Source organism: Falco punctatus (genome assembly GCF_963210335.1).
Source record: "Falco punctatus genome assembly, chromosome: 5".
Lineage (NCBI taxonomy): Eukaryota > Metazoa > Chordata > Aves > Falconiformes > Falconidae > Falco > Falco punctatus.
In genome coordinates, this window is record NC_137584.1 from 84,323,364 (window position 1) to 84,789,900 (window position 466,537).

Genomic DNA, 466,537 nt, shown 5'->3' on the forward strand with positions numbered 1-466,537 from the left:
GTTGGAATTTCTGATTCAGTCATTAGGCTGGGAGCTGCGTGAATTATTATAGCTGGAACAAACCTCTCTAGGCTGCACCAGAAAAATAACATTTAGAGGAGCAAATGAGGGAGGAGGTTGCAGCTCCCTGGAATTCTCCTTGCACGGTTGCATGATGCTTAGAACAAAAGCAACGTCTGCATGAATGTGCAGGTAGCATGAAAAAGAAAAGGTTGTGAGTCTACCACTCACTAGGTACACAGCTTTGCTCCAAGCAGAAAACAGAAATTAGATTTCAGTACAAGTTAAAATTTGATAGAGAATAATAGCTCAGATGTAGGAGAGATTCAAAATACAATTTGAAACTATAAAACTTGTCTAGTTCTGCATATGAACGTGATATATCGCATGTGCTGCTTTCAGATTTGTTAGATATTACAAAACTAGTGAGCATAAGAAGGACTAATGTTGAGTTGTTAACAAACAGAAATTGGAAATTAGAATATAAATGAGTGCTGCTTTTTTAAAAAGAAAAAAACACCACTTTTTTTTTACTATTTTGTTATTGTAATTGATGGAAAAATTTGGTTCTCTAAACATCAGCCTCTGGAATAATATTCCTGTGTACCTACATGATTTCATAGCTTTCTTCCTCCCTACTTTTTATATGCAGGTGAAAGCACAGGTGGTCATTAGAAATAGAATGCCTGCATCAGCTGAACCAGAGCTTCAAGGCTGGGCTTCAGCTCAGGAAAGAAAATGAGGAGGTGCCACTTGCAGGGTATTGATAATGGAAGAGCCGAATATTGAAATATTCTCTACCATAACTGGATGGTAACCACATTGTGGGCCTCACCGGAATACAGAAATGAACCCAGCTAATGGGGAATAGTAAAACATAAAAGCTTTAATGCTGGGAATAATGTACAGTATAAGCCAATTTATGTTGCCAAAGGCCATATGACTTCCCCAGGGTGTGTACCTGAGGAACTGCAGTAGCTCCAGTGTTTCTGTATGCTCTTCCTCTGCCTGAATAATTCCAGTCCATTCCGTATGCTTTCTTTAAAGGTGGCTATTTTTGCTCTACATCCACTGTTGTTCATCATAGGTAGATTTTGTTCCCTGACTTGGGTTCCAGATGATGTTGATGGATGCCTTATGATTTCACTGGACATACGCATGCATGCATTTATGTATTTACCAAACTTCAACATAAATAACCCCTCAAAATCAAGGCCATTTTATGTATCCAAAACTCCAGACCAGAGGCTTTAATTAGACCCTTTGGGTGTGAATTTTTCAGCCTGCTCTAGTGTTAATCGGTGAGTACAGTGACAGAAAAAAAAAGACTGCAGTGCTGTGCAGGGAGTGAAAACTCAGACTTGGGACTTGCACTGAAGGATGTCCACACATGTGATCCCCACACCAGCGGGTGCTCAACTTTTCACTCTGCGGACTCAGGGCAACCGGATGAAATCTTAGCCATATCACTCCTTTGTTACTTTAACAAAATAAAGCAGTGTGCAGGCTTCAGAACTCCTTTTGAACCCTCTATATCTGTTCTGAGGTTATTTTTACTGTAAAATACCTGTTCACATTCCTGAGAAGGATTAGTCAAAGCCTTTTAGTCAGCAGCAGAACAATTCATCTCTGTACAACCCCCTACCCGCCACCCCATAACTTAATACCCACCCCATAACCTGATACCTGTTCACACTCCTACGTGCATGCACTTGCTCTCCCCAAGGAATTTGTATAATAGTGTTATTTTGGGCCAGATTTCACTTCACAAGCTTCACATTTCCAGGTTCAATCACTGCATGGTTTCCCCCGTTTCCCCCATAGCTGTAGGCAGCTATCCATTAAACAACCCTCTTTGAGGGACATTTACTCCAAACAGTGATAACTGCAGGTCTGCGGCAATGCGTTTTCTGTCTGGGAGGGGTGCAAAGATCCATTCCCTCTTCCCAGGACAATTCATGTATTTCACATTAAAAAGCATAAGAAGCCTCGAAGGGAATCTCTCGTCTAGCAAGCAGCGTACACTCATTTCAGACGGCGTGCAATGCCAGACAAGCGTGGCATTCAGCTTGTTAATTAGGCTGTTCGTTTTGTCCCCTCGCCTTGCTTCTGGCCCTTTGGAGAAGTTTTTAAGAACAGACTGGTAAGAACTAAATTACTGTTTGGAAAACTTTCCCTAAAAATATTCTTTGCTCCTTTCTGCTCGGAGAGACTTGGTTAAAGACAAGCTATATGCTAAGCAATGATTCAAAAGCTAATGATATGTGAACTTGACTCTGGGGCAGACAGGGTATTTGGATTAGAATTGCTGTTAACCTCCAGCAAATCTCTACAGAAGCTCTGCTGTAGTCACTTGCCTCCCCCTTTTTCTTTTTTAGAATGTGCTTTCTTCAGTCACTCTCTCCTGAAATAATATTTTTCTGAAGGTATGCTACAGAAGTAATGTGTTGAGCGAAGAAGTATGGAAAAGTGTTGAAAGGTGGGGGGGGAAATGCAAGAAACCTGTCTGGTTTACCTCACCCAATTAAGAGCCTGATAGACCACCTGCATACACTGCCTGTGGCGTTTCCCAATCCTTTCTTAAAGATTTTGAAGGAAATGATTTTTAGAAGAGGCTGAGAGAGGATGGCTTGGTAAATGTGGAAAAGGAATGGGAGAGGTGAGGGTCTTTTTGCTTTCTTCTACTACATAATAAGTAGTTGTAGATAAAGCGGGAAAAGACATTTATTGAAGGTGCCCCCTGAAAGTCGGGGAAGCAGCAGGCACATATTTCAGCAAAGAACATTTCAATTAGATTTAAGAACAGAAATTTCTCAGTGCTGGTGAAAGCATTTGCCCAGAGATTTTTCCAGAATATCCCATTTTGGACAGATTATAAATTCAACTGGAAAGGGACATAACTAACCCTGACAAACTTTAACTTTAGTCATGCTTTGGGTAGGAGGTTGGACCAGATGACCTCCATAGGTCCCTTCCAAATTCAGTTACTCTTTTTTTCCCCTGATTTAGCAGTAGAACCTGTGTTGGGGATATGATTATAAACAAGGAATATATTTATCATCTTCATGTTCCCGTTTCATATGTTCTATCTGTTTTTTTAGCTTTCTTTTTATTGTCCGTCTCTGCCCTTTGTGGTACAGGACTGTTGGAAAGGACACCCTTCTTGACCTATCAAAATCATTTGCATGATTCCTTAAAACTCTTCCTTTACCTCTGTAAGAATCATGGAAGTTTTTTAAAGATTTGGAGTTCCCTATGAAAATATGTGTTATAAAGTAAAATAAAAATATTTCCAAGAACTAGGAGAAGTAATTAGAAAAAAACCCTGGCCAAAACTCCAAAAGTTTTGAAAGCTCACCTCATCTGAATGCTTGGCCTCAATATAATTTTTTTATTTTTTTTATCATTCTCAGATCAACCTGATGTGCTCTCCATGCTGTTAAGAAAGTTTCTTACCTTACTGCAACACTCCAGTGGTATGAAGATCAAAGAGCTAATGCGCATTATGAGAGCCAGACGTGGTTACAGTACTTCCAGAGACAGATCAGGTAGGGCAGGTGGCATTCGTTGTGGTTCTCAGGTATGTCCCACTATGACACTCAGTGCTCAAATGCATCTGAATTTTACCATGAAGTTAGGTATTTTGTTAATTTTTCCATATTGTAGCACTATCTCAAGTATAACTTATTTGGAGAGATTCAGATAAAATTCTTTGTCTTTTTTCCAGAATGAAAATAGGCCAAAAATTGTTGTTCTTTGTCCTGACATGAAAAATTCTGGTTAACTTTTTCCTGTGCAAAAGACTGTACGAACACTGAACACTGGAAAAGAGATTTGCATCTTGTGCCATGATCCGCATAGATCTGTATGAACTTCCCAACTTAAAAACTAAGCTTTGTTTTCACAGTCTTAAAAAAGTAAAATTCTCCAAAGCTGCCATCAGCTTGGGCCAGGTCAGATCGTTATCTGCCATGAGACCTTTGTGCAGCATCTTGGAGTGGGGGTCCGGCTGGGTGTGCAGGGTCCCTGCCAGCCGCAGGGCTCTTTGCCCAGTCCAGGCAGCACAGAGGGAATCCCGCATCTGACTGTGGGGGGGAAGATGTAAATGTGTCTTCTCAGAGAAAAGGCAGATGTTAGAAGCATAACTTCTGCATTTAAAAATAACACGAGAAACAAATGCCTATGAATAAAAGGCCCTCAGTGACCACCAAGGTGGCCTCCCTTAACAGTCCTCATCAATTTTCCCTTGACATAAAGTCTAAATTTTATGAACCGAGATGAACTGCCTCTATACCCCATCTGTGCGACATAGAACATTTTCATCATCAAAGTAATTGGGCCTCCTAAAAGCTATTTTGAGGTACAAAGATTACTGAATTTATTTTTTAATTGGAACCATGCAGCGTTATGTGAGCTAACTGCCACAGCTTTGACACCCTAACTTTCACTTGGTCCTTACTTAGATATATTTTAGCATCTTATAAGTATTTACTTAACCTAAAATATACCTATATCTGTGATATCTAATATAAAAATGAATATCAGTGTCTCGTGTTTTCGTTTTTACTGCAAGAACGTTTTTGTAACAATTATGTTTTTGCCAGTTCACAAAAAATTTGTTGTATACATTCTGGTCCATGTTTCTTTGCTACAAATGAGTTTTCTAACCTGATGAACCACAGTACCTCATCTGCAAGTGTTTTTCAACTCACAGGGCTACAGTGATGTGTTTTAAGCAGTGTATTGGAGGAGTATAAGAATATGAACGTTTGCTAACTTTTTTCCAGTCTCAAAGCTCTCTATAAGCAGTTGCAGGTGAAAGTAAGAATAGCTCTGAAAGTATTAAACCAAAAAATGAGCTGCAGGAAAAGGTCAAGATTTGTTGCTGAAGTACAAGCGCTTCTTTCTAGAAAACAAGCCAGTTCTGTTCTTGTTAGCAAGGTCACACAGCCAATTCATTTCATCTAACTTTAGCAAACCATTTTTAATGCACTCAATTTATTAAATTTAGGGCTTTGAGCTGATAGAGACTGTTGTGGCACCAGCAAACCTCTGGAGTTACACTGGCTTGGGATCTGGTGCTTACATTTTTATTTATTTTATTTATTTATTTTTCCTGTGTCTTGCCACATAAATAAAAGTAGTTATAAAATGATTTCTCCTGAAAGGATTTTAAAGGTCATGGATGTGGTCACCATCAACAGGAACACACTGGAAACAGTTTGCAGGTTCTTGTGTAACAGGATATGTTCTGTTCCCCTAAAAAAGGCAGCAATACAGTCCCAAAGACCACAGGAGATGTGCCATGTGTGGTTCTTGAAGGGATCCTGCCTGAAGGAAAGATCCAGTATGGACTCGTAAGACATATACATATCTCGCTGACCAACTGTGCCTCCATCCGGCGGTGCCTCCTCCCTCCAGGAGGTGCAAACCCAATCTGAATGTCCTGGAGAAAAGGATCAATCTTAAAACTTAATTTGGCTTCCAAATTTTTGGGAGGAGATCATGTAACAACGTACGAAGGCGGCTGAGCCATGGTGTGTGTGCTGGCCCCCCCGGGGTGCAGCAGTTCTGGCTGGAAGGCCGATGCTGGTGCAGACCCGTGGGACACAGGCTCAGCTTGCCTGGGGGAGCAGGGACAGTGTGAGAAGGTGCTGGGGCTCCAGCCACCAGCCCGTGAGGAAGGATCCCACGGCTGCAGCTGCCAGGGCTACAACAGCGAGCAGCTCAAGGATTCAAGACCCCTGATGTGAAGAAGTTAAAAAATCAAACCCAAAGGGAAATAGGGGTTAAAGGGAACCTGTAGAGGGTAATCTGGGCTGCAGTGAAGGCTCGTCGGTCTGTCCCTGACCGAGAGGTACCTGCAGAAGTGTCTCTTCTGGCCTGAGGAATGTTGTAGTGCTTGGCCCTGCGCTGTGTTGGTCCTGGCCAGCTGTTGCACGCCTTACCCGATAAATAACGGCGGCGCTCTGTGCTGTGCAGTCTGCTTGCAAAGCCTCCTCGCATGTGGTAAAGGTGCCTGAACCAAGGTGACTCATGAGGGTGAGTAACATGCACTGTTGGCATAAAGATTCTTGTTGACTTAGCTTCAGTGTTTGCACTTCACTATAAATATTTTAATTATTGATAAAAGCATGCTAAGGAGGGAGTAGAAAGGGGCAGTGAATAGGAAGGGACAGAGGAACGGGGAGAAAGTGAGAAAAGCAAAGCAGAAATATTTTCTCCAAACTTTGCTTGAAGCAGAGGTCACTGATACGATACTGTATGCGAGCTGAGCATGTGTCCATGCATGAACAGAGATCTCCATCATGAGCAGGAGGAGGTTGCTGAGGCCTCCTTGGTGCTCCACAGACTGCCCTGCACCCCTACCGATGCAGGGTGGCCATGTGTCCCCAAGGGCGTGGAGGGCACACTGACCCCTTCAAACTCATCTCCCCTGAGATTCACGCCAGGGCTGAGAATGGAGGAGGGAAATCAGGAGAAGATCAGGGCCTGTGGCACAGAAGGAGAAGGGCAGAGGAAAGCAAAACAACCCACCTGAAAAAGTGAAATCGTTGTCCCACAGTTGAATGAAGGAGGATATTTTTAATTTTGTCACATTTTTCTTCGTCTAAGTGTAGCTAGCCACAGATAGATATAGCAGATGAGCTGAATACTAGGTAAAGCATTAACCTTTAGTATTCTCTACTCTTAGATGTTAAAATTGGCTTCAAGCATAAAGTTCATTTTTTTCTAACACTGTGTCATAGATAAAACATTTAATTATAGATACACTGACCAAAACAAATCCCCCATGTGATGGACTTGAGTGTATTCTCTTCTACTGGTGAGGGAAATTCTGTGTGAAACATGGCACAAAACAGATTGTTCAGTTTCTTCTACTACAAGCCTCCAAGGGGCATGGAAAATCAGCTACATCTCATAAGCTTTTCTGCATGTGTGTCTCTAACTATGAAGTGCTATAATTGATCATTTTCCTTTTAAAATTAATTTATAACATATGAAGATTTGATTGAGGAGATGTACAAAAGAAATACTTTGGTTTGACCTTACAGCTTGTTCCAACTCTTTGGCTGGTGTCCATCAGGATCATTAAAATCAATTAAAGAGTTAAGTACGGGACATCTATTGTTCAGCCACAGAATCAATAGACCCTTTCAAATCTCCTGTAATTTTAGGGATCACAGCAGACAGTTTAAATAATTACTCTTTTGTAGAATCATAGGTTCTAATCCTGCAGACATTGACTTTATTAGGTTTATCGGCCTCTTTAGAGGCAAACATACACTTTTGGGGATTGGAAATACGGCATGATCTATACGAGAGGAGTTCGATCCACATTCCGTCTCTGATAGCACAGACACACTGCATGAAAACTGAAGTGTAGCTGATTTCTTTGCTCCAATCAGTTTCATTAAAATTGCTAAATATTCATTCCACTAATGGCTGGTCATTTGTAGTTACAGCTATATTTAGAAAAAATAATTTTAAAAAAAGATATATTTGTATCCAAGTAACAAAGATGTGGCCCACGTCATAGCTACGTGGCTGAATCAGCTAGTGGCAGTCGTTGCAGCAATTGAAATAAGAAATGTGGGGAAGCACAAACTAACACAGTTGCTAAGGCCCAGAAGCTACACTATTGCAAGAATAACTTGGAGCCAGAAATAAATTTGACTTGTTTGGTATAATAGGGTTGTTGCATGTGAAGCAGGCTCCATTCGGAAACTGCAAACTCGGAGCTGGGGCAGCGTTCGCTCATATTTATGTAGCACCTCACAAATGGGACTGATAGCGCACAGGGGTGTCAGTGCTAATGCTGGGTAAATGTTAAATGATTCTTAGACTTTTTATTATTTAGTGGCTATTGCTAGGCTGTGGAGGAGCCGGTGCTAAATATAATCATTTTCAATCACAGTGAAATATTACAGACCAGATAGTTATGCGGGAAACTAAGGATGAATGGAGAGTAACACCACACACCTTATTTATGACCAAGTTTAATACATAGGAAAGAGAAATAAACGAGGAGAGGAAATTCCCTAAAGTCGACGGCTACAGCTACACTCAGATCTTATTTATGGGCACAGAGGAACCACACCTTACATAAATAAAGCCGAGAGTGTATTGCTCATATGAACAAAATTGAAAAAGTCTAATCATTTTTAGTCCACATCTAATTGTTATGGAGAAAGAAAGAATAATAGAATTAGCAATGGCATATGCACACATTTTAGTCTCTGTCCCTTTTCCTGGGTTACGCTCTCCCTTTCCCTGCTCTGTCAGTGGGGGGTGTCATGGTGAGCTCCCAGCATCTGGAGTCCTTCGCCAGGAGGAATACCATGTTTGTGTTGATGGTTTCACCTCACTTGATGGCCTTCTTATATGCTTGCTAATATGCTTTCATACTTTGCTCTTTCTTCCTTGGTCTGCAGCAGCTTCATCTTACCTCCAAACTTTTTACATATGGGGTCTTTTGTCTATGCTGGATACTATTTCTTCGTTCTCTTTTCCACTCCCAGCTCTGCATTTCCGTGACTGACCATGGCTAAGCAGTTTATAGCCCTGGGGCCACCAGCACCAGCCTCTGCCTCACCTCATCACTCCGCTGCCTTTGCTGCCTCCACTACTCAAGGCTGCCAACTCATCAACCTGTGTTTTTGTGTGCAGCATCCTTACGGTGGAGTCATCAAATCATGGTGGTACCATGGGAAGACAGAATAAAGGAAAACAAATTAGCTGTAGACGCCTGGCAATTAGGGGAAAAGTTGTAACAGCTAAAGCACGTTAAAGCTGCTGGCAAGTCCATAGAAGTTCAGATAGAGAAGGAATGACAGTCCTCAGACCTGAGGCCTTGCAAGCTCACTTATGGCCTCTTGCTAGCAACGGCAACATCATATTGTAGAGCTATGGAGTAACAAACGCTATTAGCCACGTGTAAGTGCAGCAGTAAATCCTATAAAATTAATATTTTCTTCATCTGACAAGATGCTTAGTTCAACATTATTATGTTGTCTGCCTGCAGTGAAGAATAATCACTCATTTCTTTCTACTGAGAAGCTGAACTAAGCGTGTTTCCATAGGCAGTGGGAGGACTCCTAAGCACTGATTACTACATAATCTGTAATAAACTGTCATAGAAGGTGGCTACATTAAAAAAAAAAAAAATGAGCAAAATATCAGTGATGTGGCTTCCATCTTACATAAGATTAAAACTAAACATAAGTGTAATACACAATATAACCCATAATACCATATATATGTGTTATCAACCAAAATATACGGGTAATTCGAAAGCACTATATGTGTAATTCAGAGGCACTATATTGGTAATTTAAAAGCACTTTCTTTCTTAATTTGAGAAGTAGTGTTCAATTTCTATACTGACAATGTGAAGACCTTAAAAATTATGTTGATTTTTCTTAAATTAGCAGGCTATCCCTGCTCAAGGTCTCAAGCGAATACCCCACCAGGCTACAGTTAGCTCTGCTGCCACCCGGGCAGTGGTGGAGGCAAGTGTCCCTTCCACCTGGGGACACCTGGCCGAGCAGGGGCAGGAGGGACACGCAGAAAGGGGCAGCGGGATGGGAAGATGGCAGGGCAACCCACTGCACAGCCACCAGTCTCAGGGTAATGGGCAGAGCTCCCCTCTCCTTGGCCGCAGGTGAAGGTGCAACCGCTGCCTGTATGACAGGCTCAGGGGGGGATGGCAGGGGACCTCAGAGCTTCCCTACTGTGGCCCCTGTGAAGAAGTGGGGCCAGAGACTCCGTGTCCCCTTTGAGGGCTTCTCCACCCTTTTCTGACAAGCAGCTTTATTCGCCTCTCTCGCCCAGGTGGGTACTAGGTCCGTTTCTCTGAATGATGTGTGACTGTCAAAGCGAGAGGCAGGAGTTCAGCTCCCTGTCCTCCTCAGCGTGCCCTAGCAGTTAGCTGGGAAGCTGCAAAATGCTGACAGCTGGAAATTCACCATTAAAACATTCTTCAGCGTCAGTCTTTCGTTCCCCTATCACCAGCAAGCCCCCAACATTGAGACAAACAGGGTGACCCTGACAAAGAGCTGACTGTTGGCTTGTGTGTGCCAGCTCTCAGGTTTTACTACCGCTGTTTTCTGTCTTAGCAGAACTATTCCTGATTGTGTGTCCAGCACCTTTCCTACCTCAGAAAGCAATAATCTGTATCAGTAAAGAAATAAACTACCTAAGGCATGTCCATGAGCTGAACCGTCTTTCTTCCCTAGCAGTACCTTGAAGGCTCATCACCCTGCTTTGGGGGTTGTTGGGCAAGCCCCTAATTCCCAAATAACAGGGGATCAAAAAAGGGGAAAACAGCATTTGCTTAAATGCTTCAGAGTCAGCAGAAACCGCAGCGTTCCCCTTGTAGCCTTTGCTTGAAAAACTTGACACTACAAGGGGCAGGAATCAAGCAAACATACCCATGGAACCCAGAGGGGCTTTGGCAAGAAAATGCTCTGTTAATACGCATTAATTCAGATCATTTAGGAGGGGTGTGCGAAGTGGCACTATGGACAACTAAAATGCTGCATACGTTCCTTCTTTTCTATGGAGCAGGTATTATACAGTTTGGTCTGCAATTTATAATAAACTGCCTTGACTTTCTTCAACTGTATCATTTTGACGTTCCAGATTGTGCTGTATTTCCTTCACAGAACCCATGGGAAGAACATTTGCAACTCAGAATCCATTTTGAGAGAAGCACCTGCATATCTGTTATATTAATGCATTCCTAACAGAAGCAAAAGAATGTTTCTGAATGCCATCAGAGTTTATACACATTTTTTTAAGCAGCTTGTAATGCACTAGCAAAGCCTGAGATCCCGGTTTTCTATAGTACACTTGCACACCTGAACTGTTTACTCTGAATTTTTTCTTTGGCAACTTCTATAGATCTAAGAAAGTGGCCACTATGTTCTTCAGTATTACAGACTGGTTTTTTCTGCCTCTTCATTACATTTTTAAGCTTAAATTCCTTTCACCCTTTTTATTTTTCTTGAGCAGTTAGGCATATCATATGTTAATACTATAGATCATAAATTTTGTCCTTACAATGTTATCTTCCATGCAGTTTGCACTACATTATTCTATGCAAACCATTGAGTACTGCAGTTTTTACATGTATCTTACCTCGCAGAAATACATATCAACATACTTTATTGTCAATATTTGTTACCTTTGGGGGGAAAAAAAAAAAAAAAGCTGCTTATTCTTTTAATTAACCATCAGCTGGCACAATAATTTTCACATTTCTTCTTTTGTATAACACAGATTGCAAGTCCTGGGGAAAAAAAATCTATTAGGTAGGTAATAAAATGTCTTTTAAAGAACTGAACCATAGAAATTTAATATATTATATATACATTTCTGAGTGGCATGTGTTGCAGATAAAACAGTTGATATATAACTCCCTTATTTTTCAATAACCATTGTTAGATTTGGGAAAACAATCATTAAACTTGCCGGAGTTAAAGCAGAATTAAAATTTTCCCATTTAACTACAGTTACTCAGCTGATAATTTTTTTCTGAAAAAAAAACCAACTTCAACAAAGGCTCACGAGAATATGTTAAATCAAAAATTCTGTACCTGGAAGATAATGGTATATGATAGCAAACTTAGACATTGGGTTTGACCAATGTGCAATAAAAAGGGAAAAAAGTTATATAACCCCAGTGGAGAACATCTCTCTTACATGAGATATCTATTTGCTGTATTAAAAAAATTATGTTGCAGCTACATAGAAAGAATAGTTCAAATTTCCTCCTTTTCTCTTGCACATGTAACTGCCTGCTAAATGAAATCTGGTCATCTGCTTATTACAAGCTCTCAACTTGTTCAGTAAGAAAATGTACATTGTATATTTAATTCTGTATAGGAGGGAAACCTGCCTCTCAAATGATCTTGAACTGCAACTTTGAATTCAAATTGCCTTCCCACACAAACTACAAAGAAGAAAAAAAGAAACAAATATAAGGGCTTGTTTAGATCAAAGTCAAAAGCAGTATGTAATTTTTCAGAATTTTTACTCAAATCTGTTATCAACAAGTGTTTTGTTTACAGAAATTTCTATAATTTTCTATAACATAAATTTCTATAATTTGCAAATTTCTATAATTTAAATCTGGGCCTCCCCCCTCACCCTTCTTTCATACTAAAGTTCAGCCAACACCGTAAGCTGCTGCTAAATGGAGCAAAGCCAAAATGTAACAGGCTTTATCAGTGGAAGCAACTCTCTTGCACTTTGCCAGTGTGCTAGTAGTTGCATTTTCCTACTGCAGCTCCTTGTCCGTGGGAACAGTTAGTTTATGTCTCAGCCCTATCCTCTTTTCTTATTCTGCTCTTCCGTTAGTACAGGATCTGAGTGCAGACAAGCCTTTTATATAGCCCAGACAGTGCAAACAGATGGTTTGTTTGCATTGTGCTGTCATCACTCTGATTTATCACAACCACTCCCAGAGTAAGACATTACATTTACCTTATTGTCCCTCAAGGAGCAAGTTTTAGAGCTTATAGTGGAGAGCAGAGTAGAGCAGATGAAGGCTGCAAAGCTTCCCACAGTCACCAAATTGATTTTTTATGTCCCTGTGGTGCTGAACCACAGATTCCTGAAGTTACGTTGAAAGCAAGGTTTTAGTGAGAATGTTTCAAAAACACCGGTACACAGTGATATGTCCTCCTTTGTAAAACATGAGAAGGCTAAATGCTGAGTATTTGCTACCCCAAGACTCTGGCACCCTGCTGATACCGTAATGCAGGAGCTCTGTTAACTATTATTTTCCTTGCCATATCAACCACAACAGTGAATCAATCTAGAGTTAGAATATTAGAACAGTGGTCATGTTGCCAAGATCAGCTGCAGGTCTTCCTTCACCTGCACAAAGAAAACAGCTAGAGGAAATGCTTATTGAAAATATTTCTGAGTTACCTTTACTTTCTTTCAAGAAATGACTTACAAAAAAGGGTTCTGTTTATCCTGCTATGTAACCAGCTGCCTGTCATCTGCTTCAGGGAAGCGCAGACTGCTGAGATATTCCTGCCTGAAGGTGGGAGAAGAAGAGACTGAGTCAGAAAGAAGCAGCCACCCACATCTGCAACTAAGATATAGGATTATTCTTATCTTAAGAAAACAACGCAATATGATCCAAACAAACTGATTGTTCACCAACTTTACTAGAGGAGAACTGACAGTCCACCGTTTCACTTGTACTCACTTGTAATGTTTTGTGTTGTGTGTCCATTTCATCAGAGCTTTTTTTCACATGGAGGCGTGCAATAAAGCTGCGAACTAGCAGAGGTTGTTAGGCACACCACACAAAACCTCTGAAAAAGCCAGTGGATGAAAACCGAATCCCCTCAGAACAATGTAAAGCTCTGTGCTTTTCCTTTTCTTTTGCATCACCATGCCCTTAGCTGAACGTCTCTCTTCCACCAGAGAAGCCAAACTTAATTTTCCATGCTGTGCTTACCTTTTTTATGATACTTCCCATCTTCCTGCACACCCGGGCTACTGGACCCCATCAGGTTAAATATGTTTTGGAGTTAGATACACCTAACCCGATAAACCTGCAAACAAAGCTAAACTTGAGCAAGTAATGCACGTTAAAGGAATCAAAACCTGCACTTTTTACTGTGGCTGGCTTCTTCTGACACAATTGGGTTGCTGTGAGCAATGATAGCACTTCATGAATTTAAGAAACAGTAAATTAAAATTTGTTGCCATCTCCATTTTTAAACAATTTTTTAAAAAATACCAGTAAAATTACAATGTAACCAAGTAACATAGAAGAATATTCATGCTTTAGAGTGTTACACTTCGGTTTTCGTTGGCTTATCATATAAAGGTACTTCATATCAAGAGTGGGAAATATAGGAAGTTGTAGAAAAGCAAATGAGAAAGATGTGCCTGAGGTTTTGGCAAAGGCAACAGACTGTAGGAGCAGGTGACTAAGACTTGTATTTGTGGCCACAAAAGGCTGTGAACATGAACTAAGATCAAAAAAAGAAGGTAAAGATAAGCAAGAGAAAGCCATCGACCGTGGAGCACAATGGTACAAGGTAATGCAGAGCAGCAGCTACTCCCATGCCAAGATGTCAGGAAATCTCTAGCCTGTGAAAGTTTACAAAGGCAGCCACACAATGTCAGCCCATCCCTGCACTCTCCTGTCTGGCACACGTAGGAACAAACTTCCTGCAGCACCTTGTGCAAGAGCTCTTAGCTTGCCAAGTCTGCCAGCAACCTATTAGGTGTTAGCACTGCCTGGAAACACAGTCAATACCTTTCACTGTTATTAAATTTCAACCGAAATGACCTTGACATCTGAGGTGAGGTGTATGTCCCCAGTCAGCCCCAAGGGTGAATCTTTGTTACCCCCACTCTCTGTGTTAGGCAGGACCTTTACTTGCTGGTAGGTTCCAACAGGAGGGCGTCCGGAGCTGGCAGAGGATGTTCTGGAGAAAAATTCCCGTGGAGCAAGCTTCTGCCGTGCTGCTAAGGAACCTAGGAGGGTAGAAAGCTGGGGACATGGATAATTCAGAGGTCATCAAGAGCAAATCAAAAAAGTGATATTATGGCCTGCCCTGGTTCTGGTGAGTTTGAAGGGGAGATCCAGCCCCTAGGAAACCTGCTCTGGAGAAATATTTAAATAACAGAGAAACACCAAACCAGTAACTGAAAGGAACAGAGAAGGGAAATGTATTCAGTACTGACAATGTCAAGGTTCCATCCTGATATGCAGGATGGACATGCTCTCTGTGATGGTGGGCAACCACTGCAAAGAGGAAAGCTGATTATGAAGGCGGTAGCCCAGAGGATATATCATTGCCAGCAACAAAGACATGCAAACATGATTTAACATTACAACTAGAGACACATACAGGTGGATTCAAGGTAGCTTCTACTTATTTCAGAGCTGCTCTGTATTCTTCATCACACAAGTAGCAGGATAACTTCCAAAAACTTGTTCAGGGTTCTGGAAAACAGGCATTTCAAAAGGAATAAAGTCCTTCTTAAGCATTAACAGCCATATAAACTTGGCTACATGTCCATGGCAATGAGAATATGACAATGTTATCTGCCTTACGAACTCCTGATTTCCTCCAGTAGGTATCTGGATAGCGTGTACTAATCTCAACATTTTTACTACCCAGAAGACTTCTGCTTAAAAAAAGAAATGAGAATGCATACTACTGAAAGCTTGTGTACTTTATAATAGGAAATCCTTTCTGAGCCACAAACTGAATAAGGGAAAACTTATTCCTTCTCCATAGGAGCCTGTTTATTAAATCTTAAGTGTTACAACATCTACATTGAAAATAGTAAGTCAGTCAAAATAGACAATTATCACCTTTTGCCATTTTTCTTACATTTTTCAATTGTTTTTGTACTTCTGCTTTCTTCCATACCTGCATCACATATGAAAATAACTTAATATTCTCAAGCTTATTCTGCAGTTTCTTATTTACTTATTTACATCAAGATAAGGAATATTTTTAAAAGTTTTATCTTTAATTTTTTTTTAGAACATCATATTTCCTTTAACAATTATGATCATTAAATTCATATCTAATACTAATGTGGAAAAACAATTTAGAAAATCAAATAAAATGACAGAATGGGTTCTCTAAGAATTGTAGCTTAATTAATCCATAATATTTGAGTTTAAAAGTACACATCATGATTAAAAAAAAACCAAACCAAACCAAACAAGCTAAATTCTCTATGTGCATTCATAACTGCACTGACAGTCTTTGAAAAACAGGCATGGAAAGACACAATATTAAAAGAAAAACAAACAAACAAAAAACCAAACCAAAACAAACACCAAAAAAAAACCAAACAAACACACACACACACACACAAAAAAAAAACACAAAAAAACCCCCACAAACATCAGAAGCCTGTAAACATCCAAATCTGTGCTGCTAAATGTAAAGGAAAATATTTAGACTTCAAATGTAGCATAAGCAAATTAGTCTCAAAAAATAATGTTCAAACCCCCCTCAACACCTGGAACCTAAATTTTTGAGATGCTGTACCTTTATAGTGCAACTCTATAACTGTTAAGATTTCTGCTAGTAGAAAGCTGACTGGTGTTACTCTGAACTAAATTTCCCCAACCAAGTGAGAGGATGTAAAACCTCATTTTGAAATATTTTCATATCTAAATATTGAGATAATACCCATTTCTCATGGGGTTGGGCTGTTCCCCATTCAAAACCACTTCTAAAAAAGGTTAATAAATTCAGTAAATGTCATAAATGCCTTGTTGATGCTCTTTGTTTTCATATCTCAAAAGCTTGCGGCATCCAGTCAGGAAATATAAACAGTACCATGTGCCAGTGGATGCGTTCATACCCTGCACCTCACAAATTCTGAATTCTCCACTTCACCAGTGAGTTTGGACTGCCCATAAACTGTGAAAGTGGTTTGCATACATGTCTCGAGCCTTGAAACCTATAGGTTTTCTTCCTACTCATCATAACATTTAAACTGAGCCTGGTATCACGTGTGCGCCTCTGTCATTTGCTTACCTGGACTGAGGCAAACACCTACATGCTTTGCCAAACTTGGGTCTTTGCTGGGATTAGTGGATTCATGCATATGCTAGCTCAGATGAAGGCCACATAACTCCACAAGTAGATGGTTGCATGAACACAAGAATGATTAAAATCCTGGATAAAGCTTACAGAGCGCTGCCAAAGAAAAGTCTTTGGGAAGAATGAAATAATTAATCAAGACTGTGCTAGTAACAACCCACATACATTCCACTTTCAGCACTCAGATATTCCTCTGCAGGACTTTCTGTCCCCAAGCTCATCATGCAGCACTCATGAAGAACAAGGAAAAAAAAAAACACTTGCTTCTAGATTTAGCAATTTGTGACTTACATAAAGGCACGTTGATAGATAGATGTCTGGCCTCATTAAATGAACTGGCCACTGTTTTATAGGAAGTGGCAGCTGGTCTTAAAGAACAGCTTTGGAAAAGGTCTCTGTGCTGCCTTTGCTAGCAAGCAGCTAATACGTAGGCAGGAACCATGCTTACATTAACATATTAGGCAAGATACAGCCCTACCAGTGGTTGCCATATTTCTGTTTGCTTATGTTATAATAAATTACTATTTAGTTCAGGATAAAACTGAACACCAAACACCCTTTATGAGTCTATCTATTTGACATTGGCAGGCAACCCTCAAGTAGCTGCACAGTATCTCCACGGAAGGGGACTAGTGACCTGGAAACTCCTAGCAAAGAACCTCACGCCAGTGTTTTCACAGTGATACTAACTAAGGCAAAACAAAAGGCAGCTGATTCTTTAAAAACCAAATACAGGGTTCATGGAGAGACAAGAGTATTCAGGGAAATACTTCTTTCATCAGCCTTTGCAAGTCAGAACTGGTAACCAACTTGAATTTACTTGTCACTGTTCCATTTAACCCTTGTGCCCTGGCATAAATGAAACAAAAAGTATCTGCTGTGGCACAAAGCCTCACTTTGCAGGTGAAATTGTGAAGAGGCCACTCCACCCAGAATAAATTTACAGACCTCAAAGCAGGGACAGAGGTAAAATTTTATTTCAATGTATAAACTGTCAGCCAATGATCATCTTCCTAAATGAATATTAACTTTTAAACAGGCAGAAAAAATAATCTTAAGGAAATGTTCCTTGAGTAAAAAGAAGTAATAGTCCTTTCCTCTTAAATGCTGTGTGCCGAATGGTATAGAAGCATTTAGTGTTGTGCCATCAAAGGCATTTAGAGCATCAGCTCCCTCTGTGATTTTAAATTTGAGTCAAATTTCCTGAGAATCATCAGCAAATGTTCATTTTTAAATGTGAACCTTTGTTGCATGGTTTTATAATGAATTCTGTGGAACGTATATACAGATGACAAGTAACAACTGTTCTAAAAGTATTCCCCAATTTTCTCCCTGTCCAAAGAATAATTGTATACTATCTTCAAATATTTAAAATTATTGCTGCTTTCCAATGGGGAAAAAAAATAAAAAAAAAAAAAAAAAAAAGGGGGGGGAGAAGATGAAGCCTGTCACAACACATTAGGAATGTCATGTCATTTGGTCTGCATGTTTCTGGTGTGCTATATATGCCCTACACACCAGTACTGGTTGTGCAAAATAAAAAGCCTCACATTTCAGGATAATCTTTTATTTTAAAGTTTCTCAATTTATACAATCAGACTGCAAGTCCTGTTCCTCATTCGTGACACTCCAACACTTAGGAGAATCCCAATTTAATGCTTGTTATGTATTTCTAAAGGCTTCTGTGCAGAAGAAATATGGAGAGAGGCTTAGGAATTTGAGCCAATTTTAACTCAAACCTAGAAACCCAAGGGAAAGAATATAAAATATTGTATCCATGTGCTTGTTTTGTTTTGTGGGTTTTTTTAAGTCAAAACTCATCACTATGCCACTTTAGATAAAATCAGAAAAGTTGGTGCCGGTTTCTTAAGCAAGGTTTTAGTTTTACATGCATCTATCTGCCTAATAAAGACAATTTGTCATCTCACAACTACATCATATACATTCAAGCCCTTTCTCAGACATGGCCTTAATAACACCCTCAAATAATTAAGAAATGGTGCTCTACCCTGTGTGCTTCTCAGCACAGATTTCGGTGAATCTGTCTTTCCCACCAAGCTCTAAACATCCTAAGTTCACATATCTGCAGGGCTTTCTTGGAAGAAAAAGTTGTGGTTTGCCACCAGAGGAGATAAGACCAAGCTCAGGCTTCCTGTGAAATAGTAAGGGCAAGGTCAGCATAGCTACACAGAGCTAGGTCGAGGAGCGTTCGGGGGCTGGTGGCTCTGGTCTGGGGACAAGAGGAGAAGAGCAGCATAATGGCTAAGATCTAAATTGTCACTGACTTCTGTTCCAGCAGTGAATCACAGTTAACTGAAGAAGACCATCAGAACCATACAAACTGTAGTTTAGGGATATGCTGGGCCAGAAGTAGATCTCTGTGTTTAACAACCTTAGCTTGTTTCTTTTCCTTTGATTTTATTTTTATAATCTACTTATGCAATTACTTTTGAAACTATGCAGACACTTGACATCCTCGATATTCTGTGACATGGTTGAGTTTATCCCCGTGAAAGAAACACCCCCATTTGTTTATGTAGGATCAGGTTATGCCAGTGCCCTGGTGACAGGGGCTGAGCAGACGTTGCCTGTCACCCCTGCCCCCGGCACCACGCACTGCAGAAATCCCTACCACTTGTCTTTCCACTTGGAAAAACAGCCACCTTTTCCATACTTCCCGGTGTGAAAACTATTGTATAACTTTATTCACCTTTGTCATTCTTCTTTTACACTTTTGTCACTCTATTATATTCCTTTTGGGATGGGAATCAGGATTCCCAGCAATGCCTGAAACAGAAGGATGTGCCACAGGTTAGTGCAGCCACAATGTGATGTTTTTCTTGAATTTTCCTAACAATCTTTTTTTGCTTTTCAGATTGTTGCTTTTCCTTCAACTATCACGAGTATTGATGATGGCTCTCAAAATGTCTGTTAAAAATAAGCAAAAATGTCGTGATAATTTCTGTAATTACTAGGCTTGACAGTGTTATGAAACCACCTTGAGTTCATGAAAATTACAACTATTACAGCCTGCTAACTCTACACTGTAGGTGGGTTTCAGCATTTATATGTACTCCCAAATGATCTCTGGCAGATTGTCATCACTTCCTGAAGTGTCTGTTAGCATTATGGTAAATTACACATTATAATTATAGTTTGCTTCTGCCTGCTGCCAAATTGGTTGTTAGTGTTTCAGGTATGAATGTTACCTTGTTTTTGAAAAGGTAAAAAGATTTGTGGTGGCTGAATATTCTCTGTAGATGATTTTAAAGGTGTTTTTACCTTCATATCCAAATGGCACATCCACTGATGAGCTCTATGGATGACATAGAATGGCTTGCCTTAAATAAGATCCATATTTTCATCATCAGTGAATGAGCAGAAACGTTTCTTGCAAGATTCATTTTCAGAAAACCAGAAACTGGCAGCATAAAAAAAGGCAAAAAGGCTTCCTTATCAAGCTGAAACAGGTATTCTCTGATTATGGTTCCCAAGTTTGATTGCCAACCTAGTCTAGAGATTTCCTACAGCAGTGGAAAACACACTCTGTGCATAGGGTCTAACACAGCTTCCCTGAGGACAAAATAATAGCCACTCACTGAAGATCGGTTACATTGCTAACGCATACCAAAAGCTGACCTGGATTACCTGCCTCTCTATGTGTCTTGTACTCATAACTCTTCCTGTATTTCTCATCAGTAATTGCAGTGCATGCAAAGGATGCCTTGCTGTGGGCACAGCACTGCAAGCATAACTGCAGACAGATATGAGGCTGGCATGTGGAGGAACAGCTGGCACATGAGGTGGCATTGTGGATGGCACTGCAAACACAGCGTCCATCTGGGAGCAGGACTAGATGAATGTACCATAATGGGATTTCTGAATATCTTTGTGAAACCTGCTGAGTTTCATGCGAGTCTCATTGACTATACTCAATTGTTCACTGAACAGCAAAACTGGAAGGTTTTCTGGTTATTCATGTGAAATACCTACTCAGTTGCAATAGTTCAGGGATGATCCAAAGGAAATAATGGGGCCTTCCTCTATGAACACATATAGAGTGATACGAAGATCACATAATATGGTATGAATATACAATACTCCTTGCAATCAGGCACAGTAAATTTACCTGTTTAAACTGATGGTGCTACCGGTTCCCCACATACTTATGAACAGTATAAGTACAATAATATTTGTTGTTTGAGAGGAGATTATTCATACACCAATATAGCAACTATATCTGGTGACTGGGACAGAGTCCAAACCCAGTTCATGCTCTGATTGATTAACCCTGGCTTTGGAGCCTATGGACTAGGAGGCCACAACTCCTACATAGACCTCCCAGCCACAACTTTTCAAACAACTGTAAAAGCCTAGAGTGGACAAATCTTAAAAAAATCAAATTCTCCTTGTTCGATGGGTACTCTGTGTCAGTGGGCCAACTCACCTGTGAGAACTCTGCAAGGACATATTACATATCTTCATTAATACCCGACGTGTTCTCCCATGACAATCTCCAAGGCAAGGTATTAACTTATGGTGGGACAAGAACAACGGCAGGTGGAAAACAGTGTTAAAGGAGTAGTTACCACTGGGTCATTGTCAAAGTAGAAGCCTGTGCTCAAGGGTGCAGTTACAGTCAAGACTTTCTTTCATTGTGTTGGCAGTGCAATAATCAAATTCTTTTTCATTGTTAGATGAAACTGAGGAGGAATGTGGAGGACATGACCAACATATGTCTCAACTTTGTTAATTATTGCTTAGCAGCACCTTCCTGAAAAGGATTTCAATTCAAAGCGTATTCAGATTACTGTGAAATAGATTTTTTTCAATAGAGATGAATACGGTTTAGGGAACTGACCAAATGACTGCAAGTTCTGCAGGAGACTGTGTAGTCAATTGTGATTCATAAGTTAAACCTGTATCAACAGTGATGCCTGTTCTGGAAAAAAAAATGAAGAGGGAAAAAAAAAAAAAAAAAAAAAAAAAAGCAAAGTATCTCCTCACAGGATGTGTAAGCAAGACATATATGAGATGTCTTTTGCTACTTTATATATATATTTTATATATATATATATACACTATATATACTATATATACTTTAGCTTTATGCAACTGTACTTCAAGGGCCAACTCTAACACCTGCTTTTAAAAAAGGTGCTGAACAGCTAAAACAACATCCAAACATCAAAAGTTGCTGGAAGTTTAGAAAAAATAACCTTCAAAAGGGAAATGTTGGTTTGTTTTTTTTTTTTAACATACCAAAGATAAAAACAAAGAGAGCAACATGGTAAGTATTTTAACATGTAAAAAGCAGCTACAAAGAGGAAGGAAATTAACAGTCCTGCCATAGGCAAAGAACTTATAGGGTTGAATTACAGCAAATGCAGCTGAAGTTTGGCTGGGAAAGACTTCTGATAGTAAAAATAATGAAGCCAAATTATGCCGAGGGAATGTAGCAGAATCTCCTGCTGAGAGGTTTCTAATACCAAATAGATTAAACAAGAACATCATATAAATGGTTTGGGTACCGTCTGGACAGGTTCTTACTCAAACCTGCTTTCTATGATCTTACACTCCTTTTGCAGAAGCAAATCTACCTATTCATCTTTATATGTAAAATATTTCTTTTTTAAAAAAACAACAACCTGCTGTTGTTTCCCAAAACACATGGAAACATGTATATTGATGCTAATGGAGTGACATGACGTCAGCGATGTTCTTCAACTCTTTTTCTAGGTATATTGACTTTTAGACAGATCCTGCTTTGGTTCATCCTGATGATCAGTGGAGTGGAGCAAATTGAAACCTGATAGCAGTTTACTTTCTTGACGTCAATGAATCCAGATTCATGTACATTGGATCTAAAATTGGCACTGAGAGCATGAGTGCTTTTGCTTTCCTAATTTGAAAAAATCATTGCTAGTTCCACGGAGACAAGCCCACCCATTCATTGTTCTTAGCATTAACCCACCCATCCATTCTCCTTTCTGATCCCATTTGTTCTATTTTAACTTCCTTATCATCTGTATTTCCTTCTTGAATTCTAATATTTATTTTAAACTATAAAAGCTAGTAAGATCTGCCAGAAACATAAAATTCAAAACTAGAGATTATAGGTGATTATAATGTTATCTGAATTGTTATCTAGCTGTTGGCAGGTACTCCACAGTTACTACCAAAAACTTCAGTAACTGAATTTATTAAGCCTATAATAAACAAAATCAGTAAGTCTAAAATGAAAACATTAAAAATCTTCACACTGAGGGATGAATTACTACTGATATTTTAATAAGATGTAAAATAAGGGTGAACCTTTTCGTTATTACATAGAAATAATTGGTTATGCATGTGCTCAGGTTTTTCTAAATGCAGAAACCCCAAAATGAATGTAACAAAATGTCAGATTAAATGCCATTATTGGTAACTGGATCATTAAATATGACACATTTAGTTTCATGAACATAGTCCATCTCCTGTGGCTTGAAGCCTAACACTTCCAACTGAGCCACCCTCACTGAATCAGCTGTGTTGTGTTCCTGCACTTAGAGTGCACCATGCCTTTGGTGAGTGAACTCTGTTTCTGATACAAGCAAACACATTTTATTCAGCACTTGTAATGCATTAAGATCATGCACATGGCCAGCTTTGATAACTTTTATCTAGAAAGCAATAGTTTGATTGCTTACAATCGTTCTTTTTATTCTAAGTCCTAGGTATATTGGCTTTCGCATCTCAGGTTGGAGCTATAGACAATGTTATATTTATGACTAACAAAATTTGATACATGCTCACTGAACTGAAAAAAAGGATTTTACTGGTGTAGGACATCAGCCAATATACACTGAGATGCAAGTGATGTGAAACCTCTTGCAGTGATGGTTCTAAAGCTCCCTGGGACATTGTCATTACAGTGATCGTCACCATAAGAGGCTGACCAAAATGCCGTGGACCCCAACAGATAACTGTTTTTTATTCCTTGATCGAAGACCACTCGTTCCTTTGGTGACGACACATTGCTATTCTGGATGATAATAAACAATGCCAGCATCTTTTAAAGGAAGTATCAGCATCACATGAAAAAAGCCATCTGGCTGTGATTTAATAACATTTTTTTAGAAGAACCGCCATATGTAGCAGTGGAAGGCATTGAGTTTAAACTAACGAATCTACCAGAGGCGTTCCGACCTTTGAATCAGCATAGATACGTAGTAGCATTCCTTAAGGTTTTCTGTATCACTCATGGTATCTGAGGATCTATTTACTCTAAATATAGGAAAACGCCATCAACAACATCCTTTAATAATGATTAGGAAATAGTTGAATTTCCTAATGCCAACAACTATCTTTTTTGTTACTGACAATTACAGTGTCTTAATATGGTCACAGGTTGTTATAAAGGGTGATGCTATAGTTCTTTACACGAATATAACAGGTACACAACATAATGTTAAAGTAATGCCCCAAGAATCCCTCCACACAGCACCGATTGGTCTTGGTTGCTGTTGTGCTCCAGGGCTACACTGCCACCTCGCACACAGGTTAATGTTTTAGTTATGGTCCTTCTCAGAGATTATTTCACAGAAGACTCATACTGCTACTGTGGACCAACTACATATGTTTTTCTGAATCATCAAATTAGTGTAGGAGATGAAGTCCTAGTTTGAAAAGGGACTCGTGAATTTGGGGCTCAGATTACACCAACATGATCTTGGAAAGGGTGGGATTTGGAGAAAAAGGAGAGAAATGAGATAAGGAGAAGAAGTAGGAGTCAGAAGATTGCAAGTCATGATAGAGGAACTGCTGGAATTTAACCTACTAAGATGGAAAAAGAATCACTTGAAATACTGTGTAAATATAAGTAGATAATACTTTAATGACCTACAGATACCTACCAAGACCCACGGTAATGCAGTAACGGGCAACGGATAGAAACTTTTTTATTTCTCTGTACACCTTTATCCAAAACATCACTGTGCATAATGCAAACTTAATTCCTAATATTTTTTTGTTAAATTTTACATGTGTATGCTGTGCTATTAAAAACAAAAGCAGATTGATACCATGCAATTTCAGAACTTTTCTTGGAGAAAGCACCCACCTGAAGTGTGTGTGACAAATTACGGACTTTCCACCATATACTCGCATTTCTGCCTCTTACTTAGGCCACTGGAACTTGTCCCAGATGGACTCATGTACTTCACTTGTGAGAGAGAAGCAATCATATACTTTATTGATATAACAAAGGTCAATGGTAAATGAGAAAGTGGTTGAACACGATTCGATGGCAAGGTATGCTTATTTACTGCATAGAGGACAGGGTCAGACAAAACCATCAGGAAGGCCTTCCTGTTGGGTCATGAGGTTCAGAAAAGACCCCCTTGCTTTCTAAACTCCTTCTCAGAGAGTAATTAGGTACAATTGGATCCACTTTAGTCCCAGACTTTGTCAACAGTTTAAAGGATTATATAAGCATAATCAATCCTTAATATCACTTAGCCAAGGTTTCCAAGTTTGGAATCATAGAATCATAGAATGGTTTGGGTTGGACGGGACCTTAAAGACCATCTAGTTTCAACCCCCCTGCCATGGGCAGGGACACCTTCCACTAGACCAGGTTGCTCAAAGCTCCGTTCAGCCTGACCTTGAACACTTCCAGGGATGGGGCATCCACAGCTTCTCTGGGCAGCCTGTGCCAGTGTCTCACCACCCTCACAGTAAAGAATTTCTTCTGAAAATCTAATCTAAATCTACTCTCTTTCAGTTTAAAGCCCTTTGTCTTATCACTACATGCCCTTGTAAAAAGTTCCTCTCCAGCTTTCTTGTAGGCCCCTGTAGGTACTGGGAGGCTGCTATAAGGTCTCCCTGGAGCCTTCTCTTCTCCAGGCTGAACAACCCCAACTCTCTCAGCCTGTCTTCAGAGGAGAGGTGCTTCATCCCTCTGATCATTTTTGTAACCCTCTTCTGGACCCATTCTAACAAGTCCATGTCTTTCCTGTGCTGGGGGCTGCCAGGGGCTGCCAGGGCTCCCCCACAACTTCTCTGGGCAACCTGTTCCAGTGTCTCAGATCCTTCACAGTAAGGAATTTCTTCCTTCTTCTTTAGCATGCTATTAATCACTTACCGAGAACCTGTTGCAGCGAGGAATCTCTCAACCAAAAGCAGTAACCTTGAGAAGCATCCCTACTCAGGGGAGATCCTGGCGTGCATCCCACTGCTGTGCAGGAGAGCTCAACAGGCCCTGGGTTGTCAGCTGTAAGATGATTGACTTTAAGTCATATTTGCTTACCAGCAAGATGTCTGGGTCACGGCTCCAGACAGCCCTTGGCTGCCATGTTGCTACCCATCCCTCAAAGGCCAGAGCGCACTAGATGCCACCATCACAACCCCCACTGGTGGTTATGGCTTAGGTGGGGAGGGGGCACACTGCCACCGAACTCTGGTTTGGCATATATGCTCCGATCAGCATCTAGTTACCCATATGAAAACAATTAGACAAAGAGTCAGAAAGTAACCCAACTACTTCCAACAGCAAATACTGAGAAACTCACGGTGGATCAGACAACAGCTTTCTAACTATGCAAGTCACTGGGATGTGAAAGAATTAAATTAAAGTCCCTGGTCTGAATTATTAAGTTAGATTTTCCTTATTTAACTATTTTAAATTACTCAAGAGCCTCCTGTTCTCACAGGAGCAGAGCTTTTGTCAAAATGAATACAGATCCAATGGAATATTGTTTTATCTGAGCAGCCATAGAAGTATAAAAGTTAAATCTTATCTTTGCTTCTGCTCAAAACTTGTAAATCCTTTAAGACCAGAACACACAAGTGTCCTTATCCTTGACTGGCTTGATTGGGTACAGAAGATACTGAGTAGCTTTTATTTTAATGAATGTTATTCCCCTGCTTCTTTCAAAATTTCTGCTCATATCTCAGACTCCACCTCTTGAAAAAGTGTTTTCTAATCAGTGCCAACCTGGCCCACTTTACTAAAGCTGGTGATTTTCTTGATTTTCTTATATCAACTCCTAGGAGTTTGAAAAAGTTTAACTTCTTCCATTTTCCATTTCATTCCACTGTAGCGGAATAAATTTACTGCTTTGCTATACTGAAATTTTCTTTGCTTTTCCATCATCTTTGTGCAAAGTGAGACTCTAAATGATTAGTTTTACTGTATGACAACAAGTCTTTCAATTATAACAGTGGTATTACTTGTGGGGCAAGCAATATTATCATCTTATAAAATTGCTAAATTATTTTTATCTGTTATAAGAACATGCATTCTTAGGCAAACAATAGTATAGAATAACTAATTTTAATATAACTTTGATTTGTAAGATTTTCACCAGTACATAAACATAATTCAGTTGGTAAACTCTTATTAAACAGTCATAACAGACCTGAAATGCACATAGAGCACAAGTGTTGATCCATTTTTTAGTTACTGTCCATTTTTCAGTTATGCTGTATTTTGTTCACAAAAACGCCCCCAATTCATGAGCAAAGCAACAAGTGAAGGAGATTGCCTATTAAATTACAGGCTAATTCTCACCGTTTATAGAAAAGAAATGTCTTTACATTCCTGCCATAAACCTCTAGCCAAAGGTTTTACTGTCGCATGGGAATTCCTTGTTTGTGGCGTGCTCTGCACAGCTGTCCCTCAAAGCCATCAGAAGAGGCTTCTAAGAGGGAAAAAGCGTAACAAAGAAGACATGTGCTTGCTCTCCATTGATGTGGAATCCACAAAGACCCTGGAAAAGTTTCTGGACAGCTTCACTGCATGTCAAGCCAGGTTCTGGCCCTATGTATAAAGCAATCCTAGCAGGCCTCCTGAGATGCTTGTATTTACTACACATTGCCCTAGCTGGGAAAAGATTACAAACAGTCTGTTCTGAAATCTTTTCAAGCTGATCTTGATTACTGTGTTACATAGAAGTGGGAAGACATCTGGGACATTCATAAAGAATTTTCTTTCCATAGAGTCTTCTTTTGGAATTGAAAAAAAGAAGAAGAAAAAAAAAAAGGTGGTGATGGTATGTACAACTTCCTATTTATCTCATGGGAGCACTGTTAGCAACATCCCGTAACACAAGAGAATCTGACTGGCAATAAAAATATAAAAATATGAGTTGAGCAAATGATTGACTTTTCAGTCAAACTGACTCACAAAGGAATTATTTCTCAGAAATGCCCATATCCCATTTCAAAAATAATTGAGGTTCTTGGGAGCCAGTATCTTGCTGCACATTAAAACTAACTCTCTTTACACCTTGTGAAAATGTTATTCTGCATGTTCGTTACATATTGCTTCCCCTTTCCACCAGACTAGTTTGTCAAAATTAATTCCTTTGTGTTCTTTTTGTACAGGAGAATTTGATAGTGGGGCCAGGTATTTCTTTGCACACATTCTTTGTAAATAAAAAAGATTACGTCAAAGTCTGATTCCTCTGAATACAGCAGGAATCAAACAAGAAGGAAAATTATTTACTCCTTATTCCAATATTTTATAATCCATATTTTTCAAAGACTATGTCTGAGATTCATTTCAGGTCATTTTTGCTGCTTTTTTTACTGTCTCTGCTGCTTTTCTCAGACACAAACACACTGCTGAAACCCAACTGATATCTCATCACACCTCTGTCAGCAGAACTTCAGGATCTCCTTATGGCCCATGGCTGAAGTCCTGCTACATACTATCATACACAACCTGTCTTGGCAATCCAAACATATTGTTTTGGATTAGTATTGCATGGAAAACACAATTTTCTAATTTCTCTGAATAAAAGGCTGCCAAACTCAGTTATCATTAAGTTTTCTCATACCTTGACCATGTTTATGTAGTAATTAATTAACCTTCTCACCTAAACAATTCTAAGGAATGTATCTGTCTTTAACCTTTACTTACTGTGGTCAGAAGGAGAGGACTGATTGATTACAAATACCCTGTGTACTGCTGTTTTCAGGAGGTCCTCATTAACACACAGGGATGGCTCTACCCGCTGGTTGACCAAAATAATCTACTTTATCTTCTTGAAAGGTTGTCAGTCAGTGCGCAGTGGAAGGCGGTGAGGAGGATCCCAACCATACTAGAAGTCTGTAAAGTTCCTCTCAAGCAAATGAAGAAGTCTGAGTGTCTGAAAAGGCAGAACAGGGCTGAGGATTTGGTGTTTTCCCTGGTGGGGTAAGTGATCTTTACCCCCAGAAGTGCAGGGCATATTAGGGGGTTCCCTATTCATAGCGGTGGTGGTAGAAAGCCTGATCCAATTGCCTCTTCCTGAGCCATCTCAGGAGTTTCAAACTCAAAAATGACCAAGTTAGGTAAAAGTGTATGTTCACTAGAATGATACAAAAAAAAAAAAAAAAAAAAAAAAAGGAAAAGAAAACCACACCAAAAAATAACAACAAAAAATCCTTTTACAGCCAACATCAGCAAAACTTAACTAACATGGAAATAAATTGACCTTGAAAGAACTTTTTGGATGACACACTGAGAAAAGATCAGATAAATATGTGGTGAACGTTATACTGACATTTAAGCTTAAACTCCATTTAAGCAATTACTTCAGAAGCGCTGTTTCTAAATGGATAATTTATATGTGTCAAATGTATCTGCCTGTCTCTGGCGTAGTATAATCAAAAATATGTTTTTCAAGTCAGAGGAGAAGTAACTACAAAACACACATGGTAAGGGAATACAAGGAAGAGTGGAATTGCCAAATGTAGATTTTATACCTGTTCCTTCTTCCTTTGACTTGGGGTTAGGAAAAGCTAATGTTTATGTTCAGATTATTCCCTAGGGAGAATTGAGTAAATATGAAGCCACATTCTTTTCCTGGTGCAACTGCTCAAATTCACATCAAAATTAACAGATTCTGTTTGCAGCAGCAGATAGTTTTACCCCAAATGTTTGCTCAAAATCAGTGTGCCCTGAATGGTTTATAACATTTTTTATCCTACTGCAGCATATCTTCTGTATGTCAGTAAGTGATATCCTGCAAATGACTGCCACAAAAGTAATTCTCTCTTTTTAAAAAGATGACTTTTCCCACACTGTTCCTCACCTTGCTGGCAAGAAATGTACACATTCCAGCTCACTACATCTTTCATTGTCCACATGGATCACCCTGGAATGGATTCATTCGTTCTGTCAAGGGTACACATCAGAAGGATAACTTCCCCTGTGCAGGGCATCCACTAAACCACAAAACTAGGGCTTTACTCCAATTCTGTCAGAATCCTCCCTCTCCTTCTCTGATAGCACCTTTTTTAAACCCTAGTGCTTATGGAAGCATTATGTGACAATAGAGTTTCCAAGACATGTATGTGGTGGTATTGATAAACGAGGGTCCGAGTTTGTATCATGCTTTTCTCATTCCCAGTTATGAAACCTCTCCGATGCTTTTGATTTACATTTGAATCTTGCAAGAACTTGTTTAAAAAAAAGATGTGAGGCAATTCATGTTTTAATTTGCTGTGAACTAATTGCCTTAAAAAGTCGCGACGAGAATCGATTCTTAAGGTACATATGCTATGTTAAGCATTAAGTGCGTGTTGCTAGCTCAGTGCTAGTCTGGTCTGGAAGACTGCCAGTGAAGCTGAAACTAGCATTTTGACACATTCAAAATCACAGGAAACCTCTTAATGACTAATTATTTCTACAGAATTGTTTACACTCAGAAGTTTTAACTACATCTAACTCTTACTTTGTGTACAGCCCCGTTTGTCTTCGTGTGCTGTTAAAGTGCATATAAATCATAATTTACCTTTGCTGTGTAACCTAATACAATCTATTAAGGAAATAGTTCTTTTAATAACAAGACTTCAGGAAACAGAGAGCTCAATCACACATAAAGAGACAATAAGATTACTGTTAATACACTTTTAACCTTTTAATAATTCATTCTTTTGAGCACACAGAGCTGAAAGGGTCAGTGGTTGTTTTCCTACTACCCCCCTTTATGGACGGGGAATTTTGTCACCCCCGAAAACAAAGTGACCTGCCATCCCACGTCCATCCCTTGTCCTCCTGGGAGCAGGGCTGTGCCCTAAGCAGGTCACTCCGGGCAGCTGCCCATGGGGTGAGGTGGGAGGCACCTAGCACCACCCATTCCAGCAGAGGGGTTCTGCTTTGTAACTGGGGCAGCTGTAGACAGCTCGCATGGTGGAGTCACCTGGGGGTAACTCAGTAGGCTCTTATAATTCCACACCTCAGTCTGAAATACCACTTTTTAAGACCCCTTCTTCTGCCTTTTTCCACACAGCTCATCCCAGTGGAAAATGTATGTGCTTCCTCCATGCTCACCCCCACATCATTCTTTATCAAATGTCGCAGCTTTGCTGAGAACTTTAATGTTCACTGCCAATATTTTTCCAATTAACAGAAATATTTTTTAAAAGCAAATAAGGATGCCATTACAATATTTATCTTTCATATATTATATATATATATATAATTCAAAACATTCAAGAATCTAGCATACAAACTTCAGAAAATAAATGAACACTTTTATGGCTTCCAAAAATTACAGAATTTTAATAATTGGAAACACTTAATAAAACTTTTTTTAAAATTTATTTATTTTGGAAGCAACTTCCAATAAAACATCTGTTAGTACAATCAGTGAGGCACTAAGCCAACAGAGTTATATACTGTGATAAGACTATTCTTATTTGGTCTTAAAGTTGAAGAAACACATCGTACCTGACAATGAAAAGAATTCTAACCTTCACACTGAGCTCAAATTGTTTACCCCTGAAAGTTTACAGCCAAGGTATTGATTTCTTTTACCAGAACGGGTTTATAAGATGCTGCTGGAAGCCCAAGACTGTTTAAAGTTTAAATGATGGATCAATGTGGAAAAATGTTGACACTCTGAAGTGATCAGACCTCTGGCATCTGTAGATCTCTGGAATGAACTTTGTCTTAGGACTGACAGCACCTTTCACTTCTGGTCTCTGGCGAGCACCAAACTGGTCCTAGCGCCAAACAAGTGATGTCTCCAAGGATTCCTTCACAAAGCCATAGCCACAGTTGTAAATGCAAAGCTGTATGCATTTATTTCCAACTTTCAGAAGGTTTGGTCTGATCTTTGATGTCAGCAATGTCCATGGCTGGAAGGAAGCTGATGTTGGTTTTTGCAAGAGTTTGTTGGCTGGAGGAGTACGAGCCAGTTCTGACTGTATTTTAGTCTTCCACGTTCTTTTCTTTCTCATTGCAAGCAACTTGGTTAAAACATCAATAGCTCACGGGAAATCTTGAAGCTCATTTCAGAAAAGCAAATGATTTCGTAATCTCCCTCTGATTTATTATCTGGCTGGTTGCTGGCTGCTGAATTGCCAGTAAGCACACAGATTAGTATCTCACTAAAAAAAATTAAAAAAAAAACAAAACCCAGAAGACACTTTTGACATCTGAGGGATGTATATGCAGATTTCTATTTTTTTTTTTTTTTTTTATACTTGCAGAATTCAGGACTTTGAACTTACTTCCAGGAAAATGATGAATTCATTAAATGTACCCAGGGAGTACCTAGACCACAATGAATCAGATCACACTTTGCTCTGGCTTACGGCGTGTTCCTCCCATATTTTGCTGAAGGGTTTTGTTTAGTCAGCTTTGGCTCTATAAGCCACGTTTGGCTGGTGGCATTCTCGCTATGTCTTTCTGTCTTTTAAGCAATAAAGCTTCAAAAGCATTAAAGATCACTGTTAAGTTGGAAAAGAGGACTTAACAGAGGCAATTTCCAGTTCTCTGTTATTATAATGACTATCCTTGAGCTGTAGGTTTTGAATTTGCTTGTTCAAAATACACCTGGGTTTGCAGGTAGGCATCCTGGCCGGCTCTGCAGGATGCTGAGAGCATTTAAGAGGATTTCACAGGACTGTCCATGAGCAACCTGCTTCTACTCATTGTGGTGCCTACTTTGGGCTTTCATGGCCTCCACTACTTGTGTGGGGCCCCAGCACAACCCCAGGTACTCAGCCCTCATGCTGCTGAAGGGACAACCCACACACCCTGTGGTGTTGCCACATGAAGCACTCTGAAATATGTCACAAAAACAAGGGACAAGGCTGTGGCTGTTGGGTGTAGGCACCAGTTAGTACTGGGGACCATCCAGGAAAACTAAATCCTAGTGAAGCCTGTGATTAGCTGAAATAATACAATGTTTTCCATGGAAGTTTGGAGGAGAGTAACTGCTTCTTCAGCTGATGGACCTCAGTCGTTAGTGTTCAGCTCTGTAACATCAAGAAGCAGCACCAGCAAACTCTTACACCTGATCATTTCAAGGTGTCGTATGGTCCTCAAGAGCATGACAAGTGCTGACTACCTCCGTATCCATGACAAACAACAAAAGCTGATCATGTGCTGTTTGTGCAATCAAAAGGATAGATAAGACCCAAAGCACATAGAAAAACAACAAAGGAAAATTAAGCTTTGGTTAAAAATTAAATAGCTGTACATACACCTGGTAAAAAACATGCAAGCAAACATATATATTCTATGATAAAACCTCTAGGTAAGAAAGAGTATAGAGTTTTAAAAGTAACCAAGAGCACATTCAGACACTTTTAGGTGTAGAACTTGCTTCTGTATGCTCTTGCTCCCAGCTTTAACTTCTTCATGGCTGAGCCCTTCATCTTGAGGAGAACATCTTTGCCTTGGTTTTATCTGAATGAATATTCACATAAGCTGCTCTTTAGAATCTTCTCATACAGGTATTTGGAAAAAAAAAAAAAAGATAGTATATTTAAAACAAATTAGGTAGAAGGATTCTTGTTGTGGCACTCTCATACTCTTCCTGCAAAGAGAACCAGGTGAATATCATTGCTATTATCTAACACCATTTAAATAGCAAAAAGCTACAAAAAATGTTTGCAGTGAATGTTTGCACATTTTCATAAATTTATTTTCTGAAGACCAGAAGTAGTATTCTCCTCAGGGATATTACACAAGCTGCAGGAATATCTAAGTGAACCAAAAATACTAGTTAATTTATTACCTGTTCAGCTTTTCTCCTCAAATACTGGTAAGCAGAGCTCTGAACTTCTGATTTCAGCTTCCTTTCCTCTTCAGTGGACTACATAAAAAAATCCCAGGGTTAAGTGGCAGACTGGAATTCTTGTGGTCCTCCCACATTTTCATCCAACATCAGGCTTGAAAATGTATCACAGTAAGAAAAAACTGCTACTACTGCAGCAGGGTGAGAGTTTTTTTTCCCTTTTTACAAAGTTGTTTGGAAATGCCAGATTCTCAAATCTAAAACTTTTGTGCAGGAACATATAAGCTGAACTTTACCTGAGTCTTCCATGAGGTTGCTGACCAACATGGAAGCAGCAGATGCCAGAACAACAGGTAAGCGGGTGGCTGTGTTGCAGGCTCGGGAGGTGATTATCTGAATTTTGAACCTTTTTGGAAGTTGAAAATAAGAACCGGCTGTTGCTCTTCTCCTGTGCAAAGAGCAAAGATCTTTTTCTTCCAAAGCTGGCAATCTCTCTTCACTATCTTTGGAGGTACTACCTAAATTCTAAAAGTAGTTGCCATTTCCTGACTATTCAAATGGAAAAATTAGCTGGTCCTTTACTCTTTTTTTACATGCTTGGATGAGAACTTGTACTCACCTGTTTACCATCTGCAGCTTTTCAGGAAACCTTTATTCATTTTTAGATACTCTTGTTTTGTAGAATGTCCTTTTTATATTTCCTTTCTTATGTATTGACTGCACAATAAACTTTTGCCATTCAGAAAGGGTATTTTCCTTAACAGAGAATACAATCTCTATATAAACACTGAATAATAAAGATCATTAAATGTAAACTTTAGTGATTATGAAATGGTTGTTAAACCACCATAAAATTCACTTTTCTGTTGACTGAAGGGTTCTTTAGAACAGATTTGTTCACTTGTTCTCTCAGTGAAGCTGGGGTCACTTAAGAGAGGAAAATAATTCCTGTTATCTCCACTTTCAGCTTGCCTTCTCTGATTTCAGTAAATGTGCTTAGGTTAATGAGAAAAGGTGACGACTGTTCTTGGAGGGCTTTTCCGATTTGTTAAGGTGATGTACTGAACAGTAGTGTTATCTCCATTCTCAGTCTATAGACCAGATGTAGCAAACAGGAATATGCAATTTTTCTGCACTGTTGTTTCTAGCTCAGCTAAACTTCACATGGTCGTGATGGTCGAGTTTGCTATACAACCAAGGCATCACCATGCAAAATAGAACAAAGAGTGATTAAGACATAGATAATGTAGATAATATATGATATAGCACAAAAGGACAGAAAGAATACCTCTAGGTGGCATAACATGATGACTTTTCCTGGCATGTAAGGCCAGTTGATAGGAACCAGAAGCCATTATCTTGCCAAGAAGCATTTAGAAATCATGTGAAACACTGAACTACTGCGATACAATTGATAAGATTTTCCACAGTTAAGAAAATATTGACCAAGTTGCTTGACATAAAATAGTTCTTTAGTTTATGAATGTTTCTGTAACTGAAATTCCAAAATTCTCAAAAGGTGCAATAGTCAAAAGCAAGGGAATTCACAGGATAAAATACTTTTTTAATAAATGTAATACAAGGACCGCAGCACATTATGTTAATTCCATATCACTTAAAATATTAGCTAGTTGAGAAATTATGTACAGATTCCTGCACGGCTTTTTGCTGAGGCTGGTGTATGGGTGACAGCAGTTGGGAATGGCTGCTATGGTTTGTGTCACTTAGAAAGCTGCCTGTACAAATGGTGTGTCTTCTCCTGTCCCAGCCCTTGGTCCTGACACACTGGCAAAATTTGCAACTTCTTCCAGAGAAACCAGCCAAGGATCAGATAGACTTCTGTATCCGTAGTGTACCATCCACGCATAGAGCACAGTATCCATGTGCCCACCTATGAGATTGCTCACTGTGTGGTTACTTTTCTAGGCTTCTTTTATGGTGTTCCACAGCTTTCCCATGGTCCATGTTGGCCACAAGCCATGTGTTTTTATTAATATGGTGCTAAGCCAATGCTAATATTATTTCCCTCTCCAACAGGATTTATTAGACTGGGCTAACCTTCTTTACACACCTTCCAATTCAAATCTGGGTCACATTTAGGTGCTTTAAAAAGAGGATAAAGTTCTTACATAGCTATCTGCAAAATTCCATTTAACTGTAAAGCACAAGGTAAGACTATTTTACTGTCTCTAGTGTTGAGTTTTTTTAACTAAAATCAGGTCCTTCCAAATTAAAAGCAGGGAATTTTTGCAGTTTACCATTTTGAGTTCTAAACTCTATTTTGAGAGTTTTGAGGCAGAGCTGACTGACTGTTCACAAAAGACTGTGAATGCCATAAAACATGAGATCCCACTCAGAATAGAATTAAAGACCCATGTACCCATATCCCTTTTCCCTACACCAATATCTGTCCTCTCCTGAGCTACTGTATATCTGACACTTTTCACCTACTTTATACTGCAGCTACTTACTGGCTGTTTCTATTGTTTCTGCTTTCCCTGCATATGCTCTGTCAGAAACCTCTATAGGAAATGCTCTTGAATTCAAAGTCAAAATAATTTATCTAAGAGCAGTTGAATATGTATACAGAAGTTCACGATACTGCACTTGGATCACAATCTTGAAAGTGTCATTGACTGAAGGAAGAGCTTTGGCAGTTCTTTGAAAGCCCATCTCCTAGGGATTTCATCGTGAAATCTGATCACCTTGAAGGTTCCCCTAGTGACTGCAGTAAATATCTATCTACAGGCAGTGGTTTAAATATGATTTCAGTTCATTAAGTGTTTGTATTGGGAAGAAAAAAAAAGGCCTTCCATTTGTCATCCAATTTTTTTCTCACATTTTTACTTCTAATTTTCTAGACTTTACTTATCATCAGTTTAGTGAACATGCTAAAATCTACCATTTTTTTGCCCACAATTACTAGAAACCATATTTCCTAAAGATGTATTTGCCTTCCTTCAAGTCATTTATTTTAGTGTACAGGTACTTAAATTGGCTTGAATTGGTTTATTAATTCCCCAATATATCACAGTTATTAAATTGTTCTTTCCAAATGTACCCAAATCTATAATTATTTTCGACACATGTCCACTCAACAAATATCTCAGTGTAGCCATCAGATTTTTTAGTCTATAATTTCCATAGCACTTGTGGGGGTTTTATCCTTTTTAATAATGGAATTTTATTTGTGTTTTCTCCAGATAACTGAAACTTCTGCTACATTAAAAGATTTTTTAAATTACTGACAGCAGGATGCTTTCTTCTCTAATCCTGTTAAGGTTAAATTCTCTCACATGCGGAGTCTCTGGGTCACTCAGAATGAATTTTGAAGATTTAAATGCCGAATAGCCTTGGCCAAGAAACCCCTCAGAATATAGAGCATCAGAAAAAATAGCCAAGTTTTGGTCACTTTGGTTTAATTTAGTGCCTCCTAAAGTAATGAAAAATTCCTGTTGACATCGAAAGGTCAAGTTCTTTTTGCATGCAAACTCATTGAAATTAATTTAGAGCAGGAGACCAAGGCAAAATCTGACACCGAGTCTCTTAAATTTGATACAAATTGAATTAATCTAGTTCTCAAAGACCTGCTTACATGCTTACTAACACATAAATAAGGGAAAAGCTGGGCACAGCGGCAACATTTTGTGTAGGAGCAGTCTGTTGTCATGTGCAAACTTCAACACCCATCACAGCAGGTGAGGGACATCAGGCTGACTTCATTGTGCTTTTTATACCGCGGTGAGGTGATTCGCAGGACGGTATGTAAATAACAGAATGCTGTGTGGGTCTGAGTTTATAGAAGGTTGACTATTTCATAGAGTTTAATATAATGATACATACTCGTGGATATTCACTAAAGCAACACGGCATATTTGTCTTCAAAGTGTTTATTTCGTACTCAGCAAAAGATAGCAGAGCTGTCCTTTGTTAGCAAAGAAATCACATGTGTATGTGCATATATATGCACACAAAGTAAATCCAACAGAAAGGAAAGTTAAATGTCCAAATTTCACTTCCAAAGGATAAAGTCATTCATCCATGGGGGAACGGCAGTTACGTGCACAGGCAAAGAAGCTCCTGTTGACTAAGTCCTTGGATGAACCATTTCATTTTTAAATTAGTAAAAAATCCATCCCCAATCTTGAAAACCTTTAGAGTCTGAATATTGCCTACAGTATACAAGGTGTAATTGAAACTCCGTTTGTCTGAGATCAAACCCGAGGGAAATTGCCTGAAGTTGAGTGTACTAGTCAGTTCAATTTAAAACAGCCTTATGAAGACAGCATGGGCTTTGTTTGTTTGCTTGTTTGTTTTTTAATCTGGCATCTTCCTACCCATTGTTGGGTGAAAGTCTTTAATTAAAGGGTGGGTGTTATTGTGAGCAGCCAGATTGGTTTTATGAAGCAGCAAAGTTTCTAGGAAAGCTCTATTACCATCAGCGTAGAAGGAAGTGGCACATTTGTCTTGTTTTGTGTCAGCCTTATTTTTTCCTTATCAGTAAAGAAGTAGAGTTTCAAAGCCAGACACTGCAGCTTGGGGAGAGAAATGTCAGACATATTTTGTATCACAAATGCAAGGCGAGTAATTGCAACTGCCTTTAGAAAAATCCTAACAGGACATCTGCCTGCCTGTGAAGCGTAGGCGAGTATCTAACAGCACACAGTCATACTGTTTGCAACTTTGCAGGGCACTTTATGTAACTTTCATATGTTGCAGAAAGTTAAGAAAAGCATTAAATGACAGTGGGAATAATTCTCTAACATTTTCACTCCCCTGCACAGGACAAAGGACTCCACAAGCTGGAAACCAGCTGATCCAACGCCTGCTTATCCAATAGCAGGAACAACAATGCCCAGAAAATTATCTTAATGGCTTTTTTTCCTTGTGTTTGGGTAGCTACAATTCTATCCTAGCTACACTTACTGGCAAAGTTACTAAATAAACAAGGCTGTCCAAACTCTCCATCTTGTACGCTGGCTGAAAGTGGAAATTTGATTATACACGCCCTTGTTATGGCCTGATCATTATCTCTTTGTATATGATTTGTGGGGTGCTATTTTTTTTGAGACAAACAGGGCCAACAGACCCGCACAGAGGTACAGCTCGTAGGTTTTCTATCTTCTGCCAACTAATTGTTAGCAATATATCTAGTGAAGAATCTAAGCAATATATCTAGTGAAGAATCTATTGCTTTACTTAATTGTTGGGAAAACAACGTTTACACGGTGCACACCTTCCAGTGGAGAGAAAGAAGCAAAAGGAGCCAGGAGCAGGCAAAGAAATAGCTCTTCCTCTTCTAGCCATTCACATCCATGTGAAACCATATATAATACCTCACTGGAGTCAAAATCTCCGAGCTGAGATGCAGCAGTACCGATTAGCATGACCGGTAATACGTGTATGCTTTAGATACTTCCCAGTTCAGTCACTTACTTCACATTAATGCTAGTACTTGAGCAGAACTCCAGCTTGGAGCAGAAGAGTGAAAAGGCAGGATCATGGGGAGCATCCCTCTTGCTCTACAGTGCATCTCCTAAGAGTGAATTCTTTCACATTCTTTGCCATAAAGCATAGTTCCAAACTAGGATATTCATTTAGATTGTTTGTTCTCACTCTGTGCAAACTTGCTGTCATGAAACTGCAGATAAGATTGCAGGATGAAAGGAATGCAAAAGGAGACTCACTGACCGTGATTGAAGGGTCTGATGCAGAACCATGAAAAACAGCCACAGCTACCACAGAGGTCAAAGGCTTCTCAGAAATTTTTTTAAACACTTATAAAAATTTACTGATGCCTTAGGCCAGATCTTAAAATGATACCATGTATTAATCTCCATACCTCCAATTTTAGATGAGATTTGTCATGCTCATTATAAGTGCAGCATTGCTTTTATTTTTTTCTTACTACAACACTGTCTTATTCTGATCTTTGTAGTTGCCCAGAAAAGCGTTCCTGGGAGACTAGACCCAGGGAAAGCTGTAATAGAGCTCTGCATGATTCTTCATACACATAGCTGCGTCTTAAAGAGCAAATAATCAGAGGGATAATCTGTGGATGGGATTCAAAACCACTCTAATACCAGCTGCAACAGTTCTGCCAAAGCAACTACACTGTGCCCATTTTTAGGCAGAAAAGTAAATAGGGCCAAGAGCTTTTCTCCTGTGTTTTGCATCTGACAGCGCTGTTTCATGTCAACGTGGCCAAAATGACCATGGTTTTGGGAAAAACTCCTTGCTGAGCTCAGTCCAGAAAAACAACGTGAGCACCATTTCCCTGAGAATGGCCCAGGGGCAATTTCAAATGGGGACACAAATTCTGGCTGGACTGGGCGTTCAGCTGAGCGTTGTATTTGTGTGCCCCAGGGACAAAAAGAGATGATTAAAAAGCCAGAGCTGCATCCTTGTAAGCCCTGCTGTGACCTGGACGGGGAGGGGGGAGGCTGAGCTCCCTCCTGCTTCTGGACTTCGCCTGTGCTGGGCAACACTTGTTCTGGGGTCCCCAGCCAACAACCTGGCTTGCTCTGGGAACCTTTTGCATGACTGCAAGACTGTCACCCCCGGGGCTTGCTCCTCCGTCTTACAGTCTGTTCCACTCAGTTTTCTATATAGTCAGGTCCTCTTCTAGCCTGTTTACCAGTGGAAATAATTTTAACCCCAGTACCATCTTCTTAGCAATTTTAGTCTATTTATTACAGGAAGATAACAATGCAGTTGATAAGTTGCAATTAGCGTCTGTCCTGAAAAAAAGTATGATATATGTTTGATCATAAAGTTTTTAATGTTAAAATGACAAGTTTTACATTTCATCAAGCAAAACCCCAAATGAAAACATTAAAAAACCCCCAAGGTTTATGACATCAAGCACTATGAAAATGAGGTACAAATGCTACAATTTATTATTCAACAACTAGCAATTAGCAAAATATTAAAAGACAGTGCAGGCACAAAACACAACTGTAGAAAAATAAACTATGAAAAAGTCATGAAAAAGCAGCAGTGGCTGATCCATGTAAAGAGATAACGTCAGGTTTGTGCAATGAATTGGTAGAAAACAGAGAGAGGAAAAGACTAAACTTCACACTGAACTATATCGCTCAACTATTAACCTGAGCTGTCATTCAGGTTTTACACATTTTCAGAAAATGATTAACTTACTACCATTGCAGATGACTAGTTTGGAAGGGAGAATGCTGTGGGTAGACAATTTTCTGTAGAATAACTGTACTTCAAGACTTTGCAATGGAAGTTCCCTATGCATTTATAAACTACCAGCAGAGCAAAATTATGTATACTTTCCACTTTATCAGAAAAACAAAAATTTACACATGCAATCTATTTCAGAATCCTTCTTACAGGCTGAAATGGTACTTCAAGGGTATATTTTAGAAGGTAGATCGATGGCCCTCCTGGGAAAGAGAGTAACACTAAAATTCAAAAATTTTTGTGTAAGAATAACAAAAATCTTCCTGTCTATAATGTACAGTTCACACGAGTGTTGTTGATTGAACCTCGAACTCCGAGTTGCCACAGACGAGCTACACAGTCTCTGTCTGAAGTCTGATGAGGGGAGAAGTTGGTTGCAATAGTTACAACAAAATTACTGGAAATATTACTGTTAATTATAGCAAGATAATAGTGATCCCAGGATTAATATGACTGTGTTTTTGCAACAATAAGCAGGCACAAAAGAAAAATGCTCAAGGGTTGGTGTATAACAATATTTTGTATAGTAGTTGTAACCTTCTAGCCCTTCCAGTTGTAACCCTCTAGCACTTCCTAAACCTGCCCGATGTCCAGATAATTTGCCGAGCTGCCAACATGGTTTGTGGTGGCAGGGTGTCCCTGCTCAGGGGACGGGAGGTGCAAAGGCACTCGGGACTCGTGGAGGATACACAGGAGGCACTGTCCATGGAGGAGGGAGTGCAGGGCTCGGGGATCCTCCTGACCAAAAGGGCTCCAAGGTCTTCCCAGCACTGTGGGTGGGAGGCTGCCAGCTGTGGGAATATGCACCCAAACAGCTGGTGGATCCTGTAGCATGGCTGCTTGGAAGAAAACTTTGTGTTGTGTCAGAAAGATTTGGTCCTGTTTTTCCAAAGAAATTATTTTAATACATTCCCTTTCTATGGAAAATGTAAATATTGTTAGGCCTCATTCCCACTGAAAACAAAATCTTCAAAATATTGGAATTTCAGCCAGAATGAAAAGTCCAAGCTTTAGTAAGTAGGTCCCTTTGTTTGTCTTTCCTTCTGTTTAATCTCTTCTTTGTTTTGGATTTCTTTTTCAAACTTTCTTATAACATCATGAGCTGGACAGTTGTTTCTTAAGCAGATTGGCAGAGAGGTTCTGCAGAGCAATTTTTTTCATTTATCAGTTGAATTTTCAAAATATTGTATGTTATTGGATTGATCGAGAATGATCTATTAAATATATTCTAAAATACTAGCTAGGGGGAAAAAAAATGCTTAAAGTTTATTCTCATTTTAACAGTATCTTGTCCCAGATTTACATTTTCTTATTTCTCATGTTTGGTTACACATGAACATGAGGCTCTTCAGATATTAAGATCAATCCAGGTGATGGGAGACAAGCATGTTCCTTTCCCAAAATGGGCAGCTGTCACCTTAGCATCAGTTAGACCTATTTCTGACACCCAAAGATGTTGGGAAACTATGTATATACACACACACACATACATTTTAAGCTCTTACACTTCCTCATGCTGCAGTCAGTGTAAACATCCATGATGACAGCGTGGTCAAACAGGCTAATGAACCCGCCTTGGGATTTAACCCACAGTATTAGCCACGGTCTCTTTCTCATACACAAATACTTCCATTCCTACTGCAAAACAACAGCGCCAAACAACAACAACAAAAAAAAAAAAAGTAAAAGCTGGGTTAGCAGCAAGCACAGGCTCTGGTACTGTGACATTTAAATCTTCATTAAAGCCACCATAGACGAAGGTGACCTTTTGTTAACAAGAGCTAGCCCTTCATGTTGTTCAAATAAAAGTTTGCTTTAACAATTTGCTCTTCAAAAGTGTAAAACACTTCATGTATGCTTCTTAAAAATTACTTTCTTATTACATTTCAAAGTTACTACTGATAACAAAACCTACAAACCTCAAAGTAAGCAAAAGGCAAAGAGAAAGAAAACAGAGCATTTCTGAAAAGGTTATACAAATAACTGTAAGAATTGTTAAAGTCTTTCTTTTTTTTGTTTGTTTGTTTTGGATTGGTTTTTTTTTTTTACTTTTGGATAGAAAGTATTAAGTTTGCTTTGCATTCTGAGGCCCATAAAGCACAACGCATCGAATGACTTTAAAGCAAGTTTTAAAGTAGCTAATTGCAACAGCCTGCATAAAAGGCATATACCCTGTTGGATCTCCCCCAGCCCACACCGCTCAGCTAGTGCAGGCAAGAAGGCTTTGAACCTCAGCACTGTGGCTTTGGAGAACAAGGAATACCCAGCTGTTTGTCTCTTGAATACCCACACAGGTCTGTGTGGCCCCAAGGCTTCCTTGACTGTGGTGTCTCATTCCAGAAGTTTGTGGGGCTTCTCCACCTCCCCTTCTGCATTGTGCCCTTGCCTGTCCCTGCCCTGAGCTGTGCAGGGGCCAGGGGAGGCACACATCCCCAGGGGTCGCTGAAACAGCATGAGCAAGCAGGGGACCCCCAGCCTCCTCTGCATCCACCCATGTAGAGCTGTGCCCCCCCACCTGCTTCTCTCCCCTCCCTTTTGCTTTGCTCAGGTTAAGGGTGGAAGTCCCACCCCGAGATGGTGTATGTCTTAAGCAGACAAGGAAGCAGCTAAGCCTGACGTGAAACAATATGTTGATAAGTAGTTAAACCACAGCTCTGTGCTTTTTAAATTCTCTCTTCTCTTTAAACTTTTAATTTTGCCTCCAAAGGCCCCCTGAGCACCCTGAGTTTCATACTGGATCCTTTCAAGCTGATTAGATTTTCCTCTTCTCTTTTCATTCTTGCAGTTTCACCCATCTTTCTCTGCTAACAAAATCACTCTGCCAACATCACCTGGTACTCTCATTTCAGTGGTGACAATCCCAGCTGTCGTTTGTTTGTTTATTCTGAAGGCCATTGTCAGGTTTAAAGAATGCCTTTCCACCTTTTGAGTCCACCTTTTTGCTTCAAATGTCCTTTACCGCGGACTGCCCATGACCTTGGGTTACATTTTGACACTCTCGTTCCCTCTTTTCCAAGTTCAAAGGCTAAATTCTCTTTCTCATTCTCTTTTTTTTGACACAGTCATCTAAGGACCCAGGTTAATACACTCTGAATTTCTTTTGGCCGATCCCTCCTGTGCCTCTTTCAAAATTTCCTTCATAAAAGCCAACTCCTTATCCCTTGCTCATAATCTCCTTCCTAGTTCTCCCTGTAATGTTGCTACACTTCCCTTGGCCTTAGAGTTTACTCCAACACACGGCCCAGCTGCTGAAACAATACCCTGTGACCGGCTGTTGTGCTTTAAACCAATAAAGCAGGTATGAGTTGCCAGCACTGATTAAACAGCACACTGAGGTTTCTGTTTTGCACTGCCTGGATTTTTTTAATTATTTTTTTTATTTTTTTAATTCCCACACTTCTTTACAGTTGAATCACTAATTTCTAACTTTTTCTTATTGCAGTTAAGTCCTCCAAAGGGCATGCTCTCCTGCCGTGTGCCTGCACACACAGTGCAGTGCAGGGGGAAGATGCAAGGAAGGAAGGATTCTGCCTAAAAAATTAGGCTCTGTTTAGGCTGCCTTTAATACTCCTGGAGTAGGACCATGGGTTATTGCAGGGTCGGTCCAGAGGCAGCCAGGGCAGGGGGAACAGGACCAGGAGCCGTCCCACCCTGGAAGCTGTGCTGAGCACAAGCCAGGAGGTAAAGCTTCAGCCCTTCTCTTTGGGAGGCTTATTCTCCGCCAAAGAAAGTAGTGAAGGAGGCACGTTAGAGCCTTTCTTTCAGATACCTGGCTGTGCACACTCACCTTGAGCCAGGATCAAGCAGTGGGGGTGCCTGGGGTGCTCAGCATCACCCCAGCAGTGCCAGCAGCACACCGGAGCCCCCAGGGTGGCTTCCTGGGGTGGGTGTTTCAGCTGTGAAGGTCCTGGCTTCCCCACAACCTCCTGAAGCTCTTCAATACTTCTATACAGCTAGCTCAGAGAACCCCAGTCCTTAAGTCTCTGTCACTTACAAGGAGAGAGTCATAGCAGAGTAAAATCCTCTGAAACATGGCAGGCGTGTGGTCCATCACTGGGTTGAAGCCCTAGAGTTCATTACCCTGGAGAGCTGAAAAGTCACGGCTGAGGGGAGTGGGCTGTGCATTTTCTTTCCCTTTTTTTTTTTTTTTTTTCTCCTTTGCAATTTTGGCATTTTCTGGCTATTTTTTGCCTCTCTGGAAAATATTTTGACTCAAAATAGTACAGCCTCTACCACCACCAGCAATCCAAACACAGGAAAAGAAAAATGACCAAAGTAAAAAGAAAAAAAGCCTGCAGCAACAAATATTAAAAAGAACCATAAGTAGCAAATAAAATGAATAGTTGCAAGAAGATAAGAGAAGTATGAGCACCTATGTCATCAACACAGCAGTACTACAAATCAGAGATGTCTGAAAGATGGTCAGAATAAATCCTTATGGTATTGCAGCACTAAGCAAGTTACTTCTATAAATCAAATTATTTGTTAACAAAGCCTTGGGTTTTTTTCCAAACCAAGTTTGAAAAGAAATACTCATTTTCAAAAGTACAAGATATCTGGGACTTGTGTTAACCCCAGGGCTCCTGGCTGGTATATCAAATTTTGCTGTGTTCATTTTAATGTAGTAAAAGGCACAGAGGTGTTTAAAGATTGATAATCGCGTCACTGCACATCGTTCAGTGAGTTCTTGGAGGTGTGAGTGTGCATAACCCCACCCTCTGCCTATGGCTGGGATAGCTGTTAATCACCTTGTTCCTTTATTTATACATACAGAGAAATAAAGGGGAAAACAAGTGTAAGTAGCTGTTATTGGTGCAATCCACCTTGTTTTTAAGTTCTGAAAATTGGGGAAAAATTGGTGGGCTGCCTTGAAATGTGGGTGAGGCTGCCCTGGGCACTGCAGCATCCCAACCCCTCCCTGAGGGCACCTGCTAGGTGCTTGCTGTCACCCTGCCTATGTGACTGTGTCCCTCCCCCTCATCCCTTGGACCAGCCCCCCAGAGATATGGTACCCTCTGTCAGATGCATGCCCAAACTGCTGTGGATTCTCCTTGTAATGATCTCAATACCCTTCAGCCTGAACAATGCGCTCACCACAGTTCTTAAAGGTTGTCTCAGAAACCCCAAGGAACAAATTACTCATGGCACATAAACTCCAAAGCTGTAAATTTCTGGAAACAACATGATTCCATGAGGTTAGCTCTTAGGGTAATAATGAATACTGTGAAGTTTTATGGCAACTGTGCTAAATTTGTTAGTACTGCATGATAGAGGAAGTGGTTAGGTAGTTGTCCAAAGATTTTTACATGCTCGTAATAGAGCTTGTTCTCAGCTACCATCCAGTAGAGTCACCAGCACTGGTGGCAGATAGAGGGGGTGGCGGACAGGGGGAAGTTTCTGCAGTTGTGACAGGATTTGCTCTCACTGAAAATCACAGCTGCTGTGGGGATACAGCCCACAAGACATCTTGCTGCGTGGGATTGCTTTCAGTGGGTGATAAACTCTGTCCATCTTCACCATATTGGAAGGCTCTTTATGGAATTGCCTCATAAACTCTGATTCAGCTGCAGCATAAGGTCCTCACGTGATGCTTTCCCTACACAGATCCACAAGCACTTAACAGGGTTGGCTCTACAGGTCTTAGGAATCAGCTGAAAACTTTTTCCTTTGGTCCAAGAGGGTCAAAAAGAAAATAAGCCATGCTGGAATATTAGGCTGGTCTAAGCATTTAATTAAAATGCAAGTCTGCACCAAAATCCCTCCTCTCCTTCACTCTGCCCAGGCATTTGCACTGGGCTGCTGGCTGTGCTGTGTATGGATCTCTGTGTGCTTCTTCATAAAAAATTAAAAGTAATAATAAAAAAATAATAATGCTGATTTAGCCTCTGAGGCTAAATTTTGCAAAACAGCCTGAGCCTGTTGTTGGTGATGCCCTTGGTGCGGCACAGGCGGGGGGCAGCCCCCTTGTTTGGGGAAGCGGTTCGCCCAGCCAGCCAAGGGCAGACCTTGAACCCGAGTCCCGCCGGCCGTGCCGGCTGCCTGGGCACGGTGCCTGCCACCATCCTGCTCTGTTTGCCTTTCACAGGGTGAGAGCTCAGCCCTTTGCGCCCCTGGGGATGGCTTGGCTTTGCCTTGGGCAGGGCTGCGCGGTCCTGCCTGCCTGCGCTCCTCGGGCCGGGGGGAACAGGGTGGCACACTGGGGAAGGTCAAGCTCATCAAATGTGAGACTTCAAAGGGAAGTTTCTGCTCACAAAGCCGGATCTCTGCTGGCAGTAGTGTCTCAGAAGTGGTGAGAAATTCCATTTTCTTGCTCTGTTTCTACCTCCGTGGTCAGAGTCCAGCAAAGAGGTAGAAAAGTCATAAGGTAGTGTTATTTTCTTCTGATGAGTATAAATGACAGTGGAAGAGGAGTAGCAAGGATCCCTGTGTGCTAATATTCATATTAATGAACAAGAAAGGGCTCCTAGAGAAAAATTAAATTAACTGTGTTTGTAGTAGGCAAAGATAATTTCATTGTATTTTCTTTTTTTGCCCAAGAAATAATCTTCTGAAAATTTAAAGTGGTGATATTTTGCACATATTGACTACCAGCATATTACCGTTACCACCTTTAAGAAATAAACAAAGCACCTGCACATTTCAGAGACAAAACTCTGACAATATTGGACGCAATTTTAAGAGCAATAGGCCTTTCACATAGGTAACAAGAGGAACCAACAGGTCATGACCATCCTGATACCCTTGCTTGAAAAGGCATTGGGGTGAGGGAACCTCAATGCCCCGTTAGCATTCCCGTGGCATGTTGACAGTCCCTGTTGCGCTAACCTTTGGGACCACACACCATGCTTCAAAATTAGGGGCTTTCTCTGCCCACCTGCCTTCTCTTCTCCCTGCACATTCCTGCACCAAGTCAGCCCTTTTCCACCCCAGACGGCCTTGCCTATGGGTGTGTGGGGCACGCTCATAGCTTTTTCACCTTCTGGCAAGTTATTGCTTTCTTAGTTTTATACTATTTGATGACAACTCTAAGTGCAAAAGTATACCTTGCCACCTGAGCAGGCTTCTGTGGATCTCAAATGCATTTTTCTTTCTGCTGAAAAGAGATTTTATTTGTCTCAAGAAGAGTTTTGTGAGGGCGTTCCTGTGCTATTTGCAATGTACAGCTCAGCCAGGCAGGAATGACAGGGGGTTTTACTCTTCTTTTAGCCCAAGCACACGCCTTCTCAGCCTGGAATTCTATAGATTTCCTACCACTATCTATATGTAGATTTTTATTTTTTTAATAAATGAATTTATGTTACCAAGAGGTGACACTTTTTCAAAGCACTCAGTTTGGAAACACCTCTGCTTGATCACGGCTGTATAAGTGAATCCTCAGATGATTTGGGTATAGAAAAGCAGGAAAATAGCTTTTTGGAGTCAATAACATGAAGTTGGTTCAGTTAAAAAAAGCCACCTTAAGCAGAACATTTCAGATTTATTTAAAAGACTACCAAGAAAATAACTCAATTTCTAGACAGAATATGCTGCTAATTGTTTTAACATGAAAAAAAAAAAAGCAGGGTATTTTGACAAAATAAATCTAAGTATTTTATTTTTATTAGTTAATTTTATGGTGAAAAATTATATCTAACAAATTCACTCACTTTAATTCATGGATTTATCTCTTGGATTATGAGTTTTTTAAAAATATAACCTCTTTGAAATAAATATCGCAATTTTCATTTCAAGACAATGCTAAAAATGGCATCAAGGATCTTTATAAAGGTGGTATAAAAAATTACAATAAGCTACTGTAATGTGAAGTACAAAGAGATGTAAAATTAAAAGGAGGACGCTTCACTGCAGAACTAACAAGCATTCTGTTTAACCTAACACATCTTCTCTGTGCAGCCCGTGAGCTGAAAACTTGGTGACTACAAAGTGTAAGACCAGCAATGGCTACATCTTGCAAGGCATTTCTCAGCCGTTGACATAAAACACTTTACAAAGACCATAAGCACTGGTTTCGGGCAGGAATAACAGTAGGAGCTCCATGTTCCTGGCTGCAGGGACTGTTTGCAGGGCATTGGATGTGATGTGATGGCAGGGCAAGGCAAGGCAGGGGACATGGGGTGCCTGCGGGGACCTGTGCTGCCGAAAGGGCAGCGCATGGAGAGAGCGAGATCCATCTTTGCCTTTCTGTCTTTTTATCCTTCTCCATCTCCATTGACTAAAATCCCTACAAAAAATCTGATGTGTATTTGTCATTTGGGCCATTTCTGAGAAAAGCAGAATATTTCTAGGCATTACGTAAGTGACTAGATTTGAAAGAAGTTATCTCCTTGGAGAGACCTTAAATAAATATTAGTTTATTTTTCAACATATACACTGGCTTGGCGTACAGGCACCAGAACAAAAGCTTTGTATTTTTATTTGCTTATTGTGTAATAAAATGTGTCTTTGATATCATTCTTCTGTGTCTCAAAACTAGAGAAAAGATGAGACAAATACCTCCTTCCATCAAAATATCTAGAAGAACAATAATAACATTGGGCTCTCCTGCATGAAAAAAACAAATCTACTAATGGCCAAATCTAACAGCAGCCTACTATTTCAGAGAGGCCTGGGAGGGAATCTGTAGCATAACTGTTGGGGCTGATGGCTATTGTCCCTCTCCTGAGCTTTAGCTAGAACTGGAAAAGAAATGTCATTGTTTTACTGGATCTCTTTTGTGCTATACACACGTGCACACACATGCAGCACAGTAAGGGATGCCAGTACTACATGTAACCATGCACACAGACACACACACGCACACACGTTGCGTGTACTCAACTACTTTCCATTCCTTTGCTATGGAGTGTAACAGCGAATGTTCAAGATGATGGTTTTAAACTATTCAAAGAGACAAAGTTCCTGGATCAGCGGTATTAGCCAGTCAAACATTTCCATACTAACAGAAAACATGTTTTTCAGCACCCATGGTAACAGGATTAATAGCATTTGAAATACTACCCAAACCCATACTTTTTTACCACTGGAAAGGAAGCTGACTTGAATGAATAAACATAAAATAATTGTACAAGTAGTCTTTTAAAAATCAAGTAATATATATTGTTAGCATTCCAAGCCAAAATGTTTTACATATTGCATTCCAATGGTCATATCATTCTAAGACACAAGATTAAGATTTATTAACCCACACTTGCATTAGTATGCATACTGCACATTGTTTTTACACTGGTTTTGCATGAAGTATTTAAGAACTGTGCAGTGTAATTCCTAGCAGGTTGTTATCTGAGACAACCAAAACCAAGGAGATAATATGTATATAAAAGGTCCTTTTAGAAAAAAGCTGCCTTTATTTTCATCTGTCATTGAGTGGAATGAACAGGGTATGCTACTCCAATATGATGACATGGTGAATATTCTTTTTTTCTGAATTTTTAAAATCAATTTTATTCTACGCTGTGTCTGAATCATGCTATGCATTTGCATGATTGGTATTCTAGAGGATTTAATGATATTGCAGGAAGTGTTATTAACTCGAAGTCCAGGTGTGTTTCTTTTTCAGAGGGACTTAGGCACTGAATACTCTCATGTCTGACATGTATGTGCTGGATTCCATTATGCACCCAGAGTCCTTGGAGCAGGAGCCCCAGAAGTCAGCTTGCTTAACAGGATGCTGTGCTTGAAACAGAGTTGCACTGTCAGTTTTCTAAATTTAGACTCAGGTGGCTCAATGCTCAAAGCTTCAAAGCCCCAGAAGCCGGTTCCATGAACCATCTTCGCAGCTTGACTTTTGCTAACTAGGTAGCAAAAAGGTTAGTGCAGCTGAAGGAGCCCTGGACTTCAGCCGGGTGAGCAAAGTGTCCATGGAGAGCTCAGCGCAGTCCCTGTGGCTGGAACGATGGCTGGATGCCTCAGCCTTCGCTCGTCAGCTAGAGAAAGGCGATAGGTGTTTCGGTCTTTCATTTTAAAACCCCTAGGTAGGAGAGACATTGATTTGAGCCAGAAGAGGAAAACAGGGAATCCTAAAGATACTTACAGACTTTTATTTAAAAAAAATTACATCTTCTTCATGTTCCTGAAATAAATATTAAGGAAAAAAAAAATATCTTTCCTAAAACCAAAGTTTTCTTCTGCAGACAGCAATTGATACCATCTATAACCTAATACTTTCAGTAACCATCTTCCAGGAATACTTTCACAGATGGAGGTATTTGCTCTCCTATTCTACTAAATAACAGAAACAGGGGCTAATGACTGTCGGTCAAGACACACACTAAGACTAGCTCTGTCCAGAATGGACTGCTCCTTCCACTTCCTCCTAGGTTTCTTCTGGTGCTCTGTGGCCCTAAACCAGAACCGTTACTTTTGTTTGTTGGTGAGGAATGAAGCTGGGTTAATTAACAGCCAGCTGTGGGCTGGCTTCAGGGGCGGTGGGTTGGCTGATGTGGATAAGGTGCAGCTGTGCCTGGTTCCTGCAGAGTAGTTAAATAGCCCTAAGGGGTAAGGGAGAGGAGTGGCCAATGAAGTGAGATGTGGGAGAAGCAGAGGGAGGAGAGTGAGTGCCCTGGAGGTAGGAGAGACAAGGAGGAGGATGCAGCAGAGGGACTGCTCTGAAGAGTATGAGGAAACAGCACGGACAGTAGATGAACCTTAGAAACCTTGTGGGGGATTGGTGGCTGTGCTAGGGCAAGGCATGGGAACTACTTATTGAAGTTAACCTAGTATGGGTAGGTAAAAGCCTTGTTGCCACCTACTAGTTTTGATAGTGCTGCAACAGTTTGTAAGATGTCTGAGGTGACACTGAAGCCCACCTGGGGTCTGGTGTGAAGGTACGGCAGGCTCCAAAGCTTCCTGGAGAAGTGCTGTAGGAGTCTAGGGAACCAAACCAAGCTCAGTCCTAGGAACACTTGGAATCCATCCTTGGAGCTACTACCTTCAGTTTCTCCTGGGAGAGAGAAAGTTAATGTGAACCTGCAGGAGAAGAGGAGAATAAGCTTATACTGAGGTCAGGCAAGCAGGGGCCCAGTACAAAAGCTCTCTCCAGCCTTTTTTTTTTTATTTTGCAGTACAAAACTACTCTGGAGTCATTTAAAAGCATAACTTCATCACAATTACCCATGAAGTGTGCAGCCACAGCTGTGCTCAGGAGTCACAGTTGCACTGGGATGGGATACATGCGGTAAAAAATTCCCCTGCCTTGCAAAAAGCAAGCATGACACCTACAAACGGTTTATACCCCAGTCGCTCTTACTCTGACCTGAATGCAAGTGAGATTATAGACCTTGAGTTGCTAGGGCAAGGTTTTTGGTTCAACAGTGAAACTAAATTCAAGGAGGAGAAAAGCTGTATCATATGGCTGAGAAATTCCGAGGCTTCCGGTAAGTATCTATCCAAAACCGGGTAGGTGTAGCACGAGCTCTTAATCTGACCCTCTCCTCTCTTCACCAGCGGCACTAAATGCTGATCTGGAAGTGATGGCTCTCATGCTTCTTGCTGCTGAAGGCAGTTACAGCCACTCACCAGTAGTACAGCTCCTAAGAGTTAACTGTGGTGGCTCAGGGAGTACCTCTGCTGCAGTGTTGCATGTCACGGCTTTGACAGTGGCTAATGGTTTTGCTATTACTTATTTTATTTTGGGATGACAATGACAGATCTTTGTTTTAAATATAGATGTACTCATTCCAGTTAGCTGAAATGTAATGTCTAAACTACTTGGAAGTATCTCTTAAAACACATATGTAAGGGCAAAAGGCTTCTGCATTGTAAAGGAGCAAATTCTGGTACGTGAAGAGAAACACAGGGCAAAGAAAATATATTTAATTGGTTCTAGTAATGGATTCTGACACCACACAAGATGAATATATTTTCACTCCTCTATAAAATCCAGATAATTATCTCTTAAAACAGAAATGTGATTCTGGATTTCGGACAACAGCACATTCAGTCTTGGTCCTGGTTTGACCACTCTGCCAAAGCCCACGCCCGTGTTGCCATCCTCATGTGCCTTTCCAGCCACCATCCCCTCCCCGAGGCTCGAGGTGACAGTTAGTGGAAATGGGTTTGGGAGGAGTCTGGTGCTACAGAGACCTTACCCTCACCGTGCCCCCTGCCCACCTTCCTGTCTTACCGATGTCACCCCACGCGTGGCTCTGTGCGGTTTCTAAGCTTCTTCCATGGAGAGCTCTACGTGCCACCCTTCTGCCTTGAGGGCCACGGTGGTGGCTGGGTGCAGCGCAGATATGCTCAGCAGTACGTGTAAGGCCAAAGGCTCCTTTCTGCCATTGTGCGGTTAATTTATAAAGGACGTGGAGAAAGAGATTGCTTTACAAAACACATTTTTACTAAAATCCCTGGGATGAGGAATTGCCATCAGTATGAACAGACACAGAATAATTGGGTACTAAATGTACAGCATAATTGACTTCCTCTAAAAATGGGGCTTTGAAGGATAATTGCTGATATCTTTTTCTTATATAAAAAATGGTTTGGAGATAATGAATAAATAAAATGGAGGGAATTGAACCTTTTTAAAAATAAAAAGTTCACTAGCACAAAATGTCTTTGAGAACCATAAGTAACTACATGAATAAAGACCATTATTTAACAAGATAATTTATTGTAAGGATATGTTAAATTAGACGTTAAATGACGTGTTACTATACCTAATACTTAAAGTTAGAGCCATGGTATTCTAGATGCTGCCACAAGCCTCAGGAAATGAAGCCGAAACTATTGCTGAGATGGTGAAAACCTCCGTGGGTCTCTCTTTGAGCATGCCGCTCTCAATCACCCTGCTGATAGCAAGGAGACTTGTGGGGAGACTCCAACCCATCTACCTGCTCCCCACTCTGGCCAGGCACAGGTCAGCTCTGGTTCCAGAGCTACAGACCTGAGGCAGGGTGGTGCTGAGCATGGGCTTTGCTCACCCAGGCAGCTGGATCGGGTTGAAGCAATTTAAAATGCAGAAGCGAAGTAAGTCCATGTCCACCTTCTGACACGTGTGCAGGGATGCCCACGGAGTCTCAGCATTTCCCTTCTCTGACTGGAGAATAAAATCCTTTGGAGGTCTGTTTTTCCACGGTAGGGTGTGGTGTAAATCAGCTCCTGTTTCTTTGTATTCAGGAGCTGCTGAAAGAAAAACACGTGACAGGTCCCTTAGATCGTATTTTCCTGCATGTCACAATCACCCGCATTGTTTTGGGGTCTTTGGACTCTGAAAGGAGCACCTAAATATAACTCAAGTCTCCACCACGTAAGCAGCAAACAGATCACTTAAGGGACCAGAACAACACATATTCTTTAGTTGATCCTACAAGTAGCTGTAAATTTGATTCCAATAAGACCCCCAAAATGGCAATAGGTATTAGTGCAAACCCAACACAGACCTTAAATATTTTTTAAAATTTATTTGGTTTGTATTCTACTAAATTTCTTACTTCCCAAAGTGAAGAAATCTATCTAACATCATTTAAACTGGAATAATACTGGTAAAGTTTTCAGTGCACATAACAGTGAGATTTTGTGGTTTACAATTAATTTGACATTAAAAACTGTATTGAATGTCAAATCCAAATGACCTGTGTTATATTGCCAAGCCTGTCCAGTAAAGCTTGTTAGGAATTTTTCAATTAAACATTTTTTTAATACAAAGCCTTTCCTGGAAAAGGTTCAGTCTGGAATTCCAATCAAATGAAAAAGAAAAACAGCGAAAAAGATGTATGGAAAATAGCCAAGGAGTAAGCAGTCATGGCACTTTTCAGGACAAGGGACACTGGTTCATGTTCCTCCTGTATTCCTGAGCTCATTTCTCAGCAATGCTGCTGTAAGAATTAAAAAAAAAAAAAAAAAAAAAAATATTTTAAACATCATCATTATTTATGACAGGGAAATTATTACCTACTCTTCAGCCTCAGTAGCCACGACCACCTGCAACACTGATAGTGTAGTCACAGCGCACATGTGGTACTGCAAATTTCTTTTTATGGAATAAGACTAAACATCAGGCTTGCAGAACAAATCTGGGTCAATTAGGTCTGTGCCCATCATCATTTCATTCCTTTCAAGCACTGCTTTTATGCAGCAGCAAAACAATTCTGCTGTAGTTTCATACTGGTAGCTAATACTCATTTGAATTGTACAACTTCAGATAGAAATCATAGCAGCAGCAAAGCAAATTATGGTAGCAAAGCAGTGGCAAAGTGGTTAATCTTTGCTTATCCACTGTGTCCTTAGAAGATTATATGTGGAGAAGATGAATTTTTTTATTGGTGGTTCCCAAAAGAACCACAGGATAAATACTCGGCTATCTCCAAAGTCTTGCATATTTAATTTAGGGTCAAATCCTTCCACAGCAAGCAGGAACTTAGTATTTGCCTAAATGGAATAACAGATATGAAACAAAAATTATGTTTGATGATTAGATGTAATGATTATCAGCGTGACCAGAACTTGTATGGTTATGTGACTTCAAGAAATAAACATCCAACAGAAATATTTATTTTCAGTCTTCAGTGGCGTGAAAAATATCACCCTTACCTGGGAGAAGCAGGCTTCGCCATAGCAACTCACACTTTTTTCCCCAGCTCAGATCATTCCTCAGGATAAACTTGAGCTGTCTGCAAATGCCACCAAGAATGACCTGAGAGTGTCTCTGGCCACTTTCTCCAACGCAGCATCAAAGGGCAAGAGCAAACCGTGCCTGTGAGTCAGGGAGCGCTGCTCGGAGGAGTTGCTTAAGACGTAAATAATTTGGGCGAGAGACATTCCAGACACCTCACCCTCTCCTGCTACTGCTGCCAAGAGGCCACGTTCTTAAAAATTCAAAGCCACTATTCATATGTTTTGGCTCAATCGTATCAGAGGACAAGGTAGAAAACACAATACATTTCCGAAGCTTAGCAGGAGAAATGTTAAAAGCCTGAGATGCTTTCAGTGGCACGATGTGGTACAGAGCGCCTCAGCACCTGCTGCTGTTGACAAAAGAAATGAAGAAACTCTCTGTATTCTCCAAGTGGGATCATAGCCTGGATGTTTCCCAGAAAGAAAAATCACAGAAAATACAGGGGTAGGGGTAGCCTGTTACGCCCCCGTCCCTGCTGCAGGGAAGGATAAACTATACCTAAACCATTCTTAGTAGAGAAATATCTATTAAATCAAAGCCAGATGCGTTCCCTCTTCGATGTCTATCCCACAGGCTTCCCAGTCGGGGTGGGATGCTGTTGGATATCTCTGCGCCTGACGACAGGGAGAGGGAAGGGGCTGATCTGGCAAGGCTTTTCTTCTCGGCACTGAAGGGAAAGCCTGGGTAGGGGGGCAGAAACAGCTCCTGCCATGCAGGCAGCCTCCCCGGCAGCAACAGCGCAATCCCTTTGCAGCCCCCTCCTGTTTCCTTCATCCCAGCTTTTTCTTTTCCCATTGTAGGAGGATGAGACACTGACACTGGTTTTGGCATTGTGGCACCTGTAAACACTGCCAGAAGCCAGGAAAATCTGGGCATGGCGGGGGTGGGGGCTTTTGGAAGGGCAACTCCAGCTCTCCAACACCTCTTCCAGCACCTCAAAACACCCCTGAGCTCCTCCACCCCCAGGAGCCCACCACAAATTGCCCTTCTTTGTCCCTTGCAGCCCTCCAGTGACATCCTTCCTCACTGCAGGCTCCTGCGTGTGAGCTCCAGCCTGGCATCCTTGTCCATCCGGGAATGCCCGGTGCATCCCGCAGCACCCCTTCCTCCCCCCGCAGCCCAGCTCACCGCCTTCCAAACGCTGCGATGCCCAGTCCTCACCCGGCAAGGTCTTTAGTCTGACCATGTCTCGTACGAGTACCCAGGGCTGTGCTCTGAGCATGGTACATTTATTTCCCTATCAGACTTGTACAAAAAGCCCATTAACAGAGACATATGTCTGCACTTCCATAACACCTTATCTAACAGAGACAATCTTTTCTCTTAATAAAGTGTGCATGGCACAGCCATTAATAGTGAAGGCTCTGCAGCACCACTATTTGTTTTCAGAATGCGTTAACACTTACTTCTACATTTCCAGTGTTTGCTCCTCTATCCACTCTACCTTGTGTTTGAGCTTTGGCTGAGCACAGGAAACGGTTCAAACGATTATTCATCTATTTGGACAATCATGGGGAGCCTCTCCATAGCTACAACTGAAACCAGTCTGTCTTATTTTTCACTTCTATAATTTCGATCCCACACAATGAGTTCAACGTGGAGTTTTAATCCAATATTACCTCCAGATTCAGAGAGAGAAATAATTCAGCTGTCTTTAAGCTATGTTTAAATAGCACAAAGGAAAAGGCAGCAAAAACTGGTTTAAGGTTTGCATTTCCAAGTAACATTCCTTTATCTACCTCAAGCTTCTTAAAAATTCATGCTCAAGGTATACTTGGCAGTGGTTTTATAATTACAAAGCTATTAAGTTTTTGTAGGAAAAAAAGTGAAACTTTTTTTCCTAATTAGCTAATCATAAATTTTTCAGGAAAATAGTCTTCTGCTAGAAAATGATGGTCTGAAGAGGTGAAGTCTTCAGCAGGAGTATGTTGATTATATTATATTTTCTTACAAAAATCACTATATCTCCCCAGTTAATTAAGTCTGTCCTTTCGTAGCAAATCCACTTCTGTGTGTGGGTAACTCACATCCTTCCGCCTACCACCACCTTTGTAGATGCCGCACACTGGGTGCCAGGAAATCAAGAAGTTAAAAATACTCATGGCCCCATCAATCCCATTCTGAAAAGTTGAGAAAAACTTCTGTATCATTATTTCTCAATGAAATATCTGAATTCAGTGGAAAATGTTTCTTTATAAGGGAATCTTTATCAGCTTGGAGAAATTCTTATGAAACAGATTCCTGACCTCTCCAGCTAATGCGATATAACCGTAGTTTAGACTTGTGATGCATTTTCCCAAAAACTAACTAGAACCTGTCAATATTAGCCACCTATTGCAGACATGAGAAGGCCAAACTGAGGATACATTTATAATAATGACAGCTCTTCACTGCAAAGGAGGTACTCATATTTGGACCCACGATTATACTGTTGTGTTACAAAAAAACCCCAGAGTCACAAGCAAACTGGTGAAGTAATTTACTGCTTAACAGCAAAGTCATCATTGGGTATGTTTTCCTCAGTGCACACAAGCCATGCCTTCTGCTTGCAAAACCCATCGTAAAGATACAAAATTATTTTTCTCAAGCTGTTTTATAATTCCACATGAGATGCATATGTTCCAGGTGGGTTTTAGACATTAAAGGGAAATAAAAGGCTTAGCAAAAAGAACAAAGCGGCTGTATTCAATGTACAGAACAAACAAAAGCCTTTCCACACCCATTCAGTCACACAGCCCCATACACACATGCATCGACAGCAACTAAATTTCCTGTCACAAGGTGTTTCTACCTGCTTTTGCAAGCTGTTATGAGGACTCTTACTTAAAATTGATATTTGATATCTGATATCAAGCTGGCAAAAGGCTCCTCCAGCTTTTAGATTCAAAGAAAAATCCTTTATGCAGCCATCAAGGGTGAGAGCAGAGTCTACAGGTCTGCGTTATCTAAGTTGACTTAGTGAGCTTATTAGCAAGAACCTGAATGATTCTTGAATACCTGAAGCACAGCAATAGCTGTCTTCCTCCCTGACCTCTACAACCACAGTGTGACAGGCAGGGAGGGAAAAGGGAGTAAGACAAGAAATTGGTGAATCTCCAGTGGGAAAGGTTTTCATTGCTAAATAAGAGTGAGAAACTGGAAACTTGGAAGTAAAGACAGGAGACCTTACAAGATAAGATGATCTTCTACCTTCCCAATGAGCAGAGAGCTTTGTCTACCATTCCCTATACCCATAACAGATGCCTTAGCGCACTTCTTAAGGGGATTTGCTCCCAATTTGCTCTCTATCCTTTCACATGTTCCTGAAATAAAACTTTAAAACAGACACCCCATGTCCTTTGCTTAGCAGTACTCATAAAGGAGTCGTTTCCAAGGAAGTTTCAACAGAGACCCATTGCTCCTCCATTCTAATGCTGTATTATCCATTGCGTCTCAGTCACTGTTTCTGGAAAGTGTGAACATAACCTTGGTAGTGTAAAATTAAAAAATAAAAAAATTTGCATATCTATATTTAAAAACACTATTAATTTTGTGTTAGATTCTGAAGATGTTCTTGGGCACCTTTTGTGTGCGCCAAGGCTGCACCTTTACTATATACTGTTATTCCCACACTTCCCTCTGGACTCTGAAGCTCAGAGATGGACAGGAGTTGCAGTCTTGAATTTTTATATCAAGGGACTACAGGGGGAAGCACATGTGAATAACGACACAAAACAGGAATGCAAGGAGAAAGGAGTCTGCAGCACATTCCCATTTTTCTGTCTGCCTTTGAGGCATCTGTTGTTTTAAGAGCACAGTTGCCTCGAGCTCCCAGTGGAGTCAAGAGAGAGTGAGGGGCACTCCTGAGCAGGGACACCCCATATCTGAGCTGCCCCGTCTCCCTTCTCCAACAATGCACTCCGTGCCTACAATGTCATTTGGTTCAGTGCAGTGTACAGCTGTAAAGCAAACCCTCAGGGTTTGTTTATGCTGTGTGGTTTGATTCTCAGAGCAGTTTTGGTGTATGCGAGTTGGGTTCATTTGGGAACTGGACCCAACAGCACTCCCCAAAGCTTTTTACTGGAGCACTGCTCCAGCTCCCACTTTCTCCGCCTTTGGTCCTGCTCCCCAGCACCTGCCATCTCTCCTTGCAAAGACCACAGGGGCATCTCTGGTTGCTGAGGTCCTTCATGGTGTGGGAAGGACACTTTTGGTGGGAATGGTGATCTTTGAAGGGGACGCAGCCCTCTGCCTGCTGTCCTGTGTGGGGCAGTGGAAGCCATTTCTGCAGCTCTCCTGGAGACACTGCAGGCTGCAGTGTGCTGGTGTCCCATCGTGAAGCTCGAGGAGTGCAGAATTTTAATAGTGTTTTAGGATAGACGGGTGATTTCTTCCAAAGGGTGAAAAGAGGAGTGAGGCAGATGGGACTTGCAAGAGGGCACAAAGCAAGCCCGTTGCTTGTGAGACTCATTCCCTGCTCCCAGAGCCTGAACAGCTTTACAACACCCTCTGTCTTTCTGTTCCTGGCCAGGTTTCCCATCACCAGCCCTTTCTCCTGCCACCTCCATGCAGCCCAGCAGGCAAGTGCCCTTCTGTGTCCCACACACGTGGGATCACCCAAGCAGCCCCTGCTAATTGCATTCCCCTAAACAATCCATTTCACCGAGGCCCAGGAAGGGCATCACAGGACTGAGCATAAAGATGTGGGCTTGCAAAAGGGTGGAGTAGGTAATGTGGGCTTACTGAGGTGGCTTCTCTAAAATGAGTGAGAAATACTTGGGGATGTAATTCAGTCCTCTCACATCTTTATGTGAAAAAGCCTGGGGATGAGCATTCAAAAGCTGCAAAGAGATGCCCTCAGGTTCAAGGGAAAATACGAGGCGTGAAGATAGGTAGAGAAATTCTGCAACTCTGATGAGGGAAAAGCCGTCGCCTAAGGAGTAATAGCCACAGGATGATAAGATTATGTTGGGTTCTGTCATTTTCCTTAGGAAGAATCTTACTCTGTGAAGGATGGTAAGTTCAAAGTTGTGAAAAAATGTCTTCTTCAATGAAGCATCAAAATACGAGTTTCCTTAGTTATAGGAGATTAAAATCAAGAGGACCCAAAAGATTCCTTTCCTTGGAGAATAATAAAAAAAGAAAAACAGTTCTGCAGGAAAATATTTGGCACTCCTACGACTGTACTGTTAATATTACAGATTATATAAATAATTTATTATGTAAATAGCTATTTAAACTAAATAAAAAATCATTGTAATTTATTATGAACACTGTATGTGTAACCATAGATATGCTGCCAGTTTCACTCTGTTTGAATAACCAAGGCCTGAATTAATAAACGATCGTAAGCGATATTGTTGACTGATGCGCCTTCCATTTTGGAGGCTGGCATTAGCCAATTTGGCCTTAAATGAAAGAGAAATAATTTTCAATCTACATATCCGTTCTGTTTTGTTAGCAGATTGTCTACTTGTGTTTGCAGATCAGCACGAGTTCCCGATGACAGCTGACTCACACATACTGTAAACCAAGAAATATCAAGTAAAATGGTGTTTGGCAGCAAAGTAACTAAAACATATAACCATTTAAATATTGACACTTGACTTTTGTCATATGAGCAGCCACATATTTTTTTATGGGTCTTTTTCTTTTAATGATAAATCTAGATTGCTGAAGGTCTTATCAGTGAGCAGTACTTTGTCTACCATGGAGATGCCTTCAACGCTCTAGATGTCAAAAGTGTCGTGGAAATGATACAGATATTTTTTGCTGAAGTTGTTAAAACTGAAGTAGAAGCAAGGCGTCCTCACTGCATGCACCGCAGTGATACTGTTTGGCTTCTGCAGGCTCTGTTAGAGGCTACAAGCTCCTGCTGTGGGCAAAAGCAGGGGCACAAAGTGGGGCACTGCGGGCACTTGCTGAAGGCTGAAGACAGCAGGAGGTGCCCCTGCAGCATGGCATCCCAACAGCGGCAAAGGAGACGCTGGCTCGTCATGTAGAGGGGTGAGCTCTCCAGTTCCTACCAGGTGCTGTACCAGCTTACCAGAGCTGCCCAGCATCACAAAGCCGCTCAGGCTTTGCTGGCCCTTCCCTTGTGCTGAGCACCCATGGTGTGCTTTCCAGAAGTACAGCACCAGTGCTCTCAGTCCAGGTTTTTCAAAGCTTGATGGTGCAACCAGAACAGCAGCATCCACGTTAGGGGGAACTGAGGGGAGCCTGCAGCTGCTCGGACTGGCCACCAGACCAGTGGGGTTCTCTAACAAATGATCTGCTTTTACTTCAGAGGTGGAAAACATAAGCAGAAAGAATAAAGTATTACATAGGGCCTCCGAGTTCAATAGGACCTGTTATTCAGATACAGCTAATGTATGTAAGGTCATGCTTCCAAAGCAGGGGTAATTAAATACCCGTTATGAGCATTATGCTTTTACAGATTGCATTTATTCTTATATCTTGTTAATTTATTAACATTTTTGCAAAGAAGTTATTCAAGATAGTTTTATGCATAAAGAAAAGTTTCATACTCCATTAAACAAAAAGATTTTCTGAACTCTATTTTTGGTTCAAAAGCAGGGAAAGTGGATACACAAATTTGAACTGAGTTGTCAAGCCTCTTAAGATGCCTAAGAAAATATTTCTGACTTGAATGTGTTATAGGAAAATGATTTTAACTAAACTGTTTTCTGATGGGAGTTAGATTCCGTGACATGGAAAATTAGTTAATTTATTTTAGTTTTTCTGGATTATTCATTGTGGTATTCTAATGTTTTCTCCTGACATTTCAAAGAAATTGACATTTCTTTCAATTTAATGTAAAAACTTTTAATAAAGCTAATGCCCAAATCCAAAATAATATTTGTGATTTGTCAAAAAGTTTCTTCCTTGGTTTTGAGTCGGTGAGAGCTGAAATTTTGCCAGCCAAGCAACCAATCAACCAACTAAAGAAAGCAATTATTTTCACATCCTTAACTTGGAAGAGTAACAGGAAAACCATTAGCTATGTAGCTCAGTGGTAAAGAATAAATGCTAATCAATCTGGTGAAGTTTATCACTTCTCACATGCTTCACATATGTTTGTTGACATTTTTCTGTTACACCAATGACATTTCTTGCCATTCCAGAAATTAGAAGGTATCATACTCCATTAAAACTGTACATCAGTTAGGCATCCCAGGCATCCTCTTCTGAATTTACCTTTTCTTTTCCTGTAAAATATCACTCTGTGGCTGTAACAGTGTAACCACAACCACCAAAACAATGTCACATTAAGTCAACCTTGAGTCTAAATCATTCAGTACTGTATTAAGATAATTGTCTCAAAAGATGGAGGCTTTGAAGAGCTACTAATAAAAATGAAAGACCTGTTGCTGTTCTGAGCCAGAACTACTGTTGTTTCATTTCCTAATAGGGCTTAGTAGTAGCTCTTCTGATTAAATGGATCTTAATAATTAGAACTTTATTGATGATAGCTCAAAAGGCTTCACTGAGAGGTGGAGATCAACCAGTGAAAACAACTTGCAGAAAAAAACCTGTATTCAACTATTTTCCTAACTGCTGCAGATTCTAGGCTACTGTATGTTTAAGTTTAAAAATTATTTTCAAGTACAATATTGACTTCCAAAACACTAAAAAAAGTGCACTTTCTATACTCTTCGCATTTTTGTTTTTCTCAGTCTGTGTAAAAGGTTTATACAGAAGGATTTTGTTTAAGTTTTACAGTCTCAGGCAATTCTAAAATACCTGGTGGGCATATCATGCTTTTCTGGTTGTCATTACTGCTGACCCACACAGGCTTTTATCACATTTCAGAGCTATGCTTTGGGCTGTCCTGTGCTTCTGGCCTCCTACAAGAAGCAGAGTAGACATAAACGTCCTTGAGGAAGAACACTGGCATGTCTCAAATAGGTGCTATTTTTCTTCTTATTTTTTGTTTATGCTTGGAGATAGAAAATAGCAGCGTCCCTTTGCAAGGCAGCACTGTTTTGCTCGGACTGAGCGAGCAGGCTACCAGTTGCTCTGTGGTGCAAAGCTGCCACGACCTCACAGGCTCTTCAGTCTCTGTCATCCTCAGGTATCACATAGCCTGAGCACACCAGGAACAGAAACAGGAGCAAGAGTAGATCAGAAATCATGTTTGTCAGAGTTAGGCTCATCTGTAAATGCTACTTTTTCTGAGAATGTATCTACAGTGTGTACAACATGTAGTTAAATGAAAGACAAGGGTTTAGTCATTGCTTCTAATAGGATTATTTTTTTTGCCCAGCTGCCAAGGAAACTGAACTTTGCTGCAACTGCTTTTTGTTTCCATGAAAACTATAGCACGGTCATCTTCACATGGTTTAGGAAGATATGATAAGGGATGTATATGAAAACACTGTTTTCTTTTTCTCATGCCTCTAATGTCAATATGCTGTGTGAGGGAGGAAGTTGAGAGGAAATTGAAGTTTTCCTCTGAAAGATCATAAATCTAGATCTGTTACTTATTAATGAACTCCATATAGCTCTAAATTGCTACTAGATTTTCTGCGTAGAAAAGAGCATGGTAGGGAGTCAGGAAAGCATGCGGGCAGCAGGCGATCACAGACGTGACCAGTGCACTCTCTCCTTTGGCTTGCTAAGGTGCCTGGTAGACCTATTGAAAGAGCAGAAAATTTTGGTGGACCCAAAACTACTTGGTCTACATTCATTACCACATTGGTAGCAAAACCAGAAATGTTTTCCACTTAGGGCATTTCCTCAGAGGAAAAAATATTCTCTGCCTGCAACAGGCTGCCCAGAGCAGCTGTGGATGCCCCATCCCTGGCAGTGTCCAAGGCCAGGCTGGATGGGGCTTTGAGCACCCTGGTCTAGTGGAAGGTGTCCCTTGGGATGGGGTTTGGAACTAGATGACTGTTAAGGTCACTTTCAAGCACACCCATTCTATGATTCTATGAAGATCGGTTTGCTGTATCAGCTGCTGGATTTCTGAGTGCTGGCACTTAGCCCATGGTCCTCTTTGTGGAAGCTGTTGAAAGAAATCGTTGTAAAGACAAAGCAATTTTGTACAGATTCGCACATCCTAGCCAAAAAAACCCAGAGTTTCAGGCCATAAGTAGCTATTTAAATAAGCTGTATAATATCCACAATTGTATAACCCCAGTATGTCCTATTACTGGGAATTACAGCCTTGGTGCCTGTGAGAAATTTGTCTGGAATGGCTGAAATGCAATAGGATGATCTTACCTGGGATGTAGATGGAGAAACTGCATTTTTGTGTTTTGGTAAGAGGTACTGAAATCAGAGGCTTAATGCTGGGTCATACAATGACTATTTGAGTGCCTAAAGCATAGATTTGGTTGATGAAGAGAGCCACACAGAAAAGATGAAACAGTCAAATACTGTGAAGCATCTTGCAACCTGGACCGTGGGAGGTTCCCAGCTCTCTCCTGCTGGCCAGGGATGGCCTTAGTTGTTCTGGAGTTACTAAATGAGTAAGCTGCCTTGAAGTGTCAACATTTTGTTATTTTCTTTTCTTTTGTCCATACTTAAAACACACTATATTCACCCACCTGACCAATTTGGTTAAGAAGCTGGAGCTGGTATGACCACCCCTTCAGGACAAAGAACCGTGTCTGGTTTATCTGAATGGTATTGATTTAATTGCTTAGTAGCAGGACAGGATGTCCAGGTGTTACTAAGGAAATTAACATCTTGAATGTATGGTGTGCCTCCTTCTTGCTTTTGCAGTGCAGATGTAGCCTTTGATTTTTGCTTCTAGCTCAGCTGTGATCATCTTGGTTTCATCCTCTTCTTCCCACTCACCATCCTGCTATCCCTTTCTTCCACCATCAGTCTCGGACAGAAAGCTGAGCTGAAGTATTGTTTTAGTCTTGGTTTACAGTTTTAGTCTTTGATTCTGCTTCTTATTTCCTTGACTTCCAGAATTTTATACTCTCTTTTGTAATTTCTAATTCATCTAGATTTTTCTTTTTCTCAGTTGACCCTAATACATCTTGACATCTAAGTCCCAACCATTTGCCAACAATCCTTTTTCTGCTCCTTAGGCTCTCTTCTTAGATCTCACATCTGTTTTAGGGGAGAAGAGAATGAAGGGAACAGGAATGAAGGTAGAGGAGAGGAAGATCTCAGGCTTTACCAAAATGTTTCTTCCTTTTGCTTCACATGCAGGTTAATTCTGTACTGATCAATGTAGGTAGTTGACTAAAATGGATTAAAACAGAAAGCAACCAAGAGGCACCAAACAAACAAAACAAAAAAACCTATGAGAATAGCAAACTGTGTGATTACTGGTTGCTCAGTTCTGCTTTATACCTGGTTACAATAGTGAATTTACATTTAAAGTGGCATTACATGTTGTCAGTCACATTTTTTAGACTGTACATCTTGCATTTAGTGATTTTACATAGATTCTTTATCAGAATTGTTTCTTAAATATATCTCTCTTCCTTTGGATGGTTTTTACTATTTTTCCAGATCTGCCCTCATTTTAAAGAAAATTAAAAGTGAAGGAAAAAAATAAAATAAAATCTGAACTTTCGTTGTTAGATAGTCAAGCTATCTGGAAACAAACTTCTTTGCAAGGATTGCTTTCAGACAGTTGAATACTGCTGTCTTTTGGAATTATCCATTAAAACTTAATTACTCCAACTGACCTTATATCTCAAAGATGGTTAACGCTTTTGTATTTAAACAGTTTATTGCAAAATAAGATGGTATAATCCACGATGTGTGAAAAGCAACCTTGCCACTTGTATCGAAATACTCAAAAATACTAGCTGAATAAAATCAGACATCTGTATTAATTCGTGTAGCTTTTGTACATGGACTGGTCTTTCATGCAAACTACTGTTCTGAATCCCAGTCAGCAAAGCAACAGATTTATTTTTCCATAGGTGAAAGCTAGGTGATATCTGATGAAATGCATAATTAGCCTGGCAGTATCTCATCCATGCTGAATAATCAAAGGCATAGTATCTTAAGCCATGCATGTGTGTGAAAAATATTTTATTGCTCAGCCCCCTTAGTACCTCCTAAGGTGATAAAATCAATTTTGCTCTGCTGTGGTTGAGATGTACACAGGTTTCTAAACGATTTCATTTTCTAGGACTCTACAGCACTCATTCTCTTTTCGTTGCATAGAATTCATTCTAGTAAATTTGATCAGCAGGCTTCATCCTACCTCTTCACTCAAGAGCTTTTGCTGTGTCATCCAAATATCGTAAGATGAATAGTCATCGTTTGCTCCAGTAGTAGGGAATTTGCTGGAGAGTTTTCAAACAGCTCAGAAAAAATACCTCTGACTTCACTCACTTTTAGGAGGAGAAAACCACAGCAGGAACCCTAGCAAAGATCACTGTAGAAAGTATGTAAGTTTTTCAGCTGGGGAAACTGTAACACAAAAAAGCTTAAGTGACTGCACAGCAAAGGGGGAGATAAATATAGAAGAAAAAGGAAATTCTACTATTGATAATCTAAGTCCAGTGTTTTAGTGATTCCACTTCTCTCTTAAAACTGAAAAAACTGGGGTTAAAAATTAACTGTCCACTAAGATGAATAAGAGAGGATCATGTACTATGTCACACTTTTTTTTTTGTTCTCCTTAAAGATTTAATAAGACATCATGAGAAAATTCATTTTCTCCTGCTGTAAAATTATATAGCACTTGATACAGTTAACTATAGAGCAACATCACAACTAGGCCAGTACACAAATGTTAAAAATATGTATTTGTTTACAGGTTCTTAACACCATTTCCTAATTCACTGGCCTTGTTTTCTTAAACCATTTCAGCCTCAGCTCCTCCTCTTGCCAACATTGCTGATAAACTCGGAGACTCGGGGGTTTTTACAGGTCTTTATTGAGTTATGTAGAAGAATTGAAAAACTGGGATAGAATTCTCAGCCTTCTTACCATTTTAGCTTGTTGAGGACTAAGATTTATATTCAGATTGATTTTCAGTTATAACAGATCTACAAGTCAATAATGAGGCTGATAAAGTACGGTTTCAGACCAGTAGGATACAAAGAAGCCTGTGTTAGTGAGCAATTTGGATCCAAGTGTCAGGCTGTGCTTTTGAAAAGAGAAGAGAGAATCACTGCAATCAAGTGAACGAAGCTTTTACAGTTACTCTCTTAATTACCACAGAATTAATTAGCAATGACTACCTGGTTTATTAGTTTGTTTTTCTCATTTGGAAACAAACACATGCGTTTGGTTGCGGGTTGTGAAATTTTATTTGTGCTGGTACATGAAAGAAATTTTAAACTTCGGCTTTGTAAAGTGTATGATCCTTTGGAAAAATTCTTCTAAGCTTTGTAAGCAAAACTCCTGAAAAACTAAGCTCTAGCAAAATACAACATGTGATAAATGTTTGAGTGACACGTGATTAAATTAGCAAATTGGTACTGGGTTCTGAAGATGCTTCTGGACCAGGCAGAAATGAGTGTGGCCACACACTTACATGTTTCAGATCCATCGGGCAGCAGTGAAGCACCTGATGTCAGGCTGTTGTGCGCAGTATAGGCTCCTGTCTGTCTATACGTATATCGGGCAAGCGGGCCCTCCCATCCCCCCGCCATTTCTCGGTCTGATGCCAGTGATCCTCATGGACAACCATCACAATATCTGAAATGAGAGAAAGGTCTTTCCTGTTTGATTTGCAAAAAGTACATCTTAGTAGTTTATCTCCTATGTGCCACTTAAATGCAGAAAGAAGTGGACTAAGAGAAGCCTGTAGAAGACCATAGAATCCAGCCCTCTTTTTTTTGGATATAGGATCAAATACCCACATACTGCCTTGGTCAGAAGCATGTCTAACTTCAGTGTAGTAGGAAAGGTGAAGGGAAAATGGGCAGTACGCAGTACCCTAATAACTGATTTCAGCATTTCACATTTTATGCATTTTTGAACACACATTTTAAAAATACTAGTAAAAGTGCTACCCTTTTTTTTTTTTTTTAATAATGGTATGCAAGTAAATACACTTCAAAATATATGAGTTAATTTTCTTTCACTGCACCTTAAAGTATATACGTGTGTATATATATATATATATATGTGTATACCATTTACTTAGGTTACACAACTTTGACTAGGTTTTCTTACTCCTGTAGAAACTCAGCCTCGTTCCATCTTTGTCAGTGTATAAACAGATCCTACATTCACCAGCCAACTAGGCAATCTTCAGAATAAAACTCATAAACTGACTGCGATGGCATAGACCTCTCATATACTGAAGCAAAAAAGCAATCACATCTGTCTGGGTAAGTCAAGCAAATGAAGACCTGAAAACCATTGAAAAATAGTCACTTGTTAGTCTCCTTGCGAGTCATCCCATCTCATTTACTTATTTTCTTTTCCTTCTATAGCTCAGTTTTTCTAGGCCCTTTCAGCAAGGGCTGACATATTTCCTCATTCTAAAGCTTCCTTTTAGAGTATCATGTAATTCTGTGGTTACAAAACCCCCACAGGTATACCTGCTTGGTTTTTTAAGATTTATCTTTAATTGTCAAAAATGTAAATTAATTTTCAAGGGTCACGATGCTACTGAATCGAATTCCACTTTCGTTAATTTTTGAATGTACACTGTACTATGTACACTGGTGGGGATTAAGTCCGTTTTTGTTTGTTTCTAAAAACTTAAACTTTCTGGCTGCTCTGAATATATAAATAGCAAAAGAAAAAGAAGGGGGTGAAATTAAAAAAAAAAATACTGTCAGAGGATGGAATTAATGCCTTTTACAGGGTCACCCAACAGTTACAGGCTCAGCAGAGGACACAGGTCCTTCATCAGGTGTGTGCCTAAACATCTCGCTAACTGTTCAAGTGCACAGGCCTGTCTATATGTTCCAGTTCCCTATTGGGAAGTGCTCCTAGTGCACTTCCTGCAGAATTACACAGATGCCACAATGGAAATGTACAAAGACACGTTATGAGGTTAATTGGCCACAGGCATTATGTAGGGTTTTCTAGGGAAAATAATTCTTGAGATATTGAATAGTGAAGAAAGTGATTAATTCCTAGAGGATATCCCTATTTTCCATGTAAAATTTCCTGTGGGAAGACTGTTTCACATACATTTTTGTCTTTGAAATAAAAATCAATTTGATAAATGTTATCTTTCCTTTTCCTGTATTTTTTTAATATTCCCTTTCTCCCCTTCCAATGTTTCATACTGTGTACTATGGTACTGTAAGGGTACTCTTTACTTCCTTTTAAATTTTCCTACTTTCAACTAATTCTTCATCTATAGAAAAGTTGCAGAATGCTACAGAGAATGAAAGGGTGGAAGGGAAAAGCATTTTTTTCATCATTTTTTTTATATTTAGCCCATGTTGATGCACAACCCACTTTGTACAGTTGTTACTTCCTCCCCTGCCATACACTAATACATGCACAAAATGCTTTAAAAGGCATTTCAAACAGTGCTTATAGGGAACTGGTATTTAATATCTAAGCTGTGATTTTTAAAACTAGAATTTTTTCATTCAGTCCTGGCATCTGATTTACAGACATTTGTACTATACAGGTCTTGCATTAATTGCAACCACTCACAAATACAAGAAAACATGAACTTTCTAGATTGTGATTAAATTCAAGTTTAGAGCAGAAAAAAAGGTGATGTGATAGCTCTCTTTACTGTGTGATAACAGCACAGACAGTTTTCCCTTTTGTACCTAGTGGTAACTTAATTTCACGGTCTACTGTGTAACTACACTGTACAGACTACTAGAAAGCAAGTGAAAGATTAAATTATCGATGTCAGCATGTTCCTCATACAGATATTTAGAGAGAAAGAATTACTTGAGAAAACAATTATTCCCTACTAATATCATGAAGGCAAATTTATTCTCTAAGGCATAACTTTGGAAGCACAATAATTCTGAAGTTACATGAGAAGCATGCACCCTAATTTTTTCACTTGCTTGAAGGAAAGTATGTCTCTCACTTGCCTTACTCAGGGAACCTCTAGGCTACAAATGGGATCCCAAAATCACAGAAAGGGTGAGGCTGGAAGGGATCTTTGGAGGTCATCTGGTCCATCTCCACTACTCAAGCAAGACCACCTAGAGCAGGCTGCCCAGGACCATGTCCAGATGGTTTTTTAATATCTCCAAGGATGGAGACTCCACAACCTCTCTGGGCAACCTGTGCCAGTGCTCAGTCACCCTCACATTAATAAAGCGTTTCCTGATGTTCAAACAGAACCTCCTGTGTTTCAGTTTGTGCCCATTGCTTCTCAGCCTGTCACTGGGCACCACTGGGAAGAGCCTGGCTCTGTCCTTTTTGTGCCCTCCCAGCAGGTATTTAATTGCATTGATGAGATCTCTTCTGAGCTTTCTCTTCTCCAAGCTAAAGAGTGCCAGCTCAGCTTTTCTTCATAGCAGAGATGCTCTAGTCCCTTCATCAACTTGATGGCCCTTCATTGGACTCTGTCTAGTACATCCACGTTTCTCTTGTACTGGGGAGTCCAGGACTGGACACAGTCCTCCAGATATGGCTTCACCAGTGCTGAGCAGCAGGGAAGGATCACCTCCCTTATCCTGGTGGCAATACTCTTCCTAACACATCCCAGGATACCATTAGCCTTTCCTTGGTGCTAGGGCATGTTGCTGAGGCAAAGGCGGCATTCGGTACTTCTGCCTTTTCCATGTTCTGTGTACCCAGGTCCCACATCTTGTAGAGCAATGAGTCCACATTGTCCCTCATTTACCTTTTGTCACCTATGTACTAGTAGAAGTCCTGTGTGGGATGTGAGCTAAACCAGACTAAATTCCTTCTGCAGTATTTTGGGCTTTATTGCAAAACACTGCTTCCAAAATTCCATCCCCCCCCCAAATGATTTACCATATTTGAAAAACAAATCTAAGTTCTACTGCCTTTTTGTTGCATGCTTCCAACAGGGGATGTAATAAATACCAGAGCAAAATTCATCCTCTTCTGTACCTCTTATTGTGTAAACACAGAGATTGGGAAAATCTCACCACTAGCTATGTAAAAATGCCTTTACAACTTTCATTATGGTTTATACAGAGGTGCCCTAGCTCAGAAGGCCACTAAAAAAATAAACGGATCTTGGTAGAAAAAATTCATTCAGCTGAAACCTGGTGTGTTTTTAATTCAGCTCTGCCTAGGACTGTTTATTTGCCAGGTCATGATCAAGTTCGTCAAGGAAGTCCTAGCTGAATGGAGGCGAGCAGGTTGCTGTTAGCTACCATTTAGCAGGATGGCTCCAGCTGAAGCATGTCCTTGGCTTCCTCCTTCCAAATCCAGGTGAACAGTTTCAATTATCCATGTTGCAAGTTTTTAGCAATGTTTGCTATACAAGGGAATGTGTGTAAAATGAGATGCATCCTAGTTAGCTAAGAAATTGATTTCAGTAATGGAATATATGTTTGTTTAAAAAATTGAATAAATATTTGTTTGCTGGCAGGTATTTCTGTTGTTTGCTAAGAAGGTAGGGAACTTTCTGTCTCATTAACTTTGTGCGTAAGAAGATCATGAACACAATTGCATAACCTTGGAGTTTCTAACTGAAACGTGAGTTTTCAGTGGTGTAGATCTCTATCTGAAGTATGAGCCAAAAAATAAACTTCAGCTTTATCTACTAGAACTCCCCCAGTTTCAGTCTTACTGGGGAAGATGAGACATTGGTGGCCTGTTTGTTTTTCATGGCAAGGTTTCTGAAATCTGGGGTCCGTAGGTCTTTATTCCTAGGTAGGACTAAGCTACATCTGGAGTTGTATTTGGTAGAGTAAGAGTCTGAATATGCAGCAGCCTTAGGGATCCACCTCCCTTGATCATGGAAATTAAAACATAAATTACCTAGCAATGGACCATGACAGAAAATCTGGACCAGCAGCAGATGACCTGGACCCCACCCACTGCTTTTTCTCATCATGACAACTGCCACTGTCAGAGGAACAGAGAGACCATTATAAAAAAAAAAATGCATTTGGGTGTAAAAGAGAATGTTTATTGCCCTTAACAAGAAGCAAAGAATAAAATGACCCATTTAGTCATAAGCACAAAGAATGCTGGACTTCAAGGTGTGAACAATCCTGCACAGTTTTATAATGTTTAATATCTGATGAACTGAGAGCCAAAACCAGCTGGATGGTTGTAGAGAGACTTTATAGACATTGACTCTCATAATACCATGGTATTAGTTGATGGTAACAGTGACAGTGCATTCTAAGATTAAAGTACAGGACAATGTAAATGTAATGTCCCATAAAGTCATTATGGAAATACTGTATTGCATAGACAATGAACTCAACATAATCACATCTGGGTGCTGCTTAATTACACCACAACAACTTTAAACATCTAAGTGCTATATGGTGACTTTTCCTTTCATGATTTCTTTTGTCTTTTCTAATTTCTGTTTTCTTTTTTTTCCCCTTAAGTGTCTGTTGAATTCTGAATGAAGGTTAAGGAAACTCCAGCACCTATGGGCTACCTTTGGCATCAGTTCCCTCACTCTGACATGGCTTTTGCAAAGCCTAAATTGGATGAAACAAACACCAGAGAAGACACCTGTCACAGGTAAGCCAGTTTTACCTTTTTTCGCTGTTATAATTTCATTTAAAAAAGGCAAAACCTGTTCTTTTTCCTTTTCTCTCTTATTCTAAGTAATGGTTCAAATGCCAACTAAAAGCACTTAGCTAACCGTAGCCTAAACAACAGGTATGATTTTGTTTTTCTTTTTAAGTCCCTGAATGCATAGTGAGTTTATTCCTACCCTATGGAATAACTGAGCAGCATGCAGTCTGTTGTTTTGTGGATTTTCATATGCCAGCCTGAAAAATGACATCCCTTGCAATTACTGCGTGAAGATACTGTGGTATTTGCTGTAAGTAAAGGATTTGTTCCCGTGCCTTTGTGGAAAGTTTCTTTATTCCTTTGAGGAGTTCTAAGCTGGCAGGTTTTCCAAAACTGACTGCCTCACAGCTGCGTTATAAATGTTTCCCTACACCCAAGGAACCAAACCACCACTGTGCAGTCTAGATACTCTAATGATAATACTTGCTATAAGAGCATGTTTTAGTTATCACAACATTTACCGCATTTCTAACAATATTAATGATTTAAAATCTTGACATGTTCTGAACATATATTACAACATATTACAAAACTACTAACTGGAAAACATAAAGACCTGTTTTGTGACATGGTAGATCTAATACCATACTGTTCTGCAGCCAAATCTCACTTCTTTATCAAGAAAACTTAAGCAAAGTGATGTCAAACATTATCAAATATGAGCTCTGGTAAAATGCAGGTGGCAGAATCGTCTTGCTGTTTTGCTGTCTTGCTGTCTTGCTATTTCAGCTGGTCAGAAATGTCCTGGCAGAAAGCTTTTAATTTAAAAATGTGGTCAACAAATACAACACTTTCTGCAACCATACATGCACTTTATGTATGGATGTGCCTACACATGCATGCAAAACTGTCCAGAGCCGGGCAGGGGGCTGGGGCACCAGCCTTGTGAGGGGCGGCTGAGGGACCTGGGGGGGTTGGCCTGGAGAGGAGGGGGCTCAGGGGGGACCTGATCGGTCTCCGCAGCCACCGGACAGGGGCCGTAGGCGGGGGGGGTCGGTCTCTTCTCCCGGATAACGAGCGACAGGACAAGAGGAAACGGCCTCACGTTGCGCCAGGGGAGGTTTACATTGGGTATCAGGAGAGATTTCTTCACAGGAAGGGTGGTGAAGCGTTGGAACAGGCTGCTCATGGAAGTGATTGAGTCACCATCCCTGGAGGTATTTATAAGACCTGTGACGTGGCACTTGAGGAGATGGATTAGTGATGGGTTTGGCCATGCTGCCTTAATGGTTGGACTTGATGATCTCAAAGTTCTTTTCCAACCCAAACAATTCTGTGATGCTATATATTTCAACTTCAATATAACTACTTCTTGGTAAGTTTTCTGGCCTTCAGAATACAGTCTGTGAGGATAATATCCTGTCTTTCACAGCAGATAACCACTCTGGCAGTCAGAGCATCCATCCGTGATATAAGAGAGCTGGATTTCTTCTTGAGCACATACTAGACACCTTAGGTCATCAATAATGGAGTTGTTAATCCCATTAATTAGTCACCCTAAGAGTTATTTTGGTAGAAGCTTCATATCTCTCAGTTTCTTTTATTAAAGCTGATTTACTTTATATCAATAAACTAAATATTCATCTGTCTAAATGGAGAAAGCATGATTTGCTCTGTTATCTGGCAGTTATATCACTCACCAGGAACACAGGCAAGCAAAGTTCAATTCCTTGCTCTGGTTAACACACATGTGTTAAACTGCTTTTGGACCAAAAGTGGAACCTGTAATCCTTAAAAGACATAGTAAATCTTCATGCAGACAGTCAAGTCCATTGCTGGTTTGATACCGTATTGCTCTCTACAGCCTCAGCACAAGCCCTTGGACAAAGGACAAAGGGCACACTATAAATGTCGCCACGCTGACACTGCTGTGTGCTGCAGTAATCCACCCTCCACTTACTGAATGCTGCCTTTCCCCCTGAAAGTTAAACTGTTGACTTATTACCCACCTCCAGCCCCTTCTGCAATGAAACAGTTGGTTTTTTTCCCAGTGTGAAATATGAATAATTAGACCAGTGCAGTGCTCATAGCAGCAAATTAACAAAAAATTTTATGTTGAATTTAATAAGTCTTCCAACCATCACTCTCTCCTTTCCTTGAACATAAGCAAACCAAAAAAAGGAGGCATTTCAATATGTTCATATCACCTATTTTCAAATATTCACATTTGCATTCAAATCATGATACCAACTTTAGAACCACGTACTTAATATTTTGTTTTGATTTTGACGCTCTAGATTTCAGATTGGAAGTCTTGCCTTTGAAAATATGGACTTAGAAAAGAAAACGAAGGATGTAGGAAGGGTAAGATTTACAGACAGGCAATTGAGACTTCCTGAAAAATCACTGATGCTGTCAGGTTTGTGCTAAAGTTATCAGACTTCATCAGTTTCATGGATTCTAAGCAACAGAATTCTGAGGTCAAAAAAATAAAAATCTTACAGATTTATCACAAATGTAACTTAAGAATTCATCTGAGGATTTTTTAAACGTTTGCTTACTGGAATTGAATGAGGCTCAAAATAAAGGTGTTGGGAGGGGGAAAAACACAAACATGCTGAAGCAACACGGAGATTAAACATTATTCACAGCTTTCACAAATCAAGCAGTGAAGTTTTACCTAGGTCATACTTCTAAGATTAAGCACAGTAAAACTTTATTGGGTTGCAGAACTCGGATAGGTGTATCATTGCAGGTGTATCAGTGTGTTACCGTACCTTTCCGAACTGCCCCATCTAATCTTCCCTTTTTCTAATACTGAGCTGGAGCCTAGGTCTGACGGGCTCTCCCTCCTGGCATAGTGGGATGGTATAAAAATGCCAAGTAAAAGATAAGCAAAAGATTGCTTGTATGTAAGTGAAACCTTACACAATACCTTCCAAAGAAAACAAGGTAACAAAGGTTGGAATGCAAAATTATAGGTGGGAGCTCAGATGTGCTGCAGAAAATTTCTCCTATAGGTACAGCTCTAGCATGTTACAGATCCAGAAAGGTCTAAAATCAAGAAATTGTAGCACACTCTTGTAAAACACTCCTTAGCTCATGTCTGCTGCAAACTATTTGTTTCAGGCCTTTCAGAAACTGTATATCCCTTGCTGGTCTAGTGCCTATAAGGAGGTGGCAGCTCCCAAAATTGTGAATTCAAAAGCCCTTTTACACCTGGAAACTCTGGAAATAAAGGTGAGGCAAACCAGCTTAGAGAAACCACCAGTATCCCAGGGAACACAGAGAGCATAAACCAACAGTAGCTTTCCCAAATAATTATCGGTGTTATTCTTTTACTACATGTTTAGGTGAAATTACGAGCAGGTCAAAACCTAAACTGTTCAAGAACATTTCCCTAGGAGAGGATAATACCTCTCTGCTATAAATGAAAAAAAATCACTTTTGCTTTTTCCTGAGGAAATTGCAATTTCTGAAAATCAGGGTTTGCTCAAACATGCAAAACAAGAAAATAGCCTTTGCAAGCCCCTTTGCTCTCTCTGAAACGGAATTCAAAGCACTGAAATAATGACATGCTAAGCAATAGGAGAGGCATTTTTCTCCACCACTACACCTTGCAGGCTATAATTTTCAGTCTGCTCAGGGACTCTTGATCATGCAAACCAAATTGAACAATTGTATGAACGATTTAGAAGGTATGGATGCTTTTATCCAGGACTGAGTACTCTAGCTGAAACACCCCAAAATTAGATCATGTTGCTGTTGCCATCCTGTCTACTTGTAAAACTACATGGGTATTTGCATTCCCAAGTAAAACAGGGATTATACTGGAAAAGTCTGGGGTAAAAGATGGAAATAAAACAGACTCCGCACTACTCTATAATTTGCCAAAAAGTGTATCTAAGGGGAGATCTCCCTGGCTGAAAGTGTGGAACACACCAAGAGCTACCAGAGGACATCTGAAGGCACAGTGGCTCACTCACTGAACCAAGAGCCTTCTCTTACACCCCGACTGGCTGACAAAATCCAGCAAGATAATATCACTGACAATCATCTTCCTTTATTCCTGTTCCCATTCACCACATACAATACAGCTAGGAAAAGCAACCAAAACCAAAGCCAAACATGAAAACCAAACCACAACCCACATTTGTCAGTCACCTGTATTTGGACACAAAGGAAGTAAAGCAAGGGTTGGATGTTTGCCACCTGGTACCCATTTACCTTTGCTGCCTTTGTTTCTGTCCTGGTTTCATGAGTGCTACTGTACTTATAATTTGGGAAAGCTTCTATGTGTTTGTGTCCATGGACTATCAACACCATGCCCCAGCCTGGGAGGATGCTTTCTTGATGTTTGAGCAAAATGACCATAACTGAGTGTTGGAAAGTATGAAGTGGACTCCCTATGTAACTGATCTTAAACAACCACCTAATGGACAAACCCTTTCATTTAGTAGGAGAGTCATCTCTATTGTAGGTCAGAAAAAAACGTCAGAAACGATGGGAGTACTTCAAAGACCCTGAGCAACACAGTCTTCTAAGATTAAACTCTTCGTCTTCTTGCCATATTTTTTGATGCAAATAAACAATATCTGGTACTATTTCAGAAAGTACAGGATTTCATTGCCCATGAATATTTTAGTTATGCAAGAATGAGAACTGAACTAAAGGTACGTAATTTATGTCTGTAAAAGAGAAGGAGGAAATGCAGCCACCTGAGTACGTACTGCACTGACTCATGGAAATGGAGAATGGTGTATGTTCCATCAGCATGTAGAACAGAAGAATGATTCTCTGTCTGGTACAATTTTTTATTTTCCCTCAATTCCACTGCTGAACTGACCCTTAATTCCACTGCTGAAACAAAAAAACTGCAGAATTCTGGCCAGGAATACTATATTAAACTAGCAAAAGCTTTTCTTACTACGAAGTTAGCCTCAGTCCTATAACACAGCCTGATGATATGTGATCTGCCTTGAACATCTTTCTAAGTCTGTCTGTCGCTCAGTTAAAGGCAATGGCATACTAAATCCAGAGCCCACAAAATCTGTCCACCACCCTGCCTATATGCATTTATAAATTGTTGGAGAGAGTGACATGAATGTCATATAGGCAGAATGACATATTTTGTATTTCAGAATCAAAGCCTAAATTAAGTCTCAGGAGGTGAAAGACTCATACATTTAATCTACCACATACTCTGGCACTGGATTTACCTTTTCAGCCCCTCATGCCTTCCCAGAAGATGTGATTTAGTCAAAAAAAGTACCAAGCTCAAGGCAGAGCCAGCATGGGGAGATTCTGTGGTCTGTGGTAGGCAATCAGGAGAGGCCAGCTCATGGCTCCTGCCATTAGTGAATCTGTATTTCTAAAAAATATATTATAATTTGACTACACCTGTTGATATGAGGGAGAATCCAGAGATAAAAACAAAACTATGCGAAATAAACCACCTTTAATAAGTTCATTAAAACATCTTTAGCTCATACACCAATGCATTCTTGACTCCTAAATAAAAGTCCTAAGCAGACCTTTGGGCTGGCAAATAGCCCCAGTTTGTAAGGAATCTGGTTGATACAGTTGTGGAAATTAAACATGCTTCAAAGTAACGCATAGAGGAGCACGTCGTGGCTTGGAGCAAAAAGTAAACACAGTAATGTTTACATGGCCAGAGCACCGATATATGGCTAAATTCAGCAGAGTATTCCATGCAAAACTAAAACTTTGGATGTTGCTAAACATCCCCTGCTGCTTTTCAGAGAGTAGTTTAACTCAACACATTTGCATTCTGCTTGGATCTCCCAAGTCAGCCCGAGGGCAGCCCAAGGATCGTGCCCTCAGGGATTCGGGGCACAGGGAGGAGTGGGCTCCTCTTCTACTTTGTTGCCATGACACCCAGAAAATAATTGGCTCAGCACCACGAACGGTGGTTTTCAGCAGCTGTGGTGTGTGAGGATTATAGCCTTGGCAGAAATATCAGTTCCCCAACTGACATTTTCCAGAGGGCTTCACGGTGGATGAGCAATATTGAAATGTGGGCTGAGGGATGAGAGAGAAGCTTCGTGTTTTCGTCTGGAGTGACAAAACTAATTCTGACATGTAAGGGAGCAGCGAGTGGGCTTTCAGATCGCTTCTTTTTCCTGAAGTAAGATACCCAGTGGTCACCACTGACATCTTCGATGAGTTCAGCTGTTCAAGTGAATACAAAATCTATTAGTGGACCTGCTTTGTAAAAGAATATTTTGCTGCCTTTTCCACAGTTGTTCTCGAGAAACTGTTTTGTGTGAACTCATGCTGCTTCAGCTTGACTGTCTGTGTAAAAACTCTACCAAAACCATCTCTACCAGAGCCGGAGAATCCTGAAACAGTTACTACTCTGATCCAATTTGGGTAATTATCCAAAACTCAGCTATCAACCTAAAATAAACAGGGGCTTCTTGGCTTCTTGGAACTGATACATTTCATTTTAACAGATTTTTCACTGTGAAAAGTATAAGCTCCCTAGATAAAGCCTGGATAAGAACTTAATGCAAATAATCATTCAACTCATATGTCCATTTTATTCTCCGGTCTTTTAGTTTAGGTTTTGAGGTGGTTTTTTTTTTTAATTGTAAATTCTTTGGAACTGGGATCACGTTATGTGTGTACATATTCTGACGCTATTTTCATAGTAATGAAACCTGAATTTTAGCCTCAGCTATTCAGGAAAACCTATCAGCCCCAATTTCTCTGTTACAGAGTTCTGCCTCCCCATTAGAAAAGCAATCAAGACTGTAATAAGCATGTAGTCTGAAGCACATTAGTGATCACACTTCAAAATGTAATTTCATATCTTCCCACCTCTCTGTCCTACTTCTCAGGCTCAGAGCAGAGCGATTGCAGAAGAATGGCAGGGAGGTAGGAGGGAATTAATCAACTCTTGTCTGCCTCTATTGTGCCATTTTAATGACAGGTTCACCTTCCGTGTTCCTCTGGGAAACAGAGCAAGATGCCAGAGGATCAAGTGAAATAAACTGGTAGTGGAATGTAAAATAAGTTAGAATAAGGTAATGTATGGACAAGGACAACAGCTAGAATAGACGAAATGAGTGAGGAATGGGAAGGTGGAATTGGAGGGAAAATAGAAAAGTGGACCAGATAAAAGTTAGTGCAACATGAGAAAGTGAACAGCAGATTTAAAGGGGCAGCAATTGGGATGGAAAAAAGTCATTAAAAAGGAGAAAAAGAAGCAGAAAATGAAATTGTGTCTAAGACAATGTAAGAGAAAGATTCAGCAAACAAGAGAGGGGGGAGCACAGGAGTAAGAAAAATAACAAAAATATAGGGAATTAAGAAAATCATTCAAGAAATGGAAAGCAAAATAAAAGATGCCAGAGAACTGGAGACAAGAAACAAGATAGAATCAAGAAGCAAATGAGAGTACAGGCAATGAAGAAGATGGCATTTCATAAACAGAAAACCCACATATGGAATAAATAAAAGATATAAGCACACACATAAAGAATGACCATAAAAGATGACCTTGTGCCATGTGAGTTAAGTTTGCCCTAAGAATAGCTAGTAGTTTTCCCACTGCTGGTTTTGCCTTTGTTGGATAAAAATATTTATATATTATACCAGAGAAAACATATTTCACAGTGAAAAGCTATCTATTCATATTCGAAATGGCCTTGATGTCAAAATAGTCTGAGGAGAGAGGTTCAGACAGTTTGTTTTCTGTGCTTCCTTGTACTCCTTTATGTAAAAAAGGGCACCTACATTTTCATTCTAGCATTCTGGTATGTGCCAAGTGGTACCATGCCCTGCAAGTGACTGCAGTAAAATCAATAGGACTGCTTGCTGGGCAAGGACTTGACTGCTGCTTTGCCTAGGGTCAACAGCAGAATTCCCATTGCTTCCAGTGCAAAAAGATCAGGCAGTAAGGTAATACTGGTGAGGAAGAACGACAGAATCGCATACTATACATATGTACATGCACTGGGATGGGTGCATGGCAAGATACTGTGTTATATATGAAGGCAAAATATGAACCGCTTTTAGGAATGTTTCCTATTTCCACCACAAAGTGCAGATGAAAACCATCACAAAACAAACTGGTATCAAATGAATGCTTTTGCTTTTAAAAATATTTGCATTGATAAACACCAGCTAGACACTGTGTCCAAAAGGCATAATACGGTCTTTTGCACGTCATATTTATAATCCAATGTTAGATAAATTAAATTCACTTTGAAAGTTATGATGAATTTTTATGAGAAACATGTATTACATAGTCAGTAGATTTTGGATGGATAGCAAACACATGCTCTTTGTTTTAATACAGCATAAAAAGGATTGGTACTGAGGGTCAAGGATCAGCAGCCATAATGTGTTTAATTACATTCTCTTCTATATGTAGCTAATAGGCTCCCATCACCTTGAAATTCTTAGATGACCCAACATCCATACAATAATGTATGGACCTTTTTTCACTAAATCAGCAAAACTTTTAAGTAGGTAAGTAATGTAAGCAATAGCCCATTGCCAAACCTTTTACAGTTTTGACCCTTCTGGACTTTGGATATCTTCTGGTTTACATAGGTAAAAAGGAAATAGGCTCTCTACTAATGCCCTTAAAAAAAATAATATAAAACTCTCAGAACTGGTTTCACTGCCTTGGACTGCATGAGGATATTCATTTGATTAATCTGTAACTTCCTCTCCACTTGATTCAATAAGTTGAATACAAAGAGAGGAAAGGGAATTTTTCTTTTTTACCTGAAGCTCTCTTTTTATCATACTTTGCCCTCAGTGTCTTAATATTTCAGAGGTTCATTTCTGAGTACAGAAACTCACTAATGGCTTGAACTTTTGATAGGGAATTACCAAATTAAATTTGTACCCAAAAGATACATTTGTTAAACCTAACTTTCAGACTACACCTCTAGAGGAAAAAAAATCCCTGGAGGTTACTCAAGAAACAAAGCAAATAGATACACACTGGTGGAACCAAACGGTTCAAATTGCACAATTAAACAACCAAAGGAGACTGGGAAGAGTAGCTAAAGATATGAGTAGGCTTACAACAGCTGGTAGCTTTCTGATTCTATTCAAATGAATTGTCTTTTAGTATCCACAGTATTAAATACTGAAGCTTATGGGGTTTGGTAGTGTGACTAGAAAATCACACAAAAGGAAACATTTGGAACAATGAAGCAAGGGGAAGATAATGAGAACCAGTAGCAAGAAGATACATTCTATTATGATTCTACCTGTTCCTTTCACAAAACGTCTCCTACTGAACTCCATGCTACTGGAAATCCATCCAAGCTCATGTTGGCTAACTGACAAAAAATATCACACAAGGATCCTCTTTCCAGACAGATCTTTGCTAAATGGGTCTCCTAGGTCTATGAATAATTTTATGTTACAGTTGTTTTGCTTGCAATGAGCCAACACACTATGGAGATATATCCATAAGTGAAAATAAGTTCATATATCTTCATATATGACTACAGTCATGCAGAAAATAGCAATCAGTCACAATAAATCTAATAAAATAAATAATGTTAGAAATGAATGTAGTGTTATGAATTTTGTCACACTGTCTGGGTTTGTGATTCAGTAGGATTTCACAAATTAAACAAACTGGGGCCTTGTATAATAAAGTTGTGTGCTTACATACAGATTCATTTACCAGATCCATCCTACAGGCATCTCATGAGCCAGGTCTGGCCCCTAGCCCTGCCATCCAAAAGCCACCAGCCTCTCAAGCATACAGGGATCTAGTTAGCTGCATACAGCTGGTGATACACTCTTGTCTTCTCTGTAATCCAGCTACTGTCAGAAAAGATGAAGCAAAAGGTTCAACCAAGTCTTCACTGCCCAGAGAGGCTGTGGAATCTCCTTCTCTGGAGACATTCAAAACCAGCCTGGACATGATCCTCTGCAACCTGCTCTAGGCGAACCTGCTTTAGCAGGGGACTGGTACTAGGACCTCCAGAGATGCCTTCCAGCCCCAACCATTCTGTGATTCTGATTCTGTGATTCATTAAATTCTGATTTTTTTTTTATTTTTTTTTTTAAGAAGGGGTATAAGTGGAGGTAAAGCTGTTTTCTGTTTATCAAAAAAGCGCTGCTGTCACACTGGCTGCAAGAGAGGGCGGTTACAGTGATGTCCTGGCTACTCAGGTCACCAGATCCCTGGAGCACTCCCACCACAATCACTGGCATTTAACACAAACCCTCACTTCAGTGTCCACCTGGGAAACAACATTGGGTGTCCCTAAACTTTGCAGCAGGAATTAGGTAATTCTTGCTTCAGGCCAACTACTAGATGTGATATCCCAATGCAGAATAGTTGCATGGACTCAGTCAACCTTATTCTGTATGAAACCAAAACAGATAGCCTTTCAGTGGTTCAGACTGTCCTTCCATCTATCCACCGCCAGCTTTCACGTGTATCTTGAAATTGTTCCAGCGCCATCAACTGAGAAAGCCTGTAGCTCTCATCTTCTGCCTCTTCCCAACAAGGACACACTTTTGTCTCTCTAAGAGAAATCGGAACAAGCATCTTAAGTACTGTTAGTCTTCTCAATTTTTAGATCCCTAACGATATATTTTTTACAAGAGTAGCTCATTTTTTGTAGCCTTGCAGTATCTCACACACTGTACTGAAGCTGCGTAAGTCCTGCAGACTGTTTCTGTGTTATAAATAAAATATTCATGGTAGGATTATAGAAGAAAAGAAAACCCAGTATTTATTAACACCTCTTCCACAAGGTCCTCAAAGATACTTAAGTATGCAAGTCCTGTTATAAACACACTACATTTAATACAAAGAATAGAAAAGCTACAGGGAAAATACGAAGGTCAAAAAATCAGAGTACATTTAAAACAAACGGTCATTTAGGTTGATGCATTTGCACTGTGTTGGCTTACAGCCCACAGTGGGATGCTACAAAGGACAGAGCATGCTGAGGGGAGTTTTAATAATTTCCAAATGTGTCTTCAGCTCTTCTCGGCTCACTCCAAAACTCAGACATACAAGGCTGTTACTAGCAGACCTGGTGCCCTTTGTGACTGGGGCTATTCCTAATGCTCCGTATAGCTATCAAAATATTTGCTTTAGATGTGCTTTACCTAAAGAGAAGAATCATTTTAGAGAGAAAAAAACCCCAAACAAACCACAAACCCAACTTTAGGAACCAGCTTTATAAATCAAACCCAACCCCAAAACTTCATAGGGTATTTTATAAATCACATGACAATGTTCAAATCATAGTGTCTATTTTTGGAAATTAAAAACAATTGTGTGGCAAAAGTTAATTATCTTTTGCAGTAACACCAGCTGACCTCAGTTAAAACAATGATGTCTAATAGTTACCATTCATTGTGCAGGGATGAAATTCAATATATAGTGAGATACCATGATGATGTACTTGAACCATTGGAGGCTATTAGTTGTATCTTTGTCTCCAAAGCCCGATACCTCTGTAAATACACATCTCTGCACTTTGTCATGCATGTTGGGTCAACATGGAGATGGGCTGCTTCTAAAAAAGTAGTCCATTTGCTTCTGGAAGAGATTCAGAAATCATCATTAGTCCACTCTGCACTACAATCACATGGTGCTCCAATATGCACTGAAGCTACTATACCTCAAAGAGACAGAAGAAATTAAGGTTGCTCTCCCTTGGGAGCATTACAGGTCACAGAGTGGAAGTTCTTTTTAGCATGCTGTGCTATCCACAGATTCTCCCAGTTTTCATTTACTATACTGTCTGTTATTTCTCCATGATATGATATTATCCAACATCCTAGATCTTTGTTTGAGATGCTCTAGAACAAACCATAACAGTAGGAGACGTCCCATTGAATTCAGTGGAAATATTTACATTATTTGAAGACTGCCTGGGTTTGTTGCTGCAGTTTTAGTATCACTGAAGCATTTTTTCTGCCAAAGAACAGACACATTTCACTTCTAAATGTCTACCTTTTAGGACCAAGGTGTTTCCAATACTGATATAAATTTATGATTAACTCATACATATGTTGCAGATATTCTTATTTAGATACTGTAATATGACAAACTTCATTTCTACCCTTGTGTGATGCCTTTAATCACTCTGTTACATCATTTCACATTGTAAAGGCATTAAAACAAACAAACAACAAACCAACCACAAACAACCCTGAAGAACTTGTCTTCAAATGTTTCAAGATTCAGTAAATCACAGCAATCCAATCAGGGATATTAGCCAACTGCCAGATCAGTAGCCCTCATTGTTTTTAATGACAACCTTGCAGCAACTTGACTATCATATCATTAAAAAAATCTCCCTGCCCTCTTGAAACAATTTCATGTGCCTTTAACAGGAGGTCTGGATCTACCTGTGGCTTTTCTAACCAAGGCTGACCTTTGCTATTCCATTCCCCTGAAAAATGGAAATGCATCCCTCTCTCCTCTGTATCCCTACAATTTACTGTGCTCACCAATTAGAAACCTCTGAATGAAATCGTGAAAATGGAGACAGGCTACGTGTATATGGAAAAACTAATAATGCAAACTTGAGTGTATTCCAGAAACAGAACAAGAAAATTAAAAACTCACTGTCCAAGAAAAGAGTTCCATTTTTTATAGTTTTGGTGTGCTGTCCTCACATCAGCATGGATGCACGGATTTTGCATATGACTCTTCCAGAAGACAGCGCCACCAGGGGTTACTCCACACCTATGTTGGGGGAAAACAGTTGACTGAAAGATGAGAGAGATTGCCTTCACGTGGCTTGGGGGGTTATTTTGCTAATATTAAAAGGCAGCTAAAAGAGGAGGTTCATCCAGCAGCTGAGCTGTCATTCAGACAGTGGACACCCCTCCCCAGCCCAAGGTGAGTCCCCTTTGGGGTTGGGCACCCCGTCCTTCCAGAGGCTCCAGAACTAGCCACCTCCTTCAAAAGCGGCACCGGCTTCCTCACTCCTGCTAGTGCCCTTGGTAACCAAAGGGGCTTTCACATTTAAGAACAGAGTGTCCCATTGATTAGGGTTATCACATGAAGCCCCTAATGAATGAAAGTAATAGCAGTCATGCAGGCTGCTGTGCGAGCTCAGACACAGGTTGTCTCTTAGAGCTCTCTGCCCATCTCATGTCCTCAGTGTCACTGTTACTGCTCTTGGGGTGCAAGGTGGAGGCTAACTCCTGTTTTCACAAGAAAAGCGTTAGAGCTACGTTTTGGTTAGGTATTTTCTTTTTTCTTTTCTTTATCTTTGGAGAAACAAAGACACTTGAATTGGTCATACACCAACTTTATTTTGCTTTGCATTCTGTGCCATGGTCTTCCGTAAAGTCACTCCTGAACAGGACTTTGTAAGTGAAGAGAAAATTGGGGCAACTGGCTTTAGGGAACAGGAAACTGAAACTCTAATAGACCATAAGCAGGGATTTATCAGAGCATCTTATGACGCAGACAACCGGTATGTATATACTGGTTTTCACTGGGATAGAGTTAATTTTCCTCACGGTAGCTCGCATGGTGCTGTTCTGGATTTGTGACCAAACCAGTGCTGATAACACACTGATGTTTCAGTTATTACTGAGAAGCATTTGCATAGTGTCAAGGCCTTTTATAACTGTTTCTCACACTGCCCCGCCAGCAAGTAGGCTGGGGGTGCACGAGACCTTGGGAGCGAGACCTTGGGAGGGGACATATCCAGGAGAGCTGACCCCAACTGACCCCAGAGATATCCCGTACCACATGACATGCTGCCTAGCAGTAAAACTGGAGAGGGAAGGAAGGAGGCTGGCCGTGGCTGCCACTGATGGGGGACTGGTGGGCATCAGCTGCTTGGTGGTGAGTAACTGGGGGATTTTTGCATCACCTGGTTTTCTCATTTTCTTTTTTCCTTTTATTTGTTTTTGTTTGGTTGGCTGTTTGGGGGGGTGGGGGGGTGTTGTTTTTAATCTATCTATTAAACTGTGTTTATCTCAACCCATGAGTTTTCTCACTTTCACTCTTCCCATTCTCTCTTCTGATCCCCTGGGGGGGGTGGGAAGTGAGCAAGCAGCTGTGTGGGGCTGAGCTGCTTACTGGGCTTAAAACCTCATACCTATATATTAGCCAGGTACACAGACTCAAGGGTTTTTCTCCAAAGTATTTTTAGGACAGGGGCTTGAAAATAGAGATGATAATTCTGCAAAACTGAGTTTTCACCAGCTTCTGTACCTAAAAGTGGCAGAACTGTGCTAATTACGCTAAACTTTAAAGGGTTGTCTTGCAGTCATTTTGTGTGCTAACAGCAGCTGTTTATCACTGTTGAACAATTTTGTTACCTGACTTGTCACACTAGAAAAAACAACATAACTGATCATGTTGGACTTTTCACTGTACATTTTTCCCCTTTTCATATGCACCTAAATTGCTGTATCATAGATTAATTAAGAGAATTTTTTTTCCTGGATACATTATTGATGAGAAATTCAGCAGTTACTGCCTGCTAAAGGTCATGGTAGCATGGTGGATTTTTTCATTCTTGATCCACTCTTTAAGTCAACACGGCAGAAACAAATTTTATAAGACCATTAGCAAGTTGAGAAACACAGCAATATCTGCACTTCCATTTAATTGGCATTTGGTTCTTTCTAGATTAAAAAGTATGCCTTGGAGCCCAAATGTATTACTTACACATATTTCATGATTTTTATACTAGTGTTTCTAAGAACAAAATAACAATTGCTGTCACTTCCCACAGCATGTGTGTATGCACTCTGCATCATCCATGTGTCCCAGGTGGAAGACAAAATACTAAGGAAAATAAATGTGTTTAAAACCTAAGCTTTTCTCTTCTTTTAGCCTTCAGTTCAGTGTAAGGTTGCAGATAATGCCTGACAGACTCCTCCTTTGTGATCCATTTGAAAACACACTTTTTTTTTTTTTCTTTTAAGTTGCAGTTAAATATTACAGATTTTCAAAACTGAGTATCATTTGAAGGAAAGACCCTGCATTTTCTAACTGAAAGTCAAAGAGACCGATGGAACAGGACAGAAGGAAAGGATGCAGAGTGGGAAGAAAGTGACTTTTTCAATAAAGAACTGTTCTTGTCTGAAATTTTTCTGTGACTCATTTGTTTGGAGACACAATAAAGTAGGACAGTGGGATGCTGAGATGCTGTTCGGGAATAGAGACTGTTCTTCCCCGCACACTGCAGTGTCACTGCAGTTCTCCTCTCATCTCTGAAATTCAGTCCTCAAGACATACATTCATTTGAGTGATATAAAAATAAGTCTTAAATTATAGCTTTTACCATGGCAATTGTCCTTTTTTTTTTTTTTTTTTCTTCTTAAGTTTTACACTTTGGTGCTCTTCTTCCTTCTCTATGCATATCTAGCACTGTCTGTTCTCACTGTGACATGGGGGGCAGAATTATCCCCAGATAAAGGAGCAGTTAAATGGTCCCAGTTGTTTTAGTATTCCCCACTCACCATCAATTGTTTTATTCTCAGGCCTAATAACGTCTCTTCAACCACTGCTGTGCTATGATGGGATGTGACCCAGGATCAATCTTTTATCTGCCGTCTAGGAACCGACAAAGTGTTACAGTGGTACCTGGTATCACACAGGCTTTATAATTCCCAAATATATCCAGCTTTCCCTATCCTACTTACAGTGATTTTGGTACCAAGTGTCTCTTCTATTATCTCTTTATTCATTAGTTTTTAATTTAAACGTTTTTCTCCAAGAGCAGTACTGAGTGTTGTTCATTTTGCCTTCCATCTCATTATTTTATGTCACAGGTCACGTTTTCATTATGTCCTTTTGCTTACACAGATGATGGGGAACTTCAATAATAAATACCAGGTACTCCTTCAACAGTTGTAACCAGCGCGGCTTGAGTGGTGACTGACTCTAAAATACTATACAGTAAAGATCAAAGGACAATCAGCATGCAGAACAAATTGAGCAGAATTTGTTTGTATTTCCACACAAGTAATTCCTTACACCAGCTGCCTGTCTGGCAAACTTATGTGCTGTATATGGCAAAATCAAACTGAGTAGGTGTCAGAAATCACACAGTAGAAAAAGCTGTTCTGACTTTAAAGTTGATCTCCGCAAAATCTGGCATGTGCACTACTTAAATATAAAACAAATGATTGTCATATCTAGCAAAGAAAAGGTTGATGGATAAGTGAAAGGTCCAAACTGTCCTGGACATTGAAGTTCACATCTGTCATTCACTGATCTTCCATTCTGGCTGCTCCTTGAATACTGGACCATTTCCTTTTTGCCCAAACCCCAAAGCCTGGTGGAGGTGGGCTCGGAAGGGCAATAACTGCATGAGAAGGTGGTGCTGGGCACTTCTCCCGGAGCGTGGGTACCTGACCTGATGCTCAGTACGAAAAGAGCCTGGGAGAAGGCTGGGAAGATGCCGAGTTCTGAGCTCCCAAGTATTTTGCTAAATAGCATGGCTTTGTTCTAGAAAAGGGAACTATGAATTTGAGGGAAAACTAGAAACTAGCCATGGTGCTCTGATCATAACTCTTTAGTGCCGGTCCTGTGAAATTTTCCCGGATGAAGTTTATGGTTTGGGACTAGTCTAAGGGTTTATCTGGACATTTACAGTATCTCAGATGGCGGGTTTCTCCACGAGATCCATATTTCTGACTGCTTCCCACACTCTGGGGCAGCAGCTGCGCCATGCTGCCATAGTCCCCTCACAAGACCATCAGTAAGAATGAGACCTCTCAGTCAAAGTCAGCTTTGAAGCTATGAAGCAGGAGAAATGACTTTTCCTCTGAAACCTGTACGATTTTTGTGGCTTGACTTGTAACAGCCCACAGTTGCCACTTGAAGGAGTGGATGAACAGTGGGGTGGGACGGATGGTGCTGTGAAGGACACCAGAGCTATTCTGTATGCAAGAAATGTCACTGTTGTATCCTTATCAATTATTTAAGTAGGGACAGTGAGTCAGTTAGTGATGTCCTAAAAACTTCCTTCATCGCTTCACCTTTAGTTACTACCGTGACCAAATGTGTGCTATAGGATTCTGCAGCTGAAACTTGTACCACCAGCCACATGGTGCATTGCACTGGCAACCACGGGAGCAGATCCTCGTGGCGTTGATGGAGATAATGTCTTTCATTCATAATACAACGGTTTTGGCAGACCAAACAGTGTGAATTATGGAGTCCTCTCAGACCATAAACCACAATTAAAATTTGTGAATGCAAGATTATCTATACTATCATCCCTAGGATATTTTGGGGGAGCTCTTTTCAGAAATGTGTTTCCCAAGTGGGAAAAGATGCTTCCTGAAGGTGCCGAAAGAGATTGGAAAGCACTGATTTTCCAACTGCTGATGCAAAGCTTCTTCGTTGCTCATATTACTACCCCACAGTTAACCCAGCAACTGTATAGCAGGAAGGAGGCTGGAGGCAATCAATTAACGTTGATTCTTATGCAGCATAAGCCTAGCAAATAGTACATGTTGGATTTGCTATTGTATTTGTATTTGTCTATTGCAGAGGAAACACTTAATCAAGGCTGTAAATAATATTATTTTTCAATTATTTCTTTTATCTAGGAAAAAAATCTCATTGAAAAAATGTTAACAAATTCTCAAAGAGTTCTAGGTATCTGTCACTTCACCTATCAGTCAGTTGAGAGGAAGTGCTTATATGAAATTCAGTTAAAACAGCTACAAGTCTGACATTGCTGTTATAAATCATGCAGTAAATAATGCTACTACATTGTCACGTTTCCTGTCAAAATTTCCTATCAATCAACCCTTTTCTTTTTAAAAGAAATTTTTGACATAGTGAACCATTTTATGGAATACTTCATAGAAAAATATGGACGTGTCATTAGGAGACTGAACCACTCCAAATAAAAACTTCCTGGATCAAAAAAATAAATTCTCCCAGCTTTTGTTTTGTGACAAATAAACAGCAGGGAAAAGAATAAACCTTTCTTTCTAGACTAGCCAAATTAGACTTTTATTATGTCGCTTTCATTTGGGCAGGCAATCTGTCTAACTGTGCTCTGGAAATCCTATTTGCAAATGTGTCATCAAAATATATCTGATTTTCAAAGCTGCAGATATCTATCATTAATTATTTGAAGTTCGTAATCAGTAGATTCCATACAACATCTTTTTTCCACATTTCTTCCAACAGAATAGTGAATTTATCTAGAAAACCCAACTCCTTTCTCAGGAAATGTCCAAATATTTTCCATTTTAAAATATTCTTTATATTTCTAGCAAGAAAAAATTTCCTTTTGTTTTGCTGTCTTCAGTAGGAAAGCAGTAGTTGTAAGTCTGAAGAAAATTCACTGTTAAACAGGCTATCATAGACTAGCTGAAATATAAAGAGCAAGAGCTTTGGTGCTTCTAATAAAACCATCATCTAACAAATAACTACATATGCTCCCCATAACAACATAATTACTTCTACTTTCAGAAGTAAAAATGTATCCATGCAATAAATGACTGTGCAGATGCACCCTTGGGTGTGAAATTTTAGAACCTGTTTACTTCCTTCAACCTGCAATCATGATTTTTAGTTTTATTTTTTTAAAATTTCTGTGCATTTAAATGTACTTTAGTGTATAAGTGCATGCATAATGATGCGGAGATGAAATTATTCTTTCTTTATTTTTTAACTGCTGCAAGTTATCTTGAAGAGAATAACTATAATATAATTCAGCCCAAATGGTGTTTTATTTTTCAAAAGTTGCTGAATTTCCCAAATAAGATCTAGAATAAAACACATTTATTTTCTCTCTTCTGCAAGACCAGCATTGCACTAGCATTGCTGCTATACTGACAGGGTCACTATCTGACAGGGTCGTTTATCTTTCCTTGCCAAAATTTGCAGGTTTGATGTTTCTTCTATGCAACTACAACCGAGCTTTCCCATCTGTCCTGCAAAGCAAAAGCTTGGAAGTTGACTCTTAACTTTTCTGAGCTCTCTGCAGTTACCGAGGAACGGTTCCACTGGAATCCCTATGTTATCCGTGAAAAACCTGCATGGAAGGTACTTCACTGGTTTTCCTTCTTTTTTCCTCACGGGGCTCAGAGTTTTGCCAAGGCATTGAGTCAGGGCTGCCCCCTGGGCTTGCCTCTTCGGGCCAGCCCCACAGGGCGGGTGGTAGCCCAGCCTTCCCCTCAACGCACGGGGACGGCAGCTTTGCCGATCTTGTTTTCTCGCTGTACCTCTGCAGCTGCATCCAGCTTCTTGACCTTCACTTGATTTTCAGCAAAAATTCCAACATGAAATGGTGCAAAGCTAAGACAAGTAGGTAGCGTTCATGCTGGCCTGTGCTAAACCTGAAAATTACAAAGTTTGCAAGGCAAATTAACCTGAATGCCATAAAGTACATTGGGCTTTTGCAGGTTGGTACCTGTCAAATTGTAAAGACAAAATTGATATTGACCTGATTGTGAAGGGGATTGAATATTGACAAGATTCCCTGTGGAGTCAGTGGGATTTCAGCAGTGTTGAAGATGAAAACATGATGTGGTGATCTGATCAAGACAATGTCTGACCAGAACAATTCCTAAGACTAAACATTTTCATGACAAGAAGACAAAGAAATCACTGTTCTGACCAAATTAATTATGTCAAAGCTGTGAGCATAGTCAACCTATTCCTACACATTTTTCCCACACATGATATTTATTATTGATTCCTAATTAAAGTGGAATTAATGTAAAACTTGGCTCAGAGAGCCCACGGAAGGCTTGTAACAGCAGTGCCTAGTAGTAGGCTTTCCTTGTTTTTCCTAGCTTTGAAAGTCAACTTTCAGTTGCTTTAAACATTTCACAAGGAACAGTTTATTGGACAGATGGAAGCATCAAATAGGCAATTTTTGCACTTTGAGAGCTAAAAAAAAATCTTAGTTAAAAATGAATGAAGCTGTTCTGGGAAGTGTGTTTTCATTGTCCATCCTGAGTACTTCAAAATGGCCATAAATTCTTCTAAAAAATATTGGGTTTCTATTCTCTGAAAACCCTTAAGCCCTTCCTTGGAGTGTGATCCTATGTCATGATTCCTGGCGTCTAGGGTTTACTTTCTGTTTGTTTTTTTTTTTTTTTAAGGTCTGCTTGACAAACATAAGACTAGTACGCCATGACAGAGAAAAAATAGATGTCAAAGTTTGATCCATAGGCTGAAGAGCTCTTGGAAATGTATACAACAGTAAGAGTGGTTTAATAATATCAGAGTCATATGTTTGTTTAAAGAGTTTTAGGTGTTTGGTTTTTGTTTTTTTTTTGTTTTTTTTTTTTTTAACTTAGATTGGTCTAAGGTTTAGGAATTTTTAAAAAATGTTCAGATACAACACTGATAAAAATCTGTTCTAGCACTTAACTCCAGCCAGTAGAAGCTGGGTCTGTATCTCTTCGGCATGGCTTTAGCTTACCTGACATAGTGGAGGAGCTGAATCATAGCATCATACTTTGAGATACGTCTAAGTAAGGACATCTGTCCAGCAAATTCAAAATATTGTAAGTCAAGAGGTGTAAGACTAGAGATTTATTTGTTCAGGGCAGCCCCACTGAAGGAGGAACTGAAATATCACTGGGCACAGCTCAGCCATAGAGATGTTGGAAAAGGACTGGAGTTTACATTTTATGTAGAGTGTAAGTTTCAGTAGTTGGGTAACAGTGGACCCATAGGGGTGATAAGATGGATTCACTTTGTTACGTTGTTTTGAAAACAAAACAATACTGAAAAATTGTTCAGTAAAGAGGGCATTCATATTTTAAATAGGCTAATAGTAGCAGAATAATAGGAGACAAAGTGGAAAATTAAATACTAAGGGGGTTTTGCTTGGTTGGTGGGGTTTTTTGTTTTTGATTGTGGTGGTTGTTTTTTTTTTAAAGTGAAACATGACGCTGCTTGTATGTGTATGTGCTCAAACAGCTGTACAAAGAACAAATCCGGTGAGGGTATGCCCTCTCTTTACTGCTTTCTATGTGATTACAAGTTATTTTTTTTTATTTTTCAAGTATCTACCACTGGTCGATTGTGGACCTTGACCACAAACACTTTAAAAGTTTATGAATCATGCATTTAAATTAACCGCAAATGGATTTTGTGCTGAAAACTCTTTTCATTCATCACAGATTACCAATGCAAATTTTGTACTTTCCATTGATTATCTGCTGCTTTGGTGACTAAGTGGCTGTAGTTCATATCTTGCAATAAACATTTATTGTTTCCTACATCCATTTGACTTTTGCTCTGTTTCTCTGATTAAAAAAGTTAATGGATATCAAATGAAAATGCAGCTAATGAAATAAGGCAAACAATACATGCATCAATACATTGGCATTGTGCATTTCCAAACCAAGGAAAGGTCTCAATGTTGTTCAAACTGTTATATGACAGATTTTCTGGAATTTGGTACTGTGATGCACACACCTGAACATGCTGCATGTGCTGCGCAGGGCACTGTGGGGCTGTCCCCAGCCACCTCGGAGGGGGACTGCTGCTGCGTAGCATACCTGTTGATGGAAAATCTTGCTCCGCTCTTCCTTCACGGCAGAAAACACAACTTGAGTGCTATGTGATTTCACCGTTATGTCCCACCTGGCAATAATCTGGTGCTCTTATTGTGTTGTTTATGAAGGATGACATGCCCTTTGACCAAGAAATGGAGGTAGCAGAAGTATCCCACAGACTTTTTTCATCTCACAGCCCTACAGGGACTCTTAGGGATTCACTGTGGCTAGTTGGGCTCATACGGTTTAGTGCCATCTCTAACTAAATTTAAACAAGTTAAATCAGAGCCTTTCATGTACCCTCAAGTGCATCTATTTAATTTTGTTCTGGGCTTTTCTAACAGTTTTTGAATCAAATTGATTTTTACTTTTAATCTTCATCTGCGTAGTTACATGAATAAGTTAAAAGTGAGGTAGTGCTGTGAGCTGGTTTAGAAATGTATTTTATACGGTTTCTGGAACTAGACTGAAAAATGCTCATCACCTCCAGGGAAAGGTTTTCAAAACTAAAAGGAAGCAAAAGAGCTTGCTTTATTGTTGTGTCCAATCTCTCTGCTCTTACAGGCAGCCGTAGTATGTGTGGCCTCTTTTCCTATTTAACCAAAACAACTGGCCAGATTTTCAGACCAAACTACTGTATTGGGAGCCATTCAGCACAGGTTTGCCTCTGGAAGCAGAGGGATCAGTGACTCAGTTAACTCAATGAGATGTGGCCTGTGACAGAAAATTATAACTGATATTTAGAGAACTTAGAATTAGAACCAGGTCTTTCAGGCAAACACAGAGATCAAAAATGTTATGAAAAAGAATCAGGACAGTGGCGGAAGAGACATGGATGTACTCAGGGGAGGAAAGGACAAAGGATTTATTTTTTTTTTTTTTTACAAAGAATCATTGAAAAGAGGTTTAGTGTACTTCTTCTTTTGTGTGGCTTAAATTTCCTGCAAACTTAAAGCAGCATCATGCACTTCTTAGTAGTCAGTGCATTCATTAAAGACCAATTGTCAAGTAAAACTGTAGCAGCTCTGGGCATGTAATTGAGTTGGGCTCCAGGCAGCTGTTGTGGAAGTTTTGATGAAAAGCCCTTACCAAGACTGAAATGAGGGTGTTGTTTTCATTATGCATGTCAAAATGTCCCTGCACGAAATACTTGTAGTGAATGTTATAATCCCTTAGTTCAACCCCAAGTTTAAGTCAAGATACATAAATCAATGAAGGACTACTTTTTGGTTGTTTTGGAATCTAAATTCCCTCCTAGCTTACTTAACTGTTTGGTAGAAAAATATCTCTTATTAATGTTTTCTGCATTTGATGTAGAGAAGTAAGGTGTGTGAAAATGGCTTGTCTTCAAGTCCTGATAGTTTGGGGGAGTGTCAAACATTATGCTTCCCTTGCTTCAGCCTCTCTACCACTCTTGGTGAAAGCAGTAGAAAATTTGACTTTAATAGGAAAGAAAGAGAGATCAATATTTCAAATTATTTACTTATATAATTTACTGTCTTGAAATAAATCAAGCTGTAGTTCCAAAAAGCTTCATATTTCTTTCTGACAGCTGATCAGATACTTGCAGTGAAAGCCATTAGCAAATCCCACATGCAGTATTCACCATTTGTGTGTTGTATTTACAGTTCTTTGCAAAGCAAGTGGTGGAAGGGTAAATAATTTGCCTTATGGAGCGATCTGAGAGACTGTTTTTCATTAAATGTGGAATTACATGATCTACTTACAGAAGGAAGACAAGCTGGAAATGGAGTTCAGTCTCCAGGGAGAAAGTCACAGCTCCAGCAGGAGTGACATTTTGAAAAGTTTTCTAAAACACGAACATGAAAACCTCGACGCCCCAGATGCATCTACTGTCAGTTGCCACACGGGTTGCTTATTGAGTTCACCACAACCTGGATTTTAGAGAGGTGTGAACAAGTGTGGCCAATGGTTGGACAATAAAATGCTGCTAAAGGCTCCACTAGCACCGATCCAAACTCCCGAGCTGAGCTACAGCTAAAAAGTCCCCCGTGCCAGGGTAAGGGCCGCATGCAGCAAGTGGGAAACGTCTTCTGTCCAAGTTAAATGCACCTCCTCGACCAGGTGAACCCCACACATCCCCCATCAGCACAAGATCAAGAGTGCAGTGTTATCTGAGTGGGGAAGTGTCCTTCTAGACTCTTTTCTTCCTTTTACAGTGACCCTCTGCCTGGCATCTGGTAGATATTCGGTGACAGCTTTCATCTACGAGCAGCACTGCAAAAACCTAAGGTGTGGGTGAGGCATCCAAGGTCACCAGTGTGAAATAATGTGAAAAAAGGCTGTGTCTAAATCCTCTTGAGGAGAGATTTAAAGGACAGAGACCCATGTGGACCAGTGAGAGAGGAGAGTGTTCAATATGTGGGAAACATCCTGGAAGAAAGCAGAAAGAGGTTTACAAAGGAGAGGGGAAGGCACTGAAGGGCAGTGCCACCGGCATGGCAGCGTCGACTTTCTGACTCAGTATAGAAGTGCAGTTTGCTTCCTATGTGGAGCAATCCATGAAACAGTAGCGAAGAAAGCCTCACTGCTACCACCCAGGTCATAGGCTTTGGGCTTGCACATATAAGAAAAAAACCCAAAATGGGGTATATTTGCAGTTCTGTATACCTGCTGGCTTTAGGGCACAGAAGCAGCACATAGCCTGTGTGCTCTGTTACCCTCCCTTACACAGTCCCGCACAGCTCCAGCTGGGACATGGGCTCTCTGCGCTGGGAAGGGACATCAGCACAGATGGCACTGAACCATCACCTCTCCAAGTATTGCCTGTCGCACAGGACAAAGCAGAACTAGCCGCACGCAAAATATTGCCAGAGGAAGGAATCTGCCAAATTATTAGGTGCACAAAACCTAATTAGGTGCAGTATCTTTGAGCATTTCCATCCAAGCATCCAACCCTAGATACAAATTACCAGGTTCTCCCTGGATAAACTAATGGTGACATCTACCTAATTGCTAAGTGCTTGGTCAAGTCAGATTTAAAATTACACTGAGTTCTGAAGACAATTCAGTTCATATGATCAAGCAAATGATGGCATAGCGTTTTTTAAAGTATTATTTGGGGGGGGGGGGGGGGGGGGGAGCGTTACAGTTTATAAACAGTATTGTGGCAAATAAACCAAGAGCCAGAATGAATTCTGGTAATGCTGGAAAACATGTGTGTGTGTGTGTATATCTATATATCTATATATCTATATATCTATATATCTATATATGTGGAATTTGTTCATTTACATGAGAGAAAAATTGCTGCAAAAAATATTACCAATGATCTCTGTGTACAGACTGAAGTTTCAATAAGAAGAATCTTGATCACTTGTGACACTTCAATACATCTACTATTCATGTTTTCAGACTTGTGTCTGCAACTCAAATGGTGAGGCAAAGTTGAGAATGTGATAAGACCAGAAGGCAAAGTGCCTCATAACTCATCCACAGGAATGCCTCCTCTGACACTGAAATCCCTGGAGGGAAAACAGGAGAAAAAGAGGGTAAGCAACAATTGTTATCAATTCAAAATAAATAGTGGCTTTTATGCAGCATATAATTAGTAATATTTTAACATTTATGATGACAAAGGATGAAGTATTTTTACTGTGATTATGAGCTTTTAATGACTCTTATTCTTTAACTGGATGAACAGTCTGATTTCCCAACAAAGGCAGCTGGAAGAATGGGAACAAGAAAGTGTGAGCTTTTTCACATCAGAGTCTAGGAGTCTTTAAAAGAAGGAAACAGCAAATTATTACAACACACAGGATGATGTAACTAGAAGCCTGCAGATGATTTTAAGGGGAAAAAACCCACAACACACCAAACGCTAAAGCATGAAAAGAACCTAGTCATGTAAATCCTTCTGAACTGCTGATACTGAGGTTCTTTATATTTGTTAGCAGAGTTTGTTTTGTAGCTTAACTAGATTTAGTTGCTTAGTTGCTTTCCTGCTCAGGGTGAGAGCAATATAACATTTGCCCCCTTTATATTACTTGCCCCCGTCTATATTTTCTTATGGCATACCTTTATGGGATATCTCCTCTTACTCATTTTCTCTCTAAATGAAACAATATTTCAATTTCCTTCCATAAAGTACCCTTTCTATAATTCTAATAACACCGCTTGTCTGTTTGTGGACCTCTTTTATTGCTGTCATATCCTTTTATGAGATAGAATGATAAGAAGCGAGCCAAATATTCCAAAGAAGAGCCTATAATTGATCCTTATAATGATGGTATAATATTTTTTGTGCTGCTTTCTAGCTCATTTTTCACATCTCATTCTTTCCAGTAATGTTTTGGTCTTGAACAATTATTAAAACAGAAGACATGAGCAGCTCAGATTTCGCTTCCATTGTACAATAGCCTAATATTTTCCATAATTCAATTAACTGACAGCTGTATTCCTTTCCTCCAAGCCTTCTGACCTCTCTGAAGGTGCTCAGAGCTTTCTCTAGTTATTTACAGCTCAAATGTTTGTTCCTCAACTAGCCATGCTAGTCCATGCTAGTGTCCATGCTGCATCACAAGATGCAGGTAAATCTCTTTCCCAGCAGCTCTCATGCAGACAGTTGTTTCTCATAACTTCCCAGGAAGAATTAAGAACAAAACCAAAAGCTGAGAACAAAACCAAGATCTTGTGAGATCTCAGGTTGACTTTCCATTACAGTTCTCTGAGGGGCTGCAAACACATCTCAGATTAACTTTTCACTAACTTCTTTCACCAGCTGTGAGACAAAAGTTCCCATCAAATATTTTCAAAGACATGAAATATTATTTATACATAATAACAGAAGACAGTTTTTGAAAGCAATGGTCCCAACTATAAGAGACTGGAAGCCAGGACCCAGAGACTGACAGCATCTACACCAAGGGACAGCCCATGTGCCTGACTCGTGCCATGCCTTCCCACCTCCCAGCCTCTGACAGTTTTCCCTGGCACCTAACCAAGTCCTCTCCTGAGGTGTCAGTGCTTTATATTGTGACGCTGCTCCTCTCCTTTCCTCTCTTCCCTTCTCACTCCTGCATTCTCTTTCCCCTTCAGTAGCCCTCAGCATCTCGTTCCCACCTCTCTGCTCCCACTGCAGGTCCTCCGCCCCCTCCTGCAGCAAGTGCGCTGCCTCCTGTCCCCTTGGTCCCTGGGGATGGGAGGAGAATGGCTGGGGAAGGGGAGCATGCCTACACCCCATCCCCTCCATCACTCCTACTGACCAGGTTCAGGCTGGCTTGCTCTTAGCCTAAGCCTACCTGCTGATGTCCCCCCCACCCCCAAAGAATGTAGCCTTTTCATTTGTGCAAACTCTTGAGCCTTTTGTTCTGCCAATAATTTCTTATGCAGAGAGTGCACCCGGTTAACACACTTAGCAATGCTTTGCTGTAGCCTTTTGCAATTCATTGCATACACAGACTTTTCAAAAGTCTTGTGGTATAATAATTTCTTTCTTCAGGCAGGACTTTTACAATTCTCTTAAAAGCAATAAGGACAAATTTATGCTGCTTATTGCTTATGCCTTTATCATTCTCTGTATATATTGAAGGGCTTTTCTCTTGCCATTTTCCTTATAGACTGGAATTTTATAGATGCATAAATACATGAAATATGTTTGTTGTAAAATGTTGCTTACATTCCCTCACATGCTGGTGCACCTCTTGATTAAATGACTCATACAGATCAATGACTCAAAGGCACTTTATATGCAGATATATTCTATGTTTATCCTGCAGACCACCCACTGCCAGCAAATACAATTATAATTTTATAATTGGAGGAGAGCTGGAGGGATACAGGAGTGTGCGTGCGCATGTGCATGCATGCGTGTGTGTTGCTTGCTATGTGTGTGTGTGCATATATGTGCATATGCACATATAAAATGCATATGTGGATGCTCACTAAGGGTGGAAAAAGAAAGGAAATCAAGTGAATTAAAATGTCCTGGGTAATATGATTGCAGCACACTCGAAATGTAGCATACTGGCACCAAGTACGCTGCAAATGAGTGTGAAGGTCTGCATTAAGTGCAAGACTAATGGTACTCCAAACCTCCTGCCCAGCCTGGCTTTGGTAGGGTGTTTAAAACGCAGCAGTCAAGGAATGGGATGGGGGAAGGGTATTGCAATGGCTCTTCCTTGCCCACAACCACACTTCATATCTTTTATGCAATTAGGATTAATTAAGGAAATAATTGCAGGAGATTAAATAATCAAATTATATTCTGTGGGAATGTCTTTTATCGAGGCTTTAAAGAGAAAGGAAATACAAGAGCAGCAAAACCTGGAAATAGCAGTTTTGAAAGAAGGCACCTTGCTGTGATGTGATTTGTAGCAACAGCTATGATACAGTCACAATGACTAAGTGTTTGCAGTGCTAATAGGTGTTTACTCCCATACAGAGATGGCTGGGAATTTTTCATCAAAACAGGTTTTGAACTATCATGCTGGCTTTCTCTGAATTCTCAAATTTAATTCTCTTGAAAAAAATTAAATATGGCATAATATTTCTGCCCTTTGTGAAAGGTCATAATAACTTACTAGTCAAAGTACTTTTCTTTGTATTTGGGGATCTTATTTTTTTAAATCAGAAGTAGTTCTTGTTTGCATTTCAATTAAAACCAAACAGTGGATTATCTGAGAGAACAAAAAGGAAGGGTTTGGTCTGAAAAATAAGATAAAACGTTTCAGTGAGGTAGCAGCTCTCTTTAACCATGTTAAGAATAAAATCAAAGTAGGACATCTCAACAGTGTTAACACACACTAGTGTTATGCTATTGACTTCCATTTCTGACAGTGAAAAACAAAAAATGAAATAAGAGATGTAACTTTGAAGCATGGAAACAATTTTGAATTTTTCCAAGCAACTCAAAATCTAAACAATCCAAAATCCAGTCTCTTTATAAAAGAATGCTTTTGTAGTGTCAGAAGCAGAAAGATATTTGACAAGAGTGGTAATGAAAACTAAAAGAATTAATTTCACAATTTATTTTACATATATATTTTTAGACAGGCATTGCACAATGGAGACCGACGTATTGCATAAAGCAGGCAACTACAGCTCCCACATGAGCAGAAGAGACTGCAACGTTTTTCCAGGCTTCACCGCAAAGCTATCATAGGGAAGAGGAATGGATTGCATGGAGCTGAGAAGCAGAGAACAGTTTTGACAACCAAGACCTTGAGTGCCTGGGGAGACCAGAGGGGCAGCCCTATGGTTCTTTCCTTCCATGGGGATAGCACAGGTGTAGGTGCAAAATCCCAGCCAGCCGGTGTAGCACCGTGGGGCTGAGGGCAGTAATGCAGTGAGATGTGACAACTCTGAAAACTTAAAACACCGGGGGTACGTAAGTGTCTGTGTATATCTCTGCCCTTCTCTTTTATAGAAGGATTTTTCCGTGACCTTTCAAAAACTGTTAGTAAAGCCAAAGGAAGTTCAGTCAACTGCTTGGTACTCATAACATATAACTCCGCTGTGTAGCTGCTTGTATGTGTACTTCAGGCCATATATTAAGGGTGGGGTTTTTAATATTTTTTAATACAAAATTTCTTTAATGCACCTATCATTTAGCCATCTCACCAGTTTATTCCAGTGGCAGCAGCCATTCCCCCCATCCCATGTGGGACTAGAGGCAGTCATTTAGCAAGGAAACGCTGTTTGAATTTTTTCTCCTAATGAGCTTTAGGCAGTGAGTTGTTTGAGTTTTCAGTTCATATGATTTGGATAATCATTTTCCCTTTTTTCCTAACTAATCACTTTTTAAGTGATTAGTCTGCTTTTAAGTGATTTAAGGTCTGCTCTGGATTTATGTGGTCTGTGCCCAGGAGGGGACACTGTGATGTGTACATGCCACACCAGTGCAGAGCCTCACTTGGTGTCTTAGGTCTGGAGGTTTTGTTTCTTTCTCATTGGCCTTTCCATTTTCATCCAGTTGCCTACTTAAATTGGGTGCTGATGCTACAAAACAACCCCAAGCACTTCTTTTCTTACCAAAAGTTCCCCTAATAAAGAACAGCTAATGCAGTACATGCGATGGATTTTACATGATGGGATTTTTGTGGTCACTTCTCATTCATTCTCAGCTACTTGAAAATGCAATGCAGAGATGATGACTGTGGTTTTAGAACAACCAAACTGATTTTTATAAGAGGATGAAAAAGTGAGTGAATGTGCTTTCATATTCATGAAGACTGCTGTCTTAATTTTATGAATGCCAGAATAACTATCCAAGATTAAGATTTCGGACAAATGAGGTTAAAAGAAACTTTCTAAAGTACTTAAGATAATTTAAATTTAAATACTCTGTGAAAAAAAAGCAGTTTCTGCAAACAGCCTGTTAACATGGGAGTTCTAGTGCCTGCCAAACTCCAGCAGCTTCTTTTTTTTCCTTATTTAAGTAAAGATAGAACACCACTTGCTCATTTGAGTCATTTATGTCAGTGCCTGGAGAAGGTGAAACACAACGATTCCAGTGCAATCCTGTGCACTGTGTCAAATCTACAGCCTAATGCTGCTCATCATCCACAGCACACATTTCACATCTTATGCATTGTGTGATCAGAAAAGGAAAATATTTTCTCTTCTGTTCCCCCAGCTTATAGTGCCAGTGCATTACTGTATCACTCAGAGTATGACACAGACTCCTCTCCAGCAAAGGTAATGAAGTGAGATCACCCACATCATAGTTTTCATGAGTTGAAATCCATACGCCTTAGTAATAAGTCAAGCCTGCCAGCAATTTGCCAGCAACATTATTTAAACGCCATTTAACACCTTACAAGGGTCCTGCCAACAGGGCAGTCAAAATATAAATGAGCATCTTGAACTGAGAGAATTCCTGGGGATGGGCAATTAAAACCTGCAGTCCTGGTAAAAGGAACAGCATAGGTGGTGGTGGCAGAGCATCCTCTCCGCTACGTTGAACTGGTGTGTTTCAGCCTTGGACTGCATGGATCACCCACAGGGGTGCAAGAAGTCATTTTTCATGCTTATCTGGCAAGTCCTGACTGTGATCATGGGTCCCAATTAATGTAGGGCACTGGAAATAGTTTATTTACACAGGTGTCCCTTCTGATAAGCTATCTCCATCTTTTTCATCTATTTGTTGCACCATGTTGAGGCAAAACATTGAAAAGTCTAAAGAGAATTAGTTGCTGCAGAAAGAGCTCTTGACAATGACCTGTGTGGGGAAATGCACTTATGTTGAAATTCCCAAGGAAAGGACTAATTTGTCCCATTAATACTAATTATTTGTTCATTTTCTCTTACTTTTGTGTCTTTAAACCTTGCCGAAGCATAGCAAAACCCCAACTGGTCAATTATGGTCATGCATGATGCCTTTCAAATAACTTTCTTGCACCCCTGACTAGCTTCATTTAGATATAAATAGGATGCTGCAAGCAAGAAATTACAGACTATATTTAGTCAGGCTCCTGAAACATCTAGTCCTGTTCAAGAACTTCCTTCACATGCAGTTATTAGAACATGGTGGGGAGTAAAAATCTACCCTTCCTACGTGACAGCCCACACCATGAGGCTACCAAGGAATTTTCCGAATGTCTTCCCTCCACACAGAGCCACTTTTCACTTTGGCAAGAGCTGCTGAGCACTTCACCCAGAACAATCTGTGGCCCAAAAAGGCTGACGGCTGCTGCTTGCTTTGGTGAAAGAAAAGATCATAATTTTCCAGATTAAGAGTAAACTAGAAAGTTCATAGGGAAGGTGAACCAAGCAGCTCCTTCCCCATTTTAACTTATTTTTACTGTCTTTGTTGAGTTTAGCTGTGCTGCAGCCCCACAGCCAGGTTCTTCACTCCCATCAGCTTCAGTTTAGTTTTTTTCTCTTTTGTTCCTCTGATGTCCAAATCAATTGCAATGAAGAAAACAGATAAATTAGTTTAACTAGACATGTTTTGTGTCCACCTCTATTCCGTTTCATGCTTTTTGACTCGTTCACTAGGTACAGGCATCCTTGGCCTGGAAAAACAAATCAAACCAAAATTTTTCCCTGATAAACCTGTTGTTTGTTTGTTTGTTTGTTTTTTACAATGAAGTAGAGGGGGGAAAGAAGCTTGCAATTACATTGATCTCTCTTGACCTTCTGTGCAATTTATTTGCACATTCTTGACTTCCAGCGTTCCTACATCTGCAAAAGCTTCCTCCAGCACATTCCTGCATTGTACTGACTGGCTCCCCAGCCAGGCTCATTTGTTACACAGTGCTGTGCTTGACTGTACTTGCCCTCAAATTTCAATTTGCAACCTTCAGTTAAGTTTTAGATACACTGAAGGGTTAGAAAAACTCTCTTTAATTAAACTTTTCTTCTGCCTTCTTTGTAGGTAAGCAGTGATGACAATGATTCAGGAACATTACTAGAAATCATATAATGATGGTTATGATGATTTTAACTGCTTGTGCTGGTTTTAGCTGGGGTAGAGATAATTTCCTTCATAGCAGCTAGGATGGGGCTGTGTTTTGGGTTTGTGCTGGAAACAGTGTTGATAATGCAGGGATGCTTTGGTTGCTGCTTAGCAGGGCTGACACAGCTGCTCCTCACCCCACCCCACCAGCGAGTGGGCTGGGGGGCACAGGGAGCTGGGAGGGGACACAGCTGGGACAGCTGACCACAGCTGACCCCAGGGGTATCCCCTACCAAATGATGTCACGCTCAGCATATAAAGCTGGGGGCAGAAGAAGAAAGGGGGACACACACACACACATTCAGAGTGATGGCGTTTGTCTTCCCAAGCCATCATTAGGCGTGACGGAGCCCTGCTGTCCTGGGGATGGCTGAATACCTGCCTGCCGATGGGGAGGGGTGAATGAATTCCTTATTTTCTTTTGCTTGTGTGCATGGCTTTTGCTTTCCCAACTAAATTGTCTTCATCTGAACCCATGAGTTTTCTTACTTTTCCAATTCTCTCTCCCATCCCACCAGGGCGGAGTGAGCGAGCAGCTGCATGGCACTCAGCTGCCGGCTGGAATAAACCACGACAGTGCTTCTTAAGATAGCTACATTTTAAAGTAGAAACACAAAATGAATCTTTATTTATGGCATTAAGCAGTCTTGAACTGTCCCCAAGATGAAATGCACTTTTCATTTTGGATGTATAGTTTCCTCCAAAGCATTAGTGCTTTTGGCTAGCTAACCACTACATCCCTTCTACCAAATTATTAATTATACCATCTATCAAAGCAAGTAGTCAGAAAAATGGTTTGTCCTGCCTTCTTTGCCTTTTTGCTGTCTCAAATCATCTTCCCACTTATGTGGAATAATGAACACAGGAACAGATCCTCCTTCATCCTTAACCTGAAAGAATTTGGGGTTTGGTGTTTGTGACTGAAGGGTGGGAGGAAAGAGGGAGCTCTGGGGGCAGGCAAGGGGAGAACTGCTCTCCCCTGTGGACCCGGGCTGACTCTGCAACCTTTACATGGAAAGATAATTCAGGCTAAAGTGCAGTTACCTATCCTAAACCTAAATTTTCTGATAGGAGGAAAGCCTGTAGGGAGCCTGGGAGGGAGCCATACTTGATCATAATTGTTTCTGTACTTTCGTGATACCTTTTTCTCTTTGACTCCCAACTCATTTGACTCCACTGAACTGGTGGAATAAGTTTTGTAGTAATTAGCATATTAACAAATTTTAAATAAAAATTTAAATTTCTGTTCTAGTTCAGCAGTCAGAAAACCATCCTTCTAAAATGAAGTGACCTAGTACCTGGCAATTCGTATTTCATAGTTCTTGCTTGAATAGTACACCCTTGTCCTCTACAACTCTGCAGAACTCTTTTGAGTCTCCATTATTAATTACACTCTTCCAGACTTAATTTTGTCTTAAATTCTTTTGTTATTTGTTCAAAATCATGCAAACCATACACAACTCAAAGGTAAGTTTAAATCTTTGCTGGCCTCCTTGTATATGGCCACCAGCTACTGAATTTGATCAACTTGCATAGAGGAAATAAAGAATTATTCATCTTATTTGCTATTCTTATTTTCAGTATTCTCCTTAGAAAATTATGATTTCCCTGTGGCCTCCAAAAAAATCTGAATTTAATTCCATGATTTCTGCAGAAATTCAACTCTTAATAGTTCCTTCTGAGCCAAGGAATAAGTAATGAGTTTACTTCTGCTACACCTCTCCCTTATTAAGAGTGTGTTTTGGAAAATGAAAAATACAGCCTGTCTTGCTTGAAATACTCTGATCCCACACCAGCTCAGGGTTTTAATTTGATTTTCTGAGTACTGTAAAAAATGCATCCCAGTAAGTGAGGAATTTTCCAAGTGCTTTCTCTTCTTACACTGGGAGAAGCCCAAAGTAACTTTTCCAGCCCTGTGTCCTGCTGTGCCTGAAGCTCAGCCCTGAAGAGGTGACCACCTCCAGCTACCCAACACGTAGGCTTCACCTAATGAATCTGGCTCCTCAGTCCTGACAATAAAGCTGATATAACTGTGTGCCTCATCACTCCTTAACTCTTCTCCATCAAAATGATTTGGTCTAGAAGAGACCTACTGGTGGAAATGTCTAGGATAGCCATGTCTCCTTGGAAGGCACCTGGCTGTTAACTTTTGCCATTGAGCAGTAGAGCCCCAAATTTTGATGTTTCTTTAGCTTTAATTCCCTTCTGGCACATGAGCTGTATCAATCTAGCATCATCACCTCAAATTTCTGAAGTGAGAAAATGAAGCGCTTGCTGTGTCTCCAAAAGCTGCGATGAGATGTGATAATGGTGTTTCTACAGAACAGCTGATGACTTTCCCCTGCCACAGTAAAAGTTGTGACAATGTATGAAATCATCTCTGTAGCTGTCAGTTCAAAACATATCCAAAAATGCTAGCGGAACATAGATAGGTGTTCCTTGTGATCAAACTTTCTAGATGGGAGTTTTCAATGTAATTTTTCAGGGAAACAATAAAACCAAATTAAGGGTCAGGAAGAACCTGGAGTGTGTTAGAATAAATCATACAGGATTTTGATATTATGCAACACTTCTTGATGACCCAAATTTTACAAAAAGAATTTTTTTTAAAATAATATGTTCATATTGATTGCAATGAGATGATGCAGGCAGCTTATATTTTACTTACATACTTTTGTTATCAGTTAGCCCTGCATTAGGGCACCATTTTTGTGTACTGATGACATTGAAGCTTCTAAGAGGTGTGAATTTAGGTTTCAAAGCCTTGAAAAGCTCTGTAAAGCTGTCTCTACACTAAAACAAAGTAATATCTCAGCCACTGCACTATCAGTGTTTTCTAGTGGCTAATGGAAGCTGTTCAACATGCAAACTGATGTGAGTCTTTCTTCTGTGTGGAAGATCACTATGTATTTTTCTAGAGAAGCAGTAGGTCTAACCTAGGACAGTGGGTTCCAGTTCTAGCTGCAGACACATAGATGTAGGAGTGATGACTTTTGCTATACATCTCCAGATAAACAGTAGTCAAGGCTGTATAGCCTTTGCTGAGCTATTTTAAGAGGGAAGTGTTGGCTTTCAAGTGGAGTTACAGTCCGCATGACATCTGCTTTCTGTCTTCAGAGAGAGCGTGTTTGTGAAGACTTATAAAAAAAAGTATACTCACATAATGATTTTGTCAGGTTAATTTGATCCATCCCGACGTGAGATTTCTAATTTCAGTTTAGATTCTATTATTTTGACAAAGATGCTGCATATGTAGGGCAAAAATAATAACTACATTATACTACTACCTACCAGGGTGAAACGATGGAAGTGATGGATTCTGAGTTTGAAGCCACTATAACTTTAATTAAAATTAGGAAGTCTGATGCTCTGTCTGGCCACATGACCAAATTCAATGTCTTATTGTTAAAAATGATTTTTGCTATTAAAAGATAAGGAGTTTGCCATATGCATTTGTTGCATTTTGGTATGCTTTCAAATCTGTTGGTAGCATTCAAGTGTTGTCCTTAAATATGTAAGTTGTTTCAAAGTTAGGGTAATTTAAATTTTAAAAGTCTATACTCGTTATTACTCATTTTATTATTTTCTTGCTGCTGCTGGAAGAACTGATTGCTTTCTTCAGTCAAATATTGACCAGAAGAGCATCTGCAATTATAATCACCCAATATCCTTTCTCCAGAATTAATATTTATAAGTTTAAATAAAATAATGCTATTCCTGTTGCACAGTTGGTCTAACTTCATGGACTCATCTACAGCCCTTTTCATTCCTTTACTGTCACAGCGGAAGCCTAATAGCCTGTGCCTAGTAATAGCGGTTTACATTGTTCCTGCACTGTGTCTTTTGGTTCAAGCAGATGAGTAAAGTCCTACTGCCACTGAGAGGTACTGCCTAAAAAGAGTGCTGGAGCAGTGCAGAGAGACTTGGTTTCTTCCAGTACAAGGCCTTTAGAAGTATTTTTATGTAGTGCCCTTTGGAAATGGAATCGTGGCAGCTTTTGGTTGATTCAGAGGGATCAGAACAGGACCAGAAGCAGCTCAAGATTGTAATTCCTTTTGTTCATTTCTAATCTTTACCTTCACATGGTGCTCACTGGTGAGCCTGGGTTCAGGTCTTCCTTGCTGAGCCAGTGTTTGTAAGGATGAGGAGCTGAAGCAAGCAAGGGACCCCCAGGTGGGGATGCGCAACTGTCAGGGGCTTTTCAGAGCTCAAGGGAAAGGTGCGACTTCATATGTACCTGTGGTGCCACAGATTCCTGCTGACTTATGTCAACTCGCAGGTCACATTTAGGTATTACAATTGTCCCAGTTCTCCACAATATACCACAGCTCCTGGAATAGGCCATAGCCATTAAGTCATAAAGCAAAAGTGGTCAGAAACCAACCCACCAGCTCTTTTTTCCATCCTGACCTCTCTGGTTCAGTTTAAATACTTCACAGAGTTCAATTTTGATGAATATTAGAAAGAAAACAAGCAGGTCTCTGACGTAGCAGGCAGATAAAGATTTGAGAAGGATGGACCTACTCACCAAATGCCTGTTCCACCCTACCCTGAGCTGCCAGGGTCTGGCATTCTGGGATGAGGATCTAACACCTCAGGGTTTAACAGCAGATCCTGAAGCATGGGGCACAGAAGGGACCTCTCCAAAAACACCCATGCAACAACATTTGAATTTCAATGGATTTATTCTCTGTGGAAGCAGAACTACATTGCTTTACCATGAAGTGGATTTAATTCGTTTCTTTTCTGAGTTTTTCACACCTGCTTTTGTTGTGCTTCTGTGTGCTTGCTTGCTTACTTGCTAAAGATATTGGCCAGTTGGGGAAAAAGAAAGGATGGAATGAAACAAAAGTCCTAAAGTATACGCCTTGATTAACAGATGGCTGAGAAGAGTGGGATGGCAAAAGCATGTTGGTCTATAAATAGCTGAAGGATGGAGTGAAAAGATAGTGTTGGACTAACAGGAGACATCTTTTATGAAATATCAAGATTTTATCATAAAAATATCAAGATATGTTACGTAAATATTTTAAAAGAATGGTTTATTGGGTGACTTTCTGGCTCACCTTATCTTCCATATTTCCAAAATGCCAAAAAGAAATAAGCCATCCTTTTCTGCGGATGATGTAATGACATGCTAACACATTATTTGAAAATATTACAGTTAATACCCAAAGAAACTGCTCTTAGATGAAAAATGTGTCCAGATAAGGAAGGTGATCATGTTCAGAACTATGGTGGCAAAGTCATGATCAGTCATCCCACCATTGTTGATATCAAGACATCTCAAAAAAAAAAAAAAACCCACCCAAAAAATAAACAAAAAAGTAAAACAAAAGAAGTGCATTTAAAGGTTAAATTCCTTATTTTTATTCATTGTGTTTGGTTTTGGTTGGGGTGTGTCTGATTAAATTTCGAGGCAGATGAGAAAAAATTCCTTTTTCACAATAAATGTTAAAAAAGGTTTTGATTTACCTGTTTTAGGGGGAAATGCCCAAAACAACACCACGGATTTCCCAAGGACTATGCAGACCAAACTCTTCAAATGTTAAATCCCATGTGGGATGCTAACCCTAAAAGAATCAGCAATAGCCTTTTTTTCAACGGAAGATAATAAAATACGCTGCAGATTTGTTACATGCCCCTTTCCTTCCCCCACCCCCCCTCCTTTCTTTCCTGTTTTGTGTCTTAAATCCTTCTGATTCCATTTGTTGTAACCCAATGTCTCCTCAAAATTTGTCTGAAAGGTCACTGTGGCCAGCTCTATGGATTTAAACACCACTAAAGCTGTTGCCTGTATAAAGTTGAAGGCAAGACCTAAAAAAGGACATATTTTGCACAAATTTTAGTAAAATTCAGATGCATAAATTCAGAATTGCAGTCTGAATTAATTTGCTATTAATTTTTAAAACATCCGTATTTTATTTATGCATCCCGCATTGAGAAATTAGCCAAACATCTAAACTTTTGCTCCTCTAAACACCTGCTGCAATTTGAACATCTCTGTGTCTAGCTTCTAGGTAATACCTGGACCAATTTAGAAGCAAGTATGTCCATACTCAAGGTGTATTGACACTCACATATTAGTTCAGATCAAGAAAAGTGAATTTCCTGATTTTCTCCATCTACCAAGGTTTGGCCTGCCATCATAAAGTAGTCTTACAGCATGTGAACTGGGGGATGAAACTAAGTTCGAAGATGTTCCCACTAATGGGCTTTCAGCTCAGACTCTCATAAAATATAGACACAGTTTCTGCTAGCGGTTAGAAAATTTATACAGACCTGCATATGGAATGCCCTTCTCAGGGAGCGGTTGGACATGACCACTACCCCTCCTAGAAGGGATGGTTCAAGAGGGAACATGGATCCATGAATTCACATCTAAGGTGTGCTCCTTGGAAGAAGTTCACAGAAGTTAGGTGTGAGTTTTTAAGTAATTTCTAGAGAAAAAACAGTTTCAGTATTTGTTCCCAGAACTACTTCTGATCTGCAACCAATGCAGCCAAGCCTATCGGCTGGGCTTGCACAGCCATATTCCCTCTCATACTTTCAGGTTTTAGTGCTGCAAATCTTTCCTTGCTCTCTGAATCTTTCCTTGCTCTCTGAATCTTTCATTGCTTTCTACACTGTGTCACGGTTCCAGCAGGAGGGACTGATAAGACACGCTACAAAGCCTGTGACTTGGACTGAGAGCCTGGCAGTCCTTACAGCACAGTCAATAAGCTCCTTGAAGATGGTCTTTGTCTTAGTTTTGCCCAGGACACCAGTCTGTGTGCTTCCAAGCTGTTCCACACTGGAATCCAAAGCATAACAAAGGGTGATGAGGACATTTGCTTTGAAGGTGCACTCTTGGCCCAAATGAAGCCATTAACACAGGTGTACCCTGTCAAAATCCTCTTAAAAATAGGATACATTGGCTGGGCACCCTGAGGGTGAAAACAGTACCAAACTTCAATCCCTAGCATTCTGCAAAAATGTTTTGGCATTGTGCTCTGGCACAAAAAAGGATAAATAATCACTTTTCCTGCAACAACTCTCTTCTAGGTCTCTGCAAGTTTGGGGTTGCTGCTCTGTCTATTGAGATAGCAGCTCTCAGGGCAGGAGTCACCGCTGATGTTCCTGTTGACAGCAGTACCTCCATGAATCCCTGAGTCAGGGGGCTTTAATGTCCTTTCTGGATAGCTCTTGATGTTGCCTTACTTAACTGAAGAAAGTTTTTTAGATCAGAGTTTAGCATTCCCCCTGGAGACCAATGACCTGCTTTGGGGATTGGGTATCTGGAAGGTGGGTACTACAGCATCCAACGAATAGTAAAATAAAAATAATAATAAAAAAAAAAAACACAGAAGAAACAACCAACCTAAAAACATTAGGGCTGTCTTCTAGAAAACAGAATTTCATAGAAGCTAACAGCCTCAGGATCAGAATATACAGATTTCATATTTCAGGTTTAGGAATAAACAGGCAGTATTTTCATTTTCATGACATTTTTTGCTGACTTACTGGGCATCACTGACTCCTGTCTGCTGGTGGCAGTGCTTAATTGGCTACTTCTGACTCTTGTGCCTGCTTTCCTTCTCTCACACAAACACAGCAAATCCCTAGCAGTAGCCTTTTACAGATAATTTCAAATGTTTATTCTTTTGGCCAAGAGCAGGTGAAACTCGTGCATTCACTTCTCCACAGTTTATCAAGCTGTCATATTAAAAAATACTTTAAAAAAATAACCCACAGAAATTTAAGCACCAAAATTACATTCCTGAAATAAATAAGTACAATGCACCCAACTCTGCAAATATAAATAAAATGAAAACAGCATACCATATGGGACTCTGTCAAGCTCTATGCCTGTGGGTGTAGCCTAACCATCACAAAACACCTCTTTGCATCTGAATGTTTTTATATTTAAAAGTTATAAAGGCAAAACTACAACAACAATAATAATAACAAAAGGAATACCTCAGTATTTTTCACATTTAGTGCTTCCTATGCAGCAGGTACATACAGAACCCCAGAGCGATACAGACAAGAGTGCATACCCCCTCCTTCTGTCCACCCACATATACAAGGGCAATTATAGCCCAAATGACAAGATCAGTTTAAAAGATTTTTCTCCCAGCTTTCGTGATTTTTATTACAGAACTTCACCTAGTCTGACTAATAAGGACCGGAGAAGATCCTTGATAATTTACATATACAGACCATAACTTCTGTTTAAGCTGTGGCATGTCTTGTGGACAGGACTACCTTTTGGACAGAAGGCTTTAAAGGATGGAGAATCCTGTATTTTTCTAGGTAAATTGGTACAGTGTTTTTTACTCTTACTACTAAATTGCATATAATTTCTACTCTGAATTTGTCTAAATTCAATTTCCAGGCATTGGATTTCATTATCCTTATTTTACCAAATTAAAGAAGTCAATATAGGAAGTCTTCTCTCCACAGAGGTACTTCTGAAGGCCATGATCACATCACGTGTTAGACTAATTAACTGCCCTGAGTCTCTTAATTCTCTCTAGACCTCAAATCAATTTTGTAGTTCTTTCCTGAACTTTTCTAATCTTTCAGCATTCTTTTCCGAGGCGTGGGTAAAATCAAACATAACTAAAATCCCACCCTGTAGGAGCCTCACCATGATGACACAGGATTGTCATGTCCTAACCCTTCCTGGCAATTCTCAGCTCAAACATCCAAGGACTGTGTTCACCTTTGTGGCTTCAACACTGCAATAGGAATTTGTATGCAAATTATTTGGCTCCTAGATGTCTGACTTTTTACTTATATATGCCAAAAGGCATTTCTCTCTGATAAACCTGTTTGGTGTTTGGCTTTTGGGGTTTTGTTTTGTTTTGTTTTGTTGGTTGGTTATTGTTTTGTTGCTTTGTCCTTAGGAACATATAGCATTTTACCAGTTTTTGTAATCTACTATTTTTTCTGATAAGGACATCTTATATTTTCTCCAGGTCATGCTTAGGGTTACCGAAAAACACTAATATAATGAGCCCAATAAATACATATGCATAAAAGGATTATACTATTTGAACATGTTGTGGTTTACCCCAGCTGGCAACTTGGGATGGCAGGGAGAATCAGAAGAGTAAAAGTAAGAAAACTTGTGGATTGAGATAAAGGCAGTTTAATAGGTAAATCAAAAGCCACGCACACAAGCAAAAGAAAATAAGGAATTCATTCACCCCTCCCCATCGGCAGGCAGGTATTCAGCCATCCCCAGGACAGCAGGGCTCCGTCACGCCTAATGATGGCTTGGGAAGACAAACGCCATCACTCTGAATGTGTGTGTGTGTGTCCCCCTTTCTTCTTCTGCCCCCAGCTTTATATGCTGAGCGTGACATCATTTGGTAGGGGATACCCCTGGGGTCAGCTGTGGTCAGCTGTCCCAGCTGTGTCCCCTCCCAGCTCCCTGTGCCCCCCAGCCCACTCACTGGTGGGGTGGGGTGAGGAGCAGCTGTGTCAGCCCTGCTCAGCAGCAACCAAAGCATCCCTGCATTATCAACACTGTTTCCAGCACAAACCCAAAACACAGCCCCATCCTAGCTGCTATGAAGAAAATTAACTCTATCCCAGCTAAAACCAGCACAGAACATAATGAAGCAATTTTTATATTGTGCAATGAAGACTGTCAGCTCTTTTGCTTTGTGAAATAAAATAACATAGAAGACCAAACTATTTGAAGATGTTTAAAGTCAATATGATACACTGTTATTAAACAAACTTCTAATTTCCATTGATAACAGAACCTATTTTGTTTGGCAACAGTACGTTCCCTCAACACTCATACCCATGTGAACGTGCATGAGCTGTACTTTCACCTTTTGGGTTACCTCAAGGAACACTCCTACAAAGCACATACACAGCTCGGCTTGCACATCATGCCACATAGTCAAGGTTGAGTCTTGACTAGTCTTTGTTCCCAAATTTCTACCATTTTCCTGCAAATCCTTCTTTACCAGTGAGCCTGAAATGTTCAGATACTTTCATTCCCCTGCCTGTGTCTGGATTTTACTCGTGTTGTTTATTTCACTGCTATATTTTAACTTCCTGTACCTGTAAAACAAGTTGTCCTGCAAACTTTATCAAGAAACCTAACTCCCACACAAACAGCAAATGCAAAGCTTACAATGGACCCCACTTTGCACTGGTTTTGACTCACATGTCCAGTTTTAAATATGTTCAATGTTCACTCAAAACAATGACTTAAGTGGATGAAAAGCCATTATTTCAAAATTCATTTTGTCTGAAAGTATCCCTGTAGATTTGTATGGTTTCTGCTCTGAAGACCTAGTGCCTAAAAGCAGTCAATTAAATATCAGAAACCCAATAGGAATGGGGTTTGGTTCTCCTTTGGGAAGGGCAGTGTACTGAAAGTGCCAGCAAACATATCTGGGGCTGAGCTGTATCCCAGTCTTTCCTCCGTATCAGTCCTTCCTCCGGGCTCTCATTGCAGAAGTTGAGGCTGGAGACCAGGGAGTCAGAAAGAGCCCAGTCTGATTTCAGTATTCATTTGGGGGTTGTTGAACAGGACATTGAGAAAGAAGGTTACTCTCTCCTTGTAAATGGAAACTAAATTTTATCTGCAAATCTCAGAGAGAAAATGATAGTGGAATCTGCAATTCCACTTCCACAGTCATTTCTTGGAATACAGTTGGCTTTAAGAGCATTTAAGAGGGTACTTTGACTGCTAATTTGAGGATTCAACATAGTTACTTTGACTATAAAAACAATGCATTTGAAAAATATGTGTGACAGATTTTCTGTAGATTAATGAATATAATCATGAAGAACAAATCAAATGAAGAAGACTTCCAGAGAGAGTAAATTCACTTAAAAATCTGTAGAAAGGGTAATTTATATCTAAATAAAGCTCTGCTAAGGATGAGCATCCATGAACCCACAGCTTTTTTCATGTTCTGGGAGAGAGTTTCCTCCCATTCAGATTTCTTTGAGGTTTTGTTTTTCCTTCACAGAACAGAAAACAGATGAAAAATGTTACAAAAGGAGTTTTTAAGACTGTCAAGATGACAGGTTTCCTCCTTCAGTCTACTGACCTAATTCCTGGCTAAGAAATAAGCACTCTCAATCACACTTAAAAGGGTTCCATCAGAAGGAAGGTACAATACCTTTATCTGATACAATAGAAGTTAAATTGGGTCCTGGTCTCAGCTAATGGAGGTTGTATACACTGAGGAAGCAGCTGAATGCTTGGTCAGGGCAAATAGATTATTTTCTTACATTCACAGTGCATAACTGGAGAGACAACCTGCTCAGACGTTACTCTGCACACACATGTAGTCCAAATTTCAGGAGCGTTCTTTCTAACAGGGAAATGCTATAGCTTCCTGATTCCTGACAAATCAAAGGGCAGGCTGAAATATCCTTCCTGAAAAATCTTTTTTGTGGTGAGCTTTGCTGGTTTGGGTTTTTTTGTTGTTGGGGTTTTTTTGTTGTTTTTTTTAAACAATTAAACATTTCTGCTCAGGTAGACTAGAAAGAGTCTTGAGATTATTGGAGAATTTCCCAGGCTAGGGACACAGTCTCCTATCCTAAGCCTTATTAGAAACATAAGTCATCATTTCCTTTGACCTTAATGAAAGCAGCATAGTTAAAGCCAGACTAATAATTTTATGAGACAGAACTACATCTCTCCAGAATACTTGCATAATAATCAAGTGAAGCAGATTTTCAGTAACATCAGGGCAGCAGAAACAGAGCTGCAGAACATACCAAAGCCACAGCAGATAGGCTGGTATGCTTATTTGTCACGTTTATCTAACTAACTAGCTCAATTGCTTCAACTGAAGATGTCTGAAACAGGAAAATCACTTGATTTTTAGAAAAAAGTTATTCTTACAGCTTTTCTTACTCTGAAGCACTGTTTGACTAATATTATATCGATATAATGGTAAATATGAACTTAGTCCTGCAACAGTTACCAGGAAAGCGCTCCTTATTTACTCAGCTGTGAAAATAAATTCAGATATTCTCTTGATAATTATTACAAATATACACTTACGTTAATGACTTCTATTGAAGATGAGCTACAAAACTGAAGTTTACTTGGGAATATTTCTAGCCACATACATAATTGCAGATTTCAGAAAATATCTTCTTTCAACAGCGCACACTACTTCTATGATGCTATCATCAGTCTTGTGTGTAATTTGCTTTTTAATAGTTTCTTTAGAAAGCTGATAGGTCTAATCAAAGCTTGCATAATTTCTGTTTATCATTTAGGGAAGTTAGCAAGTCATCAGCAAAGGAAAACATCTCTGGCAAATAGTACACCTCATCTCATTACTGAAGGATGTGGGCTGGTTCTGTGATGCAATTGCAAACAGTATTAGCCACAACTAGAAAGTTATTTGCACCCATAAACAAATATTAAAGGTTTATAAAAATTTCATCTGATTTTATAACTATAGTAACAGTACTATTACTAAAGTAATTGATATAGAATTAGTAATTATTGTTCCTAATAACACTGCAGCCAGTAACTACTGAAGCATTTTTGTACTTTGGTGAGAAGAAGTAACCAAAAAATATGAATGTATCACTGAAAGTTTTCTTTTTTAGGTAAAATTCAAGTTGTGTTTAATCAAACTAAATTTGACTATGGGAAGTTTGGAGATTTGCAAAATTCTGAAAGAAATATAAGTATTCCTAAATATGAAATATGCAGGAACTGGTGTTCTTGCCAGCAGACAGACGTAATCATCTGTCTAATCAGCAAGAACATTCATTAGAAATAAACAGTCTTTGCTTAATGGCTCCATCCCTTTGCTCTTCAGCTGGTGCAGGTCCAGAGGCAGTCCTGCACAGGGACAGCCGCGGACCCGTGCTCTCCTACCAAAATGTAGCTGGGCACTCAAGCTGCTGTAGCAACAGCCGTCTAGTTTTGTCATTGTTTGTGAGTTTTATGGAATAGCAGACTTCCTATTTTGCTTACTGTTACAACGATTACTCCTTAGAAATGCTTTTGTTATACTCAGCTGACTTTAGCTTTATGAAGGCAAAAGTGCCCTTTTCTATTAAATGCAAAGCCTGCACCTCTCTTGTTCCACCTGCATTGCTCTTACTATCACAACTCCTGATAATACACAGTATTCACAGTCGATGGTTTGACTAATTCCTTTCCTGAATCTTATCTTACACAAGGAGATAACCTAGCTCACCACTATATGTGAATACAGATTATTTTGTGATTTCTGCCCTCATTAACTGTACCAAAATGCTCTTAAGATGAATATGCAGATGGATATTTATTGAATGTAGTTTCAGCACGATAAACAAACACAGGTTTTCAAAGCATTTTGGTGAGCAAAGGAGTATAACCAAACAAATGTTATGTGTTCAGTAATGGGCAAGAGACTGTTTCACGTCCACTCACTCTTTTAAAAGAAAAAACACCAAATTTAATTTTAAATGCTATCTGCATCTGACATTTTATTGCAGACTAGATTGTTGAGACACTGTGGAAAACAAGACTGAAAAGAGTTAAGAAGCAAGGCACAGCACTATCCAGCTTCTTGTGGTGTGTGTGTGGGGCTTTAGAACATTTTCTTGATCTTTAAACTACAGCAGAACTTTACAGGTCTCCAACTTATGGCTAGAAACACTTCTTCTAAATGGTAATGCCTGACTTTAGTAAGAACTAGAACGCAGAAGACATTTTTTTCTTGTTAACACAGAAAAAAAAAGATGGCTTTCTAGTTAGGATGGAGTGGTGAAATTCACCGACCCCAGGACACATCCTCCTTGGTATTGTATTCTGGTGCGTCGCTTATGCTGACATAAAGGCTGCCATCAAAACCATCCCATCTGAAAGTTAGTGTTTTCAGGGAGAAAAGAACTGTGTGATAAACTAAAACGTATCCCTGCAATCATGCCTATTTCGAATTCTGGAGAGATGACAGGAAATCATGCAATATCTCTGTCTGTTCCTATAAGTGTAATATTTCACAGAACTCTGTAAGGCTGCAACTTTCCCTATACACTCTATTAAGTGCAGTGTTGGTAAAATACAATTGCAGCACCGATATACTATAACTTCATATATGGTCTGCACAAAATGTATATAATATTCATGTATACATGTGTGCTTGTGAGCATGTGTGTCTGTGTGCGCACCCATGAAGAGAAAAGCTGTATATAACTGTGCTGTGCTCCCCAGAACAATTTGTGCAACAAACGTTGTCTGTTCGGCTGTGTCTGCCTGTAGAACAGACGCTCTGTCTGAGCAAAGACACTCTCTGAGCATGAATTAAGTTACCCTCAGTATGAAAAGCAATTTATTGGTCCAGTCCCTGATAGATTTCCTTTTCACTCAATTTTTACCTACTGTTAGCAAACCATAGAGCTTTAAAGGGAAAATTCAATAACTGCTTTTCTTATTGGGTACTGTGTACGTGGAAGACCTAGAGCTTTAAAAGCATCTGAACTTGTAAGAGGACTCCTATTCTGAACCAGAAAAAAAAGAGGGGAAAAAAACTATCAAAACCCCCCCAACATTCCAAAGCAAAAAAAGAAACAGAGAGAAAGCCATAGCTTGCTTCTTTGGGGAGATCAGGAGAGCTAGACTTAAATCCTTACTTTTTCTGAGCCAAATCAAAGAGACAAATTCAAGTATCATCCCAATTCTTCACTATCAGGCTGTAAGCCAATTATTTCTCACACTTCATAAAAAAAGGACCTGCTTTAGTCTCTGGACAAAACACAATAAAAGCTGAAATCTCAGACATATTTCCATCTGTAGTTCTTTGAGATGTATAACTACTATTGGCATTTTTCTTTGGAAGTATTCTTCAAAAGAACATATTCTTCAAATGAACAATGCCCTGATTTATTACAACAACTTGTTTATGAAGTTTTTATTACACCAGGAAGATTTCTGCTTTTCTGTTTGCTTTTAAAATGAAGCTAATGCACTTTTGAAAGCTTTTGTTTCATCCTAGTGAGGCGGATTAGCCGGGGTTTGGGAGAAGAGTCTCACTTCTCCTTTATACAACTTCCTTTTCCTCCTTCTCCCCTATGTCCAGGTGTAATTTTTTTCAGCACTCTAGGTTTTTTCCTGTTGATTCTTGATTTTTATTCTAACATGGGCAAGTTAGATGAGTGGTTCAAACTCCTAATCTTTGCCTAATATGTGTGACAGGTTAGACTCAGGCCTTGGTTTTGCAGTTGGCTCGGACAACATGCATGCCCCTCTGCGAGGACTTGCTTTGGTGCTCCCAGCGTCAGCCGTACACGCTGCCTCCTGTATTACTCGTAAGTAACCATTTGGCCTCCCTCCATGTAGCTTGCTTTGTTTTCATGCCGGTAAAGCAAATAGCAATTTTCTTCCTTTATTTATTTTCTTTTTATTTATTTATTTTCTTTTCTAATTTTTCTTTATTTCTTCCTTATTGCTTTATTGTTATATTGCTGCCTTAGTAATACCAGGTAAGTGATATTGGCAGCCGTCTTCCCACAAATGTTAAAATACTAATTGCTTGCTGCCACAGGACAGTTCAGCATTCAAATTCCCAGGACTCATCACTTTCATTCCAAAGGTGAGGACCTCTATTAAGACCAACACAGCTTATTATTAAAAAAGACCAGCCATTAATGATAAATGGCTCCAAGTGTACATTAGGCATTGTATAACTTATACAGAGAGATATGCAGGGTTTTGTGACCTCAAATACTCAGATGCACTCCATATTTACAATGACTTAAATTCTTCCACAATAGCAGTAATACAAGGAAGTTTATTTTGTCATGCTCAGATTTCATAAAATAACATCTTCAAGTATAACTTCCCTATTCTCAGTGAAACAAGCAAGCTTTTGTGTGTTCCAGTACTAACACAGAATGCAGATCCTGAAGAGCATCTTAAATATATTCACGGGAATAAATGATTGTATGATTTTAATATGATTTGGTACAGGATACAGCAAAAGATATCAAGCAGCATTTCCCAGAATTTCTTCAGTGAGGTCAGAGTGACCAGAGGAGACACTATGAAAATTGTACTATAGCCTACAGCGAATGGCAAATTGTGAAGATAAATTATGTGAGTTCACAAAAAACTGGGAACAGAGTATGTGTGTTGGATTCCAAACAGGACTTGAAGTTATAAAATGACACATAGGTGGAAGGAAAGATTTCAGAGTACCTGGAAATGAAAAGCTCATATTTAGAGGAATAGATTGATAGGTAGGAATTTTATTCCCAGTTCTGCCCTTGACCTACAACATGACCTTCAGTTAGTGTCTTGACTTCTCTGTTGGGTTTGGCATAATAATGTACTGTTTTTTTTGTGGAAAATGCCTATAAAAAAGATTCCTTCCATTGAATTGTTTTGGAAACAAACACCAAACCACAAAACATTTTAAGTAAAAAAAAATGCTGAAAACTTATAAAAAAAAAAAAAAAAGTTAAACATTCCAAATGAAGTTATTAATTTGCATTTCCTGTCAAGGATTTTCAAGAAATATTTTCAAGGAAGACAAGCACTTTCCACAGCAACCTTTGTCAAGATACACATCTTCCCATCAAAATTAAGTTTCAGTAGAAAAGCACAGAGCAAATTTGGCCAACAACATCATTATGTTGGCTACTCATATGACTACTCATCTATATATAATGAAACAAGAGTATCAGTGCCCAGAAGGATGTGGCTTTCAGCTGCCCAGGTGGGCTGAATGAGACAGACCCAGCAATTTTGGAGTACGTGACATGCTCCTGCTGAAAGTTCCTTCTGTTTCTCTGCAGTCTCTCCTCCATAGCATGGCAATACACTCAGATGCATCCTTAACATACCTTCTAAGAATATACAGTGCTAAAATAGTTTCCTCTTAGCAGCAAGTCAATCCATGATTCCTTCAATAACATTAATTTATCTTAATCCCTTTCCTTTTAATTATTCCAAATAATTGTTCATTGCTTTCTCACACAGCTCCTACTATCTCATTTATAAACTGACAAGGTAGTGATGGAGTATGTCTGCTCAGCTGACAACAAGATGGAATTATTCCTGGATTTGTTCAGGCTGTAGCACATATAATGACATGCATCTGATAAGGACCTGTTGAATACTCCACAGTATCCATAGGGTTAACTGGCACAGCTTGGAACAAAATGCATACAAGGCATAGACAGAGACCTCCGGAGCCTGAGATGGAATCCTTTACCATAAAGAACATAAAACTGGCTAAGATGTCTAAGATGTCACAGTCATAGGATAAGTACAGAGTAAACACTAAAGGTCTGTGAACAGGATTAGTTTTGTCCAACACATAATTCACAGCATTTCCAGAGTTTCTCTGAAATACCTTTCTTACTCCATGATTTCCTGATGAAGGCAATAAGATGTTACCGATTTCTCAGTTTCAACACACATTTATTTCCCCTCCAAAGCTAAGTCCTTGGTTCTTTCACTTTCCAGTTTCCTGGATGTTCACATGGCAATGAATTGGTTTCATTTTATTAATATAAGATGAGATGGTTTTTGGTGCTAGCTGTTCACGCATCCCTCCTGAGGGCACATGTCATTTTCAAGCAGCTGATTTGGCTTTGACAGAGCTACATTGCAGTTGCCTTAATATTTTCCCAGTTTCACTAAGATGGAGCTTAGATCTTGAGAAAGAGAAGGTTCCCAGCTTTCACTCTGCTTTTACACCCTTGACACATAAAAACCCCACAGACAGTAATTTATAACACCTCTAAAGTAATTCTGCTTGTTGTCTCACTGTGCTCGTCATCACTTCTACTGGATTCAGCCTAGGTCAGCTGTAATTTCATGGCCACATCTACACCTTTCTCATGTAGAGAAAATCCTAGATGACTGAGCTTGATGCCTGCCTGTCTTGTGTAGTCATGTACAGGTAAGTGGATATGATTTGTTGCTTTTCTAATTTAATATTTTACACTTACTTTGGGAAGATATAAACAGAAGAAAGGACAAAGCAGTGAAGAAAGATTAAGTTATTGGAGAAGAGGATAAATCTTCAATAGTTCTATATAAACTATGTAAATTAACTTATCTAGAGCAATTACATTCATTAGAAATAACACAGGTCTGTGCTGTTGGTTTCTTAAATGTCTTCTCTTTATTTGTCATTAAATGTTACCTTTGATTATTGAATAATAAACTTTTGAAATTGAAAGGACACAAGCCCAATCAGGCATCTGTGACCCCACCAATTATCTCTGCTATTTGAAATAGTATGTCTCTTCCCCAAGCTGCTACTTTTAAAACCCTGCATGACAAATAGGTCAAGAGTTCCATATTCTGTGATGTACAAAAATAATGAATCATGTGTTCATTAAAAAAATTGTTTATTATAAAAATTATTAACCTTTCAGTTGAGCTTTTTCTGAACAGTCTTGACGTTGAGAATATTACTTGGCCATTTCTATGCACAATAGATTAAGGCTTGGCATAGTTTAGATGAAACTTCATATTATTATTGTTATTACTGCAGTTATAATGATGTAAATGAGTAATTATTTAGATAATAAAACCAATAGACTTTTTAGGAGAAGGCATTATTTAAAAGAGTAAAGAAAAACTTTTACATACTTGCAATTGGATACTCAAGTTATTTGAACACACTTTTTCGGCATGAGGATTCTAGCCTTGAAATGGATGTTGCTGAGTTTTCAAAAGTAGCCCTTCACAATGTTTGTTAACAAAAATGAACACCTTGTTTCAACACTGGATGTTTTCCTTATGAATTGCAAACTGATGTCCATAGGAGAGTTGTTGGGAGGCTTTTTTAGTATCTATTTACAGGTGGTCACTTAATGGCTGTCCAAGAATCTTAAATGCTGTGATGACATCTCTGAACTTGCTTGTCTGCTTGCTAGCCAACAAATGTGCTCCAACATTACCTGCCTGGCCCATGCCCAGCACAGACAGCACTGAATGACAACATACGAATTCCTGGCCACACAAGCTTTTGTGCTTTTTTCACAATTCCTTGGTATATAAAGATATGAAAAATTATGGTATTTTTTCAAGACCAGACTCAAGGGGGTTTTGGGGTTATTTGGTTGGTTTGGGATATTTTTTTTTCTAAATCTGTCTGTCTGTCTATCCATCCATCCATTTTGGTATAGTATAAAGTTAAGAAATTGAAGGAAAGCACTCGTGATAACATTTCTGAGCTTTGATTTCTGTTCTGAGTGCCAAGCTTAATCCTAAGATTCAGCCTATCACTACTGATACTTCTCTTTAATTTCAGTAAGAGACTGTAAAGTAACATTTCAGAAAAAAAAAAAAAAAGTAAATAACTGCTTTATGATACACTCTGTCCTGTATTAGACATTCTTTAACCCATTTAAAGATGGTTAACTCACGTAATATGGCTTCTATTGGGTCCTGGGATACAAGTCAGGAGGAAAATCCAAGAATAGTTTCCCAATAAAGTCAGATAAATCTCTGCATTTATAATGTGATGGGTAGTGCTGAGCATCAGCTGGATGCATGACATAAAATTACTATATGACTTAAAAACGTAATGTAGCAAATAAAGAACAGCATAACAAGCAAAGATATAATAAAGGTGACTTACAAAATTTACGAGTATGTAAATTATAAATAAGAAGGAAACATGTAAAAAGTTTTACATTTAAAATTAGATATTTTTTCCAAAGAATGTAAAAAATATTACTATCCCATGAAAGAAAGAAAACTTTATCTATGTTCAGAGGTTAGACTACAAAGGTTTGGGGGTATGTACAGATGGAAAAATCTCAGAAAAATCTTAGTTTGAACATAGCTTCAAGGCCAGAGAGACACCATACTACAATAAGAATTTCATAGCTACTAAAATAAAATTAATCTTTTTAGAGTAAATAAATCCCTATCTTTAATATAAAAAGATAACCGTATGTATATAAAGATAAGATCCTTAAACTACCTTTGTGGTTTCTATCCTCGCTCATTTCTTACATCTGAAACATGTCATGTTTGATGTTTCCCTATCATGTAATTTCCTATAATGGTAACTAAAATGAAGTGTATGCTGCCTGTAATTGTTTCTCACATTTGCTAAGCTTTTAATTATTGATATTCTCACTGAAGGATATTTTATACTATATTTATATAATCTTATACTGTTTACCTATAGGCTGACTAAATGAATGAACATTAAATAATATGGTAGCAGTAGAAGTACAGCTGGGACAAATGCCACGAGTGCAGCCTGCTCTGAACATCTGCTCATGAAACTCTGTATTAAGGCCGTTGATATAAAAATGCTGCCCTTCATAGGCTCATCCTTTTGTAGTTGCTTCCTTTATGTTTTCTGTGGGATCTGCACCTTGATCTTTAGCAGGCTTACAGGTTTTCAGAAGTACTTTCATAGACCTATGGAACTACACAGTGCACAACGTACAGCACTAATACATTGCTCTTAAATCGGATTGATTTGGGTGTGTTTGTGGGGTATAACTTGTACTGACAGAAGCTCTTTGGATGTGCTACAAAGTCAGAGGTTGTCCAGTCTTTTTTCACTTAAGTGAATACACAATATTCTTGCTGTGCCAAAAGATAAGAGGCTATATTACACTAAATCCTAATGTTTCCATTTACAGTTAAGGCCATAATATTGCAGTGGCAGAACTACAGGCTAAAAGGTACAGAGTCCTTGAAAATAATTTTTCTACAAACAGTAAAATTTCATTATTCCTGCTACTACCTCAGGATCCAGGATTTGCTTTCCTGAGGGCCTTCTCAAATGTTTCTGAAAGGGTCTGTGTTTCCTTTTTTATAAAAATTCTGAACACAAAAGAGAAGGAAGTTAATCAAAGCAGTTAATCCAATAACTTCATGTTTTGACTTTTTCTATTAGCTTTCCATATCTAGCAATCACAGTCTACTAATATGTAAATCTGTAGTTTGTTCCTTGCTCTTTAACTGATCATGATCTCTATGAACATATGCATGCTTATCAGTATAAATATGTACATTTTAGGCCTTGGCTTCACACAATGATGAAACCCAATATTTACAAAATATATATAATAGAATCCTCCATGTTAGTATGATTCATGTATAACACTAGCATGGAATAAATCCATTTCAGTGTTGGCATAATCATTTGCTTGCAATTTTAAAATGCTCAGGAGTTAAAAAAAAAAAAGAGGAAATAAACTCTTCTCTTGTACCTACCTGTATTACCTTGCCATAAATAATTTCCAGAAAAAGTTGCACATCCAACTTTGAGAAGATGTCACCATGAGGAAAAGTGTGGGAAGATGGAAGTTAGGTTCAGTCATAATCATAACGTGCAGAGTGAGCTAAAAAAAAAAAAAAAAAAAAAAAAAAAGAAAGAGAGAGAGAAAATTCCAGCTTAATTTGTTTTTTTATTATACAATGTGCTGCACCCTCTACCTGAATCTTATTCTGCATTAGTGCAAAGTGCTTTTTAAATTTCTGAGTTGCTTGATCAATTATCCTAACTGACTAAAATATCTTCTGGAATACCCCAGAAGAATATATTTTTTTTATGGGCATGACTTTTGCATATGGATATGAATATGAACATAGCAAAAATATGGAAAATCTACTACTGACTCTGAAGCAGATAATTAGCCTCATGTTGAAAGCTGTTTTAAAAAAACCCAACAACTTGATTTGTGAACCTTTTGACTGCATAATTCCCATAAAATTAATTATACCTCAAATTCAGAAGAGTGGAACATGGGCACTTGCAGGTTGTTAATGTTGCCTTTTTTATTCAGAGCCCTCAAAATAGATCACAAATAGTAATACATTACAATCCAGGGTATCACGGGAAAAAAATGGCCTCCCCTGTCCCTGCATCTTTCCATCTTACCTTTCAAGAGACTGGTGTTTCTCCTGACAGCCCAAACCCAGGAGCAAGCATTTTGCAGAGGCCCTTGGAAACAATTTCAGCTGTACAGATCAACCTTTCCCTATGGATAATTTCCACTTGAATGTAAGGATTTTGGGGAAGCTGCCAAATGCTTTTCCTACACTGCTGAACTGCAGGGATTTTGCTGCAGAGATGGCACCTAACTACACTTCAGGGGACTTCTGTGAGAATTTGTTAGACCTCTGATGATGAAGGTTAACCATTATTGTCTTCATTTGTTTCTGATCTCAGCAGGACTGTACTTATTGCTCTCTAGTCTGCAGCATGACATGCTCTATTGAAGTGATATGGCACAGAAATACACATTTTCCTGTATTGAGTGAATTGGAAAATCATGTGTTTTTAATTAGCTGTAAAAGGACACTACAGCAGCTGGTACTACAAAGCATATGAAAAGATTTGCCTTGCTTTGGCTTTGCACTTGGAGAATCAAACAGTTAAGTGCCTGCTTTTCTACAGTGAGTGATGAATGTGAATTATGTGGATTGGAGAAGGCTTGGGGTTTTAAACAGGCTCTTCCCACTTCACTTTGGTGCTGCCGGGTGGCTGCTAATTTACTCCTGCTCTATTGCCTGTTTCTGGATCGTTACTGAAACTGTGTTAGTCATAGACTCCCTGAGATGTTTTACAACATTTCTTGAATAACAGACAGCTGGTGTACAGTGAAAGCACACCATACAGGCTCCAGTCCTCCTTATACGCTCACTTGTATGCTCCTGGGCAGGGGAGGGCAAAACACAGGAGCCTGCAGAAAGCCTCTGGGGGAAAGAAAGAGGCATCCCCAGATTGGGATTTCTGCCTCCCAGTTTGTTTTGCAAACTGCTCTGCTCTGAAAGAAAGAGAACAGGAATTGCAGGTGGCCAGGTGGTACATTTCTCTTCCTTGAATCTCTGCTTTGGCTTCTGTGATGGAGAAGCTAAGATGCAGTGCCAGATGTACTCCGTTAATATTTCTTGAAACTATGAATTTGTCTCACGCATTCCACGGTACTCATTTTAGAAGGGCACAAACTTCCACTCAGGCCTCAGCTTCCCAGCAATCAGCAATATACTCACTGATTTGAAAGGGATACTGCACAAGAGCATTGAATATTGGGAAGGGCAAGCAATGAACATTAACAGCCAATTAATATTTCCTGTGTTTTGCCACAGCTTGGCCTCAGGCTTTGGAAATATATACAAGCAACTTTCCCATCACTCTCTACTTAATTCATGGATACATGGATTAAACCAGGTTTGCACTTTTCTACATTCTTTTCCCTTCCTCACTATCACTCTCAGATTCTCATCTACTCATAACTGGTAGTATTTACCAAAGCTTACTTACTAAAGTCAGACTTGAGTCCCCTTCAGAGTCCAGCATCACCACTCACAGCACTACCATGCTATTATGATACCACGGAAATATATATGAGTGCTAAATAGCCGGTATTATTTATTGTTATCAAAATTATATACCCTTCAAGATCTGTGCATATCAACCTTAAGGCTTTGGAAATGAGTCACTTTTTAAAAATCATATTTATATACTTTCATGTACCATGTTCTGGGTACTTATGTGAAGAGTTTCCATATTTTGATAACTAATCTGATGTTATTACAGAACACTTTGCCAAAGTGTTGAAATACTGGCTAACACTGCAGCCACATAACCACAGACTTGCTATGCTTACACTTACTTTGCTACACCTTCCAAACTGATTTCTCTAAAGTCTTTTCTCCTCCTCCCAATTTCTGTTCAAGTCACTACACTTTCAAAACACTTCTATAGGTTTTTTCATTGTTTCTAACAAAAATAATGGAAAGTCAGTTATTTCTTATAAGGAGTAGCAAACACATACTCTCTGAAAAATTTCCAGGTCAATGATCAAAAAACATTACCTGCAGCCTAAAGGTGGAGTTGCATGAATTGGCACAGTGCTGATCTGTCTCTGTAGCAATGTGAAGAAGTATCTTTTCCAGCTCATTTGATACTCCATTGAAGAATTTCCTCAGTGTTCTCTATATGAGAACTGGACTCAATCAATTTCCATTAGTGAGAAAGCTATCTCTGGGAAAAAAACAAAACAAAACCAAAAAACCAACCAAACACAAAACCCTTTTAACTCACCATAGCAGAAACACCATTTCATGTTTTTAAAACCTGTCAAAAATTAAATTCATGTTGGCTTAAACAGAAGAAGTAACTTGGGTGTGGAGATACTAAGGATAGGTGAACGGGTCTCTACTCATGATCAGACAACTTCTGGTCTCCCCCAAACTAATGAACTTCATTCTGTCAAGGTGTTTTCCAAAACAGCATCAAACAAGCCAGTAGATGTGCTGGCTTTTCCCCATATAGTACGTACACAATATCACAGGTGGCTGTCCACATAGATCCCCAGCAGCATGTGTAAGTTCACCTATAGAGACATGATGGGTTAGCCTTGGTCAGCTGCCAGACACCCACCCAGCTGCTCTCAGTCCCACTCCTCAAGGAGGAGTAAATAAAACAAAAAGCTTGCAGGTCAGGACAGAGATCACTCACCAATCACCCTCACAGGCAAAACAGACTTGACTTGGTGAAAATGAATTTTATTTAACATTAGGGACAGAGTTGGATGGTGAGAAAAAAAGCCCCAAACTAAAACACCTTCCCCCCACCCCTAATCCCTTTTTCATGGGCCCAGCTTCACTCCCATTCCAGCTCCTCTGCCTTCTCCGCAACCCCGGGCAGTGCAGGGGGATGGGGATGGGGAGTTCAGCCCATGGCAGCTCCCCTGTGCCGCCCCGTCCCCCTGGCGCTGCTGCCTGCCCTGCTGTGGGGCCTCCATGGGCGGCCGCCCTGCCCTGCCCCGTGACCCTGCTCCAGCCTGGGCCCTGCGCGGGCCGCAGCTCCTGCAGGGCACGTCCTGTGGCTGTGACCCCCCCGGGGCTGCGGGGTGACCCTGCTCACCCTGGGCTGTTCACGCTGTTGCGTCTCACAATTTTTTAAAAGTTATAAAGCGTGTTGCCCGTCCTGAGCTGCCCTTCCCGTGAGGCAGGCGGGCGCGGCTGCGGGCCCCGCCATGCCCTGCGGTGGCACCTCAGAGCCGCTGGAGCGGGGGCAGCCCCCGCCGCTCCTCACAGAGCCCCCGCTGGCACCTGGGCACGCACACCTGACACAACAGGTAAACAGAGTCCTAAATGTACAAGTCTGACACATTTTACAAGCGTGTACCTGAAGTACATTAAACAGATTTTAGGGAGATGTGGCTATCTAGGTACTCTGAGGTAACGGAACTTGGCCTACACATTTCCGATGCGCTTTGGATGTTCTGCTGGAACAATACTTACCTAATGTCTGTTCTTACAACTTAGAAGCAATTAAAATATGTCCTTCAAGACTTGAACCTTACCAACCTGAATAATGGGAAAGATTTTTATCAGTTTAAAATATTTGGTCATAAATGCTTAGAAAATGACGCCAAGCAACATGATCTGCCTCTGATTTTGGCCCAGCCAACCCTGTCCCGATTTCTCCGTTGTTGTGTCACCATCCACGTCTGATTGATGGTGCCTCAGCACTTCAAAGTCTGAGATTAATGAGCAAGTGCCCATGTTTTGGTCACCTGATTCTGAAAGAAGGAGTGGGATTTGAATTGTAGAGGTTAAAAAAAGAAAATATTTTTCTTGTCTTGTGATGGCTGAAAGGTCATTCTTGAACACAAGCAGTTTAAATAATTTATCGTGAACTACTGAGTCATAACAGAGTTACTGATCTGTCTTTTACTACGGTGACATTCTATTTTTTCAACTCTGTATTTTTTTATTCTGCAGCAGGATTAAATTGCTCTCAATCTGCAGTAACCAGAAATGTTTAAGCACGCTCCAACTGATAATGATGCATCAGATCTGTACCTTTTATAGTCTGACTAACAGAGAAGTGCCTTGATGAGACTACATGCTAAAAAGAAGTGTTTTGCTTGGGAACAGCAAGCCTTTGTCAGCTTTGAGCGCATAATTTATTTTGTAAGTAGCCTGTGTATACTCACTTTGCAACAGGAGATGATTTGGGACTCTAGCGCTGATCTGCTTTTTGCATTTCTACATTGGCGCTGAGAGTCTTCCTACCTTGTTAAACCTGTCATCTTTATTTTGTGTGCTTCATTGTTCTGTGCAGTCTAGGAGGTTTGATATATCCCTTATTATCTCTTTAGCAACTCTGAAAAGTTTCCTAGAAGTTAAAATAATTACAGCTGCTAGCATTTCAGAAATTTCATTTTGTCTCCAAGGCAAATATCAAATATCAAACCATTTTTGTTTTCCCCTCCTAACTTCAAATATTTATATGTACTGAAGATGTTCCGAATCATATTCCCTGAGAGAATATGAAGTTTGGCCCCTTGAAAAGTGTATCTATCAAAATGTCTTTCCGGTTGCTGATTGCTACTTTGATTGCAAAACTTTCCTTCACCGTACCTGCAAATGCTTCTAGTTGCTGTGTAAAACAATCACAACACCTTTCCTCAAGAAAGTCTTCACAATCCTCTTCACTATGCTTCTTTTTCCTTGTCTTTTCTTTTGACCCCGAACAATAATTACAGACAGGAGCTAAGGCCTCTGCAGGGATATGGGTGTCATTATGAGAAAAAGGTCCACTTAGCAGAATTTCTGTAATTCAAGAAATGAGCAGCAGTGTAAAACCGTCATGGAAAATTAAAAGTAGAGGAGAAAAAACCCCAAACACACACACATAAAAAAAGAAAAGGAAACACTGGATCCTGTTGTAAAGCTGTTGGGCTCCATGCAGAGCTAGCCTCTGTGTTGGTTTGTGTTTTGGTGACATAGCCTGCCTGAGAACAGCAGCTCTTGCGGGTCCCTCTGCTTGGGCAAGGAGCCCACTGGCTGCCACAGATTTCCCCACTTCCAGCTCTACAGCCCAACCACCCCTTTGAGCCCACTGGAGTCTCTTGTCATGCGGTTCCCCTCAGCTGTCCTGCACAGTGTCCTGCCCAGGCTGAGCCAGGGCACCCTTAGGAGGCTGTTCCCTCAGCACAGAAAGAGGTGGAAGCTAAAAACAAGCAAGGTAAAAGCATATGGGAAATCATAACACAGAAAATGACCTATAGAAAAAATCTGGCTTTAAAAGAGACAAGCTGCTGTTACAGGGAGCGTACACTCAATCTATACTTATGCTGGGCACTAGCAGGCACTGGAGGATGAAGGTGGTGTATATATGTTGCTGTTGTATTACATTAAGAAAGACAACTTCATTTCTATATACCTCATTGTTAGATCTGCTATTGCTATTGCATCCGTTTCAAAATTTGAGAAGAATGATATTAAGTTTACAAAGGTCTTGAAAGGATTGATTGTTTCAGAAGAGTTCCCCATTATGTGAAATCAAAATGTTACAAAAATCAAATTGTTATGTTAAGAAATAATAGGCCTAGAACTTGAATTTCAGTCTTGACTAGGCCAGTTTCATGTAGAAAAGGCTCCATGTGAACACACTTTTCTGCTTGTATATGCTTTCTCACAAACAGACATTACATCAAATGCTGTTTGAAATAATCTATCACTTTGGAAAATTGTGAACCACTGTCATCCTTGTTGGACATTCTCTGAAACCATTATGAAACTTGGATGAAATCATACTCTTTTAGAAATATTCAACAGTAGAAAACGCCACAAATTGTGTCTTGTTTTTTCAAATGTGCTTAGTGGTTGGCTGTAGTGCAAGCATGACCATCAGCCATTAACAGGATTTTGATTTTGCTTGCACTACAAGGATCATCTGACTTGATGGAGTGGTGTGTGGTTTGCATGGATTTACATGATAGGAAATCAGATAAAATGCAGTGTGAGTAGATTGTGCCAGACCAACTTGATCCCTTTTTTTAGACAAGATAAATGATTTTCTTGACAAGGGTAATTCTGCAGATTTGATCTATTTGGAGCTCAGTAAAGCTTTTGGCACAGTGACACATGGGGAATTGTTAGTTAAGCTGAAGAGGATGAGGATTAGTACAAGAATGTCAATACAGTAAGGCACGGGCCAAAAGGGAGACAATGAGATGTGTTGTGCTGACAAACCATTGGGCCAGATGCATGCTGCTGGTGAAATTCCTCAGGGAGCAGCAGTTGCTCAGCCTTGGCCAAAGGGAGGGGGATCTGCCAGCTGAGGCTATTGGTGAGACGATCTTCAGAGGTGCTGCCCATACTGACTGACAAGTATCTGGTATCAGAAGAAAAAAAATGGAGTAACCGTAAGGTCACAATAAGGCATAAAGTGAGAAATACAGTGAGGCAAAATAGGATAATACACGTAGGAGCTAAATACAGGAATTTCTGCCATGAGCTGGGAGTTATCACCTGGAAACAAAAGCAGCAAAAGAAATACTTGTCTATACTGTTTGGCCAGAGGGTAACTACTAGCCAGCAATGTGATGAGGTGGTGAAACAGCTTACAGTCCAGAGCACTCACCACTTCTGAGCTCTTTCTAACTGGTCGTATTCAGCACATTGTGTAAAATATAGATTTCACCCATATTAAAAGAAACAACTCAAAAATAAAGATGATGCACAAATGCAGCTTGGATAAGCAGAAGAGAAGAGATGAGGACCCATGTTAAAAAACAGGAGTAGAAAGGCACAGGTTTAGCCTAGCAAAACTTGGGGGGGGGAGACACATCATAAAGATCTTAAAACAGGAGAACGGTGAGCTAGCTCACGACGAGGTCACACAAGACAAATGGGTATAAAGCATTCAGAAAAAAAAAATGGCTTAAAAATAGAAGTTCCTAACTATTACAGACATGTTCTGCTGTTCCAGAGGAGCAAAAATGGAAAGAGCAAAATATAAAAAATTATCTTAATCATCTGAACTTCTGAATGAAACTATGTGATTCCTGATTCCATGTGATAAATGACGCCAAGGCTGAGGAAGTGGTGTTGCCCAAGAAGGTCCTGCAAGGATAACTTCAAGGAGTGCTCAACATAGATAACTGAGTTGATTTCTTAATGAGCTTGTTTGGATCTTACCTGCAAATACACAACCACAGAGCATCCAGAGGATGACTGCACAGATTCTGGGAATAGCAGTGGCATTCACACAGGTATGAAAATCACAGGAGGCAAGGGATGCAGTCTCAGCATCAACAAGGACGAGGTTGCAGGCTCAGTGGTCCTCAACAAAAAGTGTGTGTTGTGCATCAGTTTGTCCAGTCTTCCAACTGCATGTTGCTCAATTCAATGTCCCCACCTTTCTCACAGTGCTGTCCTCTGTGAGGGCTGGCATGTTCCTGGTGACTTGGTCGTGATCCTCCATGGCATCCTACTCAGCAGTTAAGTTTTATGCCATTCATTGAGAGAAGAAACAAATCAAGACAACGAGAGATGTGCAACTTCTGATGCCAGATTTGCTTCCTATTCCCTTAGATACCTCATGAGAGATAATCAAGTAATTTTCCTACTTAAAAAATCAAATAAAACAAGTCTTCTTATTAATCTTCACGTCTGTCCCTTCTTCAGAATATATTGGTAAAGACCCTAGAGGCTTATACATAGGAGCTGTACTATGCAGGTTTGAACCTCTGGTCTCTGCTCAGCTATCTTGTTAAATTCAATGCATATTTTACATAAAGGGTATTATTTAGCAGTGTCACTGCAAAATTTATTCTCCTACATCGGGCTTCCCTAAACAGTTCCTTGGCTGCCCTGAAACTTAACTTCTTTATATAAGGCATTATCCAATATGTGTTTTCTAGGATCAATGATTTTAATGTGTATACACTTGCGTTAAAGGCTCATTTTGCATGACTCAAGGTTAAATGTATTTATGGTACACAATTGTACTAGACAACTGGCCCCTGATTTATAAAGTATTGATACATGTCTTAAATTAAGGGAAATTCAAAGCCAAGCAGATCTTAAGCTTGCTTTGGATCTTTAAAAAAAAAAAAAAAAAAAAAAAAAAAAGTTTTCTGAAATACATTCTGCATAAATGCAGTTACGGTAGATACAAAGCTATACATTTTGATCCTGGTCTAATCATGCTGTGATTTACCATTTGGGAATTCCTCCACCCCCCCACCCCCCGATACGAATGGTCTGTGGGTTAGTATATTATCCACCTCAGCCAGAGATCATCATGGCCGTATTTTGTGTGCTCGCAACTGGGAAGCCCTTAAGAACTGTAACAGCTAATACGAGAGACAAAGGGGAAAATTCAGTCAAAGTAGCTAGGATTTTTTTTTTTTCATATTTTTTTAGTTACAGCTTCAATGGCATAAAAAGAAATGCACTACTACTACTACTACTACTAGTATAATCTTAAAACCCAAGCGTGCGTCCTGTGACCTCATCCCTGACACGCAGGGGTGCTGAGCCGCTGAGCCTGTGGCAGCTGGGGTGCAGGAACTCCAAGGACAACCGCACCCTGAAGGGTCACCGGAGACAGCTCAGTCACGGGGGCTCTCAGCTGCTCTGAAACCCCAGCCTAGTGTTAACAGGGAGCAGCTCTTTCTGACGCTATTTTTAGATGCAAGGTAAAAGGAAGAGCATAGATGGGCAGTAAAGCAAACATATGCAGAGCTCCAGAACAGAGGAATCTTTGCACACCAAAAACTCTTGATCTTTTCACATATGTTTTTTTTCTTTTTCATCCCACAGGTATTTTTAGTGTTATGAATTACTTATTAGATTAATTGAAACCCTGTAGATTTGTAATTTTTCTTGTTTAAGCACTGAAAATATAGTACTCCAAATTTTATGTATTCTTTCACAGGCTCTGCTCATGACTACTTGTCACTAAAGAACCTGAGGGATCTTCTGTGAAAATCCTGGCATCAGAGTGTAGGACGCAGCACCCTGTGTGAGTGACTGTGGTACCTGGCTGGCACCAGTGGTGCGGAGCGTGAAGAACTGCCACCCAGGGCTGGCCGTGTTTCGGTAGCAGGACCTCCAACAAGCAGGTAATCCTTCTTTACTGAATGTATAAGGTGCGAGACGGACCCCAAGTTTTTACAATTTCTTTCTGAAGGCAGTAGGTAATTGAAATAATATTACTTTATGAAATTAATAGAGAATCAGAGCCTTCCAAAGTGTAGACTGTTGTTTTGTTCATATTTTCCGGAGCACCAGCCTGTGAACTTTTCTCTTACATGTAACCAAGAAATACACTCACAGGCAAACAGAACACACCCTGCTCCCTCACACCACAGCAACTTTACAGCAAGCAACACGGACTGCAAAAGCAAGTGCTAAAATTGAACTTTCTCTGTGTTGAATGACTTCAACTTAAATTTATTTGTCTTTTATAACTGAAAAAACATGGAAGTAAGAAACATGGAAGTGTGAGGCACCTCGGTTTACTGGAATAATTTATCTCATACATTTATAGGTTCTTTTAAAAGGCAAAACTTTTCCTACATTCTTCTGGTTCAACCTGTTTTAATTGTGCATAAGCATGCATTAATACATTACTTGGCTTTCTGTCAGTTCATAGCATAGCCTGATGAGCTGATAGGGGAGAATATCTTAAGCAGGTCTTTTGAAAGATTGCTAGTAATGAATCAATACCAAATTAACATATATTACGGAGCTATATGATGATATGTGACTTGGTTGATGCTATATGCCCCATGAAGAGGCACATTCAATATACAACGGAAAATTATTTACTTTCCACAAACAGGACCGCAATCTGCAAGCAATAGCTGCTCATACGTCTCAATTAAGAGCAATACAAATAAACACACACACACACCCCAAACCAAAAAAAAAAAAAAAAGAAAAAAGAAAAGAGAGAAAGAAGCAGCCGTGGCAGGCTAATGGAAGCCTTCCCCGCGTAACCTCGTTTTCCGTGAGTCCTTCCTACTCGGCGGGCAGTTTGCGAGGGCAGGGGGTGTTTACTGCAAACCGCTGCTGCGACCCCGCTGCCCCACCGAGGCCAGGGCCGCCGCCCGCCCGCGCCCCGCCGCCCCCCGCAGCAGGCCCCCGGGGCAGGGGCGCGCCGGGCCGCCCGGCATCGCGCCTCCGAGGTGCCGCTGCCGCCCGCTGCCGCCCGCTGCCGCCACGCTCCCCGCGGGGCCGCCCCGGGGCACCCGCTCGGGCCGGGGGCGGAGGGGGCGGGGGGGGGGAGGGGCGGGGCCGGGCCCCGTGAGGTCAGCGGCCGGCGGGCCAATGAGCGGCGCGGCGCGGCGGGCGGCGGAGGCCGGGTGCCCCTCGTGCGGCGGCTGCATGGGGAGGGCGGCGGCGGGCGCGGGGCGAGGGGTGCGGGTGCGCCCCCGCCCGCCCAGGGGGCGAGACTGAAGGAGGCGGCGCCGCTGCCCGGGCACAGGTGTGGCGGCGGCGGTGCGGGCGGGTGCGGAGCGCCCTCCTCCCGGCGGCGCCCGGCGGGTGATGTGCCGGCCGCCGGGGGCGCGCCGCCCGTGGGAAGCGCGCTCCTAACGCCACCTGGGCGCCGCGGGGAGCGCTCGGCGCGGAGCGGAGCGGGCGGTGCGTGGTCGCCGGGCAGCGGGCAGGTAGGAAGGGGAAGCGCCGGGTCCTTGGGGCTTTTGTTTGGCTTTGCTCGCTTGTGCGTGGGGTGCCGGCGGCGGGGAGCGACGTGCGGGACCGCCCGGTCCGGCAGCGCAGCGGGGATCCCCGCGGGGAAAGTTGCGGGGACGGTCTCTGTGGTGGGGCGGCTTGAGGAGCCGCGGGGCCCCCCGCCTGCCGCTCCCCGTCCGCCCGGGGCGGGGGGCTGCGCTTGGGGCGGCGGCCGCCGGGGGGCTCCGCGGACCGCGGCGGGGCCGTCCCTCTCTCCGCGGGACTCGGAGGAGCGGCCGCTGCCGGCGGCTGCTGCGCCCCTGGAGCGGCGAGGGACCGGCCGCCCCGCCGTGCGCGCCCGGGGGCTCGCCCCTCTGTGGGGCCGGTGGGAGCGGGCACCGCGCAGCACGGCGCGCCCCGGGAGACCCGGAGCGCGGCTCGACGTGCCGCCGGCTGCCGGGCTTGTCCTGCCGGGCGGTGCGGGAGGGCACAGCAGTGCGCGGTGCTCCCCGGCCGGCCGCTGCCCCCGGATCGTCCCCGGGCACCGGCGCGGTGTCTCCTCCGTTCGGGATCAAGCGAGGTTCCTCGGGGCGGTGTGCCGGGGTGCGGACTGTCGTGCAGCTGGAGTTTGGGAAGGAGTCCGCGGGCTGGCGCACCCACCGGGCTGTCTGAAGCAGCAGAGCCCAAGAATTTACTTAAAACCAGAGCGAGCTGTGTGCCCTTCGCTGTGTTGGAAAGTCTCGGGGCAGCGAGACTTAGATGGGCTCAGGCGTGCAGGGCGATGGATCAGCTGCTGTGGGTTTTCTTACTGATTAACAGGCTTCTGATTGTCTGGGATTACTTTATGGAAAAATGCAAAACCCAGCAAATATCTGCGCTGACCATATATAGAAGCAGCCACAGACAGAAGAACTGTAACATTGCTGACACACGTCGAGAAACTTCAAAAAAAAAAAAGGCAAACAAAAGCTGGGATATGTCCTGAGGATGTTTTTGCCCAAGCGATATATTTTTCCTGTGCTTATACCCTACATTGACTGAAATGTTTATACTTTTTTTTTTATTTGCATACCTATACACCTCAAAGTTGGTGAATGACGTATTGATTTTATTTCATCTGCTTCTGTATATTTAATCTGTCAGTGTTTTTTGCTTGCTTGTGTTGGACCAGGACTGTAGTAGGTTAACAGTGCGTTTTCCAGAATGGAAGCCTGGTTTGGTGGCTTTCAGAAATGTGTGTCAGCATGGAAGCAAGCCGGTCACTCTTACAGCAGCAGTTCTTCATGGCATGGAAGAAGCATTGCAGGGTTTTCTGATGTTTTGTGGCCTAAAAAGTTTTCATGTTTTATGTGCTTTTTAAAATTTTAATTTCCCTTTATTTTTTAATAGATCTGTTTTTTACCGGGAGCTTTTACATTTATCTTACTGCCCCGTAGAGCAATATGACGATTAGATTTGCCAGTGCTGAATCTCATTCAAAGTACCATGTTTTTACTTTGGTGCCATGTGCGTGTTAACAGGGTAACTTCAGCTTTAGGGAACAAGACTTGAACTGAAACACTGAAAACCATTCTCTTGGACTCTTTTGGATGTAGCAGTTTTGCTAGATTTTAATAGCAAGCAGTGAAATCCTCCAGGGATAATCTAGTATGAAATTCACCTGACTTGCTGCCAGCTATATCAAAACAGGTTGCAAGTTTTCCTCTTTCGTTCTATGAGCTGCGCTTTGCCGCCAAATCCAGAAATTGAGTTTGGTATCTTTTTGAATGAAATGTGAAAGGAAATAGAACCTCATTTATTACAGAAACTGTTGTGAGGTGCAGATTCAAGTCCTTTTGAAGAAGATGAATAGTAACTTTCTGGAGGGAGCCGAATGCATACTTTATATTGTACATCTGTGTATCGTCAAGTACAATCCATTTTTATTTCTATTACTGAAAGAAATTTAAATTTAATCTTGTAGTAATATAGTCTACATCAAACATCTTACCAGTATCTTTCAGAGCAGCAGTCTCAGAAGTAGGTTTTCATGGTGAAAGCCAACTGTGACCTTATGAAACTTCACAAGCATAGTGCTCAATGGTCTCTTAACTGACAGTTCTGAGTGTTACTGTTAGGGATTACAATGTCTTGGTTAATTTGTAAGCTGGTCTAAAGAATTGTCACACTTACGGCACTCTTCATTCTAAAGCTAAAGTTGCTGCTTTCAAACTATTCAACCTTCCTTTCTTGCATTAGTATTTGGATTTTAGTCTTAGTGCTATGAATGTTTTCAGGGTCCTCAAATGTTAAAGAAAAATCTTGTGATGACTAAGGTGGAAATCTTTCCTACATAAATACTACAACGTTATAGTTCTTGTTTTCATACCTTCCCTCCTCCCTCAGTCTTGATTTTAGCACACAGAAAGCCTAAATGCGTACTTTGTCCTGGCAGTTACTGTGCTTATGCAGTGTTATGTGACTCGAAAAGGAAGGGGAAGGAGTGCAAAAGGTGCTTGACACTAGAAGAAAGTTTGAAGTGATCTGGATGACCTTAATTAATTTTCCCCACTATCATATTATGGCTGGTTTGCCATTAAGGAGAAGTATACTCTGAGGATGAGATAAAGCGTCTACAAGATATTTGAAGGCAGTGAAAGCTCTGCTCAGTGTGTGTAAATGCATGGTTGTTGAGTTTAGTACGTAAGATGATAGAACAGTTTACTAATATTATTAGTGTCCCTTACTGTAGTGGCAACTTTTCATTTAGTGAAGACGTATAATTAGGCTTTAAAATAAGGAGCAATATGGACAAGAATATGTGGGAGAGGATATGCAATACCATTTCTATCATATTTAAGTACCTTAGTTTGTGAATATGTAACAGATGTTTAAATGGATCTGTAAGCTTGGAATGAAAATGGAAAAGTCTGTGTAACACTAAAAGCAGTCTGTTTTGCAAATTCATTCAACAGTGTTGCTGCATCCCCCGTGACTTCATTCTGTGTCTTTCTTCAATAGAAAAACATCAGTTTTGCTAGACTGCACGGCTGCTGCAATGTGTGAAACTGTCGCTTAGAGATGCTGGGAGTGTGTGTATGAACTACACCTCTAAACCCATGAACTATGCCTTTCAGTCTGTCTGACAAAGCGTTCTAGAATATACATAGGGGTATGTTTCTGATGGTGTTGGGGTGCAGAACAGAAGAAATGAATCTAGTGTAAGCCTGACATGCTATATTTAGTTTGGGACTTCATGCTCAGGAGTTCTTTGTCTTGTTTTTGTTTTAAGAGAGGACAAGAGCGTGCTGCGACACTTTCTACTCCTTGTACCTTGGTTGTGTGCCATCGGAACACAGTCTTCTGTGTGCAAGCCTGGCTAAGAGATTCAGTGAGGGCAAGGAAAAGCCATTATCCTGAATGTAAATTATTGAAATTACTGCGTGTAAAATAGAAGAGCATGGAAGATTAACCCTTTTGCCTATTCAGAGTATGTGGCTTCATGGTGGAGGCATCAATTAGTTTAAAGGAAGGTAGGCTTAAGTGAATTTTCTCATGAAAAGTTTGCAAACTGAAGGCAAGGTCTTTTCTATGGTTGGGAAAGTTTTGGAAAAACAAACCTGAAAGATTTAATTTGTATTATGAATGATAAATACTCAGTTGCTCAAATAAGAGCTAGAGGCAGTTTGATACTTCTGTAAATTAATCTTGATTAAGATCGTTACAGAGAAATATTTAATAATACAGCTAGAGTATGGATTGTGGGAAAATGTTTTCCTGGCTATGATTCGAAAATGCAGTCAATGCTATTACTCCAGCTTTAGAATGAAAGCAGAGAAACAGAGGAGGAAAGGTAAACAAAACCCTCACTGTTTAATTTAGAAAACTTCCCTGCAAGCAAATTCAGGTTTTTGTTCATTTAGCTGGATGTAATACAGCAGTGTAGTCACAGTATCACAGAGCTCTCTGCAGACCAACCATCTGATAATTTGCCCCCTCTCTGTTCTGAGTGTTAGGTCTGGTATTGATCTCCAGGAGTTTGGGGCTGCTCTGCAAGTTTGTATCGAGCTCTTGTCAGGGTAGTGAAAGTGATTGGGGGGGGGGGGGGGGGGGGGCACAGGGATTCAGGATTATTACATTCAACAGTTGATGGCGTTGTGCTCTATAATGAGTATTTCTGATTGATTTTTTTTTTCTTTCTCCCTCTGAATGAGATGGCAGTGTGATGACGTGTAAGGATAATCTCTCAGTGTGTGTAGATGATAATCTGTCCTTCTGCATTCTCAGTATATCCCCATGGAACAAGGTTAACCATGACATGCAAAAGCTTATAATACAGAAAGTCAGACATTTCCCTCTTACATATAAGTTCATAGAGGACTGAGAGCTTTAGGGGGGATGGGATTAACATAGAAATGCTTGGAGTTTTTAGGGCAAGCCTCTGATGTGCCTCACTTATGTTAAAGAAAATGATGTAATCTCAGTGCCTGTGGTTGGCTGGGGTGTCTTGTGTGACGTTGCTTGCCTGCTTAGCTCTGTGTTCATGTGTACTGTTAACAGTTCTGTCCATTACTACCTTATCTGAACAACATTACGTGTACTGGAGCCCAAGGGCTTTTCATGGGCCTTAGAGCTTCATGTGAGATGTAAAGGGACCACTTTCCAGGTCAAGTCTATAGTGTAGTGACAACATGCATTGTCCTGCAGCCACATCATTCCTGCCTCTCCTTCTCTTAAGCAGGAAAAAGCCCCTCCAGCATCTAGGATTCATGTGTTTTGATAAATCTTCCCAATGTTCCTGCACGAGGGTCTGACGTATTATCTGTAGCATCTAACGGAAATAACCCTGACAGTTTTGAAGGGGAAAAAATGCTATGTATCATCCACAAGGTTTTATAAAATAGCTCTGAGGGGCAATCTGCCACTAGCCTACAACTCCATCACTTCATTATGAAATAAGTAAATTTATTGCCTTCAGTAATTGCTCAGGTTTCTAATAGCAGAAAATACGTCATTAAGGCTGTCAAAGCATACTTTTAAAAAATCTTACTAAGTACCTAGTGAAGAAGGAAAGCATTTCCGTTTCTTCCGCCTTGCGTTATAAAGTTATGTGCAGCAATGCTATTCTTCATAGGATTGAAATAGAATGGTCTTGACTTACTTTCTAAAACCTTAAATGTTTTGTAGAAGGTACTGGGCTGCAACAAACCCAAATAATTTGGTGAGATAATAGCAGTCCTAGTGGTAGAATATTAATTACTACTTTGGGTTTCATATGACCTGGAAAACACTTACTGGCTTCATGGCTGTTACTCAGGAATGAGAGCAAGCAGGTCATTATCTTGAAGCGACATACGTGCATTCACTAAAAATGCAAAAGAAAGGTCTGCAAAACCCTGAAATAAGTGTCAAGTCTATAGGGAAAAATTAAATTCCCTTTCCTTAGACTAACGTAGGGGAGCTTGTCCCACAGGGTGCTGTTATGTATGAAAGGAGACACAGCCCTGTGCTCGCGTAGGACTTCCTGAAACACAACAGAGGCTGGGTCTGTCTCGGGATATTAAGGCAGCAACATTCATGCTGCACATACTGAAGCATGAAATATCCATTATGATTGGTTTTTATAGCTGCAAACTCTGTATTGGTCACCTATGCAAAATCTTACTGCTTTCTTTGGCCAGCAGCCTTTTAGCACTCTCCCATGTTTCTCTAGTAAAAATTAATAGTACTAATTGTCACTTCTTTTATCATTAATTTCTGAATCAACATGAGGTATTGCTATAGCAACAAATCCTTTTGAACTTCACTGCAGACAATTAGTAGGAGAATTCAATCTCGATGTGTAATAAGCACAATAGTAAGAACTATTCAAAGGATTAAGGAACTTTCTTTTAAAAAGAAGGGGAGTAATGCACACACTCAAAACTGTCATGGAAGAACAGAAGTTTAACATTTTCAGAATTATCTCTTTATTAATCCTCTCCAGTTGCTGAACAAAGGTGCATACTTGCTTCTAACAAAATAATTGCAGTACACTGTCTCCTCAGAGATAAAATACATCACCCTGTGGAACACTGCAGATTTTTATCTCTGATAATGATATTTCAATATAAACTGCTACATCTTCTCTCATAGTATGTCTGTTCTTCGGCACTGACAGTGGATGTGCAGGAAAAACCCAAATAGGCTTTGGGATTAGCTGGACAACAAACAGTCCAAATTAATGAAGTCAGAATTAGGTAGTGCTTTATCTCTACTTTTTTTTCAGCTTAAGCATCCTTCTCTCTTTCATCAAAATGGATTGCTGTTTGCATTTTACCTTGCCATCTTTCTTGATAACAGGGAGACAAGGAAAGTTATCCGTATATACGCACACAAATCAGGACATGTAACAGATGTGCATATGCCAAATATCTGAGGAACAGTGCAATGAAATGCAGCTGCCTTGGACTATGAGTCCATGATTGGCATTCTTGTCTGTGGTAGAATTTGAGGTAGTGAAAACATATGTTTTTAGGGGGAGCTAAGTTTCTGAGGTTGTTGATTGCAGTGGAGGAAGGCTGTGTGAGAAGGGAGCATAAGGACAGGTGAAGGGTAAGAACAAGATAACTGTAAATTAAGGAAACTAAGAGGATAGTCAAAGGCATAGTGCTTCACTGGGTGTCAAGACTGGCTCTTTTGGGTGTTATTAATGTATGTTTCTGTATACATAGTGCCCCCACCATCCAACACACTGTTAACTTTGCAAATAATAATTGGTAGAAGGCAAATATTGAAAATGCAATTGCATGCAAGGCCACAGCTCTGCAGCTTTCTCTTGTCACAACACCTCTTTTTGGAGAGCCCTCTGGAGCCCTTTGTATAATGTCAAGGTTATAATTTTCAAGCAATCAAAGCTAGAAATCTCTCTTAAAGTTGTAGCTCTTGGTTGTTCCTTTTATTGGCATAGTGATTTGGCTTTGTTAACTGGGAAATCTTAAAGAAAATTTTGTAATAAAACCTAAAAGAGCATTACAAAAGCCTCTAGTGAAGAAATGCTGAGTGTGTTTTACTTTCAGGATTCTTGGAAGAGAAATGATCCCTGGAATATTTATGAAGTAAATATCTTTCTAAAATACCTATTGCAGAAAGCATCTCCCAATAAATAGAGAACAAGCAAAGTAAAGTCACTTTAACAAAGTGCCTCTTAAAGAGGACTGGAAAAAAAGAATTGGAGTCCCATCTTGGATCTAGAGCTGCCGAGGTAAATCCAGGGGGGGTTAAATTTAGTAAGGAGGCTTGGTGGAGGATAGTGTTGCTTACTTCAGATGTCTTTGTGTTCTTTTTCTGGGTACTTTTTTGTATAAAATTATTTTGGATTTCCTGTGGAACGAGACGGAAAAGTTCACTTTAAGAGAAAGGACACAGATTTTCTCTGGAAGACAGAAAAAAAAATGATCTCTAGTGTCTGGATGCAGTGTAAAAAAGCTAACAAATAATGACTTTAGAACAAATCTAAAGAAATTGAACAAATTGAAAGAAAGGAGGTCTACATTGAAGCAGACAGTTGAATGGGCTAACCTTTGTGTGTGTGGAAGAGAAACTTGTAGGACTACAGCTGTAGGGGTAAAGGGTTGTGCAGTAGCAAATAGTTTTTAAAAATGCTGTACAATGCAAAGAGAACTAATACAAATAGAAAAGCAATGAGAATTGTAGCTCCGTTTCTGGAAACTGCAGGTCAGTAGCTACTGGCTAGTGATGATGTGGTGGGCAAATGTATTAGTTCTTTTCCTTTATCTTAAACTGCAGTGTGATAAGGGAATATATCAACAAAACTTAAGATGGTGGTTGACTTTGTTATTGATAGACAGGCATATGTGTGTCAGATTGGCAGGTTTTCCCTTTTCAGTAATACATTCATCTTTCACTTAAATAGCATAGTGCCTACCAGGACTCTTAAATAAAAATATGAGTGACTATTAGTTTTCCTCCCATTCCATATCGCCACTTAAAAAAAAACCAAGCCAGTAGTTTTGTGAAAGCAATTACATGGAAGGCGAAGATGAACTGTACTTCTCAGAAGCAGCAGACGGTGTTTATACTGTTCACTACTGAGTCAGTAATTTTCATTCTCACTCAACTCAATGAAAGCTGTGTTTGTTTGCCAAAGGGAATGCTTAAGAGGCACAAATGTGCAAGCAAGATTAAAAAAGGTGTATTGGGTTTATGTGGCAAGGTTTTGGTAGTGGCGGGGTTACAGGGGTGGCATCTGTGAGAAGCTGCTAGAAGCTTCCCCTTTGGCTGATAGAGACAGTGCCAGCTGGCTCCAAGTCAGACCCACCGCTGGCCGAGGACAAGCCAACCAGCAGCCATGGCAGAACCTCTGGAACAGCATATTGAAGAAGGGGAAGCAGTTACTGTGCCATACAGCAATAGCAGCTGAAGAGTGGCATGAGAATATGTGAGAGCAACAACTCTGCAGATGCCAAGGGCAGTGCAGAAGGAGGGCAGGAGGTGCTTGAGGGGCCAGAGCAGATATTCCCATGAAGACTATGGTGAGACAGGCTGTGCCACTGCAGCCCATGGAGGTTAATGATGGAGCAGATAGCACCTGCAGCCTGTGGAGGACCAGAGCAGGTGGATGTGCCCAAAGGAGGCTGTGTCCCCATGGGAAGCCTGTGCTGGAACTGGCTCCTGGCAGGAGCAATCCATGGGGAGAGGGGTCCAGGCTGGAGCAGGTTTGCTGGCAGAGGTTGTGACCCTGTTGGGACGCACACTGGAGCAGTCTGTTCCTGAAGGACTGCACGCCATGGAAAGGACCCACGCTGGAGCAGTTAGTGAAGCACTGCAGCCTGTGACAGGGACCTCAGGGAGTAGGGGAAGAGTGTGAGGCGTCCTCCCACTGCAGAGGAAGTAGTGGCGGAGACAATGTGTGATAAACTGACTGCAAACCCCGTTCCTCATCCCTCTGTGTTACTGTGGTGGAGGAGGCAGAGAAAATCAGGACGAAAGTTTAGCCTAGGAAGAAGGGAAGGGTAGGGGGAAGGTGTTTTTAAAATTCGGTTGGTGGTTTGTGTGTGTGTGTTTGTTTGTTTTTTGCATTATCCTACTCTGATTTGATTGGGAATAAATTAAATGAATTCTTCCCCAACTTGAGTCTGTTTTGTCTGTGATGGTAATTGGCATGTGATCTCCCCCTGTCCTTATGTCCATTCATGAGCCCTTCCTTACATTTTTTTACTTCCCTGTCCAGTTGAGGAGGAGTAGGAGTAATAGAGTGGCTTTGGTGAACACCTGGCATCCAGCCAGGGGCAACCCATCACAGAAGGTTTATAAAAAGAACAATATATTTGCTCATCCTTGAAAAATGGTAGGGCATCAAATCCACTTTTGGTGTTTTTTTCTTTAATGCATAGAAACCTTTCAGTTGGTCTTTAAAGACTGCCCAAGACATGATCGCTTTCTGCTGCAGTCTGTCCAGAAATTTCTGATTTTCTTTTGCAATTATGTTAGTTTGAATGCTTCCAGCTTGAGCTAGATCTCATGGATAGAACTTTAAGCTACAAATTTGTATGAATTCAGACACAAAACTGCTGTGATTCTTTCTTTAATGTCCAAACTCTTTGGGAACTGATAAGTTTTTTTTTTGGTGCTGCTATCAAAGTTTTAGTTTCATACCCAGTGCTGAAAGATTTTTTGATGTTTATTTTACTGCTAAAAAGTTAATGAAAGTGTTCATTCAAATCTGATTTTCATTACTATGATTCTGAAGATCATATTTTATATAAGCTATGTTTCTCATAAGCACAACCCAAGTGATCCATCATTAAAAGCACATTTTTACAAGCAGCAAGGAGAGTTTTAAAGCTATTTACATTTCCACCCAGTTTAGGGAAGAAAAATGTCATTTGTCATATCAACTTCTGCATTCAGCATAATGTATTGCCATCTGTGAATAAAATATTGAAGCTGAATGGATAGTGTGATTCTTACTACTGTATGTTGTTGTTTGGGGAGGAGACAGGGAAGCAGACAATGTTAAGTTCTAAAATGAAAATCGTAATTCTGGAAAGACTTTCTCTTCAGGAATGCTAAGTGAGCATGGATTTAGTTTTGTAGATTTGTACTAAACACTTTCTTGAATCAGGTTGGAAAAAAAAGAATGTAGGACTTTCAGCTGCTCATTTAAGTAAGTGTATGTTGAGTCCGTCATCTGTAAATGTGGTTCAGTGAATAGCTACTTGGAGTCCAGGACCTTTGTGAAACATTACGTGCTGAAGCTTTTCAGGGAACTTGTGATCAAATCTGTTGCTGATGTGAGCTTCCAGGAGCAGCTCCTGAATTATGAGTTTGGTAAAATCAAACTTTTAAATGCCTGAAACAGGAGACTGAAGGTTATGTGACTCTTGTAGGCTGACAGCAATGATCAGGGGATCCATTAAGATCCAGGATACAGCTGAAGATGTTCAGGCCTAAAAAATTTCAGTGTAATTTATTTACCACAACATTATCACACATACACAATTCTAACTCGCTGTTATATTTGCAAGTTAAGAAAATGGAGGTTCAAAAATAAATGTGATCAGATATTTTTGTTTCCAAGAAGAAAGTATTGAAATCAAAAAAAATTATAACATACAGATTACTTTTTAATGTAGCTAAAAAACCTAGCAATCTGCCAATATTAGCATGCAGAGATCTTATCCTTGTTATAGCAGTTTGAAACTTTCCATGGTACAATGAGTCATGTGGGTGACCATTATCTTTCTCTGTGTCAGATCTCATCAACTTATTTCACTTGATATGTTGGTTTGCTTCTAGGAATAAGGCACTCATTTTCCATCAGCTGTACAGTTTTGCTTCTGTTTCTCTTAACATTTCATTGTCATAACTATTCTTATAGCTATTATGGAGAGCAAAAGTTCCTTTAAAAAACCAAAAAAACAAACAACAAAACCCACAAAACCTCATCCTTTTGGGTTTTTTTAAAGGTGGGAATATTTCCTTGATATGGCTCATGTAATGGGATGGGTGGGAATTTATTTGCATTATGTATTGATTTATATGACAGGTACAGTTGAATACTGAGAACGCTTGTGTTGTAGCCTTTTGTGGTTGTGTGACTTGTATGACTTTGATCCTGCTTTCTGTATTGGAGTTGGAATTGGGCATTGCAATGTCATAAGAAGAGTGTTTCTGAATCTTAATGTTAATAATACCAAAAAAACCTCCATTTCAAGATTGTTCCTTTCAATTATTGAGATTTTTTTTTTTAATTGACTGTGTGTTTGAAACTGTGGTGGTGTTAGCTTTTGGTTTAGCCCCTATTTTCCTTCATTATGCGTTTATTTTTTTACTATATAAAAAAAATAACTTTTGGTGCCCTTTTGCTGGGTTTTTCCAATGATAATGCTGCTGCTCCTGACCTCACTGAGAACAAGTGCAAGGCTTTGTGGTTTCATTGGCAACTGGATTGAATTTACATATTAAATTGTTAATTTAATTTCTGTATGGATTATAGAAAGTCATGCACCAAACTCATGGCTAGTTCCAGGTTAGTATTGACAGTTTAGGGAATGGAATTTAGTTACTGTACTGTTTTCAAAAATAGTCCTATAAAAAGAAGCATTTCTGTGAGAAATTTGAGAATTCTAGTGGTTCAGCTGGTAAGTTATGCTAGAGCCTGACCGTATGTACTAGAAAACTTTAGTGCCAACACTTCCTCACTCCCTCGAACTCTGATGCCAACTGTCTTGGATTATTAATGATTAAGAGTAATGAATAGGTGCAGGAAACATTCACTCATCATGCCTGGTTAGCTCATGCAGAAAGTTAAACCTGAAAAGGTAAAACATTAAGAGGAGGCAATATAGAAGAAGTGTTCATAAATTTGATGACTGCATGTATACATCATCTGGCTGTGTTTCTGTCTTCCTTAATGGTGTGGTGTGACACCTAGCACTATTAAGCTAAAGGCTGGTTGGTTTTTTTGGTTTGTTTTGGATTTGGGCAAATTTTCAGTTTGGTCTGTATTTCACTTTCCTTCCCTGCCCCCCCCCCCCGCTTTTTTTTTTTTTAAGTTTGGACAAGGAAAAGTATAGAGTTTTTTCTGCACAGTTTTACCCATGGATTTTATTTATAAAATTTTTCTGTAGTTTTCCGGTAGCAGTGGTTCAAAAATCCTCCCATTTTCTTCTACCAAAGGTATTGCCCTCCCCTAGTTAAAATGAAACAGAAATACAAAGTCTGGAAATTCTTGGCCAGTTGCTCTTGTTTGGGTAGCGGTGTGGAGTGTACGTGTACAAGACATACTTCAAGGACTGTCCTAATCAACTTAAGCAAAATAAATTGAAATAAATATCCCTAAACTATTTGCAGCAGTTAAATAACATTAATTTAAATGAGATTAAAGATATAATATGCATAGTTATTTTCACATGACGATATGCTTAATACTCTTCCTCTTATCCTAGTTCAGAGTAACAGACAGCCTAGAACCCATTATTTGAGGATTATTATTTCCCTTCTGAATTTCTATTCTCCTTTTTTCCCCTCTGCTGGCTAGCTATATAATTATTCCAAATATTCTTGTTTGCATGTTATTTACAAGTTTGGTTCTATTGCAGTGGTATGTGTGTGTATATATATCTATATGTGTTAAAAAAGACTTTCAGTTTTGAGCTGGAAGTAGTTCCATGGAACTGAAACAAATATTCTAAATAGCTAATTAAGGTCAAAATCATAAGAATAGAGGTTGTTATCCACAGCTTCAGGTAGGAATTTTTGGTTTTGATTGTGCATGTTAATAGATCTCAGGTGTGCAAAACACATGACTCCTTGAGGAAACTTGAGTGAAACAGCATGTGGAACAGAGTTGAAGTTTTACATATTAAACCCCAATTGTATTGTGTGTGTGAAGGCAAGAAAGTTCCATTCTGAGTCTGAAGAGTGAAAAGTCCTTGATCCAGTATTGCTGTAATAGGAATGTGATTGATTATAGATTTGTGATGTTTTGCCATTTTGTCTTTTCAGCAAAATGTAGACAGAAAGAATGCTGACTGAGAGCTGAATGTCTATATTGGAGCAAAAAGATGAGCATCTAGTGATTTTTATCAGTCAAACAGTTTTCAATGGCTTTAACTTGGTGTTTCAATGGTATTAATAGATTGCTAGACTGCACTATTTATTAGCAAGTCTTTACCTTGCTTGCTAAATCTTCATTGTCTGGATGTAGTGAAATGTTACATGCACTTGAGCTGTTATCATGGATGTCACTGGGATATCACGTAAATATGTGAAAATGGCATCAGCAGTAATGTAGTGCAGAATGCTTTAAACTGGATAAATGATTGTATGTTAAAGCTTTGCACGGTCAGCTATGTTTGCAAAATAGTTACTGAGTATTTCTTAATCTTCTGAACTTTATCTAAAGTGATGGTCTTATAAATTTAACTAAAATGTCTAATTTGGGCAAAGAAAAGGTCATTAAAATGTGGAAATTATTCATGAGTCTGCTGGAGGATATAAGGTTGAATGTGCATTGTACGTTTGACTGAAAGGCTAGTTTTACTTTTGTAATTTCAAATATGGTGTGCAAACAGCTGTAGAAATGATGTATTGCAACGTTTTATCCTGAAGAACATAGTAAAGAAACATGGGCTAACATCTGGGTGGGTATGAATTAGCAACGTTCCATTAGCTCCGATTTACTTATGCCAGTTCGTAGCTCCTCTAAAGTCATCTCCAGCTTTGCACGGAACACCTACTATGTGCACTCTATGTTCTGCAAGCCCTGAGGATTTAAAATACCTGTAGCTGAAGCTTTTTTAGGCCTCTTGGTGGGGGGGTGGGGGGAGGAATAATATAAAAATGCACTATGTAGACAGACTGTGTACCATCTGCTTTGTTTTCCTTTTGCACACCTTTGGTGTCTTAAAAGTTTGTGTTGCTTCTGTATTGTTTGTTGATCTTTCTGAGATGAAAGTTACAGAAAATGTCAGCTGGGTGTTGCAGTTTCCATACTGGGGGTGGGGTGGGGGTGAGGGTGGAAAGTGTAAGTAGTGATTTGTGAATTCCCATGGTGATATGTAAAAGCTTTTAGTGCCAATCTTATATTTCAGGAGTTCCTTGAAATTGTAATGAGAGTTGAGCTTAAATGCACAAAAGTTTATATGCTACAAAGCAACTTTACTGCATAATAACTTCAGTACAAAAACTTGAGAGAAATAACTCTGGACTGAGGAATAAGTTTTCTGACAAAGCCTGTAAAAATTAGTCAGCTAGCTACAGTCAAGGTAACTTGACTTTTTTTCAGGCATGACCAATGGGTCTCTGCAGTTCCAAAACAGCTATATTACCGTCTCAGAAAACTTTTAAACCCTTCAGCTTAGACAGCAGATGGACACAATACTGTCTAATTTTCACTGAGTTAGTGCTATGGGAGTTCCCTTTTGCTGTTCGTGTTATTTCTGTTTAGTCAAAATTCAGAGAAGGGTGATGGGGACAGTTACCTGATTGCAGAAACAGGCTGGCCACCCAGAAGGGTTTAAAGCTTAATAATAACTCTAGTTAATGGGGAGGAGTTGGGAAAGGTTGTTTCTGTCATTCATGGATTTGAAGCAGCCAATGCTTTAAAACTTCAGCATTACTATTACAGCTTGAAAGTCTAGGTAGATACTTCTTGTTTCCAGGAGAATGTAGAAGTTGCCTCGAAGTGAGGGACTGGGAGCCTGGAGGCTATGGCAGGCATGAGATAATGGAAGTGGTGGTGAAATAGTTTATTACAATGTATTCCTTCTTGAACATACATAAGCATTCACACAGACACCTCGCCATGAGGGAGAAATGTCAAGGTTTGGCTTTTGGAAGTCTTTGTATATAATTTTAACGTGACTCCATCATGGTAGGATGCACTTGAATCTTGATATGCTTGTGAGTTTGTAAACTGCTGTTTGCTAATGACTCATTTATGCAAAGGGTTTTATTTTTTGCCCTCTGAAAAATGGAGCTGCTAATCTGCTTTAATAAAAAGCTTCTCTGTCCCACCCCCCCAGAAATTGCTTTATTCAGTGTTGGTTAATTCCATGGGATATTTGCCACAGGATGGGACAAATTATGATGTTTTTTCCAGGTGTTCAGCTAGAGGAAGTAGTTTGGAAGTGGGTTTCCAGTTTCCCAGCCATCTGTTAAAGCTTTTGTGCTTGATGCTCTTTTTTTTTTTTTATTTCTAAGGCTGCAGTATATTTCTCACTAAACTATAAGGCTGTGGTAGGCAACAGTTTCCCTGAAGTGGGTTGCTGAAAAATTCTTCAATGACAAATGTAAGCCAGTACTGTTATGTGTCAGTGTTAGCAGGTGCTTCACCATTAATGTGAACTGCAATCAGAACCATCAGTATGTCACAGGAGAGAAGCAACTAATGTATGTTGGAGGAAAAAAAAAAAAAAGTGAGCATGCGTGATTGTGGATTAAGGCATTTGGGAGCTCTTGTACAGGGGAAGAAAGGCAGAATTAGGGTCAATACTGGAAGACTGTAGGCTTTCTTTATACAAAGACATGGTGTTTTAAATCAAATAGATCAGAAGTGAAATGTTTTCTCCCTTACTCAAGGATAATGTATCAGCAGACAATTTTCTAGCTCATTTTGATCATAGAGACAATAGGGCAGTTTTGAATTAGGTAGATTAGTCAGTGGTCTTCTGCCAAACAGTTTATGCTGTAAGCAGTGTGGAAAGAATTCCTGTGTATGCTCAAACAAGTTGAGTCCGTTTTTTTTTTTTTTTGTCTGTTTATGAGTCTGCCTGTGCAAAAGGGATTCCTGTGCTCGGCCTCAGTTGCAGAAGAGTTCATCACCAGAAGTGCGGTAGTCTGGCAAGCCAACAGAAAAGGTGAGAACATGGACATCAGTTGCCAGACCATCACAGGCCATTAATTTTACCTTAATTACGCTTTGGCCCATGATTAATATAGGTCATTGCTGCATGGTCACATTGTAGATCATGCTGAATATTGTACAATGACAAGTACAACTCCTCTGAGTCATTTTGACTCTGGCTTAAACAGTCATTGTTTAAACAGGGTAAGGAAACTGTTTATTTTAAAAATATTTCCAAGAAGTCCTAATCCCCTTTTGGGGCAAATGGAAGAGTTTCTGCTATGAGATTACTTTAAATTGTAGAAAGCAGTCAGGTTGAATACTGAAAAGGAAACAGAACAGATACTTTAAGAGCTGTTATGCTTTCTCCGCAAGTGAAGTGACAGATTTTCTTTGGGTTGTGTAGATTTGCTCTTTAGCCCAAGGGCAGTGTGGAACATCTTTGCAGGTCAAGAGATGAGCTGATCAGGCAAAAAAAGCGTTCTCAAGAGAAGACTTTGGACCAAAAGTGCTTAAAGCAGCCTAGCTCAATGCCTGTACATCCACAGAACTCATTACTGTAGTAGGAGCATCATTGGGTAAGAAGGGGGAGTTCATTATCTTAGCATAGGTCATTCATTCACCATACAAGATAGCATTATGTCGTTTGTTCTAAGGAGTTTTGAACATCTAGTTCTTCTGGTTTTCATTGCTTGCAGGTCATGGTTACATCTTGTGTAGCCCAGGTAGCATCCACTTGAGCAAGAACTGCAGCCTTGCTGTCACATTCCTCTTCCTTAGCACACACCACTCTTTCTGTCCTAATTCCAAGTCAGATGTTTTCTTTCTCCATATGTTTCATATCACATGCTATAGCTTCAGTGGGAGGGGCCAGTGCCTGTGTCTCACAAAGGGAAGAGTTGCATCTGAGTGGCTTGTGAGATGGCTGTCCTGTAGCCCTGCTGTCACCATGCAGGCCATTGAGCAGCCCTCCAAGCGTCATGCTTTGTCCTGGTGTTTTCAGGGGATCTGAAGTTACCATCACTTTGCCTGAAAGCATTTAACTATCAAATGCAGAAATCCTGGAGCTACCTCAGGAGTAGCTGGGTGGTCTGTGCAGCAAGGGCAGGAGCACAGCTGGGACTGACGGTCTCTGTGTACCATGTTCCTGTTAATCATTCAAAGCCTTTGGAAGAAGCCCTGCCAAGGACAATAGTATAGTCTCAAACTTAAATGTGTTCTTGAGAAGTCAGAAGTGTGTGTTTGAACCCACAAGTTTGATTCTTTGCTGCCCCTGAGAATCCTGTTTGGCCTGAGTGACAATTGTAAATCCTGCGCATGGGCTCTTATTTCAAACCTAAGCCTGTATTTACATGCCTTTTCTGAGCTGGTTGGGTGTAACGTATTTGTTTGACAGAATATGATTCAATTTGGTCTCTGTTTTGCCAGAAAAAAATTTTGAATAGTAGTAATTCAGGTTTAATCCCCCCAAATTAATTAAATCTGTTGGCTTCACAGTTTTATTTAAAGGCAAAAGATTTATAATTCTGAGTTTCTTGTGTGTTTATATAAGAAACAATGTGAGAGGATTAAAAGTTGAGTCACTTCAAGGCGTAAACTAAATTATTTGCTGACAAACTCACATAAAAAAATAATAAAAAAACCCACCACAAACAACCCCAACCCCAAACCCTTCACGTGTTATCTTAGTAGAGGTTATATTCTTGGAAGTTGTTTGTTTACTGGTACCTTCTTTCAGGAGTAATGGCTAAATACATAAACATACATGTATGTAAGTTCAGTCCTGCAATGCATGCTTCTTGTTCCAGGATTGCAGGAGTCTGACAGGAGCTTCCATAAATGACGACTGCTCTTTTCTGCAGTTTTAATTACATGTGCATAGATGTAGTATGTCTTCAGAAGCTTGAGATTCCCTTCTTGTTGTCACAGACAGTTATGTGAGAGGTTTTTTGCTCATAGGACCAGATGATAGCTTTCTTGCAGTGACGAGCACATGGGAGTAGGAAGAAGAGAGCTCTTTTCACCGAGTCCTACATAATTACGTTTAAAATGATGGAATGAGTCAAGACTAAGTAGTCTGGGCATGCATGCGTACTTACAGGTTAATTTAAGTACAGTTCTTACATTTCTTAGATAATTTCCTTATTTTTTTATATGTTTGCAAGAATATGAAATTTGCATTCATTAAGGCGAAAATGTAACAGAAAACTTTCCCTGCTATACCTTATTCCATATACAAAGTACTTGAATAATTTGATCGCAGTAGTTGTTCAGCACTCTCATGTACATATATTCTTCATTGCCTTGATATCTTACGGAATTTGTTCTTGTGTGGAAGTAAACAAAAATGTTCCGTCTTTGCTATTTTAAGCAACAAGTGGAAACTTTCGTGGGTGAAACAGTTTAAATGTAAACTGAAACAGCTTTCAAGTTGAAGTTCAATTTTGGGGTTACAAACTGCTTTTGTAAGACTTCATTGCTTCTTTCAGATATGAGTATGACTGCAAGACACCGTTAGGATTTCCTTGAGGTAGCAGGAGGGGGTAAATGTCTGAGAAGACTGAGGAGCTGGAAACCTTTACTCTTTCATTCAAAGTCTCTGTGGGCTTCTGTGGTAGGAACCCAATAATGAGAAAAGCATTTGACTAAAAAATGGTAACTGCCTACGGTGTTTTGCCTCATCTTTCCTTCACCTGCCTTTTGGTCTCCTCTAGATACTTCGTACATCTAGGGTGTAGAAAAACTGTAGTCTCACCCAAAGCTCTCTTTAGGTGCTATTATGTTATAAACATATCCTTTTGTTTATATTTTCAAATTTGTGTAGTATGTTGCTTTTGTACTCACTGTCAAAATATCAATTGTAACTACTGGTATGCCTCTTCTCAACTCCTATTTTTGATTTGCATTTAACTGAAGATAAGGTACCTGCAATTGCATGTCAAGTTTGGTATGCTGCTCAGCTACAGAGATAACAGCCAACTAGAGATACTAATCAATGGTAAGAGAGTTGTAAAAACAATCATATGGAGCTCATAACGATCCCAATTTGTTCACTTCGGATACTGGATAACCTTTTCTGGGGTCCCAGTGTAGATCTGTGAGAAGTAAGTTGAACATGGTTTTGACCATCAGGTGCTTAACCAAAATGAATTAAGCTGGAATAGATTCAAATATTGTGCCCAGTCCTTTCCCAGCAGCATGCTAAAGGAAAATATGCTGAATTCTTCCTCTGTAAGAACCAATAGGAATTAATGAGTTCACCTCTATAGAAACAGTTAAATTTATGATGTCGGACTGAATCTTCCTGATACTTGTATAAAAAACACCGTGAGAGGTAAAGCTAGTGGTTCTTACTATCCAGGTGTATGAGCATTGTTAGTGCAGCTCCAACTGCTTAAATCTTTCAGTTTTGCACATCTGCACAAGAACTGAGAGGAATGGTGTGGTGTTTGGTTTTGGTTTTGGGTTTTTTTTGGTGGGTTTTTTAGTTCTGTCTTAACATCATGCTAAATTAGCCTCAGAGAAGTGTTTATCTTTTCAAAAGTCACCTTTTTACTTTGCTGTGTTGATCTCTGAAGCCATAATGGACTACAAGGCAAGAATACCTGGATTAAAGTTTAGTATGTTTTGAGCCTAGGGCTGTACTATCAGTACTAGAACAGCCTGAATCAAAATACTCCATTTTTGGAAGGTACTCCCACCTTAACATGGTTTGAATTTTCTGTAGCATGGAGCTTTTCTCCTTCATTCTCTTGTTTCTTCCAAGTTCTAATTTAATTACCATTTAGAAAAGTGAAAAGTAGCACCAGGTGAGCTAAAGATTTATTGGCTTAAATTATTTTTGTGAACAGTAGAATGATTCTTTTGTTTTGCATAGCTGGTTTAAACAATGTTTATTTTCATCCTTAACAGAAACCAATTTGAGTTGGAGCAAAAATGAAGCACCATGTAATCTGAGCAATATACTTACTGTGCAGAACATGTCTCAACAAATACTGTCAAATATTGACAAATATTGTGTACTGATACATACTTGAGAAATTATTGATAGTATTGTCATTGCAATAAGGTTTGTCTATGAAACAAATGGCATGGGTAATCCTGTGTTTCTGTACCTCGTTGTATTTCCCAAACTGGGCTAAATTATAGTATAAGCGTATTTATGCTAGTTTAGTAATAAGTTGAGATGAAATGGTAGCAGGTAGGAGGAATGCTGTTGCTGTGAGCAGACTGGCTATGGTTGAAGCATAAAGCTTTCTGCTAGAGCTGAACCTTTAAAGACTACAAGGATCACCTCACTTGCTCCTGAGGCACAGCATTCTCTGAGGCAATACATAGGACATGTAAAAATCTACACATATGGTATATGACAGTTTAGGATAGGTGGCAATGCATTTAAACTGCAGGCATGGTACAGTTGTCTAAAATGAAGTTTTGCTGCTAGTCCAGGGTTAAGGCTGGTCTCTGCAAATGACATCAGATATCTGGTTACAAATAACTCAAAGTTTCCACCTGTGTGATGGTTCTTACTAACAGGCTCATGGGGTTTTGGTGTGGTACTGACATCGACGAGTGCCGATTTCCATAAAGATACCATTACGTGTACACTGCTTGCTTCCACTCAAATATCTACCTAGTGCAACCTGTATTTTCTTGTTGCCCTACCAAAGCTTATGTCTATGACATCTGAGAACTTGTTGCATCTTTTTGCATGGTGTGAAGTACCTAGCTTATTTTTACTGTACAACTTCTTGCATATCTATATGAATTTATTAAACACTCTGGAATGCTATAAAAGCATTAAAGTTTTCATATATCTTAAAAAAAAATATGCTGGTTTAAAAAAATAATTCACAGGTGAGGTAAAGTCCGTGAGATATTTCTGTCCAATTTATATATGCTATTATCTTTCTTCTTAAGACTAGATGAAACTGGCTTTGGATAGGTGGTATCATTTCTTAATGCACACTAGAAAAGACCTTGAGGTTTTTGCTCAACATTCCCTCACCTGTACCCATCTCCCTTGTTTTGTTACTTTATATTGATAGTTGTTTTGCTAGAAGATGTTTTTAATTGATGAGTGCCATTGTTTTTCCTCCTTGGCTATGGTAGGCTATTTTTGTTTGTTCTATTGAAAGCATAAACAAAGGTTACATCGCCATATGGTAATCTGCTCATATGTACACACATCTAAAATAAATTGTTAGTGTACTTTGTTCTTAATTTTCAATGTTTTTTCTTGAAAAGGTGGTTAGTTTCAAACCGAATATTTAATTTAAAATATATATTCCCATTACTAGAAAAGCTGAATGTAATTTTTGACAAATAGAATACAATAAGTTTAAAAGACATATTTTTCTCTATATTTGAAAAATAAGAACAAAAATATTTTAGAAAGTTATGCTTTTAGCTTATTGGCTTAATTAACTTTGAAATATTAAATCATTATGCCAGTTTCAGATATTCATTGGAAAACTTGAAAATACTGATTAGAAGCGAAGCCTTCACTAATACTATAGCCAACATCTAGAACTACCTCTGAAGGTGCTTGTATCAAAAGATAGCAAGTTTGCTTGAAAATATGTTGAAATTCAGTGCTTCTAGAAGTAATTTTTGAAGCGATATTTTCAATTTGTGGGTGATCTTTTAAAGATACATTTAGAAGAGGTTTCATTTATTGGGTAGAAGGGAAAGGAGTTACTTTTAATTTTTACTTGTTTCTTTAGTGTCTCCAGTTGTGTTCATTGTGTAATAGAAATCTAGTCAGCTTTCTTGGTCTGAAATACTTCTTGGAATAAACTAAATTTGTAACTTATTCTGAAATTTTGTAGAGGAAGAAATAAGCATGTTTGGTCAGGAAAAACTGAAATGAATGAGGTCGGTTTAGTTGAGATTAACATTTTAATCGCTGTCCGAATAATTGTGGTACATTGTAAGAGCTGCTGCGTTTTTTCATACTGGCTTTTATCTGTATAATGCGTGGCCACTGTTAGCATGTGTTGACTCCTGCCTTGTTCAGATATTAAAGCTGACCCAAAGTCAAACATCTCTGCCATCTTCTATAAAACTGCTTATTTTGCAGAAGCTAGTTCTTCTTTTTTTTTGGTTTTTAAATTCATACTGGAATTAATTCAACTGTAACTAGTTAAATTAGTCCACTCTGCCTTTGTAGAGTACTTAAGGCACGCTAATAGAAAGTCTGCAAGATATGGGGCTTAGCTTTCAGCTTGGAGGGGGTGGGGTGGGTGTGCAGACCCTCACACACCCAGATGTATTTTAATGTTACTGCTCATTTGAATAATTCTGCTTTATGTCAACATTTTCAGTCTTCAGTGAGAAACTGTATGTGTCAGAAGAAATGAGCACCTAAAGTGCAGCTCGGACAGAATTCAGGATCTCTGTCTAAACAAATTTATACCTTGCTTGTTAAGTGGCAGACGCTTAAAATATCTTGATAATCTAATTTTTTTTTCACCATGATACAGGGGAAAGTGAAACATGTGGAAGGCTGTGTACTTGCTTAGTACTAAGTGGTTTAGCAAGGGAGGAATAAAAACAAAAAAATGTCTGCAGTGAATGAGTATGAACTGGAGGGAAAACAAAAGCACTAGGAAGGTTTCTGATTGTTGGCCTTTCAAGTAGAGCATTTCTTCCTTTCGCTCCTTTAGACTCATGAAAGCTTTACATGGCCCTGGTCACCCCTGAGATTTCTGACTGCCCTGATAAGGGCTCAGAAAGAGCTGGCTGAGGCTGGCGCTGGGAAGTCAGCCCAGAAAGGAAGGAAGGTCACACAAAGGGAAACCATGTGAGGAGCCTGAGGATCACATCACCTGCTTGAGGAAGACAGATGTAAGATCAGTCCCCTGTAACAGCCTGAAACGTTGAAAGCTGTTCCTTTGCTGGGAGGTACCTTACCTGTACCGACTGGAAGGCAGCAGAAGCAGCACAGCTTTTGCAGTCCCTTGGCCCTTGTTGAGAAGGGAGAGAACGGTTTCTGTTCCTTGCTTCCAGGACAGGTTATGCATTATTTCTAGTGAGTCCTAATATAAAATACTTAAGCAGTCCCGGAATGGAAGAATGGAAGTTGGGAATGTGCTCATCACTTTATTGCACTAACTTGCGTTATCAGCAAAGCATATACTAAATTTATTAAGAATAGGCTGCCATCTCAAAAGTGGCTCTTCAAAAAGAAGCCTGTCCATCTTTTCAGAGCTTAAAATAATTTTTGTTAATGATCTAAAAACAAAGGTGAAATCATTGGCAATTGTGCTGTATACATGCTTTATCAAAACAGTGAACAACTATGACTGAAATCAAAGGAGTTAGATGAAGCAACCACTTCCTAAAATCGAGCAAGTCAGACCCCGGTCATAGGGCTGGGAATCACAGGCTGAAACAGTTGGACTTCAAAAAGGCCAATACCTGAGATCATGTCCCCTAGGTGGTGCTGTAGAAGAAAATGCTTGTGATATGCTTATTTTCATTATATATATGTGAGAGTATGCAAATATATATATATATATAGGAATATATACACAGCAGTGTGTGTATATATTTATATATGAAAACTGGTGCAAATTGTTGAGGCTGACCCTAGGCAGCATAGCCTTTTGGTATTTGCATTGAAAAGAAGTGTTAGGGAAAGAGGAAGAAAAAGGATTGAAAAGAACATGTGAACAAGGAGTTAGGAGAAATGCCTCTGAAAAAAAAAAAAAAATTCAGAGCTCAGTTTGCTAACCAAATCAAAGATTGGAAGTTAACACCATAATAGCACAAAGGAATTTTGAGGATAGAAAGCCAAGGACTAAAGCATTCTCTGCTCAAATGCTACAGACAGATGCAGGATGACTGAGATCAAGGTCCTGATTTTAGCATGAGCAGGGACAAGTTACCAGAATCTGTGAATGTTCTCCAACCCCCAGCACTCCTTCATCACGCCTCCGTGCTGTGCTGGCAACTGTGCTCTGGCAAGTTAGCACTGGCAGAGTTAAATACAGCAGATTAAATTATTAAAATGAGATTTACAAGCTACAGGTCAGAAAAAAAATATTTCTGTGAAGATACAGTATCTTCTGACCTTAAGTTTGATTAAGTGCTCTTATACCTCAAAGGGACATTCTTGATGTTTTACAGTTAAATTGACTATTCTTGTGGTAGGACAAGGGGTAATGGTTTTAAATTAAAAGAGGGTATATTCAATCTAGATTTAAAGAATATATTTTTTACGATGAGGGTGGTGAAACATTGGAACAAGTTGGCCAGAGAGGTGGTAGATGCCCCATCCCTTGAAAAGTTCAAGGTCAGATTGGATGGGGCTCTGAGCAACTTGATCTAGTTGACGATCTCCCTGCTCATTGCAGGGGGGAGTGAACAGATGACCTTTAAAGGTCCTTTCCAACCCAAACCATTCTTCGATTGATTTGTCTACAGAGAGGTTGTATGATGGCCTTACAAGGTAGTTGGGGTTAAAATGTAGTCTAGTTGCAGTGCATTGGTTAGCATCAGTATTGGACACACTAAAAGATAGTGCCTCCAGTATCTGTCTGGTCACAGACCACTTACATTCTGATTATGTCCTCATGACACATGGTTGAATTCTATAGAACAATTGCTACTGTTGTCACAAAATAGAAAAAATAATACACCCTCATCTGGAAAACTTTGATTCAGTTTAAGTCTGTATTTCTTTTTTGCCTTGGCTTTATACCTTGAAAATGATACTAAAAATCCTCCTATTGGAGCATTTTTAAAAAGCGTTTTTCAGAGACGGTAAAAATGTGCATTTTTGTCTGCACAATATGCATTGAGATGTTTCTAAAAAGTGACATTCACTATTGTTTAATAAGCCTTTTGAGTACTTCTCATTAAAGGGAATTACTCAGAGTATTTCTTATAAAGTAATATCTCCTGGAAATTATGCTCTCAGAATTTACTTTGTAGTGCATTTTGGTTTTGTGCTAACTTCAACTGTTAGAACAGAAACCTGAAAAGTGCCATTTAATGTGAGGAAATATTTTTCAGATGACATTTCAAACCAATAAAATGCATCTTCCGAAATTCGTGTGCCCTTTTTTCTCCTATTTTAACAAATTGTGTTGCAGAAATACCTCTCTATAGTGTTTGATTTTTTTTTTTTTATTGAATGGTAATACAAAGGAAGACTTAATGAAGACACTAGTCTAAATGCCTGTTGCTGCTGTTCAGAAGAGTTGAAGGTAATGGCACATTAACCTTGGTATGCTAGTTGTTTGGGAGAGCTCTGGGGGAATCACTCTTTCAGCTTACACTAAATTAAACATCTTCTGGTTATTAAAGTTTCATTCCAAGAAACTATGATTGATTTGTATAGTAATGCTTAAGTAAGGATTTAAGTTGGTAAGGCTTAAATTTCTGTTCACTTAAAGATGATTCAGTAAAGAACCCTTGTGCTTTAAGACCACAAAAAAAATATATATGTATAAAAACAACAAACAACTAATGAGTTTTAATTAAAAATGCTGATGTTTCAGTTGCTTCTGGTATTACCCTAGCAGTAAACTACATGCCTAAAGATTCTTTCAATAATGTTGGTTATTAGTGGTAGTTGTGTGGGGTTTTGCGTTGGTTTTCATAGTTAAACTTTCCAAACCACTGCTGGTCCTTCTCCTCATCACAACAACCTTAAATGGGAGCCGCAGAGTAGAGGGAGATCTGTCTTCATCTGTATCCCCAAGTGATACCTTTATTTTCCCCACTGCATGTGCACAAATGCTGCCAGGGACTCTTCATTCAACCCTGAACAGGTGGGAAGGGCCACCTCCTTACAATTTCTCTGAGAGAGATTGAGCTCTTCAAGAGGAAAACCTCTCTTTACCTGCATCAGTGTCCCATTCAGCAGAATAGATCGGTGGCCTCTGGACAACTGAAAACACCAAAATGCAGCTGTCAGTTTTGTCTCCGTTAAATCATTCAAGTTATTTTCTAAAACTAAGGAATCAAAAATTAATTCAGGTAACATTAATTCAGTAGCTGTTTTGAATGTCTTAGTACAATAGAAATCCTGTTACGTTAAAAGACAGACGATTGAGGCTGTTAACATTTAGCACTGATCACACAGCAGTATTATTAGTACTCTTCTTTTTTATACCCTTCCACCCTGTGGAAGGGAGGGTTTGTGTGCCAGTGTGCACATCATGGTTTGTTCTACCACTGTCCTGTTAATCTCTGTGAGCTGTTTGTTTGGCTGGCTTTAGTCCAGGAAAATCTTTATTTATTGAAAGTAGTCTTCCACTGGATTTTGAAATTTAGAATATTTTTTTTCTCTTCTACCTCACATACAGTGCATTTCCTGAGGTCAGTACATGTGTGTGGACAAAGAACTTATTTTTGTATTATCTTCTGTTAAATCTTTTCCTGCTAACCATTGTCTTGGGTCTTTTATGTGCTTTTTTTTGTTGCTTGCTTTTTTTTTTTTTTCTTTTTCTTCTGGCTGACTGACTGTTTGACTGTACCATGAATTTCTTAAAGTTCTTGCATGGTGAGATGTTGAACAAAATTTTGTGTCATGGATTTGGATGGTAGTAAGGCAGAATATCAAAAGTCTCAGAACTTTCTGAAGTACTCTGCATTCCTCCTAAGTAAAACAGCTTTGAAACTAAAGTTTCTACTTGAGTTCTGTGAAGGTGCTTTGAACTGCAGGATGCTCCCACCTCCCAAACATTTGCTACTCCCATGAACTTCTTAGAACCCAGTTGATCTGTACTTGACTGTCTCTGCAAATCTTCTATTTGTGACTTCAAAATCTTGAGGTCTGTGGTGCTGCTGCAGCTGCTATCAACTCTTTATTTTCCCGTATTTGTTGCATACCTGCAGGTGGCATCTCTGCTGTTGCTTTCTCACTTATTCTGTCCTTGGTTCCAAACCAAAAAGTAACAAAATATTGTTGGCCTGGTTGTTATGCTAAGTGTCACTTATCTATGGTGATATACTGTCATTTAAAAAAATGGGGGGAGGTAATTCATTCCCTCCTTAGCATAAAAGCTTTTAGTAAATAGAAGGTGGGATGGGCTGGGAGCCAGGAGACTGGGTGCTCTTGTCTCTCTTCTGAAAACTGTGGTTGCTTGGTCTAGGCAGTTCACAATCCCTGTTGATCCAAGCCTCTGGTGTCGTTTTTAATGTGGACATAACTAGCATTTTGTATATATTTAATGCTATACTCAGTCGTTTTAGCGAGTGTTTGAAATGGTTCAGATCTCAGCTGTTTATCACACTTTGATCTCATAATACTTCGGGCATGAATGTGCAAAATATGTATTCAGCAGAATCTGTTTACATCTGACATCCTTAGTAGGGCACACTTTTGCTTCAGAGGCAAGCAAGTAACTTGGGAAGTACGATATTGAGGCTGCCATTGTCCTGGGGTAATACAAACAATGTTACAAATATTTTCTGTGGCACAGCAAAGTGTGGGCAGAAAGGTTGTCTTAAGGGGAAGAAAAAAAAAAATCCTATGCTAGCTGCTAACTATGAGCATCTTCAGGAGTCCATGGTACAGCCAGCCGCACTGTCTATTCCTCTTGCAGCTTCTCCATTACCATGGAGGCAGAGAGAGATGTAAAAGATTGTGTGTTCATGTCCTACTGATCCACCATATGAAACGAACAGTGTGGGATGAGCATTTATTATGAATATGCATGAATATGAATATGAATAGCATATGCAGTAGTCCTGCCCCTGTGCACTAAGCATTTTCTTATTAGAACTTTGTGGGCATGTCTCCCCTCTCCTCCTCATCCTGCTTGCTATATTAAAGAATTCTTAGTAATAGAAGTGCTGAAAAAAACCAGGCGGCTCTATCTATAAACAGAATAGTAATGGATTTCAGTAAAAAAATAATAACTTTTTTGAAACTTTAGCCCTACTCTTTCATCACATAGTGCTTTCAGCCATATGCTGCTTCATAAAGACAAGTAGAATTACTGAAAGGGAACATCTTCAGGAAGGTGGTATCTATTTGTGTTTTGTAAGCCAATAGCTGTTTGCTTGTGTGCAATTAAGGAGAGAACAACAAATAATATGTCAGTTTATTACAGAAATAAGAGTAAAATAGCAGTCAAAATATTTGTGCTATTAGCTTCACGTAAGCCTTGGAGATCTGCTTGACTTTGTGTATTTGAAACTGATGAAAAATGGGATAGCAAAGCATCAGAGTACAACCTTTGTGGTGATGCCTGAATGTGGTGATGTCCGAGAACCAGTCTGAAAAAAGGAAATCCCAGTCTCCATTTAGGGGGAGAGTACAGTAAGAATATTCTAGATTTCTGACAACAACGATAGATTTCTGACATAATGGCATTATCTGACTTCAAATCCAAAACATATATAGCATCTAACTCAAAGAAACAAATGGAAGCAAGGCAAGGGAAAAAGTCTTCAGAGGAATCTCCACGATGCAAACAGTTTGCTTGTAAGGAGCAGTGCAAAGCATGGAGCAGAGAGGCACGCCTACTGGCATAAGCAGTATTTTTCTCTTTTGACAGAGAGACTGAATTTGTAGGATGGTTATGCTTCTCACAAAACTGAACAGGAAAGAACATAATGTACCAGGGGAGGAAAAAAAAAAAGAAACAGAAGTATATATATCCTGCAAAACTATTTGTTTAATAAACTACTACATCCCCTAGCTGGACTAATTTCCTTGAGCATGATGGAACATGGATGTTGCTTGTATATTTGACACTGAAATTGTTAGATAGCCAAAATTGTAACAATTGAAGGTAAAACCTACTCATATGTGAGCATAAGTAAAAGCTAGGTGGTGTAGTAGCTAAATCACATTTGTAGTTGACAGAGAAAGCAGTATACTTGGTAGCTGAAAGCAGGTGGAGGCAACAATAGTGTGAATATATACAGCAGTTTAATGCTGAAGAAAACATCAGAAGCCTACCTAGTCCCTTCTCTATTTTCATAAATCATAGACCAGTCTGGGTTGCAAAGGACCTTTAAAGACCATCTAGTTCCAACCCCGCTGCCATGGGCAGGGACACCTGCCACTAGACCAGGTTGCTCCAAGCCCCATCCAGCCTGGCCTTGGACACTGCCAGGGATGGGGCTGCCAGAACTTCTCTGGGCAGCCTGTTAATAGGGTCTCGCCACCCTCACAGTAAAGAACTTCTTCCTAATGTCTACTCTAAATCTACCTTCTTTCAGTTTAAAGGCATTACCCCTTGTCCTATCATTACATGCCCTTGTAAAAAGTCCCTCTCCAGCATTCTTGTAGGGCCCCCTTTAAGTATCGGAAGACTACTATCTGGTGACATCTGATTCTGAAAGGAAGAATGTTTCATATAAAAGTAAATTTTAAAACAAAGAAACAAAAAAAACCCAACCCAATTGAATGAATTCAGTGCCATTGCACCACAGAGAAAAAGTAAAATAATAAATGTACCGTGACCAAAGATCCATTCGGTTAAACGTTCATAGCTACAAACGATATGCATGTAATGGTGAAAGGACTATTTCAAAATCCAGCAGTCCTAGACCATAGGAAGGGGTGGGGGGATAACAGGGCAGCCAAGCAGAAAAAGTATTAAATCTCTTCAGCTTCACTGTAGACACTGTAGAGGGAAATCTGGATGCATTAGGATAGTGCTCTGATCAGGAAAAGTTGTGTATAAGGTCACGTGTGTTTTTTTGGTGTGGTTTGTTTGTTTGTTTGTTTGTTTGTTTGTTTGTTTTTGTGTGTGTGACCAGAGGTTTTCCAGAGTCAGTCCCTGCTGTGCTGCTGCTGTGAGGCTGTCTGCAGGCTGAGTTCTCAGCAGTGCACACAGGACCCGTTCCCTCCTTCATGAGGTCCACCTTCCTGTGCCTGTGGTTTGACAGCGGCATTGCAGTTTCATCCCAGGGTGTCTATCTCTGCATTACTCTGTCACCACTTACTAAAAGTGCTGTCTGAGGCATGCAAATATAAGACACAAAGCTATGAATACAGTTGCAGCACCAGAAACAATGTGTATCTAAATTGTTTGGTAAAAGATGATGTATACCTCCATTGGTATGAATCACAGAAGCACCAATAATTTTCCAGCTCTCCAGTAGGAGAAAAAGTATTGGAACTTTGCCACACCATCCAACTTTCACAAGTTCACATTTGTGTTATCTGGGAAAAGGGCAAGAGGCAAACTGGAAGTTCCTTCTGCTCTCCTGAAGTAGCAGGGAAGATGTTGGCTACATTGGCTGTGTTCCAAAAATCACCAGCAGAAGTCAACAGAAAAATAAGGTATTGATGAATTTCATTACTACTTATATCATTACCACTGAAATTTCACCCTAGGTATGAGGAAAGGAGGTTGCATTTACTATTTCATTTTTAGAAAAGGCCAAACCAAAGCAATAGTAAGAATGTCTTGTAATGACTGCAGCAGGCAAACAGGGTAGGAGTTGGTGGTGCTGTGTGCCCAGAAGTGCTTATTGCAAGGTAACTCTGCAGCTGATCTGTGCCTCTTGACAATAAAATTAATAATTCCATGTAGATTTCTCCTGGCTTCTTACTGAGTTTTGTGAAGAAGGCTTCTGACCTACATTTGCTTTAAATAATAGCTGTTGTTTCAAAATTATCTCCCAATTGTAGAAACTGAAATTTATTACAAAATCGTGATGTTTTATAGCTTAATAATGTCTTATTAATAAAAAAAATTGGAATTCTTAATATGGATCTTATTTTAGCCTTGTTAAAGGAAAGGGAAATAAAATGTTTTGACCTCAGTTTGTGCATGCTGGCTATTGGGGCTTCTGGGTAGGTTCTAAGTTTTTGGACATGTGTGCATGTCCTGCTTTCCAGAGGATCACAAAACCAAACAGTTGCTTAACAGACTCTTGAGCCTGCATTTCTGAATGTCTGATAAGAGAAGCCTGATCATCTGTTGGGGCTGGGTAGAAGGATACAGACTTAATCTCCAGGAATAGCAAGGTCTGTCTGTGTTGGAGAGGGTAAGCAGAACCAAACAAAAAGCAAACTCTGGATTGTTGTGTTAAAAACATGACTAGTGCTTAATATTGATTTTTAAAAATAGCCTGAAGGGTATTCATTAATTCATTAGTGTTGGCGATTACATCTCCCTAAACCTTTCCATCCAGTCATGCTTCCTGGCAAGAGTGAGGAACTTTTATTTTCTTGTTGGTCTTCTGATCTAATTGAGCAGGTGGCAAAATAACAATGTTTATTAAACAAAAAAATAAATTAGATTTTACTGCTTTGTAGGACCCAAATATTTGGCCCAAGTACTGTGTCTTAGTGAGTTACTATAGTTCAGCTGAGCTTTTTTTTTTTTTTTTTTTTCCCTTGAGTATGGAAGGAGCGGAAAACATGCACTTGGTTGGTGACTGTGTGTTACCAGACATGCAGCATCTGAGTAAGCTATGAGAAGGCAAATTTATGTCAAACGTCTTTTGGAATTGCTTTTGGACTTCAAATAACTTTTTTGTTGTGTGGGGTTTTTTTTTTTTGTTTGTTTGTTTTAAACTCTGTCATGCAGAGTGTTTCTACCTTGGAGAACATGTTGATCTCCTGAGTCACTGATCTTGGATGATTAGAAAATAAAGCTTTGTGTACTTGATTTAAATAGTTGGAGTGGCCTGTGTCGGTAAGGAAACTTTGTTTAAGATTAAATTTTTAAATCTTTACTTTTGCATGGCTTAAAGTGCATCTTGTTAGACTAAATACAGTCCTAAACTGTAGGTAGATGTGTGTGTGCAGGTGATGCCAAAAATTTAATTCAAACCAGTTTTAATTCATATTTTCACTAAAAGGATTTGACGGTCTTTTATTGATGAGTCTCATGTGTTTATGACATGGAAGCAGCTGTTGGCTTGTTTGGAAATAGGTGGGTACTTCTGTTGTGGTACAAGTAATGATTGGAGGTTTTTGCATTCTTCAAACTTTGTAGCTGAAATTAAATTTTAAAGACCCTCAAACCTTTCCATCCTACACTGGAATGGAAGTAGCAGCTGTTGAGATCTTGAGAGTAAGACTTCTGTAATTAGGAGCAGGCAAGCATTTGATTGAGCCCCTCAGTGTGCTTACATATAGGAGAAAGGGGAAAGCTTGGTACCCATCCCTGCCTGAGGGACCCTCATGTAGTGTCAGGCAATTCCTTTAGTTGGGATGGGGTATCACTCTATCACCTCTCTTCTCTGTCTCCATCCAACCTGCGCTTTCTTTTTTCTTCACCAACCCTCAACCCCCACCCCAATTAAAAGAAGCATGTAGGTGCTTGTAAAGTATTGGGAGAACTCAGTCTGGTGGACAGTTTGAAGATCTGTGAGGAGTTAAGACAGGAGACTCTCTTGACGTTAAAGGACAAATAAGTCATGTAGGGAATCACAGGTCTGGCATTTAAGGACACTTGTGAAAATCTAAACCCCATTGGGACTCAGGGACGAGGCAGGATATTTGAAGGCTGCTGCTCTCAGCCTGTGTAACTGAATTTCTTCTAGCCCATTTGTTGATCTGGGCCTAACTGCCACAACGGACCGAGCATACAAATCTTTGCTAAATGATAGGAAAAAACAGATTGGTTAAGCATCTTGCTTAAAATAGGTGTCCCCTGTGGAGGAACTCTATTGCAAACCCATATATCATTATATTTTTAAGTGTGCTTCAGGGTGCAATAATCATGCATATTTCAGTAAAAACAAAAATATGATGGGTTGCAGAAGTCTGATATAACTGTATAATTTGTGAAGGACTTCATAAGGCTTCACTGTCTGTCTTCCTTACAGCCAGTTCAGTTTGTATCTATAGAAAAAAATAACTAGGGGGGGTGGAGGGGGCCCCCCCGGGGATTAGTAAAACTTACTATAGTAGTTAGATTTCCAAAGGCTGTTTTTCAGAAAAATTAATGATCTACAGAGGCAGAAAAAAAAAATTACAATATTTAGTGTGAATTCAGGTTACATAGTATTTTTAGAAAGAATGTAAAATAAAAAGCCACTAACTCTAACCTGGGGAATAGGGCTTAATTCAACATCAAGTTCTTTGGATTCATCAGTGTGTTAAATTTAATGAACAATTTCCTAATATATAGTGAAAATATTTTAAAGCTTATTAAGAATAGTTTTAATTAAATATAAAGATACACACTGACTTTAGAGGAGTCATATCAAGTTAAAATCATAGAATCACTTAGGTTGGAAAAGACCTTTAAGATCACTGAATTAAACTGTTAACCCACTTGTTATCTAGGAGAAGAGACTGCCCCCCCCTGCCTACGGCCCCTGTCAGGTGGCTGCGGAGAGCGATCAGGTCCCCCCTGAGCCCCCTCCTCTCCAGGCCAACCCCCCCAGGTCCCTCAGCCGCCCCTCACAAGGCTGGTGCCCCAGCCCCTGCCCCAGCCCCCTGCCCGGCTCTGGACACGCTCCAGCCCCTCCACGTCCCCCTGCAGTGAGGGGCCCAAAGCTGAACACAGGGGTCCAGGGGCGGCCTCACCGGTGCCCAGCGCAGGGGGACGGGCACTGCCCTGGTCCTGCTGGCCACGCTGTGTCTGCTACAAGCCAGGATGCTGTTGGCCGCCTTGGCCACCTGGGCACGCTGCTGGCTCCTGTTCAGATGTCCATCAACCAGCACCCCCAGGCCCTTTCCCACCAGGCAGCTTCCCAGCCCCCTGCCCCAGCCTGTAGCGCTGTGTGGGGTTGCTGTGACCCACGTGCAGGACCCGGCACTGAGCCTGGTTGACCCTCATACAACTGGCCTTGTCCCATCAGTCCAGCCTGCCCAGCTCCCCCTGCAGAGCCTCCTGCCCTCAGGCAGATCAACATTCCTGCCAGCTTGGCATCATCTGAAAACTTCTGAGGGTGCACTTGATTTCCTCTTCCAGATTGTTGATAAAGAGATTAAACAGGTCTGGCCCCAGCACTGAGCCCTGGGGAAGACCACTTGTGAGTGGCCACCAGCGGGATGTAACTCCATTCACCACCACTCTTCAGACTTGGCCATCCAGCCAGGTTTTTGCCCAGCATAGATAACACCCATCCGAGCCATGAGCAGCCATTTTCTACCAGGAGAATGCTGTGGGTAACAGTGTCTAAGGTCCAACAGACAACATCCACAGCCTTTCCCTCATCCACTAAGTGGGTCATCTTGTCATAGAAGGGGATCAGGCTTTTCAAGCAGGACCTGCCTTTCATAGCCCCATGCTGGCTGGGCCTGATCTCCCGGTTGTCCTGCACATGCCACGTGATGGCTCAGGCTGATCTGCTCCTGGCACCGAGGTCAGGCTGACAGGCCTACAGTTCCCCAGCTCCTCCTTCCTGCCCTTCCTGTAGATGGGCATCACGTTGGCTAACATCCATTCTTCTGGGACCTCTCCAGTTTGCCAGGCCTGCTGATAAACAAGGGAGTGGTTTGTCCAGCTCCCTCAGTACCCTCAGTGGATCCCATCCAGTCCCACAGACTTCTGCATGTTTAAGTGGAGCAGCAGGTCACTAACTGTTTCCTCCTGGACTGTGGGGACTCCATTCTGCTCCTCCTCGTCCCTGGCTTCCAGCTGAGGGAGCTGAGTGCCCTGAGAGTAACGGCTCTTGCTATTAAAGACTGAGGCAAAGAAAGCGTTAAAGTACCTCAGCCTTTTCCTCATCCTTTGTGGCAAGGTTCCCCACCACATCCAATAAAGGATGGAGGTTATTCTTGGGCATCCGTTTGTTTCTAATATATTTGTAAAAACATTTGTTGTTATCTTTTATGGTAGTGGTCAAAAGCCCAGCTAGAACTCAGGCTGGCTTTCTAATCTTCGCCCTGCATAACCTTATGACATCCTTGTAGTCCTCCAGAGTTGCCTGCCCCTTCTTCCAAAGCTGGTAAACTCTCCTTTTTCCCCTGAGTTCCAGCCAAAGCTCTCTGTTCAGCCAGGCCGGTCTTCTTGCCCACCAGCTCGTCTTTCAGCACATGGGGACAGCCTGCTCCTGCACCCTTTTAAGACTACCTTCTTGAAGAATGTCCAGCCTTCCTGGACCCCTTGGCCCTTCAGGGCTATCTCCCAAGGGACTCTGTCAACCAGGCTCTTAAACAGGCCAAAGTCAGTTCTTTGGAAGTCCAAGGTAGCAGTTCTGGTGACCCCTCTCCTTACCTCTCCAAAACCAGAAAACTCGTTATCATCTCATGATTGCTATGCCCAAGACATCCTCTGACCACCACATCACCCACCAGTCCTTTGCTGTTTGAAAACAGCAGGTCCAGCAGGACATCTCCCCTGGCTGGCTCACCGACCAGCTGTGCCAGGGAATTATCTTCCACGCAGTCTAGGAACCTCCCAGACTGTTTCCTCTCTGCTGTGTTGTGTTTCCAGCGGACATCTGGTAGATTGAAGTCCCCCAGGAGGACAAAGGCTAGCAATCTTGAGACTTCTCCCAGCTGCTTGTAGAATGTTTCATCTGTCTCTTCATCCAGGTTGGATGAACGGACTCCCACCAGGATATCTGCCTTGTTGGCCCTCCCCTTGATTCCTACTCAAAGTTGTGGCAGCATGTAATTGAAAATTTTGTTGTTAACGCTTAAAGTTTAAGTATTTTATGTGTTCAGATTGTAAAGAACTTTATTCAAAAGTTACTTTGGAAGAAAAAAGGTTTTAAAGGAAAGTTAAAAGTTTTTGAGTAAAAATTTCCCAAGTATATAATGCATATCAGTATTTAAAAAATAAATATTAGAAATAAAAGCCATTTTATGGAGTACTTTGAAATATTGGGTGGGGTTTTTTTTCTTTTTTTTTTTTAATTCAGATTACAAATGAACCCACACACACACTTAAAAAACTGTCAAAAAAGAAATCTTTTGAAATCAAATGCCAGCACGGTGAATGTGATTTTTGCAAAGCATTTTGATTTCAATAAAACAGCATTCTCTGGTGCATAATTGCTTGATTGTAGTTTTTTTCCAACTAGCTCTAGTATAAAGTGGCTTATTTATGCACTTTTTATTTGTGCATGTTTTATTTTGTATGGCACACTTCCATTTCATCTTAGGAGCTTTATAAAGATTAACCTTTATAGAGCCCTTTTCTGCAGATATTATCCCCATTACACAGGAAGGTAAGCAAATACAGAGGAAGGTTAATTGAATTGCCCTGCTGCAGAATGTGAGTATTGGAGCTGGAACCACAATTTGGGAATGATTGTTCCCAAGTCAGTACTTTAATATAGCACAGGAGTCTTTCCTCTGGTATTGTAACCATAGAAAAAAGAAGGGCAGGAAGCACAAAGTTAGCAAGATCTTAAAATTAAGCTCTAAGTCATTGCTTTTCATCTTGTTAAGACTCTGTTTTCTTCCGCATATGTTATTTCCAGTAACAGCCACCTTCCCTTCATGCCATAGCAGGTAAGATAAATGGGACTGACTGTGGCCAATAGGAGCCCTGCTGTTCATTTTAGGGACCATAGTTTTAGTTGATTGTACATTTTGGTTACGTTCTTCTACGTATTTGAGTAAGTGGTAAGGCACAGATTTTTAAGGGCCTTTAGAAACTGAACAATGAAGACTGGTTTAAAATTGTTTGTGTGACTAACAAAGGAGATTGCCTTGTAGTCATAGCAACAACTTCGTGGTGTTGACTGTTTAAACAAAATAGGTACAGTCACTATCCTGATAAAAGTAAATCCTTGAACCTGAAAAGCTGTATAAGTGATCTGTGACCTGTATGGTTGGCTGACTTTTTCCAAACTAGTGTGTGTGTTTGGTGTTCTTGTTTCACTTAAATCAGGATTGAAAGTCGAAAACTGATCACAAAGTATATTGTATGGTTTTCTGATTTTGGGAGAATTGTTTAGTTAAAACCTTTACTTTCTTACTTTAACTTGAGTTTCTGTGAATAGCTTAGTTTGGCGATCCTGTTGGGCATGTAGTGGAAATTGAGGTAAGCAAGGCTGGCATGGGGCTTGTTTTAGGCCAAACTCCTTGCATGACCTTGTATTTGAGGAGAACGGGGCAGCACAACAGGGAAGGGGGGCTTTGATCCTTCCCTGGAAAGGAACCTCATGAACGCGCTGTAGAAGCACCAGCCACAGATACAGTGCGTCTTTCACAGAGCCTCTTTAAGGGCAGCCTTTGGGTTTCAGCGAGGCACGGAAAAGCTTGTTAGTGGTTGCAAAAAGGATTTGCTTGTTTTGCTTTCTCCCTGTACTCTTGGAGCTGCACAGCACCCTCCCTGAGAAACAAGGCTATGGATGCATTGCACCCTTTGCAGGACTAATTCTGTTGTAATTATGTTTCAGCTGCTCATTGTCCCAAGCATTTAGCACAAATGTGTTTATGGAAAATATAAGACTTTTATGTGATAGTGGAAGGGCAACAATCAGTCTTCCTTTAGGAGGGTGTTTTAAGAAGCAGCATTTTTTTTTTGTCAAAGCAAATGTCTAACTCCTTTATTACTTTTCTGGGGCTGTTGTTAGGTTAGCATAGCTTCATTTTTAAACTGCATGTCAAAAAATGATTTACCACATCATCTGTAAAATGTTCTGGGGACCTTTGCAAATACCTGATAGTTGAGGTCCATGTCCAGATACTGGGTCCTATCCCAAAAATAGTTTTGTTATAAATGGATGAAAAGTGCTGGCAGGTGAGCATGCAAAGAAAAAAGGAATTAAAGATTAATTGGTTTTGTTATTTTGGGGAAGTGTCTTTTCAGTAGATTTTTTTTTTTTTTATGAAAGATGTTGTCAGAGCTCCTGTTGCAGATAAACTTCATTACTTGGGACTGCAGTTCTAATGCAAGAGCAAAATTTAAGTGCTTCCTTTTTCATGCTGAAACTTACAGAGATATAACAAACTTGTAATATTTTGCCCTTTCTCTAAAAAGCTGGAGACAACAGCGTCCAAATGCGTTTGATTACCTGAATTATGATAAAGGAGGCTAACTTCTCTCCACAAGAGCAAGTTATCTAGGGCTCCTTGCCTTGCCTCCTAGGAAAAAATAAGGAAAGCATCTTTCTATACAAACATGGTGACTGTATGTACTAGACAATAAGGGAGTATACTTTTCTGTTGACAGGCTGCAAGTTCAGGATCTTATTTGCCCAGTGGTATGGTGTTTGTATCTGTAATTACCCACTAGTCCCAGTGTCTCTTGAAAGTTTGACTTTTTTTTTGCACAAAGTTTTGCAATATCTGCAACCAAGAGCAGTTCTGTTATTCCCTGGCAACGGGGATACTGGAACTCTATGATACTTTTTTTTTCTAGTTTTGCATGCCTCTATGGCAACAATGTACAATACTGGTTGAATGTTCACTGTTAAGGATATAGAAAAACAAAAGTGTATTGAGACAGTATGAAACACTCTAGGAAGTACTGACTTAAAATCAGTTTATCGAAACTCCACAGGTTATTCTCAACAAGCGCTGTTAACTGTTTTTGAGGTCTGTGGTACAGCTGGGCCACTATGTGAGACCATAGCTATTAGGCTGTTTTGCTACTTTGTAATACTGCTAACTTTTTCCCCTCTTTAAAAACCACCTGTGTAGCCATACTCTGTTTTTTGAGAAGCTTCAAGTAAAGGATTGCTGTGACAATTCCCTGCTCTCCTGCAACATGAGTTTTATTGACATACACTGACAGAGGCGGGGTAAGCAACCTGCTTGGTGCTTATCAACCGTTTCTGGAGTAAAAGCAAGCACTAGTGTTGGTTGTCCTGGGCACTGCAAGCTGAAGCTGTACCACTGCACCTGCTGTATGTTGATCTCTCTGTAGCAGCTGGTGAACTTTTCTGGTTCAGAGAAAGTTGGTTGCAGAGAAGAGTGATAAAAAGATAATTATTTTTATCATTAAGCTTAATAAGACATAGCCAGTTTTCTGAAAGTCCAAGGTGGCATTCATTATATTGTCCATGTTATATAATTAACATGATTAATTTAAAGTTTTCCCTTGCTTCTGCTTTTTCCACACAGTGACTCCAGTGACACGTGTAAACTGCTTCAAAGAGAGGGAGAGAGCTGCCCTGAGAGATATAGGGACCGTTTGTGTCCTGGGCTGTTTCCCCAAGAAAAAACATATCTGTCCTGTACATACTGTACAATACATAGAAACAGGATTTGTGTTACAACCATCTTTGATTTGCTGGTCAGCACTTCCTGTAAATACTTCACAGAAAATTAGGAGAGGTATACGTTCCCTCTTGATGAGAAAGCGATCACTAACAACTTTTATTTTTGTCTGATTACGGACTAAAATTTTGCAGTTCCCTCTGAAGAAATATATTATTTGGAAAAAAATATCAATTGAAAACTCCAAAACAAGCCTGTCTGACTTTAAAGAATGAGGCTTTCTTCTGCACCAGGCTATGTGCAATAACCAGGTGTGCATGAACCATACATTCTCTCTACTAAAAAGGTGTTATCTGCTGTCAAGAAAGCCATCATATTTTGAGAATGAAACCGTGAAATAGTTGAAAAACACAAGACAAATATAAACAAGATAATTGGCTCTGTTTTGCTATTTGTGAGATAATACTTGAGAGGTATGCGGCTGTGCAGTTAAAACTGTGTCTTCATAGATGGTGTTGGAGAAGGGACGCTTTAATTTCCTTCTGCCAGCCCCAGGCGAGGGCTGAGCCGCTGATCTCTACCTGGTGCTCTGGCTCAGCCCTGGCTGCAAACTGCTGCAGGGTGCCTGGGCAGGGGGGAGGTGGCTGGGGTATGGGGAAACCCATCAGGTGGCTGGTCCTCTCCTCCATCTGTCCACCTCTGCTGCAGCCGCGATCTTTACTCATTCACATGGTTTTGGTTAGTTGGCTGTCTCTCCTGTAACCCAGAGGGCTGGAGTTACTCTTCACTTTTGGGGCAGCTTGCTTTCTGCACCACCCCCCACCAAGGTGTTATCAGTGGTGCCCTGATCTGCTGCAATCACCTTCAGGCATATCCAGAGTATGGTGAGAGCAGCCAGGGGAGAGGGGGAAGGGCCTGGGAAAAGCTCTGTTGAGCCCTATGGGAAGGGTGGGAGGGAGGGACATGCCAGCACATGAGCCCCTGCCTGGTGCAGTGTTGCTCATTTGTGGTCTCCAGGGCTGGTAATTTGTAAGTAATACCTACAGTTGAAGGGTTTGGACGTTTTCATTCAAGCCAGGGTCTGTTAGGCTGTAGTGGTCACTCTGGTTCCCTGGTGAAAACTCCCTTTTGGCTGCACCTGTGTGTAAATGCTGACCCACCACCTGTGTTGGGGTGGCTGGGGGGGGTGCCTGCAGGAGCAGAGCTGTGCTGATCGGTGATCGCACCTGAGATGTGTTTACTAAGCAGGCTGGGCATGGCAGGTGGTTAGTGGTTCCTCCTGGTGATGACACCTGGCAGCAGATGGCAGGGCAGCCACTTGACACCTTGGGGTGCCCAGCTCTGGCGCCTCCCCATCTGCTCAGCCTTCCCCTGCCCAGGCAGCCTGTAGGTCCCTGCCCGCAGCCGCTGCCTTTCTTGGTGTGATGGCTGATATTGCTATTTGCTTCATTGCTTTTCCTGCCCACCCTGGATTAAACTGAACTATTAGTATAGATAAACTAAATTATCATTTCCAATAACCAAAATAATTCTAATTTTAGTAAGTAAAACTACAAAGTAAAGAGCTAAACAATATGTAACATTTGAATAAGATCAGAGCTGCTACTTTGTATTGGATTTTAACACAAGGGTTCTGTTTATTGTAACAGTTTGTTACCATAGAAGTATAAACTGAAGGTAGCGATGATGACTTAGTGTAATATGTTGTATTAAATAAACTTGTCTTGCTTGTTAACGCTGCATGCAAGGCTTTGTTTATATTACAGTAAGCTGTTTTCTGCTGCATTTACAATTCTGCTATACAAATAAATTAAGGGAACTCATGACAGTATGATTTACTTTCTCCTTGCAGACTGAAAAACGTTAATATTTTTAAGCATATTTGCTTGAAGTGGTTACATTAAATTTTTTGTTGGTGCACCATCAAACCTACCATCTAAGAAAGGAAGTAGATGAAAGTCAGTCTTATCTTCTTGTTCCTATACTTAATGGATGGACAAATATTAAATATTGTATTTAGAATTCAGTGCTATTGCAAACAATGTTGAATAACCCTGTAAAATATACTCCTGTCCTGCAATAACAGATGAACAGCCACAAAATGAAATAAATTAAGAGAGTCAGTACAATCTCACACACAGCTTTGAGTGTTTAATCTTCTACGTTGTACAAACGTACTGTGTCGGAAGTCAGTGAATTTATGCTTCAGCTTTGGTCAGGCTGAACAGGTGCAGCTGAGTGAATGATTTGGCCTGTAGTATTGGTGGCTTTGGTGGTGATAGGTAAGCTGTGAAGGAAAAACTGAGTCTGAACTTCCAGTCCCAGGATAATTTGCAGTGCTGATAAATTGGGGGGTGAGGGCAGGGAAGAAGTATTTCTGTTTAAATAAAGGAACAGATGTTGTCTGCACTCCAGCTACAAAAGCCGTAGAACATCACAATCCAGTCTGTTTTTATATAATATTTTCATTAAGATATATACTTCCGACATGATACGGGTATAACTCCTGTGAACATCTGTTCCTTTAAAAAAAAAAAAAAAGTGTCAAGTATAATTTCATTTCATATAAGCATAGAGCAGGTAGAATCAATTTGAAACATCTGATGTAAGTATTTGGAGTTAAGCTTTTCCTCTTTCTACCTTATTTTTCACTGAAAGCTGTTTGACAAAACACAGGGTAACCTCTTCTTTTTTAAAACATTTCCTCCTTTGGTTGCTCAACCTGATGCATTTCCTATTCATTACGAGCTCTCAGCCCAGATCTTGGGAGGAGAGGGATGCTACACTTGCACGCAGCTGACTTCTTGTGCTGGACACCATATGGCAAAGTGCTCCCCATGAGGGCACACACCATCAGGTATTCTGGGCCACCAAATTCAGCATAATTTGAAGTTATAAACTATTTAGCTAAAACACTTACCGACTTAATTCATCTCATAAATGAAAAAAAAAAAAGATATTTGTAAGTAGTGTAGCCCTTTTGTCTGTAGAAGCTCCCCTCACTTACAGCAAATGGTATTAAACACTCATGCTTTTATTTCGAGTATATGTAGGAGCACAAGAGAAATGCCAGCTCTGCTATGCGGAGTTGATTGTACTATGATCCACACTTTGCGTTTTCTGTTCTTCCCAGCTGGCTGCGTTTCTTGGTTACAACTTTGTGTTTTGTGCGTCTGTGGTGTGATGGCATCGGTTTCAAGGTCCTGTGTGCTGTGCAGTCTGTTTTCAAAGAATTTCCTGCAGTGTTCAGGTTTGGTTTAACGCCTGTAGAAGGCACTAAAGTGGGTGGGAATAATGCCCGTGGAAACTAAGTGCTGGCATTTGGAAAAGTCTAGATAGTGCTATAGTTCTAAATAAGTGGGGAAGTAGGAGCAGGAGGAGGCACTACTCTTAAGCCTGCTAGCATATAGCAGTGCAAATGTTACTCTTATTAACTATTTACTTACATTTTTCCTTCTTCTGTTTTTCATATCTTTTTCCCTCTTCTTTTCCTGAAGCAGCAGCATGGAGCAATTGCACTTGCAATTCTGTAAACTTTTCTCAACTGTATACCCTATTTAACACTTAAATGCTAATCCAATCCTATGCTTTCTTTATTTCCAGAATGAGCCTCCTATTAGTTTTCAACGGAACAAAAAGTTGCAGAGAATACTGATACAAAAAATAAATGTCACACGAAAACTTAGAAATTACCATAATAAGATTTAAACATTTCTAACCTAGTGGATCTACTTTGTCTGAAAGCATGTTAGATTTACGATGTTTTTTTTGATTACTGTAGCAAAGTTATAGTAGTACTGCAAACTGTTTTTAAAAGAAATATTTTCTAGTTTATAGAGAGGCTCTTACATAATTAAAAATGGACTATTTAGCTATGGTAACACATTGTCTTATATTAATTCAGTAGTTATTAATATTACATTGAAGGTTTTTTGCATGAAAAGTTATGCAAAGTCCCTAGTGCTGAATATCAGGTAATAATCAGGGAAACCAACCCACCAAAAAACCCCAAACAACCAACAAAAGAAAATAGCAAGCAATGATGTGTAATTGAGAAAGCTGCTACTCTTTAGTGTTTGGAGCTGGGCACAGTGATGAATTATCTGGGAAATTGCAAGTTATCTGAGAGCAATCACTGCTGATTTGAAGTTTCATTAGAAAATACTACTATTTTGCTATTTCTGGTGAAGGTTAGCTGAAATGATTTGTACAATGTGTCTGCGGCTCTTTAAGCTGTAATTCAGATATAAATTGATACTACTTGACCTCTCTTCGTAGCTTCTCTGTCAGTGGAAGACTGAACTGAAAGGCCGGCTTGATGCTTTATTGCTATTTGGCAAAATACTAATGAGCCTTGTAGAAAGGCTTTATGCATTTATCACATAATGCTTACAAAAACCTCTGAATCTGACAAACGTGGAAGACTAAAAGACTTTGAAAGCGTAATGTAGATAGATTGGCTTTCTGGTATTGAGTCTGTCTGTCTTTATGTCTGTGTGTCCATAGGAGGGTGTGAGGCTGCCTGTGATCCAGACCATCGCTGAAAGCCCTGAAAGTTGTTTCACTTGCCTTAGGATGTGTTAGGTAATACCACATACCAACAGTTAGGCAACAGAAATGGCTTTTCAATATCTATTTTATTTAACATACCTATAGACACCTAAGTATAGGTGTGGAGATCTCAAAGTGGACTTTGCTGTAAGAGCTTGACATTTTTTATTACAGTATAAAGCAAGAATATCTTGGGTTTTCTTCTCCTTAAAAACTGTTGCACAAGGTCAAGTTTACTGTCGGTGTTTCTGAATGTGAATACATTTTGTAGATTTATCACTGACTTCCATTCCTGCCCTCTCCCCTGCCTTGTTCTGACAAAAGTTTGGACTGCAGTTTGTGTCTTCAATGTGGAAACACTGAGGAACTGACCCAGGGCATCTGCCATCTAGTTCGGAATCCCCCTTATGTACTGTACTTTGACATATACATGCATAAAGTTTGGTTTTTTCACTGCTTATCTTATGATTTTATCCTTTCAGAAGAATTAAGGAAAAGAAACCCCATCTTTTTTTATTACTTTGTTTTATCTCGTTATCATCAGTATTAAACCAACGGTACTTAAATGAAAAGTTTTCTTCTTGCACTGAGATGACTTTAGGATATGTTTACGTTTGTCTAAGCTGGCATATTTCTGTGCATGTGTAATTTTTTTTTTGAAAGCAAATTCTCCCATCGTTTTGCTCATTTTTTTTGCTCTGACCTCTCTGTAGGAGTTTTCCAGCCACATCTCTAGTGGAGACGAGCTTCAGCTATGCTAGCATGGGTGGGATGGAAATATACTTATTTATGTATGGTTCCATTTTTATACTTAATGATGCTTTTATTTGGTTTACAATGATATTGGCTGTTCTGTAGTCCTATTGCATAACATTCAGGTTTCAAATTAATTTCCCCAAGGGTTCTTATTCCTCTTGCATTTCAGCTTCTCCCTGTATACTAAATTATTATGAAGACCCTCAGGTAAGAAAGGCCTGGTAGTGCTAGAAAACAAGGGAGCAGGGAAACAGAGTGCCTTACGTGGGGAGCAAGAAAAGGGTTAAGGCACTAGGGAGCTGTTAAAACTCTTGACACACAGGCCTGGCAAGCAAGGGTTTTTTGCCATTGCTGTAGTTTCTTTCATATCTAAATCACTATTTAAAGGCATTATTGTTAAGGAGGTCTGGGTTTGTAACATTGCCTTTAAGTGTTGCAAAATTACTGAATATGTACACACACCCAACCCCCACCCCAACCACCCCCACCCCCTGGGAAAGGCCAAACACGAGTACTAGGAAATGTAATTACTTCCCCACCCCCCCCACCCCCATATTAGCCAGTGGACTTTTTCAGTCCAAACAGTATATATAAAAAAAATAATCTGTTATAATATGTAGCTTGTTGACATAGTAAAGATGTGTCAGTGTCTGGACAAATACCTATAAAATTTTTATGGTGTCTATAGATAATGTTAAGATTAAGTGAGATGGTGAGGGATTTACCAGACCTTCATTTCACTGTATGAAGGAAATAAGGAATTTTTTTTAATTGGTTTTGTTTTGTGGGGTTTTTAGGTGTGGCTGGTGGTATTTTTTTTTTGTTTGTTTCAATTGTTTGGTTGGTTGGTGATTTTTTTTATAATTCTTAGAAAGTATAAACATTTATTTGTAATATTTTACCTATAAAAGAGATTTTTGGTGAATACCCTGGGGAGATGCCTATTATCTGACTACTTTTCTAACTTCTTAACCCTTTCCCCTAGCTGTTAATTCTGGTACAGTATCAGTACCTAATGAAAAGGCAAAACAGCCAATCTATGTGAAGCTATAAAACTATGTTTATGACAAAATATCTAATGTAGTCCATCTCTACATCACAGAAGTGATTATAATTTATAAAGGTGGCTTTTACTTTGTTGTTTACCATTGAATTTAGTGTTGCGGATGGTGGTAGAATCATACAATCATTTAGGTTGGAAAAGACCTCTAAGATCATCAGGTTCAGCTGTCAGCCCCCTCCTCTCCAGGCCAACCCCCCCAGGTCCCTCAGCCGCCCCTCACAAGGCTGGTGCCCCAGCCCCTGCCCCAGCTCCTGTGCAGAAAGCATAAGGTGATATAAGGACATGATCTAAAGTGGGAATTAGGCAGGGAGAAAACAAACCAAAAATGAGTTCATCCATAACATTCCTTGATGGATACTGCAGAGGTTTTGATGTGACTGACTTAAAAATTGCTCCTGTGGTAGCAGCTCAGCAGAGACAGCCTTTGTGCATATGTGCTGGGAGGGGGCTGGGGCATGCTTCCCCCCCCCCCCCCCGTTTATTCACTGCTGTGAGGAAAGTTTACCTTGTGCACTGCATTTGAATCACATACAGGCACCAAGAAGAAATTTCCTCTGTGGCTTAAGCAGCCTTTTAGATGGTGTCATCAAGCCCTGCCTGGGCCAGCGATAAACTCTTGTTTCTCTTAATTCTGGCTTTGGTGTAAAAATACAACTTGTTGAGAATATTAGTAAGAATTAAAAGTGAACATGCATCCAAAATCTTTAGAGGATGCTATTACCGAAAATAATTTTAACTTGTCAATGTATGTCTGATTTTATAAGAAACTTCCTTCTTACCTAGAGGCTTTGTTTATCACCACTGTCAACATCAGGCTCGACAGTTCACCTAGATACTTTCTTTTTTATTTTTATTTAAAAAGTCACCTTTCCCATTTCTCCTCAACTGATCATGTGAAATGCTTTTCAGGAAGGTGCTGTGTGTGGGTGCGATCACCCACAAAGCGCTGGGAGGAACTGTGGGTGGCTGCACTGCCATCATCCCTGCCTTTCGCCTCCCCCGAGGACATGGGGCCGCTGCTGCGGTTACGGATGGTATGCTTCAGGGTTAAGTGGCAAATGCCTGTAAATTTTAATGGGATTTGGCTGCCAGAATCTCTTAGGCCAGTTTTAAAATTTTCAGGCATGATTGACTGTTTCTTGGGAAGAGACTTGCCCTAAATATTCATTTCTCTGGCTGAAAAAGTGGGTTTTCATTGTGCTGGTTTTTAAAGCTGAAAGAATCAGACTTCACGGAACCATTTGCGTAATCGTATAATTCTGAAAGAAGATGCTGCCTGTGTACTATATATGCATTTGTAAAAAATTGTTTCTGTTGATGTATGGCCTGTTCGTAAAGACGTTATTTTTTAATTGTATCAAGTGCCCCAGTGTATTACTTCTTATACCTCATACTTCACGTAATATTAGCCTGAAGCATTTACCATAAATTTTTGATCTGATGCAACAGCATATACTCCTATTATTTTCTCTACGTATTCTTTTTTTTTCTTTACATTTTATTCTAGGAAATTGCAGGTTGCATGGAAGCAAGCTCTCCTGTTCATCGCCATGTGTAAAGAGCTAGCAGATAGGCTTTGATATCTGGGTGCAAATCTAATTTTGCAACACCACCACCAACCAGCTTTAATCCAAGGTTTCAGGCAGGATGGGCAGGCGCTGCAGGGAAAGGTGTGTGTCAGACTCAGGGGCTTGTAGGAGGCAGGGTAGTGTTCAGGAAGGGGAAGTCCCTCCTGCTCATCCTATTAAGTCCACCAATGTTTCAACATAATGGATAAGTAAATACCAAAGCTATATAATGACACTCTTCCTATGAATAAACCAAACACACTCAGTTTGGAAGAGGTCAAATTTCAAAATTACTGCTGGAAAAAATGTCAAATATGACATTCATCTGAAGAAGAGGAATTAGGGTCGGGTGTTTGTTTTTTTTTTTAATAGTTATATAAATAATATATATTATAAAAGTGGTGAAACAGGGAAGGAACAAAGTGGCTGGGTACCTCTTTTGATGATACGCTAAACTGTTAGCCTGCTGATGGGGGTGATCTTGCTAGCCTTAGTAGACTCAGATTCAACTCACTTTTTTTATCGAAGGACACTTGAACACATATCTCCCCTCTCTGAAGAAAATGCTTTGTTAACCAGGCTAGAAATAACTCAGAAATAGGGTCTGTTGTGCTGCTCTGTATACAAAATTAAACATTCAGGGGAGCAGGGACTGGAACCAGATGTCTCATTTCCCAAGTGACTAATCCAGCCACCAGGCTAAAGTGTTGCATTTTCTCATTACCCCTCCTTTCCTCCATTACATACAGTTAGTTTATACACGGGAGACAGTTCCAATTGGTCTGTAGCATCAGTCATTATCACACTGGCATATAATTTTCCACAGGGTATAGCTGGACCATGCCTAATTCAAGTGCAGGTGGGAGTGAGTAGCCAAAAGATATTTTGGTAGGTCAAGTACCAAGACCTGTATGGTCCATTACAGAGACAAAATCTTTTTATTTTTGTTTGCTTTATCTGAGGAACTTTTGAGCCCTTGTGGTTGGTCTCAAGGAGCCAGGAGACCTTCAGTTCTAGTCTGAACTGAATAGAATATGAGGAAATGGCTTCCTAAGCTGCGTGAAGAGAAGTGTTGCCTGTGGGTTGAGGGAGGTGATTCTTCCCCTCTGCTTGGTACTGTTGAGTCCACACCAGCAGTGTTGGGTTCATTTCTGAGTTCCCCACTACGAGAGATGTGGACATATTGGAGCAAGTCCAGCACAGGGCCACAAAGACAATGAGGGGGCTGGAGCATCCCCTCTATGAAGAGAGGCTGAGAGAGCTGGGTCTGTTTAGCCTGGAGAGGAGAAGGCTCAGGGGGATCTTATCAATGTGGACAAGTACCTGAATGGAGGGAATGAAGAAGATGGAGCCTTTTCAGTGGTGCCCTGTGACAGGGCAAGAGACAATGGGCACAAACTACAACACTGGAGCTCCTGTCTGAACATCAAGAAACATTACTGTGATGGTGGCTGGCCCCTCCATCCCTGGAGATATTCAAAACCTTACTGGACATGGTCCTGGACTATCTGCTTTAGCTGACCTTACTTGAGAGGGGAGGGTGGACTAGGCATCTCCAGAGGCCTCTTCTGACTTCAGTTTCTCTGTTCTGTTATGTTCCCTTATTCACAGGTACTCATTGACTATATAAACATCATGTACCTAGGTTTCTTACTCTGTCAGATTAAAATGTGAAATCTGTATTTTAAAAAAAACACAAAACCAAACACCAAGCGACAAACCAAACCCAAAAGTAAACCCGAGAAGTTAAAACAAAAATGCAGTCTTCCCTTAAATTTGTAGGTAACAGAAGCCAATTAGACTGATGGTATTAGTGTGATTACATAACACACAAGAAACTTTCAGAGTTTAGATAAACTCTGAACATTTGTTTGAAATGAAGTTTCCTTAATGAATGCTGATTTTTACCGTGTGTTGACCTGTGTACTTGGTTTTGGGATAGGGGATTAGATGGCAGAAGAATCTACCCTTTAAGTCTGAACACCATACGCAGGTGACTTGAAACATGGTTTTCCTTCTATAGACAGAGTAATTCTTGGAGGGAAAAAAATAAAAAAAAAGTTTTTTGAGAAAAGCTTAAAAAAAAATGTGGAAGAAGTGAGTTCCTTTCAGTATTACCCTGATGACTTTTGAGTCCCAGAATGCCGCAGCAGTAAGGAGAAGCATGTGCAGATGTGAGTCCTCACTCCCAGCACACAACCACTGGAAATTGTGGTATGTAATTTGAAGAGGAGAAGCTGTAGTAACGTTTGTTTTCTTTTCCTGAATCCACTTATCTCCCTGATGTTTGGTGTCATTAAAGTGGCAATTATAAATGAGGCTTCAACAGAGAAAAATGTAAATGAATTTTCATTAATATATTCAAGGAAAGAATACTTTTGTAGGTTCTATTCAAAAATGTAAATTTAAAACACATCTTGCTGATTTTTTGCTTATGTTCAGTTCTCCATGATCTGGTCTTCCACGGCTAGTGTAAAATGTGACAGGTCTCAATGGAGAAGTACTTGTTTACTTTCAGCTGGAGCTGGCTAGTGTCCCTAATGGTGGCAGGCTTTGCCTGGGAAATGGTAGTACATACGATATTTCCGTGTGCTACTATCTGGTTGTGATGGTTTGAGCCCTCTGCCACTGCAGGCTTTTTCTCTGTAGTCAAAGGCAGGCAGGCTGGGACTCTGTGTGTGTTGTCTGTGAGTGAAAGGTTTGGGGTCATTCCTCTCGGAAGTTCCTTGATGGCTCACCTGGCACTTACCGCATCCTGCTTGTCCCCATGCACGGCCACCTCGGTGGTGATGCAGAATGGCTGGCAGGACTGTGCAATGGCCTACAATAAGGCACGGCTGGAGGCTAAGAATAGACATTTTTACAGAGATGTTGTCAACATTTATTACTTCCCTGCCCCGGATCACTGCCTGCCCCCCACCCCCTGCCAGCCCCAGATGCTTGAATTGGCTCAAGCGCTGTGGCGGCCGAGTGGCAGGCAGGGCTGCCTCGTGCCTGCGCTGCTGTCGGGGGAAAAGGCTCTACAGCCCACGTATGGAAATGTAGACACGAAGTGTTGTATGCCATAGGGAATAGAGTGAAGAAATACTGTTGTATTTCTGAATGCAGTTTGCAAGTTGCATGTATCTATTAACTCTATGATCAGCAACCATATTTCTAAAAGTTGTCATCTTACTCATTTGTGCAAAATTTAAGTGTCATGATTTGGAGTCCTGGGTTTGTTGTGACTCTGAATATGTTCCAGTGCCTTTCTGTGTAACTAAGTGTTTATTTTTGCCTTTCACAATTGTATTTTCTATTCTTCCAGTGAAGACTTCTGTAGTTCCTAATACAGCAGGCTGTGGGATTCACACCAACAACACAGCAAGGTGTGAGTCCTGAACATCATCTTTCAAATGCCTGCCTTCGAAAATATCCTTCTCCTCCCATTTTATTAAACTGAATTGCTTTCTATTATTAGGAAATACAGCCCGGGTAAACTTCACATCATAACTTAAAGACTAAGTCATCAGTCACGAAGACAAACCTTGAAGGGGGCTGGTTAATATTTGATTATAGCAGACAGTGTTTGTAAGTTTATTGACTCAGTTTGTTAGCCGATTTGCTAGTAAATGAGATAACACATCCGTAAGATTAGAGTGGCAAGTTCTGTCACTTTTTAAAGTGTTTTATGACATTTAATATTAATTGTAAAAAGAAAAAGCTAAAGCCTCACTTATACTACATTCCACAAAAGGAATATCCTTATGGCTTTTCATTTTACCTCCTTTCAATGAATCTGTTCCTTCATTTATCTTGATTGAAGGAAATGAATTGTGTCATTTTAGCAGCTGTCAAGAAGCAGGCTGGGACAGCGTAGTTGCTGCTTGTTTACACTTGGTGCTTTCATAAGTTCATTAATGAGGAACGTAATGAGAAGTTTTTTTTTTTAAAGATGAACTGAGAAAGGAAAAATCTATGTTTTATGTATTTTATTACAAGGAGGTTAGAAACAGGTGGAAGACGTGAATGTATATATAGGAAGAAAGGGAGCGCAGGTGCTAAACTGAAGAAAATTACGATTTTCAGCTATTAAATTCAAAGGACTACTTAGGCTACCTGGAAGCTGGGTACTGAGGGACTCCTAAGGTTTTAAGTATCAGAGTAAGCAATATTGATTGCCAACAAATACTTTTTTTGTCAACCTTTCTTAATACTTGTATAAAGCAACCAAGTAAAAAAAGGGAACGTTCAAGAGCTGTATTATGTTAGACAAGTTAGTTTATATTGCCTCAATATGTATCATAATTTTACTTTGTAGTAATAGAAAATAGTGGGCAACAGCTGAACAAGCAGTATAAGCAGAGTAGAGCTTCTTGATGCTTGTATTATCTGTCAGTTGCAAATTATAATAGAATGAATAAAATCAGTAAAAATAGCAACATTGAATTACTGAAGTTTCTCTTTGTAGATTAAGGGAATTGGAAATGATGGCCCTGTTTGACATCAGTTTGAGTCAATGTCAGCTAATTTCATTTCAGTGGTTGAAAATAGTTTAAGACAATTCCATGTTTTCCTTGAAGTATTTCTTTTTCCTTTTGTGGTTGATTTTCCTGCCTTTGTGCTCTTGGGAGCTGTTTAATTCTTTCCACTGAAATAATTTATGGCTGAACGTTATTTCCTGTTTTTTTTTGATTGCTATGTTTCAACTTTGCTGGAAAGTGTAGATGAAAAAGTGAAAATTAATTTCTGCCTAACCTAATTCAAGATAGTTCCTTCTTTGAATATGGCTATGAATTTTATTATAGTTCAATAACATGTTTGATGATGGCCTCCCAAGATTAATTTCAACTTCCTTGAACTGCATTTTCCGTAACACAATATAGCTTGATTTTTATTTTATTTTATTTTTTAGTTAATTTTCAAGAGGAGGTCCTTTCAAACTTGTCAGTTAGTTTAATAAATGAAAATTAAACAGTTTATCTGAAATATCAAGCAATATTTATTATTTCAATCAAAAAATTCAAGTTATTTAAATGTTTCTAAACTATCTTATTTCTGTTGCACAAAATTTTTTTTTAACATACAGAAATGTTACCACATTAGAAACAGGAATAGTAATAACTTAATTCTGCAGCCTTGAATAACTTTACAGTAGCAATCTGGCTGATTTATTTTCTAACATTTCTTTTCCTGGTAGGCTGCTTTTAACATGTTTCTTCAGTGATTTGGATTCTCCCTTAGCAATTGTTAGTACCTTAACTCTTCAAGTTGTTCACATGTATGTTTTATTCTCCCTAAGGAGAAAAAACTGTGCAAGAAGTGTCTGATGTTAGTAAATCTTGGTTTTGATATATCCTGAAATATTTAGAAAATTAGTGTCTGCAACTTGTTGGTCCTCCCAAGGAAAGAAATCTTGGAGTCTCTTAACAACTTGTCTCTCCAGCTTCCTTTTCAAACCTCTGCTGCTTTTTATCCCTTGGTGAGGCTGTTGGACTGTCTGTTAGGTGTTATTGGCAGTGATCATTGCACTGGTGGGGTGTGTTGCTTATCTGACAGCAGGGGAGCCGGGCAGCAGCAAACTTCTTAAATCCACAGAGCCTCGTGGAGCTTCTCCTCAATGCAAGGTGTGGTCTGACCCCCTGAAATGCTTTGCCTTACTGTTTCTCCCTGAAGTCACTTTCAGTCTCTTCTTTGGCATAGTCTATGAGCATACAGATAATTTAAGTGAGTAATTCCATTAGCTTTAGTAGGATAACTTGAATATGTAAAGCTAGACATACTTGAACACTTTATTGAATCAGGGACCAGATTTTTCATAATCTTCTCTTTATTTTTAATCTGAATGAGTGTGTCAGTCTCAGGAACCAGATGTCTTACTTTCAGAGCTCTGCACTTTGTCAGTTGTGATCAGCCCATAATTTTTTTTTTTTTTTAAAAAACCAACATTTATGTGACATTTTTTCCACTCTACAGAAAACAATGAGATTCTCTACCATATTAAAACCTCTTTTAAACAAGGTGTAAGTAATAAACCCATAGAATGAACAATAGCTGTATCTCTGTAGAACAGCTTTGGGAAGTTGCAAAGTAATTGTTAAATTTCCTTTGAGATATAAACAACTTATTTTGAGGCTCTTCTTTGTACATGTATCTGACCTGGTGAGGTTAAATTACAATAAGCTAGCAAGGCATTTAACATGACTTTTCTATGTTGTGCATGTCAGGGCTCCTGGCATTACTGGAAAATGTCATCTGGCCGAGTTAAGTGTTGTATAAAGTATTGAAGAAACTCTTCTTAAGCTTGGAGAGTGGAAGATTGTTAGTGTGCATGTTTCCCTGACCTAAGAGATGTCTAAATTGGAATTACAGGGAAATGTCCGCCAAATGGCATTATTTCCAATTGTATTAAAATTTTGTTTCCTTTCATACCTTTTCAGAAATTTTTAGAAGCTTTTATATTGTTAGCATTTTGAGGAGACGTAAGTGTATCCTGGAGTAAAGCACATGCTTTCATTCACTTTGTGTTACATGCATCCTACAGGATGCTAACATTCAGAATCCAACCGATCATGTAAAATTCTTAATACTTAGTTTTCTGTATCAGAAGGGTTGGTTAGAAGCTCTTAAGGGTAAAGTAATTAATTGCCTGACTTTTATAACATTAGGCTCCATTAAGGCTGCCCTGGTAAGTTGGCCAGTATTGCATAACCACAATATTTGTATTTAGAAGAAACATTCACTTTAAAAAAGTTAGAACAAAAGTTGATCAAAGTGGAGCAGTAGCCAGTAGTTCCACTTGTAGTCTTTAATGTGTTTATTTTCATAGTGGTATTGGGACATCACAAATCCAAGTAGGACTCCACCTGTAACATGGATACGAGGTAGAGAGACTATGGCAAAAGTTTAAAGATTAATAGGTGCTTAAAACCTATTTCAAGAGATGAATACTTCTGAAATCAAGAAGTACCTCATCATGATCTACTATTTTATAACACTTTATTTTTCTCCTCTTAGTCATTAAGCAAGTGGCAAAAACCTGGCTTCTTATGGCTGACAAAGCAAGTTGGAAAAGAAAACAGTGAAATGGAAACTTCCGAATACCTATTAGGACTAATTGTAGCATATTTTCTGAATTCAGGTATATAAGTAATTCAGTGAAAGTGATGCTTTTTTTATGTTGCATTAGTTTCTTAATCAAGATGCTGTGTTGTACCAGGTCTCAATAAAAGCAAAGTTACAGTGGCAATATACTTAACCAAGTCTATAATCTTATAAGTATGTTTGACAAAAGTAATGTTCCAAAACCTCATCGTGAGTAAACACCAACTGTATTCACTACCGTTAACACTTTTGATTGTTATCACTGTTTCTGTTGTAAATTCATAATAACTGCAGTTTTTTAGTTTGCTCATTACCCTTGACAAACATAACGTAGCTTGCTTTCAGTCTTCTGAAAGTGTTGCTGAATTTCAAGTGATAGAGTACTTCTTGAACAGACCTTGTAATGTTTTTTTAAAGGTAGTTGTTGGAATTTGCTAGCGAGAAGTACCAGTTTGTAGCTGCTGTTAGCATTCTTTTTACGTATTATCATACTAGCAAATTCATATGAAATAAATATTGCCTGACTTTGAAGCCACATATTGGCAACTTTTCTTGTCTATTAATACTTGCTAAAGTACTAACATTTTACTAAAAATTAGGTTTTCTTCCACTCTGTAAAGAATGATGGATCATGTGTTGTCAGAGGTTTCTCAGTATGTATATATAGTAGCCCGTATGTACTTCCTGGAGCAGCAGCCCATCATTTGAAAGATTTTTTTCAATTATGAATAAAGTACTTGATTAAATGTGATCCTTTTTAGTAGAATTACTTTAACTCTTAAAATTGGACATCAAATTGATCACATTCTCAAAGATAAAAATACCCGCAAACACATTCTCCTTCACATCTGCATGAAGACAACCAGGTGGTAACTATTATTTTATCATTTGATTGTATTCTTAGTATCGCATTCCACAGATTTTCAGGAACATGTTGTAATGGACAGTTTTCCCAGTTTAATTAACTCATAAATATACCAGCTTATCATATATTTATTTCCTCCTTAACTAGTTAAAATTTCACATCTAAGTTTTGTGGAAGAATGGAAAAATCAATTTTTTTGTGCAACTTTCTTACATTGCTTCTCTTAGGAGATTTCTTATAAGACCACCCAGGGGTTTAGCCATGTAACTAGGTAGTCACATGCCTTTTTAAAAGTGTTTCTAAGAAATAGGCCTGCTGTTCAACCTAATCTTTCCTTTATATTTCTATAAAGGACCTCTGAGTGTTCCTTAAGCTTAAAATGCTCGATCCCATGTGCTGACCTTTTCTGTCCTTTATGTATCTTTCCAGGGATTCTGATTCTTCAAGTATCAATATATCTTTCCATGGCATTTCTTCATTTTTGAAATAATTTTTGAATGCAGTTGTTTGCTGTATCTCTAATTCATGGTCTTCCTTCATGTTGTCCGTCATTTTAATAGGAATTTCTCCTAGAGTCATCTTTTCATTAGATTTGTTTTAAGGCACTGTGATCAATGAATAAATTACATTTTTAGAGAACTTTCCACTTTGAGTGCCTGTCATACATTCACAAAATTATCTAAGATATTCTTGCTTATACATAAACTATACAATTCTTATTTGTATTTGCAATTCTAATAACCTTGTCATTGTCCTTTTTGTCACCGTTTGGGAGTTTTGCTGAAAGGGTATATTCATGTACTGAATCTTCTGTCTCTAAAATCTGCATTCAAGTCCATTATGAGGCAGGCTTAAAATAATTTTGGCAGTCTTAGCTAGGTCTTTTCTTAAATTTCTGTCCCATAATAAAGCATAATGCAGAATAATTGTCCTTTTCTGCTTCAGTTGGTATGAGTGTCAGGGATATTGCAGGTCAAGGCTGAAGTACATAAAAGCTTGCTCAGCACATCACTACCGTTTGTCCTACCACATTAAATTTGTTTTAATGTATTTCTTGAGATTGTTTGAAGTAAAAAGAAAATACTAAGCTGAACTCTTCATGAGGAGAAATACAGGCACAAATCATCCCATTTTTGTGCCACCATTTGAATCCCTGGAGCCATGAAAAACAGCATTTTCATCAGCCTTTCCTGAGTTTCCACTATGTATTCATCTTTTTGGACTGGATCCTTTAAAGTATAACGTTAAACTTGGGTAACTCATTTTGGTTGGTACATGGCCTATTAACGAATGCATTGTTTCACAGTTGCTCACATTACTCAGGGCTTATAAAATATAGATACTTTCTCATAATATTAAATACTTAGCATTATTTACTAAATCTGCATTGCAACGCAGTCGTCTTGTTTGAATGCCATCATCTAGGGTAAATACAAAATGTTTACTCTTGTATTGTCAATTCATTTAGTTTTACAGCTTTATTATGCACATCTATGTAATGAACCAGTTAAGCATGGATTGCTATCTGAACTCGCAAAGCAAAACAGATCAGCCTTTCGTTTGTTGGTGACGGATCCTGATGCTTTCTCACTTATACTGTACTTGTAACATTGTTTTCTAATGATGCAAAGTATAATTATAGATATCAGAAAATGCTGAAGCCAGCTGCAGCTGTTAATGATGGAGACATTGAAGTCTTGCTAACGAGACAAGCATCTACAAATTTACGAAGAGAGAAAAGGAAGAGCCAAGAGGGTAGATGGCATCTCGCAGGTCCTTCCTGTAAGAGTAGCTGGTGCTGGTGAGCTGATTACTTAAAAGAGGAAATGTTACAAGCAGTATGATGGTGTAAATTGCACCAGTTGTCTTCCCAGTTAAAATACACAGGAAGGAAGTGACACCTGTGCAGAGGACAGACTTTTAAAAGCTTCTCTGTCTTATCTCAGGTGGCAGTGTCTCATCGGGGGGGGGGGGGGGGGGGGGTCATTCTTGCATCACTGTTCTGTGCCCTGCCATTTTTCAGCCCACCTGATTTACCACTTTTGCTCATATGGGTTAGAATGCTTCACTGCATGCACTTCATGCAGTTCTCTCTCTTCATCTGAAGTGTGGGTTTAGGGTTGTTTTTCTGGGGAAAGGTTTTGTATTTGCTGCCCCTCCCCCCAGTAAATTCCAGAGACTGCCCATGCAGTTGGGCAATTCAGAAATTTCAATAGCTGAATATTTAGACTGTTGTGTTTTCTTCTGTGATAGAAGGCACTAAAGAGTTTTGTTACCATTACGTCCAAAATTATCCTTTTGTTAATGCAAATAGGTAAATTTATATGACTAAATAGAAATTAAGTTTGAATTTTCTCCATAATGAAATCTCTTGGTGACAAATATTTCTGACAAAGGAATATCGTCATCCAAAGACTGATTTAAATGGGTGGCTGTAGGTGGTTATGAACATTATGGTCATTATTATAGTATTATTAAAAAAGAGTAGTGTTAAATGGCTTTCTGGTCGTAAACTTTGTTTTCTGGATATATTTTTCTGTTATCATTAAATGAGATATTTGAAAGGGCCTGTGCCATGGCTGGCAACCTTAACCTTTCACTAACAAGACTTTCAGTAGTTTATTTCCTTGCTGGTTTTGCTTTTATTCAGAAAGAAAAATATTCATTTTTTTGTACTAAAATTAGCAGCTATGATTAATATTTTAACTTGCTGTGCCTAAGAACAAGTAAAGAGTAACCTGTGACTAAGTAACCCTTTTCCTTTTTGTATAATGAAAGGAGTTTTATGGTCAGTCATGGGGAATGTTTTATGACAGAGATGTATTTTAAATGCACATTGATTATTCTAATGTTAAGCAAAGAAGGAAGACCTAGTGTATGCTCTGTGGTTGCCTTTCCCCCATCTACAACCAAGCTGTTGTCTCTTTAAGGAAGCCATTGATATTTTAGAAGAGCTTTATAAAGCTAATGTGAATAATTATCTTTCTGGTTACAAAAAAAGCAACAGAAAAGGAAGGATGTGTTAAGAAAACTGCCACAGATTAAGTAATTGTCTTCTTTTTATAAAATAATTCTGTAATTTGGGCTCAGTTCCTTCCTCTGCCTGAAAGGTATTTCCTCCCTGGGACAGTGCAGTGAGTGCAAGGCTATAGGAAATTCAGGTGCTTTTAAAGGCTGATTACAGTTGGCAGCCCTCTTAATTTCTGCAGGTCATACTGTTCCTGTTATTGCACTCTTTGCAAAGGGGGTGGCGGTGGGGTTGCGTAGGTGGGTATGCAAATGGGAGGAGCGGTTCCAAGGACATTTGGGCAGGTGTCTCTTGTCTCCTGTGATGGTGAGCAAAGCCTGGATGCTCACAGAGAGCCAGTTCCTTATCCCTCTTCCTTAGTGTCAGCGCACGTTTTACAGCAGAGGTGCGCAGGGGTTTGGCAGGCAGCCCTGCTCCGGTTCCTTCCACTGCGTGACCAGGTTGCATGCTGCCCCCCCTACTTTTTTTCTCTCTTTCCTGCTCCCCATCCCTTTACTCTTTGTTTCTTTTCTTCCTGAGTTTGCCATTTTTTCTTTTGGCTTTTATAGGAATTATTTTTTTTCCCATTTAGAGGGCTTCTTGGTTTTAATTCTAGCTTGGCTTAGGTTTCAGCCAGACCCTAGTTTATTATTTTTTTTTTTTGGGCTGTGAGGGAATCCTGACAACCCCTGGTATAGACAGGGCTGACAGCATGCCAGCTCCCCATTCTGCCTGCCTGCCTGCTGGTGATCCCTGTGGCCTGGGGATAAGACCTGCCTCTCCCTGGAGAAAACCAGTGCTTTTCACATCCCAGGGTGTCAACTTCAAGGTGTTCCAAGGCAGGACTGCATTCTAGAGTCTGTACAATTGAAAGACATTAACTGGATTTGTCAGTCTTAAGCAGTACCTTTTAATTTGCAGGGCTATGTTTTGGTAATAAAAACCTTCATATATGAAACACTGCAGCTCCGTTGCACTCTGGTGAGGCAGGGGAGCTGTCATACAAGGTGGCTAAATATTGTGGGGTTTGGAGCATCTAAGTCTGTCGTTACTTATGGCAGAGATTCACTGTAAACAGTGTAGATGAATTAATCTTGCAGTCAAAGATGAGAAAAATTATGTCCAGTTGGGCAGGTACCCTAAATTATTATTATTACATTTAAAATAAATTACATATATATATATGAAATACACATATTCTCAGCTCAAACCTGCAGTTTCAGGATTGTGGTGGTGACATCACTGCAGTAGATAATGTCTAGGAAAAAATGGCTCAAGTGACTAAAGGCATATGATTTCAGATACTTATAAAGAAAGGAAGAAAAAGGAAACATACTATTTAGACTAAAATAATATAAATTTGGACAGCATCATGTGGATACATTCCTCCAGACAGCTGGGACAGACATGATTTTTTTATTCTCAAAGAGATACCACAGCCAAAAATGGGAACAGTTACATTTTTTTTCCCCCTCAGAAAAAGAAAAAAAACAATTTTTTTTTTCTCTCTTGGTCAGATTGTTTTCTTTTACATACTCCAAATGGTATTCTTAATATAATATTTATATTCTTAATATATATGATGCCAGAACACATACAATATTTAAGTAGGATACCAGGACTGATTGCATCATTATTGAGAATTATCACCTGTAGGAGATGTGGGTGATAATCCGGCATGGATTTGAACGCATGAATCGGTGCCATTCTGTAAGTGTACTTACTATGTGAACCCGGGTGTAAATATGATAATGCATCTAACCCTTTGTGGCTGTTAGTGTTGTACAGACATATGTGAAAATGAAGTTAGGTCAGAAGTATTGTGGTATTAGTAGAAACAGTGAGTTTAAGTCTGAATGTAGATGCATTAATCATTTGAGGTTTCTTATTCTGTGCACAATGCATATGCAGAGACTGGGCTTGAAGTTATGTTTCACCCACACTATCTGTAATAACATTATTTTCATTCTCTTTATCAAGGGTCTTATTTCAGAAAAAGTTAATTCTTAGATGCTCTTCCAAAGAGAGCTGATCAGTCTTTGTTGTTCTCTGAAAATACAAATGGAGCAGGAAGCCATACATGGTGCTTATTTAGCTGGTGTGGGGTTTTAATTTAAAAGACACAAATTTTAGCCGTAGATCACTGGTGTGTGTTTTTTTTTTTTTTAATGTTTGAAATAAGAAACTGTGAGTGTCACTCATAAAAGCAACAGTTCTTTGTGTTTTTGCCATTCACAACAATAAACTAAGTACTAAAAGATACCACAGTTCTTATTTAGAGCATTAGCAGCTACTGTAAACATCCTCTTTGCCTTCCATATGTCTTTTTTCTTCTCAAATATGAGAAGTTTCCTTTTGCAGGAATGGCCATCTCATTTTACCCCAGGACAATCCCATTCATCCATTTGCTTATCCCTTTGAACTGTTTTCCACAGCAAAGTGTCTAACAAACCTTTGCACTTTGAATGGTTTATTAGTTTGTGTGTTGTTTCTCCCCCGGCCCCCCCAATTTTTCCTTTTGTCTGAGGAAAATTAGATCTAGGGTAACCCTTTTCTGTCACCTAGTAATGCACAAGATATGTCACGTCAAGTGGGACCCACACTCGTGTCAAGTGGGACCCACACTCGTGTCTGGCTCTCTTTTTTTTTTTTTTTTTTTTTTTTTCCTAGAAAGTGTTTTTGCAGTGATGCTGAGGCTAGTACTTTTGGGGTACAGGTATACCCGTTGTTATATTTTTAACAGGTGTTTCAGTCTCTTGTTCTGGCCACCAAAGGGATTGGAGTTTATACAGTATCTGAGAAACTTACCTTGGAGAAAGTAGTGTCAAATTGGAAGCATTCTTTCCAAATATCCATGCCAACAAATGGATATTTCTGGTTAGAAAGACTTTGACTATTTATGATTGACAGCTGTCTCTTTCTTTTTTAATTACAGTTCTGTATCTTTGAGTGCTGTAGAAAGGGATTGATTTACCTTTTGTTTCCCTTCTATGATCACAGTATGTTCTTGGCACATAAAATCTAGCTGAATTTCATTTGCAAGATGGGCATATGTGTGAGGAAGGACGTGGACTAGTGTGCGATACACTCTGCAAAATGTCTGCTGTGATTTTCAGTCTTGCTGTGCGTCAGCTTCATCATTTCCAAAAATCTTGTCTCCCAGATACATTATTGAAAGAAGTTTTTCTGACTCAATTGTATTTATGTCCCTACTTTATTGTTATGTAACTTATTCAGATGATACTCAACTCTGCTTAGATTTCTGTGACTTTCTTGTACAGATTACCTTTATCTTATTTTTTTTTTAATTAAGTAACAAGGAAAAGAAAAAAAATATTTCTGGGCAAGATGATTTCCAAACTCAGTTTGGTACTTCTGCTGCAAATTCTTAGTTAACATTCACTCTGGGTTTTGTTTTAGTATGTTGCCACTTTTCTTTAGATAAAAAAGGGTTGCCTCGCTGCAGTCGGTTAGCACACCCCCATCAGTTGTGAAACTGTGGGCTATTTGAAAGAAAATTTGTGAGAAGTGGTGCCGTATGCTGAATGAGCTCTGTCCCATCTCCATCTGGAGCAGCACCATCCTGCTACCCAGTCAGCACCAGTGAACCGGCCGTCCCTCGGGAGAGGGTCTGGAAACGAATCCCTTCTATTCTGCTGGGGAAGTGGGAAGTGGCTGCTGGCCTGGCTGCCTTTGCTTCCTCAGCAGCTTCCTGCAAGAGCTCAAAACTTTCTGTTCCAGTATGCGCGAGATGCAGCTGCCAGCACTCTCCCGTGGAGCATAAATGTGCAAACAGGAATCCTGAAAATAGTACTTCTGCTTCTGTGTAATAGGGTTCTTTTGATTTGGTTTAAGAAACCTTTTTCCCCTCTGCTTTCTTTTTGCGCTTCTCTGTATCTCTGTTCTCAATGGCATATACTTCTGCAGGTTGAAATGGGGGGTGTCCCCCTCCCTTCTAACTTCTTTTGTATGTAATGCCTCATCAAATTGATTTCCTAGTGAAATTTCTTTCCAAATATGACTTGAAAAAACATGTCTTCTTTGCCTTTCATCTTAATACTTCTTCCTAGCTTTGATGTATTATTTAATTCCCTAATTTTATTATTTAACACCTGACATCATGCTCGAGTACAGTTTGAGGAGCCCACTGTATAGACATGCACACTGTTTAAAGCTGGTTAGAGATTTGCCTGAAAACAGGCAAACTGTGAGAATCTTTGGAAAGTGGAAACTGACTGAGCCTAAATGTTTTGTTTTAAACACCTGGGCTGAGAGAACTTTGCCAGTTTGAAGGGAGCAGTCTGACAAGAGCGCAGCAGTGTCAGGAGCTGTGGCTTTCTTCAGAAAGACTAAAGCAAAGGTTGGGACAAGAATTAAAAAGAAAAAAAAAAGCATACTTTCATTATTGAACAGTCAATAAGACAAAGAGAAAAAGAAATCACCATTTCTAGCTCCTTGCTCCTGGTTCCTCAGAAAAACCATAAACCCGATGAGAAATGCACTCTCAGTTCTAATTCCACAGGCTTGGGTTCTTCTAAGCAAATAGCTCAAGTGACTCAAAGTCTAATTTTGTATACGCAAGGCAACTCACACATGAGACAGAAGAGTGAAATGAACGCTGTTAAATAAGGATTAGTGTTTGGCGCTGAGCCTGTACTCCTCAAAGCACCATTTGCCTGATCCCTCTGGGACCAATGGTGAGTACCATCCTAAAGCAGTGGCAAAATATCAATTTAGTCCTAAGATTTTTCCAAGCCCACAGCAAGGTCTCCAGGAGGGGAGATACGGCTTACGGCTGGCTGAATTTTATTCTTAGAGTTTCTGTACATCAGAACAGATTAGTGTTCATTGCAAATGGGTTCCTTGCTTCTGGAAAATGCCAGCAAATGGTATTTTTTCTATTTATCGGTTTAGCTGGGCTATCTTTTACCTTGATTGTCTACTAAACATCAGGACTAAAGAGAAAAATAATTTACAATATAGTTATAGGAAGTGACATGTGACTTTCTCAAAGACAGGTAGTAAAAATACTATTGTTACAGCCGCCTCCCTTTTCTGCAGCACTCCTGGTACATCTATATATGCGCGGTGTTCTGCCATGTGAAATAATTGAGTTAACCTTGAATAAGCAGTGTAGCCTTGTCAGATGTGTGCTCTGTGCAGGTTAAATGCTGTTTCTCAGCAGTGCTAATTGGAGTGTTGCACTAATATTAACTAAACTGCCGCCTTCACATTAGTGACCTGGCGCTTTCGATTCAACTCAATTTCAGCGACTTCGGGCCTTTGGATTTCCATACAGTTCAGGACACTTTCCAGTTATCATTCTGTGAGAAATAATTAAGCATTCAAAATTGTTCTCTGTATTTTTTTTTATTTTTTTTTTTTTTTTGTATCCTTAAGAGCATGTGCATATACATCAGTGGGTTTTTGGAAGTGTGCAACAGTACTGTGTGCCTGAAAGTAAACCAAACAAAAACACCTTAGTAATTGTACCTTTTCCTAGTTTTCTTCTTCTGTGTTTCTTGCTATCTACTTAAAATCCTGCTTTAAGATATCTTTTCGACCAGCATAAGAAACAGCTGAGGGGCCATCAGTCAAATCGTATTTCTTACTCTGATAGAAGAGACTAAAAGGTAAATTCAAATACGTAGTTCTACATATTACATTTTCTAGGAGACGTGTAAGTGTGTATTTGACTGGATAAAGCTACGAATGTTTTTGACACTATATGGATTTTTTAATATATTTACATTGTGTTAATCCTAGATTTATGATCTAGAACCGGAACCAAGAGACCAAAGGCTAAAATTATCATTATCATCCTCAAGAAGATCCACAACACTGAGAAAATGTAACACACATTTTATGTGGCTTTGGGCCAGCTTCTTAGAAAAGTAGACTAAAATCTTGAGGGTTTTTTCCCTTTTATTTTAAATTTCAGATTTCTTGTAATGTTTCATTAACTTGATATACTTGTGAATATTTCTTTAAAAATGCAAAATCAATTCTTTCAAGATTCTTCATGATTTAGGTTTAATCAGATTTGCCTTCTAGCCATAACTTCAGATGAGAAACCCATCTTTCCTTTCTCAAAACTTACATTTAATTTTAGCCCTTAACATTTAGAAAAGTTGCTAGACAGTTCCAGCTGGCACGATTTGATGTCATGGTGCAGCTCAGGAAAATAGATCCAGGATTTATCGACCTGATAATCTGCTGTTTAAGTATTGAAAAACTTCCTAACTTAAGCCATGTGCAAATGTTTATGTATTATGTGACAGCCCCATGGTGCCATAAAGTGGCATTCTACATGTGGCAGCAAGCAGCGTATCTCTTATTATAACGGGTGTGTGGTTGAGACAGTGTAGGCTGCCTAATAATCCCTTGTCAATGTGCCAGTTGGGGCGATTGTGATCAGGTGCCCTGATAATCTTCATGTGCTGCCAAACTGCAGGGTCAGATAATGTTTTTCTCAGTATTTCCTTCTCTGTTATGGTCCAAAGTTGCTTAGGGATGGCCTATCTGGAGGAACAGAGGAAATCTGCTGATCATTCAGATTGTGGCATTGTAGTGGGCAAAGGACACCTTCTCAATGTGAAGCAAAACATGTTGGGTAAGCCAGAGATAGTAGGAAACGATATTTTGGGTGTCTTTTCAATGTACTGAGGAGTGAGCAAGAGCCGTATTTTCTAACTTGACAGCAACTAGAAGTAACAAACTTAAAGCAAGATAACTGTTTTCCTAAAAGTAGTAGAGGCTTGATATCACACCCATGCTCATACCAAAGAATCTTTCATCCTAAGGAATGTATTGGAGAAACGTTGATAACGGTCATGCTATGTATGCAGGGCCCAATGGCAGTAGTCTGTGTGCATCCCCTGGGAAGGTATATGATGTATATGATGGAGACCGAAACAGCTCAAGCCAGGCCATAAAAAGGGTGGTAGATCATAAGTCTTGCCTTTCCAAATGCTGTATTAAGGGCAGACTAATTTATGGCATGTAGCATTATCTAATGGTTCTGCTCATAAATGCAAATCTTTATTATAGTTTCAGTAGCTTCATCGTTTTAGACACTAGCTTCTGCCTCTTTTTAATGCAGCCAGATAATTTGAATTATACCATTAGCAGGAGAAAATTTTTTCATGCCAAAATCTCTTGCCAATCAGCATCTCTTATATCACCCGTCTACTTTACTGCAGTTCTACATGACATTTCTGTATGTACTTCTGGTGAATCTCTTCAACTTTCTACCTTTGTAATGACTTACCACTTAATTAAGCTAGCTGGCTGAGTATAAAGAGAGCCAGCATTGATGGATAGCATCTATACATACGTTAAAAATATTTTTATCATAAGTCATTAGAGCAGCTGCTTAAGTTCATGTTAAGTGTAAGGGGAGTGTGGGTGGGAAGGACCATGGAAACTGGGATGGCTTTCAGGATGGGATGAAATTGTTATTCCTCTTCAGAGAAGAACAGTTCCTGTAAAGACTACCGTTTGGGGCAATTTAGGGAATTTTTGTAATGAAATTCATTTGGAGAAGGAGAGAAAAAGTATTGAAATACTTTTATTTACTGAAGATGTAGATGTGTATTAAAAGTTCCAAGGCTGCTGAAATAATTAGGAAAAAGTAGTGTTTGATGTCAAACTTGGCATTGCCCAGTGGATGTACTTTAGCAGGGTTCACCTTCTCGAGGTCAGTTCTGGTAAAGTTAAATTTAACTTTAGTGCTGCCTTTGTCACATAGAGCTTCCCTTGATCAATACAGCGAGGGCTGGACCAGTGTGGAAGTGCCTCTTCAAAATAAAATTCACAGTGCTTTGGGTATTTGTGCTACAGAACTTTTTTTTTTTTTTCCTTTTCTGTGAACACTTGACATAAAAATTATGTGATCCGTACTTCATCTAGCTTTAGGTCATTACTGATCTGACTTAATTTTGAAACTAATGAGTTTAGTAGAGAATACAGTATTTCATAGTTGATCTCTAAAGCTATTCAATGTCAAAAAGTTTTGGTTGTTTTGGTTTTGATTTAATATATGACAATTAACATTTACCAGAAAACTGAAATAGGAGAGTTCTCTTGTGGAAGTTTCTTCAGTTACTGTGGAATGGTGGACAGCAGGATTTGTGTTATGTGCCCACCTGAGAGAGAATTAAAATTCTAATGATCATCAGATTTTGGTAAAATTGTTTTAATGAGAGGAAAAACAGGAAAAAAGTATTAGTTGTAGTGTTTCTATAAATTTGCTCAAACCAGCAGAACTTTCTTATTCCCACATAACTACTTTTAAGAGGCTCTTCTGTGTTTAAAATAACATTTATTTTTAAAAGAATGTTAAGTATTAGACTTTGTAAACACGTGGCATATTTTCCATCTCCTTGCTGTAGTAAACTACTGTAGTAGTACCGTTTAGTGTTTAGCCTTTACTCAGTTTGGATTAATATTACGACTTTGAAAGCTGTGATAATTATGAGTCCTTTCTTCCAAATTGCAGTTCAGACAAAGATGGTTCATAAATCTTCATGTGTCCTGAATGGGAGAAGGATGGCAATTGTTCATATGCCAGGAAAATTAAAAATAATGTATTTTCAACAATTTACCTCCATGTATTCAGTTAAACCCATTCTCTATGAAATTTAAATTGCAAAGCTTCTAGAAGAACTGTATACCAAAAGAAGGCAATCCCTCTAATCTTCCTTTAATTATCAAAGACGGAACAGAAAGATCATTGAGTCACAAACATAAGTGTGGAGATTAAAGAGTGCTTTGCTCTGATTAATAAAGTGTCAAGTTGAGCACTAGTTGCAATGTTATCAATTTTATGAAACAGGAATTATAGCAGGTTGACAAAGCTGAAAAGATGTAACAAAGTTAAGAAAAAAAAAACAAGTTCAAAGGATGATGCAAGCTCTTCTACACACAACTTTGATGTTTGATATTGTTTCCCTGTGGGAGTGTTCAAAGCCAGTAGCCTTGGGATTGACTTGCTTAAGCCTCACTCTTTGTCAGCTCTTCTTTTTTTTTTTTTTTTTTCTTTTTTCTTTTTACCCTCAAGGAACAATATTTTGGCTTTGCAAAATATGTTGGCTTAAAATAATCGGTTATATCTTAAAACTTTTGTAGTAACTAGCAACTTTGCTGAGAATCAAGGCATCTCTAAGGAGCGCAGCTACCTTAGAAATCTGACTGCTTAGGTAGATTGACAAAATAGTCATTTTTAGATGCTGTTCTTCATTGATAGCAGGCAGATTCTACGTTGATAAAATCTAGTAACAGGTAAAAAGCTAAAAGCTGCCCCTATCCAGGTTATATATTTGAATTTCTATGAATTTCGATCTGAATAAAATAAAAATCGAATTGTTAATGACTCTTTGATATTTCTGTCATTAAGAGATCTACTCTTGGTCCCACACCTTCCGCTGTTCTACAAAACCAGTCATGCAGCAGGATTTGTGGCATGGTATTTCCAATTTTCCTCCTCTGCGCAGAGAAGTGGTATTTAGTTAGAAGGCAGTGAGCGCAGTGCCAGTCATCTAGCTCCTCTTCAAATGCAACTAAAAGAAAATAAATAATAAAGCTAATTTGATTCTATGTAAATCAGTTTCTTTAAAGAACAAAAGAGCATCTGTTACTTCTTACATGGCTTTAGTGTTTTCTTTGAATGAAAGAATAATTTTGTTCTGCTTCGGTGTTTCAGTTCTTTTATTCACCTCTGGCTGCATATGCATTGGTGTTTGTTTCTGATCGGTGGCGTGGTTTTAAGGCAAATTCCCTGTTGGTTCCTACTTACTGCCTACTTAGGGCATGTTGCTTCATTATCTGTTTTTGACAAGCATGAACTGGCAGCTTCTCAGAGGAAATTAACCTAGAAGTTCCATTTCAGATCCACACCAATAGAGTTTATCCTGGTCTTTTATATACATAGGGTAATTACATGACTTGGATTATAAAATTGTTTGAAAACATAAATCTGGCTTATCAAAAATTTTAAGGCAGGTAAACCAGAAAACAGTGAACTGTGCTTCATAATTTTCTTTTTTCCACGTTTGGTAGTTTGCTTTTAAATCTGTATTTAAATTAATTGCTTTTTTTTCCCCCCTGTTGGACAACTTTATCTTTTGATTCTTACAGCATTTTCCTAGCACTGAGTTTTGAGATATTCCCTCTATATGGAAAGTACTTCTAAAGAGAATAAAGCTTTCTGTAGAATTCAAAATGGTACAGGCAACTATTTATATTTTTAAAATAGTATATATAATCAGTGGGTTGTTTGAAAGTATTCTAAATGATATTTTTTTTCTGCCTATCTATTTTGAAATTTGGAAACTAAAGTTTCAATTTATAGTGGTTCAGAAATAACATACATATTTAATCTTTAGCGTTTGGTTAGTTGTAAGGCACATTTAAATGGGAAAATTAATTGGTAGGCTAATTGTAGAAGTAAAACAATAACACAGCCATAAAAGAAATCTTTTAAGAAGATAAAGAAGCATCATTCTTTCCTTTGATTTATGAAAACAGTTGAAACATGCTGCAGTATTATCCTCAACACTTACTTTATCTAATGGACAATTAATTTAAGTTTATTTAAGAAAGAGCAGGGGAGAAACGAAAGGGTTGGGCTATAATTAAGAGGGGATGTGAACATTGAGCATGGTGGGTCAGGAATGAATCAGCAATTTGCCATTTAAAGGCAAACATCTGATATGATCTACAGCTTTCAAATGCTTGGAGCTGACACTTGGTATAAATGTTGTAAGGGATTATTGCTAGCACCGGGTGAAAACCAAAAAGATTGCTTTTAAGAAAGCACTTTCAAAATTGTGGTTTTGTTCCAGTGAGGAAACAAAAGATTAAAAGTCTTCATTTGGTCTTGATAGAAGATGGATGCACTTTCTCAGTCCTTCTGCCCTTCGGTGGAGTCCTTGTTCTGGGCTTTGTGCAGCCGGTCTCACCCTTACCTGCTTTGCCAAGCCTATGTGCTTTGTCTTTTGGGAAACATTCTGCAAGAAAATATGAGTATAGGGACGCTTTCCAGTGAGGGATGTATGGGTTCAAAACTTTCTTCTTATCCTTATGCATCCAGTCACGTGCTTCCTGTCCTGCTCTGCCTTATGTCGGTGTACGCGGTGGTGGCTTGTGTGAATTACAGATTTCAGAGTCTTCTCAAAGTTCCTAGCAGACAAATACCTACATCAGGAAAAGAAAATGTAATTTTAAAGATGTTTCTGGTAGGAATTATTAGGACGTGGGGTTTTTTGTTGTTTGGTTGTGGGGCTTTTGGGGGGATGGGGGTGGTTGCACTTAAACCTCTTTTCATCTTCTCTTCTGTCCTCCCTGCACTTTGTGTGGAAGAAGCAGTTAGAAACCTTCCACAAGTACCGAAGCAGGAGGGGGTATGGCTTTAATACATTTGATGGGCTGAGCTGGTCTAGTAGTATAAACCAAGCAATCACAAGTGTGGTTTGGGACAGTATGCACATTTAATGTGAAATCAAGCGATAGTAAAATGAAAGACTTTCTGAATGCATTGCAACGGTGTGTTTGATGGGCAATGTTCTAAAGAAATGAATAGATAAATGTCAGTTCCTTTTGGGAGGAGGTGGGGAAAGTCCATACTGTTTCTTCAGAAAGGACACGTAAGGTAAGGGTCACCTTGTGGTCAGAGCGGGTGGGCAGCCTCTCTGCAGCAGCGCTCTGTGCATGCGTTATGCTTCGGTTGCTGTGAACTGACAGCTGAAATGTCATCATAAAGAAACTGTTCCAGTTCCGACCCGTCTGCTATCTGTTGAGCGGTGGCATTTTCTAGCAGATGAGTAAGTCTCTGGGCAATGGCTAGTTTACTGCAAGATGCTTTTAGGGCTTTTACCTGTCGTGGCTTGTCAGAAGGGAGACAGCACCATTTATTTCAATAAGTGTGGCGGGCTTTTCTCTCTCTGCTTTGCAAATATTTTTAAACTGGCTTTGCTAATGTTGCTTATGTCTTTAACACTGACATATCCCCTGACATACCCCCATATTTTTAACTGGCTGCTTGTTAGTTCTGTTTTTCCCATCAGCGTGCTCTACTAAGTGTATTTTGTGGCCATATCCCATCTGTATGGCCAGCCGGCCTTTCCTGTGTCACGGGGGTACCACGTGGCTATTGCTAAAGAAGCCCCCTACTCCGGCTGCTTCTGTGGCTTCTAGTCCCCTCCTGCCCCATCAGGCAGCTTCTCCAGTTTTCTTTCAAAAGCAGCTAACTGTGAGTATTCGTTGGTAAGACAGATACAGCCTTACGCTGTAGGACCTGGGAGAAATTGTTAGTTTCTGGGTCCGCATGTCACCCTAGCCACATCCACGCACTTCATGCACCTCTTTTCCCCAGGTGCTCAGGCCTAAAGACAAGGACAAAACTTTCTGAGTGGACCCCTGGCTGGGTGATGAGGTGCCTGGGTGTTTAGGTGTGATGCTGGGGGTGCCTTGCAGATCTGGGATGACCAAGGCTGGCAGAGCTCACTGGGTGGAAGCCATGGGCAGGGCATGGTCCTGGGGAAGGCACTACAAAACAAAAGATCCCTCTTTGGATGTTTTTTCATGCTGGGTGCTTTGCTGTCATCTGCAGTGTCAGTGGGGGCTCACCCCCACAGCTGCTGCTCCAGAGCCACGGTTTATGTTCACAAAGGCTAACATAAACCTGGAGTGAAATGCATGTTGAAGGTCCGAAACAAAGAGTATATTTTTAGTCCTTATCTGAAGACTTGGTTTAGGAATGAGAGACATGGAGGGCTTTCTTCTGCTACGAATCCCTCCATTAATAATAGTCCTGTTACGCTTTTACCACATACCAGTCTCTTTCTGCATTAAAAGCAAAAAAACCCCACCCAAAAACCCTATGAATTCTGAGCGGTACCAATAACAGTAGTCATAGTAATCCTGAGGATTCTGAGTTTTATGTGTAAGCTGCACAGTGTGTTGTAACAATGTCCTTTATTTAGTTTCGTGGTCGCTCCATGCCTCAGTAACATGTACTATAACAAGAATACAAGTACAGAATAATTTAAGACACTGATTGGTGTAGTCCAAGTGATTGGCACCAGATTGAGAGGGGGAAGCTCCCTGTATCCCTACCTCTGCCACCAACTGGTAAGGGGATTTTGAGGAAGCTAATTAATATTTGATCCTCATTCCCTGCCTGAGATTCATTCCTGAAGATATTCGGAAAGTGCAATGTAATTTATAGTGGTTTTTTTCTTTTTTTTTTTTTTTTTTTTCATATATATATATATATATATTTAAAGGGAAACCTTGCTTTTGGACTTCACATTGTAACTTCTAGGAAGCAAATAATTTTTGTTGCATGGGATATTGACAGTATCCCTTTATTGAATGGTTAGTGGTTCAAAGAACAAGTTTTAGAGACTGGTGTAGTTGATTTATGCCTGTCAGTAGATTATTTAGAAAACTTCCGACAAATTTAGATTCTTTTCCTATTACTAATACTTTTATATTGCAGTATAGAGACAAGTCTAATGGCATAAATCTGTGCAAGAAGAATTGTAATTTATTACACACAACAGAAAATGGGGGAGAAAATAGACGAGGACAAAAGAAGAAAAGGTTTCTACAAAGCAAGATGCTTCAAAATAAAATAGATATGAAATGCAGCATTAAACAGCAAAAACACAGAAAGCTCCATCTGTTATCCTGTGGTTGTAAGGCTGAACCCCCTGTTGTGTACCGCCAATAACTGTACCCCAAAGATTATTGGTGGCTGTAGCTGTTTTCAAGAATGAGCGAAAATGGATTCACTATGTTTAATTCCTGCTTTACAAATAGCAGAGTACAAAGTAGTAATAAAAATGCTGGTCAGATAATGCAGCAATTAATATGATACGTGGGATTTTTGCAAATGAGATCCACCTTTAGGTTTTTATTTTCTTTTAAGATTTAGGATCTGTTCTTTTTTAATAAGCATTTTTAAAAGTAATTATGGATTGTCACATCACTTATACAAATTTGGAGGAATATACATGCCTTGGAGCACCTTTCTGCCTTGGTAGGCAGAGACACAGGTTCACTGAATGAACTTTTCCCCAAACTCATTGTTTTCTATTGCAAAATAAGTTTGCAAATAAGATTGCAAAATATAATTTTTACCCTTACTTTTAGTCTTTGAATTCTTAACTGTGACTTCAGCTCCTCCACCCTAAATTGCCATGGTTATGCAAAGGCACCAGGAAGCTCCATAAGTTCCTGTACTGGAATGGAGCACAGCACTCTTAAGTTTTCTTGACTTTCTGTCCCTGGAGCTCAGGTCTCCTTCCTGTGGCTTTGTGGCAAAATCATGGAAAGTTAAAGATGATTTGATATGTGAAGGCTTCCTGTCCCTCTAACATCCATCTGCATTTCTGAGACGGAAGTGTTGGGTCCCTTTGCTCCCCTCCTTTGCCCATTTTTTGCTTCATTTCCTTTAGTTCTTTCTGCATTCTCAACCTAGTTTATTCCAGTTGGACATCAAAGTAATAAAGCAGAAATGAATCATCCATGCATCTGATGAGATAAAGACATCTTAACATGAAGTTTTATTTTAATTGCCTTTTATGGAGCACAAGGGAATTCAAAATAGCCACATGAGCTTTCTGTAGATATCTGTGATTAGTAAAACTGGCCATTCCCAGAAAATGATAAACCATAGAAAACCTGCATTTTGACAATTGAGAAAGGAAAAATACATAAATGAAGTCTCACTTTTCATATTATTTGGCTACATGCCAAAGCATTTTAAGTACTTCAGAACTGACCAACATATTTACAGCATGAAGCAGTAATAAACATTTAAAAATATTAATTTAAATTTTCACCTTTCTCAGAAGCCAAAATACATGTTTTAAAAAAAAATGGGGTTCCCTTTTAGAGAGATTTGATGAATCTGAATCTGGGTGCAACTTGATTAAATGAGGTTCTCGATATAATTTCTATAACCTATATGGTGTTCACACACCTGAATCCTCTTCAAGGCTGGAGCATGAAATGGTTAAGGCACTTTCTCAAGCCCTTGCAGGAATGGTGTGTTGAAACAAGGAGTAGACCATCTTCCTGGTGAAAGTCACTCTGGTACCATAATCACAACAGCATCTGCTGACACTGCTATCCTTGGAAGCAGATCTGTTCCTTACACTCTCCTGGTATAAACAGGTGACTCCAAGGGCGTGACATGTCCAAATTTAATTTGGGTATCTCTAGCCAAGCAATGAACTGAAGCTAAGTTACCTGTGAGATGTTAGTTAGCACACTTCATAGGAAATTGTACGGCTGTAGCTCCCTACCGGGCACAAATTGTAAGGAAAATTTTTGCCTTTGAATTATTCATAGGATAAAATCATCCTTCAAAAGACTCACTTTCTCACATGTTATTGAAGGTGGCTTTGTACGTGGATACCTGGTAGGTCCTCTTTGTACCTTAAAATCAAAGTTTAAAGGATTTTATAGACTTTTTGATTCTTTTAGTAAACACAGATTACTTTTTTTTATTATCATTGTTGATTTATGGGTATGTACAACTGGAGTTGTCTGTCCAGCCATTTATTTCGTAAAGCCCTTTATGATATACAGGATCATTTAAATACTTTTATCTGGAAACCTGGAGTATTTGTAATAATTGAAGAAGATGCTTTTTTCAGTGCTCACTATGATGCTACACTTTAGAAAGTACTTATCTTTTAGGGAAGAAAGATTGTAAAAGCTCTGCAATGGAGAAGACAGACATTAGTCATTCAGGCCTAAGAATGATGAGCAATGCTTAAACTGAAAATATGTCTGAGACTCAGTCTCTCTTTAAAAGGCATTATTCTTCTTGCCTGGACTGCATCTTAGATTTGTTTCTTCTCTCTGTGACCCTTTCCTTTACCCTTTTCCATATGTGATACCCATGCTCATACCACTCCTGCCTTCCCTCTGCCTGTATCCTCTTCAGAGCCAGCATTTCGGAGCAGAGAAATATACAAACCATTTATTCATTCATTCATCCCTTTCCTGCCTCCTCCTTGGTTGCAAAACGAGCAGGAAACTGTTTGTGCCTGGTGACTCACCATCAGATTTTACGAGGGGATTACGCTGAACATCACTGATTCACACACTCTCGGCTTTGTCGGAGGTCAATGTCTTGGCAGCATTCCCCTGTAAATACCGTACAAGTAGTGAGGTGTTGATCTCCAGAGCTTTAAGTCATTTCTACCTTCCATGGTAGTGCTGTGTGTCTTGTTCAAAACAGTTGCCAACAGGGGGATGAGGTGACCGTTTCTGTCTCTGTGTCGAACAGAGAATGACATTCCATTTCAGTAGCAGCCTCCTCTCCTTCCCTTCACCCTGAAGCGTGCACTGGTTTTTACTTTCCTGAATTCAAAGAGCTGTTGAGATGAACACAAAATGTGATTAGATATTGTTCACGGCCTTTCTCTTTGTAATTCTCCTTCCCTCTTACCGCGCCGTTGCTTCCTGTGCCTTTGTATCCATGCTTGCATTTTCTGTGGCCTTCCTTCAGGGTGCTAATCTTTTGGGTCCCTTAGTTTGAGGAGATATTAGCTCTTTAGAAATCAGGGAGATTCCTATGAATTAAAAAGTTAGGCTACAGAATCCCAGCTGGGGATTTGGCATTTATTTGTTTGTATTCCTCTTAACTCTTTCTGCGTATTTATGGGCACATGGACATGATGCAGCTGTAGTAAGCTGTGTATTCAGTAGCTTATGGTGAGGTCCAAGAGGCAGTTCTGCAAGAAGTAACACAACTGCCTAATTAATTTTGTTTTCCTATTGTGCCGAAACAGGAGTTAATTTCTTGCAGAATGAGCCACTGTAGAGGTTGTACACGGTATCTTGAAAAGCAGGTCAGCTGAAGGTTTACCAACCCTGGAAAACAAGAAGTGTCCTATACAATATCCAATATGCATTGATACAAGTTTGAAGATGTTCTTTTTTGTGTTGCAATAATTTTCAGATTTTAAGAAAGTTAACTTGCTTATTTCAGTTCTCAAATGCTTTGTTCTCCTTGAAATATTAAAGTAGAAGAGCTGAGAAAAACTTCCAGACATGGATAAAGGTTTCTGCCATCTGACACCCCCAGTCAGTCCTACTCCTTCCTGATGCCCGTGTGTGACTCTGCTCCTGCAGGACATTTGCTTGGAGCCATTCTTCCTCCACTGGAAATACAAAATTTCTCCAGATCTCACTGGGAAGGCGAAGATCATCTGGCTTGGGAAGGCTGTCACATGGATGAGCTCTGCTACCACCAGACATGCCACTGGATGCTTTGTTTAGATTGCTGACAGAGACTGCCAGGATGGCTGTGATGGGGTAAGATGAAGAGCATTCTGCAAGTCATCCATCCAGCCCTGGGGACTCGTAGTTTTGGGTAGAGCTTAGTGTAGAGATAGATCTTCCCCTCTCTCAATATCTAATATCTAGTCAATAAACTCTCTGTACATAGGAGAATAGTAACAGACCATTCTTCTTCCTTCACAGCAATGTTCTTTTTCTTTTGTGACTTGTTTTCTTACAGAAGAATAAAAATGTGCTTTTTAAGCTCAGTTGCATACCTTTCTCACATCCTTGCACATAAAAAATCATCCATTACTAAAATACTGCTATTCCCTTTGGCTGCTTTATAGACTAAGTGTATAAAACATCTCGCCCCCCCCCCCCCAAAATAAGGATGTTAAATTAGATCTGGAATTTAAAACAGTTTGCTCTGTAAGCAAAGAAAGTAGGCTTTATTTCTTGGGGATTTCTTTCCTGTTTTATGCCGTCTCCATCTTCCTATCCTCTCTCAGGATGGACACGATTCAAAAAGGGCAGTGCTAGAACAGAACTGCAGATGTGCCTGGTGCCAGCAGGTGGGATGGATACAAGGCAAAACAGATAAATGCTGAGTGTTTCCCAGCTTTCTCTAGGCATTCTTTCATTACCAGTGTCTGTTTACCTATTCATCCTGAAACTCATGGAAACCTCACAACTTGGGTATTCATATCTGCATTCCATTTTGGAGAGTTTTTACTGAAAACTGGGGAAAAAAACCCGCCACCGTGTAAAGAGGGTGTTTCTTCATTTTGTATTATGACAACTTCATTGTATCTGATATTACAAAAATTGATTAAACTGACATTAGAACTGCTCATTCAGGTGAACATACTTAATCAAATCCTCTGAGTGGCAAAGTTTGCTGATAGTGTAAACTTATTTGGGATAGTGAGGGGAACTGTAAAGAATTGCAGAGGGATTTTAGGAGATGGAGATAATACCATACACAGAAGCCACCACCACATGGGGCTCAGTGATTTTGTCAGGTGTCTGGAGGCTGGGAAGAAGGTGGGGTATGCTTGGTGGTGGCTTGTGTTGCTGCCTGAACATTTGCTTTTGGCCACTGTTGGAAGTGACAGGCTGAGGTCACTGGACTCATTTCTGAGGCCGTGCAGTACCCTTATGTTCCTACAAGTTTCTGAAAAGGCAATGCGTTTAAAAAGCCAGAAAAGCTGTTTCAAGCATGAGAAAGAACTAAGGAAGGGAAAAGCCTGAAAACAAAACAAACAAACCACCCATGTGTAAATTTTACTGGGGGAGAAACAACTACAATATGGAGAAGTTATGATGTAGTTCATATTTTCTATGCAATAAAATGTATAAGCCTCTATTTCTTATTAGTAGGTCTTCAGCTGTCTTAGTTTGGTGGCCTGTGCCCTGTTTTATAAAGGAAGATGTTAGCATCTTTGGGAGAATTAAATGTTTTCAGGTCACTGGGCAGGAAAATCTTTAGTTTGGCTAGATGTACAAAGTGAACTTAAGCACAAATTCCACAAGATGAGATTAAAATCATACATTTACATTTATTGTCTTTTAGAAACTTCTTGAGAAACGAAATCTGTTACAAAAATAGTTTGTTTTGCCTGGACAGAGATGGTCGTTAATGTTTGTTGATTTATCATGGTCATTATCTAAAATATAAGCACGGTTCCTTGTTACCAGAGTGTCTGAGGAACTGCTGGTTAACCCTGCTTGGAGGGAGAAGTCAGTGTGTTCCAGAGCTCACCCTGTCAGAATTGTCAAGTACTGTTGGAATTACAGGTGTGGATGGTATTGATCTTTATTGATTACATCCAGGTATCTTGCAACTAAACTCCACATAGGCAATATATATTTCCCCCTCTCTTTTTGTCTTTTGCTTTTTTTACCTGGAGAAGCCAGTCTCAGACATCACCCCAGGGTTGTTAGGGTTTCGGTATCTACTTCCTCATCAGCTTTGTTCAGGATGGTTGAGCATCTCACTGTTTTCATTGATTCATGGCTGATTTGCTTTAAAAACAAACGATTTTGGTTTGTTGTTGGGTTTGGGGTGTTGTGTGGGTTTGTTTTTGTTTTTGTTTTAAAGGAACATACAATCTTCAGCTCCTCTGTTTCTCTGTATAACTGGTACATTGTTTGATGAAGATACTGGTGCAACTAAGAAATCTACCTCTTCAAATTAGGAGTTTTCTACTGTAGAATACTCCTTGCGTTTGTGGGTTGGTTTTTTTTTTTGTTTGTTTGTTTTGTGGTTTTGTGGTTGTTTCTTTCTTTTAAATACAGCCAAATAGTCCCTTCTGAGGCATCAATTGTGTCACTCAAGACTCGTTTTACTCTATCTCTCATATACTTTAATCTGTCTGATTTTGAACTACAGGTTTTAAAACTAAAAAAAACCCTGTCCAGTGAAGTCATGATCGCTGTCAGTAAAAAGTATTAAGCCTACCCTTAAACTTATTTTACCATAACGTAATCTACATTTTCTCTCATTTTGTCATAGTTTTGTCACATTTGTAGTATATGCAAATAAGATTTGGATGGAGAAATCAGAAGATTTGAACTCAGTCAGTGCTTTAATTTCTTGCAGCTATGCATTGCACATTTTGGTTAAAAGCTTGCTAAGCTTAGTGCAGTGTTTCTATTATTTTAAATGTTTGAAATTTGCTACTGAACTCAAATTTTGACACCATAGCAATGGACGTTCTGTGAGTACCTAGAAGATTAATAGGAATTTAAGATATATGTTTCTAATCATTTACAGTGGAGAATAGGGTTGAATTTGATGCCCCCTTTCTATGTTGTTTTATTTTTGCATTATAGATGTATCGTATGGAATGCTGTAGTATTTGAAATCTTGATTTCCTGTAGTTTACATGAGTTTTTTTTTTTTAAAGCAAATTGCAAAGTGAATGAACACAGGCTTTCTGTGAAGATTGCCTGGGAATAACATAATCTTTTTATTAAAAACAATAGTGGTAGTAAAATACTAATGAAAATGAAACACTTATAAGGCATTCTTGGTTATCAGAATTATTTTTTTTAACAAGGCCTCCACTCTTTCTTAACGACAAATGCTACAAAACACAAACCTGAGTAAAATACATGTCCCCCCATCCTCCCTTATAACTTACACTGTGGAAACAAACTTACAAATCTGTTTTGAGTGTGTTCAAAACCCAGACTAGTTTTTCAAAAGCCTCTAATATTTTAAAAAGCTTAGATCTGAGAAAGCAATATGGTTAAGCATCTTCTGTGTGAAAAGGATGGCTTTTAAGCAAAAAACATGTCTTAAAATTTTGAAGTTTTTTAGAAGTTGCAAGTTCCAGGATGCCATGTGCTCTGGAATGTGCCTGAATGAAATAGAGATCGCATGTTACACACAATCTGATCTATAAAAAAAGAGAGAGAGGGGGAGAGAAAATAAATTGTATTTGTTGAAATGAAATAAATACTTCCTAACATTCCACCAGGGTAAAACAATCATAGCTGCTTCCCCCCTCCCCCCCTTTACCCTTTTGCTACCAGTTGCAATACAGGATCACAGTTTTGTACTCTTGTAGGATTTGTTAAGATCACAATTATCCTGTTATTTTGTATGAAGCAGAGTTATAAAGCTGCATGGTTCTGTGGGTAGTGTGGGATAATGGTCATGAATAAGAAGGACAGAGGGATAAAGTTGTGGCCGTAGAAGAGTATTGTGTTTTAATGAAAACATCTATCTTTCTTTACGTTCTATTGAATAATTCTGATTGTTTCATTATGAGATGTTGAAACAGAAAGCAGAAAAAGTGTAATCTGTCTTTTAAGCCTTAACCAGCCTTGAAATTATTCTCCTCTGAGTTAACTGTTAGCTGACAGCAAGTGTTGAATGTTTCTGCTCTTCCCCTTCAACAGTCGCCTGTTTCAGAGGGTAGAGGGAAAGGCAGGATAGTGTGGGTGAATACGTGTGACAGCACGTAGCAATGCTTACTGTTCAAACAGATTTCTTCCCACACTGCCTGACATCCTTGATGCAGGTGGAAATCTGCCGGCCCGTCCATAGCAGGAGGAGCGAGGCTTTGCTGCTGCGCTCACAGGGATGGTACGGAGCATGTGGGCCACATGCTGAACTCTTCAAGCCTGGTTACTGCGGAAATAAAGTCAGCATTTGGGCTGGGTTTTTTAGGGTTTCCTCAAAGTATAAATTTGCAATGACTAAAGCATTCTTTCTGGATCTTTGGATGCAGAAAAGGTCCTTTGGCATAGAAGCCTACCAACTGGTTGAATTAGCAAAGTTACCCACTGAGAAGAGAGGTACAGGAGTTATTTTGTTCTGACTGTACTTATATTGCTGTCTCTTACAGACAAGCATTTGTACTTGCTTCATCTACAGAAAAGGTACAGGATAAAGCAGAGGAAGGTGTTTTACAGAAGTTTATCAGGACTGAAAACTATGATTTCTCTTTCCATTTGTATGTCTAATTCCTATTCTAATGAAGCACAAGAAGAATGATACGGTTCTTCAGACATCTACTTGAAGTTTATGAAGTGATTATCCCTCCGTGTATAGCTTGTCCTTGCTTGCCTTTTGGAAGCTTTTCTAATATCTGATGGTTAGCCTTTAGCTCATAGTTTTTATAGGTTTAGCATAAGCCTTTAATCTCTCTTTAATGATTTTTGTGTGTAACATAATTATTACCAATAAAGCTACCACATAGCAAAGTACAGTACATCCTTGTAGTATCAGAATTCTTTATCTTATTTTTTCTGTTAATAAGATATAAACAAAGAGTGCCTGTCTCTTTTTATTTCCCCCCCCCCCCAAAAGAACCTTCCTAAGCACTATAATAGCACAGAGCAGGAGTAATATAGAGAAAGAATATTCAGATTTGGCTGACATCTTGGTCAGGGAAGCAGTGTTAATTTTGAGGGAAAAGGTTGCTGAGCTGGGAGTTTTTTCCTCCTCTTTTTTTGTTGCCTAGGGTTAAGTTACAGTAAGAATTATACTAAAACAGTAGTAAAAATAGGTTTTTAAACGTTGAGGTTTATCACCTGTATAAAAATCAGTAATATAACTTGGCTCTCTGGGGTTTGTACAATATGTACTTATGCTGTAATAACAGAAGACATCTGCTGAACTAATTTGCTTCACAATTTAAAGAGCTGCATATATTGTGAACTGAATATTCTGTTACCTCAAAGCCTTCTGAACATTGTTCGTCTTATTCATTATAGCAAAATTACTTGTTACTTAGAGATCTTGCTATACAGGTTTTTTTTACAGAAAAATAAATGTAATGAAACTTTCTAACTCTACTTTCTTCCCCTCTTTTGTGATTTTCCTCCTACTTCTAGGATGCTACCTCCAATACAATTCTTCTTGCAATTTGCTGACTATGCCTCTGGTATCTCCATTAGTTTTTTGGCCCCTCAGAGGAAAAAGCTCTGACAAATGGGCCAACTGACTCCTTTCCCCAAGAGGCAGAGAGTAATTTTCCTGGTTCCTATAATTCCTGATTTGAGGTTCTAACCTTTACTCTCCCCAAACCTGCCACTGCAAACAGGCAGTCTGTGAATCACTTAGAGCATCACTAGCAAGATTCAGGGTAAAGCAACACTTCAAATGTTCAGTAACTCATCCAGGTACAAGGTGGGTGAGGTAGAGCATTGACACTTTTCAAGCTCTTTCCAATCGTGTTTTAAAAAATATTTTTTCTGGTGCTGTCTTCTGCATCCTTTGAGAAGTGCCCGTATGTTTCTAGTGTGGACCTCTCTCTGCCTGTAAGGTTCCCTGAGGGGTTTTGGCTGATGCTTGACTCTACCACTGTAAGTGCATCAATGCTGGCTGTGCTTTACCTGCTGGTATGGCTCAGCAGAAAACAGCACCAATGCCCAGACTTGAGAGCTTAGTACCTGTTTTATTGTCAGTCAGCAGAGCAGGATGTGAAGTTTTGGGAACATATTTGACTATCTTCTGTGTTTTGGAAAGGAAAAATACCAGGGGAGTTTGTCTTGTCAGTAGTCCTCAAATTTTTCTGTTTTGCAATAAGCTGCTTTCTTATGCCACCCCTACTGCGTTTTCTTGAGTTTCAGTGACGCAGATGAGTTATTTTCCATTCTGAAGTGCAACTTTTCTTTCCTTCTCATTGTATTTTTTGGGAGGTTGGGGGCGGGGGTTAGGAATTAGCATTTCACACCTACATATGTAGAAGAAAACACCAAGTGAGATCAGGGGGCCCAGAGGAAGGCTTTAGAGCACCCAAGTATATGACCATAAGGGAATCGGAACTAATGAACACCAGACAGACACGTAGCATCAGAAGTTGCTAGGTGAAGACAACCTGCACAACTAATATGAAGGCCATGAATGGAAAGACAGTTGAACAGTTTTATTTATAAGGTCATGATTAACATCAGTCTGTGCACTGCATAATGGCCAGCTACTGACTGCTTTAATTACCTTGTATAGTGGGACTTCATCCTGAAATCCACAGACTCCGAAATGGCTGCTTTCTTTTCTCTACATCTTAAATTTTATCATTACTCCCAAAAAACCTGGATTGTTTTTTTTTTATTTTTAATCCTAATAAGCGTGTTCGGTGCGTATTTGCTGCACCAAGTTGCATGTCCTGCCTACCAGTGATAAGGAGGGCGAATGACCTTTCTGAGGAGGTAAAAGCAGTCTGTCACCCCCCTCGCTCCTGGGTCCACGTCCACATTGCTGGTGTTGACGTGTGTTTAGGAAGAGGTGCCATGAAGCTGTTCCAACCTCATTTCTCTTAGGCAGGTTTTATTACAATATAATATAGGTGATATTTCAAGCTTTATTTATTTTTTCCACGAGTGATGATATGGCTGGCATATTTAGTTTTATTGTTAATTAACACCAGTTCATTAAAGGAGTAGTTCTGCGGGCATATGCTAAGCACAACCACATGGCTGCTGTGTGAGGGTAAGCAGGCCAAGGCAACCGTGTTCTGCTCTCAGGCCCCATCCACAGTCAGTCCCGGATAAGGATTCTTAGAGAAGGATTTCTTAGAGAAAGAGTAATTTTCTTTTGTTCTTAGCATGGTGGTTTGTTGTTGGGTGTGTGGTTTTTTGTGTGTGGTTTTTTTTTTTTTTTTTTTTTTTGTTTGTTTGTTTGTTTGTGGTTTTTTTGAAGTGTTATTGCTAGATGGTAGAATATCTGCTCAAACCATCAGTTCTACTTTACTCATTGCCCTCCTTCTCTATTCATATCTCACACAGGCGAAAGGTGATAAAATAACAGTACAGAAAATGTTGGGTTTGGTTTTAACTGTTGTGTAGCACAACAGACTGCGCAGGAACTTCTGTAGTTCCCCAAAATATTATTTGTTTTATAGGATATGAAGATACAAACACTTACTTTGCCAAGCACTATCAACGGCAGTTCAGAGAATCTAAATGTGTTGAGAAGTAGTATTTTGACATGTGACACTTCCTTTCTGTTTCTCATATGGTAAAAGTATTCTGGTGGGTCAACCATTTTTATGCAAGGTGGAAAAGAAATCTAACGCTATTCCTCTAGTGTAAAAAGAAAAAATAGGTAAGTTGACAGGGGAAGAGCACGGGTTTTCCTGATGGCTGTTGGTCAAGAATCTGTGAGAGTCTGTATATTGCCGTGAAAGTTAATCTTGCATCATAGGAAGGACGTGCACCACAGCGCTGGAAAGCGAGTGACCGTCACGTCCTCATTAGGTATTTGCTCAGAACAGAGCTCTCGCAGGAAACGCATTAGCCCTGGTTCTTTGCCTGATGTCCTGCTAATGGAAGAGAGTGAGTGACAAGGGAAGTTCATGGACTGATTTAGGAGGGAAGTCTTTTTAATATTACACAGCTCTTAAAAATTATACTCAGATGGTATTAAATGCACAGTTTATTTCCGTGCATACAAGAAGTGATATGCAGAACCTCTTAATATAAACTGACATGTTAATTTCTCTGTTCTGTTCTTTTACAGCAGCAAAATGGTATTTTTCCCCACAAGCATCTTAAAATAAGTATGCAGACAAATATGGACATAGGTTTGCAAGGCTTCATGCAGATATGAAATAAATAGCCTAAATGAAGACCATGGTTTGAATGGGAAATCAAGAGCAAAATATTAACCCAAGTACTCCTTGAAAGTACGCAAAAGAAAAAACAGATACCACTGTGTATGTAGTGACTACATGGAGTCCTACCTAAATTTCAAACCAAATTGACACTGGTCATCGGTAATTTGTTACTAGAATTTTTAGTTTAAATTATGATAAAATCATAAATAATTTTACATACAGCATTGCAAGCACTGGATGAGGATTTAGTAAGGTGGGGGTTCATTACAGAGAAAAAAGTAAAGAAAGATGGAAGTGTAAATTATGTTTCACAGTTCAACTTGCTCTACTAGGAACAGTATTCACTGTTCAGAGATTGCAGGTAAACAGTCCTTCCTTCCTGAGACTGAAAATATGTTGTTTGAAAAGTTAGTATGAGCCACTTATTTGTGAAAATTCAGGTTTGGTGTTTGTTTTTGTGGGATTTTTTTTTTTTTTTTGAACACTACATGCTGCCAGATGCACTTTTAATTAACTGTGCTCTGAATGCAGCTTCATTAGGTTTATTTTTTTTGACATCTTTTTCTCTTTGGAAAATTGCATTTTAGTGGAAAATAGTATTCTTCAGCTGAGTAGTAGATTTTTTTTTGTTGTAAGTGTAAGTTGAATTGGTTACACTTTGAAAATAGGTCAGTGGCTAGTAGAGTTTTTATAAGGACTAAAAAGCACTTTATCAGTACTCATTAGACACTGTGGTTATAAGGTCTAACTGTTGAAACAAACAAGAGTTTCAAGCAATAATATGTTACTCCATAATTTTAAAATATTGCGTATTCATAACATTAAACAAAGTTTGATTAAAACAACAGTTACAATAGTTGCCAGGGGTCAAAATGTTTGGCCGTTTGGATATGATCCAGTTTTGTTCATTATAAGGGGACAAATGCATCCAGTTTCTCTTCCTGCTGTAAACAATATATTGTTATTCTTCAGTGTGTTATAATAATCAACTGACATTTAGCATGTCACTGGTGCAAATGTTAGCATAACCAAACCTAATGGGAGGTTTTAATTCAAATACACCCCACCCTCCCACCCCCTGAACATATATATATAAATAATAATCAGCCTGAATATAGTAAATTATTTAAAACAAGCTGTACGTTGAGTGTTTTCTCATGAAAGCTCTTTAGCGCTTGTATGCATTCACAGTGTGTCTGTGCTGGTTTGCACAATGTGTAGCTGGCAGCTACTTTTTCGTTGGGGTTTCGTGTTTTCTTTTTGTTACGTTGTACCAGGTAGTAACTGTGGGATTGACTCATTGAAAAAAAGCAAGAATGAGGATCAAGAACTGAGTTTAGAATTCGAGGTACACAGAATGTTCTCCTCTGTGAAACACTTTGATGAGCAAAAAGTTAGGTATCCAACAACTACATACGTATTGAATAGTAAATAGGTATTTTGTCTCTGAGGATGCACGCATTGTAGCAGAGGCAGTCATGGAGTGAATGACCATGTGCCACTCTGCCCTTGCAGGTGAGCAAGGCTGGGACAGGCTTGTGTAACCTGACTGTAAAGGGTGTGCAAGTGACTCTGGGTTTTGTCTGTACAAGCTGAGCCATTTGCAGTTAGCAATTCAAAATGAGTCTTTCAGCGCCTGTGCAATATGCAAAATACTTGTAGTTTCTAATTAGCTTTCAGTGCAGGTTGCTTGTTTGGAAAAAAATAACCAACACAAAACAACTTTGACTTTATTTAAATGACAGCTTAGGTTTTGATAGAGAACAATAATTGCAAACTACTACTGTCAACAATGTTCACTTCCTTCAAAGCAACTTTTCTAATTAATGAAATCAGTTGCTGGTTCATGTGCCACCTGGACACATGTATCTCTGCACAGGACCCTCATGAAATTGTGATTTTTTAGACTGGCTTTTTCGGAGATGGTAGAGACATACAGTCTAAAAACATATCCACGTTTCTGAGGTGTGAATCCGGGATAAATTTTAACTTCATCCTCAGAGATCATCCAAGTCTTTTTGTATCCTACTGACCTTAGAACCTCTCAGAGCAGGCTGCCCTTCATATTGGAGGTGGTTGCTGGTGCCCATCCCTGGGCCCGTACTGGGACACTGGTGACCTTGTGAGGGCTGGCTGCAGGGATATGTGGTCCCAGTATCACGGGGATGCACAGGGGCCACTCTTTTTCATGTAGTTGTACGTGTGACTGTAATTTCAACCAGATTTTTGTGTCCAGCAGTAAAGTCATAAATGAACTCTTAACTGTCTACTTGTGCCACTGGAGTGCTGGGAAAGATCAAGGCTCTGGCTACGATGAGCAGATTCTTAGTTGTTTGCATTTCAGGTGTTTTGTAACTTTCACTAATATTTAGTAGCTTCCTTAAAAAGCCTCTGTAATGTGAATACTACTTTATTTGGTTTTGTGTGTACTCGAAAAAAATATAAGGATGTTAATCCTTGCAAGGTTTATTGTTCTTTTATATTCTTAAAGTATTTGAAAACATCAAAGTATTTTTATGGCTTTTGATTTTATGGGCAGTCAAAATACCACAGGAAGGCCAAAACTTGTATTGTTTTGGCTCTGCAGATATCGTCTTGAGGGATTAAGACAGTCAGCAGAATGTGTAAACACCATTTCCAGCTTCTTAAGTTGGTCACTAAAGCATCCTTAAGAGCAGCTAGGGAATCTAGTCCTGCAAGGCAGAGCCCTCAGTTGCATTATCGAGTGACGGTCAGGGACTTCGGCTAAAACCTTTTCGTAACTTCGCACTTCGCAGCAGTGAGTCAATTCTCTTGCATTTGAGACCCAGTGATTGATCATGTGTATGTAACTAGTCTATTGACATATTAAATAGAGTGCATTTGCTTTAACCACAAGTTTACCTTGAGTTAAGACAGTGTAATTACTTAAATAAAGGTGTAGTTATTCAGAAATTATAATGTGACTGCAGCAGTTACTTGCCCAGGCCCTGCTGATGACTTGATGACTCTACATTCTGCAGCTTCTCACACTGCAAAGAAGAATATTGGAAGTCTATGAAAATTTTGGGGAAGATCCTGCTTTAGTGGAAAGGGGAATATATGCCAATATAAAAAACCAAAACAAAACAACACTCTTGGAGTTCTCACATTAATTTTGTATTTTTAAAGGAAAGAACTGGAAGAGTGGAAAATTTTCTCCTTACGGTTTCCTTAAATATATAACACCCCCCCCCCCTAAAACTCTAACTTTTTTTCCCTATACTTTTTGTTGGGGTTTTTTTTTGTTGGTTTGGGGTTTTTTGTGTGTGTGGGGGTTTTTTGCTGTGTGGTTGGTTTGGTGGTTCCCCCCCGGGTTGGTTTTGTGTTTGTGGTTTTTTTTGGTGTTTTTTTTTTTTTTTTTTTCACCTGGAAGGAAATAATTTAATGAAGTCTAAACCTGTTCAAGGAGCAAGTAGGGAAAAAAGTAATTATCTGATTACCCACCTCACTGTCTTGGCAGGGCCAGACTGATGCCCTTTCATAAGTTCAGAGCTGGAAATGATGAAAAGAAAGTAATTTGAATAAAACAAGAAATCGATCACTTTAAATAATTTACTGGAAGAGCTTATCATAAAGATGTTTGTTCTTGCAGACTGTGGGGAAAAGAAAAGAGAATATCCTGTAAAAGATCCCAAATATCATGTCAATTCTGTCTGATTTTTTTCACGTTTTATTTGAATTTAATTTTGTCTTTAAAAAGCCTTAAATTTTAGAAGTTTGTACTGCATAATACATTGACATACCAAAGCTGTAAACTTGCAATATGGTGTTAAAATATTAATGTATTAATCTAAATACTGTCTTCACTGATAAAATATTTTTCAAAACAAGGGCGTAGTTTGACATGCATTTCAGTAGTAGCAGTGGCAGGTTAAGCAGTTTATCTTCTCTCTGTGCCTATACGTGCGCTACCCCATTCATTACACCAGCGTTGTGGGTTTTGTAGGCAAGTGGTGAACCTAGTGTGGAAAACAAACCTACCTTTTTTTTTTTTTTTAATTAAAAAAAAAATAATTTTACAAGTTATTTTTGAATTGGACCAATTCCCCACTCCTGTTCCCTTGCGCTGATAGTGGAGACATGAGTTGTAGCAGTAGCAAGCAGCCTGGTGTAGGATCTCTTGAACGTTGCAGATTGTCTGAACAAAGCCCGATTATACTTGAAAATGGGTAATTTTTGTCCTTCGAAAGGGCATTAGAAAATGAGTACAAAAGTATTTAGAAGAACACACATCAAAAACTATTGTACCTGAGTAGAGTGCATTTTCCTAAGCATATTTGTTTTGACTTTCATGCAAGTCTCCACCATGATAAAATATTCTAATGTTGAAGACAATTAAGAATTTATTTTCCCTGTAAAATTAACCTGGGTAAGAGTTGATTGTAGCAGATTTGTGTGATGACATTTTTCTACCCATCCAGTTTTCATAAACTCATGTATCACTTGGCTGAGCCTGTAATTCAGCATTTCTAATGGGTTTTTAGAGAAGAAATGCAGAACAGAAAGGTTAAAGGCTTGCAAGGGTCATGTAGCTGCACATAAGCTATTAACTGAGTTTAGATGTAGGATTTCAACAGAAGGTGGCAAAAGAGTGTGATTGATGCAGGCAAAGATAGTCTGTGGGAAATGGTCAGAAAATTTTATTCATTTTACCTAAGCTTTGCTCATTAAAGGTGAAAAGAAAATCAATTGCGTAGCTTTTAAGGTCTGTGCAGTTCTATGAAAAATGTAAAATGTCACTTCGGAGAGATCTTTGAAATCTCAGTCTTTATCTGATGAAAAGCATGGGTTGGAACTCCCCACCTTTAAAACCTTTCATGAGAAAGGAACCACCATGCTCGTATCATGCTTTCACTTTCGTCCTGACTTTCTTTTAACTTAAGATTTGACATTAAATATAACTGAGATAAAAAAAGACTCTTTTGAGAGGAGATACTTGAATACAAAACTATTGAAATGGCATGTTTCAAAAATGGTAGAACTCTCCCATCTCTTTTTTGCTTTGAGAAAAGAAAAAAAAAAAACAAAAAAAACCAAACCACCTAAACAAAACCTAAAAAAAAAACCACCCAAAGACAAATTTCTCAAATTTTCAGTTTGAGCCAGTGTTTCAGTTTTTTTGCTGCATTTTCTAGGAATTTGGAGGAACCACGAGAGAACAGTTGTCTAAAAAAAATAAAAAAATAAAAAAAATTAAAAAAAAAAAATTGAGAAGCCCCACTTAGGATTATCAAGGAAAAAACAAGATTACTGATAATTGCTGACATCATATATTATTCAGTTAGACTTCATTGACTTTTACCTCAGTGCTCTACAGGCACTTGGCCTGGCGCCCACCTCTTTTGCCTTTCTGCCCATCGCCTGTGTTTAAAAAGACAACTTTGAGATCAGATCCTCAAATGAGCTTTGTATAGAACCAACAAATTGGTAGGAATACCTTGCTGGTTGGTGTGATGATGGGTGTTCCCTGTGCTGTGTGTGCTCCTAACCCCAGTTAAGCAGCGTCCTTCTGTTAGAGGTGTTGGCATGGTCAGCTGCCTGCTGACACGTGTGCCAGGCTGCACTGGCAGCCAGCTGCCCGCTCACACGTGTGCTCTTCCCCGGTGTGCAACTTGGGCGTTAATTTTGGTGTGTGGGTGTTACACACTGGTGCAATGTGCACTGGAAAGTCCTGCATAAAAGAAACAATAAAAAGGAGTATATATATGTAGTGCTTGAAAATTTTGGGTAGAATGCTGATGCATAAATCTATTAAATTATCTATTAAATCTATAAAGCTATCATAATTAAATGATGATAAATTTTAAAAAAAAATCTGAATCCTGAAAATCCAGCTAAAAGCCAATAAAAACCGGCAAAAAGTACTCAAATGAAGTATCTGAGCAAAATGCATTGCAGTGGTTGTAAGAGAAGCTCTTGCTGCATGGCAATGATGTGCAAAAGTCTTTTCTAACTGTCTTTTTAAAAGTATGCTTTAAAGAGGAGTGAAATTGTATTTTAAATAAGGAACACTCAGGTTTTACTGTTTCAATGTCTGATTATCTTTTGTGTGTTTTGTTTTTTGTTTGTTTCTTTGAAGATCTTGATGGTTATGGCAAAGTCTTTCATCGGCATATGGTATAGTGGGCTACCGGTTGGATGATTTACAGTCATTTGAAACATGATATGTACTTCTCTTCCTTGTCCATGGTAAGTTTTGTTCCTGTACATACCTATTAAATGCTTGACTTCAGAGAAGGAACTAAAAGTTTGCAGTGACCTGCATTGGATGTCGTTCCTGATGTTTTTCCGTAAGGACTAGCCTAGAGCTCTTTTACTGAATACATTAAACCCAATGCTTTTTCGTAAGCTGAGGATTTTCACAAAACTTAAGTTCAAAAAAATAACTGTAATAAACTTTTGTCTCTTTTGGGTGATTTTAGAGCTGTGCAAAAATCCTGATAACGTAGCTTGAAATGTTATCTTTTCTTTCAGCTTGAAAGCATCCTCATCTCCTTGCAGAGTGTCTTAGTTCCAATTAGATTCCAGCCAAATGTTCTTTTTGGTATGACACACACCACAACATATTTAAGAACAAAATAACTATAACTATGTTACAAATAGAATTCAAAATGCAGGGGAAAGAAATATTGGAGGAAATATTTAGAAAGTTTTCGGTTTTATTTTTGCACTGCTGCTATGTTTTGTGCCTACAATTAATCTAATTATAGTATCCGTGAGCAATGTTAAGAATTGTATAAACAATAATATTAACAGCAAGGCTCCTCATAGTGTAACTGAACTATCACTTCTGATTTACAGTCTCCAGACATGCAATAATGAGATCCAAAGAACTAGTTGTTCATTTGGCTAAACACATTGACAAACCAAATTTGGATATCAAAATGTTCCACTGACTGCTCTTTAAGACACCAGAAATAGCAGCCCAGTCTCCTGTCCAAATATCAGGTTAAGCATTTGAGGTTAAAATCCTCACTCTCTCATTCTTTTGCTTTTTAAGGATTTTTGAGGTGGATTGCTCTTACACAAAAGTTTGTTTATGAATGGTACTGAGTTTTTTCTGGAATAGTTGCTAAGCTGTTGTTTAAGTCTGTCTCTAAATGTTTGTTACCTTAAGTCTGTGTCTCGGGTTCAAGTTAGAAAGGATATGAGGTGACAGCATGGAAGGTATCCTTCCTTTTCTATTCCTGTTCCAGATTTTGGAGTCCTTAGAGGTACACAGGAGTAGTGAGAAAAAATGGGATGCAAGCACTGAGAATAGAAGAGGCAAATTAATGACGTTAGTCAAAGCCATTCTTATGATATGCTTAACTAGTGTGATGAACTAAGACAGAGGCAATACAGTTTCCAGAAGTGCGTTTGCCCTTGGTAATGGAAAGATATGTTTAAATATCCCATGTAAATACATAGAGATATTTATCAGCAAAACTGGCTACTATTATTTTTGGTGAAAGTAGGTATTTACACAGTGAAATGCACAGACATAAGCACATCTTTTTCATCCTTCAGAGGGCATCTTCTGCCTGTCTCTCTGTTACCAATTTCAGCTAGCTTTGCCTTTCAAATACTGTGTCTCCCAGGTACTAACCATTCAATCCTGAAATAAGGGAGCCAGATAAATAGCAAAGAAAACATCATCTCACTTGTTTCCACTAGCAAATTATTGAGAAAAAAAATAAACAAAATATTGTTTGATGGGTTATCTAGCACCTGTTGATTCTGTGAGGCAGTTCCCCGGGTATTCATAGAGTTCTGCGTTGTTCCCTAACCAGGCTTTATATTTGCTGAATTAGCCGACCTGCTTCAAAGACTTGACCTTTTCTTTTCTCCTCATCCTTATCAGCAATGTGCCATACATTTCTGAGCCTGGTTTTGCATCCTGAATGTGCATGATTCATGATGAAATAAGGGCTTTGTGACAGGTCTGGTGGAAGAACTAACTTCTTTAAACAGGGAAAAGAATGTCTGTCCCAAATGTGTAAACACTGCAGGAGTTTGTCTGCTTTTCCAGAGGTCTGCCACACCACATTTTACTGCAATTATTCCCTGTGTCTACCAGGCTGAGAACAGGATCCAGGCCAGTGTTTCCTTTGTGACCAAAACCAAAAAAAAACAACAAAAAAACCCCAAAACCCACCCCCCCCAAAAAGTAGGGGGAAAAAAAACGGTCACATCTGAAATTGTTTAAGATATGTCGTTTTATGTTGCCCTGATAATTCAAAACCCACTCTGCTTGCTTTGGCAGTCTTTATTTGTCAGAATTGTTCCTCTTTGCGGTCAAACTCTTCAAGCAAAGATGATGTTTATGTGGAAGGGCATCTTTATCCCCCCTTCACTATTGTATCCGGTCAAGACTGGCATAGGCTCTCAAACCCCAGTGATTTACCCCACTGCTGCTTTCTAACCAGATTAAAGCTGAGGTGAACATCAGGAAGTAAACTGAATGTCACCATGCATGATGTGAAACCTAGAGGATTTTCTACCCTTGCTACAGAAAGTAGTTGATTTTCTCAACTCAAAACTATCAAACCCCATGTACTGACCCTGCTGTACTGACACTAGGTAATGGAAAGCTTGCTTTTTGGATGCTTCTGCTTCTCAACTCTTGTTTCAGCCTCTTTGGGTTAATGGCTCACCGCAGTGTGGAGATGGTAACTGAAGTGCTCCATTTTAACTGGAAATCATTGCTAATAAGTGTTAAAAACAATACCTTTTTTTTTTGTTTGTACTGCTTTCTCCTTATATTGTGGAAATTCAGGGTTCTCTAGACTGCTACTGATTTTGCTTAGGGCATTGCTCCGTCAGAGTTCACACAGATATTGCAGTGAATCTGGGTCCATCCCGCTTTGCCACCTGCTAGCAAGGCTTTCTGAAACGCATCGTCAGCTCCGTTTGGGAGCCCGAATTAATGGCATAGCAGGTACACTGAAAGAATCAAAACGAAGCATGGATTCTTTATGGAAGTAATCACAATCCTGCTGAGAGAGATCCTGAACTGAGATGCCTGCAGCTAATAAACAGAAACAAAAGAATAACGGTTAGTGTTTTTCTTGAAAATTTCTGGTTTGGGTGAATTTAAACGAGGTTTTTAATGGTGCCTCAATACATTCAAATAAAATAAGAGCTCCCCTTTGCCCTTTTACTTTCATTTCCACGCACTTCTCTGTACTTCATTTTCAAGCTTATATTGTGATCTAGAAGGGCAGCACTATGTCAATTCTTGAATAAATTATGCCACAAAAGCTTCAGAAGGTGCAGAGAAACTAGCTTCAGAGTTAGACATTGGCTAAAAGAGGGTTCAGTAACTTAAGAGGCATTACTGCTGATTTGCTGCCTACTAATCATTTTCTATTAGTAGGGAATCTTGACTAATGATTCTCTATCAGTGTGTCCTGATTGATGTGCTAGTCAATGGATCAGTGCCTCGTTTTATTTCCTCTTAAAGAGCGTCCTTCTAACGTGAGTGTGATAGGATTTGGCTTCAAATCAACTGCTGCAAGCAATTTTTTTATTTGAATGGAGACAGGAATGTATTTTCACTTTCTATAGGTTTGAATTTGTGCATAGTTTTCTTCTGAGTTGTTAAATTATTTGAGCCATGTAACTACCTCTCTGGGCTTTTTTGCATTTTTTAAAAATATAGTGATTGAGTAAAGATGCTTGGAATGAGAAGAGGCTCCGTGGTAACATTATTGTTGTGGTTAAATTCTATACTCTTTAGCTGCACCGGTTTCTTAAAGTGCTGGGTTTAAAGCTCCAGCAAACTTGGTTGAAAATATATTCAGTGAATTAATATTTAATTTTTAGCCTTTCTACTGTGCTACTATAAAAAAGCAATGGCAGCCATTTTCTACAAACAGCTAAAGGCTTGGGTTTTACTAGGGTGAAAAAAAAAAAAAAAGCAACATGCAAATACTAGTAAACTATTTGGTTTTGTCCTTAGAATGTTAATCTAGTTTGTTTTGTTAGTTTTTCTCAATAACAATTAGTGGTATAAGAATATACTGCAAGTGCTTCAGATCTGGGTTTTTTAGTTTTGTTTTTTTTTGTTTGTTTGTGTTTCTATTGTCCTGTTATGAAGGTAAAGTTTCAAATGGAAAACCAAGATGCAGGGCAGAACTATCCAACCCTTCACCATTTTGATAGGGGGAGATCCTGGAAAGCTGGAAGGGTTTAAATGTTGTGAAGTCTAGGAGAGACATCCCAGTAATCAACTGCCTCTGGTGCCCCTGTAGCACCAGCTTCTCCCCTCAAAGGTAGACCTTGTTGAGCTGCAGGAAATTAGTGCAGGTAACTCAGTGAGAGGTCTTTCTGAAGGGAAAGGTGGCTCTATTTTTAGATAATCCATAATCAAGCTGATTTTGCCTGTTTCTGTTCTCACACTGGCATGCTCATAGCACTGAAATATATGTCCAGGTGGTCTGGCCAGCATCACTGGTGTACCAGTCTGTAGGTGAGGAGATGCAGCAGTTATGTCCTCACGGCTCCTCTTGGTTGGTGGTGACAGGTGAGTTTTGGGGAAGCTCTTTTCTGTGACATAGGACACGACGATTGCTGTATTTTGATTCTTCACCTCAGAATTTTGGTTACTTTAGCATCTGTAAGTGTTAGACCTGCTGCCAGGTGTTCTCATAGTTCTCAGGGTGGCTGGGCTGGCAGGAGGTGGCATTGTCATCACTGCCTGTGGTGTCACCTCTCCTGCCTGCTTACACTGCACCCTGCTTTACAGTGTAATTAATTACACAGTTTTAATTCTGGATACCTAGCCTGAGAAAATATGTGAAATGCTTCCTATTCAAATAAGATCAGTCACCCAAAAATATGCTTAGAAAAGGGAACTTTGTTTCTTTTTAAGAAAAACTGAATATGTCTATCTCCTGTTTGGTGGACGTTGGCTGCTGGAGTCAGGTGGTATGTCCTGTATCCCTGAGAAGCCTGAGATTGATAACTCCCAGAGTTTCTCACAGAAAGGATTCAACAGGGTCTTCTGGGGGAAAAAGAAAAAAAAAAAAAAAAAAAAAGAAAAAAAAAAAAAGAGAGAGAGAGAAGAAAAAAATGCTGCTTTGAGTGATCTGTAATGTTTTCTTTGTCCTTTCATAGTAAGCCAGCAAAGTTCCTTTCTGAATGCTTATTATTTTGGAGCTTTTGGAGGTTTATGTTACATAAATATATATGTTGGAACTAAGTTTTTATGTGAGTATAATTCTGAAATAAACAAGATAATATTAAGATATTTAAAAGCTACGTAGGCCCAACTGTGGGAGAGGAAAGAAAGCCTTTGATAGAGTAAATAATATTTTTCTAAAAAGCAGTTTAACAAAGACTGAATTACTCCCTCCCCCCAATCACCTAAGTAATTGGAATACCCATGAGTATTTATGAAGCCCAGGGACATGTTGGCTGTAAGGCCCTCGTGTTCCTCCCCCTCGAGGCAGGACCATCACCCGGACAAGCCAGCTGCAGCTCTGCCCTTGCCCATCCCCACTGCTTCTGGTCCCTACTCACACCAGGGCTTATTCTGCACCGCAAACCCACCTTGGCACCTGGGGAACGTCATGAGGTTTCTGTTGGCCCAAACATCAAGAGGATAAAGGTCTTTCCAGCTAGAGTGACTGTCATCAGCCGTATCAGCACTCCCCTTAATTTACTATCAGTTGCGTATTTGCCAGTGGGACCTCTTTGGCAACGAGCAGGTCAACAGATGAAACTGTTGAACAATACAGACCACTGAAATTTATCTTTACATTGAAGTATGAATAAATTTTTCATTTTATTTTTAATTATTTTCAAGATACCAATGTTACTGTGTAATTCACCTAAATAGCAGAGGATTGTTATGAGAACACGTGGCGTAATTAAGCATATCATTTTAAGACTAATTTGAAAAGTAGCTTCACAAAACGTAATCTAGAAAACAGGTAAGAATCACTGTGGTTCGGTGATTTCCAGCTGATCAGATGCATACAGTATCTGTATCTCCGCTAACTTTGATTATTCTTGTAGGCAGCATCAGCAATAGGAAAAATGGGAGAATGAGGAGACTAGGAGAAAAGATATAGCTTCTGAAAAGCAATTTACATTTCTCAGTTCAGGGAAACAAAATCTGGGCTTTTTAAAGGACTAATGAAGTGTTTAGAAGGGGAGGAATGAGATTCATAAGTTTAATTCGTGCTGTTACAGCAGGCATCCACAGTTCAATTCTGCATTCATTGCTTTTAGATGAGTTCTGTATTAAATCCCAGTGAATTTATTCAGAAATGTAGATAAGATTTTTTTTGTCTTTTTTAAAAGCTTCTAGTTATTGGCAGTTTGTTAGCTTGGATAGAATTATCTCATTGAGATCAGACCTGTTGCTAGAAAACTGGAGCAGTGCAGATTTTTATAAGTAGATCTGTCATACTTTCTGCTAGAGTAACTACTGTTTGTAGATAATGTTCAGCTTTTCAGACGCTCTGGTTAGGCTGAAATGGTATTTGATACCCTTTTTTACCAGAAAAATAACAAAGTTTGAGTAAACCAGCACAAAATCCTCAAAACTTCAAGGAACGTCTTCTGTGGAGTTGCTTTTGACAACAGCTACTTAATCTTTAATATCCTTCCCTGTTAGGTTTAACATCTGCTTTTCGTAAAACCAGGTAACACTTCCCCTTATCAGCTTTCCTCTCATTTTTTTCTCTTTGTATTATACTGTTTTCTACAGCTTTACATAAACATGTCTTCTGGCTGCATTTTATGTGAATTGAGTGCATTTTACAGTGGTTTGTAGCACTAATTTGGACTATAAATTTCTGTTGGTAAGCATTTCTCTCAGCAAATTTTAATTTCTTCTGCTATATTATTTGCTTAAATATTGTAGTGAATAGATTTAGTATCAAAAGGAGTGATTTTCCGTGCTAATATTAAGGAAATAATAATTTAGGTAAATCAGAATACTGATTTTGAATAATTGGTACTTCTGGCTTAGTGAGACACGATATTTATTATTCTAAGAATTTTAGTATATGCTGTTATATCTCAATGTTAATTTGCCCTATGTCATTAACTGATGTCTTTTTTTGTGTGGTGTATGCATATAGACATAACATGCACATACATAAAAAGGTGAAATAATAGTTTAAATTATCCAGAGACACTCAAAAGAAGTCGTTTGGGGGAAAAAAAAAAAAAAAGAGGATCGTCCTCGTGTGAGAGATAAGCAAACTTGGAAAGTAATTTATTTCCTTTAAAATAAAACTTAAACTTTTTTTTTTTTTTTTGTAAATTGCATGCTTTATCAGTGTTCTGAAACCATTACTGTGCATCTCTTATTACACAGATCTTTATAGTAAAGATAGGATTCATCTGGTGTTTCTCAGTTGTCAATGGGAAGATGCAGGCATCTCCAGAATGCAATTCCTCTCCCACATTGATCTTGGATACTTATCTTAGAAGGGGATATATTACCCTCTGAAGTTGGCTGTGTATGTAATACTGTTTTTATATAGAGAACAGACTGTTAACTTCATTAAAATTAGGAGTTTGGGAAAAAAAAAAGGTCAGGACAAGCGAGATGGTTTTGAACCATTTTCTACTTTTTCTATTTGTTACTGGAAGAGTAATGTCTGTCAATAATACTCATTTAACTGGTTTGTGCAACTTCTCTATATTGACTCCTGCGTCACCTCTTTTTTTCAAAAATCTTAGTCCATCTTACTGTGTTTTTGTGGGTTTTTTTAATTTGTTTTTACTGTTTTTTCTATTTTGGACAAGCTTGTGCTCTCGTTGCCTTCCATGTTGCCTGTACTAACTGAACTACTGAAAATCTCTGCCTCTGTTAGACTATTTTGCCCAACACAGGATCAACTATGGAAATACAGGGATGCTTCAGCATGGCGTCAAACTAGCGTCTTGCCTATGTTTACTCATTACAGTAGCTTTTATCCAAATACTTTATAATTCTACTGTCTTTGCTATGTCCTCTCTTTGGCAAGAGCTTTACCAGTTTAACATGTTTACATGTGTAGTTTTCCACAGATCGGACAGTATTCATTTTCTGTCCAAAGTGAAATGAGTATCGTGGTGCTCTGTTATAGTTAGCATTTCACCACAGTAATGTGGACGTTTTAGTGGTGTGGAAATTAATTCCCACTGGAGAATATATAGCTTTATTCAGGACTTAATACTTACAGTCTGAGTTTCATCTTCAGCCATGTGAAGTTAATGGCTTGACTCTGTGTTACACAACACCTTTTTGTATAGTGATAATTAATCAATGCCATGCATTAAAGCTGAAAACTTTTGGATAAAAAATAACAGCAAGGTTTCAACCATTTCTACTAATAGAAAACGTGCCATTTGGGGTTATGCTGACCAGATTTCAGCTTGTTTTACATCTTGCATAATAACCTTCTTGCTACATTTCAGTTATATAGTCTGCTGTTCTCTAATTCTTCCTCTAAGCTGTTTTGTTGCTTGGCACAGTTGAGCAGCTGCTGTGTTCCCTCCTCCAGGTGATTTCGCTTCAAATGTCTGGAAAAAAAAAATATTCCTCTTAGAAACAGGTGACACCACAGTAACATGTAAGAAGTATTTAAATATCTCATGGTTCACTTTTTCTGCCTGAAAGACTGTTGATATTTTGGCTTTACTACATTAGAAAATAGAGGGAGCATTTTTCATGTTAGGAAAATAATTTAATTGCTTTATAGGCTGCCTAGCTATATAGCTATCAAAGAGCAGCCAAAGACTGTTGAGAGACAGGATTTGTGGGTGTGACTGCACTCAGGGGAGTGAAAGGACTTGAAGGATCTGCCTCAAAATGGTGAATCCTGTGAGAACTGAGGCATCAAATAACCTTTCCAACAAGAACCTAAAGCAACACATTAGTATCTACAACAGGTGATGCCAATGAGTTTGAAAAGCTCAGATTAAATGAATGCAGGTGTTGGTGTTAGAAAATCAGGTCTCTAAAGAATGGTGCTAGTTACTGTCAAGGGATTGTTCTTGCCAAAAGAAGTTTGGAGGTAACTGAAATTGCAGTGCAACTCAGCTTTGTGTTAACTCCAGGTAAGGTTGTAAAATAGCAGTGCACATGATGTAGTTCTGAATGTGAGTCAGCCATGGGCAGGAATACTCTTATGTTGCATTTGTTTGGAAAATTTACATACCTCATCTGATTCAAGCGCAAGCTCGCCATGTTTGTTAAAGATCTAATACAGAGTTTTAAAATCAGAAGAACTAGAACCTGAGAATAAACAATTCAAAATAGATTTTTTTTTTTTTTTTTACAAGAAGTTCCTTTGCATGGTAAGGAAGAACTTTTTCAAATAAACCCATAAATAGAGCCTTGGACTGTATGTAGAGGACACTATTTAAGTCCTTTTAAAGGATATTAACTTTGTAGATAATCTTATTAAAAAAGAAAGGAAGAAACAGTGTTCTTGCACAAGTAGGAACTTTTGTTCATTGTGTTTGGGTGTAACCCAGCTGGACAAGAGGGACAGAGAACCTTTGGCCGTTTATAAAAGGATGTGGCTTTAGGAAGGGGTGACTCAATTTCTGTGGGCAGAATGGACGTGATGACTCCACGTGGGGTGACGCCGTCCAGTGCTCCTAGCCTTTTCTGGGTGACAGATGAAAGAAAGAAAGAGCTTGTAACTGACGTTATCCATGGGAGGCTGCATGCATCCTCTGCCATTATGTATGTCTATAATCCTGAGCTGTTTATAAGATAAGAGCTAATTCAGCTGCTCCTGAAGAGTCATTGTTATTTCAGAGGATAAATAATGCTGTCATATTATCGTCACTTCACTGAGTATTATGAGACTGCTAACATTGATTTCCTCTCTATTTGGTTTGTTTAAAGAAAGCTATAAACCTTGCTTGTAAATTGTATTTTGCACAACTGCTTTTATACTACATTTCTGTGAGCCATATAGTTGTTGACAGAGTTCTTGATTATGTTTGACTTTTATTTTTGCTTCTAGTGTTCTATGAACTTTGGGTTGATTTCATGATTATAAGGTGTCTGATTACTGATAAGTTCCTAACTATCAAAAGGACTGGAATAAAGCACTCTCGCTTTTCTTCTTCCTCTCCTCTCCCTTTAGTTGTGTAGAAGAAAGCCAAAGACACCAATATTAACGTACACAATGTTTGTCATAATCGGGTTATGCTGTTGCTAAGAGTGCTTTAACTTGTTGAACATGTGTGATACAATGCACTTAAAAAGCTGTCTGTGCTCAGTCTGAATAAATTGTTGGAACAATTGGACACTTCTCAAACTTGATGAACTATATATTATTTTTTCAAATACATTAGTTAATCCTTAAGATTTTAGTTTCATGATGTGATACGTGAAAAATCAACTAAATGAAGAAATGTTTTTGTGATGGCATGGTTGGCCATGCCGGCCAGGAACAGCACTGGACCATCAACTTGAGAAGGGCTCATTCTGCACTGAAGCTGAACGTGCTCCCCCTTTCCCTTCTCCCAGTCTCTGATCCCCAGGCAGCATAGGTGCACCAACTTCCAGTAATATTTTGCCTGTCCCCACTAGTTCTTAGGAACTGGGAGATTCTAAGAAATTTTTGAAAATTGAGGGTTTTTTGTGAGTTTCCTGACCTCATGTTAACATTTTCCGGCATCCCAAAATAAGGTTAAATTCTGTGAATATTTTGTCCCCCCACTAACTAAATCCATGCTGCTTTTCCAATAAATTAATTTTAAAAACTATGTTGTTTTTTGCCAAAGGGGAATTTTGTGTTATGCCAATTAAAAACAATAAACCTTCACTTTTCCCTGCCATTTAATGTAGGGGTAGGGATCCCAGTGTCACTACCCCATTATCCATGACTACTGTTACCTGTGGGTCTTCATGGATGGCCACCCAGTTTATGTGAGGAATTGCACTAAGCATAAGAAGTTAGAGCTTCAAAATTCATTTACTGTGACAAAAGAATTTTGCTCCCAAATACATGAGCATCTCTTGGCTGGAACCCACTTCATTTCTGCAGAGATCATACTCCCCTGACTCAACTGAGAGGACGGTGGTAGCTGTGCCCCAGCAGAAGCTCATTAGGAAAGGGCTGTCGTCATTTCAGAGGGTTTCAAGTGGAGGAAAATGGAAGGGACAGGCATTCAGGGAAACGAAAGGCAAGGCTAAAACACAACTGGCCATCTTAAAACTGTAGTTGCATAGGCATAGCTAACATTGAGATTTCAAAAGGATGCCCCATGGCAGAGTGTTGTTTTATGACTTTAGGAATTGCTGTTTAGAAGTAAAATAGTGCAGTTAAGAAAACTATTTACAAGTTAGAGAAGCAGACTTTTCCAGTAGGTTACTTCACTTCTCTGATATCCACATAAAGTTTGTCAGAGCTCTTTTGCTGTCCCTTAAAGTTCCACAGATCCCTGAGCATCTGGGGAAACCATTATCTTGTGGTGTACCATGATGAGTGATAAACCAGCGTTATCTTTTCAGTGAATCTATGGGGCTTGTCCTCTACTTATAGAGTATATGGATAAATTAAAAGTCGTAATCCAGGAAAAGAACAGGTGAGGTTAATTTAAGAGATCTGTGACATTGTGGGAATAGACCAGCAAGTCAGTTTAGTACCTAGTTGGTATGCTCTTACATATATTGGAGTTATAAAGAATATACATATATAAAATAATATATATTATTTTTATATATGTATATTCTTTATATACAATCTATTTTATATATTATAAACATATATACTATTATATATGGTATATATGCAATATATATTATAAATAATATATAATAAAGACATAACAGCAGAAAACTGGAATAATGGGGGGTGGGGGGGGTGGAGGTGGAAGGACATTGCAAAGAGAGAAACAAAAAGTGCATATGTACTTTGAAATAAATTAACCTTTGTTTGGAAGTCGGACAGTTTCTGCCGTTCAAGGCTTTCTGTTACTTGTCTCTGAGGGTGGGAGTGCCTCGTTGGAAATCTCGTCCTCAGAAAGTAGGTCAAGCAGCTTCTGTCACCGTGGTGTTTCATTTATGAGGGAAAGGGCAAAATGAAAATTATTTACTAGCAATGCTTGAGAACTTTCCCCATCTACTCCTTGATGGAGTGCAGACGACAGTAAGTGGTGTGTTAAGGTACAAGTTAAATTAGCAGTATTAATTAGCTGTCTGAGCACTCTGTTTATTGTTTTTCGGGCTGTGAGTCTTTTCTAGACACATCTTGTGGGTCATACAGAACACAATCAAAGCAGTTGACTATGCATATTTACTTATCTCTGTTTTATAATCTACTTGTTCCAATGCGCAGACTGCTCTGATTAACTCTGCTTAGTTAATCTGGCCCAGAGTGGTGGTGTTTTTATCAATTTTTTTGTGCTTCACCATGGATTCCAGGTAATTTGAACAGTAAAAAGTATGTGGAGTAATATTGAGAGGTACAGGAGTGATTTTCAGGACTAAATGGGAGAAACTGGCTGTGTGTCAAATTTACAATCTGTAAATTTGTCAAATATAGATCAAGTGGAATGTGGAGATGTTTTTGAATTATGCAGCTATTCAGCTTTTTCTTTAGTAAAAATCTGTAAATATGTTCCTTATGATTTGGTTTTCAGACCATGCCTACTCTGATTTAGGATAGTGATCTTTTGCTATGGTCAGGAGAGCAATGATTAACCTTAGGTAAGGTCTTTTGGACTGTTGGTCGGTTGAAAATCGGTTTGGATGTGTCCTTTATTTCTGGAAATGAACTGTTCTCATATTACTTGCAGAAGGAAATACAGCAACGTGTAGTGGAAGGTATGATACGATATATCTAGCATTTACTTGTGTCCGCATGCACTAAAATCTCTGCCTGTCCCAGCACTAGCAAAACAAAACTTCTTGGTTTCACTGTGCATCTGCTATGAAGCTGACATGGTCGTTTTTCCTTAGCCCACCATCTCCTTGCTTTTCTTCCGAGGTCAGGATTAGCTGTCTGCAGGCGTGCCTGCCCAAAATCTGTCCCCAGGCTGCCGTGCAGTGGCAGGTACAGCTGTGCCACCCAGCAGGCATAGCAGGACATGGAGAACAAGTCCTGAGCCCAGCAATGCCAGTGTAGCTGAATGCAGTGCTCCAACAAAAGAGGTTAAAGGGTGCTTTGAAGGCATGATTTGTATCCTGGCTTTCTGCACCAGGTGCCTGGGCTAGTTTCCCAGGCAGGTGTAGTGCAGAGGGGATGTTGTCCAGGCTTGGCACTGCTTTGCAGTGCGGCTCCCGTCCCCCTGTTTGCTAGCAGCCCCTGAGGGCTTGTCGCTCGCTCCTCAGTTCATTCAGAGTCCTACATTTTTGGTGGGAAAGGGGCAAAATTTTCAGTGGTACCAGTGGATAGTTACTTTAAATATGCTTTGTCGATTCTGATTGGGCTTGGTTTGTTTGCTATTTTTATTTAGCGATTTGGAAAAATAGTGATTGAATTAATGTCCAAATGAGGTTTACAGTGGGCTTGAATAAAACACAAAGTTACCCATTTTTTTGGTTTTGGTTTTGTTGTTGCTTTGTTTGCTTTGTTGTTTTGTTTTGGTTTTTGTTTGTTTGTGTGGTGGTTGTTGTTTTTTTGTTGTTTTTTGTTTGTTTGTTTGTTTGTTTTTTATGGACCTATTCAGTATATACTTAGTTCTGTAGGACTGCATGAATTAAATCTAATTACTTATGTCTCTCCTTTATCTGTTTCTCTGCTTTTATACAGGCTGTTTTGGTCACTACTGCACTTGTTTCTACTTGCCTGTGAAAGAGATTGCAGGATGTGTTATTTCCCCTGCTTTACTGATGGATTTATTTATGGATTCAAAGTGATTATTGCTTTCTTTGTTGCCACCAGTTGCTTCTCAAAGTGTTTTTTTGCTTTTATTGAGGTGCTGGTACTGTTCTGGGGTGGGGTTTTTGTTTTGTTTTTCTCTCATTGTCATTATCCTTGAAAAAGAATAACGAAGACCAACCCTCGTTAAATGGAAGAGTAACTTTTACACAAGACCAAATGGTATAAACTATGTATAAATGTAGTCGAGGAGTTAGAAGGGAAACTCTTATAGGGCTGTTGGACTGTGCAACTCTGAAATATAAATAATGAGTTTGATAAATATATTAAATGGATCATATTACCCTTTGCTGTTGAGCACCTTGGTAGCTGAAGCTCAACTTGAATCCATACATACGCATCCATATATATCCATACATATACAACCAGTGGTTCACAGGCTGGCTTTTAGAAGTGTAACTGCTTCAGGAATTTATCAGACATCAGTGAGACATGGCGGCATAGCGATATAACAGGACTGATTTATTGTCAGCTCAATCTAATCATGGCTGAAGAATGGTGTTTATCCATATGGGATCCCCCTTAAAACAAGCAAATACGAACTTCCTAGCTGCAGCTTTTTTATTTTTACAGAGCAGCTACTGGCATCAGGAAGAGCAGAACCGATAGCGTGGTACCTCGAACCAAGTCTTTTTCTACAGGCTATCAGTGCTCAGTAATCTAATTTGTTGTGTTGATGATAACTGATAGAGTTAAGCACTACGGGGTAGGGCCAGAAAGGAGGTTATAAACAGAGGTCTCGCAGCACTGGGGAAATATATTGAAATCATCCTCCTGAACAGTGTGCATTGCAACTGCCGGAGTCACGGGAATGGCTGGGAATGTTTCAGCACCTCAGAGGTACGTTACAAGAGTCTTAGCACAAAAAGATGAACAAATCTAGATGTTTAAATCAAGATGTTAAAATATATTTTTTAAAACATGCCTCTTATTGCAGCTTTGAACCACTCTTGCATCTAACAAAAACCTTCTTGGGTTGACAAGCATCCCCTTCTTGCTCATGCCTGTCCTTTCTTGTGCAGACAGTTCGCTTCTCCTGAGCTATTCCTGCATTTAATCGTTCAGCTGAACACATGAAGAAGTTGTTCTCTTTCTCTTCATTTTTTGACTGTGTCTTGTCTTTAAGTCCTCCCTTCCTCCTCCCATTATTTTCTCAGACTCTGGAACATTTAAAACTCATTTTTATCCTGAAGTCTGTTCTCCCACTCAGAGATTTGTCAGCTTTCTGAACTCCAGCCACTCCTACAGCCACGGCAAAAGATGATTCCTCTGTAGCATGAGACTGCCAGCTGAATGCAATCCATAGACACAATTCATTAATTTACTCATTAGCTTTTCTTTTATGTTGATGGGGCACAAACAAATTATTCCCTCTGACTTTGCTGTGTTCTTTCTCAGATCTGGAGGCTGTACTTAGATGCCCTGAGGTTACTTTATGGCAGCTCTTTCTTTCCCAGCAGGTCAGGCAATGCAGAGCTTACCCTCAGTAAGTTTGCAGACACCACCATGTTGGGCAGGAGTGTTGATCTGCCTGAGGGCAGGAGGCTCTGCAGGGGGAGCTGGGCAGGCTGGACTGATGGGACAAGGCACACTGCATGAGGGTCAACCAGGCTCAGTGCCGGGTCCTGCATGTGGGTCACAGCAACCCCACACAGCGCTACAGGCTGGGGCAGGGGGCTGGGAACTGCCTGGTGGGAAAGGGCCTGGGGGTGCTGGTCAGGAGCCGGCTGAACAGGAGCCAGCAGTGTGCCCAGGTGGCCGAGGCGGCCAACAGCATCCTGGCTTGTAGCAGACACGGCGTGGCCAGCAGGAGCAGGGCAGTGCCCGTCCCCCTGCGCTGGGCACCGGTGAGGCCGCCCCTGGACCCCTGTGTTCAGCTTTGGGCCCCTCACTGCAGGGGGACGTGGAGGGGCTGGAGCGTGTCCAGAGCCGGGCAGGGGGCTGGGGCAGGGGCTGGGGCACCAGCCTTGTGAGGGGCGGCTGAGGGACCTGGGGGGGTTGGCCTGGAGAGGAGGGGGCTCAGGGGGGACCTGATCGCTCTCCGCAGCCACCTGACAGGGGCCGTAGGCAGCGGGGGTCGGTCTCTTCTCCTGGATAATGAGCGACAGGACAACAGGAGATGGCCTCACGTTGCGCCAGGGGAGGTTTAGTTTGGGTATTGGGAAAATTTCTTCACGGGAAGGGTGGTGAAGCGTTGGAGCAGGCTGCCCAGGGAGGTGGTGCAATTGCCGTCCCTGGAGGTGTTTAAAGGACACATGGATGCAGTGCTCAGGGACATGGCTTAGTGGTGAGCTTGGCAATCCTGGGTTAACAGTTGAACCTGATGATCTTAGAGGTCTTTTCCAACCTAAATGCTTGTATGAATCTGTGATTGTTTTTCCTGCCTTCTGCCCGATCCTGGGACAGTGGGTCTGCCCCCCAACTCCAGCTCGGCTAGGTGGGAGAATTGCTGTCCCAAGGACCGGCATGAACTGCCGTCTGGAGCTTTCTTCTCAGGTTCCTGTCCCAACCTTTCATCTCGGCTGCAAAGCTTTAGGCTCCACTGTGCAGATCCAAGTGGTCTGTGCAACCTGTGGCTCAGATGCATGTTACTTGGTACTTTCATCCAGGAGCCCAAAGCCTTGAACCAAGTTTCTTAATCACTGTTTCCCACCACACCTGGTAAAACAAATGAGAATTTTGGTCAGGGACAAGGTAGGGATATTGTGTGCACTAGCAGTGACTGAAACCAGTGAAAGAATTCTCTCGGCTGCAGTGATGGAGGCATTACAGTTTAATGTGCTGAAAATCAAGATCAATATGTTGTTGATCTCTTAGCTTAAAGTTCCTTTTCTCTAAAGTTTTAAAATGTCATTGGTAAGCGTTGAGTAAGGTACGCTAGCACTGCTTTACAGAGCTGTGACATTTTGCATTATGAAATACTTCTTGAAGCACGGGGGTTATTTATTATCTCATGCATCTAGGCTGATAACCAGTGTGGAGGTTGTCATTCAAGATACAGATTAGAGTATGGAACCAAAATTAAGTTGTTTCACATGTATTTGAGCAAGAGGTATAAAATATGCTAACGTTAATTTCTGATCTTGAAATTAATACTTATTTTCAAATAAAATTGGTGTGTTAATGGAAGGTTCATGTTTCAGAATATCTGATCATAATAGGATACAATAAAACTTTTTTCTCATTTGAAAGGTAAATTAATATTTAGGCACACATAGAAGTGATCTTGACCTTTTTTTTATAATCCTGTGCTACAACACAGTCTACAGAAATTTTCCAGACTCTGGAAATGCACTTTTTTTTTTTTTTTTTTTTTTTTTTTTTTGTCTGCAGCTTGACAGAGTGCAATTTTAACGCTGAAATGTTAATAGCATTTTCAGGGAAATAATTCATGTGGTTCTATTGCTTGTGTCACTGTCAAAATGGAAAGGAATTTGCCAGACCTGGGTAGCTGTTAAAAGGCATTGTAAGCTTGAACAACTTCATGAAGGGTGCACAAGTCCTTCATGGCGTAGAACCCTGTCCGCCGGACGAGATTTGAGGGCATCCTTCGGGTTTCGCTTTCTGCCGCGCTTTTTGGTTTTGGTGGCAGTGAATGATGTTGCTGAACTTCCCTCCCAATGCTCGCAGTACTTCCCGTGAAATCATTTTCTCATGCTTGGCCCATTTCAGAGCGTACCTGAGCCGTGAGCGGGCTGAGAGACCTCCCTGACCCTGTTAATGTGCTGTAGAACAACTTGTCTGCTCGGATAGATTTACCTGACATAGTGACATGATTGCGTTGGTTTTAAATTGTGCTTTCCTTTTGTTTTTAATATAGCTTCACATTTTCAGGGCGTAATCTGGCTCTTTCCATATTGTGACTTTCTCTCTGAATTTCAGCGGAACTGCTCGTGTGTTTAAAATAAAACATGTGCCTAAGTGCTCTGGTGGCTGGGGGCCAGAGCACTCAACACGTTGCAGGGCTGAGCCCTAAGTGCGTGCTGCTTTAATGTATAGTCTTCTCCTGCCTGGGATAAATCAGGATTAACTCTATAGGAAGTGTTGCAGTGCTGTAAGGATTTGGAAAATACCTTCCTTTCATGGAGGGTGGCTCAAGCTCCTAGCAAATACAAGTGCAAAAGAAGCAGCACCCGTGGTGTGATGCTTTTTTAGGTGGTCTTCAAACATGTGGCGTTTTGTGGCTAATGAATTGGTCAGTTAATTTGCTCATCACTGTGTTCAAACTTGTTCCTGCTGCTCTTGTCTTTTCACACGTCATTGAAGATGGCGTTAACTTAACCTTCTTTCCCATTATAAGGGCTTTAAACGCCTTCACGCTAATGTAAAATAAATGGAAATTGTGGTTTAATCTGCTCATAGAGTACATTATTGCTGCTGAGGAAGCAGAGGCAGGCAGGTAGGAGATCTCCATTGTCTTTTTTTTTATTCTCATCAGACCACAGAGGCATTCCAGGGTCCTTGTTAGCGAAGCAGTTTATGTGGGTTTTTTTCCATGGTTATAGTGACATAAAGTGTGATATAGTTCAGACATGCATTTTGACAGTTCTTATTTAGTAAATAAGACTTCAACATGTAATTGGATGTGTATTCTATTTTTCTATCAATTTCTGTGACAGAACTTCTTCCTTTTGGAGATAATTGAAATACACTTTTTAAAAATTGTTTTCATTTGAATTAAGATCTGGGTTATTTTGCTTTGGATAAGGTACCGAGAGACAGAAAAGTGAAGTTAACTAGTGTATGGTTAATTTTTTTTCATTGATTGCTGAACTCTGGATGGCTGGTTCTGTTGCTGCGTTGTCTGATGTACTCCTGCTCTCCCCCCCTCCCCCCCCCCCCCCCCCCCTTCCCAAACAGTCAGCTAGTTTTACATAAATTGTTACACACATTTGGTTTCCAGAGGATATTTTTTCCCTTATGCTTGCCAGTGCTGGCCTCTTTCAAGTCTGACTGGGCTGAACAAGTTCGCTCTGGTGCTCAGGAATCTTGGGGCTGGGGGGGGGGCGGGGATCATTTAAAATGCTGCACAAGCAAAATTCAGGAATTGTGTTTACTGGGTCAATAAAGCATGGAAGAGGGGCAAGTGGCTTTCCAGTCCCCTGAGGGGAATCTCTTGGCTTGATGACAGAAGGTGAAATAATGGGTGTAGGATAAAAATAAAATGGAATGTATGGAGCTAGTAAAGCTTACAAATATGAAAGCCAAAACGTGTAAACAAAAGGTCTGGGAGTTGCAGAATGCAGCATGGTAGAGGGCCACAGCTGAACGTCTAGAGTGCTGGGGATTTTCTTAAAAACACCCTCAACCAAACAAAAAAAAATAATCTGCAGTCTCAACTGTTGTGATGGAGAGGTATAAATAATACTGAAAATACAGGAGCAATTCAGAGGGCTTGCAGCGGGTTCTCTGTATAAGAATCACAGATGGGTTTTGTTCTGTGATGGGGGCTGTTTTCCCCCCTTTCACAGTAATAGCTCAGTCCTCAAATGAACTTCCATACAAACCTTTTGCTTTGCTTTCCTAAACTTGCCTTGGCTACTATAGCTGATAGATTGCCCTGCTGGGTGGCTCCGCTGCCTGTGAGCTAGCGTGAAGGGGCTCGACACTGTTTATTCCCCTACGTACTGCAGTTGGTTATTTCTAAGCAAGTTTAATTGTGTGTTTCTAGTGAAAACATATGCTGGCATCTGCTAAGTGCAAAGTGCTTACGGTGAATGAAAATAAACAGAGCATACAGTTTGCCTCTCTTCAGATATTGTAGGTAGTGAAATAAAAACTGTTAAGCCAGGTTTTGTGGGTTTTTTTTCCTATCCCCTGCAACATTATGTACTTGCCAATCGTACTTATTTCTCCAAAGTAATTCTGAAGCCTGTTACTTGTCTTCCCCCCCGCCCCGTTCCTTTTTTCAGCAGAGATCAAATCCTTTCTCTCTACATTTTTTTTTATTTTCACTGATTTAGGGGAAAAAAAAAAAGTCATGTATGTGAACTCCAGTGATCTTGCAGGAAAACTTTTATTGTAGAGTGCCAATAAAAATAAAGGATGATGAAAAGTGGTCCAAAATCTAAAATAGGCAAAAGGTCCCAAAAGGTATTTATTGGACATTATGCTGCTTGATAGATATATGGGACTTCTGTGCTTGCCAAAATCTACAGGTTAGGAGGTAACAGCGAAACACATTCTTGTGTCTAGGGAGATCTTCCTGTATGCTGTTGAGACAATATTTAAATAGTCCTTAAAAGCTATTACACTCAGCATGAAGAGAAGTTGACATAGGAGTATGCAGAAAACAAAAAGAGCTGATATTATGCTCAGACCTTTGCACTTTGAGAGGAAAGAAAAAAAAAAAACCAACCCACACAAAACAAACAAGCAAAACAAAAAAACCCACAAAAATACAGCAAAGGCAACTTTATGGTGGAAAGGGCCTCTGGAGGTACCTTCTTCAGTCCACTGCTTAAATCAGGGCTGACTTCATGGTTTGACTGGGCTGTGTACCCTGAGCCTTGGGCACTAAGATTTTGAAAATGTCCAAGGGTGAGGCCCCCCACCCTCCCTGGCTTCTGGCATTGCCTCTGCTCAGCATCCTGGTCCCAGCCGGGTGTTGCTGGGTTCCTCTGGCTACCAGCACCTCCAGGAGGCAGGCAGATGAGGCATGTCCTACTTGTGGAGGACCACATGAAACCTGTGAGATGGAGAGACAAAGACCTCAGAGCTAAGAGAACAAAAATCCTCCCTTAAGATTTGAAAAGCAAAATAGTCGATTAAATCAGCAGGTTTCTTCCACTTCTGGTAGCAAGTGCTGTTGCTTTGATTAAAATCTGGAAGGTATACACTGCTACCTTGGTAGAAAGCAAAGCTCACATATTTCAAAGAGGAAACAAAGTTTCATGTTTAATTGTGATGGAGATTAAGAGCTTTCTAAACAGCAAAATCCTTGCAGAATAGTGATGTAATGTAGTGATGTGGAATAGTGTGCAAAGTGATGTCTTTCAAGGTAGCAATGAAGTGTGACTACGTAGAGCATAGCTCTGTCTTCACTAGTAGTATGTGTTTGCTAAGTGGGTTTATCGCTGCCCGTAGTCAAAAGCCGCTCTGTGTTGCAAGCCATTGTAACTCACTCTGGTACTGTGGTACTAACATATTTTTAATTTTTTTTTTTTTTACTGAACTACCCTCGAACACCCTACAAGGTATTTCAGGATACATGGTACTGCAATAGTGATTTTAGATAATATAAGGAAATAATCACCTTTTTCTTGTTGTATTGATGTTTATGATTTGAAAAGTTAAGATTTATTACCATTAAAGGGTATGCTTTTGAGAGAGTAAGCCGATGTTTGTGGATGTAAGTAATCCTACACAAGACTGATTGGGAGGATTGCCAATTGCCTTCTTTTTATGGAGCATAATGACAGGCTTCAGATGTGTTTTCCACTGAGCTCCCTCTGAAGGAGCTCAGCAACCACGGAATTATGATGTCAGAAAGCAGTTTGTGCTTCCGCTCGATTAGCTTGTGTCACTTCTGTCTCTTTTCTGAATTTGCTTTAAAATCCAGCTAAATCCTTCCATTGCTCCATACATGCCTCAACCTGTGCTGCCAGATCGGAGGGGACGATGCTTATGAAAGCATCTTGCTGAATCATCTGGAGCATCTCTGGGGTTTCTCTGGCCATAGCAGGACAGCGTGCTGAGCCCAGGGAGGATGGGGCTGATGGCAGGGAAAGGGCTGTCCCTCGGAGGGAAGAGGGCTGCCCCCAGGGGACATCCTTCCTTGGTGACCACTGGGCAAAGCCTCTAGTCCGGTAGGAGCAGATTATCATACTGTGTGGCCATCTAAATGCATGGTCATAGCCAGGGTCCCCTTGTGCCTGTCCTGGAAAGATAGCCCCGAGGCTGCTTGTGACGCTGGGTGCTTTGGGAAGGATATTTGGCTAACTCTTCCCAGCAAATTGCATCATGAACTGTCTCCTGTGCTTAGAATAACTTATTTGGAAATGGTCTGTGCAAATGCTCCTTGATAGCCACCCAGATGTGATGGCGAGGAGGTACCTCAGTGAAGCTGGAGAGCCTGACCAAATGCAAACCTTTGAGAAGTAGTTCTGTATTTGTTCAAGTCCTTGTGCTGCAGTTATTTTACAGGGCTTTAAGGTTTTTTTTTTCCTTTTGTTCAATAAAATAGCACTAAAATCTAAACCAAAAGTAAGCCCAACCAAAGGAGAAAATAAAATCTATAATTATAACATTGTTCTAGGCAGCACAAAAAGGACAGACAGCATTAAGTAGTGGCATTGAAAGTTTCCTTTGTTTTCTGCAGGATTGTGTGGTTTTATATCTTCCATTGCACGCACTTATGAGAATAACAGGCGTACAAGGTTTCTAACAATGTATCAGCAGCTTGTTCTGATTTCTGTATACTGAGGATGTGTCCTCTACCAGGTGTTGAGGAGGGAGGGGAGAGAAAGTAATTTTAATAATCTGTGTAATATCTCTCATAATAAATCACTTTGAAGACAGGCAAAATCTCTAATACAGAGAAATATCTCTAATACCAGTTAGAGTCTAACAACATCTAGAATTAAACTATTTTATCCTTTGATAAGTTCCCTGTAATTGTTCACAAAGTGCTGTATCCTAGTTTGTCATTTTCTGCTGCAGAAGAATAAGTATTGATGAAGTGGTGAATGCTTATAAAGCCTTTTCATGGCATGCTATCTTTAATGAGAATCTTGCAGTCTGCAGCTCCGATCAGGATAATATATTGCCTGTGACTAAGCATTATGGAAACTTTCAGGCTTGCTTAGGATCAAAGAGTTCAAAACTTCTAGCTCTGTGCATAATTGTTACCTTAATTGATTATAGACATGTGTACACATTCACATTACATAGAGCTGAGTTCATAGATCTCACTTAAATGAGGTACTGAGCAGGAACTTGGGCATCCAGCACAAAAACGTCTTAATTCCGTGGTGGAGGATTGCTCAGAAACGGAGAGCTGGTGCAGTAGTTGTCTGGAAGGAGGCATGGCAGGACTCCAGTCTCCTGCCTGAACTTTCCATCGCTGTCAAGCAATGCAGAACATGGCCCAGGTCTCTTACAAGTCAGTGTTACAGCAGAGAGGCTGTATAGGAAATACTTGATACCTGGGAACTAATTACAGAGCAATTCTGCAGCCTGTTCTGGAAAACACCGAGAAGGAGAAGTGTCCGTATGATTAGGGTACACATGAAAAAGAGTGAGGAGGAAAGAATATTCAGCTCTGTGAAACTCCTGCAGGTGACAAGTCCCTGTCCTTCCGTACTGATTTGGATATAAAACAACAGTCCGTAACAATAATTCTCAAAAGCAAAGTTGGAGGAACTCAGTCGACCATTTCTACAATAGAGCAAGGGAAACTACGAGGGAGATGCAAAAATGCTGTACCAGGACAGAGAAGAAGTCTGGATACAAACCCTGGCTTAAAATTTGTCCTACCCTGAGATGCATGGGGCCAGCCATGGTTTGGTTTTCACCTCCTGGGGCTCTGCAGCCCCTGCCTCGGGCAGCCACACACTGCCCTGGGGCACCCACTGCCTCTCCCCCAAAGCCCTGGGAGATGCCTTCCTCAGGCACAGCTGCTTGGTGCCATATGCTGAAGGTATCCAGGAGAGGGCAAGGGAGCTACAACGAATTAAGTCAATCTCAGACGGAGGCATGGAGCCTGCTATCACATTCTTGTAGCAAAAACCAGTAGCTCCTTTGGCCTTCCTACCGCCGAAGGGTTGGGCTGATGAGTACAAATGATGCTCTCTCTCACCTTTTCCTGATCCCTCACCTCTGCTGCAGTCCTGTTCATCTGTCAAAGGTAATCCTGCAACCACACACTACAAAATCAACCCCCAAATTATCTTTTAACTCCTCTTCAGTCTCCCTGGTCCAGCTTTTTTATAAGATGTATGAAAGCAAATGGTCTCTTCCATGCCAGTTTTTCCTTTCCCTCCTGCTGTGTTTGCTTGTGTGTGTGTGTGTAACTTCTCTCCCAAGCCTAGCTCTGATCTTCAGCAGGCTCCCTCTGGAATCCCAGAGATGAAAAGCATATGCCAGGCAGCCAAGCACCACCTTTCCTTTCAGAAATTATTTCCTTTGAAAAGGGGCAGTGGCTTTTCTCCTATTGCCTGTGTATCAGCTCTAACACCACATCCTTCTCGAGGCCTTTGCCTTTCTTGTCATTGAGGTTATTAATTGATTTCTGGTGTCTATTCTGTTAATCCAGGCACCTTGTCAGTGTTGTGGTGGCACCTGGGCACTTCTCTCCAGGCTGTGACATCCAAGCTGACTTTCAGCTGGATGCCATCCCTAACTTTCATCTTCCTCTCTGGATGCTTGAAGAGCTATGCCATACAGGACAGATATTTTTATTGTAATATAAGTATAGAAGGGAGTACCCTTCTGTAGGATAGATCTAGAATAAGATTTGTGGCAATTTATTCAGACATCCAGACACACACTGGTCCTGGATGTATCTTGAAATAGTTTTGAGTTAGTTTTAAAAATAAAAGCTTATTTTGTTTTTCATTTGAAGCATTGCCTATTTTTATTCCTTTCTAGGCAATAAAGCACTAGATTTTGAGTTGACTTTATCATCATATCAGTATTTTACTGGTGTTTATTTGGTTCTTACTAATTACATACAGTTTGGTTTGCTAGCGTAACAAGCTCTGAAAGTACTATTCAATAGATGATCAGTAAGATTTGCCCTTACAATTACTCATCTTGACCATGTTTACAAATCTTGTGTAATAAAGTGGCTGCAGTAACAGGGAACCCCGGTCAGCAGCTCAGGGAATACTTTCTGATCCTGCAAAGCTGGTGGCTTCAATACTATTTTCTGTATTGCACTGATAAAATGTGTCAAGATTCTCTCTACGAAAAGAAAAATATGTTGACTTGTCATGTGGCAAAGATAATCCCAGAAATACCTAAGCATATTCATCTTTTGTCTTTGAGATTGCTCCCTATCCTCCTCAGTGTGGCTGTCAGGAGAAATAATTCACCAAAATTTTCACATTAGGCAATGACAATGACTTACAGCATTGGACTGTTCAAAGTATTAATCTCCAATCCCAAAATGAGTGCACAGACGAGTCAATAAACTGCTGGATCATATTAATAATTTATTGTAGGGATAATTATGCAGGAAATAAAAGGGACAGAGAAGTCCATCATCTACTTGCATCATTTCTGAACACTGAGACATGTATTGTATGCCTGATGTAGGTTTGTAATGCTGCTTAAGAAACATTGGCCTGTAACTATGCAGAACACCTTAGAGAACTATTAACACAGCTCATAAAATACTGAGAGACTAGTTACTTATTAAAGGTATGAACATCAGGGAGAAATAGTGCAGCTTTAAAAGTTTTAGCTGGGATGAACAGTAAACTTTTAATAATAATAATAAAAATAATTAATTTAGTGTTAACAATCAGCCTTGTTAATATCATTTATGCTTTTTCACCAGTGTAATTCTCATGCCTAAATATGACTTCTGAAGGATCAGAATAACAAGCCCAGAACAAGATCCTGGTTTTTGGAAAGGTGGGATAGCTCTCTATTAGCTTCCACCAATCCAGGCTTCATTCTGGCATCTTCCTGGACACTGAAAAAACGGTGCATTAATCAATAAAAAGTCCTGTTGCACATATAAAATATCCTTATTTGCATTCTAAATGAATATGAGGATCATTCATAGATAGAAGCCAGGAGGGAGTATTGAAATCATACAAATTCTCAGGCTGTAGCAATATCCTCATTTCATTTCAGCTGAACCAGAGGTACTTTCCCCACCCTCACTGGAAAACATTTTAGACACCACTCACACACACACAGGGCCAATTCTGATTTTTAAACTTGGTCACCACTCACTCACACACAGGGCCAATTTTGATTTTTAAACTTGGTGGTGGTGAATGTATATTAATTTTATTGAAGCATCATATTGCCCAACTGGTTTGAAGACAAACCACCTTGCACATCGTGTCTACGTTAAATGCTGTTACTGAGATGACAAGACTGGTGGGTTTTTTTGGTGAGGGTTGTTTTTGTGGTTTTTTTTGGTTGTGTGTGTTGGTGGTTTTTGTTTTGGTGGGTTTTTTTTTGGTTTTTTTTTTTTTTTTTTTTTATAAGAACAAACAGTACAAACTAATCACTCTCTTAATCTTATTTCTTACTGAACTTGGAAGATTGGGTTGACTGAGACAGGTGGGAATGGTCTAGTTGACTACATAATTTTAGATGCTTGGTCTCTTTTGATTGCCTATACAGTGAGAATAATTTATCTAGAGAAATTACCCATGCTTACCAAAATTAAGCTGATGTGGCAAGTCCCAGTCAATGAATCTGATCTCTCTCATTTCAGGCCAGAAAAGCAGGTAGGTTAGTATCACTCATTTTTCATATCAATTATAGCTCATGTTTCCCAGTGGTCTGTGTCATATTTTAAAACCAGTCACTGGAAGCAACATGCCCTCATTTCTTCAAGCCTTGCTGAAGCCCTGAGACCAAACTTATGTTCTTGTTGTGTGGAACTGAACTTTTTCCAACAACGGGAGCCAACAGGCTCTGCAGGCACATTTTACTTCCAAGATCTCACTGGAGACCTGGTAATGAATTACTGGGGCGACTCTCCATCCTGCGGGCAAAGGAGAGCAAGGATGCATGATTACCTTCTCCCATTCCCCCGATCACACACATGCTCCTTTTCTTCAGGCTCCCTTACCCTCTCCCGGGTACCTTCAACACTTCCCAGCAAGAAGCTGTGCCGTGTGTGGCTCCTGAGGCTGGTGGCTGCAGAGTCTGGGGAGGTGAAGTGCTCATCGCTGGCCTGTAAATTGTGATTGGTCCTGTGCATCTCAGGATGCTGAAGGATGAATTCTAACCCGGAGTTTGTATCCAGACTTTGTCTCTGTCCTGGGACAGTGATTTTGCATCTTCCTTGTAATGTTCCTTACACCATACTAGGAATTCTCTATTCGTTTCCTCAGAATTTTCTTTGCAGAATTAATGCATATGAAGTGTCATTAAATATGTAAAGTAGTACACAACAAAGCTTTTTGTTACTTCCATTGCGTGCCATCGCCAGCCTGTTAATAGGTAATTTAAGCTATTTTCATTTGAGTGTATTTTATTTGTTGAAGAAGAAAGTTCATTGTATCTCCCCCGAAGAGATTAGGGAATTAGTGTAATTGCCTCTAACTTTTGTTTTAATTTTTGACTTAAAGGAGAAAAGTTTCATTCAGCGTAGAGATATTTTAATGCAGATAAGCAGACTTTTGAAGCACAATACACATTTAAACTGTGATTTAAAAAATAGTTTGCCATTATAAAGAGGGGATCTGATGGAACCATGGAAATATGTGTGTGTGTGGGAAATCCCTCCTGTTTCGTCTAATATAGCTAGACTGACAGATGTACCTGCATTTTATAAGAAATAGTTAGCCACTGTAGAGGGTGTTCCCTTAGACATGTTATAATAAAGCATTCTCTTTGAAGAACGAGAATCAAAGTTGGTTTGAAGCACCGTAGTCTCTGTGCTCAGCGACATAAATGCTGACTTACGCCTCGTTTAGATCAGGCTGAATGGGCTCCTCTTAGCTGGGCAGCGTGGCAGGAGGGGGGGTTTGCTGGGGCGGGGAGGAGTACCTTTGCCTTTTAAAATTCCCCAAACCCAAACTTCTCTTTCAAATGGACATCTCTTTACTCTCAGTGCTCATGGCTGAGTTTTTGTTTACATGGACAGGGCTCACCCCTCTTCGCAGCTCTGAACAAAAGTCTCTCTTAGCCCTTAAAATAATGTTTTCTAAGAACTACTCCCTCTTAGGATGTATTTTGGCGGCTCTTGCTTTGTGTTTGTGGGCAGAGCTGGCAGCACACCCTCTCCTGAAGGAGGGTAGAGGCTGCTGGGGTGGCTGCAGGAGCAAGGTGGCTTGGGCAGGGGCAGGTGGGCAGCAGGGGCCCTGGTGCCTGCAGGTGCCCACTCGCTGTGCTGCTACTCATGCCAGCCGTTGTGTGCCAGCCACTTAGTGATGTCGACATCGACTCTGATTGCTCTCTGGAGACAGGTGCATTCAAACACCAGGAGATAAAGAGCATTTCTAAGGGTATGGGGGGGGGGGGGGATATTTTTTGTTTGTTTGTTTTTTCTCCTTTTTTTCCTAGGAAGCTGAAAAGTGAGTGTGAAGCACTTAGAGTCAAATGCTACTGGATGTAAATCCAAATATATGCAGGACCAGCTTTCGAGCAGATGAGAGCTTCCCTAATACGTTAAGTAGTCCGGGTCATTTTGAGGGAGTGACAGTTCCCTTTGATGTCCTAGGCTCCAAATATTTAAGGACAGTGTTGCAGGAAAGGAATAGAAGGCCAGTAGCGTGCTACTTCGTTCTGAAGCCATAAATGTGGAAAGAAAGCCTTGAAACTAAGATTTAAGAGAGACACACTCGTGCCGCAGGAGAGACATTGAGTCCTAAGAAGCGGAAAATCAGGTAATTCTGTGGTTTGATACTTTCATCTGCATATAATTTTATCCTTTGTGCTAATTCACTCAAGCACGTGTGGGCTTTGGGTTGCTGGGAAGATTTTAATTAGAAACATGCTGAACAGATTAACAGTAGTTGTAAATATATGAAAACTATGTTTTTACAGTGATTTCCAAAGAAGGCAAGATGTTTATTGTTACGGTCCCTCTTCCCTTCCCTTTACAACTGGTGTTTGCTGAAAAGTTAGCGCTGATAGCTAGTGTTTCAAATCTAGCGTTGTGCACTTCATCGCAATGTGTTGTAATCCTGAGAGTACATTATAGTCGATAATTTCATTGTGGGTAATTTAGGAAGACATACGTTGAATGCAGGTGATGATTTCATCTCAGGTCTGACTGTTCCAGGCTGCGTTGCCAGGGAATGGAAGGAATACTACAGTTCCTGCTTTGATACCAAAACTGTAGCAGTTTTCAAATTGTCCATTTCTGTAATGGTATCATAGCTCAAGTCTATCACTCCAGCTGATAAGAGGAAGAATTCAAATTAAAGCATGGTGTGCTCTTTGAAGTAACTGATATTTTATTCCTTTATTTTCTTTAAGAAGCCCTCATTTTGCACATGTTACGACTATTAACACTTCTTTTCACTTCAGGAAAAGTGTTCTGCTAAATTTTTTCCTCCTCTTTAGAAAGACTGAGGAAGTGGCTTAAAATATTTCAGAACTACCAGGTTTTCCAGACCTCTCAGCCTGGCAGTGCAGCTATGCATGCATTCCCAGTGAAATGCTCTTTTCAACAGTGATAGCATAGGGCATGCAAGACATAGAAGTCCTCTTAAACTATCAACATGAGTCTTGCTAGGACTTGGTAATTTTTGTGCTGCCTTGATGGGAAAGAAAAAATTTTCATCTTAGATCACTCACCAGTAGCTCTATAAAAGAAATACAGGGTGACAAGGCTAGCTGAGAGTTAAAGACAACCATGACCATCTCTACTCTGTTTAACACAGTCTTATTTCAGTGGAGTCATACAGGTGTAATTCTGGGGTAGTGGAGAATCTGTCCCCAAGCACATTTGGTTGTTCTGAGCGTACACGTAGCTGTCTTCTGGTTTATTACAAGAAAAGTGTACTGTAACATCTACGCGGTGACGATGCTAATCGGAGACTTTATCAGTACCCTTCAGGGGCTCTGCGTAGCAGTCTGAAATTGTATTTGTCACATGAAAGGCCAAATCTTTATCAGGGCAGGCAACGTATGGGTGCACGTAGGATTATTTCCTACAGATCACAATCACAGAATGGTTAGGGTTGGAAGGGTCATTTAAAAGGTCACCTAGTGCAACCCCCCTGCTATGGGCAGGGACATCCTTCACTAGATCAGGTTGCTCTAAGCTCCATCCAACCTGATCTTGAACACTTCCAGTGATGTCTGATCCAAGAGCCTCTCAGGACAGCAGCTGGTGGAAGGACCCCCTTGCCTGCTAGACATCCTTGGGGTGGGCAGAAAAGGGGGAGTTAAATGTAAAAGGATACAGTGAAATCGAAACACCTCACTGTAGATTGGGTGTTCGTTGTGATCATCAGGCTACGGGCTATTCTGAGGTGCCTCCCTGTTGTTTTGACTTGTAATTTGATTTGGGAGAGTGTCTGAGTAAGAACTCTGTACTGATCCAGCAGACGTCTTCATTCATCATAATAGTACCCAGGAGATGCAGCTGAGTCACCAAGCTGGTTTATTTTTTCTAACTTGCATCTGTGTTTTATTTGATTATAAAGTCCAGATCCTCCTGCTTTCTGTTACAGGGTTTTTATCTTACTCTGCTTACATCAAAATCAATTTGTAATTGTGTTGTACACATGAAAGTAGTTTTAATTTGCTACGTGTTTCCAAGGGTGACTGACATTTAATATTTTGTTCTAAGGGTCTCATTAGTACCGTGTACCTGTAATCTATTCTATGGGTATAATGACAGAGGGTAAGTGAGCTATTGAACAGCATCCATCTGTCCACTTAGTGAATGGCCAGAGGGAAGTACGGAGGAAAAACAGGTGGATGATTGTGAACATTTCTGTATTTTGTAGTTTAGAAAAGTCAAGTAAAATACTGTGGATTTGCTGTGAGCTTCAAGGGGTTTGGCCCTCCATGACCCAGAAGACGTTTCCTAGTAGTAATTCATACACACCAAGCAAAGAGAAAATCATGGCACAATCTATAGAGTCAGAGCTGATTTTCAAGTGTGAGAGCAGTTGCTACACTGTGAAAGGAGCAGTGCCTTCTGTGTCCCTAACCTCAGTATTCAGAGGCAAGTTACTTTAATCTATAACTGTGAGCCTGTCCCTTCTCTGTGTTGTAGTCAAGATGTGTGTGGGTGCCCACCACTTAGGGCCATTGGTCGGCTTTATTTTTGCTGTCCTGTGAGTGACTTGTCTCAGGGGTTTTGAAGATCTGTTTGGTTCTGTAAACCTGGTGTCAACTGAAGTTATGGAAGAAAGATTATTTTTTTTTTCTTCTGTTGTGTGGCCGTTGAAGTAGCTGTCTGCTTTGTCTCTAGACTTTAATGAGCTTGGAGGAAGGGGCTAAGAGGATAACAAGAAATGTCCAGAAGGCAGAGCAAAAGGAGAAGAGGACAGGATAGTACACAGGAGAAGCAGCAAAAGGTGGTCGTGACCAGGAAAAACACAGAATGCAGCAGTAGTAGTGGTGCAATGAGCACAAAGAAAGGTCGACTGAAAGTTAAATTTGTGCGTGCCACCAGAAGTATTCTTAAAAAAAGTTCTCTAAAGTCTTTGAGAAACCTGCCCATCACTCTTCGGCAGGGTCTTTGCCCTTGTTCTCACCCTGCAAAGACACTGTTAGTATTTCCAGTGCACTTTGAATTAATAGAGAAGAAATAGAGCTCTATAGCAGTAATTGGTGAAGAAAAGAAAAATACTAGATTTGGTATTTAAGGAATCGTGGAGGAGTTTGTATTTGTCTCCAATTGGTATGAAACTTCCCTGTATTTGTTAGCTATAAGTAAATGTGGCCACCTTCTCTGCAGCTGATGGAGTGTTTTGACTAAAACATTGAAGCTGATAGGTTGGAAAGATGCTTGATGCTTTAACTTCATTTAATTTGTTCAAGGAATTGCTACCACCTTCTTATATTATGCGTATTTATAGTGTACTGCACAGTGGGATCCCCACTGTTACCTTAGCACATTGTGATAAAAAACAAACAAACAAACAAAAATCAGTACTGAGAGCTTATTAACTTTGCTAAAATTTCATCATATATGACTGCATACTACTTGAGTATTTTTCAGTAAGTTTTATTAATAAGTTGTAGTAAGTTGACTGATACTTTTAATATCTGCAATTTACTTCATTAAGGTATTTTGAAAAGCTTTGCTTTTCTATGTAGTGACTAAGATTGGCTGGAGATTTTTCCCTAGAAGGAAAGTTTATTTTGTATTGGTTAGCTTATATTTTTTATTAAATATACACTAACTTGTTTGTATTCATCTGGCAATGTTAATGACTGTTCAGTAAAATAATAGTGATTTCTACTAAAATTTGGATAGAATGCATTAGAAAAAGCCTTTAATCCTGTCAACATAGATCTTAACTTTAAAATATTTTGGGATGTTTTCAATAATGGATTTTTGAACTGTGGACGATAAGAATTTAATCTGAGCATATAACTGTATTTTTAAAAGTATATATAAACTATTGGCTATTGTTTAATTACAAAGAAAATGTCCTTAATGGAATAACTCATGTAAACCTAATAAGTTGAATTGCATACTAGAGGTTGCTTGTCTAGTTAGTATTGATTGATGTATGAGTTTTAAGGTAGTTTTGGTTTCCATGAGAAGTTCATCTCAAGTTGAGATGAAAAACAGTGTAAACCCAATTATATTAATTGTATAACAGCTACTCGTAGAAGTAAAATTACATGATCTCATGGCTACTTTAGCAGTCGGTTTGAAAGGGTAAGTTGACTAAATTCCTGATCTAGAAGGAGAAGCATCTCGAAAATAGAGCAATGATGTTGTAATAGTGAGATATTACGTATAAGACATGCCACTACTGATTAGTGTTACGGTGCTGAGGCTTCTTCCCACTTCTGGTCTTTTTGCACTCTACAGCCTTATACACCACTAACTTCCTGTGAGTGTGACCTACAGATAAAATGGGAGTGAGACTGCGACTTTCAGAAACCTTGTATGTTTTCTACAAACTTCTGTCAAACTTAACCTGAAAAGATATCTTTATATCTGGGATATTTTAGATATCTGTGATATCTTTAGAGATCCTCACTGTGTTTAACAAAAAGTACTGATTCACAGAAAAGCCTTCCACTTTAAACTTCTTTGTTTCTTAAATGTCAAAAGAAGGTAAACATATTTTTTTATTTTTTTTACACATAAGATGTTTGGAGAATTTTGTGTTGCCAGAACCAAACTTCACTGTCTTGGCTTTTTAGCAAGATTAACCTATAACTCAAGTAAGCAAACCCAGTAGTAGCAAGTATAATCAGCATAAAAAACATAAGAAAAGAAGCAAAGAAAGAAAAATGCAATGAAGTGATTCTAAGATAACAGAAACCTGTGTGAAAGTAAGCAAGGAGAATAATCATTTATTGTAAAGCACAGTATTTCAAACCTCTTTTGTCCTGGAAAATGCTTGAGATTTATTCCAGGACATTAACTTTTCTTGCACTGCAACATAATTCATGTGAATTGTCTTGGTGGTTTTGGTTCTGTTTGTTTCTTTGGGGGGGGGGGGGGGGGGGGGAAGCCAACCTGCAATTTTTTTCCTCTGACCTTTCTTTAGATTCCTTTTTAAAATCTGTTTTGCTTTTCATGTTGTTCTTTGCCTCTGTTCAATAAAAATTTCCCCTACCTCACCCATCAGAGCTGAGGTGCCTATCATGGTTATGCAAGAGCAGAACAAACGGTAAGGGCAGAAGAAAGAGCAGATTGTACTGTTAGTTTGCAGAGTTATTTACGCCAGGGCAAAGGACACACAAAGGCTTGCTTTCCAGAACAACTGCTCTTATCTAGACTTTTTATAGTGCTTTTGAAGTTTTGCCTGGTGCTTATAGTGTCTGTCATCACTGAGCCTTTGACTTTCAGCAGTCCATGTGACCTGCTGTAGTACATTTGCTCTTTTGGGGAAACATTATTCTGCACTGCAGAGTTTTCTTTGTTTTCCTTATATTTGATCCTGCTACGAATTCTTGCTTTTGTGACATACATATATTTAGATATATCTATATATTTACATATTCTGTAGAAAACTTATTTGGATATGTAATAAATAACTAGTGATAGTTGCATGCAGTATTTACCCTCAGAAAATTTTATAGCATTATATTAATTAACCAGCTGTAGTAAAACAGTTGTATCCATGGAAATCTCAAAAGAAACAAAATGGAAAAAAAGTCCCCATACTTTCATTTGACAATTTTTAGCAAGCAGTGGGAAATGCAAGCATCTGCCATAACTGCATGCATCTTGCTGTTAACTTTCTCCAATATGCTTCTAATTTCTACTTCATTTTTATAGATACTAGTTATACAAAATTATAAAGCTACACTATGTCTTTATATTATAAAGATATTAACTTTATATTCATATATAAAGTAAATTATATACAATTTACATAGTTTTACAGTTATAATTCATAACCTTTGTATTGTAAGGCTATAGTAGGTCTTTATTTTAGGAATTGACTTTATTAGGAGATTATTACAAAGAGAGAGAAAGAACAATTCAAAGTATGTGTCCAGCTAGTCTGAAACAAGCCAGTTTTATTCCTTTCCAGGTGCCTGCAAAAAAATATGAGGACTCCTGTGTCTCTTCCTTTTCTTACCTTAAAGAATAGGCTAGGCTTTTTGACCTGTCTCATTTGCTAATCAGTCAATCAGCTCCTTTCATGACCCATATAGGAAAATTGTATGGAGCTACAAAGTTCAGTATTGTATTAGAATCATTTTCTAGTTGAGAAATCACATTGTGAAGCTGGTTTGGTTGCATGTAGGAATTTGCCATCCTTCTATGTAGACATCCCCCATTTATGTTAATGGCATGTGAAAATAGAAAAGATAAACAACAAAGATTATATTCCTGACATTCATAAGTTAAGACTTTCCTTTCCTTATGGATGTGCACTCATTTTGTTAGAAAGTGTTATCTCCAAAAGACAAGAAATGCCAATGTTGGTGTCAGCATTTTTTCCATATAGATTTTCTTTATAGATTTTAGCCTTTTAAATGGCTGTTCAAATTTATTCTTCCAAAGGGCCTAACCACTTAGAAAAAAGTGTGAAGGCATGAGAAAATGGAAAGGAGAGGTTTCTCTCCAAAGTTTGCTTTCCATACAGAGGAGGGAAATGCCATGGACAGGCTATCAGTTACAAGAGAGCATGCTTTAGCTTTTATGCTCCTGAACCCCTCTCACGCCTGAGCTGACTTTAATATAGTTTGGTCACTTATACCTAGAGATCCTGGCCTGAAGCAAGGCTGCTTACTGCGTTTTAGCCTATCGCAGCAATTATATCGGTTCAGAGTTCAGCTAAGCTTGTCAAGCTTGTCTGCTTGATTTACGCAGAAGAAAAGGACAGGAGAGAGGAAAACATGGGAACGAGGATCAAGTGCTGCATGAACAACAACAAAAAAAACCCAAAACAAAACTTGAAGATTTAAGACTCTTAAATCTGTGCTTAACATACTCAGAGTATTAGCCCATATTGAACATGTTTAACATTGCCTTCCTGACAGGGTACCAGGCTGTTTTTACAGTTTCCTTCCTTTGGACTCCAGAGACAATGTGTTTTTTGTTGCAGATTCAGGGGATCTTGCCTCTTCCAGAATTGTATACCTGCTGGTTAGATATCTCCTTCTTCAAGAGAAAAATCAAACGTCACTGTCCTATCCAGCTGAAGAATCAACATTTTTGTGTTTTGTTTCTTACTTCAATGTTTTAAGCCATCAGTACGCTAGCTTGTAACTTCAGTTCATATGAGCCAGTGTCACCATAAAAGTCTTATAGTGAACAAAGACTGAACATCTGCCTAATTATTAAATATATACCTTGAATACGGGGCTTTAACAGAGCATAGTTAAGATATAATTCCTATTTTCTCATGCACCTAGAGAGATGCGTTAACATTTATTGTTCCAAGAATGCATAGATCTAAACCAAAGACACAGGTTCTGCCTTTTTAGCTTAGAATACATTGTTCGTTTTTTTTCTTCCAAGTTTTAGAAAGAAATGAAGAAGACATGGAATGTAACTGTGCTGTCTTGCCAAAAAAGAAACCCTGTTTCATTTGAACTGTCTTCAGTTGAAGTAGCTATCGTTCTTTTCTCATTGTTCCTCAAGTAGCTTTCAGTGAGCGAGTTTATACAAATATAAATTATATTCTTATAGTCACATAACAGCAAGGATTTTGACTCTGCAGTTCAGCAGAGTCAAAAGCAAATATTAAATCTCACACACTCTATTATAGTAACTGTCTAATGTGACTATATATACAGCTAGCTTGTTTACAATTTCCATAATCCAAGAATAATTGTAGGAGGAAGGTGTTTGACAGAAACAAACTGTGTCCTTTTGGTGACTCTTGCTCTACCAAGAGTTTTAGTTCAGTTCAGAATTCACCCTTGGAGCAAATCTCCTGATCTGCAGTTTGTGTTTCAAAGCCATCTTGGTGCATGCAAAGTAGATGCATGTGGTTGAACTAAACTGGAAGAAAAATACAGTTTAGAAGCCAAAATTGTAAGTAAAGGACTTTGGAGATTCTGTATCTTTCATGGGGTTTAATTCACTGTAACCTCTTTCTCAAAATGCTCCACTTGTGACTTTGAATCTCTCCACTGAGCAATGAAGCAGAAAGCACCTGATAGGAAGTTAGTCCAAAATCAAATGTAGCATATTTTCGATATTGCTAGCTGATGATCAGCATGCAAAATACAGAGATTAAAAATCCAACCAAACAAAAGGCAAACTAAACAAATTTAAAATAAAATAATAATAAAAAAAAACAAAACCAAAAAACAACCCACCCCTAAACCACAGAAGCATTGGTATTAATCTAGGCTTACTTACCTCTTTTTTACTTTGTTCTTTTATATTGCTCCACGATATTTTGTTTTAGGCTAATGTAGTAGAGAACGGAATTAGCTTTTCTCTGTCTCCAACTCTTTAACTCTTTGATGAATGACTTTAGCAATTGATTTTGTTAGAGAAAACAAAAGGTGTTTTATGTAATTTTTTGATTGATAGATTCATTTCCTATTAAAATTAAGAATGTCTCATTATGAAGCCTTTCATTTTAGAAATATTCTGAAGCTAATATTAAAAATCTATATGATTCCTAGTCTTTATTTCTGTGGCTTCAGAGGAGTGTTGTCTTGAAAACAAGAAATTATGATGCATTTTGAAATCTTAAATGTTCTTTTATTCCTTTTGTCCATTGTCTTTGGTTTGAAATTTTGGATTTATCTGAAAACCAATAATGGGAGCAATTGTTTCAAGCCTTGTTGTAAGACAAATTAAAATTGTAATCAGTCTTGAAATATCTGTATGTATTTGGAGACAACAAAAACTCTTATCTAACTTTCAAGATATGCAGGATTAAAGACTATAAAACCTCTTATCAGAGTTTTGATATAATAGATGTAGGATTAGAAATATTTGTTGCGGTGCTTTGTGGCCTGTTTATCAGCATTTGCAAAGGATGCATTGTTAGGATACAAGTCCACACTCTGGGCTTATTTTCAGACTACAGATTTAAAGTGCAAAAAGATAATTCCTGCAGTATTTAGATGTATTAAATGTAAAGAAGAGGACTTGACAAGGCAGATGAAATTCAGCAGATCACTTCCTTCTATGATCTAAATTTTTCTTTATTTGTAAACACCGCTATGTGTTTGGAAAAGGAAGAAGTCCAAATACTTAAAGGAAGACTCAATGTAGAAGCTATGGGGCCTTTTTTTTCCCTCATTTCTAATAAGGAAATTAAGTAGGCTAGTAAATAAGGAGTGTGAAAATATTTGGCGCTTTTTACTTTTTTAAGTTTTGGTTGGAAAAATGGGTATCGCCACTGAGGACTGGTGAGAACATGTGTCTGCGTTAAACATTGTCTCAGGGGCATCTTATTTATATTACGGACCAAAGACAACATTCTCTATCTGGTATTTTTGCAGAATACCTGTAAACGGGGCAGGCAGAATGTATGTGCTTCTGCTTATCAGTTTTGACCTTTCTAAAAACTTAAGGCTGCTGAAATTACACAAAAAGTATTTAAATGAACATTCTGGGTGATGTTTGTATGAACGAAAAGTGACATTTAGATACAACATGCTAAATGATGGTATTAGCAAAAAAAACTTAAGTTGAAAGCCTGTGCAGCAAGCCCTCAGCAGGTGACACGAAGCCGGGGGGAGCGGCCGATACACCCGCAGGCTGCGCTGCCCTTCAGCGAGGCCTGGGCAGGCTGGAGAGCTGGCGGAGAGGAACCTCGTGGGGTTCAGCACAGGCAAGAGCAGGGTCCTGCCCCTGGGGAGGAGCAGCCCCACGCACCGGTACGGGCTGGGGCTGCCCTGCTGGGGGACAGCTCTGCGGAGGGGACCTGGGGGTTCTGGTGGGCAGCAAGTCGCCCGTGAGCCAGCAGTGAGCCCTGGTGGCCGAGGGGCCAGCGGGACCCCGGGGTGCGTGAGGGGGAGCGTGGCCAGCAGGTGCAGGGAGGTGATCCTGCCCCTCGGCTCTGCCCTGGGGAGGCCGCACCTGGGGCGCCGTGTCCAGGGCTGGGCTCCCCAGGTCAAGGGAGACTGGGAACTGCTGGGCAGGGTCCGGCGGAGGGCTACGGAGGTGATGAGGGGGCTGGAGCATCTGCCTCATGAGGAGAGGCTGAGGGAGCTGGGCCTGTTCAGCCTGGAGAGGAGAAGGCTGAGGGGGATCTTATCAAGGTCTAGAAATACCTTAAGGGTGAGTGCTAAGACCACAGGGCCAGGCTCTTTTCACTGATGCCAAGCAACAGGACAAAGGGCAATGGGCACAAACTGCAACACAGGCAGTTCCACCTGAATATGAGGAAGAACTTCTTTACCCTGAGGGTGCCAGAGCCCCGGCACAGGCTGCCCAGGGAGGCTGTGCAGTCTCCTTCTCTGCAGACATTCGAAACCCTCCTGGACATAATTCTGCACCACCTGCTCTAGGAGGCCCTGCTTTAGCAGGAAGGATGGACTAGATGATCTCCAGAGGTGCCTTCCAACCCTGACCATTCTGTGATACTCATTTCTGTCTCCATAGCCAGTGCAGGAAGATCCTGAAATAGGTTTCTAGTCTGTGTTATGCCGATATATATATTTATTCAGTGGGCTTCCTCAGAATTTACACTGGTCTGATATTAGCCAGAGTGAATTTCAGTCTTAAAAAAATACCAGGCAGGACTCCAAACTCTTCCTTTTGAACTCTTGAGATGATGTAAGCTCACTGACTGCCCTGAAGTTGGTATGAATTTATGTTCTGTCTTTTTGCCTTCTGAGTGATTTTTTTTTTTTTTTCTCCTTCTTTGTACGTAAGAGTATTAACATGTCACATCTAGCTGTTGGGTGTAAGTATACAATATATGCTGCGGAGCCTTTCATGTTAATTCCTTGTAGTCAGCAGTGGGTGTGACAGTGAGGTGTGACTAATGTCAAGAGATCAAAAAGTAAACTGCACCGACTCACCACGGGATTAATTTGCTATGGTGTGGCAGCAGCGGCAGTGGGGACTGCTCTGGCATCCCCAGGCTCCTCATCTGCTGGTTCTTCCCCAGCACCCTCTGGCTCACTGCAGGGGCTCCTGCTGGCTTTGCTAAACGTGAAGCACAGGTTACCTGAGTTTTATTAGAGTGCTCTTTCTGGCCAATGGGAATAAAATTAAAGTGAGTGAAAGTGGCGGAAAAGAGGAAGGGGCAAAGTAAACGGAAGTCATGCCGTAAGGGAAGGTCAGCTGTCATTGTCAAGCAGGTTACTCTGTTTCGGTAAAGCAATGCCGATATTAAAGATGACAAGTGGTGACATCTGATTTATACTGTAACTTTTATGGTATCTTTAGGTCCTATGTGTATATATATAAAGAGATATAAAATACATGAACTCCCTGTTTTAGTTCATTGAAAGTTCAGGCAGATGGAAGAGCTGTCATTTCAAAGCATGGCGGTCCTGAGGTGCACCGAGAGTACAGCGTACATCCGTCAAAGGGGTAGTCCCACATACTATTCTCTGTGTTTCCAAATATAATTGACTTCCGCAGCTGTTCCCGAAACTCATAGCTCTTCCTAGCTCGTCTGTTTTTCCTCTTGCACAACCAAACCTGAGCACTGGGTGGACAGAAGGGGGACCAGTGACAGCACAGGGGTAATTGGTCAGGTGCCTCATTTAGGAGGTCAGGGAGGGATGTCAACAGCAAAACAGCATCAAGGTGGGGAATGATACTTTTGAGTCTTACTTGTGCTTACAGCTTCAGGGTTTTCCCAGCTCTAACAAAATGGAAAATTGCTTCTAGGAAGCATTTTGGATGGCGATGATTTTTGGATAATTCTCTTTTGCCGAGTTTTCTCTTTGCCGAGATTACTGTTGGGGAATTCTTCACATCTTTGACTGTTTTCATCATTAATAGTAATTTGCACATTGTCACAGATATGTAACCTTTTAGAATGTTTTCATCGTTAACAGGGATTTGCACATTGTTAGAGATATGTAACCTTGCAGTACAATTACACATGAAGAAATATTAGAGCAGCATTAAGAGCTTGAAATATAACCACCACTACGTGGAAAATCAGAGATAAGTGTGAAGAGTAGTTAGTAAATTCCTTACCCAAACAGAATTGCGTAAATAATGAGGTGTTTTCAAACTAAGCCTTCAATTTCTATTAGATAGAAGAAATCCATTGTCTAGTTTTAAGGAGTTATTCTGTCACCTTTTGGTTAAGGCACCCTTTCCTCACGTCCTCCTGCCAACAAATAGAAAGTGGAAGCTATTCAATATAGTTTGGGGTTTTTGTTCTTTTCTTACAGAGCATTTCTCTCCCATTATCCACTCTGTTGGCACAGCCAGCATATAAGCAGTCAAGATTGAAAAGAAAAGGGGGGAAAAAAAAAAAAAAAGAGGCTTAGCTACTCTCCAAATCTTTATCTAATTGAAATGATACATGGCAGATTTAAAATTTCAGTAACTTAGCTGCAGTCAAAGATTTTTTGCTAAGCATGGCTGATATAAAAATATTTAATAGACCAGTTTTATTTTGTCTATCAGAAATGTGTGTTTTGCTCCAACAGAAGGCTCAAAAGAATTTTGCCAGGATATAGTCATGTGAATAAATGTTGTTCTCTTTTTAATACGTGAGCAGTTCTTGGTGCCATATTTTTTGGTTTTGCTTTGAATCTTGCCAAGACTTGACAAGGCAGAATACACCAACTTGGAATGCTCAAATTTCAATTTAGTTAAAGCGTAAAATGATGGCTTTTGGATTTGAGGAATTTAGCAGATATTTTTAATGATCTATGTTAATTTACTGAGTTTGCAATTTAGTATGTTTCATTTCATAGAAACTGAAAGAAGACAGTCAAGTTAATTAGAACCTTGATAGATTTTCAAGTATACCCTTTTTGTTTAATTGCACTGAAAGGGAGAATGAATAGTTTTCTTATTAAAAAAAATGCTGTGATCTGACATACTTTTTTACCAACATATAAAGTATAGTCTTATGTGTGAGTTATGTCCATAATATGTATTATGTTTCACAGTTGTAGCAAGGGTTAAGGTAACCATTGAATGCAACAATAATCAGTGAAACATTGAATATTAATTAGGTTTTATATAGATCAAACCAGTAGGACAAGAGTGACTTACTGAACTGCAATCGTTCACAACTGTTGAAAGTTATTAAAAAGATGTATTTAGAATGCATTCTGTTTTTTAGGTAATGTATGCTATTAAATAGGCTGTTCTGAGGGTAATGCTGCATTATTAAATACTTGTATCTAGTACAATTGGATAGATTCAAATTATTTCAGCAACTGTGCTACCTGTGAACATATTACACAAGCCATGTAGTTGATGTTTTTAAATGCTTAATCCAGAGGTGTGTATGAGATTTGCTGCAACACTGAGGGGACGTACGTAAGTACTTTCCATCCGTAGTTATGCTCAGAAGCAGCCAAGACCCAATTCAGCTCTTAGACCAGGCCTCTGACTTGCTTTGATTTATTCTGGCTGATGTAATAGTTATGCTAGTTTCAAGTTCAAAGAGTAAAATATGAACTAGAAATTTCCTAACCAGCTATTAAGGAAAGTTTTGGGATATTTCTGGTTGGGGGTGGGGGGAAACATATATAGCACAGTATTACTGCTAGAGTAACCATTACTGTTCATTCTTTTTAAAATGAGGAGGCAAAGGCAAAGAAAATGACCATGGAATTTAAGGTGATGTAAAGAGCTGAATGTACTTTTTGATGTGATTCTCATCATTCCTGCGATATTTTTCCATCAGCAAGTGATGCATGCAGTCCAATCTCATGGCAATAAAAGCTTTTAACTCAACAATCTGTCATAATCTTTCATACATAATATGTGCAGGACGATTCTGTTAGATTAGTTTTGAACAGAGTAGATGTTTTTTTCATCCCCTCTCAGCTATTGAGCTTACTTGTCATTATCTATGTGTATGAAACTCAGAGAAAAGCTTCTAAAACTCTTCTCAAAATGACTATTTCTTTGCTTTGTGCATGTATATGGCATTCAGTGTTTGCACTCAACAAGTGAACAGGGCTGAGCCTGGCATGTAGTGTCCAGTAAAAGTGATCAAGACAAGAAAAACAGACTCACTAATCATTTGGGAAATATCCTGCGTAAATTTTCAGAATTAATGTTCATGATGGTTTTCAGATACCATCTTTCTAAATTTCCACAGGGCACTGTATCAAATGCAGTGCTTCACAATTTAGCTCAAAAAATCTTTTGCCTTGTGGCAAAGGTGTGAAGTTTGTGGTGTTCGTTGATTAAACAAGAGTATTGGCTTATTCCTTCTGGTTTAAAAGGAAAAGTTGATTTACATTAGATTCATCCAGAAAGCATCATGCACAAATTATTTTCCTAGTTGTAAAAAATTGTCTATCATGCTTCTTCTGGAAATTCTCCTGGTGAAGCCCACATAAACTCAGGTGTTTAATAATTCTAGTGAAATATATCTATGGTTTCTTAAAATAGAGATCTCTTCCAACTGATGTTATGTCTACCTCATCCTGGGATTTAAGAGTTTAAATTGGATTCTCTTCTGTATCTAATCATGAACAACAATTAGGCAGTTGCTAACTATTTCCTATCCATTTCCATCTTCTGTGGATATGATGGTTCTGCAGTGTCAATATGACTTATTAACACTAGTTAATAACTGTGCTAATAGTAATACTGCTTCTACAGTAAACAAAGGATAGATCTGAGTGAGAAGGTTCTGCGTTGTTTCTTAATTGTGCGGTCTCCGTTTCTGCAGAGATAGATGGTGAACTTTAAGAACTGTGAATAATTCATTTGTCTCCAGTAATGTCACGTGAAGGCAAGGATACTCTGCGGTCTCAGCAGCACCAACGACTTCAAAGAAGTATTAATCTTGGGTTTCACAGTACAGATATCCAGCTATGCTGAAGTCTGGTATTTTCTGCCTGTCACACGTTCCTGTGTTACCGCAGAACTGTTTGTGCAGCTATGTGGTGAAACAGATTGGAAAACTGATCCATCTTTTTTTTTCTTGAGAGAGATAAAAAAAGGAAGGAAGGAGATTGCAAAGAGGTTGTCTAATGTTTTACATCACAAGCTGTACTTTAAATCTTTCTGCACATATCCAGAGAGATTGCTTACCTGTTATAACCTCCATGTGACAAAAGCAAAATAAGTCACAAGATTTAAAGCATCATTCAGAAGCATTTTGTAGTTCACTCTAGAATAGTGTGTATGAATTTAAAAACTGGTTAAATGCTCTGAGTACGTTTCTCCTGATAAAAGATGTAGCTGTCACATTGTAAATGACTCTGCTGCTGCCATTTAATGGTAAAGTGGCTCTTAATCCAAACTGACAGAAAACTGGCTTCAGGTGTGGAACAGTACCAGCAAAAGTGGAAGTGAATGATACACTTCAGAGCTTTGCAGTGCTCATAAAAATGTTAATACCTTAAGTACCAGGAATTAGCACTTTCTTATCTATAAATTCTATTATTGTATTGAGGTGTTTCTGAATTCAGCATCTCAGGTTGTACTTTCATAGTCATTAATAATAGATTTGTGCCTTTCAGGATCACCCAGAAATACAAGTATAATCTGCACCAAGAGGCAAAACTCTTTTTGTTCATTCTGTTCAAACTTACTAACCCGTGTGATAGGGAGTTTCTACCATTGTTATCCTTCTGTATATCACAGTACATCAGAACAGTATAGCCAGCGTGTAAAAGCAAAGAGACACACACGGAATTGAAAGCAGAAGGTTAAACACATTAGCCTAAGACAGTTCTAGTCCAGTAATAAGCGTGTCACAATTTGTGCAGTTGGTTGCGTAGCAAGTCAGCATCAAACACAAAGCTCAGAAAGCCAAGTAACAGTCTTGCATGAAATATAAAAGAGAAAAATAGTTTATGACTGTTGCAGGGAGTAATGGCTGGGTGCTAATGCAAGTTGTGTCAGTGCCATGTATTTCTTAGGTTCATTTCAATATTTTGCTGTCTACTTGTATCTATTACAGCTGACATTTTTTTGTTGATCCCACTTCAGAAAACAAGTTACCATCATACCTTTTTCCTGCAAAGTTCAATGGTTACTGTTATTCTGTGGAAAAATGGAGAAGCTGCTACTTGTCACGTTCTGCGTTCTGGAGAACTGGAATTAGACCAAATGGTGTGCACTGCCAGCATCTGTAACTGAGCATGCATTTCACCTTTATAAAATCTTGTAAAAGGAGATGGTAATTGTCTAGCGTGCTTCTTGACATGCATAGTGCTGTGGAACATAGAGAGACTTAATATGAGCCAGTCAGGCACTGGTGGAAGTAATCTCTTTTCCATAATATTTGAAATGGTTTGAAAAGCTGATGCTAGGAATTAAAAATCAAGTAATTTTCATCAAAAAACAGTTGTTGCAATAGTATCAACTGAAGTGCTCAGTAACATCATATCAGTTTCCAATAGAAATCAGTCATGTCATTGGTATCTTCTGGTTAAGTGCTTTAGTTTGCTTTAAATGCAAACAATTCAGTCCACTGATATCAGAAGTAGACTTGTTTGTGTCAAAACAAAATTTCTGACATTTCTTATGCTTGAAGTGTCTTAATTTACATTTACTTTGAAATTGCGGAGTTTGAATGTTGGTTTCTTCTGGAAATAGCATTTGAGATAAATGTGAATTACAAGCATTATTGCACAGGATTTGCCTTGCTGCTTACTCAGGATTTGACTGGAAAAAGTTTTGGTTTGGTTTTTACAAGAGACTTAATTATCTAGACTAGAAGAAAATTCACAAGAGTGATGGTGAGAGAGTACTGACAGTAGTCTAGTTCAGATGCTGAAAGGTCTTTGGGAAGGAGGAGTTTGTCAGAAAGTTTATTCTGGCTTAACTTTGTTGATGAGTTTTATTTTGCAGCCATTCAGATATGGAGTGTACTGCATTGAAGCTACCTGAAATATTCATCATCTAACCTGACCACTTAGAGCAGATCAGAGTGCCTAAATCTTAAGTAAAATATGAAGAAAAACCCAAACCCAAAACAAAATAAAACCAAACAAGGTTATAGATAATTGATGCTTCTGTAGACATTCTTCTGCTTGATAGTTACCAAATCCTAGTCATCTTTATAGTGGTGTGGAGCTTCCAGCTCTAATAGGCGTCTCTCAATGGAAGTAACACTAAAGTTGCACAAAGAATAATGCATTTTTTTCTTTAGTCTGTTTGCAGAAAAAAAATGTATTTTTGCTTTCCAGCAGTGCTATCACCCAAAAGGCTGGCAATAGCTAAAACAGAACTGAGTAGGCTTAACATACTTTTCCAGTTTTGTTCCTTAACCTCACCATGGTTGTTAGCAATTACTAAAGGTGTTACCTTGCTGTCCATGTAAGCACTGTTCCTATCAGCAGACATGCTTTTCAGGATGGGATGTAAGATGTTCTTTTCTATGTTTATCCTCTGTTTAGAAGCAGATTCTTCCTTCCTCTAGCCAAGTCAGGCTTCAAACAGTTTTCCTTTCACTGGTGGTTTTCTTTCTGTGAACTCCTTAAAGTGTGTTACCTTAAATCTTCCAGGATTGCCCAAGTCTAATCAGAATGATGAAGTAGCCCCCCCCCCCTCCCAAAAAATCACGGAGCTGGCTTTGAAAATGAGAAAATAGAAAATGAGATGTAACATTATCTTTTTATGTGTTGGACTGCTGTTCATCTATAGCTATGAGGCTTAGATTTATTTTATTTTCATGTTTGTAAATAAAACTGTAAATACTTAGCCAAGGGCATGGTTGTATAAATCTGTGGCCTAAAACAAGAAGAGAAATGTCAGAAGACTAAGGAAGAGCATCAGCTAGGTGATTGGCTTGTTCAGAGCTTTCTACTTATCTCGGATTCTTCAGTAACCTTTTTTTTCAGACCAACGCATTTGATTTTTGTAACTTTCTTTAGAAAGAAATCTCCTTAGATGTTTTAGTGACACCTGGTAGTTTTTTCTGATCCACTTGGGTGTTTTGCTTTTGCTGAAAGAGCCTTTCCTGGCTAAGATATAGTAACTTTCATTTTTTTGTGAATATATGAGTATTCTTGGAAAGTTAAATATCTCCTCATAATTTGTTATTAACTGAGGAAGTAGATACGTTACTTGTAACTTGAATTGTATTCCCTTGTCTTTATTATATATTTCCCAAGCAAGGCTGAAAAAAAATTAACCCAGGAATCGAGTGTTTGGGTTGTTTTAGTTTCCTTTCTTCATTGTTGTTTTTGTTTTTTTTTTTTAATTATTTTTTTAAAGTGTGTGAAAGCAAATAACATACCTAATTTTCTATTCTACTGTTATATTATAAAATATTACTAATCTGTAAATATCCTTGAATAAATTCCACAGTTCTTGGACTTGCTTTTCTCTTTCCTGTGCTTCAATTAACACTGATTCACATGTTTTTTCTTTACAGGTTTTCATAGTTGAAGGTCACAACTTACTGTGCCTCATCACCAGGTTCATGTCCTCCTTACCATACTTTTCAGCTTTATATCATACTTTATAATAACTGGAAAAGTAAATTAGAGCACAGTTGGTGCATTTATTTCTCTCTGTCTCTCTCTCTCTGGTACTGATAGGGCATCTTTTTGAAATAGGTCCAGATTCTAAGTGTCCTTTCTACTCCCTACCTGAAGTCAAAGGAGAGCTCTGCTCTGCCCTTGCTCCCTTGGACACCATGGTGGTGGGTCTCCATACCGTGACCTGGTTAGAGGCCACCTCTTGCCCTTCTGAGGGCACCTGGCAGTGGAAGCTGTCTGGGAATGAAAGTAATATGTTTGGTTTTTCTTGTTCTGAGATTGCTGTTTGCAAACTGTCTCCAGCTTTTTTATGGTGTTTACTTGTCTCTGCTCCCACATCATTCAACCTCCAAAATCCCCATGCAAAGCCCTGTTCAGAATACAAAATTTAAAGTATAAAGCAACAAAATAAACTGTGCCAAAAGATTTCAGAACACAACATTTAAACATCTGAAACTTCCAAACTACTGTGATGCTGATGTAGCAGTTCGGTTACTACTTGTTGTGAAAAAAAGATCATCAAGAGGGGTATCAAGACACACACACCCCCCTCCTAAATGTAGCATGAAATCTGATATAGTGGGATTCAGACTGCTGCTTGCTTTTCTTTTCAAAGTGTTCTTTGAATATTATATCCTATGTAATTTTGGGAGGAAAAGGGGAGTGTTTTGCCACTTTACCACAATGGGGTAGTCAGCAGCCAGATTGGTCATGGGTTTAGTGTAAGCATCCTCACAGGAGAGACCTACTTGCTCAAGTGTGCTACAAAACATAATGAGAGGGAAGAAAAACCAAAGAACTGCAGTGAGGAAATGTTGGATCTGAAGCCAAAACACATTTCTCAGCAAAGGCTGAGGTAGCTTGTAATACTGCAAGCAAACACCTATAGAACCTGGGGTGGGAGGGCAGGAGGCTGGGGGGTGTTGTGTTTTTTTTTTTTTTGTTTTTTTTTTTTTTTTTTTTTTTTTTTTTAAGGTGGTGGTGGTTCTTTTGAGAATAAAAGCCAGGTTTTGGTAATCAGTTACAGTGCATGTAGAAGTCACCTATGTTTTGTGTTGACTCTTGTAAAAAAAACTGGAGAGGCATGGTTTTTTTTTTCCTCCAATGCACTTTATAATATTCCTTTTTGTTCATATAGCTACTGGACCATTGCAGCTGTCTTTTTAGAAAACATTGCCCTCTTCCATTTACTTACAGTGTTTTATGACTTCTTATCCTACTTTAAGGAGGGAAAAAAAAAAGAAAAAAGAACGAAACCCACAACAACAGCATGAAAAATCACTCAAAATTCTATTTAGAATAAAATAAAATTCTGTCATCAAGTTAAGTGCACTGCATTTGAAACTGCCATAACTTTTGAGCCTGGCTAGTAATGCTATCCTTTCATCTTATCCTGTAGGAGCTGGAGTAGGATTTGATAAATACGTAGAGGTAGTCTTTAAACTGCCAAGGTTTAATGATCATCCCAGGGATGCTTGGGACAGGAAAGATTCCAAAGAAATTGTCATCCCTTATAGGAGAATACTTTGTAAATCATCCTGTGTGCTACTTTTTATTAGGTTAAGTATATAATCAGAAAACTTTTTTGGATCCAAAACTTTGATTGCTTTGAAGTCACAATTCAAAGGGAAAGTTATCTGATTGTTTTAGGGATGAGGAGTAAAATACTGAATGGGAATGCTGGTTCAAGAAGAGTGCATGGGTTATGGACTGTCTCTTCCTCAGAGTTCCATATATATTTCTGGGAACTTATAACAAGACAAATTACCCAAGGCAAAGTGTGGTCAGGCTACTGGCTTTTCTTATAACTGCCTGTCTCCATTTCTCCATTCATCTCTACTACCCTTTGAGGCAATGACCTTTCTTTGGTCTGCATCTGCTAGAGGTAATACACAGCAGATACTGTGTAAGAGTAGCTAACAGAGGATGCTTCTGCTTTAGTGATGCTCCGAGGACAGATAATACGCTGTGCTTAGCTTCTTTGTGATTACTGTCTCTCATTTGATGATGTTCAGGGCAGTTACAGAGGCAAGAAGAGCAGACCAGAGATTACAGCCAGAGTAGTATTAAGATCCAGTTAGTACAATCTCCTATAGAAGTTTAGTTCAATTTAATTTGTCCAGTTTGGAACTTACTTGGTGAGACAAACAAACAAAAAGTAAAAAAAAAAAGTACCATTTCCACACAGGGTAGACAATAATTTACTCATTACTCTGGGATATTTTCTTACTCTAAGCTTTGCTTTCTGCAGTAGATGCTCCTGTCAGAAACATGAATGTATGAGGGGCTCACGTGGTTAATGAATTTAAAGTAATTTTATGCCAGCTGCTTATTTTGGATCTATGAACCGTAGAATTCAGAAGCAGCTCCCTAGAAAAACATACTTTTATTAGGTTTCAACAAACCTTATAAAGTACACAAAATAACCTGAATATAATATAGTTTATGAAGTGTCCTTTAATGTATCTGCACATTTATAGTTATTATTTCTGATAGTTGAACAAAAAGTTGTCTTGAGTTTTTAAATTACATTGTTGATCTGTCCATTTCACTATTCATTTATTATCTACTTGTAAACCACGTAATGGATCTTGTGAACCATACAGGTATGTATCCCCAGGCACAAATGAAAGAAAAAAACCCCAACTGTTAATTTTGCAAAATAAAATACAAGACTAATGCAAATGAAAAATAAATTACTCCCATCACATTTGCCATCCAAGCTATTCATAACGTCCCAGAATTTAGCTATGTGTATCTTGCTGTGGTAACAAGCAAGTTAAATTTATGTTATTGCAAAACTGTGTAACTAATTGGCAAGATTAAATAAATAACTCAATCTGTATCTTCCTGGCTAAAAATGTTTATGTTTTGTTAGCAAACATGCTGTCCATCATTAGTTACCCGTTAATACTCATCTGTTCCTTCAAACACTCCTGTAAATCATTTGATCAGGATACAGCTCTGCAGGGGTTGCCAGCTATGCTGTCACATCAGATGGTTCCTCCACCTTTTTTCCTTCTTGGATGGCAATCACAGGATGCAAATGGCAAGTGCTTATGAGATATTTTGTAACATCTGGTTCTTGATGGGCTCCTCAGGCAGCTGGGCTAGACACACTGGAAGAACTTCTGAGCTGTTCTCATAATGAAGTGGCTTCCTGGCCTCTTAAATGTGGTGTCCCCTCCAAGTGCCCTTCAGATGTGAAATGATCTGCACGTTATATCTTGCCACAGAGTCCAAAGATGCAGATTATTATACAGTTAGAAAGTACAAACATATGGTGTAAATTGAATGTGCTGCATAATCATAAGGCAAGTGGACAGCTGTGGGTAGTCTGTTGTGATGGCTGCTGTGTTTCACATCAGCATGTGAAAAGCCAAAACAGCTGAGTTGTGGCAAATAATTTCACAGAGTTTGGGAGCTACAAGGCACAAAGTGGAGGCAAAGGGAAAGAACAAGTAGATATTTTGATTTTAAATTGGAAACAAAAATATGCTTTATGTGACTTTTGTCTATATGATTTTTTTTTTTTTTTTTGGTAGGTGTTCTTAGGCTGCAGGTTCTATTTTACAAATAGGTAATCAGGGGCTCTTTATAGCCTAGTGGGCTTTCAGGCATTACGGAAAATGTTTACCGCTAAGTACAACTCAAGAGTATTTTCTCAATGATATGGAGTTTCAGCTTCAGGTAAATATAATGCTTAATATTCAAGATTGCAAAACATGTACCAGCCTAGTATGTTAACAATGGTAACAGGAAACCTAAAAATAGAGAGCATATATTTTGACAATTAAATTAAATTGTTGTTATCTAACCACACAAGTGGACTTGACAGTTATTTGTAAAATACATGGTTTCTGGTTTATGTCATTGATTATTGTCATAGATAATCAAGATTGTTGTCTTGATAACTATTTGTCAGGAAAAAAAGAAAACCAGAACATAAAATTTGAGGAAGTTTAGATATCACATTTTTTTTTTTAAAAAAAAAAAAAGAAAAAAAGAAAAAAAGTGTAAAAATATGGAGATGAAACCAAAACCACATCACACTTCAACAAGTATTTTCCAAAAGGCTTTTACTTTTTTTCACAATGTAGTATGTTTCTGCATGAATTGATACGTGATTATAGCTAAATCTCTGAAAGCTAAAAAATAAATCATTCCAATTTGAGTAAGCATATAAAACTGGAATACTTTTAACATCTACTTGGAGTCTCTTTGAAGAAATAACCTGAATCGAACAGGCTGCATCTGCTGGATTCTTTGAATTGCTTTGGCAATAAAAAGAACTTCAAGTAATCTTGAAAATGTCAACATTAACAGTACATTGATGTAAGAATACCTTCTTTTAAAGAGGAACTTGGGATTTATTGTTACAAGTAAAAAGATGAAATAAGAGAAATTACAGATATTGCATTAGGAGGAATTAGACCATTTTCTAATTGTCCTTTTTTCGTTTCCTTGCTATAATGTATTTGAAGATATGTCAACCTCAGGTAGGAATTTGCTATTTTTCAAATTTCTGAAAGTAAAAGAACTTCTGTGTTACAGCAAATAAGGCTTTTCATTATTAAAATTCTTACAAGATTTCAGTTAGACTTTTCTCTGGTGAGTGGAAAAAACAGTCCTCAGCATCTCTTGAGGTGTTGTAACAAATTAGAATTTAATAGTCTTTTTTTTGGTGTGTTTTGTTTTATCACTAGATCTGTATCTGTATTTTACTCTTGATGTATTTGCTAAAAGGTTTTTTGAACCTTTTTGTATTTTGATTTGAATTCTTACAGATACAGAATTGCGAAGTAGCTGATCTTCTGATCCTGTGGCTGGAAAATTAAAGTAGATACAAATTAATCTGGGTATAAGAAATTGTAGTGGTTCCCTGGAAGAAGAAAAATTTCATTTCCTTTTAGTGAATGAGCTACAGCTCAACATGTTTTTCTGATATGACTTGCAGTGCAATGTTCTGGAATGTGCTTCCATGGAGCATGTAGTAATCTTGTCATTTTATCAATTCTTGTAGGAGAATTCGGCAAACTAATTTCTTAAACAGAGAGATAGATGTATATAGATCGTGTGCTATAAGTTACGGGAAAACTGTGTCTATATTTAAGAAAGGCAAGAAAAGGGAAATAAAGAAAATTGTAGCTGGAAATTTCTCTTTGAGGCTTTGGTTTGGAGCCACCTGTGTGGTTCCTTTGTTACTTAGGGATTAATCCTGGCATGAGATTCGCTGGTCTGTGTGAGGAGCCCAGGGGAACTGCTGTGCTCTACAAACTGGTTGGCACTGAGGCTAGCGGGGTGCTTGGTGCAGCAGCATTAGTTCAGCAAAGCATACAAATTCCTTCCAAAAGTGCAATGCAAATTCGGGATCACCCTAAAATCTTGGCTCCTGGCAATACTTGGTTGGTTTTTTTAGTTGAGTTGGGTGTTTATTTGTTTTGGGTTTTTTTTCTTCTCCTAAAAACTTTAGTGTCTAAGAGTGAATTAGTATAAATGCTGTGCATAGATTTTTTGAGAAATTATACCAGCATCATGGATTCTTCATCTTGAGCAAGATGCATTTAAAAGTGGAGTGACTTCTTTCCTTGTATCTCTTCCTTTTGAGTTGAGAATTCAGTTGAGTAGTGTAGTCGTGTTGGAGCAGCTTTAATTACTAATTGGGATTACTGGCAGGCAAGGATATGGGCAATAACCTATCACTGCAGAGCAACAGAGTATGTTGGTGATAGGCTATTTTTCTAATAACTTCATGTGTATTTAAGAGGTTTTGTAGAATTTCACACTTGGGAGAAAGAACTAGGGTAAAGCTCAGCAAATTTGCCCTATCACTTAGTAAGTACTGTTGCACCATTAAAAAGACCAGAAACAAACTACTTGTTCAGAGCGGAATTTCCTCCTTACCGCAAAACAAGGTACATGCTGCTTCTCCATTAAAGTATAAAAACTTAGAGAAAGGGTTATATTTAAATGGACACAGATTGGTTGTACATTGATTTACTGAGGAGAGTATCATGAGTTTACCAAGTCATTTGAATGCTAGACAGCTGTGAAAAGATAAGCTTCTTTTAAGTTAAAGCAATTGTCAGAGTCATTTCCATTATAAAATTCTAGTCTCTGCACCAGAGCAAATCTCTGTTTCAGCTAACATTGCTTTGAAAAGCATCTCATTGAAATCTGCAAGTAAACAAGCAACAGCCACTCTTTCTGCCTGAAAAAAGGCAACAATTCCACGTGGTTGAAGGCTTACCTGACACGGGAGCTTGCATTGTTGGGCCTTTACTCTTAAGCATCACGTTTCCTTACTCTGCTTTCTTCTCTTTCAGAGCACAGAGTGGTATATTTTTTAATAAGTGACATTTTTACATCTAATGCATATATAATAGTGTTTGAGGCATCAACACACTTTTCATCATTTCACACTGCTTTTTGAATTTACAGGCTTATTAAAATGTTCCCATCCCAGCTGTTCCTTGTGTTTGCTGGGCTGAGAAAGAGCTACTCTGTGTAACCATACAGATAGCAGGGCTTTGAAAAGTTCACTTTTTTGAAGTTATGCGGTAGGGAAAAAAGTTTTGTAGATGAAATTTATTTATCTGCTGCAAGGTAGAAAGACTGTCCTTGAAAATGACTAAAGTATAACCATCCGATTGTTTGAACTGATACTCCTGTTAAATTAGCTCCCCATAAGAAAACTGTACTACTCAAATGAATAGATGACATCAGAAGCAGTTTCATTAGTGCTTGGCCAAGCTTTTCTTCCAGAATAGGACCAATATTGAGCAACTAGGAATGCTTGCTTCTCTTTTTACATTATATTTGCTTCATGCAGGTTGACGCTAGATTTCTTTTATTGATTTAATGCTGAGTGAGATTATGACCTGATTCCTAAACTGAAAAAAGCACATACAGACAATTTCTTTTCTAAAGAGATGAATAACTATAGGAATATGATAACATTCAGAGTTGGAACAGCTAGTGTTGCTGTCTGTAAGCAATATATTTGCTTGGCTGACAGCACTTTTTAAAAAAAAATAAAATAGGAGGGAATGAAGTACTGCCTTAATGCCTGTTGGAGCTGAACTATGCTGTACCAGGGTGTACAGAGGAGGGGAAGATGTCTGCAGGACCACCAAGACCCTTATGCTGAAAGAGTGGTGCTGAATGGGTGGTAGCGTAGCTTTGTGTGCTCAGAATAATCCGTTCAATACAAGGTCAGTCTTTTTCCCATGGATAAGGATGGTTAAGAGATGCATTATCTTTGAAACAAGGAGGGAATTTGGAGCAGATGTGTAGAGTAATGCCTTGCTCTCAACTCAGCTTTGGGGCTCAGTTCAACAACATGCTGCCCTTGGTAGAGATCATGGCAAAGCCAAACTTTAGTTATGAATCATGAAGCCAACTGATTTCTCCATTGACATATGTTTAGAAAGGTTAGGGGTGTTATGATAGAAAACCATAAAATGTCACACAGAGGAATAATTAACATCAAACTCATTTTCTCATTGTATGTCCTTAATGCTTGCATTTCTGAGCAGAAATGTTGCTAACTAAACCATAGACAAACAAACCAAGTAGAAATATAGGAATTACTGAGTAAGCCATGTTGCTCTGACAGACCTTCATACAAGCTTTAGCAGTTTAGTTTAGCAATCAATGGTTTTCAGACCACTTTCATATGGCTGTAAAGAGGGTGATATGTGCTGGCTTGGAAAATCTTCAGATCTTCACTGTATCACTACTTTATAAGAAGGAAAATGCGGGATTTTTATTCAGACTCTTGACTTAGTTTTGGGTGGAATCCACGCCCGTTAATTCAGAAGTTACCCATACAGGCACATTTTCTGCAAGAAAAAGCCCAACACAGTAAGTTCTGTTCGGTATTCTGCATTGGCATTTTATTATGCTAGTGCAAGACTGTTACCTGAGCTCAGACTTTGGGGGGTTTAACTCTGCCTTTGACATAATTCCTCTTACTGCATTTAGAAAAATAGCTGAGCTTTCTGTCTCATTTTCTGTGTTGTCAGCAAGATACATAATTTCTGTAATTTCATTGTTAGCTTGTAATAAATCAGGACTTTTTTTGACTCATGAACCCCATGAAGATGATCATAGAATTTTTGTTATGAAGTAATTTTAAAATCTTGTCCGAGTGAGAGCCCTTCTTTGGGCTGATTGTATGCTAACATGTTGTCTTCCAGAGGCAGCAACTGTCATAAGGCAATGCTGCTAAAGATCTTTAATTGTCTCAATACATCTTAGTGTGCTTTAATGCTTCTAAATTAATTAGGCAATTTAATACTGTTATTAAGTCTGGAATTGCATTACTTCAGCAGAAACATAAAGGTAATGTGATTGTGTGCCAGAGGAATGGAAGCACCTGTGTTTTTAAGGATTATCCCCAAACATTGCAATTATTTAGTGAATGTGTAGTTCAGAAGGTTCACAGTACATCTTGCTCTTATGCTCCGGGGGGCCACTTAAAACCTTACATGTAACTTATGACTTACAATAAAAGGTCAAAAACCACAATTATAGGATGTCTCAGAAACAGAGTATAAGAAATGAAGGCTATTGCCAAGAGCCTAAGTGCCTGTAGAAGCAGAAAATACATTAAATAAAACATATTTGTAGGGAATACACAGCATCCTGTATTCCAGGGAAAGGCAATAATAAAATAAAAACTAACAGTCCCTGCCAGTCTAACCTGGGGACTTTTCTTCTTACCTTCAGATTTGTTTATTGGCTTAAAGATCGTTTTGGTTTTGTTTGGGGTTTTTTTTGTGTGTGTTTGTTTGTCTGGTTTTGTTTTGTTTGTTTGTTTGTTTTACACAGAACCTAGCTAGGTTCCTGAAAACTTTCGTATTGCTGGCAGCATTGGTTCACATCACTTTGAGATTGGTCTGATATAGTTAACCTTTCCTCGAGGAGGAAAAGGGGCTTTCGCTATAATTTCACCTCTGCCTGTAATGGGAAAGAAAAGATAATGAATCCTCTTCCCAGTTTCTGAGGTGTCTTAGTTTTCTTAAATATTTAAAAATCTAGAGTCATCTCCGCTCTTATCATCTATCAAAAAACCCCCCATTGTTTTCTTTGCTTCCCAAAACATCACTGTGAAAACTGTATATACAGGAAAACCAGAATTATTATGCTTTGGGGCACATCACTTCTACTGTGAAGGTATAGAAACAATACTACTGCTCATTGATTTAAATTGCAATAGAGAAGGAAATGTGTATAGGCAAAAACCCCATGGTTATCCCAGCTAGAAAATGCCACTGGGTTGCTCTCAGTTCTCAAGGGAAATGTTTACTTCTACATTTTGTCTAGATGACAGCACTTCCATTACTTTAATCACCTGAAAAATCACAGAATAGCCAAGCAGCACTGCAACACAGGAGTGTTCTTATGCCTGTTCTTATGATACTGACTGTGGAAGTCAGAGCCTACATACAGTGCACACAACTTCTGGTCCTCACCTACTCTCTGTCCTGGTAGGATATATGTGATTCTGTTCCTTTCATAGATAACATCTCAATTAGAGCTTAATCTCATATACCACCAACTGAGTTTATATACTTCCAGAGTTATTTACAGTATTTTTTCTCACATTAGCCCACCTGAGCAAACATATATCACCAACAAATGTTGATTACTACTGCCCTCAGGAGTAATCAGTTGCAAGCTTTTTCCGATACTCAGAGTTAAATAAATCCTGTGCAAAGTCAAACCTGTATTATCTGAGCAGAAGAGTTAAATGGTGATAGGAACCCATTGGCTCATTTCTCCTGGGCCATCTGTCTAGTTTTAGTAAAGTATTGGCATTGGGGTGACATAATATACTTTGTAATTTTAGGAGTCTGATTTGTTGATTAAATTGTCAATTTAATGACAGAATGTGGCATGACATAAGGGTTTCATGTCAGAGTTGTTCTCCTTCCAGATATAATTTGTTTCTTTTTTTTTTTTTTTTTTCTTTCCTCGCTTCCTTGTCCCTTCTCCCCACCAGCCGAAACTGGTTATCTTTTAGTTTGTATAAACATTCAAACAAAATTCAAGATACTGATAGGGTAGAAATGGCTGAGCTGCTTTTTCCAATACTGAAGTTCTGTATGGAAATTAGATAAAAAAAAATTAGTAACAGATGTTTAACTTCAGTTGCACAGAAAGCCATACTGCAGGTGATCTACAGAGGTTAGCAGATTTTCAGACATGGGCAAAGGCACCTTGCAGTTCCAGAGCTTCCTTGTGATGCTCACCCATAGGGGATCAGTAGTATGTCCCTGCAGTGAGCACTTCTCTGCGTTTTTGCTCCTCAGCCCTGATGCCTCATTGCTGTTCACACCACCACAAAAAAGCAGCGACCGATAAGTTGCATTCCTTAGCAATGAGAAATTTTACTTAAAAGTCAAAATCAGCAGCTTTTCCTACACTGGTTTGTGTTATGTTAGATGTTGCTGTCATCTGTAAATGGTACTTTACTAGATATATATACAGTCCTGGGGCTTACGTAGAGTTAGGCTGTGATATACAGAAGTGCAGATCTCCCTGTTGTGCACCAGCATCCAAAATGGGCAACCTGTGTCTTTGGACATGGGCATCAGAGAGCGCAGTGGCTGCCAGGCCATGCAGAACTCCCTTTGCAAGGCAGCAGAAGCATCCTGCTAAAGCCTGAGGTTGTTGCCCACAACAACTTGGACATTTCACACTGTATGGAGCTGTAGCCTGTGGGAGTTTGTTTCGATCCTAGTTCACCCAAAAGAGCAACCCTTCAGGGCTCCCTTCTGCAGACCAGAATGGCTGAGCTGCTGCAGCCACCTCTGTGGTGCTGCTGGGGGACGGGGACAAGGCCTGTGCTCAGCCCCTGGTGGGCCGCCCTGCTCTCCCCTGTGACCCTGCTCCAGCCTGGGCCCTGCGCGGGCCGCAGCTCCTGCAGGGCACGTCCTGTGGCTGTGACCCCCCCGGGGCTGCGGGGTGACCCTGCTCACCCTGGGCTGTTCACGCTGTTGCGTCTCACAATTTTTTAAAAGTTATAAAGCGTGTTGCCCGTCCTGAGCTGCCCTTCCCGTGAGGCAGGCGGGCGCGGCTGCGGACCCCGCCATGCCCTGCGGTGGCACCTCAGAGCCGCTGGAGCGGGGGCAGCCCCCGCCGCTCCTCACAGAGCCCCCGCTGGCACCTGGGCACGCACACCCACAGCAGAGGTAAACCCAAGCCCTGTTCGCTCAATTTATTTCATATTCGAAGTGAGATTTGTACGTGGCTCACGCCACTGCTACCACGTTTGCTGGTGTCCCCGAGGTGTGCAGGAAGGTCTCTCCCCTTCTCGGGGACGCCATTTGCGCCTCTCCTTTGGGGTGCCAGGGGATAGCCACAGTGGCAGGAGATGGTGCAGATGCCTCCATCGAGTGTGCCAGGGTCCTGCCCTGGGCCCAGGAAGCCACCCACTGTACAGGGAACTGGGATTCAGGCTGGAGCTGATGGCCGCCGGCCGGGCTGCCAGTCTCGCAGGGCTGTCGGGCCTGGCCAGTGTGTGGGCAAGGTGGCCCTGGCCGCAGGTCATGCCCTCACCCTGTGGCGGTTTTACAATGATCAGTTCCTTTCTGAGCTGTAAGGATTTAAAATTGCTCTTTAATTTAAAATACATTTTAAAACTAAAAGTGATTTCTTCAGGTCCACAAATAGATTCAGTAAAACTTCTTGGATACAGAAGTCTAATTCCAGCAGATGCAAATGCAGCTGTTGTGTCTGTAGCTCTTGGGTGTGGAAGGAGCTGAACATTTAATATTTCATGACCTTTTTTGTTTGCTCAGAGACATAGTTTTATATGTTTGAATATAAAAGCTGCATTGCAGCCACTGTCTGGGTTCATTTAGGGGGTGGTTTATGGTTTGCGTGTACATATTGTTAACTTTTTTGACGTAGGAGAGTAGATTTTGGTAGGTGAGTGTGGGAGATTATTGCCTCTTGCCAACAATTTCTCTCTTCTCTGTGCTTATAAACATCTTTATCAACCCCATAATTTCTCATAAGAAGTTTCATTAAGACAATTGTTGGGTAATTTTGTGTATACTTCGTACAAAATGGAGTTTGAGAAGGAATTCATTATTATTGAGATTTTCCTCTTTGCCTAGAAGGCATAGTTGGGAAGGAGCAAGTTATGGGGCATCTCCTACTTGGGTACCCCACTGCACAGGCAGCACATTTCCATTAACAGACTTGCCATCCCTTTTCAGGAATGTCCATCTGCTTCCAACTGATAAAGCAGCATATTACTCGCACTGCATTCCACCGCCTCATATGATAATTCAAAACTTTACTTATGCTTTTCTACTCTCTCAGACTTAACGCACCAGACATGTATCTTGTGCACATGTCACAGCCAAATGTTTCCTGAAATATTGAAATTTCTTTTGTTTTATGAGATTTTTTTGTTATTGTTGTGGTTTAGAGAAATCGGTGACACTGAAAACCATGAGAGGGTGAAACATCTTTCTCAGTTTCAGTGATAGGTGGAGAAAAGGCTGTCCGTAAAGGACTCATGAATAGCTTAAAACTTTTGACTAACTGTTATCAGTGAAACTCTGTATGGAAGAAACAGAGTGGTATGTTTGCTCAGGACGGGTTTTTTTTTTCAGATAAGGTTGACTTCTGTGAGAAAGAGTATGTGGTTTTTTTCCATGTGTATATATCTTTAGTGGAGCCTGAATGGCTGGATGGATCAGAATATTTATAGTCTGAACAGTGGATGAAAGGGATTTCAAGAAACAGTTATTACAGTTACTGATTTATGATCGTGAGAAGCGAACAATTGGGATGGATTCATCAAACCAGATTTAAATGTGCTGTGTAATGGATGGAAGTCATGAGCTACTCCTAAGGCTTACTTCATCGCATCCTCGAGCCAACAACTGAAATACATCAGTTCTGTTGAATCATCCTTTGATGGCAGCTTTTCCTGTCTTGACTGCACAGTCTGTACAGCTCAGAGATACATGCCTCTAACTGTGAAGACATCTATAGTTAGTGGGATCACTTCCTAGATTATTGATGCTGATAACTGTAAATTTGGTAAAATAAGTGAGCTTCCTGATTTCATCTGTTTAGCCATGATAATCTTGCAACGTCATGTAAATTTATACATGACATTTAACAAACTGGTTTAAAAAAAAATAATCTTTGTTTTCTTAAAAACAGATGTGCTAGAAGTCAGGCGTTCAGTAGGCACCCAGAGGAATCAAAATCTAAGAGAGATTCTAATCATTTCTCAGATTTTAAAAAGCCCTTGTATTTACGTATCAGATACATAGAATATGTAAGTGATAAAGAGCAATTAAACTGAAGTACTCTTCTAGTCATTGTGCTTTCCTGATGTTTTCCTTTTTCCTAACTGCTTGTGCTACTGTATTCAGACACTGTAGTACACTTATGAGATGCTTTGTATATGAGCTGAACTGAGTTGAACACTTTTACACTGAGCAGATCTATTTCCAAAATAGCCACTCAATTTGCCAATAAAACACTGAAGTCACGATTCTAGAGTCAAACAAATGTGATATGTCTAGGCTGAACAATTTTTGAGCTATAAGACTACCAAATTAAAATCATACCTGAAATATCCTGATTTTGTTTTACCATACTCCTCAGAATTTCAAAATACAGTTAAACCTTCTAGTTATTCAGCAGCTGAAACAGATTTGGCTGAGCCAGTACTATGAATTGACACCTCTTCTTTGAGAACATTGTCTAAATTCAATATGTTAATAATTAATTTTTATCTCAGTTAAACTGGATTATTTTTATAATTATAATTTTCAGTCATCCTCAAAAAATACAAGTTGAATAAATTGAACAAACTGTTGTCTGACACTAAATTTGTCCTTTTATTTTGGCCTTATGGAATTTCTGCTACAACCTCAGAAACGCAGAAGATGATACAGTTCAGTGGTGACTTAGTTGACATTTGCACAATATAGGAAGAACTTTCTTTGTCGCTACTGTTTAGAGCAGACACAGGGCATCAATTTGTCTTTTAAGTCCAAGTTCCTAGAATGAGACTGTGCCTTCTTCTTCCATTTAATGTATAGGGTATTCTAGAACCGTTCTTTCTTAATGTAGCCTTTTGAAGCAGTTCAACATGAAATGCAATATTAACATGTTTATTGGGCTATAGATGGTGATCCCATCATTTCAGGTTGTGTGAAGGGGACCATTGATAGCCAGTGATTGCAATGAGGTCTTTGAGCACATCAAGCGATTCAGCATTTTAAATATTACTTCCATAACAAACATGGAACTTAAATTGATCTTGTGCTTCTTTTAAACTCCATTTGACAGGTCTAGCCTCCAAACTTCAAGAAGTGAGTTCACAAAGATATTGGAAAAAAAAAAAAAAAAAAACCAAAAACAAAAAAAAAAAAAACCACCAACCAAAAAACCCTGAAAATACTTCTCCAGTACATTTCCAGAAAAATTGTAAACAATTTTGTTTCACTTTTGTTTTTTTTTAAAAAGAGAGTTCTATTTTTAATGTGGTTTTTTTATTCTACCATATATTCTTCTAAATGCATGAGCCATGATTACTATACTGATAGTGCTAATTTTTGAGCTATCTAATCAGAAAGCTGTACAGTTCTGTAGTACCTCAACTTTGCAGATCTCTTACCTACTTTTGACCTGTGCTGGCTTGAGTTGGCAGCTTGTGCTTGGAAACTGGCTTGATTCTTTTTGTCAGTCGTACAAGAAAAATCTCTTTTTATGAATGGACTCTTTCCTTAAGGTAAAAAACGAACTCTTAAGAATGTGAAAATAAATAAACAACAAAAAACATGTTCCCAGCAAGCAATGCTGTTTTGAACTAGGTGTGGCATATTTTCCTCATATCAGCGCAGGGGTGCTTTTCAAGTGTATATACATTGCAGTTGCAGTCTCTTACCATCCAGCTTTGATCTTGTCTTGGTCCAGAATGATTTTAACCTCTGTCTAATGAGATCTAGTGAAAGACATGCAAGGCAGAGACACCTCTTTCAGCTTGCAGCCTTTTTTGTACCTGAAACTCAAGAATCAAAAGATTCTCTGCCCTTTAAAGTCCATTGGAAATAGAAACTGCAAGGCTGATATTACAATATGCCTTTTATCTGATTTTGTGAAGTCATCAGGGTTATAGCCATAAAACTATTAAAATGCCTTTCATCTGTGTAGGTAAACCTATAGACGTTTTTGAGGATGATAAGCGTGATTTGTACAGTGTTGATTTAATTTTGGCATGTATCATTTTGGCAAGAAAGTACGAATATGTAACTACGTCTCTCCGATTTTTTTTTTTCCTCAGGGCAAGACCAAAATTGCCCAAAGTTCATTTAAAAAAAAAAGGTCCCATAAAGTCACCTTGACCTGTTGATAAACACTCAGGTGAAATATCCATCTTATCATACACATAGTTTTACTAGTCTGTGAAATTTATTTCTGATTGTGAGAAACCTACTTCATGATATACAGGAACTCAATTTCCAAGTGCAGGTTCATCTTCAGCCTGGGTTTTTTGGGTTTTGGTTTTGGTTTTTTTTTTTTTTTGGACAAGTGTCCCTGAAAGAATAGAGGAATAATGAACTGTATCAACTCAGAATGGTTCAAACCATTGTTTTCCAGGTGTAAAATCCAAATCAACCTTCCCTGATTTTATCCTGGGTATTTAAGATGTTAGCAACCACATTTTATGATGTGTATTACAGGTCCACCCTCTTATTAACATATAAGCATCTACCTCCAAATGCTTTCTGTCAGATAACAATCTTTCTTTCTTTTCTGAAAGAATCAAATTGGACCAAGATGGAAAGATGTGTGGGGATAAAACTTTTGACATGTTTGCTTCAAATGGACCTTGATGTTCTGCACAAGCTGAATTGCCAACAGATTTTGATTGCTTTTCATAGAGAGTAGAGTTTATTAGTTTTGTAGCTGAATATACAAACAGCACAAGCTTATTTGAGGAGTCTTTGTTTATTGTAAATTAGGGCAATGAATTCCAAAGTTATGAGTCACAACCTGCGTTGTTGGGGGAGTAAAACTGGATTCTTGATAGTAATGCCATAAAATTAAAATATAGTAGAAAATTACTGGGAAAAAAATTATTTATTGAGAATAGCTTGAAAAGCTAATTTAATAATGAGTTAGTTTATTTCAAGCTAAAAACATAATAACTTGATAAGAGGGAAATTATTAAATGTTATTAAAATTCCAGTTTTAATTGTCAGAAGCTGTAATTCCTCAACTAAAAGGAGGAATTTGCAGTCTTAAAAGTGACTTAAAACTGGCTTTGGCAATGAAGCAGATTTTTTAAAATTATTTTTCTGCATTGATAGTGTGAATGAGTAATGCTTTTCATCCTTTATATTTTCTATATAAAAAATAATTGAACTATTAATTTTTGAAGTGTTTCTAAGTCTAATTCTCATTGTTGTTTCATGGGTGATCGTACATAAGATTTCCACCAAGGACCTTTTAGGACCTCAATTCAACAATAGCCAGCACATGCTGTGCAAGTTGTAGTTTAATAGATGAGTGAATGACTAAGGTGTAGATTCACTGCCACATCACTGAAGTATTGAAACCAGAGCTGCTATTTTGAAAAGTCTGGAACCATCTTTCCTGATCCACAAGATTGAGCTCTGCCACCAAAGGCTCCACAACACCTGTACAGACCTGCATCACTTTCGAGTGAAAGCTCTTTCCATGTGGGAGGTGGTTAAATGATGCACCTGAGTTCCGTGGCTGCTCCTTGCCTCTGAGTTTTGCTTTCTTTGCTGGTGACCTTCGGTGCAGACATGTTTCCTTGTGCTGCACTTCCTCTGCATTGTGGGTCTGGGAGCAGTGGCAGAAACAGAGTTTGAGTAGCAGTGTAATGGCTCAGCAAAGAAATGCCTAGCGAAAAAAAACGCTTCAGGAACTGGGTTTGGAGTGATTGTATCTCACCTAAATGTTGGCCTGGGTGGAGAAGGGTATCAATGTCTGCTCTTATGACAGTTTGCCACACTGATGTGTCCAGGCTCCTTCCAGTTAAGAACTGCATGGCACTCTTTCTAAAACAAATAATCTGTATTCCTTCCTTCCTGGCTGTATTTCATCTGATCTTGTTTCCATTCCACTCATTCTTGCAAATACAGCCTCTCTTGTCTTCATTTGGTGTAAGGTTTGCCTCTGCTCTGATGCACTGTGTTTCTTGGCTGTGCAGGGTTAGCGGAGGGCATGGCTGTCTTCCAAGAGAGCGTTTTACCAGAGGAGGGAGAGACTTTCCTGCTTAATGATGTATCAGAGCTGTCTTACAAGTAGTAATGGGTAGTAAATGTGTATTTTCTTCTGTTCTGCAAATGAACTGGAATATAATCTCAGTCTAGTTCTGCTAATAATCTCAGGCTTGTTGTTGTTGTGGGTTTGGGTTTTTCAGTTTCAGGGTTTTTTGTGTGTGTTTGTTGGTTGGGTTTTGGTTGGGTTTTTTTGTTTGTTTGTTTGTTTGTTTTGTTGGGGGTTTTTTGTCCCCCAAGAAACTGTGCATCCAGAATAGCCAGTCAGTTCCCTTCTCGGGTCAGCTGCTTCTTGTTATAACACCTGGGAGTGAAATCCTTCCGCATGCTGATAAAGGCTGAGACACTGAGCAAACACATGGAGCATCTGTTGATTCAGCATCACTCTTCTGCGTTTGTTATTCAGAGGGGTCTTGAAGCCTTAGGCTGCAATGGCAGGCAATAAATGAGTGGGCACATGGTTCCACTTGGCTCTAATTATATATAATGAAAGGGAACATGGTAGTCAGTGGTTAATCCGTCTCCTACACTTCTGACTTTAGTAGTTTACAATTTTTGCAGAGGAAAGTGTGTTGTTTAGGTTTTAATTATTATTTTTGCTTCCTCTGTAGTTGTGTCAACTTTTAAAAGCAACAGTATATTAAATGCAGCTGAAAATATAATGTATGGAATACGTTAGGGGTTTTTATTTTTCTAGCTTTTTACATTTTTTATATGACAATTAATATTCCAAACCAGCTTTCTAAATTGGTTAGCTTGAGAGACTGTCGAGCTGCTTCTGGTGTCTGGGCAAACTCAGCATCCCATCTCTCTCTGTGCCCAGAGGTGCCAATTTCCAGGCACAAGCCAGCAAAGCTCCCTTGCTGACTCAGCTGCAGACTTGTGTGCTGTCTTGGAGAAACTGTTACCCTCATTCCAATTTGGTCACTGGGTTTGAAAAATCATGTGTAGCCCTTTGGGGGTAGGTGTGAGCAGCCCAAAGGCTTGTCAGTACCACTTCTCCAGATTTGTGATACATGCACAGTTTAATTGTTCTATTTTCGGCAGGGTCTCTAAGATTAAAAATAATAAAATATTTAGCAATAGAAAATATTATTAGTTTTTGCCTTCTCTTGGTCCAAAGGAGGCCTTTGGCTTGTATGGCTGTTCCTCCCCCGTGTGTCCATAACCTATTTTAATAGTTTTTCTTCTCTCTTTTGTTTTGTTCACAGCCTACATGCTGACATACTACCAGTTTTGTTTCCAAAAGAGAAGTTCACAGAGCTACCCAGTGCCTGATCCAACTAGCCACTTTGATGTTCCTCACTGGACCATGTAGGTAAACTTCAAAGAAACATATATAGTCGCTTACATCTTTCCAAGCATAAAAGGGAACAGCTGATTTTTGGCAACAGTGCTCACTTTGCGAAGTCATGGCCTTTTGTAATTCATGGACTACAAAATCATTTATTAAGGCCCTCCAACTTTGCAATGTGTTTTATCATCAACAGGCACACAAGTGTAGACCATCATATGTCACGATGTGTTTGGTCTCCTTGTCACATTGATTTTAAGTTTTTGAGGGTTCTGGGAACACTGTGATGCCTGTCATTCCTGTAGGTGTACCTGAGCTAACTCTTAACAGCAGCTGCAGCGGCGCACATTTCAGCTGAGACACAAAACGTAGCAGAAATATTGAATAAATTCTCAAGCAGTTGGCAAATCTTGAGCTTTTTTGTTATTACAGCTACGCAGCCAGCAGAATAAGACCTACCCTGTAAGAGGTAGGCTGAACAGGTTTACGTGAATGAACCCCTATGCTTGTCTTTAAGAAGAGTAGTGCAGTGGCATAGTACTGGTAATCGGGAGAAAGATGCCTTCAGGTTATTCTTGTTGATTACCACGAGCTTCTGCACAGACCTTCAAGTTTTCTACGAGTTTCAGAAAAAATAAAAAAATGCAGCCAATATTCTACCTCCAGGATTTCCCTGCAGAATAATTCAGTCTTTCTATAGCAGAAGTGAGAATCCAACAATTTGAATTCAATTTCTTGAAAAGTGTGGTTTCCCTTCTGAGTTTGATATGCTAGCTGGGTTTAGTTTCAACAAGTCATTTCCCTCTGTGAGAGTAAACCTAGGGAAAGAACTAAATTGTTCTGATTAAATTGCCAGCATTCATTATCCTTTTACTACTTTCTCCCTTGTATGTTATGCTGGTTTATGTCTCAGTTGCAGTGGCATTTAAAATAATTTATGAGTCGGTAGGCTGCAGCGTTTATGTCTGTGTTACAGTTGTTCTTTCTTTTATGTTCCTCACACATTTCTGTAAAACTTCCACCTTGGTTTGCATTTCTAATTTTGTGGAAGTGAACTATAAACATGGAAATATAGCAGTGGTTTAAATGACCTGTATTTACACATGCTGACATACTCTCCTTACACAGAAAACAGCTCTCCTCACATACTTGCTTTAGGGACTGTGGCGCTGACAGCTTATTGTGATTGTTTCTGGAGTGCCCTAAGATTTCAGTCACTCGGTTCTATCTGGAGAAAGCTTCTAACCAAGCCATCTCAGGAAATCATTTTCATGTTGGCTGGATCTTTATGGCTTCAATACTACCAACAGGCGCCTCAGATGAATCCTGAAACAATGCTGACTCCTGCTTTCATATCCTGAAATTAGGACATGGTATCTTGCGTGCTGTTACACAGCTGGCCATATTCAGTCACAGTTGGTGTTGCCTTTCATGTTGTGTTGGCCATATTCCAACTTAGATTTTTTTTCAGGTATTTTGTATAAGGTGAAAGGTTGTGGGTTGTTTGGGGTTTTGTTTGTTGGGTTTTTTTTCAGATGACAGATTTTCTATTAATAAAATACTGGAAACAGTTAAATTTTCTGGTTTAGTAGTTAAAAGCAAACTGTCACAATTCAGAAGTGGGTTACTAGCTCTAAACTGGAGAAAAAAATCATGTTCCCTGTTTTATCAAAAGTCTTCCCCAGTCGTAACTGATGGGCAGGAAAGCAATCCCAAAAGACATTTATCATGCTGGAGACGGTATCAAGTCTGAGGAGAATCCTTTTCTGCAGATACCAGTGGCACAGCTATTCCTTGGCAGGACATTTTTAAATTAGTGCCAAAATTCAGAGTACCCCAAAGGTATTGGAAGTGAACTGTATTCAGTTTTGGCCTAAAAGGAAAAAAAAATTACATTAATTCATATGATTAACTTCTGCAAATTTTATTACAGTCCACATCTCTTTCCTTATATAAACATTTGCCATTTAGACCCTGATGTGACAGTGGGGAAACAGTGAGCAAAAAAGTAAAAGGTTAAAGCACCAAAACCTATAATCCTTGCAATATAGTAACAAAGTTTTCAGAAAGCCAGAAATTAAATTATCTTTTTTTTTCTTTTGTCTTCTTGATACCAAGTTAACAAGAACAAAGCCATTCATGCAAGTAAATCTAATGGTTTGCTTTAGATTTACACTGCACTGTCATGCTACCTCTTAAGGGATTATGTGTATGAAGAAATAATAATGTGCTTTACTGCCCACAAATGTTCAGTGCATTAAACAGAATTTGTCAGTTCATCTGAACACATTACATTAGTCAAGAAGAACATCATCATTTTGCATAGCAAAGGTACATTAGCTAGGTTGTTCGGGCTGTCAGAATCTTAAAATCTTTCCTCTTTAAAATGCAAGAGCAATGGTCACTATGACATGCATTTGTCATTTAACACAAGTAATGCTTTTGCTTTAGTAGCTTTTAGCAAAATATAGAAGTTTGCAAAGGTTGTGGTACAGGTCGGCTCTCTAGTACAAAACGCAAATTCTAACACAATTGCTGTAACTTTCAAGCAGGAACTAGATGATGTCTGATCTAAGAGCCAGAGGAAATGTCCATTCTTAGAATGTTTTACAGCGGTATATTTATGTTGATTATTTATTTTTTAAAAAGTGTTAAAATTTATTTGTATTTTTTAAATAGTCATAAATGTGATTTTTTTTTTCTTTTTTTTTTTCTGCGTTTAAGTATCCATCTGAAGCTGTGATATTGACAGAATCTACTATCTCAAACAGAAGTTTAACTCCAGGGCACTGGTGGTTTTTTTATACAGTAGTGACGCAGAAATATTTGCTCCTATACATTATCTCTTGAAAAATTATTCAAGCTCTTAATCCAAAGCTAATAAGAACTTGCATTTTTATTTATTTATCTGTTCTTTTATTTATAGATTTTGGTAGTAGGTTAGAGTAGAAGAGTAGCTTTGACAAAAAGAACAACCAGTTCAAAGCATACGTAATTAGTGACTGCGGCTGTCATGACTTCATGGTGTAAGCAGTTGCACAATCAGCCAAATCTTACAGTGCTTACTTTCCTAGTCCCTTTGAAGTGACCTGGCCTGACATTATTTCAGAAACATCACAGCTTAGACGATTGTATATCTGTGGCTGGTTTGTTGAGTTATTGGTTCATCCATGAAGATAGGGTACTATCGTGCTTTAAAAATAAGATTAATAACGACAATTAATTTTCTAGAGACAATTTCCTCTTGTTTCTACTTATTTAACTGAGTCTATGCAGTATCTATTGATGGTAAGGAGACCACATAGACTGGGGTTCAATTTATTCATTCATAGTTTCTTACATATTTGTAAATAGACTAATTACTTGGAGGATAAAAGGTGACACAAACTGGTCATTTGTAACTCGCATCCTGAAAAAAAGTGTACTTTTTGTACTAGAATTAATTTTTTGGAGGATTTGTGATTTAAATGAAAGATGGAAATATTTACATACTTAAATTTAAGTTTACAAAATATACTTATTCTCAGCTGAAACTCCCTCTAGGGTATAGTGTACAAATTTCTTCTTTCATTAGATACATTGAAAACCCAAGTGGAGTGATTATGGCTGAGTTCCATTCCCTCTGAAAAAAAAACATTTTTTTTTTAATCAACAAAGATCTTTCAATACCTTTTTATGGAGGGAAAGCTATCAGGTTTTGGAATTACAAATTTGTATTTCCTCTGGCATTTTAAAAAAATCTTGGGGTTTCATGTACTGTACTTCACAAGACTGATCATGTCTAACTTTTGAGGACTGACTATTTTGCAGCAGTAGGTGGTATGTGAGATACAGACTTCAGGAAGAACATGATTTCCATAACCACTTCAAAGGAAATACATTATAAATAAAATACATTTCTCTGGGGGCTTACAAAACCATTCTGTTTATAATTTAAATTGGATTAAGCTAAATAATATAGTACAGTAAAACCCTCAAGGGAAAAATACTTCATTTAAGTTTCAACATTACATTACTTCCATTAATTGGACGTATTTTACTCTGTCTTTTAATAGTTTATTTTTCACTGAATATGTATAATTAAAAGTATTGTCATTATAACAAGAGTAATTTTTTCCCATTTTGCGTTCCAAGCCCTTCTGTTCAGTAGATCAGTATAGTTTTATTTGTCTACCTTCCTTCATTTCTGACTGCTTTATTCCTGGTGACTAACTCTCTGAGCATCAGTGTATTACAGAAGATTACCATCGCTGTGTCACGCATGTTCAACTTAATCAAACTCATAGTCGACCTGAGACTCTTAACCAGCCTGTTGTTTTGCATCAAAACCAGTTAGCGTGAGGCTTTCTTCTGTTGGAATATTTTAGAGTCTGCTCATCCAAACCGTGCAGCTTGCTTCTTCCAGTATGTTCACAGGGGTAACTTGAGTAGGAGCTGCAACACAAGCAAGAGAACCATTAATCTCCTTACTTTATAAATGTAACTTGGAGGCAAGGAGGATATGCTGTACATGCATGCATACATGCGTACATGCATGTGTGTGTGTATTTTGTGTATCTACAGATTTAAGGTCATACTTGTTTGTGCATGTGTGTGCATGTGATTTGCTGGTGTACATGTTTTCCTTTCTTTTCTTGCCATAAATTTATGCCTATTCAGTTTCATATGGGAACCTGATATGACATTCCACTTTAAGTCATATGAAGATGACTTCCAGGAGAAGGGTGACTAGGATAATATTGGAAAACCTCAGTGAACGACCTAATTGTAAGGGTGATTTATTCCACTTCCTTTTTCACTCCATGACAAGAGACCATCCAGGCTGAACTAAATCAGGTTATTGTTCTTAACAGCATGGAAGGCAGTAAATCTGTAGTGTCAAGCTCCTCTAATATTGACAGCTTTGCAATAAGGGTTTCTGTAGAAACAGTCAGCACATATAAGCTTACAGAAGCTGAAGCAGGTTTTATAATAGAAGCAGGTCAGTCCCATGTGCAATATTTATTTCTACTTTAAACTCAGCTTTAAACCAGTCACTAACTTCAAATTAATCCCCATTTAAGGGGATTATATGAAGCACAAGCTTTGTGTTTCATACAAATTAATTTCAAGTGATAGAGTATTTTTTCCATGAGGAAAAAAAAAATCTTTACAGCTAAATGTTAACAATATTGAAATATGAAAAAGAAAGAAGGCATGCACAAATTTCCCCCTAATTTATAATTATTTTTTTTTTTTAAAGAGTACTTTCAAAAGGCAATAGTAATTAAAAATAATGCTGCATTGAATAAAAACTTTGTTGACCCGAGAGTTTCACGCTAGACTGAATAAACCTTGAGGGGGAAAAAAGTAGTACAAAATCAAAGCTGAGACTCAGAATCTAAATTTTATATGAAAAAAGTAAGAATGCTTAGTCAAAAAAGTCTAAAGAAATTACTTCTTCTGTATTTTCTAAAATTTTCATTAAGGCTTAACTAAGTTTACAGTTTCATTATGAAACATTTCTTTTTCCTTTCTGCTTTATAAGAATTTTTCCCCTCTAGTATTATTTGTCTATGTTATAAAACTAGCTTTTCTTCCTACTGTAAATGGTGATTAAATAATAGAGGTAATAAACTCTGTAATGAAGTACCAAATGTACTGTACTGTGGCAAGTAGGAACTGATCGGAGTTTTTCTGTACTGTTTTTCACTTTCTCCAAATGGGAGTACTGGTGGATGAAAAGCTGGAAATGAGCCAGCGGTGTGCAGCCCAGAAAGCCAACTGTATCCTGGGCTGCATCAACAGCAGCGTGACCAGCAGGTTGAGGGAGGTGGTTCTGCCCCTCTGCTCTGGTGAGACCCCACCTGGAGTGCTGCGTCCAGCTCTGGGGCCACCAACGTAAGGATACAGATCTGTTGGAGCAAGTCCAGCAGAGAGCCACAAAAGTGATCAGAGGGTTGAATCACCTCTGCTGTGGAGACAGGCTGAGAGAGTTGGGGTTGTTCAGCCTGGAGAAGAAAAGGCTTCAGGGGACCTTATAGCAGCCTGCCAGTACCTACAGGGGCCAACAGGAAAGCAGGAGAGGGACTTTTGACAAGGCCAGGTAGTGATATGACAAGGGGGTAATTGTTTTAAACTAAAAGAAGGTAGATTGAGACTAGATGTTAGGAAGAAATTTGTTACGATGAGGGTGATGAAACACAGGACCAGCTTGCCCAGAGAGGTGGTAGGTGCCCCATCCCTGGATCTATTCAAGGCCAGGCTGGATGGGGCTCTGAGCAACCTGATCTATTTGAAGATATCCCTGCTCTTTGCAGGGGGCTTTCACTGCATGACCTTTAAAGGTCTCTTCCAGCCCAGCTGTTTTCTATGACTCTGAAATTTATTCAGAATAATGAGGGTAAGGAATTGGCCATGAAGATGATCAGAGGGCTGGAGCACCTTTTCTATGAAGACAGGCTGGCAGTGTTGGAGTTGTTCAGCCTGGAGAAGGCTCCAGGGAGGCAGGGGGACCTTAAAGCATCCTTCGGGTGGGGGGGAATCAAGAAAGCTAAGAGAAGAGCTTTTTATAAGGGTATGTAATGGTAGGACAAAGAGTAATGGCTTTAAACTGAAAAAGGGTAGATTTAGATTAGATATCAGGAAGAAATTTTTTACTGTGAAAGTGGTGAGACACTGTTAACAGGCTGCCCAGAGAAGTTCTGGCAGCCCCATCCCTGGCAGTGTCCAAGGCCAGGCTGGATGGGGCTGTGAGCAACCTGGTCTAGTGGCAGGTGTCCCTGCCCATGGCAGGGGGTTGGAACTAGATGATCTTTAAGGTCTCTTCCAACCCAAACTGTTGTATGATTCTGCAATTAAATTACACCATGATTGTTTTTTTTCTTTCTTTCTTGTCTCCTATCCCTTTCCACCAACTTTAAAGTTAATAGAGAATAATTTTATGATTTTAATAAATATAAATACATATAACACCATGTATGTTGTTTAGCTCTCTGGCTGGGATGGTGTTGTGGTTCATCTGGGATAGAGTTAATTTTCTTCCTAGTAGCTGGTATAGTGCTGTATTTTCAATTTAATATGAAAGTAATATTGGTAACACACTGATGGTTTAGCTGTTGCCAAGCCGTGCTTACCCCAAGTCAAGGACTTTCCAGTTTCCCAGGCTCTACCAGTGAGCAGTTGCACAAGGAGATGGGAGGCAGCAGGGCCAGGACAGGTGATCTGAACTAACCAAAGGGCTATGCCATACCATAGAGTGTCATGCCCAGTATATAGACTGGGGGAAGCTGGCCAGGAGTGGCTGATCGCTGCTCAGGGACTGGGGACTGACTGGGTGTTGGTCAGCAGGTGGTGAGCAATTGTATAGTGCATCCCTTGTCTTTCTTGGCTTTTATTCCCCTCTCTCTTTCTTTGTTATCTCCCTTTTCATTAGTAGTAGTAGTAGTAATATATTTTACTTTGTTTCAGTTATTAAACTGTTATCTCAACCCATGGGTTTTACCTTTTTCTTCCCCATTCTCCTCCTTATCCCACTGGGGGAGTGGGGCAGTGACCAAATTGCTGTGTCTTGCTTAGTTGCTGCCTGGGGTTAAACCATGACAGATGGTTTGTGGTAGGCTGAGCAAAAAGGTAGTTCCTCATTAAAAATGTGAAAGTGGTGTGCAACGGAAGTCCATCTGTCTGTAGGTAAATGTATGCTTGTATTTTGTATATTGCAACATGCTAAGGTAGTTCAGGTCCTACTCTTAAGACTGACTGCTTAGTCATAACAAAGGAAAAAAAATCCCTTGGAGTAGTTCAGGTTGGTAGCACACAGTAGAGAGGAGGGCTGGGAGGGCAGCAGTCGCTTGGTCCCTTTTCCCAGCTCTTCCTGCAGCTGTGTCACCCTCACAGTGCCTACGCTTCTCCAGAGCCACGGTAATAGGAGGTGATGGTTATGTTCTCTTTGTAACCTCTCACGTGCAAGGACTTAAGGAGGACTTTCTAGTCATTATTGTAGTGGTATAATCTGAGGATCTTGCTGAGGTGTCCAGATATAGTTGTCATAGAGGTTCATAGCTAAAGCTGTGAGCTAACTGGAGTTTAACAAGGAACCGCAAGGTTTTGAGATGAGGCTTTGTTCTGAGTTTGCAAATTTGTCTGTTTGACTAGTTGTGCACTTACCGTGCTCTGTCTTCAAACACCCAGAGTTGCCACCCAGCCATGCTCTGAATGACACCAAGGCACTAGATTCACATGTTTTATTCAGAGTACAAGTCACAGGAGAACATAGTTGCAAGTCCACCGTACCTGTTGTTTCAATGTAATTTATAAAATCACCTTTCAAATGGACAGTTAATGTGGAAATGAAAATCTTTTCATTCTGAAAGGTCCAAAAGTTTCATTACGGAGCATTTTTGACCTTTTTTACATATGATAACATCTTGCTTGGTCTGCTTTTTCAGTTGCATTGCTCTGAGCAACAATCTTATCTCACATTTGTGCTTTTCGTATTCTATAGCATCTCATGATGCTATAGCACTGTTTTGAAATATCTCCTTTTTTATTATTATTGTCTTGAGCACTGTAGTGAATAAGTGAAAGATTGCAGTACTAAAGTCAGGTATACTTCAAGGTTTAAACATATAAAATTGTTTTTAACACACATACGTAATGTAAAACATACTGTATTTTATAAATATGTTAGGTATCTCTTTCTTGTTTTCTTACTTAGCCTGGGAGTTTTCTGGGGAGTGTATTGTGTCTGATGTGTTTGTGGCTGCTATCAAAATACAAGTAATAAAAGCTTTCATAGTGGAGGTGTCAGTCCAGCTGCAGTAGTAATCAATGTTGCTTTGAAGCAGAGAGTGTAGGAGGAAAAGAAATGGTCCAAACAAAAAAGCTGCATTTATACTTTTTCCCTAGGATTTTTCAACCTTTTTCTATTTTAGACATCAGAAGAGTAAGTTATGATAAAACTGAGCTTTATATTCAGTTCTTGGGCACAGTGTATCGCTTGTGCATGAAAGCTAGAGGCGTTCACAGTTAGCTCTAGCAAGATGATCACTGCTGATTTGCCTGGTGCTGGGTGAATTGAAAGGTTATGCTTTCATGCCAGTGGATATCTTCTGAAAAATGCCCATGGTTTTTTTTGGATACTATTGCAGAGCTGATCCTACCAAGTAAGGTGCCAAGGGCTGATTCCCTAAGGTATAGCGACTCTTAACGTCAGTCCCTGTATTGATTTAAATCTAACTTAATACAGTGGTTTGTATGTGACAAAAAAAAAGATTCCTCGATGTTCAAAGCATTTTAAAGTCTTTCTTGGATCTCTGTTCAGTGAGGATTTTGAATAGGTGACCTTGAATGAATCTCGTTGTTTCAGAACAAATGAAGCAGGTCCTAACGTAGGCTTGCAGCATGCACTGGTACAGTGTGCATGGGAGAAGAGTTAGAGTCACATTCACTGCAACCTGTAATTACATTGTTGATGCATTTGTAAAACTTATCCTAGTGATTAATAGAAAAGCAGAAATTCATAGTATGCCTCTATAGTCTTTTGTGGAAGATATTCCATCCCTTATGTTATTTATATTAACAGGTTGACTATGTTGACAGTCTGATACTAAGGAGTGGAGCTTATGAGTGATTTTTTCCTAGGTGTAAAATGAATGATTCACCATGAATTCTTCAATTTCAGTTTTCTCAAAAGTAATTAATTAAAGAATTCATTTGATTATTTAAAAGAATTGTTGTTGCTTTAATGCTTATCTTAAAGTGAACTGAAAAGTATTTTCAACAACAGCACAGAAAATCTGCAGTGTCACACTGTGGGCCAAGGGATGCCCAAGATGGTATTGCAGCTCTTGGGAAAGATAGAGAAGTACAACTGAAAGCAGAGCATACTGTGGCATGGTGACAAGGACTTGGACTCAGTAACCCCCATGCCCTGTATTTCTGTTTGTAACTGGCAGTTTTCCCAAGCATTTTCAAGATTTGTTTCAGTTTGTGCTCGCTTTTTAACATTTGCCTCATAGATTTTTCCACTGCTATGCGATAGCTGTGGGGTCTGACGACCATGGTCTCAAAGTCTGGTGTGTAATCATTGACCATCTCCTACGTGATCGCTAGGTGACAGAGCTGCAGGCAACACAGCTTGCAAGAGAGGACTTTTCAGCATGATTTCTGATTTTCAGGGGAGCTCTAGGCACCATCCTGTACTACTCATCTAAGGTTATTGCAGCCCCGGTGTGACTGTGCGAAGGGTTTTGAAGAGGCTCAAGCAGGCTGAAAAAGATGTATTGGGCTACTCGTTGGGTGGCATTTACCAGCTTGAGTAACTTGTAAAAGCAAACTTGAGAAGCAACGTTTTGACATGCAAATTGTCAGTGGCATTTGTATTAAATGGATATAATTTCTGCCATCAAAAGTACTGAGCTAGATCTTCAGGCTGTGTTACTCTGAATAAATTTTAAAACTGTTTCTTCCTTTCTGAAACATTAGTGGACATTGCATGGTTAATAAGAACTAGGTGTACCAAAAGGCCCTTGAGGAAAGAAACAACAGGTGCTTTGTGTCAGTTGTGTTTTTTTCATATGGGGAACACCAAGCTGAAGATTGACTGTAATATACTATATCATTTTATTTCTCTCTCCATCGAAGATGTTGCATTCTATATACCCAAGTATTACCTAGTGTGTCTCAGGGAGAGGATGTGGACCTTTAGGTTTCTGGTCTTTTGTTTGTGTGAGCCAGTGACTTGTAGATGAGCTGCATTTTTGCTTCAGATCCATGCATGCATCTGTAGAGATCCCTTTTCCTCTAAATGGCAGCCGAGGTTGACTAGTCATTATTATCCATCTTCTTTATGCATCTGTCTTTTGGGGACTATTTGGATTATATGCCTAAAACACAGTCACGATTAAGAAAGTTTAAAGTACTGACAAATCCATTTTCTTACTACTCTTCTTTTTAATTGGGGAAAACTCAGAAACCTAAGGAGTACCAATCCATATATCCCTTTTTCTCTCTAGCCAACATGTGTTGCATGAACAGTGGTTCTATTAGCGATTTTTTGGTTATCTGTAATTGCTGAGGAGGCCTTTGGGACAAACTTTACCAAGTAGCTACCAAAAATATATAGGGTTGTGCAATGCATTAGTTGTCATTAAATACCTGAATTAGATCTCTAGTGCACTCATGTACAATGATTACTGCTTTTAATATGTATCGAAAGTTTTAACTCTAAAAATCTAAGCTCAAGCTCTGTAGTAGCCACTGTCATTAATTTGCTTGACCATTTCTCAGTACATATAGGGATTCATTGAAGGTGGTCAATAATTAGTGGAATATTTGCTGAAGTTTCTTCCTCTTTTTAAAGATGGTTTAAAAATTTTATTTCAGTTATTTCAGTGAGTCTGATTAGCCTTGGCAATGTAAATGAAGGAAAAGAGCACATATTGAACTGGGAAGAAATGCCTGCATTCTTCTGGGCCCTGATTTCTGCTAACGCTGCCCATGGAGTCGAGCAATTCTACAGGAGAGTATCTATCACTTATACTAAAGTAGAGAATCAAGGAAATAAAGCTTCAAAACCTTCAAGACAAGAAGGTAGGGAGCTGCCTAGAGAAGAGGAATATCTTTAGAAAAATGATTTGAAGTTGCTGCGACTTATTTCTAGGAGGTGGGGTGGGGAGGGAGAGAAAAGATGTTATATTTAACAACACAGAGGATATAGGACTTCATCTTTTAAAAGTCCTGTGGAGGACCCCTATATGCTAAACTACGCAGAATTTAATCTGCCTCTGAAAGATGAAAGGATGAGGTGAGCCTGCCAGAATTTAAGCCTCTGCTTCTAGGGAGTCTGGGTTTTTCTACCTTAGTGATCCGATCTCAAACTTACTTTCACTGTCTATAAATCCCTCTAAGTCATTACTTTAAAGAATTGTATACAAACTGACTGTATCTTCATGAGGTAGCGAGGAGTCTCCATTATTTCAGTGCAAGGACCGAGAGGATTGTGAGTCAGGTATTTGAGAAAAACAGACTATTCTTGGTTGGTTTCTTCTTACTCAGTCCTTTTCCATTTAGGATACTTGCAGTATACACAAATAATACAGCTTCGATTTTCCAGTTCAGTTTCTCCTGTAAAGATCCCAAATTTGGGGGTTATATATTTCTTACGTATCAGATTTAGAAAGTTCCCTGCAGATTAAGCCAAAGGGATTTCTTTCCTGATCTGTATGTTTATGTATGTATGCATTTGTTTCTTTTATTTGTTTTACTTGCCTTCATGACTACAAGTTTAAAACTAGTGGAATTCTATTGTTCCACTTTTGTGAGGCTTAAATAAGCATAAGATAATGAAAACACAGAAAACCAGGTGACTTCTTTCCTATTATCTTAATAATTAAAAAAGCCTGGACATTGTATTCAGAGTTTTATATGTACATGCAGTATGTTTTGTTTGTTTGTTTTTAGTTTAATAGTATTGTATACAATTAATATGAATGGAAACATCTTTTTTTTCTTGAGATTTATGATGAAATGTAATAGCACATATTTTCATTTTAGTGATAATCTGTGCATTCTCTATCATCACAAACTGACTTTTAAAGTTAAATATAATCAGAATATAATTTTTTGCAATTTTTTTAAGTTTTAAAATGCTTTTGGTTTTTTAATTATTATTATTATTTACTCTGAATTTTTCATATAGTGTGATATAAATAAACTAGTGACTTCTTTTATCTAGGAATGAATTGTTCTGTGAGCTATCTAGTTACATCAATTTTCAGAAGAATAGCAAACATTCTTCTGCATAACAGCAGATAGAATAAATGAGACTTTAATGTTTTGGTTTCTGTACTGCTTTCTCTTCAGCATTTTTTGGTGGTCTGGCTGTTGGTGAGCTATACACATAGATTTATATTTCCCACCTTTATGTGCTTGTTGTCATAGATGGAAAGCACATGCCAAATAGTAGCCAGGTCTTTACTTTTCATTCATTAAATTTTAAAATGATTAAAATGATTAAAAAAATTAATATTGATTAATGCCTTTTTTTTATAAGGCAGATGTAATAACACTATCTTAATGACAATTGTTTGAAAGAGTCATTAGTTTATGGGTTTCTGGAAGTGTCTGAAGATTAAACATTCAACAAGAAGTTTTAGATATTTCTTTTTTAGAATACATTAACCTATTTCTGAGAAGTTTCCTTCTTCAGAATACCAAACTAACTAGTTGTTGGTAATGGCTGTAAATTCAGTTTTAAGTGAGGATTGGGTCAGAGCGAAGTACATGATTTCTAAGATGTGCACCCATGGGAGGGATGTGAAACCAGGATTTTTCTGCCCCGTTTAAAGGGAGCTGAGTAGCAGCAGCAGTATTACACTAGGAAAATCTGTACATTCCTTCATTTCTCACCTTTGTGCAGATGTATGAAAAGCAGGGGTGTCACAATAGTCCATCTTATCTATTTTTGATCCAAAAATACTAAGCACAAACAGTGCTTTTATGTATGCAAACACACCTCAGAAAAACATGGGCATCTGGCTGACAGGGACTGAATGGGCTTATACCTTGCTTCACAAATTAATAGACCAGGGAAGCAGAACATTTATATGATATTGTTAATCTCAGAACAGTACAGGTGACTATCATCTACAGCTTCTGATAATGACTGGATAGGAAGCATGGATAAACTGTGGGAGACTGCTAGCTCAGATTGGAGTTCAGCAGGCAAGGACTTGAGAGCGCAGCTGTCTGAAGGCAAGCACGGTGCTCTCTTATCCACAGGTGCAGATGTCTGTATCAAGGTATCTGTTGCTATGCTTAGCCCTCCACAGAGGTATATGACATGCAGGAGGAGTGGATATGCTCTAAGCTTCAATATGATTTTAAAGGAGTTTAATAATTGTCATAGATGAGTATTGCAAGGAAGAAATTCTACAAAATCAACAGGACGGATGCGTGATCTGTTCGGAGTATGACTTCTTACAGCAGATTGCATCAGAGCAAGTTAGCAGCTAATACAGGAGAGATTGCTATAGCTCAAAAATCCTGTAACATGAAAGTACAGAGATGTAATGACAATATGATTTCATTATTCCATTTTAATAGTTGAGAAGTAAATTCTGGTGTAACATTAAACCCCAAACAGTAACAATACTATGGTCAGGGTCCTTCCTGATCTCTACAATCAGGATTGGTCTTTCTAAATGTATGATTTATTTAGTTTTTAATAAACTATTTCCTGTTACAAAGGCTGAAATAGTATAACAGTAGAACATACATCAAAACTCTTAATCAGGCATTGTTTAGAGACTTTTCTAAATATGGATCATAATACACACTCTATCTAGTAAACAATAGGGTTTGCAAACACAAAGCACTTCTTGTTTTATTGTAGACATGTTGATTGATTGCTAGATGCTGTTCTCTATCACTTCTAGTGCTGCCTTTCCCATAGCAATATTGTAATATTTTTTGGCTATGAACTGATCACTTATCACATAAGTAAAGAAACATGTCCAGTATTGTGTTCTGTTGTAGAAGGGGGTCCTGAAGCACCGACACTCCTGAGGAAGGACGAAAAGTGTTGAGGCAAGGGATTGTGCTTGTTCTTTGTTTCTGTGAGAATTAATTCCTTATGTTCCGACTAATTTCTAGGAAAAGTTTTTTACTTCCCATATAATCATTATCCTCATAGAAATTTCTATTATGCTGAAGAAGCCATATGTTTGTAAAAAGACCAAGTCCCTAGAGGACAACTTGAAATATTACTCCCAGATGGATCAGCCTGAACAATGTATTGCCAAAATGTTGCCATGTTTAGAGACCTGCCCATTAAGCGATACTGCCAGTAGTGTTTATGACATATTTGTTGTGCAGCTGCAAATAGCATGTGGTATTCTTTTCTGTTCACTCCTGCATGCCTTGTAACACTGAAGTAGTCTCTTTTGTTCTGCATGAAGTTTCCTCTGTAAATTGCTTTCCTTTAAAAACAAAGCTTATGCCATACTGTGGGTCCCTTCCTAGTCAGTCTGAAAGGGAACAAATTAAGGGAATTCGTCACAGTGGAACCAGATGAAGAGCTTCAGGAAACTGGTGAGCAGATAGATGAACTCTCATTGAGCTCAGCTGCTGCTCATGAGCATGCAGGAGGGAGATACTTTGAATGATGGAGAAAGTTGCTTGGTTTTCACCCATTGAGAGGCATCAGAAACCTCCACCCTACTCAAAATTTCTTATATGTCTGGAAAAAATCTCTGATATGCTGCAAATGCTGTTGCCAGTCACTCAGCCATTAAGAAGTCTTCTTCCACCAGATTTTAATCTTTGATGAGGTGGAGAAGAAATGTAATATTTTTGCAAAAATAAATAATTAAACAAGGGATATTTTACATTTATATCAGTTCTATTTCTTGCTGTTTCTGTTGGAGTAAGGTCACCTTTTAAATAAGCAAAATACTAACTGTGGCTTCCCATCTCTTAAAAGTGAAACAATATCTAAAACGTACCTTTATAAATGTATCATCAACATGATATTGTAGTTGTTACCTTGTCAATCTGCACAACACATTTATTCAGTCTGCCAAAAGACTATTGCTATCTCTTAGTCCGCTAACTTTCTTCAGGTAGTGAAAGTAAGCTCCTTCCATCTTCCATGCTTTTATCTTCCATGCTTTATCACCTGTACTTGAGACTCTTTGAACTTACTGTCAATCCATTATTATTCATTCTCTACTTATGCGGTCTTCAATTATACCTATGATTTTCACTAGGGCTACCAAAGAATTCTTAATATAATGTGTTTCAGAGCTGGCTTGGGCTAAATACCTTCAAATGCTAAGAATCTTTTATAAAAGTTCAGAACCTTATTCAGCCTAAATATGCATACAGATATATATATATATATTTAAGTAAAGAAGGAAATCAATCTGAACGATTTTAATTCTATGTAGGCAGTGTATCAAAGATTAGAGATAGTGAATGGATGGCTATGTTGTACTTAAAAAAAAAAAAAAGAATAAACTGGTTTCAATGAAATTTTCGGGGGCGAGGGGGGAGGGGGGGAAGCAGGGGGAGGGAGGGAGAACACAGATGCAGAAAGTACCAACAGGAATCCGAAGAAGTTGGTCCACCTCATAAGGAAATAAAATAAAATAAGGCATTCATACCGGGGTGGTTTAGCCTCGAGAAGAGAAGGCTTCAGGGAAACTTCATTGTGATGTTTCAGTACTTAAGGGGAGTGTATAGGAAAGATGGAGAGTGACTTTTTCCCAGGGCTTATAATGATAGGACAAGGGGTAATGGTTTAAAATGAAAATAGATTTTCATTAGATATAAGGAAGAAATCCTTAACTAAAAGGGATGGTGAGACACTGGAACAAGATTCCCAGAGAAACTGTCGATGCTCCATCCTTGGAAGTGTGCAAGGTCAGATTGGATGGGCCTTTGGGCAACCTGATCTAGTGAAAGATGTCCCTGCCCATGACAGGGGACTTGGATTATATGACCTTTATAGGTCCCTTCCAACCCAAACTGTTCTGCGATTCATCTTATGATTCTATGTAGGAGACAGTCTTTGCTTTAAACCAGCCAAGCAATGGTTTGAATTGATTGTATTCTCACATAAAACCTCCAGATCTTGAGTTAGTAGATATTCTGGTAAATATGTGTCGGTGTATCCTATTTATAATGTTTAAAAAATAAATTCCACTTCTTTGCTAATGAAGAACAGAAAAATGCAGCCATGACCTCAAATGTTTTTGGGCGTGTGGGGACGTTTTCCAATAAGATCTACTTCCATATGCATTTTTGTTTTCAAAGGTGATCTCAGCACAGGAAAGAACATTTCACTATCTTTTCCCAGTTTTCTGATTTGAAGGGTGGACACAGTAATAACATTTATGAACTCCCAGAGAACTCCAGAGAATGTTGAGTCATATACTGCTACATTTGCTCGTATTACCCTAATTCTCATTAGGAAATGCATTCTCAGATCTGTGTAATGATTTTTACATCTATCCCATTTTATCTTTTGAGACAATCACTATTCACCAGTCTGCTTTACCCCCACTCTAAGGTAGTTTCATAGACCCTCTGTGAGGGCTTAATATGAAACTGTATCCCCCGGTTGCTCCATTTCTGTGAGAGCCGTTTTCAGGCTCTCCTCACAGACCAAGGATGCTGCACTTACATGATGCAACAAACCCTCCTAATCTACGAGATTTTAAGACCAAGCCCTTCAGTTTCTCCAGAAATTTTCAGAGATGGGCTCAAGATAAAGTTATAAATCTATATTGTTATGCCCATTTAAAGCACAGCTCTGCCTTTTACGCTAAGGAAAAACACTGGCTGCCTTTCAAAGTTCAAAGCATTTCTTAGCTTTACTATTCCTGTTCCTACTTTTCTTTTTTATCATTTGAATGTAGATGTGCTAAATGGATTAACATGTGCTCAATCAAAACATTTGCAACAGGGACCCTGCATCTGTTGACCTTTGTGAGGAATATTGATATCCGTGTTTTCAGCTGTATTTTCCATCTTTTCCATTCTGTCAGCCACAGAGATAACTGGGTAATACAGTTAACGCAGTCATTGGTATCTTATTCCTAAATCACCACCCTGCTTTGGTTTTGGCTGTTTGGTTTTTTGGGGTGTTTGTTGTTGAGTTCTTTTAATCTTACACACAGTAACCTATCCTAACTTGAATATTCTGTGTGCAACACAGACCAAAAAAAAGTAAAATATCAGATTTTTTTTTTAAAAAAAAAAAATATAAGTAAGGGAAACTTTTGTTTTTGTTTTTCCTTTGGGATCAATAGCTGTAATCTTTAAAATATAATTTTCATTATATCCTAATCCCTGGGACTGTTAAGACATTTGCTTCTGATGATTTGTAAGTTGTTACTAGAGTTTGGGTTTTTTAATATAAATTAAGCCATTTGAAAGGTATTGTCAGTTTCTATCTTTCTATGCTTGCAGAGATATTCCAGGAACAAGAAGACAGTTCCCAAAAGAGCATATCTCTATTTAACCGGAGTTAAGGCTAGTTGCACCAGTGATTAGATTAGTCTGTCACACATACTTTTCTTTCCAGATTAATTTCTTGCGGTATTTTCATCTGCTTTAGATAGCAGTTAAATTATATTTGTGGACCTTCTGATCCGTTACTATGATATTTTTTTTCCTAAATAAAACATTATGGCAGCACCTAATCAAAGTAGCTGAGCCAAAGACATCCAATGACATTGGAGGAGTAGGGAAGAAAGTGGGGAACTGTCTTGATTTTCCTCCTGCTTAGCATAAACAGGCGCTGAAAGGGTCAATGATCTGATATTCTGGGTGACATAACCTCTTGCAGATTTTGCAGAAATTAAGAAAACTCAATCATAAATTTTATGCAGATTTTACTCCAGACAAAGCCGGAGCCCCCAGAGAGTGCTGGGTTCCTCCTCATACCTGGTTCCCACTGTATCTACTCATCCATTTTTGTCTCCTCTCAGCAATGTGCATTTCTGTTTTTTCTTGGCCCACCAAGAACGATTCTCCCATTCTGCCACCTGCAAACACATCTTAAGAGGAACATAAACTCCTGCAGCACTGTCGTCAGGTCTGGAGGTGGGACAGTAAGGGGCAGCGTCTGCTGGTACTGCAGATAATGCAGAACTGCAAAGTGCATAAAGCCAACCTGCATTTCCAAGGGGTCATTGGGACCTCAGGTACTTAGACTTGTTTTCAGCCTTGTTTCCTACTTGAGTTCATTGAATCAACAATTCCCTGCCATGCTCTTTGTGTGAAGCTCCTTGGAGGAATAAAAGCTATCCTGGAGAGCAATCGTGAAAGCCTGGGTGGCAGCAGTACAGTGGCCTCCTCAGAGGTGCCATCCTCTCAGAAACTATTGATAATTACAGCCAGCGTTGTTCCTGCCTAGGTGAGGACATCCTTATGTCTCATCTTTTTTTAGAGATGAGCTGGTTCCATTTTGCCAAGCTTCTTTGTTGGTACCACTAATATTTAAGGTAAAGAGAACTAAAGAATTGATTAAAAAATTACATGTATAGTTCATCTGAAAGATCAACTTTAAATTTTTGAATTGCTAATTTTTCCTTCTTAGCTTTCAATTAGCAAGGTGGAAATAAACACGGTGGCATCATGAAGAATCCTGTAAAATGCATATTGGTCTATTTTCAAAATTAGCTGTGGAGTTTTTATCTACCAGACTATGACAAACTGATGGCTATATCTACAGTATAATCACTTGAGATAATGTGCCTCATATAAACATCTCATTGCTGGCTTAGAACTGCTGAATCTGGGATAATTAGAGAGTTCAGTCCAGGTTAGCAGCCTACCTATCTACCCAACTTCTTAGACAGGCTGTGCAGTTGGTGTGTTAACTGACCTTGAGGTTTGTGTTGTCACAGCAATCTTTAACCTTCAGTACCATCAAACTGAAGTCTCTTTGCACGTAGAATGATAGAATCGTTGTGGTTGAAAAAGATCTTTAAGATCATCAAGTCCAACCATTAACATGTAACTATTAAAGCTGCTGGATTTTTAGTTGAACAAGGAACGCAAAATGGACTGTCAGCTTTGGTCTTTGCATTGATTTTATGGGGCATGTGCACTTACCGTTCCACCAATGGATTTTTGGCCAAATGAAATCAGATAGCTATTGTTCAGCTTAGACATTAGAACTGAAAAAGGTAATAAAATACTTTTGCATACCTTGGTTAATCTCAAACTTTACAGCTATGCTTAAAGGTAGATGCAAGATGAATAAACATCCCTTAAGAGTCTTTAGTGTGGTAATACACCGGATTCCTTTTAATTTAAAGCAGCGTGCTCTGCAAACCATGCTGACATTAGCCATATTGGATTTTAAATTACGCCAATTACTCGGCACTGCCTTAATCCATGGAAGTATTTGCAAGCTTCTCTTACAATTTCTTTGGCTCTGAAAAGCCAAGTCAAGGGAATATATAACAAGGCCTGATTTTTATCATTCATATAATACACCTACATTCTGAGCATAGCCAGAATGCATTTTTAATTAGGGTCTGCCACCTCAAACTACAAAAGGTGAACGATGTTGTTATCCGTGTCCAGAGAGCACATCTGAGTTATTCCAGCAGGAAGCCCAGGCTGAGTAGAAGATGACTCTCTTGGAGTTTTCAAGCTTCAGAGACTGGATTTTGCCAGCTAATCAACTAAATAGCAATCACAGAAACACTGCACCCACTAACACGATTCAGAGTTGTGCTGCAGCAGGAGGTTGGTCTGTGATCTTACGCACCCCTGGAGACATTTATTTTCCTGCCTTTTGGTCTGTATGTCTGGCTGCTGTGGGTTGGTACATGGGTGGTGTGTGCAAGTTGCAGCCTTGCATCTTCACTACCCCTGCTTAGTCCCCTTCAGAAGAAGCTGTCCCTTCATGATACATGCAGTGCTTTATGTACAGTTGCTTGGACAAGTAAATTCTCTGTTAGTTCCCCTCGTAATCCTATGCCATGATACGGTTAAGCAGAATTAATAACAAAACATGTGCTGAACTCAGCTTCAGCATAAGGGGGAATTCCTGTGTAACCCTTTTCAAATTAGAAGAGCATCTATGTTTGATTTATTTGGACATTTTATTTGTTTGGTTTTGGTTTTGTTTTTTTTTAGGTTTTGGGGCATTTTTTAAGCATTCTCACTGAAAACCACTTAACTCTTCTAGGTCCATGTTTTGCATATGTGTCATCAAGACAGCCGATTTATTTTCTGCTTCTGTTGATACAACAGCAATTGATACCAAATAACCTCTCACTTTACAAATTCAATTTCTGAGGAACATATTTACCCCTTTCACTCTCATTAAATGGGAATAAAACAACTGCATGCTTCTCCCTGGGTGCAAATAAGGGAAAACTGGGGTCTTAAAACAAAATTGATATATAAAACTCTCTTCTTTCTACTGATCTTTCCTGCTCTCCCCTATCAAATTGCAAATTAAAAATTCGCTAACTCAGATGTGTTTATATAACATTACAACATTTTTAAACTTAAACTAAGCCACTGTTTTGCTGGACTTTGATGAAGGATGAACTTGGCCTAAATATTGCCTCTGGGGCAGGTTTTGGTTTTTTTCGTTGTTTGATTTTATTTGTTAGGACTTATTATGTGCTGATATTACATAAACACATCTAAGTTATTGCATTATTTTATTTGTAACTGGAGAGCAAAAGGAATCAGGGGGCAGAAAACATCTCTGGGATGAGAAACACTACAGAGGACTCAGGTGTCAGTAGCGGGTGTCAGCAGGGCACTGGGCATGAGCATGACATTCCAATTCTGCTCTTGCAGGACCGAGCTGGTACATCGTGATGTTGCTGTATCCACAGTTGTGCAAAACTCTGGCATTTTTCATTCCCTTAGATATCATTCATAACAGCCTACTCTGGATTAAAAAAACCACAGAAATATAAATAGGAAATTAGACTTTACCAGACTCTGTGATGTGCCTGCAGAACTCGCTGTCAGAATGTATGTCAAGATACAAAGTAAAGTTACATTTTCCGGGATTTTACATGTTACAGACAACATGTTGAAACAAATTTATAGAATAAATGAGCCATTTACAGTAAGGTTGTTCCTAGTTCTAATAATAACACCACTTTTTTTATAAATACTTTGAGGCTTACAATTGACATGACCTCCTACCACTCTTGCTTTTGTTTATGGGCATTAATTTTATACTGTTATCACTTTTTTTTTTTTTTTTTTTTTTTTTTTTGGGGGGGGGAAGCTTAAAAGACAACACAGTGCAAGAAATTAATATTGTAACCAACAATCACTAGTTTCCTATTTTTTATTCATTCATCTTACCTAGTATGGCAAATTCATTTCTCCTTCTGCCTAGAAAATTCAGGACACGATTAAAGTACATATATGCAGTAAAGATAGTAATCTATGGTAGATATCTCAAGTAATACTTACGGTTATAAATGAAAGTTTATTTCACTGAAACTGAACAGGTATTGCTTTATAAGAACACAGAGAAAGCCAAAACTTAACTCATGAAATTATATGTTGTCTATAATAAGAAAGGTTTTGAATTCCCTAATCTCAGAATTTATCAGGTTATATTTAATTTATTCCAGATGCTACAATTAATCTTAAAAAAAAAAAAAAAAAAAAGGAAGATTTCTGTCTTCTCTAAACCCATTTATTTCTGTCTTTTCAGTTACGATGAGCTGCTTTGGATCGTTGTATATATTTTCAGTTACATGTTTTCAAGGTAGCTTATTTAGGGATTATTCATAGCTAATTCTATCTTTTGATCAATCACTGGGGGAAAATTATATAATTATCAGGAGAAAATTATTGTCAGATGAACTATTTTATAATACTTCACTGTTTTAAATGCCATGAGATACAAATAATTTTTATTTTTTTACTATTCCACCAAATACAATATATCCAATATATGTATTTAAAATATTTCCTGGCTCAGAGTGCTTAAAGTCATATTAAATAGTTACTTTTGACTTTTCATTCAGGCTGTATTCATAATCTTTTGGCAAGGGCATGAGCCCTAGACATATCAAGTCTTTACCAGCACTTCACTGCAGAACACTGACTATTGCAGAACTGCAATTTTGGATGCTGTATTTCCTTGTGTGAGCTTAAACTGTGAATCTAGTGTCTTCTGCAGTATATAGGAAATGGCACCTAGAACGGCATCACACTGCATGGCAGTCTGCCTAAAGGAGTTACCAGGAAATGCTGAGGAGGGAGATGGGGGCTGCAGCACACCTTTCATGCAGGGTAAAGTGAAACATCATCTTGCACTCATGAATTTTCTGCTGTAGGCAGTCAGCAGCCTTTGGCATACGCTGCAGTTGGAGCAAAAAAGTATCTTTTGCTTGTTGGTTAAAGTATTCACGAAGGTTTGAGGAAAATCGTTTGCTCGAAGGGAACTCATGCATCCTGCTCCCAGAGAGTGTCCCACCAAGGGGGGTGAAGTGCTGTGGTTGGGACCCCCCCAGCAGTGCTGCCAGCAGAGCCCTCCTTTGCCCAAAGCACCGATGCTCAGCGATGCCTGCAAATCTAGAGCATTGTAGCCCTCAAGGAGCACGGGGCTCCCCTCCCCCCTGAACAACTTGAATATTTTCATCTCAATGTGGAGATTTCCAGTTCTTATCATCTCTGATATATTCTTCATTATATTCTTCAGCCAGTTTGGTGAGTCCTCCAAAATCCTGACCCCAGGACAAGGGGTCAGAGAAAGCCAAAGCCAGGCCTGTGGGCTACTCTCTGTCTTTACGTTTGAGAAGGGGGTTGTGGGTTTTTTTGGGTTGTTTTTGTTGTGGTTCCCCCCACCCCCCCCCCCTTTAGAGCATCATTTTGAACTAAGCACATAAAGTTACTGAATTCTGCATAGTATCTCTGTAACTCAGTGTTACGAAGAAAACCTTCAGTCAGACATGGTTTTAATAACTGCAAACTGATTCCAAAAGATTAATGCGTTTAAAGGACTTCATCCTCTCTCGTCCTCAGGAGTGTAATTTAAAGTTGGGGTTTTGTTTTTTTTTTTAAAGCTTTTCATTTTCAAGTATCAGTGTGTTTCCTACTTTTGATACATTTGAAGAGGTTTTATGCTTTGCCAGCTCTCAGTAAAAATGAGGGTTTTTTCAAATGACCTGATTACCCCTATACAATACACGGAAGGAAGAGGAGTGGGAATGACAGCAATTTAACAGCTGAGAGAGGAGACAGACAGGGCTGAAAGATGTAGGTTAAAATCCTTACAATTAAGGCTCCATGATAACTGAGGTTGAATTGTTTCAATAAGCATGTCTGTACATAATTCAAAACCTCAGAAAATGGGAGTTTTGTTTAGGGAACGGTCAGTATTTCACTTATTTGACTTCCCCCCAAAAAATCTCTTGTTTCTTTGGAGTTTTAAGATGGATGATACCTTTGTATGTTGAATCCCCAGGGAGTGTTACAGAAGTAGATGCTGTCTCCTTGCCACCTGCCTGTGGCAGAGGGGCTTTAGCTCTGGCCTGAGGGAGGTGACTGTGCCTCCTGGCACTTATCAGTCATTGACACTCACAGCTTGGTTGGAAATGCATCTTTTTTTATGAGTAGCCCAAGTTGGCTCCCAGTTGCAAGGATTTTGTCTGCACACTATTGGTGTTGCCACCTTCCTGAGAAATAAGGTGCCTCCCACCTCTCAGAGTAGCTTGAAATCACTTTCTCTATGTTTCACCAAAAATTGTACTGTCTGTAGAAAATCAAGGGCTCCTTCCTAATTGCTGTAGGTAGCTTGTAAATGTGATGAGGGTGACCCTACCCCAGAGCTGGTCTGCCCCAGCAGCTCTCCTGGACAGAGCAGTGTCAGCAGGGGAGCAGAGGCAGGACCAGTGTCCCTGTCCCTGGGCTGTGGTCCCTGCTCTTGCCCTGGCCCTGCCATTTGTGAGACCGTAGGAGGCTGCAACAGTCTGACCAGGCTGAACACGAACCCCTGCAGGCCTGGGGAGTGGGGGGTGGGGGTGGCTGCACCAACGTACTCTATTCCATAATTCGGGCTATAGCTGCTCATGTGAAAGGGCACTCCCTCTCCTCTCCCACGTGTGTTTCTTGAAGACTCTTCTTGGTCCTTTCATGCCTGAGAGGTGAATTCGACTATAGCTGTGCCTGTGGTATTTACTCTTCCACCTACTTGTGCTCCCTAAACTGGGTTATAAAATCAGGAGCTTTCCCTTTTCCAGGAGGTTGTCTCTATATTTACATTGTTACTATATTCTAAAGCAATATTTTTTTATTGTTGTTTACTTTAAGTGAATTCTGGTTGCTACAGTGTTTACATGAATGCCAGAGTATTTTATGAGTCACAGGCCATAAAATGTGCATAATGTGCAAGGACTAGTTCTTAAGCCACCCTAAGATCATCCGTGACATACTGTTGGGATCTCGGGGTGCTTTTCCCCTGGTTCTACTCTTTCACCTTCAGGAATATGTCACATTATGCTCAGAGACCACATTTCAACTTCAAGAGGGTGCTGCTTTTACAGTCCCTGTGCAATCAACTCCTCTACGTGAGCCCATGGCTTTTTCCCCCCTGCGTTAAAACTTAATGATCAAATCTTTAATACTTAAACTATGTTTAATGCCAGCCTCCAAAAGTAAGCTGGGAATTATTTTACATTCAAGTGGAAATAGTGCAGTTCTACAAACAATGATATTTCTGGTTTCACAGGGGTGCTGGTACAGTGAGAGAGCTAGAGAATGTGGCTAGTGACTTGAGGAACAGCAAGCCTGTGGTTGCCTTGATTTAAATAAATTGTTGCTGCTCTGCATCCACGTTGGAAATTTATATTCTGAAGTCACAGAAAGCTGACAGGCCATGCAATCTGCTGCTGAAGAGAAGCCCCTTTTCTGCTTCCCTATTTCCAAGATTCAAAGCAATGTGCCATAATTTGTGCCCTGCCTTATGTCTAAAGAGAGTATCTAAGAGATAGATTTCCCTTGCACAGGACATATCACAGAGCACAGCGATAAAGCGGTGTGTCACCATTTCTTTTTTACACTCCAGAAAGAATGAAGCATCCCTTGTTCCTGATAAATCCTGAGTGCTGAGGCTGAATGAATGACTGAATGAAGCTCTGGGCTGAGTGCAGATCTGGGCTTTCACTGAGGACTGTTAGTAGTATGGCTGCAGAGGTTCCAGAGGCAAATGTTGGTTTACATGTGAATATAGAGTAAAAGTGATGGTACCTATACTGCAAGTGTCTGTGTCAATTCAAAGTATTTATACGACTCTGGGAATGTGTGTAACTCTGCAGTTTGTTGTGTTTGATTTGCAGCCTGACTTGTATATACAAAATCTGTGGGAAAATTTAAATTGTCTTCATTTTCTATGTAAAAGAAGACTTTGTGCCAGAACAGAATTTCATCACCATTTTTGTATTGGTTGATAAATATCTGCAGAACCACTTCATGTTATAAGATTGCTAATACAAAATAGTAAAGATTCCACAGCAGAGACTGAATATTAGCCAGATTTCTCAGCAGAGACCATGAGAGGATATTCCGTCTTCATTTTGTCTCTCTGCCAGCGAAGTGATGCAGCTTATCTGTTTACCACAGAGAACTTGCTGTTGTGTGCTGTTGCTTGTTGTCATAAGATGTGTGTGTGTGTGCGCGTGTGTATATAGGTAAGTATGTTTCATTAGTACCAGCCCTACTGTTTTGTATCATTGGCTAGCAAAGTTTCCAGAGATAGACATCAGTTTAGTCTTCAACGTGTAGTAAAAGCAATAGTACCCACGTTTAATGCATGTGACTGAGAATTTAGATAGAGCTTATGCTGGTTGAATTTGTAGTCGTGTTCAGGTTGGCAGAAAGAAGTTCAATCTTTCATGACCTCCTGGCTGTTCCAGAAAGAGCCTACTTAATGAAACACTTTATTGTGGTATTTGCTGTGTTCTGAATTTATTCCTTGTACTTAGCAGAGAGATTACTTCTCAGATAAAGGTAAATGCATCTATTTACCCCTAACTACTGATCTTAGCAATGCTACAAGTGGTAATAAAGAGCAACCATAAACTCACTTGTGCTTCTACATCAATGCCAGGGTAATTTATTTTACTGCTGCACCTTAGTACTTATCACAAGGATTCAACTCTACGCAAACATGGCAGATGATTTAGCTGTATTGCAGTGTATGTTATTTATCTCCTAAACTTTATTTCTCATGAGACAATGGCAATATGTTTATTTTATTTTTGTTGATGTTATATTTCCGTAAATGTTGGCACTCAAATCCTATGCTTGTATATCCAAAAGCTTTATTTTAATTTTGTGAAATACTGGTCAGCATTACTACTTTTTTAAAAAGATTTTTTTTTTTCTGCGGCTACTTTTCCTGACTTAAAGGTAATGCACTTAATATAGTCTGAAAAAAACCATTGTCTCAGTTACTGATTGCTGCAACAGGATATGAAGGTAATATTAGATATGTTTTTTTTTTTCCCTAGTGTAGTATTAATGGTTCCTAAAATGCAAACCTTTCCCAAATGCAATAGGTGATGCAAAATGGTACAGTTCAAAAAGGGAAGCTGTCCAAAAGGTCAAAACAGGCATGGCTACATTCAGAAGCAGAAGCTTCATGACTTTGCAGGAAAGTGCAGAAGGCAGGACTAGGTGCTTTGGTTGATTGTATACATAATTCTTGCAAAATAAAACTTGGAGTTTTGCTGGATCCATCTGCTCTTGATCCAGAGTTTTTGCTGACTGTCCACAAGACTCAAATGGGCATGGATGGAATTTCCTGTAGGATGTCATTATTTCACTCATCTGAGAAATCTTGATGTTTATTCATTGAGATTTCTAAGGTTTTCACTGATTCATAGGCTAAATGACAGAGGTATTTCTTAGTGTTCCTTTTCATGGACGGTGTTTTCATTATTTTAATAAATTTAAGAGGTGGGAAAATGGCAAACAGTAAATGGATTTTGTTTTCATTTTAAGAATTTGATGTCCATTTGGGAGATTTCTGTCATGAGAGAATGTTTGAGAAGTTATGCCAATCCTTTCATAATAACTTGAATTACACTTGCATACACATTATGCTTTTATAGAATTGTTCAAATGAAAACTCTGGATGTTTTAAATGTCATAGTACTCATTTATATGGCTCAGAAACAGTAACATTACTTTTCCTATACTAGTAAAGATAGGCTTGTTCCTCCGTTGTCCTTTTTGTCTTGTAATATTTGTCATTTCTCTAACACATAGCTGTCTGTATGCGGTCTCTAGATTAGATCTGAAGTAAGCTGATTTTTATCAAGCCACTGGGTAATTCTGACCACTTCATCTGTCAATTTTAGTACTGTGCCGTGCCAAATGAACTATGTAAGTCAGGGATTCCTCTGTCACCAGCGTACTGAAAAATGTCTTGCAACATTCTTTCGGCACATGCCTGTTAAAGGTAAGAGAAGGACACACTTGCTTTCTGCGTATGAAAAATGTAACAACTGTTACATGGAATTAAGGGATGAGCTCTGCTTACATTCTGGGTTTGTCAAGGCTTTGAAGGAGGCATCCATGTGGGTCTGTCGTGGCATCACATTGTTTTTGTGTAGAAAACATGCTATTGTCATTGCACTGTTCTTCTTCGATCCAGACAACAAAATTGTGACACGTTCTTTCTGAAATCTGTTATGCTACTGTGAATGTAATGTTTTAGTGGGACAGAACTGTGAATTCCTTGTATTAAGGGGTTTTGTCTGTACAAAATACTTAGCAGCAGTGGTGCTCAGTATGTTCTTGGTGCTTTTATTTCAGCTTAGACTAGCATTTTCTCTTAGTATGAGTGCTGAAGCAAGGCAGTATGTTTTTCTTTGTCATACTTCGTGTTGCGTGAGGAATAGGTAATCCTTAATTCAGGTCGATAAGCCTGAAAGGGATTTCAGCTGCTTGTCTTTAGCAAAAGAATCTTTTCTTTGCTCCACCTGTTTTCTTTTTTGGTTTTAGTATTCTTTTCCATAAACAGTTTGTACTATCAGTACAACAGAAGGGTATTTTTTGTCTAGCATGACAGACATTCTGGTTGGCTGACCTGTCAGTTAGGTGTAAGATACAGCAAGAAAAACAGTAAGTTCTGATCAAGGCAACAATGTGATTATGAATCATTCTCCTCCTGTGAAAAAATAATGTCCTCTGTAGGAAGCATCATTTCGTAAGGAAAACCAGATTGTTGAAAACTGCTCTGGCACAAACGTATGCTCTTAAATAGGCATTGCATCATCCAGGAAAATCACAATGGCTATCCTTTCCAATTAGAGACTAAGGTAGTAAGTTAATCAGTTGGCTTTTGCATTAGAGATCTCCTTACTGTATGCCTTGGTAAAGATGTAAGTAAAAAATAGGATTCAAAACTTAAGATACAGTTTGTTTAAATGATTGTTGTTCTTGGGATACTCCTCTCTCAGGAAAAAAGGCACTCATTTCCACAAAACAGGACACTTAGTTTTACAAATTCTAGACATTTTTTTGTAAGCTCTGTAGCCTGGCAAATGCAGAGCATATTGGGAATACTTTGAAATATTCACAGTAACCCTCATACCTCATTCTGAGTTCATTAGAGCCTTTAGCTTTTGGTCTTTTCTGAGTAGCCTTCTGAAAGAATAAGGTGAAATAAAATTTCTTCCTCTACCTGAGAGCCAAGTTCGCTGCACAGTTCAGCAAGGAGAAAGTGTAAGTGGTACTGAAATTGCCAGCTCACTAGTTCAGCTACCTCAGTGTTTGTCTTCAGTGCCTGATGGCCTTGATAACAACAGCTGACAGGCTTTGGGTCCATTCTAAAACTTGTATTTTAGGCCAAGCATTTGTAGGTACTTGGTATTTAAAAAAAAAAAAATAAAAAAATCACTTCTCTCTGTTATGAAGATACGCCATATTAAGCTCTTTTACATAAAAGATTTTCAAAGATCCAAATTTTCCTTTCATTTACGTTTGTTAAAGCATAGGCAGAAGTCTCTGGTGAAAGCAGACTAAGACAGGCTTTTACATTAGGAGCATTATAAGGAACATTGCGTAATGCCATTTGTGCTGATATGATTTTGTTAGACGAGTAAGACTGAGGAGAGGGAAAGACAAATTCATATTCAGTCAGAAATGCTAATGCCTAAGGGAATTGTTCCATGCACTGCATATTAAAAGAATAAATGATTTTTCATATAAAGAGCACTGTATGTTTTAAGTTTTAGAACTCCCACTTACATGAGCAGTGCTTTTCCTTTTGTAAAGAAAGATTTAATGTTTTAAATAGTGGTATTGAAGAGAAGATGAATAAAGATCTTCCTGCAAGGTATTTAATTTGAGAAAGGCAAAAAGAAAGGGAATATGTTTGTTAGTTTGGGGTTTTTTCCTCCTCGTTAGATGTCTACAGGTTTAATTGCATTACTGCATTATTATTTTAAAATAAAATACTTCAAAAGCAAAACAAGTGCAATTCCTTTACTGCCCTATCCACCAAGGGAATGATCTGTTATTTTTTACCTCCAGAAACTGAGCAAGATACCTCCTGTCTGGACCAAAACACCTGAATGGTACTTGAGTTTAACTACTCCGCTCCAAACCCAGCACCTCCCCTTCACCCTGGCAGCATATGATGCATAGGCTCGTGCCGTAAGCTGGTTCAGGAAATGCAAATTCTAATCAATTTTTTTTCCTCCTTCGCTGGAATGATTTATGATGTGCATTCTCTAATATTAAAATGTATGGTCACTATGAAGCACAGTTCAGAGCCTCTTTGTCATAGTGCCTATGAATGACGATATTACCAGCCAAAATTATGGCCCTAGGAATTCTTGCAAAGATCCGATCCATTTCAAAAAAAATAAACTGCAGTTGTGTCAGTAACCCAGCCACCCTGGCCACCAAATCTTCTTGATACTTCTATGTCTGAGCCAAGATTTGGAAGGGAGATGACACAGGGAAAGAATAGAGAGGGATGGATGGTGAAACATGTTCCTGCCTCTGTGGCATGCTAGAAAATGGCTAAAAGAGTCTTCCAAATAATATAATGTTATTAAAATACATAGGAAATAAAATTGCCTAAACTCCTAAGCTTATGTGCTGTGGAGGAGCGCAGTGCAGTAACAAAACACCTAGTACCATAGCTTCATTCATTTGTTCTTGTGCTCACAGTGAAGCTGGGGGACCTGCAGATTTATAGAATCTATAGAATATCCTCATGGCTTGAACTGGAAGACTGGTCAGAGCTTCCTAGTCCCTGTCTCAGTTCCTCTTGGCTCTGAGTGTATGCTCACTCAGCACTATTTTCTCATCCCTCTGAAGCTTCTCTCATTGGTTACCGCTCACAGCTTACTATTCCTGCTAATTAGGTGACAATTTAATAATTGATTTGTAGGTGTTTGCTAATTAAAGTTAATCATGAATGCACACTTGTAATCTTATCTCATTTCAAAGGAGTGTGATCACAGCCAATGGAAGGAGGGCAGGAGGGAATGATTCAATGTGTGTGCATAATTTTCTTAAAAAACATGTAAATGCCTTTCAGATTTTTTAAATGCTGTAGATTCATCTACCAGTTGAGCTGAAAATACTGCCAGTAACGGAACAGACAATCAGGTTTTTTTAATCTAATGAAAATGCTGCCTGAATGGCTAAAAGCCTCAGAGAAATCTCCAGGAGTATCAAGCACATATCATGTGACCTGTGGTGACATAGGTGAGAGCTGGGCTGTTCAAAATTTGTCAGCATCAGCCTTCATAGTTCATACATTTCTGTATCAATGTTCCTTATCCTTCCACCTACAGTTTGTCCTGTAGGTTTAAAATGTTGGAGAGTTTTAGTCTAACTTTACGCCGTGGGTGTCTGCGGAGGTCCTCTTGTGAGTTAAAGTGTTAGCTGGTAAATATATCAAAGGTGTTTTTTGCAAATTATCCACTTGAGTGAGCAGCGAGTATCACCTGAGTGGATGTCTTCCTTGTCCTTATGCCAGTGCATTTGAACTCTTTCTTTATGTGGGTTTCTAGGCCATCATTTGCATCTAAATCTTAGGAATAATACACAGTGGTGCAATTACAGGTGAACTTTGATTAACAATATATTTGTCCACACCTTTTTGTCTCCCCTGGACTCTCCTAGGAATGGAACTTTCGTGGTGGTCTTTTGGAAATAAAAGGGATAAAACATATACAAAGCATTTCCTGCTTTTCCCTGCATATCAGGAAAAGATGAATTTTAATTCATTTGATATCAGGAATTAAACTGATTGGGTACTGGGAAAAAAAAATCATCTTAGTGTAAGGAAATGTGGGCTTTGCAGTTCCACCGTGGACATGGCCATGAACAGCAGTGCCAAAACAGAGAGAGGGTGGTGAGACCCGGGGTGTGAAAGGGGTGTGAGCTGGTGAAAGTGCAGAGCTGCAGTGGGGGAGGCCACCTTGTTATCTCCTGACCTGGATAACAGGTCCTAAGTTATTTCTCTGTTCTAAAGGAAATGAATGGGTAAGGAAGTTCACTTTCACTTCCCACCTCTGAAGTGGGCTGGCAGCCAGCCAGGCACCAGTATAGCATGGGAAACCACTTGCATGCCACTGAGCAGCTGTGGATTAGTTTCTCACAGGTGAAAGGAGTCTGAAGTGTGTTTAGCACCTTTGCTATGCTCCCACCACCTTTGCTGCCTGTCCTGCTTTTCTCACCCTGGGTGCAGAGTGCTGAAGTGGATGCCCCTTTCTCACCACCCAGGAACGGTCATGAAGTTTTTTGTAAGAAGTATTTCATCTGAAACCCAAGTGTGCTGAAGTGCTGCAGAGAACTCCAGCTTCAGCGATGGCAGTGTAAGTGCTTTGCTAAGCAGTATTTTACAAATTGCAGCTATGCATCATGGGCCCATTTGTTTTCCAGAGTTTTTGTATTTTGTTTTGGTGGGGTTTCCCCCCCCCCTTTGTTACAGCTCTTGGTAACACTTCATTAGATTTGTTTATCTGTTTGTACAGCTTATATTCGCAGATCCCAGTCCTGCCTGGGCTCTGTGCTGGATTGCAGCCAGGCGCTGTTGTAGGACAGGAGTCGGGGTTAGTGATCATCTTTGCTGCACACCAGCTTTATGTTGTGGAGTAGCTTCAGGGGTGAGTAACAACATGAAAGTAATGGTATATAGGCTTTAAGTACAGGATGGGTCAAAGGAGCAGAAGGGCAACTAGTGAGCTTAATCCAGTGAAATTGCCAGGGGAGATTGTGTGCCTGCCTACAGTCAATCTACAGCTGCTCCTCCAGTGGGTTTGTTCAGATGCCTACCTCAAGCTAATTTTCACAAAATGCACCTAAACAATGGCTCAAAGACCAGAGAGGACAGAGATATGAAGAATAGGAGGAGTTTTTTTCAAAGTAGTTTGTGCTACATGTCTGTGATGAGTTGCTCTGTGTCACTTTGGTGATGCAGAACAGCTGTAAAGCTGGTTTAACAACATGTTTTTTCTGGATTTACTGCTTCACCAGAGCAGTACGAAACAACTGGAGTTTAATGATATAGCAGTCCTGTTTGTTTAATTTTGTTTTGCATACTTGAGCTTTACAGCAACATTATTAATGGCTAAAACTTGAGAAACATTCATCTTTGTTTATAGCGGAAGCTAGAATAATTTGAGAAAAAAGATGTTTTCCTCTCATCATCTTCAACTTTTTCAATTAAACTACATTTGAATTGTGAATCTCTTGAGACTCATTCCTCGTTATCGTTTCTCAGGGTAGTGTGTGTGTCATTTCCCCTGAGCTGTACTCCCTAGGGCTAAAAGTCACTTTACATACTCCTTAAAGATGAGGCAGTAAAGAACAAATGCATTAAACAAAAAGAAAGGAAGAACAATGCAGTAGAAGTACTCATCACCATGTGCAGTTATAATTACTGTGTGTTGTCTTCTTTTGTATCTCCGCTTTACCTTGGATATCCTCTACATATTTTTCTGTGTGTACACTGAACTGTAACTTAGCATAGCATATCGGATCAGTTCTTCAGCAGACAGACTCTGCTGATGACAGAGAAACTTAGGGTTAACAGTGTTGTGAATCCTGCCAAAAACTAGATTTTTCATTGAGTTCAAAGGTGACTTTAGCAATTTTAACTCTGGAAATGAAATCTTAAAGTGTGGTGAAAATTATTAGTTGGATTCTTGAGTAGCTTCTTAGAAAGTTTTGGTTCAGTGCAGATCTTCTCTTGGGCCAAAGAGTTTGGCATTTTCCTTTTTATTACATTTATTGCTCCACTACTTCTTTTAGCAAAAATGGCAGCTAAATCTAGAGCATCTCTCTCCTTGATTGTATTTGATTAGTAGTTTTCAAAGGCAGTAGCTTTACAAGCGAAAAGTTTAAAGATGGGCTTCACATGTTTGTGTTCAAATGGAAACACTTTGTCTCTACCCCCTGACAATTTACAGTGGCTATGTTTATTCATTTTCAGCCAGTTTTAAAGGAAAAACTTAGAATCATAAGCACCTAAAACTGAAATGCAAAGAAATTTGGTAAAATACTATTTCTGATGATATAGCAAGTATTTTTTTCCCTAGAGACAGTTTCACAATCCCAATGAAATTCAAGGAAGGGTCTGTCTTCATCATTTCTCTTAAAACTTACAGCCAGAGCCAGTCTCCCTTTATTGCCAAAGAAAGGTCCATAGACATTACCCTGCAGTGTTATGAACCATTCTCCCATCCAACAAAGAGAACTCGACGTATATCTGTCTTTCAAGGTCTTTCCACAAAACAGAGTGGCCAGCTCAGGGGCTCTTGTATGGCGGCTGCTTTACTCCAATGCACCGTGCTCCAGAATGCACAGACTGATGGATATGCAGTGTTTGCAGGGGGAACAGAGCAGAAATCACATAGCTCAAAAAAAAAGCCATATATTCTTTGCCAGAAATCAAGTTGCACTGATTTTTTTCAGAACAGCTAAAGGAAGTTGTACCCTGTTTATTGCCTGTGGATTTTTAAAATGTGATTTTCATTTAAATAGAGCTTATTCATATTGAAAACATTGACCTTAAATTGAAATTTGGATTTCCTGGCTTTTGGTGTCTGTGGTTATCAATTTAGTTATTTAGAGCAAATTCTAATGGGAAATAAGCCCATTGTTACATTCTGACATTGAAACAGTAATCCCGTCGCTTCATTAAGCAGGTACCAATAAGTTCTATTTTCTCATGTGAAGTATTTTTTCTAAGTCATATTATTGCAAACATCTGAAATAAATCCACCCAGCAAATCTGATTTTTCTTAAAACTGCCAGTGAATAAACACATCTGGAGAAACATCCTAATACCATTCCATTTTTATCATGTGCTCCTGCTTAGAGTGTCATTAAAGTTTGTTTTAAAGAACGCATCATTTTGAGTCCTTAGAGAAAAGGCACCCTTGATGACTTTAGAAGAATCCGTGCAAATTTTAGAATGTGTTTGTGTATTGCGGCCTTGCAATTTCATGTCATTTTCTGTAAGTTAGTGCCAGTCATTTTATAGTAAAGTTTATTAGTTTGTACCCATGGACACAGAAATATCACTTTATTTGTAGTAATAAAGTTTAGCTCAGTTTAGCTTGCTTACAAGCAACAAGTTTCTTATTTGCTTAAAGAAAAGTAAGGAGGCTTTAGAGATAGCCGGTGTGGGTTTTGCCCCCCTACTTCTTTGAAGCTGGAATATCCCCTTCTGTTTTGCTTTTCAGTTCCCTCCTCAGTGAACTTGCTCTGCCTCTGGGTTCTCGGCATCAGCTTTTCCACATTGCCCATCCCAGGAGTGGGTGCTGGCCATCTCTCCTGGCTCTGCCCTGGGGAAGCCTCAGCACCTGCATTTCACTGGGTCTCACCGGCGTGGTTTGGGGGGTGTTGTGAAGGTGAGAGGGTTGCATGGCTGCCAGTGAGCCCCCAGCGCTGCCAGGCCAGTGGGCTGGGAAGGGGGGTGTTGTGTGGCCGCTCCGAGGCTGAGAGTGTGCCACTGGGTTTTAAGCAAAATCCTTTCAGCCTGAGCATTACTGACACAAAGCCTTCCAGGTTTGCTTTAGAGCCAGGTTTGAGTGTGTGGGTGGAATTTTTAAGCATATTTATTCAATAAAGCTGCAGTCTCTGGGTACAGAAAGCACCCATTCATTGACAGCTCCTGCTTTCCCTCACGGCGAAGCGGCTGGCCTGCTAGGAAGCGCCGTGCTGGCAGGTGGCTGCAGAGGCACCGGCCTGTGCCACTGCTTTCACCCAGGCTGTCAAGACACTTTGCAGTTGAGTGTTCACTTAACAGCTCCAGGACATGTGTGGAATTGGCATAAAGCTGCCCTGGTATCTCCTTCTCTGTGTGAGGTACAGCACCCAGTGCTGCAAGGTGAAATCCAAGCTCCTTACTGGTGCGGGAAAGGGTCCTGATCCACTAAGCCAACACAAAGCAGTCTAATTTGCACTGAGCAGAGATATTAAGGCAGTGGCAGCTTGTTTATGGTATTTATTTTAATTTCCATTTTCAATTCTAGTTCTCCAGGTGCCAGCCTCGAAACCTAGTGAAGCCCCTTGGAGGCTTTGTGGGTTTAGGCTGAAGTAAAATAAGCAATATCATGCTTTTCTGGAGGAAAAATGTTCTGGAGGAAGGAATGACTGCCAAAATACACCTTTTAAAAGAATAACTTCTGAAGTTGAAAAGTTGCCTGGTTTATCATGTATGACCCTTTCTACTTGCTCTGGTATTGTGAATTGTTTACATTTCGTCAGGTAAATCTGAAGAGATGTTGGTTTTTTTCCCTTGATGTTTATTGCAGGACTTGCACTGTAAACCGTGAAGATACTTTGATAGGTAGTTCAGTTTGTGGCTCTGCATTAACAGGATCATAATGAGCTCATTTTTTATTTGGAGTCAAAGTTGTCACAGGTGGTTACCACCCCTAAGGTCTCTAAAGGTAGAGAAGCAGTCCTAAATTTGCTGTACGACTCTGTGGATTTCATAGAGTTTAAACAAGCTGATAAAATGAATATCTGCTATTTTCTATGAAAATGTTTTTTTAATCCTTGATAATAGTTTTATTCAAGAGCTTGAGTCCAAGAACATTCTTTGAACACAGCTATAATTGCTTATGAATATTCCAATTATGGAGAAGGCAGTGGTAAATCATCTTGTCTTTCCAAAGAAAGAGGAGTGTCGTTGTGTGATGAAGACTGTGGGTGGGTAATCAGGACTGTAGAATTTGCAATACTTTTTTTTTTTTGCCATGACTTTCTGTTTGACTTTCAGCAGTCATTGCTACTTTTCTTGCTTCAGTTCTTCTAAATATGTCAATAATAGAAACAGTCAACAAGATACTTAATATTTGCAAAATGCTTTTCAGTTTTTAGCAGAAAAATGCAAAAAGATAACAAAATTAATTTATTAACTTGCTAATTATTATTTTTCTTCTTTTAGTTGTCATATTCTAAAATCATAGTCACAGAATCATATAGGTTGGAAAAGACCTTTAAGATCATTGACTTCAACTATTATCCCAGGACTGTGAAGTCCACCACTAAACCATGCCCCTAAGCAATGCATCCATGCGTTTTTTAAACACCTCCAGGGGTTATTCCACCACCTCCCTGGGCAGTCTGTTCCAACCCTTCACCACCCTTTCCTAATTTTTCCCAATACCCAACCTAAACCTCCCCTGGCGCAACGTGAGGCCGTTTCCTCTCGTCCTGTCGCTCGTTATCCGGGAGAAGAGACCGACCCCCGCTGCCTACGGCCCCTGTCAGGTGGCTGCGGAGAGCGATCAGGTCCCCCCTGAGCCCCCTCCTCTCCAGGCCAAACCCCCCCAGGTCCCTCAGCCGCCCCTCACAAGGCTGGTGCCCCAGCCCCTGCCCCAGCCCCCTGCCCGGCTCTGGACACGCTCCAGCCCCTCCACGTCCCCCTGCAGTGAGGGGCCCAAAGCTGAACACAGGGGTCCAGGGGCGGCCTCACCGGTGCCCAGCGCAGGGGGACGGGCACTGCCCTGGTCCTGCTGGCCACGCCGTGTCTGCTACAAGCCAGGATGCTGTTGGCCGCCTCGGCCACCTGGGCACACTGCTGGCTCCTGTTCAGCCGGCTCCTGACCAGCACCCCCAGGCCCTTTCCCACCAGGCAGTTCCCAGCCCCCTGCCCCAGCCTGTAGCGCTGTGTGGGGTTGCTGTGACCCACGTGCAGGACCCGGCACTGAGCCTGGTTGAACCTCATACAACTGGACTGAAAATGAAGTTATTATTCAATGGTTTCTTGGTGTAAAATTGCTAATGATAGAGGTATTTGGATGATCTTTTAGATATGCAGATACCGACACAACAACAATACACAAAAAATACAGCATTTTCTTTTAATTATGAAGTTCTGGATTCTTCCTTCTTTTTGAAGAGTCCATTTTGGTTACTGGTGAAGTAAGAGTAAAGTTAGTTCAATTATCCATTGCCTTCTGTAGAGCATTCAATAACATCAAAATTAGAGCAGCAGAAATTTTGGGTGTTTTCAGTAAATTATTCAAAAATAATTGAGTACTCTGTGACCGGTGGAGTTTTGAAAGGTTTTTTTGGCAGCTGCCTTTTTGTTTTCCTCAGTTATATATGATTGGATATATCTTACATTTCTGTAGGTTTTGCTGAAATTTATGCTTCGTTTAATTATTTGTAAGGCTTCAAATGGAAACACAGAGTTTAGGTAGTGTTGAGAAGAAAAAAAAAAAAATTACACGGAATATCCACAGTAAGCACATTAGAACTACACAGAAGTCCAGTGAAGCTTGAAATACACCTTGGTTTACTGTTTGTTTGTGGTTTGTTTTTTTTTAATGTAAGCTGTGTGACAGTCACCAGTTCAGAGGAAGAATGGCTAAACAGCACTGATTGCTAGTTATGTCAGTCTTATTAGGGGTATTCTGATGGGATATTCTGACCTCCTAACATGAGAAAGAGATGGAGAAGAAAAAAAAACAAAAACATACAGCTCTCACAACCCTGAGTGCAGTGCATGAACTTCTTTCCAAAGAAGTAGAAGTTTTTGAAATTTGGGTCCTTAAGTTCTTTCCATCTTCTTTTTTAATCTCTTTATAATTGTTAGATTGATGCAATCGATATTTCTTCTGTACATTTTCTAAGATAGATACGTTTTTAAATAATGCCACATAGTATTTTCAGGACTGGAAGCTCCTGGATTAATCTATCTATTAAAATGTGAGGCTCACTTGGTATTCAGAAGAGTACAGGTTGAATTTATGTTAGATACTCCTCTCTGATACACACAACCAACAATAAAAATCTTCCTTATGTTTTGTTTTCTAATCACAGTATACTTTGTGCTTAGTGCGTGGGTGTCTTGTACACGTTATCCCCACCTCTTCAACTCTTGCTGCCTGAAGTTCACTGTTAGCGTCTGAAGTGAATTTAGTCCTTCGAGTGAATTAAGTTTGTTCACTGATGTGTGACTTTATCTCTTGGTATATCAAAACACCCTGCAAAAAACTGATGAGGTAATTGCAGGTGAAGCAGTGCAAAACACCCTCCCAAGACATTGGCTGGATTATTAAAGGCAATGCTTAAATGACAGTTTAGTTCTCTTTTAGAGTAATAAAAACACTTACGACAAGATCTGCAATGTACTTCCTTTGTATGACATTTTGAGGAAGGACTATCTTATGTGTCTTCAGGTCGAGCGTTACGGCTAATATCAGTTGTGGTATGATTATATAAACCATGCAATATCACTTAGAGCTCCAGAAAGTAAAATGCCCTAGATCCTTTAGCCTGAGAGAGAGGAAAAAATCATTAATCATCTAGGAGCTTTCTTAAGATACAGAAGCACACTATGTATGAGAGTGAAATAGATGTCAATTAACTGTATTTAGTGTATTTTTATGATGGATTGTTACTTACTGAATTGCATTGAAGCAGTGATTAAACATAAAAATGGTGAGATCACTTCCAAACCCCTTTATTATACATTTCTTTGGTTGTAGCCATGTGTTTCAGCTGACATCCACTTGATAAAATGTGCTGCTCCTTTCCCTTGTATCCCAAGATGTAAGCTCAGCACCACTTTGTGAAACACAGTTTGTGAGACAAATGTACATTTACTATGTAAGAACTATTGATGTGTCTCTGAAAGTAGGATTTTTGACTTTGGGCTCTATCAGACAAGAGGAGGAGACATGTCCTGAGCACTTTCACCCAAAGACAGAAGGCATTCGCGAGGCCGGTGGTTACAGCTGAGAGACTTGGAAAGAAAATGCCAGAGCACATAGCTTGCAGTGATGGCATTTTAGCATTTAACGTGCACACAGTGGCAAAAAGAAATCAGTAACCATGTGCAAAGGTTTCTGGCAACCCCTGGGAGGACATGGCCATCGTATCTATGCAGTGCTGTGTCTGTGATAGGTGTGTGGCACTCCTCGTCCTCCCAGGACTCTGGGCTGCTGATGGGGGAAGCATTACTGCCTTCCTCTCGGCATGGACCGCTGTGCCAGATGGGCATGCAGTCATCTTGGAGGAGGTTTTGTTCTCAGAGTCTCTAATAAAGGCAACTAATGGGAAAATTGTTTCTTCTATCCGTCTAGAAAAATAAAAAGGTTACCTCTGAGTGTTAACCTGTATTGTGGGAAGATACACTCCCAAAATATATGGACTCGGAGGCAAAAAGTACAGATCCTATACATAACAATTTATAAAAAATATAAACCCTAATTTTTTATCATATAGTAGACACATAACTTCACAAAGGTTCAAATAATGAAATTTTCATGCATTCCTTTGTTTATTGTTAATCAATGAAATAATGAAGTTATTGATACTGCTGTAATTTGAAATTGGTGACCCGAGATGAACATGTTTAACAGTGTAGCTTCAGGGTTTGTTTTTTTTTCCCCAAAAGATAATGCCTTTCTTTTATGTGCAATAAAGGGATAACATTTAATACTTCTTTAGTTATAGTTGCCATAAAAAGTTAGAATTTTTAACATCAAATGGCCAAGAGAGCTGCTTTTGCTACCCATTACTCCTGCTTCAGTTTCTGCTTTTTCTTCCTAAGTCTGTACATTTTTGGTTACAGACAGACACCCTGAGTCTTAGCAAGTTGTGCTACTGGTAGATCTCTGTGCAGCAATGAAATATAAACAAACTTATCAGCCAATTTCCTTATAGTGTATACATATATATATATATGTATATATACGTGTGCATTTTAGTATTTTGCTAAAATAAAATGCTGTTTCTATTAAAGCTTTGCATTCAGAACTGATGGCTATTGTAACGCTTTCTTTTGTTTCGATGGAGTACAGTTAGTGATATTTCATTCTGCTGAAACTATTAAGGTACAAGAAATCTGCTGACAAAAAACAGAATTGGGAAAATGTCTCCACATTATGATCCATTTTAAAATGCCTTGAATTAGCTCCTTCAGGGCAATGCAAATTACTCTGGCTCTATTCTTAAGAACATTTTTTGAAAATAAGTTCCAAAGGAACTTACTTAGAGTGATTGAGTTAACAACAAAAACAAATTAGGATTTTGGTAGAAAAATAGAAACTGTGGGAACAATAAACAATAATGGCGCTGCCACCCTAATCACTGTGGACAGAAGAAAGTGCTTTAAGGAAAACGTGTTTCACGCTAACATAATACATATTCAATTTCCCTTATTTGATGTGAATAAAATGAGATAAATTGATGCAATCTGTAAATCCAAAATTAAAACCACATGTGTAAAATTCAGACAATTTATCTGTTGGACTAAGTGTGCTTTTCTCTAAAAAGGGTATGAATAAACCCAGTACATAGCCTTTTGTATATGCAATAGATGTTTTGTTGAAACTATCCCCTGTGGGCTTTGTTTCACAGTTAAATCCATGACCTGTTTGTCATTTTTCGTATGTCCTAAGTTCACGTTGTTTAGCTTTATCAAATCAAATGTGAGACTATGGATTCTTCCTAGCTTTTCTAGTGTCTGGTGCAGAGGACTTGCTTGTCAAACTATCCAGCGGACAACCGGGTGATATTCAGCACCTGTGAAAACAAGGGAAAATGAAGTTAGTAGCAGAGGAATTGCAGGGACAGCAAAGGATCTCCAGGTTCAGATGAAGAGCTGTTCAAGCAAGCCTTCATAACTACATCTTCCTGATACCGGGCAAAACTGTTGAAGTAAATACACATATAGTTACATGAGTTTGCAGCAGTTTAGGACCCTTCTTAACTTACCTGAATTCATGCTTCAAAATCCCAACTCTTTCGCACAAACAGAATTAATATAGGTAGGAAAATAAGCACATTTTAAGCACCTCTTGTTCTCTCCCAGCTGTTTTCCTTATAACTGTAACCTAGATGCAGATTAGTTTTAATATTTTCTCTCTTGATGAAGCCCATGTTTCTGAAGCCAAGTTTTGCCCACTTGTCGTGGAGAGCAGAATGCTGCTTGCCCACTGATGTGATTCAGAGTTCATCAGTGAAGTAGCCACGGGGTATGCACTGTCACCTGTGAAGCCCGGCCAGAGCAGCACTTCCAATAGGTCAAAACATCTTCTATCCAGAAGATAAATGTGTGCTGCTTGACTGTGAGATAAGCAATGCTTCTCAGTCCACTGGGGGGGCAAATAGCATGTCTTTTAGACCAAATGAAAAATTCAGGTTGTTATTGCAGGAGGAAAGGCAGTTGGTATTATCAGAGCTGTACTACGGAGCAGAAGATGGGAGGTACGGGTACAGCAGAACTATTATGGTAGGAGGAATCGGTGGGAAGAGAATGGAGTAGGAAAAATAAATACTATTTTATTTTGATAATGCCCTCTCTATGACCTGACCAAGGGATGTTTGTCCTAGGTCCTCAGTCCTGAAGAGTATATTTATTTAGTGGCAGTTTCTCTAGTACCACATTATTGATATAATGAAGTCAAGCCTTTCAAAAGTATTGATTTTGAAGGTAAACATTACAGAAATATAATACCAGTAAACAGTGACGTTGTGTACCGTTCATCTATAGCCAGCCTGAGGCGTTGCTAAGCCTACATAGATGGGACCTGCATCTCTCCAGGACTCCCTGTGTGTGTTCCCTGTGAACTCCCTGTTTGGAGGATTTCCAAGAAAACAGGAACCGAGTTTCTCTCTCTTTGCACTTAGGAACTTTTAGTTTGGAGGTTGAAAATGTACCTAATACTCCATTCCCATAGAAATGCTTCTCAGGCAGTCCTTAGAACTTAACCTGGTTTCCTCCACCCCTTTCTGAAGAGTTTTGTGATAGAGCCTTTATCCATGTGTTTTTTCCTCGTGTTGTTTAAACGGAATGATCCTGTTTTTTCACTACAAGCTTTTTCATTCTGAAATACTGCGATCAGCAAGTCAATCCCAGTCACTCTGGAAAGGATCATTACTTATTCATTAATTATGAATTATTCATAATTCATTACTTATTACTTAACCTTCCAAAGGAAGCAGAAGGTCACACCACAGTAGGACTTTGTGCATGTGAATTATTTGCAAAAGCTGGTAAGAAAATATAAGTTCCCCCCAAGTTTATTAGCTCCATATATGACAAGGAGAAAAGACCTCTCCTGCTTTCAGACTCCCTGCATTATCCCTGGTCACGCTGACAGTTGTTGCTATCATTGCCCTGGAAGCCTTGAACTCTTCACTATGCTGCTGGCTCCACCAGTTTCCAAAAGCCCCAAAAGATTTAATATTTCCTCATCTCTCTGTACTCTAACTTGGCACTTATGTCATGGACTGGAGAGGGCCAAGGAGCTGTTCCTATGTGGCTCTTGGATTGGCATTTATTATTTGCCTGGGTGCTCCTAAGCACCTTCATTGCTTTTCTTTCTTTGTCTGAAAACCTGTCACATTTAATTCCACAGCAGTTTACTTTGATTGCAAAAACACAGAGGTTTGCACCAAATTCAGAAAATAAGCCATGCATTTTTGTAGCTAGGCAGTGTTTCCTTGTTCAGCTTGGTGTTACACCCTGCCTCGATAGAAGAAAGGTAAATTTGAAGATGGCCATGAAGGTATTGTTAACAAAGAACAGAGAGGAAGAAAGAAAGAAACACTCCTATCTAGGTAGGAGGATTGTCTTCTACCAAAACAGTCAGGTGAATGGCAATGAGAGAAGACTCCTCAGTTCTGGCTATGGTTTACTGAGATTGTTAAATAACTATATGCCAGTCATTTTAGAAGAAACTCCTTTAAAAAAGCTAAAAAAAAAAAAATAAAAAAATGTGGAGGATGAACTGAAAGGGAAGGTCAGTGAAAAGCTGAGAAGCTGGAAAGTCTCAGGGAGATAGCTGCAAGGAGCTGGAGTTCCTTCATCGCTCAGAGCCAAACCTTCGTCCGCTGTGAGAGAAGTTAGTCGTGTACAGCTGTGTCTTCTTTGTTTCTTTTTGTACCTAGTACAGATATGTCCTCATTTAACATTCAGAAATCATCAAATTTCACCAAGTTATTCTTGTGTTCATCTAGAACACTTCAAATTAAAGAGTAAGTGATTTTCTGAATGATGTAGAAGACACCAAGTGATAGAAGATCTGTTGCTTCTTTCAATGGTTTTCCTAGAGGATTATTATATTCCGTGACACTTTGTGCATTTTGGTTGTTTCCAGACATTTATTTCAGCTTCAGACCATTAACTCCAGTGCTCTCCTTTGACAGAATGAAGACCCTTGTAGTATTTTCTCTTTTTGATGGCACATATACACTAAATAGATTACAGGTCAGTTTTCTTTTGAGTAAAGTAGAGATAACAGAGTTTGGAAAAAAACCCCTAACTCTCTATTCTGCAGCTACTTTTAATTTTCTATTTCTTTTACATAATTTCCACCAGAACTGTATGTATTTATTTATTACAAGTTGTCCCAATTTTATCTGCAGAGATGAAATTACCTCCTCCCTATATATGTGTGTATGCACATCCCTTGTTCATATGGCTTATTGGTCTTATAACCCTTTTATGAAAGCATTGCTCTAGGACCATCTCTTAGTCTGCTGGAACCAATAGGTCTTCTTCATATTCACTACTTTCTAGGTTGGATACCTGCCCACTAAATAAAGACCACCTTTAAAATAATTTGTCATGCAGATTGTGAAATCAGAGCTTTCCAGACCATATGCTCCACCAGAGGAGTTCCACAGACTTCTGTGGATTTACTGTGGGGTCATGGATTTCCCTTCATGCAGCTGATTACAGGAACATGTCGTGTCCTAGGAAAATGTACCCATGTGTTCTTTACCATTAATTTGCATGCAGTCCTATGTACAATATGTCTCTTTTGCTTCTCTGCTGTGAAATTCATCTGGTGACATCAACAAAAAAAAAACAACAACAAAAAAAAATCAAACCCACTAATGCTTTTTTTTTAAAAAATTTTGCATTGTCAGTTGTCATTGGTGTTTGTTAAAAAGATTTTATGTGCAGCCTGATTTTCACTGCCTCCTCACTCTGTGCTCAGGGCAGAAAAAATGTGTCAGTAAATATTGAACAGCAAAGCTGTATTATGACTGACAGTTTTCCTAATTCTTTGAGATACACTGGTATCAGTAAAGTAATGTCTGTTCAAGAATGAAGTGCCTAATTTCACTTTGTTTTGATGGCAGAGCTGATTTGGTTCAATCAAAGAGTGATGGCTGGTATCATTTTTAAGGCAGGTGTCTTATGTGCTTTATTTTTTGGTTCTATGGTCTAAAATTGCCAACGAGTGCTTTTCTGTGGCATGGTCATTTCTAAATATAATGGTGTAAGAACACAAATACAAGAACAAATCACTGGGTTATCTGTCTCAGATGCATCCAGCAGAACCTGGTCACAAAGGCCTGTTGAGGAAGCTCCCACCAGCTCCAGGGCAGTCCTGTGGGCAAACAGAGGGTCTGGGAGCCCAACCAGGTGTAGCAGGCTACTTGTGGTCTCTAGCTATCTCCGCGCTGTTGGCAGGCTTCTCTCTACCCCTCTACTTAGTGGACGTCCACTCGAAATCTGTCACCACCCTTCCACATCTGTCCCAAGTGTTTCTAGACTGGTCATGCTCGCCTACATTTCTTTTCGCTTTTCTGCTTGAGTTGTCCCTTTCCTAGTGCCTTCTTTTCCCCCGTGTCCCATCTCAGCCTCTTGTTCTCTCTTTGCCATTGCAAAATGAACATTTGCCATGATTGCATTGCTCATGCCACTCATTTTTTGTGTGACTTTCCCCTCTGGTACCTATATTGTTTACCTCCTCTATAAACTCTTCAGGATAGCTGTGGGCTTTTGCTGTGTGTCTCTGCATACTACAGAATCCTCGGAGGCTCATCTTTTGCATGGTTTTAGGCACTACTGTAGTAAACATGATTAATAATACTAACACCTACTGTAATGTACTTCATTTATAACTGTACCATAAAGGAAAGTGACTTCCTCACCCAGCTACTTTGTATTTTGTCTGTTGCAACTGTAGATATAGGTCTCCATCTATAATATAGTTTAATAGCCTAATTTTTTCTGGACTCAAATTCTAACACTGATCTATTTCTTAGATCTTTTAAGCCCAGTGAGTCCAGCTAGTTTTACCTCACTGAAGTTCATCAGTTGGTCCCTGAATCAGGTAGAATAACTTGTCTGATCATAAGAATGTTATTTAATGGTTAGTATTGCGACAATGCCTGGGAGCTTTCCTGCATAAAACACAATAAAAATACTGAAAAGAAAAAGAAAAGAAGATAAACTGTCCCACTGGCTTAAAATTGAATACAGGTAAATAATGAAAAGTTACTCACTATGCCCACACCAGAGGCATAATCTATGTACATTGTCTGGTGGTTTTGGAAGTCATCATGGTGGAGGAAAACTTTAAGGAGACATTTCAAGGAGCCTTAGCAGGGGTGTTTTTATGATTTCTTTTATGCTGTCCTAAGCGTTTGATGACTTGATCTATCAGGGTACTAGACTGGCTTCAGAAACCTTAAGAAATTGTAATGTTAGCTAGAAAAAAATGTTTTGTGCTCCTTTCCAAAGAGTTGTGGGCTTGCACAGACTGTATGATATAGCACATCTTTGTGCTCTAAATTATAATGAAAGAAGGTCCAGCATAAACCCAACCCAAAACTAAGGGAGCTAGCATGGCTCCCTTTCAAGATACCTCAGCAGTTGCCTGTACCTCTCGTTGAGAACAAGGCTGCAGAATCTATGCACTAATACCGTTACTAGCATTGTAGACATACCACCCACACCTGCGTACCTCTGCAAATGCTGGGGAATGTAACGTGTCGTGGTAACCTATCTTTTATATGCTGAATTAGCAGTCCTAGTTATGTCTGTTCCCCACACGAATGATCCTCTTGCATCAGGATAGTCTCACACATTCACTTACTGCATTTTTGGTCTTTAATTGTTAAAATTACTTGGTTGTGGGTTTGTGCAACAAGCCATTACAGAACTAATTTCTTATATTACTCTGGAGGGGTTTTTTTGAGAAAAGTAGGGAAAATATTAATTTCCTTTAAGCTGATACACTGCCGTGTTGTCATAATGAAAATACTGAAATTAATATTTAACAAAAATCCCACCTTTATACTGTCTAAGCTAATAAAGCAAATGATACACCATACCTCACAAGGCTTACTCATAAAATGTCATCTAGAACTCCCTTAAAACCAGGTTAGGGAGTTCAGTTGTCTTCTGTGGCTAATATATTTGAGAAGATAAATTTAGGTAGCCCGGTAAATGATAGGTATAGCCAAGATATTTGCATCATGTTTGTTCTGACATACATTTAGTCTAGAGTTTACATCCCCAGGGTTTTCCCATATAAAAGTTAGGCAACTTGTCTTAACTAGTAGACAACCTAGAGGGAAGTGCTTCAGGAACTGGTGGTTCATCCAGCAATGGGTGGTGGTGAAGGCAGGTGAGGTGAATAACTTTCCAGAAAAAGGTTTTGTCTGTGAGCCATTTCCTTCTGAGGCTGAAGGCCAGACATTAGCAGTCTCACTGGATTCCTATTAATAGTATTTATGTCTGTTGCAGTGTCCTGCTCTATTTGTACTTAAATACATTCTTCCATAATTTCAGTTAGGGAAAATTATCTTTCTGCTCTGAAGCTACTATGCTTGTGTTGTCTTGTACAATTAACTATCACAACACTATGTATAAACTATTGTGTTTTCACCTGATTTATATCAGTTTGCAAAACTGAAGAAAGTCCCTGGCTCTAATTTCAGCGATAAGGCACCTGAAGTGTAGATGTGAAGATTTTCCCAAGTAATGCAGATGGTTACTGGCTTAAGAAAAGCAACCTGTGTATGTTCAGTCTCAGTTTAGTCCTGTAATCATGAGGGGGAAGATACGCTTTATAATATTCAATAGTTTAAAACCCTCGCCCTGTAAGTTTCTAAATACTTCCTGTATTAACTTTGACACATAGAAGTAATCACACCAATTTAATCAGATTTAGAAACATTTATAGGCTTAAAGTACGTTCTTGTATGCAGCTGTACTTAAATGTTGTAGATAATTCAGGTAAAACTTTTTATTTTTTTGACAATGCTGATTACCATTGTTGTTTGCCGGGACACTTTTAAAAAACGATCAAATTTTATTCTAACCTTTTAAACACAAATAGTGTGAAATACCTTGAAAAAGATACAAAACTTTTGCTGCAGATTTCTTTGACAGCAGCAAATAATGTCCCTATTGTCCTGAGAATAAACCCCCTTCCAGGCAGAACATACAGAATGGGGCAGGGGGGAAGCAGGGAAGGAGACAGCTTTGTTGCATCTTTTAAATGAAGTAGCCAGCACTTTGCTCTTAGAACTGTGGTGGGATGAAGATGGAAAAACCCCTCACAGTTATTTTCCATTACAATAATGCAGGAAAAATTAAATTGTTTGATATCTTATGGAAATGTTCTGAAATGAAAAATGTTGTGAGCTGAAATGTGAGAGACCTATGTCCTCTAATTCCTGCCTTTGGATATCATTAAACTCTGCGAGTCTTAACACTCACAAACATGTCGTCAATCACACTAAATGACGGCTGTAGAAGAACAAGATTATGGAAAGTCACAGGCACAACTGCAGTGTTCAGGTACCTTAATTAGTCTGCCCCATGACAAATGTATTGCTTCTTGTAGCATTTGATGGATTAAAATTGTACAGGCATCACCAGAATGTGCTAATTATTGTGTAAAAAAAGAGATCTGTCTCTGATTATTCAGTAGGTTTGGGGTGATGTTCAGTGTTAATGAGAGGATAAAATAAACATTAAATAGTTCACAGGCATTTTACAATTACTTAAGAAAACTGGAATTGTTAGGATAGGCATCCTTCTCCTTATGTAAGAAAGCACTCTGGCAACTAAGCTTTTTAACAAATAGGCTATCGTATTCTTTTCAAGTTGACATGCTTGTTACTACATTTTGTATGTTTTCTCAAAAGAACTGAAGTACCTTTCTGGCAGATGGTCCTCCTATTGGCTTACCTGTTCTGAACTAAATATGCTTCCTTCAATGAACGTGTCATACCTGTCTGGCTGATTAGACCATGGATCCATTCCTTAATATCCTTTTCTGCTGAACCTCTATTTATACTCTATGGGAAGACAACATTTTTTTTACCCTCAGAGCTGTGTATCATACTGTGGGGTAATAGAAATTTCCCTGCAATCTATCTGTTGAGAAATAACCCTTTCCAGTGCAGCCTGAAACTGTGTCTCTGGCATATTGCTAACTTCCATCTGTGCGGATATACTGACAGTCACAGCTTCTGAAAAAGGATCTGCCTGGGGTGCTTTTGAGAACCCCTGACTGGCTGTACACAGAACAGCTTAAAGGGGTCTTGCTTCTTGCAGCAGCGCTATTGTGGTTAATGAGAAATGTTCTGAACTACAGCAAGTGCTAGAATAAAGGCGTTTCAGCAAAATAAAAGTACATACTCTGTTCAAAGCCTTAACTTGGCTTCACACGTTCTAAAGGGTGAGTGATTTGCCTTTATCTATAAAAGAGGAATGCAAGATCACACTCTGATGGCAAAATTGTAAAGAAATATTGGCATGCTAAAATAAATCACTGCCACCAGTGCTTAAGAACCATCTCTCTGTTTAGCTTGGTTTAGACCTGTCAACTATTTTCCTTGGTAGATAGCAGACAATGTTTCAGTATGCCATGCGATCTGAAATGACAGCTCAATTAGCATTTCATTTCTAATGTGTGTTTTCTGAAAGACCTTTAGGACCAAATTCTGTCCCACACAGTCTTTCTGATTTAAAAGGTCATTAGAATCTGACTGAACACCTCCTTCTGCTATTATTCTCTCAGGCCTGGAAAAGGTTAAGAGGCATTTATTGGCTCACTGAGGCAGATGACTCATAACTTCTGGATATAAGAGGGGGAAGTGGCTGCCCGAAAAGATAGAATCTAGGGTGTGGGCTCAGAAGTCCCACAGTAGTCATCCTAGCAACAGGCTCAATAAAATGAAACAGCATCAACAGAAATTTTGAGCTGAAGTTTATCTTACTTTCTTTGTTCATAAAGGCAAATCTCTGAAAGGCACTGCAATAGGAGTTTATGTAACGTGGACTCAGTGGAGAGCGAGTGACAAAGGTACCTGCTCACAGACGGAAGCACCAAGAGCTAACAGAAAAGGTTTATGCCAGATGAGCAGAGCAAGAGCAGAATACTGAACTAAGTGGTTATACCAGTAAACCTGCATAACTCAGTTTGTATCCGTCTCTTAATTGCTGTAGGTTTTCTTGCAAATATTTTGTTGAAATTTCTTTTTCCTCTGTATCAACTGACAGCTGTGTTTTACCTTGACCTCCCTGAGACAGGTACATAGCAAGCAGCATGCCTAGAAATAGAAATAAAATTTTGAGGTTTTTTTCTGTGTGAGGTACAAAAGAAATGCATTCAAAGTGAATGTAAAGAGAAAAATAAGAGAAAAGTAAACTGAAATCATCTAGCTGTGTTTTCCCTCTGACATTCTGATTTCCCGCATGGAAAAACATCATGGAAAAACAACTTGAAAATATCATAAAAATAATCTCTTATATGATTATCTCCATGCCACTGCTAAATTCAATTTACCCTTCTTTAAAGCTTCTAGCTGCTGAGCAGACTTTTCTTTGTTTCTGAGCTCAAATCGTCTCTTCTGTCTGCAATCCACATCAGGTTGAATTTTTCTCCCATTCCATCATAACACTTTTGATGAGATTCTGATTCTCATTATCTTCAGAGGACCAAGCCTAACAGTGTGCCTCCTTTTATAAAGTTCATATGTTCCTGCAATCTCATCTCCTCAAGAGACACTGGTTTCTGTTGTATTCAACTGATTATGTTTACCTGACCACAGCTGAAATCCATGTCTGTCTTTAGCAACTGCTGTCTTTGCTATAGATGGATTTTTATTTTGCTAACAAAATTGGAATGTGTGTTTTGCAGTAACAGGAATTGCTTCTAATCCTTTGTTTTGTTTTGGGGTTGGGTTTTGTGTAGTTTTTTGTTTGTTTGTTTTGTTGTTGTTGCTTATTGTTTCAAATGGTTTCTTTGAAATTAAGGCATATGTAAATCTTCCACAGCAATCATCCTCAGCAACATTAGCATTAGGACCTAAGATTTGGGGAATGGAGGCAATGGGACATTGTTTTGCAAGCTCTTCCCCGTTGTAGTAGTTCAAAGCCAAAACAATATGGATACAGGGTCTCTGGGCTTTTTATCAATTTAAATATTTGTTAGCAGATAACAGCAGTGGATGTGTAGCCAGAGCTTGTTGTATTCCACTAATACCTATTTGCCACAACATTTATGGGTCATTGGAATCGGAATATATTCTAAGGGAGTAGGAATATATTCGAAGAGAGAAAACAAATCTTGCCTTGAACTCGCCTGGGGTTTACCGGCAAGTTTTGTGGTACTCTAATTTGAGATACAACTCAAGCTCACAATCTGCCATTATCATATTTTCTTTCTTCTCTCTGCTTTTACAGACCCTGAAAATGATTGATTTCTCTAGGCATACTAGCCCATCTCCTTGTGTTACCATGTACAGTCCATATTCACACATATATCATTTTAGAAATTAATTTTCTGCAGCCTGTTTCTGTTTTTTAATTCAGTGAGCTTTCATGTTAAACTTCGAATTTTATGTAGCTTCTGATGTCTTAAAGAGTTTATATTCACAACCTCCATCTGCCAGGCTAACCTAAGGGTGCCATTCCTTCAGTCCTCTTTTTCAAAATCGATTTATTTTTTTTCTTCAAGAAATAGCTCAAATTGCCCTCAGTTGAGTAGTTCTAATTAAGAAATACGCATTTCATATAGCCATCTCTTTGGTAAAAAAGGATGGAAATTTACACCTAAGCAATCAGTACATTGCATAATTCTTGCTTAATGTTCCCCTTACAAATGTTGTAAATGAGACAGTGGCAAACAGGTGCAGTCGCTAAAGGGTATGGTTCATACGAGTGATCTTTGTCAAGCACAGAATTCCTTCTCTAACATTTTCTGAGTGCTTCAGAGTCTTAGAGTCGACAACAGGAGGAGCTCATTGGTTTTATAAAGGCTAAACATTGAAAACCAAGTGCCAGTGACCTCTCAAGCCATTTTTCATTAATGTGACACAATTAGCTCAGTGTTAAGCCATCTTTGATTTGCATTACAGTGAGAATGGAATCTGTGAGACAGTATTTTCTTATGTAGAAAGCTAAATAATATCTGAATGCTGGTTTTTGCCCTCATCTCCACATATTTAATGCTATGGTATTTCCATAGCATTCAGTGCCACACAGAACTATGTAGACATAAGACATGACTATTACATTTACCGCTTTTTTGGATAGTTGACTAAAGCACTCAGTGAAAAAAAAAAAATCCTTAGCACAAGATCTGGGAAAATCTACTAGAATATCCAGTCCATTATTTGCCAAGCCTCAGGTGCACTGCTTTTCACCTTATCTCTGCCCTCTTCACTGTATTTTATTACAAACACACCAAACAAACTCTCACCCTTCCTTGGAGCTGCGCTGGATGGGAGCCTTTTCCCTGACAAAAGAGTTTATTCCCTTCAAAAAATCACTTTAATGTCTGCTAAATTGTATAGCTTCTAAACCTTCTCATCCAGTCCCTTGCCTCTTATGCACATAATGTCACTTAACGCTCTACTTCTCCTGTTCGGACTAAATGCATCTCTTGTATGTCTGCTAAGAAACCTCCTGCTGAAGCATCTGTCCTGTACTGTCTGCATAACAGTACTGAAAAGACACATCCAGCACCATAAATCTTTTTTGTCACTACACTGAGGTCATGCCCAGGCCTCACTCAGGTACGTCCTCCCACCAAGTGTTATGTGTCCCACTATTTGTCAGCACAGCCTGGTCCACAGCTCAGCCTTGCCTGTGCACCGTTCGGTACACCCGTACCATCCAGCTCACGTGGTGGCATCCTCCCAGGTAATCCATCTGTATCGGTCTGGCCGAGGCCCATTTGGGAAGGAAAGCTGGATGGACAAGTCTTACTAAGCTATGAGTTCTAAAAGGTCAGGCAGGATTTGTCTGAGATGAATAACATGATATGTCAACACTTTCTTCTATATCCTAAATAAAGATACTGCTTGTAAGAATTAGTGAGCATTTGGATAACTGTAGTTGTCCTGCTTTTTTTCATTCAGTCGAATGTATGATACATGCGGTAAATATAAACTTGCTTCTCAGCTCCCAGTCAGTAGTAATGGAATGAAAGTTTCCCATCACTGGAATATTTTAAGTGTGATGTTACAAACACAGCCAGAGAAATCAGATAAAATCTGTCCCCTACATTGTTGACTATCCGTTAAGTAGTAGCACAGGAACTTTTAACATAAGAGAAGAAATAATATATGAATTCTTCTCTCTCTTCTTATTTCTCAATCTCCTTCAGGATTCAATGCTGTCCACCACAAATCTCATAATTTAACTTCATCAGCATGAACAAAATTGCTCTCTGTTTGCTATTGTCTCCTGCTTTATACCTGTTTTTATCACAGGCACTTCTGCTTGAAAGTACACATCTTTCCTTGGTTGCAGTACCTGGCATACACTGATATTCAGCCTCCTGGTCTCTCACATCCAGTTGTTCAGTCATTTTTAACAAGTCACTCCCTCTGGCAAATGCTCTCAATTCAGGTAGTTTTGAGGTGATCTGTAAAGGCTTTCCAGGATCCTTTTAAAATTCAGTTTGCCTAAGTCCAGAAAGACAAATTCAGGCTAAAGAAGGAAACTTGGCCTTGCAAGTGAACCTTGTGCAGTCTTTGCACATATGTGAGGGGGACAAAATAAACCTCAAGAGCACCACAGTTTCTGGATCCTACAGGTGTGTGGGCTTAGGCACAAACAGAGAGGCAGAGAAGCGTTACCTCCGGAGCTTTACTTTGTCCTGGATATGCTGATTAAGATTACATAAAGTGGCAGGAGGATGCTTTGAAAAAACTGGGTGAATTTCCAGTTGCTGAGAATATTCAGCCTGTGATGGGGGTCATGCTGTTATTCCCTGCTGTGCATGAAAGAACGTTTTAATATTTGCCAGCTTGCTGGGTGATTTATAGATGAGTATTCTGGCTAGAGTGACTGAAGTTCGGTGTCTTTATTATGTTCTGTTTGATCAGGAGAGACACCAAATCTGAATGTGTACTTTGGAGAACCTTGCAGTAGCAAGTAGAACTGCTGACCTTTAAAATAACATGATTCACACTATTGAGGGCAGTAGAGATAGTGTTCCATATATTAAAAGTTATGATGAAAAGCTGTGTGAGGTTTTTTTTCCCTACCTGATTTCTGTAACTGTGGTTCAACACTCAGAAAATCCCCATGGAGCAGCAGTGACTTGAACATGGGCACTGAGCTGACCTGACTGAATTCTTGTGAGATCTTGGGAAAGAATCTTGGCAGGCAGAAGGCTTTGAAGTAGGGCATCATTAATGCCCGTTACTGTCAAGGCTGCATTATACCGCATTTCAGACTGAGATTTTTTGTTTGTTTTCTAGTACAGCCTATTTTAACTTGTTTGTTATAGTGAAGGTGAACACAATAAAAGTTATTATATAAATGTTATAAATAATATTATTTATATAATAAGACATCAAGGAAGGAAACTTGCTGGCTGAAAGACTTTTGCTGAGTGACCGTTATGGTCAGCCTTTAAGGAGGGAAAAACAGTCTGAACTTGCCATGCCATCCTGGAAAATCTGAGCCTTGAAGTTACTGTGGACAGTCATTCACTGAAGAAATAGTGAAAAAGTACACAATTTCTGTTATCCAGCCCACAAATAATCTTTGGAGTCTGTGTAACCCACCTATATCAGCTACCCATCACTTCAGCTACCTGGCCATCACTACCAAAGTGCTACTAGTGCTGAAAAAAGAGGTTTAGAAATACGCAGTAGAAATAACTCTACTCCTGCCAGAGATGTGCTTGAATAGGTATTCCTAATAAATTGTCTTTACAATGTTTCCTCAGTCGATAGGAACAGAACTCTTCTGAGAGCTCTAATGAGATTGGCTAAAGATGCAATGAAAACAACACCCGGAGGGATTGCAAGGCATTGCGGTTACACAAGTGTCTATTCCTTTTAAGCAACATAGGGATCACTGTTCTTTCCCCAAAACATTTTAGAACAACGTGGAAGAGTCCCCACAGGCTCAGACTCACAACTAGTGATTTTCCTGCTGACATCGGGGCACTGTGGCAAAGTGACAGCCTAAAACACAGCTCTGCCCAATTGTGTGCAAGCCTATGAACCCAACAGACTGAGAGAGCACCCAAATCCCGCGTACTGTTCTTTCACTGCCACGTTTACTGCTGCCCAACCTGTGCACAGCTGGGCTGGGGTCACTGCACATGAACTGCCCTCGCTGTGGTCACTTTAGTGACAGCTTTATCCATTTGGGGGACATATCCATTTGTACCACAAATGTACCACATGTACCAAAATGCGCCAAATGTACCACAAAAAAAAAGGGGCAGAAGTGGTAGTTCTTCTTGCCCTGCCAATAAGATTAAAATGCTGCTTCATTCTCCTGCGCTTAAATGGAATTGAGGGCTACAGTCACTGACCAATGAAGTGTTCCAAGCAGTCTTGGCAACAACGATAACATCCAAAAAACAATGACTTTCTGTTCCAAATTTGTGGTTGCCATAGGTTGTCTTGCTTCATCTCAGTAACTTGGAATACTCTAGATGTTTTATACCCCTCATTTGTGTGAACCAGGACATGCTGCCTCATTTACAGTCATGGAAAGAATGTGCTCAAGATCGCAGTTATGATTGTCCTGCAACTCTGCAAAGAGCTCTTAAAGTCAAACCTTTTGTAATAGTTCATTTTCCACTTCTGTGGTGCCAGTAGTGTTGTCTCTGTGAGTGCCTGTTGTGGTAACCAGCACAGTAATAGAGCTCAAAACTCCTGTAACAGTTTTACACTTTGATTCTGTATAGGATCCTACACTGAAGAGCAAGCAGCACACGAGTCATGCTGAGGAGAGTACATCTCTTGACAGTGTGTTCATTTGTATTTATATTTATCTGGTATTTTGCTTTCAGTGATTTAAAAGCAATCTAAAGTGTAAATCATATTCTCTTCCCAGTAAACCAGACCACTCTGAAGGAGGTTGAAAGCACCGGGAGATAAACAGGGGGAGCAACACTGTTGGTGTGGGCCACAGCTCACTTGCAGGGTTCTGCCGCGGTAGTGGGCATGGCCCCATGGTCCTTCTCCCACCCACTTGCACAATGCAAAGGCCAGGCAGAGCAGCAGGTTGGGGAAAATGCAGCCTAAGCATCGCAATTAGTGCCATAGTCTTCACATTTGCTGCATCTCTTCTGATGAGGCTTGTATTATGTCCTAATATGTTGTGCATTAGCAATTAGCATTTTTTTTCTCTGCTTCTCTCCCCATGCTTTCCCAAGAGAAAACTTACTTGATTTTTTTTTAAAAATCTCTCTTTTGGAACCATGGTTAGAATTGGATAAAAATCAATTACACTCATTTAAAAAGGGCTAAGAGAGGGAAGTAAACCTGATGTAAGACTCCAGCAAGGTCTAGGGATTGTCAGTGAAGTCTTAATTTAATTCTCCTAAAAACTTAACTCCCTATTCAGGAAATAGGACCAGGAATCCACTGTATAGTGTATAATTTTGTAAAGATATTATGCTTGAAAAACTGCAGTTGCTAAGACCACAGTTACGTAGTGAAATACAGTTAGGTGTGTATGAAGTAACAATATCTTTAAGAAAATCACCCTCAGGATCTCTGCTCACCGTGTTGTAGATACAGACTCTGATCTGAGCCCTCTACCGTTCCTGCAGAGCTCATTTCAAAGGATCTTGGACTGCACCTGTGAGTGGCTGAGGACTGGCACAGTCCATCTCTTACACTGTACAGGTAAGATGAAAACATTCTGGTCAGGAATCATTTTTGGTTACTTGAAGCTTATAATTTCCACTCCATTTGAAAAGGGGTGGTGAGTCTTATTAGTTGGTTTACACATCAGTGTTTCCATAAAAATGTTCCTTCTTCCTTTGCTTTGTGTGTTCAGTAAAGCAATCACTTCCTGCCACGGATACTCAGGGAACTTCCTTGCGCTACTTCATAAATGAAAATACTTTTTTTTTTTTTTTTTTTTTTTAACCATTTTAATGCATTTGTTCTGATTGGAAGCATATCTGTTGCATCTGAAAAAAACAGAAATGCTTGTTCTAAGTTGAAAATATTTATGCTAGGGTAGCTATTGTTTTATGGAATTACTAAAGAAAGATATTTCTGAAACATAAATTTTACAAGTGATTATTTCCTGTGTATGTTACACCTATTTTTCTGTGTTGAAAGGGCCAAAATCTTGACTTGTTCTGTTTAGATTGGGCAGTACAACCTGTCTCTGAATGGCTCTGCCTGGACGTGGCAGTGGAATGTATCCATCACTGTATGCCTATTACAAACAAGGTTGGAATCTGGCTCATTAAAAGCAGAAAAAGAAAAAAAAAAAAAAGAAGTCACCAAGTAAGAATAACAGTGTCAGTTGTAGCTATTGTATTCATCTTCCTGTGAAGATAAGTCTCTGTGCTCTGGCAAGTTGGCTGTTGCATGGACTTCTCAAACAAAGGAACTGAGGCCAAGGTGGTGACAGCACTGCTTTTGGGCACCAGGTAAGGGGGCTTTGCATGGGAGTTAGCCGTGTAAAAGTATACTGGGAGAAGATCATGTGCTAAAAACTTGACTGTGGCTTTGAATAAATCACAAGGAAGGAGCAGAATTTTGCTCTCTTACCCTGTGAGCAGCCAAAGAGATCATGCCTGTGTGAGCCACGAGAGGCATGTACGTGCAGTCAGAAGGGGAATTATTTTCCTGGCCCAAAATTATTTCACATCTGTTTGACATGGCTTGCATATCAGAGGCTAGAACGAGAGAGGCTAAACTACACCTCACTTTCCCCTGCCAGAGCATCTTGTTGGTTAGGTCCTTCTGAAGGAAGCCTTGGGTAGCTCAGTATGATTTTTGGAAAACTGAATCTGCATGAAACACTGTAAAACATTATCACTGTGAAATAAGTATAGACATTTCTAAGTATAGACACATCCTTGTCATGGGTGTTTCTCAACCTAGGGTATTCATGGAAAGCAGGTAATAGCAGGAGCAATATTGTGCACTGTGGTAGGCTTGGGAAATGTAATATGATAGAAATGTGCCAAGTCTTTTTGCTGGGGAAAAAACGTTAGTATGGACAATCGAAAAGAAAACTTACTAAACCTTGATTCAGAAAATAATGACATATTTTAAAGTTTTTTGTTCTTATCTACACATTCGCAAAGGAGACGCTAAGTATCACTCAGGTTACTTAAAATGTTCCAGTACATGTTCATTTGTTGGGTTAAGATCACAAAAATTATAAACACAAGGATTCAGGCAATAATTTGATGGAAACATCTTTCTTCTCTGGCCTAAGTACTGTTCTGAACATATCACTAACTAATGTTTATGTAGTTTAGGTTCTTAATTGTATTGTTTTGTGTTTCCATGTAGTATTTCTATGCTCTGCTTTCAAAATACTTGTTAAAATTTAACATTTATATACAATTTTATTTAGGTTGGTGATACAGTGTCAAAAATCAGTTCCTTTCCTTTGAACTCAGTCTGTGTTTAATTTGTATTCATCCCATGAATATGTCGGCTTAGTGTGTAGTGAGGTAAAACAAGTAGGTTCAAAGCAAAGCTGTTTCTGAGAGAACCCTGGAGAGCTGATAGTATTCTAGGAAAGAAGAGGAAAAGATTCAAGAAAACACGAGTTTAAATAACCAGGCAGAGGTAAAGGAAAGTTCTCACAGTCAAAAGACTGGTTAATCTTCTGGTGGATGTGCGTGGGGAAGTTACTTCTACGTAAATGTGTGTTTATATATGTACTATATCTGCTGTTCACATGTGACTTTGAAAGTGAAGATCCACCTGTATTTTGACTAGCCCTGACAGAGTAGAAAACAACTGACGTGTTGTGGTTCAGAGCCTTGCCCGAGAGCAGGGTATTGCAAAGCTTCACCTCACAGCAGGCGGGCAATACAGATGTATTTGGACCTTTGGCAGCTTTGAAGTTCTCTGTGATGGAGTGCATGCTCGTTTTTACTCGAGATGAATAAATGTGTTACTTTCATGACTCTTAGATTCAATACAATGTTTAGTTGGTAAAGGTAGTAATAGTGGAATGATGGTCATATTTTAGAAAACAGTAAAATTCACAGGAACTAGGTTGTTCCCGGGAAGCTGTGAACGTTCAGCGGTGGAAAATCAAACATGCTATTATGTAAACTATCATTTATCTTAAAGAAATGAAATAACACATCTGTTTCATTAGAAAAAAAATGCTTTATGGATATCTTTATATATCTTCAAATATCTTTAATAAAAATATCTAAATAGATACCTTTAAATATCTTTAAAGAAATCAAAAACTATAGTGATCCAATAGTTTAATTTTCAGAGTGCTTTTGTTACTTCACAGTACAAAGGTTCATTAATATCTCCTTAGGGAGAGGAAGAGATGGGATTACCTCATTTAAGCAAAAAACCAAAGACATTTGACTGATCAGAAAGTGAAAGCCTTACCCATAACTTTAAAGAATATTCTCCTTTCATAGATAGAATTTCAAATTTCATTAAAAGTATCCCTGTGAATTCAGTGCATTCACTTATTTTATCTTTAAATATTTGATTCTTGCTTGCATATTCTTTAAAGAAGAATAAGTTATACAGTAGAATTTTTTAATTAGCTACCTGGACAGTTTTGCTCACTTCAGACTTTTTAGCAATATATTAATTTATAAGATGAAAAATATTAATGGAAGTGATTCATTGCCCCAGAAAAAAGTCTGCTTTAAACAATGGCAGGGTTGTTTTTTTTTTTTTTATTTTGTATTATTTCAACAGCTTTGAAATGCATCACTTTATAGAATTACTTGTTTTCATCTCTACCAGTACCCAGTACTAAGTTTTTTGTGTGCTTGACTTTAGTAAAGCCTCTGTTTATAGTTTTGTGGGTGGAAAAAAAAATAAATTTAAAGCTGTACAGTCTCAAGATATTAAGAACATAGGGGCACAATCCAACAAATACAACTTACTTTTAAGAAAAGCTGAATTAATCCTTTCAGTGAAATGCTCAGTTTGACTTCATGTAAGAAGCTGTGAGGACGTGGAGCTTTTCGTATTGCTCAGGAGGTATTCTGAGTGTGACGACTGAGAAATACGCAGGGATTTCAAAGGGAAACTGCTCCTATTAAGTTCAAAAGGAGTTTACTTGACCTTAAGATTAATCAAATTGAACCTTGTATTATTTTTGTAACATGTTTACAGAGAAACTCATTCTGCCTGCAGCACAGTGCTGTCCGTGGTACATTAGTTTCACTTTCGTCTTGCTGGAGCTCTTAAACTTTTTTTCCTGCCCACTGCACCTTGGGAATGGAATGGGAAGCAGAACCTCCTTTCATAGCAGTGGCGGTAATTTTCATCTTTTATTTAAAATTAATTACAGATTAAAAATGCAACAAATTTGTGTGGTGCCTGCACACTCTGGACTGTTTCTTTAGCTAGCATGTGGGTGATGTTGCAGAAGTCCTTCTGCAGAGGTGGCTGGTGCAGCAGGGGCTGCTTCAGAAGGGGGCTGTGCACATGAAGGATTTCCAGGGTGCTGGAACTAGATGGAAGACCATTCTATAGCTGGCAAACATGAAGGGCTTTAGTGTAGCCTTCCTTTTGGAGTGGGAGGGGAGGGGGGAATTAGATGGGGTTGGAGCTTGATAAGTTTATGAATTACATTATTTGATTTCTCAACATTGCCTTCATGATGCAGAAGATGTGTTATAGTTCTGTGTTCCTAAAATAAAGTTGCACTATATCTAGAAATTAGAACAACTGTAATGGGGAAATTCTAGCAAATAAATACTGTAAGTAGGTAGATCAAATGTACTCTTTCTAAAAAAGAGCAAAAAGAATCCCCACAAATGCATTCATAACCCCCCTTCACATTTCCTTGAGAGGCCACTGAAATTTGAGAATGAAGGTTACATGCAAGAGCATTGCAATTCTTAATCTCTCTTCTAATTCACAGAAATCCCAAATATCAAATCAAGAAGCTAATTAAAGACGCGTTTCCAATTAAAATGAGGGTTTTTACTGAAGCAAACTCAAAAATTGCATAATGAGCCTCCATTATCTCTCAGTGATTTCAGAACAAAAGTAACTAGTCTATCAGGAAAAGATAAACTTCCTCCTGTAAAGCCTCACTCTGCAATACAAGCCTGTGATTTAAAAATGAAGTTTGAAAGCTCATACGTACTTTGGTTGCTTGCTAGTCCTTCCCAGAATGGCACAGTGGGTCGTTCTGTTCCCCGGGTTACAGCTGCACATTATGTCAGTTTGACAGGCATGAGAATGAGTGAAGTTTTTTCATCATCCCTCAAGTGTTTTTATCCTGCCGGCTGCCTGCCTGCAAGTACGTGCAGAGCTGAATCGGTAGCCTGTGGTCTCCTCACCACTACATGGTGCTCTGGGAGTGTCTCAGATGTTCAGTGTCCAGTCTGGTGGGCTCCAGTTGTGCAGTCCTTCTCCAAGAGGCATGCCCATTCATGCTTTAAGACAATAACGCTTATAATGATAACAAAAAGCACGCTTAATATGCACATTATGCATGATTTCTGTAAGATTCAGTTTAAGAATTTAGGTGCCTGTGGGTAGGTGTTTTCGTATGAATGAAGCAGGTAATCTTCTACTATGGCCAATGCTGATATTGCCAGTAGTCAGTGAAGTCTAAAGAATGATGTAAGTTAGCTGCTTAATTTGTTTACATAGTGAATTAAACTACCAGAGCCATAACACAAAATCTGTGAATGCATATGCTCCCTACAAAGGAACGTTTAAAATCTGTGGATCCTATGAATGCTCAAGACAAAGTGATGACACGATATCTAGCATATTCTATGCCCTCTTGGAGATTTTAGAAAAACAGCAACTGTGACCACCTATGGTCTTGTACAGACAATTGACTTACACAGACAACCGATAAAGGATAGAAACACTAAGCTGCTGTTGAAGGCTCATTCCCCCCAGATAAACACCTTTATTGAGGTTAAACCCAACCGTCATCGCTATGGGATACATAGGGAAAGTATTTAGTAGAAGAGCCTGTGAAGTGAAATTCAACATTTCCCAGGTAGCCAAAAATAATGGAGTCAGCAGAGACCCCGGGTTCATGTCTTCTTACAATCATTCTGCTGCTACATCTTTTAACGTCCAATACTTAAAACTCTCCTTTCTGTGTCCCAAAGTCTCCTAGCCTGTCAGTTTTTATGGCCTTATGTTGTGCTACCTACCTGTTTTAGCTCAGTAACTGAAGAACACCGTAAATTCAAGCTAAGGATTCCTGTGCCTGACCTGTGCCAACCTGGCATTTTCCTTCATAACAGCTTCGATGAGGGAACTGCAAAACTGCATTTCCACAAGGGAACAGCCTCAGCTGCTGAAGTGTTCCTGCTCACTCATTCCTGCCCCAGCACCGTATTCTGCCATCCTCTCACCTTTTCTGATACAGCTGCTTACAATGTCTTAACCGTATTAGTGAATCGGTAACACACACAACAAAAACAAAAACAAAAACAAAAAAAAAAGAAATAAACCCAAAACCAACAAAAACCCTACTACCACCTTTCCTAAAAAGAGATTATTTTTACCTGGATTACACCAATGATAAAATTCATCATGTGGCCCATTACCATTTGCATTGCAGCAGTGGTGGTGTGAGAAGCTGCAATATAGGGATAGCGTATCTTTCGTGCTGGCTTCCTTGACAAAGAAAATGTATCATATAACCCTGAATCTAAAAGTTGTCTTCTTTTCCTAATTATCACAATTTGTCTAACAGAAGATTAGGAGGTTAGTAGATTACCTATGCCTTCAGGCTGTTTTCCTTTTGTATTTATACCATCACAGCTGCAGAAAAGCTATTTTAAAGAACAAAATTAAAACTTATGTTTTAAAATGAATAGGTCTTTGAATAGCAAAACCCCAGACCTGCTGAATAAAAAGCTGGAAATTTTACAAATCCATATTTTCTTGTACAGAAGGAATATTCAGTCTCAATCCAAATTAGAAACATCAGTGTTATATTTTAGTTCTAGCCTCAAAACACAATTTTTCATGTGGCTTGAGATGTACAGATACAAAATCTGTTGTGCTTTCCTTCAGTAGTACCTTACCCGTTACCGATCTGCATGTATAAAGGTGTGCAGATACACTAAATCTGTCTTGCAAACTCTTAGTTTCAAAATGTGTTGTGCTTACTCATAATCCTTATTTGTATTTCTCATCACAAATAAACTCACAGGAGGTTGGAGCTGTGATCCCATATTGTGGATATTTAACTTGGTAGTAGGTACATTTGGTGCAGTTTACTTTGTGTTAGGATTGGTTCAGTTCTTAATGTAAGGTTAATAATATGAAATTAATTAGTTTTCCTATCAGCAGTCACTAATCAAATTCTGTTATTGATGCATTTTTGGGTGTCTGGTCTATGATTTATTTGTCTCTTTTTTTTTTTTTTTCTATTAGAATTAGAGACACAGCAAATACAGCAGGGACTGAGTAGAAGGCAAAGTTTAGGTTAGACTGCTGAGCACCATCCGGGTGGCAGGCAGGGGAGCAGCTGGGGCTCCTTGCTGTGCGGCTCCACATGAAGGCTGGTTCCCCTTTCCCCCCCGAGCTGCAGCTGTCCCTGTCTGGCAGATTATCTGGTATATGCAGATATGTAGAAACCAAATCTGATTTCCACATGCACTACCCTCAGTGGTGTCAGCCCCCTTTCCTTAAAGATTATGCAAGGGTAAATTAAATTATTTTGTTATCACAATGCTTAAAAAAAAAACAGTTAATAAAAATGAAAATGTTTTTTAATTGCTCTCATTAGTTACAAAAATAGCTTAGTCATTGAGTTCTTTTATTTTGGACTTGACTTTTAAAAATGAACAATTTTGAAAATCCCACTTAAATTCCATTTCTACATTGTCCTTCATTTGTTTCCATTGATGTCCTTTCCTCATGCTCCATATCATTCTCCATTTCTTTTCCTTTCCTGATTCATAGTTCTTCCTTTTAAATAGTCATTTGAAACCAACATTTGTTTGGTAAGACAGTTCATATTTATACATACTAGAATTCTAAAAATTTAGCTGTGATTGAACACTAGTCCAAAGACGACTGCAAAGTTTAAATACCGCTATGTGAAAGGCATAAAAAATATGTTTCTGAAGAATTCTGAGTGCTTTGAAATGTAGTTTCATTTTCTATCAGAACTGAGCCTCTAAATTCTTCATATAACCTAGTAAAAATAAAATCTGCTTTGAAATGATTCAGCAAATTATCTGAAATTTTTGGTTGAGTCTCTGATGTTTCTACTTTAGCATGTAATGAAAATGTCAAAACCAGATATAAGGCCAAATAGAGGATCACTGCATTTAATTCACGTTATGTTATAACTGCATGTTTCAGTACTTTCCATGCATTTTTCTTAGTATTAATTGGAAATGTTGGTAACAGTGGAATGCATTCAGAAACATTTTTGAAAATTCATTTAGTAGATCTGATAGATCTGTATGAAATGTAATTTGATAGATTTTTTCAGTTGATGAAAATGGTTTCTTTAGCATTTCTAACTGTTCTTTTTGCTTGAAACTTTGGGAGCCCTCATGTCTTCATGATCTATGTACTCTGTACACAACACGTGTCTTAGGTATTAATTTACATCCAGGATCCTTACTTTTCTTACTCGGTGTAACTATATTTTAGTCCACATCTATCAGACATGCAAAATTAGGGAGGTTTCCCTTCAGACAAGTGTATGGAGTCCCTCAGCTATACACAGAGATATTACAGAAAATCTGAAACTTCAGAAGGAGCAATGAGGAAGAAAATGGTTTCATTTTCTTATGGCAATGCTATTACTGGGGACTTCTCCAGGTTTTTTTAAATGTGAAGTCATATTTTTATTTTATTATAGTGTCTTTCATGAGGCCTGTGCTCCGAAGTATAGTATACTCCCTGAATTGAATGATTGGAACAGGGGTGTTTGAGGTTTGGGGCTTTCCTCTGGCAGTATCTGCTTTATGCTTTACATACAAAAGAGTGAAGGGTGTCACTTTTTATTAAAAGCGGTGTTTGAGTGTTACTGCCTGCTGGAGAAACCCACGGTAAAGGGAGAAGCCAAGCCAGGAGGAGTGTTTGCACTTGTGGTGATGAGGGAGATGCTTCATCCACTGAGTGAGGAAGGGCGGAGGGTTTCCAACGCATGGGGTGGGAAGCCAGGGACAGAAGGACCGAAGGAAAATGCTGCTACCCATTTCCCAAAGCCTGCAAACCCAAAGGGGAGTCAGGTGTTTCTCCTGTGCCCTTTTTGCTTCACACCTGTGGGGAACTCAGCAAAAGAGGCAATGTGTCAGTCCCTGGCGGAAAAAGGCTTCGTGAGCTCTGTGTGAGGAACCAGAGGGGATGGATTTGATTCAAAACCTGCTCTAGCAAAGTGTACTTTAATCAGTATAAAATCTCGTAGTACCATCCTAAGATCCACGATTAAAGGAGAACTGAGGTTCTGTTAATTTTAGCTTTGCCCAGCTTTCTTGTTGGCAGGTTGCAGACAACAGCGAGAACCATATAAGACCTGAAAAATAAAAATAGTTCACAAATGGTTTCATGTCAAGAGCCTTTTACTTTTGAAAATGCAACCAATAATCAGATCCTTGAAACGTTCCTGTGACATATAGATAAGCATATGCTTAAATGAAATATACTTAAATGAAAAAAATCTAATTTATGATTGTCCTTCAGGAATTATATATTCAGAGAAAGAATAGAACCCCTCTAATTTCTTTCTCAGGTTCTTTTTTAAGTGTTAGGATCCTTGCCAGTGTGTCTATGTTTTTCTGACCTTTCTTTAATTGCCCTGGCATTTCCATTACAGCATTTGAAAATTGCCATTAGTTTATTTGCTGAGTTGCCAATGCTTGTATTATGTTTGCCACCTACAGAGAACCGCAGTAGTACTTGCTGATAATATCACACATTATTCTTGGGTGTACCTTGGCTCAAAGAGTAGAGGGGGTCTGCGTGTCTTTTCCCCAGCTTCAGTGTTCTGTTTTTTTTCTAGAGGAAATAATTTTACTGAGATACAGTGTCTCTTTCCACCCAGCAGACCAGTTTAAAAGGCTCATCTCTCAACTCATTTTTTTCAGTTTAGAGGATAACAATAGCAACTTTGAGTATCATACGTGTAAACTGATAGATGCTGCACTGCATGAATAAAAAATTAATCTCAAGCATATTTTTACAGTTTATTTTCATATTTGTGAATTTTAAAAATATCTTAAGCATCATGGTAGTTGAATTCCTGTCACACACAGCAAAGCAACTCGCAGATGTTAAGTGGTCTTCTGAAAGTCCCTGTCTGATGATTTTATATAGAAGAAATGTATTTTGCAAAAGTAAAATTCTTGTTAAAACTGAAATTTCCATAAAACTGAGCAGATGAAGTCATCTAACAAAAATGCTGTAATAGAACAGAGCTTTGTAGATGATGATAGACGCACTTCCCACGTGCCTATATTCAGATTGTTTTTCCTCAGCTGTGTATACTTGCTTTTCTAAAAATGTAGACATTATGTGTCTCTGTTTTGCAGGTTTTTTTCCTAACTATACATGTTTTCTTTCTGTTTCAATCTGACATTATTTGCTATCTATTTACGTTTTGGTTTGTATCACTATTTCATCGGATACCGATGTCTTAAATATTTTACCAACACCAACTTTCTAGAGGTATTTAGTAATCAAAATCACAATAATTAAAGGGGGATTACCAACCTGTGGTATTTATCTCCAATTTAAATATTTATTTAAGTAGAATCATGGAAATACTTTGTGCCATGGAGGCACCCACAGTTGATAACTTCCTATTTTCTGTCAATATCCATCAGTCATATACAGCAGGTACAGAGTATGAATCATCGACTAAGGACTTTCTCACATTTATCAGGGTGTTTGGAATACCACTTCCACCACTCTTTGTATTAACCTTAATTTTCCACATTTTTTTTTTTTTTTTTTTTTTCCCGTTCACACTTTGGTGACCTCCCAGTCAGGGAGGATCTTTCCTTTCATATGTAACCCTTTCTAAAAAATGAAGATGTGAAATCTACTTATCATTTGAAATTATAGACATGGCACATATATTTAAGGTCAGTAAAGTTAATATACTATGCTTTTGTGTCAGTAGCAATACTCTGCACATCACCTGCTCCTTCAAAACACTGTTTCTGGTGATGATGCTAGTTACCTGTTCCTTGCAACCCTCAAAAAGCATACCAAAAGGTCACACTTCATACTAAGTTAAGGACCTCAAACAAAAAGATGGATTTAGGTATTGAAAATTTATTTTATAGGGGAAAACTGAAATCTATGATTTTGCTATAGGGTATTGGAGGCAAACACAACAATGAAAATTATCTTGAACACAGACTATTTTTTTTTTCTATTTCTGTGTCATTTAGGACTCTTTGACACTTAAGCACCTGGACCAATTTGTTCCAGCTGCTTTACAAAATACAGAACAAAAGAAAGGTGCTGGCACCAAATATGGGAATTAACACTGAAACAAATTAATAGAAAAAGCACTAGTGATGTGAGTTTGCAAAGATGTAGCGTGACTTGCTTGTGTGCAGACTTTTAACATAACAGGAATACTGTGAATCTACACCTGAAGCTTGAATCTGGATGACTGGATGTTCCAAGTGCTGACAACACTGGGAACATCCAAGTAAGGCATTGGGAAAGGGTAACAAAAGAACCAATACAACTGGGGCACCAAGGAACTGGTTTACAAAGATTAAAATCACAGATCTGCTTTCTAAGAGGAAGATCTGCAAGCCTTTGAGGTATGTAAGCAGAAAAAGAACTGATTAGAATACTCTAGATGGATGTAGCTAGATAAGATGGGTTATATGAAAAGGACTGGAATTTGACAGGGAAGGGAAGTTTGGTAGCTTTGAGATCTTTCAGCTGTTTAACAGCCTGCTTATACAAATAATAGGAGCTTTGTCATGTAAGTTTTAAATCAAAGTAAAAAACACATGTTAGGGGATTAATTTTATATAGGCAGAGGAGAAATGAGATTATTTTCTAATAGTATTACATCCCTGATTAATTAACTCCTGCATAATCAGAATATAATTTTCCTTATGAGAGCTCATGACCTGTGCCTGGAGGTGCTAGAACAGCCCTGTGAGTTCAGAGGAGTCAAAATAAAGGAGATTTAGGTCCGAACCATGTAAGCATGAGAAGGATCCAGAGCCCAGTTCTCCTTGTCCCTGAATCAGCACCAGGACACTGTGGAAAAACAAGGTGCACAGCTGTTACCTTGGTTCACCTGAAAAAGCCTGGGTCTCCATGTTGTGTTAGGATAGAGACAGGCAGGCATTTATCCATGTAAGTGTATTTTAATTTTTTAATTAACTAAATATCTGTCTGAAGTTAAAATCCAAGAGAGCTCTGAGCTCAGAGAGGGCACTTGTAGGTACTTTCAAGGTTGGACAAAAATTGAGGTTAAGAGAGCTGACTCACTGACTAATAACCTCTTGTTCATCATTTACACTTACAGCATTTTAATTTTCTTGAGATTGTCATATTCCATCCTCACTTATTCTGATACAAGTTAATGGAGAGTCAGACAATTTCCTTTTTCTGAGGAAAAAGGGAAAATAATAATTACAGATGACATTGTTCCTTTGAAGTAGGCACTTAGTGCTAATATATTTAATATTGAGTGTATATATATATAATATATATATATAAATATATTAAAATTGAACAAACTCATTATTTGTTATTTGTTCTTATTGCCAAAGCATGCCTTCCTGTATCATATTAAGTCAGTGAGACAGCTTTTCCACTGTGGCAGATTTTTGAGTTTTTTCAGATCTTTCTATGAAAATTTATTCTGACAGCTCCATGTTTGGTCCATCACATTTGCTAACTGTTCTCAAGTTGCTAAGCAGTCTTTTGCATTTCCTCCCCCTGATTTTAAAATTAATACTTTTGATTCTTCAAGACTTCAGGTTTATTAATGCTTTATGATCACTTTTCACAATATCTCTGTACAATGGAATATTAAAAATGCAAAGCAAAGTTTTATACTTGACTGCCTTCTTCCTTGAGATTGTATCTGTACCTCAGCATAGTACCAAATAATACCAAATTAAAATGAGCCCCACTATTGTATATGAGTCTGATTTTAAATTTCTGGGGATCTGGGAACTGATACTGCATGGTAAATGCATGCTTTACTTGTAGTTACACACTATCCAACTGAACAAAGAGACTATGGTATATAGTATTAGCAAGAAAAGGGGAAAAAAATATATGAGAAGTGAAATGAATGAAGCTTTTACCCAACTTATCTATGTGTTCAGATGAGATTCTGTGGCCTTTAATAAGATAGAGATTCTGATGCTTTTCCTACAGTTGAGATATTTTTAGCACCTCTTTGCTATCAAAGTTTAGGGTCATATTTCCCCAGACTACCATGTAGATAGAGTCTCTCTCTTTCACACAGACACTAATGTTTCATGAAACTTGTAGGCTTTTCATATTTCTGTGGTCTTATCTTCCATATCAAATGTGAATTACGTTGGCAGATAACTCAAAGTCTTGTAAGAGAAGGACATAAAAAGTGCATATACATACACATAGATACAGTTTGATACTTAAGCCATGTCTGTGCCGGAAGGAAGGCTAGAAATGACACTACAAAACCTCCAAACAATTCTTAAGTGCCTTTGATCCTTGCAAATCTAGTTCTCTCCTCAACGTATTTATTTTTCCTATGTGCTTAGAGAAAAATGTTAAAGAGACGTAAGAAAAACAAGTGGAATACTTAACTACAAATGATTGTCATATCTGTTCATTACTGAGGCAAGAGTAAGTACCTTGAGAAACTACAGATGGCATCTAAATGATGCAGGCATTGTTATTTCATCACTGCAAAGTTGCGTGTATTACAGTATTCAGCCCAAACATAACTAGAAAACAAGCCCAGAGAGGTTAATTTTTATAAAATCCTTTTCAATCCCCAACTGTTGGTTATGCCTATTAAGCACGAAGTCCAGAAATTAGAAGAACTATGGAAATGATGTGATGCTTCTATTTGTCTAATCAATTAAGGCATTGTGTCACTCAGGCTTTGGTCTCAGGCCTGCATCCTTACTCAGCAGGGTGTAGCCGCAGTGCAGGGTGGCGGTGCAATAAGCCAGCTTCCTTACCCTCACACACAAGGGTCCTTACATCCATCGGACCTCTGTTATTCGTTCAGCTCCACTGTATCACCTAGCCCTTACTGTCACCCATGTTCCTCACCCGCCCGCCGCGCACACATCTCTGCCACAGTGCAGGGGAAGGCCGGCAGTGAGGTCTTTAAAGTCAAATCTTTCTTTCTGTCTTTCTCCAGTCACTCCTAAAACAAAAAAAATGGGCTTAGGAAGCAGGAAAATTAACATCTCAATCTTAATTGAAATGTTTTTCTTTCGGGACTTGCTTCCTCAATATAGTGGCAGCTCTTTCCACTGCAAAAATTCTGAGCTTGTGTTATTAAGACAATAATTTCAGTTTCTGTAGTGTTTTCGTTCTGGTGAAACCAAAGTGAAAATGAAAACTGAAATTCAATATCTAAAATTAAAGTGGAATTGAAAGACAGCCTGATGCTTCACATCGAAGACTCAGCAGCCATATGCTGAATGGGTGTTGATATCTACTGACATGAAGGCAAAATGTACATTGTTCCAGACAGTCACTGAGACGTCCTGTGGTAGCTTGATGTGCAATGTTATATCCCCCAGAGGCACAGTGGCTTCTTCCAAGAGAGAGTTTACTTGAAAAGGCTTATTTTGGATTAACTTACCTGGGTTTGAGGACGGGGACCATCAAGTCCTACCTCAGAAACTCCCTCTGCCCCACTGGTACCCCACTTCTCATGTGGCTCCAGCGCAGGGGTGCAGGATGCACACTGACCAAGAGCCACTGAGAGCTGGTAGGGTGTGAGGTTCAGCTATAAAGCCTCACAGGCTTCAGCTCTCAAACGAGCCGTGGGTCATTCCCACCTCCTCTTTCCTTCCCCTCCTCTCCTTTGGAAATTTGAGCTCTCAAGTCAAGGGGAAGCCAGAGGTACTACCTGTCAGGTCTTGCGTTCTCAGAGGAACTGTTAGGCAAATATGATTTCTGGGAGTCTGGTATTTTGATATTTGGCTTCCATATCTAAAAAAACAAAACCTGCATGAAATTATTTTATTGCATGAGATTAATGTGGCCTTACTGTAATATGCAACTTTAATAAATAATAACATACATAGAACATATAAATTATAGGTATATCATATATATACTTTATCACATATATCAGTTGAATGCAAGTGTGATCAAAAGGAAATACTGTATGTTGGAACAGAATTGTTTTGAAATGTTTTCAATGATGTAATCAAAGAGTTATATTCCAGCAAAACATTTCAAGTCTGACATAACATTTTCTAATGAAAAAGTCTTCCATCAATTATTTTCTCTCTAACCAGCTCTGGCTATTAAGCATTGTTTCTTGTAAGGAGAACATGACATTTGTTTCGCATAATTCATCCTGATTTCCAGGGGATACAATACCAAGAGATAACTTCAATTAATGTGTGATGCCTCCGCTATGAACTGCATACTGTAATGTTTGCCTCTGTCAGTGTGACGCTTTGCGGTAATTTTACTTGCAAATACATTACAAGGCAGGAGCTCTTTAGCTAATACAGAAAGAACATGGTAGTAGAAAGTTCTTTGGAAAGGAGTGACCATTTTTCTCTAGTTCACCAAACCCAAGCTTCAGACCACCAACCATATTTCTCATTTGAGGCTTTTTCCTGTGTTGAGGATTGAATAGAGGGGCATGTCTGTGATAAAATTGCAACTTTGAACATCAATTTTTCAGACTTATGCATGTGATTTTGCATGCAAGCTAAGAGTCTTTATTGGTTGTCTTTTTAATAACTTTTATTGGCTATATTTTGAATAGATATTAGTTGATGTGTTGAATTAGCAGAGGAAGGCTGAAGGGTAGGGTTACTCAACAGATTTTTAGCTATTCCTCTTGCCAATTTCTAGCAAAGTCTAATGGACATTTTTGCCAAGAGCTGTTCTGCATGAAGCAGAGTACTGGCCCCAACTGTGGAGCAAACCAGGCACAGCAAACCACTTTCATAGTTGGCAAGCGTGATGGCAAGCCATAGCTGCTCTTAGACAGACTGGGAAAATGGCAACATCTCCCTTAGAAACACAGGAGCCATCACATACACGTGGCCTTGGCCAGATCAAAGTTTACTTGTGGCCTAGATCCAAGTCGGAGTCCTCCATCTGAGTAATTCTGGATAAAGAGAGGAGTCAGGGCTTCCTTCCTCCATTGTGAGTTTTGATACCACCCCAGCACAGTGGGAAAATAATGTGCAGTTCTAATTTTCAGAAAGAGGCACTCTTTAAAAGAAGCTTCAGCATTTATAGAAAGGCAGTTCCAGGGGCTATTGATTATTCACCTAAAAGAAGAGATTGCTTTTTTCTCAACTAATTCTCTTCACTAAATTATAATTTAGCGTCAATATTTGCAACGTTTTTTGCATTTCTGTGATCAGTCATCAAAAGATCCTGAAAAGCACCCCAGAGCATCGGTTGCATGTGTCTGTGTATTTGTTTATACGTAAACATATACGCACAAAATTGCTGTGCGACTGGTGTCCTGCCCTAACATTGTGTGCTCGATCCTGCACTGAGACAGGATGCTAGGACATGCCTCCAGAGCACAGCCAAAGGCATCTTTAATTTTTTTGATAGTTCTGCCATTTTAGTTGTGGTTTTTGTTTACTGCCCTTGTCAGCCTGGAGTGGAAATTGTCCGATATCTCAAATAGTTAAATACCATTAAAAGGATTTACAGCTTTAAATGAAGTGTAACCTCTGTCCTTGTGGGTGTGAATTAACTCAGTTCCAAGCTACTGAGGTTTCAAAGCATTTTTAAAGTATGACATGATAAGACTTCAAACATCATAAGACCTTTCTCATCTCCCTAGATGGTCACATTTTACAAATTGTCAGATTCATCTTGGTTTACTAGCAGAGGATAAAGTCCTAGCTGCTTTATTTCAGTTCTGCAGTTTTATAGCCCTTTTATATGCCTGAAATTCTGGAGATTAAGAGAAAGAGTCTGAGAAAGGCAAGATTCAGAACATAATTTTCAACAGTTATTTAATTGATTGTCTCCCAGGGAAAACAGTTAGCTAGTCAAGTGACGTAAGTAATAGAAATGTCCAGGTTATCTTTGTGCTTCTATCCTACCCCTATATGTTTCCATATGAATTCATACATGCTTAGCTGTGTTTTGTTTTACAAGCTGCAGTATTGCACATGGAAAATAGGATGAAAGGTGCAGCTTAGAGTCCTCCTCCTACTTAACAAGAGATACAGCTACAGGGAAATACCCATGAGGAAATGTTAACGACGGTATCATATTCCTTCCTGCACTTTATCCTATGCTGTTGCAGAGCACCGTTATGTGCCATTCAACAGTTGCTGTGTTTCACCCCAGAAACACACTTCGTTTTGCTGAATGAAAATCCGTCAAGATAGCAGAGACCCTGTCAGGGTAAGAGTGCAGGGCTGCACCGGCATCTGCGCTGGGTGCAGAATGTTCACCCGTATGCTCACATGCTGTGGACACGACTGCCTGGACAAGCATCATGAGACAAAACCTTGACTGAATATTAACTCTTCTTTCCCATTGTAATTACAGGACATTTGCGAACTAAAATTATATTCTCCTACATTGCTGTATTATTTGTAAACAGGATAGTGGTTTTAATGGATAGCCACACTGATTTTCAACTGCTTTCAACTCGAGGGCGTTTCATGCTTTTTTTTTATCTTAAAAGAGCACATCATTGCATGTATTCATGGTAGGCAGTTGATGCTTCTTCACTCTGAAGTTCCAACTCCTTTAACTAAGAATGTAAATCTAGTACAATGCATGTTGAGAAACTCAAGTGAAATGTACCATGCAAAACAGGCAGCAACAAATTAAGTCATGTCCCATTTTCCATCTGTCTTTGGCTGTAGTTAAACTGCATTTTGACCTCTTTACAGTTACATTCAAATCCTACTGTAACTCCCTTTACACCTGTCTTTACACTATTGCACTGTGCATTTGCTTTTGTTCATAGCTACCCTCCCTTTTCGGGGAAGGGGAACAAGTTGTCTGTTGCTACATTTATTAGCAGAATTCATGTTCCTCAGCCTCCAGCATGACTCCACCTCCAGGATGAGTCCCCCTTGTTCTCCTCATAGGTCATCTCTGCTCCTGCTGTGGTCTGTGGTTCCTCCTGCTTGAGCACAGGAGGCCAGAATGGCACTAGGTATTCCAGACCATCTGGGCTAGAATCGTAGCATCCTTTAGGTTGGAAAAGACCTTTAAGATCATTGAGTTCAACTGTTAACCCAGCACTGCCTAGTCCACCACTAAACTATGCCCCTAAGCAATGCAACTATGTGTTTTTTAAACACCTCCAAGTATGGTGATTGCACCACCTCCCTGGGCAGCCTGTTCCAACTCTTCACCATCCTTCCCTTGAAGAAATCTCTCCTGATACCCAATGTAAACCTCCCCTGGCATAACTTGAGGCTGTTTCCTCTTGTCCTGTGGCTCGCTCGTTATCCGGGAGAAGAGACCGACCCCCGCTGCCTACGGCCCCTGTCAGGTGGCTGCGGAGAGCGATCAGGTCCCCCCTGAGCCCCCTCCTCTCCAGGCCAACCCCCCCAGGTCCCTCAGCCGCCCCTCACAAGGCTGGTGCCCCAGCCCCTGCCCCAGCCCCCTGCCCGGCTCTGGACACGCTCCAGCCCCTCCACGTCCCCCTGCAGAGAGGGGCCCAAAGCTGAACACAGGTTCGAGGTGCAGCCTCATAGAGATGTCTTGCTTAGCAAAAATACAGCTACTTCTTCTGTTGTATAGGTATAACCTTACTTCAGTTTTGAGCATATTTTCTATCTTTAATATCACATCTTTTCTTGACCATCCCCTCGATTTCTTTTAAACTTTATTTCTATTTCAGATGTTAGATTTTTCCTTTTAACTTTTTTTTCCCTGGAAAACAGTCTGCTCCCATCAGCTTCCACATGTCACATAGCTGCAGCACCCCTTCATTTCCCTCCGTCCTGGCCGTATGCACTTCTGCAACTGTATCATTGCTGATGTCTTCAGGGAAAATGTCACCCTGTGTGACACAAAGCTGCCACTATTCTGTCTAGTCTTTCCCGAAGGGAACGTTTTACAGCTGAAAAATCCTGGTATGCATGTCGTCTTATGTAATAAAGTAAATGGACAAGCAGTGTTTAACGATGTAGTTACGCTACTTTCTGTAGTGTGGGCTACTCTACATAGTGTAGACTACGTAACATCTATGTTCTTTTTAAATCAAGAAACAGTCTGTTGCTATCGAAAGGAAAGTGAATAGACCCTTTATGGTCAACTGCCCATCAGCAGGGAAAGGGCAGCCAGAGTCTCTGGAAAACAGGAATGTGTGAGTAAGTTTTTGGAAGGGAAGGAGATGTTATATCCAGCGTACCTCTGCTGGGGCTTTTTGGCCTCTCTTCCTGTAGCAAAATATCTGAGAGTGGTGAACGATGCTGGCAGTACTTTTTTTCAACTGTTAAAAGTGAGTTCCTCTATCCCATTGAGTAGGGGAACAACTTGTAGGTTTACAACAACCAAAATCTTTATTATTTACACCTCTGCTCAGTGTCATACATCAATGTTTCCTAATAGGCACACAAATAATCCATTGTATTTTGTCCATGCTACAACATAAGAAAATACCTACTTAAGTTAGGGTTTCTACAGTCATTCCTAATTTCCTTAGGGGTTTTTTTGTTTGTTTTGTGGGGGATGTTTTTTTTGTGGTTTTGTTTGTTTGTTTTGCGGGGGTTGGGGGGCGGGCTTTAAATTTTTCTTTACAGTGGTGTTACTTTAATGATAGGAGTCTCCATGATACCATGAAAGGAATTTTGATTAATATTGTTTTTCTCCCTCTTCAAAAAAAGAAGGCATTATATGATGCATTCTTCTTCTATTTGGACAATGTTGGATCAGAAGAATTTTTTCTCCCATCTGGATTAAGCAAGCAATGCCTCTGTTCTGTTCTGGGTTCAACTCAACTTTGCTTAGTATTGTCTATGAAAGAGGTTGCTAGCCACATCCTTGGAGTTGTTGAAGAGAAAATAGTATGTATGGGTAGAAAAATTCATAAAGTTGCAACTTAAACAATGTCATACATTTATAAAGAAGCTGTGCAAAAACAATTACAGAAGATTGTTAGCCTCCAAAGCTCACAGCAAGTTGGTTGTTTTTTTTTTTTTCTGGTTGGGCCCAAGTTTCTTCCAGGAGGTCACTGAAATAAACACTGATATCCAAACCCAGGGATAAATCTGTGCTGTAGTCAGAGGGGTAGGTCTGTGCCCTAGTCAGTGCGCTACCGCAGGAGGCTCTGAACACTTAACTCCCTGTTCTGTTGTAAACGTGGTCATATAACCATCAGCAAACAATTTAATCCACCCCCCTTTGCTAACTGGGTGTATTAGCATTTCTCCATCTCACAAACAATTTTGTCTAGAAGAGGTTCAGAGGCTACACTCAAGGTCTCCATATAAACGCATAAGAAAGAAATCTGAAAATATTTTTAATCAAAATGCTGGGGAAATGTGTTGATTCTGTGCCTGGAGGGGTGAAATGAAGGTACATAAATTTACCAGACTTCCTAATTCTAATATTCAATTATTAAATTTCTTTAGGAAGGGATTTCTGTAAGTCATCTGCATGGTGGTAGGTGCCTTGGAGGTCTAACATCTTATTCTTGGATTATTCCATAGGGGCTTTTAAAATGGTGAAATGTTCTCTCTGTATAAGAATATTTACTCTTACTGTTCAGGAATTATTAGGACGGTTGCAGATTAGTCAACTAGATCCTTGTTATGTTTCCTAATATAGTTCCTAATTGGCTTAAAATCTGAAAATTATGGTTGTATAGTTAAACTGGTCATCTGCATGGGGTGAGGGAACATGTTACGAAAGCCTATAACTCCTAGAGAAGTCAGCTGTGTTATATTTTTTAAATCAACCATGCTTTTAAGTGACTGATGTATATTGCTGCTCAGTTTTGTCTAACTGAGCTGCTATTAAAGCTAAATAAGAAAAATGTAATTTTTTTTTTTTTTTTTTTTAAATTGGGAGACTGACCTATAAGTCAGCAAGTACATCCCTGCATAGGAACAAGGGTACATCATTTACATTTATTGTCTGAATTGCATATTGCATGAAAAGAAGACCAACCTGTCTAGTCAAAAAACAGAATGGACAGAGAGGATCTCTTCCTCTTACCCCTGCCCCAGGGAGACCAAGGGTGATGGGATTAACTATGTGACATTTTTCTGCAGTTCAAAGGGCAGCTCCTCTTTGTGCTGTGCCTTGCAGGAGGTTAAAAACAAAGCTGATATTCGACCCCTGATTATATAAGTGGTTAATAAATAAGAACATAAAAAAAGAAACAAGCAGTCATAAACATACTTACAGGGCTTTGTTTCAGAGTCTGTATTTCTTGTTGCTATTGCTAGGATCGATGTAGCTCAAGGAAATTCACATTTTGTTTTCTCTGTACATGAGTGGTTCTGACACTTCATGCTGCAAATGTGCATATAACAGCACCTTTATTTAGTGTTAATGTCAACACGTACAGCCTTGCAGCATCTGTGGGATGCCCCTAGAGTGCTTAGAAATAAGGCTTAAGGGAAAAAAGGATTCAAACTTCTTCTGTTTCTTTCAACTGGAGCATAGAACAATCAGACTTGTATGAATCAGATTTATATAGTCCCAGGCAGAAGGTATATCCTGCCCTCAATACTCCACTGATGTGATAAGTACATAGAAGAAACAACGCTGCATTTATCAAACCTGAATTGAAACTTTACTTTCAAAAAGAGCACCGAGACTGCCTGTTCACACATTTTAAGAAAAAGTGATAGTATTGTCAGCCACTATAGAATCCATTTCTAACATTTACCGAAATCAGAAGAGGCATTTTTCAATGCATGCTGCTTCTCGAACAGGTACAGAATGCAGCCAGCCTTCTGCTCATGGATAGAGGCAGCTGAGGGGCTTCTTCTAAAATTAAAGTTTTATGCTAAACTAAATTTTTCATGCAGAATTTCATTCTCTGTTAAGTTTTCAAATATAAAATATAAATAAGGAATTTTTAGTTTATAAATTAATAATTTTTCACACTTCATCGAGGTTCCTCAAATGTTTAGAACAATTTAAAACAATCCTTCTTAAATGTTTGTCTGGCACTCTTTTTTTTTTTTTTAATCCATATTTCTGAAAACAGTACTTTCAGCACTAACTGTTGGGGTTTTTTTCACTAGCAGAAGCTGGACAGCAGTTAGAAACTGTGGGAAATCTGGTTTCTGAATGCCTTCCAACTTTTGCCAGCTAGAAGGACAGTATAAAAAGAACAAGAATTGCAAAAATTATTTTATTCATCTGAAAAAACTGAACTAGAATCATAGCAAGAGGAATCTGTTAAGTTCAACTGTTAAGGAAATTCATGCTGACTTGCATGGACTCAAATTCCCACACAGTTTCTTTTAAACTATTCTATTTCTAGCGTTGTAAACAATTTCCCTTAGACAGTCATCCAAACTGCAGTTAGGATTAGATAATTGCTTAATGCAATGGTCTTTATGTGAGGGGTTGCAATTACTGCGGTGAGGTCCAGGGCAGAAGTTCTGGCTGAATTCCCTTCAAGGGTCTGGAGTGAGTACACACAGGAGAGGCAGCTGCACTGTCCTTTGGAAAGATGATCCTTTCTTCTCCATCTGTTCCACTCCCAGCCAACTCCACTTGGCCAGGTCCCTATCCTCACTGGGCAGGGAGCACAGATGGCAACCTGTGGATTTTCTCCAAATTAGCTGGAACTAGGGCACCCAGATTTCCTGGGACAGGACGTATTTTCCCACGTGTTTTCGAGTTTTTCATGTTTTCTCCCTAGCTTTTCTTTTGATTGAAAATGGTGGAAGTTCAGCATGAAGTTGTGAATATTTCAGCAGACTCAGAAGTTTGTTCTCCATTTTTTGGCTAAGTACTCTTCCCGAGCTTTAATACTAGAGATCATCTTGTACTGCATATACCCAAGAGAGATGGGTATATGATATGCATATGCATTATGCATACGATATGCACTAGAGAGTAAGAAATGCTTACTGTGTGTGTTGTCAGGTGACATCCAAAATAAATCTATGCACTTTGTACAATCCTCATTTTATAGGTCATAACACTTTATTTATTACTATAAACTTTCTCAGGTGGAGTGCAGCCTCAGCAGTAACCAGTGGTGAACAGAGCTGGTTGGAGCAACTGGAAACTATTCAGGTCCCTCTCTAACAGCTGGAGCTGCTGCAGGCTGCCTGGGCTGGGGTACAAAATGCTGAGAAAACAAGACTTTGTCTCACTTGTGTGGGTCAGTTGGGCCCATTTTGCTATCTGAATTGTGAGGCTTTTATTAAGAGTTTGAACACAATGGTTCCTAGCCTTTGGTTTCATTTTAAATGTAGGAAATGTTGTTCCTCTCTCAGAGCGCATTTGCCTTTAGCTGTCCGTCTTAGCAACAGGAGAAATTGTTTGTGTGGAGAAATTCCCACATGAAGTTAAACGGTGCAATGAAAAACGCCTGCTCCCATTCACACCTGCAATAGGGTCACGTCCCAGCACCGCCAACAGTCGATGCAGAAGGAGCTTCAGGGTTGTACAGAGATAAAAATGTCTGTGTACCTTCGGGGAAATTTCTGGTGCCGTGTAAAGGGGAATGGAGGAAGGAGAAACAAGGCCAATATGTAAAGTGCCATTAAGAATTTAATCATATGGACAATGACAGTTTTAATAGCCTGTTGGAAAACCAGAAAATGGATTTCTCACAAAATCAATAAGCTTCCTAGAAGATGGTTCCAAGAGGATAGAGCAGTACATATCAAAGTAATCAAAAAGCTGAAATAGAGGACTATTTAAGCTCTTAGATACAGGGGAACAAGCTGTTAAAAATCAAATGGTCTCCGCTGAGTTTTCTATATTACTGTACTTTATGAATCTATCCTATTTAACGTTGGATGAAAGGCTGACCATTTTTGAAATGGAAATGTGAGACTAAAATAGAATTTTCTGTAATGCTTGGTCATTGCCATTTCAGGAAAGTGTTTTAATTAGGGGGATGAATAGGCAATTAATAAAGGCCAGAGTAACCTGAGTACCAATCAAAGTGGTTTCTTGGAGGATTTCCTTAACTTGTCCTGTAGTTAATTTGCCACATTCTTCTTGCATTATCAGATTTTAAATTCACTTCCTTGATAAGGAAGATTTGGGAGTATATTTGGCTGCAGAATGGTCTTTTTCAAGCATTGAGCTGTTACCTTTCTGGAGGATCACAAAAGCTTTGAGATTGACTGAAAAACTTTAGGAAAAGCTTGGGAAATACTTTCTTCAAAGACAACTCAGGCCTTCTACAGGAGCAGTACAGACAACCAAGAAAAGAGGACTCAGTATTTCAAAAAGTCAGAGAAACACTTCTATAGATTATACCTTATTCTAAGACTATACCCTGAGAATTGTTTAAAAAACAAATTCAAACAAACAAAATTCCAGGAAAATAGACTGTGATGCAGGGGATGTGTGATCAAAACGAAGGAATAAATTATGAGGAGAAATATGCCACAGCACCCTTCTGATGCAGAAATCCCACAGCTTCTGTTGCCCGAGGGCTGCACGCAGTGTTCCAGCAGCCCCTGCCTGCCTGCTGGGGGGGGGGGGGGGGGGGGGGGAGGGCTAGCTGAGGGTGAAGTAAGCTAAGGATTTATTCTGTAATACAAGTACTTTTTGAAGGTGGAGGATTACTTGAGGAGTGAGCCATTGGTTCAATGTCGTTGATGTAAGGAAAAACTAAAGCAGTGGCATGTTCAGATGGAAGTGCCCATAGGAAAATGTGGAGTGAATCCATTAGGAGTAAGGAGGTAGAAGCACTCCAAAGAGCTGTGTAACGCCCTTAAAGCAACTAAGGAGAACTACATGGGCGAAAAATAAAACCGAAACTCCGCAAGTTTTAGGTTCCACTTTCCATACCTAAAGTTCTTTGCTGTGTCTGCAGGGTTAGGGAATGGCAAATCATAGCAGATCGGAAATGTGGTCATTAATTTTGTGCAGTATGGAAAGTCTTCTTAAAGAGAGATAGGGCATGTTCCAAACTTGCAAACCAAGTTGCAAAGAAGGACAAAGGCAGAACGTTTCCAGTTTCCATTATCCTGTAGTGACCTGTAGTCAAGCACAGGATAGTTTCTCACACTTCATTCTTCCTATAAAAAAAGCTGGAAAGCTTTTGTGCTTGCATTAGTATAGGATGAAGCAAATACGAAACCCCCAGATTTTTTCTGGGAACGGTCATTGTCTTGTCAGTGCTATTAGTAAGTGATGTACCACTGTGCCTCTGTGTAACCTTACCTTGCAGTACATTTTTTTGTCTTGCTGTTGTCATTGCTGTTGATACGACTTTGCTTTAGAAGTCTTCTAATCCTCACACTGGGCATCCTTCACTGGAGTCCCACTGTGGTTGTATTCAGGGTAAAGGAATAGGGAACAGTCACATCCAAGGGGAGAGACTACCACACCCGTGTCACCTTTGTGGCTGCGTCAGGCCCCTACTTATCTGTTGCAAGATAAATACATGGAAGAAGCCAAAGTTAATGTAATTCCTAACTTTACTGCTTGATGACTTAGCTACAAGTGTGCTTTTTGTCTCCTGCAGTACTTTAGAATTATGGTACCATCTTAATCTAACACCGTAAACTTGTAAGCATTTATTTTTAGGCTGGGGATTGAAGGTCCCAGCATCTAACCTTTAAAATTCTCTGACTATGATATCCTGAAGGACTCGCACAGAATGGAAGTTACAATAGCATGCATCTGATTTAGCTGCTTCTTACTGGAATTTCAGGTGCTGTCTTGTTTATGTATGTAATTGTCATATCACTGGTTTTCATCTCTCAGGAGCCTGGGAGTCTGCTAATGTAGCTGAATTTGGAAGAGCTGCTTTAGCGTATCTAACATCTCTAACCTTTGGACAGAAGTAGTCATCTCTCTTGTTTTACAGAGTATATTTAATTTTATTTTTCAGCTTGAAACAAGATAAATGATTTCAGGACTTTACCAAGTCCCTGATCTGGATGTTTCTTGAGGAGTTTGTTTTAAAGCAAATGCCGTGCACATAAGGCTTTAGGTAGATCGCATTATGACTGATCCACTGAAAGGCTTGAGAGAGAGCCTGCGTTGTGTTCCCTGCTACGTTCTACAGTTTTCTGTCAAGCACTGGCCTGCACTGTTCCTATTCTTTGATGGCAGGTAGCACTCCTACCTATGCCGTGATGCTGTTTGCTGAGGTGATCCCAGGGTCAGAGAAGCCCGTGCAGCAGGACAGAGCAGCCTGCAGGTCTCCACTCTCAGCACTGACACATTCAATGCTCGAAGTGTCAGATGGAGCTGCAAGGGGCAATACTGCCCTCCTAGCCCTGGCCATCCCTCCCTCTCCCTCCTGTGGCCAAACCCCAGTGGCTCAGCAAACCTGGTCCAGCCACAGATGCACCTCACAGGTAGATACATGGAGTTTATCTGCAACAGCTCCAACCCTAATGGTGGCACAAGGCGGAGGCTGAAGGCACAGCTGGGAGTGAAGGGGAAGGCTGTCAGCAGCTCACGCTTAGGCTGGCTGAAGCAACCGAGATCCCTCGGCCGCAGACTGAGATGCGCACAGACAGGCAGGTGGAGGAGCTCGTTCTGGGGCTGCACAACTGAAGGCTGGCTGGCTGCAACCTGCTGTCCGACAGCCAGCTTTCCACCTCGGTGGGACGCGTCCTCATGCAGGGACAAGTTCCTGCAGCCTCAGCACGCAGCCTGTTCTCCAGTCACAAGGCAGGCCCCGGTTTTACGGTGTGTACCCACCACGACAGTAGTATAGCTTAGTTTTCCAGACCAGCTCAGCCCAGTATAGTCAGTACAGTTGGAGCTAGTTAGTGGCTAGGACAAATGGATGAGTTTGGCAAATTCCACCCAGACAGTAGTTCTGGAAGGGGGCGTGGGGGGGTGGGGGAAGAGGAAATCTTCACGTTTTCCCATAAATCTGATAGATCAAACTGAAGAACAAGATTATTTGCTTCTCTTCCAGCTCTGACTTAACCATTTATTTTTTTAAGCACCGCAGCATGCCAATCAGCATTTGACAGGATTTTAGAACCACTCGTATGCTGCTCTGCTGCGGTTTTGTTTTAGCTGTGACTGTGAAGGCTTGTTCTTTCAAGTGCCTCACGTCCTGCATTCCCTCCTCAGGGTTCAGAAAATTAGCGTTATGCAGCCACCTCTGAAGGCTGCCGCAATGGGGCATGGCCTCCCCAGGGTTATGAATGCGGCCGTAATTCTTGCCTTGGTGGGTTGAAGTTTGACTCGGTGTTGTTTATGTAGGTTGCAGTGTTCGGATGCAAGGGAGGGGTTATTAACTTTGAGTGTGCCATTGAAGCTTGAAAGCACTAACTGTCCAGACACACGCTCGCACACAAAACTGAGGTGAAGTTGCAACTGAGTTGTCATTAACTTAGAACTTAGGATAAGAAGTAGAAAAATGTTCCAAGTCCAGGCTAAAAGTCATAAAGCCAAACATGTTAAGATATAGGTAATAACGGTTAGATCTTCCAGGAACTTTTACTGTGCTAATAAATGACAAAGTGCCAGAAGAAATAAAAAGGAAAATGGTAATGGACTTCCACAAGCAGTTTACTGAGTCTATAAGTACTGCAATAGTTTAATCATTAATAGTATATTTTAGCATGATCTCAGGCAAAGTTTATATTTGATGTTTTTAACTTTTTATTTTTTATTCTGATGTTTGTAATGCTTGCAGTATTGAACTAAGAAGTATTATCTACCTCGATAAAGACACTGGGTGGTAAAATGCAAGAGAATAAGGCCAGCAATACTTTCTGGGTAACATCGAGCAAAATTATTTTCCATTTTTGAATGAGCTTTTTTATACAGTTTCAGTACCTATGAATACAAAATGACAAAATGTGCACAACAGAGACTGAAATGAGGTGTGATGAATAAAAAGAGCCCCTTGCTGTCCTACCTAGTGTCTTAAGCCATCTGTCCTTAAGAAGGGCTAACTCTAATCATCCAGGTTTCTGGTTTTGGATGATTGTATGAGGGAGGTCAATGTCCTAAAGATAAGTGTGTTAGTCAGAGCCTTCTTTTTCCTTCAGTGTGCTGTGGGGTTCAGAGGGTACATCCCCAGGTCACCACTCCAGAGCCCCTGGGCAGTCCCAAGACTAGTTTGTTCATGGAGGCATAGGCTGAAAGAGCCTGGCCCGGGAGCAAGTGCTGTTGAGCTGCATAGCTGCACTGTGAGATTAAATGTCACGGGACGTCGTCTCAAGTTTGTTGTCGGAAGGAGTTGGGTGTGCTATGAAGTAAGCAGATACAAGGCAAATCTCAGTGCAAAATCAAGAAATGATAAAGGAATATACAGGAATGTCCAAAAGTAAAGTATATCAGCTTGATGGTGTTCTCTTTTGCATGAATGACCCTACTCTTCCTATGTGAACAGTTTTCAAATGCGGATTGCTCTGGACCCTTTTCCTGCCCCCAGCCTTTCAGGTTTCATCTTCTCTAGGACATCTAGGACATATCCTTCCAGATTGCTTCCTGTCCTTTTATTGTACTGACACTTCTCCTTCTTCTCTGTTTGCTCAATCCCCTTTCCACTATTTGAGTTTGCATCTAATGTCATGCTAAATCATGACTGTCCACCCTTCTGAGCAGCAGCTGTTTGTTTGTTAGTGGGTGGCCACTTGATGAGACTTAAGTGATACAAAACTCCCACCAAAGGCAGGATTGGTGATGTCTGAGTAAATTCAGATTAACTTTTGTTCATAGAATCAGTGAAGACTCAAAGGAAAGAACCGAATATATATATATTAAAAAAAAAAAAAAACACCAAACACAAAAACACAAACACAAAACCCACCTGTTTTTATCTCCCTTTTTAAACTATCTTGCAATACAAATTACATTATCATGTTTTGTGATATCCATTTATTTATTTCTAAACAAACACATTCTGAGAGGCAGATTCCTTCTGCAGATGGATGTGCTTTCTTTACCATTTCCTGTTTATTTTCCCACATTTAATTTCCTTGTAAATCTGAATTGTACAGTTTGTGCTATTAGATGAGAACTAAATATAAAACTTAAACATGGTGAGAACAGCTGAAAGCCAAAATGCGCTGACAGTAGATCCCTTAGCAAATCACTTATACGTTATGAAAGCCCATTTCAAAGCAGTTCTCTTTACATAAAATGCAAATATTTTTTTTTGCTTAGCTTTTCTGTTTTATTTACCAGCATACCTGTAAGAATGAGGCTTTTATTTTTCAGCGCAAGCCTCTGATTGCTATTTAAAAAACCAAACAAACAAACAAAACCAAACCAAAACAAAACCCAAAAACCAAACACACACACACACATATATATAAAATAAGTTTCTGAGAAAACAATAATGATAACATGGATAGTGCAGTATGTTACATTTGTATTACATTAACATATACATTTTCACTTTGAATGGATCTGTTTGTTGTTTTGAAGTGTGAAGTACTTTAGATGAGCACAGGCATGTGCCTTTTCGATAAAACATCAGAGGGTCCTCAGAGCTATTTATGTGTGATGGCAGAATTTAAGCAAGTGTCAATGTTGTGCCTGTTGAGCAAACCAACATAATTCTTCTGACTGTTGCTGGAAAACAGGTGAGTAAGGTCTTATTAATTTGGAGATAGGAGAGTTAGTGAATCTGAATACTTCCCTGAGCCAGAAAGAAATACTGCCAGGAAGTTAACAGTTCAGTGGAAATGTTGAAATGTTCAGCCAAAATTCATGTCGTAATTGTACTTCTAATTTATTTAAGTAGCAAAAGAATAAAATGATGGAAAGGAGTGAGATACAGCAATAGGATTTGTAGTTTAAGGAAAAAAATAATCACAATTTCACACTAAAATAAGCAAAACAGATTCTAACAAGCAAATTAGATTATCAAAATTGCCTGTTATGGGCAGCTTATAAATCTAGCAGTCACATCAGAAAAAATTATGCACAATTTTTGCATAGATCTTTAAAGGTAGAAGATGAACTTTTTCAGTCTATTTAAAAAATAATTTAGAACTTTCTTACCATTTTCAGGTTGTATTGTATTCTAAATGATCACCCCATATGTCATTACTTATGTGGTAATTTCAGTGATAAAAATGTATCACTTGGTGCAAGTTCTTTTATGATGTGCCCTGCCCACAAGTTATTTTGGAATTATATATATATACATATATATATATATATATTTGTATATAAAATCAATATATTTGGAACATATTATTGAGGAATTACAAAGATCAGCCATAGCAGGAGGACACTGACAATGCAGCACAGGTTGGTTATAGTTTCTGAATCCATGTTGTTGCAGTGACAAAAACTACAAGTGTCTTCAGCGTTACACGGTTCTTAACACGTTTTCTTAGCTTGCTACACCATTATTATTTCTTTAATAAAGATAATTTTCAAGCAGCAATTCATATAACAAGTTCTTAACTGGCAGGGTCCCTGAGCCCTGGGATTTCTGTCAGGAAAGCCAACCATGTCACATGTGGTGCCAAACAATTCAGATCGTATCCAAGATAATGTATAAGAAGAATACTGAGAGATTTCTTGGAAAGCTGCTTCTGTTTACTCTTTCCTTTGTCTTTCTGCTTTCAGGCTTTTTGTCATTTAATGTGTGGAATTGTGGGGCTAACTTGTCTTTTCTGAACTAGAACATTTTGCTTGATTTTACTTTATAAATTTCGCAGCCTAAGGACAACTGCAAACTAGGAAAGAAAGTTTAGCCAATAGTTTGTGAATTTGAAAAAAAAAATGTGGCATTTGAATGAAAAGGGAATTTGTGATAAATCTAGGTGAGTGGTATGGAGATTGTTCTTGAGGTAATACTGCATTCGGGCTTAACAAATTTCAGTATTTGCTTGTACCACGTATGTGACATCTTCCAAGCTGTGGAGTTCTGCCACAGCTTCTCGTTTCTGTTTTGTGCACAGTGCCAGGCGAGCAGGACCGAAGTCGCCCAGCACACAGCATTGCTGTGAATAATGACTCTTTTTTAAAAAGCTGCCTTTTCTTTGAGATAGATGGAAACAAATCCAGCTGCAAAGTAATGGCAACCTGAAAGGAAATCGTGCCGGGTTGAGAATCTGGGGTGTTAAATGACTGTCACCAGGCTGGAAGTAGGTGCCCTGAGGCTGTGTGGCAGAAGTACTGCAAAAAGAGATTGGGGTATTCCCATGAGATTTCCTGGGAATTCATGGGGAGGTACGTCCCCATCATGACGTATGCTGCTGCTACACGACAGGCAGCACCTTCAGCCCTGTTTCCCTGCAGGCAGAAGATACATCCAGAGTAGCCAGGGGACGCAGAGCTGGCAGAGAGGGCAGCAGTGTCTCTCGGCTGGGCTGGATGAAGAGGTCAGGTCCATGTGCTTTCTGTGTGCCCTGGGAGACCAGGAGATTAGGGACAGACTCAGGGCTGCTGAGAAAGCTGGAATTTATGCTCATACATTTCAGTACATGGGTTTAGGTATCCAGTTTTGGAGACGATGGCAGAGGGCTTTACTTCCTTAGCAAACAGGAGCACAGCAGCAGGTCTGCTGGTTTGCTTATGAAGTTTACATAAGTGGAGGTTCACGTTTCTGTTTTCCTGAAATGACTGCCATGAATTCATAGGGCTGGCTTACTTTAAACAGCAGCTAATGATCAAGGGTAACAACAACAAAAAGTAAACTGGAGTAAATAAGAATGAAGTAAATGAGTTCAATTGGAAAAGTGGCAAGAATTAATGTGCCTTGGGAAAACAACTAAAATGATCTATGGAGGATGACATTGTTGAGGAGCTATTGTAATTATGTAAAGTAGTCAGCAAATCCAGGGAGCTGTCACATGTTTTATCAAACTGGTTAATTTGCTCTGTCATTTTTAACAACATGTTCTTCATCTTACATGGTCAATACAGGCTTGCAATAATGCACATTTCCTTCATTTGGCAAAGATGTTTTCCTTTGCATTTAGAGCAACCATTATAATCCACCTCCTTCATTGTCAAAAGACTGCTGATAATTTAGAAATAATTAAAAGCTTGTACAAGAAACATTCATCCTACTGTTCATTTTCTGAAAAGATGACATTCCTGTTGAAGATTTTCATTTGCTTTTTGATTAGCACTGCCTGTCGCAGCAAGGTTTTGTGGAATCACTTCAGTACAATCAATACCAACTTCCAGCCAAATGTCAGTCTGAGAGATATTTTAATGCTATTACTGTTTATCAGATATCAGTATTCTGAGCATTGGTTTCTCACAGGCTTTTTGATCCCTGGAGTCCTTGACTCCCACTGTTTATTTATATATATATTTCTTTGTTGTCAATTAAGTTTGTGATTATGTTTACAGTAAATTAAAATCACAATGTATGACTATCTTGAGTCTAGCAAAACCGGAAAATAGGTCAATATGCTCAGACTAGCAGCATGTAGAAAATACAGCATATAAATGTAAATACATTTTAGTATGGACAAACCAGGAAAGAATCCTTAACGAAAGGATTCCTCGAAACAACACAGACTTCAGATCTTTGAAGAGCTAGAAATCAGAATTACATGCTGAACTCCATGTTAAAAGGTCCATTATTAGTGTTCCAATATCTAAAGCTCTGCAAAAATATGAAATGTCAAAACTGAGGTGACTTGCACATGTTGATATATAGCCTTGATCCTTGACAACCCCACTGCAAAGAACAGCTCGAGGAAGGGTGACAAGAATATTTCCTTTGAAATGTTAAACTCTTTCTCACCTTTTCTGCTCTCATTCCCTTTTTTCTCCTGTAGCCTCATCTTCCAGTGTGCCCTCTCCACATTGCTTCTTGTTCTGCTTTAACTTTTCAATTTGTTTTGAAAGAAAACAAAAAATTTCCTGTCAAGGTAATGTTTCAAGAGATGGAGGAGAGGAGCAGTCAGCTCAGACTGACAGTGCTTGTGCAACCGCGATGCAGTCTGCCAGGGTCACCCTGTAACACACTCACTTCCAAACTTCAGGATCGTTTCATTTTCCTACGTGATGCAGTCTGCCAGGGTCACCCTGTAACACACTCACTTCCAAACTTCAGGATCGTTTCATTTTCCTACGTGGTGCTCCAGCTAATCACAGTATGAAACTCTCTATTCTCCTGTTCAGAAGGATAAGACAGAAAATAAGTGTTGATTTTTACAGGACTTTTGCAACATTTGCATGTGAACCACATCACCCAAGCACTGAAGCAACACTGGCACTCTGTGTGGAGTGATTTTTTTTAAAAAACAAAATCTGGCTTTTATTTTAGGCATTTAAAAAGCAGCTGACTCTGCTTTCCAAATTTAGTGTTTATTCTGAGGGTGGTGACCATGAAAACCTGGCAACATACTTAAAATTGAGATCAATGCATCTGAGATAACAGATCAGCATTTGGTTATAGAGGCACCAGGCAGGTCCTGCAGTATCAGAGATGCAGGTTTCATCAGCTGTCATGCACCTTCAGAAGTGCAATGCTGCCAGGGTGCTCGTAAACTTCCCCCCACCTTCACCAGAAGGCTCTGGGGAAGAGGAGGGCAAGAAAAGAAGCAAGGCAGCAGCAGGGGAGGAGTGGTGCCTGCAGATCCTTCAGCTGATCTCCTCCTGGGGCATTCCAAAGAATTTACATGGCTGTTGGTGACAAACTAACCTACAAGTGTGGGTCCTTAGGACATTGTACGGGAATCTGGTAAACAGGGGCAAGGAGGTGGGAATCTCTGCAGCACAGTTAAATACGTCAAAGTCATCCATAGGGTCATTTTAGATTTCTTTTTTAGAAGCACAAAACCCATATTTGCACTAGAAAGTGACAGTCTGTTTCCAGAAGCAGTATTTGTACTGAACACTTCAGTACCATTGCCAGAAGAGGCAAGAGCTGCATGTGTCACGTCAGGAAACTTTTTGTTAATTTAACAGCCATTAATATATACTTTTTGTTAATTTAACAGCCATTAATATATCTATCAGTACAACTTTTAAATATGTTGTAAATGTCTCTTTTTGTGACCAGAAGTGCTATTGCCTAGGGTATGAATAATGAGATTAGTATTCTCTGTGTGGCAGACTCTTTGTGTGTAGCTTTTCCATTTAATAAATGCAAATTATATAAAAGTCTGGGCTGTCATTCTCAATTTTGTATATGACCCTTATGGAAATAAGGAAAAAACCAACAAAAAACCAACCAAATTTTCTATTGTGTTCCCAAGGAGAATTCATAACTAAAAGTGAAAAAATAACTCTTCTTGGAATAAGCCAGTGAAAATAACCATAGGACCTTTCTTTATTTGAACACCACTCCACCAGGTTTCTTTACAAAACTCAATTACAGTTGCTATATTCTATTCCGTTCACTTTGCCAACCTGTAGAAATAGCTGTCACAGTTTATGAAAGCTACACTATGACAGAAGGTCTGTGTATCGATAAAAATATCCAGCATATACTGCCTAGTTCTTTTTGCAGACAGAAAAGAAGAGAAAAATGTTAATACCAATCAGTCCTTCTTTATCACCAGATCTAGGAGTGGATCATTTTAGAAATGAAAGGAAGTCGTAACAATCCAAGGCCCATGTTCCTGGTTGTTATCTAGAGCCAGAAGAGTAGTTAAAAGCATCCATGTACCATATATTACTCAATGGTGATTGGATGACCCATTAAAATTAGGAAAGAAATGCTGTTTTATTTCAAACTTTATGTTTCACAAACTGTTGACATAAGTATATGACAAAAAGCTATTCACCTCCATATAGTAGCTTTACAATGTTGACTTCCCAGGACATTTGATATAACTGTGTGAGTGAGCGGAAGGAAGGGCATATGAAGAAGATGGTAGGGTTTGTATGGGTGTCCTTCCTTGCAAATCACTTCAATTAAAAGGATTTAGGAGTATGAGTCTGGAAAGCAAATTCTAGCATAATGCCAGGCAGGAGACTGTTTAGGATGTGGTTAGAGTGAAGGAGCTGTAGGCAGCAGTTGTACCTTAATAAATTACTGATGAATAATTCTGATAATGAAACAAAACTAATTATTGGTTTGTCATGGCAACTGTAAAATGTAGGTTTTTACTTGATGATGCAGACAAGGCTTGACACTGATGAAAATGAATTTAGACTGGAGGGAGCAGTGTTTTGAACTATTCAAAATAAATCAGAGCTGTTGCAAGTTGCAGTATTTGTACGGGAGATAGAAGTGAACATCTTATCACCCAACATGAACATCAAACCAGGCCACGCTAAGCAGGGTTATAGTCTTCTAGCTCCATCTTCCAAAATACCATATATGTGGATATATCCGCAGCTATACATATACACGTATGTCCTTAGTTGTGATTATTTATGGTTATCTGGAGAGTTCCAGGGCTGATAGCCTTAGAAAAATGTTTATTCTTCAGCTCCTAATAATCATCTTCTGAGTGATCTCTAGACAGATCAGAAAATTAACGGGAGCTCCCTTTCTTTTGAAAATGACATGTTTGCAGGGGTTTATGGGAATATCATCCACTGGATAATTTCTTTAGTTTCCTCTAGTTTTTGCTGCTCTTTAAGGGACAAATCAAGGAAAGGAAAGGTTAATGGGACTATATTTTACCCTAGTTCACATCAGCATACGCTTGGAGTGACTTCTTACTTTCTAGTGGGGTTCCTCTAAGTTGACACTGATATAAATGAGAAAATAAATTGATCTACACGATTTTCAATTCCTAAAAATTATTTTAATATTCCAGAGATTCTCTACGCATTACCCTGAAATGTAAAATGTAATTCAAAGCAATTAATGTGAATGTTACAATAGCTGCTTCTAGGTTTCCTTGAAGGTGATTTCAACTCTGTTTAGAAGTGCATTATTTTTTGGTTAGTTTTGTATTGCACTTTGGTTTTGGAATCACAATTTCAGCCCATGTTATTTCAATTTCAGTGATCAGGTACTAAGACTGCAGGGACCACTTTGCAGCAAACTAACCAGATGTTCTGTAAATCCAAATCCTAAATTTCTCTGAAAGCATGCAGTCAGTTCAACTGACAGTAGTCAAGAGAATATTAAATATTTTAAACATATTACTGGGCTTTGACCATCAAGCACAAGTGGATTGCGGATTGATATATGCCATTTACATTGGGACCACTGTGTTCATTGTGTACTTACTGTAGGTATACAGAAGACATCATTTTTTCATATAAAAACAACTTGCTGCTTTCTTCTAATGAAAAATGTCTTTGTGCCATGGCTATGAGATAGCCTAGGTCATGGTAGTTAAAGTAAGTGATGTATTTTAAGATCTGATTTATTGGAGGATCTGTTTGTGATTGCAAAGTAAGATTTGACATTGAATGGTAATAAAGGAACTTCTGGATTATTTAGCACATCCTGCTAATAACCAGATGAAGAGTAATGAAATAACAACTCTTACAGTAAAGTTTGAACTACCTGTTTCTGATTTAGAAAAAGACCTAAATGTTGTGGCCGTTAATAATTATAACCGATGGGAAATGAAGCCAGAACATAAATATTTTAATAGTTTTTTTAGAAAATTGGTTGCTTTTTTAATGTTCTGTTGCTTCTATAGAGGCATGGGAATCTCCTAGGGAGGAGAAGAGGGAGGGGGGATGTAGGCGGCAAGAGATGAAATAAGTGTTTCTCAGGAGGTTAAACTGATTAATTGGTTTTAATCACAGTTCAGGAGACTTGTTTTTCCACATCTGAAACCTGAACTCAGAAATGTGTAACTCTGCCTTCCCTGCACTTCAGACAAAAGCAGAGATGACAGGTTTGACCACCTTCTGTCTTGGAGAAGCACCAGGAGGATTCAGGAAGATTTTTTCTTTGACTAGAAGTGTTAGGTCAGTTGTACATTGAATGCATAACTGTGCCTGGAGTTACTGCAGACACCAGTGGTAGGGCAACCCGTCACTGTAGGGAGCTACTGTAGAAACACGAAAGGAAGGGATGGGATGGGATCTCACTACAACCTGGTTACAGTCAGAATACCTAATACAACAGCACTATCGTTCACATCTGTTCCTGCCCTTTTTTTATTTAATATACAGCAATTTAGCTGTGTGATCCAGTGTTTCTAAGATCATTTTCCCTGTCTTATGTAAATAATGAAAATCCTACAGAAAAGCTCAGACCAGTCAAATGCAATGAAGCTGTGAATTTCCAAGCAAACATGGCTGGATATGAAACAAACCAGTCTTATCAGTTAAGAGGAAACAATAACTACAGTTTCATGAAGCAAAATTCATAAAATGGTAGACATAATTTGGACACATAATTAAAAATCATAATTCATTAAAGTTACTACAGAAATTTCCGCTCCTAACAAAATTGAAGTATTACTCTCATTTTTAGCAATCATGTTTCTGATTATTTTCTTTTTTCTTGTTTTTCTTGTTTTGGTTTTCTTTTTTTATTTTTTTATTTCCAATTGCTCTTTATTACTGTAAGATAAAATATGTGGAAGCTGAGCAAAGTTTGGTAATTTTTTGCTTGTTTTTATTTCATCTTTTACAAGATTATAATGATACTTAGTTTGATTCTCTTTGTAACATATAGTAAATAAACTGCAGTTGCCTTGTATCACCCCCTGTATGCTCTGCAGACATACATAAACTGCCTAAATAGTGCCTAAGGTGAAGGCACTTCATAAAAGTAAAACCTGTTATTGGAAGGACTGATACTATTTTGGTACTTTTTTTAGTACTCTTTTAGATTAACTGCTTTTTCATTAACACATATTTGGGTAATGATTTTTAAAAAGTATTCATTTAGGATGAAATAGAGTTCTGTTGAGATTAATACAGCTTTAGGATGACATTTAAGTCAAAGTATGATGACCTTTGGGACCTAACTGCTGCATAAACTTTGTGATACCTTTCTGCATAGGAATGTTTTTCCAGTTTGAAAACATACCATAAAGTGCTTGAGTTTTAAAACTGAGTGTGAAAATGAAGAAAGCTTAAAATTGAAATTGTATGTATCTACTGCTGGTTTTCTTTTGTATTTTAAACTCAAGAAGTGGAGAAGTCCCTGATGTGTGGAATATCACTGTGTATACAAGATTTCTTGAATGTATTTTTTGCAAGGACAATCTTAGGTGTATAAAGTACATTATCTTTAATACCTTTGATGTATACCTTAGTATACTTCTACAGTTATTATTTTGCAATTAGCTTTACTGTGTTAGGACCTGCATGAGGCCTTAGGGAATAGAATTTGGCTGCTATCAGTTTCCACTTTTACCAAAATAGATGTTCTAGGTCTGCTGGAGCTCAGTTGCTCCTTACTGCTCTAGGCTCTACAGCCTCTTAAAGCCCATGGTCAGCACAGTGCTGAAAGACAACCACAGGCTTTGGGCTTCCTGAAGCTGTGACACTCACTTCCCCAACTCTACTCTCCACAGGTCACGAATTAATCTCACACTGGCTGCCTGGGGTATTTCAGCCATTTCTACAAGTCCCCTTGGCCATTTTTTCCTCCCTGACTTCAATACACAGACCTAGATTTAAAGGTGGATGGATGCGGAAGCATCTTCCCTCCTTCTCTTTTTAAGCGCCCTCCACGTCATAATACACCTTCTGTGCAGGTGGGATGCCCACCTCCGTGCTGCTTGTGGGAGCAGGCCCTGGTAAGCCCCTGATATGGTGCTCATGATTTATGTCACCTATTTGCAAAGTAGGGGAAAATTTAAGCCAGCCCATACCTTGTGGTAGAGTCTCAGCCACCTTGTGCCATAATATAGGCTAAAGTCCATAGGAAAAATCCGTGGGTCCCCACTGAGGTCAAATTAGCTTGAAGGGAGAAAGGTAGAGAAGTTTGCCCTGAAATCTTGCAACTGTTTCTGGCCCTCATCCCCAGCAGCTTTCTTCTCTTAACTTTATTTTGCTGACACTAATGAAAAGCCTTTAGCCTGGTTCTGAGTACAGACCTCACCCAGAAAATCCAGCAAGCCATACTAAATAACATGTACTACCATCAGTGATTCACTAAAATAGCCAGAAAAGAGATTCTGTGTTTGAATTCAAGTCCCTTTCAGGAAAACATATACAAAGAAACTTCATACCAAGCCAAATCCATCTGGAACTCTCAAATGAACAATTGCTAGTTTTATCTATTATAAAGAATAAGGTTTATGGTGCCCCATACAGAGGCTCTATATAAATTCAATACTAAGGCTGAAGACTGTGTCCAGTGTGGGTGTTTCCTGAATGTATATTTCATAACCACATAAATTACTATTTCATTAGGTCTAGAAGAAGCATTTCCCTTGGTTTGCTTTCACTCTTTAAGTTTCTCATATTTCTTTTTTTCCTGAAAATCCTGTCAAAGACTGACAAAATATATATCTATTGATATTTTAGAATTTTCATTTCATTCTGTCCATTTAATTATAGAATCCCATAATTCCTCACTTCTTCTGCATTTGCCAACTTTTGCAGATAAGATGCCAGTGACATCCAAAAGTGGCACCTCTGCTATGCTGTCTGTGTTCTGGCATTGGAGATGCATATATATATATATATGTATGTATGTATGCATGTCTGTATGTATGCTCTGAGCCAATATGAATCAGTGCAGAACATGTCTTTCTGAGACTGACTGGAGACTGTAAATGGACAGAAGTTCTGCAGCACTAACTTCTTTAGTTTCCATTGCTTTTGGGTAGGCACAATGTAGAGTTGGACCTGGATGCAAGGCTGGTAGCTGCTTGATCAACACCATTCACAGATGGAAAATTACCATTTGCTATGCGCAGTGTGGTGAAATCTGTTGCAGATGCCACATCCACTTGAAAGGCAACTGAGTGTCAGTTCAGTACATGGATTTGTGTTATTCTGAGGGATTGTGGACTTGTAAAACACAATATCCAGCCTTGGCTCACAAGAAGAGACTGTGTAGGGAGGGCAACGAGGCCTGAAGAAAAAGCAGAAAGCTTTCTTCAGGTGCTTGTAGCTCATGTTCAGGCCTAGCTTTCCAACGTGATACAAGGCTGGGTGGAGAGGACTGCAGGACAAAGCATGTGTGCTTGGTTTGTGAATGTTCAAAGCTATCAAAACCATGCCATACGTTCACGTGAGATGGTGAGGTGTTGTGGAGCAGACCCTCCAGCTAAGGCTGGAAGCTGTTTCCTAATACATTTCATATCCTGAAGGCCTCTTCCTGCTTTTCTAATACCTTGCTGTGATGAAACACCACTTTAAATCTTCTAGTAACTGTTTCAGCAATAAGTAGCATTTTGCAATATGTGTTTTTACCCTTTATTGTCAATGGCACTGGTTGTAAATTGCAGAAGAGTCACAGGGAAGAGAGGCACTCCTGCCGTGAGGCATCAATGGTTTCCAGCTTTTCTTTCTGAAAATTCAGTGAAGTTGTTGACCGTACTGTGGGAGATGTTGCAGATCCAGATCATATGTATTGCATTTGTACTCACAAATAATCAGCAGCTGCATTTAGAAACAGGCCGATCAATGTTCACATGCAGTTCACATCAATTTTTATCTCTTGGTAAATCTTTGGAAGTAAATGTCATTTAGTCAGTCTACTTGTCATGATTTTTTCCATTACAGGTTAGACTGCCCTGTGACAGTGCCAGCTGATTTCTTAGAAGTAATTTACTACCAATTTTTTTCACTCTTTCGGTCTTTGAGAAAAACAGACATAACCCTATAGACTAACCTGCATACGGTTTAACACCCTGCACTGTTAGTAGCAAACCAAATACATTCATCTTTCTTTGTTTCACAAATAAACTTTAAAATAAATAAATAATATATTTTAAGAAAGTCTGATTTAACAGAGAGGATTAGAAATGTAACAGCACTGAACGTTTTTTGTAACTATTATCCACAAGTGAATTCTACTGTTCTACAGCCATCACTATTTGCAGCAGGATCTTTCATTTTTTATTCTTCTTCTGTTTGTGAATAGCTTGCTCTTGTAATTGATTCCTGCAGGGATTTTGTATCTCAAACTTACTTTTTAAAATATTTTCCAGTTTGGCTGGCAGTTTGTTTAGATGCTAGGATAAAAGAAGCATGTCATTTTCAGTAGAATAAATCCATTTTTACTTTGTAAAGAAAATATGTCAAGGATGTCTAAGATCAAAGTTTTTAACCAAACTGACAACAAAGATTGTCACGAATGAAAAAAAATGTCTTTCTGCAGAAAAGAAAATCTTTGTAAGGTTTTGGTCATAAATACAAAGCCCTCAGTACACAGCCTCCAAAGTAAAAAATGGATCTGCAAATACATTTCTGATTATTGGTTTGTATATACTGAGAAGAAATGCAGCGTGAAAAGTAGGAATAATTGTTTTTGTTAGATGATACCAGCTATTTTACTGTGAAGAACCACAATTAAGGATACAATTATACACTGTAATGTCACACTTCTAATACTGGGGGGAAAGGCAGGTAGGAGTGAGGGGTAACAAAGATTACCAGACACTAAGAATTTTGTCTGTGGGTGTGCTAGTATAGTAAATCACTTGTTCATAGCGTTTTTTTAAGGATGAATGTATTTTGCTTAAAATGAGTCATTACTACAATCATCTATTTCCAGCATGTATATTTTTCACATAGAAAACACAATAGAGGCTTTACCTTGACACCCAACACATTTCCTTCTTAGTTTCCAAATTTAGCTCCGTAGTGTTTAGAAAAAGATGTACTGTGAGCAATTGTAGGTAATCCCTATGAGTAGACTGTTTTCTTTATTGTAATCAGTATGAACTCAAAAAAACCCCTTTGTATTTACTTACTGCAGTTGCTGACAGTTTTATTCAAATGTGATTTACAACAGAGTACCATAGTTCCTAAAGTTCTCACTAACGTGGTAGTTTCTTTCTTCACTGAATTTCCAAAGGTCATTTAAAGAACCATTCTCCAAAAGAAAATTCAAAAACTAGTAATTAAAATTAGTCTATAGTCTAAATCTTTGTCTTGACAGACTAACTGAAGTATAACTCAGGGTAAGAACATTTGATCTTATTGGATTGTTCCACAAGTTTGTTTTCAGATGTGGAATCACATCTCTGATGCACGTCCTACCCGCGTAGTCTGGATTTCCCATATTCACAGGAGACATTACAAGTGAGCTGCATCACCCAGAATTCTGGCCTTTATGTCTGTGTTCCACTGTGGCATGAGGGCTACGTTTGACTGAGCTGATGTAGAAGCAGAGTTTTCACCCTTCCGTAGTCAGTTAAAGGAATATATCTTTTCTGGTACTTTCCTAAAGTTTACACGGCAGTTTTGTTGTTTAGGGCCAGTTGAGATGAAAGGACAGACTCAGAATAAAAAATATGAGGGAGTGTGGGGTTAAAAGATCACTCAGCACAGATCTTCATCAGTAGACATAGTCTAAAATAATAGCACCTAAGTGTCCCTACTGCTGGTACAGGAGTGCTTTAGCTCCATTATCATTGTCGTTGAGCTCTTGTTTCAGCGTAGCTGCATGTTTCAGCCTGGTCATCCCATGGCTCAGGCTGCATCTGTAGCTTTCGAAGCAACAGGAATTTTTAGGCTGGATGGAATCCATGAGCAGTAAGTCATCATTGGTAGGAACAATTACTCAAATTACTGTTATTAGTACTTTTTGCATGAATGCTAGCAAACCATAATTGACTCAAAAAAAAAAAAAAAAAAAAAAAAAGTAGTTTTTTTCATGGGAACTGAAAACTGACAAGATCCTACAAGCACAAAAGGGCACAAAAAATGTGATCCATGTGTCAAAAGACATTGTAAACCTTTTTTTATTGTATATAAGAGACCTTCAGAAGATGAAAACTTTAAAACCTGTAATCACATTTTTATTGAATTTCAGGTTTGAATGTTGTGAAGTGAGCTTTTTCCGTTACAGTTCTTCCTGATGCACATTGCATTTGATCTGGAAAGGAAAATATGTTCTCAGAATCTATAATAGCAGAGAACAAAAGTTTTTCATTTCTCTAACTGGATTCTTCCATTGGAAAACATTTAGGTGCCAAATAAACTCTTCTCAGATTAAATTTTAAAAAATATATATTCACATTTTCATAGACTTATAAAAACTGTAGACAGCTAAAACTCATTGGACCCTGTAGCCCATCTCCCTGCTAATATGAGTTTCCTCCTTATGGTACTTTTTCTCTCACTTTGCCAGTTTAGTCTGTTCAGTTTTTTTGCAGTTTAGCATTTTAAGAACCTCCTTCATCGCTTCAGGCATATGCTAAAGGCTGATAGTTCATAGTGCCAGGAAATCTTCCCTCCTGTTCGTACAAAATTGTGTACCCTTCTTATAACACCATATAAAATCCTCCCTTTTTTGGAGCTATGCTGTGATTTTTTTGCCCCCACTGTCAGACTGTGTGTTAGTTAATGAACACTTGGACTTCATTGCTGGGAGTAATTTCATTGAAGATATAGGCACAACCTGTGAGAATAAGAATGTCACACTGGTTCTGATATGATTACCAAAATTACTTGGTGCCCTTCAGCATTTTAAGTGTTTCGCCTGTACTTGTCATTTTGCTTAAACAGTATGTTTCCTCACTCTCTTCGTATAAATCAAGGCCTCCTATTCTTCAAAATTTTATATTTTCCTTTAGTTTGTAAATATCTAGTACAGATCAAGTTGGCTGGAACAAAACTCTGTGGTCTGACTGTCGTGTCTTTCAGCCTTCTGTCTTCTCAATATGAAGTATGACAGAAATCCACATAAGGCTGTGGGTCATGAAGATGTCTAAGATAAACCAAAATTCTTTTTTAACTAAAGGATAAAAACATACTTGTATGAAAAAAAAATCTTTGAATCATGTATTTTTTTTTCTTTTGTTCAGATGGCAAAACTTCAGAACCTTGGAAGAGCTTTGTACCTTTGCTGCAGCATAGAGTATTACTGCTGCTGAAGTAGTGTGAGGCATATAGGTCCCAAGTAGGCTTACAGTGTTAAGGATATCAACTGCTATAGAATCAGTTATGAAACCTCAAGCCTGAGATCTGTTCCTGCTTGAGAAGTTTTCAGTTCACCTGTTAAACAACTACTCAAATAAGATTAAATCAAGATTAAAGGAAAGACATCAAAAGATGTCTGTCAAAAGCAATTTATTTCTGTAACTTGTCCAAAATTCAGAGTTAATATTATGAACTCACAAGTTAATTTGGATAGTTAATATTTCAAATGAATATAAAGTTGAAATATAACAATATTGTAAAAATAAGTGTCTCAGAAGGATGATGTTTATAATTCTTAACTACTTTATTCCACTAATTTTCTTTTTATATATACCCTGATTCTTTAGGCTCAGATTAGCAAGTGATATTTTATTAGGGAAGTCAAAATCAATTGCATAGACAATTGCAATGTACTTGCATAGTAAATTTTTCTGATCAGCACCATTAGTTTTTCCAAAAGATGCTACTGGAAAGCAGTTTGGTAGTGCGCAGGGACTCCCTGTTGTTTCTGCACAAATATGGTAGAGGGCAGCCAATAAGTGTCCATTGGCAATGGTTCAATATCCATTTTTTCCCATTATTTTAGCTCTTGCCCATAATTCACTTGCTCTCTGGCCTTGAGGATATTGATTTATTAACAAATGGGACAAAAGAACCTTAATATTTCTAGTGAACCATGTTTTGCTATGAAATTCAGTTCCAGGTTATCTGTCAAAACTAGATCTGATGCATTTTTATAAGTGTCTGCATTTTATATATGAAATATGCAAGAATACCTGTTTGGATTGAAGAGGTTTCTAATTCAAATACATAATATCTGGGGTTGTGTTCTGACTGGCTGGAAACTTAGATGCAGAAATTTTACTTATTTTTTTTTCTGAACACATACAATTTCAAAGGAGTAGAAATATCTGCATTAAAACTTTCCGTAGCAGTATTCTCTTGGCAAAAATCAGTATGAATTTTTCAGGTAGGCTTTACAGGCAGTGAGTTAATTTCATTTTCACCTGGACTCGGTATGTTCTGGAAGTTTCTTGCCTCTGAATATTGAGACAGCTGTACTTAGCCAGAAATTAATAATAAATGGAAAATAAAAGAAATTAAGAAATAAAAAAAGAACTAGCAGAGACAACGCATGGCTTAACACTCTCCTCTATAGATGCTAAGAGTTGTAAGTCATTGCAGTCCACTTCTAAAGGTGGGCCAGAATTAAGGATTAAAATGTCAGAAGCTCCTGCAGGACAGGAGAGTTCACATTTTACTTACCTTTGGGTTTTGGTTGCTTAATCAACATTGTTTGATACAAGTAGGATTTGCAGGCTAAGTTAAATCATATATGCTACTGTGATCAAAATATAAACCTATGTCGAAAGAACTTTTTCCTAGAATATTGTGAAACATCAGTAACTCTTTTCAGCCCAACCAACCATTTCACTTACGCGTACATCACTCTGACAGTTATGTGTGTAAAAGAGAACAGTTAGCAGGAAAAAGACAGCTGATCCTGCTACACATGACTGGTTCCCTTTTGTGCTATGGAATCCTGTGTCCAAGTCCACGTGGTTGGAAAAGATCTGAGAATCTTCAGGCGTTCTGCTGAGGAGCCCTTGGGGATCTCAGATGGAGATACAGAGGCAGAGGAAAAAGTAAACGGGATTGGCAGCAAACCAAGAGGAGCGTTCACATGGAGGGGGCAAGCCACCCTCAGCACTTCTGTTGTTGCTTGGTTTATGTGTGTGTTTCCAGCAAACATGCTTGGCGTTTGGCACTCTAAAAGCAACAAGAAGCTGCTAGCCTTTGTATATGGGTACTCCAGTACCACCTAGAAAATCCTCATCAGTTAAATTAGTATCCATGAAAGAAGATGGTTGGAAATCAACCCCAGCCTAACTCCTAGGTTTATTCAGAGTAGTAGGTGTTTGGGAATTACAGGTACTTCTTAGTGTAGTACAGCTGGTGCGATAAAAAGAGGCAACTCAGGCAACTGCAAGCATAAATGTGAAGGGGGAACTTGGGGATGTAAATTCCTCAGAGCTGTGCTGAAGTTGTGGTCAGTGTTAGATTATTATTAATCTTGTGCAGGTGCTCAAAGCAGAAAGGAAGAAACTGCAAAAATCTGCTGCTGCCTCCCTGTTTGTGCAGAGGGATGTGGTTCCAGCTGCTGCTCTGAGACAGATGTGTGCGACACCGGTGCTGAGAGTGGTACCAGTCGCTTGAAAAGTCACCTGAGCAAAGCCAGTTATTGCTCAACAGCCAGTGCACCTCTTGTGCTCTGGGATAATTTTTCAGGGAGCAAATAAGGAATCTCAGTGCCGCTTGCCTCCTCGGGAGGGGAAGCAGCTAACTGTGTGCTACAGGAAAACACATTTCAAAGACTTTGTCTCATTTAAAGACACAAAAAAACCTAATAAACGTTGTAGTAGGAACTCGCTGATAGGGGTATATATATGTGTGTATATATATATCTATATCTTGTGTTGCTCACAGAGTTGTAGTTGGATGACTACATGTAGTAGATCTTTGGAGTACTTGATTCCTCTTCATAGTTATTTCCTATTTGACTCATTTCTTACAAAAAATGGCTGTGAAAAAACAAAATCTGGTGTGTATAAATAGTATAAGAAAACTATGCCAGGCATAAAAAAATTGATAATCATTCTGTTCTGGTTTCATGAATATTGCATAATCACTAAGGAGACATTCTAGAAGAGTTGTATAACTATGTGTGCCTGTGAATACACATACTCTCACAACTTCTTCACTCCTAACTGATACACCCAGCCTTGATTAACCTATCCCTGATAATAAACTGCCATCAGCAGGAGTTGAAGACATAGTCTGAGAGAAAAGAGGCAATCTTGCCAGCAGTCTCTGCAAATGCATATACACGTTATAGTAGCATCAGTAGTAACAATGCCCATAATCAATATATTAAGCTGTCTTCTCTTTCTTCCTGTTATGATGTACTTTTAACTTTCCCAATCCTATTTGTTTTAGTTAAGTTGGAGTGTGTGTATGTGTTTGTATAAACACATAAATGCACAATATATTGGTCCCTGGCAAGGCTCAAGCTACTGATCTGTTTTGTAGATATCTACTGCCAAATTGGAAAAGTGAAAGATAAAGTTTGGCAGAGGGGTAGGTCTTACTGAGGAATTATGTCTTTCACTGCTTAGGAACAAGCTGGTTTAGACTTAAGCAAGTTTGTTTTTTTTAAAAACTATGGACTGACAGTGTACCAAAGTTTGTTTCATGAAGGCCATGAACTAAGACAGTGGGTACAATGAGGGGATTTAATACTAGATCTGCAGTTCCTGGAGATGGACTGGCACTTTTTAAAACTTAAATGTGTAAAAATAAGGCTTCAAAATAAATTGCTAGGTGAGTAATACATGTTCAAATTTTTGAACGTGCTAAGTACATTTGTTCCCATTTATTTAAACTTAGAAAGTAAACCTAAACCCAAAGATTTAAGGGGGGGAAAAAAAAAAAAAAAACAAAAAAGGTATGTGGGCACATATCTAACCACAGTCAGTTGTAACTGACTCTCTGCTCTGACCTTCCGAAAGTGCCATTTGGACTGGACCCACATCCTACCTGCATATAAGGCTGCCCAAATCTGATGCTTTCCCATCAAATTAGTCTGGGTGATGGAAACGGGGCCAGGCACTGCTGCCATGAGTGTGGCTGTGGTTGTCCCACTTACGCCCCTTCCCACCTGCAAAGACTCATGTCGCTTCAGCGCTAGCATCTGCAGAACCATGCTTAGAGGTCCATGATACGTTCCAGAACATGCTGGAGTTACACCTTTATCCTTTAGGTGAAAATATGCCTGTTTCACTTCAAGTCCTTATTTCTGCAACTCAGCAGCCATAAGGGAGCAACTTTGGGCTGTCTGCCTGCCACCAGCAGCGGTGGCCAGCCACCAGCACAGGGTTGCCTTGCAGCAGTGGGGTAACAGATGTGGCACTCTGAGGGAAAGGTTTCCTCCTGGATATAAAGCAGGGCTCCAACACCGTAAGCTATCAAGCTGGCAAGGTTGCCAAGGATGGGTGACTAGAGAATTCAAGGACCTTGGTAGGAAATGTATTCTGTAAAAAAAAAATAAAAAAACACCCACAGAACAACTGTGCCACAATATTTGCAGCATTAACTTACTTTATGCAGCATTAACTTACTTTAAAAGGTTAGCCATGTCATGCCTTGTTTCATTACAAAAGGTGATCCATGACTTCTATGATGGTGCTTGTTATAACTCTGCTGGATTCTATAATAAGATGTATGGAACTATTTTTTTTTATTTTATTTTTTTTTATGTTTGCTTGGAAATAATAGTTTGCAGTGTTTAGAGCCATCTTTGGTTTTGAATTTCTGGACTTCTAAGCACTTTTCATATATGACAGTCAGTAGCTCAGGGTGAAAACCAGCTGTAGCACCTTTTACAATTATATCATGAGGAACTTGATTTCAAAGTCATATAATCACTGTCAGAACTAGAGAGAAAATAAAAATGTTGACTGCTAGACTAAATGATTGACCTGAGCCTCAGCAGTGCTGGGGATGTCGGCTGAGACCACTCCCTCCCTTCTCAAAAGGTCGTGTGGCAGAATCACATCTTTTGAAGTATTGTAAGCTTAGCCCTAAAATTATCATTGCAATTTCTTTCTCCTTAAAAGTTGATGAACTCATTTCCCCAAAACCTGAGACTTTGGAGGAGCTTCAGCTCCAACTAGTTATCTGATATTTGAAAGCTTTGGGTTTAATTATAATCCAAATGAGAATGATGTGAGTATGAATTATGGTTGTAGGACAATACTTGAATGACATTTACCACATGTTAATGGTTTCTAAAGACAAACCTGTATAATTCACATAACCTTCTATCTGAATCTGGCACTGGACAGCATCCTGATACTGTCTCTAATGGTTTAATCCTGTATATCATGTCAGAGGTTTATTTCACATCTTTGGAGTGCCGATGCTTTAATTCCTTTGGAAATGGTTCTAATTCTTCAGATGGATCAAAAATGAGTGCTATTGGATCAATCCTTCACTTTGTGCATGTATACCATTTAGAGGACCAAGGGATACCCACTGTCTTCTTGTAAGGCCGTTTGTTCTGCTGAGCCTCGTGCAAAGCCTTTTAGGTCAATACTGCAATAGTGGTTGATGGAAAAATCTCTGATGCTTCATAAAAAGCCTTTTAAAAAAGAAACTCAGAAAAACTCTTACTTTGAACTTTTCTAATGAGATTATGTCTGCACCTTGGCAGAGTAACAGATAACTTCACATCTATAAGCATTACGGATAGACCTGGCCAGAAAGCGTTAGGTACAGCAATTTCTACAGCTAAACACATTTTTGAGGAAATGGAATACTTTCCCTGGAATATAGCAATCCTACTGACATTTTAGATGCGAAAAGGCCTGAATGTATTATGTAGACTACTAATTAATTAACTAGTTATATTTTTAAAATTTAAATATTTAAACCCCTTTATGGCATTGTCAAAGCAAAATATTTTGATGCTGAAATGATTTTTCTACATTGCCAAAAGGAAGACCTGCTTGTATTCCAAATAATGGTGATGATAATGATAATAATGATGATTATGATGATGATAATAGTAATAATAATAATAATAATAATAATAGTAGTAGTAGTAATAGTAATAATAGTAATAATGATGATCACAACCAAAAATCCCCTTCTGAATCTGAACTATTGTCTTTTCATTCCAATGGAAAAAAAGGAACAGTTCCTCTGAACAGAAATTGAGATCTTCACATGCCCAGTTTTGCCCATGGTCTGTGCGGAGCTGCTCCAACCATTTGTTGTGGTTTAACGCCAGCCAGTAACTAAGCACCACAGTCTCTTCTCGCCCCCACCCAGCCCCGGTGGGATAGGGAGGAGAATCAGATAAAGGTAAAGCCCATGGGTTGAGATAAGAACAGTTATGTAATTGAAATAAAGTAATAACAATAATTGTAATAAAGAGGAGAGGGTGAGAAAGGAATAAAACTTAAGGGAAAAAAAAAATAACACAAGTGATGTGCAATACAGTTGTTCACCGCCTGCTGACTGATGCCCAGCCAGCCCCTGAGCAGCAAAGGGCCCCTCCCAGCCAGCCACCCCCAGTTTATATACTGGGCATGATGCTCTATGGTATGGCATAGCCCTTTGGCTAGTTGGGGTCAGCTGTCCTGGCCCTGCTCCCTCCCGGCTCCTTGTGCACCTGCTCACTGGCAGAGCCTGGGAAACTGGAGGGTCCTTGAGGTAGGGTCAGCACAGCTTGGCAACAGCTAAATCATTGGTGTGTTAACATTAATTCTCATACTAAATCCAAAACACAGCAGCGTACCAGCTTCTAGGAAGAAAATTAACTCTATCCCAGCCTAAACCAAGACACCATTCTAACAAATGAGTCTTCTTCAAAGCTTTCTCTGCTTAAAATAATGGTTTTCATACCATTTTTTACACTGATAAGTCCATACACTTTTTTGCAGTTTCATGAAGAGTAGTGGGGAAAACTCTGCAACTGGAAAGTTGTTTGCTGAACTACAGTTTCAGAAGTCCAGATGCATTTTACCATCCCTTTGCCTGAAGACATTTGTTTTAATTATGGCCTCAGGGATACCTGGAAACCAAATCTGCTTTCAGTGAGCTAAGAAAATGACAACTGTCTTTAGATGTAGCCAGCATTTTTTCTGTAGTTCATAGAGCACCATTTCGAAACTCTGCCATCAATCACAAAATTGTATGTAAGTTAGATTGTAGGTTAAAAAAAGCTTCAGTAGAAACCGGCGATACTGAAAGTCAGAGAGAAAACATTTTGCACGGTGAAGTTCTGGAAGCAGTGGGACTTCCTGTAAGTTCAAGGGATTTATTGCATCGGAGACATCAATTACATGGGAGATGTGGGAGCAATACCTTTCAGATAAGCTACTGAAATGATGAGGGAGAGGTCTTTTTGTGGTATTCAAGGAAGCAATCATTGACTTAATATGATTTGTTGAATTCTCTGTTCAGTGTATCTTGTTATCCTGCGACCACGTGATGGCCCAGGAGTCTGAAGGACCTCCACCAGGATTTGTGCAGTGGGTGTATAAGCAGCAGCTGTATTTGGCTCCTGCCATTTGCTTTTTTTGAGCAAACTACCGTCAGATAGTCAGGAAAGGATGTGGCGCAGAGGAATGGCTCCTTGATGTGCACATATTGGCTGGCCATTCACAGAGCTGAAAGGGCAAAGTGATCCACGGGACGTATTTGCTGTCAGGGCACAGTTTGCTTCTCAGCAAAAAGAAGTACTTTTTTCAATTCTTTTTTCAGCGGTTACCTTTTCCTCTAGTACTCTTTTCCAGTCCCTAATCAACTACAGGAGAGGTTAAGAAAGAAAAACATAAAATCTAATGAATGAGATTAGGATCAGTTGTGCCATAGGCTGGTGGATGTTATGTGGATGGATATGTGATGTTATGAATGATAAACGTTATTATTTCACTGGGGTTTTTTACCGTTTGAGGGGTGGGAGGTATAGTGTTTCTGTAGTTAGGCAAAAAATCCAAATATTGGTTGATAGTGAAAAAATGTATATGTTACACCCCACTGTTGGGATCTTTATATAATAAATTTCCAATAATTTATTAAGAACAATGTTTTAAACACACTCTGATGGACGTCAACAGTAAAATATAGTATCAGCAGGATTTATTTCCTTGGACTCTTAAAAGCACCTGTGTAAAAACAACATGTCAATCAAAGTAACTTCTGTTTAGTTTTAAAATTGCGTAACATTACATTCAGGTTTCTTTATTTTTCAGGCCTATTAGTCATGACTCTGTGTGTGGTCTCTACACTCTCTACAAACACAGTAGATTTAGGCACGTTAAATCTATAGCAGGCCTAACTAGATTTAAGAACATGCGTGGACTGAGAATTTAAATGTTTTTTCTGAGTGAAGACCATTTTTTAATTAAGATCACAAGTCTGAAGGTCACATCATGGATTATCTAATCCACATTCCTGTTTCCATCAGAGAATTCTCTTCAGGAATGCATTGTGCTCCCCTCTGAAGTTTTAAAGGCTTTATGGTGGTATCACTGCAGCTCTGGTTTGGACAGTGATTTGATTTGGTTTGGTTTGCCATGATGTGGTTTGGTTTGATCTCCAGTGAAACCTTATTCTTGGCCAACCTACAGCAATATATAACATTGGGTGATAATTTGAATAAGAATTCAGCAGATCAGTTGGCAATAGTAATTTTGTACAACTGTTGCTGAAGGAAGACATATCAAAATCTTGGAAGAGGACTATTAAACATGACTACAGAAACAAAAATATGTGTTAATCCTGCATATAGGCAAAAACATGTAGGAAACACCTGTCAAGCCGTACACCAGAATTTATTTGTTAACAATACTTGAAATACCTGGCAGGTCTGGGCAAGAAACAAGTCAACCTCTGGTTTGCTTTTTTATCTATCTATCTATCTATCTATCTGTTTGTTTGTTTGTTTATGGTATAGCTGTGTAACAGACCTCCATGCAAACTTCTGCTTGCAAATGACTTACACATTCTATAAAAAATAATAAAGGAATTATGAGTTTTAACAGATCGAACAAAATCCTGCTGACCCCCGGAGGATGTATAAATAGCAGTGAAGATGCAACTACCTGAGCCCACAGGCCAGTGCAGAAGGTGTGTGTAGGGCTGAGCCACAGAGCACTGAGGAGCTAAATGTTTCCCAGTGGCCCAGCTGGTGTCATCCATCCACTCCCTGACTGCTACACATAGTTCAGGATTAAACCATCTCTATTTGTCCAGTGGTGAATTGCTACATGACTGGTTGTCCTTTTCCTTCTCTGATTGCAAAAAAGCTAATGGAGATATGCGGCTGGTTCTTTTAAGGAAAAGAAAATAATTTTTTTATGTATATGACACATTCACTCATATATTGGCTTGCACAGAAGGTCAAATATCAATCAAGCATATAGAAAATAACAAACTTTGCAACATTATGTTCCTGCTGGGCAGTTAAATTGTTGAAAATATAGCAAACCTTTTTGATGCATTATATATTTTGTGCCGTTTTGGTTGAGTTTATTAATGATTTTTTCAGAATCCATTCCGTAAGCTACAATTCTAAACTGGTAGGGAAGCAAACACTTCTACATAAGCAAGCATATTTGAAAATGATTGTTTCCTGTTGAGTGCATTTTGAATGAAGACATAAATGCTGTCCTTCATTTACTATGAGTCAGGCTTAATATCATTTTTGCAGAAAAGAAACAATTGAAAAATAATCCCCCTTTGCCACTTTACGCTTTATGAACATGCTTGCATCTGTGTGCTATTGGAATAAGTCACAAATAAGAACAGTAGGGTTTTATTCCTGTTTTGTGTGGATGGAAATGAGCGGAAAGAGAAATGAGGGGTTGATACGAATTTGCAGAAAAATCATATTAACACAGCTATAAGGAAGCTCCCAAGTTTGTGTATGTTTGTAAGAGATTAGGGTGAAGATCTTACAGCAAACAGAAGAAGAAAATGATTGCGAAGAAACCAGGATTGTTTGGTTTTTAAAAGGCTAAATCCAAATATTAAGAGCATGATAGTGCGTAGCAGCCTGGAAGTGGAGAACTTGAGTTGTCTAACAGAAGCCTGATGAGGACAGGAGGGTCAGTCCCGACAGCCTTTGAAGACAGGGGACTGACTGTCTGCACTCAGAGCCCATGGGAGTCTCCATGCAACACCCCTTGCAGATTAAATTTGAGGCTGTATCAGTTAACAGCAGGCACATATAGAGACATCTTGAAATGAAACTGAGCTGATAACTAGCAATTTATTAATCCAGCTGATGGCAACTTTTCACAACCCTGAATGATCTGGATTTCCCCATTAAGTTTGCTTGCACTCTCCATGTCCGCGGCACTGAACATGAGCAAAGGGAGCAGAACTGGGGTCCTGTGGGGTGGCTGTTCTAATCAGGTGGGAGAACATCATTCAAGAGTCATGAAAGTATCGCTATTCCACCTGGATTTCTCAAGTCAGATTTCATCTAGACATGCAAAGTAAGGTTTGATATTTACCTGGCTTTAGGGAAAAGGTCAAATTATATTAGCTATTTCCTATAAGCTCTAAGGAGTTTTCTTTCGAAGGCATGAATATGTCTTACAGAGTAATTCAGTTGGGACTTGGACATCACAATTAGGTAAATGGATTTTATACCCATTTATAAAAATGAGGGATTAATGTGACTTACAGAATGACACACCAGTGACTTCCATTAGGAACAGAGCCCAGAGCAGCATATTGACTTCTCTAACCACACAGCACTGAATCTGTCTGTGTGTACATGCACACACAAGGGGCTCTGTGCTTAAATATGTACAGGGAAAGATGTTCCAACAGGTCTTTTTATTGGGAAGTGTTGGGGGTTTTTGCAAGTTCAAGGAAACCAAAATGGTTTGTTGAGTTATTTGGAAATTTCTTTACATGTTAGAAGAAAAAAAGTAACTTCTAGAGAAAGAACCGTTGCCACCCACTTATAATATGCACCTACTAGACAGTTAAGTAATATGAATTTGCTTGCATTTCACGTGTTTCAATTAAAGTGAATATTACTTGATGGAAAAATCTGCCTTGAAGAGACCTTCTGCTAGAGGTTGTTTTTTTTTTTTAAACTCCCTAGGTTTGCAATAAGACATTTTTATTTGATACTGATGTATCTGCTTTTTTTGAAAAACAGTTTTGAGTGAAGATTATAGTATTGATACAGATCAGATTGGAGAGGATCAAGTACTTGATGCAGCCAGGAAAATGAATGATGTATATTAAAGGGAAAGGGTAGTAAAGGGAAAGACACATGCAATTTTTCTCCAGTTATGGCTGAAATGAGGCATCCCAGAACCCTGCTCCGTGTGCGTGCATATCCGTTACCCCCCTGTGCTTTTTTAGCAGTGCTGGTTTTCTCTGCACCTATGGCTTTAGGCTATCTGGTGCTCCCTGCCTCCGACCAGATTAAGACACTCTAAGTGCAATCAGCTGAGATGTGGTTACTCAGATTCGTGGCTTCCAGGTCTCATCTCCTGTTCTTCTGGTTGCCTTGATTTCTGCCCAGAAGTTTCAGTGAATAAATAAAAAAACCCTAGCAAACATCTCTGACAGTCTCGAGTGAATTCTGACCCGCCGTATCGTGAGGCCCGTTGCTGGAAGTTCCTTTGTGACAATTACCGCACAGCATCCCCCCCAGCAGTGCAGCCAGCTGAAAGCAGTGACGTTAGCACCCGGGAGTTCAGACTGCACACCTGAGACCCTGCCACGCTGGCTTGTCATACCTGGTTCTTTTTGGCAGGAGCAAAGAGTAAAATCCCAGCCTTTCGTCTCCTTGGGGTAACAAGGGCTCACAAACGGCGTATTACCTCTAGACATTTTGTGCACTGTATAAGGCACAATATTCCTGAATCTCTGATGGTGAGCGCCCTGTAAGCCACATCCCCGTCATTCCCTCGAACTCTGCTGTATTAGAGACTATTATGGCTGGCTGTTTAAATGCCTTCCGTTTCCCTTCTCTGATACTGGTAACTTCTTTCTTCCTTTTTATCTCAGGGGTTAGGTGTGCACCCTGTTTCCAGCTGACCTTCTCTTTGCCCGTGCCAGCAAACTTGCATGTGCATTCATGTCTCCAGTTTGTCTTTGCAGTCTAAATAATATTTAGGTTTGTTTCAATCTTACTTTTTTATTATTTTTTTTAATTATTTTTTGCATTACAAAATAAGAGAGGCAAGAAGCATTTCAAATGTGCTAAATTACTCAAATGGAAAAAAAAAGTTGAAATTATAAAGTGTGTTGAAATAAACTGAGTGTGAAATCTTGCAGCGTTGGAATTAAGGACAGTACTTCCAATTACATCAGCATTTATTATTGCCCAGCTCTCACATTTTTACAAGTAGAACATGCATTTTTATTTCTACTTCTCAGAAAAGCTTTTCCTCTGCTTTATGAAAGGAAAAACAAGTGTTGATGAGTAGAGAGGCTCTAGTGAAACAGTAATTCATCTAGGTCCTATAATTTGAAAATTATTTCTAATAGCAAAAAGCATGTGGTTTATTATGCCATTTTGAATAAGGTCATGGGAGTGAAACAGTAGAAGCCCTGATTTCTGCTGACACTTTGCATCTCAGAAATTGTTTCCTCTGGTACACTAATGAATCTTTTTCCTTTTTTGCCCTCGTCTGACACAATTTACCTCTACCTTGGCAGGAAAAGTCACTTCCTCCTGTGAGTAAATGAGTGATAAAGGACAGATGAAAGGGCAGAAATGTGCAAGTGCCATCAAACCCCTCATTTTTTAGTTTTAATACGCTGCAGCTGCAGACGTAGAACATTTCTCCTGCAGCTGAAAGCACAGCCAGCCTGGGAATATTGATAGGTTTACGTGGAACCTAAAGAGTTGCAGCTTAGTTGTATTCACTAATAAACTGGAGCTTGGAGGATACTGACTCTATGCGTAAGTTTTCAGCTGAAACCGTCATGAAACAGCAATAAAGGTTAATGAGAGGGATAGGTGGGGAAACAGAGACATTTGGAAAAGCAAGCTCAGATCAAAACAGGCTACATTGAATGTTCTCCATTTCAAAAGCGAAGGTAAATGTTAATACATAGCAGAGTGACTGCGATCCAGAACTGTCCCTTGTGGACACATTTTGCCTTTTGAAACTCTTACCAGTTCTCTGGCGACAATTAGTATTGTTAAGTGTCAATAATTAAGTTAGTGTTACTTCCTTCAAGATCTTGGAATTCCTGTATGCATTCATAATTTCTTACTACAGTAGGAATGCAGATAATCTGAATCTCAGAAACTGGGCCATGTTTTGTGATTAAGGGTAGGATTTTTTAAAAAGCTACAGACACTGGATGCTAAATGCCTGTTCAAATCAATAGATAGTTTTCAGTGATGGCTAGGTACCCCAATGCTTTAATTTTCATTAAGCATTTAGGTAGAAATTATATTTTTTGGCACATACTGTTGAGAATGGCTGGGAAATCCAGCATTTTGATGATAAGTACAACAAAAAATCCAGAAAATCCTGCTGTGTGCTATATTGATGATAGAGCATTTCAATTAAATCCTTCAGTGGTGCAGACACAAAGTAAATTATAAAAGCTCCCTCATATGCCGTTACACCTGGGCTGATCCCCCTTACTTTTTCCCCCGATAATGTTTCAAATCTGATATGATGGAGTTTGTCACTACTGGAGTGCCCATACACATGATAGCTGGTTCTGACCTAATGTAGACCAAATGCACCTTTAAAACATAAATAAATCAATAAATAATGCATGCTTTAATGATGCTAAGTAATGTACATTATTGTTTTAAAACAATTGTATTCAGGGACCAGAGCAGTGTTGTTTGTTCTCTCTCTGCTCAGAGTTGCTACCCGTTTGATGCAAATTTAGTTTTATGTCTCCCCAAAACATTATTTTGGCTGTGCAGACTTAAGAAGCAGAGGTCCATCTGGTGTAAGTACTTGGTCTCTGAAGGGAGCCAGCAGCCAGTGGTTATGGATCCACCTACAAGCAGGACAGGAATACCGAGCTGCCTCAACTTTGAAAACCTCTTAAACATGACTTTCAGCTGTCACACCACCGCACCACCGTGTCGTTGTTTGCCCTCTCTGGTCAGACTATACTACAGTGATGTGGGTCCTGCATTCCTATTCACAGCTACAGTTCAGTTTACGGTTACAAATTCAAACTAGTTACCTTGTGCTACAGGGAAAACGATCCATCCTCCTCATGTGAGTGAACTTGTCCTAATATGTCTTCTTTGAAAGCTCATACTGTTGAAACAGTCTGAACAGAGTTGAACTGGCAATATAACCAATATTGAAGAGGAGACAAGCCTTTAGGGCAGAGGCAGGTTGGACACCATGTTTACACTGTTATTTATTTCGGTGGAGCTTGAGCATCATGTTGTATTTTATGCCCTCAAATATCTCCTTAACGTTTTTAGAAAGAAATACCAAGAGCTCTCTTGGACCATAAACCTAAAATGCTAAGAACTACTTCCTTCCTGGGAGACTAGGGGTACGTGTTGTTTTAACTGGCCACTGATGTGAAATATCTCATGATCTGTAGAGTCATGAGGGATTTATGACATAGACGTTTTTGTATATAAGCAATGTTGAGCTCTGCTGCGGCACTACCAAAGGAAGCAAAGCAGGGAAAGGTGTATTTTATTTTTTTTTTTGTACATCTGAGAACAATACATTGAAGTGCACAGAAGAGCTCAGGGTGCAGAATCCTTGTAGCTACAAGGATTATAAAAAAATCAAAACCTACTTTGCTGGAAACACTGTGCATAAATATAGCGGCTCCAGCACATTCCGACACTGTTCAGTCTTGCCCGGCTATTGCTGGAAATAATCATACGATGCAACAGTGTTTGACTTCTTGAAGTCCAAGGTTTTTGTAAATGTAACACAATAGCCACATGTTCTCTTTCATAATAACATGGTTTATGCCTTGCACATCACTTCTGGGCTGACCCATGAAAATTACTAGTTATTACTAAAATATGAATGTCACTTAAAGAGTAAAGATAAAGAAGCCAGTCAGGATGTGAACTCTAGTCTCATACATGTCAGCACAGAGCCACTTGAGGAGCCAGCTCCAGTTTTCCTTCCACATGCCCTCTCCCGCTGTATTTCATGCACATACGGATAAATCCAGGCGGTGCATTTTCCTGGTGCCCATGGGTTTCAGATACTGTACACTCGCTCCCTTTCTGCAACAGCTGCTCCCCAAGCAGCAAGGAGCCACCAGGGCTCCCAGCTGAGCCGGCACCAGAGCCGGTCCCTTAGCTGCCTCTTGCTATCACTGGGGGAGATCGTTTTATCAGATGGGCCACTGCTTATCTGTGCCTTTCTTCTGCTACAGCAATTCACTGTGAGAGAATAGGCATGGGAACAAGTTGCTTTTCTTCTTCTCATCTGTCGTTTTTAATGTCTTCTTGCTTTGTGGAAACTGAGTTTTCCCCGTCTCCTTTGTTTCATAAAACAATACTGTATCAAAGAGGTCCCATGCAATGAGTATTTCAGGAGCAAGCATGGTGGATTTGCTGGGATACTTGCAGCAGCCGGAGGGGCAAGAAGAAGGACTTGACTCAGAGGCTCACATGTTTGTCTGCCTTCACCTGGCCTCAGCTCGCAGTGCCAAGTCACTGGCTCCTCCATAACGCCTGGTCTCTTTGGGAACCTGATTCTCTTTTTAGCTCTGTTCTTCATTCTATTGTACCAAGCATCTGTGATTAAATCTCAGTCTCAGCTGAAATGGTGTAAAACTGAAGTAACTGGGTGAGGGATTTTGAAAAAAATGCATTTTTTTTTAACAGAAGGTGTGGGTTTCCTGAAAGTCTGGGTGGCTGTGTGGCTTCTAACTTGTCTTCACCAAGGTTATTGCTGGTATTTTTGCTGTCACACATATGAGAGATAAACATTGATCTGTTTATAATGTATGCCAAAACAACTCTGTGCACTCATCTTGCTCTGTAAAATTCTGGTATTATTGACAGAAACCTTGTTCTTCCCTTCCTACTCTTTGAATTTGTATTTCTGCTGTGTCAAACTTAGGTTCCTTAGGATGGAGGCATTTTTTTTTCCAGCAGCTCTCAAACAATTCTTTTTTCTTGCTTAATTTTGAATAATTAATTATTGAACACGCTTATTTCTGTAGAAGAGGGTTACGAGCCCTAGCTGTTCTTGACTTATTCATTCCATTATACCTGGACTCCTAACTATAGCTGTGGTTATACCAGCCTCACTTTCTTCAAGAGTAAGCTGCGAGGGCTACCATAGGAAGAGGGAAGACTGATGACAGAGAATCACTGCTCCAACAAATGGAAATGTCTTTTTATTCAAGTGATTTTGTTGCTACTTTTAGATATGGGAATCCTTATCCCAAAAGAAATGATTGCCTGCATGCCCTTCCTGCCTTCCATGCTAACTTCAGGTTCCCATAAAGCGTTATCAAATTGCATCTTAATAAGCTTTTTACCATGCCCTGCCTATCCAGTTGTTTTACCTTCTGTCATTCCTTCCTCTGTATTTTATAATCTGTGTTCCTTTTATCTTTATCCAGATTGTTGTTGTTTGTACAGTGAAATTTCGTGCAGGGCTGCGGGAGCTTTTAACACACAAGCATTCACCGGCACGTGCAGTTTACACTGATCATTTGGTTTTCCCGTTTTCAGTACACCAGCCCTGGATACAAACCCTAGCTGCACCTCTTCCCCTCCAACCCTTGCCCCACAGGGCAGGTTTTTTAGAAGAACACAGTGGCACTGCAGTACCAGCTCCTTTCTGAACACAACACAGGGAACCAGCTCACAAGTCTTGCAAACTGGGATGGGAATAATGAATTGAAACCAGCACTGGGAGCTGTTGCTCAGGTCACGTAGGCAAGCAAGAGGCAGAGCCTACACTGGCCCTGCTACAGCAAACCTCCCGTCCTGCAAGAAATGGGAGGGGAAGGTACCAAGAGCAGCAACTGACGTTTCCATTTGTCCTTTGCTGTGATGTCCACCAGCAGAACTCCCAAATCCATTTACCTCATCTGAAGTCTGTCTGGGGTTTGCTGCAGATACTTAACTAATTAAGACTTCTGAGTCCTAGGAGCTTTTACCCACGTGGATCACTGTAGGGCTGCCAAGAAAGGTTAAAAAAACAACAAACAAAATAACTTCCTGAATGGTAACCAAATAGGAATAGGTGGCCAGATAGACCCACAGCAACCTGGAAGTACAGACCACTGGCAAACAAAAACATAAAACTGGGTCAGCTGGAAGATAAAGGCAGGTGAATGAAGGAAATACTTAATGAATCATTAATAATTCTTTTTTTAGGGCAATGGGACTCAGTGAAACCACAGAAAGCATGCATCCCTGTTCATAGTTCAAGCATTAAAATTCCTTTGACCTTTCAGGGCAGGAGGCATTTTTTCTAGGTGCAGATTCTTCTCTTTCTACTAGCTCTCCACTTCTTTTGTGGAAGTAACGTATTCAATACTTGCCATTTGAGCAACCCTGTCAAAGCTGGGAGAAATATTTTCCTTCTAATTTATCTGGGACTCCTGATTTTAAGCTTTTTGTTGATTATCCTGGACCCTAATGTGTTTGCAAAATGCAGGTTTTACAGGCTTGAAAGAGCAAATGCAAATAATCGTGAGTCCACTTTACCTTCTTATTTTAGAAGCAAAATCCTGTTACTTAGATAGCAACCTTTACAGCTAATGTAATTGTATCTCCATGTCTTTCTATTTGCCATGTCATAATGCATGAATTCTCAGAAGCAGCAACAAAGAGGGAGTGCAGAGTATCATGAGTGTGTTAGCTAGATAGCGAGAAGAAAACTTGTAGTGTAGTAGATGAATATATAGTGGCTGAATTTAAAAATGGCTTTTTTTTGTTGGTGGAATTATTTTAATTAGAAGCATTGAGATGAAAACTTGCAAAGATACAGTTCAAGAGTGTTCATTTTGCAAAACTGCAGATATATAAAGTTGAGGAATGCCTGTGAGTTACTAAATTCAGCTTTGCAGTATCTTTTTAAGGTAAGGTGATATTATTTTAAAGATCTGCATAAGTCACTCCTCCTCCAGTGTGTGGAAACCCTGCAATAGAATTAGGAATACACTTGAGTACCTCATTTAACTTACTTAACTGACCTTCCTTTTTCTTCCTCAGCCTTGTGCCCCCTTTACCACATAACTACTACAGCCGTAAGGCAGGAGGTGTTACAGAAACGCATGCACTGCTGTGCAACTGTGATTAACCGCTGGGGCAGGTCCATGCTGGACACTGAATAAAATCACTGCTTTGTTAATGTGTGTTCTTTATATTAGAATGGCTTTTTTAAGACTGTAGCTTCAAACTCTTGGGATATATTTCAAGTGGGCAGAAAAGGCAGATATTCAAGCAAATAAATACAGAGCAACCTAGTGAAGTGCTGGTAGGAAGAGGGCACTGTCACGGGGGTTGCCAACAGGCATTTGGGTAGAATAACTTAAAATATTTTTTTCATTACCGCCTCCTCCCTCTCTGTCAGGACTGTTTTCATTGCGCATGTCTCCATTTATCTTGCTGTATAACTCTAGACAAGCAAACAACAAAAAAAAAGAAAAGAAAAGAACAAATCCTGAAAAAAAACCCTAAAAAATATTATAACATTGGAGCATACTTACTTGTATTGGAGTGAAAAGCAATTGCTTGCAGGCATTAAAATCTGCAGTGCCTTCTACCACTGATTTCCCAGAGACTTTACAAATTCCTGGCAACATACCTACAGGAGGTCGCAGTTTGGAATGGGCCGTTTTGATTAAGTTACAGAATTCCCCCAGGACTTTCAGATATGTCTAGTCCAGGGGGAAAAAAAACAAAAAAAAACCCCAAAAAAAACCAAAAAAACCCCAAGAAGATATGTTAAGCTACAGCACAAAACAGTTTTTGGTAATTTGGCTACTATTTTGATTCAGACCAATATTTGGATGATTGCATTGCTTTTAGCTGTTATCCCTATCAAGGAATAGATATAAATTGGTCGGTTATAATTTCCATGTATAAGACACAGGATTTATGGAAGACTGGTTAAGCTTTTGTTACAGTCCAGACTTTTGCTTCTGAATAACCCTTGTGCCACCTAGTGGGGATTAAAATCCACCTTTAGACAGATGGGAAGGGACTTAAAATACACCAGTGAGTAATGAAACAGTATTTGCGCAAATATTTCCAGTGACACGTTGAAACAAACAATTTTCCCTTTTTAAAATAATATTTACCAAGGTGTTCCATTGAGGTAAAAAATATTCCATTTCAATTATATCATAGCATTTTGTTTATAACTATTAAAGGAATGTAATCTATAAAAAGGGCACACACAGACCTCTTTACTTCCCTGGCAATAGCTTCATTCCTTAATAAATTACTAGCACATATGCTTTGATTAAATTGTCAGTATGAAAGGATATCCCCAAATCCCAGACGTTAGGAATTTCTATTCAGTAAAACAATTGAATAAATATATACAATGAAAATATTATTTTCTGACCAACTGTGCCAATCTTCATTTGACACCAAACAAAAATGCTTTAAAAGCATTATTATGATTGCATGATTTAAAGCATTATGTAGAAAAAAAATAGTAATGTGATTAAAAATGTAGTATTCTGACACAAAGTTTCTCTCATAAAATTTTCTTTTCAGTATAAATAGTTCCAGTGTCCAAATATATATATAGATTTAATTAGCTAATAGCTATTTCTGATCAGTTTTTCTCTTCTAGCTGAAACCTCTCAGCAGGTTGGTGTGTTGTTTTGTGGTTTTTTTCTTTCAGCTTTTTAAGTAAACCATCTGTCCAGTGTGGGAGTGTTGGTTTTGCCACAGTAGATAGCAATAATATTTCAGTCACCAGAGCCAATAACAATAAATTTCCCTTAATAAGTGTTTCCTAACAGTGTTCAAGTCACTTTATTGCATCTTATGTAAAATTGCCAAACTATCCATCACCAACAGCTATAGTAAGTGGTCTGCATTTATAGCACCTGCATGCAAAGCCTTAGTTACGGTAGAAAACGCAGTGGTCAGCGATAGTATAATTTAGAACCTTTTAGGATTCACCTAGACTCAAGAGAACTTTCAACTCATGATATTTAATACATTTAAATTATGTAAATTAGAGAACTTTCATATAATGGGACCTGACTGCAGATGAACATGACATCTGGACCAGAGGCTTTGATAGCTCTTTCCCAGACCTTGATGAAATGACAAATATTTTTTATTATTTTCCCTAAATAAATAACAAAGCAGAGTTCATCTGCTTTCAGCAGTTTGTCAAAATATGTCTGAGATTCGGCTTGAAGTTGACGGAAAATGAAATGACCTTCCAAAAGAAAAAAACCCCTATTTTTGAAAAGGTAGAAAATCAAAACTGTGGTTTGAGGTTTTATTTATGTTTTTTAGTTTGGGCTGTTTGTTTTCCCTCCATGGAAAGGATTTCCAGAAAGAGGATATTTTCCATTTTCAGGTTTCAAGGCTTGACAACATTTTGTCATTTCCTTTTCTTCTTGCAGACAAATGAAATCGAGAAGAGTGTTCCAGGTGAACCTCTTTAAAGCTCAGTGTCCGGGCTCTCTGTCTTCTTTGATACTTGAGAAATGTTTGTACTGTTTTCCATTTTACCCTGGTGGTATATTGTGTCAGTGAGCAAACAGTAAAAGCAAAAATGTGTCAATTTCATAGCATAAACAATTAATTACTTTCTCTTAAAGCAGTTTAGTTAAAGATAGTGAAGAGGTCTTCTGATGAGGGCTGTTGTTCCCTGTAAAGGTTCTTAAAGGCAAATATCCACATTAAATATGGATTTTAAATGCATGCAAGGATTACTGAAAGTAAGGCTGGATTACAAAGATAGTTAAAATTTTCTTGGTTTATCTAGCATTGGTTACAAGCTCTTCTTGATATTAATTTTCTCAAACATGATTAATTTTTTAGTGAAGGATGCCATTTTAGTAAAAGAGGATAAATTCATTTAGAGGGCTTGAAATCTTTTTCTCTCTATCTAGGCACATATTTTTCCATGTCTACTCAAGGTGTTCTGGCATTTATCAATATCTAGGAAGACAACATAGTTAAGTGTAAGAATTCCCATTATTTCACATGATCAACATTTTAATGTGATTTTGAAATGCCTCATTGGGAGGATTATCTGTGGAGTCAATGGACAGTATTTCATACAGAGATAGCAGAGTGCACGGTGAAATTTTAGATCGTGACTTCAATGCAACATTGTAATATATAACAAAATATGAAGTAGTATTATGTTGAAAAGTGTATATATAATAAAAAATTGAAATGATGTCTTTAAGATGGGTAGGTTTTAATCAAAGGATAAATTATGCACCCCTCATGCATAAACAAGATTATTCAATGGCTGGTGTTGTTCTTCCATCTCAGTCTAATATCATGTTTAAATTCAATGTAGCAACCAACCCTTCAGCCCAGCCTCCCACAGCAGAGCCAGTGGGTTGCTCAACGTGGGTGAAACTCTCCAGAACTGTTTGGAATTCCCACTACATTTCAGAGCACATGTCCATTTCCTCCAGTGTCAGTTGGACAAATGTGATGTAATTCTAATAAAGCTCTCTGAAAGAGAAACCGCCTGGAATTTAAATAATCTCTTCATAAGAACACACCTCGTAGATTTAACTGTTCTAGGTGATAGTATTTACTGTAATCAGCAGGACCTGATTTGCTCTGCTTTTCAAGCATTCAAAAATTGTAGAAGCATCCAAGCTCAGGCTTTTGAAGGTTTCACTTTGTTCTGTGTGAGATGTTCAGACAATAACCGCCCAGCACACGTGCCCGAGCGAAAAAAGTGCTGTTCCTTCAGCAACTCTGCTGTTCCTACACGTGATAAACCTTCGCTGCCCTTAGGCCATATCACTACTGAGATTAGTAGCTCATTTTGGAAACTTCTCCCTGGAATCATTTTAGAGGATTTCAAGACAGGATTATTTTGAAACTGAAAGCCATGGAGTGAATGAGTATCGGGTCACTGAAGCTAAAGAAGTAAATCATAAATAGCACAAAAGAACTTTACTTGGTAAATGTGGATATCTGTTAAAGTCACTGTCCTTTTAACTGTGCAGCCTAGGATGTATGTCATATACGGCATGTTTGGAAAAATTATGCAAGAGAGTTTTACCGTTCATGTAACAAATTCAGTCTTAAATGGGAGTCTTACGTGCAAGGGATCAGCATTACGCATCTGGATTTTTGAACAGATGCAGCGTGTCTGAGATTTTTTTGCTTTTCTGGTCCCAGTGGTAACAGTATTTATTCTTTCTTTTGTAGCTGTGTAAATAAGCAGATCTTTCCACTGAAATCACCGGCCATTAGAGCACGTTAGTATTCAAAGCTACATTTCTGTCATAATGTAAAAACCCTCAGTGAAGGGTTAATACCACATAAGTAAGGTGTTTGGAAGAGCAAATGTTGTAAAAGCAAATTCAGTGTAAGCAAGCCAGGTCTGCCATGGGTGCTGCAGGTACAGCTGGGCACTGTCTCAGTCCAGGTAAAGGAGATGGTAGATATTTGGCAAAAGCTACCTGGCAAATTAAGGCATAAAAGAGGCTCGTTGCATGGCCCAGCTTTAGATACCGAACTTGCTGGCTGTGTCAGGTGGGCAGTCACAGGTGCTCCCAGTGTGCCATCCTTATGCCTCCCAGTAGGAACACCTGAGTTACCATCCCCCTGCCTCTCCTCCCGGAGGGATGCTCCCTTCTGCTGACTGCAGGGCAGCAAGGGAGACAGGGCACAGAGCTTGGTGCTGTTCATTAGGTGCTCTAGACCCCCTCCAAAGTAACAAAAACAGCACGTAAGATTAAAGAAACAAGTTCCTAGTTTGCCCATGCTAGACTTCACACGCTAACAGCAGCGACACAGTAAGAAAATATTAAGCAAATCTAATTCATTAACTACAAAAGCGATTTTAAAGCACAGACATTAGATCTTAAGTAATTTTAGTAAGCATAAGCAAAACATCTTTATGCATGGAAAATGGAAGAGCTTGGGTTGAAGTGTTAGTGGGGTATGTTTGACTGAGCTTTATCTATATCGAGTTGGTATCTAATTAGTGAAAGATACAGTCTTTCCTTATAACAGTGTCTGGAATAATGTGACAAAAGTATGTGTATATATTTGCGCAGATATATTTGTGTGTGTGTGTATATACACATATATCTATATATACATATACTTTCATCTGCAACTATATATATGCATACTTTTTCACATTATGTGATAAATATATATTTTATGTATATATTCTTATGTGTATATGTACATACATATAAAAGTATAAAAGTGTATCAGTTACTTGTGTGTATCTAATGTGAATGTGTAAGACAATGGCCAGGAATTTCATAATGGGATTGATTTCTGTGCCTCAGGACTCTCATTCTGCAAAGATGCAAAACTGCATTCAGTGTAATATATTTAATCTTCAGTATAAGTAAGTCATGATAAATCTGAGCTGCTGTTCACCGATAATAACACTGTGCTTGCTGTTATCACATACACATTAATAAGGAATCCTGTATCTTGTGCTACACTAGCTGCAACTGATGTGATCTGCTATATAATAAATGTAAAACCATGAAGGCTAGCGTGTATACTTGCATCTTCTTTTCTTTGTTTGAAGTTTTTAGAATTCTTTATTGTATTTAAAAAAAACCAAACACAAAAACTGTTATTTGAAAATTCATTATATGTAATCTTGGGAATAATTTCAGCAGAACTTTAAAATTCATATATATTTTTATTTTACCAAATACTACTTTTGGAACAAAGCACATGTGCTAGTTTAGGTAAAGGCTTGGATTCTTTATGTTAGAAAACATTTTAATAATTCACTGCATGGAGTTCTCTGATGTTCAGGCTAATGTGTATGCAATAGCAGTGCAGAGGAAAATGGAAAAATTGGAAGTATAAGGTAAGCCATTTTCTTGTCTGTGCAAATGGATGGGGTGCGAAATTCTTCAGTTGTAAAGAGTTACTGCATTTGAGCCCACCTGTAGCCAAGCCTGTAGTGTGCCATCTGACTTCCTGGAAAACACGTCTGGGAAGTCTTTAAAGACAGCAAGAAAATGGATTTTTCTGCAAAAATGGAGGTTGAGGGTTTGTGAATAGGAAGGTTTAAGGAAAGGAAAAGAACTGATAAACAGAAATGTGAGGTATTCACAAAACTGCTGAAATGTATATGCAGAGAGAAAGGAAATGCTTTTCCTACTTTCTATTTATCATTACTTTCTATTTAGAGCAATATGCAATGAATTAGACTATTGCAAAAATTCAGGCTTTCAAATCTGTGGTTTATCCATGTATTGAAATTAGTGACCATTCTGCAGCTTCTTTCTCCTTCCTTTCCAATGGGTCTCAGTGGGATGCCTAATATCTCGGACCCTCCAGTGAGGCAGGGGGCAGAGGTACATCAGGCGGGGTGTATGTGGAAGTTTGTACAGCCATTCCCTCGTCTGTACCTTTCATAAGCTCTTGCTATAAAGCAGAAACAAGAACCAAAATACCCGCAAACCACAGTTTAGTAGCATAGCAGTAATCTTAGGTAAGTAATTATATATTCTTGGGCTAAAAAAATTCTCCTTTGTTACTTCCTGGCTTGAAATTGTAATGTAGTGTATCATACCAGTGATTTGTAAACTCTTATCCTGGTATATAAACCTATAATCATCTCACAGTTTGGCTTGTTTGCCTCGCTCAGGCTGTGCTGCACTGTTTGCTTTACTGAGACGTTTGTGGCTGCTCTCCCACTCGCCCGCGTGTCATTCTGCCGCTGCGCGTGGTGGGCTGGGCAGGTGCTGGCCGGCTGCACTGCAGGTCACGCTGTCCTCGTCTTGAACTCAGGACACTTTCCCTGTAGCACTCATTAGAGAGAGAGCAGAAAATGCACAGAGTCACAGAAACATTTTGGTTGGAAAAGACCTCGAAGATCGTCAAGTCCAACCGTTAACCCAGGGCTGCCAGTCCACCACTGAACCATGCCTCTAAGCACCGCATCTACGCATTTTTTGGCATGGCAGTTTTGGAGATGATGGATAACTTTGTTTGCTTTGGCTTCCTAAATGAAAGAAAATCTAGTTGCGCTGCTCTGGTGTGTTAGGATGGTGGCAGTGTTTGTTTTTTTTTTTTTTTTTTACATGGAGATGAACGTATGGAGGACACTTTTTACAGGGGCTTGTAGAAGAGCCAGAATAACAAAGACTGGTCTCTTCATCCTGCTAGCACTTCTGTTTTATCAGATTCTCCAGCCAATGCAGGTTCAGGGGTCCCTTTAATGCCTGAATTGTTTCAAAAGCGGAGTTCCAGCTTTGCAGGATGGTGCTGGGCAGCAGGGAGCTGTTGGTGGGTTGCTCTCAGTCTCTCCTCTTCCTCAGTTACCGGACTACTAAGGACTGTGCAGGTTTTCCTTGAAACATTGGCTTTCAGAGGAGTTCCTTTGAAGTCCAGGAATGGGAGAACTGACCTGAGAAATAAAAGTTTAGTTCCAGCACTTGCTCGGCATCTGAAAGATTGCGGCTGAAGTACTGCTTGCCCAGGCTCCCTCATGATAAGTCTTTTGAAGCACAGCTTTTCTGAAAGGATTTATTGGTTAATTTACATTGAAACTCCATTTCAAAGTCTGCAATTAAACAGAATTCACAATTGTTTTATGGACATAGCGATAGATGTGCAGCATTTACATATTAATTTTGCAAGAATATTTCTGTCTTTTATGCGGTAGGTTTTTTTGGACTTGCAAGGCTAACAGGTTAGTTTATGGTTGTGTTATGCAATGAAAATGAGATGTACTACCAGATTGTCAACTATTTATATTCCTTAGTAATACTGTTATTTGTACCATCACTTCAAAGTGATACTTTTTTTTTTTTTTTATTCTGTGTCCTGTAGTGAAAATTTCATTGCCTTCATCAGTATCTTCTGCCTGGTACTTTCTTGTGTATTAGAAGATACCAGCTTGCCTTTTTTTATGAAAAAGCAGCATTTTGATATCATCGCCATTTAAACTTACCTGGCAGACTTCTCATTCCATGCTTGACTATGGTGGCTGTTACCTTGTAGGGGTTTTACAAGTTTTACATGTCAGTGGAGGAGTTGCTTCCTGAATTTCATCCTCTGTTCTCTGTCCCTAACATCAGTGAAGGAAGGCCTGCACCCTATAACATTAATCATTTACAGCATATATTTAACAAATATAATTATTTCAGATTTCTTTCATACTCTTCTGGTTTTGACCTCCTTCTGTGTGACAGCTCTGGAGAAGATGCCAGTAAGACAGTAAAACATTGCAAGACAATGGTTTCCAGCAATCCTGTTTGGGTCAAAGATTTTTTCCCGGGTGTGAGTAACCACCCTGGCCCATGAAGAGCTGGCAAGAGCGTTGTCCACATTTGCTTGTGTGGTTGCTCACAAGCCACCTGTGTGTTTGTTTCACCCATGCATTGGAAGGGGCAAGCCAAAATTGAATACTGCTGTACTATCTTTGTCAAAGGAGAACATTATTGTTTCCAGGGGCCTTCATTTATAGTATTTGAGTATGTGGGATCTCCATTTTTGTAGGCGTTTTTATAGTCATCTTTGGTCAAGTCAAGGGAGTGAGCTGTAGGAGTGTGCTGGAGGGGGTGTGAATAAAAAACCAAGTGACTGTGCTGGCTGCCAGCATCCAGACCTCTGCTGCCTTGTTGCAAACGGCTTTCTGCAGACTTTCATTTTGTATGGTGTGGGCGGGATGAGCCTCCCTCTCTCACGCAGTGCAGGTTTGACCTCTTCAGCTTCTTTGAAACAGTAAGGTAGGGAACAGTGAAGGCATGTTGCTGTATGCTGGGTAACCTGAGCTACACCGGCACCATAGTCAAAAGTAGTATATCTTGAGGAAGAAAAAAAATAAAAATGCTGTGTCCCACAGCTTCTCTAATAGATGGCAAGGACTGAAATTCTGTCAGAAAAGTTCATTTAGGTTTTCTTGGGAAAGGAACAATTAAAATGGTAATAAATATGAAGCATCTTAGAGGAGCAGCTTGACAAATTTTCAGAATGTCTTTTTTGCCCAAAATTTTATGCAAAACTGCACATTTCTGTCATATGAACTTTGCAAAGAAAGGAAAACTTGGAGTGTCAAAAGTTTTTTTTTCATAAAAGGTAGTTTTAATTTCAACCTACTTGAATTTTAAGAAAATAAAAATTTCATTTTTAAGAAAATCAAACTTATCAGTGTTGGTTTGCAGTTTACTTACCATTTGTCTTTTTATAAATGGTTTGAGTTGCTCCAAATTTTCCATCTTTCTATAAGGAAAAGAGTTAAATTTAACTGTGTGATTTCCCAGAGCTATATTTACTGTTGTCATTATTATGTTATTATTATGTTCATATCCTGTGTGATATGATGATGAATGCAATAAAATTGAATTAGATTACAATAAGGCAGCATCATTGTAACCCTGTCTTCCTATTAATAAATAGAAAAAATAATATCTCATTTATGCTAGATATCAAAATATGGGAGGGGGTTGTGTTAGTTTCTGTGCGCGAGCTAAGGGAAGAGATTGTTGGTCTGTTTACTGCACACGCCAAAGGCACTGCTCCATTTAAAATCACATAGTGTCTTATGGCTTACTAACAAAGCCAAGTACAGTTCAAGGGAAAACAGAATCTAGAATTTAATTAAGGAGTCAAACCCAAACCCTCCTCTTTTGAATAAATATTTTGTGTAACACCAGTGCATTTTGATCCTTGTTATTATTTCATGCCATAACAGATTGACTCCTGAAGGATTCACAGTTACAAAACAAATGTACGTTTCTTTGACAGCATCAAAATTTACAGTCAGTGATGGACTTTTTAATTAGAATTCTTGCATCCTGATGATATAATAGGTTTATTACAATGAATCTACTCAGTTGACCACCAATATTAATAAAATAAGGGAAATGCAAAATTCTCTAAGCATGTCTTCATTTTACATAAGTACTTGGGGAAAAGTATGAAGGCTTAATCATGAATCTTTTTCACACTTCTTTCCTCTTTTCCTGAAGTGTTTAATGATTGCTTTGACATACATCAGCCAAACATTTTTTCCTGACTCTAGAGACTGTGTTTTCAAAGGAAATTTTAACGTGTTGCCTCAAAGACATTTTGAAGTAATTAGATGCACAGAATCTTTAGTCCAAGTATAAAAATGTGCATGAAAAATGAATAGTGGCATGTGCAAAAAAGTGCTAATGAGAACTTTTAGTACCTTTATCAGGTAGCCAAAATGTAGATTAAAATGTGAAGATCTTTGCAGCCTCACAGGTTATAGTAGCTTGACCCATGAAACGATGCTTTTGTTTGAGAAAAAAAAAAAAAAAAACCCACAACCCGATGCTATAGTATGAGAGAAGAGAGAATATTTTTTGTCACTGACTGTAGCTAGAAGCAGCAGAGGCTGGGGCTTTGTTCTGCTAGTGCCAGGGTGGCACTGGGGACCAGCATCAAATCGAACTTGGAGGATGCGTGGCTGTATGTGTCTGGCATTTAGCTTTTGAATGCTCCAGGATAGTGGCCTGTTGAGATTTAAAGTTCAGGGCAGATCCATCAGGGAGTGTTTTAATTAAGAATTAGAGTTACTGGGTATTTAATATACTGCAGGTTCAAATTCTTCTGGGCTTTTGGCTCTTCTCTGACTGCATGTTTTTAAGGAAACACTATGTGATGACTACAAAGAGCTCAGATTAATCACAGCTGTAAGCTGAGTCCTACCACGTACGTATTTGACTTGGAATGTGTCACAAACAACTTGGCTTTTAAAGACCACTTTCAAAGTGCTAAAGGGATTTTGTGTGTGCGTATGAGGGTGATTATATATGTACCATCTTCACCCGTTCACTTGATTTTTGTTTGTTTTTTGCCTGCTGCAGACTATGTCAGAGAGCCACAATGATCATGCAAAACAACAGTTCAGCCTCGCCCCTGTTTTCAAATGTGAGCTCCTTCTGGAAGAGAGATTCGCATGGACCGAGACTCCTTGATGAAGCAGCGTCCCTCATTGGCAGCTATGATTTCCCTCAGACCACAGAGAGTTTTCCCTTCTCCACTGTGGACTCAACAAACATGTCCCTAAATGCCACAAGCAAAGACCCTCTGGGCGGACACGCTGTCTGGCAAGTAGTTTTGATTGCTTTCCTCACTGGGATCCTTGCACTGGTGACCATCATAGGAAACATCCTAGTGATTGTTGCATTTAAGGTCAACAAACAACTGAAAACAGTCAACAACTACTTCTTATTGAGTCTTGCTTGTGCAGATTTGATCATTGGTGTTATTTCCATGAATCTTTTCACCACATACATCATCATGGACCACTGGGCTTTAGGAAATTTGGCCTGTGATCTTTGGCTCTCCATTGACTACGTCGCCAGTAATGCCTCTGTCATGAATCTCCTTGTCATAAGTTTTGACAGGTATTTTTCCATCACTAGGCCACTAACGTACAGAGCCAAACGAACAACCAAAAGGGCTGGGGTGATGATTGGTTTAGCGTGGATCATCTCTTTTGTTCTTTGGGCCCCTGCCATCTTGTTCTGGCAGTATTTCGTTGGGGAGAGGACTGTGCCTCCTGGTGAATGTTTCATCCAGTTTCTAAGTGAACCTGTCATCACTTTTGGCACTGCCATAGCTGCCTTTTACTTGCCAGTCACCATTATGAGTATTTTGTATTGGAGGATCTACAAGGAGACCGAGAAACGCACCAAAGAGTTAGCAGGGCTACAGGCTTCGGGCAGTGAAGCAGAGGCAGCTCGCTTCGTACACCAGACAGGCAGCTCCCGGAGCTGCAGCAGCTACGAGCTGCAACGGCAGAGTATGAAACGCTCCACCCGAAGGAAATACAGACGCTGTCACTTCTGGCTCACAATGAAGAGCTGGGAACCCAACACAGACCAAGGGGACCAAGAGCACAGCAGCAGCGACAGCTGGAACAACAATGATGCTGCTGCCTCCCTTGAAAATTCCGCCTCCTCTGATGAAGAAGACATTGCTGCAGAGACCAGAGCCATCTATTCAATTGTGCTGAAGCTCCCTGGTCACAGCGCTATCCTCAATTCGACTAAACTACCCTCCTCGGAAGATCTGCATGAGTCAGGGGATGAACTGCAGAAATCCGACACAGAATCGAAGGAAAAGAAACCTAAAAAATTACATCCTCCCAAAAGTGTTCAGGATGATGGAAATTTCCAAAAGAGCTTTCCTAAGCTTCCAGTTCAGCCAGGGTCAGCAGAGACAACCACAGCTTCTGATGGCATCTCATCAGTGACCAAGACATCTGCAGCCCTGCCCTTGTCCTTCAAGGAAGCAACCCTCGCAAAAAAGTTTGCCTTGAAGACCAGAAGTCAGATCACAAAGCGAAAACGAATGTCACTTATCAAAGAAAAGAAAGCGGCACAGACACTCAGTGCCATTTTGTTTGCCTTCATCATTACCTGGACCCCATATAACATCATGGTTCTGGTGAACACCTTTTGCAAATGTATCCCCAAGACTTTCTGGAACCTGGGGTACTGGCTTTGCTACATCAATAGCACGGTGAACCCCATGTGCTATGCACTGTGTAACAAAACATTCAGAAACACTTTCAAGATGCTACTGCTGTGCCAGTGTGACAAACGAAAACGACGTAAACAGCAGTATCAGCAAAGGCAGTCCGTCATTTTTCATAAGCGGATCCCTAGGGAGGCTTCATAGAATAGTATTTTTTAACCAATTAAAAAAAAAAAAAAAACAACAAGGCGGGGATGGGATGGGGTGGGATGAGACAGGGTGTGATGGGATGGGATGGGACAGGGTAGGATGGCACAGGATGGCACAGGACGGGACGGGATGGGATGGGATGGGATGGGATGAGATGGGATGGGATGGGATGGGGTGGGGTGGGGTGGGATGGGACAAGATGGGACGGGATGGGGTGGGGTGGGGTGGGGTGGGGTGGGGTGGAGTGGGAGGGTGGTTCCAGGGTGCTGATTCAAATATTTAAACATCAAGACATGAAAAGCAGCTGCCAGGCTTATGTATCCTTTTAATAAATCCAGTTTATTATAAAACTCAAGTCTTGCATTCAGCAAAAACTAACAAACTTCAATGTTTTTACTAAGGAATGAAAGACTTAATAAAGTTTTCCTACAAATTTGCAAGAAGCTGTATAGCAATTATAAACCCATTACTGATCTGCCCAGCTCTTTGATTATAATCAGCTCTGGGATCTCAGGTAAGCACATCTAGCTAGCCCAATTCTTCTGTTTCCGAGGAGTCCAACAGCTTTCAATTTGTCACATACAGATGTAGCAAGCTAGCAAAACAGGATTATGAAATTATTTGAGACACTGTATAAGTTGCAAAATTGCTTCTTGTTGTCCAGGTAGAGCTTCCTGTCTACTCTTCTGGTGTGTTGTTACTTGTACCCCTGATTCCTGATTGCTGAGTGTCTACGTGTGCAGCTCATGTTATGCTTATGTGTGTGTGTGAGTGTGTATGTATGCATAACATACATTCACGCTTCTAAAATACACACATACCAGGAAAGAGGTGATCTATTGTTACAGGGCCCCCCATCACGATTACATGTGAGTGGAAAAAAAAAAAACATAATCAGAAAATCGTATTATAAATGTATGTCTTTTTTATTTGCCACCTGAAGTTCAAATTCATCTTTGATACCAAAACATAATGTCCACATTTCAAACGGAGAGAACCAAAGCATAGCCTGGGAACCTAACAGTCTTCAGAGTTTCATAATGGGGCACACACCCAGTAAAACCTTAATCTTGAGCACAGTAACTCTCCCCAAAGGGATCACGCCTCTTTAAAAGATGCGAAGGTGAAAGGAAGGCTACCTTCAGGGTAGAGTATGAAGCTAACCTGGTAGGGTGCAGGATGACGAGAGCCCACGTCTGGGCTGTCAGGGCTGATGCTCAAAGGGAGTTGCTCAGGCACTAGGTGGGCAGAAGCATTAGCAGAAATCCTGTTTCACACTCGGGAGGCTACGCTGCTGTCGGCGCACGCACAGCTGCTGCAACACCTTGGTCTGAGTTGCACCATGTGGATGCAGCACCCTTCTCAGAGCCAGCTCAGATCCGATGCGTAGCATTGGGCACAGGTTCCAATGAGAGTTTTTGTTGTAATTTTCTGTCTAAACTCAGCGAAGCTCCCCCCACCCCCCCACCCCCCCGCTTGCACTGTCTGCCCAAGTGATCTTCAGATGCAAAAGATACTTGTGTAAAAGAAATGCTTGATTTTTGCACATGAAGGATGCTCACTAAAAAGCGTTTCTTTTCCAGAACCTGTTTTAAAAATCATCAGGAGAAGTGCACCTAAATCTATTGAATGCCAGGTTATTTGGTGTTGCGAAAAACTTGATATTGCCAATTTATAACCTGGCAGGTTTTGATAAAGAAAAATTTAAAAGGGCTTTAATATTTATAGCTTAGACATGACCAGTATTTCCTGGTATTTGTGACATGGTCTACACCAAACGTGATTTATAAAAGTCAGAGATCCCCTGGGGAAAGGATTGTACTTTAGACTATTGTTCTAGATCTGATTTAGTTACATGTTGAAAGATAATTTTGTATTCTCCTTTGAACTGACCAAAACTTTTTTTATTGCTTAGACTCTTATTTTGCTGAAAATAAAACAAATACCTTCTTTTACAAAGGGGCATCAGTGTTGTGAACACAGAACTGATGTTAAAGCTGCTTTTGTATTCAGTGTGAGATGGTGTTTACAGATGATTTTGACAACAGTGGAAATATATTAAATGGTGTCTGTGTATCTGAACTATTTAATTTTGTGTTATGTTCATATGAAGAAATATTTATACATACTTCACCAAATGTTTTATTTAATGTTGATAAATATTGCTCTTCAGTCTTCAGCGGTAGTGTCCTTCTAAAGTGATTCATAAAGGTCTGCTTGAGAAATGAATAGAGTATACCTAGCCTTCTTGTCACTAAAACAAATATTCTTTCTTTCGTATGAGTTGTTCAAAATGTATACCTAAAGGTAATCTTGTAAATTATATTGCAAGTTTACTGCAAATACGAGTTCAGTATAAAACACAAAAAAGTTAAAGCTTCATCTATAAGTCGCAAGTGCATTTGGAGCTAAAGATAACCAGAATCGGTTTACCAGTTTGGTAACAACATACAACCAAAGTCTTATAAAGCACCCAGGTTGCAAAGAAAATTAATGACCTTTATTTATAGAAAGAAGCATATATTAGAAATACATTCATTACTCAAGTTGACCTAGCATTTTAACATTTAAATATATATCTATATCTATATATATTGCCATATTATTATCTTCTGATATCTAGATTAGTGCTGTGCCCCTAATACACAAAATGTGAGAGCATGTAAGGAAGCCAGAGTCATCAGGGGGATTTATGATATATTAGTATTGATTTTAGAATGGGAAACTATTATTTTTAATGAAGTTAAGCTTCCTTGAAAGCGGCTGTCACCACTGTTTACATAATAGGAAGAGTTAAACCGTTGGATTGTTTAAACAGACAAATAAACAACCTGTCTTTTGATGCGTGAACAGGCTTTACAATATTATTTACAGGCATCATGAAATGTGTACGTATACACATATTGTAGCATAGATCAATTTAGTTATTTATTTAATGGAATATGCACTGTAAAATATTAAGAACTTGACTGTGTTACAAGTACAGTGGGGATCAAATTGATTTGTATTTTACATGTCTATGTGTTTGCTTTAAACCCATGCACACACAGAAATGTTAGGTATATGCATAAGTGGATATATTATTTATGAACACAGGCGCACACGATAGGTTGCTGAAGAACAATGCCAGACCAAAAGGTACAATCTGACACAGCACTACTTTTAAGAAGTACAAATGATGTAATATTTCATCTGTTTTGGGAAAGATTAAGTCAGAAACATGATAGAAAACAGCATCCTGAGGGCAGACAAACTGCTCAGCCCCATTAGCACGCCTCACATGGGAAGCTGGCTTTTCAGAGACCAGGCATCATCCCCGTTAATTGCAATAATACAAGATTAGACTCCATAGAAAGAGGATCAAAAAATCAGAAGCAATAGCCAGACGGGAGCCATTGGGTGGTCTGGAGAAAGCTTTGTAGAAGGCCCCAGTCACTGTCAGCCTCTGAATGGCTCTAAGACAACAAAATACATTATAACATATATGCCTGGCTTTCTGGATGTAAAGTTGTAATAGAATTTTATTGGTTCTGCACCAATGTAGGCTGTGAGGAATGTCTGATCCAACGATCCAGGGCCAGTTGTCACGGCGCATGAAGTACTTTATCCTACCCCAGCATAACCCACTTCCTACAAACGCAAACTGCAGGTCCGTGTGCTGCTGTTCTACAGCCAAACAGATGTGGGAAAGGCCTGAGCAGTTCCCAGGATCTAAACCTGTGGATCGATATATCCTGAACAATGAATGACCTAAGGGAATCTGGCAGTTTTGTGAGGATATCCAGACATGTCCTGAGACAGCGGGTGACCTTTCTCAGTTATGTACAACTTCACTTTCTGATTTTGTTGTCTTGATTGTTGTATTTCCTTACTTCTTCTGCAAGAATATTCTAAAAAGTCTTGGCTCATTAGCAAACTTCTTTATATAAGAAGTGAATACAAGTCCCAAAGTGTGCTCGGTTTGCCTCTACAGAATGCAAACATCAAATTAATCTTTTTTTCCCTGATCAGCAGCATCAGTGATTTTGAATACGCAGTTATCATCATGCTGCTATATATGCAGTGGGGATGGTCACGGAGTGTCATGCTAAGCTATTTATAAACTGCATTTCACTTGTCCCTGTGACAATCTGACTATGTACGCATCCTTACTCAAATTTATATTTGAGATTCCAAACCCTCATTCTCCTCCAAACGGCTCCCAGATTCTTTTCATAAAATGTACTTTACCAGCCTGTCTTGGTATCAGGCTTTATCTTTCCTTTCAAAATGTTCCATTGCAAAGTTAATCTGCTCTTAGACTGTCAGAAGGCGCATTACTACCTCCAGCAGTTGTATTGCTGAGGCCTGATACTTTCTTTTCTAAAGGCTTATCAAAAGGAACTGAAGCAGGATCCACGTATTCCAGGTCCTTACAGGCAGAAGCAGTCGCTCCCACAAGCTGGCTGTTCACCAAGCCTGACCCTTGGGGCATTTGGGCATGACCTGCCCTGAAGGACATTCTGCCAAGCCTCCACTAGCTTGACCTTCATCCAGTTCATGAATCATCACCTATTTTAATGCATCTGAAAAATTCTAAAAACATACATATTCATTGTGGTAACTCTGAATATTCTTTGACCCATGTAAACCATCGCTTTTCACAACTTGCTTCCAACTTCTGTCATTTTCTATTTTTTATATTCCTTTTATGTATTTGCCCATGCAAATACCACTGCACTTGCTTCTGGGAGCAGGTCAAAGTGATACATATTTGTAGATTGCTTCACGATGTCCCAAAGGGTACGTACAGACGTCTGGTAGAGCTGAGGCATTCATAATAACGCTGTCTTTTCTGTCTCACATACTGGACTCTCGTGATACCCAAGCACTTCTATTTGGAAGATTAGCTAAAGCATGTATGACATTCAGGTTTTCATAGTATTAAAAACCGTACTTAATTAGGATTTTCTTCCTTGTATCGGGCATAGATCATTTGTAGGTTCTGCACTTTCCTCCTTCTACTTTTAGGAGCGGCCAGACAGATATTAGGGAAAATACTAATTTGTAATGTCTGATCTTTGAGTATTCTTGTGCTTCAGCTTTTAAAGTAAGCAGGCAGAGGGTAGCTAATCCAACCATGCTATTTGTTGGAAAGATGTTCAGTATGAATAGGGATGTTTGGAACTATACGCTATGTTTAGTCTGTTTCATACATTGTGGCATCACAGTTGGCTGAGATTGGCCATCACAGTATTTGATGTCACTGATGGGTCTTCACCGTCTCGTTGGCAAACTCATGAAGTGTGGCAATTGGCATTCAGGACTTTGACTACATTTCACCACCCACATTGCATGTTCAAAATATAACATAGATTGTAAATTCTTTTCTCAAGCAAGATTATGGTAGTTCTTTTCAAAAACCTTCCTAGATGCGCTTGAGGATTTTTAGCTTAATTTTAAATATTCAAATGGCTCAGGGGAGTTTCAGTTAGCCCTGACAGAGATTGTTTGATGGAAGGAGTACAGGTAACACAGGAAAACATTAAGACAAGTGCTACTTACTACATGGCGTATTCCAACATGTAGAGGTATGCATATTGTACCTATACATCTCTATGCACTACGTATATCTCAGAAGGATAACATATGTATAATGTAGTACTGTGCATGTACATAAAGAGAGATGCACGCACATCTAGAGCAATGTATACAGATGTATATACAAATATATGCTGAAACTGTCAGCCATGGTAAACATTGCCTTTGATGCCTCATCAGTTGTAACTAGACAGTGAAACTGCGTTTGTCTGTTCTGCTTAGCTGCAAGAAAAGTTTCCACATCTTTCCTTAGTGCGTACTTTTCCAATTGCATTTTTGTTTCTGAATGTGGTGTTTGCAGTGTATTGTGCTGGCTTTTCAGACATTACCCAAAAGTTAGAAATGCATGACCAGATTCTGCTTATTCAGCTATTGCATCAATACTGCACTAGGTTTAACTCTGTTAGCTTAACCAAAATCACTCTGGCTTTGCCAATAGGAAAATAAAGGTCTTTATTTCTAACATTTCTAACTTCTATATCTAAACTCACCTAAGAGAAACTACTATGTTCATGTGAACATCACTGTCGGTTTCTCCACATAGGTACAGGAAGCCAGCCACTATTAAAACAGTATGAGGCAAATGTCACAAATATATAAAGTCAAAATAAAGCAAGTCACCACTGCAAATTATTTAAGGTAACAAGAAAAGCACTCATCCCATTATAAATGAGGAAAAAAAAATTATCTTTCTCCCTCACCCCATCCTATTGCTCTGCCCTTTCTGTTGCATGGAATAATACTTTTCATTTGCCAGTCCCATCAGTGGAATTGTGCAAACTTTAAAAACCTCGTTTGCCTGGTGGGACTGAGAAATGCATGGTATACCTAGATCATTCACCCTTTTTCTGGTTTTGGAAGCAATAAAACCTTGACTGAGTTTAACTGGGATGTATGATGTTGGCCTCAGGGAAGGTCTTCCAAAAATGGTGATAAAACAATTCAGCTCAACTGTGGTGAGGAGAGCTAACTTTTTTCCAAGCTAGTGAAGCTATTAGAATTTATTTAACTTAGCAGAAACTGTGGGAAAAAAACCACCAAGATATTTAAAGTTTTTATAGATGTGAACATCCTCCTCGCATAAGGGTGAATAAACACATGTAAACAGTGCCCAAAAACGTTCAGCATATGAATGACTCTGCAAGCCAAAAGCTTGCGTCACCATCAGCTACACCGCTGGCATAGCAGCCTGACACCCCACGCAAGCCTCTGTGAAGACATCCTTAATACAGCAGCCTAGGACTAAATAACTAGGCATTAATGTGGAAACAGGATTTGCTTGCCTGACTACATATGCATTTTCCAGGAATTCAATGGGAAATTTTTACCATCCCTAGGACAGAAGTTATTTACTGCAGTATCTGGAATGAAAGACTGCTTGAAATGCTCTGGTAATCACTGTTTGACCATGGCTAATAATCAGAAGAGCACAGGATATTATTGTACAGAGAGGAGTTAAATTCATTTTTTAAATCATTCGTATAGCTAATTTATTTAAAATACTCAAAAGATCTGAACAATTCTACACTATCATGGAAATAAAGTCTCTGGGCAAAAATCTGATTCCTTATGTGACTTCAAAATGTCCAGTCCTCTTGAGACTGTTTTTCTTCTGGGCTGAAATCTTTGCTTAGCAAAGTAGCTGTAGGCACCCCACAAATACTACCAGGTCTAGAGATGTCAAAGGCATGAGAAAATGACCTTCATTAATTTGTCTTTAATGAGCCCACTTTAAGAATTACTATTGTTGTGGCGTAGACCAATTAACACCATGAGGATAAAAGATATAACCCAATTTACTTTGGACCCTGCGCAGTGTTGCCCTCTGCCTTCACAAGAACTAGACCTGTGCAGCATTTCCCGATGCTCAGTACTTTTCTCCACTCCTTTTATTTTTCATAGGGATGCAGGCCTCTCCTATTGAATATACCTGTCAAACACTCCTATTGGAGTAATGCCTATACAATACCTCCTTATTGAATATGCATGCCTATTCAATACCCTTTACCATTAATTTAGAAGTATGCCATTTTTTAGCATCTGCAACGTTATATGAAATCAGATGTAGCTGAAGGTAAGCAGCTTTTTTCCTCCAGTGGTGTGATTTTTTTTTTTTCTGAATCAGAAATATATTCCATTTGCTTGCTATGTTCCTTTATGATGTTTACTTTACAACTGATACTAAGACAAAACTTTTCCGCTGTTCAGGCTGTGGAAGTATCTCTCAGTAAATATTTGGTACCTTTAGTCAAAATGAATGGGGTTGCTGGCCCATAGGCTAATCTGAACAAAAACTTCTGTGTGTAAGGCCAGAACAGGCTTTATCTCCTGCTCTGCCCATCCACTTCAGTGAATATGATGGCAGGTCCTTTCAGACTTGTTTTCAAAATGGTATAGCTACATTAAGAGCTGCACATCTCCCCAGCTACCGGTACTGTCTGAGGAGCCAAGCTGTGCGTTGTGCTCCCTGCTGTGAGATAGGAATTATCAGCATAAAGAAATACTACGCCACTGAATGCAAGAGAAACGTAAATGTGCACGTGCCGTTTGTTTGGTACTCAGTGCGACACAGATTGACTGACACACCATCCATCGCTAGGGGTGAAATATAAAGACGAGTTTTGCAGCTGCTCACAGAACCAAGCTGCACAGGGAAGGATCACTGAAATCCATACGCTCGGCACACAAAAGTGCATATTCAAACTTTCAAACTTAAAAAAGCATGAATTGCCATTCATTGCTTTCTGAAAAAAAAAAAAAAAAAAAAAACAAAACCAAAAAAAACTAAACCCTAAGAAAATGCTAAATATGATGTGAAGTTTGGCAGTTGTAAGCTGTAGATGTTAGAACATGTCAGTCAAGGAGACGTAGTCTTTTTGACACGAATTATCCCTGGGTTACCAGAGGTGTCCCCTCTCCCAGTTGACTCTTACCCCAATTTTTCCCACCCGACTGCTGACTGGCAGCTGTGGGACTCCTGCCCAACATGAAACTGGAAGCGAGCTCCTGCCCCTTCCACCCTGCTGCGGGAAGGGTGGGGACCACACCAGGCAAGACAAGCTGTTACAGGAGAGAGTTGTAAGCTTCCTGCTTCTATTTGGAGACAGCGGGTATTTTGGTGATAGAAACAGAGATAACATTACAGGAATCTGAAGAACATATTTTATATGTTTCCTGATATGTTCTCATGCTCCCGCTACTTGAAAGTTTTCTGGTCTTTTGATTATGGAGCAAAACAAGTTCCAGGGACAGTATCTGAATATATACTTTCAAGGCTTGAATATTTAAAATAAATTGACATTTTCCTGGTTCTTTCTGATTTTGAAATATGTGGGAAAATTACACACAGTAATTAAGTGGCTCAGAAATCGCTTTCATAAGACGGGATTTGCAGTTTTACCTCTTTATCAAGTGCTGATTTTCTTCAGCCAAAACCAGTGAGATGAACTTACTGTAAACTGATGAAATAATTAGGAGGCAGTAGAAAGGAGACCCTCACGTTCTGCTACGTAAAAAGACAGTTTGTGAGCATTCACTCCAAGTCTGGTGTCTATTGATATAGTTGTAGCCATTCTGATACTCTACAAAATATTAGCATTTTTTAAATTATTGTCCAAGTTGCCCTTTTTTGCTAATAGCTGCCTTGCTGCACAGCAGTCCTTCTGCTGACTAATTAAATTCTGTGTCTTGGTAAACTCTCAGAAAGAATAATCGGTCCTAGCTCATATTGATGGCGGTTTGCAAAATACTAGCACATTAATTGGAAGGGTAGAGGTGGATAGTGTTGGAAAGTAATTGTTATCCTTGGTAGCAGTGTTTAAAGGAACCTTCCCTTTGGCAGCTAATAAAAAACAAGATTAAAAGAAGATATACTGAGACAGATTCAAATGCTTTTGTAGACGTCCTCCCCTCTGGAGTGACCACCAGTGCTGCAGTCCTAAGGGCAGAAGGTGGATGTCCATGTGTTGGTCAGATGTCCTACAAGGGTTCATATTTCTCCTTTCACTGCATGGGTGTCAGCCCAAAATGTGCTGTCAAAACTTGGCTCTCGCTGAACTATCACAGTGGAACATTGTGCTCTTAAACGGTTTTCTCCTGCCAAGATGCTTTACCTTTTTTTTTTTTTTTTTTTTTTTTACCCCTCCACATAAACCTAATCAGGTGGCACCTTCCCATGTGGAACTTTCCTTGCAAATATATTATTGTAGTCTACAAATGACTTTTACCCTGTGTGCTCCTGATAACAACTGCATTAGTATAAGCTGATAAACTCATTTCTTTAGTTGCTGCTCGTAGAGTGGCTTGCTAGTTAAGATAAAAAGTAAATGATGTGATATAAAAGTCCTATCTGATCGTACAATAATACGCTGTGTGCCAAGCAGTTGGTGAGGTAAGGTTTACATAACCACTAGATGTTGCTTGAACTTTTGAGATAGATTTCCATGTTCTCTTTTCCTCTCTGAAATCCAACGCAGGGGCAGAACACCGAACAAGCAATTAAGAAAAAATGTAATTTTTTTCATTAAAGTAATTTGAGATTAGAAGTTACAGGAGGGGTAAATAACCTAGAGAAAGTGTTTGGAAGTCTTCATTGTGTAGATCCTTTCCTTTGGGGAAACTGTCATTCCCCCCAGCCTGGGAGGACTCTCTTTACATGCGGATTTGTAGGAGGAAATTCTGACTCCGTTCACATGCCACAATATTCTTTGGCTGCTGCTAATCCACTTAATGACACAGTCAGTGGCTCAGTGAAATTGCTGTGCGCCCTCTCAGCAGCGCCGAATGCCAGCCTTTTCTGGGGGCTGATCCAAGCCCAGCTCCAGCTGTTGGACAGCCTCCGGCTGTGCTCCTGAAAGGCACATATCCCCCCGAGCCGAGCCGGGCAGGGGGCGGCCAGGCCCCTGTGCCACGTGTGGGCCTGTGCTGCATCCCAGGCCTCCGCCCGCACACCCACAGCCTCCCCTCACCGGGCACCAGCCGGCGATGGAATTCTCTGGGAGAGCCTAGAGCGAGCCCAGCAAGCCAGTGGTGGCTGTGTGTCTCCTTCCAGTTCCCTTCCCCCTTCCTGCTGCCCAATGGCAGTGCAGTCACACAGCAAAAACAGTGGCTTCTAAAATCATTTCCAGCTCCATTGTCAACTGCAGTGGCCTTTATTCCCAATAGCATTAGAGAAAAATGGAAATGAGGAATTGCTCTGGCCCATTTAGGACTTTTTTTTTTTTTTTTTTTTTCTTCATTCTCATTTAAATGGTGTACATGCAACGTTTATTTGTTTGGAGGAAAGCTTGCAGGTTACTCGTGCAGCATTCTGATTGGCATTTTAGCATATTCAGAGAAGAGAAAATTTAGTCGCACAAATAGACATCGTGGATTTCTTTTTCCTTTCTTACCAGATTCATCACAGGCAGTTTAAGACTCACCTCTGGCTGCACGAGTGTCTTCCTGCATTTTGGACAATTGAGCAATTTTCTCACATGCACCAGTTTGTTCAAATTACTTCCTTACTCTGTTTCCTCGCTAATGGTTTCTGCATTAGCGAGCCTTTGCCCTTTTGACGGTGCACAGAGGCTGTTTGCTCCGGCTTTAGATTAACTAGGCGGTCTGAGGCACTGGGAGCAATCCAGCTGTTGGGGGATGAATCTCCTCTACCTTACCTTATTTTACGGCTTGATTTAGACCCTCAGCATTCTCAATTATCATGTGCTCACAGATAAGGGGTTTGGCCCAGTGCTTTTAATCTTCATAGCATTTAATAAAATAATTAAGTGCATATAATTGAGGTGTTAAAAATACCAGTCCATAACCTGTCCTATTATTTTAAAGTACCATATCAAATATATTTTCCTATTAGTAGTGGAAGCAAATATCTCAGTGCATAGCCATGACTAGCTATGTAGCCTATAATGAGTTCTAATACAAAACAGATATTCTTCAAATATTTCATTAAATAATGTGACCTAATTCATCCTGGCTGAACAGACTTAATTTAGCTCAATCCTGCTGTTAAGCCTTCTTCAAAATTCTCATTAGCATCAATGGAAATTCTAGCAAGAGCAAATAAATCAGTCTCTCTTTATAGGACAGATAAATAATGCTTTGGGTTTGTATTTCTAGTTAATAAATTTAATCAAATTACTTAAAATATAAACACTCAAAGCCTGTTCTGTGCCCTCAGGGAACCCCTTTTGCTATCCCAGTGCAGTAAAGCTGCATATAGCAGGATGTATTCCACTAACACAGTCAAAAATATATGGGTGTATAAGACTAAACAGCTTAAAAAAAATCATACTGTAAATGATGTGATCGAGTGAAATTGTATGTATATTTTTCAAGTCTTCAGGATAGTTGAAGTTTTAACTTATTTCAAATTTTTAAGTTGAAATCTATTCATATTTGGAAATTTTGTACAACCTTGTAAAGTTAATACTATGTCACTGTAATTTATTTTTGTTGTCATATATTGACACATGCTCATTTATATATGAAGTGTAATGTTTATCAATTGCTTCTGAGGCAGCAATAAAAACATGAAAGTTGTTCTCATTTTCCTGTCACAGCTGTCATTTATATCCAGTATACTTTTTTACTTTATTTTAATACATTTAATTCTGCTCCTTACTGAAAGAGATAGCATGCTGAGCTTTTAACTCTGTGTCTTCCAGTGCCCTACCAAGACATGGGCTAGTCTTCTCAGTGCCACCAGAAGAAACTGGGGACAGACACACTGTGCAGAAGCCTTGGGAAGAGATTTCCACTTGAGTGCATCACCCCAAGAGGCGGTCAGAAAGTGAATGGGAACAAAAAGTCAGAATTCCTTCTCTTTTCCTTCCACTTCTGGGTTTACTTTTTAACTGAGAGGTTTCCACATCACACCACAAGTCCTTTCAGGCTCTGTAATGTGCAGGGCATTCAGGCCTCTTATGAAAATCAGGGTGAGTAGAAGTTACAGAGCGCCTTAGAAAATCAGTCCCACTGTTGAGATTTGATTCATTAAAACAGCTCTTCTGCAATTTCCCTTGATCCTGAAGGAAATTCTTGAAAACTTTCCTCCACAAGCACAAACTGGGGGGGCTGAAGTACTTTCCCCACCTCGCGCACCACAGGATGTACCCACACATGCCTGGCCATACGGAGCGGTTGCGCATCTCCAGCTTTTCCCTCGGCCCAACCCAAAGGCTAGCCGTGTAACAGAGGGCAAATGCATTTTCCATACGTCGAGGAGCACTTGTTGTTATGTAATGTGATCACCTACAGATTTCTGAGTGTCATATCTACAGCCACTTTAAAACAGAAGGCATGTGAGCAATGGGTGTAGCTGGAGGAGTTTCCTGCAGTGATTCAATTTCTTTTCCTTCTTGCTGAACTGAGAACATAAATGTAAAGGTAGCTTTGATAGCAAAGGGAGCTAGAAACAATATTTTTTGCTTTATATGATGGTCTCTGCAGTAAAGTACTAGAGGAAATACACAAAATCTTAAAAAACAAAAGGAAGACCCTGGATATTGACCACACATAAATTAAAAGGAAAACAAATGTACGTTGTAAAGTGGGGTGTTTTGCTTTGTGTAGTTACTACAAAGGTAAACTGTTTTCTTGCTGTATGTCCTTCACTATCTGCTTGTGTCATGAGCCTTTCTTTTTGATCACCATCAAATTTCACCTGTCCGTCCATCGCCCTTCCTTTCATTCCAGGATGGAATAGATTTATTGTCACCCTTTCAGGAATGAATGTGAGCTGTGGATCATAGAATAACTCAAGCAGCTGGAGCACAGCTGGATGCAGCAAACGGCTGAGTACCACTCCTCCAGCCCCGGGCAGCTGAATTACACTGAGCTGCTGGTGCCAGGCTCTGGGGGGAGATGGGAGGCAACACACAGAAGCAGTTGTAACTGGTCACCTGAAAGCAGTAACTCTCCACCCAGATTAGGAATGCCTTCTCAGCTGATATAAACTCACCTATTTACACCATAAAAGAGGAAAGAAAGGGGTAGGGAGGAGGACAGGAAGAAAGAAACTGGTACAGCTAATGGAAGTGTCAGCTGAGGTGGAAGTTGCTGCTGTTTGCTGTTTCTGGTGACTCTGGGACCCTCTCACAGTGGTTTGTGTGGCTGAAATGGGCTGGGAGGTTTGCTTGGCCCAAATGTCCAGCATAGTCTTAACCAAGGTCTTGTTACAGGGATGCCAGCAACAAAAACCTTATGTCTTGGAAATTATTGGTGCTGCCTTCAAACATCAGTTGCTTCAAGTAAGGCTAAAACAAATGGCTATAGATTAAAAACCTGGATTAAAGTTTTAAAGATGCTTTTAAGCAATTCAAAAGTTTGGGACTAAAGCAAGCTCCTAATGCAGGTACCTCAAAACTGTATATCCAGCTCCAGTTCAGAAGCCCTAATATAATTTCTTTAAAAACTACTCATTCCTGATTCTCTGAATGCCCTCAGCTGCCTTCTTAATGCAAAGGGTTCTGTGCTGCACTCATTATAAATATCATTCAGACTGCTTTATTAAATAAAACAATAAGCTCTCCCTATGACTTGTAACCAGAGTAATGTCTGCCACTTTGGCAGCTAAATACATCTGCCTGATGCAAGAAGAAAATGTAAAAGCACAAATCCTTTTCTCCAGCCAGCAAGCTGCTTCCTGATGAGGCTTTCAAAATGGAAATTTACTTCTGCTTTATTGTACAAATACCCATATGCTGAGTTTTTCAGCATTTCTTCCAGCCAGCTGGTACAACCCTTCACAGCTTTTGGGGTGTGCTACTTAATGCAACTAGATGTGGAATCCTGTGAGTTGTTTGTGTCTCTGCTGAAGCCATTTATTCTGCCCATGAAGTCAATGGGGAAGTATGGGAAAATGTTGGCTTATTGGAAATGTTTCCCGGCAATTTTTGTGTGTGTGTGTCATTCAGTTAGGATCAAAGGAAAAGTAATGCTGCTTGAACAAAACCTGAGGGTATGTTACTCAGTCTGTTCCTCAAAGCTTCCACCCGCTTTCTTGCAGTTACTTCAACAAGAGTTTGCACTATCGCTTAACTACACTGACCTGTGGCTCTGAAACATAGTGGATAACTATTTTTTTGTAACTATGAAGTATGGCTGTTTGGCAGACTTCTACATGGCTTAAATTAAAACACGCTTATCTCAGAGAAAGAAAGATGGGATTTATTTTTTTTCTCCAAAATGTCCATTGGGGATACAGAGCAAGAGCAGCATCAAAATGTCCAACTAACATGATGCAATCAAAACCCTTGACTTGACTTTAGCTGCTTTTTGCAGATTTAAGGATTTATCACCCCAGTTGTAGCCAGTCTGAATGATAATTACATTAAAGCTGGCAGTCACACTCAAAACAAACAAGGAGGAATCTTGCACAGAATGTATGTGCCTGGCTTTTGAATTATTTTAAGAAAGTATAAGAACACTTGCAGGAGTCCCTTGAACTTATTATGTTATCAACAGATTTTAGAAATGAGGAAATACTTGCCTCTTGCCTTTCCTGTCTATAACAATAAAAGGCTACAAACTGTGGAAACAGTATTTTTTCTCCTTTTTTTTTTTTTTTTTTTTTTTTTTCCCCTTCCCACTATATGTGCCGGGCTGTCAAGATTATGTTCTTGGAAAATACCTTTTTCTTTTGACATACATGAGGATTGAGGGCAAGACAGGAGCCCCCAGACATAAATCCAGCCTATACAAATGAAAAATTCTGTACGCTGCTCCAACCACAGTGGTGTTCCCTGTAGAAACATAGCAGTAGAAAGACAGGAGAAAATGAGAAGTGGATATATCTGTTAACAAGAAAGATCTACTGAGTGCAGAGAAAGTTGACGTGAGGCAGCTATGGGTTGATGCGTAATTATGGTTTTATTATGGATATCCATAATTATTCTGAATACGTAATACATAAATGTGGCTGAGCACACTGCTTGGTTTGTGAAGCTGTGCGCGTTTTTTGCCAGCGTCTTCCCCTCTGAGAATAAGCATCAGCATTTTCTTGAAATGGGAGGGAGGGGGGAAAGAAGACAGAAACCGTACATGGAAGAAAATAACCTGTGACTTCCACATATTTCACTTTAAGAATTAGCATCAGATTCACCAGCTGTTTTTGACTCGTGTAATGAAATGAAGTTGTCCTAATTCTCAAGCCTAAGTACGATTTCTCTCTCCTGAATAGAGACATATTTTGCTTGAGTGATCTGCAACAGTAACAGGGCATGTAGAATGTGCCGCCCTTCCCCTATATGTTGTTTGTAGGAAAATAAGGAGAATGACTGGACTGGCAGGTGATATGAAATATCTCCAATGGTAAGAACTATCAAATTGTAATAAAAATGAACTGCAAAGGTGGCTGCAAAAATATATGAAGCATACATAGAGAGTAGTCTTAACACAGAAAGCAAGAGAGAGTAACATCATGTCATCTTCTAAACTTTCCTCATAAATTTCTATTTGAGTGGCTTGACTTTTCTATCTGTCAATACAGGGTGGTGTTAGCCTTGTTATTATTGCTCTTTCCAAAGAAGAAAGGAGCTGCAAAAGCCATCAGACAACTACCCCTTCCCCACTGCAGAGGACAGGTCCTTGTAGGTGAGTTTCTCAGCTGCTGCTGAGTGCTACTTAGAAAACCACCCAGGCTCAGTGACCAGGTCTAACACCAGTGTAACTATCAGTTACTGGTAGCTACTATCAGGAGACTTGGAGCTACCGGACTGCCACATCTATTCTGTATGTGATCGCTTTCTTCAAGAATTCCTTCATATTGCAGTTGCTCGCCACTTTAATGAAACAATTTAAAAAAAAAAAAAAAAGTTACTTCAATAATCCTTCCAGCTATTTGGTAATCTGGTAGAATTGGATAAACTAAATTATGGCACAGCGAGAGCACTGTTATGAATCAATACAGGTAAATTAGGATTGAGAACACCTAGAAACAAGGGAATTTCCAAACATAGATCAAGACTTTACGAAATATGTTATTAAATAGAAGGTTTTATCATATAATTTTATTACAAAACTGACGTTTCTCATTCCCTTGTCTAACAGCATCCTTTCTAATCACCTCCAGGTTTTTTGGTAGTCCATGCTATTTCTCCTTAGGAGATTCCTGTGCCGATCACCGCTTTCTCCCCAAGCATTGCTGGGTAAGCATGTGCAAGGTGCACCACTGCTGAATGTCCTGCCTCACTTTATCTAACCAAGCCGACTAGATGTGAGTGAGGTCTGATTTGAAGGCAAGTATGTCATCAACAAGGCAGATGGATTTGTTTGAGCACATGGATACCTTAACGAAGCCATTTAGCTTTCAATCTAGAGCTTGCCTGGAGCAAGCAACCACTGACCTGCCTAATGTGCAGTGCCAGGCTTATTTGTGTCTATAGAATATTGGAAACTCCAATCTAAGAACACAAACCGATGGAAAAAAGTGTCCATTTTGTGTATGCAGTCATTTTTCCCGTCTACAACAGATGGCAAGATGAATCCTGACTTTTGACTTGAAATATCTGTAGCAGAGGTATTAATCTGAGCTAGCTGTAGAGATGCCTCTTATAGTCAATTGTGACAGCTTCTTTCATGAGGGCCTCTGTTAAGTGTCCCCATTAGATGAGTCATTCTGCCACAGTTCAGGTGAAGTTCACCTGAAGTGTAAACCAACTAGCTTTATCAGCAAATTACAGAATCACAGAAAGGTCAGGGTTGGAAGGGACCTCTGGAGATCACCTAGTCCAACCCCCAACTAAAGCAGGTTCTCCAAGGGCAGGTTGTACAGAGTTGTGTCCAGGTGGGTTTTGAATGTCTGCAGAGAAGGAGACTGCACAGCCTCCCTGGGCAGCCTGTGCCGGGGCTCTGGCACCCTCAGAGTAAAGAAGTTCTTCCTCATATTCAGGTGGAACTGCCTGTGTGGCAGTTTGTGCCCGTTGCCCCTTGTCCTGTTACTGGCCATCTCAGAAAAAAGCCTGGCCCCATCATCTTGACACTCACCCTCTCAACCTTCTCTTCTCCAGGCTGAACAGGCCCAGCTCCCTCAGCCTCTCCTCATGAGGCAGATGCTCCAGCCCCCTCATCACCTCCGTAGCCCTCCGCCGGACCCTGCCCAGCAGTTCCCAGTCTCCCTTGACCTGGGGAGCCCAGCCCTGGACACGGCGCCCCAGGTGTGGCCTCCCCAGGGCAGAGCCGAGGGGCAGGATCACCTCCCTGCACCTGCTGGCCACGCTCCCCCTCACGCACCCCGGGGTCCCGCTGGCCCCTCGGCCACCAGGGCTCACTGCTGGCTCACGGGCGACTTGCTGCCCACCAGAACCCCCAGGTCCCCTCCGCAGAGCTGCCCCCCAGCAGGGCAGCCCCAGCCCGTACCGGTGCGTGGGGCTGCTCCTCCCCAGGGGCAGGACCCTGCTCTTGCCTGTGCTGAACCCCACGAGGTTCCTCTCCGCCAGCTCTCCAGCCTGCCCAGGCCTCGCTGAAGGGCAGCGCAGCCTGCGGGTGTATCGGCCGCTCCCCCCGGCTTCGTGTCACCTGCTGAGGGCTGAGGGCACGCTCTGTCCCCGCGTCCCGGTCACTGATGGGCAAGTTGAACAGGACCGGACCCAGCACTGACCCCTGGGGAACACTGTGGGCCACAGGCCTCCAGCTGGACCCTGCGCCGCTGGTCACAACCCTCTGGGCTCTGCCCTTCAGCCCGGTCTCAGTCCACCTCGCTGTCCCCTCATCCAGCCCACGCTGCCTGAGCTTACCTACGAGGATGTTATGGGAGACAGTGTCAAGAGCCTTGCTGAGGTCAAGGTAGGCACCATCCACTGCTCCCCCCTCGTGTACCCAGCCAGTCATTCCATCACAGAAGGCTGTCAGGTTCGTCAGGTATGATTTCCCCTTGGTGAATCTGTTGACTACTTCTGATGACCTTTTCTTCTACATGCTTAGACATGACCTCCAGGATGAGCTTTTCACCACTTTTACAGGAATGGATGGGAGATTGACCGGCCTGTAGTTTCCTGGGTCCATATTCCTGCCCTTTTTGAAGGCTGGAGTGACATTGGCTTCCATCCAGCCCTCAGACACCTCTCCTGTTCTCCTTGACCTTTCAAAGATGGAGAGCAGCTTTGTAATAACTTCTGCCAGCTCCCTTAGCACTCGGGGGTGCACCCCATCAGGGTCCATGGATCTGTGGGTGTCAGGTTTGCTTAAGTAATCTGTGACCCAATCCTCCTCAACCAGGGGAAAGTGTTCCTTTCTCCAGGCTTCCTCTCTTGTCTCCAGGTTTCTCAGGCTCTGAAGGCTGCCCTTGGCAGTAAAGACTGAAGCAAAGAAGGCATTCAGTAATCTGCCTTCCCCGTATCCCTCGTCACAAGGGCACCCTCTTCATTCAGCAGCGGGCTCTCATTTTCCTTAGTCATCCTTTTCCTACTGATGTACTTGAAAAAGCCCTTCTTGCTGTCCTTGACCTCCTTTACTAGATTTAATTCCAAACAGACCTTAGCCTTCCTAATTGCAATCCTACGTGTCTTGGCAATGTTCTTATAATCTTCCCAAGTGGCCTGTCCCTTTTTCCACATCCCATAAACTTCCTCTTTCTGTTTGAGTTTTGCCAGAAGCTCCTTGCTCATCCATGCAGGCCTCCTGCCCCTTTTTTGTTTGCATTCTAGGGATGCACCTATCTTGACCTTTGAGAAAGTGATGCCTGAATATTAGCCAGCTCTCTTGGACCCCTCCCTCCATACCTTCTAGAGCCTAACCCATGGGATTCCTCCAAGCAGGTCCTTGAAAAGGCTGAAGTTAGCTGTCCTGAAGACGAGGGTTGCAATCCTACTTATGGCTCTGCTTCCTCCATGCAGGATCCTGAACTCCACCTCCACACCTAATGCATCACTGAATATCTCAACACATACTCAGTGCTTTGCACATCCTAGTGGATTTTAGTTAGAATTGACTGGTGTGCGCTCAGTGGAATCAAAGGCTACATCATGGTGCCAAACAACATCATCTGTACTGCCAGCTAAACTGTTTGATTTGGTGATCTTCAAGCCTTACTCACTGGTAATAGAAGAAATCAATGCTACTAACACCCACTCCTACCGATGCTCTCTTCAACATCAGCTGGAGCTCCAAACCCCTTGCTGCAATCCTTAAGACTGTCTTGAATGGTTTATTACTTACCTCCTCTCTTTGGATAATTCTTGACTCCGGGATGACATGACCCCCTGAACTATAAGCAACAAGCCATTTACCAGTGATAATCCTTCTAGAGCATGCAGGAAGAACTGCAACTGCTGTGCTGCACTGAATAAGAGGGTGCTCATATGGAATGCTCTGTCGCCAGGTGTTGCACACAGATTTACCAGTCAGGATGCTATTTCTGCATGTATTGTTTCTTATGACAGAATAATAGTCAGCATAGTCTAGATATGTACATAAATATGATGCCCTCTTATAGCATCTAATCCTCCTCCAATCTGACACACTTGTTGCTGATAACAAATTCCAACCTAACCCAGTCCCCCGCTTGTGAGGGAACAGGTACAGCAGAAGAGCCAGGTCTTTTTGCACAGTGTGCCACCTGAGCTGGCAGGTGTCCCCGCGCAGCAAAGCACCATACCTTCTGATTCTTGGGTGCTAATTTTACCCTGCATTTAGAGTCACTGTTCTAGGTGGAAAGCAGCTTCATGCTCCACTGAGAGTCTCCCCAGGCATGTTCAGAAAGCAAAAAAGAAGTCAGAACTTTTCAGGATTAATTCATTTTGGTGAAGTTTCATTCTGTGCCACCCCCAACTTTTAACTGCCCTGCCTTTGGCTCATCAGCCCCTAACATCCCAGGTTTATACAAGATTTTTGTCCTGTTTCTATCACTTTACAAAAAAGGTAACTGAGAGCAAATTTAACTTGCCCATAATTTGTGTAATGCATAGGTTTATCCATTCTGTGGCCAGTATTGGGCTGTTGTATAATATATTCAATTTATGTATTTGTCTACTAGTAGTGACTGTCATGATCTATAAATCCAAGAGCTACATAGAGATCTTATTGAGGAAAAAAAATAAAGTAAGTGATTGAACTATTGAACTTATAACTATTAGAACTAATTTTCTGCTTGACTTGTAACATTTTCATGAAGGGACTGCTTCATGAAAATATTTAATTTTGGCTGCTTTTTAAGCAACTTCTGGTGGAACAGTCATTAAAAGTGTTAATATGTTTCTTAAGCAAATACATTTTTCACTCTTTCTGATATATTCTCCACAATAGTTTTCCTGATGGGGTTAAATTGTAATGCCAAAAATTGCTTGTATGATAAGGGTGTTTGCTCTCTACAATACTTGTAAATATCTCCAGTTTAAAATCACTTGCTTTGCCAGGCATTTACTGGCAGATTTGAAGTGTGCAGGCATCTCAGGTTTACTGGGATTAGGCTGTGTGTTCCCCTGTTGTAATGCTTTGCATATGTTTCTCTGGAAACTCCCCTGCCACATTCATCATCCTTGTGTTAAGGGAAACTCATACATTCAAGCTTATATTACCATTTTCAGTGTAATCCAAAAGGATTGCACAAGTTTACAAACTGTTTTCAGTTACACCACTGAGATACAACTCTGATAATTTCCAAAGTTTGGATCATACTAAACTCTGGGGCTTTGGTGTGAGACTAATTGTAAGAAGAGGATAAGGCTAATAGCAACAGAGTAAACTGATGCTAAAAGAAACCAGATCCTTTAATCCCATAAACATACAGATCAGTTAACAACTACTGTGTCAGCAGTTATGCAGGGGGTGGCAGAGGGCTCTGTGGTCTCAAAGACCATTCCAGTTTACTAGACGACATCTCACCGAAGTGAAGCAGGTTGCCCAGAGTCCTAAATCAAGGAGGTGGCTATAGCCCTGCATGCCAGGTCAGCGGGAACCCAAGGAGGCACAGGCTGCAGCTCTCTGTGGGTTTTACAATAGGTGTTTTGTGAAGGATGAAATGAGAGCACCTGGCCCTTGCTGGGGACAAATGTGCAGGTTAAGGAGGTTTTCCCTGGTAAGAACCATACTGAGCAAAACTATCTTGGGGTTCCTGCTAATCCTAAAACCAAAAATAATAATCCTGAGCAGGGATATAGCTATCTGTACCAAGCAGTCTGTATTGATTAGTTACAGGAAAACCCTAGAAAGAAACAGAAAATCAAAGGACAGAGCTGGGTAGCTGTGCAACTGGAGAAGGCAGTGCTCAGTTTCCTGGGCTTCTGGACCTGGAGGACAGTGTGGTCCCAACAGCAGCTTCAGCCTGCAGAGATGGTGTATAGCAAAGTTCAAGAAGTCGGTGTTTTGACCTTCTGAGAAAAAAAAGAGAACAAGGGAAAAACGTGTATTGATTTTCACAAAGAAGGTGAAAGACCGCCTTTAAAAAAGCTGTAGGTCTTGGACTCTTGCTTATACCAGAAGGCAAGAACTTGCAGTGTGTCCAGAACACACAAAAATTATAAATTGGTTGGAATTACCGTCTATAGTATTGAGCTCAGGAGGGCTATCAGGCAGATCAGCTCAGCCTTCCCCTTAACTTATGCATACATCACTTTCAACAATTCCATCCTTTCCGTACATGTTTATTTTTACCTTTGTAATGTTTAGTTATAATGCATTCTTTGGGCTTAGGTATTATGAATTTCTCTGTGTTGATATTACCACAACAGTGACAGGCAGCACATTTTTCTGTTTTGTTTTCCCTCTGATTAACAGACAGCTGCAAAGTAAAAACCAAAAGAAAAATATTTTAATCAATTTTTAATCATAGTTGGAAAATTATTTTTTTTACACAAATATACATATGTATTTCTTGTGCAGGATGACTCAATATAATACCATCTAGTGCATATCTGTGTCTATTAGGGCTAGGCACTCCTACTCACAAAGCATTAACCACCTCATTACACATGCATTAAGAGAACACATTTTGGTAACAGGCAACATCACACTCCTTCCTTGATAAATGGCATGTGCCTGGGGAAAAGTGCTGTCAGATGTGGGAAATGTATGGCAGATGTCTGCGAGCAGCCTGGTGGCACTGATTAAAACTCCACTAAATTCTATTAGCCAGTAGGTTTGCTATTGCCAAAAAGAAATGAAATCTGTCAGAATCAGACACCTATGACAATATCCAGAGCAGCAGTGTTTATACGTGACGTGGCAGAGGAGCTATTGCATTTCCAAAAGGAAGCGTCGTGGAAGCCAAGGTTTGACCTTACAGAAACCCTCTGCTGTGCAGTAATGTAAGCAGGCTTCCTCTGAACATTTGGGGGAAGAATGGTAGCAAGTGACAGCAAGCTGTGCAGCTTGTGCACCCTACTTGTAGTTCTGCCTGTGCACCACAGGGAAAGTGTTTGCTTATTGACAGCGCATTTGAGGTGAGAATTTGGCTGAGGGAATTGAGTGGAGACCTCTGGGAGCAGCTATAGGGGGAGGATGACGTGACAAGGACAGCACTCTGAGTTTTCCAAAAGCTTCCCAACGGCCATGAGCAAAGTGGTGGGGACTGTCTGCCTTGTGTGATAAGGCATGATGCCTCATGCAAACTTAAATAAAAATAATATTCTTGTCAGTCTATAGCTGTACTAGCTTTATAGAACTCAGTAGTGAGAGAATTAAAAATCTGTGCTATTTCTTTTCAGTCCCTGAGGCTGGAAGCGTTGGCTCAAAGCAGAGTCATCTACTGGTAAGCACAGTTATTCTGAGGTTACATTTAAAAACGTATCATTTTAATTGTATTGCTAAAGCTGAATCTCTCTGTGTATAATGGAGTTACACCATAGACTCTGTCCCCACTGCCCATGCTACTTACATCTTGAAATATTTGGTCTTCATAAATTAAGCAGTCTCAGACCCTTCTGCATTGAAAAGTACAAAAATTCTGGGGGAGATTTTCCTTTGCAGGATAGTGAGGAGAGACGCTGATTCATTGTATATTTCAAGGTTTCAGCGCTGCTTACTGTGCCAGCAGTGACCAGCTGTGAGCTCGGTTGTTGACTGGATGGACTCAATATATTCCAGCTTCAAATCTGTGGGAATAAAACTGGAGATTTAGACATGATTCTGGTAATTAAAAATTGTTTGAAATACTAAAACATGTCAGGTGCAAAAAAACTACTTTTCACATACACAGAACGAATATGATATTTCCTTACTCTGAAAGAGATTTTATTTATTCATTATTTTCCAGAGTATGGATACTGTAGCCATGACAACAGTGGGTGCCTAGAAGAAGTGTGGAGATGCAGCAGACATGCCAGAAATACATTATCTGTCAGGATAAAAAATTGCCTTAAGACCTTTGAGTCACAAACCCAAAATCCCTTAGAAGGTATTTTAACTTTGTATTGTTTTTAATCCAAGTAAGGTAGGGTGAACTATTCAGCAAGACAAGAGAATTAAAAAAAAAAAAAAACAAACAAAAAACAACCAAACCAAAAAACCCATCTTTCCTCAGTTCCTGTCTTCATTCCACTTTCCAGGACTTTGATAAATTAAGAGTTACAGTGCTCAGTTTAAAAAACAAGGTGGTTTTTCTCTTTTCTTCTATCTTAAAATGGCAAATATTTTAAACATTTGTTTCAATGAAGTGTAACAACATGAATGACTTCGCAGAAATCTTAATATGGAGAACTGAAGGAAGGAAGGAGGTTCTGTTCCCTCTGCCCCTAGCAGATATTCATGGACATGGCTCCCCTTCTGTCCCAGCTGAATTTAGGACCGAGGACAAAGGCACCCTATCAAATTCAGTGGGAATCTTTCTCTTGTGTTCAGTGCATGCTAGTTCAGGCCCTCGGGTTCTATTTCCCTTATACCCAGAATCATAATGCAGGTAGTGTACTAAAGTCGTCTGGGAGCCTTAGCAGGCTTTCTGACTTAGCTCCACGTAGCCTCACGTGTATATTGAGGTGGGATGCCTGCAGTGCCACTTTGCCAGAATGATGAGGTGAGTCTTGGTTTACTTACAACCTTTTAATAACATTGCTGTGTTACGTGGGGTCTCACCCTGGAGAGGATCCCTTGGCTGACTTGACTGCAAGCCATGCTGTAAAGCCCACAGCGCTGGCACAAGGTACTTAGGTGTACCACGTGCCTGGTCTCTCTGCCACACAGAGGTGGGGGTCTTCATCCTTCCCCTTTTGGGAAGGAAGCTTGCCACCAGCCTACAAGGCAGTATCCACAGTGTCAGTTCAAATTAAGTTTGACATTGAGACTGGGTTTTGGGTTGTGTTCAAAGCATAAGTTTGACCTTAAACTATACTTATTTTTAATAGAATTAACCCCATTGTGAAAGAAGCAAACCTCAGCCTGTATACCTAGGGCAAAAGTACCTGGCAATTCCTTATCCCTCTGCCTAAGCATACAATCTGCAGAAGAAAGAACTGCAGGATCCCACCTCCCTACTGCACGCAGCCCCAGAGCTGCAGCACAGAATAAATGCTGCCAAGCATTAAAGTAGCTTGGTGTGCTGTGCTCCAGTGAAGATTATTGCCTTGTCACTGGCCTCTCCGTACACCCTACCACGTTACATTTTTCCAGCAATGTTGTTTTCTCTGGCTTACCTTGTTTCAAAGACGCGCGGAGTGTTCAAGGGTTCTCAGGGAACTTGTGGTCAGCTGAGACAAAGTCGTCAAAGCCTGAATGAGAAAGTCTCTGAAATACCCTATAGAGGGAAAGTGTATCATTTGTACGATATTTCAGTAAGCCAAGTCCTCATGCTATGTGTTTATGGACTAAAGAGGTAAAAGCAGACTATTTGTTGGTGTTCCCAGACCTAGAAAGTTCCTTGCAGTGACTGCAGGGGTGACTTTTATCAGGCTAATATTTGCATCCAAACACTTTCTATTGCAAGTGAGCCAACAAATGTCAGAATTAAATAACCTTCAGTTTTGATGGTTTCAGCATGATTATAGACTTTTTTTTTTTTAAGAAAGATAGATTTGCTTAAATATAGCAAATTCTGCAGTGCTAGGCAAACGTAAATCCATATACAGCTAACCTTAAAATCTGTATATATTTCATGTTAGATGATTCTCTACCTGTAAGCCAACAGTGCCATCCACTGATTTTTGTATGTTTTCACACAGATATTACTCAAGTTGTTCTAAAAAAACCAGGTGATCCTAAAAGTGTTCTTAAGGATGCTTGTATGTTGCTTAAGAGAACAAAATCCTTTTAAACAGACCAACAAATAATAAAGAAAGAATATATTTGATAGTCTAGTAGGGTTTTTAATGGATTTGATCCTCACATCTGCAGAGAGCTCCTCTGCTTTTGCAGGAAGCTGACCTGTATTGGTCAAATTCTTATCCTCACTGTCCAAAAATTCTAATGTCAAACAGAAATTCAAAGATCAGATGGAAGTGAAGATTCTAGTTATAAAATATGAACCCTTATACATTTATCAAAGGACCTGAATTTGTGCTGATATCATACATCACTGTTTTAACCTGTTACGTGCTATAGAGGGCACTCAGAGACCTGTAAAAAATCACTCCTCTGCCAAAGGCTGTATATATAAACTGTCTTTCTCTCTGAAGGAAAGTGCTTTGAACTAAGATATACAATCAGTTTCCACACTACAAATTGAAATGTCATGCATGAGTACTCCCAGAATTAGGGCTGCTTGTTTATTTACATATTTATTTATTTTTAAAGGAATCCAGGAGGTATGAGGAATTATGTAATCAAGACTTTGTTTTTTAAGCCTTTAATGTTTGTGTTTTCAATTTGTGTTCTGCAGCTGTAAGTGCTAGAATAATATTTATTTTTGTTTGGCTTTGGTTTGATTACATGAAAGTGCAGATTGCTGCGTAAGTACCTGACATACAGATCTACGGAAAGAAAGCAAGATTTTCATACAACTGTGGGAAGCCACACTGTAATTTTAATTCTCAAAAAGCCACCATTCAAGCTACTTCTAGGTTACTTCATACCTGCATAGTTACGTAGAGGCTGACCATACTGCCACTTCGTTCTGCAATCTGGTTATGAACTGTAGGGTGTCCTTCTATTACCTGTGGGAGCAGCCCCACTGAGCAAGGCTGCATTACTGCTGCAGGCTCTGATGTGCACGCTTACACTCTTGTATTTTCCTGGGGCTGAAATGTTAGCTACATCTTGCTCTTATTTCCATTAGATCTTGTCATGTGTAGGGGGAATTTTTTATTTTTTTTTCTGGTTAATTACATTTTATGTAGTAACTTTATGTAAAAGAATAGTAATTGTTCTTCTCAAGCATCGCTTCTAATTGCCTGTTAGAAGTTTGGTAGCTTTGTATGTTGTCCAGATAAACGTTTTGTACATCATAGTAATAAATGTGGCCCTTCTAAATTTGAAATGAAATAGTTACATGTTGAAATATTCTATACACAAGTGATGCTGCAATAACATATTGGGGAGAGGGTGGAGGATGACAACACGACCCTTCGACCCTTCTTCCTCCCAACAAACCAAGCAAATCACTTCTCTGATAACCTGTTGGAGAAGTAGTTGGTTTCAGCTGTACTATTTTTCTGCAAACCTCAGCAGTACAAGCAGGTGGCACTGCATGACCAGTTGAGAGACTGCAGTGTGCCGTGGAGTGCTGTGCTCATTTCCTCACAACTTCCTCACAACATCCTCACAACTGCATGAGCAGCAAAGTGCTGTCCAGTCCTCAGGCTGATGTCAGAAACAGTTTAGCTCCAAAAAGAACGCTGTAAGTAAGTATGAAAATACATCAAGGTAGTTGATATCTCAATTTGTTAAAGTTTAGATTCTTAAAATTGGATTAAATATGTTCTTTTGCTAAATTTGCTTGTTGTCTTTTACATTAAATGTATAGCTATATCAGTACCTGCATCTATAGATCTATATATACCTACACCATGCACAGCATCCACAAAATGTGCATGATGTTAAATAGAACTTGTTCCTAAATTCTAATTTCTGGATGAGCAAAACCCAAGAAAGTAGCTCTTTGGTAAAATAGTTATTGCTCATGGTTCTTGAATCATTGTTCTTGACATGTAATTAAACATTACATATCACAAGGAAAAGGAAAACCTGTGACAGAACTACCTAAATTGTTCCTCTGGTGTTTTCTTCAAAGGCAGAACTTCCTGGAGCTAATCAGGAGGGTTCACTGTCATCTCAGGATTTTTGTCTCTAAGCAAATACATCCATCTTATTACATCCTCCTCCATCACCTTGCCAACTCTCAGGGCACCCTTTCAGGCAAATAACCAAGGCACACACCTTGGAGTAAGGAAGGCAACATCTGAATACCTGCTCCATAGAATGTCTCCCTTTCCAGAGACCACGTAACTCAAAGCACATACAGGCTGCTGGATGCAAGGACTGAAAGGTGAGGTTCACCTTTGCAGCCATGTACTGTGTACCTTACAATGTTGACTGGCCATGGCCAAGGCTCAGCAAGTGGACAGGGGCTGCTTCCCACCTCCCCCAGCTCGTGCCCTTCTTTAGCCCCTGGTAACTGGGATGTGGACCCTCACCAGGTTTCCTGCATCTGTAATCAATTCCTGTGCTGCAAAATCACTGTACCACTGCTAACTCTTGTGTTTACACAAGGGCATGCCCTCATTGATTAGAAAGCTGCCCTCAGGGCAGAGGACATGATACTGTGAACCCCAAGTACATGGATACACCTGTCTCAGAAACTAGAAACTGTTGAGATATTATCTCAGGCTTTAGATTTTCTGCTTGTTGGATGTAGGCAGGTTTCATTTAACATTGAAGTACAGTAAACTACCTTTTGCAGGAGCCTTCATTTCACCACAGGCTCTGTGCACAACTAAACTGAGTTCCCTGAAAAACACTGCTGTGCTTGGGGTCTCTAAGGCTTTGCATCATTTACATGGGCCACTGACATCGGGAAAGATAATTTCCCCTCCCTAGTACAAACTCTTTAATTCCAAAAATATTTGCCTTGATATATTGCTGTCATTCAGGTTCTACTTACCCAAAACCTAATAGCCTCTAGCCTATATAATCTGCTTTTTTCTGCCCTGTCAGTAAATTATTGTCATTTTTTTCACAGTCTTCTTCCCCTGTTAAACCCAAATGACAGATGAAAGCACTGTAACTTCTCAACGCTCCCACCATCATACCTGGAGGTTTTTCACATTCATTTCTAGGTGTGAATTGTTTAATATCATTTTAATGGAAAAAGAAAACACTTTTAAAATAAGAGCAAGAGCCAAGAAGTGGAAGAACAAATAACTGGGGTTTGAGGAAAGAGAGCAATTTCAGGATATACGAAAAGAGGGATCAGAGAAGGAACCTAGGAAAGGAAAACTTGGGAACAGAAAGAGAAAAATGGTAATTGTTAAAAGCTGCAGCACTGACAGCTTCTGTGGGTTCGGTGTTACACTGTGGTGTTTTCCTTAATGCTCACTTTCTGGAGTTGCATGGTTTAGGGAAGAAAAACTTGATTCCAAATCTGTAAGGTATATTTGGATAATAGCATTTTTTCTAAATAAATTGCTAGCTTAGCCATACTCATTTATTTAGATGCAGAAGAAAAGAATGTAACACAGAATAGTAAAGCAGGCCTATATACCCTTACATAAGTACCATCCTGCTGACGTCACTGGCAATATTAACAGGGATATTGATTCCCAATTTCAGAATTAGATTCTTAATTTGGTATCTAAGCCTAGCTCCACTTAATTAGTTTGCTCCATCAATAAACATTAATGAAAACCTATGCCTGTGAACTGTGTTGATTTTGTTGGGTTTTTTTTCCCCCCTAGATGTTATTTTGCTGAACAAACTATGCAGAGATGCCTAACAAATACACGTGAAAATAAAATGAAACAGCTAGGCACGTTATGATCACAAACACACAAACTTCCACGAAGTTTTTCACAGCTTAACTCCAACTGCTTCCTTCTGAAAGCCTAGCTGATAGACTGATTGTCCTGGTTCCACCTGGGACAGAGTTAATTTTCTTCTCAGTAGCTGGTACAATGCCTTGGTTTGGGTTCAGTATGAGAATAATGTTGATAACAAGCTGATGTTTTAGTTGTTGCTAAGTCATGTTTACTCTAAATGAAGGACTTTTCAAGTTTCCCAGGCTCTGCCAGTGAGCAGGTGCACAAGCTGCTGGGAGGGGACAGAGCCAGGACAGCTGACCTGAACTAGCCGCATGAAACATCAAGTTTAGTATATAAAGTGGAGAGAAGAAGAAGGAAGGGGAGGATGTTTGGAGTTACAGTGTTTGCCTTCCCAAGTCACTGTTAGGCTTGACGGAGCCCTGCTTTCCTGGGGGTGGCCAAACACCTGCCTGCCGATGGGAAGGGGTGAACGAATTCCTTATTTTGCTTTGCTTGTGTGCACAGTTTTTGCTTTACCTATTAAACTGCCTTTATCTCAACCCATGAGTTTTATCACTTTTCCTTTTCCAGTCCTCTCCCCTGTCCCACTGTGCAGGCAGTGAGTGAGCAGCTGTGTGGTGCTTAGCTGCCAGCCAGGGTTAAACCAAGACAGTCATGACCGGTGGTATCCAACTTACAGCTTTTTTTGCTGTTCAACCAGCTATTCAGATGCTTGCCTATACAGAAATAGTTAAACCTTATTTGATTAAAAGGTAAGTCTAGGAACTTATATATATATTTTCATACTGGGGTCGTCACCCTCAGTCTCATGGCTGAGTTAAATGCTCTGTAATGATTTCAGTTAACTGATACAAAAATGGACTTTGCACAGGTGGAAAAGCCTGCTATGTGTGTGCTCATTTATATTGCATTTTGGGACAAAAATCTGAAATTATTAGCTTAGTGTAGTAAAATATTCACCAAATTGAATTTAGAAATTATTGAACAATCTGTAGCACTGCTGTTGATTGAAATGAAGTGAGTGCCTAAATAGAGATTTTCCTGGGGACTAATCTCAATTTACACTCTAATTACTGTGTTGTGCCACAGGTGTCTCCTGTTTTCATTACCCTGCATGCATCTAGCTCTCTATCCAGGCAGCACCTTCTCTGGCTCATAGCTGTGAGTTTGCTGAACCTCGCCGAGTGTAGCTCTAGCACTACAGAATATGCACCAGATGTTATTGCGTATGAGACAAATTTTTATCAGCCCAGTGGAGCCAGACCAGCCCACGGTAAATTCTGTAGTGATGATTTAAAAGACTGTATGCATGGGGGAAAACTGGTGTTGCTTACCAGTGTTAATGCCAAAAGACTGGGGATAATACAGCTATCATCCTAGCTGGCTTCCCAGCCTATAGCGTATGGCTCTGGACTGCGAAGCCATGTTACATCTGCTCTGCCTAAAACAGGTCCAGAGGAATTCAGCGCCAGCCCTCACAGTTTTGTATGTTACTGTGCAGGCGGAGCAGAGAGGATCTGCTACCAGCGAGGAGGCAAAAAAGAACCCTTCTGCTCTGCCAGCAGGACTGCTAATCTTATGGGAAGGAGTTCAACAGCTCGCTCTTTCTGGAAAGAGTGTGGTTGTTCCCCACAGCCCCTTCTTTTAGCAGCATGCTGAGGCGTCTCTCCTGCTGCACAGCCCTGTTGGCCACGCTAAGCCCTGACTCCCCACCAGCCACAGCAGACGCATGGCTGGTCCAGGGCTGGGGAGAAGCTCCTGCTGCCATAGCTTAAAGCAGCCCACTGGGACCCTCCTCTCAAGGGAACCAGGCTGATGGTTGTGCTCTTAGTGAATGCCCGCTACTCCGGGTCTTTCCTGATATGTGATGTGATGCAAATAAGTGGAGGAAAAGAAAAAAAGTTTATCCCATATTCTTTCTACCTAATCTCTTTTTGACTTCTATTCTAGTTTCTCTCTTGCCTGTTTATCTTTCTTTTCACCTTATTTTATTTCTGCTGTTTTCTCCTTTGTCTCATTCTATTCTCTGCCACAACATTCATCCACCTTCATCCAGAGGTAAGAGGTGTGTATGCTCAGTTTTATCTGCTCATTTAAAGGTATAAACAGAGATTACCTTAATATCTGTGCATCGTATAAGTTGTTATGCTAATAGTCATTAGCCGAATAGAGGCTTTCAATTTAATGCTCTTCAGGGAGCTCTTTCTTTCCCCCTTTCCCATATTTTCACATCTTTATTGTTTTCTGGTTCCTCCCTGTAGAGTCATAGTACAGCCCACAGAGAAGGACACATGTAAATCCTTTGCTGACAGCATTAATACAGCACTGGGACACCTGTGGCAGAGGCAGGAGGGATGGTAAAGAGTCAGAGGTGCAGTTCCACAACCCTGCAGAAATGCTGTTCTTAATCATCTATGAAAAGAGCAAGAAGTAGGTCTGACTACGCTGACTGTGCTCAAACAAGATACCTAGGCAAAGCATCTTAAAGCTGATACTTTTTTTATCAAGTGGGTTCTTCACCCTGAAATCCATAGGAAAATGTAATTTTCTCCCTCTACACTTGGAATTACATTTTTTTAAAACAAAACTTGAATCGTATAAATTTTTTTCCCTCTGATATTCAGCAGTCTGTTCTTAATTGTTATCTGCTTGACAATATCGTCTGGTACATGTATTTCTCTGGAAAGAAAAAAAAAATGTTCCTTTCTCTCTTGTAAAGAAGTATTATCTAAATGCTTCCTGGCAGCTGATGATAAGAACACAGCCTGTAATACACTTCTCCAATTAATTTCAGGCAAAAAGCCAGATGTTAGTGCTGTCCAGTTTGCCAAACCTATAGGAGTGCTTAGATATTTTTTTATTTTTTTTTTTTTTTTTTACTACAGAGGTGGAGGGAGTCAGCATTAAGTTGTGCTATAAGCATTTGATCAAGTACAAGGTGAAAAAGAAACGAAAGCCTCCAAGCTGATTCTTCAGAAGGTAAGTCTTCTGCCATTTTAGTGAATTCATCAGACTTCTACTGGATCTTAAGACTTAAGTAATGTATCTTTATGTATTCATTTAAATCAGAATTGCTTAAATGTTTGGGGAGTTATTTTTATTATTTTTACCTCTGTTACAAGTTATAGTTATATTTACACCATAAAGCTGTCTTGCAAGAAGACTTCTGCAAACAGAATTGTTGGGTTGGAAGGGACCTTAAAAATCATCTATTCTAACCCCCCTGCCATGGGTAGGGACACCTTCCACTAGACCAGCTTGCTCAAAACGCCAAGCAGCTTGGCCTTGAACACTTCCAGGGATGGAAGTTTTTGTTTTAAACATGTTGTTTATAGAGCTAATGTTTTACATCTTCAGGGTTGGAAGCAAAATGTAACTTGCTTTATTTCAAACTAAAACGTAGAAAGGTTACTAAGTTCAAGAATAGGAGTATTATGCCAAAACTTCATTCATGTGTATACCTCAAAATATCCACAGGTTGCTGGAAGGGAGGAAAATGTTCATAGGAATTTTATAATTTTTTTTATAAGAAACTGAGCGCTGAGTGAAGAAAAAGAAATGAATAGGCAGGGAGTGGCATATAAACCATGCAAACTGCAGCAAAACACTGTGCTTTTATCAGTAGCAAACTTCAGGTTTGATGAGTTGGTTCGAAAGGCAATGTGAGAAAATCCAGCACCACACTTGTAGCTTCAGCTTTAGGCAGAGTATGTTTTTGCAACAAATGTTAGAGAATATATCTTGATGTGGCTCCTGATACACAGTATTTCCTTTCCATCTCTTACCTGAGGAGCAGTTAAAACAAGAGGGTTGGATTTATAGCCAGATCTTCCTCTCTTTGTTTTTAAACAGAGTGCCTGCCTTATTCAGTGCGACTTGCATTACCAAGCAGGTACGGCTTTAGACCTTCCTGAGAAGTGAAGTCTAAGGACTGGCTGGGGGACCCAAAACAGAGACAGAGCTTTAGTTAAACTGGTGGCTTCTTTTAAGGATTGTGGTCTTCAGTGACATGGGCTCGAGGCAGTTCTGTTCCCCAACTACTATACAGCTTTTGGCAAGGTGCATTGTCTGTCCATACTCCCACACTTGTAAAAGGGATGTAACAGTACCAAGGCACCTGTGAGCCTTCTGTTGCTGGGCCCCTCTTGATTTATGTGTTTGCTGAGCAGGCAAAGTGTTACAGGTTCAGCTGTGCGAATTACCCATGATCAGCTCAGAAAATGACAGATGCTAGAATGGACTTTCAATTTGAACTGTGGAACACTCCCAGTCCTTGGAAAACAACTCTACAGTTTCCTATAAGTGAAGTCAACAACTTTATTTACTTAATGATCAGTCTAGCTTTTATCTTTGTCTGCTTGCTAGCTTTTTCTTATCACGCTGATTCTTCTCTTTTAGAGGCTGCATGATAGACCCAGTAGGCAGTGTTAAAACTGAGAGTACTTTCACTGACATGCACCTGATTTGTGAGGCAATATACTATATCCCATATACTGGGATTATGATTCTCCTCAGGCCCACATACATGGAAAAGCCACAGGAAATCCTGCCTGATGCTGTTTCAGGCAGCTGACAACAGCTAGCTGGGCAATGAGGTTGCTGTTTTGAGCTGAGAGTAAGAATTGCATGTTTCTCAGTAGTATAGTTACCGTAGACATATTCTTTACTATTTCTGGCCTTTTCTTTATCCAGTGGGATTTTATTTTTTTTTTAAGGTAATAATATACCTTTTCAACAGTAGTTCTGTCTGTCCCAAAAATATAGGACTTTTCTGGAAATTCTGCCTTAGCCTTTGAAATGCAGGATGTGATATAAAGACTAAGTTGATACTCTAATTGCTTTATTACTCTCTCTGTCTCCATAAAATGAATGCTATCTCTGTACGGGATATCATAAAATTTAATAATATCCATCTGGTGTTCTGAGGATGCTTTGTAGTGTATAAAAAAGCTGCTTATGCAAAATAGCTACCTTAACTTCCTCTACACAGCACTCTGCAGGAGCTCTGATGAAGTAATATGTTCAGCAGTATTTCAGTGAGTGGATTTGAAATAATAACTGGAAGGTAAAATAAAGGCTAAAAACTAAAGACAAATTTATAGAGATGTTACATATATATACATTATATTATATATATATAAAACCAATGTTGTTCCATAATCTGGCTTTTTTCATGTGTCCTTTAAGTATCTCTGCTTGATACTCTTCTATCTTGCTCAGCAGCTCAGTTTAAAATACTGATTTTTTTTCTATATGCAAGAACTTCAGTACTTGGATTATTAGAAATGCTGACACATCACACATCTAGCAGAACCAAGAAATCAGACCAAATATTATATCATAGGATTTGAAAGCTGCGAAAGAGCTTGCTCTGTGCTGAATGTTCAAGCAAAGGAAAGTGTACTTACAGAAACCATTTCCTTTATTAAAACTACCTTGTTTACTGCTCTGCATTTCTCAAACAGTGATGTGCTGCAAGTTACAGTTCTTAAATTTCATATTGTGTGGCTGTCAATCTTAAAGCCCCATTTTGGGAATTGCAGTAGGATTAGAATTTGTGGACACTTTCAAAACCTAATGTAACTTCTCATTTACAGCCTATGAAGGGCCAATATCAAGGCTATTACAATGTACTTGGCTGTAAAAATTGCCTCCTTTGAGGAGATTGCATCACATAAAGAAAGCAGAGTTCTGACTACTTGGTATAGAACCCCAGTAAGCATTTTCTTCACAAAAGCTTTTGTACCTAGTGACTCAATTTCAAAGAAATAACATTTGTAGCTTGCCTTCAACAGCTTGTAAGGGGAGAGTGCAATTACTCTCATTTCATCTCATTCTAGATACTGCTTCGGACACTGGAAAAAATATTTCTAGCCCATTATATTTCTACCCTAGACATGACTTTTGGCAAGGCAGTGATTTGAATGCATATTATCTTCTATTTACATTTCACCAAAGCTGGGTTTGTATTTCTGTCCTGCACTAAAAAAAAAAACAAACCAAAATAAAACCCCAAACCAATCAAGAAAACAAACAAACCCACGTCCTCTGGCTTGCTCTTCCATTGTAGCAATTTCCTAGACACTCCTACAAATATATGGCAACTTCACTATATGTTTTTTTCCTTGACAGGTAGAAACAACAAATTAAGATCCACTTTACCCTCCTGACTGACTAGAACTGTTGGAGACATGTTGTAGCAAAACACCTCCATACAGGCGTTTTCCTTGTAGACCATCAGTTCTGATTGACCTTAACATCAGTTTTGATTGACCTTAACATTAAGATAGGATGATTTGATAATTGGAGAAAAACAGGTTTGGGAGCAGTTTCTCTGACTTGCACCTGCAGTTAAACTAGCTTATGTGGTGGTAAAGACACAAAATCCACACATACAGGTGACTCTGTAAATGATCAGTGCATTCCCTCCTTGGGGGATTGAAAACTGGATCATAAGTTCAGGGGGTCCCACACACAGTTTGATAACTGGAGGGAGCCCTGTAGGCTGTTGAGTTGGAACATGTTCAGTCTCAGTTGAAGTTACTGCTGTGACTGTTCTACAGACAAAATAAATTCAAAGGGAAATTTTCCCATTCAATTTTTCAAGCAATCTTACCAGGTAGGTTTTTTGTTTTTTTTTTTTTTTTTCTTTTTTTTTTTTTTTTTTGTGGGTGTGGGTGTGTGTGTTTGATTGTTTTTTTAAACAAAAGATAGTTTTTTGCACTTCCATAGCTTCTTGTATGTTGTATACATACAAGTACAACATATCTTGCTTGTACTGTTGTCCTTCCTCCGAATATCTTCTCATAATTCATTACTTCACAATCTGACTTCATGAAATGGTCTCAAATTATGTCTTCATGATAACCTTGCTAACCCACACAGGCAAGATAAATCACCCTCTTTTGGACTGTGGAGTTTTCAGATGATAAAGATATTGTTCTGTCTAATTCAGTGTCTAAATGATGATGATGCAGGCAGAGGAGAAAATTGTAAGATACCTAATCTCCTTTAGGTCTATTCCTTTAAAGGTAGGGGAGGAGATCTTACAAAGCAGGAATACTGTGATGTTCTCACAGCTGTATGTGAAGTCTGCTGAAATTCTTGCTTCTACAGAATTGAAATTTCACACCTTTTGGCTAAAACTATGTTTCTTTGCTAGTGGTTTGGGTTTTTGGGGGGGGTTTATTGGTTTTTTTGAGAGGAACACTTAATTCTTTAAGTATAATCTAGGCTGAAAATATGACAAAGAAACAGCAACATCTTGTTCTAACAAACTAAATGAAACAAGTCTTCTGCTAGCTGCCTTACTATACCTAGCTTTTGAGATGTGTATACAAGATTAGGACTGATCTAGCTTTCCCCAAGAATTATAGCTCTTTCAGTAGAATTGGCAAAGGAAATGACAAGATTACATCTATTCTCAGTTATTTGCAGGCGTCAGACAAATCTGCCAGTGTGGATGCTACATCACATGGATAGTAGCTTTTACTGCAACACTACCTACCACATACCCTATCTATTTCGGGGAAGCACAAACACTGGCCATGTAGCTCATGCTTATTCGGTCTATATGCTTATTGTATCTGAAATGCATATGAAGGGGGAGTTTCCTGACATTAATTAATCTCTGAGGGATATGATCACCAAATTAGATCACCATTAGCTTCTGAACAACAACAAAAAAAAATCCAGTTAAGATTATCCCTTAGTAAATGGCTTTGCTTCTTTTCTTTGATCACCTATACCAAACATACAAAATCAGCCCCTTTCTGGCAAGCGTTGGATTAACTTAACGTACAAGTATGATACGGGTGATTTGTACATGGGAAGTCTGACACCCACAAAAGGTGTCTAACCTTTCCCTGCAAAGCATACATTAGACAGCAGCTATTTACCAGCTGTGTTAGAACAACTACTCTGCACCACTGCACACCTATCCTTTTCTTCTTCCTCCTGTGCATAGAATGGAATCTTGCTTTAGCAGTGGGCACCTCTTTGGCTGAAGGTGTAAGAGCTGTGGCAACCATGCTAATGGAGAAAGAGGAAAGGGCTCTGTGACTTTTTTTTTTTTTTTTTTAATTCCTCCCTCCTCTGTTTCTCTTTAGAAAAATGCCAATATTATGCTCCTAGAACCATGCAAAGATTATAAAGGGACAATGTCTGTGTATTGCTTTAATCTTTCTGCTTTAACTGGGTGTGAGTTGTGGGTGGTTGTTTTTTTTTTTTTTTTTTTTGGTTCTCTCACTGATCTCGAGAGGCAAAAGATTTTGACAATTCTAAATGCTCCTTCTAGGCTTCATGAAGCCTTCATTTTTATTCCCCCCTCCCCATTTGCTTTAGAAGACCAGAGACTGCAGAAATGAAGTACCTCTTGGGTGGATGAAGGCTTAAAGTAATCCACATGACTTTCATTTACACAGAGAAGAGTAAGAGTTTGTCAGATGCTTGGATCCAGCTACCTCTTATCCTGTAATACAGTGATTCAGGGACATTGCTATGCCCCTTGAGGTCACCTTCTGAGCATGAGACTTCCTCAAAGAATTACATGAATTGGGAAAAACAAGAACTACAGTCTGAGTGTCTCCCCATTACTGCAGTCCTGTGAAATGTAAACTACAAATCTGTTGTCTTCCCTGTCCCTAAACCTCTAATGTTGCAAACCTGATGGAGAACTTCTGATCTAAGACAATAAAATTAAATCCTTTTACAAAACTGAAAAATATTTTAAAATAAATGGAGAGGGAAGGGAGTTTACTGGAAGCTTATATGCCAGTCACAAATTTATTCCAATTCATCACTTTTGTCATCCAGAGGTGGAACTCATCCCATTCAATTTCTCAAACTCTGACATCCGTTTAAAATCAAGTGTCAGATTCTTCCCTGATTTTCATGCAAGTCCTACTTCAGTGAGCTTATGAAGACATGAAAGCCAGGACAGAATTTTATTCAATATGGTTAATTTCTTAACATACCACATGGCTACGTGTTGTGTTACAGTAAACACTTATATTATGCTACTCTTCCTGACAAATAACATGCATATCGTATTTTCAATAACCTTTGTGATAAGTCTTTTAAACAGTGAAATTTCTCAAGGCATTTATAATTTTTTTTTTTTTTTAAACAACATTCCTGCAAATGTCAGTGACTGTTAACATCTGAATCAAGCTGTTCCCAGTTCATGTGACTGGAAATGGTGCCCAGAGCAAAAAAGCCAGACAGTCTGACTCTCACATAAGTATAGTCTGTGTGGAAATGTTACTACTGAACACAAGTAGAAGTTGCTGAATCCAAATCAGAATACATTTTGGCAGGAAACAAGGTAAGGCTGCATTATGAACATTTTATTATTATTATTATTATTACTTTCATTAAAGGTATATTATAGAAATGGTCTAAAAGCTGAGGAAAAAACACAATAAGCTGCTAAATAAGGATTCTGGCTGGACACAAGGCTAACTGGCTCACATGTTGCTGGCAGTATCTGGAACTCTTCTGGGAATATATTGGAATTATCTCACAGAAAAGAAGGCTGAATTTGGGGGTTTAGCTTATAGCCACCCCCAGGGAGCAGTTATGAACTCTCTTATGTTCTTGAGAGGTTCTCCACCCTCTGAGTAGAAGGAATGCCATGTAGTAACCAGCTGTGCATAAGGGTAAAGGACATTTATATCAAGGAAGAGTGAAAGAGGTGACCTGAACTGTATACACGTGTGAATGAGACTTATTTGAAGTGTCGCATGGATGGCACCAAAGACAGAAAAGTGTGCCAGCCAGAGATGGCTGAACTAGGAGCAGCTGCAGAGATACACTTGCATTTTACCTCCAAAAGTGTTAATGTAGCTAAATATATTTCAGTCATAACACACTGACATATGCACATACTTTCAGAGAAATTGGAAGATCTAAAAAGTTAGCAGAAAATACGTAACTGAATTTCCAACTGCCTATAAAGCTCCCAGTGCATAAGAGAAATTTCTTTTGTTGTTAGAAAGTAGATCATACTTACAGGCTGAGACGACTACTCTAAACTTCATCTGCCATTTAGGAATAACTCTATTTTTAAGATCAGGCACTGGATGGCTTATGGCAGGTAGTTAGGGTGCATACAACGTTAAGAGACTACTTTACTGAAAGGAAAGAAAAGAAGAGGGAACTAGCTCCTTCTCTCCAACCTCCAGCTACCTTCACTTATTGTCACCTGATGCTGTTTGCATGCTCCTGGCTATGTGGAATATATGGAATATGCTCAAAGCAAGCAGTAGCTACAGAATATGACAGCTGTGGTCCTTTGTTTCCCTTCTCTTTCTTCCATAGCCTGCTTATATTGTGTGCTTATGTAGGCAAGAGGAACAGAACAGAGAAATAGCTATGCCATACCTCCACCATAGTTGCAAGAGCCTTGCTGCCTTAGCAGCACAACATTTGTGCTCCTATGTGCCTACAGGGCAGGGTCATCAGCTTGCTCCTATAATGCTTGACTAACTTATATTCATGGGACCCAGGATACCTGCTTGAATGGATGGATTGGGTTGGGTGGTTGGTTTTTTTTCTTTCCTTGCAAAAGTTCTTTTCTTTCCTGCACACTGCCAAGAGGGGACATGGTAGGGGAACTGAGAAAAATAGGTACTCGATTAATTTTTAAAAAAAGGCTTATATCATGTTTCCAAAATAGCCTGGTTGTCGCGTCAAAAAATTTGTAATTGCCCTAACTACGCTGGATGTGGATTTTGATTTAAACACAAATCCTACAAGAAAACGAGTACATTAATAAATAGCAGGTAATGAGGTGTTACAGCAGCTCATGTTCAGTCTTCCAAGATCTGCAACTGATCTGCTGAAGCTGGATCCTTATTGTTTCTAACTGATGCAAAGTTATGAGTTGTCTAAAGATGCTGGAGTGGGGAGATAATCTGATGAAAGACATGAAGCTGTACCCTTACTGTTTAAAAATTACCAGCCAAGTAGGTGGCTTAGTACATCAAGACCCATTTAATCTGGTTTGGGATGATAGATGGGGTAACAACATCAGTTTCTGTGCATATTTCTAGCAACAGACACAGTCTGAAATATGTGCAAAAGCCACAAACTGTTGAGATAACTAATACCACATAGTCCAGTTACATACAGTCCAGTATACAGTAAAGAAGCCAGTTGTGCTCAAGAATGCAGAAGAATTCAGAAGCACTTTGTATTTGAGGTTTTACTAACAAATTGTTTTAACAGAAGAAAGTGAGGTTGAACGCACTTTCAGGTAGTTGTTAAACAAATGGGCCTATAAAACAAAAATTGAGATGTGCTAGGTAAAAGACATTTAAGTAGTGAGAACTTTAGACAGCTCTGAAAGTCTTGTAACCAGTTCCAGTTACTGAAATTTTTGATGTCTACATGTCTGTAATGTATCTCAATTTTAGTCATCAGATGACAACTCAAAAATACCCCAAACCCCAGCAGTTTTCTAAGTTGATCATACTAAACATTTACAAGGATTTTTGCAGTTTGCATTAATACACTCCCCTGACCTGCATCAAACTTCTTTTGCATTTTGCAGAATAAGAGAATTCTTTGTTCCATCCAAAGTTAATAATTGTTTACATGTTCAAAATTGTAATCCTTACTGATGCTAAATAATTTCCTATGATGATGTCTTCACATTTGAACATAAGAAAACTCAGTTTCATTGTGTTTGAATTAATTTCTCTCCAACACTTTAATCATTATATTCTGATCTGGAGGTTTCCCTGCTTCATGCAACAGCCTGGGTCTTTATTTCTTTTCCATTCAAACTTTATGACTGTGTCTTTAATGTTCTACTCTGTAGCACAGCAGTTTACATACAGGCTGCCTTTTTAATGGGATCTTTAAGGTTGTGTTCTCTAAAGATGCCTTTGCCTATACTCATAAATATTTCAAGGGTTACTTCTCTGCACTTATTTTCATAATAGAACCAGAAGTGAATGTGGAATAAAACATAATCTACAGAGAAAAAGAATAGCTCACAGCACACCCTATAATTAAAGGAATTTTTAAGTAACCTGACATTCTATCTCTTTGAAACATAGGCTATACTGCATGTTATTATTTGTGTAAGGAAGTTTTCTAGACCATGAACAAGGTCTTGCTGTCTTTTCTCTGTATGCCTCCTTCAGAAATCAGCAGGCAAGATCTATTCATTTCAAGCTACACCAACTGGAGTATCAAGGGTTCTAGAACACAACTGGACCAGATCCTAATTGAAGGAACAAGGCAGCCGTGTCAAGATACATGTATATTTATAAATAAAAGTAACTTTTGTGTGGGTTTTGCCTTAAGGTCTCAGAAATCTTTCATGCAGTTAGGGTTTAACTCACAATAAAAGCCACCCGATTAATAAATGATTTGGGCTGATGCCGGTTTAAGGATCTGTAACTGTGCTGAGGAGTCGAAACAAAAATATCTTTACAATTTATATATATATATATATGGAAATTGTTTGACTTCTAATTTCAGAAAAATCTTAGAACCTGCATGCCATTAAACTTCCTCTCTGGGACACAGCTGGACTTTCACGTCAGAGGGTGAAATGCCAGGCTGCCAATAATGCAAAATTTCAAGCAGAAACATTAGACTGCTTAGAACCCTCTTAAGGCACTTGAGATATTTTAGATCAGTATTGAGTTACAGGGGACAGAAGAAGCATATTTGTGTCTAATCAGATATTGACATGACGCTGGAAGAAAAACGATAGCATCATGAATAGTCCATAACGGAAGTGAATAACAGTAAATTCAGTGGAGTGGAACAGAAAAAGCAAGATAAAAACAAAACAACCCCCCCAAAAAAACCAAGAGTTCTTAGTGGACAGAAAGGCCCTGATCTAGATGTGGGCTAAATGTCAATATGGATCCTGTGACAAGAGTTGCTTTCACCTTTGAATACTCACATTTGGCCATGGTACCTTGCCACAAAAGCTGCATTGGTAACAGCAAGGGTTGAAAACAAAGCTTAGCATGTCAATGTGAGTAATTATGTGTTCCTGCAACAGGGCTGGAAAAGTCCAGCATTTTGGTATCTGTGGGGCAGTGAAGGTGTTCTTGCTCTTTCAGTGCTTGAGAGTTTGTGTATTTGGGTGAAATGAAAATGCTAATGCCTAGGCCCACAGCTGAGCCACCCAGGAGCCAGAGAGTTCAAGGCAATAATCCTTTATGATGTGTTACAGAAAAGATCTTCCATCTGTCTTCAGTTTTCCTCCTCCAATTCTTCCTTTATCTTCCTTCACTTCCTTATAATACTACATTGTGATTGAGCTTTTCATGTCCATTTTCATCCCATGTTAGTGATGCATATGCTCTGTATTGTCCTGAGCCTTTCTGTAGCTTATTGACCTTTGCTTTGAAAGTGCTGACAAATTTACCCTTTCCCACCTTTACATGTACTTGTGTGGTGCTGTACACATGAAATGACCACTTGATTTTACTAAGCCAGGATGTCTATCCTTTCTCTATCCAGAATCTTTCTCAAATTCATAATTTCTGGAAAGCCACTAATATTTATCTATCAAATGCCTCTTCACTGCACTGTGGTGCAAAAACAACAGCAGTGAAAGGCAGAGGGAAGTAAACAAATGTAATCGAGTTAATCAGGTTGTATACATTAGTCTACTTGGACTTTAAGCTTTCTGGGGTTGGAACAGTAGTAATGTTCTGCTTAGTGTTTGGTGCAACTGGCCCCAGCTTTGACTGACATGTCTGTGAGTGCAAAATGCAGCTAATACAATAGCAAGAACACCCTAAATTACAGCACAAGATTGTTTGGAGTTTTAAGAAAAAAAAAAAAAAAAAAAAAAATCAAACCAACCTCCTTGTCTAAGGACTTAACGTCAACCTGGATGATAGACTTGGGGAATAAAATTTCCCATTTCTTACCTCTAAGGTGTTTCCTGCAACCTTGTACTAACCACTGCTAGAGGTATGATGTTGAACCAGATGTATCAACAGTCCAAATCCCAATTTTTTATTTTTTTAAGATGATACATACAGAAATATTTCAGGACCTGTAGATATTGGGAAGATTTCTGGCACAGAGGCAAATAAACCAAGTCCCAGATGACAATGTGAATCGCCTATTTATAAGCCATGAATTTTCTCATGACTAATTTTTTTTCCCTCTTTCTTTAGGCTACACTAAGGTAGCTTAACACTACTTTAGTAAAGCAAACACTTCCTGTAATAACGCCCCAGGTAAGACTAAGCTGGTTCAGAAAAGACTGTCAGAATTTTGTTAATTGAACATTTGATCTTTTTCCCCAGGTGGTGTTTTTTTTCTCAGGGCTGAATACATCTTGTAAAGAATAAAATGATGAATTATGCCCTAAGAAGTTTTGTCTTTCTTATTGTACACACATACAAAAATATGCTATATTGGCAGTTCACACAAAGTCTCTTCAAGTTAAATTTAGGACTATTACTGAGCATTTCAATCTTGCTTACTTGAATATCTTCGCTGAACACAAGTGAAATAGGAATAATAGATCTCATGTCATTTGATGAGTGAGGCTGACCAGCTTTGATGTTAGGAAGGACTCTATTTTCTAAATAATTTTATGTAAGGTCTTAATATGATGACATTGGCAAGGCTGGGGACAGAGCATAATAAAACATTTGCTTGAAAGTTTTATTGCCAATGGTTGCATAAATCAATGCTTTGGTATTACTTGAGGTTCCATAACTAATTTCCTAAAGTGCTGTAGGCTGTGACATTTTAAACTGAAATGATTATGAGAAATTAAGACCTTGAGAGGTGGTGCAAGCATTTTCTGAATTATAACTCTCCATGCTGTTTGCCATTCTTTCTCAGAATTGAAACTTGT

The 466,537-nt window shown here is 39.5% G+C and overlaps 1 protein-coding gene across 14 annotated transcripts; it reads left to right on the forward strand.

The window, feature by feature from the left end:
- The first annotated feature begins 42,858 nt into the window (after positions 1 to 42,858).
- Positions 42,859 to 422,309, forward strand: CHRM3 (cholinergic receptor muscarinic 3). 14 transcript variants are annotated; one of them, XM_080389750.1, is made up of 5 exons: positions 42,859 to 137,247; positions 212,133 to 212,315; positions 226,455 to 226,564; positions 291,530 to 291,632; positions 420,445 to 422,309. In XM_080389750.1, the coding sequence occupies exons 4-5, from the start codon at positions 291,535 to 291,537 to the stop codon at positions 422,264 to 422,266; spliced, it is 1,920 nt and encodes a 639-aa protein (XP_080245876.1). In that variant the 5' UTR covers positions 42,859 to 137,247; positions 212,133 to 212,315; positions 226,455 to 226,564; positions 291,530 to 291,534; the 3' UTR covers positions 422,267 to 422,309. The 14 variants fall into 14 exon arrangements, with proteins under 14 accessions (XP_080245876.1, XP_080245882.1, XP_080245877.1 ...); XM_080389756.1 differs by lacking the exon at positions 212,133 to 212,315 and adding an exon at positions 348,355 to 348,468; XM_080389751.1 differs by lacking the exon at positions 212,133 to 212,315 and having other exon boundaries at positions 42,859 to 135,394; positions 135,510 to 137,247.
- Positions 422,310 to 466,537: the final 44,228 nt, after the last annotated feature.

Coding starts and splice junctions, on each gene's coding strand:
- CHRM3 (XM_080389750.1), top strand. CDS start 291,535: ATGCTGACATACTACCAGTTTTGTTTCCAAAAGAGAAGTTCACAGAGC. Junction 291,633..420,444: donor GATGTTCCTCACTGGACCAT/GTAGGTAAACTT, acceptor TGCCTGCTGCAG/ACTATGTCAGAGAGCCACAA.